The sequence below is a fragment of the Rhinatrema bivittatum genome, chromosome 3 (assembly GCF_901001135.1).
Source record: "Rhinatrema bivittatum chromosome 3, aRhiBiv1.1, whole genome shotgun sequence".
In the NCBI taxonomy this organism is placed as follows: Eukaryota; Metazoa; Chordata; class Amphibia; order Gymnophiona; family Rhinatrematidae; genus Rhinatrema; species Rhinatrema bivittatum.
The window spans coordinates 305321193-305787587 of record NC_042617.1 but is presented as its reverse complement, the minus strand read 5'-3'; the positions used below and the strand labels follow the sequence as shown (position 1 = coordinate 305787587).

The window sequence follows — 466395 nt, the reverse complement described above, 5'->3', positions numbered from 1 at the left end:
AGCTTTCTTACAGTGAGTGTGGTCAAACACTGGAGTAAATTTCCTGAGTGGGGAGGGGGAGGATTTGAAAGCGGAGGGGGTAAAGTGGGGGAAGCAGAAGCACTATCACTGGAGGCTTTTAAGATACATAACTCTCTAGAATGATCTTGTCTGCAGGCAGGCAGATGGGCCTAGATGTCGAAACAGGATCATTGCCAGTTTTATTTTTCCATGATCTGTATCTTTATTTCATTTAATTTATTAACCATATTTATAGGTGGCAAAATCTAGTCTCATGTACTGTGGTATGCCCTTCCCTATGCATCCATTGGTTTTCCATATAGCTGTTGCATTTTCAAGTACTTCAGATACAAATTAGTGGGAGAACCTGTTCTTTCCTGATATAATGAAGTTTATTTGCTTTTTTATTGAAGAAAAGAAATTCACTTTAAGAACATTTTGAGAAACTTTATTGGTATTACAAATGTGTACATGTGTTGCCAAAAAGCAATATATAAAGTGGTAACATAAAAGCATTACTGGAGCACCATGTGTTATACCAATAATACCAATCATCTTTAAACAATTAAGACAGTGACTTTAGACAGGAATAACTTCTCCTGGAAAAGCAGCCTCCTATTTCTTTCTTTCTCCCATATCTGGAGCTGTCTTTAATGCTGACAGCTTGCAGTATTTTACTGTAGTTTATGGTCTTACTCTGTAACCTGATACAAGCCATACTGGGAAGTGATAGATGTGCATGCTGAGGAATTTTGCCTGGGTAGGACAAAGGAAAAACCAATCTATGTCTTTTTTAACTTCATAGTGGAAAGAATGGTCGATTGGCTGGAGTACAGACCTAGGACTTCAGATTTCCTGAATTCCAATCCCAGCTCTGCTACCGATTCACTAGGTGACTATGGGCATTTCACTTTATCCTCCTACTGTATGCCATAATTTGAATTTATTTTTAAATTTAATTTTATTTATCATTGAATTTACATAACAAATGTGCACCTGCCACAGGGAAAGGTACTTAAAGAAACGGAATACAAAAGGCAACAATAAAAGGATATACACAACATTGCTCACACCATGGACTCTAAAGCTGGAAAATAGCTTTTTGCCCTTCTGCTGCTCTTCTAATACACTGCAAACGACCTTGAGTGAAGTTCATATTCAAAAAGGCGGGTAATAAATTGAAACAAATAGATAACTATGTGCACAGTTCACAGTAAAAGAAGAGAGGCAAGAGAAAATCAGGGAGCATGGTATAAACAGGAAATAAAACCAAAGCCCAAATGTACCCAATTGTGATTGGATAAGAATATCACTCATCCTTTTTCCCTCACCTTCAGATGTTGTGGTGCATTCTGCACGGCCACTCACCCAGGAGGTGGCTGCAAGTGTTTTACATTTCTCCAGGCTTCCCACCTGTTTTCAGAGGGTTATAATTGCTTATTTCTCAGGTATCTGTGTTTTTCCTTTCACTACAAGCAACCAGTAACTTATCAAGTAATACAAAAATGCTGTATTTATTTAAAAAATATTTTTGTTTCGCCTATAGTGTCAAGGTCATGCTAGGCAAATTACGAGAATTCAAGCAAGATTGATGAGTCAAATAAACTAAAAAATACATTTCATAAAATTATAATAAAAGCAAAACGTGCCATAAACCGAAGATCGAAAAGCCTCACAGAACACAATGCCTTTTATCTGTTTCCTAAATGCTTTGAAGTCTTGCAGCTGCCTTAATTCCTCTGGAACAGAGTTCCATACGGGCCGATACAGTACAGTGCGCTCCGACGGAAAACCATGGAGCATGGTATAAATAGGAAATAAAACCAAAGCCCAAATTTACCCAATTGTGATTGGAGCGCGGTGTTAGCCGGCATTTGGACGCACGTTTTGTATGCGCTAGCATTACCCCTTATTCAGTAAGGGGCCGAAAACGCGCGTCCAACCCCCCCCGAACCTAATAGCGCCCGCAACATGCAAATGCATGCTTTTCTGTGCACCCTCCGACTTAATATCATGGCGATATTAAGTCGAAGGCCCCGAAAGTTTAAAAAAGTAAAAAATAAAAAAAAATAAAAAATTTAAAATGGGCCGGACGCTCAATTTTGCCGGCGTCCGGTTTCTGAGCCCGTGGCTGTCAACGGGCTCGAGAACCGACGCCGGCAAAATTGAGCGTCGGCTGTCAAACCCGCTGACAGCCGCCGCTCCTGTCAAAAATGAGGCACTAGGGACGCGCTAGTGTCCCTAGCGCCTCTTTTTACCGCCGGGCCTAATTTAAATAAATTAACTTACTATATCACGCGCACAGGAGAGTGTGCCCGCTCTCCCGCGTTTTTACTGTATCGGCCCGATAGTGTGCAACCAACAGCTGAGGAGCACGCTTACGAGTCACCTCTAAATGAACTACTCCAAAGTCAGGACCCCCAAGCAAATGTAAATTAGAAGACTCTTAAGGGAGTGTAGGGCAAAAGAAATCTGAAAGATATCTAGGAGCACTTTTTTGCAGGGCTTTATACACCAAAGTTATAACTTTGAATTTGAGACATTGCTTAACTGGCAACAAATGCAGTTGTTTGAGCACAGGGTTTATATGCTCTCTGATTGGAATCTTGCAGAAGATATATGATTTTAGATCAAGCAACTCATTTTTCGAAAAATCCTTTTTAACTGTCCCCTTCCTCTGGTGAATTTCTAGATTAAGACCTTGCTCTCTCTCTCTCTCATTCTGTAAATCTTCTAAGAACGTTCATGTGTTGGCGTGTCTGGAAACAGGCCCAGGTCTTCAGCAGAGTGAAATGCAAATGGAAACATGTCCTATTCACATGCAGGTCAGCCGCTCTGCTTAACAAAGCCACTGTCAAAATGAGAAATCTGCATAATGCCTGTGAGCAACTGCCGAGTGCTCTCAGTACTGGCTGAGTGCATTTTTTTTCAAATATGTTCATTTAATACACTTATAACCCCTGTATACCTGGAGTCACCTTCCGAGCCTCAGAGAGCAGTGTAGTTACTATCGTGAGATGGGGCATTAAGTCTCTGAGGCCGTGAGCTAGGGGCAGGATAACCTGCAGGGCCAGAACCAGGTTGAGAACACTCCACACAAACAAACACTCTCCAGACTCCAGTTGTTCTCCAAAAAATAAATAGTTTACTGCAAAATCTTCTGAAGCAAAATAATGACAGTACAGGCAGATGCAGAAATTAAACAGAATTACAGTTCCAGAAAATCTCTTAAATTGTATCCTTATAGGTCCTTTCTTTAAATAACAGTTTCTTCTTACAGCAACACAGGGTCTCTGGATACTTTGCTTCTTCTCTCTCCTCAATCTTTTGCACAACCTAGCTTGGTCCTCTATTTTTATCACTTAGCAAAATAGTTAACTCACAAGAATATCCCGTTCAGCTCAAGGAAAAATCCTTCTGGTGCAGCATCAGGATCCTCCAAGCCCCAAAACAAGTTCTCTCTGGCACAATTTTGGCTTTCTGGTCTAGATAAGTTCCTGCTCTAGTTAAGCACAGGCTTTTACTTTTAACTTCCAGACTATATTGAACCCTCTGCTTCTTCTCTTCAGGTCTCTGGGGAATTTTAGAGGAAAATCCCTGCCACAATCCTGCTGCTCCCTTCTGTAATTCTGAGTCTCTTTTCTTTGCAGTCTGGAGCAGCCCCAGACTCAGTAGAGTCAGGATTTTTTTTTTTTTTTTAAATCATTTCTGCTTAATGATCAAGCCCCTAAGGGATGTACCTCCCTTTTCTGTCAAGAAAGGCAGATAACATCTTCTGACACACAGATGACCCAGAGCTCTGGAATACATTGGTTCCAGGATAACGTCTTGCCTCACAACATCATGTGCACACTGTTTAAGACCATTCAGGGCTCCCATAAGGAGAAAACCATTATCTCAACATAACTTAACTTCTATACACTCTTGTAGCATAGGAGCATGAATCAGGAGCCCAGGATGGTTTTTCCTGCAGTGATCATGTTGTTGGACATTGCAGTTCCTAAAATAATGGGTCCTGCCCTTTGTAGTTGTTACAGGACTTTTCTATATTACCAGTTAATTAAGGGCTGGATTTTAAAAAGGTTATGTGCATAAATCCTCCGGATTTACACGTGTCACCGGTCTTATGCACGCCGGGCCTATTTTAACAGACCCTGGCGACAACGCACGTAAAGCCTTGGGACGCTTGTATGTCCTGGGGCTTGCAAAAAGGGGTGGGGGAGGGGGCGGGGCTAGAGGCTCCAGGCACAGCGGTCATTTACTTCAGTTCCAGGGCTGAAGTAAGTTTAGAAACAAACAAAAAAATAAGAAAAAAAAGTAGGGGGGAAAGGGCAGGGGAGGTAGGGGAAGGGAAGGTGGGGTGGGGGGGGTAGGGAACGGGAGAAGGCAGCACAGCTCAGAGCGGGCTCGGCGCGCGCAAGGTGCACAATTGTGCACCCCCTTGCGCTCGCCGACCCCGGATTTTATAACTTGCGCACGGCTGCGCACGCATGTTATAAAATCGGGCATACATCTGTGCATGCCGGGTAGCGCGCACACATGTACGCCCGCGCGCTCCTTTTTAAAATCTACCCCTAAATGTTTCCATGTCCAACTCCACACCTTCACTTTCTTGTCATGATGGCAACTCAGGCCATTTTGCGCTGACATAAAATAAACAAACAAACAAACAAACAAATAAATAAATAAATAACACCTTTATAACAGCTGCCAAATGGATTGCTTTCCAAAGAGCAGGCTGGTCATGACTTGCTGACGTTCTCCTCCTGCAGAACTGATTTCAGATGGAAGCAGCAGGGACTTCAAATACCACAATGCACTGGGATGTAAATTCAAAAACCTGAACTGGCCAAAAGCCTTCTTCCAAAACCATGGTCACCTGGCAATCCTGTTTATGCTGACAGTGCTTCAGTTGTAAACTATACTGCCAGCTGAGGCAGTTTTGTGTATTACAAAGTAATTTATATTCAGGTAATTCCATTGAATGGTTGCTGAGGGGGAAGCCATTCTGAGCATCACTGACAATGTCAGATGACAATGGAGAAGAACAACTGGAACAAAACATACTGAGTTTTCCTTCTCTGTTGCCGCCTTTCATTTATATTAAGTCCATCTTATTCTTTGTGGGCTGTGCTGGGAAATGGAGGAGTGGAGATGAGGGGAGAGGGAGAGAGAGACACACAGTAACAAGGGAGGATATCGGGCAGAGACTGGTTTGATCAAGTGCTGGTTTCATCCCATTGCAGCTGTGGACATGAAGTCCCACCTTTTCCTACAGAAAGTGGAATTAGGAATCCATAGAGCATGTGAGGAAAAAAACCAGAAATGGATCAGGTGCCAACCCTAGAAAGAGAGAGGGAGTTGTGCAAAACAAAAAGTCTATCAGCGAAATGTGGACTGAAATAACCTCATATTTGTATAAAAGGGAGTTATAAAATGGATGGTGGATCAGTGCAACATCTTCACTGGGGAGAGGACAAGAAGCTGCAAATATAGCAGGGGAGATTTAGGTGCGACATGAGGGAGAACTTTCTAATTGTGAAGATGGCCAGGCACTAAAATGAGTTACCGAGAAGGTGGAAGAATATCCATCATTGGATGTTCTTGAAAACAGACTAGACCTACCAATGTCTAAGATGATTTAATTACAGCAGATCCTGCCTGGAGGCAGGGGGCTGAACCGGATAATCATCTGAGATCTCTTCCTGCTCTTTCTTCAATTCCAGAAGACTGGAAGACCTTTCATTTAAGGCAGGGCTACCCAACTTCGGTCATCAAGAACTACAAGCAGGCCTGGTTTTCAGGATATCCACAATGAATATGCACACATTATCTTTGCACATAATGGGTGTAGTGCATGCAAATCTATCTCATACATATTCATAGTGGATATCCTGAAAACCAGACCTGTTTCTGCCTCTCGAGGACTGGAATTGGCCACCCCTCACTTAAGAGCTTTAGCACAGGTGTGTCCATCTCTTCTCTTCAACAGCCCCAAATAAGCCAGATTTTCAGGCTATCCACAATGAATATACATGAAATATCTTTGCATACAATGGGTGCAGTGCATACAAATCTATATTGTGGATATCTTGAAAACCAGGTCTGTTTGTGGCTCTTGAGGACTGGAGATGTAAGGAGAGCAACTAGGATTTATTTCCTTTCTAATCACTGTAATAAATGTCATCCAGAGTCATGAGAACAGATATGCTGGGCTCTGACCACCACCATGGTTTAAGACAATTTATCAATTGAGATAGTACTTTTGAAGTTTATTGCATAGAATGTATTTGTGGAACAAAGAGGGGAGGAGGATGTGGGGGAGGGAAGGGGGACGAGAAAGCTCAGAAAAGAAAGCTAACTCTAAAAGGGTCCATCTGGTTGCAATTAAGATAAAATATAATCTAGCACATGCAGCTCCTAAATATCTCGTGATGTGTGGTAAAAATAATATACAACATTTTTTATGAGCTTTAAAAAAAAAAAACTGAAACCAGGTGTGAAAAGGGCTAAAAAGAAACAACTCTAAAGTGATATAACAAAGGGAGATAAAATCAATCTAATTTATCTCCTCTTTAGGTTTCTGAAGGATATGACAAGACAAACTTCAAGAATTTGAGTTTTTGTCTAAAATAATTCACTTCATTGGATTTCACAGAGATTTGAAATATATGAAACTCAAATATTGATTCTTTTTTTTCACATCTTCAAGACCTCTCTCTCTGCCATGTCTTTACCTCTAGTCTATTACATCCATTGTATCAGTCATCAATACCTTCTCTTTTTGCAGAAGAATCCACATATTTTTCTTATAACATCTGATTTACAGTTGTCTTGATGTATTTACAATATCTATCTGAAGCTTCATGCTGTCTCTGTACCATATGTCTATGTTTGGAGCACGTATTTAACTCACCCCCACAAAGAGGAGTGAGTGGTAGTGAATCCGCAGGAAGCCCTGGATAGCAGTACCTGGAGTGTGAGTTCTATTTTTACCCATTAACTCAAAAGGGAAGTGTGGAATTGATGTTTTGATACCATTGCCTTTCTTCCAAAGTTATTGGGGTTTTTTTTAAGGCAGGTTTCCCACCATTAGTGTGAGAGTCCCTACTGTTGACACTCTATCTGTTCTCTCCTAATAACATCAAATAACACCAAACATATGAATGGATTTCAATTAATTAGCACTGTGGATTTACACTAAAAGCTGTCCGACAATTGAGATTTTGGTTCATTTTGGTCCATTTTGGGGCCCAGTTGTATTCAAATCAACTATTCTAGGCTGCAATTCAGCTTGAAATGTGCCTAAGTTAAGTTATGCAATGCACACATTTTCTCACTTGTTTAATATACAGTTGTATGCAAATGTTTAGGCACCACTGGTCAAATGATATGTTTCAATTAATCTCTACGTAGTTAGCTGGCTAAGTGGTGGGTGGGCATGGACATAATGGGGAGAAGCTACTTATCTGGCTAACTTACCTTAGATTCATCAAAATGCTATAATAAGATACTTCCATTTCACAGCTTGGAGGGAGAAGAGAGAGAGAGAGAGAGAGACTATTTATAATCCCTTCCTAGTAGTCAACTAGTCAACTATTTATATAAAGGAGGGCCAGCTGGATTCTATATATATAAAGGAGGGCCAGTTGGATTCTATAACAGGGTGCAATCAAGCTAGGGCGAGAGGATGTAGTAGAAATCTCAATTTTGTGAGACTTTTCTCATTCCAAATGACATCTAATCTTCGCCAAAGTGTACTGTGCTGTTCGTACGTCTCACTCTGCAGGTAAAACTGGCCCCAAAACCCTAAACAACCACCAAAACCTCACCTCGAGCTATTAGCTGGCCCTCCAAGAGAGATATAAATAGTTGAATACTGTATAGGCTTCCCCAGAGGCCCTTACCCTCTCTCTCTCCCTCCCAGAATTGTCCAAAATGCAACTTGTAACCTTTAGCACAAATTGCATTATGGCCATTTCAGGCATATCACATAGCTTAACAGCTTGAACAAGTAGATGTGAATCAGTTAATAGAAGGACTAGGGGGCATTCCATGAAATTAGCAAGTAGCACCTTTAAAACAAATTGGAGAAAATTCTTTTTCACTCAATGCACAATTAATCTCTGGAATTTGTTGCCAGAGGATGTGGTTAGTGCAGTTAGTGTAGCTGGGTTCAAAAAAGGTTTGGATACGTTCTTGGAGGAGAAGTCCATTAACTGCTATAAATCAAGTTTACTTAGGGAATAGCCACTGCAATTAATTGCATCAGTAGCATGGGATCTTCTTGGTGTTTGGGTAATTGCCAGGTTCTTGTGGCCTGGTTTGGTCTCTGTTGGAAACAGAATGCTGGGATTGATAGACCCTTGGTCTGACCCAGCATGGCAATTTCTTATGTTCTTATGTTCTTAACACCAGGAAAAAAGATGTAGTTATTTCCAGCATTAAAACCATGCACTATTGCTCCTTATTTTAATTATTCCCACCCAAACCTCTCCCCTTAGTAGATGACCGAGGGGTTAAAGGGGCACTTAGAGAAGATAAGGCCATTGCGGAAAGATTAAATGATTTCTTTGCTTCGGTGTTTACTGAAGAGAATGTTGGGGAGGTACACATACTGGAGAAGGTTTTCATGGGTAATGATTCAGATGGACTGAATCAAATCACGGTGAACCTAGAAGATATGGTAGGCCTGATTGACAAAGTGAAGAGTAGTAAATCACCTGGACCGGATGGTATACACCCCAGAATTCTGAAGGAACTAAAAAAATGAATTTTCAGGAAGGAGGCGGAGCATCAGCGCGTGCAGAAGAGGAGCCATGGGCCGCCGTGAATCCCAAGGCGCAGCGGCCTGAGAAGAGGACGAGGCCCGGTATCGGGGCCGCCGCGGCCCGAGAAGATCAGAGCCGCTGCAGAACCCATCCTGTGGCAACTCGCGAAGAGGAGGCCCAGAGGTGAGAGAGAGGCTGAGGGTCTGTAGAGTGTGTGTGTGTGCGTGTATGAGATGAGTTGAGAGACTGTGTGTGGGAGTGAGGATCTGAATGTTTGCAGAGACAGCATGTGAGAGCCTCTGTGTGTGTGAGAGAGACAGCATGTGACAGTGAGAGCCTGTGTGTGTGAATGATTGTATGAGAGAGAGCATGTGACAGTGAGAGCCTGTGTGTGTGTGTGAGAGAGAGAAATGCATGTGAGAACGAGAACCTGACTGTGTGTTTGAGGGAAGAAGATGGAGAGAAAAGAAACAGAAAAAAAGACAATATAAAAGGAATTGGCAAAAAAAATAAGAAAGGGAAGGTGGAAAAAAAAAGCCTGTGCCCAACCGATTAGAAAACTAAGATCAGACAGCAAAGGTAAAAAAAAAAAAATAAATTACTTTTTACTGATTGGCACATGTAATCTTTGGGAATGTGCAAGAATAGCACTTTCTCTATGTGGATCTCACAATGTACGAGATCAGCATGGAGAAAGTGGAAGCCCACAGGGCCTGCACAGAGGAGGCAGCAGAATGGGCTTCAGTGCCAATAGCAGCAATCGGCGCCTCCCCAATAGCCATGCGGCAGCAGTGACAGTGGCAGCAGAGGAATGAGAGAGGTTCTGAGGTTGCTGGCAAAAGAAAGAGAGGGGAGTCTGCCTTTAGTGTGTGCATGTGTATGAATGGGACTCTGCCTGGGGGTGTATGTGTATGAATGCATGGGTGCCTGCCTGGGGGTCTGTGTGTGAGAGAATGAATGTGTGCATGCCTGGGGGATGGGGAGGGAGTGGTGTGAAAATGAATGGGAGCCTGCCTGGGGGTCAGTGTGTGTGTGTGTGTGTGTGTGTGTGTGTGTGTGAGAATGACGGGGGCTTGCCTGGGTGTGTGTGTTTGTGTGTATGTGAGAGAGCCAGTGAGTGTGAGAGCATGAGTGTGTATGAAAAAATCCAAGGGAGTAAGAGTTTGTGGGGGTGTGGATGGGGAGAGAATGTCTTAGAGCCTGAGAGTGTGTCAGTGTCAGTGAGAGCGAGAGGTTATGGTGGGTATAAGATCATGAATGTGTATGTATGTGACAGTGTATGTATGAGAGAGAATGGACATGTGAGTATGTGTGTGAGAGAGAGGATAACCTCCTAATCCTCAACAATATCAGGGTGACTGGAAATCAAGAGCTTCCACAGAAGGGGACAGCAGGGGCTTTTTAAAATCCTTATTAGTTTTAATTATTGAATATTATTTGATGTCTGCTCTTTTTGAAATATTTTATTGGTGTTATCTACAAATTTTTGAAAATTTCCCTGAGTTAAATTACTGGAGGTTCTATTCATCTGCAGTTTTGAAATATATATTTTTAGTATGATTTTCCTATTGTGATGTTTTATAGTTCTTGATTTTATTGTTTGATGTTTTATGAGGAATGATGGTATTTTCTGTTTTTCCATTGCTGCATTACATACAGTCTAACTTGTTGTGATTTCCAGTTCAGTTTGTCTGTGCATTTCTGTGTATATTTTATGGTCCCTTTATTCTGTATTTGGTGACTCACCAAATTGTATGTGTAATTGGGTACCCATGGGCCACTATGGAGAAAAATCCCCCGGGCCACTATTTTCCCACAATCTGCCCCTGAGCAACACTATACTGTAGACTTGTGGACAATTACTACAGGTTCAATTAACCCTTTCAGCAGGTAATTTGCAAAGATTTGTGGGTTCTGTTTTGCAGATCTGACCAGTTTTTCAGACAGTTGAAATTGCTAGCTAGATGCATTTGGAGATTTATTATAGCCTTCCCATGCTTTGTAAGAGTGAATTATCTTCATTTTCAAATGCTCAGACAGATGCTTTCAGGAGCCCATAGTTTCTGAGAATAGTCAAGGATAAGGTCTGATTTTAGTGATGTTTTTATTTTAGTGTCATTTTTGTTCATGTCATTTTTTTCTTGATTTCATTTTTTAAATGGTTCATTTTTTCCCCCTAATTTTGTGGTTAGTGCACACTAACGGAATTTAGTGAGTACTAACACATAACTAAAAAAAAAGAATGAAATCTAGGCATTTTTCTTTCGTTTCATGGTTTCAATGAAATGAAATGAAATAGACAATGTCAGTTAGAACTTATTCGGCTAAGTTACGATGTATATTCAGCGGCACGGCAAATCCACTGAATATACACATATATGTGCACACTTCACCAGATAAGTCTACCAGGCTAAGCTTAAACCTGCTCTATGGGGTATCTAAACTTAGATGTACACTTATACATCTAATTCTGAATATCGAGAGTTAGGCATATGAGTTATACGTCTAATTCGCTCTGTCCCGGTCTGCTCAATGCACATCCACTTTTTTTGTGCATACATTTTAGCCATTATAAGGGACTTGTATGGCTAAGCAGCGGCTGTTGAACATATGCACATAATCAGCGGCTGCTATTTAGCTACATAAGTCCTGCCTATCCAGCTAAATAGCACTAAACATGCTTTGAATATTGGGCTTATTGTGTTTAACTTTGTACCTTGTAAAAATTTTGTCTGCTTCTGTTCTCTTAGAGATGCATTGAAATATACAGTTTGACCAGGCATTCCTAAACTTTTGCACATAGCTGTAATTCGTTTAGGAATTTAGTTTTTGTTGTGGATGATTTATCTACTTTATAAATCTTACATCTGCATTTTTACTACAAATAACTTTGATTATCTGGCAACGCAAACTAAAAGAGGCTGATCCATGCCTTCCTCTCCATGCACATCCCTATCTGCACAAAAAACCATCTCTAGGCATTCAAAAAGGGTGATACCAGGGCTGGCTCAACCTTTCTGGGCTGAATTGCAATGGTAACCAGAAAGTTATTTAGTGCAACATCAGCATCTATTTATAAATTATTATTATCGACCTCCTAAATGATCTCCTTGTTACGAGCGCGCGCGGGCGCGGTCGTCTTGGGCGGGTGGTGAGCCCTTGGGCCACGGCAGGACCCCAGGAGGAGCCCAAGGCCACACCGTGGGAGGTGAGCTGAGCAGGCATGGTGAGCCAGGCAGGAACAAAAGCAGGAAGTCCGGCCCTCAGCCGGACCTGCATGCCCATGGTAGCCAACACGGGGAAGTTGACTAGTGAACGGTCCTCCGACTGTTCCCGGCCCTTTCGGACCCGCCGCAGGGAACGGCAATGGGCAGCAGGCCGGACAGAGGCGAGGGCAGACAGAGTCCTTAAACTGAAGACATCAGACGGGGCAGAAGCAAGACGAAGACATCAGGACAAGGGCTGAAGCGAGACACAGGAAAGGCCCAGGCGAGCAGGAACTCCGATGCTGGGATACTCACATCCGAAGCCCCCTCGGCTGGCAGAAGCTCAAGAGCCCGTGGGACGAATCCCTCCTGTTGGCCACTCCAGGGCCCAACAGGACAGAAGGCTCAGGAACCAGGTCAAGGCAGAGACAGGTAGACATCCGGACAAGGGCTGAAGCAGACACTGAAGACAAGGCTGGACGGGAACATTGCACTGTCCATCAGGGCGCCCTACTCAGCCCACCCGTGGGACTGAGTCGCGGACCACCCTGTCCCAGACGCGCCCTACACAGCCTAGGAAGGCTGGTCGCGGACCACGCTGAGAAGGAGGGCGCGGGGAAGACCCAGGCGAACAGGACTCCGATGCTGGGAAACTCACATCCGAAGCCCTTACGGCTGGCAGGCACAGGAACAAACATCTAGGCAGGGTCAGAGACCGACATCAAGGCAGAGACACTGGATATCAGGAACAGCAAGCAGCAGGAAACATGGAGGACCTGGACCGGCAAGGTTACAGACAACTGTAATGCACAATCTGCAGGCCAAAGACAAGCAGGAGTCGGCGTCACGGACCGGAGTCAAGGCAGGCTGAAGACAAGCAGGAGTCTGAGTCACGGACCGGAGTCAAGGCAGGCTGAAGACAAGCAGGAGTCTGAGTCACAGACCGGAGTCAAGGCAGGCTGAAGACAAGCAGGAGTCGGAGTCACAGACCGGAGTCAAGGCAGGCTGAAGACAAGCAGGAGTCGGAGTCACGGACCGGAGTCAAGGCAGGCTGAAGACAAGCAGGAGCCGGCGTCACGGACCGGAGTCAAGGCAGGCTGAAGACAAGCAGGAGTCAGAGCCACGGAGGACCTGGATCGGCAGGGTTACAGACTACTGTAGGGCCCGATCCGAAGGCCAAGACACAGTGAACAGAAAGTCCTTAAATACTGGAGGTAGAGGGCAACTCCCTGGGAGGAGCTTGCCAGGACCGCCCACCGCTGGTCCTATAACTAGGGTAGAGAGCTGCGGGCCAGCCCCTAGGGAAGGGCGTCGCCCAACAGGAAGTCCAAACACTGAGGCTGCAAGCCACCGGCACAGCTAGGCCTCTCAGGCCCTGGAGCAAGTCCTGGATGATGCGCAGGCGAGGCCCTGGCTTCAGAGCGGCCTCTGGAGGAAGGTAAGAGACCTCCTGCAGCGCAGCAGCAGGGGGGATCGCAACAGTACCCCCCCCCTCAAAGAATCCCCCCCCTCACAGAGGGACCAAAAACAAAAGCCAAGCAAGAAAAGCAAACAACCACAACACACCACAAGCAAGCAACCAACCACCACCAACAACCACACCACACCACAAGCAAGCAACCACCAACCACACACCACAAGCAAGCAAGCAAGCAACCACCACCAACCACACACCACAAGCAAGCAAGCAAGCAACCAACAACCACACACCACAAGCAAGCAAGCAAGCAACCAACAACCACACACCACAAGCAAGCAAGCAAGCAACCAACAACCACACACCACAAGCAAGCAACCAACAACCACACACCACAAGCAAGCAAGCAAGCAAGCCCACACACACCACAAGCAAGCAACCAACCAAGCCCACACACACCACAGGCAAGCAACCAACCAAACACACACACACACCACAGGCAAGCAACCAACCAAACACACACACACCCACAGGCAAGCAACCAACCAAACACACACACACACCACAGGCAAGCAACCAACCAAACACACACACACACCACAGGCAAGCAACCAACCAAACACACACACACACACCACAGGCAAGCAACCAACCAAACACACACACACACACCACAGGCAAGCAACCAACCAAACACACACACACACAGACCACAGGCAAGCAACCAACCAAGCACACACACACAGACCACAGGCAAGCAACCAACCAAGCACACACACACAGACCACAGGCAAGCAACCAACCAAGCACACACACACAGACCACAGGCAAGCAACCAACCAAGCACACACACACAGACCACAGGCAAGCAACCAACCAAGCACACACACACAGACCACAGGCAAGCAAACCAACCAAGCACACACACACAGACCACAGGCAAGCAACCAACAAGCACACACACACACACCACAGGCAAGCAACCAACCAAGCACACACACACAGACCACAGGCAAGCAACCAACCAAGCACACACACACACACCACAGGCAAGCAACCAACCAAACACACACACACACCACAGGCAAGCAACCAACCACAACCCACAGGCAAGCAACCAAACACAACCCACAGGCAAGCAACCAAACACAAACCACAGGCAAGCAACCAAACACAAACCACAGGCAAGCAACCAAACCCAAGGAAACACGGGACCGAGGGAACAAGAGACAGAGCGAACGGAGACCGCGCGAGCGACACACACAAAAACCAAGAGGGAGCAAGGGAGCAGAGAGCAAGGGAGCAGAGAGCAAGGGAGCGGAGAGCAAGGGAGCGGAGAGCAAGGGAGCGGAGAGCAAGGGAGCGGAGAGCAAGGGAGCGGAGAGCAAGGGAGCGGAGAGCGAGAGACAGGAAGCAGGGGAAACAACGCGGGAACGAGGAGGACGGGAACCCACAAGCAGGAAACAACAAGCGGGAAAACAGCACAAACGAGCAACACAGGACCAACAGCACAAACGAGCAACACAGGACCAACAGACAAGCGGGAAAACAGCACAAACGAGCAACACAGGGCCAACAGCACAAACGAGCAACACAGGGCCAACAGCACAAACGAGCAACACAGGGCCAACAGACAACAAGCGGGAAAACAGCACAAACGAGCAACACAGGGCCAACAGCACAAACGAGCAACACAGGGCCAACAGCACAAACGAGCAACACAGGGCCAAACAGCACAAACGAGCAACACAGGGCCAAACAGCACAAACGAGCAACACAGGGCCAAACAGCACAAACGAGCAACACAGGGCCAACAGACAAGCGGGAAAACAGCACAAACGAGCAACACAGGGCCAACAGCACAAACGAGCAACACAGGGCCAAACAGCACAAACGAGCAACACAGGGCCAACAGCACAAACGAGCAACACAGGGCCAACAGCACAAACGAGCAACACAGGGCCAACAGACAACAAGCGGGAAAACAGCACAAACGAGCAACACAGGGCCAACAGTACAAACGAGCAACACAGGACCAAACAGCACAAACGAGCAACACAGGACCAAACAGCACAAACGAGCAACACAGGACCAACAGACAACAAGCAGGAAAACAGCACAAACGAGCAACACAGGACCAACAGACAAGCGGGAAAACAGCACAAACGAGCAACACAGGACCAACAGACAAGCGGGAAAACAGCACAAACGAGCAACACAGGGCCAACAGCACAAACGAGCAACACAGGGCCAAACAGCACAAACGAGCAACACAGGGCCAACAGCACAAACGAGCAACACAGGGCCAACAGACAACAAGCGGGAAAACAGCACAAACGAGCAACACAGGGCCAACAGCACAACGAGCAACACAGGACCAAACAGCACAAACGAGCAACACAGGACCAAACAGCACAAACGAGCAACACAGGACCAACAGACAACAAGCAGGAAAACAGCACAAACGAGCAACGCAGGAAAACAGCACAAACGAGCAACGCAGGGCCAACAGCACAAACGAGCAACGCAGGGCCAACAGCACAAACGAGCAACGCAGGGCCAACAGCACAAACGAGCAACACAGGGCCAACAGCACAGACGAGCAACACAGGGCCAACAGCACAGACGAGCAACACAGGGCCAACAGCACAGACGAGCACCCACGCCGCACACAGCACAGACGAGCACCCACGCCGCACACAGCACAGACGAGCACCCACGCCGCACACAGCACAGACGAGCACCCACGCCGCACACAGCACAGACGAGCACCCACGCCGCACACAGCACAGACGAGCACCCACGCCGCACACAGCACAGACGAGCACCCACGCCGCACACAGCACAGACGAGCACCCACGCCGCACACAGCACAGACGAGCACCCACGCCGCACACAGCACAGACGAGCACCCACGCCGCACACAGCAGAAACGAGCACCCCCAGGCACACAGCAGAAACGAGCACCCCCAGGCACACAGCAGAAACAAGCACCCCCAGGCACACAGCAGAAACAAGCACCCCCAGGCACACAGCAGAAACAAGCACCCCCAGGCACACAGCAGAAACAAGCACCCACGGCAGAAGCAAGAGCAAGAACAAGAGGGGGGGAGGGCAGGCAGAAACCACAGCAACATCAGGAGGAGCGCAGGCGCCTCCTGCAGGTCGTGGAACTCCATCCTGGGAACAAGGAAACGATGGTTTGGGCGCAGGCGCCTCCTGCAGGTCGTGGGAACCCAAACAGCTGGCGCCTCCAGCAGGTCGTAAGCAAGAGCAGAAGCTGGCGCCTCCAGCAGGTCGTAAGCAAGAGCAGAAGCTGGCGCCTCCAGCAGGTCGTAAGCAAGAGCAGAAGCTGGCGCCTCCAGCAGGTCGTAAGCAAGAGCAGAAGCTGGCGCCTCCAGCAGGTCGTGAAACAAAAGCAGACAGAAGAAAAAATCCTGGAATCAGACAAGTCCATCACAAGCACAGCTCACCGAGCTCATGGCCTTCGGATTCTGTTACGAGCGCGCGCGGGCGCGGTCGTCTTGGGCGGGTGGTGAGCCCTTGGGCCACGGCAGGACCCCAGGAGGAGCCCAAGGCCACACCGTGGGAGGTGAGCTGAGCAGGCATGGTGAGCCAGGCAGGCAGGAACAAAAGCAGGAAGTCCGGCCCTCAGCCGGACCTGCATGCCCATGGTAGCCAACACGGGGAAGTTGACTAGTGAACGGTCCTCCGACTGTTCCCGGCCCTTTCGGACCCGCCGCAGGGAACGGCAATGGGCAGCAGGCCGGACAGAGGCGAGGGCAGACAGAGTCCTTAAACTGAAGACATCAGACGGGGCAGAAGCAAGACGAAGACATCAGGACAAGGGCTGAAGCGAGACACAGGAAAGGCCCAGGCGAGCAGGAACTCCGATGCTGGGATACTCACATCCGAAGCCCCCTCGGCTGGCAGAAGCTCAAGAGCCCGTGGGACGAATCCCTCCTGTTGGCCACTCCAGGGCCCAACAGGACAGAAGGCTCAGGAACCAGGTCAAGGCAGAGACAGGTAGACATCCGGACAAGGGCTGAAGCAGACACTGAAGACAAGGCTGGACGGGAACATTGCACTGTCCATCAGGGCGCCCTACTCAGCCCACCCGTGGGACTGAGTCGCGGACCACCCTGTCCCAGACGCGCCCTACACAGCCTAGGAAGGCTGGTCGCGGACCACGCTGAGAAGGAGGGCGCGGGGAAGACCCAGGCGAACAGGACTCCGATGCTGGGAAACTCACATCCGAAGCCCTTACGGCTGGCAGGCACAGGAACAAACATCTAGGCAGGGTCAGAGACCGACATCAAGGCAGAGACACTGGATATCAGGAACAGCAAGCAGCAGGAAACATGGAGGACCTGGACCGGCAAGGTTACAGACAACTGTAATGCACAATCTGCAGGCCAAAGACAAGCAGGAGTCGGCGTCACGGACCGGAGTCAAGGCAGGCTGAAGACAAGCAGGAGTCTGAGTCACGGACCGGAGTCAAGGCAGGCTGAAGACAAGCAGGAGTCAGAGCCACGGAGGACCTGGATCGGCAGGGTTACAGACTACTGTAGGGCCCGATCCGAAGGCCAAGACACAGTGAACAGAAAGTCCTTAAATACTGGAGGTAGAGGGCAACTCCCTGGGAGGAGCTTGCCAGGACCGCCCACCGCTGGTCCTATAACTAGGGTAGAGAGCTGCGGGCCAGCCCCTAGGGAAGGGCGTCGCCCAACAGGAAGTCCAAACACTGAGGCTGCAAGCCACCGGCACAGCTAGGCCTCTCAGGCCCTGGAGCAAGTCCTGGATGATGCGCAGGCGAGGCCCTGGCTTCAGAGCGGCCTCTGGAGGAAGGTAAGAGACCTCCTGCAGCGCAGCAGCAGGGGGGATCGCAACACTCCTTCCATTGGCAGAGCTCCCACTTACCTGTTTTTTAGTTAGTTTGTTTTTTTTATTTTATTTTATCTGGCTACCTACTAATTCAGAACAAAATCAATACTATACAAATAAATTAACATCCAGCAAATCAAAGTGAACCTTTTATCCCTTTAGATCAAGAAATGTATTATTAGTCCAATAAAAAGTATCACCACTTACAGTATATAATTAGAGAGATATATATTTCTTTTGTTTTTGTCAACCTTTATTTCTCTTTAGATGAATCATTTGGTCACTTCAGATCTTTGTATTTTTTCTTATTTTCACTCTTTGGGGGTCATTTTTCAAAATGCAATAAGGCGTTTTCGCATGTGTTAAGGGCTTATTGCATGCGAAAAGCCCTTACCTGGGTAACATCAAGCTAGGTTGAGAGAACATTGCCCAAATCTCATCTTGAAGTGAGTTTCCTCACTACGAAGGCCATCAAATCTTCACAAGAGACCACTATTCTGTTCGTTCGTAGGTGTCATGTAGAATGTCAAAGTGGCCCCTAACCCCCTACACTCTTAACTAATCCCCACCTCGAGTTACTAGGTAGGCCTACCATAGGGATACAAATACCTACCTATGGGCCATGACATTATGGCCTCTCTCTCTCTCTCTCAAGTCTGGGACCATTAAAAATGGTCCCCCAGTGGTTGAATGCAGGAAATACAACAGGTCTGGTAATAAATGCTATGGCCTTTGTCTTTTCACCATAAGGTGGAATGCCAGCAATTTTATTTGTAGGTAAAAAGGCAGTTTTTAAATACTTGTGCAATGTAATCTACTAAACCAAAGTCCACCAAATTAGCCACGAAACATTATTTCCTTCCAAGACTGTAAGTAGCAAGAAGCAAGAAGATGCGGAGAATAAACAAAACACTCAAGAAAGACAAAAATAACTGAAAGCAAGCAAAGGATGAAAAGTGACTAAAAAGGAAGACAAGATGAAAGAAAGAAAAAGGAAATAGAAGAGAGCAAACTAAAAGGAACATAGAAGAATAAAAATAAGTTAGATTAGAATTTTGGTCATTTTTTTTTTATGTCTCTTGACTTCTCATGGAATGGAAACAGAACTGACGTTCAACTGTTCTTATGACTCATAGGCTGCAATTAGCAGATGTTAATGATGAATGAACTAAGAGGAAAGTGGGAATGCAGAATATTAAAACAGTGCTGCTTGTGTTAAGAGGGATCTTCTTTTGGAAGATGTTGTGATCGATGGTAATGATGAGCATTTCCGGAAGCCAGGACAAAAAGTTCTCATGAATTCTCTTCCCTTTCGGAGCTGCTAGGCAGCTTCCGAGTCTCTGTCTGCGCAGGGTACTTGCACGTCCCGAGACGCATCACAGAGCGATCTCAAGCAGGGCATCAGCTCCTTTCCAGACTATTCACTGCCAGGTGAAGGGGGTGCGAGATGAGCTCTTTATATAAAGGCAACACTGCAATGCAAGCAAATGCCACAGGAGAAGGAGACAACCACCAGCACCCACTCCACCTCGCAAGTAGGAAGGCAGAGCATGTGCAGGGTCGCATTACTGATCTTGAATCCCTAAGCTAGCTCACCTAAAAAAGGCCTCATACTACAAAGAAAAATGAATTTATTATTTTCACAGCAAAGTACTAGTGTTGCCATATTAGTCCACTTAAATGTGTAGAGAAAAGCGCCATTGAATGAGTTATAGGTGATACCTATTTACTGGACTAGCTTCATGCACTGGTGACTAGCTTTCAGAAATATCCTCCTTTCATTGTCCCCTCCCCTCACTCACCATCCCTGGGTGGGATAGGGCAGAAATCCTATAATCTCCAGCAAACAGTTTAAATAAACAAGGATCTGGGAAAAATAAATGGTGGAAAACTCTAGCCTCTTTGATTTAGAAGGGGCTGCATGCACTTCTTCCTAAACTTAAAAAGTCTTTTATCCAGTCCACCATCAGGTCTCACTTAGGCCAGAATTCATCATTTCGTGCAGAATGATGAAGCCTGCGGTAAAGGGGGCGAGCAAAGAAGGGGTGGGCGGGCAGTAGTCCGCAGCCGATCGCACCACGGCGGTGCGATTTTGCCTGCAACGGTGCGGCCGGCTGCAGGCTATCGCAGGCATAGCGCCACCATAAAAGGTGGTGCTATTCCCCGCGCTACTGCTGGCGATAATGTTCAAAACATTATTGCCGGCAGCAGTGCCACCGCCGACTCTTCCCTAACTCCGCCCCGATTCCTCCCCTCCCCCTAATTTTAATGTTACCGCTGTGAAAAGGCCCTTTTCACGTGTGATAATGCCAACAAACCTTAGACTGCAACAAGACTATAAGCAATTTAAGAAGGGCCTGAAAACTTGGTTATACATACAGGCTTTTAAACAAAATGGAAGATAACCCCAAGAGCAAATAGTTGGTATTTTCTTAGTATTTATGATTTTATGCTTTTATTTTAATTTGATTTCTTTTATGCCTTCTTAACTACTTAACAAATATATATTTATATTTTTAAATCTTAACTTTTGACGTTATTAGTAATTTAATTACTTTATTTAAACTTTTAGTAACATTTTGAAATTATAATTTTATCTTTTGACGCTATTATTTATTTTACTTGTATTTTTAGTAACATTTTGAAATTATTATTTTGTTATTCTATATTTTACTATGCGCTTTGTAAACCTTTGTGATGGTGTCTCCAAATGATGATATAGAAAAACTGTTAAATAAATAAAATAAATAATGCATGCGATAAGCCCTTAGAAGATAACCCTCTTAATCAGAAAGTACTTTTTGCTCACTGGATACAAAAAAGTAGGGATGTGAATCGGGTGCCCGATCGTTTCCACTATCGGGATCGTCTGGCCGCGGGGAAAAATCATTTTCCAGCATTTCCCCGGTTTTTTTTTTAGTAAAAAATCGTTTTTTGGGTTAGTGCGCACTAACAAAAATAGCAAAAAAAATAAACGTTTTTTTGTTAGTGCGCACTAACCCGAAAAATGATTTTTACGAAAAATCGGGGGTAAAATTGATCGTTTCCTTCTTTTAACCGATTTTTAACGAATTTAGAAATATCGTACGATATTTCAATTCGTTAGAAAAACGATTCACATCCCTACAAAAAAGTCCCATAAGCATGAGTGCCTCCATGTCTTTCACAAAAATAGGGATGGACAAAGGAACCTACCGGATACCCCTGTGCCAATGATCTGGAGTTCTCTTAATGAAAAAGAATAAAGAGGCATAGCAGATGCCCCACTAGCAAATATCTGGGTATTTCTGAGCTCATACTTTCAGGGTCTCCTTACCCTCCAAATGGCTAGAAAGAGAAAGAGATTACGAAACATAAGAACATGCCATACTGGGTCAGACCAAGGGTCCATCAAGCCCAGAATCCTGTTTCCAGCAGTGGCCAATCTAGTCCAAAAGAACCTGGCAAGAACACAAAAATTAAGTCTATCCCATGCTACTGTTGCTAGTAATAGCAGTGGCTATTTTCTAAGTCAACTTAATTAATAGCAGGTAATGGACTTCTCCTACAAGAACTTATCCAATCCTTTTTTACACCCAGCTACACTAACTGCACTAACCACATCCCCTGGCAACAAATTTCAGAGTTTAATTGTGTGTTGAGTAAAAAAGAACTTTCTCTGATTCGTTTTAGATGTGCAGGGAGGTCAAGTGATGTGGTGAGAGCGTGTGACTGTGTTCTCACACTGCTCCAGGGCCCCACTCCCCATTTCACCACTTCAAGCCTCTTTTGCATCTTGATTTTACTACCAACTTACTCATCTTTGAACAGACTTTGCTCAGATACTTAGAATAAGCAGAGGCGCCGCCTGGAAGGTCCTCGATGGCGACAAAAACGCTCTGAAAAGAACAGCCTAAGACTCCAGGAAGCAAGATGGTGGATAGCGGCAGCGGGCCCCCATCTCCTGCTTCAGTGACGATGGAGCAGGGGGATTTGGTGGCGGTCATACTTACGGCCATGGAGGACAAGATGAGTAAAATACATGCCCGTTTTCACGAGCTACATTCTCTTCTCCAGGATAACACGCGCCGCTTAACAGAGACAGAAACATGGATTAGCACGGCGGAAGACCGCCTTCTAGAAATGGCGACGGAATTGCGGACGGTAAAAGCATGGCTTGGGAAAGTGGATGCCAAGCTTGAAGATCTAGAGAATCGCTCACGGCGTAACAATATATGATTGATTGGCCTCCCAGAAACTATTTTGGACAGAGACTCCGCGCTGTGCTGGAACAATGGGTGCCTAATGCTTGTTGCCTGGAGGAAGACCTAACGGCCCTGCAAATAGAAAGAGCGCACCGCTTGGGTTTAAAAGTGACCGGGCATAATCGGACTAGACCTTTGACAGCCAAGGTTCTTAATTTTCGCCACAAGGAACTACTGCTCACGCGGTTTCGACAGCAACTCAACTTCGAATATGAAGGGCAAAAGATATTGCTTTTTGCGGACTATTCTGCTGTGGTGGCGGCGAAGCGCAGGGCTTTTGTGGGTGTCTGTTCCCTTTTAGTTTGCCACCAATTAAAATTCACCCTGCAATACCCTGTACGATTGAAGCTGTTTTACAACACAGTGCATTTCTTCGACACGCTGGAGGAGGCGGAAGCTTTCCTTTACCCCAAGCTGAAAGAAACAGAAGCTGGAACCACACTACTGGTAGATGCCCATTGAAGGCTTTGGGGACAGCCAATTATTGGATACAAGGATGGATCTACATGAGCTGCCGCTAATGGTACCATAAGGAGACTGGTTCTGGCTGCTACTTTGAGCTTAATTCAGGTTTTATTTGTTGACTTTGCGACGGCCATTGAGTGGATGGTATTGCCGCACCAAGTGAGCATAGAATCTATACATGTCGATATGCTGTGAACTTTGTTACATTAATGAGGAGTGGGACCCTTCCATGTGGACCATGCTGACCTCCTGCCCACTAGCGGGCCAGTTTAGAATGGTTTGGGGGTTAGGGAGGGGTAAGGGGGGATGGGGGGATGGGGGAGGACAAGTGGGTAGGAATGGGGGGTGGGAGGAGATGACTGCGCAGTGCGCACACATGGGGAAATATGTGTTGATATTTGGGATATGTTGTAAGGAGCGGCCCACTATACCCAGGGAGCCGGAGCCTAGGCTGGGGGGACCCTGGTTCCAGAAATTAAAAAATTTCCATAACCTTGCATTATTTATTTTACATGCTGATCTATGGCCACACCGGTGAGATGTGTCACGTGGAATGTAGGGGGGATTGGGTCAGTGGTTAAACGATATAAAATTCTCCAAGCACTACAACATTGGAAAGCGCACATAGTTATGCTACAGGAAACACACTTAGATGCGCGTGAGCACCAGAAGTTGTGTCACCAATGGGTAGGGAAGGTGTTTGCCGCCAAGTCGGGCACGCGTAAGGCGGGGATGGCGATACTGGTCGGTAAGGCGGTCTCTTTTCAGGAATCCAAGGTAATTGCAGACCTGGAGGGCAGATACTTGTTAGTTGAGGGTAGTATGTATGGAAGACCACTCACTATATGTACTATTTATGCCCCTAATGTGTACAGCCCACAGTTCTTTAAAGGCTTAATGCAGATCTTGTTGCCCTACAGTTCTGCGGAGCTAATTGTGGGGGAAGACTTTAACTGCGTTCTGGATGCCACACTAGATCGCTCCCACAGGTGAGGGTCCTCATCACACGGCAGTAGGAAGGGAGTGGGCTACTTATGTGATACTCTCAATGTTATAGACGCATGGCGGGCCTTGAATCCGCTTCTGAGGGAATACACCCACACATCAAGGGCCCACGATACTCACTCATGATTGGATTATATCTTAGTAGACCAGGTCACTTTCACTAAAACATCTACAGCAACTATCGGACAACTTGTGATATCAGATCATGCTCCCGTATGGGTGGACTTGGAAGGTTACCGCCCCGCGGGTTTGCGCAATATGTGGCAATTCCCCAGATATCTCTACATGGATAGGGCATTTAGGGATTATATTGGGCAAAAGTGGGATGAGTTCGAGGCGGCCAACCAGGAGCATAGAGACTCCCCGATGCTCTATTGGGAAACTGCTAAAGCGGTCCTATGGGGGGATATAATTGTGTATGTAGTAACCAAACAGAAAGCGACTACGGCCGCCATTCTAAATCTAGAGAAGCAATTGACCAAGAACAGGCAACAATTTATGAAGCACCCTGCTCCAGCCAATAAGGCACAATATCGGACAACATAAGCAGCCCTCAATGAGCTCTTACATCAGCGGGCTAAGAAATCTCTTACGTATTATAAATGTAGCTTCCATCAGCATGGGAACAAAGCGGGGAGGTCGCTGGCTATGTTAACTAAGAACTGGGTGGGCGCGAAATATGTTACGACCTTGTGAAATCCCCAAGGCGAGTTGGTCAACTCTGGACCCAAGATTATGGAACTTTTCTATCAGTATTATCAAACTCTTTACACTGCGGAAGGGGAGAGCCCAAAGGCAGCACGTTTTTCTCAGGGAGGTGGCCCTACCCAGATTATCTGAGGAGCAGCTCACTCTGTTAAACCGACCCATATTGATGAACGAGATTTTGGTTGGGGTAAAGGAGGCTTCCGTGCTGAAATCTCCCAGACCGGACGGCTTGCCATCTGAATTTTACAAGTTATTAAGCGCATAGGTGGGGACCCCTCTGACAAATATGTACACTAAGCTCAGTGAGTTAGGCCAATTTTCATTCACGCCGAATAGAGCAGCTATCGTTGTGATACTTAAATCAGACAAGGGCCCGCAGGATCCAGCCTCTTACCGACCCATCTCATTAATATTGGCTGGAGGAGTAGCCTAGAGGTTAGAGCAGTGGGCTACGAACCAGGATACCAGCGCGCACATGTTATAAAATCTGGGGTCGGCGCGCGCAAGGGGTTGCACACTAGTGCACCTTGTGCATGCCGAGCCCTAGGGGAGCCCCAATGGCTTTCCCTGTTCCCTCCGAGGCCGCTCCGATTTTGGAGCGGCCTCGGAGGGAACAGGGGCATCCCCCACGCAGTTAAAGTCTTGGCCCCCCCACCTTTCCCTCCCTTCCCCTAATTCGCCCCCAGCCTTACCTAAATCCCTTCCCCACCCTTTATTTTGTAAGTTACGCCTGCCGGCAGGCTGCCAACATACAATCCCCCGAGTCAGCAGCAAATGGCCGCTCTGCTGGAGGCCTCCGTCCCGCCCCTGCCCCATTCCCGGACTGTCCCTGGACCCTCATCCCCCCCTTTCACAAAGCCCCGGGACATACTCATGTCCTGGGACTTTGCGCGTGTCGCTGGGCCTATACAAAATATGCTTGGAGCGCGCAAGAGCAGTTACGCGCGTAACCCTTTTAAAATCTGCCCCATATTGTCTTGGGTCGGGGTACGCGTCAGGGGTGCCCCCTCTCTCCCCTACTATATATCTTGGCTTCAGAGACCCTCTTGCAGCAATAGCCTAGTGGTTAGAGCAGTGGGCTATGAACCAGGGGACCAGCGTTTGAGTCCTGCTGTCACTCCTTGTGACCTTGGGCAAGTCACTTTACCCTCCATTGCCTCAGGTACAAACTTTGATTGTAAGCCCTCTGGGGATAGGGAAATACCTATAGTACCTGAATGTAAACCGATGTGATATCTCAGATCAAATGTTGGTATATAAAAATAAATAAATAATAATAATAACTCACAAATAGCGGGTGTGCTGTTTCACGCTCATCCACCGCACGACTTTAAATTAGCAGTGTTTGCGGACAACATTTTGCTACACATTATTTGTCCTACCTCCTCGCTGCCAGCAGCCCTAGCGGAGTTCGCACGATATGGGACACTCGCTGGTTTAAAGCTAAATTTGGGCAAGTGTGAAGCGTTGCCCATGGATGACATAGTGAAAGAGACTTGGGAGGGGGAGTTTCCCATGCATTGGGTGCGGGACTCCTTTGTTTATTTGGGGATTGTCCTGCACAGAGATGTCCATCAGTTGAGCCCAGTTAATATACAAAGACTTATGGCCCAAACTGATAAATTATGGCAAAGCTGGCAAGATTTCCCACTATCCCTTGCTGGGAGGGTGAATTTATTTCAGATGATGATTCTCCCTAAATGAGTGTACATGTTTCAAATTATCCCCTGTCATTTCAAGCGCAAAGATGTGCGCACCCTGGAATAACTGATCTGTAAATACCTGTGGAAAGGGGGTAAACCACGGATAGCGCTTATGTGGCTTATGCGTCCATGGGATAAGGGTGGGATGGGATTGGCAGACTTGAAGTGCTATAATCATGCTTGTAATTTGTGGCATGTGGCTGACTGATTGCTGGGCATGCAGTACTACACTCCTTTGACTATGGACTGTTGGCTTTTTGCCACTAATGATGTGGGTTCTTTGCTCCATTCCCCACTTACCTTTGTGCCCACCCTGCTTCAACACAGCCACCTCTTACTCCCCCTACGTCATGCTTGGCATCAGTTCTGTCGATTGTTGGGATTAGATTGGCGTATCTCTCAGTTTCTTCCCTTGCTAGGCAACCGGACGTTTACACCCGGTTCCACCCAAAGGGTGTTTAGTCAGTGGTCCCAGAGAGGAATACAATGATAGCACATTTCTTAGATGATGATGGCATTATTCGATCCTTTGCCACATTGCAGGAGGCCTATGGAGTGAGCAGCAAAGACATTTTCGCTTATTTGCAGACAAGCCATTACATTCAGTCTCTACCTGTGAGGGAGTGGGGATCATAAGAACATAAGAACATAAGAAATTGCCATGCTGGGTCAGACCAAGGGTCCATCAAGCCCAGCATCCTGTTTCCAACAGAGGCCAAACCAGGCCACAAGAACCTGGCAATTACCCAAACACCTAGAAGATCCCATGCTACTGATGCAATCAATAGCAGTGACTATTCCCCAAGTAAACTCGATCAATAGCAGTCAATGGACTTCTCTTCCAAGAACTTATCCAAACCTTTTTTGAACCCAGCTACACTAACTGCACTAACCACATCCTCTGGCAACAAATTCCAGAGATTTATTGTGCGTTGAGTGAAAAAGAATTTTCTCCGATTAGTCTTAAATGTGCTACTTGCTAACTTCATGGAATGCCCCCTAGTCCTTCTATTATTCGAAAGTGTAAATAACCGAGTCACATCTACTCGTTCAAGACCTCTCATGATCTTAAAGACCTCTATGATATCCCCCCTCAGCCGTCTCTTCTCCAAGCTGAACAGCCCTAACCTCTTCAGCCTTTCCTCATAGGGGAGCTGTTCCATCCCCTTTATCATTTTGGTTGCCCTTCTCTGTACCTTCTCCATTGCAACTATATCTTTTTTGAGATACGGCGACCAGAATTGTACACAGTATTCAAGGTGTGGTCTCACCATGGAGCGATATAGAGGCATTATGACATTTTCCATTTTATTAACCATTCCCTTCCTAATAATTCCTAACATTTTATTTGCTTTTTTGACTGCTGCAGCACACTGAGCTGACGATTTCAATGTATTATCTACTATGACGCCTAGATCTCTTTCTTGGGTGGTAGCTCCTAATATGGAACCTAACATCGTGTAACTACAGCTAGGGTTATTTTTCCCTATATGCAACACCTTGCACTTGTCCACATTAAATTTCATCTGCCATTTGGATGCCCAATCTTCCAGTCTTGCAAGGTCCTCCTGTAATGTATCACAGTCTGCTTGTGATTTAACTACTCTGAATAATTTTGTATCATCTGCAAATTTGATAACATCACTCATCGTATTCCTTTCCAGATCATTGATATATATATTGAAAAGCACCGGTCCAAGTACAGATCCCTGAGGCACTCCACTGTTTACCCTTTTCCACTGAGAAAATTGACCATTTAGTCCTACTCTCTGTTTCCTGTCTTTTAACCAGTTTGTAATCCACGAAAGGACATCGCCTCCTATCCCATGACTTTTTAGTTTTCGTAGAAGCCTCTCATGAGGGACTTTGTCAAACGCCTTCTGAAAATCCAAATACACTACATCTACCGGTTCACCTTTATCCACATGTTTATTAACCCCTTCAAAAAAATGAAGCAGGTTTGTTAGGCAAGACTTCCCTTGGGTAAATCCATGTTGACTGTGTCCCATTAAATCATGTCTTTCTATATGCTCTACAATTTTGATCTTGAGGATAGTTTCCACTATTTTTCCCGGCACTGAAGTTAGGCTCACTGGTCTATAGTTACCCGGATCACCCCTGGAGCCTTTTTTAAATATTGGGGTTACATTGGCCACCCTCCAGTCTTCAGGTACAATGGATGATTTTAATGATAGGTTACAAATTTTAACTAATAGGTCAGAAATTTCATTTTTGAGTTCCTTTAGTACCCTGGGATGCATACCATCCGGTCCAGGTGACTTGCTACTCTTTAGTTTGTCAATCTGGCCTACTACATCTTCCAGGTTGACAGTGATTTCGTTCAGTTCGTCTGACTCATCACCCCTGAAAACCAACTCCGGAACTGGTATCTCCCCAACATCCTCACTAGTAAACACGGAAGCAAAGAATTCATTTAGTCTTTCTGCAATGGCCTTATCTTCCCTAAGAGCCCCTTTAACCCCTCGGTCATCTAATGGTCCAACCGACTCCCTCACAGGTTTCTTGCTTTGGATATATTTAAAAAAGTTTTTATTATGAGTTTTTGCCTCTATGGCCAACTTCATTTCAAATTCTCTCTTCGCTTGTTTTATCAATGTTTTACACTTAACTTGACAATGCTTATGTTTTATCCTATTTTCTTCAGATGGATCTTTCTTCCAATTTTTGAAGGATGATTTTTTGGCTAAAATAGCCTCTTTCACCTCACCTTTTAACCATGACGGTAATCGTTTTGCCTTCCTTCCACCTTTCTTAATGCGTGGAATACATATGGACTGCGCCTCTAGGATTGTATTTTTAAACAATGTCCAAGCCTGTTGAACACTTTTAACCTTTGCAGCTGCACCTTTCAGTTTTTTTTCTGACTATTTTCCTCATTTTATCAAAGTTTCCCTTTTGAAAGTTTAGTGTTAGAGCTGCAGATTTACTTATTGTCCCCCTACCAGTTATTAGTTTAAATTTGATCATGTTATGATCACTGTTGCCAAGTGGCCCCACCACCGTTACCTCTCTCACCAAATCCTGTGTTCCACTAAGAATTAAATCTAAAATAGCTCCCTCTCTTGTTGGTTCCTGAACCAATTGCTCCATGAAACAATCATTTATTACATCCAGGAACTTTATATCTCTAGCAAGTCCTGATGTTACATTTACCCAGTCAATATTGGGGTAATTGAAATCTCCCATTATTATTGCACTGCCAAATTGGTTTGCTTCCCTGATTTCTCTTAGCATTTCATCATCTGTCTGACCATTTTGTCCAGGTGGACGGTAGTATACTCCTATCACTATACTCTTACCCAACACACATGGGATTTCTACCCATATAGATTCTACTGAGCATTTAGTCTCTTGTATGATCTTTAGCCTGTTGGACTCTATACCCTCCCGGACATAAAGTGCCACACCCCCACCAAGTTGATCCTCCCTATCATTGCGATATAATTTGTACCCTGATATAGCACTGTCCCATTGGTTATCCTCCTTCCACCAAGTTTCTGTGATGCCAATTATGTCAATCTCATCATTTGCTGCTATACACTCTAACTCTCCCATCTTACAGAGAGGGACGCTAATTGAGATTTTCTATTTCTGCAAGCTCCATACAAATCTAAACAATGCTAAAATACTAAGTAAGTGGTGACCTGGCCCTGGATTTGACGCCAGGGCACTATGAATGATGCTTTGGGCGAATTAAATCCATAACTACCAATATTGCTTTTCGGGAAATTCATTACAAATTCCTGATACGCTATCACTGTTCGCAATGGCAAGCATATTTAATGGGCAAGGTCAATCTGATAGTTGTGTGAAATGTAAGGAAGTAGCTGCAACTTTGAGGCACCAATTCTGGCAGTGCCCCAGGGTTCAAGACTATCGGCGGGCACTGGTCACCCATGTTTACAAGTTAACAGGCTTTTCTCTCCCTTTGATGCAGAGGTGCTTCTTTTTGACCAACTAAGTAGGGTGGCGCCTTGTCATCCATATGTGCAACTCTGGATCTGTAAAGTCCTCATGCAGGCTAAGCGAACGATTCTGCAAAGCTGGCTTGGGGAGGACCCTCCCAGTCTGACACATTTGAGGAATCAGATACATGCTGTTACGAGCGCGCGCGGGCGCGGTCGTCTCGGGCGGGTGGTGAGCCCTTGGGCCACGGCAGGACCCCAGGAGGAGCCCAAGGCCACACCGTGGGAGGTGAGCTGAGCAGGCATGGTGAGCCAGGCAGGCAGGAACAGAAGCAGGGAGTCCGACCCTCAGCCGGACCTGCATGCCCATGGTAGCCAACACGGGGAAGTTGACTAATGAACGGTCCTCCGACTGTTCCCGGCCCTTTCGGACCTGCCGCAGGGAACGGCAATGGGCAGCAGGCCGGACAGAGGCGAGGGCAGACAGAGTCCTTAAACAAAAGACATCAGATGGGGCAGAAGCAGGCTGAAGCAAGACGGAGACATCAGGACAAGGGCTGAAGCGAGACACAGGAAAGGTCCAGGCGAGCAGAAACTCCGATGCTGGGATACTCACATCCGAAGCCCCCTCGGCTGGCAGAAGCTCAAGAGCCCGTGGGACGAATCCCTCCTGTTGGCCACTCCAGGGCCCAACAGGACAGAAGGCTCAGGAACCAGGTCAAGGCAGAGACAGGAAGACATCCGGACAAGAGCTGAAGCAGACACTGTAGACAAGGCTGGACGGAAACATTGCACTGTCCATCAGGGCGCCCTACTCAGCCCACCCGTGGGACTGAGTCGCGGACCACCCTGTCCCAGACGCGCCCTACACAGCCCAGGAAGGCTGGTCGCGGACCACGCTGAGAAGGAGGGTGCGGGGAAGACCCAGGCAAACAGGAACTCCGATGCTGGGATACTCACATCCGAAGCCCCCTCGGCTGGCAGAAACAGGAGCAGACATCAGGCAAAGACACTGGACTAGGAACCATGGAAGACCTGGATCAGCACGGTTACAGCCAACTGTAAGGCCTGATCCGCAGGCCCTTTGCAAGTGAACAGGCAGTCCTTAAATACTGGAGGCAGAAGGCAACTCCCTGGGAGGAGCTTGCCGGGACCGCCCACCGCTGGTCCTATAAGTCAGGTGGAGAGCTGCGGGCCAGCCCCTAGGAGAAGGGCGTCGCCAAACAGGAAGTCCAAACGCAGAGGCATGCAAGCCACAGGCACAGCTAGGCCTCTCAGGCCCTGGAGCAAGTCCCGGATGGAACACAGGCGAGGCCCTGGCTTCAAGGCGGCCTCCGGAGGAAGGTAAGAGACCTCCTGTAGAGCAGCAGCAGGGGGGATCGCAACACATGCTATGTGCATCAATGAAAAATATATGGAAACCTTGGTCCTGCTGAAAAAAAGACAAACGTTTTTGCTGACCTGGGATACCTACCTGCAGACCCTACCGCCGAGGACAAGAAGCCAAATTCTAAATGATTACAGTGTTTCCAAGGGGGTGCCGCTCACACACTAATTGTTCTCTGTTGTGCGCAGGGTTGGGGGGTTATTGGGGGGGGGGGTTGGTTTGATATCATGTTTTTATATTGTACGTTCTTATAGCGGACTCTGGGAAGTGTACACCAGAGTCCGTGTGTTGTTAATATGGTTAAAACGAAAACTCAATAAAAAGATTGAAACTTAAATGTGCCACATGCTAACTTCATGGAGTGCCCCCTAGTCCTTCTATTATCCGAAAGAGTAAATAACCGATTCACATTTACCTGTTCTAGACCTCTCATGATTTTAAAACCTCTATCATATCCCCCCTCAGCTGTCTCTTCTCCAAGCTAAACAGTCCTAACCTCTTTAGTCTTTCCTCATAGGTGAGCTGTTCCAACCCCTTTATCATTTTGGTAGCCCTTCTCTGTACCTTTTCCATCGCAACTATATCGTTTTTGAGATGCGGCGACCAGAATTGTACACAGTATTCAAGGCACGGTCTCACCATGTCTCACCACAGAGGCATTATGACATTTTCCATTTTATTCACCATTCCCTTTCTAATAATTCCCAATATTCTGGTTGCTTTTTTGAATGCTGCAGCACACTGAACTGACGATGTCAATGTGTTATCCGCTATGACGCCTAGATCTCTTTCTTGGGTGGTAGCTTCTAATATGGAACCTAACATTGTATAAATATAGCATGGGTTATTTTCCCTATATGCAACACCTTGCACTTATCCACATTAAATTTCATCTGCCATTTCGATGACCAATTTTCCAGTCTCTCAAGGTCTTCCTGCAATTTATCACAATCCGCTTGTGAATGAACTACTTTGAATAATTTTGTATCATCTGCAAATTTGATTATCTCATTCGTTGTATTCCTTTCCAGATCATTTATAAACATATTGAAAATATGTTTATAAATGATCCCCTCCACTGAGAAAATTGTCCATTTAATCCTATTCTCTGTTTCCTATCTTTTAGCCAGTTTGTAATCCACAAAAGGACATCACTACCTATCCCATGACTTTTTACATTTCCTAGAAGCCTCTCATGAGGAACTTTGTCAAATGCCTTCTGAAAATCCAAATACACTATATCTACTGGTTCACCTTTATCTACATGTTTACTAACTTCAAAAAAGTGAAGCAGATTTATGAGGCAAGACTTGCCTTGGGTAAAGCCATGCTGACTTTGTTCCATTAAACCAGGTCTTTCTATATGTTCTGTGATTTTGATGTTTAGAACACTTTCCACTATTTTTCCTGGCACTGAAGTCAGGCTAACTGGTCTGTAGTTTCCCAGATCGCCCCTGGATCCCTTTTTAAATATTGGGGTTACATTAGCTATCCTCCAGTCTTCAGGTGCAATGGATGATTTTAATGATAGGTTACAAATTTTTACTAATAGGTCTGAAATTCCATTTTTTAGTTCCTTCAGAACTCTGGGGTGTATACCATCCGGTCCAGGTGATTTACAACTCTTCAGTTTGTCAATCAGGTCTACCACATCTTCTACGTTCACCGTGATTTGGTTCAGTCCATCTGAATCATTACCCATGAAAACCTTCTCCAGTTCGGGTACCTCCCCACATCCTCTTCAGTAAACACCGAAGCAAAGAAATCATTTAATCTTTCCACGATGGCCTTCTCTAAGTGCCCCTTTAACTCCTCGATCATCTAACGGTCCAACTGACTCCCTCACAGGCTTTCTGCTTCGGATATATTTTAAAAAGTTTTTACTGAGAGCCAAGATGGCCGATGCATAGGACATGCAATAGGAGCTCTCTTAGTGTTCCTTGGAATTTTTCTTGAATATGTCCTCAAAATCGGTAGCTTTGCAGGATGCCGCATACAAAATGCAATGCTAAACTAAAGAACGTTATACCTTTGAAATTAGAAGGCACCCAGCAAAGGAGAATCGAGAGCTTCTTCGACTCTACCACGAAGACACCAGAAACGAGGGCCGTGGTGAGAGAGGGCCAGGAGCTCGGCTCTTCCTCAGTGGCCGAAATGATTTCGTTGAGCCTGGGGGCCCCGGAGATGCCCTCCCTGCTGCGAGTTTAGACGGCAGTTGGAGGTGAAGATCTGGCGCAGCTCTCGAGTGTGAGCATTAGGGAGCTGGCGCCCTTGGGTCTGGACAAGGCGTGCGAGGATGGAGCGGACGAGGGGGATGTGAATGTCCTGGTGAGAGGAATCACATTGACGCCCAGGCCCTCTATGGCTCTACCGGTAATAAACATCGACAAACCCGATATGCCTCAACTGGTGGAAGGATTAACTTCAGGTAAAATGTTTTCCTTGAATAAACCCCCGATTGTGACATTAGACACTGTTTGGTCAGCTTTAGTATCTATTGAAGCTGTGATATTTACATGGACGCAAGTATGTCTTGAGACAAATAAAAGAGGTTTAAAAGTGGAAAAGACTGTGATACAACAACAGAAAAAGTTAGAGAAAGTACAAGAGAAGATAATATTGATGGATAATATACAGACAAATCTGGTTAAATCAAATATGGTTGCTGAGAAAAAATTCGAGAATATTGAAAATTCTACGTATGTTAAATCTATGGGTGGTGAATTTTCCAGAGTTGAAAAAAATGTCGCCCATAGACATGTTTAAAAATTATATGAAGGAATGCCTTAAAATGCCACAAGAGACTTTCCGTGTAATAACAAAAGCCTTTTTTATATCAAGAAAACCCCGACTACATAAGAGTTTAGAAAATCAGGAACAATCTACTATGAATATAACTAAGTTATTGGAATTGTCCATACAAAATGAGATTACAAGAGGAACGTTACTAATATCTTTTGCATTGGAATATGATAGAAATCTAGTATTGAGAAATTTCTTTAGAAATAGAATGGTCTATATCCAGACATTGTCCTTATTACACAAGAACGGAGGAAAAAATTTATCTTGATGAGAACAGAATTAATGGAAAGAGGAGCCAGTATGATACTCAGATATCCATGTAGATGTTTGGTAAAATATCATAATGAAAAATATGTATTCCTTGAGCCAGAACAATTAAGGGGATTTCTTGATGGAAAACCACTTGGGGTATAAAGGGGGGAAATAAAGGGATGGAACTGTCATATGCGTGGGTAATTTCTGTTATATGATTGTATTGTTATCAGCTCCTGTTTCTTAAAATAGTTCTTGGCTCCTATTTACCTAAATAATTAGAGATCTAGATTTAGATTATTGTAGTTTATTTTCTTGTGAGATGTTCCTGAATGGAAATGATGTATGATCTCTTATTTTCTCTTTATTTGATATTGTGATATATCTGAAAATGCAAAATTAAAAATTAAAAAAAAATTTTTTACTGTGAGTTTTTGCCTCTATGGCCAACTTCTTTTCAAATTCTCTCTTAGCCTGTCTTATCAATGTCTTACATTTAACTTGCCAACGTTTATGCATTATCCTATTTTCTTCTGTTGGATCCTTCTTCCAATTTTTGAATGAAGATCTTTTGGCTAAAATAGCTTCTTTCACTTCCCCTTTTAACCATGCCAGTAATTGTTTTGCCTTCTTTCCACCTTTCTTAATGTGTGGAATACATCTGGACTGTGCTTTTAGAAAGGTATTTTTTAACAATGACCATGCCTCTTGCACACTTTTTACTTTTGTAAATGCTCCTTTCAGTTTTTTTCTAACAATTTTTCTCATTTTATCAAAGTTCCCTTTTGAAAGTTTAGCATGAGAGCCGTGGATTTGCATACTGTTCCTCTTCCAGTCATTAATTCAAATTTGATCATATTATGATCACTATTGCCAAGCGGCCCCACCACCGTTACCTCTCTCACCAAATCCTGTGCTCCACTGAGAATTAGATTTAAAATTACTCCCTCTCTTGTCTGTTCCTGAACCAATTGCTCCATAAAGCTATCATTTATTCCATCCAGGAACATTATTTCTCTAGCGTGTCCCGATGATACATTTACCCAGTCAATTTTGGGGTAATTGAAGTCTAAGTACACCAAAAGAACAACAGAGCAACCGCTGCACTTCAGCAAATTATATCCACAAAAGAGAGTGCAGACCACCCACATTAAGTCCCATTCGAAGAAGTTAAAATTGCAAACTTTTGCAGTCAAGTTTTTTTATTTAATTCGGCAACTCCACTGGCTTACAGTACAGTCATCTTTTAAGAAGCGTCCCCCGACACGGTCCCATGTTTCGCCAGAGGCTGCATATCATATTTGCATTGTCTGCATTGAGGCTCCCTGCCATGTTCTAAATCTTCTGCACTCAGGTGTGTGAACCTTTGCAAATATGATATGTTTTTAGTCCTATGGGTTCGTCACATGGTAGGAGCACTGGATGGCCTGCGCCATTTTTAAAGATGGCGCCGGCCATCCAGTGCTCTCTTCATGTGACAGGGGCTGGCCAATGGCACGGATACCCTGTCACATGGTAAGGGCAAAGGCCATCGGCGCCATTTTTATTAGTGGCAGCCGACGGCCCGAGAGCGGGAGATCGCTCCCGGGACCCCCACTGGACCACCAGGTACCTGTAAAATGTTTTTTGGGGGGTCGGGAGGGTGGGGGAAGCAAAGGGATTAGTTTTAAAGGGTCGGGGTGGGTTTTTTGTTTATCGGCTCGGGCGCAGCTGATAAACAAAACCGCGATCGGGCCCGATGAAAAAACCCCACATGTGAATCAGAACCGGAATCCGAACCGATTCCGGTTCCGATTCACATCTCTATTTTTCTTATTATTGGAACCTCACTGTCGGGATGCCTCACTGTCGGGATGCCCTAATTCTAATGCATCATTAGTATCGTTTGAAGATACCTCTTTCCGAACCATGCGCTGCTGAGTGACTGTCGGCTTTCCCCTTTATTCTACTTTAAAAGCTGCTCTATCTCCTTTTTAAAGGTTAGCACCAGCAGTCTGGTTCTACCCTGGTTAAGGTGGAACCCATCCCTTCGGAAAAGACTCCCCCTTCCCCAAAAGGTTCCCCAGTTCCTAACAAAATTGAATCCCTCTTCCTTGCACCATCGTCTCATCCACACATTGAGACTCCGGAGCTCTGCCTGCTTCTGGTGACCTGTGCGTGGAACAGGGAGCATTTCAGAGAATGCTACCCTGGAGGTTCTGGATTTAAGCTTTCTACCTAAGAGCCTAAATTTGGCTTCCAGAACCTCTTTCCCACATTTTCCTTTGTTGTTGGTGCCCACAGGTACTATGACAGCCGGCTCCTCCCCAGCACTGTCTAAAATCCTATCTAGGTGACGCGTGAAGTCCGCCACCTTCGCACCAGGTAGGCATGTTACCAGGCGATCCCCACGCCCACCAGCCACCCAGCTATCTACATTCCTAATAATCGAATCACCAACTCGGCTGACCTAACCCTTCCCTCCTGGGCAGTAGGCATTGGGGAGATATCCTCGGCGCTAAAGGACAATGCATCACCTGGAGAGCAGGTCCTTGCTACAGGGTCCTTTCCTGCTGCACTCGGTTGATGCTCTCCGATCATGAGATTTTCTTCCTCCAAGGCAGCACCAGAGCTGCCAGTCTGAAGTTGGGACTTGGCTACTATGTCCCTGAAGGTCTCATCTATATACCTCTCTGTCTGCCTCAGCTCTTCCAGGTCTGCCACTCTAGCCTCCAGAGATCGGACTTTCCTAGGGTACAAAACCATCTTCCAGCAACAAAAGAAAATAAACAGTGGTGGGGGAAGAGGGGGAGAGAAAACCCTTATTTGAAAAAAGAAAATGATAAACACATGGGGGACTTAGCTGTAAAGAACTAATAAAGATAAGGAAAGCGAAGAAAGGAGGGGCCCTGCGATGGAAGCAGAAAGCAGCGTGCGCACTAAACACACAACTGCACATACGTACAGATTAAAAGAGGAAAGAACACAAGACAATGAAGAAAATCAGGAGCAAAGACAGCTCAGCACTATACAAGTAAACGTGCTGGACTACAAGTTCTGGGTTCTGGCAATTACCAGCCAACAGGCCGATACAGTATAGTATGCTCCGGTGGAGCGCACTGTTAACCCGCATTTGGACGCACGTTTTCAATGAGCTAGCTTTACCCCTTATTCAGTAAGGGGTAATAGCGCATCAAAAACGCACGTCCAAACCTCCCCCCGAGACTAATAGCTCCCGCAACATGCAAATGCATGTTGATGGCCCTATTAGTTATTCCCGTGCGATTCAGTAAGTAAAATGTGCAGTCAAGCCGCACATTTTACTTTAAGAAATTAGCGCCTACCCAAAGGTAGGCGTTAATTTCTGCTGGTGCCAGGGAAGTGCACAGAAAAGTAGTAAAAACTGCTTTTCTGTGCACCCTCCAACTTAATATCATGGCAATATTAAGTCAGAGGTCCCAAAAGTAAAAAAAAAAGTTACAAATTAAAAAAAAAATGTTTTAATGGGCCCGCGGCTCGCGGATTGAAAACCGAATGCTCAATTTTGCCGGCGTCCAGTTTCCGAACCCGTGGCTTCAGCGGGTTTGAGAACCGACGCTGGCAAAATTGAGCGTTGGCTGTCAAACTCGCTGGCAGCCGCCGCTCTTGTCCAAAAAGAGGTGCTAGAGACGCGCTAGTGTCCCTAGAGCTTCTTTTTACCGCGGGCCCTAATTTAAATAAATTAATTTACTGAATCGCATGCACAGGAGAGTGGCCTGTGCGCTCGCCCGCTCTCCCGCGATTTTTACTGTATCGGCCCTCAAGAGAGGGGACATCCCACATCAATGTCATGCCTAGGACAAATCCCATATGCGTGTGAACTGGGCAGTATTGCTTCACGACACTGCCATCTCTGACCTCACAGTTATGTTGCATTGATATGGTCAGAATTGTGCCGGTGAAGCTGATCAATAGAATGCTGCCTTAGCAGACTACCTTGGAGAAATATTAATTTTACAAGTGAGCAATTATTGTTTTTTTTTTCAGCCCTTGCCTGTCTGCCAATCAGTAATAACAATTAATGAAGGGCAAAGGGAGGTTAAAGGTATTCGTGTAGCCAGATGTGAATATTTTTGCTATTTTCTTCTGTTCCTATCTCTTTTACAGGCTGATGCAATACCGTGCGCTCAGGCTAGCGCACGGGTTAATGTGTGGTTGGACGCGTGTTTTGGATGCACGTCTATAACCCCTGATGCAATAAGGGGATCAGTGCATCGAAACCAGCGTGTAGCTAATAGCGCTCATCACGTGTAAATGCCATGTTGATGAGGCTATTAACTATTACCCCTGGTGTAAAAAATAACTGTGCACCCGATGCACACATTTTAACCCTCAAAAATTAACGCCAGCCCGGGAGCTGGTGTTAAGTCTTGAGGTGCTCCAAAACCTGCAGAGAAAAGCATAAAATACTGATTTTCTGTGGTTCCTCCGACTTAATATCATCACAATATTAAGCTGGAGGAAGCACAGAAAGCAACAAAAGAAAAAAAAAGTCTTGACGGCGGTCATGTTAGGAAAACAGACGCTCAATTTATGAGTGTCCGTTTTCTTAACCCGTGTACAGCCACGTCCCCTGGGCATCTGATGCCATGGACGTGCTTGGGACGCACAATTTATCCCTAGCGCGTCCTTTCTAGTGCAGCGGCTCATTTGCCAATTACACTGAGTGCCCAAGAGAGGTAAACGTGCATGCGGTAAAAAACAGGTGGCCAGTTTGGATGCCCGTTTTTAACACACACTTTATTGCATTGGCCTGTTAGTAATTAACCGATTTTGCTAACTTTTTTTTTTTTAAAGGCTCCCTCACATCAATAGACCCTTAGTTGCTTATATCGTAATCTGGCACTGCACTTCAGTTTAGCTTTGCATTATGTGAATACGTAACTGTGGCCTGATCAGCGGTTTACCTGCCAGGGCTGCTAGGGACCCCCAGGTCTCCCCCTTCTCTATGCATGGACTTCTAAATGTGAGGCCTGGGGAGTTTCTCTCTTTCTCCCATGAGAGACCTGACTGACCTGCTTTCTCGGTTGTATTTTGTGTATTCTCCGTGCTGCTCGCCACATTGCTTCTCACTCTAGGCGCCTAGCATAAGTGTAATTATTGTTACTATTTTTGTGCATTTATATTATGCTTTTATTCCAAGTGCTATCGCTTAATTAACAAGAAATACTTAATTTATTACAAGAATAGAGCAATGTTCCCTCTAACTTTTTTTGTACTCACAATTTTGCCAGTCAGTGGGGGTGGAGAAGCTCCCCGCCATCACGTGGCACCCATCCTTCCTCCCATATTAAGATTCCAGTATCCTCATAAAGGAAAAAAAAAGGAGGGGATAGGAGAATGTGTTTTCCTGGATTCAGGCCGATGTAATAACGTGTGCCCAGCCCAGCGTACAGGTTAATAATGCACGGTTGGACATGCAAGACTAACTCCCAATGGAGTAAGGGGATTAGCTCATCCAAATGCGCGCCCAGACAAACGCATAGCTAATAGCGCTCATCACATGTAAATTCCATGTAGATGAGGCCATTAGCTATTATCCCCCCTGATGCAGAAAATCACCCAACCCACCTTTTTTAACGTGGAAACTTAACGCCAGCCTCAGAGCAGACGTTGTCATTCCGCGAGTTAAGGGCTCATGGCAACAAGATACAACCATGGCTTGCGGTTGGCACCCTCCAAGGCTGATTCTTTTTTGAGTGTTCCCTGTTGTATGGCTTTTACTCGGAAGGGTTTCCCACTGCAAGACCTGATTGAATTGTGGAGCCTACGACTGCAGACTCTGCCTCACACACCACAGCATGGCTGCACGCGACGCAGTCGGAGCCAGTTCGGGGTCCTTTTGGCGAGGAGGGGAAATGACTGGGCCCTGTTTTGCGCAGGGCTTAAACTGGTTTATGTAACCGGTTGTTCTCGCTAGACTATCATCAATTCGACTCACTGCCGACAACAGTCTAATTATTCGCTTTTCATGTGGTGCTAAACGAGCCTCTCTCCAGCTGTATACCTTTCTTCATAACTAATGAGGCTCATCACAACCTCCGGGAGAAGGAAAACTCTTTTGTGCTTACAACTCAATTGTACTGAGCGCCCGTAGCAAACAGCCATGTCTCCTGGGCGCCTGGGATACACAATTTATCCCTAGCGCATCCTTTTTAATGCGGCAGCTCATTTTAATGTATATCATCGGGCGACCAGGAGAGGTGGCTGTATGAGTGTTAGGAAAACGGGTGCTCAATAGGAGCACCCCGATTTACCGTGCGTCTTATTGCATCGGCCCCATTGTGTTTTCTTCCACAGAGGAAAGCATATCCAAAAAGCAACGTGGACATTTTATCTATGTACCTTGCAAATATAGCTTACAGGCTCTGCCAGACATGGGAGCTCTTAATCTAACATTCCTTTATGATCAAATTGATCATTTCCAAATTTCTTGCTAGCAGAAATAGCAGTAACAGCAGATTCTGTCCTGTCTAAAAAGCCAGGACTTCAGGCCACAACATTGATTAATTACTCCTAGCATATATCATGATTCATCTCCAAGAAGGAAATAGAGTTGGATGTCACCTGCAAATATGTGATAATCTACTCCAGGCATTTGATGGTATTACACAATGGTTTGGGTACTTGCCAGGTACTTGTGATTTGGATTGGCCACTGTTGGAAACAGGATGTTGGGCTTGATGGACCCTTGGTCTGACCCAGTATGGCATTTTTCATGTTCTTATATTGTTATGTTATGTTCTTATGATATAAAGACACCCCCCCACCACCACCAGACAGATGACACACACAGACACACCTCAGACAGACCCAGGCAGACCCACCACACTAAAACACAGAAAGAGACACAGGCAGACAGACCACACACACCACTCAGACGCACACAGAGACACACACTCCATACCCAGACACACAAGCCACACCAAACAATGGGAAGGGCTGGAACATTTTTTCAAAAATCTTAGGTGCCAGCCAACATTTTTTAGGCACCGAGAAAAACTCCATCCCAACCTGCCCAACATTTTTTGTTTTGTTTTGCTGTTTTAATGTTTTCACTGATTTTTCATTTTTTTTCTCTCTATTTTTGGATTTTTCTTATTTTCTCATGTTTTGATTTAAATATTTAACTTTTTTTTTGCCTTTATCCTCCCTTCCCCACCTCGCCTGGCCTCTTTGCCCTTTCCCCTCCTCAGTCTCACCACCTCTTTTCCCCACACAGCTGTGATCTCTCTTCCTAGGCAGGAACCTGACAGCAGCAGGTTGAGACCAGAGGGAGGCGAGCCCGAGTTGTCCAGTGCAGAGTAAACAGCCTCCTTGCTTGGGCTCATCACAGCGGAAGCAGCTTCTCTCTCCGGCCTGCCGAAAGAGACGCATGGCTAAGTCGTGGCGTGCTTACAAGGATGTCACTACGTCCTGAGCTCGCGGTGCCTCCATGGCATGGAGACTTGACAGCGTGGCCCTTTTTTTTCTTCCCTGATTGGGCAGCTAATGGGCCCCACCTTCATAATTATTCAAGCCCCTCCCCCTCCCCCCCAGTTCGCTTGCCCCTGATCTAGATCATTGATTTCATCTAAAAAATTGATAAACTGATTATAAACAGAACCTAAAATTATCTTTCTACCCTGTGCTGAGAGAAGCCTGTTTTAAAGATCCCTGTACATCAACCAACCTCTTCCCTCCAATAATGAATCATACACCTACACCAATGCAAGGGACAACTAGTGCTCTGGTGTTGCTTATGTACGGTGGCTATGTTAAAGGACTACCCATTTGGTGGGTGCCCTTATCTTTCGCCCCGTCTATTATTCTTTATTATCTCAATTTTTTGTAAATCCCTTTTTTTTGTTGTTTTTAGTTTTTTAGAACGGACATGGGCCATGTTTCGGCACTTCCGTGCCTGCTTCAGGGGCTACGGGTGGGGTAATGCTGTGTCCGAACAGGTACACAGTAGCTGTTTGAATTTCCAACTATAAAAATTAGCACAAATAACTCTCATTCTGTATGTTTATCATGCAAAATCAATTCCAAAATACCATTTGCACTCTATTAAAACACTTACTTATGTGATGACCATACTTCTGCGTGGACGGCGCCAACTCCTCCGTGTCTGAGGTGCGCTTGCCTATTCTCAATGTTTTATACTTACCGCGGGATTCTGCCCTGACTCTGCACCAAACCGAGACTAGCTAAGGTGTCTGTAATTGAAATGATTAGCAGTGGCAGGAAACGCCTCTCGGGGCTGATTAGACACTCCCACATCTCACTTTTTCTTTCGCCTGGGCGGCGTGTATGATGTTCCCACCCTAATTTAGTCTAAGGTTTTTAGAGACGCCTCTGCGGACCTGATGGAAGACTACTCACTCCCATGTCCGCTCTTTCTTCTCAAAGCTAGGGGGGCGTGACCACTTTTATTGAAGGGCGTATTTGTGTTTGCTACCGGGTGTGAACCCGCCTCAAATTTGCGGCGGTATCTTGTTGTCTTGCGGGATGTTTTACGTTCTGATTTCTCCACTTTCTCCGACCTTACAGCTCTCCTTGCTGCGTCTCTGCTCACTGCTCAATAAAAAACTCATGTGTGATCATTTGGAATGCACCCCTCTATGAAGTGGCTATTGATGTATGAATGAGCAGTGTAAAGTGTAAGGCCCACTCATGACTGATGTCATGTTATGTATTGACTATGTTAAATCACTCCTCAAAATCGTGTCACTTGGCTCTGTACTTATAATGACAGTGGAGCATCGCTGTGCTTTAGGCAAAAACCGTCCAGTCTATCTCGCGGTTTAATCCATTCGGGATGATAGTGTTCCAGGTATATATAAATCTCTGCTCCATCTGTATGAGTTTTGAGTTCAAATCCCCACCTCTCGGATGCGGCTGTACCTGGTAAATGACTGCTACTTGGAAATTTTCTGAAGAATGACCTAATTCTAACCAGTGGTCGGTGAGGGGCGCCCCTTCCACTTTGTGCCGGAGGCGGCTTACATGCTCCTGAATTCTGTTCTTCAATTTCCTCATGGTCTTTCCTATGTAAATCTTAGGGCACGGACACCATAATGCATAAATAACTCTGGTGGACTCACAATCATAGGTTTGCTGAAATCGATAAGGTTTTCTTCCAGGTATATTCAGTGATGTGCCTTCATACACAAAGTCACATGCACTACATTTTCCACATCTTTTGTGGTTACCCTGTTGATCAGAGTTCTCCACCCTTGTGGGTAACAAGTTGGAGTGGACTATGATGTCCTTAAGATTTCTAGCCTTGGTGAGTGCAAACATTGGTTTGTCTTGAAACTCAGGGTGAATCTGCAAAATGGCCCAATGTCTTAAAATACTCTTTTTCAGCAGTTGTGTTTGGGGTGTGTATGGTAACACACACACCATCCTTTCATTTCTATGTGGGGTTTTTTGTGCCAGGAGTAAATCCCTGTTTGCCCATCTGGCCCGTTTGTATGCTCTCCTCACTACTGCTGGGGGATACCCTCGTTGAAGGAACCTGTTAGTCATTTCCTTTGACTGTATCTTATATTCTGTTGTAGTGGAGCATAACCTCCTCAGACGCAAGAATTGTCCCACTGGTAAGTTATCTTTAAGATGGTTAGGGTGGAATGATGAATAGTGAAGTAATGTATTACGATCCGTGGGTTTTCGAAAAATGGTGAAATGAAATCCAGCATCAGTCAAGGAGATCTGTATATCCAGAAAAGAAATGGTTTGATGATGATATTGACTGGTGAATCGTAGATGTTGATTACAGCCATTTAGCCAATGCATAAATTCATTCAGCTTCTCTTGACCTCCTCGCCATATGAAAAAAATGTCATCTATAAACCTCTTCCATTCCTCCACATACACATAATACGGACTTGTATATACCCACGTTTGTTCAAATACTGACATGTACAAGTTGGCTAGATCGGGGGCCATAGTGGCCCCCATTGCTGTTCCTTTGATTTGTTTGTAAAAAGTTCCTAGGAACATAAAGTAATTTTCTTGTAGTGCTATACTAGCCAACTCCACTATGAAAGCGTTCGGAATCCTATGTGGACTATGTGCTGTGGTGAGAATGTTTGTGATGACCTCTAAAGCTTCTTGCTGTGGAATTGAGGTGTATAATGCTGTGACATCGACGGTAACTAGTAAAGTGGATGTTGGATCTGGATGAATATCTTGTAACATAGTCATTAGATGCGCTGAATCACGGATGTATGATGTTATTTGTGGTATGAACTGGCGTAATGATCGATCTACGAATTGTGATAATGGTTTCAAGAGAGAACCCTTTGATGATACAATTGGTCTTCCGGGTGGCTGTTGTAGCGATTTGTGAATCTTGGGCACTGTATAGAAGACCGGACATACCGGAAACTTGACTGTGAGAAACCGTGCTTCTTTTTCCGTGATCCAATTAGCCTTGTGGGCCTCATCTATTCTGACATCTATTCTCCTTTTAATGTCAGCAGTAGGGTCTGTATCAAGCCTTTGATAGTATTCACGGTCATTGAGTTGACGTTCTACCTCCTTGATGTATGCTGATTTATCTTGGACGACCACCGAACCACCTTTGTCCGCTGGTTTTATGATGATTTCTGCATTTTCTTGAATTTCTTTGAGTGCCTGTGTTTCTGCTCTCGTCAGGTTGTATTGTCGCTGTGGACGGTGTATTACTTTATTGAAACTGTCTTGTTTTACCACCTCTGCAAACGTGTAAATCACTGGGTCTATGGGTCCCGGAGGCACCCACGTGGATCGCGGTACCAGCTCATCCCCTCGTTGCAGTTGACTCTCAGTGTGTGCAAAAAACAGTTTCAATCGTAGTTGTCGTATGAACCTGTGTAAAAACTTCTCACCCTCAAAGGCAGTGTATTGATTTATTGGGGCAAACGACAGGCCTTTACTTAATACTGACTCCTGTGCTGTAGTAAGCGGGGTTGAAGATATGTTTATAACCCCTTTTAGCTGTGATCCGGTTATTTGTTCCTGGTTTGTCTGGTGCGACCATATGGTCGTCTGGTGCTGTTTTGATTGTCTTTTGTTCGTTTGTCGTCCTTGCGGCCCGGGGCCTGACCTAAAAAATGGATGGGTAGTCCTTTAACATAGCCACCGTACATAAGCAACACCAGAGCACTAGTTGTCCCTTGCATTGGTGTAGGTGTATGATTCATGTTTTAAAGATCCAGCAAAAATACTCCTTTTAGGAGGCACTGAGTATGGATTCCAATCCGTCAATTAGGCCAGGCCTTGCAAGTTTAATCCTCCATAATGGCGAAGGGTCTAAATGATGGGTTGTGGCCCTGGTTTTCTTCATTAAAGATTTTCCTGCTCAGTAATTAGAATGCAAAATGAGTCCCAGGTGCTTTGAGACATTTAGAAGCAGAGAAACATGCCGGTCCACACCAAATATTCAGGTCTACAATCCCTATCATTCCCTCAGAGATCCTCAGTGTTTAGCTCATGCTTTCCTGAATTCAGATATTGTTCTTGTTTCCAGTATCTCCACAGAGAGGCTGTTCCATGTATCCACTATGCTTTCTGTAACGAAATATTTCCTTAGATTACTCCTGAGTCTATTCCATGACCCTCTCATTCTAGAGCCTTCTTTCACTGAAAGAGGCCCATCTCCTGTGCATGGAACCCTCAGAGATATTGAAATGTCTCTATCATATCTCGCCTATCCTGTCTTTCCTCTAGGGTATACATGTTTAGATCTTTAGGTTTGTTTCCATCAGGTCTTATTATCCCACCCTTTCACCCCTCCAATCCCAGGTCCCCAACCCCCTCACTGCCCATTTTCATTATTTATCTCTCTCTCCTGTCTTATCCTCTGCCTCTGGATGCTCACTTCTCCTTTTTCTCTTCAGATGATAATCCCTGGAAACTTTGCCAGTCTCACTGTTCTGACCGCCAGCTTCTCTTCTTTGGCTAATGAGGTCTGGGAAATTCTGCCTGCCCAATGGATCCACCCAACAGTTCCTCCCACTTCTTCAGCTGGCTGGGCCTAGGAACTCCCACCAGCCCTATGGATCTGGTTATTTCTCCTGCTCCTGTTTGGCTGGTGGGGCCTGGAACCCCAGTTAGACCTAGAACTCGACACCGGTTGCACACTCCTAGTTGCAGCAAACTTGGCTATCAATTGCTTGTCCAACATGGGGCCCATCAAAATTAGGGGGGGTTCACAAAGTTCCCTAGGGTGCTGTGTTTTGTCCTGGACCTCCCCTTTTCTCATAGTAACCTTGGTAGAGACCCTGGAGATACTGGGGTTCATCCATTGGGGGAGGGGGGAGGAAAGAGGATTAACCTCCTGGGCCCCTGGTATAGTCATGAACACAGTCATTAAATTCAATGGTCAGTGGGATTCTCTTGTGGGAAGTATATCCTATACTCTAGGGATTTAGGAAGCAAATAACCAGGGAGTCCCAAAGAAGGTGTTCAAAGGAAAAGTTTACTTAAAGTTTGAAAACAAAAATCCAGCCCAGTATTGAGAAAATAAAAAATAGCATCAGGAAAATCCATAATAAAAAAAGCAATAATCTCTTGTCCATGGTAAATCCCTAAGCTGTTCTCCTCTTAACTGAACTGTGCCTAACTCTGGAACCCCTTCCCCTTGGAGGGTAGAATAAACTCTCTCAAGTTCTAGCATGAAACAAGGGCTGGACAGATGACAAAACTCCTTGCTAAAAAAAATTTAAATCTTCCAAATAGATAACTCCAACACTCTCTGCAAAAATCTCAAAAAATCTTCACAATCTCCAAAATTTCCAACCTCTGCTGTAGACTGGTTGCAAAGGCAAATGATCTAGAACTCAGCCCTCCTGGGGTTTGCCTTTGCCCTTCTCTCAGAAAACTGGTTCAATCCAAAAACTTCAGAAAAATCCTCCAAAACTCCAACACTCCACTACTCTCACAATCTCCACTCGCCTTGATTAATCCTTGGGGAGGAAAGTCCCCCAATCACATTCTCAGGGAGAAATTTATATCCCTGAGATACATCCTACAAAAGGGTAGGGATACAGCAAGGGGCAAAAATCCTTAGATGAATAACAGGGCAAAACGTTAGTGACAGGCAAAGCCCGGGTCACACCAGACTGGCCCTTTATTTTCAAATTTCCTCAGCCAGCACTTCCTGGTTGCTGATCTCTCGATGCATGAGATCTGCAGTAAGGAAGGGCTAGCCTGCAAGTTTGAAAAATGCTTGTGGTGCCTTACAATCTCCTCCGTCCCAAAGAGCACATAGAAATGGCTTTAAACTGTGTGGAGCCATGCAGCTTAGAAGAATCCTTAGAGTAGAGACAGTGCACTCAGCAGCACAATGCACCCTAATATCAAACTAGCTAGCATTGGTTCAGAGGGAACAGTCTCCCCGCTACACCATGTGGGGGGAATTGGGTCAGAAATGGTCCCCTAGTGAGCCATCAACACCCATTCTGGAAGCATCCAGTGTTCCTTGGCATTCTCTCATCCAAACTATTATTTGTTTTGTGAGAGCTCATAGAATTAAAGCTTAAATTTGTGCAGATGGAGGCATTATTGAGGTCAATATTTAAAGGGTTTGTCTGGGGAACTTTTCAAGTTACCTGGATAAAACCTATGATTTGAATATCTTTCCCTCCTCCCCACTGCTGTCCAGCAAAATTTTATCTAGACATTCTTGGTTGGGGGGAGGGGCTGGCTACATCTTATGTATGTTTATTTGTAAACCGCTTTCATCTCCTTTCTTGGAACAGCGGTATACAAGAGTTTTAAAAATAAAATAAGTAAAATAAACAGGTGGGCACTAATATCAGTGCTACCTGGCTAAATTTAGTTGGGTAACCCTGGCTGGAAAAATAGCTGACCTATAGTTACCCGGATAACTTTCTTTGGGTTCATTCAGCAGAACAATTATCGGGTATGTTCTGCCGAATTTCCAGGTACCTTTACCTCTGCTCACTGGCTTGCTTAATATTGACCTTATTATTAGTAATTATAATACAGTGATAATCTCTAATTGTTGAAATTGTATAGTTTTTAAAAATCTAAACCATAATATATTGTTTTTGATTAGATGAATAATTATTCCTCTTATACAGTTTTCAGTTTCATCTTCTCTAATACATTTGGAACATGGTTTCTCGTGGCTATTGCTTAAATTTTGGAAATAACCTCAATTGTTTTTCTGTGAGATAACAATCTGAAAGCTGGCACACCACTTCAATGGTTAACATATGCTCCTCGCTTTCATCAGAGCAAACCCAGCTTTGCTGCTTCCAAAATTAATCAGATCTGTTGAATGTCATGGTTCCCGTTCTTCTCTGTTTATTCAGAAGAAAATATTCAAAAACAGATGGAGATTTGGTTCGTATTTATTTTAGAAGTGAGAGCAAAACAGCTCCAGTCGCCGAGCTGTCAGTGGAGACATCAGATATCCATATATCAGATATCCATGTCATCAGGACAGGCTGAGCCAGCTCTTTTGCTTCCATTGCATTTGTGGACATGTAGTTGAAGATTCCCCAAGAAAAGCAGGAACTACGGGTGCATAGATATTGGGGGGAGGCAGCCTGTTTAGATGGTATAGGGTTGACTGGTAACCCTAGCCAGGTAATTGGTTGTAGACTAAGCCAGTCCCGGTTCTGCCCCATTGCATGTAGGAGCTTGTAGTTGAAAATTCCCTATGAAAAGCAGGAAATGCAAGTCTGTAGATGCTATGGGGCAAAATCAGGACTGGCTCAGCAGCCTGCTGTCTGTCCCTTGCAATCGGAAGTCAACTGGTAATTTTAGCTGTCACAGTTAAGAACTGAGCTTCAACAATAAATTCAAGGGCCCCTGACAAGCTATCCTCCTCTATCCGAGGTCTGTCTGTTCTCAGGTCTTCCCCCTCACATCTTCTACTGCCCATTATTGGGCAGGCCGAGCCTGTTCTCTAATGTTTCTCCTTCTGTGAAGGACCCAGCATATAGTCTCTGGTCCTTTGCTAGAACCTCCTGAATTTTTGACCATGTGTTCTGCATTTGTATTTTGCTGATGTCCCTGGAATTATTAGCACCCAAGAAACCTAATGAACCAAAGGCCTCAGAAAAATTCCTGAGAAGTGAATTTTTATAACCCCTGGGCTATCACAGGATCCAAAGAACCACACCTCAGAATCACCATCAGATATCAAAGTTTCTCCTGATATTAATTTTATTTTGCTGGTCTAGAATTTCATTGCTTAACTCTTATTTTGTCATATAAGCAAATGGTAAATAGCACTAATGTTCTCATGAGGAAAACTACGGTAATGAATTTGGCGCCCAAAGAACATGGGGCTTAAGGATGGTCTTAAAATGTGATTTTATGTTCTGGATGAGAGATGTGGATTTCGGCGTATGTACAAGGTACTAGAATTGATAGAAAAATAGCTGTGACACTTACACAAAATAGTGTCCATTCCCACATAGGGCATCAGCGTGAAAGGAAGTGTGCCAAAAGGAAAAACAACATACGATGAATGCATCTGATGTCATTGCTACACAACCGACGCAGAGTCAATAGAGTGATATAAGAGCAGCGGCATCATCCTCAGCACGAGGGATGGTGTGTGCAGGCATGGTGCAGAGTGGATCGAGATTGTAGGCCGCAGGTTCCTAACCCAGCGAGACATGACTGAAACTAGTGTTCTAGCGATACTACCCCACACAATTACTATTTATTAAAACCTTTACCTGACATTCTGACATAATACACTGTGTGCGAGGTGACTAAACCAGAGGAAAAATCGATGATATTATGTCAGGTGCTATGGCCGAGAAATCCATCTCCAAACTAGCTAGCTCCAGTGAGAGCAGTCCTGACATAGTGGGGGAGGAAACTTATCCTGTGCAGACCCTGTGAGGACAGTGGGTAAGCGAGACGGTGGTACCTGTTTGTGTCCCGGGACATGTTTTCGGCCTCAATAAAGTGGTATGGCCAGTTCAATACTGAGCCTCCATATATCATTCACAGGAACGGGCGTGATTCTCATAAGAACATAAGATATGCCATACTGGGTCAGATCAAGGGTCCATTAAGCCCAGTATTCTGTTTCCAACAGTGGCCAATCCAAGTCACAAGTACCTGACAAGTACCCAAACAAGCTACTATTGCTTATTAATTACCGTAATAGCAGTTTATGGATTTTTCCTCTAGGAACTTATCCAAACCTTTTTTAACCCAGTTACACTAACTGCCGTAACCACATCCTATGACAATGAATTCCAGAGCTTAATTATGTGCTGAGTGAAAAAGAATTTTCTTTGATTTGTTTTAAATGAGCTACTTGTTAACTTCATGGAGTGTCCCCCTGGTCCTTCTATTATCTGAGAATAAAAAGATGATTTACATTAATTTGTTCAAGTCCTTTCATGATTTTGTAGACCTCTATCATATCCCTCCTCAGTCGTCTCTTCTCCAAACTGAACAGCCCTAACTTCTTTAGCCTGTCCTCATAGAGCAGCCGTTCCATGCCCCTTATCATTTTGGTTGCCCTTCTCTGCACTTTCTCCAGTGCAGCTATATCCTTTTTGAGATGCGATGACCAAAACTGCACACAGTATTCAAGGTGCAGTCTCACCATGGAGTGATACAGAGGCATTATGACATCCTCCGTTTTATTTGCCATTCCCTTCCTAATAATTCCTAACATTCTGTTTGCTTTTTTGATCGCCACAGCACACTGAGCTGTTGAATGCACAGACCATCGGGCCTGCCAGCGATCTGAATAGGTTTTCACTCACTATTATTATTGTAAGGGGCTGCTGTTTCAAGATGTCAGAGTGGGACCCGAGATCACTGTTGGCTGGCAAGGAGGCAGTTCCACAAGTGTGTTTTGCCGCATGGTGTTACACCATGATGCTGGACATATCGCCCTGATTGACTCGAATAACAGCAGTGGTACTACCGGGAAAGAGAAGACAGCTTCAGTAACAAAACTGCTGTTGCCTCCTGCCCAGGCAGCCCCGGGGTAGTGGGCATAGTGAATCTTGATGCTGGGCATGGTCAGGCCTTCACGTATAGGGATAGCCCTGATGTGGTAGTAGAGGCCTACATCAAAGATCCCTCCATGGCCGGGGAAAACGATGATGCCGGTCAGCTCTCTTGGGCCGATCAAATGGAGGCCTTAGTGCAAAAAGAATTGGAAATGGCTATGATTACATCTGTGGCTGGGTGAGGTTGGGGGTTACCTAAATCTACCTTACCAGAAACCCTGCAGCCATTGACCCCCACAGAGAATACCTCTGGGGTATCTTACTGCAACATCAGCCCCTTGCCTGTGTTGGGGCAGAATACCACCTGTGGATCTTCTATCAGTGAGTTCTGGATCATCAGGTCGATTGCGGCCTACTGTGAGTTTCCGCTTCTCCGGTAGGAGGAATTGGAGCATCACCATCACAGCGGAACAAGCCAATGAGCTGTATGGAGTAGTCACCCCAATAGTCAACCTAATGTGTGGGCCTCTAAGACCTTTAGAGAATATTGATGGATGGCCATGGAGGTGTCAATATTGCCATCCAGCTTTGGGGTTTCATCAGGAGGGCACTTTGTTTTGCCTGGTGCGTTTCCTCACTCCAGCGGGAGATGCCGTGCACTTTCAGATGTCATTGCTCCATCAAGGCTTACAGCAGAGAGGATCTTCTGGATCAACCTCTACCCCCCAGGTTTTGGACTAATCGTGGGTGGTACCAAGTCTGTTTGAGCAGAGGCCTAACCTGGGTAAAATATCTCATGGCCAATGCCTGCTGGAAGATCACGTGCAAGCCATGTCTGGCTTACAATATTCCTACATGCCGGTGCATGTATTGAACTTTATTGAGGAAAACTGGTGGCTTCCAATCTACTGGCATCCTGGGCAAAAAAAGGCCTGGGAGGCCACTGGTGGATCCTGTCCCATTGACAGTTGAAGAAAGAAGAGGCCCAAGAGGCTGCTGGTGGACCCCATCCCACCAGCAGCCGAGAAGAGAGTACCACTGGGAGAGAGCCCAACAACACTTACGATCTATTCTCAATACCAAGGAAATCACGAAAAGGAGGTGGTTTATTGCTAATCATAAAAAAACACTTCAACATAAAACAAGTCCCCCACTCTCTCCCCCAACAATTCGAGCTAGCACTATTCGAATCCAACAACCTCCAGATCTATCTAATTTACTGCCCCCCCAAACTGCTGGACAAAGACATATCACCACTCATTGAATTCTTCATTTCAAATATCAACAACAAAAAACCAATAATCATCCTAGGAGACTTTAACCTCCACACAGACGTCTCCCCACTTTCCCAATCATGCCAAACACTGATGGACGTCCTTACCACCCTCCAATTCACTCAACTCATTAACAACCCAACACACAAAGCTGGACACACCTTAGACTTGATTTTCACAAATGACAACTTCTTTTCAAACTCAACTATATCCTACTCCCAAGTCCCATGGTCAGACCAATTTCTCCTTCAATGTATGACCCAAACTGATGTCATCAACAAGAATGAAACCAACAAAACACTCTCATTCAGGTACAGACCTCCTTTCTCACCCGACCTACTCCAATACGAGCTGGAAAAACAACTGTCAAACATAGATCTCTCCAATATAAATAATGCCACCTAATCATGGCATCAAATCACCACCGAAAAAGCCAACACCATAAACCCGTAAAGAACAAAAATAATCAAATCAAAAAGACAAAACATCAACTCCTGGTTCAACTCACAACTAAAGGAGACAAAAGCCACCCTAAGAAAAAGATTGGCGAAAAAACAAATGTCCACTAACCCTGGAAAGATACCATACCCACCTTGCCCTCTATAAAAGCTTGATAAACAAATCAAAGAAAGAATACTACAGCAAAAAATCTCTAATTCCTCAAACAACCCGAAATCCCTATTCAACTTAGTAAACAACCTAATTGCAGCGAATAACAACAACAACAACTCCATCCCCAACAAAAACCTAAGCCAAGATCTCGCAATGTTCTTCAAAAACAAAATCAGCAAAATATCCGAAAAAATAACTAAGACCACAAGCAACAACTCTCAATTGATTCGCAAAAACATCACACCCTGGACTAATTTTGAACCTATATCAATCACTGAAACTGGGAAGTTAATCAAGTCATTAAACCCAGCCCGTCACGATCTTGACACCATACCAACACATTCGCTCAAAGAAATCTCCCAAACTATCTCCCCAACCATCACAGCTATTATAAACAAATCACTTGAAGAAGGAGAACTACCAGACAAACTAATAATCGCCACCATAAAACCCATCCTAAAAAAAAAGAACCTCGACCCCAGTGACCTAAGCAACAACCGCCCTATATCAAACCTCTCGTTCCTTGCCAAGCTTACCGAAAAGGCCCCTCTCAAACAACTGAACGATCATCTCGACACAAACAAAATCTTATACCCCACCCAACACGGCTTCAGAAAAAATCACAGTACCGAAACATTACTCATTAACCTAACAAACACCATCCTAAGAGGATTCGACAATGGACAACGATACCTCCTCATCCTTCTCGATCTATCGGCTGCCTTCGACACAGTTGAACACAATAGTCTAATCCACAGACTATCTGAAATCGGTCTAACAGGGAAAACCCTAGACTGGTTCACATCTTTCCTCCAAAACAGAACATACAAGGTAAATTTCAACAACCACACCTCCGAAGCCATCCCACTTGAAACTGAAGTCCCACAAGGCTCCTCACTATCAGCAATCCTTTTCAACATTTACCTATTATGTCTTTGCCAACTTCTCTCCAGTCTCAGCGTCACTTACTTCCTGTACGCCGATGACATACAGCTCCTCATCCCAGTCACAAACACAATTGAGAACACGCTACAACTCGCAGCTACAACTATTAACAAAATTAAAATCCTATTAAACCAACTGAAACTATGCATCAACACAGACAAAACTGAATGTATGCTGACTGAAAGAATCAACACAGGAGATCACCAGAACCACTCCATTATCATCGACAACAACCCCATCAAACTAAAAGAAAATGTTAAAGATCTGGGAATATGGATTGACCCACAGCTCAACCTTAAAAAGCACATCTCCTTGAAAATAAGAGAAGGTTTCCACAAGCTATCAATTCTCAAGCACCTCAAACCTTTACTAAACCAATCAGACTTCAGAACCATCCTACAATCCTTGATTTCTCAAGCATCGACTACTGCAACTCGATCATGATAGGACTCCCCAAATCAACCCTGCACCCTCTATAAATACTACAAAATGCCACAGCACGAATCCTCACAGGTCACAAAAGATCAGATCACACCTCCCCTGTCTTAAAAGAGCTACATTGGCTCCCGATAGAACAAAGAATTGAATACAAAACTTTAGCAATCATACACAACTCAATGCACCACTATGAATACGACTGCATTAACACCCTAATCAAAACACACCACTTTCAACGCAACACCAGATCAACAAACAAAGCTTGTCTAGAGATCCCATCAGCAACCACAGCCAAACTCACCACAACCAGGAAAAGAGCATTCTCAATAGCTCGTCCACACCTATGGAACTCCCTACCAACCCACCTAAGAACCGAAAGAAATACCATATCTCAAGAAATTGCTCAAAACGTGGCTCTTCAAACAAGTCTACAAAGATGGGATAGGCTAAACTAACCATTGCTCAGCCCTCACTCCCTTTCCTATCACCACAGCCCCCCCCTCCCTTCTGAACAAGCTCCCCAATGTCCCCCTTCTATTTACCCTACAATTCCAACTTATGCCCTCTCTCCAGCAATGCGACTCAAGCCACCACCTTTACCTTGCTAGAATAACTGTTTCTCCCTCATAATATCAGTTTTTTCCCCTTTGTTAATCCAAAGTTTCTTTAAGGTTGTTAACTCTTGTTACAGCTGTCCTCTGATTCTAATGTTCGCTGTTACTACAACCCTCTCATGATTTTTATGTATAATGTTCTGATTTTTATGTATAACGTTGTTCAAATGTAAACCGGAGTGAAGGCCAACACTAATACTTCGGTATATAAAAACAATCAAAATAAATAAATAAATAAATAAAAACATCTACTCCAGTACATGTGCTGGCCCTAAGGAATTCAAAATTCTTGTGACTAGCACATGCTCTATGCGATGCATGAGATCAGCATAGAGGAAGTACTAGTCACAAGAGTTTTCTATAGCACAGAGGCCAGCACACGAGGAGAAGAAGCAGAATGGGCTTCCCTTCTGCTCTCGATGAGGAGACTGCCTGGGTGTGTGTTTGTGTAAATGGAAACCTGCCTGGGGTGTGTGTGTGTGAATGGGAGCCTCCCTGGGTGTATGTGAGAATGAGAGCCTGCCTTACTGTGGGTTGGGAGTATGAATGAGAGGCTGCCTGGAGGGGGAGGTGTGAATGGGAGCCTGCCTGGGGGTGGGTATATGTGTGTGTGTGTGTGTATGAGAGACAACATGTGGGAGTGGAGAAGCTGTGTGTGTGTGTGTGTGAAGGAGAGAGAGCATGGGGGTGTGAGAGCCTGTGTGTGTGAGGAAGCATATATGTGTTGAAGTGGCAGCCTGCTTGTGAGAATAAGATCCTATGTGTGAGCCTGCATGTGAGAAAAAGCATGTGAGAGCTTGTGTGATTGAGGGGGGAATGTAAACCTCTGTGTGAGACAGAATGTCCTAGTTCTGCTTCTGTTGAAAATCTTAAATTCTTATGATGAGTATTATCGGCCCGATTTTAAATGCCAGGCATGCGTAAAAAACGGGGGGCTAGGCGAGCAGCCAGGCCTTGCGCGAGCTGTGTGCATTTTAAAAGGGACCCGGCCGTGCATGTAGCCCTCATTAAGCGCACAAGAGCCAGGCCGAAGAAAAGGGGCGGTCCGGGGGTGGGGAGGGGCGTACCAGGGGGCAGGACAGGGCAATGCTGGAGGCGGCCGGTACAGTGACCATTTGCTGCTGTGCTGGGGGATCACGCGCTGGCAGTCTGCTGGCGTAAGTTCTAAAACAAACAAGGGGAAGAGAGGGGAAGAGGGAGGGAGGGAGGGTAGGTAGGGGGGTAGGAAAGTTCCCTCCCAATCCGCTCTGGGAGGGAACTGGGGGAAGTCGAATCTCGTTGCCGCGCGTAAATTGCAGTTTTCAACCCCCCCTTGTGTGCGACACCCCCAATTTTATAACATGTGCACTCCAGCGCACACATTATAAAATTGCACGTCCCTATGATTATTGCAGTTTATTGTAGCTATGATGTTCTTTGCATTTTTGGAAAGAGAATTCATAAAAGAATACATTGATATTTGTTTTATTACATGATTGGATCAGATGTTTCTGTTAAGTGTTCTTTGTTTACTTTTTACATGATATGTATTTAGAAACTGCAATAAATATAAAATAAATTAATACAGATTCATAAAGTACTTTTAATGCTGGTAAGTGCTTGAAATAGAATTTTAATATTTTAAAGCATCACTCATGATAAAACTGCTTAGAAATCCATTGTCAGGTGCACTCTAATGGGTAGATTTTAAAAAAGCGCGCCTTCGCGTACTTTTGTTGGCGCATCAGGCACAAACAAAAGTACGCTGGATTTTAGTAGATACGCGCGTAGCTGCTAAAATCCTGGATCGGCGCGTGCAAGGCTGCCGATTTCGTGTAGCCGGCGCGCGCCGAGCCGGGCAGCCTGCCGCCGTTCCCTCCAAGGCCGCTCCGAAATCGGAGCGGCCTCGGAGGGAACTCGCTTTCGCCCTCCCCTCACCTTCCCCTCCCTTCCTCTATCTAACCCACCCCCCCCGGCCCTATCTAAACCCCCCCTACCTTTTGTCGGGGGATTTACGCCTCCCGGAGGGAGAAGTAAATCCCCACGCGCCAGCGGGCCGCTAGCGCGCCGAGACGTGACCTGGGGGCGGTTCCGGAGGGCGTGGCCACGCCCCCGGACCGCCCCGGGCTGAAACCATGCCCCCAGGCCCGCCCCCGAAATGCCGCGTCCCGCCCCCAAAACGCCGCGCTGCTCGGCCCCACCCCCGACACGCCCCCCTCGAAAAACCCTGGGACTTACGCGAGTCCCGGGGCTCTGCGCGCGCCGGTAGGCCTATGGAATATAGGCGCACCGGCGTGCAAGGCCCTGCTCGTGTAAATCCGGGCAGATTTACGCGAGCAGGGCTTTTAAAATCCGCCCCTAAGGCATTATTTATTAGGGATGTGAATCGTTTTTCAACGATTAAAATTATCGTCCGATAATGTTTATATCGTCTTAAATCGTTATAGAACACGATACAATAGAAATTCTAACGATTTATCGTTAAAAATCGTTAAATCGTGTTAGTGCGCACTAACTCGAGTTAGTGCGCACTAACTCCCCGTTAGTGCGCACTAACTCGATTTAGTGCGCACTAACTGAAAATGATACAAATAAACACTTTCCAGGTCACTGAAGGTCAGTTAGGAATGAATATGTGTTCCTATTGGCTGGCTGCCCTCTTATCTATTGATATTACCAAGGTTACCACTGAGGTGATGGTTGGGGGGATGGGAAATGGAACTGGAAACTAACGAACACCAACAGAAAATGAAACAAAGTGTTCACACTTCCCAGGTCAGTAAAGGTCACTTAGGAATGAATATGTATGTATGTATTCCTATTGGCTGGCTGTGCTCTTATCTATTGATGTTACCAATATGGTTGGGGGGATGTGAAATGGAAACAGTTGGAAGCTTGACAAAAAAAGTAATGTAATGATCAGCACTCACGTGACTAGAACTTGTTTGTTTATTATTTTTGTTAGCAGGCACCTGAAATGCTAGTGCATGTTGAATTTGCCAATCACTGTGCATTTTAGAAAGGTGGTCCTGGCTGGAACTGTACACAGTTCAAATATATGTAATTGATTGTTGGTAAGTGTATTTTTTAAGTAGCCACACTGGCACCAGTATGTTTACTTTTCCTCCTACTTAACTCACTAGCTCAGCTTTGTAAGAAGGGCTTCTCTGCTTGTGTGTTGTTTTTGTTTGGTGTGAGGAGAGCAGAACCATCAGATCTTTATTCAATCTACTACAGTCATCTCTTACAGTGCCCTATCCCTATTAATACCAGGAGTGTTGTGATCTTCCTGCACACAGTGCCCTAACCCTGATACCAGTCTGAGACAGCTCCCTCCCTGCATTACTAGTGAGAGGCTGGCTTCACAGACAGGGGGGAGCTGCCTGACCCTCACTCCTGACTTCCCCCATGTCCCAGCTAGTGAATGGTGTGTGGGTGAGGGGGGGGGGGGGGGAGAATGGTGAAGTCTGAGACAGCTCCCCCCCTGCATTACTAGTGCGAGGCTGGCTTCACAGACAGGGGGGAGCTGCCTGACCCTCACTCCTGACTTCCCCCATGTCCCAGCTAGTGAATGGTGTGTGGGTGAGGGGGGGGGGGAGGATGGTGAAGTCTGAGACAGCTCCCTCCCTGCATTACTAGTGAGAGGCTGGCTTCGCAGACAGGGGGGAGCTGCCTGACCCTCACTCCTGACTTCCCCCATGTCCCAGCTAGTGAATGGTGTGTGGGTGAGGGGGGGGGGGGGGAGGATGGTGAAGTCTGAGACAGCTCCCTCCCTGCATTACTAGTGAGAGGCTGGCTTCACAGACAGGGGGGAGCTGCCTGACCCTCACTCCTGACTTCCCCCATGTCCCAGCTAGTGAATGGTGAGTGGGTGAGGGGGGGGGGAAGATGGTGAAGTCTGAGACAGCTCCCTCCCTGCATTACTAGTGAGAGGCTGGCTTCACAGACAGGGGGGAGCTGCCTGACCCTCACTCCTGACTTCCCCCATGTCCCAGCTAGTGAATGGTGTGTGGGTGAGGGGGGGGGGGGAGGATGGTGAAGTCTGAGACAGCTCCCTCCCTGCATTACTAGTGAGAGGCTGGCTTCACAGACAGGGGGGAGCTGCCTGACCCTCACTCCTGACTTCCCCCATGTCCCAGCTAGTGAATGGTGTGTGGGTGAGGGGGGGGGGGTGAGGATGGTGAAGTCTGAGACAGCTCCCTCCCTGCATTACTAGTGAGAGGCTGGCTTCGCAGACAGGGGGGAGCTGCCTGACCCTCACTCCTGACTTCCCCCATGTCCCAGCTAGTGAATGGTGTGTGGGTGAGGGGGGGGGGGGGAGGATGGTGAAGTCTGAGACAGCTCCCTCCCTGCATTACTAGTGAGAGGCTGGCTTCACAGACAGGGGGGAGCTGCCTGACCCTCACTCCTGACTTCCCCCATGTCCCAGCTAGTGAATGGTGTGTGGGTGAGGGGGGGGGGAGGATGGTGAAGTCTGAGACAGCTCCCTCCCTGCATTACTAGTGAGAGGCTGGCTTCACAGACAGGGGGGAGCTGCCTGACCCTCACTCCTGACTTCCCCCATGTCCCAGCTAGTGAATGGTGTGTGGGGTGAGGGGGGGGGGGGGGGAGGATGGTGAAGTCTGAGACAGCTCCCTCCCTGCATTACTAGTGAGAGGCTGGCTTCACAGACAGGGGGGAGCTGCCTGACCCTCACTCCTGACTTCCCCCATGTCCCAGCTAGTGAATGGTGTGTGGGTGAGGGGGGGGGGAGGATGGTGAAGTCTGAGACAGCTCCCTCCCTGCATTACTAGTGAGAGGCTGGCTTCGCAGACAGGGGGGAGCTGCCTGACCCTCACTCCTGACTTCCCCCATGTCCCAGCTAGTGAATGGTGTGTGGGTGAGGGGGGGGGGGGGGAGGATGGTGAAGTCTGAGACAGCTCCCTCCCTGCATTACTAGTGAGAGGCTGGCTTCACAGACAGGGGGGAGCTGCCTGACCCTCACTCCTGACTTCCCCCATGTCCCAGCTAGTGAATGGTGTGTGGGTGAGGGGGGGGGGGGAGGATGGTGAAGTCTGAGACAGCTCCCTCCCTGCATTACTAGTGAGAGGCTGGCTTCACAGACAGGGGGGAGCTGCCTGTCCCTCACTCCTGACTTCCCCCATGTCCCAGCTAGTGAATGGTGTGTGGGTGAGGGGGGGGGGGTGGATGGTGAAGTCTGAGACAGCTCCCTCCCTGCATTACTAGTGAGAGGCTGGCTTCACAGACAGGGGGGAGCTGCCTGACCCTCACTCCTGACTTCCCCCATGTCCCAGCTAGTGAATGGTGTGTGGGTGAGGGGGGGGGAGGATGGTGAAGTCTGAGACAGCTCCCTCCCTGCATTACTAGTGAGAGGCTGGCTTCGCAGACAGGGGGGAGCTGCCTGACCCTCACTCCTGACTTCCCCCATGTCCCAGCTAGTGAATGGTGTGTGGGTGAGGGGGGGGGGGGAGGATGGTGAAGTCTGAGACAGCTCCCTCCCTGCATTACTAGTGAGAGGCTGGCTTCACAGACAGGGAGGAGCTGCCTGACCCTCACTCCTGACTTCCCCCATGTCCCAGCTAGTGAATGGTGTGTGGGTGAGGGGGGGGGGGGGAGGATGGTGAAGTCTGAGACAGCTCCCTCCCTGCATTACTAGTGAGAGGCTGGCTTCACAGACAGGGGGGAGCTGCCTGTCCCTCACTCCTGACTTCCCCCATGTCCCAGCTAGTGAATGGTGTGTGGGTGAGGGGGGGGGTGGATGGTGAAGTCTGAGACAGCTCCCTCCCTGCATTACTAGTGAGAGGCTGGCTTCACAGACAGGGGGGAGCTGCCTGACCCTCACTCCTGACTTCCCCCATGTCCCAGCTAGTGAATGGTGTGTGGGTAAGGGGGGGGGGGAGGATGGTGAAGTCTGAGACAGCTCCCTCCCTGCATTACTAGTGAGAGGCTGGCTTCACAGACAGGGGGGAGCTGCCTGACCCTCACTCCTCCGGGGTATTGTGATCTTCCTGCACACAGTGCCCTATCCCTGATACCAGGGGTGTTGTGATCTTCCTGCATGCAGTGCCCTATCCCTATTAATACCAGGAGTGTTGTGATCTTCCTGCATGCAGTGCCCTATCCCTATTAATACCAGGAGTGTTGTGATCTTCCTGCACGCAGTGCCCTATCCCTGATATCGGGATGTGTGCAAGAAGATCACAACACCCCCGGTATCAGGAATAGGGCACTGTGTGCAGGAAGATCACAACACCCCCAATATCAGGAATAGGGCACTGTGTGCAGGAAGATCACAACACCCCTGGTATTAGGGATAGGGCACTGTGTGCAGGAAGATCACAACACTCCTGGTATTAATAGGGATAGGGCACTGTGTGCAGGAAGATCACAATACCCCTGGTATCAGGGTTAGGGCACAAGTTCTAGTCACATTGACTGATCACATTACTTGTTTTGTCAAGCTACCAACTGTTTCCATTTCCCATCCCCCATATACTGTCAGTAGGAAACTTGGTAACATGAATAAATAAGAGGGCAGCCAATAGGAATACATATTCATTCCTAAACTGACCTTAACTGACCTGAAAAGTGTCAAATTGTATCATTTTCAGTTAGTGCGCACTAACTCCCAGTTAGTGCGCACTAACTCGAGTTAGTGCGCACTAATCGGAAAAAACGATTTTTAACGATTTTTTAACTAAAAAATCGTGCCTAAGACGATTTTCTTGCCCTGCCACACGATTTCTATCGTTAAGACGATATGGAAAACGATTCACATCCCTATTATTTATCGATAAGAGTACAAATAGTAGGGCCTAGACCTGTATGTCAACTGCCCACTCATATTAACCTTGTCCCCCCCTCCCCCCCAAAAAAAATTTCATTTCTGGCTATGCCATTGGAATACACACCAATGTCTGGGCCATAGACGAGAGTCTCCCCCCCTGTAACAAGAATTCCCCCCAGGGATCAGGAGTTGATCTTGGGATGGAGTCAGCTAGCCAGAGCAGCCCCAAAGTTTATAAATTCGATGTGTGCCCTGACTCACGGAAAAGGGGTTTACATGAATATGTTGGAAGCTGTTATGGTTTCCAGCTTTAGCTTTTAACTGATTTAAAAGTAAAATGAATGAAAAAGTTCTTTACGGCTCCTACCTACTTTAAAGGCATAGGTATAGCTTCAGGGCGTCAATACGTTTGTAACCTTCTTCTCTGAATAAATGTTTTCATATTGGTAAAGCCAATTTCAATGTATAATTGCAGTCTTTCTTCCTTCCAATCAGTTGATAAGGGGTAGTCCCTTGATCAATTTATATTGGATTCCATGGAAAAATCCCAGTTCTCCTACTTCACGTAGTTCTTCTCTTGCCTCCTCTGTCCTGCTTTATGCCTTCAGCCTCCTTGAGATAATAGTGGCCCACCGGAGTGGTATCATGAAGCGCCTTCTCTCTCTCCCATCCCTTGCGCCTTCTTCCTGGGGTTGAATCCCTCTTGGAGGATACTGATGATTCCTCGACTCTTCCTCTGTGAAAGGTCCCCTTCCTTTGAAAGAAGATCTGAGTCTATGGGCCCTTTGGGGCTCAGTTAAGCAAAAGAAAAATCCTCTACTGAAAAGGGAAATTAAACAAGAGATAGGAAGGGTAGAAAACTTCTCCCGTCCACAAATCAAGACTTCCAAAATCAGGGCAAATAAATGAGCAGAGGGCCTTTGACTCCTTTCCATTTCTCAGGTCTCAACCCTGAAACTCCGGTTTCCTTTCCCAGGGGGAGAAAAAAAAACCCCAAACTAACAGGGCACAGCAAGGAGCATGCTGTCCCTCCCTAGTAGGGTCAATAGTTATCCGGTTAAATGGCAGCTGCCGAAAATGGCAGAACATTCAAACAGCACCACTTATCTAGATAAGTCTAAACTTATCCATCTAAGACTGTGCTGAATACTGACCTTTGTTTCTAAATACCTCAGAAGAAGTAAATATTGCACAAAACGAAGGCCTTTTTCAATGAAAAAGAAGTGCTAGAGCAAGAGGTTATACGGGGCTGAAGGTGGGTGCAGTGGCGTACCTAACATATTTGGCACTCTCCCCTCCAGATTTACTTCTCTATTCCTCCTCTTCACCCCTGCCCAGTGATCTCTGGCTCCCCTCTCCCTCACACAGGTGCTCTCTCTCTCTCTCTTGCATACATTTTCACACACCCCTTCAGACAGCTCTCTCTCTCACACACAGACATATTCTAACACACACATAGGCACAAACACACTCTCTCTCACTTTCTACCCCGCTCCCTATCAGAAGCACAGCAGCAGTTTCCTCCTTCAGCCCCAGCGACGGACGGAGACTCTTCACTTTTCTTGAGGCGTCATGGGGGCTGGTGCGGCTCTGCTTCCTGCCTCTGCGGTGGGGAGGGTGCGGGGGGCAGTGCTGTTGCTCTTCCTCCTGCTTCGGGCCGCGACCGCATGACCTTTCCTTCTTCCCACCCGCGCGGACCCCACCACTTCTTCTTCCAGGCTGTGGGGGGTGGATGGGAAGAAGAAAAGGCTATGCAGTTGCTGGCTCCAGACCCGTGATGCTCTAGGCGGCCGCCCAGTGCTCCCACCGCTCACGGCCCGGAGGACTCCCTCTTCTTCTAGGTGAGCGGAATGAGCTCTCCTCGCGGCTGCTGACCTTCTGGCTGTCACCCGGGGCAGACCGCACCCCCACGCCCCCCCCCCCCTTAGTACACCGCTGGGTGGGTAGACTCAGGAGTAAGATAAGGAAGCCTTTGTTCATAGAAAGGGTTTTGGTGCATGGAAAGGGGGAGATTCTGGTAGTAAGAACCAAATCAGAGTTCAAGATAACAGGGGAGAGACACAGAGTATCCCTAGGTTTCGGAAAATAAGGTAAAATCAGAAATCAAATAAGGTTTGCATATCACCATAAATAAGGGAAGTAAGTAGACTGGCTTTGCTTTACAGTCATTTTTTTTGTCCTAATACTCTATGCTTCTGTGTTTTGCTTGGATTGAAGTGCCATTTTTATTTTATTTTTTTTTACTAATCCCAGTGCAGGGGGAGGAGGAAGGGAAAGGGGGAGGAAAATTAGGAAGCATTTCATCCACATATGCTTACAGAGCCAGGGAGGAACTTTTCTCTCACCTCTGCACTGTGAGACTGGTTCTGGCTGTCTAACTCCCATTCCAATGCTGGCTAGGGCTTGTTGCCCTGCACACTACATAGAGATGGAAGTTAGAAAACCAAGACTGGAGTTTTTCTGTTTTTGTAACTCTCCAGCTGGAGAACGCCTTTATTAGTGCCATTTCTGGCTGCCGGAGTTGGGTTGCTCTTACTCATCTATGGAAGGAATGGCTGCTGAGAGAAACAAATGTGTGGACAGATGGAACAGCATAAGGCCACCTTTCTCTTCATTGTTTTCTTGCAGTAGATCTGTGGTAATTGTGTATTGTTTAATATACAGCACTTTATATTTGCTTTTTATAAATCTCCTACAAGAACTCGGCCAATAATAACAGGGCAGAACTGGGCAACACTCCAGTCATAGTTATTATATACTACCCAGTTGGCTGAAAGGACTTAGAAGACATTGTTTCCTCCTCAGGCTCCTTGTGCAGGGAAGATTATTTATGGAGGACCCAAGGAAGGTGACAACCCTTGCAGAATTTTAACCAATTATGTTCCTCTAGGTAAAAAGAAAAAAAAAAAAAGAATTCCTTTTTTGACCAGCAAGAAGTTGGTAAGAGCCACTATTGTTTCAGCTCCTACCTCCTGGACTCTTGCCGAACCTAATTAGCCACTGATACCATTAACCTTCAGGGACTTCATTTTATTTCATGACGTAACAGGAACTGTCTCAATCAGCATTATATTCCATAAGTGCATCATTCTCAGCATAAGGAGCCTCCTCCTTTGAGTGAGCATGAATTGCACAATCTTGCCATGCTGGTTGTCCACTGGTGAGGTTCACAGTTGACCTGAGCGATGAGAACCCAGAGCAGTCAACCCTGACACCTCATGTTCCACTCCCATTATTGCCACTATCTTACTGCTTGACATTCAGCAAGTCACCTAATCTCATTGAACTCTTTCTTTTGTGATGTCACAGAGCTTTGCAGCTCAATTAATTGCTTGTAAAGCACTATGGGTTATGAAAGACATAATTTAAAACTATAGCAGTAATCAATTTTCATGCGACAGCGGACATGCATAGAAGGTGATGTCCCCTTCTAATAATTCATAGATGCAGCCATAGAACACTTGAACTGTCCTGTAGGTCAGTGTTTCCCACCCCTCTTTCGGAGGCACACCTAACCAGTTGGGTTTTCAGGATATTCCTAATGAATATGCATGAGATAGATATGCATACATTGGAGACCCTGGGTGTGCAAATCTGTCTTATGCATAATTATTGTGGCAATCCTGAAAACCCAAGTGGCTAGGTGGCCTCCAGGAGAGGGCTGGGAAACACTGCCATAGGTAAACATGCCCGAGAGACAGAAATACAGAAAAGGGCAATTTTGAAACCCCGCGTGGGGCTTGCAATCTAGCCCATAGGACAGCAAGCTCATTTTTAAAGAGAAACCCCACAGAGGGTTTCACTTTAAAAATGCAGTCAGCCATGGAATGGAGCTCCATTTTAGCTATGTACATTTGCATCTGCTTTGAAACAGGTGCAAATATACCTGTCAAAAGTATTTATTTATTTTAAATATTTCTAGGCCGCACCATCCCAAGTTCTAGGTGGCTTTCAGAAATCACATACATAACATTATTACAAAATAAAATTAAAATTATTATAAAACATGTTTCAAAATGAAAGCCTCATGCATACTCTTCCTCCCCATCTCCGCCTCCTTTTTTCAGGCGGATAAAAGTATGTGTGCTGTGCTGCTGCTGCTGGGGGGAGGAGGGGCAATTTTGTTTTCCACCAATTAATCCCTGTTTATCCATGGAAATCTCTTTGAAAAAAACTAACCTCACAATATTGCATCCTGTTCTGCGGCACAAAAGAATCGAATAGCCTATAGAATTTGAAGGGTAATCTCCAGCTATCTCTTATATGTCACTGTATCACACCTCAAGGAATAAAGAACGTCTCCACGCATTTCTAGTTTATTTGTTTATTCATTCATTATTATTTATTTTATTTTAAATGTTTATATTCTGTAACATCCAATAGCTTACTGTTTAGTGCGAATTCTATCCCTTCTAACTCACCGTATCACACCCTGCAGGGTATAAAAAATATGCCTATGGGTTTCTATCCCTTCTAACTCATTGTATCACAGGGAATAAAGAACTTTTTCAGGTGCTTCTGTGCTTTCTGTCTCACCGCATCATTCCGCAGGGAATAAAGATGGTCCCTCGGAGTTTTTATCCTTTCTTTGTCACACTCACACATGCTGCAGAGAATAAAGGCCATCTCCAGGCATTTCTAGCCTTTCTAGCTTTTCCTATCACGAATGCAGAATGTTCCCAGCCATTTGTACCCCCTTACCTTCACCTAGCTTTCTCCGTGTTCAGTAACGGCTTTAGAAACCTCGGCCCTCCATACCGAATGTAGGTCTAAGAGCTGCTCTGCTCGCAGCAGACAAAGCAAGCCAGCTTTTCTATCTTGTAATCCTTGAGCAAGTACGAGCTCTGTCTGAGAGACATGAGGGGGTAATTTGTGGCAAAATGCAAGCAATAAATTTACAAAATGTAATGTCTTGCTGTGACCGGAGATGGCTAATTTAAACCCAGATTGTCAATGAGTTTGCATGTTCAGGGGGAAAATGTAATTAGTGATTGTGAAAGATCTGGCATTACCTGCCACAGCTTTCATCCATTGCTGTGGAAGCAGCTTTAATAAGCTGCAAAATCCAGAAAAGACACAATGCACAGTTGACAGTAACTTTTACCAAGAAGATGGGGACTCTGAGACAGAATAAGCCTGTTCAACACCTCAAACAAAATGCAGCCAATAGAGCCACAGGGCTGGTAGTAGAGAGGGCTTTCGGCTTCCTGAAAATGAGGTGGTGATGGTGCTCTCTGGACCGACTGGTGACTCCTTACATTTAGTACCTGTAAGGTGTAAATGATTTTTGTCAGGTTACTCAGTATGGGCTCAGACACATCAAATCAAGGCTATAGAATCTGATGAGACATTTTTGGTGTAACATTTCTGAGTGGAGGTAGCCTGCACAGAATGGCAGTTACTTACAACCCTAAACAACTTGCTGGACAGACTGGATGGACCTTTTTGGTCTTTATCTGCCATCCTTTACTATATTACTCTGACAAAAGGAGCAGCAGACAAAGACACACAGAGGCACAAACAGAAGCAGCCATAGCAAGAAGGTTACATACAGTCAATTAGCACGTCAGGTGTGTGGGTGAGATACTCATTTTTCCACACAGCTAAATAATGCACTGTGAAGCTATGATAGGTTGAGGGAGTGACAAAAAGCAGAGCGCTAGGGGAAATCTTTCCTGCTGACACTTAGTAGAGGAATGGAAAGAAAAGCTAATGAGAAGGGAAGCAGTGCTGGGACCAGCTTTTTCTGCACCCGGGGTGGATATTCAGAATTACATCCTCATCTCACCCTGACTCACCAGTGGCTTGTTGTGTCCGCCACTCGCAGGAGCTCCCTGCAAACCGTGTGACTCACCTTCCCCCCGGTGTTTTCATGGCAGGACACCACCATCAGCTGCGGAGCGGCAGGGCATTGCCGGCCTCTCTAGCATGCACCCATGCGCCGACTTCACAACACTTAAATGGCCTAAGGCGGGAAATCCCCTACAGAGCCCTTTGATGATGTCATTGGCCTTCCTCTTCTTAAGCCAACCTCTGGCACCCTCCTTCGCCTCAGCAACAGGTCCAGCTACCTCCGTAGTGTGTGTTGCTAGTGTGCTCCTTCCTCGTCTGTCCAGGGTGTGCCTGCCTTATCTGCCCAACCTCATCATCTTCTGGTCCTGCCATTCTATTCCTTGGACTGATATCTGTTTTGTTTTGGGGTTTTTTTAATTTCAATTTAAATACATACAAAGTATGAATCAAATGAGAAATATTATATAAGCCAAATATTTAAAAAAAAAAACTTAAAGAAAAAGCAACCAAATGAAGGGCAAAAATACAATAAATTGGCTTAATACATAATTAATAATTCAGCAAGGAGAGAAGGCAATTCTGAGGAGAAATAAAAAAAAAAAACAAAATTGGAAGAAAAGGCATAGTCCCGAAAAGGAGCCGCAAACATATAACAACTAGAACATAAGACCACTATGAATGCTATGGCTGAGTTGAAGAATCAAGAAAGGCTCTGTTCTGAAGCAAAAAAAAATATAACAATCATTGTCTTAAAAGAAAAGTTGCACCTGAGGAAATAGTTTCCTGTCTCATAGAAAGAAACCCTTTTCTCCTTTACTATGTTATCTTACAAATATCAGAAAACATACGAAAATTGGAACCATGAAAAGGAGAATTAAGATGATGAAAGTAATGCGACATTAACTTACTGATATCTTGTTCAGATATCAGTGAAACAAGTAAAGTAGGATGATCGATGATTTCAAATCCAGAAGATTCAAGAAAAGCAGTGAGATTCTGCATATCCAAAGTCCCCCAGAATCCACAGGTGGATGTCTTTCGACTGAAGAGATAGACAAAAAATACACTTTATTTATCAGGGAAATTCAGTCTCGGGAATAAAAAGCACCTCCCAAAGATATCTTTTAAATGTGGATAAAGGAAGTTCTCCCATAATTCTAGGAAAGTTAATTAATCTAAGGCTCAGGTGACAATTCCAATTCTCCAATAACTCAAGCCTTCAGGATAAAGCATTCCTATCCTTGATAGTTACCTCATTAAACCCATGAATTTGCTGAATGTCTCCTTCCAGCTTATCAAGAGAGGATTTTAAAGATTGTAGAGTTTCCTCATGAGCTTTAATTTTGGAATCTAAAATGTTAGTGAGCAAATCCATCTTGTTATTGCAAGATTTAATGGCCACTAAAAACCCAGTGGTAAGCTCCCACAGTGTATCTAATGTTACCACCTCGGGTTTAATTGGAGGGAAGAGCAAGTTTGCTAACCTAACGGTGTTTTCTGTAGATAGCAGATGAATTAGCCATGCTGTCTGGGTAGGTCTTCCGTGCTACTAGGTGGCGGAGCTCTCTAAGTCTTACAGCTAGGTGCTCCCTCCTGTATCCTGACAGGATTATCTCAGGCTCCTCAGTCAGTATCAAAGTGTTAGTTAGGTATGGTAGAACTGTCCGGGGAGGTGGGAGGGTCAGCATGGCTAATTCATCTGCTATCTATGGAAAACACTTTACGGTAAGCAAACTTGCTCTTTTCAGGTAGATAAGCAGCTGAATTAACCATGCTGTCTGGGAGTCCCCAGCTGACGTATTGAGCAGGTAAGGAATTGTACTTTCATTTAAATTTTTTTTTTGCTCAATACGATAAAACATAGCAGACAGTTCCCTTGAAGGCTGTAATTATATGGAATCTGTGCTCTTCTGTAGGATAGTCTGCCCCACTAGGGCATTATTCGCCATTTGTTTGTCTAAACAATAGTGGGATGTGAATGTGTGAAGCGAGGACCATGTCGCCGCTTTACAGATGTCTATGATAGGTACGTGATGTAGAGAGGCGATCAAAACTGCCATAGCATGCACCTGATGCACCTTAGGGTTCTCAGATAGAGATAGCTATCTTTGTTCATAACAAAACTGGATACAGTTGGATATCCATGTGGATAAGGTTCTTTTTGTCACTGGATGCCCCTGTGCGTTTGGATTGAATGAAAGAAAGAATTGTGAAGGTTGATTTGGTGAAAGCGTGCGTTTTATGTAGTACGCTAGTGCACGTTTGCAATCCAAGGTGTGTAATTTTTTCTCATTAGGATTAGCATGAGGTCTTGGATGGAACATGGGTAAAGTGATGGTCTGGTTAATGTGGAAACTGGAAATCACCTTTGGCAGAAATTTAGGGTGACTGCGCAGAGACACTTTGTCATGGTGAAATTGCAGATAAGGAGGGTAGTGAACCAAAGCTTGTAACTCACTAACTCTCCTTGCGGAAGTTAAAGCAACCAGGAAAAGCACCTTCCATGAGAGGTAACGAAGGTGACAAGTGTCCAAAGGTTCAAAGGGTGAAAGCATCAGCTGTTCGAGAACAATATTAACGTCCCATGGTACCGGTGGTTTACGTACAGGTGGACGGAGGTGTAATATTCCTTTCATAAATCTGGATACTAAGGTATGACATGAAATAGGTTCTCCATCTAAAGGTGTGTGATAAGCGGCTATAGCACTTAAATGTACTCATAACGAGGAGGTAGCAAGGCCCCTGCTATAAAGCAGGTGGAGATATGAGAGAAGCCGTTCAGGCGGGCAAGTTAATGGGTCAATACCCAATGATGTACACCAGGAAGGTAGCGCAACCACTTTCTTGGTAATTTAGCCTGGTTGACAGTTTCCTGGAGGACAACAATATGTCTTGAAGGGTAGGAGAAATGCTTAAGTGCTGGTAAGCGAGCCTTTCAATCTCCATGCCGTGAGGTCTAGGGAGGAGTGAAGAGGATGTAGTATCATTCCCTTGTCCTGGGTGAGAAGGTGTGGGCTGTCACCCAGGGGAATTGGGTTGTGGATCGATAGTCGCAGCAGGTAACTGTATCATGGTTGTCGTGGCCATGCTGGCGTGATTAGGATCAGATCTGCTTGGTCCTCGATGCATCTCTGGATTATGCAAGAGATAAGTGGTATTGGAGGGAATGCATAGAGTAGGTCATGTGACCAATCAATGAGAAAAGCGTCGAGCTAGTCTGAAAGGGCTCGGGTAAACCAAGCAAAAGTTCTCTAGCTTCTTGTTGCTCTCTGTTGCAAACAGATTGACTGCAGGGAGACCCCATGTTTCGAAAATGTCTTGAGTTACCTCTGGATTCAGCTCCCATTCGTGTGGACAAAAACTTCTGCTGAGCTTGTCCGCTCTGGAATTGTGAATCCCTGGCAGATAAGTTTGCTGTAGTGAGATGGATCTTTGGTGAGCCCACTCCAGTATTTGAACTGTCTCCTTGCAGAGGTTCCATGAACTGGACCCTCCTTCTTTGTTTATGTAGAACATGGTCACTTGGTTGTCTGTGTGCACCATGACTATCTTCCCTTGTAGGGAATTCTCGAAGGCTCGAAGGGCGTTCTCCACTGCTTTGAGCTCCAGAAGGTTGATATGTAGTGCACGTTCATTCGAGGTCCACAGACCTTGTGTTTGGAATGTTTCCAGATGAGCTCCCCATCCTCTGGGAGATGCATTTGTGGTGAGTATCACCTGATGGCGAAGGGGTCTCAGTGGGGAATCCGTTGAAAGGGTTAGTGGAAGCAACCACCATTGTAGGTCCCACTTCATGCTGTTGGTTAAGGTAATGGGGTGGACAATGGTTATAGATAGAGTCCATTGGAGTTTTAGACCCCATTGCAGGCGGGGCATATGATGGCATGTGTGTAGAACCATGTAAATGGCTGCTGCCATGTGCCCGAGAACAGTCAGGACTTGTCAAGCTGGTACTGTTGCACTGTGAAGTAGAGTTGTAGATAGTGTGGAGAGAGCTAATGCTCTCGGGTGAGGTAGGAAAGCCTTGTCTTGGATCGTATCGATACAGGCTTCTATGAATTGCAGAGTTTGAGTGGGTTCCAGTTTCGACTCGTAATTGATCAGAAGTCCTAGATTGTCTAGGCAAGAAATTGTACGTAGAAGATCCGTCCATAGTAGCGCTGGATTGGATGCTACTAGGAGCCAATTGTCCAGATAGGGAAATATTTGCACCCCCTGTTGACGAAGGTGCACCACCACCACTGCCATGCATTTGGTGAAAACCCTGGGGGCTGAAGCCAGGCCAAATGGAAGAACCTTGTACTGGAAATGATGGTTGTCCACCTGGAAACAAAGGTAACACCAGGAACTGGGGTGCATCAGTATGTGAGCATAAGCATCTTTCAAGTCCAATGAACACATCCAGTTCCCGGGTTGAAGAAATGGAAGAATGGAATTGAGAGAAGTCATTTTGAACTTCTCCTTGTGGAGGTGTTTGTTGAGGGAACGTAGGTCCAGAATTGGACATAAGCCTCCTGATTTCTTGGGAGTTAGGAAATACTGGGAATAAAATCATTGATGACATCCCTGGAAAGGTAGCTCCTGAATGCAGTGGCTCTGCAGGAGAACTTGGATTTCTTGAAGGATATGTTCCTTGTGAGTTAAGAATGGTTTCTGAGGAACCCAGTGTGGGAGGGATGAGAAATTGAGGGTATAGCCCTGCTGTACTATTGCTAAGACCCATTGATCCGATGTAATGTGATTCCAGGCTGGAAGAAAGTTGGACAACCTTCCTCCGTCAGGCAGTGACGGTGGCTTTATAATCCTTAAAAACCCGACTGTGTCTTTGCGGGTTGAGGATCAGATTGCTGCTGTGGTTGTCTAGGATTTCTAGTACGCTGGCGGGTTGGCTACTGAAGGCCACTGGCACCATTTTAGTTAGTGGCAGCCATCAACCCGGGAGCGGCAGATAGCTCCCGGGTTCCCCGCTGGACCAGGTGTTTTGTGAGGTTTTTTTTGGGGTGGAAGGGGAGGTTGGGATAGTGGGGGAGTGGTGGCATGTGGTCCCTGCCCCTAGAGTCGGGGCTGCCACCGGGGGCAGGCTGGTGGCAGCACAATGGGGAGGGGAGGGCAGTGCAAGGCTGAAGGTGCCTAGGGCGCTGAAACCCCTTGTACCGGTCCTGGGCGCACGCATGTATAATATGCGTACAGTGGCGGGAAGACTTCGAGTGGTGCTTCCTGATGATCTCAGCCTCCTGCCCTATTTAAGCCCAGACTCTCACCTCAGCAACTGGTCTCCTGTTGTGCTTTGCTCGTCAGTGCATGTTGCCGTCTCCTGCATTCTTGTCTTGCTCCATGTTCCTGTGTTCCTCATTCCAGTCCTGTTCCTGTCTCCTACCTTGTTTCTGTATTCTTGCCTTGCCCTCTCCATGCTTTTGTTCCTTCTTGTCTTGTTTTGCCTTGTCTGTCTTCCCTTGGCCTGATTTCCTGGATTCTGAACTTGGCTCTGGACCCTGACCATTCTCATTTGCCGCCTGGACCTGACCCTTGCTTCTGACCTGACCTTGCCTTGTCTGCTGCTTTCCTGACCTCCTGCCCATCTACTGTATTTTGTTGTCTGCTGCCTGCCCTGATCTCTGCCTGCCCTTGAATTCATGTTCTTGCTACTGCCCTAGGGACCTACCTAAGACTTGCTGGCCTCCAGAACCCAAGGGCTCAAACTACGGAGAAGGTGGCTGATATAGGAGAAGCTCCAGTCCATCCTGCCACCTGCTGAAGGAGTGTACCTAGTGAATTTCTCATTAGGTTTGTCAACCACTCCTTGGCATCAAAAGTCCATCATCCAAATCTGTTACAATTTGTAATATGCTTAGAATTGTGGATAAGCAGACTATAAATTTGGTAAATAAATAAACCCGGATGGGCAGGCTAGTTATGTACCTGTCAATGCAGCTATACAAAAGGACCTTGAGTGGAAATGTCTACAGCCTAATTAGAAGTCAGGCCAAGAAGTAGCCAACTTAATCTTGCTTGAACAATTCATAGAGAGCTTACATATGTCCATGCTTCAATGGGTTCGACAACATACCAAGCACAACCTGGACACAGCCATAGAGTTGGCTGACACCTTCCATTAAGCCCAGCTCACAACAGAGTATCCTGGAGTACGACCAAAAATAGAGGGATACCACATCCAGACACCTGATCCTGACAAGGAGAATAGAAGGATTCGGCAACTGTTCCCCTGGACAGCGAGACCCCACTTTGACATTCAGTCAATAAGCTCCTCAATTTGTTTCACTTTTGGCAGGCAAGGCCATTTCACCAAAGACTGTCGGCATTTAGGAAGTGAGGCCATGGATGTTAGCCTGGTATTCCAGCCTAACCAAGAGGCTGTAGAGCAGAAAGAACTTTTAAAAAATCGATATCTCAGGACAAGAGGAAAAAAAAGAGATCAGGGAGGTACTTCTCCACATGGGTGATTATGGCCCATATTCTTTTTCTGTGCAGGAAATGGACATAGAGAAGACTGTTGCCCCTATGATAGCGAATGTCTTTGAGGAACACAGCTAAAAAACGAGGGCAAAGTGAAGGAAGTGCTCTAGGAATGCTTTTATTTTCTAGTACATGTGGGAAAATGGATAGTATGCATATCTCATTATTAAAAATACAGCATACTCTCCATTTCCTGTGTGTACTAGAAAGTTGGCAAGGTACACACACACTCGCCCAAACAGATGTGACAAATGCACATCCCTAATTGTAAGACTACTACCATACAAACGAGGGGTGTCTATGGCTGGAAGATCTGGAATAGAAGCACCACCTAGCAGAGCAAAGAAAAAGAGATTGCAATCAACCAAGGGAAGAGAAAGATGAACCCTTGGTGGGCACGGGAGAATGTAAAGCGAATAAGCATGTTGACAAGGGTGATTCTTAACTCGAGAATGAAGAGTGGAGTGGGCCTGTACTTTTCAAAACCTGCACAGTTGTAAGCTGGTTGATGGTCCACGCCTGAGACTGGCAAACTTCATGGTCCCAATCGAGATAATTGAAATCCCCACCCAAGCTTTCATAGATTCAGGATATGGCAAGACACTTGTGAGATAGGGGCTAAGTAGACGAATAGGGGTTAGCCATAAGAAAAAGGCAACCCTTGCATATGTACATGGAGATCAATAACAATATCCCACTGGTCAGATGATACTGAAAACAACTGCAGGTCAGGACTATATGGAGATCAGAATACGTCCTCAGCTCCCATATCCAGTGGTAATAGGACAGGACTGCCCACAATTTGAGGCACGTTGGAACCGCTTCAGGATTAGCCTGAATAGAACAGCCTATAAAGGATACTGCAACAAAAATAAGGTGGTTGGGGGAGAGTGCCTGGAGACTTCCCCAACCGGCTCCCTAACATCCGGGGGACCGGCAGCCGAGGCCGCTGATGTCACTGCAAGCCCGGGGTCACGCCGATAAAAGTCGGCGAGTTGGTTCCATCGAGGGGAGAATGCCTGGAGACTTCCCCGACCGGCTCTCTAACATCCGGGGCACTGGCAGCCGAGGCCGCTGACATCACTGCAAGCCCGGGGTCATGCCGATAAAAGTTGGTGTGCTGCGGCGCGCAGTCACCAGCGCGCCAAAGCCATGCACCAAAGGGGCGTGCCCTTCCTGCCGTTTTTTGGGTGGAAGTCTTCTCATTGTTCTGAGTTTTGCTACCAGGATATGGGTAAGAAGAGAAAAGGTACACTGAGGAGCTTCCCTCCTGCCTCTCAGCCTACCCCTCGGTCTATTCAACCAGGTTTGGCAACTTTTAATTTTTTAGTTCAATAATGGGCCTAAGTGAGCTTGGAGCTTCTGGACCATCTGGCTCCGCTCCTGGAGAGTGTTCACTCTCTCTTAGCCCTTCTGGTCCAGTCCCACAGCATCTGCCTAACACATCACCTCTGGGACCTAGGGAGAACTTGGTAAACATAACAAGTGTATCCAATCATCCTTTGGAGGAGAGGCCCCAGGAGTCAGGAGTTTCCTTGCCAATAACATCTAGCAAGATGGCTAAACCTGCTGAAATAACATTAGACTCTTAATGGTTAGCTATTACTAATTTGGAATCAGCTCTTTCCTCAAGTATTGATAATGTTCTGGGCACTTATGGTGACCTATCTGGTTCAATTAAAGAACAGTCTCAAAAAATTGATAATATAGAAAGTAAGATTGCAAATGTTGTTGCTGATTGTAATACATTACGTGATACCATAGTGTCCCTGTTCAGAGACAATCAATCTCTAAGCAGGAAGGTAATTATTCTAAGAGATGTAATTTAAGGTTTCTTAATTTCCCTTGCTGTTCTTTACTGTCTCCCCATGAGATGATTAAGAAATTCTACTTGGATTTCTTGAAAATCTCTAAAGAATCCATTCCTGAGATTATTAAAGCTGTTTATATTTTAGGCAACAAATCACCTGATCAGGATGGGGTTATGGAGAGAGAATTGGATGCAAGGGATAAATTACTTAATCTTACAGATTTCTTGGAAGAGTCCATAGTAGATGTTAAAGATAGAACAACTTTGTTGGTGACATTAGCCCGAGAATGTGACAAACAATGGACTCTTAAATTATACTTTTTCACCTTAAAGATACTTTATTTCTTGGCTCAAAGATAAATGTTTTTCCAGATGTGGTTAGAGAGACACAAAATCGAAGGAAGATGTTTCTTATTAAGAAGCCCAGAGTATTGGCACTTGGTGCTTCCTTTTTACTTACATGTAAATAAAAAGGTTTACACACTTACATTACATGTAAGTGTGTAATCAAGTTTCAAGGTAACAATTATATCTTTTTTGATCCTATTCAATTAGAAAATTTCCTGTTTTAGCAGCCTTAAGGAGTAAGGATGGACCATAAATTAGGAATTATTAGTTATTTCTTTAAATTCATCTTTCCCTATGCATTTCTCCCCAATAATGTGGATTATGAAGCAATTTCTGTGTTTATTAAGATATGTGAAGACTTCTTATGTTAAAAATTTGCAATGTTACTTGAAATGCAAGATTTTTCTTGTAAAATTGATAAAAGCCTAATAAACAGAATTAAAAATAAGGTGGTTGGACCACAAAAGAATCAAGAAAGGAGAGTCTCAACCTAGTCCAGGGTTCAAAGTCTGTGGGTAATAGGACTCCCAGGGAGAAGGGCAAAGAGCTTTGCTTGGGTAAAGAAAAGGGGTCTGTAGCAGTTAAGCGAACCTCTAGATACACAGGTGGAGGAAGATGGCGTTCTTATCCCAGGGAGGTAGCCCTGGCACAGGCAAGTGCTCATCCCTGTGACAGGGAATTCTGAGTACAGGTCATCTCCTCTGGCCCAAGGATATAATGTAGGGTGAGAGGAAAACAGAAAGGCTTCAGGAGAAGGCAGCTCCTATAAGAAGGTAAACATTGAAGGTAAAGAATGAATTATTTATTTTATTTATTTAACATCTTTTTTATACCGATATCCGTTCGCACATCGCATCGGTTCACAATAAACAAAAACTTTTGGGCGGTGCCCTTACATGTAACAGATAACTTAGTGAACTAGGAAAAATACAATTAACTTTTGGGAGGAGCCTTTACATATAACAAACATCAATGGGTAGATGCAAACAAACATCAATGGGTAGATGCAAACAAACATCAATGGGTAGATGCAAACAATGGGTAGATGCAAACAAACATCAATGGGTAGATGCAAAGCAATAGAACTGTAACTATAACTATATACATGAGATATACATGAATGAAAATACTGAACGTAAATGCTGAGAAGTGATTAGTGAATGCTGAAGATAAATGTGGAGTGTGGGTGTGGTTGATGATAAGCCACTTTTTGTAAATTAAGATGTCCATTTTCAGCCGCTGTGTGGCTCAGCTAGGTAGCCAGATAAACATATCTAGCTAATAAGCAGGGTATATTCAGCGGTGCAGTCGTGCTACTGGATATACCACGCTATCTTAAACTTAGCCAATTATGTCTAACTTTAGGACAGCCCTATGCAGGGCCGGCGCAAGCCTCTGTGCAAACTGTGCACTTGCCTGCCAGCTCAGATTTAGTTATCGGACTGGCCAGAGGCAATCCAAACCTCTGCCCAATCCGATAATTAAATCCGAGCTGGCAAGGCTCTTTTAGCGGCTCCTATGCCGTGGGCGGTCTGCCAGCCTTTTCTTTACATAGGCCACTTTGCTGCTCCTGCTGCCTGCTCACGCGGAAAGGAGGGGGAAAGGAATCCTTATTGTAATAAATTGCACCAAGGAGTGGGAGGAGGAAGAGCTCGGGGAGAGCTAAGAATCTGGAACTGACTGGATCAGAAGGTGGGAGAAAGGCATAGGGAGTGGGCAGGAAGAAAGTGGGGAAAGCATAGGAAGGGGTGAGGAGAGGGGAGGACAGAGCCTATAGAGGAAGGGAGAGGGGATGAAGGGGAAAAAAGCTGAGATAGTGACTCACTAAGGAGGGGGGGGGAGAATAATCTCTAGAGAGACAGGGATGGGGGAAGACCTGAGGTAGTGGGAGAAGGGAATATCTAGAGGGAGAGAGGAAAGGAAGGGGATGAAAATTGGGAGAAAGAGCAAGACAGTGAGGGAAAGGGGAAGAAGAACTGAGGTAGTGAGGGAAGGGGATGAGAAGTGAGGGCGCGCATGTTATAAAATCCAGGGTCGGCACGCGCAGGGGGGTGCACAATTGTGCAATCTGCATGCGCTGAGCTGAGCAGCCTGCCTCCGTTCCCTCCGAGGCTGCTCCGAAATAGGAGGGGTCTTGGAGGAACTTTTTTTTTTGTCCCCCCCACCTTTCCCTCCCTTCCCCATCTAACCCACCCCCCAGCCCTAACTAAATTCCCCCCCCACCTTATTTCGTGGAGTTACGCGCGCCGCTGGCTCCCTTGCCCCGGTACAGGCCGTTGTGCCGGAGCACTCATCCCCGCCCCCAGACCGCCGTCATGCCTCTGGCCCCGCCCACAGACCACCGCCACACCTCCGTACACGCCCCCGGCCAGCCCCTTATTCGAAGCCCCGGGACTTACGCGCGTCCTGGGGCTTGCGCGCGCCGCCGAGCCTATGCAAGATAGGCTCGGCGCGCGCAGGGGGAGGCAGGGGTGGGTTTTGGGGGTTGCGCGCATATCTTAAGCACGCAACCCTTTGAAAATCTACCCCTATATGTCTAAATAGCTTTTGAATATGGACCTCAAAGTTTATATAAGAAAAGTCAGAGTCCAGCGTGTGTCTGTCCTCTTGGGAGTTATAGACCTCTTGCGCTATCCCACAAGGGGGAGGAAGAGGAGAAAGAAGGTCTGTGGTGGCAGCGAGGGAGAGAGAATGTTCTTGATGGGAGAAAGAGAAGGAGAAGGTCTGCAGTGCTGGAAGAAAAAGAAAACCTCTGAGGTGGGAGAAAGAAAGAAGGACAAGGTCTGCAGCTGGAATTGAGAAGGTCTGCAACAAGAGGGGGCAGAAGAGGAGAAAGAAGCTCTATGGTGGCAGAGGAAAGACAGTAGAGAGCAAAACCCCACGCAGCCATGTCTAGGGTGCATGCACTATCTGCACGTTTCCAGAGCCTTGTTAGCACAGTATTTTGAAGAACATAGCTATGCTTTCTTGCAGCACTGTCCAACCAGTGCTCTCAAGATTTTCTTGTGAACACGGGGATGCGGTCGCTTGCCTGAGGAGAGTGAGCCCTTAATCCACGGCATCACCTCAGAGCGAGACTCCAAGGAAGGCACCATGGGAGGCGAGCGGTTCGGACATGGGCTTAACTCGGAACTTGGAACGTAGCTTGGGTCTTGGAAAGCAGCAGACTTTTAAAACTTAACTTAGGTCTTGGAGCGAAGCTAGGATCTCGGAACATAGCTTGAAGCTTGGAACTAAGGTAGTAAATTAAGGTTTTAAGTGGTTAATTAAAAGTGAAGTGCCAGCCTTCTCTTTGAACTCTCTGCAAAGGGAAATAATGAATTGAACTCCCTGGGTACGCAGCCCCAGATAAATGAACAGAACATAGCTGGGAACTTGGAACGAGTCTTGCTCGGACCTCTGCTGACTCTGAATGCACAGAGTGAGACCCAACAATGCAATGCTGGACTCAGAGGTAGCCCTCCAGCCACCCATTCGCCCTTTTGGACCTGCCGCTTGGGAACGACTTGTGCATCAGGACAAACGAAGGCTGAGGGCAGGACACGGCATGACATGGAACTCGGACGAAGACTCAGAAGACTCGGAAGACCTGGAACTTAATATGGAGACTTGGAACTAGAGACAGAGACTCTGGAGACTTGGAACTAGGGATGGAGGGTCAGGAACTAGAGGATTCCAACCTCCTGGGACACTGCACCACAGAGTGCCCTATACAGCCTCCCGTGGGCTGGTCTTGGACCATGCTGTCCCACTGCGCACTCTACACAACCCGCCACATGTTGGTTGCGGACCACGCGGGTAGTGGGACAGGCTCAGGAGTGAGACTCAGACAGAAATCATAACATTTCCTGGAACTAGGAACAAGGAGATCCGCTGACTGGACAAGCTCCATGAGACCGGAACTAGGAACATGAACAGGAACTCGAGATTTGACTTGGAACTTGGAATTTGAAACTTGGAATGCTACACAAGGATGGACTCTGAGGACTTGATCCTGCGAAGACGGACTTGGAAACATGCCCTGGGCCAGGAAGCGCCCTACACAGCTGCCCATGGCTGGTCGTGGACCACGACGCTGGCACACCTGGAGGAAAGATGAGGAACATTCCAGAAGACCATAACATCATGAGCTTGACTGAAGTGTTGGATGAGACGAAGATTCAGAAGACTGGATGAGGGACCAACAGGAGACCAGGAACACAGAACAGGCAACATGACAGAGCTCCGAAGAGATAAGGAAGGCAGGAACTGGGACTGGAACTGGAACAGGAACAGGAGGATCAGGAACATCCAACAAAGAACCTAAAACCATCTAATCAGAAATAGACCATGGAGGACCTTGCAGAACGAAGAGACCATAGACAGCCATGAGGATCCGGTGCGAAGGCCCCAAGGAACTGACGAAGAGCCCTTATATAGGGCTACAGCCAGGACGAGGCGATGTCATCATCTGTTGGTGCCTCAGATCTTTTCCTGCCATTGGCCCTTTAAATATTGAAGGGAGGCTTCCACGCGCGCCTATACAGAAGCCCAGCATCAGGGAGAGGAGGCAGCAACGGGGGCATCCCTGCTGTGAAAAAGATGGCGTCAACGGCGGTGCAGAAAACAGTCAGTGGAGGCAATTCCACACTGCGAAGAGCAGCAGCGGCCCCCCAGCCACGCAGGAGACCAGGACCGGTACATTGCTGGCTGGTGGTAGGTGGCATTAGCCACGGGATGGACAGTGGCGTCGGTGGCATCCGGGCCGCCCGGGAGCGGCCAATAGCAATGGCCCACAGCCGCGGAAAGCAGCAGGGCTGGCGTTGGGCGAGGGTGGTGAGTGAGGCTGCTCGCGGGATGGGCCCTGCGAGCAGTGAGCGCAACAGTTTTAACAGAGAAACTATTCCAGTGAGGGATTCTGTGGAACTCACAGATCGTGGTTTGATTCATCTGGTTAATTACAATTCTAACAAGATGTCAAAAAGAAAATATAGCTGGTCCTACAAGGACAGCTATAATGCTGAATATCTCAGGGGCCATATTCAGTAAGGCAGGTAGTGGACAAATTATTAGGGATGTGAATCGTTTTTCAACGATTAAAATTATCGTCCGATAATGTTTATATCGTCTTAAATCGTTATAGAACACGATACAATAGAAATTCTAACGATTTATCGTTAAAAATCGTTAAATCGTGTTAGTGCGCACTAACTCCCCGTTAGTGCGCACTAACTCGATTAGTGCGCACTAACTGAAAATGATACAAATAAACACTTTCCAGGTCACTGAAGGTCAGTTAGGAATGAATATGTGTTCCTATTGGCTGGCTGCCCTCTTATCTATTGATGTTACCAAGGTTACCACTGAGGTGATGGTTGGGGGGATGGGAAATGGAACTGGAAACTAACGAACACCAACAGAAAATGAAACAAAGTGTTCACACTTCCCAGGTCAGTAAAGGTCACTTAGGAATGAATATGTATGTATGTATTCCTATTGGCTGGCTGTGCTCTTATCTATTGATGTTACCAATATGGTTGGGGGGATGTGAAATGGAAACAGTTGGAAGCTTGACAAAAAAAGTAATGTAATGATCAGCACTCACGTGACTAGAACTTGTTTGTTTATTATTTTTGTTAGCAGGCACCTGAAATGCTAGTGCATGTTGAATTTGCCAATCACTGTGCATTTTAGAAAGGTGGTCCTGGCTGGAACTGTACACAGTTCAAATATATGTAATTGATTGTTGGTAAGTGTATTTTTTAAGTAGCCACACTGGCACCAGTATGTTTACTTTTCCTCCTACTTAACTCACTAGCTCAGCTTTGTAAGAAGGGCTTCTCTGCTTGTGTGTTGTTTTTGTTTGGTGTGAGGAGAGCAGAAACATCAGATCTTTATTCAATCTACTACAGTCATCTCTTACAGTGCCCTATCCCTATTAATACCAGGAGTGTTTGTGATCTTCCTGCACACAGTGCCCTAACCCTGATACCAGTCTGAGACAGCTCCCTCCCTGCATTACTAGTGAGAGGCTGGCTTCACAGACAGGGGGGAGCTGCCTGACCCTCACTCCTGACTTCCCCCATGTCCCAGCTAGTGAATGGTGTGTGGGTGAGGGGGGGGGGGGAGGATGGTGAAGTCTGAGACAGCTCCCTCCCTGCATTACTAGTGAGAGGCTGGCTTCACAGACAGGGGGGGAGCTGCCTGACCCTCACTCCTGACTTCCCCCATGTCCCAGCTAGTGAATGGTGTGTGGGTGAGGGGTGGGGGGAGGATGGTGAAGTCTGAGACAGCTCTCTCCCTGCATTACTAGTGAGAGGCTGGCTTCACAGACAGGGGGGAGCTGCCTGTCCCTCACTCCTGACTTCCCCCATGTCCCAGCTAGTGAATGGTGTGTGGGTGAGGGGGGGGGGGGTGGATGGTGAAGTCTGAGACAGCTCCCTCCCTGCATTACTAGTGAGAGGCTGGCTTCACAGACAGGGGGGAGCTGCCTGACCCTCACTCCTGACTTCCCCCATGTCCCAGCTAGTGAATGGTGTGTGGGTAAGGGGGGGGGGGGGGAGGATGGTGAAGTCTGAGACAGCTCCCTCCCTGCATTACTAGTGAGAGGCTGGCTTCACAGACAGGGGGGAGCTGCCTGACCCTCACTCCTCCGGGGTATTGTGATCTTCCTGCACACAGTGCCCTATCCCTGATACCAGGGGTGTTGTGATCTTCCTGCATGCAGTGCCCTATCCCTATTAATACCAGGAGTGTTGTGATCTTCCTGCATGCAGTGCCCTATCCCTATTAATACCAGGAGTGTTGTGATCTTCCTGCATGCAGTGCCCTATCCCTGATATCGGGATGTGTGCAAGAAGATCACAACACCCCCGGTATCAGGAATAGGGCACTGCGTGCAGGAAGATCACAACACCCCCAGTATCAGGAATAGGGCACTGTGTGCAGGAAGATCACAACACCCCTGGTATTAGGGATAGGGCACTGTGTGCAGGAAGATCACAACACTCCTGGTATTAATAGGGATAGGGCACTGTGTGCAGGAAGATCACAATACCCCTGGTATCAGGGTTAGGGCACAAGTTCTAGTCACATTGACTGATCACATTACTTGTTTTGTCAAGCTACCAACTGTTTCCATTTCCCATCCCCCATATACTGTCAGTAGGAAACTTGGTAACATGAATAAATAAGAGGGCAGCCAATAGGAATACATATTCATTCCTAAACTGACCTTAACTGACCTGAAAAGTGTCAAATTGTATCATTTTCAGTTAGTGCGCACTAACTCCCGTTAGTGCGCACTAATCGGAAAAAACGATTTTTAACGATTTTTTAACTAAAAAATCGTGCCTAAGACGATTTTCTTGCCCTGCCACACGATTTCTATCGTTAAGACGATATGGAAAACGATTCACATCCCTACAAATTATATGGCTAAAGTTGGCAAGATAGTATGTCCCTTATATTCGACGGGATAAACATCCTGCTGAGTATACTAGCCTAAAGTTATCTGGTTAATGTAGCCGGATAACTTGAAAACCTAACTGGCTATATTTGATGATCTGTGGGGGCCACTCCTCCCCATTCCCCGGCCGTCCCATCCTCCTGATACCTTAATTTTTTCTGCTGGAAGCAATGGAGCCACTGCCCCGCTCCTGACACTTCCAGCATTGCGCTTACAGAGCAGATCATCACTGCCCCCTCCATTCCCCCACCCACAGATCATCATTGTAGGTGGGTGGGGGGAAGGAGGGGGCAGGCTGATCGTCATAGTTTACAAAAACCAGGGAAGTGGGCTGTGGGTAGCATGGCCCAATAGGAACATGTATGACATTTTGGAGGGAGGGAGGGATCGGCCCTTTTATTTCTTTTATTTTTGTTGTTTTTGACAGTGCTACTTAGCTAGATATCTTATAAAGACATCTCGTTAAGTAGCATGTTATCCGGTCATACATGGCCAGATAACTTTAAATCTGCTCGGAAGCAGTTATCCATCTAAATGGCTTTTGAATATTGACCTCCCCATTCCAATAAAATCACACAGGTGAAGTGACTTTATATTTTGTTCAGTTTGCTGCACAGATATTTTAATTAAGCACAAGAGTCTTGGTGATTGTAAAAGTCACAGAGAGTAGCAGAGAGTAACTGCGCTGGAAGATAAATCTCAGACCCGACTGAATTTTGCAAGTTTTTTTTTTTTATTTTTTATTTATGCAAGTTTACAATAATTACAAGATCAAATCTTGAACAGGCAAAATTTAGAGAGTATATCATGAAAAATAATACTACATAAGAATAAATATATCAAGAAATAATATCTTATACACTCTCTATATTCAAGTCCTCTAATAGGAGGAGGCAGATACTTCTCTACCTAAGGAAATAAGAGTGCTACCTCTTAACAAGAAATTGCCAGACATTTAAACAGCGACCAACTTTTTTTTTTTATGAGGGACTGGGAGTCTCTAAACAGGATGTTGCTGGGGATATAGATGTCATCGGGGTTCTCCCAGCTAAGAATTGGATTAATTGAGGTGGATCGAAAAAAACATAAGTGTTTTCTAAGTATTTCACCACACACTTTCATGGAAATTTCAAAAAATATCTCCCCCAATTAACAAGACCTGTGGTCTTAGCAAGAGGAAAGCTTTTCTCCTCTTCTGGGTCTCACGTGAGACATCTGGGAAAGCACATACTCTACATCCCATAAAACTCTCATTTCTATATCTCAATACCATTTTTAATAGCCATTCCCTATCAGTCTCTAGTGCCAAAGTCACTATGAGGGTTGCAGGGACTGCTATCTCCGAGTCTGATGTCTCCACAATTGCAGAAAGATCAAGTGGCTGTTCCTGTACTAATCTTATAGGATCCATATCTCCTTCTTGTTCCGCAGGTGCTCTTCTGAACTTAGGTAAATAGAATATCTTTGTTATTGGTGGAAATGCAGAATCTGAGATCTTAAGAACTTCTGTTAAATATTTCTTAAAGACCTCTCTAGGAGATCTTAAAGGTATCTGAGGAAAATTTATGAACCTCAGATTTCTGCCTTTTACCAGATTCTCAAGATTTTCATTTTCAAAGCAGTATTAGTTTTATCTTTTATCATCAATACTTTAGACTGTTGAATTCCATTTAATTCAGTCCAGATAGAGGAAACCTGCTTTTCCAGTTCCAAATAGTTAATTAGAAACGACTTCAATTTTAACTTCCTGTTGTTTAACTTGCTCTGTAAGTGGAATCAGTTGTTGGAGAATAGATTGTCTCATTTCATTTATAGCTTCCCACAGCGTTTCAAGTGAGAAAGTTTGAGGTCTTACTATAGATGGAATTTATATCGTGGGAATTCCCCCAACCACTCCTGCAATTACCTCCCTCGATTCTCCTCCTTCCATTCTGGCTTGCCCTGGAGTCTCTCTCGGGCTTGAAGTTGTCACCGTCGCTCCTCCCGGCCCCGCATGGTAGGCCTCCTCAACACTTCGGTTGTGGATTTCCTGCCCTGGTTGTAGAGCTCCTCTTGTGACAGCAGGATTCGCCGGAGGGGTCCTCTCAACGGAACTGAATGAAGACGTTGAGCCAGGGAGAGAGGGGAGCTCACATTCCCCTCCTCCTCTCTCCAGCGGCTGGCATCCCGCACCTGTTTTGCTGCGCCGAACGTGGGCATCCATCGGCCCGGTTATGGACGTCGCCGAGGTCGACACGGGGTACAAAGTCCTCGCCTTTTGTTTCCTCCCCATTTAGAAGAAAGGGTAATCGCAGGCAACAATAATTAAACTCTCACTGAGAGTGCTCACGCCGTACTGAACTGTCTGGTAGCCATGTTGGATCTGCTGAATTTTGCAAGTTTGAAAGTGATCTTTCTCAGAAAGCAACTGATGCTGAGAGACTTTTTACTGGATTTTTAATTGAGCTCAACCTGTTGTTAGGAGCAGCAGAACATGCAGGTCCACTGTTTAAAAGGATGTTCAGCGATTCTAGAATTGCCATACAATATGCTTATGGACATTGCAAGACTATAGGCGTAATTAACAATGCCCTTACACCTCACTGTACCAGTGTATACTGCACCTTGTAAAGAAACAACCCTTTATATAATATCAAGATGGAAGTAATGATGTATAAGGAGATATTGTATCCTTTATTGGTTGAATCTCATTATCATTATCAAGATAAAATAGACTGGGAATGCCAGAAATGCTGGTTTGCAGTGATGATTCTACTGCAAGTTGAATATTTAATCTGGTGAAAGATTTCTTTTTAAAGAAAGGAATCCCTTGGGCAAACTGTGTTCGGTTATCCATGGATAACGCTAGTGTGAACAGGGGAAGGATAAATGGTCTGAAGAAAGTGACTTCTGATCAGACTCAGGCTGTGTATGTTCAGGGATGCTTGTGTCACCTGATTAACCTGCGCACTGAAAAGGGGTTATCCACTTTGTCGGTGGATCCCGGTTATGTCGTGTCTTCTTATTTTTAATTACTTTTCAAAAAGTTCAAAGAGGATGGCACAACTAGAGGATTTGTGTGAATTCTGTGAAATTGAAAACAGGAAGATTTTAAAACACCGAGGCTACTCACTGACTATCTCTGGATAAGGTAGCAAGGAGGGTTTGGATCAGCTGCCGGCTCTCAAATCATATGCATCATCTCAAGAGCAAAGGAAAGACCCAGACTTGCAGAGTACAGGTGATGCTCTGTGATCCAAAGACAGAGTTGTAGCTGTTGCTTCTATTTTCCACGTTACCTCCCTTTGTGCAATTGAACAAAGGACTAGGGGGCATTCCATGAAGTTAGCAAGTAGCACATTTAAGACTAATCAGAGAAAATTCTTTTTCACTCAACGCACAATAAATCTCTGGAATTTGTTGCCAGAGTATGTGGTTAGTGCAGTTAGTGTAGCTGGGTTCAAAAAAGATTTGGATAAGTTCTTGGAAGAGAAGTCCATTAACTGCTATTAATCAAGTTTACTTAGGGAATAGCCACTGCTATTAATTGCATCAGTAGAATGGGATCTTCTTAGTGTTTGGGTATTTGCCAGGATCTTGTGACCAGGTTTGGCCTCTTTTGGAAACAGGATGCTGGGCTTGATGGACCCTTGGTCTGACCCAGCATGGCAATTTCTTATGTTCTTAACATATTCTTGCAGCAGAAACGGAGCTTTCTGTCCGCCTCTCACAGAGAATGCTCAGCAGGTTCATAAAACGCAGACTCAACTCCTCCCAGTTATGCCCCTGGTCCGCCCTTCTAGCTTTCTATCGGGCTACAATTTAGCTAGATAAAGGCTGAATATAGCTGGATAGGTTCTTTAACCTGAGTAGAGGAGTAGCCTAGTGGTCAAAGCAGTGGCTTTTATACCAGGCACACCAGGGTTCCAATCACCCTGTTTTTTTCTTTGTGACCTTGGCAAGTCACTTTGCCCTCCATTGCCTCTGGGGGCAGAGAAATAATGACAGTCCCTGAATGTAATCCGCTTTGAAATGCCAAAAAGTGGAATATAAAAATTAGATAAATGAATAACTATTATGTTATCCATCTAAATGGTTTTTGAAAATGCTGTGTTCAACATAGATGTAGAGAATTTTTGAAACCGCTTAGGAAACCCAAGTCTGTTCATTGGTTTCACAACCAAGCAGTCATTAATCCATCTATGCTGACAGCCGACAGATGTAAGCAAATGTTACACAGATGTGCTGAGTTTCTATGTGTCAGCATCATGACCCCATTTTGAAAGAAGCAGCTCAGATTCTTGATGTCCCTAAAAGAATGAAAATAAGCTTTAAGTGCTTAGAAACCTTCTCGGCAGCTTTCCCATCAGTGATAGCTGCTGAAAAAGTGGACCAACTCCTGGAGGAATTCAACGATTACCAAACACTGCAGGAAATAGAAATGCAGGGAATCCAAACTAGAGGCATGTCACCATTTACCAGAAAAGCTCGGGATTGAAATTTCTCAAATGAAACGTGCTTTTACTGGATCAGACTGTTTCCTTCTGCTAAGGAAGGTCGGCAAGCATCTTTTAGCGCTACCACATAGCAATGCTGACATAGAAAGAGTATTCTTCCCGATCAAAAAAGAAAACAAAAAACGCAGAGCTGCAATATCTTGCGACTCTATCTTGGTGTCTCTGATTAAATGCAAGGTGAGCCATGTTTAAGACTGACACCCTACCACTCCATTAAATATGGAAATGATATTCTGCACCAGGCACAAATAAGTCAACTTACATCACCACCAATACAAGGCCCTCAGCAGCAATGCCATCAACACAAGAGGTAACGGGGTGAAGACACGGCTGCAACCTCATCATCTATCACAATCAACCAGTAATATGTAAAATACATATTAAATCAGTACTTTGTTCTTGTTTCCTTTAATGCAAACCTATAACTTGCATTATACAACATTTAAAAATGACAAAAAAAAGAATGAATATCGGTTGTTTATTGGGGGGTGGGAAAAGAGAACGTGTGCTACGCGCTGTGCCCGTTTACTTGCCTCCTCCCTCGCTGATCTATAGAAATCTCAGGGTCTGCAGAACCCCAGAGTTCCCAGGTATGCCAAAGTGATATGGTTTCAGCGCTGCTCAGGAAGGCCAGCGCTGTCATTGTTAAAGAGCACCAGACAGGGAAGGAGCGACTGAGCATTGCTCTTGCCCTTTCAAACCACCGGACCCACCAGGGAATGGGTAAGTGGGGGCCGGGGACGACTCTGGCCTCATCATTTGTTTTAAGGGGAGAGGGGGATTGGAGGGCCTGGCTAGGCCAGAGCCAGCGGGTCCCAGCTAGACCCAGCCGTGTAGGTCCAGGCTTGGATCTATTTTATGAGAAGGGGGAAGGTCAGAGGGGGCCAGGGGGGCCTCGGGGCTTCTAGGGGGTGGAGTGGAGAGTATCCAAGGGCCTCTGGGAGGTCCGGTTCAATTTTATTAAAGTTATGGGAGAGTTGTTTAGTCTTTAATGGAGAGGTTTTTTTTTCGGTTCAAGAAATAAACTGAACTGAAAAAAAACAAAAACAAAACATTAAACGAACCAAAGAGTGTAACCCTCCAAAACAAAAAATCCCCAAACAAACGACAATTATTATTTTTTGGCTGTACAGCCCTAGTGTCCATTCACACCCCAAACCTTTCGTATCTTATTGCCGCTGTGCCACATCCCTGTATCTGGGGCTTAAATTCAGATCTGGCTGTCCAGAGTACAGCTCCAAGAAATGATTTTCCCTAGCTGCAGTAATGTCTTTTGGCTTCCCAGGCTGCTGTTGTCCAAGTTTGAGGTCCTTAAGTAATCTTGCCTCCTTCCTCCTCCTCCTTCACCAACTTAAACCCCCTTCTGCCATGTTCCCTATGCTCCCCCCTCCCCATCTCCAGCCTACAGGAGGAAAGTGACTCTCTGTGCTACATCTTCCGGATCTGCCGGCCAGCTTTAGTCCGAGGTCTGACTGCGTGGTGCTGACCCGGCGCGTTCAGCCCAGAGGGAAGGCAATCAGATGCAGGCCTGAAGCACTGCTCTCCTACTACCAGCCAGAGGGTAGAGGATGGCTTGTGTATATATGTGTGTGTGTGTGTGTTTGTGTGGTAATGGCGGCGGGGGAGGGAAATTAGGGGCGAGAAACAGCGTGCGGTTGTGAGAAAGGAGGTGAGAGGGGGTCGCACAGGGTACCTTTGGGAGCGAGGAGAGAGGATTGCATAGGCAGAGAGTGAGATATTCACGCAGGGGACTGGATAGAGTTGCTTTGCCTTTTAAAATGTTTACCAGGGGTACCTCCATGTCCTTTAGATCTGTTGTGGCTCAGGCTGAAGATGTATATTGGACAAATTGCCTTTCTGTCACTGAATCTTTACTTTGAGATGCGTCTTGCCTGCATCATCATCATGCACACAACTTATTTATGGTAACGAGTGTACAATGAATTGTTTCTTATAAATAATTCATAGGGCTGTTGCATGGATGTCTTTTTAAACTGCCACAGAGAGAGAGAGAGAGAGCGCACCAGAGAGAGCGCGTGAAGGACTGGCTGATTCAGGGCACAAATAGACTTAAATATAATCTGATAATTATGGCTAAAGAAGGCTTTCACTGCATAAGTGATCCAGGTCAGCTAGTGAAAGAGATTGTCAGTGAAAAGGCAGCAAGTGAGTGAAGGCAACCGTGCATGAGGGAGGTAGTCAGTGAGCAGGAGAGAGCAGGCTCCAGCCGTGGGCAAAAACTGTCGATGACACCACAGCCCACTCCCTTTAATGTACACCAAAATGCCCTCAAAAATACTGCTGACCTGGGGTGAGAAAGGCAATTTGGAAGCACAAATTTAGCTCAGTTTATGGTTTTTCTAGTGCTGAAATGTCCTCCCACTGTCTGTGCTAATGTATTAAACTGGGGTTTATATGCTACACAATCAGGTAATGGATGAATAGCAGAGTAAGTATCCCACCGTGTTAGGAACACATTATTATACTCTGCTGGATATCACATTATCTATGTGCTGGAGCAAATTGTTCAAAAGGAAATCAACCTTAGAGGAGACTTTCCAGCTGCTGCCCATCTCCAGGACACTGCTTTTCCTGTTTTCTTTATTTTCCTGTATTTTTTTTTTCTTTTGGCCACTGAATTTAGTACCCGTGAAAAGTTTTGCTTCCACAATGCTAGAAATTAAACGATGATGTGTAAATGTATCAGCTTTTTAGTCATCATAATTTTTTTTTAAATTTAAAGCTACATCTGATTTCTAATGTACCGTTTAAATGGAAACAAAACTGAATAACACCTAACAGGGTTTGTGGATTTTATATGAACCTATCTACACTTCTGCTTCAGGGCTGTTACTGGAGAAAGGTGGCATCAGCAGAGTCCTCAATGATTGATGCACCACGCCTATCACCCCTTCCCAAAAACATACACAACCCCTGATAGCTCTTCCCTTCCCATCCCCCTCTCCTTCCCTAACATGCAAAAGCCCTCATTCCCCCTTCCCACCTCCTCTTCAAACACCTTCCCACCCTCTCCTTAAACAAAATAAATCTTCCCATCAAGCATAATATTCTGTCCAGACACAAACAGTAACCGAAAATATAAATGAAAGGACAGCTTTCACACTGCCTTGAAGGGTCATCCTAGTGTCCAGTCAGGGATCTTCCTTTGCAGGGCTGGAACGTCCATTAGGCAAACTAGGCCACACTTTGGTGGGTGGCCCAGCGCCACCAGCAGAGCCCATCCTGTTGGCGGTGGAAGAGTGCAGGAGCTGCTGCTAGCAGGTAAATCTTGGGAAGGGAAGGGAGGTGTACCACCAAAGGTTGCCTATGGTGCTTAATACCCTTGCACTGGCCCTGTTCCTGAATAAATATTACTTAAAAAAAAAAAAAAAGCAGCAGCTTTCTGGTAAGCAGGTTTGACAATCCTGCAAGTTAGCTAGGGGCTGCTCCCATCTGCACACTGCAGCAAAACCTGATTAAGTTTAATTAATAAACATTTTTAACCCACACCCTCCAAAGTCTGGGGCAGGATGCAACTAAAAACATACAGAATAATACAAATCATAACTAGAACAAACATAATTCAAGACAGGGATAGCAGTGCAACCTTAAGCATTCCATTAACAAACTATACCGACAGCCGAGGAGAATGACGCTCACAAGGCACAGGCCTCTCTGAATAAGGAATGTCTTCAAGGACTTTCTAAAGGCTGAAATGTCACTCGTAGATCGTAGATGATCAAGTAATGAGCTCCAGAGCACAGGTCCGGCTACAGAGAATTCCCAGAGAAGCAGCCATGTCAGCTGTCCCCACCGGCAGGATGGAGCCGTAGTCCTGTTGCCTCCTGTACGCACTCCATGCATGCTCCCAGCAGCTGAGGAGAAGGAATTTCAGGCAAGTTAACTGAGAAGTTATTGTTTGTTTTTTTAAATCTGTAAGGTGTTCTCCTTGCTGTAAGCTGGAGCTGCTATTTTATGCACAATGAATTGTCATTCTTGAAGCTATAGTTTATGTCAAAATGCCATTACATGGTTTGTTATCTAGAAAAAAAAATCAGCTATCTTGTAATATTATAAAAAGTGAATAATAGTTTCTAGCTACTTAATAACTAGTGTAGTGCTACTCCTGGGGGAATTCTGTGCAGAAAAATGGCAAATTCTGCAACAAAAAATGGCAAATTCTGCGCACACATTTTCTAAATTCTGCGAAATTATGCACATTTATTGGTCAAAATAACAATATTTTTTTGCAAATTATTCTGCATTTCTGTGCAATCCAGTATTTTCAGGAGAGGAGGTAAACAGGAACAGAAGCAGAGGTCAAAGGAGGATTCACATCTCCACCTGCTCTAGGCCAGGGGCAGAAACCCAGGGCACAGCACGGCACGACACTGGACAGCTGAGCAGAAAATGACCTCCGCTGCCACTGATATCAGGAAGCTAGCTCCAAGCCTCACATGCAGCAGCAGGAGTCGCATTTAACCAAACATCTCCCGCTGCTGTGGGAAAACAGAACAAGCCAAGCTGCTAGAGATCCTTGCATACAAACTGCACACTATTGGAATACCTCACTTCAGTTACACATGCAAAACACAGATAGACCCTCAAATACAGAATAAAGAGACCATAAAGTATAAATAGAATTGTACAGACAAAAACTGATCTGGAAACCGCAACAAGCCAAATTGTATATGAACTGCAAGAATGGAAAAACAGAAGCATTACCATTCCTCATAAAACAATAAAATTAGTAAAACTGTACTACCGGTAATAAAAAGAATAATTCAAAACTAATGAATAGAATAGCATTCAAAAATAAAAACTCATACATATTTCCAAGCATCAATAAAATATTTCAAATACATCAAATAACACTAATAAGGATTTTAAAAAATCCTGTTATCCATATCTAGAACGTTTAATTTCCAGATGCCTTAAAATTGCCATAGATTAGTAGGCAGAGAGGAAGTGGGGTCAGTCTCCCATACACATACTCTCTCTCTCTCTCCCACACACACATACATGCATGCTCTCTCTCTCTCTCTCTCACTCTCCCATACACACATACATGCATGCTCTCTCTCTCACTCTCCAACAGTCTTTCTCCCCTTCCCCCCACTCCCCAGCACTCTTGGTCCCAACCCCCTCTTCCCTTTCAGACCCCCAATGCCCCCAACAGTTTTGCTCCCCTCTCCTCTCTGACACCCCACGCCCCAGAAGTCTTACTCCTCAGCCCCCTCTCCCACACTCCCCAGCAGTCTTGCTTTCCAGTCCCCTCTCCCCTCCCAGACCTCCACTTCCCAGCAATCTTGCTCCTCAGCCTTTTATCCCCTCCCAGCTCCCCTACTCCCCAGAAGTCTTGTTCCCCCTCCCACACCTTCTCACCCACAGTCCCCTCTCGGCAGGTGGCCAGTGCATGATTTCCTTAACGCTGCTCACTCCCGCGGTGCTCCCACAATCCCCTCATTCACCCTCCCTGCTCCTGAAGAATGGAAGGATCGGGCCTTGCAGCGCGGGCTGCTTCCTCTCTCCCGGCTGCAGGTGCCTGAATGATGTCATCAGGCGCCGACAGCTGAGGAGGATGGAGTGTGCCTCTCCAACACTGAAAGGTGCACAGTAGTATGCCTATATTATGGCACACACAGGCAGCCTTGTGTACAAGGAACTAGGGATGTGAATCGTTTTAGGACGATTAAAATTATCGTCCGATAATTTTAATATCGTCTTAAACCATTATGGAACACAATACAATACAGATTCTAACGATTTATCGTTATAAATCGTTAGAATCGTGAGCCGGCACACTAAAACCCCCTAAAACCCACCCCCGACCCTTTAAATTAAATCCCCCACCCCCCCGAACCCCCCCCCCAAATAACTTAAATAACCTGCGGGTCCAGCGGCGGTCCGGAACGGCAGCGGTCCGGAACGGGCTCCTGCTCTGAATCTTGTCGTCTTCAGCCGGCGCCATTTTCCAAAATGGCGCCGAAAATGGCGGCGGCCATAGACGAAAAAGATTGGACGGCAGGAGGTCCTTCCGGACCCCCGCTGGACTTTTGGCAAGTCTCGTGGGGGTCAGGAGGCCCCCACAAGCTGGCCAAAAGTTCCTGGAGGTCCAGCGGGGGTCAGGGAGCGATTTCCCGCCGCGAATCGTTTTCGTACGGAAAATGGCGCCGGCAGGAGATCGACTGCAGGAGGTCGTTCAGCGAGGGTTCCGGCGCCTCGCTGAACGACCTCCTGCAGTCGATCTCCTGCCGGCGCCATTTTCCGTACGAAAACGATTCGCGGCGGGAAATCGCTCCCTGACCCCCGCTGGACCTCCAGGAACTTTTGGCCAGCTTGTGGGGGGCCTCCTGACCCCCACGAGACTTGCCAAAAGTCCAGCGGGGGTCCGGAAGGACCTCCTGCCGTCCAATCTTTTTCGTCTATGGCCGCCGCCATTTTCGGCGCCATTTTGGAAAATGGCGCCGGCTGAAGACGACAAGATTCAGAGCAGGAGCCCGTTCCGGACCGCTGCCGTTCCGGACCGCCGCTGGACCCGCAGGTTATTTAAGTTATTTGGTGGGGGATTTAATTTAAAGGGTCGGGGGTGGGTTTTAGGGGGTTTTAATGTGCCGGTTTTTCGATTTTTCGATTTTTCGATTTTTAACGATTTTTAACGATTTTTCACGATATTTTACCCCCCCAAACGGCAACAATACGATTCCCTCCCCCTCCCAGCCGAAATCGATCGTTAAGACGATCGAGGACACGATTCACATCCCTACAAGGAACTAGGCCAGAGCAGATGGGGCTAGCTAGTTAGGACAGGCAAGGATGCTGCCCCTGTCTCTTGGTGGGAAATTCACAGATTCAAGGTACAGCATGACAGTAGCAGGACTTAGATGGAAGGAAATGGAATCTGGAGGCTCTGCTGAGGGTTAGCATACGGTGCCTATGTTATTCTTGTTTGGGAGTTCTGGAATCATTCAAGATGTCATAATGGTAGAAGCATGTTGTCATTGCTACAGCATATTTGCTCGTTTGCAGCCATGATGTTACTCTAATGGTTTTGGAGTGTATTTTCCATTTTTTAAATATTTTTATGATGTTTACTAGCTGAAAGGACCATAAAAAATGATGGTCAAAAAAGACAGTTTTGGCTATGCTCTCACTGACCCAACCTCCTTGCACTCTTTCCCAGTCACTTTTTCATGCTCCCTCAGCTTTCTCTCTCCCTCACTGTGCCATGCACACTCACTTTCTCTATCTGTCTCGCACACCCTCTCTGCTTCATTCACACAGGTGCGGTTTGGATTCTGAAACTTACTTTTCAATAAGAAACATGCTTCCTTTGCCTGGCAGCTTTATCTTGAGAACATGAGCAAGATTACATACAGGACGATGCAGTGTCAGGCGCTCAGGTCAGTGCACCGCTTATTTCGCAGCTGGATGTGCATTTTGGATGTGCTAGATTTACACCCCATGCAGTAAGGGGACTAGCGCATCTAAAATGCGCGACCAATCAAAGGCATAGCTAATAGTGCTCATCATCACATATGCAAAGTCCATGTAGATGAGGCTATTAGCTGTTACCCTGCAATGCCAAAAATTGCCGCACCGCCATGGCGGCCATTTAACACGGAAAAATTTTAACGCTTGCCTGGGAGCAGGCATTATAGCATGCCGCGCTCAAGGGCTCATGAAAAAGAAAATTCCGCTTTCTGTGCTTCCTTCTATGAGTATCGTCGCGAAACAGTAGGATGAACCACAGAAAGCAGCATCCCCAAGCTCTGGCTCGATTGAAGGAGTGAATAAATTCATGTTAAGTGTCGTGTTTATTCACTCTTTCACTTACTACCGGTTGGTCCATTCACTGTCTCCTGTCAAAGAAGCAATCCCCTTTCAGAAAGCTGTGCCTGAAGTGTCAGTGAAAAGGACCAATTGGGAACAGCCCTGCCGGGGGGGGGGGGGGGGGGGGGGGGGGTTGGATGGGGAGGTAGCTCTGGCCAGGCTGTTGTGGATGCACAGCCACACTCCATGGGCACCCAATGCAGAGCGCTAGGGACGCACAAATTATCCATTGCGCGTCCCTTTTAGCACGGCAATTTGCCTATTGCATCAAGCGTCCAGGAGAGGCGAATGTGCTCGTGTTCAAAAAATGTGCACAAGTTTGGATGCACGTTTTTTACTCGATGATATTGCATCAGCCTGAATGCGTCTTATTCACCACAGTAAAGGAGACCAAGATGTAAAGAATTTTGCTTAGCCCTCGTGCTTTCCAAGCTGGAAATGTAACGCTTTAAGCTCTCAGACCAAGTGAACTGCATCCTGTGGTGATTTTCTGCCAGGGCATGCTGGATCGTTGACCTGGAACCTTTTTAAACTTCCTTCCTTTTCTCTTTTAGTGGAAGGTCAATGCTGGCCCTGACTCGCTACTTTTGTTTTCTTGGAAAGTTACCACTGGCATGACCTCATCATGCTGCTGGCATCTTTAGGGTTATGCAGTGGCACCACTGCAGGAATCAGTTACTATCACAACGGCCGGGTGGCCAACACAATGAATTAAAGAATAAAGGAAAGTTTAAATGGATAGACTAATTTGTTTTGACCAGCGAAGACTACTACTGACAACTCTAGCTTCCTGCTATGGACTGCGATGACAGATCAAAACCTTCCTCCCGGCCCATCCAGTCTGCATATTCTCCATTCCTACTGCAATTCCTCAGACCCTACTGGTTCTGGGCAGATATGTACATGCTTTAGGATGCATGAAAGATTTCAGTTTCTAGTGCTGGCATCTTTTGGAAGCAGATTAGCCACTTGAAAATAAAAATGTAAATGATCGGAATACTCTATAGTAAAGTAGTTTAATTGTGAACAGCAACTCTAAGTGAATAATACAACCTGTACTGAAAAGGCATCTGCTCATTGGCTGGTTTGCCTCATTTTTATAAACCCTTCATGCTAATTATGTGCCTATTTTTAGAGCTCAGTTGAAGACAATTTGAGGAAATGAGCTTCTGTGCTTTCTTTGCCTGACTGCTCACCGCTGAAGAAGAAATCCCATCAGCATCGGCATCTTTTATAGATACATCCTCATGATGGCAGGTCGTGTTATTGTGTTTCAGAAATAAGTGGGCTGCCAAATGTGGGCTCATGAGAAGGGGAAAATCGGCACTACAGTGAATTATTCTTAGATTACATTCACAGCTCTACTAATGCATCTCAGTCCTGCTGTGCATCCCCTCCCTTCTATTCTAGTACTCACATACCCCTCTCTCACACAGTTCTGCCAATACATCTTACGCCTGCCATGCAGTACCAATTATATTTCAGTACTGAGACCCATAAACACACAGCACTGCCAACGCACCTCAGTCCTGCCAAGGATCACCTACTTGTAATGAGATTGCTTGCCCTAAGTCTGACAAGCTTGGCTTAGAATATATTCAGAAGGTATGCCTCATTGGACTCGGCATTCTCACCACTGACCCCTGTTTCATGTGACTGTACAACAAGTGTGGGAAAGGAAGAATTAAAAAATAGATGCACAGGCTCTGTGGTGAGTGAGCTAGTCACAAGAGAAATCCAGTGTGTCTCTCAAAACATGTTTTCAGATGTACAGATGAAAAAGGTGTAATTAACAGAGTCATGGAGAGGGAAGAGGGGAGCGGGACAAATAGAGAGAAAGAGAGAGAATCCTGAACCTTCAGCTGACCTTCTAATAATTGTAAGAAAATTATTTGTACTACTACTATGGTCTTTGCAAAATCTGTATATCACTTTTGCTTTAGTGCTTTCTGGAGCATAGCTTAGCATTAGTAATAAAACATTGCTTATCCTGGCATTTACAGTTGTGCTGACTCAGGGTGTGATTGTGGCATGAAGTGCTTTGTATAGCAGATCCTATCATGAAGGGAGTCTGCAGGATTCTGGCTTCATTTGTGTTTCAAGGGAGCAGATTCTGCATAAAGTGAGAGAGAGAACAGAGGTCATAGATAAAATGTGTGAGAGAGAGCAGGAGTCACAGAGACAGAGAAAGAGAGTGAGAGAGAAAGAGAGCAAGAGTCATAGAAATAGAGGGAGAGGGACAGATGGAGACAGAGGGAAAGGGACAGATAGAGAAAGAGAATGTTTCAGGGAGGTGGATATGTGACTTATCACACCCACAGAATGAACCCCTGCTATTCTAATATAAAGATGTTCAGCAGTTGCTGCTATGCAAATATTGGGACCAGGCCACTTTTACCTACGGGCAAAAGGCACAATTACCCTGGCCCCTGCATAGCAGAGGACCCACTGCATGAGCACACAGGGGTCTACCCTGATGACTCTTAACTTTATTGTCTAGCGCTCCCAATTTCAGGTAGCAGAGAATAGCCCTCTGCTTCCTGAACCATCCTCTCGTCTGCCATCCTTTTGCAGTTATTGTGCAGGAAACAGGAAGGGAAAGGATGTGCCTCAGGTGCATAGAGCAAAAAGAAACCACGCTGCTCTAATTCAGCCCTTCCCTCATATCATTCAGGGACAGGAGGGGAGGGGAGAGCCTGGAGGAGACACTGCAAATAAAATAACAGCCACTGCCCTTATCTATAAGGATAAGCGAAGTGGCTACATAAGAACAAAAGAACATAAAGATTTTGCCATACTGGGGTCCATCAAGCCCAGCATCCTGTTTCCAACAGTGGCGAATCCAGGTTGTAAGTACCTGGTAAGTACCAAGATCCCATGCTACTGATGCCGGTAATAGCAATGGCAATTCCCTAAGGGCCAGATTTTTAAAGGGATACGCGCGTAACCCTTTTAAAACGGCCCTGAGCGCACCGAGCCTATATTGCATAGGCTTCCGGCGCGCGCAAAGCCCCGGGACGCGCATAAGTCCTGGGGCTTTCTTGGGGTGGGCGTGTAGGGGGGGCGTGATGCGATCGGCGTGTCATCTGGGGGCGGTGCCGGGGGCATGGTTTCGGCCCGGGGGCGTTCGGGGGGCGTGGCCGCAGCCTCCGGACCAGCCCCCGGACTGGAACATGGCACCAGGCAGCCGGCCCGGCGCGCGCAAAATTATGCCTGCCTCTAGCAGGCTTAACTTGTGCGACAGAGGTAGGGGATTGTTTAGATAGGGCCGGGGGAGTAGGTTAGGTAGTGGTACTGTGGCTCTTGTGACATGTCAGGCAAAGGTTCTCCATAAACAGAGGAGATTGAGAGCGGGGTGTCCAAGGAAACCGGCGGCATGTGATAGTGTTGGACCAAAGCCTCATGGATAAAGCTGCCTCCAGCCCCAGAATCCAGAAAGGCAAGAGCATCAGCAAGAATATCCCTGAAGGATAGATGTACTGGTACTAGCAGTTGTGGAGAAGTACAATGATGACCTAGGGTGACCTCTCCCACCAGGCCTAGGTCCTTGAGTTTCCCGGCTTATTTGGGCAGTGACTTGCGAAATGCCCAGATGCAGAACAGTATAAACACAGGTTGAGGTTATGGCACCTCTGCTGACAGCTTGAAACAATCCACTGGTGCAGGTCCTGGCTATGAGGAGGAGCAGTAGGTTATAGGACCCTGGAAATTTGGGGCGTACAGGGCAGCGAGCCAAGCCTCTTTCTCTGGCCTGCTCCTAAAACCTCAGGTCTAGCCGTATGGCTAGGCTAATCAAGCCTTCCAAGGTATCCTGCAGGTCCTGGGCAGCCAGCTCATTTTTAATGCTCTTCGAGAGTCCTAGACAGAAAATCGCAATCAGGCTGTCATTGCCCCACTTAAATTCAAAGACCAGAATGCGCACTCTCCTACAGACTGGGAAGCTTGCTTAGTCTGTAGGAGTTCAGAAGCCTTGGAAGCCATGCGACTGGGCTCATAGAATATTTGCTGGAATTCTTGCAAGAAATAGATCAAGAGTGGATCATCCCTTTCCCAAAGGGATGAAGCCCAAACCAGAGTGGTGCCACCCAACAAGGAAAGAATATAATTCACTGACTTAGTCTGTCAGAAAAAAGGGTCCCTGCAATTTGAATTGTATCCGACATTAGTTGAGGAAGCCTCTACATTTTAATGGATCTTCATCGTAACTCAGAGGCAGAGGCTCAACAAAATCCAACAAGGCAAATGGTAACTGTTAACCATCCAGCAATCTTTCGGCATCATAGCTAACCATATATATATATATGGGATTATTAAGTGGAACAAAAAAAGAGAAAAAGAAAAAAAATCTGCAATGAGAGATTTCAGAGAAGGGACCTCCACTTAACATAAGCTGACCAGACCTTATTGAGTTGGGTGCTAGTTTTGTTCTTATAAACCGTAATCATCCCCAACTGATAGAGTACATCCATTCTAGCATAAACAGTCTGAATGGAGGGAACAGTTGAATCTCTCCACCTTCGAGCTAATTCACAACGAGCAGCTACCAATATTTGCTTAACCAGCTTATGTTGATATTTATCCCCGATAGCAAAAGGAATATTCAGAAGAGCTTGAACCGGCGAAAGTTCCATCGAAGACTGGAAGAGGGAATTAATCCATCCTGAGATCTCCCTCCAGTAGGATTGCACAGTCGGGCAGTCCCACCAAAGATGGAAAAAGGTCCCTAAGCCAGTGCATCCCTTCCAACACTTATCCAAGACAGAAGGGAAAAGTCTGTGTAATTTTTCAGGAGTGAAATGCCATCTGAATAAAACCTTATAGCCATTTTCAATAAGATTAGTTTAAATTAACCATTGCCCAAGAACCTTAAAAATCAGCCTCCATGTTTCCTCCAGGAGTTCTTCCCCTAGAACCCGCTCCCAGGATCTTATGTGATGAGGTTTGGACTGGTAGTCTTTGTTCAAAAATATATATAATTTAGATAGAACTTTCAAAATTTTGTCCGCATGTCTACATAAATTCTCAGAAAAGGGTGCCCCCTGTGCTAGGTCTGATACCACCTGAAGGTTTGAAAAAAAATGTCTCAATTCTAAATAAGAAAAAACTTCCTGTTCAAGCAGATTATACCTATCACAAAGAGTGGAAAAGGACAATATACCTTTGGGATCCCAAATATGCTCTAACCTTGATATCCCTTTAGCTTTCCAAATATAAAAAGAAGAATTGGGCAATCCTGGGGTAAAAGATATGTTGTGATACAGTGAGGTGCTAAAATAAAATGCCCTCTCTCCTACCAACTTCCTCTTCCAACGGGCCCAAACAATCAAAGTCTGAACTAGAGAAACAGGCATTGTGGACAATTTCCTCCATTTTTTTTTTGGGGTTGCCAAATTAATGGATTCAGTGCCATTGCTCCAATAATAGCTTGGTCCAGCTGTACCCATGGCTTCCGATTACTTATATTATGCCAATCTACTATTGCTCTCAAGTGGGATGCGACATGGTACCAATGTAGGTTAGGGACACCCAATCCTCCCTGTAATTGAGATAAATAAAGGACCTTTCTAGCCACCTGGGGAGGTCTCCCTTTCCATATGAATTGCAATATGCGTCTCTCTGCCAAAGCAGAGGGAAAAGCAAAGGGGATAGTTTGAAAGAGATAATTAATTCTGGGTAGAATATTCATTTTTACTACCGCAATTCTACTTAGCCTTGATATATGGTACTTGTTCCATTCTTCTATATCTTTATAGATTTGAGTTATAAGTGGGAAATAGTTCGATTGAAGCATACCCTTTGTGTTACCTATATGCACTCCAAGATATTTAATTTCCTGGTGAGCACATTTGAATGGGAATGCCACCTGCATCTCCTGTTCTTTGAGCTTTGGGACAGTGAAGTTAAGTATTTCCGATTTTCCCCAGTTTATGTTAAATCTGGAAACCGTGCTAAAAGCTGAAATCTCCGTAATTATTTCTGGGCAAGAGATGGACAGCTCTATCACTATGAACAAGACATCATCTGCAAATAGTAATAGCTTAGAAGTGTAGTCTCTCATCCAGATACCCGAGATCCTAGGGTTCTCCTAGACACGAATGGCAAAGGGCTCCAAAAAAAGTGCAAAAAGCAATGGGGACAAGGGTCATCCCTCGCTTGTACCCCTGCTTACAGGAAAATAATCTGAAATATCCCCCATTTACCTTTATGCATGCTGCAGGAGCAGAATATAATTTATGAACCCAACGAAGAAAACATTTGCCAAATTGCATTTTCTCTAAAGTGTGAAAAAGAAAGGCCAGTGAACAAGATCAAAAGCCTTCAATAGAAAGTAACAAGAAAAGGGTATTCTGATGTCGGCCAACCAAATAGAATCCATCATCTTACGAACATTATCGGAAGCCATTCGTCCTGGAATAAATCCCAATTGATCAGGGTGCATTAAATCAGCAATGATACCATTCAGCCTATTTGCCAAGATTTTAGCTAGCAACTTCAAATCTATATTAATAAGTGATATTGGGTGATAAGAACCACAAATAATAGGATCCCGACCTGGTTTGGCTAGAATGGAAATACCTGCCAGATTCGAATTCTGTACTTAAAAAAAATCCCCCCAAAGAGAATTAAACATCTTCGTTAGGGAAGGTACCAGCAGATCCAAAACTTTCTGATAAAATTTGACAGTGAAATCATTCAAACCAGGGGATTTTTCAGATTTCAACTGCTTTACCACCCACGATACTTCCATGTGTGTAATTTCTTTATCTAGACTCTGCAGGTGTGCATCTGATAACTGGGAAAGGAAATATTTTGAAGAAATCAATTATATTTTCCTGGCTTTTATTTTATTAGCTATTAATTTACCTGCCTTATTCCCACCATATGTTAGCTGAATCAAAAACAGAAAGCTTATGTCCAACTGACATAAATTATGAGGGGAGGGTACCAGTTTATGAAGCCTTTCCAGGTGGGCAATTTGTAATCAGTGCCTTCCTTTCCTTCTCTTGCGACTTCTTAACATGTGATGCTCTGGCAATTAATTTCCCTCTAAATACTGCTTTTAAGCAGGCTTATAATACGACAGGGGATATAGACATTAAGTCTATATCCCCTGTCGTATTATACAAGGTATTGAGCTTAGCCAAATTTTATTTATTTATTCAGACATTTTATATACCTTCGTTCCATGTAGTGATCAGAATGCTTTACAAAATTAACATTCATAACTAAAATCAGCAAATAGTGAAGGGGTTACAGAGCTAGAATTCATAAACAAGCATTAACATCTATTAAATGAAATGTTCAGTATACGTTAACTAAAGATCAAGGACTATAGCGTGATGTATAAAGATAAATTAAAAATAACACATTTCACATATTAGTCGGTACATTAAGTTTTTTCAGTCTGTCGTTAAATTTGCTCATCAAGCATCAATTAGTATCTCTTGTCCTTCTTGTTACTGTAGATCTCTTCTTTCTGATCTTTAACGGGCTGATACAGTAAGGTGCGGTAGAAAGAGGTGCGTTATTGCCTGGCGCACCCGTGTTTGCCGCACGCACAGTTCAGATCACCTACCGCTCGATACTGTATTTAAATTGCATGCAAATGCAAGCCGCGTCCAACGCGCGTCCAACGCGTGTCCATGAAGCGCAATCCATTTTACTGTATAGGCGCTATACAGCACCCGGGGGCGGTTCCGGAGGGCGTGGCCACGCCCCCGGACCGCCCCGGGCCGAAACGCCGCGTCCCGCCTATGACACGCCCCCGACAAAAAGCCCCGGGACTTACGCGAGTCCCGGGGCTCTGTGCGCGCCGGCAGGCCTATGGAAAATAGGCGTGCCAGCGCGCACAGAGCCCCGGGACTCGCGTAAGTCCCGGGGCTTTTTGTCGGGGGCGTGTCGTAGGCGGGACGCGGCGTTTCAGCCCGGGGCGGTCCGGGGGCGTGGCCGCGCCCTCCGGAACCACCCCCGGGTGCTGTATAGCGCCTATACAGTAAAATGGATTGCGCTTCATGGACACGCGTTGGACGCGCGTTGGACGCGGCTTGCATTTGCATGCAATTTAAATACAGTATCGAGCGGTAGGTGATCTGAACTGTGCGTGCGGCAAACACGGGTGCGCCAGGCAATAACGCACCTCTTTCTACCGCACCTTACTGTATCAGCCCGTTAAAGATCAGAAAGAAGAGATCTACAGTAACAAGAAGGACAAGAGATACTAATTGATGCTTGATGAGCAAATTTAACGACAGACTGAAAAAACTTAATGTACCGACTAATATGTGAAATGTGTTATTTTTAATTTATCTTTATACATCACGCTATAGTCCTTGATCTTTAGTTAACGTATACTGAACATTTCATTTAATAGATATTAATGCTTGTTTATGAATTCTAGCTCTGTAACCCCTTCACTATTTGCTGATTTTAGTTATGAATGTTAATTTTGTAAAGCATTCTGATCACTACATGGAACGAAGGTATATAAAATGTCTGAATAAATAAATAAAATTTGGCTAAGCTCAATACCTTGTAGCTGTGTTTATTAGGGATGTGAATCGGGTGCCCTATCGTTCCCACTTTTGGGTTCATCTGGCCGCAAGAAAATCTCATTTTCCCACAGATCCCTGGTTTTTTTTTAGTAAAAAAATCATTTTTCGGGTTAGCATGCGCTAACTCATGTTAGCGCGCACTAACAAAAATAGCAAAAAGAAACAAAAAATAACAAAAATCAATGTTTTTTTGTTAGTGCGCGCTAACCCGAAAAACGATTTTTACGAACATTTGGGGGGAAAAGTGATCGTGTTTTTTTTTACTCAATATATTAACGAAGTTAGAAATATCATACGATATTTCAATTCGTTAGAAAAACGACTCTCATCCCTAGTGTTTATACTTTGATCTGTCTCATTATTTCTGATCTATACATACTATTTCTAAGATAATATAAGATACATTATAGTTACAGCCTTCTGATAAAATGTCATGCCAATTAGACCCTATCCGTCACCAGCCTTCATGCTGTCATTTATTTTTGTGTTGAGGATTACAGGCCTTTTCATAGTCTTTCTGGGCCTTTCTACTGCTTACTTAGGATATTCCTGCAGCAATATAGAAATGCAGAGTTACTGTTTGCAGAGGATTCTGGGAGTTTCAGGTCTCCCTAGAAGATGCTTCTGGGGGTTTAAAGAGTGCCTCTAGGCTGCAGCTCTTTGAGGACAGATTGCAAGGAAAGAATAAAAAAAGTCTGTGTGTGAAGACTTCCTGATGAGACCCAAGGAGAAAGGCAATGCATGATGGATGTTTGATAGCTGTGGGGAAGAAGTAAGTAGAGAATGTGAATAATACATTCTTTTGGAGAGTCAGATATAAAGTGTTAAGGAGAAAAACTGATGAGAGCCAGAGGAAAAAAGAGCAAGGAAGAAGACCATTGCATGTTGGTCTGTGATGGCCGCAGGATGGGAAGAAGTAAAGAGAGAGGCTATGCATGATGGCTTCTTAATAACAGATGGAAAAGGGAAGGGAAGGTGGCCTTGCAGAAGCAGTGAGGATGGAGATCTTAAGATGGCAGAGGAAGAAAAACATGTCCAGAGAAGACCAGCAATCTGCTTTCTGGAAATGATCTGAGAACTAGGAAAACGCCTCCTCCTCCCTGCATTTTTCTCTTAATTGCACCTCCAACCCATCACCCAATGGACGGTAATTTCTGCAGCTGCATACAGGAAAACACAATGAAGTGGACGAAAGGAGAGGAATTTTAGGGCAGTACAACAGGAAATGGTCTGCATTGCCTGGGACATGTTACACTGGACCACAAATGCTATGAGTGCCGACAGAGCCGGCACTACAGACAGGACAATGTCTAATATATTATGGGGGAGAATTGCAGAGCTGACTACTTTTATTAAGTCAATGAAATTCAACTACTAATTGTTCTGGGCAGTTATTTATTTGTGGTAACTCCAACAATGACAAAAAAAAATATGGTATATATATATTTATATACTCTTGCAAAATTTATATATATATATATATATATATATATATATATATATATGTAAAATTTCAGTTAGTTCCACAACTGGAAACCCATTTTCTTCCTAAAAAAAATACTCTTCTCCATCACCACTCTCACCTCAAACTCTGCAGACAATTAAAACCCCAACCCCCCAACCCTGGAAATTCTCACTAGGCACATCATTACTCCCTCCTTGGCATTTAGTTTTGGTTTGGTTTTGCTATGGAATTACAGCTTTCAAGGCCCATCCTGACAAACAAAGCCTAAATTATGATATCTTTTAGATCTTCCCTCCTAACCAAATAGTTTTGCAGTAGGAGGTAACCAGCCCTGCAGTCCTTTGTGGGCTCCCTCTGAGTTCTCAGATCAGTTTTTGGTACACGCTCTGGCTTTTTTTTTTTCTGCCTTCATTTTATGACCCTCAGAAGGGATATCAGAGCAAGTGCTTGGCTCAGCTTTTATCAGAATCTCACGGAATGTGAATACTATCCAGTGTTATCATTCATGTCAAGAAAGCTCCCCCAACTTCATCCTAACTTAAGGTTTGTGAGCGTGAGCCGCATATCGAACAGAAGATTTATCTTTTCATAAGAAGAGTCATATCGATTTCAGACTGAGCACAAACGTCCACAGGGGGTCCAAGGCTTCTCAGCTTGGTGATGTCTGGGAGCAGAGGGATGGCGAGATCTTTACAAGCATAACCATACAACACCTGGATGAGTTCTCTCATGACACAGCGGACTGTTAAGTGTTAACAGAAGGTGGAAGAAAAATAAACATCTGGACAAAAGACTAGGCACAGGGGGGTTTGTTGCAGGTAACACAGAGGAGATGGGATACTAGAAAAGAGCAGATCGGTTTTCCCTGGCTGGGACGATGAAGGTCACCCACTGTAAGCAGACACCAGTGATTCCTGGACGTTCTCTCTCTCTCTCTGCCTGCTGGGATTAGACATGCCAGGATACATACACTTTACTGGCTTGTGACTCACTACCTTCCTTATTTCCACAAAAAAAAAAAAAGTCATGATAGATGGGGGTGGGGGCTGATTAACCCAGAAAAGAAAGCTTTTTTTTTATTATGTGATCTGAGTCTCTTTTGATCATTTCCATTTTTTTGTCCATCATACCAAGTTAGACTGATGATTCTTATTTGTGGCCACAGGTCCTTGCATGTTCGGTAAAGGTGCTTAAGTCATCAACTGTACACAGCTTCTTTCACAAATGACACTGGTGGTGTAACCCCTTTTGAGTGGATGGGCTGTAGCCTAACGGTCCATAAAAAGAATTTATATCTCGGGGCTAATTCCAAATTTTTTCTTTCCCCAATCTTCTTGTCCCAGGGGGTAGGTTCTTTTCTAATGGGGGGGGAAGGATGACCTTCAAGACACAAGCTGTGTAGTGGAATACCCTCCTTTCTCCTGCAAGCTTGCTTTGTGATGCTGCTGCATGGACCAGACAGGACACAGTTTGGGTGTTCAAATTAAAGTTTACTGTGACTCTTCAAAATAACTAACTGTCCAATCAGTTAGATAAACTATTCCAAGTTACATCTGTTTTCAACTGATTTCTTACACTGAACTCCTTTGTTCATTATCTCTGTTTCTGTATGTGTCCTTTCTTCAGGCTCCTGGGATGAGGTATACCCCTCATGAATTGAATGGATACCGTCACAGTTGGGCAGGGAAATCCTAGTCCTGAAAAAAAATCCTACCTGAGGTCCATGAGAGTTCCCAGCCTGTGTCCTGTGTCCCAAAGGGGGGACGATCCCAGGAATGGGTCTCCAGAGATCTTTCCTCTTCTCTTTGTCCTCCTTACTCCGGACTCCTCCTGGTGTGACCTCTTATTGGAAAAGGATAGGTTGCTGGAGAAACTCAGACTATTACAGCCCAGCTTCAGTGTGAGGAGGGTTAGCACCAAATCTCATCACAAACCAAATAGGGAAAACATTTTCAAAGCCCTAACATCTTCTGAGGTGATAAATCACTGCTCCTTCCCTGACAGTAAAAGGGGCATAGCAGACTGGCCTTCCTCTGGCCTCAAGATCTGGGGGTGTCCTTACTCCACAAGCCAGGTTCTCATCTCAGATCAAAAAAATCCCCAAATCTCCAAATTTCACTCAAAAGTCTCTTTACCAAAATCTGGAGACAGATCCTGACAAGCAAGGGGTGCACTGAAAGGGATTCTCTCCTAAAGCCTCAAGTTATGCCTGGAGGAGACACTAAGTTAAACACAGACATAAAAGAAACAGATCCTCACACTCCAAAAGCTAAACCGTAATGACCACACTCTCTGCACTTCTAGCCCCGCCCTTCTGGTTCAGCTTCAACTACCTCAGCCATCCTCTGGGGGAGGTGCTGTAGGGATGGTATTGCCCTCCTAGCTGTCTTACTAAAGAGCAGGGAGCTAGGGCTACCTGGTGGAGACCTAGGGAGTCTCTATACTGGAGGTGAAACATATGCAGATCAGGGAAAGTTCACTCTACAGAAGCCAACACTTATACGGACTTGTATAGGAGGCTGGGTTGGATGATTAGACAAGAAATCTCAGCCAGACCAGTGAGCAGTTCAAAAAAAGATTTATTTAAGCAGCTTTCATCAACAAATAAAGCGCAGCTTGAACATCATAAATGCAAACCCCCTGGAGAGCCATCTAAACTGAGAGACTTTTATTGCCGTGTCTGTCACGTCTGTGCTTGTGAGATGAGCAGGAACGTGGCTGCACACAGGGAGCCTAACTTTCAAACCTATGCATGGTACAGGATTTACTTTTGTAAGTGGACATGTGGAGATTTATGCAGGAGCTGCACAGTTTATAAAATATTACATAGTTCTGCTCTGAAAGTACACACGTATGTTTCAGTATATGCAAATATTTCCAGTGGAAGAAAATGCATACTCTATTTTAAAAAGTATACATGTGGATATACATGTGGATACTTCAGGGAACTGCCACTTGCACCAAATTCCTGTAGGCGCTGGAGCGTTGCGTCACTGCCATGCCTAAATCCTTGCTGCAGCCACGGCGCTGTTTCTCACCTCTAGTGCACCAGAAGATGATGAAAAATTAAGTGCAGGGCCTTTAACAATCCTTGTGTGCTGACAGACCCTGCAGCACCCTGCCCCTCCTCCCACCCTGGCTTCCTATAACGGTGGAAACCCGTGCAAGGGACGGGGGCATCGCGGGGTCCATCAGCCTGCGAGGGCTGTTAAAAGCCCCACACTGCTCTTTCTTCATCTTCAGGCGCCACGAATGGAGGAGAGGAAGGAGGGAGAATGGGGCTTTTAGAAGGAGGGATCGTCCTAACCTCATGTCACCCTCTCTCGCAGGGAGGAGGGAGACGATAACACCTCTTCCCCCACTGTCTATGGGTGCTTGTTGCCTTAATCTGGCCCTGGTAAAATAACCCCTATTCAGAAGTGGAGGCAGGTATTTTATAAAGCATGCCCATATTCCATTTTGAAAATTCTCGCACGCATAGTTGAAATCACCAGTTCGTCATACCTCCACCGTTCACCCAGTCCATTGTTTGCTCACCTACAGCCTCCAGCATTTTACCTTGAACTCCCACCAGTTCACTCAGGCCTCCCACCCAAAAACTGTAGGCAAAAGAGAAGTCCTTTCTCAATCAATTAGCAGAAGGTAAAAATGTACAATTACGCATATATCTCTTACACGCTAACAACTACCACATGTACTTCTGAACCCCGCCACAGAACACTCCAATCTGCCCCTTTTATCTGCTGGTAAAATGTGTGCGCAAAAGTGAACAATACATGTGTACTCTCGACGTTTACAAAATTGCACCTCTGTGAGTACATGCTATTTATGCGTTTATAAGTTGTTGTTATGCACATAACCCCTTTGAAAATCTACTCCACAGTGAGTGAATCTGCAGTATGGGGAATCTAGGTGAGGCTAGTGCTAGTTCAAACGATAGCCTATTTTGAAAAGGTTATATCTATTAGAGTGTACTAAATGTGTATCCTCTTGCAAACTGACAAAAAAGGAGAGAACTGTTCAGATTGGCGCATCCACTGTGATTGACAGACCAATAGCAAAGCTGCTCTGTCTATTGAATCCAGTCGAAGGATGGGAAGAGAGAGAGAGAATACGTTTGCACTCTGGGCCCCCCTTGGATTTTGCCTGCCCCTCTCTAATTTAATACTGTAACCCTACTCTAGTATGCCTGTCCTGCACAAGTGGGGCCATAAACTTATTTGTAGTATTTTCGGGGCAGGGACCCTGGCTAATGGTAACATAGTCTCTTTTCTCCTCAAGGTGTGGATCCTTTGTTGGATGGAGGGGGGGGGGGGGGGGGGGAGTTATCTTCCAATGCCCCGAGTGCTAACGGGTGACGCTGCAATGTTAGTGTGCCCCTGGGAGGGGAACATCTCATGATGAAGTTCACATACGGGCTAATTTTAAATGGCTGGCGCATGTAAAAAAATGGGAGATACACATGTGGCCAGGCATTTTCAAAGGTCTGCAGCCACGTGCGTATCTCCTGGTAAGCGCCGAAGACCGGCATGCTGAAAAAGGGGGTGGGCAGGGGGGCAGAGTCTGTGTGGGGTCTGGGCGGGACATGGGCAGGCCAGGACCGAAGCACGCGCTGGCAGCCGGCCGGCCTGTGCAACCTACTACTGCTCTAGAGAACAGGTAAGTATAAAAACAAAAAAAAAAGATAGACGGGTTTTAGGGGTCGGGGAGAATAAGGGAAAAGGGAAGCAAGTTAGCTAGGGGGTTTAGGAAGATCCCTCCCAGTCCGCTCCTTTATTGGCATGGACTGGGAGGGAACTGGGGAAAGACCCAGTCTGTTGCCGCGCACATGTACTAAAGTTTACCCCCTTTGTGCGCGTGTGCCGATATAAAATTGGGTGCGCATGTGCACACGCCAGGAACTGTGTGCACATGGACGCCCGCAAGCGAGTTTAAAAATTCACCTTATAGTGAGCCCATTATGCAAAAACAACTCCAGACTCCAAGGTTTTGTCTCAAAAAAATAAAGTTTACTTGCAGATAAGCAGTGATAATGGGCTCAATTTATTCAGCCTCAGCCCCACAATTAACTGTTCTCTTTACAGTTCTTTATCTCAATCTGTGTAGGATCATCTCTCACATAGGCTCAGAAGTGGAGGAAAAGATACCCTCTTTTGTTTTGTGGCAGAGATTCCCCTCCAATCCTGGATAAAAACAGCAAAGGTTTTGATACAGAGAGCTTGAAAAAAGTGAGCTGAGTGGTAAGTTATTATGTCACTTATTTATAAACATAGAAGTTTTACTTATAAGTCTGAGAATATGCAATAAAATCATACAAGATTAGAGTTTTACATTAACAATATATATAAAGATACTTCCCCTCACAACTTCCCGTGTGAGTCTTATCTTTCTTGGAAAATCAGGAACAGTTCATCATTCATTTTAATATCCAACAAGCTTTCCTTATGAGCAGTTCTTTCTCTGATTACAACCAATCTGTCTGAAGTTGGTCTTTTTATGCTAATTCTTCTTACCTATGTCCCAGTTTCTTCTCTGGGCTATTCCATATGTTCTTGTCATCTGCTTAGGCTTCAACTGTCTGCCTAATCATATCAGCAACAATTAGGTGTAGCTAGGTTGTTGAGGGTCCTGTTTTCCCTGATATCTGCACCATTAGCCTCATGATTATCTGCTCGTTACTATATCTGATCTCATGACTTGTTTCTTCTTACAAGCAAGCTAAGAAAAATGGCATATATATTCTCAGAACTTATAGGCCTTATGTCAAGCAATTACACTAGCAATATTAGTGATTATCTTTGATCCACTAATGTCTATCATGTTACAAAGTTCTTCATATAAATTAAATACCGTAACTCCTTAGTAATTTTTCCACAGAGCTGCCAAATCCTCTCTCTCTCTTTTCTCAAGGGTGAAGACTCCTATATGTAGTGTCCTCAGTGTTCACAATTGGCTTTTTACTCACTGTTCATAGTTCTGTTAGAATCTCTTGGTGTTTGGATCCCTTTTGGGAGGAATCCTGCTGGAACATTAGCTCCTGATGTTTCCCTCAGGTAGGAAGGAACAGTCAAATGCTTCCTCCTGAGTCTCATAACAAATCTCTTCCCTCAAAAACAAATTTAACACCGGAGGGTCCTGGCACTGGGTCACCACCTCCTCCCTTCTCATCTCTAACCTGGGCAGCCCCAGAAACAGAGTTCCCCAATTCCTGGGTGCAGGTGGCACACAGGGTCTCATCAGGCCTCCTACCAAGAAAATGCAAAACCCCTGAAAAATATACCCAGAGAGATATCCCAATCATCTAGTGAGTAGACTGATTGGAAACCCTTCCGACCCTGGTCAGCTTCCAAATGCTGGGTTAGCTTGCTTTTCCTGACTAGGCATGCAAAATAACAAAAGCTAAGTTACTCACTTTTCGTAACTCTTTAGCAAAACATGACTGCCCACAGACTCCCCCTAGGGAGCTGTGCAAAAAAACCCAAAACTCCACACCCTTCAAAGGGAGGGACTGTATTTGAATGGTATGCTTCTCCTTACAGACCTATACTACTCTAGCTGAAAAACAGGACTCACACAGGGCTTACTGGTGACCAAAATTGGCTCTAGATCACAATACTAAAGATTATGGATCAGCTTTGTACTAGTTGAGCCCCACAGCGTCTGGAATCCTGTATGGAAATATCAAAGTCTGTAAGTTTCCATAAGTCCTAAGTGGTAAATTCTTTGCCCCCTATAGGTAAATTATTGCTATGCATGTGCACATTTTATGTTGGAACTATTTGCTACCCTCTCTGTCATCATGAGATGTACAGATAGTCTCCATTTACCATACATTGTGCTACCGAGGTGCACAACAACTGATGTGGGACCTTCTCAGCACCAATCAGATCCAGTTACAGCCAGGGAAGAAGGCAAGGGACTCAGCCATGTGGACATACAAAATACAAGATATGATTAGAAATCTCTGCCATTTCAGTTAGTAAGGGTGAAAGTTGAATTCCTACAGACAGTGTCTTAAAATCTTAGCGGCAGATTTTCAAAGGATTACATGCGTAACTTACGCGCATAACCCCGAAAAACTGCTCCTGCGTGCTGAGTCTATTTTGCATAGGCTCGGCGGCACATGCACGCCCCGGGATGCGCGTATGTCCCGGGGCTTTGAAAAAGGGGCGGGAAGGGGGCGGGGGCGTGGTCGTGGCACAGGTCCAGGGGCAGACCGGGGCGGTCCGGGGCGGGGCCGAGGCCTCCGGCACAGCGGCTGTGCCAGGGCATGGCGTGCCAGCAACTGGCCAGTGTGCACAAGATAGGCTGGCAGGCGTAAATAATTGAAATAAGGTAGGGGGGATTTAGCTAGGTCTGAGGGGTGGGTTAGATAGGGGAAGGGAGGGGAAGGTGGGGGGGAGCCGAAGAAAAGTTCCCTCTGAGGCTGCTCTGATTTCGGAGTGGCCTTGGAGGGAATGGGGAAAGCCATCGGGGCTCCCCTAGGGCTCAGCGTGCGCAAGGTGCACAAGTGTGCACCCCCTTGCGTGTGCTGACTCTGGATTTTATAACATGCGTGCGTTGCCGCGCGCATGTTATAAAATCGGGTGTACATTTGTGCGTGTCGGGTAGCACGCATGGATGTATCCCGTGCGCGCCAATTCGAAAATCTGCCCCTTAGGGGATTCATAATGCCACCCCCCCCCCCCCCCCCCCGGGGCTATGCTTGGAATTCAAAGGAAGCCCTTGCATGAAAATAAAAGTTAAACAAAAAATAATATAAACTAATACCTTTTTTATAGGACTAACAATTCATTTCGAAGGTACATTTCAAAGGGACTTTTCAGATATAGTAGTGCTTTACCCACAGAAGTGGCCCTTTATTATTTATTTATTTGATTTATTTCCCTGTACTCAGAAGGCTCACAATCTAACAGTGTGACTGATATGCATGTAAAATTAAATGCATTCACTTTGTATGCCCAAACTTTTACATGCATAGGGGAGAGGCATTCTGGAGGGGGAGGGCTGGATGCATTTTTTTTTTTTTAAACGTAATCTGCATAAATTCTTTCAGCGAAACTTTGTGCACCACATAGCAGGTGTACTTGTACGTGCACAGCTTTGCCAGGATAATTTTCAAACGTATAAGTTTCCTTTGAAAATGAGTGTAGCTTGGGTACATAACAGTCTACAAATTTCTCCAGACTGTTATAAAATTACCCCATTCTTGGAGTTAACACTCCCTTCCTCAGGTACGAACAGAAGGAGCAGAAACTGACAGGGGTGCTAACTCCTGAAAGTTAGTCAAGAAATGTTTTAAGTTAGTTCAATAAAAAGGTATCACCTTATATTTTATTTTGTTTGTTAACCTTCAAGTCATGAATCTGGCTGATAGGCAGCACCCCCGCCAGTAGATACCCTCACTGAGTCATGCTTGGACCCACTCTAGCTGCATGATGCAGCAAGGCCAGCACTGTAAGAACCTTTCTCACTGTCTACTCCCTGCCTCAGTGTGGAGTCTCCTCTTCGCCTTTGGCCACCTGTTCTTGTGTGCTTGCTTGTGTAACCTTGCCCTTGCTTGGACTCTTGCCTGCGTAACCTTGCCCTTGTTCCTGGACCTTTGCCTGTTTAACTTCCTCTTGTTCTGTATCTAATTCCTGCTTGGACCCACTCTAGCTGCATGATGCAGCAAGGCCAGCACTGTAAGAACCTTTCTCACTGTCTACTCCCTGCCTCAGTGTGGAGTCTCCTCTTCGCCTTTGGCCACCTGTTCTTGTGTGCTTGCTTGTGTAACCTTGCCCTTGCTTGGACTCTTGCCTGCGTAACCTTGCCCTTGTTCCTGGACCTTTGCCTGTTTAACTTCCTCTTGTTCTGTATCTAATTCCTGCCTTGTTTAGGCTCCTGGCCTGCCTGCCCTGCCTCTGTCTTGCCTCTTGTCTGTGCTCCTTGTCTCGTTTGAGCCTAACCTTTCTGCGTGTATTCTGTGTTTTGTCCTGCTCTGTCTAGACCCTACTGTGACCTCCCTTGTCTATGTGTTTCCTTGCTGTGCTCCACTCCCGTTCCCTGTGGGCCTCCCACTGGCCCTCCTGCTTCCTGTGACCCTCTCAGTAATCCTTCTGCTCTCAGTGGCCCTTCTGTTCCCTCTAGGTCTCCCAGTAGCCCCTCTGCTACCTGTGATTCTCCCAGTGACCCTTCTGTCTCTGTGGGCCTCCCATTGGCTCTTCTGTTCCCTGTGGGCCTCAACAGCCCTCCTGTTTCCTATGGCCCTCCCTGTGCCCTTGTCTTGTGTCTTGTCCAGGCCTCCAAGTGCCCTTGTTCTCCTGTGTGTTCCTTGCCCTGTCTTGTGTCTAATTGTCTTCCCTGACTTGCTAGTGCATTCCCTGTTCCAATGAGTTCATTGTTCCTGACCCCGTGCGCTGCCTCCTGAAGACCTGCCCGAGAAGTCCTGCCAGCCACCAGAACCTATGGGCTCAATCTAAGGGGGAGGTGGCTGGTCAGGCAGAAGATCCACACCTGATCTGCCTGTTCCTGACTCCTGCATTCTCTCCCTCTCCCACTTGGGGGCACCTCCAAATTGGACAGCCTCACCATGACACTTTATTTCTGTGCATCCCAAGTGGACTAACATGGCAACCACTCAGCTTTACCCAAAGGAAGAGCTTAAATAGCAGCAATCAACCTTTGTTCTCTATTTGGAGGGTTCCTTTGTTTAACTAGGGCCTACTACGGGAAGCCTAGAATAACTAATGTATTGCACATCAGGGGCCTCCTTGAAGTCTTTGCTTCACTCAGTCCTGAGAATAGTAGGTTCTGGTGACCTTTACTGACCTTTACTTTCAGTTTCACTAAGACCCTCTAGTGGTCACATGATAAACAGCACTGGGAAAAGGACACTGGGAAAAGGACACTGAGGGCAGTTATAAGCCCATTACTTAGGGAATAGCGTTAAGGGATATTGTTATTATCACCAGTAGAACCCCAGATAATATAACGGTGCTGTATGAGAAGGCAGAGGAAGAGTCTACCTAATCTTAAAGCTGATTTATTACTAAAAATTGTAAAGTTAAGCAAACCTGATACTCTAAATTCAGGAAAGAAGGATTTATGTGAAAGAATTTTTTTTTTATACCACAACAGTGAACAGAAACAGAAAACGCGGAGAGGGAGAGAATAATGATCCCTCTTATTACAGCTACAGTATAAAAGGATCAAAGATGTTCTAGAGTTAAACACGTATGTCTGGAGGATAAAGAAGTGCAAGATAATTTGCAGTGGCAGGACATAAAAGTCACACTGCAATCCAAAGCTGCGCTTGTAATATCTGTAGAAGTTACAACTTTAAGATTCTCATGATAACTTTGGACTGAATCAGCCTAAGCATACAGGTTGAGAGGAAATTTTCTGTGTGTCTGAGTCAGTGCCTCCAATACATGCCATAACCTCCCTCTTTGACCTATTAGACCTAGGGATTCTTAATTATCATTTTTCTCTTTAGGCCATAGCTAGTAGTATCAAGTAACATCAAGCTGGCGAGGCAATACTTGAGATACACTAGTTTCTCTGACCAGAAGACTTTATTGCCCCAATGCCATCAGCTGGCCTTGTTCCAAGACCGACGCTGCCAGCAACCATTCTCGCTCCACAGTAGGACACTGCCATGACCACTGCACCCAGCTGATCTCCCTAAGTGCACATGCGTGCCAACAGCCATATTATTAAAGGGCCTGCAGCAGGAAAGACTGTGAAATCCATGGATGACATCCTATATAAAGGCCCTTCAGATCACAGTGCCCTGCCTCAGCAACAGGTCTCCCGGCATCCTCTTTGTCCCAGTACATGTTACTACTCCTGTGTCCATTCCCTTGTCTTTGCGTGTGCCTTGTTTCTTCTCACCTTGGTTGCCTTTCCCTTCCTTATCCCGTCCATGCTTCGCCTTGCCCTTGCCATTCTCTGTCTGTGCGCTGTCTGTGTTTCCCTTATCTGGTTCCCTTGGCTTGTTTCTCTGGTTTGACTTCAGCTTGGATCTTGGACCTGTCTTGTTTGCTATCTGGACCTGATCCCCTGCTTTGGACCAAACCTCGCTTGTATGCTGCCTGCCCTGACCTTTGGCCTGTTCCTTGTTCATGATGTCTGCCACCTGCCCCATCCTCTGACTTGTCTTTCATCTTTGCTGATCGATGTCTGCCTTGACCCATGCTTGCCTGGACACACAGCTTTGGATTGCCCTAGGGATCCACCTATGTCCTACCGGCCCCTGGAACCCAAGGGCTCAACTTGTGGGGAACGGGGCTGGTATAGGTGAAGCTCCAGTCCACCCTGCCACAGGGCCTCTCTGCCAAATGACTGGGTGGACCTAGAAGGTTTGCTCACTAGGTGGCGCCAATCTCCCCTCAGTACCAAGGCTTCACATTTCCGATAGGCATTACACTAACGTAATCCTGTTTTTCATTTATTTAAAGTACAGCATAAGAGAAGATCATCATGTTTTGATAAAAAAGAGTTTCTGAGATAGAATCTACCAGTGCCTCTCAGCTAATCAAGCAGTGAATGCAAACAGCACCCCCCCCCCCCCCCTATCATCGATCATCCAGACTCGGTGAGAGGACGAAGAACCAGAGCACCCTGACACCAGCATGTCACACTCAATTTACTCAAATAAGGACACGGATAAGGGTACGCTGACACATCGGCCACCAGAATGTCTAGCTAGCCAATTATTCCTACAGAGAGTTTAAAGAAAAGGAAAGGACACCCACAAACAGAAAAGGCAACAGTGAATATCACAAACAGAGAGAGTGAGAGAAAGAATGAAGGATATTAAAGAAACAAAATCAAATAGTGACAGAAAAAGTAAAAGGAGACAACAGGAGAAAGAGAGACACAAATAGTGACGAACTTATACTTACCAGAGAAGCCTCCTAGTAACCTTTTCAAAGTATCATTCATCAGCTGGTTCCAGCAGCAACATCTGAAAAGACGTTTACACAGAGAATCAGCTTCCTTAAACATCTATTGATTTAAATCTTCATATTTAATAGTCCACTGTTAAAGGAGAGGACTAATAGAGGACTTATCTGATAGTTATCTTGGTTTATATTCAGAACCAGTTCTGTTAGTTCCTGGAGCTAAGAAAAATAAGGAAAGAGCTCTTGTTCGTTAATATTTATATGAACATCTGTTATCCTGTTTTGTTTTTTTAAGATATTATTCATTGCAGATACAACATTGATAATTCTTGCTTGAAAATGAATTCATCAGTTTTGAAGTATCTTGAACGCTCTAAGGGTTTTCACCTGGTTACATTTAAATTTTGCTTTTGTAATTTGGGTTCTGCCTTCCCTCTCTATCCCTGAGGGTTGTGCTGGGTGGGTTCTGGACCCATTTTTCCATGTTAAGGAAGACTTGGTTGGAAGGAGAATTCCCTTTCTGCTCTCCCCTTCTTCTTTTTTTTCATAGGGTGATCCCCTTTAATAACATCTGAAACCCCATTTTTTGTATGGTACCTCAGTCATTGTAGTGAGAGGGTCACTATATTAAGCCAAAAGTTGGGGGGGGGGGGGGGGGAACGGACGGACTAGAGCCTGGACTATGTTTTCCTGCAGCAAGAAGTAGCTGCATGTAAAGGAACTTTGCTCATACATTTGCCATTTACTTTTTGGGAGCAGGGTGATGAATTCAGTTCATTCCGCTTGCTTTTTCATCCAGAGCTTCTGCAGCAATTGTCTGACAGGCTGCCATAGCCCAAGGCCAGCTAGGAGTTCGACTGGAGATAGCATAAACAATTGTGGTCAACTTTCAGATGCAGGGCTAGTGCAAGAGCATTTGGTGCCTTAGGCACACCTTCGGTCATGCACCCCCTCCTCCAACTTACCTCTATGAGCAGTAGGGATGTGAATCGTTTTTTGACGATTTAAAATATCGTCCGATATATTTTAAATCGTTAAAAATCGTTAGAAGCGCGATACAATAGGAATTCCCCCGATTTATTGTCAAAAATCGTAAATCGGGGGAAAGGGGAGGGCGGAAAAACCGGCACACTAAAACAACCCTAAAACCCACTCCGACCCTTTAAAATAAATCCCCCACCCTCCCGAACCCCCCCCAAAATGCCTTAAATTACCTGGGGTCCAGAGCGGGGGTCCCGGTGTGATCTTTTACTCTCGGGCCTGCGGTGCATTGTAGAAATGGCGCCGGCGCTACCTTTGCCCTGTCATATGACAGGGCAAAGGTAGCGCCGGTGCCATTTTGTTTTTTGTCTCCTGACGTTAGGAGCGTAGGAGATCGCTCCTGGACCCCCGCTGGACCCCCAGGGACTTTTGGCCAGCTTGGGGGGGCCTCCTGACCCCCACAAGACTTGCCAAAAGTCCAGCGGGGGTCCGGGAACGACCCCCGCTGGACTTTTTTTTTGCCGTACAGCAAAATGGCGCCGGCCATACGGTGTATGGCCGGCGCCATTTTGTACGGCAAAACGAGGAGCAGAAAGCCAGAGACTGGAGAAGGGCCCCCAAGGAGCAAATCCCCCCCTCCCGAACCCCCCCAAAATGTTTTAAATTACCTGGAGTCCAGTGGGGGGGGGTCCCCGACTATGACTATGTCATATGGGCGACGTCGCCCGTATGACATAGTGAGGGCAAAGGTAGCGCCGGCGCCATTTTGAAGATTGGCAATACGGCCCGCGTGTAGGAGGTCGCTCCCGGACCCCCGCTGGAATTTTGGCAAGTCTTGTGGGGGTCAGGAGGCCCCCCCAAGCTGGCCAAAAGTCCCTGGGGGTCCAGCGGGGGTCCGGGGGCGATCTCCCGCACGCGTGACGTCGGGAGCCAGGAAACAAAATGGCTCCGGTGCTACCTTTGCCCTGTCACATGATAAGGGCAAAGGGCCACCGGCGCCATTTCTCAACGCAGCGGTGGCCAGAGAGCGGGAGGAGATCACGTCCAACTGACTCCCTCGCAGGCTTTCTGCTTCAGATATATTTTTACAAGTGTTTACTGTGAGTTTTTGCCTCTATGGCCAACTTCTTTTCAAATTCTCTCTTAGCCTGTCTTATCAATATCTTACATTTAACTTGCCAACACTTATACTTTATCCTATTTTCTTCTGTTGGATCCTTTTTCCAATTTTTGAATGAAGATCTTTTGGCTAAACTAGCCTCTTTCACCTTTCCTTTTAACCATGCCGGTAATCGTTTCGCCTTCCTTCCACCTTTCTTAATATGTGGAATACATCTGGACTGTGCTTCTAGGATGGTATTTTTTTACAATGTCCACACCTCTTGCACACTTTTTACCTTTGTAGCTGCTCTTTCAGTTTTTCTATTTTTCTCATTTTATCAAAATTTCCCTTTTGAAAGTTTAGCACTAGAGCCATGGATTTGCACACTGTCCCCTTTCCAGTCATTAATTCAAATTTGATCATATTTTGATCACTATTGCCAAGCAACCCCCACCACCATTACCTCTCTCACCAAATCCTGTACTCCACTGAGAATTAGATCTAAAATTGCTCCCTCTCTCATCAGTTCCTGAACCAATTGCTCTATAAAACTGACATTTTTCCCTTCCAGGAACTTTATCTCTCTAGCATGTCCTGATGTTACATTAACCCAGATAATATTGGGGTAATTGAGAGACCGGCTTGTGCACACATCGCTGGCGCCTGTACAAGACTTACGTCGGACTAGGGGCCAACATAGCCCCTGTGGCCGATGCACGATGTGCAGCCACACTGAGACCTCTACAGTTTTCAAACACCCTGGGTCAGGACGTGTGTTCAATCTACATTCCCAGTCAGATTGTTGCACAAAAGGAGTAATTTACGTGATTACATGCCCTTGCTCATTGGTTTATGTGGGGAAAACCTCACGCATGATTAAGACACGAATTATAGAACACTGTTCTAATATCAGATTATCCAGGATTGATGAACCTTTAGTGGCTCATTGGACACATGCCGGACACTCCATCGCTGACCTCTCCTTCCAGGTATTGGAGGTGGTCTCGCCGTCCCCGCGGGGAGGTGATTTCGCCTGTATGCTAGGTCGGAGGGAGCAGCGGTGGATCTTTAGCCTTAACTCAGTTTCCCCCCATGGTCTTAATAAGGATATAGAGTGGTATCTGTTTTATTAGCCATTCTGTCTAATATGTTAATATGATCACAGGTGTTCCTCTGTCATTCCCAGCATCTCGCGAGAGCTTGTTCTTTCGCGCCATTTTGAGAGTTTTAAATATGAGTTGACTTCAGCGGGCGCTCGCGCTCCTGATGGTCTTGTATAAGGTATGTGAACTATTACTATTATATACATATGGCAGCTGTCTGTTCCGTTCCTGATTACTCATATTTTATTTCAGATTTTGAATATCATTTGGTCCCTCCCGATGCAGCCACCGCGAAACACGGGACCGTGTCGGGGGACTTTAAGCTTCTTGCTGTCACACTAACGGAGTTGCCACAGTGAATGTATTATGAATGTTCACAATAAAAATACAGTTTACTGATTGAATGGAACTGTATCTTTCTACTTGCACCAGTGTTCCTAGGTAATTGAAATCTCCCATTATTACTGCATTACCAATTTGGTTAGCTTCCCTAATTTCTCTTAGCATTTCACTGTCATTCTCATCATCTTGACCAGGTGCAGCACCTTCCCTGCATGCTGGGAGCAGGAGGGAAGGGGGTGAACCTGGAGCAGAAAAAGCAAAGGGGACCATTTTGGGGAGGTTAGGAGGATTTAGTGGGGGATCACTTGGGGATGAGAGGGAATCAGCTGGGAGGCATGTTTGTCTGTAAGAAAGAGGGAAATGGGGAAGGGAGACAGTATTTTTGAGTATAAGAAAGGACTGGTGCTGTGTGTGTGTCTTTGCTAAACTGGGTAAGAGGTTACATACAGAAGGGATGCAAAGGAGTGTAGGACCAGAGCACAGTAGGGTCACATGTTTCCTCCTTACAGCCTCCTCCCCCCCTCCATTCACCCACACACACATATTGTAATTCACATCTCTCTTCTTTGGTCTTGGATTCTATACCCCCGATCCTTCCTACCCCTCACTTCTCTTCAGAACCTGCAACCCACCTCCAACCCAACCCCCTCCTACTCCTTCCTCCCATTTCTAAATCCCAGAACTTCCCTCCCTCTTCTCCCATCCTAAATTCCTGATCTCTATTACCCCCCACACTTACACACACGCACCAGATCTTCCCCATCTCAGGTCCCCTCTCCTTCTCTCTCCATTTCAGGTCCTCCTCCCTTCCTCTCCCCATCCCTGAGATCTCTTCCCTGTGCTGATATTTGAGATCCCTTTTCTTCACCTAATAAAAGGAAAGTAAACTATACAGACCACAAGCAAGGTACGTAATGTAATATAAAAGATGAAAATGTTTGTCAATGTACTTCAAAGTTTTCACATTTTTGCTACAGAATCTACCCCTGAGCTGCCACAGGAAATTGAGGGGCTGTGTTTTAGATCTTCTGCTCCCTCTTATCCCTCTAATGGGGGGAGGAGGGGGCTACAGCATTAAAGGTGCCTGGGGTGGCAAAATCCTAAATCTGTCACTGGCAAGAGCTTGACCGCAGGAACATCTTGCCTGTTCCAATCAGTGGTTCGCGGGTTATCCCCATGGACCACCGCTCTCACCTTTGGCCCAGCCTGAATGAATGTGCCACATTTCAGCGCGATGAAGGCCGTCCTCTGGTGCGTGCATTGGCCTGCAGTGGGAATGCCTTCTTCCCCTCCAGTCCCGAGCCCCGTGCCGACGCAGCCAGATGCTGGGGTAGACCTCCAGGAAGACATGCGGCTGATTGCCACACTGCTCCCACTTTGGCCACTCTGCCTGGGTTACGTTGTTGCCTCCTCCTTGCCCGTGGCTGACCACCGTGTTTGGCTGCTCTCTGACGCCAAGGTTGGTCAGGTCCCTCTTTAGGTGTGTGCCCAACTTTGACCTTTCTTATAGGGCCAATAGCGCAAACAGGAGAGCGACACCCATGGATGATATCACCATTGGGGGACCATAATAGGTCTCAGCTGCAGTAGCCCTTGCCTCAGCAATAGGTCAACTCCGTTGGAGAGCACTTTGCCACTGCTTTCCTGGTTCCTGTTTCCTGCTCCTCGTTTCCTGGATCCTAATTCCACTGTGTGCCATTCCTGAGTTCCTGTGTCCTGTTCCTGGTTCCTTGGCAGTCTGGCTATCCTTGAGGTTTTTGTGTTCGTGGTCAGTCTTCCTTTCATCTGTCTTCAGCATCTCATCTTGCTTCTGTGGTCCCTCATCCTCCTTCCTCCTCTTTGTACCTCATCTCATTGGATTGGACTTCTGGCTTTGACCTTGGATTGGACTTCTGGCTTTGTCCTTGAAGTGAACTTCTGGCTTGACCTTGGACTGGACCTTGACACTGCTTGACCTCCACCTGCCTCTGACCATAGCCTCTCACCATTTATGATTTTTCTCCGCCTGCCCTCACCACTGCCTGAACCATAACACTGAATGAACTCTGTTCGCCTCTGACCACAGCCTGAGCCTGACTCTATCTGCCTGCTGCCTGTCCTGATTGCTGCTCAACCTGATTCACCTTCTTCACTGTGTTGGCCTGCAGCCTCTTCTATGCGATGGAGCTTCACCTCTACAGAGGTCCATGCCTAAGCCCAGCCGGCCATGGCACCCAAGGGCTCAAGCTAAGAGGAAAAAGGGCTGGTATTGGTGAAGCTCCAGTTGGGCCTCTGCTCCAGCCAGCTCCACCTGCCGATTTTGGGGACCTGCAGGGCTCCTCCCTGCAGGTTGTGCCAACTCCATCACGGCCTAAGGGTCCACTTCTGCAACATTTCCACTTCACAATGATGGACCTGGTAGTGCCACAAGGTATATTTAAACACACTGAAATCTTCTTATAGTCTTCCCCTATCCTGTACCTTTGAATAACATTATCCCAAAATACTTTCAGCAGCACCTTGTTAAGAATGTTTTGACCTTTGCTTCAAATTTATTTTCCACAACAGAAATAGCTTGATTCTGAATCAGCTCAACTACTGTGATTGGATACAAGTGAGCTCTTAACTTATTATGGACCTTGTTAAGGCAATTTTGTTAACTAGAGCTAATTTGGGACTGCAGTGACAAAGGATGTGAAAACTTATGCAATCAAAGACTTCTTTTGCAAGGCACTTTATCTTTGAATGTGAATGAAATGAATCACCTAATTAAAGACAAGATTTGAAATTATGTTGCTAAAAAGAACTCTGATATAGAATTTTTACAAGAAACACATCTCTCTTATGGGGAGTCTCTAAAGTTGAAAGAGGGTGTGGATCTCAGAATCTGCCTTTTTGCCAGTGGTGGGGAATTAAAATGGAGTGGCTACCTTGTTTAAAAAGTCCTGAAACCTTAACCGGATTTCTAAAACACTGGATACTGATGGGTCATAGGTGTCACATGACTGGACACAGAAAAACACTTTTTGTAAGTGTATTGTATATGCCCCAGCAGTTGTTTCACCAGACGTTTTTCAACATTTTGCATATTTTCTGTTCAGGAGACTTATCTATTATAGGAAAGAACTTCAATCGACCACTAGTAATTTAGTAATGAAAATCTTCCTATTAGTCAAAGCACAATCAATCACTAAGAAATTCCCAATAATTACAGACCTACTATACGACACAAAACCGAGCTTTATTGCAGTTACAGAATCATAGTTAAAAAAAAATCAGACACTGTTTAAAAAAACCAAATAGCCCACAAAAGCTATGATGTCTTTTCAATCCCCAGAATAAATAAAAGAGGTGGGGGGGGGGGGGGGGGGGGGACTACTAATAACTGAAAAAAAATGTAAATGTAAACTAATCCTGATAACACCCCCCAGAAACCACGAAATCACACTATTTGAAACCAACAACCTACAAATCTGCCTATTATACTGCTCCCCCAAGCCTACTAGAATTAAACCTCCCCACTAATTGAATTCCTAACAACGCACTTAAAAATCTCAAAATCCACCATTGTACTAGGCGATTTCAACCTACATATGGATACAAATCCCTTATCAAATAACTGCCAAACACTATTAGACATCATGACAGCACTAGGTTTCACGCTAACTACTAATGAGCCCACCCACAAAGCCGGACACTCTCTTGACTTATTGTTTATCAACCACAGCTACTTAGAACACATTAAAACAGACTACACACAGATCCCCTGGTCAGATCACTTTCTCATACAATCCACCATCAAATTCACAGAACAACAAGCAACAATAAAAAGAGAACCCATCGAATTCAAATATCGCCCACCTTTTAACATAGAAATCCTGAAAGACAAATTAGAAGAAAAACTAACTGAAATGGACTACACCAACTGCTACTCCGCAACTACAACATGGATGCAAACCACTAAGAAGTTAGTTGATGAGATAAACCCAATAAAATATATTAAAATAAATGAACCCAAAGAAACAAAACCCTGGCATAATGAAAAGATAAAGGAAACCAAAAGAAATCTGAGAAAAAAAGAAAAAGAATGGAGAAAAAACAAAACACCTGAAAACCTAACTAAATACAGAAAACACCTGGCCTATTATAAACAAGTTATCCTCAACGCAAAGAAACAATATTACAGTACTAAAATAGAAAAATTTGCAAATAACCCAAGAACCTTTTTCAACATTGTAAAAAATCTCACTAATGATAAAACTGATGCTCCCCAAAACCTACCAGTAAATAGATGTAATGAAATAGCCATGTTCTTCAATGACAAAATTATGAACCTAAAAAACAAGATTCCAAACACAACCAAACATTAAAATGCAAAAAAGAGATGTTATTCAATGGACGGAATTCAATGAAATTTCAGAACTAGAAGTTGAAACCATGCTAAAAAGAATAAACCCCGCCACACATGCAGAAGACACAATACCAACCATGGACATAAAAAAAGTAGCCAACACAGTCTCCCCGATACTAACAAAGATTATCAATCTATCCTTAATAGAAGGAACCATGCCAGACACACTAAAAGGGGCAATCGTAAAACCAATTTTAAAGAAAAAAAAAACAGTGATCCGAGCATTCTGAACAATTATAGACCAGTATCTAACTTACCACTAATCGCAAAATTAATAGAAAAATCTATACAAAAGCAGCTAGCAGAACACTTAGAGAACAACAATTCCCTATACCCATCACAACATGGCTTTCGCAAAAACTACAGCACAGAAACTCTACTGCTCACCCTAACAGATAACATCATGAGAGGCTTTGACAGCGGTAAACGGTACATCTTAATGATGCTAGACCTATCAGTGGCATTCGATACTGTAAATCATAACATCCTACTAAATAGATTAGAAGAAATAGGATTAAGTAACAAAACAATCATATGGTTCCAATCATACCTAAATAATAGATACTACCAAGTACAGATAAAAGACGTAATGTCAAAAAAAATAAACCTTCAAACAGGAGTCCCACAGGGATCAGCTTTATCGGCCACCCTATTTAACATATACCTGCTACCACTATCTCACCTACTAGCTGGTCTAGGCATCTCACACTACATATACGCTGATGATATTCAACTAATCTTACCCATTGATGATACAATTGAAAAGACACTGAACATAGCCAACATGTATCTGGATATCATCAAACAGTTACTAAACCAGATTTATTTATTTATTTATTTATTTATTGTTTTTGTTATACCGAGTTTCATGATAGGCATCACATCAACCCGGTTTACAAATAACAAGGAGTGTAAAGCATAACGTAACGTAAAAAACAATATTTTCAATAAGAACCTTGAACTTTAAATACAGTGAATCAGAAAAAGGGAGAGGGAAAGTTACAAAAAACAAGGAAAATAAACTTGGGATGGAAGGGGAGAAATTGAACAGCACAATATTTACATTTCAGCCTATTGATACATTAGAATAGCAAGTGAAAAAATAAGACTATGAAACGGTACATAGGTAATCAAATGAATAAATATGACAGTTGTGAATGGTAATAGTATGATAAATATTCAGCAGGAATTAGTGAGAGAGGGTTTGAGGTTGGTTGATTCGTGTTTACATTCCATTATTGCATACGAGTTAGTGCTAGTGAGAGGAGGTTTTATTCAAGGCTTGGAAATGCTTTTTTGAAAAGCCAAGTTTTTAGTCTTTTCCTAAATGTTAAAGAGCATGGCTCTTGTCTCAAATCAGGTGGGATCGAGTTCCAGAGAGCTGGACCTGCTGATGAGAAGGCTCTGAGACTCAAGGATTTATGTTGGTAGGTTTTGGCCTTTGGAATTTGGAGTGACTCTTTGTAGTGTTCCCTGATAGGCCTGGCGGAGGTGAATTTTTTAAGTGGTATTTGTAGGTCAAGTTGCGTGTGTTGGTTGATAGTTTTGTATATGATGTTAATGGTTTTGTACATGATTCTATAGTGGATCGGAAGCCAATGGAGGTTTTTGAGAATAGGTGAAATGTGGTCAATTTTCCTGGAATTTGTAAGGACTCTGGCTGCAGAGTTCTGAACCATTTGTAAAGGTTTGGTGTAAGAAGCTGGGAGGCCTAATAGTAATGAGTTGCAATAATCTAGTTTGGAAAAGATTATTGCTTGCAAGATTGTTCTGAAGTCCTGAGTGTGAAACAGCGGTTTTATTCTTTTCAGGATATGTAATTTGTAGAAGCAATCTTTGGTGGTTTGGTTAATGAATGTTTTGAGGTTGAGACGATTGTCTAGGATGGCTCCTAAGTCTCTTACGTGGGTTGTTTGAAGGAGTGTGGGTGGTTTAGGAAGTGTGTTATTGTTTTCCGGTGATATGAGCAGGAATTCTGTTTTCGAAGCATTGAGTACAAGGTTTAGACTGTTGAGGAGAAGTTTAATTTCTAATAGGCAACTGTCCCAGTATTCCATTGTTTTTGAGATTGATTCTTTTATAGGGATTACGATCTGTACGTCGTCTGCAAAAAGGAAATGTTTCAGGCTTAATTTTGTTAGTAGTTGGCAGAGTGGTAGCAGGTAGACATTGAAAAGGGTGGGTGAAAGTGATGATCCTTGCGGCACTCCTCTATTAGAAGGGTGGTATTGGGATTCTTTATTATGAATTTTGACTCTGTATCCTCTGTTTTCTAGAAATGTTTTGAACCAGTTTAGTGTGGCACCTGTTAAACCAATGTTTGCCAGCTGTTTTAGAAGAAGGGCGTGGTTGACGGTGTCAAAGGCCGCCGAGAAGTCAAGGAGGATTAGAAAATATGCTTGGCCTTTATCAATACCAGAGAGTAGGTAGTCCATGAGTGAAATTAGTAGCGTTTCGGTGCTTGCAGCTTTGCGAAAACCATATTGGTTTGGGGACAGAATACTGTGGTCCTCTAGGTAGTTGGATAGTTGGGTGTTTACCAGTTTTTCCATGATTTTAGCTATAAATGGTAGGTTGGAAATAGGGCGGAAGTTGTTGGGATCACATGCATTTAGATTTGGTTTTTTTAGCAGTGGCTTGATTGAGGCAGTTTTTAGGTCATCTGGGTAGATGCCATGTGATAAGGAGCAGTTTATAATATCTGCTAGGGTTTTTGCTATTGTGTCCGGGATAAGAAGAAGCATTTTGGTAGGGATTTGATCAAATGGATCAAATCCCTACCAAAATGGATCAGATGGAATTAGTTATTAACATAGAGAAAACAGAATTCCTACACTTGGAACGTAAAAACATTGAAATCATCCAAAACCCAATCACACTCAAAAACAACCAAAAAATAGAATTAGCAGAGAAAGTAAGAAACCTTGGAGTGATAATTGACACAGAACTTAACCTGAAACAACACATATCGTTAAAAGTAAGGGAAGGATACGCCAAACTCATGACTCTTAGAAGACTAAAACCTCTACTTACAACTAATAACTTCCGTTCAGTGTTACAAGCTCTAATTTTCGCTAGCACTGATTACTGTAACGCCCTCCTACTTGGTTTACCATACACCACGATTAGACCATCGAGCAAAGAATACAATACAAAACTCTATGTACCATACATAAATTAATACATAATGAAAAAGCTGAATGGCTCAACACAGCCCTCCATGTACACATCCCTCACAGAAACCTGAGATCAGCAAATAAAGCTTTACTGACCATCCCCTCAATTAAAACAGCAAGACTAACCCAAGTAAGGGAAAGAGCGCTTTCCTTAGCAGGACCTATGCTATGGAACTCCATGCCTGTCGAGATCCCCTTACAAAGAGACATCAAAACCTTCAGAAAAAATGTAAAAACATGGTTATTTAAACAAGGTCTCTGCTAGGTGGATGCTCTGGGAGCTCAAAATTGGCATCCAGAAAACACATCGCAGCAGGTGATCAGCCGTAACACAAGCTATCGCACGGCTTAACACTCCTGAAAAAGTTGTAGCTAAAATCGGCATTAAAGCCATGCAATAGGGCTTTGCACAACAGTAAACCCAGCCCACTCTCACCCCTAGCTCCTCCTCTTTTTGCAGATTTGCATCACACCATACGATATGGTGCTGTCGCATGCGTTAAAGGCATTTTCGCATGCGATAAGCCCTTACCGCATGCAAAAACACCTTAACATATTTTGATAAATGAGGGGGTAAGTTTGTACCTGAGGCAATGGAGAGTAAAGTGACTTGCCAAAGGTCATAAGGAGCGATGGTGGGACTTGAACCTTCGTCTGCTGGTTTATAGCCCACTGCTGTAGTAAATAGTACATTTATAGCCCACTCCTGTAGTAAATAGTACATTTAAAATAAATCAGAGAAAATATTTTTTCACTCCACATACAATTAAGCTCTAGAATTCATTGCCAGAGGATGTGATAAAGGCAGTTAAGTTAGCTGGGTTTAAAAGGATTTGGACAAGTTCCTGGAGAGAAAAGTCCATAAACTATTGTTAAATAGGTAGATTTGGGAAAAATCCCCTGGGCATTAGTAGCATGGGATCTATCTACCTGCCAGGTACATGTGGCCTCTTCTGGAAACAGGGTACTGGGCTTGATGAACCCTTGGTCTCACCCAATATGATGATTCTTATGTTTATCTCAGAGGGCCACAAATAAGGTGAAAATCTTGCTGAGGGATATCCAAACTTTGGTGAGAAGAGGTTACTTCCTGAGCATACCTCCTATTTCTCTCTCAATGGCTCCTGTGAGGGACTTCCCTTCCCCCTCCTGTAGACTTGTCTCTGCTGTGACATTTGTCTTTCAAACTGTGGAAACCATTTGAAACCATATAGCGCACAGAACACACGCGGTGAAACATTTGTGCGCAATCATAGCAATGGCCAAGAACTTGTGGGTTGGCACTTTCTGTCACTTCATAACGGCATTGTGCCTTATACATTTAGAAGTGTAGAACAGTGTTAGAGAAAACGTTCTCTATGAAACCATTATATAGAAAGTCATTTCTATTGTGTAAATAAATGTAAAAAGTGCTGAAGTGTGTGTTGGCGTCTGTCCTTTGTTGCCTCTTCCTGTCACTTTCTCCCTCCCCTCGGTCTCTCTCTCCGCCGAACACATCTCCTGTTACAGCCGCCTTATCTCCTCCATCTGTAACCCAAAATGCATCCTCTTAGATGAATCCTTTTAATAGCATATGAGCTAAAAAGTTAACACCTGTTCTGAGGAAGGTGTTAAAAATGAGGAATTTTCTCCCACACTCTAAATGACATGTGGAAAAGAGCTATATAGTGGGTGCCCACAAAAGTCTAATTTGCATATGACATTCCTTTGTTGGCTTGTGTGTGTACCTGTTAATTTTAGTGGGTACATCTAAAGATGTTTTTGTCCAGTTTAGCTTGCAAACTAGGGTCTTTGTGCATTGCATACTATTTTGTGTCCATTCTAAGATTTAGTGAATAGACCGTAGATCTCAGAAGGTGATTAAATCATTGATGAAGGAAGGAAAGCTTGCATCCGACGGACAGACTAATTGGGATACTAAGGAAGTGCATTCATTTGTTTTGTTTTATTTAGTGCGCACTCATTTTTGTTAATGTACACTAAGAAGTTGGTTTTCAAAGAGTTGCTCATGCAAAAATACCCGCCTATGCTATGCACATATGCGGGCTATGCGTGAGCAATGCGGATTTTAAAAGCCGCGATTTATGCGAGTGTATACCCATGAGAGTGCCAGAAATAAGAGGGTGGAAAAGGGAGGGGGCATGGGTGTTCTGGGGCGGGGCTAACACGCTCGTAATTCCGTATTTTAAAACCGGAGGCCGCAGCATGCATCGGCTTCTTAGTTGCGTAACTTTACTGCTGCTCCTCATGAGGAGCAAGTCTGCAGATCTAGTGTTATAGTTACAGGACAGGGTTAGGGGTTTGGGTTTACTGGGGGGGGGGGGGGGGCAGCGCAGGATGAAGAACCAAAGGGGGTCTGTCCCTCGCACGAGCACATTTTAAAATCCGCTTCCATATGCTCGTTTCAGCAGGCAAAGACCTATGGGATATACGCAAAGTAAGTTTGCTCAAGTAACCTCTTAAAATTAGGAGTATACTTACGCACAATAAGCGTATTTTAAATATTATGCGTGCATGATTTAAAATTCCAGCACACCTCCGTTCACGTGCCAATATGCACATGTATGGGCACGTGCACTTGTTTTAAAACTGGCCTGTAATTTTTTAGTGCACATTAAAAAAAAAATGCACACCAATTATCATTTAGAATACACTAAAAAATGTAGTGTGCACTAAAATGGAAAAAAAAACCCCACAGGTAAAGAAAACAAAAAATAAAACGAGAATATCTTGGCTGCACATCCCTTTGTAATGCCTTTTGAAAGCCTTAGGCACAGTTTCCATGGGTAAAAATAGAATTAGCCTGTCTCAGTCAGACATGGCTAAGTTGATTTTTGGCTGCCAGAAAGTGCAAGAGGGCTTTCATAACTAATGTACTTTTGGCTGTGTGGAAAAGAGGCTTTTTTTGTTTTGAGTGCATGGTTGAAAACTAGACATATATTTCATTTATTAAGGTGTATACATGTAGTAGGCATGCCATTAACATGCCCATTCCTTATCCCCTTTTAAGCATGTGTGTGCATTTTTAGCTGCATAACAAGCCGATATAAAAGACAGATACCTTGGGTTTGAAAATGGTGTATACATTTCTAGTTAGGCATCCTATTGAAAATATACTCTTAATATGTTTTTCTCCTTTCTTCATCAAATGTTTACTAGATTCAATTATTTCCTTTGTGGAGAAAGGGGCAGTAGTTTCTCCTCCCGCTTCTATAGGTTTCCAGCTCATTTGGGAACTGAGACTGGGATCCAATGCCATGAGCCTTCATTCCTAACCACCCAATGATTTTTTTTTCCCCCTCTCAACTCACCTAGCCCAGTCATTACAGTGACAGCTCTTCATGGCGCCAGATACCAGGGATACTTCCGGAACTCTGCAATCATGAGCCCTAACCTCTGCCACTGGATGTCACCACTGCACAATAACCGGGACTCTCTCTCCTCGGCCCCTCCCCCCACCTCCGCCACATAGGATGCGAACGCTGGTTCCTCAGCATCCCTAACCCCAACTGGCCCAGATGCTGAGACACTGGGCTGGCCCTAGACTATTTCTTCATATCCAAAATGCTTGTACCTTGAGTAGTTTTGGCAGACATCTTTAGTATTATAATATCTGATCATATTGAAACCTCTTTTACTTTAAGCTGTGAGAAGGCAAGTACTAGCTCTGAGCTGGCACTATATCAAGATATTATTTTACAGATAAATCAGAAGGTACCTTTGCTGAGGCTATGATTATAGTATTAGAGAAGCCAGGAAGGTAGCCACAAGGATAAGTTTGGATTTTTGAAAGGTCATTGCTCCACAAATAATACAAGGCTATATTCTAATTTGCAGCACAAATCTAAAGAGGTGAATATTCTAGCTGTTGCAATTTCATTAGATGTTAAAAAGGCTTTTGTTTGGGTGGGCGTATTCGTGTACTGCCCTTCTACCTTTGTGCAATCATCCCATATCAGGACAAGGAAACTGGCGTTTATTTCTGCCTTGCAGATTCCAGGTTAGTCTGTTTGGCATGTTGTTTTAATGTTTGCTTTATGAATGTACCATTGTACCCCGTCCCAAACTATTGGAGGTCGTAGGTTATAAATATTTTACATAAATAAAATAAATACATTTCTTCATACCTGTAACAAAAGTGCCATCAGGACATTGTTGACTTGTTACTTCAGGGGCGTCTGCAGACTTTCTCAGTGTGGCTGCCTCTGCCTGCCCAGAGCTGGTAAAAAGACAGGGCAGCCACTTAGAGCAGTGGTCCCCAACCCTGTCCTGGGGGCCCACCAGCCAGTCGGGTTTTCAAGATATCCACAATGAATATGCATGAGAGAAAATTTGCATGCACTGCCTCCATAACATGCAAATTTTCTCTCATGCATATTCATTGTGGATATCCTGAAAACCCGACTGGCTGGTGGGCCCCCAGGACAGGGTTGGGGACCACTGACCTAGAGCACTATAGTTCCAGAGGTGTCAGCGATGATGACATCTTCCTGCCTGTATGGGACTGGAAGAGGAAATTGGGTTGCATGGGCCCAAGCATGTGGGATCAAGGAGATCTCATCATTGTCGCCACTGCCAGAAGGAGCAGACTGCAGTACTGGCCTGCAGTGCCTAAAGGATCAAAAGGTGGAAGAGCGTTCACCACGCAGGCCAACAGGAGGAGCCTAGATGGAGCAACATGGGCTGTGTGGGGGAAGAAAGGAGCAGAAAAAGGAGGCAGAGCAGGGTTGGCCCACATGGCCTGAACAAGGAATCATCCTATTGGTCAGGGGGGCTGAAGGAGGAGGCTTTTGTTGCTGCTTCTGCTTCTAGATGGGAAGCATGTGAGATTAAGAAAGACTCTTATTCTGACTGAACATATGTGTGTGAAAGAGAAAGAGCATATGTGTGTACTTAAACATATTTACAGACAGAGAGCATGTGTGTGTGTGTGAGAAAGAGAGCATGTACATATGACTGAGCATGTGTGAGATAGAACATGTGTGAGAGAGGGAATATGAGCATATGTGAAAGGGCATTTGTGAGTGAGAGAGCAGATCTGAGGGTGTGGAGAGGGTGAATATGATTGAGCATATGTGAGTGAAGGCACAAACGTGTGTGTGTGTGTCTGAGATTATGTGTGAGTGGGAGTGTGCATATGTGTTTATATGAGAGAGAGAAGAAGGTTTGTGTGCAATAACTCCTCCTGCTACCTCAGGGCACCTGGAAATCAAAAGTTCCCAGTTACGAAGAGCAAGGAATTTTTTTTTATCCTTGTTAGTTTCAGTTATTGGATGTTACTTGATGTGTCTGCTATTAAAAAATACTTTATCCCAGGACAAGCAGGATGCTAGTCCTCACATATGGGTGACATCGGTAATGGAGGGCTCCATTACCGATGTCACCCATATGTGAGGACTACATCCTGCTGTCCTGGGATAACACCTATTACAAGGTAAGCAATTTTGCTTTATTGGTATTTGGAATTTTAAAAAAAATTGTATATGAGTTTTTAATTATTAGATGTTATTCTATTCATCAGCTCTTTTGAAATATTATTTTAATTGGTATGTTTTTATTATTATTAATGATTTATATTTCTTAACTTAGTAAGTGGCAGGAGATAAAGACCCATTGGTCCATTCAGTCTGCCCAGCACGTTTCTTTAGGGTAGTAACTGCTGCTCCATGCAGATTACCCACAAACCTTCTATTAAGGATAGTAACTACTATTTCATGCAGATTGCCCCCAAGCAGAAATGAAAACTTTAGGTGTAACAGAGGTTACCCCTCTTCATTTCCATTCTCCAGCCAGTAGGGATAATCTGTTTGTCTCACGCTCTTTTGAATTTCATTACCTTTCTTGTCTTCACCACCTCTTCTGAGAGGGTGTTTCATGCATCCTTCACCCTTTCCATGAAGAAATATTTCCTGACATTGTTCCTGAGTCTTCCCCCTTGATGTTTTAGACCATGACCCCTGGTTTTGCAACTTCCATTCCTTTGGAAAAGGTTTTTTTGTGCAGCATTGATTTCTTTCAGGTATTTGAAGATCTGTATCATATCTCCCCTGTCTCTCCTCTCCTCCAGAGTATACATATTCAGGTCCTTCAGTCTCATTTCTTAAGTCTTCCAATACAGACCTCCCACCATTTTGGTTGCCTTTCTCTGGACCACTGACTGATGGGAAAAATGAAGTACACAAGTGAGATTGGAAGCAGCTTTTGGTTGAACATACTGCAGCAACAATTCTGAGTTGGCATATACTAACCAGATATCCTGGAAAAGTTTAGTCAAAATTTGAGCCTGAAATATAAGTCATCAACTGTAGAGCACAACTGCCTGATTCATTGTTTCCATTGTTATAATGCATACAGAGTCTAGCTTGTTGCAGTTTCCAATTCATTTTTGTCTGCATTTTTCTATTTAGATTTGATGAGGGCCTGTCTGTGTTCTGCATGTGTGACTTAGGGACGGTATTCTGCTAGCATGTAGTTTCTATGTAGGAATCTATAGCAGCCTGTTATTCAGTTTTCCTAATAGGAAGTGTATTGGTGTTTTAGGGCCTGGTGTAATAATTGCAGCATTGCCTTTTCATAGGGTTGTTACTGTTTGAATGCTGGTAGTTACTGCTGTTTTGGTATAGGAGTTTACTATATTGTAATTGTAATCCAGTTTGTGATGCGTCTTCTATCAGGGAACCTTTTCTGTCATTATAGAGACCCTGGATGAATTCTGGGTGGGGGAGATTACTTGATTTCTATTCAGGTGTTCTTTTACCTGCAGGACAAATGGGCATAGAGACATGCAGTATTCAGAATGACTAGTAGATAGCATGCATTCTGGTAAATTTACACAAACTCATTTGGATTATGTAAATTAGGAAGTGATTGATATCTTATATAGGAGGTTTCCTTTTAAGAATTTTGGGGAAGAAGGTGCTGTAGAGGGAGTTTGTCTCGCAGCATAAAAGGGATGATTTGGGATTTTGGTGGGGAGTTGTCAGAGAGAAGCTCTCCAGGGAGTAGGATCAGCCTGGGGCTGCCTCTCACATGATAGTGCCCTACATGACAGCCAGTTCTCCTCATGGGGAAACAAATCAGGGACGCAAACTTAGTCCTGGAGGTGGAGGTAGAGAAACCCACTATGTGGGAATAATTTGGAGTGGATAACCTCTGGACATCAGGGAAGTTCCTGCCTATTGCCAGGATGGGTGCTGGGAGAAGGAGATTTTGAAGGGAGCAAAATTTCATGATCCTGGAAGAAAAGATATTACGTGGCAAGTCGTGAATACCGAAATGGATTTCTCATTTCGGATGTATACTTGATGTTAAGACTGTTATTTGCATGATTCATTAGGAAGAGGAGAGGTTATTGGAAAAGGAGAAATGATAAAGACAACTTCTGATAGTACGTTCCGCGCATGTTATAAAATCGGGCGTAGATTTGTGCGCGCCGGGTTGCGCGCACAAATCTATGCCCGCGCCTAAATCTTAAAATCCGGCCCTTAATCTTTTCTGTATCTTTTGCCTGTGTACTCTGATCTAATCAGTGATTCTTTACTACTCTAGTCCATTGCCTGATAAAAGTTCTGTTTGTTTGAAATATACTTTGGAGTGAGTCCAATTTTTCTGGTAATTGTGGGTGTGAAGCAAAAAGAATATCACACCTGTGCACCCTCCTAGCCTCTGGGCCTGAGACCACTACACCATCTGCTTGACTCACTTTCCCTCTGAGCCCTTCCCGAGAGGCTGTTATTCAGCTCACTCACGTGCCAGATCCTCTCACAATTTATGAGTCCTGTCTGGGTGGGGGGTAAGGGCTAAGCATACACCCATGCAATAAGCCTGATTCTAGATGGGTTCCAAGTGGGTTTTTTTTGGCACTGTTTTGTTTTCTGGTCGGCAGTACAACAAGGCATGTAAATATAATATACATCCTGTTGTGATGTTTTTACCTCAGAAGACTGTACTTCGAATATCCTTTCCCATGCAAAATCTATTATTACAAATGCATGGGGGGGGGGGGTGTCAATATTCAAAGCCATTTAGCCAGATACCTCACAAGTTATCTGGCTAAATGGCAACTTTTTAAATATTAGGTCACAAATCCAGTGTAAAAAGAGATGTTCCGGGGACATTCCAAGGCAGGTTAAAGTTATCCGACTAACTACATCTATCAGGGAGGATAACATTTCAAATAGCCGCATGGGCATACATGTACGCACGTATGCCAGCTCGCGCCACTGGAGGCAGCCATTTTATAACATACGTGCGTATACGCGAGCATGGTATAAAATAGGCTATACCCGCGTACATGTGCGTGCAATTTTATATGGACGTGCGAATGTGCACGCAAATGCCATGTCTAACGCATAAGTGGGGAGATTTTAGTAGATATGCGCACTGATGCAAATACCAGTTTCCCCGGTTCATTCCCAGTCTGCCCAGGTAAAGGACAGGACCTCCTAACCTGTTGAGTTAAATAGCCTCCTTTTACCCTTTTAGCCCCGACTTCAAAACGACGCTAATTAGCCTGTTTATTTTTTTTTTGTTTTGTTTCAGGACTTACACGCCATCCAGAGCAGAAGTAAAGTTACGCGGTAGGGAACTACGGCGCACGCTTGTCCACGTAAATACTTACGTGCTGGATTCATTGACAAAATCAGAAATGCCCACATCCTGCCCCTTTTTTTAAAAAAAATGTTTTTTGTGCACGTACCGCGCCTTTTAAAATCTGCACGGTGCACGCCGGCGCGACTTCTGCGCGTATCTCCCGGCTTTGGCGCGCGCAAGGCTTTTAAAATTTGCCTTTAAGTTAGCCAAATAGCTTTAGACTCACCTGCAAGTAAGTCTAAAGTTATCCAGTCTTCCGTGGCTTAATAACCACTGCTTAAAAGAAAATTGTTGTGCACGGGCAGCTCAGGTCAATTCCCAGCCCCCCCCCCCCCCCAGAATAGAAACAAAAGAACCCCTGCCATCCGAGCCCCTCCCCCAAACCCCTGCAATGAAGTCAACTTGTGGGAGCCTCCCTCTCCCTAAAGCAGTGTTAAAAGTAAGACCCCTTTCTTTTCCCCATCCCTCCAATTCCAATCCTAACCCTCCCATCAACCCAGTACCTCTCTCAGTGCCAGGGTCTCTGTTGCTAGTGCTGGGATTATAAGAAGCTGCCATCTCTGGCACTTTGTAAAGCATTTAATTGTGGGGCTTTGTGTGTGTACATGTGTGTGCATGTGTGTGTGTGTGTGTGTGTGCATGTGTGTACATGTGTGTGCATGTGTGTGTGTGTGTGTGTGTGCATGTGTGTGCAGGTGGGGCTGGGAATTGTGCCAAGTGACCCATGTGCAGCAGTATTTTTTTTAAGCACAACAGTGCCACTTAGCCGCATAGCTTTAAGCCTAACCGACCACATTCAAAATATGGCCGGTTAGGTTTAAAGTTATCCGCCTAAAGTTAGCCAGATAAAATGATTCAGGGATATTCAGTGAAATGCTTATCCCACTGAATATCTAGGACAAGTTATTTGGCTAACTTTAGCCAATTAATTTGTCTCCTCTCCGGCTTACTGAACATCGGGCCCAGAGTATTTAATTGTGTGTGATTGAAGGTGAGGCTGGAGGAGGGGGCAGGAGGCTGTAAGGTTGGCCTTTGCACCAGACCCCGAGCCTGTCATTTCCTCATGAACTGCACTATTCCCCTGCTCACAGGACATTAGGAGCCAATGGGAATGCAGTGGGGAATTTGGCCAATCAAACAACTGGAGAGGGCAAAATATAATAAAATCTGTCCAGGTTTTTGAGAGCAGTTGAAGACAGACAGCAATAGGAAAGCTGGTGCTGCCTGTGACTCTGCCCAATTAGGCCTGCTGTCCTCTGCAGGGATCCCACAGGAGTAGTCCAGCTAGGCTTGGCAGTAGGAGATACTAGTGGATGGCTTAGGAGGAGATAGATTCCCTATACCTCAGCAGGAGTTACAGAGGCGGTTCTCCCGTGTTGTTGCTGTTATAGCTGAGAATTGCTGCCAGCTCCCTGTGATCTGTGAATGGGGCAGGGTCACTATTTGACTGCTACAGCCTACCTATGCAATGGAGGATGAAAGTCCCGCAGACTGCAGGGAAGGCCACCACTTGAAGGGATTGTTTGGAAGTGCGAGTAACCACTCCCATAAACCCACGGGGAAAGAGGTCCGAGTCCAGACTTCCCCCTCCCCCTGCCCACTCCCCAGTGTCTTCCTCCCTCTCCCTCTCCCTCTCCCCGCACCCCAGTCCTAACCTTCCCACTCAGCAGGTATCTTGAGAATATAAAACCTTATTTCTGGATTGCAATACTGCAGCCTGACCCAGTGCTTGTGGCAAGGCACTGTAATCCAGGCTGAAGATCTTTCGTCTTCAAGGTGCCAGCAGGGTGCGAGGGTTAGGGTTAGGGTGTGGGATAGAGGCTCTGGAAGGCTACTTTGATCACATTAATGGATCTACTTTGTGTATGTGTATATGTGCGGTATATAAAAACTTTCTAAATAAATAAATAAAGCAGGCTGAGTGCAGATGGGAGGCCAGGTTTGGATACTTTTAACTTGGGGATTTTAAATCAGAGGAGTTTGGGGGATGGGGGGGCAGGGTTAGCTCAGCTCGGCAGGGCCCATGATTTACTGCTTGGGCAGTGGTACAGTGATTGGGTTGCTAAGCTTGTGAGCTTTTACATTTTTTTTTTACAGCAGTGCCACTTAATCGGCTATATTCTTCTGAATTTAGCTAGTTAAGGCTAAAGTTATCCAGCCTCATGAGTCTGGATACCTTTAGACCTAACCATGATATTCAGCAGATATTTTTAATCAAGGATATTTTTCAGTGGGACATTTACCCTGCTGAATATCCCTGATAACTTATCCAGCTTAATTTAGCTGCATAAGTTATCCGTTTTAGGATTTTGGATTATTGGTCTCTGTTGTGGTGTTTTTGGATCTATCAAAAGCTATTGGTCGCAAATCCAAAGTGCTTAATAATCTTTGTGCAAAGGCTATTGTAGATCCTTACTCATTTTAGTGGAAATGGGAGGGGACAAAGTAATTGGGATTGATATTCTATAAGGGGTCGATTTTAAAAACGTTTCTCGTGCAAAAATGGGTTGTGCATGAGCAAAGTAGATTTTTTAAAAGCCGCAATTTACGTGCGTATATACATGTGCATGACAAAAAAAGGGGCGGAGTTAGGGCAGAGCATGAGTGTTCTGGGGCGGGGCCAACTCTATGCACACAAAAACGGCCGCCGCAGCATGCCGGCTTCTTAACTGCGTAACTTTACTGCTGCTCCTGATGAGGTGCAGGTCTGCAGCTCTCGTTTTTTGAGGGTTTACATGACAGGTGAGGGCTCTGGGTCACCTGGGGGGGAGTGCAAATGAAGAACCAGAGGGGTCTGGATGACCCCCTCCAGATTGACTGGGCAAACTAATTGGAAAAACTGGGACTGTCCCTCGTGCGAGCATGTTTTAAAATCCGCTTGCATATACGCATTAAAGCCAACAATTTCTTAAGGAAAATACGCGATGTACGTTTGCTCGAGTAACGACTTAAAATTAGGAGCATAATTATGCACGCTAGTAGTATTTTATATCTTATGAGGTCTACATTTTATATCTATGCCGACGACATTCAGCTTCTTATACCTATCCTTGGCACTATTGAACAAACATTTAAATTAATAAACATCTATCTCGGAGCCATCAACCAATTACTAAGCCATATGAAATTAGCTCTAAATATGGAAAAAACGGAAATGATTCTCCTTGACAGAAAAGTAAAAGATAGCTTCGCCAGTACAAACAATACCCTTTTATTACCCAATAATATTAAACTAGTATTATCTGAATCAGTCAAAGACTTAGGAATTAGCATTGATTGTCAGCTAAATTTTAAAAAACATATTTCTCTTAAATTACGAGAAGGATATTATAAATTGCTGGTGTTGCGAAAGTTGAAACCGCTTTTAGATGTTAATGATTTCCGATTGGTCCTGCAAGCTTTGATATTTTCATCTTTGGACTACTGTAATTCCCTTCTCTTAGGCCTTCCACAATCTACTTTGCGCCCTTTACAGGTGCTTCAGAACTCTGCAGCAAGGGTTTTAACAAATTGTAAGAAACGTGAACATATCACCCCTGTTTTAATCAATCTGCATTGGCTGCCGATAACACAAAGAATACAGTACAAAACTTGTTGTATACTACACAAAGCAATTTATGAACAAAAAACAGACTGGCTGAATTTCCTAATCCGTTTACATGTCCTGCAGAGATCCTTAAAATCGGCGAATAAAGGACTGCTTCAAATTCCATCTGTGAACTCTGCCCATCTTATTTTAATCCGAGAGAGATCCATTTCAATTGCTGGTCCATGCATTTGGAACACTATGCCAGTAGCATTGCGTTTAGAGTCAGAGTTTAAAGCTTTTAAAAAAGCTCTAAAAACATGGCTTTTCGAACAGGCTTATGTTGATTATCTTGAAAAAAAGGACTAATTGGTAAAGAGATGCATTATTTTTATTTATTTTATTTTTGTTTTATGTTCATTTATTAATAATTTATTAACAATTTTATTTTTTTATCATATTTTGGTGTACCTTTTAGATATTTTATTTTGATTTTATGATTTTGTAACATGTAAACCGTTGTGATGTATATTATGAACGACGGTATACAAGAATCTTTAAATAAATAAATAAATAAATAAACCTGCGCATGATTTAAAATTCCAGCATATCTCTACTTGCGCGCTCATAAGCACGTGTACGGGCGTCCACATGCTTGTTTTAAAATTGTCCTGTTGGGACTTAGAAAAGACAATTTTAATATGGAAAAGAATTGAAGGTTTACTTCAAGAAATTACTTCAAACTAGTCACTATTATACTTATCATGGTAAAGAAGTCTTGAGGCTATTAAAATGTCTATTTTGCTGCATTTAAGTTATATACTAAGTCCAACTTGAGCCCTTAGGCTGTGGCATGGTTGATCCAGCCTCATAGGAAATCCTGCGAGGCCCATGCCGACAGCTGGGGACAGGAGCTGGGGCTTCACCTATACCAGTCCTGTTCCCCACAAGTTGAGCCTTTGGGCTCCAGAGGCCGGCAGGTGAGTGTCTCTCAACAGGCGGTATAAGCGAATCCAGGTATGGGAAGCAGTCAGGGCTGGCAGCGAGCAGGCAGTATCCAGTTCCAGGCCAAGGGTCAGGGCAAATGGCAGGCAAGAGAGTGGTCATGGTCCATAGCAGAGGTCAGCATTAGAGAATCAGGCCGAGACAAACAAGACACTTGGGAGCAAGGCAGGGCAGGATGGACCAGGAACAACAAGGGAGACCGGCAAGGAACGAGTGAGGCAAGGTTTCAGACATACAAGAATCAGAGCACAAACAAGGCAAGGCAAGGTATGGATGGATAAGAGCCAAGGCAGAACAGGCACAAGGCAAGGAGACACGAGAAGCAACATGCACTGCAGACCAGGCAAGGGACTTGTTGCTGAGGCACTGACAGGTTGCAACGCTGATGCTTAAATCCCCTGGGCTGACTGACATCATCAGGAGGCGCCAGAGGAAGGTTCCTGGCATGGGTGCCTTTAAAGGGCACCGCGCTGCGTGCGCGCCTAGGGAGGCCAGGGTCAGCATCGTGTGGCAGCGTTCCAGCTGCAGCGGAGCAGTGTGTCATTGGGCAAGGGTCCGCGGTGTTTTGTGGTGAGTGCGGCCAGTCCTGGGGTCATCCCGCAGTCAGCTAAATGTTACACCCGCAGGCCCACAGGGATGTATGCTAGTGTTCTATAAACTGTGTGGTGCAGTTGATAAAATACTGTGTTTTTCTGCCCTGAAAGTATGCAAGTCTGTTTCAGAGCACATGGAAATTTGTTGCACAGGAACACGCATACTTTCCCTCTCCCCGTTTTATAACAATACGCATGTAATTATTGCAACAATTTGCACGTAATAACCCATGAATAAACGCAGATACGGGTATTTTGTAAAGTATGCAGGTATTCCGCTTCTGAAAATACGTGTGCGCTTGCTTGGAATCATCAGGTCACCTCTACCTCCATCAGTTCTCCTACAACCTCAAGCACTTCACCCAGGTCTCCCACCCAAATCCTGCAGACAAAAGCCAAGTCTGATTTCAACGGCACGAGCCAGTTAGCAGTTGTAAAAGCCTTTGGACAAGTTTGATACTGACTACTTACAAAATAGCAACGGGTGTGTGTGTACGTCTGCCTCCGAAAGTCCTGAAGCTGCCTCCTTTTTTTTCCCTGGTCAACACGTGCACGCAGTATTGCAAGCACTAATGCACTCTCAAGGCTTATAAAATAGCGTATACGCACATACCTGGTATTTTTACATGTGCAGCCCCATGTCATTCTTTGAAAATGCCCTCCATTATGTTGCCCACATGTTTTCCAGATAACTTTTACAATAAAATGGACTTCATGCTTTCTGAGTTCCACTGACTTTCTCACCAGGTGTGTGTGTGTGTTTGTGTGTGTGTGTGTGTGTGTGTGTTTGTGTGTGTGTGAGAGAGAGAGAGACATCTGAGTTCCACTGACTTTCTCACCAGGTGTGTGTGTGTGTTTGTGTGTGTGAGAGAGAGAGAGAGAGACATCTGAGTTCCACTGACTTTCTCACCAGGGGTGTGTGTGTGTGTTTGTGTGTGTGTGTGTTTGTGTGTGTGTGAGAGAGAGAGAGAGACATCTGAGTTCCACTGACTTTCTCACCAGGTGTGTGTGTGTGTGTGTGTGTATGTGTGTGTGTGAGAGAGAGAGAGAGAGGGAGACATCTGAGTTCCACTACTTTCTCACCAGGTGTGTGTGTGTGTGTGTGTGTGTGTATGTGTGTGTGTGTATGTGTGTGTGAGAGAGAGAGAAAGAGAGAGAGAGAGACATCTGAGTTCCACTGACTTTCTCACCAGGTGTGTGTGTGAGAGAGAGAGAGCGAGAGAGTGAGAGAGAGAGACAAAGAGAGAGAGATGGGGGGTGCCAAGGAGCTACTGGCCAGCTCTGCTGTTAGTGTTGAGAAGAGATAGCTAAAGAAATGAAACTTATCTGGGTAGCCCATACCACTATTTACAAAGCAACAGCTAAATTAACTAATTACTGTTATCAGCTGGTATGTTGGGAGTCTCAGTGCAGTAAAAATGTATCTCTATGAGCTAGAGCCCAGATGGATGTGGAGTCTCCATGACAACAGGCAACTCTGTAACCTCAGCTCTCAAAATGATTATTTGCACTTTACATGCAAAGGCACCTTTCATCTAAGGATACCAGCATAGTACACTTACTGCACGGCAGGCAGGCACCCCCCTGGGATCTTCTGTTTTGAAACAGATTTTCTCACATTGCTGTCTCGGGATGCTTTCGTGTAGGTCTCCAATGGTCAGTGCCATGTGTCTGTTATAAGTGCTCTACACTTTACGTGGTTTGCAATGATGGAAGTAAGTCACTACAGCTAGTTTTGTTTGTACGTGTGCACCACTGCATCCAGTCACTAAGTAACTGCATGTGCAAATGAGACTGGAACTAGGTGAGATAGTTTAGGATCCAGCATTAGATTTCATCAGAATGCCTGTCCCAAAAATAACAGAGGAGTCTCCAGCAAAATGCTGGCCCCTGCCATCTATTCTGGAGACTCTCAAAATATAGACTGCAGGAGCTGCAAATGTCAGAAACACCATCCAATAGCAGAAAGCAGGGACTGAAAATACCAGAGATGTCAGAAAAGCACAGAATGGAAAATCTAAAAATGATACAGATGCAGGAAAAATCACCATGCTGGACAATACCCAACACAACCACCAACTTGGTGGAATCTTCCTGGTTGGATCTAGGTTGTGGGTTGAACCCAATTGGCCCATTCAGTCTGTCTGTCCCTTCTCGATGAACTCCACTCTGGTTCTCTATTTCACTGGGTAGATGACCACATAAATTGCCAAATTTAAACTAACGCCAGCTCCCCTCCCTGTCTTTTATTAGATCTCTCAGCTCTGTTCCTTTCTTATGTGTATTAAGTATGCCTACATTCTGTTACAAGTGCTGGTCTCTGCCATCTATGCTGGTAAGCCATGTCAGGCTTTTTTGTCTTTCTGTTCGAAAAACAGCACACATTAGAAACACCGCCAAAATGAAATGGAAAAAAAAAAAAACCCAAACAAAAATAAAATAAAACAAAATGAAGAATTCCCCACCAACAAAACAAATATGAATAAAATAAACAAACAAACCCTAGATGCACTAGACCCTTAAATCTCATGAGAAGACATTCCGTCCCCATAGCCTGGTGTACTAGTAATTTCAAAAAAGAAATAAAAATACGTACCACCATGGCAACACCACCCCATCTCTTCCGTGATCTTGACTGAGAATAAAGTGAATAACTGGGGAAGAATCAGAGAAGAAACAAGGCCCTCAACAGAATCCATCCAAGTCTGCAATCCAAAAAAATATCGATATCAAAGCAGTTTTACCAGAAAGAGACCAAATATTTAAAAGATTCACATCCCAGGAAAACCACTCAACCTCTTCATTACTCCTGGAAATATGGCTGTAACCCCCTCCTACCCTCTCTGGGTTACAGCAGGGACACCGACAGTGTTTAAACTGGGCATATCCTTGGGGAATAGTCCCAGGTCCAGAAGAAGAGGCTTCGGAGCCTGCTCCCTGGTATTTGAGAGTAAGGAAGGGGAGGACAGTTTTAAGCTTTCTCCTTCTGTCTCTCTTTAGGTTGGAAGTTATCTTCCCTTTTTCCTGAGAAGACAACTTTCACTTCTAGGATTTGTCTCTAGGATGCAACAAAATCCTGTAATTTTCTTTGGTTTTTTTTTGGTTCTCCCGTATAGGATGCGGGAACCTGAGGCAAACTGCTGTATTTTTTGATGAGAAGAATGAGACTACGCAGACTTTTTTTTTTTTTTTCTGCTAGCGTACCTGTGCCAACTCAGCACTTCATTCAGGGATCATGGAGAGAGCGCCCTCTGCTACTTAAGCAAGGGAGACAGGAGGAGCAAAGCGGAGCGTTGGAGAGAGGGCTAACGAGCGTACAGTAGGAATCCCTAGAGCCCATTCCAAGAGAAGAGCCTGCCACTAAGGAGAAGGGGAACCCCGAAAGAGTGTGACGTCTGAATGCAATATGGAGGATACAGATGCAGCTCCTAAAAGCTGCACCTTCTTTCAGAAAATGTCTGCTGAAGAACTGGAACACCGCTTAAGACTCTCACAAGTGTCTTGTCCAACTGCAAGCAGAAGATTCCCAAGGTCTCTGGGGCATACCTCCGCCCTGCTCAGAAATGGACCTGCTTGCTGCAGGAAAAAGGTATCCCCTGAGTGATGAGGTCATGGCAAAGGAGGAGAGAGAGCTACACAAAAGGACATCCAGTGTGTGTGGGACCCAAAGGGGTTTTAGACTTGAGAGCAAATGTTCTGACACCGAAACCGTCATGTCTTCCCCATGACGAAATAATTGTGTGGCCTGGGAGAGAAGCGGTGTTACTGCGACTCAGAATGGCTGCCCTTCTCACCGCTGCACCATTCGGACGAGCAGAGTGCGCGAAGATTATGCGAAGAAAGGGGCTGTGTGTGCGCATGTCTGTGATGTCACGGCAGCTGTCACCGCAATACAGCAATATTTCCCCAATGTGCCTGGTGAACATTTTGGGTGCTGCCTGCCTTTTGCCCCAGGACAGTGCTGTGGACCACCAACATAGTGACTGTCCATCGCCATGGGGGTGAGGTCTGCTCACCTGTGGCATCGCTTGAGGAAGGGGGGGGGAGAGATCAGCCTTAGCGAGTGACTTCCTTTTTTCCTGTGCCTTTGCTTCTGCTGCTTGTAGTGGGGGACAGGATCCCCAGAGCGCCAGTCTCCCCTGCAAGCAACACTGCCACAGGTGGCCTCTGAAAGTGGCATTCAGTTGGCGTATTGAAAAAGTGGCCCACTATTTTTCTCCAGCTGGCAGTCTTCGTGTAGTGAAGGCACTCAGCAAACCTCTGATCATCCAGAATGAGAAGTGCCTTCTCTGGACCCTTGGGTGATACTGTGGAATCCTCTGCTGCAGCTGGGGTTGAGGGCATTGCAATGGCATCTTTCATACCCTCATCAACCATATAGGAATGGGGCTCCTGCTGAAGAGTGCTCTAGGGCCCCCGCTGGCAGCGTATGTGTGTGGGGGGAGGTATCTATGGCTGTGCTTGCCTGCTCATCAGCGTCAGACTAACTAGGCCCTCCAAACACTCCTCAGTTACCATACTGGAAATTAGATTTAAATTATCTTTTGTTTTTTTCAGTTTGTGGTTTGATTCATGTCCCCCGCAGGAAATTTAGTTTTTTTCCACGGTTCGGGATTTTTTTTTTTTCGTGGTTCCCGAATTTCGTGTTAGTGCGCACTAACATAAAATATTAATTTTTCCAAAATTTCAGAAAAATTCCTTTCGTTTTTGAGCGCTCCCGAGCCATGACAAATTAGACAATTTTGTTGAAATTGTCTAATTCGTTTAAAACGAATGCACATCTCTGCTGGAAATATCTCCTAAATGTCCCAATCCCAATATCATCATCTTCAATCTCAGATTCAAACAGCTTCTTTAGAAAGAGCTGGTCAGAATGAAATAGGAAGTGCTGCACTGACTTTGGCTACTGCACTCTTTCTCTTGCCTCCAGCCTGCAGCTCTAGCTCCTTCTAGCTCCTTCTGCCCCCCCTCCCCCCACACACACCCATTGTAGCAACACTGCAAGGTAAAGGAGGATGCAGATGTGACACAGAAATTGTCTTGGTCTGCTGCTCTTTGGCCTCCAGCCCTCTGCCGTCCCTGACTGGAGGTTTGTTTGACATCCCCCTGGCCTCTCCCAGACAAGCCATGCTTGATCTTGGATGGGGGCTGCTGTTAGTACTGCTGCTAACACTGCCTGGTCCCAGTCCCATACTGCTTGTGGTTCCGTGCTTCTCCCCTCTACCCAATCTCCTGATACCTTTTGGACGTGGCATGATGGACTTTGTTAGGAGATAAGATATCAGCAGGGGTAGGGAGGTGAGTATATTGTAGTGTCAGTGTGCGCACTGCTAAGGCTTCGCTGCTTCTGCACAGTACCACCAGACACAGGCAATCAGCTTAATGAATGCTGCTCAGCGAATGCCGGCACTGGTGTATCACGCTCCAGACACAGCTACACTGAAAAATGTGCTAACTCAAAAGCAGTAAAGCTTATCAAATTTATAGTGCTGAGTTTTCTAAAACATTTCTTTTCTCTGACTGTTTCTGAAGCTTCAATCTATCTAGTCCCTCTTCCTCCCAACACAGAAAAGCACTCAGGAGCATTCCCTTTCTTATTGTCTCTATTTGAGGTAACAAAAAAAAAAGGGCTGTCAAGGATAGGCAGGTTGAAAAATGCTTGCTTGTTATTGGTCCTGGTTCCTTCCCCCTCCCCTCTCTGGCTGGCTCAGCTAAAAAAAAAAAAACAATAAACCTCACATGTATTGCATCAATGACATTTCACTAGCGTTTTGTGTTGTTTTGGATTGGAAATGATACAAAGTGAAAACAAAATTGCTTACCATAAACTGTTTTCCATAGATGGCAGGATGAATTAGCCATCCATTACATGTGGGTGACGTTACCCAGCAGCCCTGAACAGATTTGTCTTTCCAAGATAGTAGAATTTTGAGGATGATGGGTGAAAATACAGAAGGGCCGTCTTGATGCGTATAGTTGTTTGAGGCCATCGAGATGAAATGACCTGCAACATTCTGTTCTTTTATCTCTATGACCATCTCCCTAAGCTTTTCTCCAAAAAGGTTAGCCCCAAGAGAAGGGATGCCCGCTAGTTTCTCATGAATGTCTTCCTGTATGCTGCTGGCCCGAAGCCATGTCACGCAACATGCCCCAGTCAATGTTGTCGAGCTTTTAGAAACAGAATCCAAAGTTTCATCGACTGAACGGAGGAGGTGGCGGATGCCTTCTTCCACACTCAAAAATGGCTGGGGATAACTGGCAGATCCTTCCTCAGGTTGAAGGAAAGGCTTCAGCCTTTAGAGGCAATCATGGATATTCTGCACCAGTGCACCATATAAAATTGATGAATGGTAATGCGTGCAGTCAGCATGGAAACTTGAAACACTTTCTTGCCAAAGTGGTCCAAAAAACTTTTGGTCCTTTCCTGGTGATGAATTTGAATGGATCCATGTCTTCTTCACCTTTTTCCCTGAGAATTCAACCACTGCTGAATGGTGTGGCAGTTGAACAACACTAAACCCTGGAGATTGCAGAACCCTGTACTTTAGGTCTAGTTTTCTCACAGTCGGCATGTCAGAAATGGGCTTCTCCCACATTTTCATCTGTACCGCATTAAGAATGGTGTAGACAGGTAATGCCACTGGTTCAGATTGAGTATAGAGCATTTGTAGAAGGCCCAGTAACTCAGAATGGGGGTCTCTCTTCTTACAAACCTGGACACCCAGGGCAGTTCCCATCTTCTCAATGAACTTTGTGTACAAGAAGTAAGCTATGGTTAGGCAGCTCCAGCAGTGGGTCAGAAGGTATGCCTGTAGAATCCTTGTCAGAACCCAATAGCACAGGGTCACTCATCCAGGAGTATAACAAAGATGAAGGTGAATCAGGAGGCTCCTCTGGTGGAAGCAGAGGTGGTGCCATGTGGTCCATTATTTCCAGCCTGCTAGATTCCGCTGCAATTGAGTGAGATGAAGAAACCTGAAAAATTGTCTCTGAGGATATGTTCTTCCCAATGGAAGAAACTGGGGCTCCACTAGGTGGAATTTCCAATGCTGAGTTCTGAAGAACAGGCTGAAGCGAGTTGTCTGACTTCTTAGAAAGGATAGTAAAGAAACTTTTCACTAAAATTATGATTTGATCTAAAGATTGATATGTTCTCTGACCCACCGTAGGTGGTGGTATATCCTCATCCTATACCAGATTTGATTCCTGCATCTGGGACTGTGGCTAGGTTGAAGTTAGTGAATCTATGGCACATATAAGTCCTGGTGTGTCAAGGTGGAGGGAGAGGTAACCTTATCCCTTCCCCAGCTAACCTAGGATGGGCCATATACAGCTGTGCTGATAAAGCAGTTGCTTGAATCGGGAGCTTTGATAGAGAAGAATGTTTCAAGGACTTTGAACTTGTTTGCTTTGATGGATGGTATTCTGATTATGTTGAGGAATCCAAAATAATGTGTCGATGCTGCTTTGATAGAAGAACCAATTTCATCATTACTATGCCATGTGTTCCTGTCTTGGGACCTGAATGCATGGATCTGGGTGCATTGAATGGTTGGAGTGCCAAGTCTTCAGAATGTGTTGATGAGGTGCGGTGCTTCATTTTTGGTGCACCGTGCATCAAGTGTGCTGATGCAGTGTACATTGATGCAGTCTAAATTAAGCAGTCAGGCGTTATTGAATGCCTTGATGCATCATGCTCCAAACACTTTGATGCATTGTGCTTTGAGTCTGTTGATGCATCATGCGTCAAGTGTTGTGATGCGCCATGTGTCAAGTGCTTTGATGCTCTGTGTGTCAAGTTCATCAATGGATCCTGCGTCGAACATCTTGATGCCGACGCAGGTTTCACCAGTTGTGCCGATGATGGTTACATCGATGCTTTTTTGATTCGGGCTCCAATGGCTCCAGTGATTGATTGTGCTTTCTCTTTGTCACAGGGCGGCTGTCCGAATTCAACCCCATGGCTCTGGCTCTGGCCTGGAGAGATGAATCTGTTCGGTGCCACCAGATGACATCACCCACATGTAATGGCTAATTCAGCCTGCTTATCAATGGAAAAACAACAAATGTCATTGATATTTTCATGTCATTTTAAAATTACAGGGCATTCCTAGCACATGCATAGTTACAATATTTGGGAGCCTTTTGTGACAAGCAGTCAGTAGGATGCAGTTGAATGTTGGTGACATTTACAGATGGGCTATTACCATGATCATTGCAGGGATAAACAGGCTCTGGGTGGTAGGAAGAGGGAGACAGGGAAAGGAGGATTGGGCTGGGGATGAAATGAAAATAATCTGTTGAAAATGTGTTAATACTGGAAGAGTATTAGGAAACCTTATTTCATTTTTCATGATGGATTAAATAAATGTTATGTTACATTTACAATTATTAGAAATTTATTAATCGCCTAACACAGGAAAGGGCTAGGCGACGTACAGAAAAAACATTCATAAAATCAAATAAAACAAAATAGACAATAACATAAATAAAAATGGTTTACTGCAGGATCCTGTGATGATGAGGAAGCTAAAACTAACTCCAATCACAAATAAGCTTCCCTAAACAGGAAGGTTTTTAACAAGCTTCTGAATGCTTTTAAACAATCACATAGTCTAAGTTCCATACGGAAGGAATTCCAGAGAACTGGACCTGCAATAGAAAATGCAGATTCCCTTGTAAGGGACAGGCGAGCAATTTTTAAAGATGAAACATCAAGGAGGCTTGTTAAGATGATCTTAACTGACGAGAAGATCGATACAGTTTCAACAAAGCATTGAGCCATGGACAGGATCTCAAATTAAGGAGTTTGAAAATAGCCTGATTTTGTATTCGATGCGTTGTCGCAGAGGTAGCCAGTGTAACCGTATAAAGAAGACTGGAGTAGCATGTTCAGAATGTTTATGATTAGAGATTAGACGTGTAACTGCATTCAAAAGCAATTGAAGTGGCTGAATAGTAGACCCAAATAAAGACCATTGCAATAGTCACAAGAGGAAAACTGGAGGCCTGCACAACAGTGCTCAGAGACATATAATAGTTGTTTTAAACCAGAAAGGGCTCTCAGCTTCTACAAGCCAGCCCTGACTACTGCCTTAATGAGTGTTAGATGCAGATCAAGCAAAACACCAAAGCTTTTGATACTGATTGATGATGAAAGAAGAGCCAGCAAAAGTGATGGAAGAATAATCAAGTATGGAATGAACTCTTTGAATGAGACGAAATTTGGTTTTATTTGTATTATGCATTAATTTGTTCTGATGAAACCATAGTTTTATGGTGCTAATGCAGATCTGGATATGTTCAGCAGTATCATGTTGTTAGAAAAGCGAATAAAAAAGGATAGAATAAAAAAGATGGCTGTCTGTCAAAATGAGGCCAGTTGACATTGCCAGGGGAAGCAGAAGTTTATGCTGGCAGTGATGTTTGTGTGTGATCAGTGTGAATGAGGAACAAAAATGATGCATGGAGGGGTGAGAAGCAGAAAGGAAGACAAAGGTTCAGGGATCTGCTCTCCCTTTAATCCCTCAATCTCTGCCATTCGGTTCTGAAAGCATCACCTGAATCATGACGTCTGCTCTGATAAAGGTTGGGCTAGGAGACCCCAATTTGGAGTCACTATAACTGTTCCCAGATCTCCACAGTAATTCAGTTACGTAATGCCACACCACCTTGGCCACTGCTGATATTCCTGTGTTTGATAGTGTGGTTTGGGGATGGCCCCCAGAGGCTGCTTTCTTGATGGTTGATCTCTCCCCATGAAGCAGATCAACTCCTGAACATAGGGCTGTCTCCCATGATGCAGGTCACTGCCTCCCAGATAAGATTCGGTACAGTAAGCAGTGACAGGATAATCAAATTTATTTCAGCTGTAGAGAAATGCATTCATCACCATAGCAACGTGGCCTGCCAGCCTGTACAAGGACTTTTCCACTGTTTTGCTGACTTGATGAAGTTACATCTGAAACTATCTCTAGCGTAGTCTGCTATGTCCAATTACTATCCCCTTGCAGTGCAGCCTGGACATAACGGTTCATAATGGTCTCCACAGCCAGGCAGGTTTTCAAGATATCCACTGCGATTGCCCTGTCATTTTAAAACAGGGAAATAACATTTAGTGATTAATTTTGTGTCATTTCCCATTCGAAATGACACAAAAAACCCCAAAATGTTTGTTTCTGTCAGTTTAGCATGTGCTAAAAACTAAATGAAAAAAAAACCTAAAGGCCGATATTCTAAGGCCTTGTCTGATTAGCTTTTGGAGTCACCTGAATAAAAGCCACAATTTGAGTATTTTCTTTTGTTGAGTGGATGAACTTTGTGTGCACAACTAATGTATCTGGATAATAAAAAGCGGAGGAAGTAGGAGGAATTCTGGCATAGGGCTAAAATTTAACCAGTGCACGCAGATATTGAGTGCTGTCTGGTTAAAATTACGTGCATAAAGCTGGTTGGCAAAATTCTTGTCCAAAAGGTATCCAGGCTAAGTTTTGTGTGTAACTTTATCAGGGAACATTCAGCAGCAGACTTATCTAGGTCAGTCACACTGAATAACCGGATAAACTTTATCCGGATAACTGACTTGCTGGCCAGCTCTCTGAATCTTGACCTTAAAATAAAGACACAAAAAAACCCGAAACAAAATGTTTTTTCCATGCACACTCCTAATGCCCACAATGTATATGTGTCGAGCCCTACAGGGTCTCCAGTAAAAGGATTAGTCCATCAGGATAGGTAGAGGGAAGTGTGCTATCTGGAATTCAGCTCCCCCATGTGCGATGCCGAATTGGTTGTTATCCTCTGTTATGAAAAGCAGAGCCCCCTATCTTAGGGGCCGATGCAATAAATTTGCGTAGAAAGCGGGTGCTGAACGGTCAGTGCCTGCTTTCTTAATGTGCCCCAGGCGCCCCCGAGGGGGGGGGCATGCAATATTTAAATTAGGGGGTCGCGTTAGTAAGGAGGTGCTAGGGTTGCTTGCGCTCCCCTAGCGCCTCCTTGCTAACTCGATCGGCGTCGGCGGTCCGCCGGTTAGGAAAACCGATGCCGAGTTTACCTGCACCCGACTGCCAGTGTTTTTTTTTTTCTATTCTTTAACTTTATTTAAGTTTGTTTTTCCTCCTACTTAATATCGCAACGATATTAAGTAGGAGGCAGTACAGAAAAGCAGTTTTTTCTACTTTTCTGTACTGGTTTAATGTGTGTTCTAGACCATATATTTTTTTTTGGGCATCTGGAGTGAATGCTAATAGCCTCAATCATATACATTTCATGTGATTAGCGCTATTAGACTCACTCTGCGTCGGGACGCGCGTTAAATAGACACTAATCCCCTTATTGCATTGGGGGATTCATTAGCGCCTATTCATCCCGCGTCCCACTGCCGATGCAGTGGCCCCCAGTGGCCCCCAGAGGCTGCTTTCTTGATGGTTGATCTCTCCCCATGAAGCAGATCAACTCCTGAACATAGGGCTGTCTCCCATGATGCAGGTCACTGCCTCCCAGATAAGATTCGGTACAGTAAGCAGTGACAGGATAATCAAATTTATTTCAGCTGTAGAGAAATGCATTCATCACCATAGCAACGTGGCCTGCCAGCCTGTACAAGGACTTTTCCACTGTTTTGCTGACTTGATGAAGTTACATCTGAAACTATATCTAGCGTAGTCTGCTATGTCCAATTACTATCCCCTTGCAGTGCAGCCTGGACATAACGGTTCATAATGGTCTCCACAGCCAGGCAGTGCGCTCGGCTGAACGCACTGTATTGCATCGGCCCCTTAATGTGAGGATTTTTAGTTAAGCTTTTAAGAAGGCTGGCGTGTTCTGTTTCAGTTCCTGGTTTGTGTATCTTTTTCTTTAATTTGGGAAAGAGGAAACCTAAAACCCTATTTTTTCAGGGACTGGGTTTAGAAGAGAATGGAAAAGGTGTTCTCCTGCACTTTTCATTAAAGAATATCAGTTTCTAATTTTTTAAATTCTTTTGAAGGAGGTTTTATCCACCCTTCCTTCCTTCCTTTTTGTATTGATTTTTGAAATCAGGTCCTAGTTTTGTTGCCCACCAACTACAGAAGTTCTAAGGAGACGGAGAGAGCCACTCAATGTCCCTGAAGAGGGAGGCAAAAGTAAAGGAGAAGAACAGTGGCACCCCCATCATCCACTTAAAATACCATCACAGATATTCTGCAGAGGCGTTGGAAAATGCCATCCAGATGCCAGGACATCATGCGTACGGTATGACAAATTGTGAGTATGAAGGGTGTCCTCTCACGTTTGGGAGGAAGCTTTAAAACTGCCACTGAAATCTGGGAAGGGGTTTGGATGGGAAGACCATGTATTGCTAGCAGTACAGAGTTGCAGATTTATCTAGGAAATATGAATTCATGTAAAGAATTGATTGAAGACTGGACTTGTCAAATATATTTGTACCTGGTGTTAAATAAATCCATCACTTGTGTTGGAATCTTATAGCCTCCAGCGTGATTTTTACTAAAGAATATTTTGATACTTAAAAAAAACACCCAAGGTCTTGGTTAGAGAAATCTGCGCCCCCCCCTCCCCCCTCAGGGAATCCTGGAAGAGTTTTTGTTGTGGTTTATTGAAAATATGGGGTTTGAAGACAGTATTTGAAGTGTGCTCTTGGACACTTGTAGAGGGGTTACACATGCATGACATAAATGTGTATATGGGGAGTCTCCAAATATACAAATCTATCTCTTACATATTCATGAAATATGAGTAGGGAGTTACCAGGACAGATTTGGGATCCACTGGTGTATGTAATATGATGGGGGCATTCAAATATCTCAAAGGTTTCCATGCCAGGAAGTGAGCCTCTTTCAATGGAAAGGAGGCTCTAGAACAAGGGGTCATGGGGTGAGGGTGAAAGGGATAGACTCAGGATAATCTTAGGAAATATCTCTTTACAGAGAGGCTGGTGGATGTGTGGAACAGCCTCCCAGTGGAGGTGGTGGAGACAAAAACAGTATCTGAATTCAAGAAAGCATGGGATAAATGCAGGGGATCTCTGAGGGATTTGATGGGAATTATAATGCTAAATTCATTGGTCGGATGGGCAAACAGGATGGGCCACATGGTCTTTTTCTGCTGTCATGTTTCTCTGTTTTGATTCTCTCACAGTGCAGTGCAGTATGCCATGTGTACATATGGATCCTCAGTGTAGTACACTGGAAGGACAATTTTCACAGTGACCTATACATGCACATCAGCCATCTGAAAACTGCCCTCCCTCAATGCAGCTAAGGCTGCTCCCCAACATGCAGTCTTTTAGTCACATTGGGGCCGATGCTATAAAAAATGCGGAAAGCGGGTGCCGAAAAGTCAGCACCTGCTTTCTTAATGTGCGCATGGCGCCCGCAAGGGGGGTGCCATGCTATACGCAAATTAGGGGGTCGCTGTTACCGGTGGTCTGCCGGTTATGAAAACCATCGCCGATAAATTCTGCATTGGTTTTCATAACTGCAGTCCGTCGAGTTTATCGGCGTTGGTTTTCACAATGCAGCCGGCCGGTTATGAAAACCGACGCCGACCATATTGGCGTCGGTCTTCAAAGTGGCCGGCGGAGGTTTTTTTTTCCTTTTTTTTTAACTTTTAAAGAAGTACAGAAAAGCAGTTTTTTTCCGCTTTTCTGTACTTCTTTTACATGCGCTCAGCTATTAACGCCTGTTCCAGGCAAGCGTTAATAGCTGAGCGATAAATGTGCGTCTGAGACGCACATTTATTTTTTTCATTGGAGTGAATGACTAATAGCCTCATTCACATGCATTTGCACGTAATGAGCGCTATCTCATTAAATCCCCATCGGATGTGCGTTAAATTGGCGCTAATCCCCCTATTGCATTAGGGGCTGAATTAGCGCCTATTTAACCCGCATCCGACTGCACTGTATTGCATCGGCCCCCTTGAGAGGAGCCTTTCCCAGGAGAGAAGTGCCTGCATAGATTACTCTTTCAAATCTGCGCATGCTATATTCCATGAAACACATACCCAGGTAGAAAGCAGGTGCAAATGTCTGTGAGTACTTTATACCTGTGGCAAGTTTCAGAGTCAGTCTACATGCATAATTTCACTTTGTAAATTGGTGCGGGAGAGAGGTTAATCCAAGGTGGTGAACATGCTGACAGCTGCACCTGAAGCTCTGAACCATTGAGATTGTTTTCCCACCATGGTCAAAAGCAAGGCTAGGAGAAGAGTTTATTTATGTATTTGTTTGTTTATTTATGTATTTGTTTGTTTATTTATTTACCTATTTATTTTTTCTTATTGACTGCTCACTCTAATCAGTGCGGTATACAACAAGTTTAAAAACATTCAAACAATAATTAAACATAATAAAACAACTAAAACAAATCATACAGTTTAATGCAGAATTTAAACTAAAATCACATAATTAAAATAATGCAAACAAGAGGGATTACTGATTCTTGATCTTAATGCAGAAAGAACTCAAAATACTCATTAATCTAGCTTGGAAAGAGCCAGGATTTAACCCCCTTTGGAAAAAGCAGATAGTTTAATTCCATACTCCAGTGGTTCTCAACCTTTTTTCTGTCGGGACACACCTGACAGATGGTTCTCACATGCGTGACACACTGACCCATGATCGTCACAGGGCTAGATGTAAATGTACAGTTTGCATCCACGGGAACCCCCCTGATCCACAATAATGGATGTAAAGCAGAATTATGACATTCCCCATTCAACTCATCTACAAAAAAGATATTCTGGTTCTGGTGTCATCTCAGTAACAGCAACTCAAACTCCTTCTACTTTCAGGCTCAATAGCCCTACTTATGAAAAGACAGCAGTTTACCACCAATGCATGTCCTCTTGAGAAAACGCAACAAATAAGACTGATAAAACACTTACATGCTAGTAAAATATCTCTGTAACAGACACAGAACCGACCTAACATACTCCCAGGATCTGTAGTAATGCACATAAACTAATCCGCACACAGTTACACCTGTATTATGGAATACACTCAAACAGGAGCAACCCTATCTATGAAAAGGCAACACTATAAATATTAAAATCAGGCCCTAAAAACCAATACACCTCTTATTAGGAAAACAGAACTAACAAGCAGCTATAGATCCCCACACAGAAATAATTGTAAAACTATACTAATAAGCAGAATAAATGTTTCACAACAACTATGAACAGAATAACATCCAACAATTAAAAACTCATAAAAACTATTAAAAATTCTCCAAACACCAATAAAATATTTCAAAAAAAGCAGACACATCACATAATATTAAATAATTAAAATGGCAGTCAATCAAGAAAAATAAACTTAAAAAGCCACCTTTACTTACCCCCTCCAGCAGCTGTCCTACTCCTCTTCCATGCAGGCTGTAGCACACACCAGAAGCAGCAGTAGTGGCTAAGCTCTATACTCATGGTCCTCTTCCTTAGGGCCCATGTCTCTCACACACACACACCATACCAGTCATGCCCCCATGACCAGTTTCTGTCTCTCACACACCAATCATCTCCCAGTCTTTGACAAACACACCAGTCACCTTCCTGAACAGTTTCTCTCATGCCATACACACACACACAGGCTTCCCACTCCCGTGTTCCACTTACATATATGGGCTTCTCACTCTCATAATCACTTTCTCACATACACTCACCAGTCTCTCACTCCCATGCTTGTTCTCTCCACATGCACAGGCTTCTCATTCCCATAATCACTTTCTTTCTCTCACACATACACACACACCAGTCACCTGATCTCTCTCATGCATACACACACACACAGGCTTCCCACTCCCATGTTCTCTTTCAGATATACAGGCTTCTCACTCCCGTGCTGTATCTCACACACTCCCATGCTCACTCTTCACATGCACAGGCTTCTTATTCCCATAATCACTTTCTTTCTCTCTCTCACATACACACAAACACACACCAGTCACTTGATCTCTCTCATGCATATACACACACACATAGGCTTCCCACTCTCATGTTCTCTTTCAGATATACAGGCTTCTCACTCCCATGCTGTGTCTCACACACACACAGGTTTCTCACTCCCATGCCCACTCTTCACCTGCACAGGCTTTTCATTCCCATAATCACTTTCTCTCTCTCACACATACACACACACCCGTCACCTGATCTCTCTCATGCATACACACACACAGGCTTCCCACTCCCATGTTCTCTTTCAGATATACAGGCTTCTCACTCCCGTGCTGTATCTCACACACTCCCATGCTCACTCTTCACATGCACAGGCTTCTTATTCCCACATACACATACACACACACCCGTCACCTGATCTCTCTCATGCATGCATACACACACATACACAGGCTTCCCACTTCCATGTTCTGTCTTACATACACAGGCTTCTCCCTCCCATGCTGTGTCTCACACACACCCAGGTTCTCACTCCCATGCTCACTCTCTTCACATGCACAGGCTTCTCATTCCCATAATCACTTTCTCTGTTACACACACATACACACACACCAGTCTCTCTCTCTCATTTCCATGCTCGCTCTCCACGTGCACAGGCTTCTCATTCCCTGAATCACATTCTCTCTCTCACATTCACATACACACCAGTCACACCGTCACCTTACCAACCAGTCTCTCTCATATACATGCACACACACAGGCTTCCCACTCCCATGCTTTCTCACATACCCAGATTTCTCACTTCCATGCTTTTTCTCTCTCTCTCTCTCTCTCACACACACACAAACACACATCCCTGACTGTCTCACATACACATCAGTCATCTCCTTGAGCAGTCACTTTCATTGTCTCTCACATATACACATACATCAGCTCTCTGACCAGTTTCTCTCAATCACACACATACTCTCGATCAAATACATTCTCTCACTTACACACAGGCTCTCAATCACACACATTCTCTCACACACAGGCTGGCTGGCTGCTTCTCTCTCTTTCTGTCACTCACTTCCTCTCTCTCTCCCTCCCCCCCCCCAACGGTAGCTGCTCCTCCTCCTCCAGCCCCCGCAGGCCAATAAGGAAGAATTCCATCGATCGCGGGAGGCTCCTGCTGCTCTCTCCTCTCCCGATTACCGTCTGCTGCAATAGCTTGGGGGCCGATGCTGCAGCGGCCGCTGCTGCTTCATCACGCGGCACGGCCTTTCTTCTTCCCGCGCACCGCGTATCACTTCCTGGTCCGGGGGGGGGGAATGCAGGCGCGGGAAGAAGAAAAGGCCAGCCGCGGATGCCACAGATTTTTTTTTTTTTTGCACCGCTGCCGTTGCCGCTGGGCTTGAACGTGCTGATAGCCCGGCGGCAACGGCAGCGGTGCAAAAAAAAAAAAAATCTGTGGCATCCGCGGCTGGCCTTTTCTTCTTCCCGCGCCTGCATCCCCCCCCCACCCCGGACCAGGAAGTGGTGCGCGGGAAGAAGAAAGGCCGTGCCGCGTGATAAACTAGCAGCGGCCGCTGCTAGTTTATCACGCGGCACGGCCTTTCTTCTTCCCGCGCCTGCATCCCCCCCCCACCCCGGACCCGGAACAGGAAGTGGTGCGCGGGAAGAAGAAAAGCAAGTTTGCTTACCGTAAACGGTGTTTCCGTAGATAGCAGGATGAATTAGCCATGCTGTAATGGGACCTGTCCGTCAGGCACAGGAGGCGGAGCTTCCAAAGAGAAGTCAGAGCTCTGCTCTGAGGCTGCGCGTGGGTTCCCGCGCTGGAAAAACGACTCTCCTCAGTCTGTAATATAGCAAGCGTGAGCACGTAAAGACGACTGACAGGGAGGTGGGTGGGTCAGCATGGCTAATTCATCCTGCTATCTACGGAAACACCGTTTACGGTAAGCAAACTTGCTTTTTCCCGTCGATAGCAGGCTGAATTAGCCATGCTGTAATGGGAGTGCAAAGCTCTGCATCACGCAATTTAATTAGGGTGTCTATCGTGATGCTCAGTGTGTCAGTCGAGCTAATTGGTTTATTTCAGTAGAGAGTTTAAAACTGCCTATCCCAGTCTTGTGTCCTGAGACGTGTGCTGGTCTAGGCAGTAATGTGTTGCAAAAGTATGGAGAGATGCCCACGTAGCTGATTTGCAAATATCCAAGAGAGGCACTTTAGCGAGGTAAGCTGTGGACGCTGCCATCGCTCTTGTCTGATGTGCTTTTGGCCTAGAAAGTAGTGTACATTGCTGTTTGGTGTGACAAAACTGTATACATTGGGCGAGCCAACTCGCTATGGTTCTCTTTGCCACAGGTTTCCCTGGGGCGTTTGGATTAAATGTTACAAACAATTGGGAAGGACGATTAGGGGATTGAGTTTGTAAGGTGTATAACTCAAGCGCTCGTTTACAGTCCAGAGTGTGTAATCTCTTTTCCCGCTCCGAAGCATGTGGTTCAGGAAAGAAAACAGGCAGTTCGATGGACTGGTTTAGGTGGAATGGCGTCACCACCTTTGGGAGAAAGGTGGGGTGGGGACGAAGGACTACCTTCTGTGGGTAGAAATGTAGGTACGGCGAGTAATACACCAAAGCTTGCAGTTCGCTGACTCGCCTTGCCGAGGTGATGGCCACCAGAAAAACTACCTTCCACATGAGGTATTTTGGATGAGCCGTTTGTAAGGGCTCAAATGGGGATAGCATCAATTGTTCCAATACGATGTTGAGATCCCATGGTATTGGTGGCTTAGTAATCGGGGGCCGTAAATTATTGAGGCCTTTTAAAAATCTTGATACTGCGGGATGTAAGGAAATGGACTGCCCCTTGTAGAGCCTGTGTCTCGCTGCAATGGCACTTAGATGAACTCGTACCGAAGTAGGTGCTAAACCTGAGGTATACAAGGTATGGAGGTAGTCCAAAAGTCTGGCCGGAGGACATGACAAAGGTTCTAAGCATTCAGCTGTGCACCAAATAACGTATCGTTTCCATTTGAGATGGTAATTCTTTCTTGTCGATGGCCGACGTGATTCCAGAATTACATCCTGAACTACTAACGATATGCCTTGTTCTGCAAGTAGGATCCGTTCAGTCTCCATGCCGTGAGGTGTAGGGATTGCTGAAGCGGGTGAAGAAGCGTGCCCTCGTCCTGCGATAGTAGATCTACTCGCAGTGGTAGGCGAATGGGTGTTTCTACGGACATGTGTAAGAGATGCGTGTACCAGTGCTGGCGAGGCCACGCCGGTGCTATTAGTATTAGTTGCGCTGAATCCAGGATGCATTTTTGTAGCGTACGTGTGATCAGCGGAATTGGGGGAAACGCGTACATGAGTTGTTGTGACCACGGAAGTAGAAAGGCATCTTGCGTTTGACGTTGGTGACTGGGCCAAACTGAGCAGAATTTCTCTACTTTCCGATTGTGTTCGGTCGCAAAGAGGTCTATGGCAGGTCGGCCCCATTGGTGAAAGATGGAGTCCGCTACTTCTTGGTGGAGTTCCCATTCGTGTGGATGGAAGATTCTGCTGAGCCTGTCCGCTTGGACATTGGCTATCCCTGGAATGTAAGTGGCCTGGAGGTGGATGGAGTGTTTGCACGCCCATGTCCAGATCCATATCGCTTCCCTGCACAATGGCCAAGATCCCGTGCCCCCTTGTTTGTTTATGTAAAACATAGCGACTTGGTTGTCGGTGTAGACCATGATTCTGCGGCCCTGGAGATACGGAAGGAAGGTGCGTAGCGCATATCGTATCGCTCGCAGTTCTAGTAGGTTGATCTGAAAAGACTGTTCTGTTCGCGACCATAGCCCTTGTGTTTGGAAGGTGTCCATATGGGCTCCCCAACCCTTCCTGGAGGCATCCGTTGTGAGTACCGCGTTGTGTGGAAGGAGGGTGAACGACGCTCCTCTCGATAGGGTGTGTCTTTGGAGCCACCATTGGAGTTGGTTGATCATTGTCGTTGTCATATATATTTTCCACGATAGTGGTTGGGAGTGTTGTTTCCATTGACGACGGAGGTGCCATTGGATGTGCCGCATTTTGAGGCGTGTATTCTTTACAGCGTGGATTGCCGCCGCCATGTGACCCAATGCGACCAAGACTTGGCGGGCCGTTGGGTTTGGTGTGTTCTGTAGACTGCGAAATATGTTCTTCATTACCGTCTTTCTTTCTGGGGGAAGAAAGACTCTGTGTTTGACTGTATCTAGGATGACACCTATAAACTGTATGGTCTGAGTTGCCTGCAACCTGGACTTTTGGTAGTTGATAAGGAGACCGAGGTTGTGGAGGCAGAGGATTGTTTGTGAGAGATTGTGGCGTAATATTGTGGGGTCTGATGCAATCAGGAGCCAATCGTCTAGGTATGGAAAGATTATGATTCCTTGTTGACGAAGGTGTGCCACCACCACTGCCATGCATTTGGTGAATACTCTGGGTGCCGTGGAGAGGCCGAATGGCAGCACTCGGTATTGATAGTGGGTATTCAGGGCTTGAAAAGACAGGTACTTCCAAGACGAGGGGTGCATTGGGATGTGAGTGTAAGCGTCTTTGAGATCGATGCTGCACATCCATGCATTGCGATGAATCAAGGGTAAGATCGATTTGAGGGATATCATTTTGAATTTTTCCTTGGGTATCAATTTGTTGAGCTGTCGAAGATCTAGGATCGGACGCAAACCCCCTGATTTTTTTGGAATGAGGAAGTATGGGGAATAAAATCCTGTGTGCCAGACTTTCCGTGGCAGGATTTGAACTGCTTGTTGTTGTAGTAACTTCTGTAATTCCTGTCTCATCTCCCCCGTGGTGTCTTGGTATATTCGGGTAGGGGGGTGGGGAAGCGTTGGTAGCTGTGAAAATGGTATTTTGTACCCGTGTTGAATGATGTTGAGGACCCAGCGATCCGTAGTGATGGTTGTCCATTGTTGATAATGTAAGGTTACTCTCCCCGCCTGCAGCGAGAGTGGTGGTGGCTGAGGAAGTGCTAAAAAGACTGTGAAGTTTTACTTGACGTCTGTTGTTGTTGCTGTTGTTGTTGTGGTCGTTGTGAACGTCCACGCCCTCTGCGAGGTTGAGTCTGTGGAATATTTGGCCTGTTATAAGGCTGATAGGACGGTGTTCGATAAGATGGGTATTGCCTATAAGGCTTCCGTTGAAAGGATTGTCGTCTGTATTGTGGGAAGTACCTCCTACTCGATTGGTAGGTTGGTTGTGTTGTCAGGGACTGCACCGCCGCTGATTGTTCTTTCAGTTGGGTCACAGTTTCTTGTAATTTTTTACCGAAAAGATTATCTCCCTTGCAGGGAAGGTTAGCGAGTTTGGTATGTACATCCTCTCTAATGGAGCTTGCTTTTAGCCATGCCAGGCGTCGAGCTGCGATAGCACTTGCCGAGACTCTGGAGGCGGTGTCAAATCCTTCGTAGATTGTGCGCAGAAGGTGTCTGATTCCTTCCTCTAGGTCTTGGACCGGGGAAAGATTTGGGAAATCTGTGTCAGTCTTCAGGCGTTGCACACATCCATAAAGATATTGTACCAAATAGAACTGATGGTGGTGGATGCGTGCACCCAACATAGAGCCCTGGTAAGCCCTCTTTGCAAAATCGTCTAAAGTTCTCATGTCCTTTAACGGTGGTGATGCAGAGTGTAATCTGGTTTTACGAGCTTTCCCCATAGCCGATTCTACTACTAGAGAGGTATGTGGAAGCTGTGTCGAAGAGTAGTAATTGGATTTTTGTAATTTGTATTTAATATCTATTTTCCTGGATACCGCTGGAACCGTGAATGGAGTGTTCCAGGACTGTTCTAATAATGAGTCCAGCACTGCGTGCGGAGGTAACGCAGTTGGTTCATGAGGAGTATCAAAAATTTTTAGAATATCTAGAGTTTCCGCCCTAGGATCTGGCAGTTTTTGAATTGTGATGTTCAGTGCATTACCCATTTTCTCAAGAAATTTTGGGTATGTTAGATCCTCCGGTGGAGAGTGAGGCTCATTATGTTCTGTATCTGGATCCGACTGGTATCCAGTGGAGGAGTCTGGTGTAGGGTCAGTGTCAGGAGTAGGCTGTTCACTTTCAGGGGAGGCCGGCGGTTCCCCTTGTTCACTATCGGAGAAATCCATGTCCGATTTAGTTGGGGATAAATGTAGTGGTACCGGTCTTGAAGGTGATTCAGGTACGTCTTCCTCCTTATTAAGGCTTATACTTCTGGAGGGAGAGGTATCATAATGTACAGGAGAAGGGAGGTCGTAAGACTTAGTCACCGTGTCATAAAAACCTGCTATGGCTAAGGATAATGTTTGCAAAGCATCTCTGGTCTCTGGTGGCATGAGTTTTTGTGCAACAGAGGCTGTATGAGATATAGGAGTTTTTGTTTTTAAAATATTTGAAGGTTGAGTGTGGAACTCTGTTGGGATGGTCCGCTTCTTTGCTATAGGTTCCTGATAAGGGGTCAATGTTTTCCGTTTTTTGCTTTTGCTGGAAAAGTGAGAACCACATTGTCCCGTAGAAGACGGTGATGATTGAAGAGAGAGGGAATCCGAATTGTTCACTTCTGTACTCAAACAATTCAAATTTTTTGAACCAGAATTAAAGTTCAGTTTTTGTTTAGATTTGCTTAACTGCTGGGACCCAGGTGTCTGGGAAAAATGTGATGCTGCCCTGTTTTTGGTTTGACTTTGCTGTCTGTCAGTAAAGGGCCGGTGAATTATGTCAGATTGCCTCTCTTTTGATTGCAACCTTACCTGTGGTTCCCCTGGAGCCGTAGAGTCACCCCCAAAAGACTTTAAGTGGGGTGTCTTACCATGTGTTGACGGGGTCCGCGCCGCAAGCGCCTTTTTTGAATGCTGCATCTGCGGCCTGTTGTGGGCTGTCCCATGCGGCGAGCCGCGCCGCTCCGTGGGCTCTGAGCCGCGCCGCTCCGTGGGCTCTGAGCCGCGCCGCTCCGGGTGCCCTGAGTCGCGCCGCTCCTGGCGCTCTGAGTCGCGCCGCTTCGTGCGATCTGAGTCGCATCCTTCAGAGCACGTCGAGGCGCGCCGTCCCGTACGTTGCACGTCACGGGCCCCCGTGCGTCCGGAGTCGCGCCGTGTCACGTGCTCCGTAACGTGCCGGCTGGAGTGCGTCGCATCAGACGTCGATGGAGCCATGGTAGAAGGCGGGCTTTCATGTGCGCCGCGTTCTTTTAAGTTGTGCACGGTCTGGGCTGGCAAGTAAGTAATTTGTTCAGAACTGGTTTTAGATATAATTGTCTTCCTTTTAGGTGACATAGAGTCCCTTTCGGAAGAGTGTTTCGATCCTGAAGAGGTTCCCGATTGGTTGCCTTTATTTCTTATATTAGAGCGTTTTGTTTTATATTTCGCCGGTCTGTCACCTACCATGGTGCTAGTATTTCTTCGCCGTTTCTGGGAAGGATCAGATACTGATGGTCCCGGGGATGATTTGGTATCAGATACCGCTTGGGAAGTATCTTGTAGGGATCTTAAGGATTCCATACGTTCAGAGCGGATCCTCCGGGCCCTTGGGGACATACGGCCACACGATACACAATTTGGCATGTCATGGTCAGGACCTAAGCATCGATAACATCTATCATGTGTATCGGTAATAGACATAACCTTGCCACAGTTGCAGGGTTTAAACCCCGACGGTCGCGGATTATCTTTTTTATTGGATGTTGACATTTTACTGTAAGAAGCTGAGGAGATCCGAAGCTCCGCGTGCGATTCCTGCGCGCGGAAAAACAGACTGAGGAGAGTCGTTTTTCCAGCGCGGGAACCCACGCGCAGCCTCAGAGCAGAGCTCTGACTTCTCTTTGGAAGCTCCGCCTCCTGTGCCTGACGGACAGGTCCCATTACAGCATGGCTAATTCAGCCTGCTATCGACGGGAAAAGGCCGTGCCGCGTGAGAAAGGCCGTGCCTGCTAGTTTATCACGCGGCACGGCCTTTCTTCTTCCCGCGCATCACTTCCTGTTCCGGGTCCGGGGGGGGGGGATGCAGGCGCGGGAAGAAGAAAAGGGCAGCCGCGGATGCCACAGCTTTTTTTTTTTTTTTGCACCGCTGCCGTTCCCGCTGGGCTTGAACGTGCTGATAGCCCGGCGGCAACGGCAGCAGGGAAGAACGAGCAGCGGGAGGGACCGGGAGCCACGCGACACACCTGCCGGTGCTTGGCGACACACTGGTGTGTCGCGACGCACCGGTTGAGAACCTCTGCCATACTCAACTCTCTTGGTGCTGAATTCCATAATTCGGGGCCTGTAACAGAAAGAAGCCTCTTTGAGTCTGCACATCTAGAAACCTCCTTCACCGTTGGAATTTTGAATAATATCTCAGATGATGAACGGAGACATCTCCTGGGCTTCTAAATCTCTACCAACTGTTGTGTATTCTTTGCCCCCTGTCCTTTAGTCACTTTATACATTAAACTCATGATCTTAAATTGAATTCTTTGCTGAACTGGAAGCCAATGCAGCTGCCTTAATAAAGGCAATCTGTTCAATCTGTTTAACTGCTGTTGTCTTCTCCTCCAAGAGGTCTGTTGGATTCCTTTGTGGCTTGTGGGGCAGCCTCGAACTGTGGTGGGGAGGGGGTCCTTCTCTTGGTGTGGCTGTCAACCAGATGGCCTTAGGATCCTCTATTGCTGAGGTGTCCTTGAGCTTATCTGAAAGATCTCCTCAACTTCAGTGGTCCGCAAATTTGACGCCATCAAGGGAGGAACTGCTATTGCAGGAAGATGCCCTCAGCAATTGGTGTCCTGAGGCTGTGGTGCATCCATCGGCGCTGCAGGGCACTGGAAGTGTGGAAAGACTGATTGAGGAGTAAGCTGAGACGTCGAATTTGGATAGGAAAGGTACAGAAGCCTCTTTGGTGTCTTCTAGGGAGACAGCAGCGCCTCATACTCAGTCTCCATTGGAGGAGGTGACAGCTGTTACTCTCTTCCAGATAGCCAGATAAGTCAGTACTAATCTGTGGACATTTTAAAACTTTGTAAAAATGTTTTTTCATCTTTTTTCCAAGCCAGCGTTTTAATGCCCCGATTGTTGCATCGGTGTGCAAGGGCCATGTGGTTCAAACAGCAGATCAGTGAACATGCAGGCTGGAGAAGGAAGAGTAGAGGCACCAGCCATTGCAAGAGAAGTGGCTCGATTCAAAATACTGGACCCTGAAGGGAAAAAGTGAGGGAGAAAGATACATGGGGACTAGGAGAGTAAGCTCTGGTGCAACAGTGACATTGGAGGGTGAAGTCCTTACCTTGTACCACCACCCAGTGCCCCATTTAGCCTGGCAATGGTCTTATATATGTTTCCCCCCTCACCAAACAGCCCAAGTTTTGATTATCGTCTTCAGGAACATAGGTGAGGCTGGACTTGATGAGAGGAGAAGCAAAAATTACAATATACACAATAGTCACGTCTTCCCAGAACTGGCAAAAATTATATAACACAGTATTTTCTAGATTCTGCAAAGGACACAGCAAACAAAAGTAAAGAACTGCTGTATGCCAGCTATCAGTTATTACACCTTGAATTTTAGAAACAATTTTTAAAAATTAAAATATAGTCCTAAATCTATACACATATTTTTAAAATTTTTGTCTGTTTAGTCTTTAAGAGCATAAGAACTTAAGATATGCCATACTGGGTCAGACAAAGGGTCCATCAAGCCCAGCATCCTGTCTCCAACAGTGGCCAATCCAAGCCACAAGTGCCTGGCAAGTACCCAAATATTAGATAAATCACAAGCTAATATAGCTTATTAATTACCGTAATGGATTTTTCCTCTAGGAACTTATCCAAACCTTTTTTAAACCTAGTTACACTAAATTCCATAACCACATCCTCTGGCAATGAATTCCAGAGCTTAACTATGCGTGGAGAGAAAAAGAATTGTCTTTAATTTGTTTTAAATGAGCTACTTGCTAACTTCATGGAGTGCCCCCTAATCCTTCTATTTTCTAAGAGAGTAAATAACTGATTGACATTAACCTGTTCAAGTCCTTCATGATTTTGTAGATCTTTGTCATATCCCCCCTCAGCTGTCTCTTCTCCAAGCTGAACAGCCCTAACCTCTTCAGCCTTTCCTCATAGGGAAGCTGTTCCATGCCCCTTACCATTTTGGTTGCCCTTCTCTGCACCTTCTCCATCGCAACTATATCTTTTTTGAGATGTGGCAACCAGAACTGTACACAGTATTCAAGGTGCGGTCTCACCATGGAGCAAAACAGAGGCATTATGACATCCATCATTTTATTTGCCATTCCCTTTCTAATAATTCCTAACATTCTGTTTGCTTTTTTGACCTCCACAGTTACTATCTCTCTCCCGCTCCCAAATGTCTCCTTTTCACTCTCTCTCCCTTTCTGCAGCAGAGGAAAGCTGAGCAGTGTGAATCCTGAGAGTTATACCTGTGTCTGTGTGCAGGCAGGGACAGATTAAGGGTGCATTGATTCCTGGGCTTAGGCACCCCTATGCTCCACTCTTGCTGTGCCATTTATGTAAATTTTGTGTGATGAATCTTTGGGATCATCACTAGATGTCCTTATTTCCAGACCCTAGCCTAGGTGTTGGGCAGTAGAGGGACTAGCGCACCAATTTCGGAACAGCACTTCCACTAAGACTGCTGGAGTAGTCAGCCTCCTACCTGTATAAAAACAGGTCGCATCGTAGATCTGTGTGGCAGTGCAGAATGATTTGCTTTGGAGTTGTTTGGAAATAGGTGCTTTTTTTTTTTTTTATTGTTTGAAGCTTTTTCCTCTTCCAGAGACCAGGTCTCATGGTCTGTGATCCAGGAAAGAAGGGAGATTTACCCCTTCCGATACCACGACCTGTCTGGTTGGCGTGCCTCCAGTTTTTTTTTTCCAGGATTTTTACAGAGTTTTTGAACAGCAGGGCTATTCCTAGGGTAGGGTGAATTGCGTTTTGAAAGACCCCCCATGCTTCGATGCCCTTTGCCTCAATCCTTTTTGACCCCTTGCCCCAACGCGATCCTCTCCTGCCGGCAGGAGGACAGCAGTGCTGCTCACCTGCACCAGCCTCCCAGTCTCTGCTGTCTGACTTCAGTCTGAAGTCTGAAAGCTCAATGGCGGTGGATCCTGCAAGACTATAGGGCCCTGGCAAGTTCAGACTTTACATTGAAGTTGACAGAGGAGGAGGAAGATGCAGATTAAGATTGCTGCTCTCTTTCTGCTGGTAGGAGAGGATTTATTTTTCCCAGGGGAGATGAAGAGAAGATCTCGCCAGGGATGGGGAATGGTGGAGAAGATCGTATCATATTGGGAGTGAGGGAGGAAAGGAGAGAATTGCAACATGTATCTGTCTGGGTGTGGTGTGTCGGATCTAGAGGGAATCTGTGGTTAAGATCCCAATTGAATTGATGCATCGAGTCTGACCAGGCCAAAATTACGTAGCAAGAAATAGCTTAGCTTAAGTTCCTCATTTAGCTATATCATTAAATAATCCAGAAGCTGCTTTAAGGCTGGACATGTGACAAGAGGGCTATGCAGCAAGCACGTAGGCATATACCGGTAGTAAGGAATAACTAGTTAACCAAGTTGTTTACTGCAAAGGAAACAGTTAGGATGTTGTAAATTTCGCTGCACCTGTGTTTAATGAATATTAATAAGCAAAATGCCGCAATTCCGCTTTTTCCTAACCAATGGACAGGGAATAAAAAATAAGAGAGTACAGGAACTGACATGTTATAGGTCCATTCTCAATCCCTTACCTTATAGGTTAAATCTCAGTTCTTTACCTTCTTTGTAAAAAAAAGCAGAAGTTAAAAGATGTATTTAATACTGTAACTGCGCAGCAGGCATTGCTCTGTGGATGTTTGATGGTAGCAAGCCTCTGTGTACAGATTTGGAATAAAAAGGACTTGCTTGACCGCAATCTGACTGATTTATTTTCTTAACAGCCATAAAGAAAAAACCAGGGTTCTACAGTGGGGAGGGGGGAGAGAGGCTACGCAGCCTGATTTTCCCTGGGTAGCCCGCTCCCCACTAGGGTTAGGCCCATTGAAATGTCTGCAGTGGCACAGTAAACTAGGGGGGTAACTGGGCAGATCTGCTAGGCCAAGAGGTCCTTATTCACTTACAACCAGCATGCTGATCTTCTAGTGTTTATACAGGCAGCGTATAAACCTCTCCTTAATTTCAAATTATCCATCATTTCAACAGTTCCATAATGAGAATCCCATATCACAAAGAATTTTCGCTAAGGCAGGTCTTTTTTTTTTTTTATATTATTTTAAATGTAAAAATATTTTTCGTTTGTTATTCGTCCAATTAGTTGGCCCAATATGGTCTACCAAATGTGAAATGCAATTTCTCGAGAGTGTGATATTAATAGAGTGCCTTTTAAGCTCTTCACAAAGCTCTGGGATTACTATATACATTCATTAACTTTAATTAGAACTTTTTAATGCAATACCCCCATTATCTTTCTGAATAATAATAACTGCCTACAAATCTGAGACAGCGGAGCACAGCATCGCACACATTCCCAATTAACTGCATTCATTATAACTTGAATTATAGCAGAAGAAGAGTTTCTAGGCATGAGTTAACATATGTTCAACAGCAGAGAATATCAATGTGCGAGTAAAAATTGTTCCAGTAGTGACAATCTACTGTATAAATGGAGCATTTATCATCTTTACAAATGCTGCAGATTGTTAATAGTAAAACCCTTATCTTTAACACACTTAAACACCTTCCACTTATAATAAATTATATTGCCAGATCCAATATCACCTTTTTTTTTTAAACTTCATTTTGAAAGAGCTTCAGATTTGTTTCAGTGTTCTTAATGGGCCAACATTACAAGAAGTAATAGGTTTAGGAGATGGCTAAATAAAGTAAAATATTAATTCACTTTTCTCATTCCATGTCTAAATAATGCTCTCTTACGTGTGTGTGTGTGTGTGTGTGTGTGTGTGTGTGTGTGTGTGTATTGTAGAGAGAGGGCCCCCCGGTCTCCATTGGATGACCCTAGCTCAGGCTTTGAGGAGGGAGCATTCCATTCCCAACCAGCACCTCCTCTGAGGATGCTGACGGTGGAATCTCCCACCTGCTTAACTGCAAGGGGGTTGTACAGGTCAGTGTGGCATTTTGGTTAAGATTTTGGAGGAAGAGAAGAGTCCCCTGGTGGAATCTCCCAGTTTCAGGCCTAACAGCCAGATACTGGGGAGGAAGAGGGAGACTCATCCCTAATCAGTAACCAGCCAGTCTGGAGAGGCTGGTCTCAATTTAAGTAAGAGTTTTTGAGAGAGTTATTTTTTGAGATGCTTTGTGGATTCCTGGTCCTGCCTCTGGAAGGATTTTCCCCCCTGCCTGGAGGAGGTCATGGAAAAGAGGATCTGCCAGTCCCATACTACAGGAAGCAGAGGGACAGAGTGCTTTGCCACAGTAGAAGCAGTGTGAGTTTAGGAGAAGATTTTTGGTGGGAGGAAATTTTGCTTACCATTTCCCGCCCGGGAGAAGGAGTTTAGGATTTCATCTGTTTGCTGCAGTTGGGACCTTCACAGTGTGAAAGATCCAGTTCAGACATCAGAGGAGGAACAGAAGATGCTTGTACCCCACTAGAAGCCTGGCTTCCACCATCTAGAAGGAAAAGTTCTCCCTACTGCCTGCCACTTTGAAGGGCACTCACTCAGAAGAGCAGAACTGAGACCATGGTTGCATTTGGAACTGAGACCATGGTTGCACCCTTCAAGTCCCACCCCTCAAGAAGGCCTACCTCTCTGCAACTAGGGACCGTGCCCTATCTATTTCCGGTCCAAAGCAATGGAACGCCCTGCCCTCCCACCTCCGCCTGGAGCCATGCCCCCTGAAATTCAGAAAGATGCTCAAAACAAGGCTTTTCCACCAGGCCTTTCCAGACTAGCCTACCCCCCCCCCTCCCACCTACGCCCTCGCCCTCTTCCCCCCCTCGCTGTAAATATGTTCATATTCATACTCATTTGCAATTTTGTAAATATGTTCATATCCCTCTCCTCTTCCCCCTTCCTTACTTGACTTCTCAGGCTCTTCCCTAGAGCCCCTATTCTCTTGTTCACTGTTCTCATGGTTCCCCCCACCCCCGTTCAATGTAATTTCAGCCTTTCATTACGATGTAAACCGATATGATGTGTATTTTAATGTCGGTATAAAAAAAAAAAGTTAAATAAAATAAATAAAAAATAAATTTGGATTTGCTTTGAAGATCAAATAAGTGGTTGCAGGATGATTTACTTTGAGAACTGGTTGCAGTAACTTTTTTTTTTTAAACTCCACTTCAGGGACCGGTGTGTTTTTGATGCCGAAGAAGAGGTGTTGCAGCAAATTCAACAAACTGTAAGTACACCAGGAGAGCTTATTGCCCCTCTGCCAGGGGTGGCTATCCTTTCACACATAGGGACTGATGCAATATCATGCTCTCAGGCTAGCGCACAGCTTATCCAGCGATTGGTTGTGCGTTTTGGACGCACTAGGCTGACACCTGATGCAATAAGGGGATCAGCGCTTCCAAAATGCACGTCCAAACTCACGCATAGCTAATAGCTTTCATCACATGTAAATGCCATGTAGATGAGGTTATTAGCTATTACCCCCGATGCAAAAAACTTTTTAACATGGCAAATTTAATGCCAGCTCCGGAGCTGGCTTTAAGTCTTGTCGCTTGCCAAGGGCTCACTAAAAAAACCAAAAATCCTACTTTCTGTGGTTCTTCCTACTTTTAGTATCATTGCGATACTAAGCAGCAACATGAAAAAAAAAGTCTTGACAGCAGCCAGCTTAGGAAGACGGACACGCAGTTTATCAGCATCCATTTCCTAACCTGTGGCTGTGCGCACAGCCATGTCTCTTGGGCGCCCAATGCCAAGGACGCTCTATGGATGAACAATTGATCCCTAGTGCATCCTTTGTAGCAGGGCACCTCATTTCCATACTAGCTTGATGTTACTCAAGTAGAGAGTCCATCAAGCTAGGTTGAGAGAACATTGTACAAATCTCATCTTTGGGTGAGTTTCCTCACTCCAAAGGACCTCAAATCTTCACAAGAGTGTACTGTTCTGTTTGTACGTCTCACTCTGAATGTCAAAATGCCACCTAACCCCTACACTAATACCTAAACCTCATCTTGAGTAACTAGGTGGGCCTCTTATAGAAGTGTAAATACCTAACTTCTATGAGGGCCTTATAGCTAGTCTCTCTCTCTCTCTCTCACACATCACATCACACCACACCACACCCCTCTACTTATTGCATGTGATAGTTTGATGAATCCTGGCCTAAGTTTGAGAAGAGAACATTAAGAGCAGCCATCTTGTTTATTCAGGATAGAGGCCTTGAAGAGGCAAATAATACCCAGATATCTAGTTGGGCAAATATTTGAGAAAATACAGTATTTGGCCACTACTTGCCAACTGGAAGCCCAAATCTTCAAGTATGAATCAAGCCATGTATTTGCATCTGTGCATCTCAGTGTGATGGCATGTGTTAGCAACAGAAAAATGAAACAGCAGCTTATAATAGATGTCTTAAAACTAAGCAATGTTTTTCATCCAGAGGTCTTCCCTAGATACATATTGTAAGAAACCAGTTTGAATATTATGTTTAAAGCCATTGTATGTCTGGTACAAAAAAAGGGAAACTTACCACCTGATCATTGAACAAGTTATAGATCAACTTCTAGTTTATCTATGCTTTCAAAATTATTAGAGAACATTGTTTTATCTCAGTTGATTACATTTTTAGATCATCGGGAGGCATTGAATCCCTGTCAGAGTGGATTTTGCCTTGGCATAGCACAGAAACTGTTCTAATTTCTGTTCAAAACTTCCCGTTGTGGGAATTAGACCAAGGATGTACTGTGATTGCTGTGTTTCTGGATCTGTCAGCAGCATTTGATTTGGTTAATCAAAATACTGGTACTGATGCCTTCGAATTTAGGAACTGCTGAATTACTATATCATTGGTTTGCATCTTATTTGTTAGAGAGAAAACAACAGGAATGTTCTAATGGGTCTACCATAACGTGAACATCCTTTTTAATGAGGTTGTGTGTGACTTGGTTTTCATCCAGATGTATTTTTGAATTAGAAGGCTCACATTCGGTTTTATTGAAATCTATTGTTTCTAAACTTAGACTCTTACTACATCATAAATACTAAATTAATAAGGATGATTTTAGAACTGTTGTATAACTTTATAAGTTACTGTAATGGTTTGCTAGTTGGTTTACTATTCTGTAACATGTGGTTACTACAGGTTTTAAAAATGCGGCAGCAAGGTTGGTTTTGGGTGGGAGATTACTGGATCACGTGACACCCCCCCCCCCCCTCGCCATGCTGAAATATTTGTATTGGCTGCCCATAAAGCAGCGTATAAGATTTAAAATGTTAACTTTGGTTTAGAAAGTTGTCCAACCTAAGGCTCCTCGATATCTTAATGATCTTCTAGTCGCACTCCTCCTCAATGTTTGTGATCTGGAGAAAAATTATTAATTAGCTCTCCTTCTATAAAACAAGTGCATTTAAAAGAGACTCATGAGCAAGCTTTCTTAATTATTGCATCACGCATGTGGAACACCATACCTAAACATCTTCACTTAGTGGCAGATTATAAACTTTTTTGCAAGCAATTAAAATCATGGCTGTTTTCTGATGCCTTTGGCTAAGCTTCTTGAAGCTGAAATCTATCCATTGTTTTACTGTTATTTGTCTCTGTTTATAATTGTTTTATCGTTAAGTATGTGGATTGTTTTAGAATTAATATGTTATTGTATACTCTGATTTTAATGTTGTATTGAATTCTGCCTAGAACAATACGTTTGACTAAGGCGGAATATAAATATTTATAAATCAATCAGTCAAATAAAAATATAAATGCTCTTAAAGTCTTTTTCTCTTTTAATTTTCTTTTATTTTTTTATGGGAGGAAAAATGTTATTTATTTTCTTTTCTTCCCATAAACAATAATGGAAACTCTGCCATGCCACTTTCTTTCCTTTTACTCTATCTAGTTTCATTGGAATAGACTAGGAAAAAGTATTAGAAAAGAGTATTTATTCTACAGCGGTTTCTTGCTACTGTAGAATAAATTGGCCATATTACCATCTTGTACACCTTTACTTTTAACCAGGCTGGGATTCGCTTTTCGCAGATAATGCCACTCGCTTCTCTCCACTTTAGTTATCTGGCCATGGCCCTTGGTGTGTTCTCTTTGGCAAAGAAGTCCACGTATTGTTGTTCCTGGGTACCGAAACACCTTAACTTTGCACAAGTCCTTATCTCCAGTTCTCATGCTTTCTAGCTCATCTCTTTCATCACTGAGTTTTGCCACTGTGCATGCAGTCAGCCTTCATCCTGCTGATCTTCAGTCCTTCCCCCTTCCTCTGCCTCCCCCCTTCCTCTGCCTCTTCCCTGTTCTCCACACTTAGCCCAATGTCATCTGCAAAAGGCAAGCTACATGGGGGGAGGGGAGCAAAAAAGAGGCTCAGAGCTATTTTGACTGGAAAACTTGGTGCTGTTGTGCAAGCACTTTTTACCCAGCCCTTGGTATCCTCGTGCAGGGGGTGCTCAAATTGGTCCTCAGCCAGTTTTGTATTGCTCGTGATATCTCTTATAGATCAATGTAAGAATAATCATTTTGGTCCATGTCACTTTAAATAGCCAATAAGGAACTCTATGGCATATTGTTGATTAGGAAGATTTTAGCTCGTTTTTCCCGCGGTTTTGACCTTTGGGTTAGCATGGGTTTTGGCACTGTTTTTTTACCTAATTTGGATTTTTAGTACAGGTCTCATTTGCATACCTTCATTTTATTACATCCTGTGAGGCCAATTTTGGTGTGGGTTTTATTACATTGGCCCCCAAGTTTAGGCCCCTGATTAAATCAGAAAGGGAGAGGCATTGCCAAGCCAGTGTTACGCCTGTCGGTTGCAGACGGCTGCGACCTCTCATGCTCACCTCTTTTTTCCCCGCTCCATCAAGTCTAGGAAGAATGGCGGCCTCTGCCAATCCCCGCCGACCTCTCCGGTGTTCCCGGGACAGCGTGGGTGCTGCCAACCACCATCTTGGACCCGGAATAACCTAGGCGCATGCGCGCAAGGGCCTCTTTTGAAGAAGTCATGGCGGGAACCTCAGGGGCATCCCCTCCCGATGACTTCAACCCGCTTGCGTATTTAATCCAACCAGCCCTTAAGAACATAAGAACATAAGAAATTGCCATGCTGGGTCAGACCAAGGGTCCATCAAGCTCAGCATCCTGTTTCCAACAGAGGCCAAACCAGGTCACAAGATCCTGGCAATTACCCAAACACTAAGAAGATCCCATGCTACTGATGCAATTAATAGCAGTGGCTATTCCCTAAGTAAACTTGATTAATAGCAGTTAATGGACTTCTCCTCCAAGAACTTATCCAAACCTTTTTTTAACCCAGCTACACTAACTGCACTAACCACATCCTCTGGCAACACATTCCAGAGCTTTATTGTGCGTTGAGTGAAAAAGAATTTTCTCCGATTAGTCTTAAATGTGCTACTTGCTAACTTCATGGAATGCCCCCTATTCCTTCTATTACCGTATTTTTCGGACTATAAGGCGCACCGGATTATAAGGCGCATTATCAAAAAGCGCCTGCTAATGCGTCCTGGTTCATATATAAGCCGCACCGGATTATAAGGCGCAGCAGTGGTGTAGCGAGGGGTGGGCGGCCGCCAAGAAAAAAATAGCGTTTAAACACGCTGATGCTCCTCCTCCTTCCTGTCTGTGCGTCCCCGGAAGTAAACGTTGCCGGAGCCGCGAGGGCAGGAAGGAGGGGAAGCATCAGCACGTGCAGACGTGGAGCAGCACTTGCGTTTACGGACCGCTGCGAATCTCAAGTCGCAGCGGCCCGAGAAGAAGAAGAGGCCCGGTAGCAGGGCCACTGCAGAGCCCATCCTGCGGCGACCCGCGAAGAGGGGGCCTAGAGGTGAGTGAGAGCCTGTGCTTGAGCAAGACAGCATGTGGGAGTGAGAGACTGAGTGTATGAATGATTGTATGAGACACAGCATGTGACAGTGAGAGCCTGTGTGTGTGTGAGAGAGAGAAATGCATGTGAGAATGAGAACCTGTGTGTTTGAAGAAGATGGAGAGAAAAGAAACAGAAAAAAAGACAATATAAAAGGAGTGGCAGCAGAAAAATTCATATATAAGGCGCACCGGATTATAAGGCGCACTTCCGATTTCTGAGAAAATCGTAGGTTTTTATGTGCGCCTTATAGTCTGAAAAATATGCTATTCGAAAGTATAAATAACCGATTCACATCTGCCTTCCTTGAGTTAGCAAGGAGTTCCGTCTTGCTGAATTCTCCTCCTTCAAGGACTACCTGTTCCTGTCTTGGTCTTGGCATCTGGACGCTCTGAGTACCTGCTCCTCGGGGGCTCCCCTGCATTCCCAGCTATCCGCTCCTCGGAGGGCCTACATTCCTGACTGCTACAGATCTGCTTCTCAAGTCTCTCTCTCTCTCCAGGAACCATCTTCTGTGAGTACCTCTACTGACTTCTACTATACGAACTGTACTGAGGATTCCATGTGGTGTACCCCGTACCCCGGGCCACTACTGCCTTCCTTCAGTAGAAGTCATTTCAGCTTTCCTGCACTACAGAATATCTACACATAAACTACGGGAGCCACTTCCGGGTTCTGGCATCTCTACCAGTTCTTCAACATCTACAGACAGCCTCGGCATACCCCGCTCTGTGGGTCACTACTAGATGTGTTACTGAGGTGCCTACACTCGTCAGAGGGGATTCCCGGTGTAACCCGCTCCATGGGCCACTACCGGATCTTCTCACTTTGGGAATTCCCCATTGCTCAGCACCGTACTACTACATCTGCTATTCTGTGGACATTATTGTTTTCTCCATTTATAATAAAGTCTCTACTTCTAGCTGTGTCCCATGCCACTGAGATTGCACCTGCTGATGGTGAGGCTCACAGGCCTCCTCCCTGTGGGCGGCGACACCTCTCACCTCAGCCCAGGGTTCACATTCTTCCATAAACATAACAGCCAGTTCTTTATAGGGCTGGAAGGGAGCATGTATACAGTGTGTAGTGTGACAGTTTTGTATCCTTTTTCCTGAGTTTTTAGAGTTTTTTTTCTGTCTAAGATCTGTGCCTTGCTGAGAGATTGATTTCCCCTCTTTAGGAGACTAGGAAGGATCTATATATCCTTTCGCCCAGAACAAAAGGACGTTGCAGTGACCACAAGTGGAAGAAAGAGACATCCAAAATTGTTTTTTTCCCCAAACTTGTGTTTTGCATACCTGAGTTATGGAAGGAAGTCTTATTCCTGCGGTCCTTCATTACCCCAGAACTGGAAAGCCGTGAGAGGCCTTTCCTCAAGGAAGATCTACAGCCATCTGTTTTGAAGAGGAGCGAAGAACATCTGGAGACCTCCAAAGGAGTTTCTACCACAGAAAGCAGGACACTACCAAGTTGGGAAGATTGGGAGTACCCCTGGACCTCAGGTACTGAGGGAGAAGGGATCCATCCACATCGAGGATACTCCAGCCACCTTGGGACACCTATTCATTCCATTCCATGGAGGGTAAACCTGCCCGTCTGAAGACACAGCACTGAGGGACACTTCCACAGAAATAGAACGACTTTAAATCTGTACTCCCAGACGACAGATAAACCTGGATGTACCTGGACATCATATTATTTATGCCTCTTAATTATTTTGCAACAAATCACAGTAAACTTTCATGTGAAACCCAACCAGTGAGTCCAACCTGTTCTGTCAATGCAGCTACCCTGAAGAATCATAATGCATTTCACCAATGCCCTGGGCCTTGAAGGGGAGATGGTAGAGTTCCTTAGGGCTCAATTAGATTTTCATGGGATATGGGAGAGGCGAATATTAAGATCAAGTTCCCCCACCACTCTATACAGAACAGGATTCAAGAGGCTGTTTTACAAACCAGAATAGGAAAGGGGATAAGGCAGCCAGCCAGCCACTAGGGGACACTTTGGCGCGCCTTGCGTAAGAAAGAGGTACAAGTAGAGAGGTTGATTGGGAAAAGCCTGCAGTTCTTGGTAACTAAGCTCCTAGATGTGCAGGAGAAAGGGCCCTCTGTGACCCCTTTCAACTCCACCTGACCTGGGTTATAGGCAATTGAACTCTGACCCAGGGATGGGCACATCTCTCTACCACCAACTGAGAGTGATTGTAGAGCAGATTGATCCTACAGCGACTAAGAATGCAGGAGCAACCCACGTATCATAGGACAGAGGCCAAGCTCAGTGTCTCTTCTCCCCATTGCCTCAGATTTAAGACCTTATATGCCCCTTCCGACATAGTGGAAAGGGAGACATAAATATCAATGCATGGCCTTGGTGGACATTGGGGCAGAGGCCATGATTTTGCGTTGCAACCAGCACAAATTTCAGGGGCGTATGCTTTCCCTCCAGGGGAATGGAGGCCGAATCACCCCCAGAATGGAAACCCGAGATCACTTTACAGATAGGAGAGGGAACTCCTTTCTGCCACAAGGTAATAATAGCATCCCAGAAGATTATTATTTTGGGTAATTAGGAAATTTAACTGAACTTTGTTGGAGGGAAAACTGGAAACATCTGACGCAGGAAATCTTGAGACACAGTGTACTCTGCAAACGGTGCAGGTAGACTGTGCAATTTGCGATGCAGAGGCTATCAGCTCCCCTAGTGAGCCTGCTAGGTGCCCCAATACAAGACTAGAGGAGTGCAGAAAGATATTCAGCAGGTGATGGATGACTTGGCAAATGGCCTAATTAGGCCTGCTATGTCCATGTTTAATAATTCAGTATAGCCCCTAAAGGAAGCGGATGGTGCTTGGCATATGACAATTGATTTCCTTAACGCTGAATGAGAAGGCTGCACCTCAGCAGTACCTGTCCTGATCCTGGTGGAGGCCAGTCAAAGTGGCAAGGGATAGTGGACATTTCTTTAGTATCCATTAAACTGAATCTTCACAGGGGTGGTGTACAATACATTTTTCTAACTTTTATTGCAGGGGTTCCTGCCCAGTTCGACTGTCTGCTATGGCATTCTAGCAGATACACTCAGGAAGTTTCCAAAGCCGTAAGGTATCTGTCTTCATCACTGTGTTGATGACATTTTACTCCAACACACTTTGGAGAGTGCAGCAGGCCTTGGACTCCCTTGTTTCCTTCCTCCAAGAGCCGACTAGGCAATTAATTCAGCCAAGATACAGGTCCCCCTCCCAATAGGTGAAGTTCCTGGATATACAGTGGGATAAAGATACCTGCAATAACCCACAACCGGTAGTAGATAAGATCCAAGTGTCACCCACCCCTCAGAACTGAGAAGATGTACAAAGATTCTGTGGTTTCCTGGCATATTGGAGAGCACACATCTCTCATTTAGCTCAGATACTTTGGCCCTTGTATAATCTCTGTAAAAAGAAGACTATTTTTGAATGGGGGCCCAGCCAAGAGAAAGGGTTCCAAGGGGCAAAGAGAGCCATCGCCACTGCACTGACCTTATATCCAATTCAGCCGGCCTTGCCATTTTAGGAGTATCACTGTCCCAATCAGTGGCTGAGTAGAGCCTATGGCCATACCAGAACAGCAGACAAGTCCCCCTTAGGTTTTGGAGTAAGAGATGGCCCTCCACAGCATAGCGATATTCCCCACTGAAAATCAACTTTTATCTGCCTATCGGGCCCTCACAGATATGTACCAGCTCACTCAACAAGCAGAAGTATACCTGAAGACCCAGATATCCATCATGACCTGGGTGACTAGTGAAGAGGCGGCCGTGATGGCTGGCAGTGCCTTGAGACCCTTTCTCCTAAAATGGAAGTAGTATATTGCCACAAGGGCTCATGCTGCCCTGGGAGGCATATCTAAACTGCATGAACAATTGATGGGTCTGCTTGAAGTGAGTGAGATTGCTATTTCCCCAGTGATCACTCAAGGATATCCTATGGGTCTGGCTAAAGCCCCTTCTTATGATGAATTCTCTGAGGCCCAACAGCATATGGCGTGGTTCTCTATGGTTCCTGCCGGTATGCTCATGGTAAACAGGGGTGGAAGTCTGCAGCCAACCACCCAAACCCTCCTGATGTACCAGGAGGAAAGGACTAAGTAACCAATATGGAGAGCTGAAGGCTGCCCATATGATATTGAAGCAGGCCATGTTATTGAAAGCCACAAATGTGATCATTTACACAGACTCTTGTTTGGTTTACAAAGGTTTCAAAGACTGGATGGGTTTCTGGAAAGCTGGGGGATGTACCATTCATGACAAGCAACTGTGGGAACCACCATTAAGGGAAGAAATCTGAGAAATGATGAGGATTATTCCCACATATGGCCATATTGCTGTACTGCAAAATGGTGCCGGCCATATGGCCGGCGCCATTTTTCATTACAGCAACACGATTCGAGTGTAGGAGGTCGTTCCCGGACCCCCGCTGGACTTTTGGCAAGTCTTGTGGGGGTCAGGAGGCCCCCCCAAGCTGGCCAAAAGTCCCTGGGGGTCCAGCGGGGGTCCGGGAGCGATCTCCTACGCTCGTGACGTCGGGGGACAGGAACCAAAATGGCGCCGGCGCTACCTTTGCCCTGTCATATGACAGGGCAAAGGTAGCGCCGGCGCCATTTCCATCAATGCACCCGTGGCCCGAGAGTGGAAGATCACAACGGGACCCCCCCACTGGACCCCAGGTAATTTAAGACATTTTGGGGGGGTTCGGGAGGGTGGGGGATTTATTTTAAAGGGTCGGGGTGGGTTTTAGGGATGTTTTAGTGTGCCGGTTTTCCCGCCCTCCCCCGATTTACGATTTACACGATATTTAAAAAAACAAAACCGCGACGATCCGATTCCCTCCCCCCCACAGCCGAAATCGATCGTTAAGACGATCGATCACACGATTCACATCTCTACCAGAAAATCATCAATTGCTTACTTAGGCCTAGTTTATGGAATTCTTTTCCACTTTCCCTAAACCTCGAAGATCACAAAATTATGTAAGAATCTCTTTATAAAAGCCTTTAATTTCTGATCTTTGTCATTTGATAAATTATTATTACTTCAATATTTTTCTTATGTTTTCACTTCTTATTTGGTCTTGAATTTTCTTGTTTTTTAACATAGTTTTGACATTGTATAATATTCCAATATTTTATATTTTTTCCATTTTGTTTTATACTAATGCACTTGCAATTTATACAGAAATACTGTTATTATTATTTGTATTGTTATTTTGTTTGAATTTTGCTTGTTTTTATGTTTTTTTATTATATGTTTGTAAATCGCCTTGATTGTGTTGAAGAAAGGTGATAAATTAAATAAATAAATAAATAAACTAAACTAACTAACTAAGGCATTAATTAGAGCTCAGCCAGAATATTTTCATAGATTACTTTTGCCTTATCAGCCTATCAGAGCTTTGCACTTAAGTGATCAAGCATTGCCAGGGCTGAGCAAATTTTTCAAGCTGTAGCACTCCTTCCATCCATTGAACTAGTTGGTGCCCCCAGTTTGAAAAGTTTGCCCAGTCTTGGCAATGCTTGATCTCCTAAGTGCAAAGCTCTGGTAAACTGATAAATAAAAATTAATCTATGTAAATTTTCTGGTTGAGCTCTAATTAATGCCTTAAACACAAAATACACACACCTATACATACATAATTGCACAAACACGCACATGAAGGATATTTTGGATTCCTGGCCTGGTATCAACTTCTCTTGTCAATCAATCAGCTCCTGAACCAGTTGCCAAGCCATTAGAGAGCCGAACTACTATCCAATGGCTCAAAGCCCCTGTTTTGTTTCTTTTTAAGTTGCTGAAAGAGCAAGCACACACAATACACACAAACATCCATACAGAGTCAGGCAGTTACCACATACCCACTTACCAAATACACATACATCTCACACCCAGACATAAACAGAGATTCTAGACACAGATAAACAGAAACACCACATTCAGACAGAGACACACAGGCACACCACACCTAGGCACACACAAATCACAGCACACCAGATGGACACAGAGACCAAACAAGCACATCCCCATACCCAGACAGAACCAGAAGCAGAAAGAGTCACCACACCAAAGCAGATATGCCTCACACAAAGACAAACTGAAAGGGTATGACTAATAACTTGGGTAATTTTTTTTAATAATTTAGGCCTAGATTCATCAAATTGCTATAAATATAACAGAAATAACATCGACGTTTAAAAAATGGGCATGTTTAGGATAATTTCCTGTATATTGCATTGCATAGGAAATTATCATGTCATGCGCTGTGTCAGTGTGTAGCACGTTGCGTGAGTGCATCACATGCCATTTTTTGTGGCGCACCGTGATTTGTACGTGGCATGTTATTTTTTTTGTTTATATATACTGGCTTCCTGCAGCTGCCTCTTTGAGGGTGTGTCAGGCATTGGAGAGAGGAGAGGAGAGTTGGTGAGTGGATTAGTGGGAGTAGGAACTTATAGATTTCAAATTTCTGAGTGCGTTGTCTTGTCTTCTGTTCTCATCTGTTTCCCTTTACCTTTGTGTGAGTGAAAGTTTTTGTCAGTTTGTCTTGTTTGTCTGTCTGTGTTTGTGTCAGGAGGAGGAGTGTTGAGACATGGTTATGAGGCAGAGGAGGAGTGGTGAGGCGTGGTGGTGAGGTGGAGGAGTGGTGAGGTGTGGTGCTGTTGAGGAGTGGAAAGGATGGAGCATGAGAGGTGGGGGAGAGAGAGAAGAAGAGAGGTGTGAGAAGAGGAGGGAGGAGAGGAGGGAGGAGAGGAGGAGGAGGAGGAAGGATAAGGGCAGGAGTGCTAGGGGAAAATGGAGTAGGAGTAGAGATAGGGAGGGGGAAGGCATAGGAGGAGGTGGAAGGGGAAAGGAGATAGGCAGGTGAGTCCAGTGGGAGGAAGACTACAGGCTAGGGATAGACAGAAAGGGCAGAAAGAAGGGGAGTATGTAGGGCAGATGCAGGAGGGGGGAGGAAGGGCGGGGAGAGAGGACTGGGAGTGAGAGTGAGGAAAGAAAGGACACCTCTCCGGAAGCGGAAGTGGTACCCCCTTCAGGCAGCCTGGCAACAGGTCGTGTTCAGCTCAGGGCATTGAAGTTCAGCTCGGAGGATAATGAGATAATCAATGCTGGGATCCTGAAACATTATGCCAAGCTGTTCTGCAAGTGTGCGGCTAAGACGTCAAGAGCAACCAAGGGCCAGATCTGGCGCACCATCACCCAGGCAATCTCAAAAAGCAGCGATGTGAGACACAGTGGGGAGCAAGTGGCCCACAGGTATAGGGACATAAAAGCCCAGTTAAAGACCAAGGTGGCGAACCACAATAGGTACATCTGGCAGACCAGCGGAGGAGTCCCTTGTCCAATTGTGCTGACACCCATGGAGGAGCGCCTCCAAAGGCTGGGACCAGATGTGTTCGAGGACATAGCTGAGTTACTGGACACCTCACGAGCCGGAGCTGGTAAGTTCACCTCACCTGTAAATGGCAAGTCTGCTACTGTTGTGCACATCATTTGGCATGAGAAGCTCACACTAATTGACATGCAAAGTGTGCATCTTATGCCAAATGGTTCATGTGTGTACCTCTTGGTTTTGGTACTTATGTGTTCTTATTTGTTTCCTCAGCTCTTGTCCAGGACTCTGCCGGTCCCAGCAGTGAAGCCCCAGGGACAGCAGTGAAGCCCCAAGCATCAGCAGTGAAGAGCCAAGGACGAGCTGTGCAACAGCATTTTTTCATGCCTCCTTGCTTATGGATGCTCAGACACAGTTGAGCGAGGAGGAGCAGCGGCAACAGCAGCCTCCTGAGCACAGCCAGATCCTGCAAGCCCTTGGCTCAGTAAGTCCACTGAATGTGAGCTTAAATCTTTCAAGCTTAATAGAGGAACCCAGCCTGCAGTAGCACACAGTTGAGCCATCGCAACTTGCTCCAGCATACCATATTGCCTGCACAAAGCAGCACACACCGAGCCAGAGCAGCCCACCAGCCCCCTCATGCCAATTCTGGAGCCTCAAACCTCCCCCTCCGACCGCAACCAGCACAGCACTAGCACCAGCTCTGGCATCACCACCGTCACCAACCGAGGCCTCAATGCATGAGCAGCTGGACCGGCTAGAAAGGAGGTGTCCACCTCCTTCATATATGGGCAGAGCTAGTGCACTTGAGGAGGGCTGTCAACAGGCAGACCCAGGACCATGCATGACCAGACAGCAGCCCACACACAAGCTTTCACCACAGTGGCTACCTCAATAAATAACCTCACCAGTGTCCTCACCCAGATTCTGCAAAGAATGCCTGAGCCTCCATCAGTGCCTTCCCCAGAAACCCAAGACTCTATGCCATGTAGCAGTCCCCAGCCCAACAGACTACCCAGGGTTAAGCCCCCCAAAGATATGCCACTCTAAGTGGCAAGCCATGATGTAGCAAAGGGCCATGAAGGTTTGCAACTGATGCCCTGTAACACCTATAAACAAGACTTGTTGAACAAGCCTGGCTGGGCCTCTGGAGAGAGTTCCTGTGCTGGCTTGATGGAAGAAGACTGCTGGGCCCTTCCTCATTACAGAGTTTCTGTGTCAGCTTGCTGGTGTCTGCCACTGTTGTCTTGCTACCTAATTATAAAGCCCTTCTCAATGCTCTTCCCGTACTCCAGCCTCCTTGATGCAGTCTCCAATCACGGTCCAGCTGCTGCCTCTTCTCATCATGTCTCATCTTTTGCTCCTGATAAGGGTGTCTGTCTCATCTCATCTCAACTCATGCTGATGCTGCCTCTATGCTGGTGTCTCATCTCATCTCAGCTCATCCTGCTGCTGCCTTATGCTGGTGTCTCATCTCATCTCAGCTCATCCTGCTGCTGTCTCCATGCTGCTGTGTCTTCTCCTGGAGCTGCTACCTTCATGCTGTGGTGTCTTCTCCTGGAGCTCCTGCCTCCATGCTGCAATGTCTTCACCTGGTCCTCAGCCTCCATGTTGCGCTCTCCAGTCCTGGTCCTGCTGCCTGCTACTTAACCTATGCTGCCTTGGCCCTTAGCCTGTACCCCCTTTGAGTGCACTCTTTCAACATGGAATGTCTGGGTTTATATCACATAGTTGTGGTGCTATGAGCTCTATAATTAGCGCTTTACTGTAGCTATTGGGGTGCCACTTCTGCTTCCTATGTTTGTATCTGTAATCATGATTGTGCAAAAGGATAAGATGCTAATCTAACTAGATAAATGATGCCTGACCGACGTGCCGCAAATGCGCAGTAGAGAGCAGCTCTACTGCGCATGTGCGGGCAAGCACGTCGGTCTTAGGCAGGGTAAGGAAAAAAAAAACATGGCGGCGGGTGGCAGCAGCGGCGGTGGTAGCGGCGGCAGTATCGGCGGCGGCAGTATCGGTGGCGGCGTTAGCGGCGGCAGTAGCGGCGGCGGCGGCAGCGGGCGGCGGTAGCGGCGGCGGCAGCGGGCGGTAGCAGGCGGCGGTAGCGGCGGCAGTAGCGGCGGTGGCAGCGGGCGGCGGCGGCGGTAGCGGGCGGTAGCGGCGGGCGGCGGCAGTGGCCAGTAGCGAGGGAGGGACGGACTGAGTGAGAGGGAGGGAGGGAGTGGGAGGGACGGAGAGAGGGAGTGGGAGGGAGTGACTTAGTGAGAGGGAGGACTGAGGGAGGGAGGGAGGGATTGAGTGAGGGGGAGGGAGTGAGGGGGAGGGACTGGGAGGGAGGGACTGAGGGAGGGAGAGGGAGAGGGAGGGAGAGGGAGGGAGGGACTGAGAGGGGGAGGGACTGGGAGGGAGGGACTGAGGGGGAGAGAGGGAGGGAGGGAGAGAGGGAGGGAGTGAGAGGGAGGGACTGAGTGAGAGGGAGGGAGGAGTGGGTGAGTGTGTGGGAGGGAGGTAGGTAGGGGGTGGGGAAGAGTGAGGGGAGAGGGAGAATGAGGGAGAGGTGAGAGACAGGGATGTGAGTAAGTGGAAGGGGGAGAGGGAGAATGAGGGAGAGGTGAGAGACAGGGATGTGAGTAAGTGGAAGGGTAAGAAGTTGTGGAGCAGAGAAAAAGGGAGTGGAGGAGGGCTGAGGGGGAGGGGATGGGATTGAGAGAGGGTGGGGAGTGACTGAGGGAAGGGGAGAGAGGTGGGAGTGACTGAGGGAAGGGGAGGGAGGTGAGAGTGAGGGGAAGAAGGCAGTGGGAGACAAAGGGTGAGTAAGATTGAGTGGAGGAAAGGGGAGGAGTGAACGAGGGGAAGGGGGAGAGAGGGAGAAAAAGTGTAGAAGGGTGCTGTGTTAGAAAATGGACTGAAAACAAAATGTAATGTAGCCCGTTTTAACGGGCTTAACGGCTTGTACTGTATATATTTAAATCATTTTTATTAAACAAAGAACATGAAACAGAAACAACAGATCATATGTTTTTACAAATAGTTCAGTGCTATTTGTCTCTTGGTGTATTCTTTCTAATTCCAAGTGTATCAAATACTGCCTATCAGAAAGGAGCTCTGCAAACCAATAGGCTACCAAGCAAGGAAGGAATACATATGTGAAAGAAGAAAAAAAAGTGCCAAACAAAACAATCCTTCCCCCACCCCCTTAATCTGTAAGATCCTGAATCATAAGCATTCATATGAAATACACAATGTCATCACTAAATTTACAATAGAAACAATGGAATTAAATCTGGTCAGTAGGCATATCATTAGGGAGCACACCATGAGCAAATGGAGACAAAGGTTGGAGATATAACTCCCAGCGTTTGACAAAATCTCTTTTCATTTTAAACCATTCAATTTTGTCTATATATTTATCTGATATTACAAGATTGTGTTAGTGTTGGCAGGTCCCCGGAGATTCATTTTTGCAGTATACATTTTTTTGCTAATAATATCGTCAACAAAATTCCCCTGGTATCAACCCAGAGAAATAGGTTCGCCATAAATGAAAGGGATGTGCCACACATATGAATAAGATATTTAAGGACATGAAGCCAGAAAGAGCATACTACTGGGCATGTCCAAAATCTGTGCCCAAGTGTACTATGAACATCTCCACACTTGGGACAGCGTCCACTGCCAAATTCCCCAATTTACTAGCCTTTGTAGAAGCAATATAAAATCTGTCTAAAAATTTAAATTGAAGTTCTTGGAGTGAAATATTTACAAACAGGGATTGCATACGTGCAAAACAGCCCTTATAATAAGCTGAGGTTAACTTGGTCCCCAGTTCTCTATTCCAGCTATTGTAATGTAAAAAGTTATACCAAGGACACAACAACAACAGAGACTGTATGTTTCTCAGAATTGAAAGTTTTTATTCTTATGCACATAAGGAAATCAGCTCTTAAAGTTGCAGAGTCCGACTTAATCAGGTATCCAACTGACTTCCTTAAATACACTTTTGCCCAGGATGTTATTACAAACATTTCTTTGATTTAAGATTATAAAGTGAAGACATTTGCTAACATTAGCATTCCTAAATGGCCTGGGAATCCTAATTAACCTTGAAGACATGCATTTTTTACAGCTCTTCTTGTGATATCTAAAACTACAAAGAGATACATTTGTCTTTTTGTTATCTAAATGTGAGAAGGTTTCAGAGACAGTTTCAAGACCTAGCAATGCCTCCTGGAGCTCTCTCTGGTACTTTTCCATTGAACTGATGCCTCTAATAAATGTTATCTCAGTCCCTCCTTCAGGTCCAGGGGCATTGCCTAAGAGATTTCTAATATACAGTCACTCATAGTGCATAATCTATTAAATTGTTCATCTGAAGATACATTCTGGGGTACTGCAAGTGTCGCCGAGATCATGATTTTAGGAATGCTTCTCTTACATAACATTAAGATACATTGAATTGATACACACAAAACAAGAAGGAATACTACTACAGTTATTAGTAACCTTTGACCCCAAATCCCGATGCATAGGCCACATGGGGTATTAACAGTAAATCCAGTGCTAATCAGTTATTTCTCTTATCTAAATATGTTTCTGTGATTCCACTGTAATGTGCAAAAATAATTCTAAAATTATGGATACAAACCTTTAAGTATTCAATCCTATTTTTCAATTTCTATACAACATGTTTAAAAATGTGGGAGCACCAAACTAAAATGTATTCATAGAACTTAGTATTCAGTTTAGTACTAATCTTAAAAAGCTGTCAACTCATTCTAGCACTCAGCGGTAGAAGAGGGCTGTTTGCATTGGATTCTCAATCTCCTGTCGCACTCCAAATAAGTGGTTTTCTTAAATTATGTTTCCACTTTGTATGTGTGACGTTGCACTGTGGCAGGTGTAAGTAGCAAGGTACCAAGCTACTTCTAGCAAAAGGAGAACTTAATCCTAAAGGGGTGGATTTTCAGAGCCCTGCTCGCCTAAATCCGCCTAAATCCGGGCGGATTTAGGCGAGCAGGGCCCTGCGCACCGGTGCGCCTATGTTCAATAGGCCTACCGGCGCGCGCAGACCCTGGGACTTGCGTAAGTCCCGGGGTTTCGCGAGGGGGCGTGTCGGGGGCATGTCCGGGGGCGGGCCCGGTCGGCGCGGCGTTTTGGGGGCGTGTCGGCAGCGTTTTGGGGGCGGGCCCAGGGGCGTGGTTATGGCCCGGGGTGGTCCGGGGGCGTGGCCGTGCCCTCCATACCCGCCCCCAGGTCGCATCCCGGCGCGCTAGCGGCCCGCTGGTGCGCAGGGATTTTCGTCTCCCTCCGGGAGGCGTAAATCCCCTGACAAAGGTAAGGGGGGGGGTTTAGGCAGGGCCGGGCGGGTGGGTTAGGTAGGGGAAGGGAGGGGAAGGCAAAAGAAAGTTCCCTCCGAGGCCGCTCCGATTTCAGAGCGGCCTCGGAGGGAACAGGGGTAGGCTGCGCGGCTCGGCGCGCGCCGGCTATACAGAATCGATAGCCTTGCGCGCGCCGATCCAGGATTTTAGCGGATACGCGCGGCTACGCGCGTATCTACTAAAATCCCGCGTACTTTTGCTTGCGCCTGATGCGCCAGCAAAAGTACGCCAATTTGCGCGGTTTGAAAATCTACCCCAAAATGTACTAGAAAAATAAATGATCATTGGAATCATACAGGACTACAAAAGTGCATTTCTCATTCCAAGTCTGGAAAGGAAATGTGCAGATAAACATACATTTTCCCTTTCAGTCAAAAGGAAAAGTAACTTAAATTTATATCCCCTTGACAGGAAATTACTATGTGTACAATTAGGGGTAGATTTTAAGAGGCGCGCGAACAGCCTACTTTTGCTTGCGCATCAGACTCAAGCAAAAGTACGCTGGATTTTAGTAGATACGCGCGGAGGCGCGCGTATCCACTAAAATCCTGGATCGGCGCGCGCAAGGCTATCGATTTTGTATAGCCTGCGCGCGCCGAGCCGCGCTGCCTCCCCCCGTTCCCTCCAAGGCCGTTCCGAAATCGGAGCGGCCTCGGAGGGAACTTTCCTTTGCCCTCCCCTCACCTTACCCTCCCTTCCCCTACCTAACCCACCCACCCGGCCCTGTCTACACCCCCCCCTTACCTTTGTCGGGGGATTTACGCCTCCCGGAGGGAGACGTAAATCCCCGCGCGCCAGCTGGCCTGCTGCGCGCCGGGCTGCGACCTGGGGGCGGGTACGGAGGGCGCGGCCACGCCCCCGGGCCGTGGCCACGCCCCGTACCCGCCCCCAAAACGCTGCCGACACGCCCCCGCAACGCCGCGCGCTCCGGCCCCGCCCCCGACACGCCCCCCTCCGAGAACCCCGGGACGTACGCGAGTCCCGGGGCTCTGCGCGCGCCGGGAGGCCTATGTAAAATAGGCTTCCCGGCGCGCAGGGCCCTGCTCGCGTAAATCCGCCCGATTTTGGGCGGATTTACGCGAGCAGGGCTCTGAAAATCCGCCCCTTAGCAATTAGAGCTAATGGTATAGGACATTCTATGATATACCAAACATAAGATGGTGTAATTAAGAAATATTAAGAAAGGCCAATAATATCTCAAGGGATGAATTATTTCACACTTACTAGTGTATGCATGGCATGTTACCTTAATTATCATATCATGTGATATTTGTGAATGATTCTAATACTAAGCATATAAAAATGCAATATCAAAATTTTAAGCAATCAAATGAAGCATTTTTGTATAGAATATTCATACAGGTAGTCCAAAAAATAGATAAGGAACAAGAATATGCAGCATAGAAGGACTTTTTGCATTTCTACTTGGTTAGGGCTTGTGAATTCATTCTGATTACAGACAAGCAGGTCTAACAATGTCTATCTGCTTTCTCTGTGTATTTGGTCGTCTGGTGTCTCCCAAGGATCTGCACTATCGGCCACCCTTTTCAACATATACCTTCTTCCCCTATGCCAACTTCTCCAAAAAAACAAAATTACACATTTCCTATATGCTGATGACATACAACTTTTGATCCCCATAAAAAAATCAATTGAAGACACCTACAGAAAAACATCAGATCTACTAATCTCTATCAAGCAACTCCTAAACTCCCTAAAACTCATTATCAACTTTGACAAAACCGAAATTATATTGATGGACAAAAAACAGAACCCAGCTCCACCACCCCTGATAATTCCTGACAAACACATGACAACTATAATCCCTACATCCCACTCCAGGAACCTCGGAGTCATCATCGACAAAGACCTATCGTTTAAGAACCACATATCAAACAAAACCAAAGAAGATTACCACAGACTCCTAACCCTAAGACATTTAAAACCATTTCTCAACACTGATGATTTCAGAACAGTACTTCAAATACTTATCTTCTCCACCTTCGACTATTGTAACTCCCTGCTAATAGGTATACCCTTCTCATCCCTCAAACCACTACAAATACTCCAAAACTCTGCCGCTAGAATCCTAACTGAAACAAAAAGAAATGACCATATAACGCCCATCTTGTCATCTCTACACTGGCTCCCTGAAGACACTTCAGACAGGATTCATGGCAGGCAGGAAAAAGGCCGGGCACTCCCGTGGGTCCCCTTTTTATTGTACATACATTCAAAAGCATACTATGTGTCATCACATCATTGGCTCCTCTCCACATAGCAACAGACGTGTCACTATACTATTGGCGTGGCTCAGGGGGTGTGTACGGATCATTTCATTGGCTGCTGAATCCTATACCTCCTGTCTTTGTCCTGCCTCTGACTAGGGACAACTAGCCCTTCTTTCAGGCAATCAGGGTTAATTATAAGCTAGAGAAATACATGACAGTCAGGTATCCTCTCCTAGGCAGAGAGGTTTAAGCACAAGTAATGCTTTATTCAATGCAAAGATCAGGGAGAAGGGAAGTTAGTGTTAAACCCTGACATGGCCAGCCGGCAAAGCTCATAATTCCCACATCTCACCCATTCTGTTTTTATTTAGGCAGCTCAATAAAGCTTTAGACCCTTACTGAAATCTGTTATGTCTTGGTATGGGCTGGAGATAGGGGAAGGGGGATATGGAGAGAAAAAGCTGAGTCGGCGTGGTGTGCCAGCCGCCACAGAGCTCCTGAATCTCCACATCACCCAGAGCTGGTGCAGCGTGGTGTGCCAACCGCTGCAGGGCTCAGGATTCCCTATTAAGCAGCATACAAGACATCTTTATATCTGGGCTGAGAGCAAGGTTTCAGTATGGATATGAGGTTGGGTATGCACTGAATACAGCAGCACAGGCAAATAATTAAGACAATTACAGTAATTATAATAGAAATCACCCTTTTGAGACCAGAAATATCAGGGATCCAGGACCATAGCCAATCCCATGGAGAAGTTGGTATTCTGCCTGAAAGTGGTGCATCAGCAACCATGGTTTCTATCTGCTCTATGGTAAGTATGAGGTTTGCTTTATAAACTGATATGTACACACAGCAATGAGATTCAATTAATGCACAAACACCACCCTTTGAAGCTAAAATGGTGTCTAAGGATTAGCGGTTCTGTAAGCTACCTCTCTAATCTGAGAAACTTCTGTTGTAAGTAGTTTTAATGCATGGACTGTCTGATTAAATAGGGCAGTCATCCAGTTAGCTAGGATGTGTAAGTCCCTGTAATTCATAGCTGTTCCCATTGGAGGAAACAGGCTTCTAGCTACCTGGGTTTCTGTATACTTATCTATGGGATTTTGTTACGGAGTCTTGCTTTGGGTAAATATTTGACTGCATAGTATGAGGGGAGGATGTAGCCTAGAGTGCATCTGCCTGTCCAATTGGGGGGAATTCACATATATGCTCTACGCCCACATAGCATCCAAATGTTTCCTAACAGATTAGTGGACATGTCATTGGTATTTTTAATTTGTGTTATCATTTGGGCTATATAACTACAAAGGGTAAATCCCTCGACCCCTCTATACTCTCTGCACCTGCTTGGGTCTCCCACTGCACATCCTGTAATCTGCCAATTGCACATATATGTGGTATAATTATGTAAGTGTTCAGTGATTAATACAAAGGTTCGATTACAATATGGATATTTCCCACCTGAATCCCCTTCCCATCCCCTGTATCATAGTCCCAACAAAGAGCGGCAGTCTCTTGAATACGGCTGCCGATGGGTATTATGGTATTACCAACTGGAGAAGTAATGAAAACACCTCTCTGTAGAGGATAATTAGTCCATACTGTAAGGTTAAATGGTACAGCATGCATCAGTCGATTCAACAGGTGTGAAAAGTTCTGTGCATCGAGGATGTACATGTTGTCCTGCCAAAGTCCTTGTTCAGAAATCGCCATAGCTGGAGAAATAAGGCAAAGGAGGAGGGTGCAGAACACAATTGTTAATGAGTTGGCATTCAGGCAAGAAAAGACGGCTAATAAGTTCTCTGGAGTTTTCTCAAGGCCTTGCTGTTCCAAGAGTTGTGCAGGTTGGTCAGATAGCGCTTTGATCTGTCCCCAGGTCATGTGGTGCTGCTTTTTGCGAGGAGTCCAGTCTCTGTCCTTCTGAGGGCTGTGGAGGCTCAGGGAGAAGTTGGGGATCGGGTTCTGTAGACCTGGACACCTTTCCATCTTTCCACGGCTTGATATAATGGCTTGGAATCCAAAGTGGACCTGTGGGAGCAAGCAGAGAAGCATATCCTCGTCCCCCATTTTAAGAGAACGGGACGGTACCAGACATTAAATATTCTATACAAAACTGATGGCTGTGGGTGACTAACCCTAGTCCCATAATGATTACCCATGGCTGTGGTCTTATTTGAATTTGATATGGTTAGATGATTTAAAGTAAACAATACTTTTGTCAGCCAGTCCTGTTTAGTGGGAAGTCCAGGGGCAATCCCTGCTTTTTATTTGTGTTTGTCAAGGGTAATTTTTAGGGTGTGGTTGGCTCGCTCCACAATGGCTTGCCCTGTGGTGTTGTAGGGGATGCCAAATACGTATTTAATGTTCAATTATTGACAAAATTCATGCAAAGGAATGGCTGCAGTAAGTAGAGCCAGTTTTCAGAACAGAGGGTAGTCCCATTATCAAGAAAGGTTTTATGCAGTGATCAATTTTCATTCAGTAAAATAGCATACATGTAAATTAATCATTTAAAGGAAAAGTCATTTGCAGTAGGCTGAATCACAAATGACAAGTATTTTAGACATTACATTAAGCATATGTTACACAAGACTGACACATTCATTCATCCTGCAAATATTCATTTACACAAAACTGACACATATTCATCCATCCTGCAAATATTCATTCATAGTCTTCTTGACATCAAGACAGACAACAGATAACACATAATATGAGCTAAAAATTTTATCAAAAAGTATCAAAAACAAAATTAGATCAAGGATCAAAAATCAAAAGTCAAAAGGTGTTAGAAAAATGTTTGAAAAATGTTAAAATAAGCTGCAAAGTGTTCATCTTCACATCTCCTCATGGCAGGAAGGCTGTCAATCTGGAAAATATTAAAAACTGGCATACAGCAAAAATTTTACTAAGGTAAGGATTAAAGTGAAATTCTTACTTTTTTAACCTTGGAGAAATCAGTTCTATTATTCAATTTAATAAAATCAATTTGGATTTGCAAGAAAAGGTTTGGGAGGGATTGCTTTAGATGTAGCAACCTCTATCAGTAAAAATTTTAAGGTTCAGAATTCTGTAAAAATTTGTGAAAAAGAAAATAAAACTGAAGTTTCCTTAAGACAGGAGGGCTGTAGACCTGAAAAATAAAAACTAGTATACAACAGAATTATTAAAATAATAATATAATATAACTGGTAGAATAGCATAGCGCCTCCTAGTGGAGGCACCATCATTACTTTATAGATTGCAACCTGAAACAATAAATTCAAGCAATAATACTCTGAGCTTACTTTCAATGTGGAATACCTGAGCTTACTTTCAATGTGGAATATCAGAATACAATTTCTTCATATAATTATTAGAATAGGAAATTAAACACGCTGTTTGCTCAGCTCTGTCTGCTGCACGCTAAAGTGACTGTTATTACTATTAAATGTCCTTGTCAGTAACTTCAGTTCAGTATTAAAGAAGTTTGAAAGTATTAAAAAGATTAACAACAGAAAGACAGAGTGAGAGGAAGGGCTAGTGTAGGAATGCATTGAAGGTTGAGGGAAAAGATTTGGATCAGCAGGAGATCTGATCTGTGCCCCCCTTTGAAAGCTGCAATGCACAGTTGCAGCAGATAATTCAGGAATTGAGAGGTATAAAGTAAGTGTTGTGATAGAGAAATGTATCAGATTTATAACAAATATAGAAACTAGGGAGATAAACTGCAGTACTAAGTCCAGTTTTTTTCTTTTCAAAAGTTCTCCCCCCCCCCCCCCCCCCCCCCCCCATGAGTGGCTACCAAGAGTTAATAACAGAAAGACAGAGTAAGAGGGGGAGGAACAGTGTTTCTCAAAAGAAAATAAACAGAGGAGAGAACTTCATTCAATGAATTAATCCTTCAGTCAATAGGGACTGAAAGGCAGCATTGTTAACAATCTAGATAACATCAACCAGAGACAATGACTGGTAAGGACTTGCTGATTTCTTGTAGACAGATTCTATTTTAATTTAATTTGTCCTAAAAGGGAAAATCACAATAAGAATACAAGTTCTGTGCGCTGGCAATACAAGCAATTGTTATAAACTTAAATCTCAGAGAAATTGAGTCATTTTAAATGTGAGCCAAATTAACTTTGCAAAAGGGAAATTTACACAGTATACTGTTCAAGTTTCAGTACAGTTATAACATAAGGCTTTGCATACACTTTCTGTGGGGGAAAGCTGTAAGTATGCAGTCTTTCTGTAACTGAATATCAAAGACCAAGAGAAACCACTCCTTCCAAGTCTGCCCTGTCTGCTCAATTACTCTGTTTAATCTGGTCTGCAATAGGTCATTGTACTGTCATATTAAATCATTTCTTTCATATTGATATTTTCTTTGCTTGTAACGCAGGAGTGCAGCTGCCTGGCCCAAGGTCTTATACGCTAATTTCTTTGAAGACCTGGGGGCATAGCCACTGCCCATGGCACTCCGGGCGGCACTCAACTCTATTGCTGCCCCACCTAGTTCTTTGATCCTTTCTGTAATGGGAGAGGCTTGAATCCCTTCCAATAATTCCTCCCTTATGAGATTTTCATTCACTTGTTCTAGGTGAAATCCCATGCTGACCGCGGCACATAAATTGTTACCGGGAGCAGCGGTTTGAGATGGTAATTTACCTGGACAAATCGGTGATGCAGAATCAATGACTGTCTCAGGCAATGGCAAATGGGGGTACAGGGAGTTGGTGGTTGGTGGGGGAAGGGCTTGCAGGTAAGGTGGAGGGAGGCTAGCTTCTCTGATTTCAGTGTCTTTAGTTTCCTGGGGTTTTTTCTCTGAGGTGGATGCAGAGGAAGCCACAGGAGCCATGGTAGGGGACGGTGCCTTGTGAGTGTGTGTCCCCAGATGTTCTATTTCATATTCTGTCCCCCTTAGTTCATGGGTCTTTTCTGTGATGGGAAAGGCTTGAAGTCCTTCTAATAATTCTTTTCCTGTAAGGTTTTCTTTTTGCGGTTTCTGGTGAAATCCGATGTGAATCGCCCCACCCAGGCCAGGTTGTGGCTTAATTGTGCTCAAGGGCTGTTTTTCTAAAGAAGGAGGGGAGGTGTGAATGGGCTGTGTCATGGGTGTAGGTATGGGGAGCTGAGGATACAAAGAATTTGCTGTCTCTGAGGGAGTTTGTGGATAAGGTGGGGGAAGGGTAGGTTGATTGAGTGTACTGATGGGCAGTCTGCCTGCTTCTTTACTGTCTGCTTCTAAGGGCACATGAATTGGAGATGGTGCCTTGAGACTTTTTTTTTCCTATGTGTTCTATGGCCTCTGTACATTTTTGCCAGATTAATAATTGCTTTATGGGGGCCCTTGGGGCCGTATTAAGACTGTTGCCTATTTTTACCCAGTCCTGGACATTCAGAGTTCCCGCCTCTGAATACCATGAGCAACGGCAAGCTATTTCACTTATCAATTTTTCTAAGTCCCCTATTCTGACTTGTGCTATTTTTCCCCTGGTGATGAAATAATGATTCTTGATTATTTTCTGCAGCTCTCCAGCATGAAGCCTTTGCTGTACAGACAAATCACTTCCCATGCTCACGAATGTGGGGAACAAACTTGCTGACAAATACTTAAAAATTACTAAAAAGTACTTTAAAAATACTTACGATTGCGAAGGCAAGTCTGCTGTACGGTGCGCACCTAAGCTATGTCCAGCCGGGATGAGCAGGGAGTATCACGGCGCGGGTCACCAGATATAGCAGCAATGAAGACACATCAGACAGGATTCATGGCAGGCAGGAAAAAGGCCGGGCACTCCCGTGGGTCCCCTTTTTATTGTACATACATTCAAAAGCATACTATGTGTCATCACATCATTGGTCCTCTCCCCATAGCATACAGACGTGTCACTACACTATTGGCTTGGCTCAGGGGGTGTGTACAGATCATTTCATTGGCTGCTGAATCCTATACCTCCTGTCTTTGTCCTGCCTCTGACTAGGGACAACTAGCCCTTCTTTCAGGCAATCAGGGTTAATTATAAGCTAGAGAAATACATGACAGTTAGGTATCCTCTCCTAGGCAGAGAGGTTTAAGCACAAGTAATGCTTTATTCAATGCAAAGGTCAGGGAGAAGGGAAGTTAGTGTTAAACCCTGACATGGCCAGCCGGCAAAGCTCATAATTCCCACAGAATCGCCTACAAATCCATGTCTATCATCCATAAAGTCATTAACAATGATCATCAAGGACTTAAAACCCTTAACATAACTCTACAGAACTCCTCAAGAAACCTACATTCCAGCAATTCAAACCTCTTATCAATCCCCACTGTCAAAGATGCTCACCTAACAACAACAAGAGAGAGAGCCTTCTCCATCGCCTCCCCTAATCTTTGGAACAATCTACCTGAAGACCTAAGATCTCAACACAATTTAAAAACCTTCAAAAAAGACCTAAAAACTTTACTGTTTCGTAAATTCTTCTTGGATCCACAATCATCTACACAGACCAACTCTCAAATGAACTCATAACCTTAATTCTCAACATTACTAACCTCCCTCCACATTCAACCTTATATCTGCAGAGACTTACTTACTTGGTTATGTTTATCATTATTGTAATTACAACATGTTTTTTTGATATCTAAAAACCTCTTTGTTAAAATGTATTCTCTTTGTAAACCGTTATGATGGCTTTCCGAATAATGGTATATAAAACTCTTCAAATAAATAAATATGACTTCAGCAATTATTACCTAAGCCCCATCTGAGTACACCTGGAGTTTAATTGACCTAGAAACTGGCCAATTAAAAATAGCAAAGCATACCTTTTATCTGCCAGGAGCTTTTGCAGCTTGGTCTCAGTATCTTCTGTCATCCATTGCAATCTCTATTCATGGTTAGCCTATTCTGACTTTTGGGGGCCACCCGCTTGTCAGAGTACATAAGCCAGCTTTCATTGGGGCTGATACAGTAGAACACGTGGGAGAGCCGGTGCTCCGAGGTGAGCGCCCGCTCTCCCAACGCGCACCCAGGCCACTCTCCTGGGCGTGCGATCAAGTATTTAAATAAGGGCTCGTGGTAAAAGGAGGCGCTAGGGACACTACCGCGTCCCTAGCGCCTCCTTTTTGACAGAAGCAGCGGCTGTCAGCGGGTTTGATAGCTGACACTCAATTTTTCCGGCGTCGGTTCTCGAGCTCGCTGACAGCCACGGGTTCGGAAAACGGATGCTGGCATAATTGAGTGTCCATCTTCCGACCCGCAGGGCCGTGGGCACATTTTAAATTTTTTTTTATTTTTGGGGCCTCCGACTTAATATCGCTTTGATATTAAGTCGGAGGGTGTACAGAAAAGCAGTTTTTTTCAGCTTTTCTGTACTCTTCCCTGGTGCCGGCCGAAATTAGTGCCTGCCTTTGGGGCACCTCTGGCACAACAGGTTGGGAGGGGCTGGAGAAGATGGAAGGCCCACAGATGTAAGGGTTCTAAGCAGGGACCTGCACCCTTCTATTGGCTGACCCAAGGGAGCGCCACATATGTGTAAGGAAGGCTTTGCTACTTACCAGACGTTTTTGCCTTCTTTCCGGTTGCTGGGAGAGTTTATTGCATTTTTAGCTCCTCCACAGTTGGTTGGTCATTCCCCCTTACTTTGGGATTGGCTGAACTGCCCTTTATAAACTGGGTTAAGCATGAGAAAGGTGGTTGGTGTAGGTAGTTTTTGTTGGAAGCGGAAGCTGCTGATCTGTGTGGATCCCAGTAGGGCCCTCCCGGTGGGATACAGCAGGAAAGTTTGAAGGATTTTGATTTTTGAGAGCTGGTTTGTTTTTTTGACCTCCTCCCAGTTCAGGAGGGGAACCCCCTTGCCTGAGGGGACAGAATTGGGTGCTGATTGCCCTGCTACCAGTCAAGGTGGGCTCTAGGGATGTGAATCGTTTATCTGATGATTGAAAATATCGGACGATTGTCAATCTCGTCATACATCAGGGGTCCCCGATAGCGATAGGAAACCCCACGATTAATTTTGTGGGTTCTCTTATCGTTATGGGGGGGGGGGGGGCGGGAAGAAAGGGCACTTAAAAGTAACCCAAAAACACAGCCCGATCCTTTAAAATTAGTTCTTTAGTATCCCCCCCCAAAACATTTTAAGTACCTGGTGGTCCAGTGGGGGTCCCGGGAGCGTTCTCCCGCTCTCTGGCCGTCTGCTGCCAGTAAACAAAATGGCACCGATGGCCCTTTGACCTTAGCATGTGACAGGGTATCCGTGCCATTGGCCGGCCCCTGTCACATGGTAGGAGCACTGGATGGCCCGTGCGCCATTTTTAAAGATGGTGCCGGCCGTCCATTGCTCCTACCATGTGATAGGGGCCGGCCAATGGCACAGATACCCTGTCACATGCTAAGGGCAAAGGGCCATCGGCGCCATTTTGTTTACTGGCAGCCGACAGCCCGAGAGCGGGAGATCGCTCCAGGGACCTCCCACTGGACCACCAGGTACTTAAAAATTGGGGGTGGGGGGGGGGTGGGGTTGGAGGGGTCCAGAGGGTGGGGGGGATACTAAAGAACTAATTTTAAAGGGTCGGGCTGTGTTGTTTGGATTATCGACTCGGCGCAGCCAATAAAAAAAAAACAACGATTGGACCGCGGGAAAAACAATTTCCGGATGGTCCACTAATCCTGAAACAGGAACCGATTCCGGTTCCGATTCACATCTCTAGTGGGCTCTGCACTTGTCCAGGGTGCTATTTTGCCTTGCATCCATTAGACGTGGGAACTGTAGTGACCTATAAGGAGAAGAAAGCCTTAGTTTTTTGCAGATGATTCTTTGTCGTATTGTTTTGGAGGATTTTTTTCTTCCACCACCAGCTCCCTGCCTTATTTTTCAAGAGTTTTTTTTTTCTTTTCCTTCACTGGGGAGAGACTTGGACACTAGGACTCTGGACCCTGGATAGAGACTGTAGGACTTGGAGAAGCCATCCTGGGGTTTTTTTTTCCTTTTGATGATTTTGCCATTCTTGCTGGAATTTATTTTTAAGTTACAGTAAAACCATTGTTATTGGCCACCACTCCAAGCCTCTGCTGTCTCTTTTGCACCTCAAGAACCAGCCTGCTGAACTGTGAGATCTGCCTACGTGAGTACATATTGCAGAGAGACTGTTTGGTTGTGATTGTACCAGGTGCCTACCCCCAGGAGCTTAGGGCCCCGGAGGCTTGTCCTCCTTTCCGCTGGTTGAACCCCGGCCCCCTTGGTGGCTTACTTTAGTGTTTTGGATGGTGCAAGCAAGAGGAAAGAGATAGCAGGGAGAGGGTGGCCCCAAGGACTTCTGCTGTGACTCCTAGGGACCTCTGAACCAAGAGGGGATTAAATATGTCTGAAAGGTAATCTTTTCGCCATCACTTGATCTGCTCTTCCTTCCTTTCTGAACTTTGCACAGTGGCCCCCCACTGTCCCTGCATGAAAGCCTGGGGATGATGCTCTGTATGATCTCGGGCAAGTCACTCTATCTGCCTGCGTGCTTCCAAGTGCAATGGCATCAAAAAGTGGAGTAACAATAGAGCAAGATGCAAGCAGGCATCTGCTCTTCTTCCTGCCACCTCACCAGTCCTGCAATGCGGCATCTTTGCAAAATACTGCAGTACTTACTAATGAGGTCGTTATCGTGGTATTTACATATTTCAAATAGACCCATAGCATTAAAAATTAAACCCATTTTAATGCGCACTTTAGCATTAATGTCACTTAGTACATCGGCCCTCCCTCTGCATCAGGTTCTAATCCCAGCTCTGCCACACAGTCTCTGTGTGACCTTAACCTAGTGACTTTATCTTCCTGTGCCTATAGTTATCCAATTGTACTTGGGTAACAGTATAAAACTGCAGCTGATAGTCCCTGTCTGTGTGTACTCTAGGGTGTTATAACAATAAAGGAATTGATTATTTTTCTTAATTCTTTCTTTTTTTTTTTTGCCCATTTTCTGTAAGAATCACCCTGCCAGTCCTGCATAGACAATTTCCCACCAGTTTCACCGTCAGCTGCTAATTTGGTTCTTGTTGCTACTGGCAACATGCAGAAAAGTAATTTTTCACGCCCTCCTCCCCCCCCCCCCCCCCCCCCGCCCCACTTCCTGACAAATCCCAGGATTTGTTGCATTGACCTTTTACAGCTGAATTATTTTCTGCTTGATCCCCCTCCGTCCTCTCCCTCTTGCTCTACTTCGCATTGGATGGAGCATGGAACTCCAAACCAAAGAGAGAGCTGTGGTACAAAATGATGAGACAGCACAACGCAAAAGTACGAACCAGAGAGTCAGGATAATCAGGGAACCGGCACTGGGAGAGCTCAGAGCAGAATTAAGCAACCACCCAGGAGAATCAAGAAGTAGAGGGGGCGAGCAGGAACCAGGGCAGCTCCCCTTATAAACAGAAAGAAAAACATTTCTTCCCCCTTCTGAAGAAGGGTGAGGAGGGGGCCTCTGCTCCAGTAAGATTATTAAGGGGGCTCAGCTACTGCAAAGGTTTTTGAGCCACAGAAGGAGCTGCACTGACAAGCCTGCTGGTGAGCTGGCCAGAGGAAGATTCGGAGGGAAGAGTCCACAATATATATACACCTGCTCTCCCATCTCCTTCGATCCCTGCAGTTCTTGTATTTCCAGAGTCAGAACACCAGCCTGTCTTACAACCTTCTAAATATGCTGGCTGCAAGCTGTGCGGTCCTGTACAATGCACAAAGATCAGGCAGGTAGGTGGATAGCCTGAAAAACGACAGAGAAGAGACTCACAAAATGCAGGGAGAGACAGGAAAGAAGAGCAGAGACAAGATAGGGATATTTAGGGGGGGGGGGGGGAGAGAGAAGAGCAGAGACACATTCAGGAAGGAAAGAGAGAAGAGCAGAGAGAGACATGTAGGGGGTGTGGAGACATACAGGCAAGAAGCTGTAGGGCATAGGTGTAGAGGCAAAAAAGAGCTGAGAGAGAAGCAGAGACACGCAAGGGAAACAAGGGAGCTAGAATAGCAGGGAGAGACATATAGGGGATGGGGACAGAAACACAGGGAAGATACAGAGAAGAACCTAGACAAAAAGAGTAGATGTGAGACAGTAAAGGAGAAGACGTGGGGAAAAAAAGAAAAGAGAAGAACACAGACATATGGGAAAGAGGAGAGAGAAAAACAGAGACACACAAGGGACCCCAGGTAATTTAAAACATTTTGGGGGGCTTCGGGAGGGTGGGGGATTTATTTTAAAGGGTCAGGGTGGGTTTTAGGGTGCCGGTTTTCCCGCCCTGCCCCCTCCCCCGATTTACGATTTTTTTGACGATAAATCGGGGGAATTGTTATTGTATCGCGGCTCTAACGATTTTTGACGATTTAAAATATATCTGACGATTGTTTTAAATCGTCAAAAAACTATTCACATCCCTAGTGGATAATACTTTAAAATCGTTGGCTCAGTGTGCTGCAGCAGTCAAAAAAGCAAATTAGGAAGGGAAAGGTTAATAAAATAGAAAATGTCATAATGCTTCTATATCGCTCCATGGTGAGACCGCACCTTGAATTCTGTGTACAATTCTGGTCGCCGCAAATCAAAAAAGATATAGTTGCAATGGAGAAGGTACAGAGAAGGGCAACCAAAATGATAAAGGGGACGGAACAGCTCCCCTATGAGGAAAGACTAAAGACTTTAGGGCTGTTCAGCTTGGAGAAGAGACGGCTGAGGGGGGATATGATAGAGGTCTTTAAGATCATGAGAGGTCTTGAACAAGTAGATGTGAATCGTTATTTACACTTTCGAATAATAGAAGGACTAGGGGGCATTCCATGAAGTTAGCAAGTAGCACATTTAAGACTAATAAGAGAAAATTCTTTTTCACTCAATGCACAATAAAGCTCTGCAATTTGTTGCCAGAGGATGTGGTTAGTGCAATTAGTGTAGCTGTGTTCAAAAAAGGTTTGGATAAGTTCTTGGAGGAGAAGTCCATTAACTGCTATTAATCAAGTTTACTTAGGGAATAGCCACTGCTATTAATTGCACCAGTAACATGGGATCTTTTTAGTGTTTGGGTAATTGCCAGGGTCTTGTGGCCTGGTTTGACCTCTGTTGGAAACAGGATGCTGGGCTTGATGGACCCTTGGTCTGACCCAGCATGGCAATTTCTTATGTTCTTATGATAATCAGTTGGCAATGCCCTTCCGGAGGAAGTGGTGAAGACCAGTACTGTGAAGGACTTCAAAGGGGCGTGGGATAAACACTGTGGATCCATAAAGTCAAGAGGCCGTCAATGAAGAGTGGGTGGCTCTCCAGAATGACGGCTACTGCCTGGAGATAATACCCTTATTCAATAAACATACACATGGTTACTGTGACTCCAACATCGCTCTAAGCTTCAACAGCAAGAGGAAATGTGGAAAAAAGGATTTGCACTCACAAAGCGGGGAGTAGCTGGCTTGTTATGGCGGTTACTACCCCAAACCAAATAAGCCTGATACTTCACTTTCAATGCATATCCAGCATAGCTCCCTGCTTCAACGGCAGGGGAGAAGAAAAACTGATACTTCACGATTATCCAGCATAGCTCTCTGCTTCAACGGCAGGGGAGAAGAAAAACGGATACTTCACGCATATCGAGCATAGCTCTCTGCTTCAACGGCAGGGGAGAAGAAAAACGGATACTTCACGCATATCCAGCATAGCTCCCTGCTTCAACGGCAGGGGAGAAGAAAAACAACCAATAAGGGCTGAATATCATAGTCTGGGTAAAACAAATAAGCATGGGTGTAGCTTGCTTATTGCGGCGGTTACTACCCCTAACTAATCAAGCTTGATATTTCACTTGGATGCAGCTCCATCACTGCTCTCTACATTAATGGTGGGGGTGGAAGAGAAATAGAACCAAAGAGCTAAGACAAACAGATAAGTATGAGAAAAAAATGTGTGAAGCTTGCTGGGCAGACTGGATGGGCCGTTTGGTCTTCTTCTGCCGTCATTTCTATGTTTCTATGAAAGAGGCGCGCACTTACCGGCACAAGCACCTCCAGCATCAGTGCCTTGCTTGTGAAGCCCAGTGCCTGTTGATGATGTCAGCAGTGGGCAGGGCAGAAGAGCGAGGCATGGGAGTCTCCACTGTCGGAAGTGGTGTGGCTTTAAATACCTGGGATCTTTTGATTTCTAGTCACTCTAAGATAGTCATTGATTGGGGGAGGGGGCTGTATAAGCTTTATTCTCTCTCTCACACACCCATTAATACATGCTCATTCTCTCACTTATTCCCTCTGCTATACACATGCCCATGCTCTCACATACAATCCCTCTCTCTCACATACACAGGCTCTCTTTCTCTCTCTCACAGAAACACACACAAACACATGCACATAGGCTCTTTCTATCACACATGCACAGGCTGTTGCACACACCTTCTCTCTCTCTCTCACACACACACACACACACACACACACACTCATTATGTGTGACAGTGTGAGACTGTGTGTGTGAGAGCCTGTGTGCATATGTGTGTATGCAGGGCCAGCCCTCCCATTAGGAAAACTAGGTAGTCACCTAGAGCACTAACCATCAGGGTGGGGCAAAATTGCCTTCACAAGCTTCTGGATGGTAGCCAAAGACACAGAGGAAAGAAAATGAGTGGGGCCCTGAACAAAGCCCATCCTTTTCAAGACCAAAGATTAGGAGAGCTCACATAAACTCAAACACACACATGCACACAGGCGCTCATGCTGTCTCACACACATTAATACATGTCCATGCTCTCACATATACTCCCTCTCTCTCACATACACTGGCTCTTACACACTCACACAGGCTCTGTCTGACACACACACACACACATTACATATGTGTGTAAGAAATTCTGTTTATGTGTGCATGTGAGAGCCTGTATGTGATACATAGACTTTCACACTAACATGTACAGAGGCTTTCTCTCTCTCTCTCTCACACACAACACACAAGGCTGGTGCAAGGGTATTAGATGCTCTAGGTGAATCTTCAGCCTTATGTCCCCCCCCCCCCATCCCCACCCTCACCCCCAACTGCAACCGACTCCTCCACCCACGGTTTTCCCGGGCCTCTTTCTTCTACCTCTTCATCCACAGGTGGGAAGGGCTCCACCCACAGTTCTCCTACGCCTCTCTCCTCTGTCTTCAACCACAGGTGGGGTAGGCTCTGCCTGCGGGTGTAAAAGTCTATGAACAACTTTGGTAATGTGCACATGTATATCTCTTACAAAATAGCAACTCCTGAGCGCACTTCTTTATCCTGCTCTGGAATGTCCTTTTTTTCCTGGTAAAATATACACCCGAGACCAAAAATACCCACATACAGGGGCGGATTTTAAAAGGAGCGCGAATAGCCTACTTTTGTTTGCGCTCCAGGCGCAAACAAAAGTACGCTGGATTTTAGTAGATACGCGCGGAGCCGCGCGTATCTGCTAAAAACCTGGATCGGCGCGCGCAAGGCTATCGATTCCGTATAGCCGGCGCGCGCCGAGCCGCGCAGCCTACCCCCATTCCCTCCAAGGCCGCTCCGAAATCGGAGCGGCCTCGGAGGGAACTTTCCTTTGCCCTCCCCTCACCTTCCCCTACCTAACCCACCCGCCCGGCCCTGTCTAAACCCCCCCCTTACCTTTGTCGGGGGATTTACGCCTCCCAGAGGGAGGCGTAAATCCCCGCGCGTCAGCGGGCCTCCTGCGCACCGGGACGCGACCTGGGGGCGGGTCCGGAGGGCGCGGCCACGCCCCCGGGCCCGCCCCCGGAACGCTCCCAACACGCCCCAAAAACGCTGCGCGGTTCGGGCTGAACATTTATAAAATACCATGTGCGCATGTACATGCTATTTTTATGTGTGAAAACCCTTTGAATATTCACCCCATAAGCTGTAAACCTGTTTTATAAAAGTGTATGCATATATTTAACACTTTAAATGTGTAACATGTACATGTAATAACCCTCAATTTATGAGCAGAGGCAGGTATTTTATAATGTTGACTCCCTCTCAGTCACCTGTTCCTTTCTTTCTCTACCTTTCAATTCCTCCTTTCCCTTGCCCCCTTTTTTTCCACCTGCTCCCTCTTCCCCCTCCCCTGGTTTTATGTATTTTCATCCTTTTGTTACATTGTAAGCCGACATGATGTCCCTACGAATGTCGGTATATCAAAAGCCAAATAAATAAAATAAATAAAAATGTATGCATTCATCTTGCTTATGAAAATACTTGTGCATGTACATCCAAGCACCAGTTCTGCCAAAACCTCCACAAGTTGACCCATGACTTTCACCACTTTCCCCCAGACTCCAAAAACTGCAGACCCCACAGATGTCAGATTTAATTTCCTCAATTTAACAGGTGTAAAAGCTTGTGGACATGTCTGAAGACAAATACTCTTACTCTATTTAGAAAAAGGTAAATGTGTGAATACTTCCAAACGCCAAATACCCTCTTTGTCCGCACATACTTTTCCATACGGCAGCACTGGTGCATATTTCCGCCCTTCTGAAAACTTGCTTACCATGCATAGCAGCTATTTGCATTTGTATATGGTGATTTAAAAAAAAAAAATAATTTAATGTTTATTGAACATATCAATAAATCACAGATCTTAATTTTACACTCATAACCCTTAACATAAGCCTTAGAAAATTCAACCCTTAATATGGACAAAATGCAAAATGAACTTTGAGTCCTTGTAGAAAATATGGTGAAATCCTCAGCTCAGTGTGAGTTGGTGGTCAAAAAAGCAAATAGAATGTTAAGAATTATGAGGAAAGGACTGGAGAATAAAACAGAGAATCTCATCATTTCTCTGTATTGTTCCATGTTGTGACTGCATGTACAGTTTATTTATTTATTAATTTAGGCTTTTTATATACCGTCGTTCCAGAACAAGTTCACAACAATTCTGGTAACCCCATCTCAAAACTGATTTAGCGGAACTAGAAAAGACACAAAGAAAGGCAACAAGAATAATAAAGGGGATGGAAAAGATTTCTTGATGAAGACCAAACAGGTTAAACAGGTTAGGGCGTTTCACTCTGGAGACGAGGCAACTGAAAAGGGATATGATAGAAGTTTATGAAACCAAGAGTGCGGCGGAATGTGTAAATAGGGAATAGTTATTTACTTTAACAAATTATGGGCCTCATTTTCTAAGCGGCTCGCACACGATAAGGGACCTTTCGCATGCGAAAAGTCCCTTATCGCGTGCGATACCAGGATGGGGGCGGAGTCGAGGCAGAGTCGGCCCCGGAAGAGAAGGAGTTGGGGCGTCACCGGGACTGACTCTGCGCCGACGCCGCAGGACAGCGAAAGGGTAAGGCCCTTTTTGCGTCCTATTTCGCTCCCAATAGCTACACCTCCTATGGTGGCGTTATTGGGTGCGAAACAGGCAGCGATCGCACTGCGAAGGTGCGATCGCTGCCGGCTAGCGCAGGCCCGCCCCCCCGTTTCAGCCCCCCTGCCCCTCATTTCCTAAAGTATCTCAGGCCTGTGATACTTTAGAAAATGAGGCCCTATATTAGGACTAGGTAGCAGACATAAAACATACTGGAGAAAATATGTTTTCACTCAACATACAGGCTGTGGAAAATTTTGCCAGTGGATGTATTCAAAACATCTACCATAACTGGGTTTAAAAATAATTTGTACAATTTGCTGGAGGAAAAGTCCATAAACCATTATTAGTCAGGTAGATTTGGGAAAGCCAGAGTTTATCGCTGGGAGTGAACAACAAGAAATTAATCTTTTCTTGGGGAACTTCCAGGACTTTGTGACATGGATTGACCAGTGACCACTGCTGGAGGCAGGATACTGGGTTCCATGGCCCTTTGCTCTGACATATTTCTTATGCTCTTAGGTACCATTGTTGGGGATGGGGGGTGGATAGAAGTGGAAGGGATCAGAAGTCCACATTGGGGGAGAGTGGGAGTGACTGGAGGTCGATGGGGGAGGTGGGCTGCAGAAGCACTGGCACCAACAATGGCTATGGGTAGCAAAAGTTTTAAATCATCACTAGTGTGGCAAAACAGGGGTTTTGCATGCTTTGTAGTTTATTTTTCTGCCCTATAACACTTTTCCTCAAGGAGCTCATTTCCTGTGTGCTGGCCTGCTAGTGGTGTTTGATCTCTGTCTGTGGTTCAAGCAGAGGTTTTGTATGCTGCCTTGACTGAAAGTGGCTTTAATCAACATTCACATTTCAGCAGCTTTGAGTGCATGTAACAATGAAACACCCTGCAGTGCCATTGGCTAGAAATCTAATTTTTAATACTGTGTGCACCGATTGGCCCTGGAGATAGAGAACTGGCCCTGAGGGTTCTGGAATTCTCCAGTCCCAGCTGAGAATGCAGAGGGAGCAGATATTTGCACTGAGGCTTTGTTCAACTCCTGTGGACAGCCTTTTCCTGACTTCCCCAGGCACTAGTAAGATAGTGACCCGTGATTAGCTGACAGCCTTTTCCTGACCTCCCCAGGCACTAGTAAGATAGTGACATGGGTTTAGCTAGTTTCTATTGTTTAATCCTTGTTGTGTTACCTGTTTCCATTTGCAATTTAAAACTTTTATTTGTTCTCTTTTCCCCCTTTTCCTTAATTATCTTATTAGTTTGTTAGCTCTGACTGTCTTGGACTGACTGTCGATCCTGGTATTGTGTATATTTGGTCTGTGGGTGCATTTCTAGGAACTGTGTGACCCTTGGTTGTGAGGGGTCTCAGTGTCCCTAGAAACCACCAGGGGATAGCTTGCCGGTGGGGAACTTGCCCAGAGGCAAGTAGAAACCCAGTTGGCGGGTGGGAGGTTACCAGTGTAGAAGCACGTGCGCAGGTGAGGCGGGTCTGTGCTGTGCTTGGTAGGACCCTCCAAAAGGCCACAGGGTTACCCTGGGTGGATTTTAGGTACCGGTGTTATTGTCATTACCACCTTTCTATTATCCCCACATCTTTTCCATTTCTAGTTTGATCATCTTTGCTTGTCCCTTCTTTTCTTGGTTTCATTTATTCTTCTCTTTCCTACACCTTTCTTGTCCTCTTTCCTTAATTTCGGTATGCCTATCTCTACCCTCCCTTTCCCAGTCTGGCTATCTTTCCCCTCTCCCTCCTACTACTAAAGTGCCATTATATGTACACAGTGCTGTACAGTCACACAGGCCTAGCCCAGTTTCTCTTGGTCGCTTCTTCCTTCTCTTTCCCCCAGTTCAGCCTATCTGTCCATTGTGTTCTCTCTCTCTCTCTTTCTGCCATGCAGGCCAGCCTGTTTCTCTCTACATTTCTTTCTTTCTTTCCAGCTCAGACTGACTATATTTCAACCAATCTGCCCCTCCATCTTTCTACTTCTTCCTTCTCCCCAGCCTAACTAATCTCTCCCAGTTGTGCCTCTCTTCCTCTCCCCAGTCTGTTTCCCTTAGCTCAGCCCCTGCAGTATTGCTTCTTTCTTTCCCTCTTGCATTCCCTTCTCTCCCTCCATTGCTTTCTCTTTCTAAAGCTGAGCTGTGCTGTACTAGCAGTCTGCACGGTTCTCGAGGCGCCAGTTACATTCTTATTTCACCTCGAGAACAGTGCAGAACTATTGGTGCTACACAGCTCAAACGCACTCAATGACTGTGGGAGCACAGAGGAGAGGAAATGGCAGGGTGCAACAGGAGAGAAAGTACCAAGGGGGGAGGGGGGGAGAGAGATGCAGGAATGGAAGATGGGGGGAGGGGGCAATAGAACAAAGGAGATGTTAGACCTGTATTTTGAATCCATTCTGTTATTACAACAATTGTTCTCGACTGTGCACTAGTGTTGTATAGAAACTGTGTATTTGTCAGGGTTATGCTGCTTAAAGTTTAAGAAACAGGAAGTTGTTCTGCTCCATCTTTTTGTGCACACTCCTAGATGGGTTCCACGTGCTTTACAGATTCTGCTTGTCTTACTGGCATTTCTGCTAGCTCTCTGCCATCAGATGTGAATGGGAGCGCACTGGAATTGGGGAGGGAAGGAAGAACGGGAGAGAGCACTGGGCAGGTCAGGAGCGGGAGAGCATCAGAGCTGAAGTGGGGGGGGGGAGGATAAACAAGAGAGCACCAGAAGCAGGCAGGAGGGAGCAGTAGAGGGGAAGGAGACCAGAAAAGTTGTATGGACTTTCTTGGAGGGACCGAGGTGATTGCACCTCAGGGTACCTATCTGGTGATGATCCTATGGATCAGCAGATTAACATGGTCTGCTGGCCATTTCCTCTGCTCCCTCTCGCGTCCAAGAGACCGGTCTCACAGAGCTCTGTGGCTGAAACTGGGGAACATTTGCAGTTCTTGTTTCTGGTATGATTGCCCTGCTGCAACTACACACCAGTCATTATTGCTTCAGATAGAAATGGGAGAAGGGATAAAAGAACAGTGTGAGGGATTGCAGAACATATTTAATTACTGCACACTATTAACAATCACAACTTTCTTCAGTACACAAAAGACGAAAATATACTTCTTCAGAGTCACTGGTAGTCCCTTCTATTTCATGCCAGGTATGTTAAAGGCATTATAAGTCTGGGTACAAAGTATTTTGTAGGAGATATTTTAAGCCAACAGTGAAACTTGAAACAAAAAAAAAAGTGCCTTATTTTAGAAAATCTGAAAATGCTAGTGCTACTCCGTCTTCTCCATGGAGGCATCATTCTGCGACCAGCTAAGGCTTCCAGGTTACCTTCTTTCGCCAAGTCTGGCTCTAAGGGAGGTAAAATGCATTTTAGGTTTTGAGACAAGACAACTTTGAATAATAAATAATAATAAATAAACAGAGCATAAGATCAGTGTTTCCTTTGAAAGCTAGTCCAGCAAGGGATGTGTTCATTCGGGGAAATCTGTAGAGGCTGTGGTGATGAGGTCCCTGTTCCCTGTTCCTCCTGTGTTCTTGGACTCTATGGTACTCCATTCAAGCATCCTGCCATGATAACAGCATGGTAGCTGGCTGTCATTGCAGCATTTCCCCAAGTTTCTGTCATTGCCCTAAACCAGCACTCTCCATCCTATTTAAAACAGATCTTCCATTCATCCAATGACTGCCTTTCCCAGAAATGTCATCGGCACAAAAGATTCAGGTGCAGGGTCCTCAACAAAGCCACTGCTGTCCGACTGGGCGCTGTCTGCATGGAGGATGAGATCTGAAATCAAAGGCGACAAAGATAAAATGGCAACATAGGCTATGTTAAAGATATTCTCACCATCAGCTATTTTTAACAGTGGAGGGGAGGGAAGAGTTCCCGGTCAGGGAAGGGTATTAATGATGCTCAAGGATCAAACCTTTTCCAGTGGATATATAACCAGGGATCATGGTATGAAACTCCCAGGGGGAGCAATGTCAGGAAATATTTCTTCTTGGAAAGGATGGTGGATGCATGGAATGTCATCCCTGAAGAGGTAGTGAAGACAAGAATATGATAGAATTCAAAAGGATGTGGGATAAAAACAGAGGATGCCTATTGGCTAAAGGATGAAAATTAAGAAAAGAGGGTAACTTGCATCAACTGAGAAACTGCACAGAGTGGCAGTTACTAACTTAAAAAAAACCAAAACTTGTTGGGCAGACTGGACGGACTACTTGGGTTCTTTTCTGCTGTTATTAACTATGTTATTATGTTAAGAAGGAAATGAAGAAAAGGGGTCATCTTTGTTAATTCTGGATGTAAGATTTCTGCATGGGGATAAACTGCATGGAGGGGCAATTATTAATCTTATTTATTTATTTAGCATTTTTATATACCGAAATTCATGTAGCAGAGTTACAAATCAATTCGGTTTACATATTAACATTAACTTGCATGTAAGAATGCTGTTACATAACAGAAGCCATAGGAGTAATCTGCACAGGGTGGCAGTTATTACTCTAAGCAACTTGCTGAGCAAACCAGATGCACTATTGGGTCTTTATCTGCTATCATATACCATAAGAATATAAGAACATAAGATACGCCATACTGGGTCAGACCAATGGTCCATCAAGCCCAGCATCCTGTTTCCAACAGTGGCCAATCCAAGTCACAAGTACCTGGCAAGTACCCAAACATTAGATAAATCACAAGTTACTATTGCTTATTAATTAATAGCAGTTTATGAATTTTTCCTCTAGGAACATATCCAAACCTTTTTTAAACTCAGTTACACTAACTGTTGTAACCACATCCTCTGACAATGAATTCCAGAGCTTAATTATGTGTTAAGTGAAAAAGAATTTTCTTCGATTTGTTCTTTGATTTGTTTTAAATGAGCTACTTGCTAACTTCATGAAGTGCCCTCTAGTCCTTCTATTATCTGAGAGAGTAAATAACTGATTTACATTAATTTGTTCAAGTCCTTTCATGATTTTGTAGACCTCTATCATATCCCCCTCAGTCATCTCTCCTCCAAACTGAACAGCCCTAGCTTTCTTAGCCTTTCCTCATAGGGCAGCTGTTCCATGCCCCATATCATTTTGGTCGCCCTTCTCTGCACTTTCTCCACTGTAACTATATCTTTTTTTTGAGATGCGGTTACCAGAATTGAACACAGTATTCAAGGTGCAGTCTCACCATGGAGCGATACAGAGGCTTTATGATATCCATCATTTTATTTGCCATTCCCTTCCTAATAATTCCTAACATTCTGTTTGCTTTTTTGATAGCCACAGCACACTGGGCCGATGATTTCAATGTATTATCCAAGATGACGCCTAGATCTCTTTCCTAGGTGGTAACTCCTAAGATAGAATCTAACATTGTGTAACTACAGCAAGGGTTATTTTTCCCTATGTGCATCACTTTGCACTTTTCCACATTAAATTTCATCTGCCATTTGGAAGCCCAACCTTCCAGTCTCACAAGGTCCTCCTGTAATGTATCACAATCCACTTGAGATTTAACTACCGTACTTTGCATAATTATGTGTCATCCTCAAATTTGATCACCTCACTCGTCTTACCCCTTTCCAGATCATTTATATATATATATATATATATATATATATATATATATATATATTAAAAAGCACCGATCCAAGTACAGATCCCTATGGAACTCCACTGTTTACCTTTTTCCACTGTGAAAAGTGACCATGTAATCCTACTCTCCGTTTCCTGTCTTTTAAACAACTTGCAGTCCACAAAAGGACATCACCTCCTATCCATGTCTTTTTAGTTTTCTTAGAAGATCTCATGCTGGATTTTGTCGAATGCTTTCTGAAAATCCAAATACACCACATCTACCGGTTCATCTTTGTCCACATGTTTATTCACTCCTTCAAAAAAATGTAAGAGATTTGTGAGGCAAGACTTCCCTTGGGTAAATCCATGCTGGCTGTGACCCACTAAATCATGTCTAGCTAAATGTTTTGTGATTTTATTCTTTATAACAGTTTCCATGATTTTTCCCAGCACTGAAGTCAAGCTCACCGCTCTACAGTTTTCCTAGATCCCATTGGCCAACTTCCAGACTTCAGGTACAACGGATAATTTTAATGATAGATTACAAATTAATTGAAATAGGTCTGAAATTTCATTTTTTAGTTCTTTACTGTGTAAATCTTCTATGGGTTAGTTATAAGGTGTATCCTCCAGGGGCAGCTCAAGGCAATCTGCTGCCTGAGGAAAGGATGACAATCCGCCTCCCTCCCTCAAGGTGCAGTGCAGGTGAATTCACCAAGAAGGCATCGGGGTGGGAAGGGTTCCCCTTGGAACATAAGAACATAAGAAATTGCCATGCTGGGACACAGACCAAGGGTCCATCAAGCCCAGCATCCTGTTTCCAACAGAGGCCAATCCAGGCCACAAGAACCTGGCAATTACCCAAACACCAAGAAGATCCCATGCTACTGATGCAATTAATAGCAGTGGCTATTCCCTAAGTATAATTGATTAATAGCCGTTAATGGACTTCTCCTCCAAGGACTTATCCAAACCTTTTTTGAACCCAGCTACACTAACTGCACTAACCACATCCTCTGGCAACAAATTCCAGAGCTTTATTGTGCGTTGAGTGAAAAAGCATTTTCTCCGATTAGTCTTAAATGTGCTACTTGCTCATAGAATGCCCCCTAGTCCTTCTATTATTCGAAAGTGTAAATAACTGAGTCACATCTACTCGTTCAAGACCTCTCATGATCTTAAAGACCTCTATCATATCCCCCCTCAGCCGTCTCTTCTCCAAGCTGAAAAGCCCTAACCTCTTCAGCCTTTCCTCATAGGGGAGCTGTTCCATCCCCTTTATCATTTTGGTTGCCCTTCTCTGTACCTTCTCCATTGCAACTATATCTTTTTTGAGATACGGCGACCAGAATTGTACACAATATTCAAGGTGCAGTCTCACCATGGAGCGATACAGAGGCATTATGACATTTTCTGTTTTATTCACCATTCCCTTTCTAATAATTCCTAACATTCTGTTTGCTTTTTTGACTGCTGCAGCACACTGAGCCTACGATTTCAATGTATTATCCACTATGATGCCTAGATCTCATTCTTGGGTGGTAGCTCCTAATATGGAGCCTAACATTGTGTAACTACAGCATGGGTTATTTTTCCCTATATGCAACACCTTGCACTTGTCCACATTAAATTTCATCTGCCATTTGGATGCCCAATCTTCCAATCTTGCAAGGTCCTCCTGTAATGTATCACAGTCTGCTTCTCCTGCATCTCACCCTGCTGAGAGAAGGGTGAGATGCAGGAGTTAGGGTTCCTAGAGGCGTGGCAGAGAGTGTCAGTGTGGCAGGAAGCTAGTAACCCTGCCATACTCCTGGGAACCCTATCACCTGCCTCCCACCTTTCCGCAGCATCTGCCCCTGGGGATGCGGGAGACTGGTGAATGGTGGGAGTCTGGATGTGACACACTCTGAGGGCCAGTGCAAGGATTTTAGATGTCCTAGGTGAACCTTATAGCCTAAGAAAGTTAGACATTTTAAACCTAGGTTACAGTCCTTTGATAAACTCTTAATGTCAGACTGACATCTAGTGGCCAATAATGCCACATTCTTCTGTTCTTAACTCTCATACTCAAATTTCAAGGTGGCTTATGTTCAGCCAGGTGATAATAATTTGTACTACAACAGACATAAGCATGTTTTGAGCTTGCTTGCTTTTGTTTAAATCTATTTGTTAATTTGATAATTATGCAGAGTACACATTACAAAACAAGAATGCAGATTGGTCTCTTTTGCTCAGAAAGAAAACAATAAGTGCATTCAACAAGAAAAACACCTACTTCCTCCCCCCCCCCCCTTAAAAATGATAGTAAAGGTCCATCAGACGGCTACTAAAACGTATCTCTGTTATTATCTTCAATACATATCAGGATTCTACTTCGTGCATGTGATAGTAAAGGCGATATATATACAGCATCCAAGAATTTAATAGTTTCTTCTTTCTCTAGGAGAGCTTGACTTCCCAACTCAAGAGATTATGGATTGTATTCCTCTACTATGCAAAGGAAGGCTTGGCCTTTTCTCTCCAATGATGAAGAATTGCTATTGTGGCTTAAAAGAAGCACCTTTGCAATCCATGTATTTTGTACTGCCAACCAATTGACATGATTCCAAGTTGACATGATTCCAAAGATTACAACTGAACTAGTATAAGGCAATCGTAAAGATAAAACATTTTCAACATACTGATAGAATTGACTCCAAAAAAGTTTGAATTTTACTACAAGACCAAAATACATGACCCAAAGTTCCCTCAGCAGTATTACATTCCAAACATAACTCAGATTCTGTTAGTCCTTCCAGATAGGCCTGTCTGTGGGATACATAAGATGGAGAGAAAAATTTATATTGTGTCTCTCGCACGTGTTTATTCTTTGTGATAGCTCTTGTGTGCCCAAAAGAAGCAATAAATGAGTGAAAAGATATTCAAATATGCAATCCCTGGGTCCATTTATTCCATAGACTCTCTAAAGAATGGGTACCAAATGCAATCTGAAGGGACCTAGTGAGAGATGACAAAGTGTGTCTACTAGGGTCCTCTAAGTCAAACCAGTCTTGTAAAATTTTCCAAGCTACAGCATTAAGATCCTCTCTGTGCAATGAAAAAAGATAACGTCTGAGTTGTAAATAACTGAACTATCCAGGGTGCTCCCTTGGAGCCTGTGCTGTAAAGATTCTAAAGATAGCATCTTCCCTTCCTCATTTAAAACATGAGAGAAAACTGAAATACCCTTATGGGACCATCTTTCAAAAACTTTCCTAGTCAAACGGGGTTGAAACTCATTGTTACCAGTAAAGGTAAGAATGGTGAAACCCAGGAATTTAACTTAAATTTAGTAGTCAACCAATGCCATGTTTTCCTTGCAGGGGATATAAAGATACACCATTTAACAGAATCAGATAGGTGGGAACTTTTAGCATGCAAAATATATCTAAGATTAAGAGGGTGAATTATAGCCCTTTCAAATTTCTATAATAAGAGGTGTCATAAACTAATTCCCCACCTGTGAAAGATTGGCCGCCTGATTATAAAGTCGAATGTCAGGTAAGCCTATCCCACCCTGCTTCCAAGGTGCCATCAATTGTGTTAAAAGTATCCTGGGCTTTCCCGCCAAAGGAAAAGTCTCAACTCCCTGAATAACAATTTAAAATCCTGTTTCTAGTGAAAGAGGAAGAATACCAAAAACATATATCCATTTAGGGAAAATGGTCAATGTGTATATTTGTATCCCTCCACCCAGTGAAATTACCAAGTGCAACCATTTGTGCAAAATAGCCCTCGTGCCATTTTGCAATTTAGCAATATTTAATCCATAGAGATCATGCAATGTTTTTTGAGATCCATCTACTCAGACATGCCCCACTAGAGCAAATCTCAAAGGCACCCTACAAGTCCCAACCCTCAAGAAGCCCAACTCACAGCAACAAGGGACTGTGCTCTCTCAATTGCTGACCCAACTCACTGGAATGCCCTACCCACAAACCTCCGCCTGTAGCCTTGCCATACTAAATTCAGGAAAATGCTAAAGACATGGCTCTTCCACCAGGCATTTCCAGACTAACTCCACGTACCTCTCTCACCCTCTTCTCCTGCTTCTCCATTATCTTTGACTCTCTCCAAGTAATTTGCATCATGCAAATATGTAAATATGTTACCTTTCGAGATATTGTTACTTCTCTAGTTCAATTTTCAGGCTCCCCCTAGAGCCTCCTGCCCTCGAGTTTCTACTGTTGTCCCTCTCCCACCCCTGTTCGTTGTACTTTCCACCTACTGTTGAGATGTGAACCGATATGATGTGCATTCTAATGTCGGTATAGAAAAGCTGTTAAATAAATAAATAAAATAAATAAATATTTCATTTCATCCTCTGCCTATTCCCTGGGATTCCATGTCCCTGGGATTCCATGTCCCAATAGTCATAGCTTCAGATTTCTCCAAATTCTACTTCAGTCCTGCGATAGACCCATAACAAGAAAGTTCATTTAGAAGAAGCTGTAAAGAGAGAGATGCAATAACAGATTGTCAGCAAAAGCGGTTAATTTAAATGTATGTGCACCTATTGAGATTCCTGATACAACAGGATTCATTGCTACTGTTCATATAAAAGGGTCCAGAGATAATGGAAAAAGAAGAAGGGACAAGGGCCATCCCTGTCTTGTGCTCCTATGAAATTCAAAAGCTTCAGAGAAGTCCCCATTAACCAAAATGCACAATTTAGGGTGATTATACTGTAAAGAAATAATATCCTAAAAATTCCTCCCAAAACCACATGCTCTTAAAACAGCAAATAAATAATTCCAAATAACACTGTCATAAGCCTTTTCAGCATCAAAACCAATAAGTAAAGAATTCAGCTGCACTTGGACAGAATGTTCAAGAGAGGCTAGAACTTTTCGTATATTAGTAACTGCAATCCTTCCCTTAACAAATCCTATTTGTTCGTCAGATATCAAAGTAGAAGTATCTTGGAGAGTCGATCAGCCATTATTTTTGCTCATAATTTAACATCATATTTAAATAATGGTATTGGTTGGTATGATCCTGGTAACAGAGGATCTCGACCAGGTTTAAGGAGTGGCTAATACCGCAATGATCATTAAAGTGCTGCATAGGCTCGCCCCAGAGGGAGTCAAAGCTGATCAATCAACATTTTATAAAACTCCCTAGAAAGGCCATCTGGACCAGGGAAGTTGTATAATGGAGCAGAGGCATGCTAAGGAAGGAGGGGGCAAGGGTGGCGGTCCATCCTGGTTGGCAACAGGGGGAGGAGTGCAATTGCTTCCGGCAGGAAGGTCCTGTGACAGCATGAAACAGTAATGTGGCGGGGGAAACCCCGCCAGCAAAAGCAAGGACCTGCAGTGGCAGAGGCCAGCAGCACCACCGGCATTTCCTGGAGCTGGTGCGGCAGCAAAGAACAGACCCAGCACTGCCGCTGGCGCTCCTGGAGCCAGCGGCAGAAGAAGAGGCTCTGCAGTACTGCCGGTGGCTGAAGAAGGGAGAGACTGGCCCTGTGAAAGTAAGTGCCAATGTATGAGGGTGTGAGTGGATGTGCGTGTGTGTGTGTATATGAGAGTTTTTGTGTGTATGAGGATGTGTATATGAGAGTGTGTGGGTGAGTGTTTATGAGGGTGCGGGTATGTGTGTATGAAAAGGTGTGTGTGTATGTGTGTGTATGTGTATGTATGAGAGGATGCCTATGTGTGTATATGAGAGGATGCCTCTGTGTATGAGATGGAGAGTGTATAGAAGAGTGCGTCTGTGTGCCTGTGGGTGTGTATGTATGAGAGGGTACCTGTGTGTGGGGGTGGGGGTGAGAGAGAGGAAGCATGTATGTGTTTGTGCGTGGGTGAGACAGAATTCCTGTCTGAGAGATAAAGAGGAAGTGTGTATTTGTGAGAGAGAGTCAGAGGAAACGTGTTTGTCTCTTTCACACACACACACACTCAAGCTCCCTCTGTCTCTCACCAAGCGTGTATGTGTGTTGAAAGACGGAGCATATTTTGTTTGTGGCTCTGTGTGTGTGTGAACCCCCATTTCATGACAATCTCAGGGTGACAGGTATGGAGAGTGGGGGATTTTTAGAATCCTTATTAGTTTTAATTAATGGGTGTTATTTGATGTCTGCCGTTTTGAAATATTTTATCGATGTTTAGGAAATTTTATGTATATTTTTAGTATGGTTTTATTATTTTGATTGATTTATATTTCTTGATTGTATTGTTTTGAGGAATAGTGATTTTCTGCTTTTCCATTGTTGCACTACATACAGAATCTGGCTTGTGGTTCCAATTCAGTTTTTGTCTGTATGTGTGTGTATGTGTGAGAGAGAGAGAGAGAGTGAGAGAAACATACTGCGCCATACAAGTCACCCCCTTACTTAGTTTCCCAAACTGTCAATGTCAGGGCCTTTGTTGATTACTGTCTGAGTCCAATTCCCTGTTACCTTTTGCCATTGAAGCAGAGAGCAATGTTGGAGTTGCCTCCAAAGATATCAGACATGTTGGTTAAGGGTAGTAACTGCCACACCAGCAAGTTACCCCCATGCTTATTTGTTTTCCCCCCCATGCTTATTTGTTTTCCCAGACTGTAAAATCCAATTGCCTTGTTGGTTGCTGTCTGAATCTAATTCCCCTTTTCCCCCTGCCATAAAAGCAGAGAGAAATAATAGAGTTGCATCAACAGTATGAAGGCTTATTGGTTAAGGATAGTAATCACCAAGCCAGCGACTTACCCCCATGCAGTCTTTTTTTCATTTCTATCCTCTAGCCTTTAGGGATCCAGTGTTTAGCCCATGCTCCTTTTGAAATCTTTCACTGTTTTTGTCTTCACCACCTCCTCCGGAAGGGCATTCCAGGAGTCCACCACCCTCTCCATGAAGAAGTATTTCATTACGTGACCCCTAGTTCTACTGATTTCTTTACAATGGAAAAGGTTTGTCGATTGTGCATCATTAAAGCATTTCAGGTATCTGAAGGTCTGTATCATATCTCTCCTGCACCTCCTCTCTTCCAGGGTATAAATATTTAGGTCCTTCAATCTCTCCTCAAAAGTCATTTGATGGAAACTCACCCACCATTTTTATCACCTTCTCTGGACTACCTCCAAACTGTCTCTGATGCCTTTTGAGATACGGTCTCCAGAACTAAACACAATACTCCAGGTGAGGCCTCATCAAGGACCAGTACAAGGTGATTATCACCTCCTTTTTCTTACTGGTTATTCCTCTCTCTATGCAGCCCAACATTCTTCTGGCTTTAGCTATTGCCTTGTCACATTGCTTTGCCGTCTTCAGATCACTAGACACTATTACCCCAAGGTCCCTCTCTTGCTCCGTGCACTACAGCCCTTCACCCCCCAAGACGTATAGCTCTTTTGGATTACCACACCCCAGATGCATGACTCTGCACTTCTTGGCATTGAATCCCAGCTGCCATATCTTTGACCACTTTTCAAGCTTCCTTAAATCACATCTCATTCTCTCCACTCCTTCTGGTGTGTCCACTCTGTTGCAGATCTTAGTATCAGTCGCAAAAAGACAAACTTTACCTTCTATCACTTCCGCAATGTCGTTCACAAAGATATTGAACAGGACCGGTCCCAACACCGATCAGTGCAGCACACTAGTTTTCTCTTCAGAGTAGGTTCCATTTACCATCACACACTGACTTCTATCCATCATCCAGTTTGTAATCCATGCCACTACCTTGGCACTCACTCCCAAGCTTCTCATTTTATTCACAAGCCTCCTATGAAGGACCCTATCAAAAGCTTTGCTGAAATCCAAGTAGATCACATCGAGCGCTCTTCCTCGATCCAATTCCTTAGTCACCCACATTACATATGTACCTCTCTGTCTTAGTGAAATCTCCAGGTTATGAAACATATAATGCTTTATAATAATCTGAGAAAATTTTCTCAGTTTCTTGAGATTCATGAACCATTTGACCAGTCTGTGTTTTCATAGAGACATGTGTTTTCCATCTCTAGGTATGGACTGCATTGGCCAACATTAGGGATGTGCAGAAGGATGCCATACTTTGCATTTGGGATTCGTATTTGTCGGGGGGCAGATGCGTTGCATTCGGCAAGGGCCCCCCCCCGATCCGTTTATACGTTAATTCTTATTCATTTCCCGGCTAAAATTAAATTAACTACAATCCCCCACTCTCCTGACCCCCTCCAAGACTTACCAAAACTCCCTGGTGGTCCAGCGGGGGGTCCGGGAGCCATCTCTTGTGCTCACACCCTCTGTTGCCGGTATTCAAAATGGCGCCGATAGCCTTTGACCTACTATGTCACAGGGGCTACCGGTGCCATTGGTCAACCCCTGTCACATGGTAGGAGCAATGGATGGCCGGCGCCCCTGTGACATAGTGAGGGCAAAGGCTATCGGCTGCCAGTATTCAAAATGGCCCCACGGACTGCCACTCTTACCTCCAGCCTGGTCCAAGTTGCAGCAGGATGCCGCCAGCACATATGGCAGGATGCTGCTGCCGACTTTCCCCAGGCCAGCCGCCCTTCTCCAACATGGCACAATACCACTAATGCTCCTGTGTAGCACCTGTTTTGTTGTGCTTTAAAGAGATCACAGAGAGGAAGCCCCGCAGCCCCTGAAGATGATGTCAAAAGACTCCTGGCTTATAATAAAAGGTCCTCTCTTCCCTTCACTCCTCACCTCAGCAACAGGACTGCCTGCTTCATCTAGTAGTGAGAGTTGCCAGCATCTCATTCTTCAGTTCCAGCCTATCTTCATTCTTCAGTTCCAGCTTGTTCCTGTTCTTCTGTTACAGCTCATCTTTGACTCCAGGGTCCAAGATCCTTCTTCAGTTCTTCTATGTGTTCCTCACCTGCCTGTTTGCTCCTTACTTTCCTATCCGTCCCTTCTTCCCTATGGATACCTGGTACTTGACCTTGGTCTGATTCCCGGACATCCTTGCTTGCCATCAGCCTGTCTCACCTGTCTCCATCCTTGCTTCGCCTGTCTCCAGAATACCCTCAAATGTCACCTGTGGCTGATCTCAGCCTGTCTCAGGATTCGCCTGATCTCAATCTGCTCTGACCCTGCTACGTCAAAGAATCCTCGCTGTCCACAAAAGCCCCCTTCCTAAGATCTGCTGGCCCTGGCATCTGAAGGCTCAACTCGAGGGGAATAAGGGCTGGTAAAGGTGAAGCTCCAGTTGGGCCTTAGCCTCGTCTGATTCTGTCTGCCAACGGTGGGGACCTGAAGGGCTCCTCCCTGCTGATTGCATCGACCCCATCTCGGCCTAAGGGTCCACACCCGCATCAAGTTTCTTGTAATAATGTAATATCAGTTTGAAAATGTTGCATTGCTTTAAGTAATTCATAACGCTTCACCACTGTTCCAATCCCACATACATTCCAGAATAAATAATTAAGAGATTTTCCCATAATTAACAGGTACCGTAATAAAATGGTTTGTGATAAGAAAATACTGAAATATTGGGGCCATCCAGCCTAGACCCCCTCCCAAATACAGACAAATGAAATATTCCAAATAGACATTTGCTTACTGAACACCATAGCAGAAAGCCCACTCCCATGATTCTCTTTCCCTATAATTCCCGAACCCCTCTCTCAACCCTGCCCCCCCCCAAAGAAATTTCTCATTAAACCCACAAATAATTCCAACAATTTCAAACCAGTCCTGTCTTACTATAAAAGCCACAAAGAACAGTAAGTAAGGAGTCATCACATTCATGCCTTGGGGGCCCTCCCCATCTGTTGTGTGCTGTTCTCATCTTGTATCACAAAACATATGAAAAGTAAGGTATTTTAAGTAAATGTAACTGTCTATCAAAATAGATTCAAAGCAGCACCAAGTTAATTATCTCTCGTATTTGCAGACTGATGATCATATTGTCTGATACCAATACTGCCATCACATCATGGAACTCTATTACCAATAATATTGCCAACCAAATTTGTCCATTACTTTCCCAAAAAATCAACCCTTCTAACTCCTCCAGAAAACCCTGGTACTCCGCTGAATTAAAAATTATCAAACTTACCCTTAGAAATTTAGAGACAATCTGGCGTAAAGACCCTTCACCCACACATCTAACCAATTATAAATCCGCCCCGCATAACTATCATAAACAAACCCTTAAAACAAAAAGAGATTTCCATGCAAAAAGAATCCACAATTTACAATTCAATTCCAACGCTCTCTTTAGTTATGTCCATAAGATGAGCAAAATTGATCCCCCGTCCATATCTGAAATGGATACTAAAAACAAAAGTAATGATCTCGCCCAATTTTTTCACGACAAAATAGCAAAGATCATGACACGATTCCCCACTACCCACCTCCCAACCACACAACCCTAATGCATCATTCAATACCTTTGATACCACTGCCACCTCCGAAATTGAATCCATTCTTAAGAAAATCAAACCTGCCACACACCCCATTGACACTATCCCAACTAAATTACTCCTGACCATCCCTGAAGTAATTGCACCTCCCATAGCCAAGGCAAAGTCCCCACTGCCCTAAAACAAGCCATCATTAAACCCATACTCAAAAACCCAATTCTGACCCCACTATACTGGCCAATTACTGCCCCATCTCCAACCTTCCTTTTCTAGCAAAAATCCTTGAAAAAATTGTAAACACACAACTTACTGACTTCCTTGAAAAATACAATATTCTCTCACCCAACCAATTTGGCTTTCACAAACATTGCAGTACTTCCACAAACCTATCAGACCACCCAGATCACAACATGCTGCCACTTTACCCATGCCATCTCATAAAGCCGCACTCCTCACCTCTACCAAGGAGCGTGCTTTGTCCATAGCTGGACCCATAACCGGGAATGATATGCCCCCCTGACTTACGTCAGGAATCATGCCCCAAAAAATTTAAGCAAAAACTTAAGACATGGCTCTTCTTACAAGCCTTTCCCTGAATTACCAATATTCACACAACGAAGTAATCGCCAACTATTTGGACGCCCTTTTAACACTCACTTTTCAGCCCTTGCATCCTATTTTATAATTATCAGACATTTTCTCTTCCACCCTCCGCCTACTCCCCTCTTTCTCTCTCTTTCTCACACACACACGCACACACACACACACACACTCTCACACACACACACACAACACACAACACACCACACAAACACTTACTTCCTTTCCCCAAATCCTGTCCCAGCACTGTGTCCCTTCTTAAGCCCAGGCCCAACTACACTAGCCTCACCTCTCCCAACTGTTTAGCAGCAGCTGCCTCTTCCATCTTCTGGCCTCCACGGACCGATGGAATGCCACAACTGCCCCTTTGGGTTCAGATGGGCCAAAACGACTCCTTTAGCCAGTGCAGGCCAGTGTGACACCATTTTCTTCTTCCTGTCCACTCAAGCCAATTTGATTCCTGCTTCCAGTATGTATGGGCCAATATCCTTCTTCCAGCCTGTGTGGCTAATGCAGCACCCAAAGCTTTCTGGTATTTCTCCAGAGACCCAGCAATTCATGCAAAATCCCAGAATCATTATATTGTACCTGAGCAGTTCCCAAATACAGTATGGTGAGTATCCATTGTGTGCTACTCTAGAGGAAAAGTAGTAATGCCATCATGACCAGCCCTACTGTAGGGACTAGGAGACATGTAGACATCTGACTTCCGGGCTGCTGTTAGCACAAATTGAATGATCTCAGTGTCAGTCAAGAGGCTTTGCCAAAGAAAGCAATCTCAGGATTTACCTGCAATGAGAATCAAATGGTTTAGCTCTTACCTAACAAATAGAACCTTCAAAGTAAAATTTCTTGATAAAGAGTCACATCCTATCGATCTCAACTTCGGAGAGCCCCAAGGATCCTCTCTATCCTCTACACTATTTAATATCTATATGCTCCCTTTATGCAGAATTCTATCAGGCCTCGGTCTAACACATTTTATCTATGCAGATGATGTTCAAATTTTAATACCGATCCAAAAGTCCATTGACCAAACTCTAAAGCTCTGGGACATATACCAATCCTCCATTGAAAAGGTATTAACCCAAATTAATCTTTCCCTAAATACTAAAAAAAACTGAAATCCTATACATCTCCCCTAAATTAAGCAAGACAAAAGAGCTTGAAATTCAATAAGCGGCCAAAAACTACCCCATCTCCCTAGAAGTACGAGATCTAAGGATTCTTATAGATTGCGAATTCTCCATGAAATCCTGCGTTAAAAAAATAATAAGCGGTGGTTACTTCAAATTAAACATACTCAAAAGATTAAAACCCCACCTATTCCCTAAAGACTTTAGAACCGTCTTACTGGCACTTGTCTTATCAAGATTAGACTACTGTAACTCACTATTCTTAGGCCTTCCTGCAAATACTACAAGACCATTGCAACTTCTGCAGAACTCTGCAGCTAGACTCTTGACAGGTACTAAAAGATCTGAACATATCACCCCAATATTAAAAGAACTTCATTGGCTGCCGGTCAAATACAGGGCCCAGCATAAAATCTTATCACTAATACACAAAACACTCTACAATGAAAAAATTGAATGGCTATCCTCTTCATTTCACTTCCACACCCCCTCAAGAACCACCAGATCAACCGGAACAGGGATGCTACCAATTCCTTCCCCCAAAATTGCCCACCTAAATAATGTAAGAGAAAGATCTATCTCTATTGCTGGACCCCTTCTATGGAACTCCATCCCGCAGGAATTATGACTAGAAGCTGACATCAAATTATTTAAAAAGGGGATTAAAACTTGGCTTCTTAAACAAGCCTACCAAGAGCTGTTAGCATAATTATCTTACACTTCTGATTTAATACCAAGGTAATGTATATATTTATTTTTATTATACTATCTCTACCCTAACTATACTACCACTCTAAGTGTTTAAATTTTGATCATTTAGCATACTATTTAGTTTGCTATGTTAATTATATTATGAAATAATGTATTTACTTCTTTCTTCTTTGGAAAAGCAAATAATTTTAAATGATTAATTGCTAACTACTGTAAACCGATTTGATATGCTTGCATGAAAAGTCGGTATATAAAATTATTAAATAAATAAATTACTCAGTCCACATGGTCAGTTAAATTGTGGGCCGGAGAGATTCTCTTAATATAAACATTCTCATTTGACAATAGAGAGCAATATCTTTCTATTTTCTAATCACCACTGGCTTCCAGGATTTTCTCTTCCCATTGGCAGATGGAATGGCAGTTGTCCGATAGTTTTTTTAAAGGACATTTGTCCAAGTAGTCAGATCAAAAATAAAGAAAGAATAAACCTCCAAATTTCTAGGTAGTAGGGCTGGGCCTTCACGTGGAATAGACATTCTTTCACTTGAAATCTCCCTTTTTTTTAAATCACTAAGGCATGTGGTAATAATTATGATTTTCTTTTTCCATAGTACAGAGGCCATGGTGTCATCAATATTTTTCCATCAAATAACATTTTTCTCAAACTTGCACACTGAAAACAGCTACCCCAAATTTTACTGATTTAATAAAGGTGCAGTCTCGACATTCTCTATGGTAGCAGCTGGCATATCAGCCTTCAAGCATATATTGTTATTCTACATACAAAGTCGGTAAAATGAATGGAACACTCACTCTCTCTTTAATAAACAGAGGGGGCTGATGCAAAAAAAAAAGCGCTGAAAGCGGGCGCTGAGTGTTCAGCGCCCGCTTTCCTAATGCGCCCCCAGGCACCTCTCCTGGGGGCGCCATGCAATATTTAAATTAGGGGTCGCGTTGTCAAGGAGGTGCTAGGGTCGACTGCTTGCCCCTAGCGCCTCCTTGATAACTGGCGCCCACGAGCGGCTGGCTGTCTGCAGCTGTCTGCCAGTTAAGAAAACGGGCATTGAATCTAATCGGCGTTCATTTTCCTAATCGGTGCACAGCCACGGATTCTGGAAATGGATGCTTGTTAACTGAGCGTCCATTTCCTGAACCTGACTGTCGGCACTTTTTAAAAACTTTTTTTTTTATTCTTTCCTTTCTCCGACTTAATATCACAATGGTATTAAGTAGGATGCAGAGAAGCATTTTTTTCTACTTTTCCATACATCTTTTGGGAGTGCTCAGAATTTCTGAGCGCAAAACTGTGTGTATTGGCGCACATTATTTTTTTGAATTCTGGGTGATGATGAAAATGCTGACCTTGGACTTCTGAATATGCTGATGCCAGTACCAGTCTGGGCCAGACACCTGGGTCTGAACCCAGTGGGCAACGTGTACAAGTTGCACAAAAGATCTTACAATTTCAGCAATTCAAAGTCTAAATTGAGAAAGAGAAAAACAGGAAAGTGAGGCTATGTTTCTGAGTACGAAAATAAATCTGTGAAGCCAAGGACGTGTGTGCTAGGAGCTGATAAGGGGAAGAGAAACTAGGCCACAGTGACAGTTGGCATGATAAGGAAAAATGTGACCCTGAGTGTAGGTATGGAGCAATCATGAGCTGATTTAGAGCAACACGATTTCTAGCTTGCAGTGCATATTATGAAACCTATAAAAACTGCTGGAAAAGAGAAGTAACCAAGCAAAGCTGTTTTCTTTGACTGACCTGTGTACTTAATGTGAGTATAGAAAGTATATTAATTTGTAGCTTGATTCTTTGCTTCCTGTATAGGCCACTTGTCGCCTATCCAGTTTTATAACAAGATATTAATATAGCATCTAACAGATTCCAATTAATAAAATTTTTTTATTTGCATTAAGAAGCTTTTGTAAATTGCAGTTTGTTCAGTGTCATTTTCTCTCACAATACAATAGTTAACCTAGCATAAAAACAAAATGGCGACCGCGGCAGGACTGTGATCGTTTTAGTAGGCCGTGATAGAGGGTGACACTGAATATAACACCTTTTGTGAGACATATATTCACGTTCCTGATATCTCTTTTAAAGCCGGAGTGATCAACCGTGCTTGGAGGGAGAAGGAAATCAGGTCCTGTGTGAATAAAGGGTTAACGAGTACTCAGAATTAATGAAGATTAATATTTTTGGTTTAATGGATGATTTATGCTATATATCTCTTTGGGTCGCTATTGTTTGCAATTGCTTATTTTGCCTTGTGCTTGGCTGTTGGATATATTGTACAGTTGGGCGTACGTCGCCTAATCAAGAGGAACAGGAACGGGATTTTGAGGGAAACGCTCAGCTTTAAATTGATAGAGATGGAGAATAGTGGCCTTAACGCTATAACCCTGAAAAAGATCCCCCAAAATACTACCTTATATATTGATAGTGCACAAAACAGTACGGCACTTCAATATGTTATTGCACTATTCCCCTTTCAAAAGGAAATGATAAAGAAAGTAAATGACAAATGGGTAAAATATGCAGCTAAGGACTCTTTTCTGTCTTGGCCCTTAGAGGGCTCTTTACAGCCTAGTCGATTGATTCCACTCCAACATTTCCTACAAGATAAGAAAAAGGATAAGGCTAGTCTGGAAAAACATTTACATATCTGGAAACTTTTTTCAGTAACAGCAGATTTATATTATGCTGATACAGAAATAAAAAAGGGAGTCAAGCCAAAACATGAAATAGTGCAGGACCACCAAGGGTTACCAAAGGATGATCCTCGGGATCAACTAGTAGATCCTCAGCCCTACCCGCCACCTTATGTAGTAACTTGTCCAATGATAAAATCAGGAGAAAAGAGTGGCGAGATGAAATCAGGAGAAGAGAGTAGCTGGCAACTGCCAATCCCTGCTGGGTATAGGCCTTTATATGATGCAACCCCAAGTGCTCCATTGTACCCAAGTTTGGATACATACAAGGGGAGCGGGGACAAAATGGAACGAGGGGTAACGAAGCAATTAACAGATGAAAAGTTTAGGGTGCCAGCCCCGATGGGATACGGGACTTTACAAGAGACTCAACCGTTACCACCCAATCCTGATGAAGACCAAGGACAGGATACGGGGAATGAGTTTGAGATTACAGGAAGAATACATTTAACAGCAGTACAGGTAGAAAATGAATCCCTAAAGCAAGCAGACCAGGTAGAAAAGGTAGACCAGAATAAAACTCCGGCAAAAGAACCTGTGCAAAATGAGGAGGAGAAGGATCTAGCAATAATCAAATGGGTGCTGGATGTTTTAGACAATGACCATAAAAGTAAATATGGTAAACCTTGGTGGGAAGTGATCACACAAGAGTGTGAACAACAGCAGTGTCGCATCCCGTGTTCAAATATTGGGCCTGTGAACACCAAGCAAGTTGATGACTTGCTGTCGACTGTTTTTGTTTATTGTACTGACTCTATCCACCATGACTTCATGGTCAAAGGATGTGAAGTCTGGAGTGAATTATTGCTAGAATATGAATCAATTACACCCCTCACAAGATCAAAAAAACAAAAGCGGAATACTGGGCAGATAGCTTGTTCATTACAACACAAAGATTCACGAGACAGAGTATTACAACAACCTGTTTTCGTAAGAACAGATGCCCAAAACCAATTAGTAGCTACATATAAGCCATATAGCCCCACTGATATCAGTACAATTGTACAGAAATTGCCAAGTATTCATAAAGGAGCTAGAATGTGGCTAGATGCTGTTGATACCAACACAGCAGGAACACAGTTGGCCATAGGTGATTTTAAAGCACTTTGTGCAGCATGTGGTATAAATCTTGCGCAGCTGTCAGTAGTTAGTGTGTGTCCTGGTTTGGTTACTCCTGCCGTGGATGGAAGCCCGTTTCAGGGACGAGATAGGATAAATCTAGCAAAAGCTCTGGATACTTTATATCCCACTACAATTGATTTTACAGCCATTACAGCAGGAAAATGGGATGGTAGTGGTGATTTTTCATCACATTTAACAAAATGTATGGATACATATAAGGCACAAACTGGACAAGATGCTGATGTCCAACCCCACATTCCTGTGTTTTTGCATTTATTTTACGCTACTTTACCAGCAAACATGCAGACAAATTTGAACAATGTTGTGGCTTTATCTACAAAGGGATGGCCTGAGGTAAGGACAACATTATTGCACTTTGCATCAGTTCATACTAAAATGTTACAAACTCCTCATAAAGAACAACTGAAAGTAGCCAGTAAATTAATGGCCTTACAAATAGCAGATTTGGAGGAAAAGAAAAAGGCGAAAAGCCATGATCAGAGTAAAAAATTCTTACATGATCCTAATATCCAGGATGGTATACAAGATTGTTATGTGATACAGAAACAACCCTCAGATATATACCAGGGAGGATATGGCCCGTATATCCCCCGGGGTAGAGGAATGCAAAGGGGTAGAGGTGGCCGTGGCCTGTCACAAGGTAGGGGGAATAGGCCATCACCAGACAGAAGAGCTCATGTAGAATGTTGGAATTGTCACGCAGTGGGACATTATTCAACTGAATGTAGACGGCCAAAGAACCCTAATTCCTATCATGCACAACCGCCGGTACCAGACCATTGGCAGCCTGGGCTGCCTGGGCCACAGTCCGCACAACAGACACCCTCACAGTTTCCTGTGTGGACGCCAGAAAGTTACTGACATAAGGCGGGGAATACAGGAATCGTCCAGGGTGATACTATATTCCTTCAGACATCAGAACCATTTGTTCAATTATTAGTAGGCCCACAACAAGTTCCAATGCAATTTTTAATCGACACAGGAGCCACCTCTTCCGTTTGTGTTAAACCAATTGCTGTCAGAGAATCACTCGAAACCAATACTACTATAGGTTTTGATGGCAAGCCTAGTGAAAAACATTTAACTGAATTAACACCTGTGACAATTAAGACTACACAGGGCAGAAGGGAGGCATCTGTATAATTTTTAATTGCCGAACATTGCCCAGTGAATCTCTTAGGTCGAGATTTACTCACTCAATTTGGATTGACATTAACCTTTAAAATTCCCGATTCTAAAAGCATTCTCTCACTGGTTGCTCTAACGAGTAGAGAAGAGAATGTTGAGATCCCTGACGAGTGGAATTGGGATAAATTGCCATCAGAATTATGGAGTACGGAAAAAGCCCCCTATGGAAAGGCTAAAACAGCTCCTGCTTATCGGATTAAAATAAAACCATATGAGCAGGGTCCATATGTGAATCCTTATCCAATTAATAAAAAATTGACAGAGCCTACGATGCGTCAGATTGCGAGACTATTAGAAAATGGTATTATTGAGGAATCCGAATCACCCTATAACACTCCTCTATTCCCTGTACCGAAAGGAGAAAATGATGTGAGAATAGTTCATGATTTACGTGCTTTAAATGAAATGGTAATCCCACAATATCCAGTATGTGCAAATCCATTGACGCTTTTGCAAACTCAGCCAATACATAAGTTCAACTCAGTTATTGATTTGTCTAATGCATTTTTTGCTATCCCCTTACATATGGCTTCCCATGATTTGACATCATTTGTATTTGGTAACAAAGCGTATCGGTGGACGAGACTTCCACAAGGTTTTACGGATAGCCCAACTGTATTCTCAAAACAATTGAACAAGGATTTGGAAAGGTTTAGGAGTCAATTACCCAAATCTGTGTCCTTATTTACATACGTAGATGATATCCTGCTCTCCACAGACAATAAGCTGGACTGTTGGGAATGGACCTTTAAATTGTTACAAGTATTAAGTGAAGCTGGATATAAGTGTAATCGACAGAAATGCGTTTTAGCTAAAACACAAGTGAACTTTTTAGGTCAAGTTATATCTTCCAAAGCTAGACACATTACAAAAGATTTATTGTTAGAATTACAACAGCAAGAACTTCCTCAGACATTAAAACAACTTCGTGGATTGCTGGGAACCTTTAATTATTGTCGCCAATGGATCCCAGGCTACTCTGCGCGTATTTCTCCTTTATTACGGCATTTACACGTACCAGCGGGTACTATTTCCACCACACAAATTGCCTTAACTAAAGAGGATGAATTGTCCATACATGACATATTACAGACTTTATTACGAACTGAACCTTTGAGTACTGTAGACCCTCAATTAAAAGTGCATATATGGGTTCGAGATTTAGGTAACACATGGGCCGCCCTCGTTAATCAAGATGATACCCCAAATAAAGCAGTGGCATTTCTATCCGGCTCTTATAGCCCGGTGGAGATGGCACTGCCTGAAATCCCAAAATTACTGACAGCCATTGTTGCTGCAATTGGAAAATGGAGAGCGATCATGCCATATTGCACATTGGTATTACACTGTGATCATTCGATACATCATATGCTAACCACCAGTAAAGCGGCATTGACCGCCACCAGATATGGTAAATATCAGATAGAATTAAATGGCAAAGATATAGAAACTAAACCCCTCACAAAAGCCCAGAATAAATTGTTAGATTGGTTTTTCCCTAATATAGAACAGTCTCAAGTAGAACGGAAAGATATCCCTGAACTGTTGTTAATCCGATTCAGTCCTCTTGATGAGTAACTAATAACCTCATCAACATGCATTTGCATGTGATGAGCGCTATTAGTTTTGCAGCGCGTTGCATAAGGGGATTAGGTTGTGCCTACACAACCCATGTCCAACTGAGGGTTAAACAGTGCGCTCAGCATTGGCCCCAGAATATTGTATCTGTTATTAGAAATCAATATTGTTTGAGAGTCTCTTTTTTGACCTGTTGGGATACACTGCCCTCTAATGGTACACAATTGGTAGAGCAGTTTGAGAGCTCATACGTCTATCACATGGTAGTGCTAGGATTAGAACTAAAACATGGGGAGATAAAATGACTTGTCACAAGTTCACACAGAGTTAGTGGCAGCAGAGAGTCTTGAATTCCCCTTCCAGAACAAATCCTGGCCTATAGTGCAATCTTCTAATCAATTGCCTCTCCTTTAACTACTCAAACAGGTAGATTTTAAAGGCAGATTTTGAGCCAGAGGGGCCCTGAATATGAGACAGAGAGAGACAAAAAAGCTCTGGTTTTATTACCCTGGACCTTTAAAGTTAAAGATGTCTAGCCTTATGGATATTTATCTATTTTATAAGAAACCTAGCCTTATTGCAAAGAATGTTGCAGGGTATGAGTGAGGTGTATTTAGAGCTGCACACTACACAGTATACACAGTATTTGGTTGGCCTGGTCAGAATCTCCTACCAAAGGCTGGCTACCAGCACAACCTAAAAACCAGCAGCATGATTGTTGATAGTTTTAAAATTTACATAAGCAAGCATAAAAATGAATGGATCTGACCTCAGGAAGAACTGTGTAAGTCAGTGCTACAGGAGCCAGGGATACTCCTTTCTCTTCTCACCCATGGTTAGGAACTGCCCAATCATTTCCTGTAGAGGTGGGGCGAGAAGGAGCCATAGGCAGCCCCTGGGCCTGTTGTGTGCTGATGGGATTCCCCTTTCTATTACTCTTGCTTCCCTGTTGCTAGAACTTCAGCAGGGTTGCTGGTCTCATCTCCTTCTGCAGCCTCTTGCTACCACAGGGGAGGAGGGCACTCACACCTACTCCTCCCTGACTCTATGATCTCTGGGTGATGCTGGGACCATGAGATTCCCAATGTTCTGCTCCCGTGGCCTCCTGTTCTAAATGAGTTGAGCTTTTATTTTTGACGGTAAGGGGCCTGAAATAAAGCCAGACATTTGTCAAAGCGAGTCAATCTGCACTAGGGTTCAGTTTTTCCTCGCAGCAGCTCTAGGACAAATTGGAGAAGCTTAAGAAAGCACTGGCACAAACTTTTGTAGTTAGCAAGCGATCAATCAAGACCAGGAGACAACCGGCCATATGCCGTTGCACCAGACGGAACAAATTCGGAAGACTATGCAAAAGTACTGAAACAGATTGGTGCAGACACCTCTGGGGAGTAATCAGATGAAGGATACCAATCATCAAAAGCAAGGCATTTTCTGCAGAAAACAGTATCAGAGGAAGAAATGAAAGCATATAGAAAAATTAGTTCTTACCTGTAAATTTTTGTTCCTATAGTACCAAGGATCAGTCCAAACTGCTGGGTTATGGCTCCCTTCCAGCAGATGGAGTCAGAAAAAAGCTGAAAAGCACCCACCATATAACCTGGTGTGCCACCTGCGATCCCTCAGTATAATCAATATCAAAGCAGAATGAATAGCTGTTAATATAACTATTTTATTGTATTGTAATTCAACAACCAATGACTAGAGCCAGTCAAACTTAAATGTCTTGAAGTAAACCTATAGGAACATCTGAAATAACACCAACCATGTCACGTAGATGCGTAGTCTGTGAAATATAAACTGCTGTACGGACTCTCCTGCCAATGGACGGGCGTCTGGGCTGATCCTTGGTACTACAGGAATGAAAATTAACAGGTAAGAACTAATTTTCCTTTCCCTGTATGTACCAGGCTCAGTCCAGACTGCTGGGATGTAGCCAAGCTGCCCTAAAAGGGGTGGGGCCTGGAGAGTCTGGCGCGGAGCACACTGCTGCTGAAGGAATCATCCTTCGGATCCCGGACATCCAACCGGTAATGTTTAGCAAACGTGAACAATGATTTCCAAGTGGCCTCCCGACAAATCTCTTGAGGCGAAACACATTGGCTTTCCACCCATGACGCCGCTTGTGACCTAAGAGAATGCGCCTTAAGGCCCTCTGGTACTGGGCACCCGTGACATATGTAAGCAGAAGCAATAGTGTCTTTCAAGCATCGTGCAATAGTACTCTTAGAAGCTTTAGACCCTTTCTTAGGGCCGCTCCACAACACAGAAAGATGATCCGACAATCTGAACGGATTGGTAACCTCTAGATATTGTAAAAGGACTCTACGGACATACAGCCTCCTCAGATCCTTATCTTCAACAGAGAATGCTGGCAACTCGATAGACTGGTTGACATGAAATGCCGAGACTACCTTCGGAAGGAATGAGGGCACTGTCCAAATAGAAATCCCCGAATCAGAAATATGCAGAAAAGGCTCCCGACATGACAAGGCTTGGAGCTCCGAAACTCGTCTAGCCGAACAAATAGCCATGAGAAACACCATCTTAAGCGTTAAATACTTCAACATGGCCCGCTTCAAAGGCTCAAAGGGAGACCCGCAAATGCTACGGAGAACCAAATTTAAACTCCATGATGGGCAGATCGCGCGCACTGGAGGCTTCAAGTGCTTGGCCCCTTTCAAGAACTGTGCCACATCTGGGTGAGCAGCAATGGAAGTACCATCGACCTCACCACGAAAACATCCTAAGGCTGCTACCTGCACCCGGAGTGAACTATACGCCAAGCCCTTCTGTAATCCATCCTGCAAAAAGGCAAGAATGTGACCAATAGTGGCTTGCCGCGGGGGCAAAGTCAACCCATGGCACCAAGAATCAAACACCTTCCATACTCGAATGTAGGCAATAGATGTAGAAGTTTTTCTTGCCCTCTGAAGGCTGGAAATAACCGCCTCCAAGTAACCCTTCTTTCTTAATTGTCTCCTCTCATAGGCCAAGCCGCTAGACAGAAGCGGTCTGCCTTATCGAAAAATACTGGACCCTGATGGAGAAGGTTCGGCAGATGACCGAGACGCAAGGGACCGTCCACCGCTAGATTGACCAGATCTGCGAACCATGATCTTCACGGCCACTCCGGGGCTACTAGAATCACCGGTCCTTGGTGATATTCTATGCGTCATAATACTTTTCCTACCAACGTCCAAGGAGGAAACACAAAAAGGAGAATGTGAGATGGCCAAGAGGGAACCAGGGCGTCCACCCCTTCCGATCCGTTATCCCTTCTGCGACTGAAGAAACGGGATGCCTTGGCATTCAGACGAGTCACCATTAAATCTAGGCGGGGGGTCCCCCACTGGCTCAAGATCAGCCGCATCGCTTCCTCAGGATAGCGTCCATTCTCTGGGATCTAACCGCTGATGACTGAGGAAGTCCACCTGAATGTTGTTGACCCCGGCTATGTGAGACGCAGCAATGCAGGTAAGATTGCGTTCCGCCCAGAACATTAACCTGTCCGCTTCGTCGGCCACGGGGTGACTTCTTGTACCCCCCTGACGGTTTATGTAGGCCACGGTGGTCGCATTGTCGGACAGAATCCGTACTGCCCGGTGACGGATCAGGGGTAGAAATTGCTGCAGCGCCAGATGAACCGCTCTGGTCTCCAAGCGATTGATGGACCACTTGGCCTGTGACTGTGTCCAAAGACCTTGCGCTGACCGTGACTGACAAACTGCCCCTCAACCGGAGAGGCTGGCATCGGTCGTCACAATTATCCATTGAGGATTCTCCAGGTCCACCCCTCGAAGTAAGTGATCCGGAATTAGCCACCAATCCAGACTGGCCCTGGCTGGTTCCAGTAGAGGCAATGGAAGTTGAAACTCTTCCGACTTGGCGTCCCAACGCGAAAGGAGCACCCTCTGTAATGGTCTCATGTGCACAAAGGCCCAAGGAACCAATTCCAGGGTAGATGCCATAAAACCAAGAACCTGCAAATAGTCCCACACTATGGGTGAGGGAAGAGACAACAGGCAACAGGCGCCGTACCTGAGACATCAACCGGTCCATCCGCACCCGAGGGAATGAAATCTTGCCGATAGCGGTATCGAAGCGGGCTCCTAAAAACGCCAACACCTGGGAGGGAACCAATTGGCTCTTGGCACAATTGACCACCCAGCCCAGGGACCGTAGGCGGTGCAATACCGAACGAACCGCTTCCCTGCAAAGTATCTCCGACTTCGCTCGTATAAGCCAATTGTCCAGGTAGGGATGTACCAAGATCCCTTCCCGTCGAAGGCTCACTGCCACTACCACCATTACCTTGGTGAAGACGCGGGGAGCTGTCGCTAGCCCAAAAGGCAGGGCGCAAAACTGATAATATTGCCCCAAGATCATGAATCTCAGAAACCTCTGATGGTGTGGTTGGATTCCTATGTGGAGGCAGGCCTCCGTCAAATCCAAAGAAGCCAAACATTCGCCTTTGTGGACAGCCGCAATGACCGATCTCAATGTCTCCATGTGAAAACTATGGTACTCTCAACGCCCTGTTGACCTGTTTGAGGTTCAACATTGGCCGGAAGGAGCCCTCCTTCTTGGGTACTACGAAATAGATGGAGTAGCGACCGGTCCAGTGTTTGGCTCCGGGAACTGAAACAATGGCCCCTAGAGCCTTCAACTGGGACAACGTTTGGAGGACAACTTGTTACATCTGCGGTGGTCTGCAGGGTGATTGTAGGAAGAGATCCTGCAAGGATCGAGCAAAATCCAAAGCTCGAGCCCTGCGGGATCTAATCTGATGTAATCTTGACCCATTCCTCTCGAAAAAGTGAAAGTCAACCCCCGATCCTTGGAACCGAGGAATGGGCCGGCTCCCCTTCATTGGGGAGATTTATTGTTGTGGGCAAAGGCATGGGTGGCTGCAGTACGCTGAGGCCATCTGCCACGAAAGGAATACGCCCATAATTGTGCTCGGGTAGCCAATTGTCGAGGATTATAGGAAGAGGAACCCCTACCAGTCCGGAAACGGCACTGTCCCCGAAAACGGCCCCTGTAGGCACCGGGTGAGCGGCCCAACCTGGGTTTGTCCTTCGGGAGCTTGTAAATCTTGTTGTCTCCCAAGGCCTTTATAAGCTGTTTGAGTTCATCTCCAAATAACAATTTCCCCCTAAAAGGGAAGGAGCCTAACTGCAACTTGGACGAGGCATCCGCCGACCAGTTATGTAGCTATAGAAGTCGCCTGGCAGACACCGCCGAAGACATAGTGCGTGCCGAAGTACGAAGGAGATCATACAAGGCATCAGCTGTATAGGCTACCGCCGATTCCATTCAGTTCGCCTACTCGACTTCCCCCGGAGGAAGGTCCTGGACCATAAGCATCTGTTGAACCCAATGGAGGGTAGCCCTTTGCATAAGGCTACTACATACTGCGGCTCATACCCCCAAGGCAGACACTTCAAAAATCCGTTTAAGTAACACTTCATTTCCTATCCTGGAGGTCCTTGAGTGCTGTGCCTCCCGTCACGGGGATAGTAGTATGCTTTGCTATGGCTGTGAGCGCCAAATCTACCTTGGGAATCTCTAGGAGGTCGAGCGAATCGTTGGGAAGCGGGTAAAGCTTCTCCATAGCCCTACTAACTCACAAGGAGGCCTCAGGTGTCTCCCATTCCCGGGTCACGAGCTGGAAAAGCTTTGGATGGAACAGAAAAGTTTGGGGTGGAGCCCGAAGACCCGCCAAATCCGAATCCCCTGGGGAGTTGTCCGAAACCTCTTGCGGGATAGGGATCTCCAGTTCCTGGAGTACATAGGAGATTAAAGGGTCCAGTTCCTCTCTACGGAACAAGTGGAGTACCTGCGGATCATCCCCCTCCACCGGGGTGGCATTATCTACCCCATCACCCCCTGCCTGGGTGGAGGGATCCAAAAGTTATGGATTCGCTGTAAAAAGGGGGTCCGACAACTCCACTCCCAGATTCTGCCGTGCAGCGCAGGACTCAGGTCTCCCCTGATCCTTGGAAGCTCTAAAAAGCTTAGCCTGGCTAGGAGGCTGGAATTCCCCATCAGCCTCAGCTTCCATAACTGCCTTGTGTAAAAGTAGAACAAACTGAGAAGAAAAGAGATGCCGTCGCTTTAAGGGCTCCCCCGACTGCATAGGCAGAGGCATCCTGCAAGCCGCACAGTCGTTGAGGACTGAGGGCCGGCGGGGACAGAGGGGCAAGATCCTCCCCCTCCTCCAACGAATCTGCGTCCCTGTCAGCTGCAGGCAAGATGGTCGCCGCTCCCGCGCTGATCGGGAGCGAGGCAGGCCTCTGCCTGATAGCTGACAGCCGACCGCGCAAACCGCGCGGACCCGCCCCTGAGCCGAATTTGACTGGCGTGAAGGCCTCTTGCCCCCGGGGAGACACCGGGAGCAGAGGCCTTCGCGGGAGAGCCAGATCCCCGGCTCTCTGCAAGCTGTACAAGCACTGAAACGCGGCATCGAGAGAAGTGCAGCAGCCGGGTGAACCTCCACCCCCTCCGGAGGCCCGGGAGACTCTGAGCAGGCAACGGCTGACGGGAGGAATATTCAAAGGTAAAAATAAAGTCTTTGAAACCAGACTTGCTATGTATGAATTTAATTTTACTTTACTCTTTATTTTTTTTTTTTTGTCAGCCTGTAATGGACAGCCAGACCATAAATAGAAAAATTAAAACATTTCAGATCTGTCCAAGGAGGGGGAGAGTGACTGGCCCACAGGTAAGTTTTCCCCCTCAGCTCACTGGGTCAGTAACTCAATTCTCTGGGAAATTAGTGGCAGGGCAATGCCTGCCAGAAGATAGCTGCTGCTTCACTGTAAAATCAAAAAATCCTTTTTTTTTTTTTTTACACAGTAAAGTTTGATTTAGTTAAAGGTTGTCTGAAAGATAGAAATCAAACCTGACGGGAATAATTCCCGGGAATTTTAGAGAGAACCAGGACCGCAGGTTGTGCTTCTCAATCTGCTGGAGTCAGAGAAATACTGAGGGATCGCAGGTGGCACACCAGGTTATATGGTGGGTGCTTTTCAGCTTTTCTCTGACTCCATCTGCTGGAAGGGAGGCATAACCCAGCAGTCTGGACTGATCCTGGTATGTACAGAGAACTGCTGATTCTTGAATGCATAGTCCACTAGATCTTTGCTATAGGTTCAAATTTCTAGTCATAACAGACATCCTTGTAGCTGGGCTTTGCAACAGGCTAAGATAGTAGAATCATCTAGAAACAGGGTCTGTTTGGCAAGCTGCATTCTCTAACTAGGAGTCCTAGTGGAAACACAGGCACTCACATAGCCAGTTCTGTCTGGCAGGCTAAGCACGGGAATCTCACTGGTAATGGTAGCTATTTTAGATCAAAATGTGATGATGGAATCAAGCTAGCAGCTAAGTGTGCAAGTTCTGTAATTAACTAGAAGCCCTAATGGAAACAAAGGTGCTCATGCAGCTGGGTCTGTCTGAAAGGCTACACAAAGGACCTGGGAGGCTGGATACTTGGGCAATGGTCACTCTAGTGTTGCTGGCTATTTAGATGATTAAAGAGCTTTGGGGCAAATCTTTAAACTTATGCGAGGGCGCAGATTTGTTCGCGCAACCTGGTGCGAACAAATCTACGCCCGATTTTATACCATGCGCGTGCTGCCATGCGCATGTTATAAAATCCAGGGTCGGCGCGCACAGCGGGGTGCACAATTTTGCAACCTGCAAGCGCCGAGCCAAGCATCCTGCCTCCATTCCCTCCGAGGCTGCTCCGAAATCAGAGCGGACTTGGAGGAACTTTTTTTTTGGTCCCCCCCACCTTTCCCTCCCTTCCCCTATCTAACCCACCCCCAGCCCTAACTAAACCCCCCCTACCTTATTTCATGGAGTTATGCCTGCCTCTGGCAGGCGTAACTTGCGCTCGCTGCCGGCTCCCTGCCCCGGCACAGGCCGCTGTGCCAGAGCACTCGGCCCCGCCCCCAGACCGCCGTCACACCTCCGGCCCCACCCATGGACAGGCACCACGCCCCTGGCCTGCCGCCAAGCCCTGGACATGTCCCCGGCCATCCCCTTATTCGAAGCCCCGGGACCTACGCGCGTCCCGGGGCTTGCGCGTGACGTCGAGCCTATGCAAGATAGGCTCGGCACGCACAGGGGGAGCTTGGGGCAGGTTTTCGGGGGTATGCATGTATCTTACGCGATTACCCCTTTGAAAATCTGCCCCTTTATGTTTAGGGATGGGGGTGTTGGAGAGAATTAAGTGAGGATCTTGTATGTTCTTCTAAACAAGATGAGGGAGTACACAAGGGAGAAAGACAAAAAAGAAGAAATTTTACAGGTGGTCACACTCTGTAGCAGGCAGCTGGGATGTATTCTTAGCAGCGAGGCAGGATAATGGGACAGACTGGATGGTCTTTTTCTGCTGCCATTTACTGTGCTACTACGGTATGGGCAGGAAATGTAGCATCTTTTTAATAGGTGATATATAAACAGCAGACTATGATGTCAAGCTAATGATCTGAATGCAGAACGTGCGCAGGTACGTGCCAAAAGCTTCCATGCATGGAGTCATGTTTTTCTTTTATTTCACTCCGCTTTTTATTTAAAGGGGCTCACGAAATTGTTATAAATACTTTCTAAATAGTTGCAAATAACATTTTCTGCACTGAATCTTCTCCTATGGAGTATTTTCCCACTTGCATCTACTACTTTAGCTGTAGAAAACCAAAGTTATCCCAAGGAAAAGATAACACTCTGTCACACTCTGGCCTACTTACTCATTTTGTGTCTTTTTACCAATGAGTTGTTTGCGGAGCTCCTGTTGGAAGGTTTTATTTCTTCATCTTCATTACTCTGGACCTTAAAAGTAAACAAAAATTCTATTCTAAATAATTTGTATATTTTGGCTAGTAATGTGATCAGCTCACATATTTTTAATGTAAAAGTCTCCATTATAGGGAGATGACAATATATGATGCTAAAGATATTGCTGGACCTAGTGATGGCCCATCACCTCCCTTTCAGGACAAAGGACACTTACCTCCTCCATTTCAGAAGAACTATCTTTGAATAAGATCCTTTGGGTCGAATGCAATGCTTTATCTAATGAGCACAAAGTAGGGCCATCATCCAAGAACTGTGTCTCAGGGAGCAAATCTGAGAGGCCACCTAGTGTCCAACACCCTGCTGCTGAATAAATCATTTGAGAACAGACTTGGGGTGAATGGTTTTTCCCTTTGGTCCTGGGTTCATATGAATTTGACAAGCATTCGTTGCTATAAACATTCGGTTGTTGGAAGCTTGGGCTCTCTGTTGAATCCCCCTGGGTGACAACAGTAGGCAAGGGCTTCACCACTTCCATCGTGTTCCTAGGTGCCTGTATTCTAAGATTTGGCTCAGTTTGGAGATCATCCACAACATGGCGTTGGTATGGTAGATGTGTCCTCCTGTGGGAACCTGGGATGACAGCTGCTTCTGTAGATGAGAATGAAGACAGTGAATGACTCATGCTGTGCACTGGACAATCTGCCCAGCTTTTCTGTCTTGTTCAAACACCTCAAACATCGACATCACTAACTTGGGAGAGAGAATCATCTCCAGTCTGTCTGCCACAGTCTATCCCTTCCATGGTTCTGAAACCCTAGATCCTGAGCTTGCTAAAAGTTTGCATAACTGGACAGTTCTTCATTCAACATATCTAAAGTACTGGGAGCCATGCTAACAGGATTTCCTCTGATGTCATCCACATTACAAAGGAGTACACTACATGTTATTATAATAATTTATCTGGAATGCCAAATGAAGACACATTTGGGTGGAAAAAGGCGAGTCATCATGAACTCATTTGCCAGGACTTCTCTTGAATCATAGTCTATGTTCTAACTGCTAGACCACTCCTCTGCATTTATGTTATTGTTTTTGTTTATATTATCTTTAAGTCAAAGGTTAATGATCCCCTTAAAAACAGTCCAAATTAAAAGCACAACATATTAACACAAGTCATTATTAAAGAACTCTATGAATGCATATAGCAATATAGTAGAGAAAGTGAATTTATATAAAACTGCATTCTCCTCTGTGACTGATATTAAGAATCATATACAGTATGTATAGATATAGATACTTGAAGGTGCATGTAGTTTGATGAGCAATTAGTCTTCTTTTTCATAGTCTTTCTTTTCATACTACATAAGGAAAGCTTTGGGACAATTTTGTTGTTTGGCAGCAGTTGTGGTAAGTCAGCAAAATTTGTGCATGCAACTAAAATTCATGGGCTTGTGACAGAGGATTAGAGGTTAGAGGTCAGAAAGGGAGGATAAACCTGGACATCAACTAAGGAGTGTGATATTGCAGAGGGTATGAAGAATGAGGAAGTCTTTTTCTGCCATAATATTATGTCAGCAAAAAGGCTGCAAGTGGGATCTCTTTATATGGACTAATGATATATATATATATATATATATATATATATATATATATATATATATATATATATATATATATATATATATATATAATGTGAGTAGCTTTTGAGAGGTAAACTTCCCGGATCAGATTAAGGCAAATATGCAAGTAAATCATTAACAGGATTACAACAGCAGTGTTTTCTTCAAAGCTGTAAACCGATTTAGAGAAAGGACTGAGGCTGTGTATGGGGAAGGAGAGAAGGAAGATGGACCATGGATGGATATGCTTCAGGCTTGGAGGGGATCCTATTTCATCTAAACCGGCTTTCCAAGCCTTTGCTAATATTGAGCGAGTCCAAGCAGTTCAATGAGACCCAGGATGGTAAAGAAGACACTCTGAGGGATTCACCAGTATGAAAGAACCATGCATGAAATATTCACTTGCAAATGAGGCTGGCCAGAGGATAGGTGTCCACTTGGTTAGAGTAAATGCAAATGGTGCATCTAGCATTAGAGATGTGATGCAGCACTTCAAAGAAAGTGGGGTGGCAATTAAATACAGTGCACTGATCTGCATCCCTCAGGCATACATACCATCATGGCTTCCATTACTGCTCTCATCACTACTCCCAATACTTCTGCCTCTATTTCTGTCACTCCTATAATTTATCACTCCTTCGAATACCACAGCTTCTCCCATAATCCCTAACTTACTTCCTATTACCATTTCCATCACTCCTAATCCTGCAGCCATTAAGGTACTGAAGGAAGCCTGACCAGACAGAACATATTTTGTGTGCTTACTAAGGCACACTGGGCTTAATCCTCAGAATATGCTTAATGGGAGATATATGAGTGCATTTGAGCAAAATAAAGATCTCTTTTCAGACAGGCTTCAAAGATTTAAAAATAATGCACAAAAAAAGGTGCCTGAAAAACAAAAAGAAATTCTTGTAAGGGTTTTGCTGTCTGGCTGGTAGAGCCATTGGCTCTGTTTCAGATTGGGGGGTAGATTTTCAAAGGGGTATGCGTGTACCCCCCGAAAACCTACCCCAAACCCCCCCTACGTGCGCCGAGCCTATTTTGCATAGGCTTGGCGGCGCGCGCAAGCCCCGGGACGCGCATAAGTCCCGGGGCTTGCATGGAGAGGCGTGCCGGGGGCGTACTCTTGTTCGCGCCTGGTGCACGAACAAAAGTACGCGCTCGCACAAAATTATAAAATCTACCCCACAGTGTGGGGCAGAATTCTGGAGCTGTATTGGTCCTTGAAAAAAAAAAAAAAAAGGATTCTTCTCAGGTTGTGGTAACTTTTATTTCACCTTTATGAAGTTTCAAGTCCAGGAAAGAGAACCGTTGCCCTGGGTTTCTGCAAACCAATGGAGAAAGAAATATATGGCAGTACTGGGCACCGGAATGAGGGTTGTTGGTTAAGAAGGTGGTCAGAGACTCAGATGAATAAGAATATGAAGTGGCCGACAACTCAGCTCCTGTTGGCCGCATGGTTTATGGGTCGCTACATTTTGGAAGGAAGTCCCAAAGCTGAATGCTTAGAAAGTCCAGGTTCCAGAGATAGCTATGGTGGAAAGAATTACATATGCTTTGTCAATGCGGGGACCATATTTGTCAGCTGTGACTACAACTGTGGGCTAGGGATGAAACTGTTAAGGTTATACAGTGAGGTATTTCTTTTTTGGTATATTGCACAGGAAGAGCCCTGGTGTTCTGGTAGTGTAATTATCGACATCTGTATAATATATGTGTTGTTTACCTGTTTGTTAGGTCGGACTTTTGTTTGCAGTTGCAATGTGAGTTATTAAATAAAAATGTAAAAGAACAAAAGCTCATATATTACAACTTCAGATCTAATTTTCATGTTAGTGCAATAAAAAGCAGTACAATCTGCGAGGAATCCATTTGCTAGGTGCAGTGCATTTAGACTGCTAAAATGAACAGAAACACTCTATAGCATACGTTTTCCTCCCCTCGTGCGCAACCTTTTTTTGTGGATGCAGGCAGAAGCGAGGAACAGAGTGGTTCTTGAAATTAGATGAGACTTAAGAAATGCAAGAGCCTAGGGCCCATTTCACCTTTTGGCAAGAATCCAACTGCCGAGCTTTGTAAAACTACCGGAAGATCCTGCCGTGGAGGGAAGACTTGATGTAGGTACCGTCCATTCTGAGAAGTTGAGCTCAGCTCCTCCATCTCCCCAGTGTCCTTTAAGTCTCTGCCCTGACACCGCTGCTTGTCTTCCCTCACCATCACCAGTACTTCCTGCACTACCTCTTCCAAGCTTCCCAGCTTCGCAGGAGACCGCCGGGCTGCCTTGCACAGGTGTTTCCTGTCTCTCTGTGAGGTGTACAGGCACATCCTTTGTACAGCCTTCCTCAAGCGATCCACAGGCGACTTAGGCTCCTGGCTCACTTCAGGGATTTTGATGCATGGAATACTAGAATAGTCCCAGAAGCCGTGAGAGGGTGCAATCTTCTGCACAGGGGTCTTGGAAACATAGGAGTAGAGACAGCAAAGGGCATTTGCTGTAGTAGCCAGAGTCTCAACCTGCTTAAAACGACCTGCCAACAGAAAAAGAGGAATATAAAAACGGGATAAAGGCAGACAGCATTAGGTCTGGGTAAACATATTGGGTCTCTTATTCAAAGCATATTCAGCTAAGTAGCAACCGCTGAATATGCTCCTAAGTTCAGCGGCTGCCGTCAGCTGTGTAAGTTTCTTATATGGCTAAAGGTTACACGCACAAAAAGTAGATGTGTACTGGGCAGATCGGGGGCAGAGCGCTATTTAGAATTATCTGCATAAGTATACATGTGAGTTTAGACATGTCATGGAGCCAGGAAGACTTATCCAGTTTCGCCGTGTTGCTGAATATACATCGTAACTTATCGGGATAAGTTCTAACTGGTTAACGGGCCGATACAGTAAAGCGCTGCCGTGGTTACCCGGTTTTTAACCCGCTTTGGACGCACGTTTTGGATGCGTAAGGAGTACCCGCGATTCAGTATCGGCTTTTACGCGTCCTTACCGCTTGCTGAAAAGGACGCGTCTCCCTTTCCGCCCGCCGCATGTATATGACATGTTAATGATCGGATTAGCTATTCCCTCCGATACAGTAACGTGCGCCCAAATTATCGCCCTGTTAACCAGCTCATTTACCGCGTCTTTAACCTGAATGTTTACCGCCTACCCTGTCCCTGGCATTAGTGTGGTGTTCAGTCAGCTTCGTACTGGACAGCGGTTGAGAAATGCGAGGCCCGCCTGTGTGTGTCGTGGTGCATGAGCACGCTGACGTGATCCCCCAGCATCCCTAATACTTTTATAATAGAGAGACTAGCAGATTCGCTCGCCAGCCCTCGGCTTGGATGTCCGAGGTCGGGCGCTCAAGGCAGCGGTGCCTACAGCGGCTTGGACATCCGCTGCCTTGAGCACCTGGCTGAGCAGATCAGACTGGAGGAAGAAATTTTAATCTTAGAAAGGGAACAGAAGTAAACTTGTTTGGCCAGAACATATCGCTGTCTGGTTGGGCTACAGGAACAGTTGAAATTACTTCAGGTGGGAAGAATAGAAAGGGCGCTCCGATACACTAAGCAAAAATATTATGAACATGGATATAAGATGGGGGCATTACTGGTTTGGGCAGTCAGGAAAGGATAGTCCTGGGCAATCAGGAAAGGATAGTCAAGGCAGCGGTGCCTCCATGATCGGAGGCACTTCGCCTTGAGCGCCCGGCCGGACGTCCAAGGTCACGGCTTGGACGTCCGGCTGGGCGCTCAAGGCAGCGGTGCCTACAGGCGGGAAGGTCCAAGGTCACAGTGTCCATTCATGGACCTTCCCGCCAGTTCTACCATAAAGGGTTTCAGCCTCCTTTGCTTTCAGATTATTCTCACCTCAGTATTCGGGGAAGGAACCCAGAACAGAAATTACACAAACTTTCACCTCTGTTGTAGAGGAGCTTACATCCCAGATATAAAGCCCCGCCTCCTTTGATAGACACCTCTCCCAAACCAATCAGGATTCGGGAAAGGCTTCAACCCGAAGGCAGCAACAGCCAATCAGAGTTAAGGGGTGGGTTTGGCTGCTGGAGTGAAGCGCGTGAGTAGTACCGCGGCCGGAGGTACTGCTGTGTTTGCGGGCATTCAGCACGCAGTGTGACGAAATGTGTAGCAGCTTTAGTGCCGTGGGAATGCTGGAGTTATAGCAACGTGTTTTAAATACTGTGGGACTAGAGTAGCCGACCAGGTAACGCTCGAGGGGAAATGTTTTTTTGATGAACCAGGGCGGCTAGTGTGGCCTTCCCACCTGTAATCAGCCACAGCCCGAGGACCTCTTTATCAGGCGAATACATCCAGGCGTCCATGATCGGAGGCACCGCTGCCTTGAGGGCCCAGCCGGACGTCCAAGGTCGTGGACTGGACGTCCGGCCGGGCGCTCAAGACAGCGGTGTCTGTAGAAAAGAACCATCCACTTACCTGGTGGAATGACATTTCAAATGACATTTGTAATGACATTTCAAAGGACAGGTACCAGCGCACCCTGGATACTGTATAGGCACTGCATACCGCTCTGTACAGTAAAATGGATTGCGAGCGCCTACCGCTTCATTGACGCGCTTTGGACGCCGCTTGGATTTGCGTCTCATTTGAATACTGAATCGAGCGGTATGTGAACCAAAATATGTGCGCGGCAAACGAGCGGGCGCCCAGCACTGCCGTACTGTTTCTTACGCGTCCTTACTGTATCGGCCTGTAAGTTAGTTACACAGCCAGCTTTGAATATTTACCCCATTGTAGGTTGATATGGGGGAAGAGGAAGAGATGATGGTGAAAACAACCAGGGCTGATATGTGCTTTTATCAAAACCAACATATTCCTGGTACATTTATTTAACACCGAATCAGTGCTGACTCCATGCTGTGCCAGCACTGACATGACACTGGTGAATTTAGTGTTTGGAACAGGTATATAAGCTGTTGGTTTGCTACATACTTGCATTCCACCTACTGTATCATTAATTAACACAGCATTAGTGCCAGGTCATGCTAACACTACTACCAAGTTATTTCTGCACCATCAGTACAGCCTAAATACATTACAGGAAACGAATGAAAATTGTATTCACGCCGAACACTGAATGATGTTGCAGAGTTGGTTGGGGATGGGAGGATCAGGGAGCCATTGCTGCTTGAAGGAGGATAATAGAGAATGAACATTATTAAGGGCAAAATGAACCTTGGGGAGAAGAGAGAAGGAGTCTTTCTAATCCCCTTAGGATGCTAGGCCAATATCATACCCACTTGCTAATGTCAGGCAAGGATCCTCCATCTCTATCCGTCGGATCTGAGCTTCCAAAAACACTCGGAAATTGATGCCTTTCACCTGGGAAGGAGTCTGAAAAAAACGTGTGGGTATCTTGGCCGTGACTTCAGGTTCCTCACAGGCAAAGCCCAAATTATAGAGGATGTTCTCTGCATCTTCCTGACACATCTCCAAGACCTCAGAGATACTATGAAGAAAGCAAGGGGAAAGAAAAGAATAGTAATTTAGTAAATATCAACGATAAGAACTATTTGGTTCACTCAGCCTGCCTGGTTGCTGTCCTGTTGCCACAGGTATTTTTATGTTTGTTTTCTGTTGTCCTGATTTCACAGTGACCTGCTTACATAGCGGTCTATTCTGTTTTTGTTGCTAATGCTGTTGTTTATGCTTTTATTCTGCATAACGATTCTTGTTTTCTGTTATACTGCCAACTGGTAGTCAAGTTAAAAGTTATTTTCATTGAATATCAGTATATAAATAAACTATCACAGTTTAAAACCATGCATAGTACGTACACATAATACTGTTAGGATTTGTAGGTATGTGGACCCTGGGCTGAGGTGAGAGATGGTACTGCCCACAGGGAGGAGCCCTGTGAGCCTCACTGTCGGGCGGCAAGGTCTCAGCGGACATCAGACACAGCTGTGGAATAGAGTCTTTATTAGAGAATGAGAAAGGCTCTGCCTGTGAAGCGGGGAGGAAGTCACAGAGTCTATGCGGTGGGGTATACCCAAGGGGAATACCTCTGTAGTGAAGATACGGCAATGGTTCGCAGAGCGGGGTACACCGATGAGGCTCCTCAGTAGAGATGATACGGTAGTGATCCGTGGAGCAGGGCACGCCAGCGAGGGGTCCTCAGAAGAGATGACATGGTAGTGGTCCGCAGCGCAGAATACACTGATGAGGGTTCCTCAGAAATGACATGGTAGTGGTCAGCAGAGCGGGGTACACCAATGAGGATTCCACACTAGAAATGGTAGGGTAGTGGTCCGTAGAGTGGAGGTACTCACAGTAGCAAAGGCTCCAGGAGACGCCCCGGAGAACGGGGCAAATAGTAGTCCAAGGCAAAGGACCTCCGAGGAGCGGATAGCCAGAGATGAAGAAGGGTCCCCCGTGGAGCGGGTACCCAGAGCGTCTCACGCCAAAGTAGCAGTAACTGGAATGGGAAGTCCATAGTGAATGAAGCGGATTCAGCATTCAGAACTCTTTGCCAAGTTGTAGGTAGGCAGGGCCAGCTGGCTTAAATGTCCTGGAAGGATGATGTCATCCAGTTTCTTAGAGAATTCCTACAGGATGAGCGGCTTTAATAGCGAGATGTGGAAGGTGTTATAGATCTTGAGTGATGTGGGTAGATGAAAGCTATAACTGACCAGGCCCAGCTGACGGAGTATGGGAAAGGTCCAATGTATCTGGGAGCGAAACAAGCTGAGGGCAGTTTCAAACGAATAAAGTGGGTGCTAAGCCACATTTTGTCTCCGGGGTTCAACTGAGGAGCTGCCCGATGATGGGCGTCGTAGAACCTCTTTGCTTTCTGACCAGCTTGCTGTAGAAGTTGTTTGCTGTGTTCCCAAAGTTGGTGTAACTATTGTGCAGAAGCCTGTGCCGCCGGAGACGACACAGACAGGGTTACTGGAAGAGGAGGCAGAGGCTGGCGTCCGTATACTATTTGGAAAGGCAAAGATCCAGTAGAAGCAGACTGGTGGGAGTTTAAGGCAAACTCGGCCCAGGGTAGTAAGTCGGACCAGTCATTTTGCCGAGAGTTCACATATGCCCGGAGAAATTGCTTTAGGTTACAGTTCGTCCTCTCAGTCTGTCCATTGGCCTTCGATTGGTAGGCTGATGTGAGGTCCAAGGATATGTCAAATTTTTTGCATAATGATCTCCATAATTTCGCCATAAATTGAACTACTTGATCAGAGAGTATATGTCTCGGGAGTCTATGGAGGCTAAAGATGTGGCGAATGAACAATTTTGCTAACTCCGGGGCCAAAGGCAGACCAGGTAACGCCACGAAGTGAGACATCTTCGAAAAGTGGTCCACAGTGACCCAAATAGTGTTGTTGCCACTGGATGGGGGTAAATCCACAATGAAATCTGTGGCTATATGTGTCCATGGCTCACTAGGTGTAGGAAGAGGTTGAAGGAGCCCCCATGGGTGGCCTGCCGGCGGCTTCTGACGAGCGCAAGTGGGACATGATTCTACATATGCTTGAGTGTCTTTTTTCATGGCTGGCCACCAGTAGACTGTGATACATTACAGGAGGACCTTGCAAGACTGGAAGATTGGGCATCCAAATGGCAGATGAAATTTAATGTGGACATGTGCAAGGTGTTGCATATAGGGAAAAATAACCCTTGCTGTAGTTACACAATGTTAGGTTCCATATTAGGAGCTACCACACAGGAAAAAGATCTAGGCATCATAGTGGATAATACTTTAAAATCGTAGGCTCAGTGTGCTGCAGCAGTCAAAAAAGCAAATAGAATGTTAGGAATTATTAGGAAGGGAATGGTTAATAGAACGGAAAATGTCATAATGCCTCTGTATCGCTCCATGGTGAGACCGCACCTTGAATACTGTGTACAATTCTGGTCGCCGCATCTCAAAAAAGATATAGTTGCGATGGAGAAGGTACAGAGAAGGGCAACCAAAATGATAAAGGGGATGGAACAGCTCCCCTATGAGGAAAGGCTGAAGAGGTTAGGGCTGTTCAGCTTGGAGAAGAGACGGCTAAGGGGGGATATGATAGAGGTCTTTAAGATCATGAGAGGTCTTGAACGAGTAGATGTGACTTGGTTATTTACACTTTCAAATAATAGAAGGACTAGGGGGCATTCCATGAAGTTAGCAAGTAGCACATTTAAGACTAATCGGAGAAAATTCTTTTTCACTCAACGCACAATAAAGCTCTGGAATTTGTTGCCAGAGGATGTGGTTAGTGCAGTTAGTGTAGCTGGGTTCAAAAAAGGTTTGGATAAGTTCTTGGAGGAGAAGTCCATTAATGGCTATTAATCAATTATACTTAGGGAATAGCCACTGCTATTGCATTAGTAGCGTGGGTTCTTCTTAGTGTTTGGGTAATTGCCAGGTTCTTGTGGCCTGGTTTTGGCCTCTGTTGGAAACAGGATGCTGGGCTTGATGGACCCTTGGTCTGACCCAGCATGGCAATTTCTTATGTTCTTATGTTCTGAAGATTGGAAAGAATTCTAGCTTGTCTGGGGTGGCCAGCAAGCAAGGAATCATGTGCCCAGTGGAGGATTTTCCTTCTGAGTGGTTGGAGAACCACCGTCTTCCCAGATGGCACTGTGTGTGTGGTGGAGAGGAGAGCTCTCGTTGGATCGATGATTTGCCGTGGAACATCTGGAACATCTTCCGTGGTGAACAAACGGGAGAGTGCATCGGCTCGGGTGTTCTTATTGGCTGGCCAGTATCGCAAGAGGAAATTGAACCAGGTAAAAAAGAGAGACCAGCGGACCTGCCTGTGACTAAGGCGTTGAGCATTGATGTAAGTACTCGAGGTTTTTGTGGTCAGTGTAGACCGTGATTTGGTGCTGCACTCCCTCGAGCCAGGGGTGCCACTCCTCAAAGGCCAGTTTAATTGCCAGTAATTCCTTATCCCCAATTCCATAATTATGCTCCACCGGAGAGAAGCGTCGGGAGAAGAACGAGCATGGGTGCAAGGTGTGATTGGCTGAATGTTGGCTGAGGACTGCACCCACACTGATATCTGAAGCGTCCACTTTGACGATGAAGGGTCGTCGGGGATCTGGGTGACATAGGCATGGTTCTCATAGGAACGCCTCCTTGAGTTTGTGGAAGGTGGTCACGGCTTCAGTTGACAACTGGGAGGGATTGGCTCCCTTTCGAGTCATAGTTGTTAGTGGGGTGGTCAGTGTTGAATAATGGTGGATGAACGACCTATAGAGGTTAGTAAAACCAAGGAATCTTCGAAGCGCCTTAAGACCCGTTGGTTGAGGCCAATCCCGAATACTCAGTCTTTTGTAGAGCCATCTGGAACTCCTGGCTTGAGACCACATAGCCCAGGAAAGGGACAGACTCCTGGTGAAAGGAGCATTTCTCCAGTTTGGCATATAACTGGTTATCCCTTAAGCATTGTAGAACGTTGGTGACGTCCAAGTGGTGGCTCTGAAGGTCTTGTGAAAAAACCAGGATGTAGTCCAGATAAACCACGACACAACTGTAGAGCATGTCTCTGAAGATGTTATTCATCATATTCTGAAATACTGCCGGGGCTTTGCAGAGGCCGAACAGCATTACCAAATATTCAAAATGGCCATCGCGGGTGTTAAATGCGGTTTTCTATTCGACGCCCAGGTGTATCCTGACCAAATTATACGCTCCTCTGAGGTTCAATTTGGTAAATATTTTGGTTCCTTGGAGGCTATCAAAAAGTTCAGAGATTAATGGTAAGGGGTAGCGATCCTTCTGGGTAATCTCATTTAAGCCACGGTAATCTATGCACGGCGGGAAGGAGCTGTCCTTTTTTCCCCACAAAAAAGAACCCAGCACCAGTGGGCGATTTAGAAGGCCGAATAAAGCCTCTCACCAAATTCTCTTGTATATATTCAGACATGGCCTTTGTCTCAGTCAGAGAAAGTGGATAGAACCTTCCTTGGGGAGGCTCAGTGTTGGGTAATAAGTTTATAGTGCAATCAAATGAGCGGTGAGGTAGAAAAGTGTCCGCGGCTTTCTTGGAGAACACATCTTTAAAGGAGGAGTAATGCAGCGGAAGACCCGGAATGGATGTTGTAGTAGCTAGGCAAGGCATCAGGGACACAACCTCCAAGCACTTTCCATGGCAGGAATTACCCCAGTGGGACAATTGTAAAGTGCTCCAGTCGAATTGTGGTGTGTGCAGTTGTAACCATGGCAGTCCAAGAACCACAGGGTGTATAGCCTTGCCAAGTATCAAGAAGGAAATGGTCTCCGTGTGCAGTGACCCGGTACGAAGTTGAATGGGGACCATGGAGAAGGTAACTTCATCTGGTAACGGTTCGCCATGAATAGAAGAAAGTAGCAATGGCGTAGTGTCTGGACAGTGGGGATCCCAAGGTGTTCCACGAGTTGCCTGAGTATAAAATTTCTACTGGCCCCGGAGTCCACCAGTGTCAGGGTGTGAAATTCCAGAGCATCCGAGTTAATTGAGACAGGCAGTGTCAGCGGAGGAGAGGGTGCAGTCAGGCAGATCCTAGGCCTGAGAGTTTCCCGGACAGAGTGGACAGGAGGGTACCGCATGACCTGGTTGGCCACAATACATGCAAAAACCTGATCTTTGCCAACAATGCTTCTCCTTTGCGGATAGATGGCTGTGACCCATTTGCATCAGTTCCTCTTCCTCGGTGCTTGGTGTAGGAATGGTCTGGGTGGATGGTGTTGGGTGAATGCGTGGAACACCTGAAGACATCATCTTGGATCCCCTAGCCTCGTGCAATCGCTTATGCAGATGGTGATCAATGTGACCGGCGAGGTCAATGAGAGAATCCAATGACTCAGGGAGTTCTCATGCTGCTAATTCGTCCTTGATGCAGCCAGGTCCCAGTGTAATTCCAAGGAGAGAGTCCTAAACTCGATGACATAATCGGTCAGAGACCTGGCACCTTGTTGCAGATGCAGGAGCATAGATCCGGCGATGATCTTGCGGCCAGGGTCATCAAATACGGAGCAAAATAGGGTGAGGAAGCCCTGCAAGTCATTAAGGATCGGATCCGTTCGCTCCCAAAGGGGTGATGCCCAGGCCAAGGCTTTTCCGTCCAGGAGGGACAAGATGTACATAGTTTTGGAAACTACTTCGGGGAAGTATGTAGGTTGTAAAGAAAAGTGCATGCTGCACTGGTTCAAGAAGCCCTACACAACAAGGGGTCACCTGTGAAAGAGGAGGTGCTGGCAAGGACATTGGAGGCCGGAACGGTGATGCATGTGAAGTATGGCTTGGCTTGATAGGCATTCGGACAGAGTCCAGCCAATTTCTCAGTTGATTTATGGTGTTAGCCAAAGTCTCTAATACCTTTTGCTGCTCTGTAATTTGCTGGGCCAGGCCAGGGATGGCCTGAATCGCCGAGAACTGTGCAGGGTCCATGGACTTGGCAATCTGTTAGGATTTGTAGGTATGTGGACTCTGGTAGGTATGTGGACCCTGGGCCGATGTGAGAGATGGTACCGCCCACAGGGAGTTGCCCTGTGAGCCTTACCATCGGGAGGCGAGGTCTCAGCAGACATTAGACACAGCTGTGGAATAGAATGAGAAAGGCACTGACTGTGAAGCGGGGAGTTCAGGAGAAAGTCACAGAGTCTGTGCAGTGGGGTATAACCAAGGGGAATACCTCTGAGGTGAAGATACGGCAATGGTCCACAGAGTGGGACACACCGATGAGGCTCCTCAGTAGAGATGATACGGTAATGGTCCGCAGCACGGGTTACACCAATGAGGGTTCCTCACTTAGAGATGATATGGTAGTGGTCCGCAGCGCAGGTCCAGATAAACCGCAAAGGCAAGAAATTATTCACTGAATCCTTTCTGGACTCCAGAGCTGCCAACAATTTCATAGATGAGAGTCTTGTACGACAGTACAGTATTCCCCTGGTGTTGCTGGGCTAGCCCGCTCCTTATCTCCTTGGTTTATTGAGAACCCCTACCAGGTGCTATATATTGTGCCACAGAAGCTATCACCTTGAGAGTGGGAGTCATTCATGAAGAGCACCTCTTTTTGTTTATGCTTCAGAAGTCCCTTAATCTGTTTTACTGGGTTTGCTCTGGTTACAACAGCATTGCCCAGTTGTAGACTGGTGAAAAGGGGACATCTTCTCTTGGGTACTCCTGCTTCTAGACCTACATACAATCTCTTCCTATGCCTGTGTCTCTCTGCTCCGTAGATCTCCTGGATGTCCCAGGGCTACCTAAGCAATACATATTGTTCGCTGATGTATTCAGTAGGAAACAGGCAGAGACCCTGCTGCATCACCTTTCTTACGACTTCACCATTGATTTAATACCCAGCAAATTCCACCATGGGGCAGGATCTAACCATCATCTATCCCTGAGATGGAGGCCATGTTGGAATAAATTCAGGAGAATTTAGACAGAGGCTTCAATCGACCCTCCACCTCCCCTGCTGGAGAAGGATTCTTTTTTGTGGGCAAGAAGGATGATTCCTTATGACCTTGTATTGACTATAGAAGGTTAAATGCCATCACCATCAAAAATAAGTATCCCTTTCTTTCACATTTGAGCCTTTCGATCGGCTTCAGGGAGCTTTCGTCTTCACTAAGCTAGACCTCCATGGGGTGTATAACCTCATCTGCATCCGAGAAGGGGACAAATGGAAGACTGCCTTCAAAATCTGTGTTGGCCCTTACGAATACTTGGTAATGCTTTTAGGTTTATGTAATGCCTTGGCTGTGTTCCAGAACATATTTAGGGACCTTTTATATACTTGTGTCATTGTATACCTGGAAGATATTCTGATCTTCTAACCTTATTTGTATGTGCACTGATCTCAGGTGAGGATGGTGCTTCGTCGACTAAGGGAGAATGGCCTTTATGCCAAATTAGAGAAGTGTGTCTTTGAACAGTCGAAGCTTCCTTTCCTGCAATATATTATATCAGCACAAGATCGCCAGATGGAACCTTCCAAGTTCTCAGCCATCAAGGACTGGCCTCAGCCAGTGGGTCTCAAGGTCATCCAGTGCTTTCTAAGCTTTGCCAATTACTACCAACAATGTATCTATCACTACTTCACCCTTACTGCTTCCATTACTGCCCTAACTAAGAAGGGAGTCAACACTAGGGACTGGCTGCCCAAGATGATCCATGCTTCACCCTCTTGCAATCAATCTTCCTCTCCACATCAATATGTCAGAGACCACATACCATCTGGCTCTTCTTCTTAGAAGTCGACGCATCTTCAGTGGGTGTGGGGACTGTTCTCTCACAGGTAGCCTCCAGGGGTAAGCTACTACCTTGTGCTTTTTTTTCTAAGACGTTCCTGACAGAGAGGAACTATGCTATTGGGGTCAGAGAGTTTTTTTGCCATCAAGCTGGCCTTGGACAATGGTGCCATATACAGCTTTTAAAGGAAAATTGGTTCTTACTTGCCAATTTTCATTCCTGTAGTACCACAGATCAGTCCAGACTCCTAGGTTTTACCTCCCTTCCATTAGATGGAGATAGATAACATTTCTCAGGCACTGTCTTAAAACCCAGTGTACCACCTGCATCTCCTCAGTTTTATCACTACCCAAGCAGAAATGTATGACCAAAAACTTTTAAAAAACTGATTAACTTCCCCCAGAATGAGCAGAGGACAAGGGAAATTTGTTATTAAATCTAGAGAACCTTTTTTTTTATTATTATTATTGAGAAATCTATGCCATTCTTCAGAAAATCAAAAAATACAGATCAAGCGGAATCTCCAGAAAAAAATCTCCTCTCCCCCACCGGGCGGGACTCTGGACTGATCTGTGGTACTACAGGAATGAAAATTAGCAGGTAAGAACCAATTTTCCTTTCCCTAGACATACCCAGATCAGTCCAGACACCTGGGATGTACCAAAGCTTCCCTACCCTGGGTGAAACTGCGAGAGTCCAGTTCGAAGAACACTTCTGCTAAAATTGTCAATGTCTGGAGCCTGGACGTCCAAATGGTAGTGTCTGGCAAAGGTATGCAATGACTTCCAAGTAGCTGCCCTGCACATCTCTTGCTGCAAAACCAGTTGGCACTCAGGCCAGGAGGCTGCCTATGAACAGGAAGAATGAGCCCTTAACCCATCCGGGACAGGACGACCACGACAAATATATGCAAAACTGATAGCCTCTTTCAACCAACACGCTATTGTGGCCTTTGATGCCTTTTGATCCTTTTTTGCACCACTCCATAGCACAAAAAGATGATCCGACAACCGGAAACTATTGGTGACCTCTATAAATACCGTAACAAGGCCCTTCTAACATCCAGGCACCTGAACTCCTTTGCATGAGGCGAATCAATCTTTAGATTTGTAAAGGCCAGAAGCTTCATGGACTGACTTAAGTGGAATGCTGAAATTATTTTCAGCAGAAAAGACAAAACCGTCCTCAGAGAGATTCCAGAATCCGAAATTCGCAAAAAAGGGTTCCTTGCATGAAAGAGTTTGAAGCTCAGACACCCTTGTAGCTGAACAAATTGCAACAAAAAAAAAAAACCACCTTCAAAGTCAGATTTTTTATGGTGGCCCTCTTAAGAGGCTCAATCGGTGCCTCATACATTTATTTATTTAATATAATTTATATACCGGAGGTTCCTGTATAATATACATATACCCCGGTTTACAAGGAACAGTAACTTTCGCTACATTTAGCGGTTTACATAGAACAGAATAAAAGAAGTTTATTCTTTTATTTTTCTTTATGCCCTTGAGGCCCAAGTTAAGGCTCCAAGAAGGACACACCTGGCGAACAGGGGGTGCAAATGCTTCGCTCCTTGTAGGAAATATACCACATCTGGATGCATGGCCAAACAGAAACCATGAATCTTGCCCTGCAAGCAGCCCAAGGTTAACAACTGCACCCTTGGGGAACTAAAGGACAAACCTTTTGCAAGGCCATTCTGCAAAAAAGTCAGATTATCTGCCACCGATGCTCGGCAAGGATCAACTCCTTGCTCCATACACCAAAACTTGAAGACTCTCCATACCCGGATATATGCCTAGGAAGTAGAGGTCTTATGAGCCTGCAGCAGAGTAGAAATAACATTCTCTGGATAGACTTTCTTCCTTAATTGCCTCCTTTCAAAAGCCAAGTCACTAGACAAAAGCGATCCAATTGATCGAAAAATATAGGGCCCTGATGCAGGAGATTTGGCAGATGACTGAGTCTCAGGGGCCTGTCTACTGCTAGATTGACCAGATCCGCAAACCAAGGGTGGCGTGACCACTCTGGAGCCATGAGGATCACCTTTCCTGGGTGGACCTCTATCCTCCTGACAATCTTGCCCACCAGATTCCAGGAAGGAAAGACACAGAGCAGAACGTCATGTGGCCAAACAATTACCAGGTCATCGACCCCCTCTGCTCCAAGTTCTCTTCTGTGACTGTAAAAATATGGGATCTTGGCATTCCTCCAAGTAGCCATAAGATCCATGTGAGGCCTGCCCCATCTGCAAGAGATGAGGGCCCATTGCGTTGCTCAACAACTCCCATTCCCCGGGATCCAGATGCTGCCAGCTGAGAAAGTCCGCTTGCAAATTGTCAGACTCCGCTATGTGCGAAGCAGCTAACAACGTCAAATACTGCTCTGCCCAGGACATCAGCATCTCTGCTTCTAGAGACACCGGTCGACTCTTGGTATCCCCCTGATGGTTGATGTAGGCCACCATCATCGCATTGTCTGACAGGACTCCGATTGCGCAGCAGGGGAAGAAACCTCTCCAGAGCCAACGGCACCACTCTGGTCTCCAACCGATTGTTGGACCAAGTCGCTTCCTCCACTGACCATAAGCCCTGCACCGACTGGGCCTGACACACAGCCCCTCTGCCAGAGAGACTAGCGTTGGTAGTCACCTCCATCCATTGAGGCACTTTGAGGGTCAACCCATGCTCCAGATGGGCCCAGCCAAGCCACCACCAAAGACTGGACCTGGCAACGTCTGTAAGTGGCAGCGAAAGATGAAACTGTTCCGACAGTGGATTCCAGTGCGATAGCAATGCTTTTGTAGAGGTCTCATATGCGCAAACACCCACGGGACCAGCTCCAAGGTTGAGGCCATGGAACCAAGGACCTGCAAAAAATCCCAGACCCTGGGCACTCGTATGTCCAACAGGTTCCAAACTTGTGCTTGCAGCTTTACAATATGGTCCTCCTTTAGAAAGATGTTGCCCACACTGGTATCGAAGCAGGTGCCTAAGATCTCTAGAACCTGAGAAGGAGAAAGGTGGCTCTTGGCCAGGTTCACAACCCAGCCCAGGGATCTCAGGCGGTGCAGGACCATCTCCACCACCTGTCTTGCAAAGGTTCTCTGACTTCGCTCGAATGAGTCAATCATCCAGATATGGGTGAACCAACACCCCCTCTTTTCTGAGGGCCGCTGCTACCACCACCATGACCTTGGTGAAAATTCTTGGAGCAGTAGCTAGACCGAACGGAAGAGTGCAAAACCGAAAATGGCTGAGGATCATGAATCTGAGGTACTTATGATGATCTTGGTGGATCCCAATGTGTAGATACGCTTCCATTACATCCAGCAATGCCAAGAACTCCCGCTTCACACTGCCACTATGACAGAACTGAGAGTCTCCATCCAAAACCGGGGGACCCTGAGAGCCACATTCACCTATTTTAAATCCAGTATTGGGTAAAAGGTTCCTTCCTTCTTCGGCACCACAAAATAAATGGAATAACATCCCATCCCCTGCTATTTCTTGGGGATGGGAATAATAGCCCTCAGCAAACTCAGCCTCTGAATGGTCTGCTGAACGATGAGTTTCTTTGACGGAGAAATGGAAGGAGATACCCTAAATAGGTTTCTTAGTGGTCGAGCAAATTCTAAACGCATAACCTTGTCCTATCACGCTTAGAACGAGCTGGTCCGACATAATCTTGACCCACTTCTTGTAAAAAAGTGTTAACCGACCCCCGATGACAGGAACTGAGGATTGGGCCAGCCGCCACTCATTGCATGGATTTGACTCCACTAGAGCCATCCTGGTTTGCTTTGCATCCATGAAAGGATTGGGATCAAAACTGCAACCTCCCCGAGATCTGCCTCTGGACTGCAACCGGAGCTCTGCTCTGATGGAAACACCTTTGGCCGCAAAACCGAGACTGAACCAGTAGAAAACCTTTTGGCTCTTTTAGCTTGTCCCCCAGGAGATTGTGCACCTTATTATCTCTGAGCTGCTTTATCAGCTGTTCCAAATCTTCCTCAAAAAGTAGCTTGCCCTTAAAGGGGAGCGCTCCAAGCTTAGCTTTTGATGAAACATCTGCTAACCAGTTTCACAACCACAAGTCTCCTAGCCGAGATAGCAGATACAATTGTCCTGGAAGAAGTGTGAATAAGATCATATAAGGCGTCAGCCCCATAAGCCACCGCTGCCTCCAACTCTTGGGGCGAGAGATCCCTGGTGCTCTGCAGCTATTGCACCCATCTGAGGATTGTTCGAAGCATAAACCTGCTGCACACTGCCACCTGGATGCCTAGAGCAGAGTCCTCAAAAATCTTCTTAAGGTGCACCTCAAGCTTCCTATCGTGGAGATCTTTCAGAGCCGCCGCTCTGGTTATTTTAGTGTCCACCGATACAGATGCATCCACCTTAGGCACCCTCAAAAGCTCCAGAGTTTCCTCAGGCAAAGGATAAAGTTTGTCCATGGCTCTACTGACCTTGAGCCCTATCTCAGGAGTATCCCACTCCCTGTCTATCAGCTGCTTAACCATGCTGTGGAAGGGGAAAGTTCTGGCTGGACCCCACAAGCCCGCCATGACCGGATCCACCGTGTCCTGGTTCGGCTCCTCTTGCTGATCCGCAATTCCTAACTCCACTAAGACATGCGGGCTCAAAGGAAGCAGCTCTTCTTGCTGGAATAAGTGCACCACCTTCAGATCGTCCCCCTCCATGGAAGGAATCTTCCCAGACTCTTCCTCTTAATCCGGACTGTCTCTAGAAGCCATGAGGACCATCCCCCGTCGACGTCCCCTGGTCAGACTTCTCCGAGGAAAAGTCCTCCGTGCTATGCCGTACCACTGGACCCTGAAATTTCTGGACCCCACCTGGGCACTTTCATAGGTGGCCCCTCAAAAAACATACATCCGACAGAAGCCCTCTTCTTGTGCTTACTGGCTAAATACTCCTGGTGCAACAATAGCACAAAGTCAGGAGAAAAATGAGTGGGACCCCCAAAATCCCCTTCCAGGAGATCAAGATCCACCCCCGACTGGTCTCCCAAGGCCTCCCGGGTCTCAAATCAGCAGGAGACAGTGCTGGAGAGAGATCCCTTCCCCCTGTTCTTGTCCCTGCAGCATCTTTAAATGTTTTCAAAGGGAATGGATCGGCCTCTTCCTCTGGGGCAGCTGGCAACCATCCAAGGCCACGCCACTTTGTTGGTGCCTTCACGGTCTCCCGCGAAGAGCCCTCCCCCAGGAGAGGCAACGGGAGCATCGGTCTCCTTGAGTAATGCTAGAAAACTACTCTCCACAGAGCGAGCAGCAGCTCGTGCGAGGCATAGCATGGGCCAACTAAGACCTCATGGCTGATGCCGGCAAGCAGGAGGAAATGGGGGGCTGAGAGCCACGTCCAAAAACAAAACCTCAATTAATCCATCTTCTGACACCCCCTTCAACCGAGCGATCAGGACCGCAAGCAGCGCGCCTCAACTTCCTTTCTCCTAAAACTTTTTTTAAACTTTATTAAAAAAGAAATAGAAAGGAATACTTCCCTGAAGAAAAAAGGTGGCTGAGGCTGTTCAGGATTCTCACTGGAGGGGAGGGAGCTGGACCACCAGCTGTCACCCTCGGCGCCCAAAAGAGCAATTTTGGGGTTCCCTATCCCTCATTGTCCTCACCTACTACCGGGGGGGGGGGGGGGGGGTCTCACCAGGACCTGCCAACCCCCTGGGAGGATAAAATCTGCTTCTTTTTCCTATTTTTTTTTTAACTTGGGTTCAGAACCGCAGGTTTTGCACCACCTCCATACTGGAGACAGACAGCTATTGAGGAGATGCAGGTGGCACACAGGGTTATAAGGCGGTGCCTGAGAAATTTTCTCTGTCTCTATCTGCTGGAAGAGAGTCAAAACCCAGGAGTCTGGATTGATCTGGGTATATACAGGGAACCATCTTTACAGACCACAAGAATTTGGTGTACCTCCAGACAGCCAAAAGACTCAATCCTCATCAGGCCTGGTGGCCATTTTTCTTCGTAAGATTCGATTTCCAACTAATATATCGACCTGCGGAGAAGAACACCAAAGCTGATGCCTTTTCCCGTCCTTTGATCCTGTAGAAGTCACTTATGACAAGGTCGATCCTGCTAAGATTGTAGTCATTATCCCATTGGTTCCTTGGAGCCTCCTCCAGGAAGGACCTTTATACCCCAACCCTCTCAATTTATCTGGAAATGTTCCTCAAGTGGACATAGATTTTGTCAGACCGAAATCCTTTTCAACCTCAACAAGATTTGATCTTAAACTAGTCAAAATGGACTGGGTAAGAAAGACACTGGGTATCTCTGTTCCTGTAAGGTGGTTTGTGGTACATTTTGTGTGAACAGCTCGCTCGTACTGAAGGTAAAGACCAAATATTTGCCCTTTGTGAATAATGTGGATACCTGCAGCAGGTTCTGGTCATCTCACTGGACACGTTGCTGGAGAGAAAGCTGTGGCCCAGTTTCAGGAAATCGGGGCCCGGATTAGCCAGCATCGGCCTGTTTGTGTAGAAATACAGCAAACTGTCACAAAACTAGAAATGCTGTGAAACTCTTATAGATTTGTGAACTGCAACAAAATGATATGCAAGGACTGCAGAGGCCTAGCATTATATCAGCTTCTATATTTGCTGAGAAAAGAGAGGCAGGAAGGAAAAAGCAGGGACACTAAATGGAGATACAGAAACTGCTGAAGAGAGACGGGGGAGGGGCAGGAGGGGTAAAGCAGGGGCAATAAACAAGAGATATAGGAACTGATGGAGAGAAAGGGCAGGAGAATAACACATAGTGGAATACTCTGACAAGATTTTTAAAGCAAAGATAATTTTTGTTATATCCTAACAGATCTGAGTACTGCTGCACAACTTGTAAAATCCAGTAAATGCTCCCTAGATGAAGACCATGCCCATATTTTTTATTTACATAAACACTGGAATCCCAGATCATGTCTGCCAGTCCCGTGAAACAGAGAATAAGAAAAAAAGATTTCCCACCTCATGTCGGTTGTACAATTTCCAGATAAAACTGTAGCTGAAACAAAAAATAAACATAAAATTAGAATTTATTTTTTTTTTAATTGTAGCTAAATGCACTAAACTTTAGTATGAGGATGTTTGCTCATGTTGTCAGGAGCTGGGAGGCATCCTAGTTCAGAGTTGGTCACAATTCCACCTCCACTCCTCGTACACTAGGGCCACACAGCTTAACCTCCTTGTGATCTGATCTCGCACAAAGGCATGGGTGAATCTTTTACAATCGTGAGTGTGCAAACCCAGCTGTCAGGCAAGCTCAGTATTCGGTGGATGGAAATTTGTCCACACATAAGAGGTTTGCTAGGGAAGGACACATCTTGGGAAAGGCTGTCCAGTCAGAGGGACATAATGAAAGTTACATAAGAAATCATTTTGACTGGAACTTTCGCAATGTCCAAAAAATGACACATGGTACAAATGCACCAAAATTCATATATTGTTCAGTTTGAAAATGGAATTATTCACCCTCATCCTTCTTATAAACTGCCCAGGGGCAGCGGTAATAACCCATGCAATGTGAACAAGTAAGCAGATCAGCTTGAAAGTAAGAGATGAAAAATAATCCAGCGTGGGTGCAAAGTACATGGGGGATTTCAAAATGAAATTCCTGTGTGTACTTCAATGGCCATACCCTAACCCCAACCTCAGCACTGCCTCTTTCCATGCATGAGAGGAGGACATTTTGAAAGGTTTTCTTTCCTACAGATAAACAACTGTTAACACATGGAAATCCCTTTGAAAACTGTTACCTGTGGGGGTAATTTTCAAAAGGATTTACACACTTAAAACTGGGTTTTTACACGTGCAAATGCACTTTACCTGTGTGAGTGAGCTTTTGAAATTTGCTACGTTATATGCCATTGAACTGTCACTAGGTTTTATACGTGTAAGTACATCTTAAGTGCATAAATGGGCTTTTGAAAATTGCTGTGATGGTAGATTACCTTTACACGTATAATTCCTTTGAAAATTACCTCTTTAAATGTAGAGAACCTAAAGGAAGGGCTTTTATTTCAGGAGCTGGGAGAGAGTCCCGTCTCATCACTGTGATCTGGCAGAATACTACAGCTGAGCATTCTCTGGTGCACTCCACCTACAGGGCCTGGCCACAGGATTGCTCCTCTGTTCCACTTATCATTTGCTTGCTGTCCCACTGTGGGGATGGTTGGTACAGAAAAGGAAGGGTTTGAGGGGCTATATTGTCCCAAACCTGACTGTAAGTACCTTCAGTTAATGCAGGAAAAGAGGCTTGGGAGTAGGGATTTTGGCAAATGCTAAACTGAAACGGACTTTAATAGCTTAAATATTTTTAGATGTTTCCATGCATGTGGTCTTGTATGGTGTTTCTTATTAACCTTGTTTGTTTTTGGGTTTTTTTCCTATGATGGAGTAGATTCCCATGCATTCTAGTGCCTGCACCAGGTGAAGAGCCTGTTGTGATTTAGCGCTTGATCAAGACAAAAATGGCTTTTGTTATGCTCTCCACATATGTGTTTTAAGCATGTGTGTGATTTGGCATTGTTGTCTGTTGTTAGGTAAATCAGTGACTTTGTCCCAAATTTAAAAACTCAAGGGAGAGTGTGTGGAGAGCCCAAAAGATCTCTGTTATAGAGGATTGTTCCATTTGTTACAGGGGGAACAGAATTAGCTTGCTGTGCTTTCTAACTCTCTCGTGTGGGAGCCTGAGATGTGAGCTCTTAGAGTATATAAACCCCTACCACCATCTTAGGGTGCGCACTGTTTGGTTATCCCTTAAAGGGGCAGCACGTCACTATGCTGGTCCAGGCTTTGTTTAATTTATTTAGAGAAGGACCCTTGGGCCTCTAAGGCTGAGGTTTGGGTAAAGAAATGTGGAAAGGGCGCCTTTACCTAACTTTATGATGATTCCTTGGAAACCTTTTGCTTTGGGAGGTGGACGTTGTTCCGCCCTTCCTTTCTCTATGTTTGGTTTTCCTTTTTGCTAAGGTTTTTTTTTCTTTTCACAAGTGGTCTAAGTACCCTAGGGCCTAGGGGCTCAGTGTGGTTTAGGGAAGAGGAGTGCTCTCTTTCAACCAGAAAGCACAGAGGGACGATGGGAAATCCTGTGGAGGAATGGATCCGGGTTCACTCCTGGGGAGGTGAAGGAGAAGATCTGCAGCACCCATCCCCGTGCTAACCACATCTACATCATCGAGATGTTGGAGAGAGAAGTATGAAGGTAGCCTCCAGGTACCCACAAGGGAAGTAAGGAGAATGATTGAACAAATGGAAAATGAGACTTTACTTAATTCCACTAAAACTAGGAGATATTATCCTATCCACCAACTTCTGGGAGGAAGCTCCAAAACTAGCCCATTAATTGGACAGGATCAGGGATAAAAGAATCAATTGACTCTAGTAATATCATACATTCATTGAAATGGATTTGAGATAAGGGAACTATCTGACATCGGTAACTGAATACATTAACTGGAAGTTAAAAGTCGCACATTTATTAGAAGATTTGAAGCTGCAAAATGGATTATAAATAACAAAAACTTACATCAAATTTCCATCATTAATCAGTGAAAGTTAAGTTGGAAACCACTATTTTTGCTTCCAGTGTTTGCAACAATGCGATCATTACTGCTGTATACAAGAGACTTTCATACCGGATTGACTACTGAACAATCCTCAGGGCCTAGGAAGTAATCTTCCCCTCCCCCTCCAACAGGGAATTCTGGACTTTCAGAGTATAACAACAGTAGGCGACTTTTATAGCATAAGTGCTTATCTGAGGCATGGTTTTTGGGGTCCTGTGAAGTGACGATAACCCAGGGGTTACATATATTTCTTTGAGATAACTGCACAGAGATTTTGCTTGTGGACTTTCTGCCAATTTTTTGCCCCATTGGATCTACAGACTTGTAAAGAAATTGGAACTACAAGTTCACAGATGACAAGTTCACAGATGACATGTTCACAGATTATCTGTTACATGTAAGGGCACCCGCCCAAAAGTTTTTGTTTATTGTGAACCGATGCGATGTGCGAACGGATATCGGTATAAAAGAGATGTTAAATAAATAAATAAATAAATAAATGTAAGTAAAATCAGGGCTGGCGCAGCCTGGCCAGATGACATGGAAACAGTTGGTACCTGTTGTAGTTTAAAAGCAGTCAGTGGTGATTTTTTTGCAGGGTCTTCAAGCCGGAACCTTTTAGAGCTTTGCTTCCTTTTCCCCATTGAGAAAAAGCAGAAGGTGTAGGCTGCCACCAGACCCAACCCAGTACCTTTTTCATTTAGAAAATTACCAGTGACTACAGCTGAGAGGGAAAGCTGACCCAGGTCATCCTGAAGTTGATGAACTAGTTCTGGTTTTGCCCCATGGCACACCCCCCCCCAAAAAAAAACAAAACAAAACAGGACTATGCCTCTATGCATACGGAGGGTAATTTTCAAAGGACTTTTCTGTGAGTCAAACAGTGGTTTACATGCAGAAATGTCCTTTATATAAAATTGTATAACCAATATGTGGGTAAACCTCTGCGTCTACGTCATGCTCGCATATAAGTTTACCTGAACTCAGTGGAGTTGTTCCCAGAGGAGAGGGCGGGGTGGAGTTGCACTTCTGTGCATAATGTTACATTTGCCAAAGTATGCCTGTAAAATTTCACAGATAATTGAGGTGCATAATTTAACAGGTGTAAGTTCATGGGTAGTTTTGGTAGGATAATTTTCAAAAAATGTAGCTGCATACGGGGTGCATAACTTTTCCTTTGAAAATTGGTGTATCTTAGGCACATATTTGCTGTACAATTTAGAACATAAGATTTGCCAAACTGGGTCAAACCAAAGATCCATCAAGCCCAGTGGGGGCAGTTGTAAAATTACCCCTTAAATGAAGCAAATACAGGACTGGATTAGACCCCTTTGGGTTGAACTGGATCACTTGGCGACCCTAAGCACTGTACATATTTCCTGCTGTGACTTAATCTCAGACTGCTTGCCTAGGGTTGTCAATTGCCTCCACGTCATAAGGAGGAGGCTGACCAAGTCCTGGTTTTACCCGAATGCAGCATGCATTTGTAGTTCTGATTTTTCCCATTGATTTTCCTATGAAAATCAGAACTACATGTCCATGAATTCAACGGGGTATAACCAGGACTGGAGTAGCCTCTTTCTTATGACGTGGAGCCAACTGGCAGCCCTAGGCCCCCCTCATAAATGGCACTGAGTGGGATTGTGGTAACTTTCCATTGGGCTGGTAGCCCAGGTTTTGGAGAAGAGCAGTCAGGCCTACCCCTCCGTTCTCTTCCCAAAAAAAGAAAAAGAAAATTCCCATCTTAAGTGCTACCTTCTGCGCCCAAAGTCAAGTCATCCTCAAAGCTGTTGCCTTCACTTCTGGACCCTGCAAAATGAAGACAGAGAGACTGAGGCTGGAGATGCCAAAAGATTATTAAGCGCCAGAAGCCTTACGGGCACACAATCCAATGAGTTTCCACGAGCCACAGCACCACCTGCAGTGCCCTGTGTACATGAAAAGGTTTCCACCGCTAGGGTTTTTGTCTGGGCATCAACTGGAGGCAAAGCCTGTGCAACAAAATACTTGCAAATGTTTTCAATTTTTGGCCCAATGCCTGATTCCTGCCCTTTGCGGCTCTGCATTTTCAGGTTATACAGTGCCTGTATTGGTTTTAAAAAATATGGATTGCTGAATGTTTTATGTCTTCTATTACTTAAGCTGCTCCAAAGCAATAAACCTGTATTCTCCAGGAGTAGGCATGTTAGGAGGACTGTCAGAGGAGGCACTCCTAAATCTCAAGGTAAGCTGGAGCCATGTAGGGAGAATGAGAGCAAGCATGTCTCTTTGTCTTGGCTCAATGTGCGTACAACTAAAATGCAGCAAATATTATATTTTGCATAATTTTGTTTGGAGGGGACAGAGGGATAGCTGTAATCACTGAAGGCTCCCTGGCTCATCTCCTTTGTGGTTTTCTTCTACACTGAGGCATCCGCAGTTCGAATGGATGCAGATTGTGCAGACACAACAAGGGGATCAGTGCCTCCACAACGCGCGTCCAACGCGTGGCGAAACTTATAGCGCTCATCACATGCAAATGCATGTTGTTGAAGCTATTAGTTACTCACCCGAAATGAAAAAAAAAACTGTGTCCAAAATGCAGTTTTGCGCTCAGAAATTGTACAGAAAAGCAGAAAACGCTGCTTTTCTTTACATCCTCCTACTTAATATCATTGCGATATTAAGCAGGAAGAAGGAAAACTTTAAAAAAATTAAAAAAAAAAAACCAAAACAGGTTTAAAAAGTAGTGCCGGCAGACAGATTCGGGAAACAGATGCTCAGTTAACAAGCGTCCGTTTCCCGAACCCGTGGCTGTGCACCGATTAGAAAAACAGACGCCGATAAATTCAGCGTCCGTTTTCTTAACCGGCGGACGGCCGCTGACAGCCAACCGCACGTGGGCTCCCGCTGTCAAGGAGGCGCTAGGGGTGCGTAATTGAGGTGCCTGGGGGGGCGTTAGGAAAGCAGGCACTGAACACCCAGCGCCCACTTTCAGCGCTTTTTTTTTTTTTTTTTTTGCCTCGGCCCCTGAGTGTTCTGTCTGGGAAAGCTACAGTGAGTGCTGTGGGATTGTGGTTATTGCCATTGGATGGAGCTGTAAGCATCTTATTACAGGTGGTTTTTGGTTTATAGGGCAATTTAAAACATGGCTAAGGTTGTCTTATCTAATCTCTTACCGAATCTTATCATTAGCATAGAAGAGTGAATTTTTTCTTTTATTCATTTGACATAAAATTCAAACTATGTCAAGGGACTCCAAGTGTTGTTCTAGCATTTAGCAGCCCTGTAATTAAATGCAATATAGAAACATAGAAACATAGAAATGACGGCAGAAGAAGACCGAATGGCCCATCCAGTCTGCCCAGCAAGCCTCACACATTTTTTCTCTCATTCTTATCTGTTTCTCTTAGCTCCTTGTTCTATTCCCCTTCCACCCCCACCATTAATGTAGAGAGCAGTGATGGAGCTGCATCCAAGTGAAATATCTAGCTTGATTAGTTAGGGGTAGTAGGGGCAGTAACCGCCGCGATAAGCAAGCTACACCCATGCTTATTTGTTTTACCTAGACTATGTTGTACAGCCCTTGTTGGTTTTTTTTTCTTCTCCCCTGCCGTTGAAGCAGAGAGCCATGCTGGATATGCATTGAAAGTGAAGTATCAGGCACATTTGGTTTGGGGTAGTAACCGCCGTAACAAGCCAGCTACTCCTCGCTTTGTGAAGCTATGCAGGATATGCGTGAAGCATCAGTTTTTTTGTTTTGTTTTTGTTTTTTTGTTTTTTTCCCCTGCCGTTGAAGCAGAGAGCTATGCTGGAAATGCGTGATGTATCAGTCTTTCTCCCATGCCGATGAAGCAGAGAACCATGCTGGATATGCATGGAAAGGCACATTTGGTTTGGGGTAGTAACTGCCGTAACAAGCCAGCTACTCCCCGCTTTTTGAGTGCGAACCCTTTTTCTTCTCCCTTGCCGTTGTAGCAGAGAGCTCTGCTGGATGTGTGAAGTATCAGTTATTCTTCTCCCCTGTCATTGAAGCAGAGAGCTATGCTGTATATGCATTGAAAGTGAAGTATCAGGCATATTTGGTTTGGGGTAGAGCACTGACTTACCGCTGGTAACCAGGATGCAGGTCTCCTCCAGCAAAATCTCTGAGGACAACCTGAAAACCAGGAAATGGACATGAGGAGACAGAGAAGCCCACAATATATCATTGCATCTCTCATGGAACGGCATTGTAATCTGGTGTGATGAATTAGGCTGCACAAGCCTTGGGAAAAAACCAGTAAAGCAAAAAGAGGCCGAGCCTGGCAGTTCCTTATACACAATTTATTCACCAAAATAAAGCCATACAAAACAAAGTAGAGTAGCAGACCTTACTTCACGTTTAACAATAATGCAGTTCATCTTAATTTCAGGTTATATGAGCGTCCTTCAGTTATAAGCGTTCAAAGCTACCCTGACTCCTCTCTGGTCCCTGGGGCCTTCTCAAGCTCTCTGGAACTGGGTTTAAGCGGACTCCCTTGCGGTGTTCTGCCTTAAGGGGGCCTGGGTTAGAAGTCTGAACCGGGCCCCTTAAGGTAGAATGAGGGAGTTCTCGGTACACTCCCTCACATCTGGACTCCTCAAGACTAAGCATCCGTTATCTGAGTCTTGGACATTTGCTCAGCTCAGGTGTTTATTTTTTTATTTTATATGGCACAGCCTACTCTAATTTATCAATCGGTTTTTATCCAAGCAGGAACCCAGTCCCTAGCACAGAGGCCCACCTACTATAACAAAGCATGCTTACAAGAAAAATAATGTAAAGTTAGTCCTCAGCTCACTGCACATTTCTTATGGCTATGAAGGAGAAATAGAGGGCACTGTCCATCGAAAATAAAATTGCCTACTAGAAAACAGAGTAGTGGGGAAGAGATGATCCCTTTATAAGGCTAACAAATATTTAAAACATAGAAATTACCAGGTCTACCAAGGAGCATTCCTTGGCTAACGTTTTGACAATAATCCTCTTATAATAAACCTTCTTTATAACAAATCCCATTGTAGGGAGGTTCCCCAGTATCAGTACCAATGTTTTGGAGACTTGGTGTCTTCGTGCTTTCCCATCGTACCAGATTTCAATGGCTTCACAATTTTAAATATCACTTTCCTATATTATTTGCTTCTACAGACTTCAATGGCATTACCCACTTAAAAACCTCCATAAACTTCAGTGCCATCACTTTAGATAGCCCTTCCCTACATCATTTACCTTTCTTCATAATAAAGGCACAAAGGAGAGAGGAATATTGCCTCTGATGTCATAATGTCATTGCAGAGAGAATGACACTAAGGTCTGTAACAGAGTGGATGTACCTGAGAAGCAAACTAAGGAAGCAAACTAAGGAAAGCAGAGAAGTTGATGCTTGCTTGGCAGCTGAGTTTCAATACTAAAAAAAATGAGGAGTTATGCATTTGGGTTGCAGGAATTCAATGGAGCAATACACATTGCAAGATGAGATAGCGATGGCCACAGAGCAGGAAAGAGATCGCAGGGTGATTATATCTGATAGTTTGAAGGCAACAAAAAAGTATTACAAGGCAGTGGAGAAAACTAGGGATGTGCAGCAGGGACAGATTCGTCCCATTTGGTATTCGTGGGGACCCAAATCCGTTGATTCCATTCTCGGGGGACCACATTCTGTTCATTAGTTACGTATGTATTCGTTTCCAAACCCCCCCCCCCCATCCCAACCCTTTAAATGTAATTAACTACAACCCCCCCCCCCCCCCACTCCTGACCCTCCAAAACTTACCAAAAGTCCCTGGTGGTCCAGCGGGGGTCCTGGCGCGATCTCCTGCACTCGGGCTGTCAGCTGTTGGTATTCAAAATGGCGCCGATAGCCTTTGCCCTCACTATGTCACAGGGGCTACTGGTGCCATTGGTCGGCCCCTGTCACATGGTAGGAGCAATGGATGGCCGGCGCCATCTTGTGCTCCTACCATGTGACAGGGGCCGACCAATGGCACTGGTAGCCCCTGTGACATAGTAAGGGCAAAGGCTATCGGCGCCACTTTGAATAACGGCAGCCGACTGCCCGAGAGCAGGAGATTGCTCCAGGACCGCCGCTGGACCACCAGGGACTTTTGGCAAGTCTTGGGGAGCTCACGAGGATAGGGGTTTATTCGTTAGTCTTACGTTGTATTCGGGGGGGTTCGCCATATGTTTCGTGACCCCACGAATACAACGAATAGGGACATATATGTTGCGGATTGCCAATACGTCAAAACGAATGCACACCCCTAGAGAAAACCAGAATGATGCTAGGGTGCACAGGTAGAGGCATAACTAGTAGAGAAAAGGAAGTGCTTGTGTGGTTAAACACGTCATTGGTGAAACCTCATCTGAAGTATTATGTCCAGTTCTGGAGGCCAGACATCCAGAAGGATATAGGGAGGCTGGGGCGTTGCAGAAAATGGCTACCAAAATGATGTGGGGTCTCTACCAGAAGTCTCACCTCAGGGGGCTTACGGATATACAGTAAATACAGTATGCAGACCCCAGAGGAGAGGTGGGACAGGGGAGATATGATAGAGACGTTCAGATACCTGAGAGGTTTGTCTATTTGATTTATATTCCGCCTTTCAGCGGATTCCATTCAGATACTGTAGGTATTAATTAGGCCCAGGAGGCAAGCCTTTTTTCAGTGAATGGGCCATGATATGGAGCTCCAAGGGTGTAGACATTAGGAAATATTTTGCAATAGAAAAGATGGTGGCTGCACGGCTGGCTGCCCCCTTTATCGCTCAAAACTCCGTCTCGCACTCTGTTCTCTTCACAGAACGAGCTTCTCTACCTTCCTCCTCCTTCAGCTATCAGGCTTGAGGCACAAGAGAAGCATTGTTTAGTTATCAAGCTCCAGCCCTCTGGGACGCCCTCCTTTTAGACATTTGTATGGAATCAAATTATATGAAATTCCCAGAAAGCAGTTAAAACAGGTGATTGTTAATTTTCCCTGTTTTAATGCAGATTTGTCAATATTTCTATTAGGCCTAATTTATTAATTTTTGTCTTATTGTATGCCTGTACTTTGAATTGATTTTATGTGGGGGGGTGGTTTCTATAAAACTGCTTGGACAAATGTTTTTTACAAGCAGATATTAAATCTAATAACAAATAAATAAAGGGATAAATAAATAAATAGCTGTTCACTACGGGACAAGAACAGTTAAGCCACCCCTGGTGTTATGTCTATTGAGTGTGAATTTGCAAGAGAAATTGACTGGGGAGATAATTTATGATTTTGCAATTAACAAGGCCAGAACAATAAAGTTTTACTGTGACTTGATCAAGTTTTAAAATGTTTGCAGCCATGTTGATCCATTAGAACAAAAAAAGATCTGGATCCATCCATGAGTGAGAAGCACTTACCTACAGTCCTGCAACCAGTTATGAATCTTGCTTGTAGAATTTCCTGTTTACAACAGAAAAGTTCATGTAAACACCACAAACAGATCCTGTTAGATTTTGGAAAGTAAGCTATTAAATATGGACGGCATGTGACTGGGGAGGGGGACACCTCCTCCCACTTTGTTCAAATTTAGAATCAGACATGAATATATGCCCTGAATTTACTCAATGTGATTCAGATCAAACTTCTGAAAAATGTGCTTTCATCCAGATGGATTTGGGCAGGTCTGGAATGGAAGAGACCAGGAAATATCCATCCAGCCCAATGAGTTGACTTGGCTTCGAGTTCCCTGCCCTTGCACAGTGTGAAGTGCAGTGATATTTCACAGTTATTTAGGGGGTGATTTTTCAAAAAAGCTTTCCTAAATTAGGCAGCATGAGGTCCTTAGTCATTAGAGGCCAAGTTATCCCGTTAAAGTTATCCAGTTAACTTGTTCCATATACAGTACTCAGCAGGATAGACATCCCGTTGAATATACCAGCCTACAGTTATCCAGCTACCTATAGCAGGATAACTAAAAAACCTACCTGGCCATGGGCCAGATTCATTAAGGCTTTTCTCCCATTTTATGTCTATGGGAAAAATCCTTAGTGAATCAGGTACTATGTTTGAATATAGCCCCAAAGCGTAATAGTAAGGCCATGCCTGCCACCCCCCCCCCCCCCCCAATCTCTCTGCCCTGCTTGCCCCCGGCTCAGATTAAAAAAACGTTATCCGGCAGGATGGGGAGGGGCAGGTGCCGATAGTCTTACTTGTGGGTGAGTGGGATGAGACAGGCCAATTATGTTTTTATTTATTTATTTATTTATTTCGGATTTTTATATACCGACATTCTCAATACAAGTATCGAATCAGGTCGGTTTACATAGAACATTAACTGTCGCAATAAAGGCGTTACATTAAACAGCGTTTCTTAACATATATTTTCTTAACATATCACATATAAATATAACTATAAATACAACTTAAATATAAGTATAAATACAGTTTAACTTAAATATAAATGCAACTTGAATATTACATAAACAATAATAATACTGATGATAATAATAACTCGTCAACAGGACGAAGATCAATATCAGGAAAGTTTAAAGCGTGAATAAATATCTTGAATAATTGGAGGGACAGTCTAAATTGTGATGTGAGGGTACATATACCTTGTTGAAATGCAAAAACCGAGTTATGCATGAATTAAAGAAGACTGATGAATTTTATGTGAGAATTGGGACCAGGCTGGCGTAAAATGCCGGCCCCTTCCTAACTAACTCATTAAAAAGGCTTGGATGGAAGGGAGGACCGGGTGTTTGATGCTCTCTTTCTTCACTGGTTTTTTTTTGGAATTTCGATGCTGCATACTAAGAGCAAAGGACGGATTCGAGTGGAATCCTCGGCATCCCCCTTACCCGCTTCTACTCAACCTACTATTGCAGGCTTCTTCACCCCGTTGAATATTTCATCCCCGGGAGGGAGGTCCGCTGCGGATCACGGGGAGGAGCACACCCCGGCTCTGCTGGACTTGCAAACATCGTTGAGCTTCCATTCTACGATACAAGTCGGGGTCTGGGTCTGCCTTCACGACAGTTACTGCTGGAAGAGAAGATGACCGCTGAGGCAGACCCCGGACACTCGGCGTGGGCCTTGTGTCCAGAGGCACTACAGGCTCTCTGTTTCAGCCGGCATTGCGGCAGGTTAATACAGACGAATTAAGTCATCTAGACCCGGGTGCCTCAGTTTCCATTTATGATGGGCGAAAAGAACCAGCAGGTTCCCCTTCTAGGATTCCAGAATCCTGCCGGGAGGGTGCGGTAAGCGCTGTTTCAAAGTTGAAAATGCTTAAACCACAGGTTATTACTTTAGATGCTGTGTGGAGTTCCTTAATCTCTCTTGAAACATCTATTTCAACACAACTTCAGTTATGACTGATACTCAACATCATATTCAACTTATGGACCCATTACTTAGTTCCCATACTTCCAGAATTAATGATTTGGACTCTCAGGTTTCTTAGCTGCAATCTACCCAGAGTGGTTTGGTTCAAGGAGAACTAGTGGCTTAAAAAAAATGGAGAATATGGAGAATTCCCTTAGATATTTAAATCTAAAAGTGTTAAATTTTCCCTATGTAAACTTAATATCCCCATGTGATCAATTTAAAAAATACTTACTGGATATTTTGCATTTTCCATCTGATGCAATTCCACCCATTTCTAAAATATATTTTTCCTCAACCGAGAAGAAAGAAAATGTTGATATTCCAGCCACTCAGTCACAGAACCCTGGAGATGTCGATCTTTCAGCTTTATTGGAAACATCGGGGGAAGATCTAGTGGATTTTCGTGGAACTTTCCTTGTCAGTTTTATTTATTTATTTATTTAGAATTTTTATATACCGACATTCTTGACAAAAAATATCAAATCATGTTGGTTTCCATATTAACTGAACAATCGCGGCTAAGGCGTTACATTGAAAACAAGTTTTGGTTTTTTCCACTGATCGGGACTCTATATTAAGGCTTTTCCTATGTAATAGGGATAAATTATGCTATGGTCAGAAGATATGGATAAATCCCGATATCACTAGAACTACCCAACTATGTAGGAAGAAGTTTAGAGGAATGTGTCAGGAGGCCAGGCAATTAGGTGTTCAGGTCACCATTCGATACCCCTATAAATGTGTATTGAAATTGAATAATGTTCGGTATGTTTTCTTTGAGCCATCTCAACTGCATTTTTTTCTTGATTCGCACAGAACAACTGACAGTGCTTTCTAATTCTGTCATGGTGACATAATATATAATATTCTTTGTCTCCCTTTACTTCTTTTTCTCTTTTTCCTAATGGTTAAAAGTGTGCTCTTTGTAACCCTTGGATCTCCCAAATTTCTTTGCACCGGGATAAATAATTACCTTGTAATTAGGTGGTTATTGTGTTTATCCTAGTCTATATTTCTTTTGTTTACAATGTGTTTATGACCCATCCTAGATTGGCTTGATTCCTGTCTAGAGTTATGTATAATTCAATAAAAAAATAAAAAAATGTTTGGATGGGGAGGGTGGAGGGCTAGGAGATCACTATTACGCTTTTTGGGGGGAAGGGGATTGCCCCACTCATACCTGATCCTCTGGAGTGATGACAGCGCTACTTAGCTGGCTATCTTTTCAATATATCTGGTAAAGAAGCACATTATCCAGCCACACAAGGCCAGATTACGTTAGACCTGCTCAGAAGCAGGTCTAACATTATCCGACTAACCTAGCTTGATCTTTTAGCCCCTCCTTGAAATGCCCCCAAAATGCCCCTTTTTTATCCAGCTAAATTATAGTAGTTATCTAGCTATAATTTAGAATATGCCATATTTGCATTTAGACAGATAACACAAAAATTATCTGTCTTAATGGCTTTTGAATATGGACTTCACTGAACACTAGTAAGTTATATCAGTTTTCAAGACGGACTTACATAAATAAGTCCTGACTGAAAATTATCCCACCAAAGTTACCACAGACAGTTATAGCTACTATAATATGCATGGAAAATTTTCTGGCAAATTTTATATGCCTGCTTTCGAAAATTACAAAACTATGCACACAAGTCCAAACCCCTCCCCAGCTCCAGCCCCCGGGAACAGTTCCACTCAGTTTGGATAAATTTACATATGAACAGGACATATGTGCCTAGAGTTACCTACATATTGGGCAGGCAATTTTGTGAAAGGTCATTTCTGCAGGTAAAGCAGTGTTTTACCCAGTCAAATGCCTTTGAATATTATCCTCCCTAAGAACACTAATAGACTATTTGAGATTTCACCTAATATTGCAACAATTCACTGAAGTGAACATGGTAAAAGGTCCATGGCCAGGGAATAATTATTGCCTCTAAAAGCTACACTGACTAGAGAGTTTCATCATGCTGGTTGGTCACATGACAACCAAGCCCTAAATCTGGGACACAGTGCCAAAGGATCAAAGGCCAAAATTCCCTCACCTTCTAGAAAGACCTCATCCAGTTTCTGCTGTGGAGTTTCTAAGGTGTCGTGCATGGCTGTGGCAGCGGCCTCCACCTCATCTACCGTGGTGTGCCAATGTCTGGTACGCTGTGCCCAAGCCCTTCGCCTCTGCCAGGAAAAGGGACTCAGGACAGGAGGGCTTTCCATACCTGCGATGAGATGAGGGGCAGGATAATAGACCTGGAAAGAAAGCGAGAGAAGTCCTTGTATTAGTGCATCTCATCCTCTTCCCCACTATGCACTTTTCTTTTCAGTTTACTCTACCCTTTTTTTTTTTAAACTTATGGGCCAATGAAACAAATAACAGCACACATGTAGGATGGCCAACTGGCACCATTTTTTCTGGACAAATTGACCCACTAAAGGCAGGGACTTGTAGCTCCGATTTCCTTATTGTGTACACTTAGAAAAGCAAGATTACAAGTGGGATAAATCCAGGAATGCAGTGGAGTAAATCCAGGAATGGATCAGTCTGTCCTGAAAGTCTGGAGCCAGACTGTACAGTTCTTCACACACTCAGTCATACATAGCTAATAACCAATGTATTGCGATTAAACACTAACCACTACCCTCTTATATATGCATAACTATCTAGCATCAACTCTGCACATATAAACCTACTTAAAGCCTTGTCTTGGTTCAAAAGAGTAAGAGTTCAAGCAGGACATCTGATTTTCCTCCCAGTGCTGGCTTTTGGGGTGTGCAATCTGTGTGGCTGCACAGAGCACCATGCATGAAGGGGGTGCCAACATGCTGGCACCTACTTTCTCCATACTCTTCTGCATCATATAAGCAAAGAAAAACAGAGAGGGAGTTAAGGATAATGGTGCTGTGCAAAGGATGTGGTAGTGAGAGAAAGAAGGGGATGCTGGGTAGGAGAAAGAGAATGGGGGATGCCACTATGAAAGTAGGGGGTGCTGTGCCAGAGCTGCCAACTCTGCAGGAGGGAGGAGAGGGACACCAATTTCAGTTTTTGCAAAAGATGCTGGTTAGACTACAGCCAGCCCTGTTTCCACCTGTTGAAAGGAAAACCGTTGTGAATGTGGATCCTTAGGCCGAGGGGGAGTTGGCGCTACCTACAGGGAGGTGCTCCACAGGACCCCACCATTGGCAGGCGGAGCTGGCAGAAGCAGCTTCTTTCATTTCAAATTTTAATAAAATGAAAATAAAAAAAATATGAATCACCTAACACAGAATAGCTCTAAACAATTTCAAAATCATACATTCATAAAAATGGATATGATACACATACAGATAAAACCCATAAAAACCATAAAATTAAACCACAAATAAATAAGAATCATTCAAATGAAACCATAAACAAGCCATAAATAAACATAAATTTAAACCGCAGATAAGGTTTCATAAAGAAAGTCTTGCAGGTGCATTAATGGAAACCAATACCAGCCCACTTTCCCCTTCGGTTGAGCCCTCGGGTGCTGGGGCCAGCTGGTCTTAGGTGTGGGCCTCTGTGGTGGTGAAGATCTGTCAGGAAGAAGTCATTGCAGGCCAGCTTGGAGAAGGCAGTGATGTCAGAAGTAGCAGCAGTCAGATCGGGCTGAGGTCAGATGCAGGCAGTGTTCTCGCAGGGTCGAGATACAGGCAGTGGTCTGGGCAGTTAGCATTTGGTCAGAAGTGGAAGCAGACAGTGGTCAGGGCAGGCAGAGGTCAAGCAGTGTCGAGGTCCAATCTGAGTTCAAGCCAAAAGTCCAATCTAAACAAAGCCAGGAGTCTGGTCCAAGGACAAGCAAGGAGTCTAATCCGAGAGACAAGGAATGAGGAGGAGGACGGAGAATGAAGGATCACCAGGGCAGGATGAGATGCCTAAGACAGATGAAGGCAACACTGACCATGAAGACGACCAGACTGCCAACACAGGACCCAGAAATGGAACATGGAACACAGGAACAGGAACCAGGAGCAAGGCACATCAGGAACATGGGAACGCTAAGGCAATGCACACTTCCAGGGAAGTTGACCTGTTGCCAAGACAAGGGCAATCACCGGTGAAGGCCTTTTATAGTCCCCTGGTGGTGATGTTATCTGATGACATCGCTCTCTCATTCCCGCCACTGACCCATGAAATGAAGGAGCAACCGGTGCGCGTACGCCTAGGGTGGCCCTGCATGGCTTGCAGTATCAGAAGCAGGTCAGACACAGTGGTCTGCCGAGCCGACAGTGAGGAAGTCACACTGGTGCTCACAAGAGGGGAGAGTGGCAGGTGGAGAGTAGAGTAGCGGATGGCCATGTCTTCCCTCGGGGGTATCCCCTGGCATCTGGTAGCGACAGGCCCTAGTCAGAGCCGGAGGTGAGTGCGGCGGCTCGTAGGAGGAGCCCACGAGCCACCAAGTGCAACAAAAACTGATGGAAGATGAGGGATATCCTCCATCCAAATGCAAACCATTAATTTAAAGATGGAGAACTAAAATAGCAAATGTAGCAGGGTGGACAATTCTGACCCTCAAGAGCCACAAACAGGCTAGGTTGAAAGGATATCCACAATAAATATGCACGAGAGAGATTTGCATAAAACAGAGGCAGTGCATGCAGATCTATTTCATGCATAATCATTGTTGATATCCTGAAAACCAGGTCTGTTTGTGGCACTAACAGGAGTTAGCCATCCCTGATATACAGCTTTTGTTGGCATGAAACAGTTAGGGGCCGAGCGCACTGTATAACCTGCAGTTGGATGCGGTTTCAATAGGCGCTAATCAATCCCCTAATGCAATAAGGGGATTAGCACCTATTCAACGTGCGTCCGACGTGGAGTGAATCTAATAGTGCTCATTAGGCAATTCACTCCAATGCCAAAAAAAACAATGTGCGTCCAAGACGCACATTTAGCGATCAGCTATTAACGCCTACCTGGAGCAGGCATTAATAGCTGAGCGCATTTAAAACAAGTATAGAAAAGCAGAAAAAACTGCTTTTCTGTACTTCCTCCTACAAGCGTCCATTTCCTGAACCCTCAGCATCAGTTTTCCTAACCGGTAGACGGCTGAGTTAGGAAAACTGATCGGGTTCTCGTTAGCAAGGACTCAAAGCAACCATTTCTCACCCCTTTAAATGACTTCTTGGTGAGCTGGGTAGAGGAGGTGGCTTATTCTTCCTGCTCTCTCAGATTTTAAGGGGGAAAATGCTGATGAATTTAAGGGGAATAGGTGAAAGAAAAGAAGAGAGGAAGGGAGAAGAAGGCCCTGGGGAGAAAAGGATGGAAAATAGAGAGAACTTGGAGGGGGAAAGGTGGAGAGGAGCCCATTAAGGAAAGAAAGAGAGGAACCTGGGAGGATCAAAACGGAGGGGGAGACAACACAGAAGGATGATAGTGAGAGGAGGGAAGGAATGTGGAGATGATAATGTACCACCCCATCTCACCACTGCACCTCTTTTTTTTTTTTTTTTAAATCCAAGAGCTGTTCTTATGTGTCATCTATAAAATTCAGTCATATTTCTTTTTCTGTCTATGGCCAGATTGAAAAACTAGACAATTGTGTATCCTGTTCTTGTTTAAGGGAGGGCACAGGACAATTGCTTAAAAAACAAACATGTCAGAGGTAAAATAGGCCACCCTCATTCCAAAGCTGGTCTAATTAGAGGGATGCTGTATGGACAAATGAGAAAGAATTTATGGCGGCACCCAGAACATTTTCAGCACCAGTGTATGCTGCTTCTTTCTCGCCACCTGAGGTGCTGCCCATTTGTGCAGCCACATCAGATGTTTCTCAGATCAGCAGATGCAGGAAGTGTGTGGGGAAAGGGGGGGCGGGAGAGAAGGGACGGCAGATTTCAAACGAAGATCTGGACAGCAGAAGACTTCCTGCTGATAGCAAAGCCAATGTCACTTCATGTGTATGGAACGGTATCTTATCATACAGTATTATCACTTTCTTGCAAGCGTCAGGGGGGAAATGATTAATGATAAAGAAACGTAAGCTTATTACGAGGAAAAGGCTCTTCCTGCTGACAGTAATTAAATTATGAACTATGATACATTTTTTGGACTGTGTGAACTAGTTCGCGTCCACCTGGAATCAGGCAAACTTTCAGTCTGAGTTCAACAATATTTACTTATTTTATTAATAACTCCCATTTATCCGTGCCTTTCCATTCATTGCTCAAAGCGTGTTTCATGCACATGAAAACAATGGCAAATAATCCTAACTGCAATGCTAAGAGAAAGAATAAGTACAGTATCATTTAATAAAATCCTGAAGACGTGAACGAGGACTATATACAAGTACTGCTGCAGTGCTAACTCCAAATTAAAAAAACTCTGCTTAAAAATATATCTGCATGGGGAGGATGTTTGAAAATGCATCACCCCGTAGACTAGTGAAAGCATGCATAAGGATCACTGCACCTGCCACCTACCCATTTTCCCATGGGAAAAGTAGACAGGCTCAGAGGTAGGTTTAAATCTGGTAAAGCAACAATGCTCATAGCTTTTCAGGGAAAAAATATCCACAGAAAAGCAAATCTCTGTGGATATTTTTTTCCCTAGGCAGTTCTCAGAGGGTCAGTACATTCACACTTTCCCTTTAAGAACTGGTGCAAGGCCTGCAGGAAAAAGCACCTGCGGGATTTGCAACAATGCAGGCACTTTTGAAAATTGCCCCCAAATTAAAAACTAAGAGGTCCATATTCAGTACCTTTGGTTAGCCAGTTGAACTTATCCGGCTAACTTTGGGGGTCCATCCAATAATGCAGCCGCTTTTTTTTCAGGAGGCCTATATAAGGCACATTACAGTAATCACTCCTGGAGGTAACTGAAGCGCAGACAACTGAGGAAAACAAACAAGCCCTGCTCCTACAAATGGGCCTAATGGTTCCCAACTGCACCAAACATTCCTTGACACTGCCTTAATCTGGGGCTCCCGATGGCGTGCGGTGACGTTCACAGCAGGGGATTCAGTAAATGCATCCCATGGTACGATCATCTTCTTTTCTCAACCACCCCCCCTGGCAGATTCACCTTACCTCTCACCCCCTTCCCTTCCCCTCCCCCACCCTGGCATAATCACCCTCCCTTCCCTCTCCTTATGCCCAGTCCCCTATCTCCCACCCCAACCCCTTGGTGTAATCGTTTTTTCTTCTCTTCCCTCCTAGCTCCTGGCGTAATCACCTTCCCTTTCCCCTCTCCCCTCCACCCCCCCTGGGGAAGGAGGTAAGAGAGAGAGAATGGAAGTCTGCCAAGTAGAGGGCGCCAGGTGAAACACTGGTGCGCCTGCAGGTATTTGTTTATTTTGGGGTGGGGGGAGCTAGAGAAGAAGAAGAGCCATATTTCCTGTGAATTTTGAATTTTTGTGACCCTAGGAGTACACAAGACATCTAAAACTCTTGAAAGGGGTGCAACAGTCAGGAGTGTTTGAGAACCATTGCCCTACTCCGTACACTCTGCTACATCAAGACCCTCCTACTCGGAGATGCGGATCGGAAAACTGAACAAATTGGACTGTTCTGGATACTCACACAGAAGCAGGCTGGAAGAATACCTCACCCCGGTCCCACATGCAAAACACAGACAGACCCTCATCAAACAGAGAAGGAGCGACCACAAATTAGAAACAGAAACATGGATAAACTGCCTGGAAACCCCAAGAAGCCAGACTCTGCCTGCAATGCAACACCGGAGAAACGAAATCAGAAATGCATTTCCTCCTATATTTCATATAGAAATTTTCATAGAGGCACGGTTCTCAAAATAGCAGAGAAAATCAAATTATTCTCACGTTCCATCCTTTACTAAGAAGCTGCAGCTATAGCTCATCCTCCGAGTGCCACCAGGTCTCAGCCCCCCCCCCCAAAGTCCCCAGAACTCTCACTCGCAACCTCCTCTCTCCCTCTCCCCAAGTCCCCATCACTCTCAAATCTCCCCCCACCCCAAGTCCCTCCCCAGCAATCTCACTCTGAACATCCCTCCCTCCCCCCCCCCTCAACCCTTCCCCAAGTCCCCAGCAGTGAGCAGTCTAGCCTTCTGCTCAATGTTCTTCAAGAAAGCAATGCTCCATGCGGGTCTGGAAGATTCTTACCTGGCCCCTGCTGTTGCCATGGTGCTGCATCTTCTTTTGCCTTAGCCTAATGCTCACGTGGGCCACATGACAGAGCCAGCTTGGCCTGAAGGGAAAACCCTGTCTTCTGCTCTGCACAGTGCAGTCAGCAAAGCAAATGGGATACCTGCTTCGGAGGGAAGGATGGTCCCGCTTTCTGCCCGGTGTGGTTACTTCTATGCTGACATCACTGATGATAGGCCTGGAAATGCTGTGCCTATTGGCTCCAACCCCATGATGCTTCCTGCTCCTTGGCTCCCTGCTATTGGTCCCTGCATGATTTATCAGCTTTCATTGGCCCCACAGTTCCACCTGGTAAAAGGAGCAGAGGACTGTACCCAAGGCAATGATGATGACTCTGCTACAAAAAAAACAAAAAAAACCTGCACAAAAAGTCAATTAGGGCTGGGGATTTAGTAAATCCCTTGAAGGCCCTGACCTCATGCCACTGGGGGCTCCAATGTTAACATCAAACCTAGCCAGAAAGGTGAATTTTCAAAATGTTACAGGTGTAAAATTTAGCATATACTGGCATAAGTAGCCTGTACTCATATATTCCTCATGTTATAAAGGCCCAAAATCCATGCCTATTTTCATTCGTGCGCACATATACGCGTGTAAAAAAAAGGGGTGGTCTGGCAGCGGCCAACAGGCTTTTGAAAATTGCCACAATACAGTGTATGCTGTTGAATAGGCGGTAGGGTTTCCCCGCGTTCAGTGCGCTCAATGCGAGTAAACGGGCTCTTGAAAATTGCTATGATGGTTTGCTATCTTTCCATTGTCCTTTGAATATTTCCCGTGTGCACGCTCCTTGAACAGGAAGCTTACTTCACCAGTTACTGGGAGGGTAGATACCATCTCTCTCTTCACATTTCTCCTCACCTCAGATGGGTTTAGCTTACATCCTCAGGAAAAAAAAGCATTGGGGATGCATCTGGGATTCTGAGGGATCTGCTGGTAATTTTCTGCGAGTCCATCTCAGATTTTGCCAGCAATTTGCCACTTTCACTAAAAAAAAACAACAACAAAAAAAAAACAACCCAACAACTCATTGAACAATTTGATGTATGCATGGATTTTGGGCAGGTTGGTCAGCCTGATTTGCAAATCTCTCCTAAGGAAGTTCACACATCTCTACATACTTTTAACTGCTTAAGCAAATATTTTTAGAATTAAATTGACTTTCTAGGCATTTTTGTTATTACAGGTTCTTCTCAGATTTGCTGAGGCTCCCATTCCTCAGTCAGGAATATTGTCTGCTCACCTTCTTGGAGTCCGGAAGGATTTTTTTTTTTTTTAAACAGTGGAACATTATTTTCTGAAATTCTGCAGCATTCAGTTTCCTCCTTTAGAACAATAGAAGGAAATTCCCCAAACATGTGGCAAACTCAGAGAAAGTTGAGCTTGATCACTGAGAGTTTTTTGTTTTGTTTATTTGTTTGTAACCAAGCCACAGGACATCATTAATGTATTTAATAGTCTGACAATACTGCGGTGACTGTGATTGCTGGCTCTGATGGGCACTGAATAGGTTTTGCTGATTTTCTGAGACCAAAGCTGCTGTAACCCACCTTGTCAGCAACTGGAACAAATATAAATTAAGATTTCTGCATCTGACCCCCTTTTTCTGTTTTGCAAAGATTTCAAACCCTTTGTTGTGTGGTTTACGGTGTCATCAGTGCACCTGGATGGGACTAGTGGTGAAGGAGTCTGAACGCTTCAACCTGACAAAGGACTTCATGTACCAGAATTCCCTGCTTCATGACGGGTTTACTTACAGTCTGCAATACAGCTGTAATTAGGACATTGAGAAACTCTCTGTCAGCACATTGCACATTTTCATTTTTTTGGCTTCGCTGTTCTTATTCTCTGATAAGCTTTCACTGCTGTAACCTAGATTAGAACAATGGATGTATTATGTGATGGGCTGTATTACTGCAGACTCGCGAATTCCTTTCCAGAACTGCAAGTCCCAGCAGCCTCTCCTGCAGAACATGGGAGAAGTTTCACGAAAGTTCCAGGGTGTCTAGGGAGGGGGTCAGTAGCCCCTTCAGCCGGAATATGCTCGCTCAGCAGTGCTTAGAACGCATGTGTAAAAGATAAGAACTGTAAAGTGCATAAGAGTCTGCTCCTGAAGGGGAGGGGCATGCAGTTGTACTGAGCCTTTGTCTTAGCTGCATCTTGCTGGCAATAAAAGTCTATCTTTACGGATCAGTTGTCTGGGCCTCCTTACTGACTAAAAAGAGACGGTTACATTTGGCGAGCCAGCCAGGAGGTACCGGGGACGCTATTTTAGCCCCCCAGTTGGTCCAGGAGATTTTGTGGCGGAGTGATCCCCCAGACTTGCCTGGTGAGTGGCCACCGCTGAGTTCAGTGATCAGGTATCTGAGGGGGTCATTCCACGGAGATCCTCTGAGACCTTTGGGCTGGTGATCCGGGAAGAAGGCTTTCATGACGATCGGAAGAACCCTGCAGGCGAGTATTATGGGTACATGGAAATAAGTGAAGAATAGCTAGCTAAGGAAATAACCGGTCCATCCCCGGCGGACCGAGGGGGCTTTGATCACACCCCACGCAGTGTGTTAGTAGGAACCCCGTTCCGAAGACCACGCGCATGTACAAGTAATAAGTAAAGCATATGCTAGTGGGAATAGGTTTCTTGTTGTGTGAAAGAGAGTGAATGGCCTCGCAGTTCTAGGCCGGGCTGACCGCGTCCTAGTCGGGGCAATTGTGACCCTTTGTGTCTGACGGATACGGACCCCTTACCTATCCGTCTTCCCTTCCCTCCTTTGTCTGTGATTCTATCCTAATGGGAGGGGGCGGTTCTACTCCATTAAAAATCATGACGGAGCACTATAGCGAAGTGTTCGATAGACATAAATGTACTAAACCCGGAATGATTCAACAATGTACCCATAGGTGGCCCAGTTTGTGTGTAAATTGGCCTCCGGCAGGAACTTTCAATTTCCAAACGGCCACAAGGGTCCAGAATATAGTTATACAAGAAGGGAATCCGGGTTGCCCTGAGGATATACGGTACATAACCGCTTGGATTGCAGTTATTGAAAATCCTCTGTCGTGGGCAAAGAAGCTAGTAGAGGGAGCCGCCCTCGTAATGGTAACTCAAGTACGCAAAATGGGGAACCGGAAGTCCCCAGTGTCTGTCTGTCTGTAAGGTACCTGTAAAAAAAAAAAAAAAAAAAAAAATTCTACTGTGGTAGATCGGTTAGACAAATTTCTTTTTGTGATCAAATGCATTATTTCTTTTGATCTACTCTGGTGATGCAGACTATTTTTACTTAAGGAAAACTTATTAAAAGTGATTGTGAATTATTTATCTGTATATGTGTGCTGAACAGCGGCAGTTAGCTGCTGCTGGGAGCTTGAGAGTTAATTAATTTGGCTGGGCAGAGACTGCTTCTCAGCGGGACAGTTTAACCCCTATAACATTTCTCTGGTACGTTTGGGTTTTCAAATTATTAATTAAGGATTGTAATGTATGTAACTGCTATCTGTGAATTGCAAGCACATGTACCAGGGATTTTTAATTGTTTTAAACCCTAATAAGAAGAGATTTTGGTTTACAGATGCTGCACAAGACTACTATACAACAAATTAATTTACAGTGTTAAGTTAAAATACTGATTTGATTACTGAGAATGCATTTACTGGTGTTGAAGTTTAGAACTTGATGGCAGTTAAGGGTTAACGGCAGAGATAATTACAGGAGAGAGGAGGGGATCGAGCCAGAGAGAGAAGAGAAAAAAAAAAAAAAGGGGACATTGGGCTAGCCTGGGTGAATGAAAATTGTTTCGTTTGTTTTAACAGAACATTATTGAAAGTTAGTTCATGGTGTGCGTATGTGAATAAAGATAGAATTGTGGTATGTTAATTAAAAGAAAGGAAGATTGTAGCTCCGAGTTTCTGCTGATTAAATTTATTCTCCAAGGTCCTTGCTAAAACTGTCTGTAATCTGACAAAGGATTGCTACTTGCAAAGAAATACCAGAACCAAGGGTCCCTTACAAATCATTTAGTGCCTTATGATGCGTGCTATTTTTAAGACATTTTATAGCAGCAAATTAATTGTTACAGTACAAAGTGGAATGGTGGTGCGTCCCACTGCGTGTCAGTACGTAGTGCGTAGGCATTCAATATGGCTGTGCGTTTCAATGCTGGCGTTGCTAATCAGAAGTTTTTAGTTTTCTCATATCTTCTATCCCAGTGTCCTCCCTATGCTTATCTTTCTATTCTCTAATACCATGTTAATTATTGTTCTTACTTGTCTCCTATATATTATCTGTTATTTAAAAGTTACATTGGAACGCATGATAAAGTATGAACTCTCTTTTGCTGACGCAGTTTATTTTGAAGCTGTCTCTGGGAAAATTAGAGGAGAAATGATTAAGAATGGGACCGTTGTTAAAGCTTTGTTAAATATACAGAGCATAGCAAGCGGCAAGATAAGACAGCTGCAGTTCTGACTGTGGGAATTACAGGATGCCGTTTGTAAAGAAAAAAAAAAAAAGAAAAAAAAACAAAACACAGAGAAAACAAAGACTTAATATTACAAATTTTGATTCAGTGGCAGGCGCAAGATAAGGATTATTGGAAGTTGTGGGCAAGAGAAGGGGCCACTATGCAAGATTAGGAACAAGAGCAAATATGAGTCGGCCCAAATGATAAAGTAGTAGCACACACACACACATATATATATATTGCAATTATGTTCTTTTACCACTGGTGGGGGCTGGGCTCTGGCTATTACCATATGTTCTTAGTGTTTGCAATGTAATTGGTACAAGGCTTCCAAGGGTTTGATCATCACTCCTGCACACCTAAAGTGCCCCCCCTGGATCCTTGCCTGCAGATCCAGGTTGACTTTATTGAATTAACCCAATGCCAAACTTACAAGTATGAAGGAAGCAATGTTTTGCAGCTTCTCAGCCTCGTCAGAATTGATTTGCCTCCAGGCGCAGGTCACCTATTCAATTTCCAGATGGACTGTGATCTTTTCATCGTATTTTGAGATGTATGGGAACAGGGATCAGGAAGAGAAGAAAAGGGGCCCGTCCCTGCAACCAGGAACTTAATAATAGAGACCCGACATCCGAAAGAAGCTGCAGAAGGCCGAAGGCTTTGAGGGCATGAGCCTCAGCCAGTTAAAAGCTATAGCAGACCAGGTATGTGGAAATAGAGAAGTGGAAGAGAAAAGAGAGAAGCAAGTAGAGACATGAAGGAGAAAGTGACTGTTAGCCGCCGCTCTCGAGGACACTCGGGACGGGAAGGAGCCAAGACAATGACAGACCGCGAAGAGGAGGGGGAACAAGACCCCCCTTTGGAAAGAATCAGTGTGCGTACTGCAAAAATGAAGGCCATTGGAAGAGAGACTGTGAAGAATGGCAAAAGAAATACGGGAGCCCTGCAGTGAATACTAACGACAAAAATGGACCTGCACCGACACAAAGGGGCCGAGGAGGAAGGAGATTGGACAACCCCCACTGGCAGATGGCGGGGGAGGCGACAAGGAGCATACAGCCTGAAGAGACCGGGAGGGAAGAATCCCCACTGACCCTCTGGTGGAGATCCACGAGGTAACACAACAAAAATCAGGGGCCTGTTGGACTCAGAGGCCAACGATCTGTCATGACTGCACCAATCGGCCCCCCCGACGAAAGAGACTGTTTCTATAGTGGGTGCCTCAGGTCAGGTACTCACTGCCCCTCTGCAGAAAGAATGAAGTATACAAGTAGGCGGGACCATGGTATCCCTTATCGGATGGAACCTGCTGTGTAAGCCTCAGACCACATTGAGATTTCAACCAACAGGGGAAGTTAAAGCCTCCTTCGGGGACCATCCAGTGATACTCATCTGTCCCCTCCAAGAAGAATGGAGACTACATCTTCCCATAGTCGAATGAACCATCGAACATCGATATGAAAACAACACCCCCCTCAACAAAAACGAAGACAACTGATGGATAGAGATGAAACAGAATGCACAGGTGATTAATCAACCTCAATACCCCATTCCATATATGGCCAGGCAAGGAATCCAGATACATCTGCAAAGACTGTATGATTTGGGAATTCTCAGGCGAATCCGATCTGCTTGGAACACCCCTCTGCTGCCCGTAAAGAAACCCGGTTCTTCTGACTACCGACCTGTACAAGATTTACGGAAAGTGAACAATCAAGTAGCAGATCTAGTAGCCCTCGTACCCAATCCATACTCAATCTTGGCTAAAGTTTCCCCTACATCCAAGTGGTACAGTGTCATTGACCTCAAAGATGCTTTCTTCTCCGTTCCAGTAGCAGAAGAATGCCAGAAGATCTTTGCCTTCACATGGGAAAATGCACAAACTGGAATCAAGCAGCAGTACACATGGACTCGCTTACCGCAAGGATTTAAGCACTCACCCACGATGTTCGGGGAGCAACTGGCAAAAGACTTGAAGATGTACCAAGTCACGTATGGGCCAGTCATACAGTATGTGGATGACCTTCTGTTGTTTCGTGACACGTATCACGAATGTGCTATAGCCACACTCCACTTGTTAAAGACGTTGTACTCAAAAGGATACCGTGCAAGTAAAAAGAAGGCGCAAATTTGTGAATTGGAAGTAGAATACTTGGGATTCCAAATTCGGGAAGGTACCCGCTGTCTTGGAATATCCCGTACCAGTTCAATACGAGGTCAACCTGTACCCACTTGCAAGAAGGAGCTCCGAGCGTTCCTTGGAGCTGCAGGATACTGTAGACTGTGGATTGCTAACTACGCTGTCATTACCCAGTCCCTGTACGACAAGTTGCGGGGAAAGGAGGCGGAATCCCAGCCTTTTCAGTGGGAAACCCATGAACTGACAAGTTTACAACAACTGAAAGATGCCTTGAGTGAACCCCCTGCTCTAGGGTTACCAGATGTAATGAAACCATTTCATCTATACGTCGATGAAAAGAAAGGAATGGCCATTGGGGTATTGACTCAAACTTTTGAATCATAGGAACGACCTGTTGCATATCTGTCAAAAGGAATGGACAATGTTGCAAAAGGATGGCCTGGTTGCCTTCAAAGCATTGCTGCTGCATGCTTACTGATACCCGAAGCTGTTAAGCTAACATTTGGACAGACTTTACAAGTAACAACTCCTCTTACTATTCAAGGACTACCAGAGACCCATGGACCAAAATGGATGACTAATTCACGTCTCGTCAAGTATTAAGCCTTACTGTGTGAAACACCTGAACTTCAAATACAGGACAGCAAAAACTTGAACCCGGCCACTCTTATGCCGGCACCTGAACCAGTTGCCCATGATTGTGAAGAAGTCATGACTACAATACATTCCAGTAGACCAGACCTGAGGGATCAACCCTGGCAGGGAGCTTGGACTTTATTCACTGATGGGAACAGCCAAATCATTCATGAGATACGTTCTGCTGGATATGCTGTTGTATCCGAAGATGAAATCATTGAGGCTCAACCTTTTCCCCCAGGAACGTCTGCACAAAAAGCTTAACTAATTGCTCTTACTCGAGCTCTGCAGTTGGCAGAAGGAAAACTGTAAATATCTAAACAGACTCTAAATATGCCTTTCTTACAATTCAAGTGCATGGAGCATTATAGAGGGAAAACAATTGCACAATGCATCAGAAGTACGTGAATTACTAGACGCAGTTTGGCTACCTCGCAAGGTGGCTGTAATGCATTGCAAAGCACACACCAGGAAATCAAACCCTATTGTCAAGGAAATCAGAGAGCAGATGAAGCAGCAAAAAGGGGCAACTCGGGAACCCTTCCAAATTGCATCGAATCATCAGGCTTCAGGCAGCCCTGGAGCTCATCACCAACGACTGCTCTCGCTCTTAAACTCTGGGCAAAAGAAAATACCAAAATTATGACTGCAGTGTACCAGAATAGATTGGTTTTAGATTACCCTCTGGCCCAGGAAGGAGGGTTTGTGGAACATTTAACCTCTCCAATTGTTGTTTACAGGTAGATGACCAAAGCAAGGTTATCCAAGATATCACTGATCGCATGGTCAAGATGGCACACGTCCCTGTCCAGCAGTGGAATAGTGCATGGGACTGGACCAATGGATTCCGTGGTTGGTTTTCCATGATCGATGGATTTAAGAGCTTGTTTGTTATCCCAGCCAGTTTAATTCTGTTTTGTCTTTTAGGACCCTGAATTATTCCTTTCTTGCTCAAACCGCCTTCGTCGGGTGATGAAGGACATTGCTGAACGCAAAACAGCCACGCAGCTCCTGTTACTGTACATGTATTCCTCTGAGCCTATAGAACCTGTTTAACCATCCTCATGTTTTATCCTGGGCCATCTTCCCATACATGACAAGTTCGGGCTACAAAGGGGGGTGGAGCCATTAGGGCCCATCCGTCTCAAACCCGTGAAGAAACCATCGGACTGTTTGGGAAATTAGGGCCCCCTGAGAACTCAAATTGCTAATTTTTCTTGTTTCTGTTTCTTTCAGCTCCACAGTTGCGTTGTGATGGTGTGATACTTTTCATAGAGAATGATAAGTATCAAAGGGGGGAATGAAGGAGTCTGAACGCTTCAACCTGACAAAGGACTTCATGTACCAGAATTCCCTGCTTCATGACGGGTTTACTTACAGTCTGCAATACAGCTGTAATTAGGACATTGAGAAACTCTCTGTCAGCACATTGCACATTTTCATTTTTTGGCTTCGCTGTTCTTATTCTCTGATAAGCTTTCACTGCTGTAACCTAGATTAGAACAATGGATGTATTATGTGATGGGCTGTATTACTGCAGACTCGCGAATTCCTTTCCAGAACTGCAAGTCCCAGCAGCCTCTCCTGCAGAACATGGGAGAAGTTTCACGAAAGTTCCAGGGTGTCTAGGGAGGGGGTCAGTAGCCCCTTCAGCCGGAATATGCTCGCTCAGCAGTGCTTAGAACGCATGTGTAAAAGATAAGAACTGTAAAGTGCATAAGAGTCTGCTCCTGAAGGGGAGGGGCATGCAGTTGTACTGAGCCTTTGTCTTAGCTGCATCTTGCTGGCAATAAAAGTCTATCTTTACGGATCAGTTGTCTGGGCCTCCTTACTGACTAAAAAGAGACGGTTACAGTGGCAACCATGGTTATTGTGAGACTTGTGCACACCGAGTCTTACACAGTTCCTTCATTTCCTAGGACTTGGACTTCTGTGACCACAGAAACATGCGTTTTCAGTGATAGCACAAATCATAGTGGTAACACAAATCATATCAGTCTGTAATGGACCTCTTTCTACCACATATACAGCCTTTGAAACCTGTTGGGCCTCATTTTCAGCCATGAGCAGGATGGGCTCCACTCGTGGCCTGCTGGGCCTCACTGATCTTCGGCTGCGAATAGGATGGGATCCACTCACAGCCCGCCGGGCCTCTCTGAGCTTCGGCCGGGAGCGAGATGGGCTCGGTTCGTGGCCTGCTGGGCCTCGCTGATCTTCGGCTGCGAACAGGAAGGGCTCCACTAACAGGCTCCAAAATTCAAGCGCACAGTATGAAAATTCTGTGTAGGGTGGGAATTCTGTGCAAATGCTGTGTTGTGCAGTTGTGTAGAATCCCCCCAGGAGTATTATTATGGATTGCTATTACTAATTTGAAAACATCCTTTTTTTTTTTTTTTTTTAGAATTGATTCAGCTTTGGGTTCTTTTTGGTGGTTAACTTCTAGAATTGATGGTCACTCTTATCTTATTAAAGAGCAGGGTGAGAAGTTCAATGTTGTTAAAGTTAAATGTATGGAATGTTACCTTAACTAAGAATAATGCGGAATTTCATTGAAGATTAGAAAATATGGGGAATCATTTAAGAAGACTTAATTTAAGGTTTCTATATTTTCCCAAATGTCCTTTAATCCCCTGAGGAAAATGTTAAAGACGTTTTACCTAGACTTTGTAAAGGTTTCTAAAGAGATGGTTCCCTCTGTTTCTAAAGCTTATTATTTACCTGAATGTAAGGTTGTTTCCTTTCCTAATGGAGAGGAATTTAGATCTTCTGGGGCTTCTTGAGCAGTCTAATTCTGAAATCACTGAAAGAGCAACATTTTTGGTCACATTTGCTCAGAAATCAAACAACGGGCAATGTGGTTATTTTTTCTTTTTCAAGACAGGTCTTTTTTAGGTCAGAAGATTTCTTTGTTGCCTTATGTAGTTAAAGAAACAACAGCAAAAGAGGAAATAATTTCTTTAAAAAAAAAAAAGAAACCAGAGGGTTCTAGCTTTGAGTGCAAACTGTAACTGGTGCAATTCGAAGGTGTTAAGTATGTATTTTTTGACCCAATCCAGTTGGAAGGTTTTCTTCAGAATATTTCAGGAAATAATGTTCCATAATATCTATGCTGCAGGCCAGATAGCATTTGTTTTGGTGTTTGTCTTGTTTTTATCTATACAGTTTATCTATACGGTTTATCTATACAGTTTTTATTTATACGGTTTATTGTATTTGCCCCATATTTTGTGGTCTAAGTAACAGCAACAAACATGTATGTTTTATTTTTTTCATCTTTTCTCATTATTATTCTCACATGTATATTGCTGTGCTTTCTGTTTTCAAGAGTGCTTTGATTAAATATTTTTGTAAATGAATAAAGATAAAGGTAAAAAATAAATAAATAAATAAAAATGTGGAGGGCAATTTCCAAAGCCGTTTTCCAGGGGAAACAGCAGTTTATCCGGGTAAATTGGCCTGGCTGAAAATAGCTCTCCTCAGAGTAGCTAAAAAGTACACAAGGGGTTCACAACACTTGTACTTTTAGCTGCACTAAAAAGGGGCATTCCTTTGAGTGCGATTAGGTCATACCTGGCATTTGCAAAAGTACACAAGCTATTCTACCTCACCTTCGCCACCTGAACAGATAGCCTGTGGATGCTTTTAGCACACAGGGGAGTCAATTTGCAAAGGAGTTTCATGCATAAAAATACCAGCATATACACACATAAGTAGCATATACTTGCGGACATGCTATTTTATACGTGCATTTTCCATTTCATGTGTACATTTTACTGGTGGGGAAAAGGGGTGAGGTTCATGAGTACATGCTGTAGCTGCTGTTTTGTAAGAGATATACTCATATACATTACCAAACATATTCATACATTTTTTACACCTGTTAATTGACTGGAGCAAGTGAAATCGAACTTGTCCGTTGGCTGCAGTTTTTGGGTGGGAGGTTTGGGTGAACTGGTAGAGGTTCAGGGTAACTTGCAAGAGGGTCTGCGTGGAATGGAGATGGAACTGGTGAAAGGATCAGTGAACTGGTGATTTCAAAGTACGCATGCATGTATTTTCAAAACGGTATACATGTACACGTTATAAAAAAAAAACCCACCTGAGTGCGTTATGTTTTTTTTACACACCTAAAATATTCACGAGTAAGTTTATAAAATGGGTAGAGAAAGTGAGCATTTTCTTCCACTGGAAATATTCACAAGTACTAAAAGATAAGTGCATACGTTTGAAGCAGAACTACACAATATTTTATAAACTGTGCAGCTGTTTGCATACTATAGATAGGTTTGAAAGCTAGGCTCATAGTTTACACTAGTTAATTTTCAGAGCAAAACCATCCACTTCATGGGCTACTCAAAATGGTGTCCCCTAATTTTTCTTCTCCATGATTTGGGGGCTTGGGGCGATCGCTCCCCGGCTGCCCTCTGTACCCCTGCATAGGCTGTCTCTGAAGCAGTATGTGGCACTTCTGGGATCAGAGGGAGGGGGCAGGATAACACCTTGTATGAGCAAAGCTCGAACAGGGGCTAGTAGGGTCCTAGTGGAATTCACTGAAGGTCAGATTTGATATGACCACGGTCTAAAAGAGTTCCAGGCTGTCCAGCAAGTTGATGCAGTTACATGATTCATAAGAACCATTCCTCCCATGCATTCTCCTGCTATTCAAAAGCAACCTGTTAAGCACTTCCAAGCTTAAGCAAGATGCCATTAATATAAACAATAATATATATATATACAAACACAGATTTAGTATCTTGATAATGCTAAGATCACTCACACCCAGGAGCTTGCTCAATGTGCTTTTACAGCTCTTTACCTTTCCTTCCTGTAGGAATTCAGCCCAGCAGTACATGTGCTGACCAACATTTCACCGATTTACATCTAAATCTTCCAGTTCCCCTGAATAGCCCCTTTCCCGCCCCCAGGGTTCTCAGGAGCTCTGTACATATCCGGTCAAGAAACAAAAAGGAGGCCCACACCTGCGTTCCAGAGAGACCAGTTTATGGGTCTCTCTCTTATATTTACCCCACTGGGTGTCTGCGCAGTCACGCTGCATTTTAAGATGTCGCCTTTGTCTCCGTGACTGAGAAATCACGAGGTGCAAAATGCAAATAGCTGGCCAGGTGTTGGGAGGGTCAGTGGAAAATTCCTCCCCATCGCTGATGGGGGGATTCCCATGGCACCAACATCTGGGGTCCTAGAGACATGAGCTAGTGATGTACCCGATTCTGCTGGTTCTGTGGAAGCTCATTTCCCTACGGGGCATTGCTAGCACTATTGTATCACTTCTGAGTTTCCTCAGCTACGACTGTGCAATGTGTCTCACAGCAACTGAAGGTGATCTGGAAGTGACCAACTGCCCGAGGCTTCCCGGTACAGTCCTGCTCTCAGGAAAAATGCTCCTGATCTGTACTGGTAGTCCGGGTTCCCATGTTAGGGCTGCGTTATGCATGGTGCTTCACTGAAATATTAGACTAGAGAATTTAGTGCCTTGTGCTGAAACAGTAGGAAGTGCCTTCCCCCGCACACACACACACACACACACACACTCTGCCGCTGCCTACCCTCTCCAACGGTTTGTTCTACATCATTTTTCAAGACAGAAATAGAGAGAATGTTGGCATGTGAGGACTGGCCGAGTAAAATGCTCTGGGCTGGAGCACTGAGCACGCTCACTCCCGCCTTTCCTTTTGCAATTTCTCTTCATTAAATCACACAGCAAACTCAACTTCACAATTACTGCCTACCTTTCGCAGTCTTCATTACAACCCAACTTCGTAGAGCGGTTCAGGAGCTCCTATTCCTGGAGGGACGGGGTCCCTTCTATCCCAGCTGGGTTTCCTCTCTTATTTCCCGCTAGCTGGTCTTGCCCTCTGAGCTCTTCCTACAACGCATGGCCCTGCCCATACAGCACTCTCCCTTTTGGGGATTTAAAATGGACCAGGCATCCAGCCTGGTCCTGCACAAGTTTATAGGGGGAAAACTAGGGGCACTCTCTCACATACCCCTCCTCTCAGCTTGGACTCATTGGGCCAAGATCCTTCACGCCCCCTTGATTTTAACCAGAGAAATGCTTCACATTGCCATTCCCCCTCATCAGCCCTCTTGCCCCCTAGACTTGGGCCAGGGTTCTAGGGTTATGCTCAGCCCCTCCTAGTAGGGTTACCCTAGACAGCACTACCACCGTCATCCAGTGTGCACCCCCAGTTTTTTTTTACTGAGTCCTTTGCTGGCTCCGGGTTCAAATTCCTTGACAGAGCTTCTTGGACTAGCTAGAGGACATCAAGTGCTGGTTCCTGTGCTCTCAGCTGTGAGTGCTTCCTGGCATCTGGTGTCTTTGTAGACCCACTCCTTGGCTCCTCTGTATTCCCAGTTGCTGAGGTCTCCACAGCGCCACCCTCTGGGCTCTCTGCAGCTTTCCTTTGGGTTCTCCGCAGTGCCTCCCTCGGGAATCTTTGCCACATCTCCTTCTGGGGTCCCTGCGGCATCTCCTGCTGGGGTCTTCGCCGCACTTTTCTCTAGGGTCATGGCGGTACCTCTCTCCAGGGTCTCGGCAGCAGCGGCTCCATCTGGCTTCCCTGCCATGTCCATACTAGGCAAATCGGCGCTGTGCACCCCACAGGCCACTCTATGCTGCCCCCTTCTGGGCACTCTGGGTTGCCGCTTCCTGATACTGCAGAACCTAGCCCTTTGGAACTCCTCCTGCTCAGTTGCCTTCTTTTTTTGTGGGCTCATACCCCTCAGGATCTGCTTTGGCATGAGCCAGGTTGTTGCTTCCCAGGCAGAGTCCCACTGAAGGTTGGAGCTGCGGTCATGTGCCTCTCTCAGCTGCTGTGCTCCCTCCGGGTTTCCCATAGTGGCTGTCTTAGGATAATCGCCAGTGCTTTGCTCTACTCCCAGGCAATGTGGGCTCTCTTTTGTAAAGGTGGCAAGAAGAGCACTGTTTGCTTCCAGGACCTTTTTAAGCTTATCCCAGGCCAGCTGGCTCAGTCTGAGGCTCTTCTGATATTGCCTTTCTCCCTCTTGCAGCTGCTTCTGGCCTTCTAGGAGGATCCGCCTCAACACTTGCAGAATTCCTTCAGTGATGCTCCAAGACTGTTGCATTCTGATGTTTTTCTCTCTTTTCAAAGCCGGAGCTTATTAGGGCCAGGCTCTGTGAACACATACTGGTTTCTTCAGTTTCAAGAGGGACCTCACCCTGTTTCAGCCCACTGCACAACTGTGGGCATTTTTTTTGTTTTCTGCTACACTTTTTTTTTTTTTAAAGGAAAAAAAGTAAAACAAAAACATGCCTCACTGGCTCTTACTATACTTTGATACAGGCCCTAATTTGGTCACAGCTTGTCTCTTTAGTCCATAGAAAACCTAAACCTACTCCAGGCCCCACCAGTTTCACTCTTCTCTTTTTATTAATTTTCCTCTGTGTTCTGCAGTCCTAGCAGGACTGCTCGGCTTCAGAGTGCTCTGTGAGCCCCTTTGTCTTCAGTTGCTCCTGGTAAGGACCACAGCAAACAACTTTTCTTCCTTCCAAACAAACTTTTCTCTTCTCTGTTCAGTGCTTACCTTCAAAGGTCTGGCAGGCTATGCATACACAAATTTTTCTCCCTCCTTCTGGAGGCTTTGGGCTTTTCTCTGTATCGGGTTTTAGAGGAAAAAAAATCCCATACATGACACCATATGTGAGGACTGGCCGAGCAAAATCCTCTGGGCTGGAGCAGTAAGCACGCTGACTCCAGCCTTTTCTTATACAATTTCTCTTTATCAAATCAAATGGCAAACTCAATTTCACAATTACTGCCTACCTTCACAGTCTTCATTACAACACAACTTCGCAGAGCAGTTCAGGAGCTCCTATTCCTGGAGAGTCAGGGCCTCTCTATCCCAGCTGGGCTTCCTCTTTTATTTCCCTCTAGATAGTCACACCACCTGAGCTCCTTCTGCCCCGCAGGGTCCTGCCCATAGAGCACTCTCCCTTTTGGGGATTTAAGGTGGACCAGGCATCTAGCCTGGTCCTGCATAGGTTCATATGAGAAACGAGGGGCACTCTCTCACATGACATAAAAGGAAAACTTGGTACACCCAGTCTGCCCACAAATGGTCAGCAGAAAAAGGGAAGTGATATTGCCCCTGTATAGGTCCCTGGTGAGTCCTCCCTTGGAATACTGTGTACAATTCCTGAGATCACATTTTCAAAAGAATATAAACAGGATGGGGTCGGCCCACAGGTTGGCTACTAAAATGGTCAGTGGTCTTCGTTCTGAAGCATATGGGATAAAGATCTAAAGATGTACACCCTAGAGGAAAGGCAAGATAGGGGAGATATGATAGAGACATTCAAATATCTCAAAGATTTCCATGCACAGAAAGTGAGCCTTTTTCAATGGAAAGGAGGATCTAGAACAAGGGCATCATATGATGAGGTAGAACGTGGGTAGACTCAGGAGTAATCTCAAGAAATACTTCTTTTCAGAGAGGGTGGTGGATATGTAGAACAGCCTCTCAGTGGAGGCTGTGGAGACAAAAACAGTATCTGAATTCAAGAAAATATGAGATAAATACAGGGATTTCTAAGGAAGTAATGCTAAATTAATTGGACGCATGGGCAGCTTGGATGGGCCATACGGTCTTTATCTGCCATTATGTTTCTCTGTTTCTATTTGTACCCACCTACTGTGGTATCACAGGTCTTACTTGGTCTGTGGTCTTTTTCTTCCCTCTGCCATTTAGGTTCCTTCCTTGGTATCTATCCCATTCGTGCTTGAATTCTGCCACTGTGTATGCTAGGTGTCCACCACCTTCTCAGTGAAAAAGTATTTTCTCACGTTCCTTTTGAGCTTCCCTCCCTTTGCCTCTTATTATTGAATTTTTCAGTCTGTGGCAAATGCAATCTTCTGGTACTTTGTTGAAGCCTGCTAGATATTTTAATGTTTGCATCATATGTAGCACTGGTGCCCTATGTCCATAGTGCTCCTAATCATTCTGAGGTCCGTATTCAAAAGCATTTAGCCGGCTAACTCAGACATTAGCCATCTAAATGAATATTTGGGAACATATCTACTAAATTCTAGCCTCTTAATAAGTTAGGCGGCTAGAATTTAGCTGGCAAACAGGGTCATTCATCAAAATGTGTTAGGGCCTTATCGCAGGCATTAGGGCGCTAACACCCACAATAACGCCACAACGCATGCGCTATTTTTCGCATCGCAAGATGCGTATGCAAATTTTCAAAATTTAGTCAAAGGGGAGGAATTTGGGTGGAGTTTATGTAAATGAAGGATGTTTAACATTGCATGTGATAGTGTAAACCACGTTATTGCACATTTTAACACAGGAAATAACTACACCTTTTTTTCCTGGCATTGTGCTATGCGATATGCCCGAACCAGGATTTGTGATAAATAGTGCAAATCCCGTTTCGGGCAGGAGTGGAGTGGAGTGGAGTGGAGAGAGAGACTCTGGGGTGGCACACCTATTAGTCAGCTTTTTATACCTCTGTAGGAGGGGCAACTAGTAACTCAAGGTGAGGTTTTGGTGGTGGTCTAGGGTTTGGGGGGCAGTTTATCATGCACAGTGGTATGAACAGCACAGTACACATCAGTGAAGATTTGATGTGATTTGGTGTGAGGAAAGGTACACAAAGATGAGATTTGTACATTGTACTCTTGACCTAGCTTGATGCCCTCTCTACCTAGCTGCTATCAAGCTAGGATGAGAGTAGTCCAAAATCAAGGAGATTCCTAAGTTCTTCTCAATTTCCCTTTTTGATGAAGGTAAATAATATATCCTGGCTATAGGCGGAAGAGCATTTTCAGGGATTTTGAGAACCTCCAGTATGTGTCGTTTAAATATATCCCTAGGGATATCATAGGGCCTTGAGGAAAATTTACAAAGCGTAAATTCTTACACCACAAAATATTTTCCAAATTTTCAACTTTGTTAGAAAGTATAGTATTATCTTTAATCAGACTCTCCTGTAAAGGCTTAGACTGTGAAAGATTTGTTTTAACCTCAGATAATTGCACGGCCATATCTTCTTTAAATTTTTCTAACACAATTATTCGTGAATCTAGAGATTGAACATTAGCTTGTAACAATCCTACTTGAGCTGTAATTGCCTTCCCGAGACCCTCAATGGTTTCCCAGATAGTCTCAAGGGTGAAAGAAGTAGGTCTTAGTAAGGAAAAAGTTTCCTAAGATGTACTGACTGAAAGAAACGATGAACAGTACCTCTTCCAACCTCCTCCTGCTGCTGCACCTCTGAAACTCCTTCAGGGGAAAAACTAGCCATTTCAATGGAGTGCCGCACTCGGAGTTCCCCACTCCCAGGGAAGTCGCAGCCATATCATCTAAAGGCAACTCACTAGACCGCAGCAAGAGAAGCCTAGTCACTGCAGGATCAGCCGGGGGCGTCCTTATAACCGAACTAAGCAATGTCATTGAGCCGGGAGAGAGTGGAGGCACAACCATGAACGGCACTTCTCCCTAGAAAACATGGAGAAGAGGCTGGTGGGTCTGTAGGAAAAGCCACCGATCTGCTCTTCCTCTCGCAGCCCATCTTAAGGAAATCTTTAAGATATTGTTCCAAATTCTAATGGAACTCAGCCGCTATGCTGCTTGCTGCCGCCATCTTGAATCCCCAGATTCCCCATATCTGACTTTTTAGAAATGATGGATGTCCTGGATCCAGCACAGCTAGATTCAGCACAGGCTGTAGTACTTTGTTAGCCTCTTTGGTTGATGATATTATCCCGATATTCGATAAGGGGGAAATATGCTTCATTGATGCTGCTGGATTTATCCAGTGCTTTTGATCTGGTGGATCATGGACTGTTACTGCAATGCTATGAAAGACTGGGGCTGAGTGGTACTCTATTAAAATAGGTGGAAAATTTTTTGCACGAGAGTAAACAGATGATAGTGTTCCAAGGGAAGAATTCCAGTGTGAAGCATGGCTAATGTATGATGAAGTTTGTGATGGCTGAGTTGGAGACATTATGAAATGGGAGGAAATGAGGGTCTGAAAATGTTTTAATGATATTTTACTGTTTTCTGGTTGTATATTGTATTATATGATTTTATGATCTTGTAACATCGCTTTGGACGACCCAGATTTGATTTGGAAAGCAATTAATAAACTTTAATAAATAAATAAATAATAAAAACAGGTTAAATGGAGAGTTTCTCAAGGCTCCTCTTTCTCTCCACTGCTTTTTAATATCTTTATAGCAGGGGTGGGTAATTTGGTGCATGTTGCTGGGTTTATTCCATATATATATATGCAGACACATACAGATTCTGGCACTCTAGGGCCAGAATCCTGAAGAAGCTTCTTGTGTTTGAATCGATGCTTGTGTACTGTAGCTGAATGGCTGAGAAGGTGTAATTTGGTTTTGAATACCATTAAAAGGAGGTATTAAATCTAAATGGATTTGATTTGACCCCTAAGAGTGAGGTGAGAATTTTAGAAGTTGTGTTAGACTTCAATTTGAATATTGTGAAGCATTTTGCTTATTAGACACAGAGTATCTATGTAAAGGTGAAAATGATATGACAATTGCGGCCCTACCCAGGTATGGCATCATTGAAAGCATGAGACTAACGAGGGAACTGGATTCAAACAGCAACCAATGAGGGTCCTGACGTTTACAGTCTAGGAAAATAATAAGCCTGGGGTAACCTACACGGCGCAGCAGATACTACCATAAGCTTGCTAGGCAGACTGGATGGACCATCTGGTTCTTTCCTGCCGTCATTTCTGTTTCTATGTTTCTGTGTCCTTTCCCACATAGATTACTGTAAAGCCTTATATTTGGGCCTTCCCATGAAGCTGACACAAAAGTTGCAGCTCATACAAAATACAACAGCACGGATTGTTATGGGCCGTTCTTCTGTTGTCCTATTATTACAGGACTTACCTTGGCTGCCAGTAAACTCGCGCTGCACATTTAAAAATCTGGTGCAGGCGTTTACGATACTGCATGGTGTCTGTCCCCCTCATTTAAGAGGGAGACTAAAGTCATACGAGGCTAGTAGGAGTAAGCGCTCAGCTAACAAACACTTTTTACAGCTCCCAAGGGTGAAGACTTTCCATTTACAGCGCCTGTAGAGAGGGTCTATTTCAGATACAATCCCTGGTTTGTGGAATAATTTGCCACAGGAACTGAGGGAAGAACTCGATTTATTAAGAAACTGGAAGCAACAGAAAATGTGGTTAATGTCATCCATTTTTTAATATTTAATCAAATAGTAGATTAAAGAGCTGGTCCGGAAACAATGTGATAATTGTTTTAATATTTTTGTGTTGATGTTTGTATTGTTACTATTTATTTTATGTTGTACATCACTTAGGGATATTTTATCAGTGAAGCAATTAATAAATATATTAAAAAAATAAACTCTTATAATACTTGAAGTAGATGAGTGAGGGGAAAAAGTTTGGGAGAGAATAAAAGACCTGTTTCTTGTGTTCAGTGTGGTAGAAGCATCAACCATTGGATTGCGGACTTCTATGAATGTTCTCCTCAATGGGGCCAATATGGGCTCACAACAGTTTGCCCTTGCTTGGGACACGTGTGGGGAAGGACTCCTATTTTATTTTTTTTTACCTTTTTCCCACCAAATGTCTCCATCTCATACTGATATCCCCTCCCAATCCACAGTATCCTCCTCTCTATCCCTCATGTTCTTCTCAGCTATCACCTCACCATTCTCAGCTCTTTTATCATTCCTGCCCTCACCTTTTTTCCCAATATTCTCCTCTCCATCTCTAACTTCCTTCCCAGTCTACCATCCCCTTCTTTGTGTTCCCAGCCCCCCTTCACTTATCTTTTTCCAGCCCCCATCTCCTTCCATTTCACTCACTTCATAGCACATTTCCTTCCCTCTCTCGCCTTCCCATCTCCCTGTCTCCTGTCCATGTTTCATCCCCTTTCCAGATCCCCATCACTTTCTGTCTAGTACTTCACCCTCTTTGCAGATTTCTATCCCTCCGTGATTTTGGCCTGAAGTCTGGGGAGCTCCTGGATTCCACTTCCTCCCTCACCAGAAGGTGACTTACAACAGCAGTAGTAACTGTAGCATAGCTGTTTTAATAGGGATATGAATGAGGAACACTCACTTTTACTGCCCACACCTTTTTCTTTTTCCTGGAAGTGCAGGAGCAGAGAGAAAAGGAAGCAGGTAAACTGTGAAAACAGTGAGACCTGATGCTTTTCGATGGCTTGGTACAGCTGCTGGTCTTGGGAAAGTCCTGATCAGAACCTATAACCCCCACTGTTCGAGGATACCTGGGACTGCAGCCAGGAGGCAGGAGGGGGAGTAGACACTAGGCAGCCCAGATATCTCCCAGAATATCTGGAAAACGTGGGCTGTCTGTGTAGTGCAATATGTTTTGGGTGTGGGTTCCAGTATCGGCTTTTGGACTTTGCTTATTCAGTAGGATGTTTGATGTACATCTAAAACACACAGAACTAGCAAACAAGTCCTAACTGATGTGCAATTCTAACAGCAGTGTGCGGCTACAGAGTGTGGATGGTCTCTGTGCTTTAAATAATCTTCATTCAGTTAGGAGGAGGTGATTTATAATTCTAACTTTATACATATCCTGTGTTTTGATGTAACAAATGTGAAAGGGACAGAGCCTTATACCAACGTATTCTAGTGCCTGTGCCACACACAGAACCTGTTATTGCTTGATCAGCTAGAGCAGAAATGGAAGTCATTTGCTCTCCCTACTGTGATTTCTTTAATTTATTATGAAAATATATTAATATTTGTTATAATCTCAAATTTTGTTTAAAAGTGTGTGGGGGGGAAGAAAATGTAAGGGACCATTGGACAGTTACTAGGTCCTCCCAGTGCAAGACATACTAGAGATAGCAGAGTGTAATAAGCCAAACCAGTTGCTAAGGCTTCCCCATAGGAGCGATCTCAATGGTTCAGTCTTGTCATTTATGTAGTGGTCCAAAAGAAGATTCTGGAGAGTAGGTGCAGAGAGCTGGAAAAGGAGGAAGTCAGCCTCCTGTCTTTCTGCCTGCAGTGGATTGCAGTTGTGTCACACAGGTTGCCCTGTGGTGGTACACTTGGCAGTCTGTGGTAACTGTTTGTTACTGGAGTATTTATTTATTTAAATAGTTATCTTTCACCTATATCAAAATAGTGCTAGGCAAAGTGCAACAAAGTAAATCAATTAAAATAGTACAAAAAATAAAATCTCTAAAATGAAATCAGGAAAATCAATAAAACAAAACGGTATAATTAAATGCATTCCTTATTACATTGCTGCGAATGCATCTTGAAATAACAAGGTGTTAAGATGCCTCCGAAAAATCTTAATGTCATCAATCTCTCTCATATAGCTTGTCAGAGCATTCCAACAATTTGGGTCATAAATGGAGAACATATGACACCTTGTGCTAACAAGATGAGCAGATTTCCCAGCGGGTTCAGTAAGCAGGGTTTTCTGACTCGATTGCAAAGTTCTACCTGGAATATAGCTTTGAATCTTACTCCAATACAGACAACAGGTATAATTCTTCTAACACCAGTGAAATATGCTCATCTCAGCATCTGCCTGAAATTAGGCGAGCGGCGGAATTCAGTAATATATGTAAAGCTCTTAATGAAGAATTTGGTAAACCAAAATAAAGTGAGTTACAATAGTGGGGAGTTTTCCTGAAGTCTGAGGAAGTAAACGTTCACACTCTTAGGTTTCTCTCCAAGGAAAACGAACCTCTGGATGCTACACTAAACAAATGTACCAGATGCCAAGTAATTTATATTCAAGAAGTTTTACCATAAAGAAGTTTATTTTTGGGACACTGCGACTGTATAAGGACTTTTTATTTACAGCAGGGAACATAGACTAGCGCCTACATCCCTAAAGCAGAAGCTTCCCTCCACTTGAAGAATCTGAGAACCTATGTGATATAGTGAGTGTTTGGAACCTCAGACACCCTGAAGTAAACCTCTCTAGTCAAGGAGAGACCTGGGAGAGGTCTACAATATATATATATATCCTGTGGTCTACTATATATATATATATATATATATATATATATATATATAAAATATCAGAACATAAGAAATTGCCATGCTGGGTCAGACCAAGGGTCCATCAAGCCCAGTATCCTGTTTCCAAAAGAGGCCAAACCAGGCCACAAGAACCTGGCAAGTACTCAGCACTATGAAGTTAATAGACTTCTCCTCCAAGAGCTTATCCAAACCTTTTTCAAACCCAGCTACACTAACTGCACTAACCACATCCTCTGGCAACAAATTCCAAAGCGTAATTGTGCATTGAATGAAAAAGAATTTTCTCTGATTAGTCTTAAATATGCTACTTGCTAACTTCATGGAGAGCCCCTCTAGGCCTTCTATTATCCGATAGTGTAAATAACCAATTCACATCTACTCGTTCAAGACCTCTCATTATTTTAAAGATGTCTATCATATCCCCCCTCAGCCATCTCTTCTCCAAGCTGAACAGCCCTAACCTCTTCAGCCTTTCCTCATAGGGGAGCTGTTCCATCCCCTTTATCATTTTGGTCGCCCTTCTCTGTACCTTCTCCATTGCAACTATATCTTTTTTGAGATGCGGCGACCAGAACTGTACACAGCATTCAAGGTGCGGTCTCACCATGGAGCGATACAGAGGCATTATGACATTTTCTGTTTTGTTAACCATTCCCTTCTTAATAATTCCTAATATTCTGTTTGCTTTTTTGACTGCTGCAGCACACTGAGCAGACAATTTCAAAGTATTATCCACTATGATGACTAGATCTTTTTCCAGGGTGGTAGCTCCTAATATGGAACCTAATATCATGTAACTAATGCAAGGGTTATTTTTCCCTATACCTTGCACTTGACTGTCCACATTAAATTTCATCTGCCATTTGGATGCCCAATCTTCCAGTCTCACAAGGTTCTTTTGCAATGTATCACAATCCGCTTGTGATTTAACTTCTCTGAATAATTTTGTTTCATCTGCAAATTTGATAACTTCACTCGTCATATTCCTTTCCAAATCATTTATAAATATATTGAAAAGCACCAGTCCAAGTACAGATCCCTGTGACACTCCACTGTTTACCCTTTTCCACTGAGAAAATTGACCATTTAATCCTACTCTCTGTTTCCTGTCTTTTATACAGTTTGTAATCCACAAAAGGACATCGCCTCCTATCCCATGACTTTTTAGTTTTCTTAGAAGACTCTCATGAAGGACTTTGTCAAATGCCTTCTGAAAATCCAAATGCACTACATCTACCGGTTCACCTTTATCCACATGTTTATTAACCCCTTCAAAAAAATGAAGCAGATTTGTTAGGCAAGACTTCCCTTGGGTAAATCCATGTTGACTTTGTTCCATTAAACCATGTCTTTCTATATGCTCTGTGATTTTGATCTTTTGAATAGTTTCCACTATTTTTCCCTGCACTGAAGTCAGGCTCACTGATCTATAGTTTCCCGGATCGCCCCGGAGCCCTTTTTAAATATTGGGGTTACATTGGCCACACCAATATTTTAGGTATGTTATCATTTCTAAATAGTAATGATTGTACACAGAAAATCACTTATACATAAATGAAAATATGGAAAAACTTTTCATGAGAAGTTGACAGTTCACCCCATCTAAGTTAAATATATACAATTTGTCACTTCCACTAACATCTATAATTAAAGAAGGTGGGGAAGCTGACTTATCAGTATAATAAGTAACCTAAAGGTAAGAATTGGTTCTGTAGCTGGGGATTAGCATCCGCACAAATATTTTACCCAGTGATCATCTTGGTTTTTCAGATGTGGGTTTTTTGCATATTTTATTCCTCCCCAGCTTTTTGGCCATCTTCTTTTTGGCATAGGACTCAAGGGTATAAATTGCCGCGGAGCACGTACAGAGAGTCAGAGGGAAGGCGAGGTAGGTTGCAGAAGCCAGAAGGTTGGAGAGGAGACTTTAAGTAGGTCCTCAAGGCCTAGTCAAGTGAAGAGGTTTTTTTGAGATTAATAGTTTTGGAGAAGATTGAGAGGATTTTGATATTTTGGATCGGTTCTTGACTGAGAGGGAGGAGCCCCAGAAGGAAGGGCTGGATCCCTGTTTTTGAATCTTTGGTTTAGTTATCAGCAGGGTGGAAGAATTTTGAGAATCCTTTTATTTTTGAAGTTTGGGGACATTTTTCTATCATCCCTGTTGTATGTCGGAACTGGAGGAAAACCTATCTACCCTTACTGAGAAGCGTTTTGGCCTAGGACACAGTAGAGAAAGCGAGGGTCATCAAAAGAGGTGCTATGGACAAAGAAACATACTTCTTTTTGATTTCTATTTTTCTCATCATGTTTATGATTTATGGGATCATTGCCTAGATGCTATTTTTCAAGCTTACGTGAACCTTTTTATGATTTGAACACCGGCCTTGGACACTGAGTTTTCCTTCAAATGTGCCCTTTTGGATGAGCAGACTCCCTCACTGTGAGTACTGAGCAAAGGAGAATGACTGGACAGCATTGTTACACTACCACAGCACCTAGGGTCCTGGAGGCTCAGGACTCCTCCCTGCCAGAGAACCTTGGCCCTCAGGATTAAAGTTTGGTGTTTAATAGTGATCCCAGGAGAGTAACAACAGCCCTGGGACTTTGCTGTAGCCCCTGCATCTGGGACCCTCTGTCAGAGAGGGAGTTACAGATCCATAAGTAAACTAAACTATGTATATGGTGCAAAGACAAACTGAAAACACTATCCTTTTTGTTCAGATCTCAAGTGGTTTTGTCCACTGCAAATTTCCTTAATCATTTTAAACTAGGAGAGCATCCAGGACAAGAACTTATACACTGCAACAATAAGATCTGTAATTTTACAGGGATTTCACTTCCAGTTTTCTGGCACTCCGATGATCATTCTAAAGTGACTGTATTCACCTCAAGCTCTTCCAGATATGATCCAGAGATAGAGACCATTGTTTCAAGAACAGAGAAAGGAAGAACAGTTCAGTCAGATGGGATAGAGCCATGGCAAATGCATTTTAAGAGGAGAAACCTCTTACACCTTATATCTTCTTCACAATGAGGTGGAATGGAGAAGCAGCCGAGCAGCTGGCTGTGAACGAGGGCAGCCAGGGTTCAAATCTTGCTCCTGCTCCATGTGACCTTGGCCAAATCACTTCATGCTCCATTGACTTAAATACAAACCTAGGGCCTGATTCATCAAGGCATTTTCCCATAGACACAGAATGGTAGAAGCACTTTAGTGAATCAGGCCCATAGAGTGTAAGCCCTCTGGGGATAGGGGAATACCTACAGTACCTGAATGTAATCTGCTTTGAAGTGCCTGAAAAGGCAGAATATAAATTAAACAAATCCTCCTCCTTATCATTACACTTTATCCTACAGAGCTCAGCAGGTAGATTATCCCCAGGGAACATAACTGAGTGGAGATCAGAAGTACATTTTTGCTTTCCTCAGTATCACTGCAATCAATCAATGCAGGGAATCTGAAGGAGAATGAATTTAATGAACAAATGTCTTCCTCCCACCTACCTAACCAACTATGCCCGCTCTCTGCTCAGAGCACAACATAGACTGGAAAAATAGGTTAAGATAAACAGGATAATGTGTTTTTTTCTTCTGCTATTATGAGCGAGCATGTGTCTAAAAATAATTCTTATGTGCAGGAAACCACAAGAAACTATTTCACCTTCTTCAGTGCTCTGACGTGGGTGGCGACTGTATGACACTGTCTTTCTACTTCCAGAGATCTCCCTGTTATTAAACTCAGCCAACCACAATAAGACAATCAGTTTGTATTTTGCTACTAACAGTCAGAGAAAAAAAAAAAAGATTCTACTTGTGCGTGATATGGAATGTTTGCTTTTTCAGTACCAAGCTTGCAGAGAGAAAAGAACAAGGATGGGCCTCTCGTACCAGCAATAGCTAAGAGAATGCCGTTAGGCCCTCCTCTATCCTCAGATAATATGATGTTGTTAGATGAGGAAAAGGAGATGGAAGAACAAATGGTGCATGAAATGATGGAAACCTTAGAGGCAACATGCAGAGATCGGTAATGAAAAAGTAAAAATTTGATAAAAGGGAAAAGTGGGGACTCTGTGAATGGTATGGAAAGTTTGCTTTTTCAGTACCAATCGTGCAGAGAGAAAAAACACAAGGATGGGCCTCTCATACCAGCTTCAGCAAAGGCTTTGTATAAACACAAGAAGGAGACAAAGAGATAGGTTTGACACAGGTCTCCTTCTTGCAGCTCCTACTAGCTTCAACAAGGAGTCAGAGTGCTAAGGCCTGGCAGGAGCTGAACAGCACCTGGAAAAAGGAATTTGTAAAAAAAACACAGAGGGAGTTGTTGGGAAGGGAAAGGGCGGTAGGCCAGGTTGGGGGCTTGCATAGGCTGAAAATGTATAAACAACCGTGTACACATTTACAGGGTGTGCCTTCTTTGTGAGACACCCGTACTTGCAAGTTTGTGAATAAAACTTATACTGTTTCACTAAACTTGTGTTCATTCTCCTTCCTTCCAAGAAGGATTTGTTTACTTGTTTGTATCAGCTGGGGGCTCGCCCGGGATTCACTTCATCGCGGACACGGGGACCAGTAACTGAGGAAAGGAAGATTTGATTTCAACAGTCCTTACCAGCGGGGGTCGGTGTCCCGACTGACAAGGGATCCCAAGACAGTGAACTTAGTGAAACAGTCTCAGCGAGAGAGAGCCACAGCTGCAACCAGGCAACTCTGTGCCCTTCCAGACCCGCTGCTTGGGAACAACGAGTGTGTGAGGCCAGACCGAGGCTGAGGGCAGGAACATGATGAGACATGGAACTCAGTTCTTGGAAGACTCAGACGAGGACTCGAGGAAGTTGGAAGACTCAAACGAGGATACGTGGAACTTGGAAAACTCATACAAGATTGCAGGATACTTGGAAGACTTGGACAAGGGTTTGTGGAACTCGGAAGACTCAAGGCAAGGATCCAGGATACTTGAAAGACTCAGGCAAGGATTCAGGATTCGGTCACTAGTACAGGGTGAGTACTGCACTGCAGCGTGCTCTACACGGCCGCCCATGGCTTGTCGCGGACCACGCCAAAAGCGAAGCAGACTCCAGGTAAGAAAGTGAAGACTTGGAACCGGAAACATATCGAAGATTCAGGAGACGACTGCACCGAGGCGCGTCCTACACAGCTGCATGTGGCTAGTTGCAGACCACGCTGAAGCAGAGCAGGTTCTGGCTTGAGTCTAGGGCATAGACTCAAGCCAGTAATGAAGCAGGAACAAGGTACTCCGAAGACCGGGAACAGGATTCAAAACTTACGATTCAAGACTCAGAACTCGGATTCAGGAACAGACTTTGGCATTAAAAACATGGGCCTTCCGGAGACTTGCACTGCAGATGTGAAGACAGGCCTTGTGCCACGAAGCGCACATGGGAGCGGCAGTGGCAGTCCCGAGTGGCCTAGGCCGCGAGAAGACAGCAGCACGGTGTCGGGCCGGGTGAAGAGGACGTCCTGCGGGAGCAGTAGCGGCGTCGAGCAAGTAAGAGGCTGCTCGTGGAATGAGTTTCCGCAAGCAGCATCGTAACATTCAGCCTTGCTCCCAACCTTTTCTCTGTGCATTCCATGCCTTCTAGAATTCCAGTATTGTTATTGCCCCCACTGTCTCTACTGGGAGGCTGTTCCCACCCATTTTATCACGCTTTCATACAAACTATGAGGGGGGCAGGTGTACTAAGCATTTTTCCCATAGATACAAAATGGGGCAAGCCATTTAGTAAATCTCTCTGTTTATAAGAAAAGCACTTTGCAAACAGAGACAGCAACTTCATACAAACTGTGAGGCCAATATTCAAAGAAAGCTGAGCTTCTAAATTTAGGATCCTAAATTAGGTGCCTAAGAGCCTGATTTATCAAGGTATTTTCCTATAGACAGAGAGTGGGAGAAAGCCTTACTGAATCAGGCAGTAAGTTTGGTGCCTATTTTCAGCTGAACTTAGGAATCTACAGGGCTTCAGGCTACTAACCTTTGGAGTTAAGATCCTAAATTGGCCCTTTTGAATATAACAGACCCTACGGTCATGCCAGTAAGTCCTGGGTGAGTCACTATTCTAGATAGTGCAGTATAGGTTAGTTAAGGGGGTGTTGGATTGGCCGTCCCCCTGTGAGGTTATTTAAGCAGAGGCTGTGGGCAGTCCCTTTTGGTTTGCTTCAGGTTAGGAGGCTGTAGGAGTTGGTTTTTGTACATTGTACATACGGCCATATTTTGTAAAATGGCACCGGCCATATGGCCATATTGCCGTATTGCAAAATGGCGCTGGCCGTATGGCCGTATGGCTGGCGCCATTTTGCAATACAGCAATATGATTCGACTGCAGGAGGTCGCTTCCGGACCCCCGCTGGACTTTTGGCAAGTCTTGTGGGGGTCAGGAGGCCCCCCCAAGCTGGCCAAAAGTCCCTGGGGGTCCAGCGGGGGTCCGGGAGCGATCTCCTGCGCTCGTGACGTCGGGGGACAGGAACCAAAATGGCGCCGGCGCCATTTCTATTAACGCACCCGTGGCCCGAGAGTGGAAGATCACACCGGGACCCCCCCACTGGACCCCAGCTAATTTAAGACATTTTGGGGGGCTTCGGGAGGGTGGGGGATTTATTTTAAAGGGTCGGGGTGGGTTTTAGGGTTGTGTAAATATCTTTATTGGTACAGTCAGAAAATAAACAACAAGAAAACAACACAGTGGACAGCTGTTGAGACATATCACCTCACTGAACGTCCATACAAGTAGGTCAACCATATGCCCAACGTTTCTGTCCACCTTGGTACCGGTTACACGGGAAGACCAACTGTCAACCATTTTCTTATAAACTAATACATAAGAACCCACCTTATCCCCCCCCCCACCTTACTGTCCCATCTAACCCATACAGCACTGGTATCTGATAGAACAAAGAGCATAATAACTGAAATTAGTAGGAAAACAGGTCCAACGTTTTAAATACATATCAGACTGATATATGTAGGTCCGTATATAATGAACATGGGGTATGGTGCTAAACCGAATCACGGTATCAGAATCCTCTGCTGGCAAAGTTGCAATATAGTCCTGCCATATAATGTGGACTTTCGTATACCTGGCTGTAGAAACAGATTTCGCCGTCAAGAGCTCCATATGCATCAGTTTATGAAATTTGGCCTTCCACACCCCGCTATAAGCCGGTGTCGGTTGGGTCCATTGCGTCAGAATCACATCACGAGCAATAAGAATAATCTTCCGGAAAAGACACTGTTGGCGACCCATAAGGAATGAGTCAAGCTTCCTTGATAACCCCAACAACCAAATAAGGGGGTCTAAGGAAAGGTCAATGCCCCACATGGAATGAACCAACTGCTGCAAAGATATCCAGAAGACCTGCACATTAGGACAACTCCAAAAACAGTGGTAAAAGTCTGGGTGCATGGCGGTACACCGAATGCAATGCCTGTCCTCAGTGAATCCCATATAGTACGCTTGACATTGAGAGTAAAAGGCTTGATGCAAAAACTTATAGGTCTGATCTCGTAGGAGGACATTGGCCACTAGTTGAGGTAAGTCACGGAAACAGTCCAGTAAGTCCTTAGTACAGATGTCCTGCGGCAAAATTCTGTTCCACTTTGCTACTACATTGTCTAAGGTCGGCAGCGGAGGTAACTTCATCAGGGCAGAGTAATATTGCGAAGCGGACAATCGTTTCCCATCCTCACCCAGTAGAAAGTCATGCACCTTATGTCCATGGAAGAACGCCGGGTTCTTTTTATGCTCTTCTAGCATGAAATGCCGGAGTTGTAAATAGCCATAAAATCAGCTTGTGGAATAGCATATTTGTCCCTTAGCTCTTGGAAGCTGCAGATTTGAAACTGCCCAGCCTCATGGTGTAGCAATTGCAGCATACTGTTCAATCCTTTAGATGACCACAACTGAAATAAGAGTTGCGTCATACCTGGTTGAAATAATTTATATCCTCGGATAGGTAAGCAGGTTGACGTCCCCTGAGGCACTTTCAGCCTCTGACAGAGTGATTTCCACATTTTGCGCAAGGGTTGTACCACAACACTACTACTGAGTAATTTGGGAAGGAGGGAATCCGGTAGATGTAAAGTAGCTCCCGGAGCATGAGGCGACAACCAAGCCGCGTAATGAGCCAGCGGAGAGTAAAGATTAGTGTGACAAACCCAGTCACGTAGATGGCGAGCTAAACACGCCTGGCTGTAGCGCTCCAGGTCCGGGCAGTTCAGTCCCCCCTGACCTTTAGGTAACATCAACATATGTAGAGGTATACGAGCTTTTTTGCCATTCCAAATATATTGTTGAAGCCCCCTGTTAATGTCTTTAATGTCCTGTTTCCTAAGCCAGACCGGTAGCATATGAAAAAGGTACAACCATTTCGAAATTTCCATCATTTTTACTAACAAGATTTTTCCAGAAGGGGACAATGGATATGACGCCATGCCAGAAGATTCTTAAGCATTTTCTGCTTCAAAGGAAGAACATTTAGCCCATATAACTGGCCTGGGGAAGCCGGGATAGAAATGCCTAAATACTTTAAAGAAGCGCTTACCCACTTCAAGGGAAAGGCTCCATACCAGGTGGATTGTAATGTCCCCAATATGTCCAAAGCTTCGGATTTTTCCACATTAACTTTTAATCCAGCAAATTCCCCAAACATAGCTTGTAAATGTAAAACATGAGGTAAGGAGGCAGCGGGATTGCACAGAAAGACTAACATGTCATCAGCAAAAGCCGCTACCTTAAAATTCTCATGCTTATAGTGAAGACCCTGAATAATGGGGGATTCTGCTAGTTTCCTTAGTAGGGGATCTAAGGTTAAAATATACAGTATAGGGGACAAAGGACACCCCTGCCACACTCCACGGGCAATACAAAACGCTTCTGAGATGGTGTCATTTGCTACGATATGAGACTTTGGTTGCTTATATAAAAGTGAAATCGCTTGTATGAGCTTGTGAGGGAACCCAAAGCGGTGAAGGATGGAAAACATGTATTCCCAGGAGACCCTATCGAAAGCCTTTTCTGAATCGAACCCTACCGCCATTGATTCAATATGATAATAATGGGACGTTTCTATGGCAGAAAGCAATCTGATAACATGTCCTCCCGCATTCCGGCCCCCTACAAAACCCGCCTGGTGTTGTGAAATTATAGAGGGCAAAACTGAGTTCATCCTTTGTGCCAAGATCCGAGCATACAATTTCAAGTCACAATTTAGGAGAGATATGGGGCGATATGAGGATGCTAAGGTAGCATCTTTCCCCGGTTTGGGTAGTACAGTAATAAACGCCGTATTGAATTGCAGGGGAAAACTGTTTATTTCGCATGCATGGTTGTAAAAAGCCGCTAGGGGGTCCCCAAGCAAGGAACTAAGAATTTTATAATATTCTAATGTAAACCCATCCGGCCCAGGGGATTTATGGTTCTTCCCTGCCTTAATAACTCCACGGACCTCGCCTGCAGTAATGGGTCTACTAAGGAAATCCCACTTAGCCACTGGGACCTGAGGAAGCTTGAGGTCTTGAAAAAATGCCTCTTCGTCAGCCGAGCCCCCCTTCCGATCTTCGGTATATAAGTTTTCATAAAATTTACGCAATACAGTACCAATGTCCTGACACGTAGTGACATAATGGCCAAGGTGGTTTTTAAGACCTCCTATAAAAGTCTTCCTCCGCTTTATAGCCACCATCCGAGCTAGCAATTTACTAGATTTATTTCCATATTGAAAAAATTTGTTCAGAGGCCTTGAGCGATTTTTGGGCCCGTAGATGGAGATGAGAATTGAGGGCAAGAAGGCACGCTTTATAGGCATCCTTATGAACCTGTGAGGGGGATTGTGCTAATAGGCGTTGTGCAGCTTGGAGTTGGGAGTCCAATTGCAATATAAGGGCATTCAGCTTTTTCCGCTGCGCGATAGAATATGCAATCACTTCTCCCCTGATAACTACCTTACTTGTTTCCCAGAACAAGGCGGGGTTGCTCACATGCTGCGCATTAGTCTGTGCAAACTCATCCCACTTCTTTTGCAGATAGGTGTGGAAATCTTTGTCTGCAGCTAAAGACCCAGGGAAACGCCACGTCTTTTGTCCCCCCTTAATGTTGGATAGTCAGATATCCACCCATACTGGGGCATGATCCGCAATCACGATAGACTCAATATTTGCTGTATCCACCTTATCAAATACCGGTTTGGAAAGCAGTATGTAGTCTATTCTTGACTGTGTAGCATGGGCCCTGGAGACATGCGTGTACGCTTTATCCTCTGGATGGAGCAGGCGCCACACATCCAAGAGTCCTAATCGGGTAGAGAATTGGCGAACCCCTGAAGCCGTGGTTTGTTTAAAACTTTTTGGGACATTGGATTTATCCAAAACAGCTTGGTATACGCTGTTAAAGTCACCAGTAAGAATAATATCTCCCTGTGCTTCAGTTAATAAAAGATTGACCACCCTGGTAACAAACACTGTGTCTGGCGTATTCGGGGCGTAAAGAGTACCAATGGTCACCGCTTTACCCGCTAATGTGCCTATAACTATGATGAATCGACCTTCAGGGTCTTTTATTTCCCTGATAAGGGTAAAGGGTATAGTCTTATTCACTATGGGGTAGATTTTCAGACGAGCGCGAACAGCCTACTTTTGTTTGCGCTCCAGGCGCAAACAAAAGTACGCTGGATTTTAGTAGATACGCGCGTAGTCGCGCGTATCGGCTAAAATCCTGGATCGGCGCGCGCAAGGCTATCGATTTCGTATAGCCTGCGCGCGCCGAGCCGCGCAGCCTACCCCCGTTCCCTCCTAGGCCGCTCCGAAATCGGAGCGGCCTAGAAGGGAACTTTCCTTTGCCCTCCCCTCACCTTCCCCTCCCTTCCCCTACCTAACCCACCCGCCCGGCCCTGTCTAAACCCCCATCCTACCTTTGTCGGGGGATTTACGCCTCCCGGAGGGTGGCGTAAATCCCCGCGTGCCAGCGGGCCTCCTGCGCGCCGTGCCGCGACCTGGGGGCGGGTACGGAGGGCGCGGCCACGCCACCGGGCCGTAGCCATGCCCCCGTACCCGCCCCCAAAACGCTGCCGACACGCCCCCGCAACGCCGCGCGCTCCGGCCCCGCCCCCCGACACGCCTCCCGACACGCCCACTCCGAAAACCCCGGGACTTACGCGAGTCCCGGGGTTCTGCGCGCGCCGGTGAGCCTATGTAAAATAGGCTCACCGGCGCGCAGGGCCCTGCTCGCGTAAATCCGCCCGGTTTTGGGCGGATTTACGCGAGCAGGGCTCTGAAAATCCGCCCCTAATAGTGCTACACCCCCTTTCTTCCCTTGTGCTTCAGAGAAATAGCAAGCAGTGGCCCATTCTCTGCAAAGTTTCTTACTTTCCGCCACTGTTAAGTGTGTCTCCTGAAGGCAGGCGATTCCCACCTTTAACCGCTTTAAATGTTGGAAAACCTTCATTCTCTTAATAGGGGTGCCTAAGCCATCCACGTTCCAGGAGATTATTCTGCATTTACTACCCATCCCTGCCACCTGGATCCATGAACCAAGGCAACGTGCAAAGAAGCGGAAGGGCAAGCTCCCAGCCTGACTCACCCTCCCAAACCGTTAGTAGGACTTGCCAAGTAAAGAAAGCCCACACACCAGCAATCCCCAGAGACAAAAAAATGAAAGAAATCAAAAGCATACATCTATCTTGTGATACCAGTGCCCTACCCCCCACCCACCCCTGTTTTCCCCAACAACAAAGTACCCTCCCTGACACATAGGTCAGGGTATTGGAGTCAAACATGAGTGCTCGGCTTCCCAGGACTCTCCCCTCTCCTCCATATGTTGGAAACACCTCTGTGTAAGGCTGTTGTTCAGGAACTGGTGTTCAAAGAATTAAGAAACTGCGTTGCCTCCTCGACGGTTTCACAGGTATGCCATTTGCCATCGTGATTAATACGAAGCTTGGCTGGGAATTGCATCGTGAAACGCAGATTTTTATCTATGATCTTGCTGCACACTGGGGCAAACGCCCTACGCATGGCCGCCACTCTCGCTGAATAATCCGGTGCTAAACGGACGTTTGCACCCTGGAACTGCAGCGAACCGCATTTCCTCGCAGCTTGCATTATTAGTTGCTTATGGTGAAAATTGAAGATTTTCATAATTACCACTCTTGGTCGCGACTGATCTGAGCCCCTGGCTCCCATGCGATGTGCCCGCTCAATGTCCAGCACCCCTTCCAACTCAGGGAGGCCTAAAGCCTCCCGCAGCCATTTTAGAAGGGAGGGACGGAGTAAATGTTCGTCCAGCGTTTCAGGGATACCCAGGCATCTTATATTTGACCTGCGGGCCAGGTTCTCGAGATCATCAGTCTTTGCAATCTGTTCGTGAAGTAATTTATCCAGGGTACTCACTTTCCCTTGCAGGCCCACCACGTCATCCTCCAACGTGGACGTTCGTTCCTCCACTTGATTTAGCCGCGGAGCAAAGTCAGTAATCACTTCTCTTAGGGCCCCGATTTGCTCAGATATGCCTGTAAATTTGCAGTCTAACGCTGCTAAAACCGCATCTTTAATTTCGGTGACCGTGAGGGGTGGCGACGCATTAGCCAGCGAGTCTCCCTCATTCCCCTTAGCAGCCGTCGCGGGCGCCATCTTGGGATCCGGCCCCTTGCTTTTTTCTTTCTCGCGTTTCGCCAACTTGGGAGGCATGGGTGAGGGCGACTTGGACATAAAGGAGGCAATCGACATAAGCTGCGCGTTCCAGATTAAAGAGGTGCTTTTTTAGCGAATTTTACCGGCGTGTAGAGGAGAAGAGGAGCCTGGTCGGCCGGAGCGGGTTAAGAGATGTCCGATCCCGTTCACCACATCACGTGACTCTTTTAGGGTTGTTTTAGTGTGCCGGTTTTCCTGCCCTCCCCCGATTTACGATTTACACGATTTTAAAAAAAACAAAACCGCGACGATCCAATTCCCTCCCCCCCAGCCAAAATCGATCGTTAAGATGATCGATCACACGATTCACATCTCTAGTGGAAACTTTCTAGAATTTACAAGAGAGCTTTTCTGTGGCTGGCCCCTCTTTGTGGAATTCATTACCAGATTCTCTCCGACTCATATCGAACACACAATTTAAGAAAACTTTAAAAACCTACTTATTTCAAAAAAGCATTTAATACTCTCCTTACAAACCGACCATAAAGTATCCCCTCTCTGTTCCCTCCTAGCCTTTTACCTACTTCATACACCACTTACATTCCCCTTATACCCCTACCTTCCTTCCCATTACGGCCTAAGATTCTTGCGGATCCTGGCACCTTTATAATGCACTTAAAACAGAGTTCTGTTTATTTGTTGTCAGTTAGATATGTTACAATTTTGTCTGTTTTATTGTTTTAATTTAAACAGATTATGTATGTTTTAAAATGTAAACCGTTTTGATTAAATTTTATTTGTAAAAGCGGTTTACAAACACTTGTAAATAAATAAATAAATAAATAAATAAATAAATAAGAGTAATTCTTATTTCCAGAGCCTTCTCTAATCACTGCTCACACAACGGATCATTTCTTGTTAAGAATCTGGCTTTACTGTACCATTGAATGACATACAACAGGGTTCATAGTTTTTTATGGGAAATTTGCTCCTTTATTTATTTATTTACTAAGTTTACATGCTGCCCATCTATAATCTTAAGAGTTTCACAAAAGATATTCATAATCATAAAATACATAAAACTAAATAAAATAACTAACAAAGCATCACTATAGAATCACATAAAATTATTAAAAAAACATAATAACAAAAAACAAACATAAAACAACCCGATTGCCTCACTGCCCTTCTGTTATGACCCACTAAAAACTGATACATTGCTGCATTAAAGACAAACTCATTGTCACTGTAAACATTTTCACCTCACTCCTCCATTTTTCTGGTCATCTAATAGATTTGCAAAGCCTCATTAAAACTTGCAAAGCCTCATTAGGATCCATTTTAAAAATTGAAACAGTTAAACAAGCAAATTGAAATAGATGAGTTAAAAACTAGTTAAAGGCTAACTGAAATAGATGAGTTTTTACCAACTTATGAAGTTTTAACAAGGAATTATCATCTTTAATTTATTTGGCAATGCATTCATTCACGGGACTCATCCAATCTCACTTGTTTAAACGAAGGAATACACAATAATCCTGCAAGGTTGACCTAAGGCTACTTGTAGGCTGGAACAATTGAATTTAAGAGCTGCATTAAGAGATGGTGATACTAGCTCCATTCAGTCCTTTAAAAACAAGGAGTAAAATCTTGAACTTAATTTGCCATATAATAGGAACCAGTACAAATTTACAAGCACTGGCATAGTATGCTCATGGATCGATCTTCCTGTCATTATACGAGCTGCAGAATTTTGTCCGTACTGCAATGCACGTAACGCTTTCTGGAGTAAGCCAAGGAATAAGGTGTTGCAGTAATCAACTTCGGAAATCACGAGAGTAGGCATAACATTTTTAAAGAAGCATTATTCAAGAAAGGCCATGGCCTGCACAACATCTGCAATTTGAAATACGCCCCCTTCACAATGTTACTAATATGTGGCTGAAGGGAGAGTGAGGTGTCCATGATTACCCCCAAATTAAAGACTTGATTTAATGCGGGGATCTGTTCTCCATCGACCAAAAGGGAACTGGGCACAGTTTTTGAAGGAATTCTTGGCAAGTAAAGGATCTCTTTCGTATTAGTATTCAAGAGAAGTTTGCGCCTAGCCAACCATTCCTTCACTGTTGATAAACAGACAGCAATCTTATTTAGTTGCTTCCCTATATGAATTTTTAATGGGAATAAAAAATTGGATGTCATCTGCAAATACTGACCGAGGGCTCATAACCGAGGAAAGGATGCCAGCCCGAGCCCTAACTTACTGATATACAACAGCTGACACCCCTACTCACTGGCCCCCAAATGCACACAAGCTGTGATTTCTCTTCTTTCCCCTGCCCTAAACTCACAAACTCTGAAACTACGATCAGATCTCAAATTTGGGCACCTATAGGCCATGGGGTGTCTCCCCAGAAATTATTGGTGGGATTGGGGGGGTTTTCTCTTCCTGGATTACCCCTACCTAAATCCTTCCTTCCCCCAATCTGGAGTCACTGCACTGCTTTAATCTTGAAAATTCCTGCAAGAAACCTTAGAACAGGATCTGTGGGCACAGACTCACAGATCCCATGCCAAGGCTTCTGGCAGAAATTTTCAAGGTGAGAATGGTGTGGAAGCAGGCCCAGACAGTGATACCTGGCGTCTATGAAAATTTGTCACCAGAGGCAGTCGTTTAAATCCAGGCCTATCTGAAACCCCTTCCCAGCACCAAACATACACAGATCTTAATATCCATTCCCATCCCCACCCGAAATACATGTAGAGATCCCTTGGGTCCCTACTAGGAACAGGTATAGGAGCAAATCATTTTTGTTTTGGGAGGAAACATAACAAAAATAATGTGGGTGTATAGCTCATCCATGTATAGCTCATCCATGTGGAAGAAAGGTGGAAAGAAGGCAAAACGATTACCGGCATGGTTAAAAGGGGAGGTGAAAGAAGCTATTTTAGCCAAAAGATCTTCATTCAAAAATTGGAAGAAGGATCCAACAGAAGAAAATAGGATAAAGCATAAACATTGGCAAGTTAAATGTAAGACATTGATAAGACAGGCTAAGAGAGAATTTGAAAAGAAGTTGGCTGTAGAGGCAAAAACTCACAGTAAAAACTTTTTTAAATATATCCGAAGCAGAAAGCCTGTGAGGGAGTCAGTTGGACCGTTAGATGATCGAGGGGTTAAAGGGGCACTTAGAGAAGATAAGGCCATCGCGGAAAGATTAAATGATTTCTTTGCTTCGGTGTTTACTGAAGAGGATGTTGGGGAGGTACCCGTAATGGAGAAGGTTTTCATGGGTAATGATTCAGATGGACTGAATCAAATCACGGTGAACCTAGAAGATGTGGTAGGCCTGATTGACAAACTGAAGAGTAGTAAATCACCTGGACCGGATGGTATACACCCCAGAGTTCTGAAGGAACTAAAAAATGAAATTTCAGACCTATTAGTAAAAATTTGTAACTTATCATTAAAATCATCCATTGTACCTGAAGACTGGAGGATAGCAAATGTAACCCCAATATTTAAAAAGGGCTCCAGGGGCGATCCGGGAAACTACAGACCGGTTAGCCTGACTTCAGTGCCAGGAAAAATAGTGGAAAGTGTTCTAAACATCAAAATCACAGAACATATAGAAAAACATGGTTTAATGGAACAAAGTCAGCATGGCTTTACCCAGGGCAAGTCTTGCCTCACAAATCTGCTTCACTTTTTTGAAGGAGTTAATAAACATGTGGATAAAGGTGAACCGGTAGATATAGTATACTTGGATTTTCAGAAGGCGTTTGACAAAGTTCCTCATGAGAGGCTTCTAGGAAAAGTAAAAAGTCATGGGATAGGTGGCGATGTCCTTTCGTGGATTGCAAACTGGCTAAAAGACAGGAAACAGAGAGTAGGATTAAATGGGCAATTTTCTCAGTGGAAGGGAGTGGACAGTGGAGTGCCTCAGGGATCTGTATTGGGACCCTTACTGTTCAATATATTTATAAATGATCTGGAAAGAAATACGACGAGTGAGATAATCAAATTTGCAGATGACACAAAATTGTGCAGAGTAGTTAAATCACAAGCAGATTGTGATAAATTGCAGGAAGACCTTGTGAGACTGGAAAATTGGGCATCCAAATGGCAGATGAAATTTAATGTGGAAAAGTGCAAGGTGATGCATATAGGGAAAAATAACCCATGCTATAATTACACGATGTTGGGTTCCATATTAGGTGCTACAACCCAAGAAAGAGATCTAGGTGTCATAGTGGATAACACATTGAAATCGTCGGTTCAGTGTGCTGCAGCAGTCAAAAAAGCAAACAGAATGTTGGGAATTATTAGAAAAGGAATGATGAATAAAACGGAAAATGTCATAATGCCTCTGTATCGCTCCATGGTGAGACCGCACCTTGAATACTGTGTACAATTCTGGTCGCCGCATCTCAAAAAAGATATAATTGCGATGGAGAAGGTACAGAGAAGGGCTACCAAAATGATAAGGGGAATGGAACAACTCCCCTATGAGGAAAGACTAAAGAGATTAGGACTTTTCAGCTTGGAGAAGAGACGACTGAGGGGGGATATGATAGAGGTGTTTAAAATCATGAGAGGTCTAGAACGGGTAGATGTGAATCGGTTATTTACTCTTTCAGATAGTAGAAGGACTAGGGGACACTCCATGAAGTTAGCATGGGGCACATTTAAAACTAATCGGAGAAAGTTCTTTTTTACTCAACGCACAATTAAACTCTGGAATTTGTTGCCAGAGAATGTGGTTCGTGCAGGTAGTATAGCTGTGTTTAAAAAAGGATTGGATAAGTTCTTGGAGGAGAAGTCCATTACCTGCTATTAGGTTCACTTAGAGAATAGCTACTGCCATTAGCAATGGTTACATGGAATAGACTTAGTTTTTGGGTACTTGCCAGGTTCTTATGGCCTGGATTGGCCACTGTTGGAAACAGGATGCTGGGCTTGATGGACCCTTGGTCTGACCCAGTATGGCATTTTCTTATGTTCTTATGTTCTTATGTTCTTAAGTATTTGGTGAGTTCCTCTGGAATATAAAGCCAGACCACCATCTTATGGTATGGATTTTGTTTATTTTTTCCCAGAGGCAGCATGTGTTGGCTATCCTCTACTATTTTCTGTTGTTTGACTCTTAACTTGTCCATTGAGACTTTTACTTTGAAAATCCCTTTTATATTTTTATAGTGATTAGAGTGTTGGGTACACATTGGCTAGAAACTAAAGTCTGACAGAGGGACTCCTATTTCTTTTTTTAACTATATTTATTTTTAATAAGTAGAGTTTAGTTATCCTGTTTTTATTTTTTATTGAATTTTATTGTATTTATTCTGTTTCTAACTGATTTTTAATGATTTTTTTTATTATGTAAACCGTTTTGTGTTCTGTGTAATGGTATATAAAAATTGTATAAATAAATAAAATAGGGACTCAGGGGTTTTTTGTTTTTTTTTTGCTACTTTAACATCAAAGGAAAAGGCTGCTTCCCTGAAAAGGAACCTGTGGATCTTCAGTATCCAGAGGAGAGATGACTTACAGCCATACAGAGGAGAAGGACAGGGGGAGAAAGGAGTTAGGATGGACTGCCTATAGGGCCCATGAATATCTACTGGAGACTTGGGGAAGAGGAGAAACAGGAGTCTCATTCTGATACTGTAAGGGAGACGAGGAGTATACCTGGTGCCATTCAGGTACAGTGAGGAAACTAAGGAGTTCAGAGGAGAAAACTACATGGCAAGGTAGAAGATAAATGATTGTGTAAACATGGATTTCCCATTTAACACTTCACCAGCATTGAGAGGGAAGCTTTAACCTTCCCTATGCCAATGGGATGGGAGAAACATCAGATTAAAGACTGAATTAATTGGCTTTAACATTTTTAACTTAAGCAAGACTGTGAGAAGTCACACATTTATTTAAAACACCTCTACCACTGAACCGCTGTAAAGAACATTTTCATCATTTCACGCTATATCAGTAAAACTAATGTTGTAATCCAAAGTAAACTTCCAGTGTGCTTTTTTTTTTTTTTTTTTTACTGCAAAGTGATGTTAGTGCTTATCAGTGCTGCATAAAAGAACTGTGAATTGGAAATGAAGTACTCCAATGTGGAGGCCTTGAAAGTTATCTTTCCCCTCCGCTCAGGGACCCTTACAGTTTGAGATATTTTAACCTTATGAGACGTTTATCACCTGAACCTGAGATTTGAGATATGGCCCCTTGTACCATTATCCATGTGCAACCAGCCCAGGGGTTTCACACATAATCCCAGCAGCTCTTTCCACCCCATACCTAACAAGCACAGTTCCTGACACCCCCCTCTCCAAACACAGAAAATCCCTGATATTAATTTCCATCTCCTCCACAAGCACACACAACCTTTTATAGCCCTTCCCATCCTTCTAGGCATGCACAAACCCGGACACCCCAATCCACCCCTACAGCCAGACACCTCTTTCTTCCCCTTCAGAAATGCTCACACATCCTGACCCCTGTTCCAACCCACTCCCCAAACACTCAAAACTCCTGACACCTCTTCCTATCCCGACCCAGACACTCACAACCCTTGACACCCTTCTCCTCCTCTTCCCTCCCTAAACATACACACACCCCCTGACAACTCTTTCCACCACTTGGGCATGCAAAAGATTATTAAAATCCACTCGTTTTATTTTATAAACTGTTTGCAAATCACCTATTGATGTATTTCCTTTGCTGCCTTTCCCTTCTTCCCTGTAACCTCACTGCCTTCTCTCTTCCCTGCCCTCCAAGAGATCCCTGCAGTAAGTAGCAGCAGCATCCCCTTCCCGATAGTCCACAAAAAAATTCTCTTCTGCTCCATGTTAACAGACCACCAAACCATAAGAGTTAGAATCCAAAAGTGAAGAGATGAAAGTGCCTGAGGTCTGTGACATCAGGAGTGAAACACAGCAAGGGTAAGAACCTACCTAGAACTGGAACCCTTCCAGCCCACAGCAAGGAGGGCCTCTGGGGTCAGCTGACCCTTGCTTATAGGACAGGTACTGCCTGCGACCAGCCAGTTCTCCTGCTGACAAGGGTTCCTGCGCCCTCGCTCTTCTCTATGCTCCGTCTTCGCTCTGACATCAGTGAGGAAAGAGGAAGTAGAATGCACTTTATTCTTTTGTTTTCTTTTTTTTTTTTCCGAAGCCGGGGGAAATAGAAAACGAAAACCTCAAACCGGTCACCCACATCCTCAGCCTGAACTCAGGGAAAGTAGCAAAAGAAAACGAAACAAACTTGGAAAGCTGTGCTCTGTGGGAAATACACAATTTCCAATGGCGTTCTTTACATTCAGTGCAAATTGCCAAAATATGTGTGTGTGTGTGTGTGTGCGCGCGCGCGAGAGAGAGAGAGAGAGAGAGAGAGACTTGGGGAGGTTGGATAAGTGAGTGAAAGAGTGAGAGTCAGCTTTTGGTTTTGTAAGTTTGAAAGAGGTCAATTTTGTGTGTGTGTGTGTATGTGTCAGAGATTCAAGACTTGTGGGTGGTTCTTTGTGTGCGAGGAGGCTCTGCGTGTGTGTGTGTGTGTGTGTGTGTGCGAGAGAGAAAGAGACTTGGGGAGGTTGGATAAGTGAGTGAGAGTGAGCTTTTGGTTTTGTAAGTTTGAAAGAGGTCAATTTTGTGTGTGTGTGTGTATGTGTCAGAGAGGCAAGACTTGTGGGTGGTTCTTTGTGTGTGAGGGAGGCCTGTGTGTGTGTGTGTGTGTGTGTGTGTCAGAGAGGCATGACTTGTGGGTGTTTCTTTGTGTGTGAGGAGGCTCTGTGTGTGTGTGTTGTGTATGTGTCAGAGAGGCAAGACTTGTGGGTGGTTCTTTGTGTGTGAGGGAGGCTGTGTGTGTGTGTGTGTGTGTGTGTTTGTGTGTGTGTATGTGTCAGAGAGGCAAGACTTGTGCGTGAGGGAGACTCTGTGTGTGTGTGTGTGTGTGTGTATGTATGTAGGTGTGTGTGTGTGTGGGTGTATTTGAGAGATAGTTACTCTCCCTTCTTTTCTTTCCTTTTCTGTTCCCCTGGTTAGGGTATGCTTTTCCTTTTGGGCCTTTCCTGTTGGGCTCTTTTTGTCTGTTGGATATAGCTTTGCCAAATTTCATTTAAAGATGGTTCTTATTCGGCCCCCCCTCAGGATGAGGAGGTTGTGGTGGTTTTCATGTGGCCTTGGCCATTCTTCTCCAGCTTTAAATAAAGAAGAGGAAGGACAAAGTGGAAGCTTTCCCCTGGAAGAGAGGCAAAGGTGATTGAAAGATGGAAGAATGATGGCTCCCTGGACTTACCAGAGGAATCAGGAGGAAGTCTGTGAAGCCTTAAATGCCTTCTGTTCTGCTGCAGAAACAGGATTGTCCAGTCTGGAATCCTCATCATCCAGAAGAGGAATTCCAGGCAGTCTTGGACTGAAGAAGATCATATGAATAATTTCTGCTTTGATCTAAGGAAATTATCAACATGGAGGTCCATATTCAGATACAGTCCGATTAACAAAACTTATCTGGAAAACTTAAGGGGCATATTCAGTAGTGCAGCTGCACTAGTGAATATAGCTGGCTAACTCTAGGACAGGTCTTTGGTCCATCTAATTCTGAATATCAGAGTTAGCTGACTAACGTAACTGGCTAATTCAACGCCTCCCAGTTACACTCTTGGAAAAGAAAATTGGTTCTTATCTGATAATTTTCATTCCTGTAGTACCACGGATCAGTCCAGACTCCTGGGTTTTGCCTCCCCACCAGCAGATGGAGACAGAGAAAGTTGTGACAGACTCTGCCATATATACCTGGGTGCCACCCACAGTCTGCCAGTATTACTCAGTGTCAAAGCAGTATGGTCCAACAAACTAACTATATACAGGAACCATAAACTGAAATGGATCACTAACCCCAAACGTGATCCTTGCCCATAAAAACAGGGTAACCAAGACTGATCTGCAGACCAGAATAAAACAACACTAAACGAGCAGACTCTCCATTATGTCTATGCATCAACCGTCTCAGTGTCCAAGAAGGGCGGGATTCTGGACTGATCCGTGGTACTACAGGAACGAAAATTATCAGGTAAGAACCAATTTTCTTTTCCCTGTACGTACCCGGATCAGTCCAGATACCAGAGCTTACTTACCTGGGATGGGATCCAGAGAGGCCCGCTCTCAGCACGCCTGCACTGAAACTGTCCGCATCCCAGAGCCTGAACATCCAGACGGTAATGTCTTGCAAAAGTATGCAATAATTTCCATGTGGCCGCTCTGCAAATCTCCTACCTCTCTTTGGACCACTCCAGAATACAAATAGGTGATCGAGACTCGAAAGTTATTAGTTACTTCAAGATAACACAGTAGAGCCCGATGAACATCCAACTTCTGTAATTCCTTAGAAAACGAATCTGACCTATCCAGATTAGAAAAAGACGGGAGCTCCACAGACTTATTCAAATGAAAAGAGGAAACCTCCTTCAGGAGAAAGGAAGGAACCGTCTGCAGGGATACACCAGAATCCAAAATCCGTAAGAACGGCTCCCTGCACGATAAAGCTTGAAGCTTGGACACCCTCCGCGCAGAGGAAATTGCCACCAAAAACACCACTTTTAATGTGAGATCTTTCAACGTAGCATTTCGCAAGGGCTCGAAAGGCACCGAACACAACGCCCTAAGAACTAAATTGAGATTCCATGAAGGACAAGGTGAACTCACCGGAAGCCACAGATGCTTCACTCCTCACAAGAAGCATGAGACATCCGGGTGCGCCGCCAGTGCTGCCCCCTGAATGGAACCACGCAAGGAACCAAGAGTCACCACCTGCACCTTCAAGGAACTACAGTATAAGCCCTTAGCTAAACCTGCTTGTAGGAAAGCCAAGATGTCAGAAATGGATGCACGAGTGGGCACAATCCCCCGGTCCACACACCACGACTCAAAAACCTTCCATACGCGGATGTAGGAGAGAGAGGTGAAGGTCTTCCGTGAACGAAACAACATAGGCACCACTGCATCGGAATAGCCTTTGCCTTTTAGACGCCGCCTCTCAAAAGCCATGCCGCTAGACAGAAGTGATCGGCCTGGTCAAAACAGACGGGTCCCTGATGAAGAAGGTTCGGAAGGTACGGAAACCTCAGGGGGTCCTCCACCGCTAGGTTGACTAGATCCGCAAACCACGGATGACGTGGCCACTTGGGAGCCTCTAAAATCACGTCAGTCGGGTGCCTCTCTATCCTTCTGAGCACCTTGCCTATTAGAGGCCAAGGAGGAAACACGTACAGCAGAATAGATGTCGGCCAGGGCAGGACCAGAGCATCTACTCCCTCTGCCCCTGTTTCTCTGCAATGAGCAAAGAAGCGCGGAGCCTTGGCATTTTTGAATGTCGCCATCAGATCCATGCACAGAGTGCCCCATCTGTCGCAGATGAGCTGAAAGGCCTTGTCTGCCAACTCCCACTCTCCTGGGTCGATGAGATGCCGACTTAGAAAATCCGCGTGAAAGTTGTCGACTCCGGCAATGTGGGATGCTGCTATGCTGATTAGATTCTGCTCCGCCCACGCGATTAACACCTGAGCTTCCACCGCCACTGGCTGGCTCCTTGTTCCTCCCTGGCAATTGATGATTGCCACCGTGGTTGCATTGTCGGACAGCACCCTGACCGACTCCCCTCTGATAAGCGGGAGGAAAGCCTCCAACGCCAGCCAGACCGCTCTGGTTTCCAGGTGATTGATTGACCACCGAGATTCTTCCAGAGACCAGCATCCCTGCACCGACATCTGGAGACAAACTGCTCCCCAGCCGGAGAGACTGGCATCCGTAGTTACCACAGTCCAATCCAGTAAAACCAAGGGCCCCCCCCCCTACTCAAATTGTCCAAAACGAGCCACCAATCCAGACTGGAGCGAGCGGCCTCCGTCAGAGGCAGTAGTTAGTAGAACTGTTCGGAAACCGGATTCCAGCGGGGACAGTAGGGCTGACTGTAAAGGGCGCATGTGAGCAAAAGCCCATGGAACCAGTTCCAGAGTGGAGGTCATGGAACCCAACACCTGCAAGTAATCCCAGACTTTCGGACAGCGCTTGGACAGTAAGAGCCACACCTGACCTTGCAATTTGGCAATGCAGTCGGACATTAGGAAAACTCTCCCTCGTTGGGTGTCGAACAAAGCACCCAAAAACGCCAATGACTGGGAAGGTGTTAGATGACTTTTGGAAAAGTTGACCACTCATCTGAGATCTTTCAGTACTTGCAGCACCTGCCATATTGCTGCCTGCCAAAGCGGCTCCGACTTTGCCCAAATCAGCCAATTGTCCAAGTACGGGTGAACAAACAACCCTTCTCTGCGCAGCTGAGCCGCTACCACCACCATTATCTTGGTGAACATCCTGGGTGCCATAGCAAGACCGAAAGGTAGAGCGATAATGCTGACCCAGGATGGAAAATCTCAGGAACTTCTGATGATCTGGCCTGATCCCGATGTGCAGATACGCCTCCGTCAAATCCAGAGATGCAAGAAATTCTCCCGGCCTTACCAAGGCAATGACCGACCTCCACCCGGAAAAGAGGTATTCGTAAACATCTGTTGACTCGCTTTAAGTCAAGTATTGGTCTGAAGGATCCTTCTTTCTTTGGCACGATGAAGTAAATGGAGTAGCGGTCTCTCCATTGAGCTGAAGGAGGAACCGCGCTGAGGTCGATCAAATGCTGCAGCGTCTGTTTTACCACCTGATGCTTTGTGGCATACCTGCACGGGGAGACCAGAAACTGAGGGCAAGAACATAAGAACATAAGAACATGCCATACTGGGTCAGACCAAGGGTCCATCAAGCCCAGCATCCTGTTTCCAACAGTGGCCAATCCAGGCCATAAGAACCTGGCAAGTACCCAAAAACTAAGTCTATTCCATGTTACTGTTGCTAGTAATAGCAGTAGCTATTTTCTAAGTCAACTTAATTAATAGCAGGTAAAGGACTTCTCCAAGAACGTATCCAATCCTTTTTTAAACACAGCTATACTAACTGCACTAACCACATCCTCTGGCAACAAATTCCAGAGTTTAATTGTGCGTTGAGTAAAAAAGAACTTTCTCCGATTAGTTTTAAATGTGCCACATGCTAACTTCATGGAGTGCCCCCTAGTCTTTCTATTATCCGAAAGAGTAAATAACCGATTCACATCTACCCATTCTAGACCTCTCATGATTTTAAACACCTCTATCATATCCCCCCTCAGCCATCACGTCTCCAAGCTGAAAAATCCTAACCTCTTTAGTCTTTCGTCACAGGGGAGCTGTTCCATTCCCCTTATCATTTTGGTAGCCCTACTCTGTACCTTCTCCATCGCAATTATATCTTTTTTGAGATGTGGCGACCAGAATTGTACATAGTATTCAAGGTGCGGTCTCACCATGGAGCGATACAGAGGCACTATGACATTTTCCGTTTTATTGACCATTCCCTTTCTAATAATTCCCAACATTCTGTTTGCTTTTTTGACTGCCGCAGCACACTTTCAATGTGTTATCCACATTTCAATGTGTTATCCACTATGACGCCTAGATCTCTTTCTTGGGTTGTAGCACCTAATATGGAACCTAACATTGTGTAACTATAGCATGGGTTATTTTTCCCTATATGCATCACCTTGCACTTATCCACCTTAAATTTCATCTGCTATTTTGATGCCCAATTTTCCAGTCTCACAAGGTCTTCCTGCAATTTATCACAATCTGCTTGTGATTTAACTACTCTGAACAATTTTGTATCATCTGCAAATTTGATTATCTCACTCATCGTATTTCTTTCCAGATCATTTATAAATATATTGAAAAGTAAGGGTCCCAATACAGATCCCTGAGGCACTCCACTGCCCACTCCCTTCCACTGAGAAAATTGTCCATTTAATCCTACTCTCTGTTTCCTGTCTTTTAGCCAGTTTGCAATCCACGATAGGACATCGCCACCTATCCCATGACTTTTTACTTTTCCTAAAAGCCTCTCATGAGGAACTTTGTCAAACGCCTTCTGAAAATCCAAGTATACTACATCTACCGGTTCACCTTTATCCACATGTTTATTAACTCCTTCAAAAATGTGAAGCAGATTTGTGAGGCAAGACTTGTCTTGGGTAAAGCCATGCTGACTTTGTTCCATTAAACCATGTCTTTCTATATGTTCTGTGATTTTGATGTTTAGAACACTTTCCACTATTTTTCCTGGCACTGAAGTCAGGCTAACCGATCTGTAGTTTCCCGGATCGCCCCTGGAGCCCTTTTTAAATATTGGGGTTACATTAGCTATCCTCCAGTCTTCAGCTACAATGGATGATTTTAATGATAGGTTACAAATTTTTACTAATAGGTCTGAAATTTCATTTTTTAGTTCCTTCAGAACTCTGGGTTTATACCATCCGGTCCAGGTGATTTACTACTCTTCAGTTTGTCAATCAGGTCTACCACATTTTCTAGGTTCATCATGATTTGATTCAGTCCATCTGAATCATTAGCCATGAAAACCTTCTCCAGTACGGGTACCTCCCCTACATCCTCTTCAGTAAACACCGAAGCAAAGAAATCATTTAATATTTCCGTGATGGCCTTATCTTCTCTAAGTGCCCCTTTAACCCCTCGATCAATGGTCCAACTGACTCCATCACAGGCTTTCTGCTTCGGATGTATTTTAAAAAGTTTTTACTGTGAGTTTTTGACTCTACGGCCAACTTCTTTTCAAATTCTCTCTTAGCCTGTCTTATCAATGTCTTACTTTTAACTTGCCAATTTTTATGCATTATCCATTATCCTATTTAAAGTGTAGCTGTGTTTTATCACAGAGAGTACCCACTGGTCTGCTGTGATTTTGGCCCATTCCTCATAAAACAGGAACAATCTGCCTTCTACCATTAGAACCGAGGAATGGACCGGCTGCCCATCATTGTGAGAACTTTCTGGCTGGTGTGGACTGAGAGGTACCTGGTCTGCAGAAGCGTCTTCCATGAAAAGGCTGAGACCACGCCTGTTGTCTGTTAAGAGTTCTGCAGAAAGGGGGCCGTAGGCGCCCTAGACGCCGACCTCCATGAAACCGGGCTCGAGAAGTAAAAGATCCTCTTGACCGTGGCCTGTCTTCTGGCAAGCGATGAATCTTATTCTCTCCAAGGGACTGGATCATATCCTCAAGTTCTTTTCCAAACAACAGCTTGCCCTTAAAAGGTAAGGAGCCCAGTTGAGACTTCGAGGAAGCATCCGCCGACCAGTTCTATAACCATAATAACCTACGGGCCGAAGCAGCGGACACCATAGACCTGCCTGACGTTCGAAGGAGATCATACAGGGTGTCTGCACTATAAGCAACCACAGACTCAAGACGTCCTGCCTGAAGACCTTCCTCCTCTGACAAAGATTCATTCGCCTGCAGTTGCTGTACCCAGCGAAGACCAGCCCTCAAAGCAAAGTTGCTACACAATGCCGCTCGGATACCAAGTACAGAGACCTCAAAAATCTTTTTAAGCAGCAATTCCAGCTTTCAATCCTGCAGATCCTTCAGGGCCGTCGCCCCTGTGACTGGGATCATGGTCTTTTTTGTCACCGCCGAAACTGCGGCGTCCACTTTGGGAACACGAAGAATCTCCAACGCCTCCTCAGGAAGTGGATAAAGTTTGTCCATAGCCTTTGTGACTTTCAACCCCAAATCTGGGGTGTCCCATTCTCTAAAGAGGAGATCCGTGGCCAAAAAATGGAATGGAAAAGAGGTAGGTGGACCCCTCAAGCCCAATAACACAGGATCCATCGATCCCAAGTGAGATTCTTCCTGTGGAGCGTCTATTCTCAATTCCCCCAAAATGGAAGGAATGAGAGGAACCAGTTCCTCTTTTCTGAACAGACGAACATCCTTCGGGTCATCTCCTTCGATGACATGAGAACCATGTGCAGCACTCTGCTGCTGGTCCCAGTCCCCCTCTACCCCACACCCCCCCCCCCCCTCGGAGGCTGGGATTGCAAATCCTGTCCATCTGGATCTGCTGTGTCTAAGGATGTGTCTGAGTCAACCTGCAGCACCCTGGTCCGCAAGGATGCTTCTCCCTAGGAGCCCCCGTGGGCCCCTGAGATGCGGCCCTCTTCTGGGCCTTGGGAGGTGGATCTAAAGGCTCCAAATCCGGAATAGCAAGTTTCTTGCTGGCTTTCCTGGCCTTAAAGGCCTTATGATTGACTAACACAAACTCAGAAGAAAAAGATGAGGCAGAATCTTCCGAATCGGTATCGGGTGCTTCTCCCTGTCCCATGGGATCTGCCTGTGCCCTAGAGCGCAGCCTCTTAGTCTCCCCCACCATGATCTGTGCCGCCGACGAAAAGGCACTCAAAATGGCGCCGTTTCCCGCGCTCAATGGGAAAGAACAGGGAGGAGGGACTGGCAGCTCTCCTACTGCCTGCGCAACCGACCGACTCTGAATCATGACCCCCCCTGGTGCCTGCAGAGGATCCCACGCCGCCGGGGAGGCAGGCAGAACAAAGTACGTCTCAGGACAGGCGCGCCCGACCGTAGCCACTCGCGCAGCAAGCTGCTCTACGTGGCATCAGCACCTGAAACTAAAGATCCCCATCAACACTTAGCAATTACAGCGAAGGGAAAACCGACCACAAGACAAATACCGGCGCACACACAGTCGATCTGCTGGAGACTGAGTAATACTACTGGCAGACTGTGGGTGGCACCCAGGTATATATGGCAGAGTCTGTCACAACTTTCTCTGTCTCCATCTGCTGGTGTGGAGGCAAAACCCAGGAATCTGGACTGATCCGGGTATGTACAGGGAACAGCACTTAGCTGGCTAAATTCTAATCAGCTATCTTATTAGCCAGCTAGAATTTAGCCAGATAAGTGCCCAAATATTCATTTTTGCAGCTAACTTCTGAGTTAGCTGGTTAAATGCTTTTGAATATGGATCTCAATATGTTTTAGACTGAGAAATGTAATAACAGACTGAGAAAACTGACTAATTTTCCAGACAGCAGCCCACATCTGGAACATTCTGATTGGGCTAGTCCCCATATAGACTTTGCTGTAATTAGAGAGCAACAGCTGTGAAGCAGGGTGAAAGTAACAGCTGTGAAGATGTAGGTACCTTACAAAAGTATTAAACGCAAAGAAGAGAAGATTATAACAAAATGATTGTACAAGCTACTGGATTTAATTTTGTTCCTAGGCTGACTTGCCCCGTTATGATCTCACAGAACCCATGCACTGAATCTCCAATGACGACAACTTGTCTAAATTCCAACAGTGTTTTATTCCAACAGGTAATCAAAACAAGTAACTTACTGGTTGCAGTCTTGACGGGGATGAAAGAGGAGAGGTTGATTTCAGGTTCAGAGCACTGACTCCAGAGTTGAAATAGTTGTTGTAGGAATTGTACTGGAGATTTAAGTAGAATTATAGTATACGTCTGGTTAAAAGGAAATGCCTTCCCAAGGAACAGGAGAGATGAGAGGCCACTTGCTTCTTCTTTCTCTCAGAAACACACACATACACTGAAAGCCTCCCACCAGGCATGGACCAGAATCTGAGCCAACAGAAAGTGCCCAGAATCAGTGGGGCTGGAAACATGTGATCATAAAGGGCCAACAATGACAAGACTACAGGATTACAGAAGTTTGTAGTCCTTCTGTGACATCACACTAGCTTACAAGCAATATCACTCCCTAATCAGTGCTTAACACTAAATATCAAGATAACACTCCTTCCGGAAAGGGATACAAGCACTATTCACTATTTGAATTCTCTCTTTATATCATAAACAATTTTTATTCCCTTAGAAAAAAATTTTCAACATACAAAAATAATTTTTATCTCTCAAGCATTAATTATACAATTTGCAAAAATGTGTTTAATATATCTAGATAACTCAATTAAAAAACATTTCATCACTCATACCCACACATACTCAATCGTATTCACAACGCACTCATAAAATTTTTATTCACTAAATCATGTGCAAATTATTTCTCCATCTAATTTCTTCATATGTGACAACCATCTAATCACTAATTAAGTGACAACTAATTATTAACTTTCTTGATTCAAGATTTATATTAACCAATGATGTCTTCTTTCCCAGTCTTTATTACCCCAAATACATTTCACTTATTGTTCCATAAACCCCCAGAACACTTCCTAATACCCTCTCAATGGATCCTGATGACACTGATATCTATTCAAATTATTCCCGACAGGGCCCTTGTTTTGCCTGATGGCTTCTTCAGGGGAATCTTTAATATGATCTTTTCAATAGTTAACTCTCATCATTGGACAGAAATCACTTTTGCACTTGTTATTTTCTTGTTTCGTAAATAATTCGCTGGTGTCACTTGCACACCGAAACCACTAAATAAACAAACAAGAAATTATTTACCACCACATTTTACCATGACATTATTTCTCGATCTCTAATCATTACTATTATTAAAATACCACTTAATGCCTTTAATGCTTGACACTACCACTCTATTGAATCCTTCGAAAGATATTCAACGGGTTGATTAGTGCTGCCCATTTCCTTCAATATTTCTTGAATCCAAAAATTACAACGAGTAATTAATTACTGTGAATTTGTTATTACAAATCCACTCTAACCCTCCTTCACACCTGTTAATCTATGTCGGGATCATCTCACCGATCATATTTTATACTACTCAACTTCCCTCAGTACCAGATAGCAGCTCTTAGATAAATACAATGCACCTTCACTAAGCATAGACAAATTCCATACCTTCCCTTTCTTTCAAACCTTAAACCAACCAATCCTTCAAACCACTATCAACACCATTATCTTCTTCTCAATACAATTTCTTCATTTCACAACATCCCAAAGTGGTTAACCTATATGAGATAAATCATAATTTCAACTCAATCTCACATATTTCTACCTTTTGCCTCCTACTTATAAAATACCAGACACAAACACCTACCTCCACACTTAAATCTTTCAGCTCTGCTCCATTCTTTATCTCTCTCCGTCTGAGATGCTCACAGCTTCAGAAACCCGGTTACGCCCCATCTTAAACCACACCTTAAATACTTCCCCTGCGACTACAAACACACCAACCACCGAATTCTTCTCCGTCTTACTCTCTTCTCATTGGTGAAAACCCGCATTTACCAATACCCAAAAATATACATGTAACACAGCGATCCATGGAAACAACCTTCTTTTTGCAGAGATCACCTAAAAAAACTCTTCCCACCTCTGGAGGCTAGAGTGGCAGACCTGGAGGAGCTGTGGTAGATAGAGCGGTATATAGATGAAACCATCAGGGACATAGTAGCCAAGTCCCAACTCCAGTCTGGCAGCCCTGGTACTGCCTTGGATTAGGAAGGTCTCATGATTGGAGAGCATCAACCTGGTGCAGCAGAAAATGATTCTGGAGCAAGGACCTGCTCTCCAGGTAATGTATTTTCCTCTCACATCGAGGATGTGTCTCCCAGGGCTACTGCCTAGGAGACCTTAGAGATCTCTCAGCAATCCTTTTGTTTCATTCTCAGAGGTGAATCTCCTTAACAACCTTACATGTCCGAGCTCTGAAGTAAAAACTTTGGAAGTAATCCTAAATAAACATCTGGCGATGCACTCATATTTCAGATGCTTAAAAGCATCTGTAACCCCCTCTTTGGGGACTTCTGGAATGTAGGGGCAGACTGTAGTCCATGGGGCCATTTATTTCACCAACCTCCTTTTTCTCACTACAGTCTCAGTCCAATTGACCTCGGGGTGCTGGGGTTCATTCTAGTGGGGAGGAGAATAAACCTTTCGGGCCCTGGCTCACAGAGGTGGGGACCCACATACAGTCTCTCACTTCCTTTAAACTCTTATGCTTGGGAAGTCCTCATTTTAGATTCACCTCTACACTTGAATGAAGCGCTGGACACTGGTTGGGTGTGAAACCAAAATTTACTGTAACAAAAAATACTGCAAGTCCAATTTGCACCAAAACTTCTCCAGTTTTACTCTCACAAGAATAAACAGTCAGAAGGTGCCTTTTCTTCCTCAGTTTTAACAACTGAGTCAGTGTCCCTTTGGGTGGCAAGCACTAGGAAAAGCCCCAACACTTCTCGGTAAAAGAGAGTGGGCTCCTATTAGGGCTGTGATCTCCTATCTTTTCCTCTGATGGCAAAAGCTGGACTTCTGGTGGAGAAATTCCCAAAAAGTGTCAAAATACAAAACTCTCTCTCTCCATCCCAATGGATAGGAACTAGTGGGCAAAAGAATTCCTCCCAAAACAACTGTAACACCACTCTCTATAAAAACACTTCTGTCTTCTTCTTCTTTGACAGATCCCTGCTGTTCCTTCTTAGCTGGGCTGAGAGAATTACAACCCAGACCTTTCTTGACCTCCCAAGGCAGAAACCAAGCTCCACACAAAAATCAAAATCCCTGCTCAAAAACAAACTCTCCCAAATTCTTCTCCACTCTCAGAGACACCTCCTGCCAGACCACAGGGTGCGGTGCTAGGAATATGTCTCTTCCCCTGGTTCTAGACTGTGGGGTCTAGGATGGAGAATCACTTCAGCAACTCTCCTTCCTCTCCAAAACTCTTACACAGAAGCCACACTTCTCCTTGTGATATTAGCAAAAATAAGCGGGCGCTTTAAACTTGCACATCGATACGGCATTAATGCAAAGGATTTTAAATGCACACTACATAGAGAAAAGCACACAAAAAACTTGGTCGGAGGAGGTTGGTTGATGATCACAAGGAACACATTACCCGATTGCAGTGGTAAAAAGAACATAGTATGAAACCTTCCTCTCTGCCCTAAAAAATTCTTATCAATAAAATAGCGCACATTTTGATTTAATTACATTAACAATGGTGCAAATACTCGTCAACTTTCACGAGAGGCCAAAATCTAAAATCTAAAAATGTAAATTAAATAATTATCTTTGCAAAACAGCTTGATAAGAGGTGATTTCAAGTGGAGTTGTAGAGTTTCAAGACATATATCCCTCTAAACACACATTCTTTAGTGCATTTATTTGGTGGCATCCTGCTTTTTATAGCACATTGCTGACCAATCCAGACAAGCCTCTATGGAGGTGATTGCAGGGGTGGTCTGAAAACAACTAAATTCTAGCCGGGTTTAAGCTAGGGTCAGTTTAATTGGTGGCGACCTAGAGGGTCCCTACACATCATATTTCCAACTCTGGTTCATTTGAGGCCTTCACCCCTATGTTAATGCAGAAGATCCAACCACTGCAATACATGCATTGATCACCACATGTTTGGATTATTGTAATTCGCTATGCTCCTGGTTACAAAAACATCAGCTGCCTTGGCTACAATTGATACAGAACACTGCTGCCTGTTTATCTGGGGCTAGGCAAAGATATCACATTACTCCAATTCTTCAATGCTTTCACTAGCTCCTAGTTCAGTGCAGAATTATTTTTAAGGTCTGTATATTAAAAAAATCCAGTCTACTTGTCTGACTAGCTGACTATCTATTTTCCTGGCAGAACATTGTTTTCCAGTCAAGATCTTCTTTTGAAAATCATCAACAAATGTTCAATTGGCTGAAACTTGGAAAAGATCTTTTTCTGTGCTAGGTCCTTCAATCTGGAACCGAATGCCAAAAGAAATCAGATTAATGTTAGACTATTTGCTATTATAGAAACTCTGTCAGGCGAGGCTGTTTTCCACAGATTTTCAAAGATTCTACCTATTTTGGCTATATTAGAGTTGTAGTTTTTCAGTAATCTGGTTCTTTTGTAAGGGCTTCGCCCATAAAGTTCATGTTTACTATGAACTGATGCGATGTGCGAATGGACATCGGTATATAAGAGACATTAAATAAATAAATAAATAAATAAATAAATAAATTCTACTCTTTTATTTATTTTTATTTTTTAAGCTGTATTTTTGATTTTTTTTATTTCCCATATTATATCTTGTGTATTATGAAATGTTTGTTATATTAATGCTGTGTTGTACACTTCTCTGAGCTTAACAGATGAGTAGTGTAATATGTGAGACATAAATAAATTAAATAAAATAAACTCTAGGGTGAATACCATCCAGGCTTGGTGATTTATTAATCTTTAGTTTGCCACTTTGCTCCTTTACATCTTTCAGTTTCTCAGTTTTTTTGCTTCAGTTCTTATGGTTCATCACCTTCAAAGATAGTTACCAGTGTGGGTATCTTCCCAATATTCTCCTCAGTGAAGACCAAAGCCAATAATTAATTTAGTTCTTTTTTGCTCTGACTCTGTCCTCCCTGAGCACCCTTTTTCCCCCTATACTTTGATGTGGTCTCTGTGTCTGTCAGGCATGCTTGTGAGGCAGATGCTATGTTGTGCTTACCTGTTTGTGTGTGACACAGTTTGGGCTTTTTAACACTGCATGACCCATGCTTGAGTCTCTGCCCTCTTTGCTACTGTGTTTGCACTGTGTCTTACTTTCCAGTCTCTGCTTTACATGTGGTTAGCTGTTGCTTGCAATGGAAAGACACCCTCCAAAAATGTCAACAGACTAATGAGCTACGACTACTCTCTACAGAAACTTATGTTGTCCCTTTCTCAATATATAATCGCTAATGATTCTGCTTTTACATTATAGACTCTACCAATTTGCTCAGAAAACAAGGTAAACTTTCTAGCCTGTTGCTCCCCTCTGGTGCCTTTACTAAAGATGAGTGTTGCCAACCCTCTAGTTCTCTGGCACCACCGTTGTTCTTTGTGATAGGTTTCATGCTATTGTTAGGCGCTCTGAAGTTTCATATGTAAGGGGGACCCCCATTTCTGTTCCTTACTTGCTTGGCAGCAGTGGCCTTCACAGGTTTGGCTGCCAGTGGTAATGTCAGTGTAGGTAGAGCTGTCTATGAGCCTTGGCGGTCCCCAATGGAAAGTGCTATAGTTTAATAAAACTAGTGTGCCCATTTTGAGAGGGTCAGAGGATCCTGGAGAAAGGACTTAGGCCAGAGTCTAGATAGAGGCGTTAACTTTAACACAGGGATTAAGGAGTGAGTCTCTCCTTGTGGAGAGCACTGCAATAGGACCAAGAAGGAAGCCCGAGGAGAAGAAGCCTTTTTAGGGAAAGTGCTGCCCAAGATTTGGGCAATAAGGATTCTTTTTGGGAGAGGAAAAGTCTTAGGTTTCAACAGCTAGAACTCCTGAGAGGCTGCCAGAGTGAAAGAGGAAACTGAGAAAAGAAAACCAAAGAGGACTTGTTCTTGAGGAGGTTTCACCAGAAAGAAGAAACTGCTCCCATTGAGGATGGGTTCTGATAAAGAAATCAGCAAGAAGCTCCCAGTGGTGGTGGATGAGAAGCCATGGAACAGAGAAGGAGAGTTGTCCCTACCACGCAGGTACCGGGGAGAGTCCCAGGAAGTTGGGTGATATTCTTCAAGAGCTTACATGGAGAGGCGTGTATCCATTGGGAAAGGAGAGAGTCTGACATTTATTTTCTCTACAGTTTGGACTTTGTTGCAGTGTTGATGCCCTATCTTTGGGGATGCCATACATTTTTTGGACTTTGTTTTTGCCTGTCATCAATGCCAATAAAGACCTTGATTTTGGACAACAAACTTTGGAGTCTGAGTCGTGTTTTGGTGGTGATTGAACTGATGAGTGGAGGAGCCCCAATGAGAGAATCCTAAGGGCTTTGAAGGCCTGCTTTCTTTCTCCTCCTGTGCGAGAACCCCGGGGAGGTCATGGGGACTGCCCTAGACCATGACGTTTCCAGTGAGCACCTATGTCCAATAGATGATCAGGAGGGGGAGGGGGGCTATACATATTATAAGTCTCTTCACAACTCTTGGGAGATTTCCATCTAGGTCATGCTTAAAGTTGCCAAGAAGTTCCATGTCGAAGGCATACCTGGGACCTTTTGAGTTACAGTCACCCTGAGATTGCTATTGATTATCAGAGAGCAGAGGCAGTGGCAGGGGGAGGGGGGCGGAAGAAATGGAATAATATTTATCAGCTTTCTCTCTTCCACCCCCACCCCCCAATCCCCCAATTAATCTACATTTTCTCTCTCTTTTTCCCACCCATCATCATCATCTGTCCCTCCTCCAGAGATGACCCCAGCATACTTCCCCTTCTTCTCCCCTGACCCCATCACTCTCTTTGTTCCCACTCCCTATAAGTCAAAGCTCTATGACTTATGCATCCTCACTTTACCCTTAGCTATGTGAGTCCCAAGCCCTAGAATCACAGCTGCATGAGTTTTGTATGTGTTGCAGCCCGTCTCCAGTTTCTACGCCCATGCTGCTTGCAGTATCTGCTCTGGACTCACTCAACTTCTCCTGTTCTCTGCAGGTTTACTAAGGAAAGGGAATAGCTGAGCTCTATACAGAGGGGGCCCTAAGATGGTCAAAGATTTGGCAGCTAGTATTCAATGCCAAGTAGTGCAGAGTCATGCATCTGGGGTGCGGTAATCCAAAAGAGCTGAATCTGATGGGGGTGTAAAAGTGATGTGCAAGGACCAAGAGAGGGACTTTGGGGTAATAGTGTCGGGTGATTTGAAGATGGCAAAGCAATGTGACAGTGCAACAGCTAAAGCCAGAAGAATGTTCAGCTGCATAGAGAGAGGAATAACCAGTGAGAAAAAGGAGGTGATAATCCCCTTGTACAGGTCCTTGGTGAGGCCTCACCTGGAGTACTGTGTTCAGTTCTGAGTCTCAAAAAGGATAGAGATAGGATGAAGAAAGGCCAGAGAAGGACCAAAATAGTGTGGGGTCTGTATTGGAAGGCTGAAGGAGAGGCTGAAGGATATGAATATGTATACCCTCGAAGAAAGGAGGTGTAGGGTAGATAATAGAGACCTTCACCTAAAATGTTTTAATGATGACCAAACTTCAAACCTTTTCTATTGGAAAGAACAATAGAACTAGGGGTCACAAAATGAAACTCCAGGGAGGATGACTCAGAACCCATGTCAGGAAATATTTCTTCATGGAAAGGTTGGTGGATGTCAGGAATGCCCTTCTAGAGGAGGTGGTGAAGATGAAAACAGTCAAAGAATTCAAAGGGGGATGGGAGAAATACTGTGGATCTCTAAAGGCTAGAGGATAGAAACGAGGAAAGCAAGTAGAGGGGTAACTTGCTGGTGTGGCGGTTACTACCCTTTACAGAAGGCATGGAGATTACTAATCTTAACTAATATGCCTTGATGCTTTTAATGCAACTGCAACATTGTTCTCCACTTTGACAGCAGGGGAAAAGGGGAATTGGATACAGGCAACAACCAAGAGGGCCCAGTTTCTACAGTCTGGGATTCTGATATGCAGATATAAGGGAAAAACATAAGAATGCTTCTATGGCCAAGTCCATAAGCAAAGCACATCAAGCAGCACTGTCTGAATTTTCAAGAAAGCTCATCACCCAGTAAAAATGTTGCTACCTATAATTTTTATGGGTATCATGAGGCTTGGGGATAACTGCATAGAGGGGCTGTTACTAGTACCTTAAGCTTGCAGGGCAGACTGGTTGGACCATTTGGTCCTTTTCTGCTGTAATTTCTCTGTTTCTCTTTCTAGTGTTTCCCTTCAGACCTTGCAGTTGATGCAAATTCCCTGAGTCTCAGGGTGAAATCCTGAGGGTTCCCAGGTATGGTCATAAGGGAAAAGCCGAGCAGTCCTGTTTTTTTCCCCATTGCAGTGTTAAGAGTTGTGGCTTCTTCCTTTCTTAAGATAAAGTGAAACTACAAGTTCACAGATTCAATGGGAATAAAACCAGGACTGGCTCAGCCTATTCCTGATGACCTGCTCTTGTTAGCCACCTCAGTTTTCATACAGTCACTGCTCTCTGTGTATTCTGTTCTAGCCATCCTACTCTACTGTCTTCCCCCATGAACACCTTTGAAATAACAGTCTTCCCCACCAGTGCAGGGAGGCACGCTGTAATGGCAGCTTTGTCACCATCTGTTTCCTGTTTTGGGGTCGCTGTGGCAGAGATGCCAAAGGCTTAGATCTGGAGTTTTCCAGCTGAAGGTGGAGCTGTGTGCCCACAGCAGGTGGTGAGGGGGTAGTACAGTGCTTGGTGGGCGTCTGTATGTAACTTCCAGCTCCCTGTCACACAAAACAAATGCTGGCAACCTGTTTTTAACGGGGTGAGCACTACATCTCCAAGGCCCCCCCCCCCCCCCGGTATATGAACTGCTCCTTTTACTACCTCTTTTCACTTGCAAAAGTAAGACACGACATACAGTTCCCAAAACAAAGCTCCTTTTACTTGATAAACGTAGCAAGGGAAAATATTTACAAAAGTACATTTCTTTTGTTCATCCAATTTAATGGATAGATTTCAATATGCAAGAAAATTACTTCAGACAGAAAGTCATTCCTGGGGGGGCCAAGACGTAGGCTTGCTGAGAAGATGTGGTGTTTGAGCTCCCTGACTACCCTGCTGTTTTTTGTTTTCCTTTTTTTTTCCTTTTTTCATGTACGCTAGGTTCCAAATGTAAGAAGTTAAGAGAGCAACCTGTGAGGGCTCCTGTTGCTTTCTTTAATCAGCAGAGAAAAATTGTGGAGTTTCCCACCAGGCCATATGACTTTCACCCAGGGCATCTGCATTGTTGGGACCAGAGGAGCACGAGGTCCTGCTGTGGGAGGAGGAAGTTTCCCTCAGCCCACCTGTGCTGGCAGTGCCTCTCCCTCCTACACTCACAACAGAAGGGGGATCAAGGTTGCTACAGCAACAGTTACCTGGAATAGTGTTGGGAGCTGCAGTGCTTGAAGAGAGGTCCCTCTTGAATCTCGCAAATTCTGAGGCGGGGAGGGGGGGGGGGTTACTGAGGAGAGACATGACAGGAAGCTTCTTCGGCGGAGACTGGATCCTTGGGGTGAATTCCTGTCGACACTGGGGGAAATGCCAGACAAGAGCTGAAGGTACTTTGTGTGAGGACCTGCTGGGCAATTCTGTACCCCAACATCAGAAGGCCTCAGTGGGCCTCTTGGTCTGCCTGCTCAGTCCTCCGAGTCTTACTTTCAATGTCCTTAAACACTCTGCTAAGCCTGCCAGCTCTATGGCTTGTATGGCCTGCTGCGGCCATCTTTTTCTGGCTGGATTCTGCTTATGTTCCAGCCTCAGTTTCAGTATCTTGCCAGAAATTGGTGTCCAAATCCTGGTCCTAGCCTTAATCTGTATCTTGCTCTTGACTCTGGTCTTGTGGCCAAAATTTGAGGCCTTACATGGGTACCTCTTTAGGGCCTGCATATTCTGTGCTCTTGCTTTATTTTGTTGATGATACTGTTCAGATATGCCTTGACTTTGTGTTCTTGTCTCTTCCTAGTTGTTTTATGTTTTCTGGCAGCCTTTCTGTGCCCTTGTCCTGCAGCAGTTCAGCCCTGCTCTTGTAGCGCCTTTTACTTCCAGTTCCTACTCCTGCTGTCTAAGTCCTGCTGGCCACCAAAACCTGAGGGCTCAAACCTTGATGGGCAGTACTGGCAAAAAACTCCTGAATCTGTTCTTGCTCAAGCCCAGTTCATCTGTGTCCAGCCTACTCTTGTTTTAGGGCCATTAACACAGGCAGTATGCCGTGATACTCTAGTTTTCTCTATACAGGAGTTCTACTGGGGCTAGTATGAATTCTAGCTCAATTTTAGCAGCACTTGCTGGGTTCTCCTACAGCAACTATTACTCTGAACTCTGTTTAGTCTGTTCTGGTATCTCTAGAGCAGTCTATTTCTTCATTGGTAACTTCAATCTCTGATGATTATTTGCGGATGCAGTCTGATGAGACTTTCTACTCCTTTCAAAGAGAAGGAATGGAAGTTTTGGAACAGCGTGTCCCCCATGTATCTAATACCCAGACTGGGCTGGCTCAAGCTAGTTCTGTGAAGGCTCGAAAGATTGAGAACCTGGACAACTATGCTAGGCATTTGAATATTTGTAAGCTTAAGTTTGCATTAGTTCTCTTTTGGAGACTTTCAAGAAATATCCGGTTGATGTTCTCAACATTCCAGCTGAAGCTTTGTCGCCCATAAAAGGGGCTATTTTCAGCCTTTGAGAGGTGGTCATGGGAGACACAGGGTTATGGTCAGCTGACAGTCTAGAGTTGACTGGTTTGTTGGAGAGATCTGTTGAAGAGGAAGAGACTGCCAGAGGAAGACTATTGGTCACCTTTGTCTTCCTACAAAATTGGGACTCTATTCCAAGACTTTTTTTCTGCAACAGATAGTTACTTGTTTTGACCATTCATGTTTCATTTTCCTTGTAAATATATCTTGAGATTATATGATGTAAAATATATTTTTTGAGCCATCACAAGTTTTCTAGATTCAAAGAACTGATGAATATGTCTTCAGTTATTACAAGTTAGGGATTGAGGTGTTTGCCAGCCAATTTGTTAGTTTAACTGGCTCTATATCCAGTTTTCCTTTTTCCTCTATATATGCCATGCTCAGAGTTTTCTTTCTTGGATGCTCCTCGCTTGGTGGTCTCTTATAAGATACTGTGATTATTATTCTTTGATTAATTAAAGCATAATTGTCTTTATTTTTCTGGATGTATTCTTAATTTAGTGCAACAAGTTATTCTTTTGTTAATGTAAAAAATATAGAGGCCAATATTCAGTATACTGTTTAGAGGACAAGTTATCCGGCTAAATATAATTATTTAAAGTTATCTGGCTACATGTAGCCGGATACCTTTACACCTAACCAACCATTAATTGAATATTGCCATTAGGCCTAAAGTTATCTGGCCACATGAGGCCAGATAACTCGCTACTTCTCTGGATAAAGCTGGAAGCATTCCATAGGTAATAGACTAACTTATGCTGGAAGAAGAGGGGACCCACTTTTAGAAGTAATGGGTGGGTATCAGCCAGGACTGGGGGAAGGGGATGACTGTGGGGGGTAGGCCTAAGAGGCACATTTAATATATTTTCATCAGGGAGGGAGGAGGAAGGCCCAGGCCAGTGGCGATTGCTTTATTTAAGTTTAACAGTTTCCAAGTTTTAAAGCATTTCGCAGCGGAAGGGGATAGATACATGTGGTGGGGTGGTGGAGAGGCATCCTACTGGGAGGCCTGCGTCTTGGGGTTTTTGGGTTTTTTTTTCTAAATTGTGCTGCTTACCTGGATATCTCTGAAGATATCCAGCCACACGATTTGGGATTACTTCAGGCCTGCTCAGAAGCAGGTTCTGGCAGAGTCTTGGGCATGGACAGAAGCCGGCACAAAGTACTCCGAAGACCAAGACAGGATTCAAGACTTAGGATTCAAGACTCGGATTTCAGGAACAGACCTCAGCATTAAAAACAAGGGCCTTCCAGAGACTTGCACTGCAGACATGAAATCAGGCCTTGTGCCACGAGACGCCCTACACAGCCCCCCATGGGCTGGTCACAGACCACCACAGTGGCACGCCTGGAAAGGTGGACAAGCAAGGAACCTGGAAACAGGACGAAGAGCCGGAGGCGAGGACATCAGGACCAGGTCTAGATCACAGAACATCAGGGACGTCTGGAACATGGAGCATGGAATATCAGGAACTTCTGGACCAGGATCATCAGGGACGTCTGGAACACGGAACATGGAACATCAGGAACTTCTGGACACGGAACATTAGGAGTTGGAACATCAGGACTTCTGGACGAGGAACATCAGGACTTCAGGACACAGAACAGAAGATGAAGTAGCTCCGACGAAGAACAAGACCAGGAACATCAGATGAAGGAGACCAGGAACATGAAGAACATGGAATACAAAACCATCTTGGCAGGAGCAGACCACGGAAAACCTTGACCGGAGAAGAGGAACATGGACGACCATGGAACCCGATTTGAAGGCCCCGAGGAAGTGAAGCTGAGCCCTTTTATAGGGCTGGACTAGGGCAAGGACTGATGACATCATTCGGTGGGGTCGCAGGCTTTTCCCACCGCTGGCTCTTTAAATATTGTGGAGAGGCGAGCGCCCGCACCTAGAGGAGTCTGGGGAGGCAGAAGCCTACAGTGGCATCCTGCCGCATGGAAGGGCAAGGCTGGAGCAGCTTCCTGCCGCGAAGACAGGAAACGGCGGCGGCACTCAGGCCGTGTGGGTGGAGGCAGCGGCAGCGGCGGTTTCCTGCTGCTTGGAGAGGACGTCTGTAGTGGCTCCATGCCGTGGAGGTGGAAGGACAGCGGCGGCTTCAAGGCTGCAAAGGAGCAGTGTCCCGGTGGTGGCACTAGGACCGCAAAGAGCTACAACAGCCCCTCCTGCCGCATAAGGTGGCATCGGACCACAAGGAGCAGCAGCGACAATCCAGTGGCAGCCTAGGCCACAAGAAAGGGATCTACAGCGTTGGCCAGCAGCGGTGACGGCTTGAGTGGTGAGTGGAGGGCCTGCTCATGTGATGGGCTCTGCGAGCAGGATCGTAACATACAGAAACCGTTCCAATTGTATGGGGCACCACTAACCTGATAAGAAAGAATTTCCAGGTGCATTTTGATCTTTGCTTATAGATATTACATCTTATGAACGCCAGGAGGAGGCTCTCCTTGGCACAATTAAAGTACTGAGAAGGGCATTAGCAGTATATTTGAGAGACTGAGATCATATCCAACATTCCCTGGTTTACAAGTGAGGTTCATTCCTGTCAAGGTATGTGCAAAAACTAACCCATGTGGATACATTATCCCCAGGAGAGGAAGCAGAGCACTCCAGAGGCTCTAAAAAGAAGGGTTGATGGAAGTGACTTTCTTCTCCATGGGACCTGCTGTTCAGGGAGATAGTCTACCTGCCAGAAGCTCGAATCTTAGTTGAAAAGATGCCGACCTCACCAGGCCATCTTGCGCATTACCCCATCTTGCGCATCCATGTAGGCGCCAATTAAACAACAGTGCACGAACCTGAGCAGGTCAAGATGGGCTACTTGGCACTGGGAATATAGATTAAAGAAGCAGGCGTACAGATGGTGTTCTTATCTATCCTTCCAGTTAAGGGTAAAGGCATGGCACGTGACAGACTCATCCTAGAGATAAACATACGGATGATCAAGCTGGTGTGATATTCAATAAAGAAGGTCTGCAGAGTTAAGATGGGATACATCTTACAAAAAATGGAAGGAGTATCTTTGTTCATAGCCTTGTAAACCTAGAGAGCAGGGCTTTAACCTAAGAGGGCAACTTTTAAACTGTGTGCAGAAATTTAAAGTCTGTATGTACTTTTTACCTGTAGACTTTACATCAATTTTCAAACAGAAAAGTTTATTTTGGAAACAGAATCATAAAAAGTATGGGGTCAATTTTCAAAGGAGCGTGTGCGCGTCCATCTGTGCGGCTATTTTAAAATCCAATGTGCGCATTGGTGGCGAGGTTTATAAAATACGATATCCGCACACACGTGTGGGCAGCGTGCGCTGGAGGGGTGAATTTTCGATTAATATGCACAGCGACACAATTGGGCCTCCCCCAGTTCCCCTCTAGTCCGCTCCAATTAAGGAGCCGGACTAGAAGGTGGCTGAGGTGATTGAATCCCAGTCCAGAAGGGTGGGCAAGACGTGCAGAGAGCGTGATCTTTTTGGGTTGTGGGTACCTTGTGGAGAGCTAGGAACTATTTTCTAGTATTCTTGTTTTGAGTGAGGGCCTCACTGGCTTAGCTCATGTGTTGGAAAGAAGATTCCACACAGTATGTCCCTGGCATGTGAGGATCTGTCCTCAGTTTTGTTGGAGAGACTTATTAGCAGTAAAAGATTTTTGGATTTTTTTTTTTTGACTGAGGTGAGACCCTAGTTCAGGCTGGTGAGGGAGATGCCCTGGATCCAGAGGCCAGGTGTTAGAAAATCTGAGTACCTTTCCATCAGGCCCATACAGAATGGTGCGCTCAGCCGAGCACTGTTTAGCCCCCGTTTGGCCGCGCGTTTTTGACACGCCACACATTTTACTCTCAGAAATTAACGCCAGCCCAAAGGCAGGCGTTAATTTCAGATGGCACCGGGCAAGTGTACAGAAAAGCAGAAAAAACTGCTTTTCTGTCCACCCTCTAACTTAATATCATAGCGATATTAAGTCGGAGGCCCCAAAATTAAAAAAAACAAAACCCAGCCGGTAAAATTAAGCGCCGGTTGTCAGACCCGCTGACAGCCGCCGCTTCCGCCGGCACTAATTTAAATACAGAATCGCGCGCCCAGGAGAGGTGCCTGGGCGTGCGTCGGGAGAGCGGGCACTCGCCTCGGAGCGCCGGCTCTCCCGCAGTTTTTTTTAATCGGCCTGCATGTCAGTGAAGGGGCTGTAGTAAATCATTACCTTCGAAGAATTTTGGACTTTACATTTCTTTTTTTCCGTTTTGTCAGTGAGGAAGTTTTTACCACCCTTCCTCACACAGAAGATGGGTATTTGAGCATCCCTGCTTTTCCAACATCTGACCTTTCCTCAAGGGAGGTCACGCCAGGAGGAGTACGGAGTTTGAATCACAGTGAGATGAGACAATATCTTTAGAGACCCACAACTGGATCTCCACCTTCTGGGATACAGGACACAGGCTAGGGTTTTGAAGAACTGAACTCTTGGTGACCTCAGGTACAATTTTTCGGAACTAAGGGGATCCCTCCCACAGCTAGGATTTCCTTGCCCAGCTGGAACACTTGCCCATTCACTTTAAGAGGTGTAAGCTTCATCCCAAACTCGGTACTAGGGACATATACACAGAAGAGTCCAAACTGTAAACGCACCAGTATGAGCACAGCTGTAACTTGGGACCATTACACATTCATTTATTTTGAAGAAATCATAGTAAAGTATAATTTGAACACCCAAACTGTGTCCTGCCTGTTCCCAGAAGCAGCATCACAGTGAGGATTTTCATTGGCACACAATGGAAAGAGATTCACTACACCACTCAGCCATTCACTAATTCCCCCAAATAGCAAAGAACCCATCTCATTAGAATGGAGAGGTAACGTAGTAACATAATAACATAGTAGTAATGACAGCAGAAATAGCAAAGTAACTGCCTCTCTGTGCTGGTTTCCCCCATGTTTTTGTTAAGGGTAGTAACTGCCTCTCTGTGCTGGTTTCCCCCATGTTTTTGTTAAGGGTAGTAACTGCCTCTCTGTGCTGGTTTCCCCCATGTTTTTGTTAAGGGTAGTAACTGCTGCTCCGTGCTGGTTACCCCCAAGCTTTATGTTAAGGGTAGTAATATTAACAAGAACAAATACATAACAAAATTACAGCTAACAACATTTTTACAGGGTGAGCATCCTTCTTGATAATTCCGACAATTCTGCTTGAACGTACTTTGCTTTTGGACTTCGCCATAGATGCAGTCCTGTGTTTTTCCCTAATGTCTGCATATCAGTATCCTAAATCGTAAAAGTGGGAGACCCAGCATTCGCGGTCTCTGAATCTAATTCCCCTTTTTTCCCCTGCCATCAAAGCAGAGATTGATGATGTCTTCTGTTTAGGGTAGTAGCAAGTGCCGCTCCATGCTTGCCACCCACAAGCCTATATGTATATTAGGGATGTGCATTCATTTAAAACAAATCATAAAACAAATAAGGGCAATCTGTTTTATTTGGAGGGGCCCCGAAATAAATCAAGGACCTCTCGAATGAAACAAACCTTATTCATTGCATTCATTTTAAATGAATGCATCGGGCCTAGGTTTAGGCCGGAGACCAGGGCCTTGCTTTGGGCATAAGCCGAGGCCCAAGCTTGATGCTGGGGTCACGAACTAGGCCTAGGCTGATGCCAGGGCCTTGGCTGCGACCCAAGCCTCCCCTCGAACAATCACTTACCTGATCTGTTGGGTATCCACAGAAGTGGCCAGGGCAGGTCTTAATGCCTGAGTCTGGACCCGGACTCAACTGAATAGTTGGGTCCCGATGCCTGGGCATCAGCCTTGGCCAGAGTCTGGGCCAGGCCCAGAGGCTGAGTCCTGACATGGAAGCCTTGGCCCGGGCTCAGGCCCAACACCGGAATCTGGCCTGGAGGCTGGGTCCTGACAGCCTAGGCCAAGACCAGGGCCCAGGCCTGATGCCTCAGCCTGACCGGAGACCAGGTCCCAACACTGGGGCCTTGACCCAAACCTAGGCCTGACACCAGGACCTGGCCCAAGGCTGGATCCCAACACCTGGGCCTAAGCCAGCATCAGTTGAAGAAGAAAAGAAGAAAGAAGAGGACATAGTCAGAGTTGCTCTGAGGCCTGGGCTTCAGGCCTGGGCCTGACCCTAGGCTGAAGCTCAAGTGTTGGGACTCAGCCTCCAGGCCAGGCCCTGTTGTCAGGACCCGACCTTCCAGCTGGAGGTTGAGCTCCTGGGTTCTGGCAGCTTGAAGGACTTAGGTGGAACCCAAGGATGTTCTGGCAAGCAAGAGTCCAGGAACAGGCTGGGGTCAGGGCTGGCAGCGGATAAAGAGATGCCAAGGACAGGCCAAAGGTCGGGCCAAGCATTGGACAAGGCAACATTGGAATCCAAAGTGAAAGTCAGGTCCAGGCGGCAAACAAGGTCCAAGGCAGGGATCAATACAGGGAGATCAAGACAAGGCAGGACAAGGCTGGAATGAGGCTAGGCTGGAGACAAAGCAGGAACGAGGCACATGACACTAAAGCAACGCACATAGTGGAAGCAGGGACACTCATTGCTCAGGTGATGGCTGGAAGTGCAGCTTGGGTTTTAAATCCCCAGACGACATTGATGTCATCTCCTGGCACATCTGTTCCTTTCCTGTGGTGGGGCCTTTATGTATTGGCACATGCTGTGCACACACACCTAGGAAAGCCAGCAGTAGAGATGAGATGGTGGCAAGGAGGAGCATACAATGTCTGCGGCAATCGGAGGTGTGTGTGGATGGTCACGGGGATGTACTGCAGCTGGCTAAATGCAACACTTCCAGATACAAAATGAGGTATTACTCTTACAGCATATATTATACACATGATCTTTGCCATTCCCAGTACTTTCCCCACACCTGATCATAACCATCCAATTTATTTCTAAGACCAAATGTTATTTTTTCTAACATACCTATCTCTCCCACCGCTCCTTTCCAATGGTTTAGTTGTGGAACCCCCCTTTCCAATAATAGGCGATAGTAGTTCAAGTTGCTTGCAAAATGTGAGAAAGTAATTGTATTTGTTTCTTATCCAAATTTAGGAAATCCCATCATCCCAGTAAGCATAAAGTTAAAAAAAAAAATTCAATATATTTCCCATTTGTCTACTGTTTCCCAAATATTCTGTACCTCTGCACATTCCCACCACATATGGATATAGGACCCCTGCCCCCCCACGCCAGCCTAGAGAAAAATGATGGTACTTAAATCTTCTATGCAACAATCTATACATCAATTCTCCGTTTTTGTTGCAGACAGACATTTTCAGTCTGGCATATCTCCCTCCAGTCTTCCTCATCTAGCTAAAGGGACAAATCTGCATTCCCCCTTTGATTTAATGAAACTAACATCTCTGCAGTTTGTGTTTCATCCTGAAGATATAAATATAATCTGGAAATGAATTTGGATTTAATCTCTTGCTGTGTAATTAACTTTTCTAACCCTGTCCGGGCACGCAACACCCCCATGTCCCCTCTAAGCCGTAGAATATCCCTGCTCAATTGCAAATACATATAATGAGTGTGAGGCCACATGTTGTTGTGCCTGTAAATCCTGAAAGGACCTAAAAGAGCTACCTTGCCAAATCTAATTCAGAAACTAAAGTCCCTTTCTATGCCAACCCTACATGCCTACGGACATAGTAGCCGCTGATATAAAGATGGGTTTCCCAACAGTGCAGATACGGGAGACACTGCTTCCGGTCTTATCTTGAACAATTTTAAAATTATACCTCATATCATACAGAAATGGGCCCTAAGAATTTTTGAAAATACTGCTCATCCCACAGGTAGGCTCACCATACTTGATAAACCGTATCCCTTTGCCTGGATTTGTTCCAGGTCAAATCATACTGAGGATTCATCTTTATGGAATCAAGCTCTCAGCGCTACCAATCGTGCTGACAAATCATATAAAAAGAGGTCAGGCAGTTCCAGGCACCCATTATATCTAGGAAGCTGCAAGGTAAGCCAAGAAATGAGGACATCGATCCTTGAATATCTCTAAACACCTTCTGGGGATATGCTGGAAAAGATATAATAGGCGGGGACGTACCAGCTTCTTTAATAGGTATGCCCTGCCCAAGAAGGATAAATGTAAAGGGGACCAGGACAATAAGTCCCGTTGTATTCATTTAACCGCTGTAGGATAATTTAAACAAATCCAATACATTACTAGAAACATAAATTCCCAAGTATTTCAACTCCAAGTTGGCTAAGGAAAAACATACGTAAACCAGCTTAGGTCCTATGGGAAGCCAAACAGACTTCTTGTAATTAATCTGATATCCCGACACCAGACCATACCCACCTAGCACTTCCAATAATACCAGAATTGATCTTTCGGTATCAGTGACAAATAGAAGAACATCATCTGCATATAATGAGGTTCTTACGCTCTACCAAATCTGCTCTAAATCCTTTTATATTCCTATCCTCTCTGATCTTCTGAGCCGAGGGTTTCAATGCCAAATTGAAGAGTAAAGGTGATAAAGGATACCCTGTCTCGATCCCCTGGCAAAGGCAAATGACTCAGATAAATAGCCATTTAGCAGTATTCGAGCTTTGGGTTTCCTATATAAAGCTCCAGTCCACCCAGATATACCACAGCGTTTCAGTGTGGCGAAGAGAAATGTCCAAGAAATCCTGTCAAATCTTTGTCCGTATCCCAACGATAGCAACAACCCCAGGGATTCCATGCTTCTTAACCAAATGGATAATATTTATAAGTCTTCTGGTATTATTTGTGGAAGTGCAACCCTTAACAAATCCCATTTGATCAGCATCTATCATGGTTGGTAGAATCCTTTCTAAGTGCAACTGACGTCCTTTTGCCAATATCTTTATATTCTGCATTTAAAAGCGAGATCGGTCTATAAGAGCTGAAGTCTAATGGGTCCCTGCTCAGTTTGTAAATTAAAGTGATTACTGCATCTAGCAAGTTTCCAGTAATAGAGTGTTGAGCCCCAGTAGAAATAAGTAACTTGGTTAATAATGGGACCAGTTCTGCCTGGAATTGCTTAATAATCTAATGGAAATCCATCCAGACTAGGATTTGTATTAAGAGATAGGGATTTTATAGCTTGAATTATCTCCATTATTCTAACCGGGGCAGATGACCGATCTGCTATTTTCTGTGACACCCTGGGGAGATTAACTTTGCCCAGAGACGTCTCAGTTTCAACCTCTGTTGCTGTTCCTGGGTCCCTATAGAAATCTGTAAAGTATTCTTTTAAAACCTCTACTATTTGATGGGGATAATGACAATTGCTATCTTTGGTTCTTCTAACAGGCCTATACAGTAAAGCGCGGCCGCGGTTACCCTGCTTCATTTGCTTTAAGTTGGGATCCACTTCCTGGTACCTGTCATTTCAAATGTCATTCCTGGTACCTGTCATTTCAAATGACAGATACCAGCGCACCCAGGATACTGTATAGGCGCTGTATAGCGCTCTATACAGTAAAATGGATTGCGCTTCATGGACGCTTCTTGGACGCGCTTTGGACGCGGCTGGCATTTGCATGCCATTTAAATACTGTATCGAGCGGTATGTGATCCGGACTGTGCGTGCGGCAAATGAGGGTGCGCCCGGCACTGCCGCACTTTTTCTCCCACGTCCTTACTGTATCGGCCTGAGAGCTAATAATGACAGGTGAGGCTTACTTAGATTTTATTAATTGGGTCAGCATGTTTCCAGGCTTATTTCCACTTTCATAAAACCTTTGCCTTGTATATCTCATGGAGTTTTCAATTTGTGAAGTCTGTAATGTTGCTAAGTCATTTCTGGCCAAGGATAAAGCTTTATATGTTCGATGTGAACAAGCTTTCTCATGTTTTTCCTCCAAAGTGTTAATTTTCTCCATGAGTTTTCTTTGCTTTGCCGTATGCTGCTTGTTTTTAAAACTAGCAAAAGATATAATTCTCCCTCCCACTATTACTTTCAGGGTCTCCCAATGTAGCAAATCAGCACATTCCTCTGTCAGGGGGTGCACCTGACAGTCTCCAATTTCAGCCCTAATCAAATCTATGAAGTCCTGGTTTTAAGAAAAGATATATTTTGCCTACCCAGTTCTATTCCTGTAAATAATGACTGGCAGCAGAACCAGAAATAAAGTTAAGAGTTTGGTTTATCTAAGTGTGATGTGGCTCTGTTCGATGCTTTAGGATGCCAGCACTAGGGAATAGCATTTAGAGCCGGGGTTCATGGAGGGGAGGAGTCGGTGATGGGTTTTTTCTCTCTAACCAGTCAAGAAAACGTGAGCTGCCCCTGCTGTCTCTATTTGGGTCCAATTCACTCTGCATGACTCATACTTTGGAACCCACTAAACAAATTTGGGAGGTGGACCCTTACTCCAATAGGGAAAACCCTCCCATCATTTTATGTACCCTGAGGATGGGGTTACCTTACCTTTGAGGTATCTGAACTGAATGTCTCTTATCATTTCAGTCTGTAAAACTAGGAATCTGTGTTTACTCAGGATGGGAGATGGCCACATTCCATTGTGTGCATACCCTTAGCTTGATTGTGCACTGGTTTCTGAAAAACATAAGGACTGGATTATACAGGTGATACTGACTGCTGCCACTAAATCCTATGGGCATTTCAGACATTCTGTGCGGAAATTTGGCAAAAACAGCAGAAAAAATTAATTACATGGACTTGAAGCAGGAAGCTAGAGTTTCATCTTTTTTTTTTATGCTAGGGAAGCTTCTGGAGCAGCATAAATCAGCGGCCAGCCAATGACAACACATGGCTAGGAGCAGTTTGCTTGACTCTAGTTCAGTGGAAACTGATGTCCTACTGCTGCAAGTCTTACCAATCCACTTCAAGAGACAATTCAAAAAGTGAGCACCTACATTGCCAACCTCAGCTGAGTCATTCCTCCTGTGTGGCTGCTGAAAAACGAAATGGAAGAGTTCCAGCATCAAGCTCCCGTGTTCACCTTGTTAACAGGCTCCCTACAGATTTAAATTATGATACAAAGACCTGCAGCATGTGAAGTCCCTGGGCTGGAAAATGATGGACGTCTACATGTTAGGCCCAGAGTGGCACTACCCCAAGGAATATTTTGCGCATGGCTCTAGAGGGAGATGTTCAGCATCTGTATGAGATGTATGTTCAGAGAGAGAAAAAGAATGTGTGTGTGAGTGAGTGTGTGAGTGAGTGTGTGAGTGAGTGTGTGAGTGAGTGAGTGTGTGAGTGAGTGTGTGTGTGTGAGTGAGTGAGTGAGTGTGTGTGTGTGTGTGTGAGTGAGTGTGTGAGTGAGTGTGTGTGTGTGTGTGAGTGAGTGAGTGTGTGAGTGAGTGTGTGTGTGTGAGTGTGTGAGTGAGTGTGTGAGAAAGAGGCAATGAAAGGAAGAGCTGAGCGAGAGAGATTCTCCTGGAAGCATGGGAGAGTGAAAAAAAAATACTGTGGGCTCCTAGGAGGAAGAAGAGACCCCACGTATAAACCATATCCAGAACTGTGAGTAATAAGGAGGATGCCCTTGCAGAGTAACATAAGGAACATAGACTCTCATTGTGCTTATTTGTGAGAAGATAAGTGGAAGGCAGTAAGACTCTTGAAATGTGAATTTTAAGCCAAATACCTAACACAGAAAATTTAAGATTTGTGTACACTGATGGCTCCTGAGAGAAGCAGCATGTAAATAAATGTCTTGCGTCAGTAAAGTCAGACCAGAGATGGAACCACAGTTTGAGAACTGTCTGCAGTTATTCCAGGTACTGACCCTAGTGGAACTGTGGCGGTATAGAGATGATCGTTCATCCTCAGTGCTTTCACCTGCGGTCCCCTGCAACCCCTGACTGACCACAGATTGAAAGAACCCTAAAACTGTTCAGGATAAGCCCCGTGAAGCAACAATTACACATGTGACTCAGAGCACTGTATTTTAGCAACAGCATCAGGATCCCCATTTTAAGGGTCGCCAACCGGTCCACTGCTGCGGATGAGGCTGTCGTAATCCTGGCTTATGTCCATGCATGCAGTGGGGTAAACTAGGCTTGGAAGAGCCCAGCCAGCAGGCCTAGTGCAATATATACTTCCTTATCCTTCTTCCCCTCAGGTACAGTCATTGTTTTATTAATTAATTTACTTATTTATTTATGTTGTTGTTAGCTTGATTTCTCACCTTATTATCCCAGCTTCTCAAGGCATGTTACAAACAAAAGTTAAATCAGCAATGAGTATTCATAAAGTATTCCAAAAAATAGAAAACCAAACTTGGGAAAAAAAATCCCAAACATTCCCACCCAATTATCACACAACTATGAGGTGCTACTTATGGAAAATGTCTCCTCAGGGACTGGGTTGGCCCAATACGCTGACTAAACCTGCTCTTCCACTTTATTTCCTTCTCTACCTGCTGCTACAATAAAGTCCACCTTATTTAATATACATTGTACAACCTGGTGGCAGTCAGTCATAGGCCAGCAAAACAAACATTATAATTAAAATTTGGGAATGAGGAAGGATATTTAGTATGGTTTACAAGAGCATGAAAAAGACTGGGCTACAAGTTTGACTAGTAGAGCATATTCTACCTCTGCCATGCTTGAAAACTACTTGGAAGAGTACAGGAAAAATACAGTCCCCTTTTATCTCCTGTTAGGAGAAAAGCACCAATGGGCCAGCTTTATGCCAGGTTGGTATATGCCAACCCTCAAAATGAGCATCAAATGCTTTGGAGGAATTATTGACTCAATTGACAAACCACAAATCGAATCCTCCGTGATGGATTATTTACATCATTCAAATTGCTTTACCCGGTTTTGGGATCATAAGCCTTATATATTTCAACAAATAATCCATCATGGAGGATTCGATTTGTGGTTTGTCAGGTTGGTATATGCAACATAAGATGTTTATATTGTTTATATTGACCACTATCCGAAGAAAATATTTAGCCTTCCTGACAGCACTGTCACTGATCATCACGGACACTTACTACCCAGAAATTCGTTACAGCTGTTATTCATCAAAGTCAGCCACTCCTTGTTTTCTAGGTATTTTGGGGCAGTTTGCAAAGCTTACTCACATTCAAGCTTATCCGTGACAATAATGATGATGATGACTCCAGCATGAGCAACCACTGATCGTGGCCTCATCCTCAGGCTTCCTGTTGAGGCTACAACATTCACACATTGGATGGAAAACAGTTGATGACTCGGGCCCACTGTGGGGGCTCACCCATGCCAGCTTTTTCAGGAAAGCCACCCTTGATGTTTCTCAGTTTTAACTGCTTCATTAAAAGGGTAGGAAAACCCTTTTTATTCCACTGCTTCTTTCCTGATATGTAGGTACAGAGCCCTGTGGGTTCCTACTAAGAGGATTTGCTTATCTTTATAGGGAGAAAAGACAGAATAATATTAGTGTGGGCTGTAGCTCACCCATGTGGGAGACTGAGACGTTGAGCAACTAGACTATTTAAACACCTGCCACCATCCTAATCTGTGGATTCTTTAGTTAACCCTACCAGGGGCAGCATGTCCCTTTGCTGCTGCAGTATGGTTCATTTTCCTAGGGATGAACCCTTGGGTCTCTAGGACTGAGATCTGGGTGAATTGAAAACTTTAGGAACATTTTTCTATTTTTCACATGCTTTTTGGACACCTTTTGTTTGGAGGAGGACATTTATTTCCATCCTTCCCTTTTCCCTTCTTGTGTTATTTTCCCGAGTACTCTAGGGCCCAGGCACTCCTGTTTGCTACCAGTTTGAGAAAATGGTGCCTCTCCCTTCAGGGAGGAATAGATTATCATCCATTCCTGGGGACGGAAGAATAAGAGAAGTTGGAAGAAGACCAGTGGCCCCAATCAGGTGTATCTGCAACCATCTCGCTGAGATCAACAAGGGAAGAGAGGAGTAAGAAGGGTACCAGCCAGGTACGAAATCAAGGAAGGAGGAGAATACTGAGTATTTACTTTAAAAGTATGAAAAATTTGACTTTTCACTACCACAACTAAACTAAATTATCATCCTATCCACCAGTTTATGGATAATCTACACCCCCCCCCCACATTCCCCCCCCCCCTACCAGGAAATTCTGGATACTCAGACAATAGTAACATCAGCAGAGGATCTTTACCAACTTAAATTTCTATTACAGTTGAGCTTCTTGGGGTCCTGCGAAACGAGGGCAGTAACCGGGGTTACATATATTACTTTTATTTCCAGTACACAAGAGTGGGTAAGCAAAAGAGCAAGTTTATAACTTATGAATGTGTCTGCAATCCTCCAATGTAGATCAAAATGTTTTGATTGGGAAGTGAGTGAGAAGGGGATGGAGGGTAGAAGGGAAGTGAAGAAGGGAATAAGTTGAGAGACAAAGAGGGGACAGTTGGAGGCTAGGAAGGGAAGGGAGACACAGAGAGAAAGATGAGAGCCCTAGAAGTAGTGAGAAAGAGGGGGAAGGGGGAAATGAAGGGCTGGAAGAGCCGAGAGATAGAGAGGAGGGTTGGTGGGGGGGGGGGGTGTGAAAAGTTAGAGGGGGAAGGTAGAGTGCTGGGAAAATCAATGCGGTTAGATACACGGAAAGAGATGGGAAAGGAGGAAAAGAAGTGAAAAAATTGGTGAAGTCGGGACAAAAGAGAGAGAGGCGGAGAAAAAGATGCTGAAAAGTGATATGAAGGAGATATCACAGGAGCTGGAGAGACAGATAAAAAGGAGGCAATGGTGATGAAAACAGAGATAAAGGAAAGAAACAACAGGAAAAGCAATCTGAGAAGATAACCAAGAGAGAAAGAGAGAGACAAAATATGAATGTGATGGACTCTCAGACTGGATCCATGTCTTGGAATATGGTCTGGGAGAGATTTTTGGTTAGGGCACTGCCCCCCCCCCGAGTGTCTTTATGGGAACATTGGAAAAAAAAATGTTATATGTGCAGTACCATTTAACCAGCACCAGAGGGCATAAGGAATGGCTGTAAACCCCTTTGTGTATTGTTTAATAGGGAAGTTTGTAGATGAAGTTAATGATGGGTTCTAGTGACGCCGGGGAGAGGCCCAAGGCTGAAGAGACATTCTTCTCAGAAGGAATCATCAGGGGCACTCAGTCTGGGTTTGCACGAGGGACCAGGAGGAGTTGACCCTATTCCAAGTTCTGGACGATAATGGACTAGAGAGGAGCTCACCGGGAGGGATGTACCAGGGATGTTGGGGAAGTCCGTGAATGCTGTCTGGGGACAGAACTGCTACTACACCTTAGGAAAGGGGCCTGCTGTGCGAGTACACGGCTCAGAAGGAAGCTGATGCTGATGTATCCTACTGATGGTGGCGTGGGATATTGTGAATATGGGATTTATGAGGTGCTGCAGAAATGTCAGCAATATATTTCTATTGGAATACGAAGAAGGAATAAGGTAGAGCTTGCTGAAAGATCGGGAAAAGTCTTTGATGTCTGATACAAGTTGTTGATAACTGTGTAATTGATTGATGAAAGCTGTATCTTGGCAGTGAAAGCTTGTGGACTCTGATTAACTCAGTAATCCTTTACTACCCTCTGTCATCTTGTAAATATTTACCCCAGAAATAAAAGTTCAGATGTTTTGAAGCAGAACTTGGTGTGGGTCTTAATTGTGGGATAAATTGTCTTACCAGCAACAAGCACGCAGAGAGGGGCAGGGCTCACAGGTGGCAGACCCCGGGGGTCGTTCCCCCCCCCCCCCCCCCCACTTCCCGTTTCCAGTTTAAGAAAAGGATGGGCACCCAATTCTGCCCCTAGCCCAGGACCTACCATACCATCTGCTTGACCAACATTGCTGAACTGAGAGACTGGCACTCGGCCCGCAAAAGGGGCAAGACCCTCTCAATATTTTGTGTGGCCAGCCGAGGATATGAAAAAATGCTGTCTGGCTAGCAAGGTTAGCCAGATAAACCTATCCAGTCGGGAAATTCACTGACGCAGGGGTGCTGCTCAATATCCATTACTCTCTTAAAGTTAGCCGGCTGTTTGGAAGTTAACAGCCAGAAGGCCTGAGGGATTGACAGGGGGGAGGGGAAGTGGGGGGGAGGTAATTGAACGGTATGGATACAAGCCCAGAGGCACTGCTTGACCTTGTATTTCAGTACTCAGGTCACACAGGAAGGATTCTTAAATTGCATTGCTTACATTAATAAGGCAGGTGTCACAATTTGCACTGATTACATATATATGCATGCGGTGTTGCCAGTTTCTGATGTACAGTAAGTGGGCGGGCCACCTCTTGTAGCCTCCTCCTAGAATGAGGCACATTCTTTTCACAGGACAACAAAAGACACAGAGGGTGAAGTAGCTCTCAGAGTCGAGTGAGAGCTACACTGTGAAAGGGACAAGCAGCTTATATTGCATCTTCTGCTTTGGAGGACAATGAAGGTCTATTTTCTGGCCATTGCCTTTATTGGGATCACCGGCTGCATTGCCTTTGAGACCTGTCCCAGTACAAGTAAGTACAGGAACTTTACATTCCAAATGAACCGGGAATCCAGGCAAAATTATTTTTGTAAAATCTAATGCTGTTGCAAAATACCAGACTGGCAGACTAGTAAGTAACTGAAGTATTCTATTAATTCACAGAACAGATACAGCACAGGCAGCAGCAGTGCAAGCTTCCCTCACACACACACACACACACACACACTGCCCCACCACAGAACAGGTACAGCTCAGACAGCAGCAGTACAAGTTTTGCTCTCACACACACACACTGCCCCACCACAGAGCAGGTACAGCACAGACAGCAGCAGTGCAAGCTTCACACACACACACATCCCCACCACAGAGCAGGTACAGCACAGACAGCAGCAGTGCAAGCTTCCCTCACTCACACACACACTGCCCCACCACAGAACAGGTACAGCTCAGAGAACAGCAGGGCAAGCTTTGCTCACACACACACACACACACACACACACACACATACACACACACACACACACACACTGCCCCACCACAGAACAGGTACAGCTCAGACAGCAGCAGTGCAAGTTTTGCTCTCACATACATACACACACACTGCCCCACCACAGAGCAGGTACAGCACAGACAGCAGCAGTGCAAGCTTCACACACACACACACACTACCCCACCACAGAGCAGGTACAGCACAGACAGCAGCAGTGCAAGCTTCACACACACACACACATCCCCACCACAGAGCAGGTACAGCACAGACAGCAGCAGTGCAAGCTTTACACACACACACACACACACACATACACACACACACACTGCCCCACCACAGAACAGGTACAGCTCAGACAGCAGCTGTGCACGTTTTGCTCTCACATACATACACACACACTGCCCCACCACAGAGCAGGTATAGCACAGACAGCAGCAGTGCAAGCTTCACACACACACACATCCCCACCACAGAGCAGGTACAGCACAGACAGCAGCAGTGCAAGCTGTACTCACACACACACACACACACACACACACACACACACACACACATCCCCACCACAGAGCAGGTACAGCACAGACAGCAGCAGTGCAAGCTGTACTCACACACACACACACACACACACACTGCCTCACTACAGAAAAAGTACAGCACAGGTGGCAGCGGTGCAAACTTCCCTCACAAACGTCAACCCTGTTTTAAAAGTCCTTCGATAGGTCAGTATTTATCTCCATTATTTTCTTGGCCTCTGTTCTATTTTGAGAACCAATTAAAGATCACTGTAGCATTACAAATATGACAAATTTGCACTTATGACAGAACTTAGATGTTTAACCTAATTTACATACTGTGTTTATTTTTGACCAGACAGTATCCTCCAGCTCTTTTGGGCTGAAAGCCCAATTGGAACCAAGGCTGGTATTTGGCCCCATGAGCCTTCATTCACAATCAGGGATAATGTTTTCCCTCTTATATCCCCTCCCAACTTATGTCTAGTCCATTTATTGCAGTGACGGTAATGGGCGGGAGACCACGCACCAGGGCTTCTTCTGGAGCTCTGCAGTCATGGGCCCTGAATCCGGACATTAGATGTCACCATTAAGCAATGACTATTCCTCCGCAGCATCCCCAGCCAGCTGACCCAGGGAAAGGGACTGAATTAGGGGCATTGTGTATGGAAGTGCACAATTACCAACTGAACCACTGAGCTGGCCTCTACTTTAAATACTATTAACAATGATTTAGAAGTGCAATATATTTTGAGAAATCCCCAGAGCCATCCATTCACAGAACTTAAAGACTTGGTATCCTTGTGCCCATCCCCTGAGCCATCCAGTCCTAGAGGTGAGAGGCTCTAGTCTGTATCCCTGCGCCCATCCCCTGAGCCATCCAGTCCTAGAGGTGAGGGGCTCTGTATCCCTGTGCCCATCCCCTGAGCCATCCAGCCCTAGAGGTGAGAGGCTCTGTATCCCTGTGCCCATCCCCTGAGCCATCCAGTCCTAGAGGTGAGAGGCTCTGTATCCCTGTGCTCATCCCCTGAGCCATCCAGTCCTAGAGGTGAGAGGCTCTGTAATCCTGTGCCCATCCCCTGAGCCATCCAGTCCTAGAGGTGAGAGGCTCTGTATCCCTGTGCCCATCCCCTGAGCCATCCAGTCCTAGAGGTGAGAGGCTCTGTATCCCTGTGCCCATCCCCTGAGCCATCCAGTCCTAGAGGTGAGACGCTCTGTATCCCTGTGCCCATCCCCTGAGCCATCCAGTCCTAGAGGTGAGAGGCTCTGTATCCCTGTGCCCATCCCCTGAGCCATCCAGTCCTAGAGGTGAGAGGCTCTGTATCCCTGTGCTCATCCCCTGAGCCATCCAGCCCTAGAGGTGAGAGGCTCTGTATCCCTGTGCCCCTCCCCTGAGCCATCCAGTCCTAGAGGTGAGAGGCTCTGTGTCCCTGTGCCCATCCCCTGAGCCATCCAGTCCTAGAGGTGAGGGGCTCTGTATCCCTGTGCCCATCCCCTGAGCCATCCAGTCCTAGAGGTGAGAGGCTCTGTGTCCCTGTGCCCATCCCCTGAGCCATCCAGTCCTAGAGGTGAGAGGCTCTGTATCCCTGTGCCCCTCCCCTGAGCCATCCAGTCCTAGAGGTGAGAGGCTCTGTATCTCTGTGCCCATCCCCTGAGCCATCCAGTCCTAGAGGTGAGAGGCTCTGTATCCCTGTGCCCCTCCCCTGAGCCATCCAGTCCTAGAGGTGAGAGGCTCTGTATCTCTGTGCCCATCCCCTGAGCCATCCAGTCCTAGAGGTGAGAGGCTCTGTATCCCTGTGCCCCTCCCCTGAGCCATCCAGTCCTAGAGGTGAGAGGCTCTGTATCCCTGTGCCCATCCCCTGAGCCATCCAGTCCTAGAGGTGAGAGGCTCTGTATCCCTGTGCCCATCCCCTGAGCCATCCAGTCCTAGAGGTGAGAGGCTCTGTGTCCCTGTGCCCATCCCCTGAGCCATCCAGTCCTAGAGGTGAGAGGCTCTGTGTCCCTGTGCCCATCCCCTGAGCCATCCAGTCCTAGAGGTGAGAGGCTCTGTATCCCTGTGCCCATCCCCTGAGTCATCCAGTCCTAGAGGTGAGAGACCCTGTATCCCTGTGCCCATCCCCTGAGCCATCCAGTCCTAGAGGTGAGAGGCTCTGTATCCCTGTGCCCATCCCCTGAGCCATCCAGTCCTAGAGGTGAGAGGCTCTGTATCCCTGTGCCCATCCCCTGAGCCATCCAGTCCTAAAGATGAGAGGCTCTGTATCCCTGTGCCCCTCCCCTGAGCCATCCAGTCCTAGAGGTGAGAGGCTCTGTATCCCTGTGCCCCTCCCCTGAGCCATCCAGTCCTAGAGGTGAGAGGCTCTGTATCCCTGTGCCCATCCCCTGAGCCATCCAGTCTTAGAGGTGAGAGGCTCTGTGTCCCTGTGCCCATCCCCTGAGCCATCCAGTCCTAGAGGTGAGAGGCTCTGTATCCCTGTGCCCATCCCCTGAGCCATCCAGTCCTAGAGGTGAGAGGCTCTGTATCCCTGTGCCCATCCCCTGAGCCATCCAGTCCTAGAGGTGAGAGGCTCTGTATCCCTGTGCCCCTCCCCTGAGCCATCCAGTCCTAGAGGTGAGAGGCTCTGTATCCCTGCGCTCATCCCCTGAACCATCCAGTCCTAGAGGTGAGAGGCTCTGTATCCCTGTGCCCCTCCCCTGAGCCATCCAGTCCTAGAGGTGAGAGGCTCTGTATCCCTGTGCCCATCCCCTGAGCCATCCAGTCCTAGAGGTGAGAGGCTTTGTATCCCTGTGCCCCTCCCCTGAGCCATCCAGTCCTAGAGGTGAGAGGCTCTGTATCCCTGTGCCCATCCCCTGAGCCATCCAGTCCTAGAGGTGAGAGGCTCTGTATCCCTGTGCCCATCCCCTGAGCCATCCAGCCCTAGAGGTGAGAGGCTCTGTATCCCTGTGCCCATCCCCTGAGCTATCCAGTCCTAGAGGTGAGAGGCTCTGTATCCCTGTACCCATCCTCTGAGCCATCCAGTCCTAGAGGTGAGAGGCTCTGTATCCCTGTACCCATCCTCTGAGCCATCCAGTCCTAGAGGTGAGAGGCTCTGTATCCCTGTGCCCATCCCCTGAGCCATCCAGTCCTAGAGGTGAGAGGCTCTGTATCCCTGCGCCCATCCCCTGAGCCATCCAGTCCTAGAGGTGAGAGGCTCTGTATCCCTGTGCCCATCCCCTGAGCCATCCAGTCCTAGAGGTGAGAGATTTTATGTTCCTCTGCCAGTCCCCCAAGCTATTCAGCCCTAGAGAAGACAGGCTGTGTGTCTGTCAGTCCTTGGAGTTTGCAGTCCCTCAGTGGGCCGATGCAATAAGCCCTGCATTAAGAATATGTGATGAAATTCCGTGCATAGTTTCTTAATGGAGGTGCTAAACATTTTTTAACTCCAAATACAGTAAAAGAAATCATTTCCCTGAAGAATTGAGATGTAAAAATTTGAGTTCAGCACAGGCTGAACACATATTTTAACTCGGGTGGCAAGGGGAGTCTTGGATAGGATTTATGCACATAAAAATCATTTTATCCTTGTTTTGTGTCCATAAATAATATTTATGCACAGATGACATACTTTGTGTGTGCAAAGCATGTTTCCTGCTTACAAATCCCGATTACAGGTCCCAGTGCCAGAAACCCAGCTTCTGCCCATAGACTGACACTAGCGCTGGAAACTTTACTCCACCTCTGACCAGTAGTAAAATTTCCAACATTAAGAAAACCTGAGTTAAGCCAGCGCACCTCTCTGCATTGGGGATGACAGTTAATGCCTTCATTTGTATGGGATTTCCATGTGAGGGCGCTAAGCAGGACGCACAGTTTTATGGGCACATGCTTTGTATGTAAAACTCCTTGTTGCACCAGGAGTTTCATCTCCACACAAAAATGTGCCCCCCAACTGCGGATAAAACTGTGTGCTCTGCTGGATACACCATTTTGTATCAGACCCTTAGTTAATCAAAGAGTGGCCTGGAATTCTACATTGTCCGATTAGCTGCATCACAATATCAATCGATTCTCATTACTGGTTGCCACTGGGGCCTGGTCTCTGTCCTGGTTCATGCTGGAAATTACGTCTCTGCGATATTCAGAGTCCTACAGGGAGCAGCTTGCAACCTTCCTATGTGGCATCTGGGTGTGGTAGGAATAAAGCTTCTTTAAGGAAGGATCATAGTGAATAATAATAATAATTACCCACCAGTAACACAGTGAGTCAGTCATTAAAAGGCTTATTAAAGAAGGGGTGGAACCAAGCAACAAATATGCCATCCTCCCTTTTGAAGTATGGGCTGCACGTATGAGCTAACAGCAACAGAGAGGCAGCACCATCAGAGTAGCACCAAATAAGATGTATAGTGTTGGAAAAAAAGGAAGGGAAGAAATATCTAAACAGGAGTTATAAGGGGAAGAGGCCACTTTATGCTGTCTATACAGGACATGTGTATGACATCTACAGTTTCTTATCCCAATGCACATGCATGTGTGCAGAGATACAGAGAGGACAGAGAGGAGCACCCGGAAGGTGGTGTGGTGCTTTATGTCCGGGATGGCATAGAGTCCAACAGGATAAACATCCTGCACGAGACTAAATGCACAATTGAATCTTTATGGGTAGAAATCTCTTGTGTGTCGGGGAAGACTATAGTGATAGGAGTATACTACCATCCACCTGTTCAAGATGGTCAGACTGACAGTGAAATGCTAAGAGAAATTAAGGAAGCTAACCAAATTGGTAGTGCAGTAATAATGGGAGACTTCAATTACCCCAATATTGACTGGGTAAATGTATCATCGGGACACGTTAGAGAGATAAAGTTCCTGGATAGAATAAATGATAGCTTTTTGGAGCAATTGGTTCAGCAACTGACGAGAGAGGGAGCAATTTTAGATCTAAGTCTCAGTGGAGAACAGGATTTGGTGAGAGAGGTAACGGTGGTGGGATCGCTTGGCAATAGTGATCATAATATGATCAAATTTGATTTAATGACTGGAAGGGGGACAATAAGCAAATCCACGTCTCTCGTGCTAAACTTTCAAAAGGGAAACTTTGATAAAATGAGAAAAATAGTTAGAAAAAAACTGAAAGGAGCAGCTACAAAAGTAAAAACTGTGCAAGAGGTGTGGTCATTGTTAAAAAATATCATCCTAGAAACACAATCCAGATGTATTCCACACATTAAGAAAGGTGGAAAGAAGGCAAAACGATTACCGGCATGGTTAAAAGGGGAGGTGAAAGAAGCTATTTTAGCCAAAAGATCTTCATTCAAAAATTGGAAGAAGGATCCAACAGAATTATATTGGATAATGCATAAACATTGGCAAGTTAAATGTAAGACATTGATAAGACAGGCTAAGAGAGAATTTGAAAAGAAGTTGGCCGTAGAGGCAAAAACTCACAGTAAAAACTTTTTTAAATATATCCGAAGCAGAAAGCCTGAGAGGGAGTCAGTTGGACCGTTAGATGATCGAGGGGTTAAAGGGGCACTTAGAGAAGATAAGGCCATCGCGGAAAGATTAAATGATTTCTTTGCTTCGGTGTTTACTGAAGAGGATGTTGGGGAGGTACCCGTACTGGAGAAGGTTTTCATGGGTAATGATTCAGAATGACTGAACCAAATCACGGTGAACCTAGAAGATGTGGTAGACCTGATTGACAAACTTAAGAATAGTAAATGACCTGGACCAGATGGTATACACCCCAGAGTTCTGAAGGAACTAAAAAATGAAATTTCAGACCTATTAGTAAAAATTTGTAACCTATCATTAAAATCATCCATTGTACCTGAAGACTGGAGGATAGCTAATGTAACCCCCATATTTAAAAAGGGCTCCAGGGGCGATCCGGGAAACTACAGACCAGTTAGCCTGACTTCAGTGCCAGGAAAAATAGTGGAAAGTGTTCTAAACATCAAAATCACAGAACATTTAGAAAGACATGGTTTAATGGAACAAAGTCAGCATGGCTTTACCCAAGGCAAGTCTTGCCTCACAAATCTGCTTCACTTTTTTGAAGGAGTTAATAAACATGTGGATAAAGGTGAACCGGTAGATGTAGTGTACTTGGATTTTCAGAAGGCGTTTGACAAAGTTCCTCATGAGAGGCTTCTAGGAAAAATAAAAAGTCATGGGATAGGTGGCGATGTCCTTTCGTGGATTACAAACTGGCTAAAAAACAGGAAACAGAGAGTAGGATTAAATGGACAATTTTCTCAGTGGAAGAGAGTGGGCAGTGGAGTGCCTCAGGGATCTGTATTGGGACCCTTACTTTTCAATATATTTATAAATGATCTGGAAAGAAATACGATGAGTGAGGTAATCAAATTTGCGGATGATACAAAACTGTTCAGAGTAGTTAAATCAAGAGCAGATTGTGATAAATTGCAGGAAGACCTTGTGAGGCTGGAAAATTGGGCATCAAAATGGCAGATGAAATTTAATGTGGCTAAGTGCAAGGTGATGCATATAGGGAAAAATAACCCATGCTATAGTTACACAATGTTAGGTTCCATATTAGGTGCTACAACCCAAGAAAGAGATCTAGGCGTCATAGTGGATAAGACATTGAAATTGTCAGTTCAGTGTGCTGCGGCAGTCAAAAAAGCAAACAGAATGTTGGGAATTATTAGAAAGGGAATGGTGAATAAAACGGAAAATGTCATAATGCCTCTGTATCGCTCCATGGTGAGACCGCACCTTGAATACTGTGTACAATTCTGGTCGCCGCATCTCAAAAAAGATATAATTGCGATGGAAAAGGTACAGAGAACGGCTACCAAAATGATAAGGGGAATGGAACAGCTCCCCTATGAGGAAAGACTAAAGAGGTTAGGACTTTTCAGCTTGGAGAAAAGATGGCTGAGGGGGGATATGTGTTTAAAATCATGAGAGGTCTAGAACGGGTAGATGTGAATCGGTTTTTTACTCTTTCGGATAATGGAAAGACTAGGGGGCACTCCATGAAGTTAGCATGTGGCACATTTAAAACTAATCGGAGAAAGTTCTTTTTCACTCAACGCACAATTAAACTCTGGAATTTGTTGCCAGAAGATGTGGTTAGTGCAGTTAGTATAGCTGTGTTTTAAAAAAGGAATGGATAAGTTTTGGAGGAGAAGTCCATTACCTGCTATTAATTAAGCTGACTTAGATAATAACCACCGCTACTGCTAGCAACTGTAACATGGAATAGACTTAGTTTTTGGGTATTTGCCAGGTTCTTATGGCCTGGATTGGCCACTGTTGGAAACAGGATGCTGGGCTTGATGGACCCTTGGTCTGACCCAGTATGGCATGTTCTTATGTTCTTATTTTTTTCCAGTAATGAAAAGGGTTCTAGATACTTTTAATAAAATATATAATAAGAGCAGACTTCAGTAAATTAGGAGAACTGGTTCCAAATAATTATAACGGATGTTATTGTTATTTAAGTGATTGATGTTTGACTGGTTTAATCGTTACACTTCCTTGCTAAGCTTACTGTTCCTATGTATCCCCTCCCCTATACCTGTTCATTGTAATTTCCACCTGCTGTTATGCTGTAAACCGATATGATGTCGCTACGAATATTGGTATAGAAAAGTTTATGAATAAATAAATAGATCCCAGTAAAACCCTGTTGCGGCACACAAATGCCTGCTTCAGAGGAAATGTTTAAGAAAAGAGTCCTTTGGAAACCAATGCCTTTTTAATGCTCGACGGAGACAATCCAAAGCTGTAATGTATTCCTAAAACCAGCAAAAAAACGGCAGATTTGGTGTAATCTAATGGAATTCCCAGAAAATGTTGCAAAGGGTGGCGGGACCTCCCACAAAGAAATTCATCTACACGCCTTCCTCTTCTTTCCAGAATTTCAATAGACCTAATCTAGCAACTATGGGAGCAATCTTTATAAATTGGGAAGCCAGCCGTTCAATCTATGAAACCAGTAAAAGAGGTTTAACAGCAACACCACGATTGCTGTAATCACTGCTTCCCAATATTCATGCAATCTAACACATAACAGGAAGCTATGAGTAAAAGTCCCCTTAATAATATGACAATAATACAATTATCAGAATCCCTTAGTCTCATTTTAAAAAAACTTTGGTGACATCAAAATAGCTTCTATGCAATATCTTAAACTGCATTTCTCGAAGCTGGAAAGCAAGAGATACAGAGATTAGAGCTTTAAATAAATTCCCCAAATCTGTTACTGGGATTTCAGTGCCTAGCTCTGTCGACCATTTTGATGCCACAGCTTTAGATTTGTCTAGTCTCATTTTGTACCAGCAAGCCAATCCCAATGATCAAATTCGCCAGGGATTCAGAACCCAAAATAGAAGGGTCTTGATGCTTTATTTCCAGTGTATAATGCCTAGCCTGTAAACAGGTATAGAAATGTTTACTAGGGAGATGAAAGTCTTCCCTCAGCAGTTCAAACAAGTCTTGTAATCCCTTGAGTATACCAGAAACGAAAAATACTACTTTGTATTCTAGGAGCAAAACGGGGATTCCCTAGCAAAGGTAGCAAAGCAGAATACTACCAGGACATACCCAACCAGTGACATGCACGGTATCATGCCAATGCCCATTTCATTGCCACTGATAATGGATAACTTCTTGGAGAAGCAGGCAAGTGGTGGTTTGGCATATGGAAGACGCCCCAAGGAGAAAAAGGCTGAATAGTTTGACGCTACCAGATTAGAAGTACAAAACTTAAGCTCTCCCATTAATCGTTCCCAACCAAATCAAAGCGGACATGCAGCATTATAAAATCTGAAATCTCGGAACGTAATTCCCCCTTTAGAAACTTCCTGCAACAGAGTAGCATTAACTAATATGCACAGATATTATTTTTCCACAAAAGAACTAGACAACATAGATTTCAGTTTCTCACAATGTCCCTATGTACTAGCCAGCAAAGGAGCATTTGAAGTCAATATAATAACTTTGAAAGTAACACCGTCTTGAATAATTCCTGCCAATGGGGATCTCCATCCAAGGCTGTAAGTGCTGCTGAAATTAATCTAGAATGGGATCAATATTTAAAGAACATATATCCAAAATGTGAGAAGGAAAATGTAATCCCCAAATATTTAGAAGAAGCAGATATGGGAACATGCCCCGCCAGACCCGTTGGGTACTTGCAAGTAATGGAAGTGCTTCCGATTTAGTAAAATTAATGGTCAGTTCAGCAAAACTGCCAAAATGTTCAAGAGTCGTATTATTACTACAACAGCAGTGTTCGGATTAGCCAAAAAAAAGCAAATCGTCACCTGCAGCCTTTCCCTCTTTTCTGATCTGTCACTCTTTGCTGTAACCAGGACCTGACTTTCCCTCCAAGGCGCTGCCAGTCCCCCTACGGCACGTTCCCTCCCTTTTCTCCTTTTTCTGCCCAGCCCTTGAACTGTGGCAGTGGGGTGGTAGCACCTTTCGACACCTTCATCTTGGTTCTTTCTTGCCTCTAACCCCCTTCCTTAACCCACCTACCGTCTCTTCATCGTTTGAGCATTGTATCTCTCACTTTACTCCATTTTTCTCTCTCATCGTGCACCGCCCGGACAAACCTCTGGCTTAAACGAGGCCAAGCTGTATTCTCTTCTTTCACCTCTGACCCCCTTTCCCTGCTCTTTTCTTAGGTGACTTCAACATTCACCTTAATGTGGCTCGTGGCTGACAGGTAGATTCCAATCCCCAGCTAGGCTATGGGGTTCAGTAGGTAGCCTTGGTCACCCAGATGGTGTAATGGACCAGCCTGAGGTGAATTATTCACAGTTTTTAGGGCTGACTAGACCTCTCTGTGGATTGCAAGCCTCGACTGTACTGCACGGACCCAGGAACAGTACAGTTAGTTCTCTCTCTCTCTGCCGGAAATGACTCTTAACCCAAAAAAAAAAGGTCGGACTGCAACTTCAGTGGCGGCTGCATAAGATCTGTTTATTTACAGATAGTGACAAATTCCAATCCACAAGCGGTCACAGTGACCAAAACTCACATCTTCTCAAATCAGATGGTAGCGGCATAATACACGGTTCTGGCAGCCATGTTTCTGGTTGAATGCAGCACATATCCCTCTGTGAGCTCTGTGGGGCTGACAAGGCCAGGGTAGCGGTGGGGTTGCTGTCCTGTCCCCTCGAGCTGATGTGATGCCCCACTCCTGAACTCTGCCCAGTTAAAACGCAGCATTGGTCTTACTCACGGTTATCTCAGTATTCACTGGAAGTTGTTCCCTAGTATGGGGAAACCCCCAAAAGTTAAGCTTCTGTTCGGTTTCTAGTCGTACAAGATATGCTGGGTGGGGAGACCTGGAATTAATCATGTTTGATCTGTCTGGGAAACGTTTTGACTGTTTGCAACTGTAGCTCTATTAAATGACCACTGGATGACATTTTGTGAGAGGTGAATAATGTAGTGGGATGTGTTAGTGTGTGTTATGGTTATGAGATGTTGGACTGGATTCTTGGGTACTGCGGTGATGGCCACTCCCACGGGGAGGAGCCCCGAGAGGAACCGCAGTACTAGGCTATATACACGCAGACACAGAGAAGTTGTATTATTGTACAGCTCGATTGTACTGTCCAGGGAGCGGGCAGCAGTGAAGGTAACCCAGAGACGTAGTCCAGGGGTCCTCAGCAGAGGAGACAGTCTCACACTCGAGTAGGTGATAGGCAGTGCGGCTTAGCAGGGACAGGTCCCGGATGTAGACACAGAGCGCTGAAGCTGAAGGTGAGACAGGCTGAAAGGGTTGGTAATCACTGAAGCAGATGCTGTATTGCTGAAGGTCCTGGCAGGCAGAAGTTGTTCAGTGGCAGGCACCAGATTAGGGAGAGCAGGCCCTCGAGGAGTGAGTACCCGGTATCCCAAGATAGATACCTGAAATAGAGCAGAAGGGCCCCCGAGGAGATCTACCGGAGGACCTCAACGCCTTGATAGAGATGGCTGCCCGCATTGACCGCCGCCTACAACAATGGGCCAAGGAGCAGCGCTCCCCTCGCCACAGTTCTGTTGCTGTGTCGGCGAGACCTGTGCCTTCTCCTAAGACTTCTCGCCCAGATGCCCCCACCTGCGACTACGGCAATGTGTGGCTGGCTGGCTTATCCTTAACCTCTACAAGAATCCTCCAAGTCTTTCAGAATTCAGCTGCCTGCCTTCTCATTCTCGCTTCCCGCTAGCTCCATGTCACACCTCTAGTAGCCAGTTTCCCCCGGCTCCCGGTATGGTACCACCACCGGTTCTAAATTCTCATGATCACTGTTAGGCATTCACTGCCTTTCCCAAGCTACCCACACCCCTCCCTTCTCACCTTCGCTGCTCTTCCACCCTTACTCCTCGTACCCACCCCCGCTCTGAGCAAACTGCCTCTTATTCCGCAGCCTTTTTATTCTCAGCCCTTTCTGCTCTGGGTTGAGTTCACCCCTGAGATTAAAAAATGGTATTCACTATCATCTTTTAAGTATAACTTCAAAGCCTATCCCTTCTGTTGTTGTGGTTCTGGCCGCGAGTGCCGCGACCAGACCCTTACCTCCGTGTTCCTGGACCTACTCCCGCTTCTGGAGGCCTGGTTTGCGCCCTGTTTGATGGCGTCCCCGCGGGGGCCGCACCACCGGGAAGCTTCCCATGGATGCCCTGTTTCTAGGTGCGTGCGCCACTTGGACACTTTTCTAGGCCGTTTCCCGCCAGTGGTGACTCCGCCCAGTTCCTGACTTCAGAAGCCGCGGCCTTGATAAGCCGGCCGCGGACACTCAGTCTTTGCCTTGCAACGGGTTTACCTCCCGGTTCCCTGTTGCGTCGTGCCCCGGAGTGAGCTGCCTTGCTACTCGCTCCGTTCCTGCTTGCCTGCTACAGTACCTGCCTGGTTCCTGCTTGCCTGCTACAGTTCCTGCCTGGTTCCAGAACCCGAGCCTTGTTACAGTACTTTCTACTGTCCTAGTCTGGTTCCAGTTCCCAGTCCTGATCATCAACTCGCCTAAGTCCCAGCGGTCAGGCCCCTATGGGCTCCTCCCGGGGGGGGGCTTCGGCTTCCAGGGTGAAGAGCACCTCTACATCCTGCCTGAACATCTGCCTCCCGGCCTGTGGTATACTAGAGACATTGACCATCTTTCCCAGTCTCCTGCAGGTCGGCCCAAGGGTCCACTAAACTGAGCGCCCATAAGAACATAAGAACATAAAATGCCATGCTGGGTCAGACCAAGGGTCCATCAAGCCCAGCATCCTGTTTCCAACAGAGGCCAAACCTGGCAAGTACCCAAACACCAAAAGATCCCATGCTACTGATGCCAGTAATAGCAGTGGCCATTCCCTAAGTCAACTTGATTAATAGCAGTTAATGGACTTCTCCAAGAACTTATCCAAACCTTTTTTGAACCCAGCTACACTAACTGCACTAACCACATTCCTTGTTGTGCCCTCCCAGGGATAAGAAGTGACTGTCCCCAAGGCCACCTGCTAATAATTGCTTATGCACTTTTCCTCCAGCTACTTGACCAAACCCCTTTTTAAGGCCAGCTATGCTAGGATGCCTTGACCACCTCCTCCAGTCACAAATTCCAGAGGTCAACTGTGTGTTAAATTGTGGAAAGTGTTTTTTCCACTTGTTTTAAATCTGCTACCTGTTAGTTTCATGAAATGTCCCTTAGTCCAAATACATTTGAAAAGGTAAATAACTATCCCAATATTTACCTGTTCCACCTCACACATGATTTTATAAACCTCTATAATAATAGCTCCTGGTCCCAGAGGGCCATGGCAAGAGCAGGTAGGAGAGCAGGGAGCAATGAGAACTAGAGGGGTGGGAGGCCTGGGTGCTGTGGGAAATTTCCACCTTTAAAGTACGAGAAGACGGGAATTTTCAAGCCTGCAAGACAACAGACAAGTCAAAGATTATTATTTTATTTTAGGATGGCAACACCCAATGATGTAATATTCAGAATCTTTTCCGTAAGTTTGTAAAACCTTCCGGCTTCTTATTTTTCTGTCTCCCAAAACATGAACGTTACCCTTGCTTTGTTTCACCTTCTGCCCCAGAACTTCAGATCCTTGAGTGAACACGTAGTTAGAAAATGATGCCCAACTGTATTGCTCAACAGCTAAAGCAAGACCGTGAATCCAGAATGCACTGGGAATGTAGCTAAAAAAAACCCAAAAAAACAAAAAACAAGAGCAACAGAATTATCGCCGGTGTCCCTGATGAACCGAAGCCATCTGGTATCCTCAGCCTGAAAAGCCTTTTGTTTCTGTGATACTGCTTGCTCCATTTGAGTGAGGGCAGAGCCCTGCCCATCCCAGAACAGTAGGGCACTGCCAAACTCAATATAGCATGCGTCCTTCTGAAGCGGAGGGGTTTCTGGATTTGGAAATTCAGACTGTAAAGGGGGTCATGTGAGCTGATGCAGGCAGCACCAAGTGCACTGGGGGTTGTCAGCTAGGGAAGTCGTAATGCCCAATGTGCAAGAGACGCAAGCTGGGTCCCTTCAGCTGCTGTCCAGCTGTGCTGCCAGCTGAGCTAGGTCCACTGGTTGCCATCTGCCTTCCCTTAGCCACTTTCACTCCACCTTGTAACTTACAATTTGGAATGTGCAGGGCTAACTAATGTGTCCCTTCCATGGATCATTTTCTGTCTTGTCAGGTTATTTGCTAAATGCCACCTGGCCTGAGGAAGAGAAGAGAGAGAGAGAGAGAGAGAGAAAAGGGAAGGGAGAGAGAAAAAAAAAAGGAAGAGAGAAAATATGGAGAAAAAGAGAGAATTAAGAGAGAGAACTGGAGAGAGAAAAAGAGCACAGAAATATGGATGCAGGGAAGGACCGAGAAAGGGGGAAATGGAAAATGGGAAAGAGAGAGACTTTTCCTGGAAAATAATTAGACAGTTGTTCATGATGCAGGCAGCAAAGCCTGCTGTCTCAGGCACGTCCCCTGCATCTAAACGTGAATTTTCCAGAAATTGTTTACTAAATGCACAGCTCATAAGCATGAACAACTTACATACCTCACTTAGGGGGTTATTTTCCAAGCTACCTTATGAGCTTTTCGCATGGTGCGATGCTAATTTAAAAAAGGGGTGGAATTTCTGGCCAAGTGGGCTGGCTTTGCAATGCCATATCACAAAGTAAATAACTACACCTTTTTCATTAAGGTTTATTTATCATTTATATACTGCTGTCTCAGCATAGCCTTCACAGCGGTTAACATTTCAATAAATACATAGAAGCTGTGCAATATGGCTTTATCACACTTTGCAATGTTTTCACACATAAACATTTCTGAGAGAGAGAGAGAGAGAGAGAGAGAGAGAGAGAGAGAGAGAGAGAGAGAGAGAGAGAGAGAGAGAGAGAGAGAGAGAGAGAACTAGCTATAAGGCTCTCCTAGTACTTAGGTATTTATACCTCTATAGGAGGCCCACCTAGTTACTCGAGGTGAGGTTTAGGTATTAGTGTAGGGGTTAGGGACCACTTTGATATTCAGAGTGAGACGTACGAACAGAACAGTACACTCTTGTGAAGATTTGAGGTCCTTTGGAGTGAGGAAACTCGACCAAAGATGAGATTTGTACAATGTTCTCTCAACCTAGCTTGATGTTACCTAGGTAGAGAGTCCATCTAGCTAGGCTACCACCCAGGAAAAAGATCTAGGCATCATAGCGGATAATACTTTAAAATTGTCAGCTCAGTGTGCTGCAGCAGTCAAAAAAGCAAACAGAATGTTAGGAATTATTAGGAAGGGAATGGTTAATAAAATAGAAAATGTCATAATGCCTCTATATCGCTCCATGGTGCGACTGCACCTTGAATTCTGTGTACAATTCTGGCCACCGCATCTCAAAAAAGATATAGTTGCGATGGAGAAGGTAAGAGAAGGGCAACCAAAATGATAAAGGGGATGGAACAGCAATCCTATGAGGAAAGGCTGAAGAGATTAGGGCTGTTCAGCTTGGAGAAGAGACGACTGAGGGGGGATATGATAGAGGTCTTTAAGATCATGAGAGGTCTTGAACGAGTAGATGTGAATCGGTTATTTATACATTCAGATAATAGAAGGACTAGGGGGCATTCCATGAAGTTAGCAAGTAGCACATTTAAGACTAATCAGAGAAAGTTCCTTTTCACTGAACACACAATAAAGCTCTGGAATTTGTTGCCAGAGGATGTAGTTAGTGCAGTTAGTGTAGCTGGGTTTAAAAAAGGTTTGGATAAGTTCTTGGAGAAGAGGTCCATTAACTGCTATTAATCAAGATTACTTAGGGAATCTACTTACTTAAGAGCATGGGATCTTCTTAGTGTTTGGGTAATTGCCAGGTTCTTGTGGCCTGGTTTGGCCTCTGTTGGAAACAGGATGCTGGGCTTGATGGACCCTTGGTCTGACTCACCATTGCAATTTCTTATGTTCTTATGGCGGCATCTCCCCGCGGACCAGAGACATCCGCCACGGAACTGGGAGCAAGAGCAGCAGAACCAGGCACTGGAGCAGGCAACCGGGGTTAAGAGGGCCTGCCACGGCTGGCACACACAACAGCTAGTAGCTGTACAAAATTGTTGTTTGTCATTACAGCCTAGGAAGAAAAGCTAGTAAATCCTTAAATATCTTTCTAGCTGCCAGTTTTGCCTCTGTTTAACTTAAAGCCCAGCCGTTAAGTTGTTAACCTTGAGATAATTTACTCTGGCTAAGAGCTGTCCTTGAAAACTTTGTAAAAGGGTTATTGGTACTAAACTATTAAAGCTGTTGAGAGTTGTAATTAAGGCTGACCTAGTGAGCCCTTTCCAATGTGTGTTTTGTTTTTTTTACCAATGCTACTTTATACCTGAGAGAATTAAGAGGGACATCATTGTATTAAACCTGCATTGCCTATATGCATGTTGAAGGAAAGCATAGAAGAGCAAAGAGAAAGAACTTGTTTTATTTTAACAAAACACTGGATTAAAAGGATAGGAAATCCAAGCTAACATTGATTAGGTGGAAATGTGTTTTGGGCAACACTTTAATAGTGTGTGTGTATAATCTCTCTTATGTGAAGTTAGCATCAATGAACTCCAGTGCATTATATTAAGCTACTGCCTTGGTGTGCAATATGTCATTTTAAGTTATGGCAAAAGGTCACGTGATTGGAAGATGAATCTTACTTTTGGCATAGGAGAGGGAATGAGTATAGACCTGCCTAAATCCTCCTATCTTAATGAGAGTCACCCAGTCTAAGTAACTTTAACCGATAGCCTCCTTGCTTAAAGGTTCCAGTGTCAGCATCACCTCCAGGGGAAGTCTCAGTGCTGCCACCGCTAAAAAAGAAACATGCTACAGCAGTGATCACGGATAAGTTTCCAAGCAAGAAGTCACCCCAAGGACCCGCCACTAGGGGGTGCCATGCCACACTTAAGATTTTAGTTGATGGAATTGTATGTTGATTGGTCTGTTGGGAGTTACTAATAGCTCTGAGCCACTGTCAGAGACAGGATGCTGGGCTAGATGGACCGTTGGTCTGTGCCAGCTTGACCATTGTTATGTTCTTATATTTGTCGTTATGCGCTCAAGTATACTATTAGCTTTCTCTTATCATGGAGAGGATGGAAGGACTTATACATGTTTTATAAAAGTAATGCTGTCTAGGTAAGTTCCATAATAATAATAATAATAATCATACAGTTATCAGTATTCCTAATCCAAGGCATTGTGCACGAACAATCAAACACCCACTCACGCACTGTGGTATCCACTAAGGGTGTAGGTTTTTTTTTATTAAATAACGCATCATTAAAGATAGTTTTGTACTCAAAGCTGAGACTGACCTGGACATGATTCATCACATGTAACAATTAAACATTTATAACAAACTATGTTACCGAACCTTATGGCACCTGTGTAAACTGACCAATTTTAGTATCATTATTTTTATGTGCCTTATTGTAAACCGTTGTGACGGTCCCCGCCGAACGACGATATAGAAAAGATTTAAAATAAATAAATAAATAAATAAATAAATAAATAAATTTAGCTAGTGCTACAACCATTACAGAAAATTCAAGATGTTGGATTCGTGGACCCTTGAGCCGGCTGGGACAGATGAAGACGCACTGTGGGAAGACCCACAGTGGATGTCAAAGCCAGGAGGCCGCACAGGGCAGGAGACTGGAGGGATATTCACCACTGGAAGCCCAAGATCCTCCCAGGAGGAGCCCGTGAGGACCCGGCCGCTTGGACTTATGTGAGGTCTCCTGTGGGCCGGTGTCTGAAGAGGAGTTCCAGAGGATTGAAGAGAGGAGAAGCTGGAGCCAGGAGGCCAACTGGAACTTCACCACTGGAAGCCCGAGGTCCCCCCAGGAAGAGTCCGTGAGGACCCGAGCCGCTTGGACTTAGGCGAGGCCTCCTGGACGTAGCGGAATAGGACACCGAGAGCCAGTTGAAGTCACGGACCAGGAACAGAAGTTGAAGTCAAAAGGCAGGGGACGAAGCTGAAGTCAGAAGCCAGTGGGATGAACCGAAGTCAGAAGCTAAGTCAGGAACCAGGAAGAGCAACTAGCAACCTCTGGGACAGAGAGAACCTTGTTGCAAGGTGAGGAGAAAATCTAGTTGCAGGCTTAAATACCCTGAGAGCATCTGACGTCATCCCAGGGCAGTAATGTAATTTCCCGCGCTGGCTCCTTTAAATGTCGAGTCCCTGCGTGCACGCACCTAGGGGGCGGGGCCAGCCACGGAACATCAACGGCGTCTCCCTCGAGGAGGGAGTGCCATGGCAGGAGCCAGGCAGGCCCGAAAAGGCGTCGCAGCGGCCTGGACTGTCCCTGAGGTAGGTGGAGGGACCAGGGCACGGCCTGGGACTGCAACAGTACTCCCTCTCCTATGCCCCCTTCCCGGGGACTTATTCTCCATAAGCCCCCTGAACACACCAACTCAGATGACATCTTGTTCAGCTGCTGAGTTGGTGGGTTCAGGGGGCTTGTCATGGAAAACAGACAGGATCAACGGCTTGAGGAGAGATACATGGAAGACGTTGTGGATCCTCAAGGTGGAAGGAAGGCATAGACAGTAGGAAACCGTACCCACTCGCTCCGCTATGGCGAACGGGCCAATATACCTGGGAGCCAGGCACATAGAGGGAGTCCGCAGTCGGATGTTCTTGGTGTTCAACCACACCTTATCCCCAGGAGGAAAGACAGGAGCAGTCTTCTCTTCTGAGGGAAGTAAATCCACAATGAAGTCTGTGATCAGATGGGTCCATGGCTCAGTGGGTATGGGTAATGGTTGTAGAAGCCCCCATGGGTAATGGTTGTAGAAGCCCCCACCTCGGGCTCCCTCTACCTGCGCCCGACAGAAACCTTCTTCAAAGGTTTCTGTCGGGCGCAGGTAGGCAGGAACTGACGTAAAGACGGACATCCTTCTTGACTTGAGGCCACCAATAGTATTCAGTCACCAAGTCCAAGGTCCGAGCGACTCCCGAATGACCCGTGGTCAATGAGTCATGCGCCCATGACAAAACCTTCCTGCGCAGGTGGGCCGGTACTATCGTCTTGCCCGTAGGAACCACATCTGAAGCAGCAAGAAGGCCCTTGGCCGGGTCGAGGATATATTGAGGCAGGTTAGGGTTATCCTCCGTCTCTGTAGTGTGAGAGAGGGCATCTGCCCGGATGTTCTTGGAAGCTGGTCTATATCGGAGGAGAAAGTTGAACCAACTAAAGAATAGGGACCATCGAGCTTGTCGGGGGTTAAGGCGTTGGGCACGACACAGGAATTCCAGATTCTTGTGGTCGGTATAAACAATCATGGAGTGTCGGGCCACCTCCAGTTACTGGTGCCATACCTCAAATGCCAGTTTTATGGCCAGAAGCTCCTTGTCCCCTATACCGTAATTCTTTTCAGCGGTCTAGTTTGGTGGCCAGCGTGCGGAATTCAACCGCATACTCGGCAAGAGAATGGGTGCCTTGGCGTAACTGGAATAACTCGGCAACCGCTGTGGGTCTGTGGGCAGGCTCATCAAAAATATGTCGAAAGGCAGAAACAAACTGTTCCAGGTTTCGAGGAATGGGATCTTTACGTTCTCATAACGGGGAGGCCCAGGCCAGGGGCTTCCGTTCTAGCAAGGACACGATATAGCTGGTCTTTACTAGGTCAGTTGGAAACTGAGAAAGCAGCAGGGTGAAGCGTATGTAGCACTGGTTGAGGAATCCTTGACATTGCTTCGCTTCCCCAGAGAATCTGTGCGGCACTGGCAGTTGGGTAGAGGTCGTAGGAGCAGGACTGGGCATAGAAACCAGTGCTGGAGGTGCTGCCAAAGACGTGGCGTCCAAACGATTAACCAGTCTCTCTACGGTCGCTGTCAGAATATCTAGGCAGTGTTGCTGCTGCTGCAGCCATTGGGCGATTCTGGGGATGACCTGAAGGCCGGCCAGGTCTGCTGGGTCCATAGCCTTGCAAACTGTTGGATTCGTGGACCCTTGAGCCGGCTGGGACAGATGAAGATGCACTGTGGGAAGACCCACAGTGGATGTCGAAGCCGGGAGGCGGCACAGTACAGGGGACCGGAGGGATCTTCACCATTGGAAGCCCAAGGTCCTCCCAGGAGGAGCCCGTAGGACCCAGGCCGCTTGGACTTACGTGCAGCCTCCTGTGGGCCAGTGTCCGAAGAGGAGTTCCAGAGGATTGAAGAGAGGAGAACCTGGAGCCAGGAGGCCAACTGGAACTTCACCACTGGAAGCCCGAAGTCCCCCCAGGAGGAGCCCATGAGGACCCAAGCCGCTTGGACTTAAGCAAGGCCTCCTGGATGTAGCGGAACAGGACACCAAGAGCCAGTTGAAGTCACGGACCAGGAACAGAAGTCAAAAGCCAGGGATGAAGCTGAAATCAGAAGCCAGTGGACAAGCCGAAATCAAAAGCCAGTGGATGAGCCGAAGTCAGAAGCCAAAGTCAGGAACCAGGAACAGCAACTAGCAACCTCTGGGACAGAGAGAACCTCGTTGCAAGGTGAGGAGAAGATCTAGTTGCAGGGTTAAATACCCTGAGAGCGTCTGATGTCATCCCAGGGCAGTGCTGTAATTTCCCGCGCTGGCCCCTTTAAATGTCGAGTCCTTGCACACACACCAAGATTGAAGATTTGAAGATTATCCCCCTGCTGAACAGATACATTTTGTGCATGTAACTAACTGTGCACACAAAATTAATCTGGATAAATATATGTGACATTAGCAGTATTCCAGGGCGGGGCTAAACTTTAGCCCATGTGCACAGATATTGAGCAGTGACCAAATAAAGCAGGGGCAGACTGACCAGCCGCACAATGCACTCTCTCCTAGCCTTGGATGGATGGATAGTGGCCAATGAGGGGCTAATGATTCTTTTTGCCCAGGGGCCCAGATCACTGTCAGTCCCTCCCTAAACTAAGGTTACATACATGCCTGGTCAGAAAAATAGCCTGCCTAAAGTTTATTTATTTATTTATTTATTTATTTATTTAAATCTTTTTCTATACCGTCGTTAAGGTGGGTACCGTCACAACGGTTTACAGTAAGGCACAAAAAGTAATGCTATTAAAATCTATCATTTTACACAGGTGCCATAAGGTTCGGTAACATAGTTTTTAATCAAAGTTAGTTGTTAAATGAGTGTGAATACTATCATGTCCAGGTCAATTCTATAGCAGTTTTGAGTCTAGGACTCATTCTATAAATGTAACTTGTCCATTAGTGATTAATTCTATTAAAACATACACCCTTAGTGATTCCTGTTTGTGTGGGTGTTTTGTACCTTGCATTTCCCTGGATCCTATTCTCCCTTCTCTTTTTGAAAGGCTTGTTTAAATAGCCAAGTTTTTAGATTTTTTTCTAAATGTTTTGTTTTCTCTGGGTATATCTGGTATAATCATCAGCAGACAAACCCAGGTAAGTCCTGCTGAATATCTGGATAAAGTTGCACGTATAATTTTACCCGATAGCTTACTCACTGGCCTGCTCTCTGAAACAAACAGATCTCAGAGAGACTGAAGGAGCAAAGGATGAACTCTCTGGAAGAAAGAAGGGGAAGGGGAGCTACGATCCAAGCAGGGCTGGATTTAAGGTTTTGGCAGCACCCCTTTGGCACTGTGTCGACACATGGTCCTAAAGCAAGCAGCAGGCTCCTCTTGGCCTGGATATCTGGCACGTTCAAAATTTGGCGCTCTAGGGAGTTGGTCTACATTGCTTATCCCTAAATCAGGGCCTGGATGCAAGCATTCAAATATCTTGCAGGCTTCAGTACAACAGAAAGAAACATTTTCACAGCCTGTCAAGCTCAAGGAGAAGGGGGGTCACCATATGAAGCTGAAGGGAGAAAAGCTCAGGAAGAATGTGAGAAAGTACTTTTTCACTGAGAATCTGCTGGATTTCCAGCAGAAATTATAGGAGCCAAAACTGTGGTCAAACTCAAGGATTCATGGGATAGATCACACATAAAAGGGACTTTAATGGTGGCGGAGGGAAAATATAAAAGGAGTAAAACCTGTAGCAGCCCAGTAGGCAAGTACAGATGGACATAGCAGGAGGTCTAATTGGTTCTAAATTGAGCAGAATTGCATCAGATTAGTCCATATAAAAAGGGTTTCCCCCCTGCTACTTGCTGGCTGACCATTTACTGTAAGTGCATTGCCATGGGGACTGCATTACTTCACTTACAGAAATCAATGGATTAAAATCCGTGATATCCCTCAGACTCAGGGCACGTAAGAACCTCTGGAGGTTGTGATCTTGTTTATTGAACCAACACAATTAACTTGCATGGCGATATTATGTGCCTGTGCCCGCTCCTGCACACCCTCACATCATTCATCCTTTCCTAGGGATTTCAGCTGTTTTCTTCTGCTGCAGGTTGTGAGGATTCATGCAAGAACCGCTGCGGGCAGAGGTTTAATCCGGCCTCTCTGTGCCAGTGTAATGACCACTGTGAAAGGTTTCAGGACTGCTGCAAAGATTACCACTTGTGTCGCTGTGAGTACAACTCTCATCGGCTGTTTCCCGCCCTTAGTTAGATCATTACAATTAGTATTAGTGTCAGTGCGCTGGTACGTGGGCTGTTTTTTCCATTAACATCACATCTTTGCTACAGGGGCAACAATAAGAAAAAAAAATCTGTTAATTCATAACCAGATCCAGTCATTATAAAATCCAGTCTCCCTCTTAATATACAGGGAAACTCAGTCTCTGTTCTTATTATACAGCAGGAGCGGAAATTCCATATACTGTGTGTTTACTCATTATACAACTGGTGCTCAGTTCCACTCTATTAAACAATGGGAGCTTAATCATTCCCCTTATTATACAGTGGGAGCTCAGTCCCTGTCCTTATTATACAGTAGAAGCTCAGTCCTGGCCCTTATTATACAGTAGAAGCTTAGTCCTGGCCCTTATTATACAGTAGAAGCTCAGTCCTGGCAATTATTATACAGTGGGAGCTTAGTCATATTGAGCGCCTGTTTTCCTAACACCTGCACAGTCACGTCTTCTGGGTACCCAATGCAATATTTAAATGAGCTGCTGCAATAAAGAGGGCGCTCTAGAGAAGAATTGTGTGTGTCCCTAGCGCTCAAAAAAATCGGGTGCCCAGAACTGCAACAGGTGCTCAATACGAGTGTCCGTTTTATCCCGCTTCAGGTCATGTAATGCAATGGCTTGACGGAAAAACATTTCTGGACGCACAATAGCAAGGGGTTAGATCGGCCGGGAGCGTGTCTATGGTGCGCCCAGAATTTTTTTTTTTTCATCAGGTCATTGCCTTATACCATTATTCTTAAACACCGCAACAGTAAATTTAAGTATCACAACGATACTAAGTAGGAGGAACCACAGAGGACCATATTTTTTAAATTTCTCCTGAGCCCTTGGTTCGCGGATTGACTTAACGCCACCTCCGGGGCCGGAGTTAAATTTGCTGCGTTAAAAAGTGTGCATTGGGTACCCAGCGATTTTCTGCATTTGGGGGGGTAATAGCTAACAGCCTCATCTACATTTATATGCGATGAGCTCCATCTGCTACGCGTTTGTTTGGGCGTGCATTTTGGACCCGCTAATCTCCTTATTGCATCGGGGTGCTAGTCTAGCGCGTCCAAATCGCGCATCCCACCGCGTGTAAATCTGTGCGCTAGGCTAGGCGGACTTTATTGCACCAGCCTGTTGGTGGACAAAGTTACACGCCTAACCGAGGTCTGCCCTCTCTGAGAAGCTAAGACTGCTCTTCTGCTGAGCGCACTGAATACTTTGTGCTGCTGTCCAGGGTTAAGGGTTTTTTCTTTTCTTATTTTAATGCAGATGTCAGTGATGAACCTTTAGAATCTGCACCAAAGCCAACCTCAGGATCCTCAGGTAACCACGGAGAAACTCTACAATCTTTAATCTTTGGAGTTGGCAAGAGATTTAGAAACACAGAGCATGATGTTAAACAAGGCCTCTGCAGGCCCATCTCGTTTGCCCATTCTCCTATCCTACTGCAGTACTGCTGATCCTATTTGATTTCTGCCTTTGCTCTTCCCTTCTCTGCTTACCTGAGTTCTGTTACTGTTTCTGCTTTCACCACCTGTCGGGTTGCCAACCACCCAGTTTTTAAATATGCTGCCGCAGTGCCCGGCAGCTCCTTCTCCTCCCCACAGGGGGAGAGAGGCAAGGTCGACGCCTCTCAGCAGAGAGCTGTGCCCCCTCCCCTGCCCCTACCTCCTTTCCTGTGCTGGGATTGCTCCCAGTGGCTTCTGCAGAGCTCCGTAGCGATGGCTTTCTGGGACCATCCCCCTCCCTCGCTGTGTCTTGGGCCCAAACCCCAAGAAGTGCCCCAGGGCTAGAAAGACCCTGGCTCAGAAGAGGTGGCGTGAGTATGGAGAGACGGACAGAGAGCGAACAGGATGGAGAGAGGGGAGAGAGACACACACACAGAGGGGGTATGGAGGGAAACATGGGAGAAAAAGGCAGAACAGGTAGGGCAAAGGAGAGATAGAAGAGGCACAAGGAAGGGAGAAGGGGGCATGAGAGAGAGAGAGGGGCATGAAAAACAGGAGGGCACCAGGGAAGAAAGGATATGGGGAGAGAGGGGACTAGAGACAGGAGGGCAGCATAGGAGAGGGAGGATACAAAGGAGGGAGAGGAGGGAGCATATTGAGAGACAGGTGGCAGAAGGGAGACAGAGATGAAAGGCTGTGCAGGGTTAAAGAAAAGGGGGAGAGAGCCAACTGGGGAAGGGAGATGAGGGAGAAAAGGGGAATATGGGCTTGATGGGAGAGGCTGGAGAAAGAGGGCTGGGATGAGGTGATACTAGAATAAGACAGGAGATACAGGGACGAAAGGTAAAAGAAAACCAATGAGATATGTGAATGAGAAGTGTGAAGTGATGGATGGAAGAGAAGAGAGAGGGGGAGAAGTGGCTGTGAGGGGGAGAGCTGGAGAGGAGAGTCATAGAAGGGGAAAAGTAAAAATGAAAAGAAAAGCCAGAACATAAAAGTAGAGGAGAGAGAACAGTATGATATGGGGAAAAAGGTAAAGTAAAAGTGTCTCTTATTTTCACACTAGTTATCTGATTACATTAATGATTTTACATGCACAGTATTTTGTAACTTAATTCTAGCGGTAATGTCCAGCAGCACCTGACACTGGCAGTGCTCTCCACCTTCATGTCCTGAGGAGCGTTGCACAGACTAACCTTTGCTTCTCCACCCCAGTCCGGGTCTCCTTGAAATCTATAATCCAATCTTGAGCTGCCAGTGGAGGGGAGATTTGGAAGGAAGAGGGGATGGGAGAGAGAAACAGGCTGGATAGGTAGATGTTTGGGACTGTGCATGGGGCTGTGAGAAGGAGACCCAGCACTGGTGGGTGGGTGTACGTATTAGAGAGGCTTTAGTTGTGAGGGAGAGTAAAACTGAGTGTGAGAGAGGCTGTGGCTGACATGTTTATGAGGATGCTTGAAATAATTAATAACACTTATAAAACAAAGTGTATGGAGGTGAGTGCTGGGAGGTCTGTGGATCAACAACTGACAGGAGCTTCTCTCAGTCCTCAGGTTTGGTGGGGTGTCCAGTTACAGCCACCAAACTACCTGTGCTGGAAGGCTTTCCGTGCGTACACCGTTACCGGGCTCCCCAAATTTCTGAATCTTCTGGGGGACTCCGAGTGCTGTCTGTCCTCCTTCCTGCCTCAGGTTTCCTGGATAAGCCATATCCTAACACTGGGACTGTAGGTGGCCAGAGCTCTGTCCCCAGTCTTCAGATCTTGGATCTCCAGGGAAGGGTGACCTTACCGTCCTGGCGGCACAGCACGCCACCGGGGCTAAGGCCAGGCCTGCTGTGACTTAGCCCTGTAACCCCTTTCAAAAGGGCAGCAGGGAGGGGAGAGAGTCTTGAACGAGTAGATGTGGATCGGTTATTTACACTTTCGAATAACAGAAGGACTAGGGGGGCACTCCCACTAGATGAGCTAGGCCAGCAGACCCTATCTCAAAGCAGAGGAAAGAAAACAGACAGCTCCTTACTCTCTGAGCACCAAACCAAAAGACCACCCTCTCTATACCATTAGCCCCCCTTGTGCACTAAATTTTAAAAGCTACGCGCATGTTATAAAAATCGGGGGTCGGCACGTGCAAGGAGGTGCAATTTAGGAGCGGGCTGTGAGGGAACTTCCCTTCCCCCTACTCTATCCTTCCTACCCCTTCCCCTAACCTTCCCACCCCCTAGCCCTATTCTAAGCCCCCCTTTGGGGCAGGCGCAGTTTGCACGTGCCGGCACCCTGCGCGCGCAAGGCGGGGCCTAATCTTAGAAACATATGCGCAGCGACCAGATCGGGCCTCTCCCAGTTCCCTCCCAGTCTGCTCCAATTAAAGAACAGACTGGGGGGGGGGGGGGGGACTTCCCAACCCGCCTACCTAACCTTCCTTCCCCTTCCCCTCTCCTCCCCACCCCCAAACTCTTTCTCCTACCTTTTTTCTTTTTATTTTGTTGCTTACTGCTCCGTTGGGAGTGACGCACGTGGCTGAGCCCCTCTGAAAATGTGCTTGACGCGCGCAAGGTCCAGCCAAGCGCGTAACCCCCGTTTTTTTATGTGCGTGGCCAGTTTAAAAAAATCATCTGTAAACTTATTCAGGTTTCTTACATGGCTGCAAATTTTGCACTGAGGAAAAGAGAAAACAACCACAACAAAGAGTGGTGGTGGGACCCAGCAGCAAGAACACTGACTCAATTACAGTTTCAATAAAACGTTTTACTGAAATAGCAAAATAAAATGGTTTTGAATATTTACACACACACACAATCACACACACACACACACAATATACGTGTAAGTAGAATTTATCTACGTAGGCAGATTAGCAAAATACAAATTGCAGGAAACTGATTCACTGAGCAGAAAATAAAGTCAGAGAACTGCTCAACTCTATGTCCACAAGCAATATTTATTGGTTAGTTCATTTTAATGGAAACAGCTTTGCCCGTGAGAGATCATACTGTGAATCCATAGTAAAATGCTTTCAGACGCTTGGGCTCCTGCAGGGGATGGTAGCGTCTTCTGCTTGCAGATTTTTCCCTCCAAATTTCCAGAGCCACTGCTGCAGTCCTTTGCATCAAAAACAATAATCCAAGACAGCCTCTCTGGCCACTAAATCATCATCAGGAGACCCCCTAGGCAGAGGTTCCTGCAAACTTTAGTAAATTCTTAAAGGGACATCAGCATTTTTATCAACCTCTAACTGTAACTGCAGGGAAATCAGAATAAGGTTTAGACAAGGATCAGGGGAACCAACCAAAATATAGATTCATATCCTTCAAGCTTTAACACAAATCCCACAATAAAAAAAATAATAAAATACTGAGACACACTCCACAGTCACAGAGTACAGATCAGCAATGTGTTGTCTCATTTCCTACCCTACTCAGCAAAAAATGTGAGGCTGAGTTGAGGGGAAGCAGCAATAATTGGCTCCTTCTCTTCCCAACGCTAATAGAAAAACGCACAATGATCACCGGCATCACCTGCTCTTACACAGGTTGGAGCCCACCACTGCAGAAGTCGTTCCAAAAGAAGATCACAACGGTTTACAACATTCACATTACATCAAATACATGTTAATTAGGGGCTAGGACAATAGTTTGTAATACATAGGTTCCATTTCAATAACCTTCACGTATTAGTAAGTTTATTATAATACACTTTACATCGCTCACTTACTAGAGGGTCTCTACATTTATATAGGACCACCCTACCACCAGTTTAATTTGTTCTATCATTTCAATATATTTTATACTCCAGTGTCCTCTTTTTTTTTTTTTTTATCAGAGATGCCTATTATGTGTGTAATCCCATCCCTGGGTGCAGATTGCCATCCGATAGGACCATACAGATACTCTTCGGGGCTGGAACCTTCCCAGGCGAGCTTGAACACTGACTCTTAGTTCCAGGGCCTGGATCCTTTCTCAAGTGTGGGAGGAGGAGTTACTTCCAAGGCCCCGAGTGCTAAAGGTGACACCTCGTGTTCCTATTCAGGTCCCTGGGAGAGGGGTACTTGGATGTCCCAGTGTGTGCTGGATGTGCCAAATAAAACAACCGGTGCCACTGTGTTAGTGTCCAAATTAAAGTCTTTACTGTTGAAAAGGTATGAAAATGGCACACAAGTTATTCCACAGCACTACACTAGATGTTCTTTTCCAATCTCCTGCTCCATCTGTGCTGGAATGTCTAGCGCCAGAGCCAGGGGAACTTCTACCCTCCAAAGCTTGGAAAAAATAGAGTCCCCAGGTGGGCAGCATGTCCTTTGGAAGGGCAAAATACCCCTTCCAGCTGGCCAAAAATACCAAGTTAATGTGTCTGCACAGAGAGATAAATTCTCTCTCTCTCCCCAGGGGTTTGGAAGCACCTGATGGAGGTCTTCAAGGATTTTAAGCTTTGTCTTACTCACAGTTAGTTGACTTCCCGTCCTTCTTTGTTTCTGATACGGTTCTTTTATCTTCTGGTTTTGATCCCTGATAGGAGGGATCCCCTGAAGCAGAACTCTCTGTGCTTCAGTCAGGAAGGAAGGGCAGCCAGAACTTCCTCCTGGATCTTGAACCCTGATCTTTCCAAAAACAGAGAAATAACACCGGAGGGTATCCTTGCTGCAGGTCACCACCACTTCAGGGACGGGTCTTCCCTAACCTGCACAGCCCCAGACACAGGGCTCCCCAGTCCCTGGGTCCAGGTGGTGTACAGACTCCCACAAGGCTCCTACCACTTAAAATAGCAAATTCCAAAAAATGGACCCAGAGGGAAAAATCCAAACCAGCCAAGGAGTGGACTGGAAAGGAAAACCCCTCCCAGTCCTGGTCAGGACAACCAAGCAGGGTTCGCCTGGCTCCTCTGACTGGGTCTGAAAAGTAACTGAATCTAAGCTCCTAACTACCTCCTACAAAAGGGGCTGCCTTCCAAGCTCTAGCCAGGGTACTGCTGTATACGCTGGCCAGGGGGACGGCCATTCCAGACCCATCAGAAGGAGGGGCTGCATTTGAATGGAATCCTCCCCTTTCATTCCATCCTGCACTAAGCCAGCTGACATTTGAGAATCCGGGACCTAATGGTGGCGTAACCGTAGGCTCTGCCGTACCTTCATTTAGTAGCATACATTCTAATTCTCACATCTTATTTTTTTTAAGACTTCCGGTATTTGTATATAGACAGCTAAATGTATTCTTTTTAATTCCTATTCACAACCCACTTATTGTTATCAGTTGATTCGGCTAATTTGGAATCATTTATTTTTTTAGATTAATTTAAAAAAAAAGAATAGGAAGTGGAGCCAGTCACAACCCAATAAAAGCCTTCCTCTGGCTTGGTGGCATCCCCATATCCCCTGCTGGACCCATCCACACCACTTCATACCCCATTTGCAGGTCTTCAATAGGCAGGAGTCCAGATCCCTCATTCACTTCTTCCCTGCCACTGTTCATTTTCAAAATGATCGCCAGTTGAGCCGAAGCACGCCCAGTTATGTTATAAGGCAGATTCTGCCATAGAACAAAGTTGCAGCAGCCTCAAGCAACCGGTGGCCATTTTGAAACCGGCAGTGGCAGGACAGGAGTCACTGGGGATCACTCTTGCCCACTGGTGACCTGCAGATTGGGTAAGAAGTGATGTGGAAAGGCTGGGGGACTGGTGCTAGGCCTGGGGAAAGGCTTCTATTTTTAAATTTTGGCACTGGAGGGCAGGCCTGGACACAGTTTTTCTTTACTTTTTTTTTACATTTCATTTCTTTTTTTTTTTTTCATTTAAATAAACAAAATGAAAAATAAAATGAAACAAAACTTTTTAGTGCACACAAGGGCACAGAATGCCTTTTTGGTGATCCCAAACCAATTAAGCTCTGTCCTCTCCCAATCCTTCTCTCTCTCTCCCTCTCTGCTTGTCCCACACACCCTTTCTCCCCCTCTCTCTCTCCCCCTGCCCCCACCCTCTCACTCTCTTCTATACCATTCCCTCCCCCTTCTTTTTCTCTCTCCCCCCAGCAGCAGGAGGAGGAAATCAGTGGTGCCTTGGGATGCATCCTCCTCTTACTCTGCAGCCTGATCCAACTGCAGCTTTGAATCACGAGGCTATACAGTCCCATTGAGTTCAAAGCAGCAGGTGGACCCAGAGCTACCAAGGTGGAGGATGTGGCTGATGCACCACTGCTGACCTCCTCCTGCTGCTGAACAGTTGCTGCCTGCCTGATCCAGCCCTGCTGGAAGGACCAGATTTTAGTGAGGCCATGGCCCTTATGCCCCACCCCATTCTGATAGCTATGATGCACACCCCTATTTATGAGGGAAGCTTGCAATGCTACTGCCTGTGCTGTCCCTATTCTGTGGTGATGCAGTGTATGTGTGTATATGTGAGAGAGAGAAGCTTTCCTCTCCTGCTGCCTCTGTTCTGTGTAAGGCAGTGTGTGTGTGTGTGTGTGTGTGTGTGTGTGTGTGTGTTTGTGTGTGTGTGTGTGTGTGTGTCTATCTGTCTGTCTGTCTGTCTCTCTGTCTGAAGGAAGCTTGCACTGCTGCTACCTGTGCTGCACCTGTTCTGTGATGGACAAGCCCGGTGCATGGGTATTAGGTGCTCTAGGCAAACCTTACATCTTTGTGCCCCACCTCCGACCTCAACCTTATCCACATTCCCAGCCCACCCCACACACAATTAAAAATGATGCATTTTATAATAACAGATTTTACACAAAAACAACAAAAATTCAGTTTTCTGAGATAAAAATATCACTTACACCGTGTATATTACATTTGTTGGTACCGCTGTGTTGCAACCAGAAACCCCTGCAAAATAGCAAAAAAGACACTAGGAACCCATATGGCATTAAGCCTATGTTAACACTTGATGGGTGTGGGCTTGGCGCTCACAAAGCCATGCGTTAACAATTAGAATTATAATATAGTTAATCTCCCATAACCAAACAGCACTAAGTACCAGTACATAAATAGTAACTGCAAATATAATACCAGGCCCTAAAACATCTATCCACCACCTATTAGGAAACAGAACAAACCAAGCTGCTATAGATCCCTACATAGAAACTACAAGCAAATATCCTACCTCAGGCACACATGCAGTACATAGACAGCCCTCACTAAATACAGAGTAAAAAGACCATAAAGTATTCATAGAAATGTGAAAAATTAAATTGAACTGGAAACAGCAATAAGTCAGACTCTGTATGTAGTGCAACAATGGAAAAACAGAAACATTGCTGTTCCACCTAAAATATCAAATAAAATAAGGCAAAGTAATATATCAATAATAGTAAAACAATAATAATAAAAAGAATATTTAAACAGGTGAAAAACAGAATACCATTTTCAAACTCATGAAAAAATGTTCCAAACACCAAAAAATATTTCAAAGCAGCAACACCCAATGATTAAACCCAACAAGAATTAAAAAAGTCACCCACTTTCCTTACCTGAGAACTTCTGATTTCCAGATGTCCTGAGATTGATGTGGATTAGGAGATGAGGTAGGGAGATGGGGTTATTGTACACACATTTTCCCTTCTCTCTTTCATACATACACACGCTCTCACTTACACATTTCATCTGTCAGATAAGTTCCCTCTCTGTCATTCATTCAAGCAGAGACCCACACACATACACAACCAGACACACACCCACTCATACCCAGGCTTCCTCTCTCTTTCTCTCTCTCCCTCCCTCCCCCCCCCCCCCCACACACACAGGCTTCCTCTCTCTCTCTCCCATACACACACCCAGGCTTCCTCTCTCTCTCACCCCCCCACCCCCACCCCAAGGCTTCTGTTCTCTCTCACACACAAACACACACACATACCCTTTCTCTCTCATACACACATACAAGTTTCCTTTCTCTCATACACTCAGATAATAGAAGGTCTAGGGGCACTCCATGAAGGTAGAAAGTAACATATTTAAAGCAAAATGGAGAAAATTCTCTTTTACTTAACACACAATTAAGCTCTGGAATTTGTTGGTTAGGGCAGTTAGTATAACTAGATTTAAAAAAGGTTTGGATAAGTTCCTGGAGGAGAAGTCCATAAACTGCTATTAACCAATTGCTAGTATTGCTACCTCTTATTACCGGCTTTAGTAGCTTGGGGTCTATTTAATGTTTGGGTACTTGCCAGGTACTCGTAACCAGGATTGGCCACTGTTGGAAATGGAATGTTGGGCTTGATGGACCCTCGTTCTGACCCAGATTGGCAAATTCTTACGTTTGTGTGTATATGTGGGTGTGGGGAACTTGCATCGCTGCTGCTTGTCCTTTGCAAGCAGAAGTATGATTTTTTTTTTCTGGGTTTGATTGTTTTCCTCCAGAGATTTCCTCGGACACAGTTTTAAGTAATGAGGAAATTAAGACTATTTCAGAAAAACTGTACAAGGTGGATCACAACAAGGCACAAGAGAAAGACATTAAACTCAACAAGCAACATCTTACTTCTCACACTGGAGGGAAAGACGATTATGCTCCCGACCCGTAAGTACCACAGACTCTTCTCACCCCTCCCTCCATTGTGCTTTCTTTCAACCTCTCCTCAACCCTCTTCCCCTACGTCCAACTGCTCTCTCAACATTTCTTCACAACTCTCACCTCCAGAGTTCTGGAGGCTGTAACAGGCAGAATAACAATTTGATGGAGGAGATGTCAGGCTCTGAAGGCCAATGAGTAGCGAATGTTATGAATGTTATACAGTTGGAGGTACAAAGGAGAAGAAACAGTAAAACCTGTGCTGAGATTGACATTGAAGAGTGGCCCCCATGATTATTAACTGATTCAGAAAAAGCAACTGGGTTAAAGTCACCCAGCTGTTAGAGGAGGAACACTGGAAGAGGCAGAATAGAGATTTTCCGTTTTAGATGGATTCAACAACAATAATAATGCATTCTGGAAGAGACACTAGACAGACATGAAGACAGCTGGGCTGACACAGAATGGCAGGGGTGAGAAAATGAAAGAAAGATTCCAGGTGTCATCTGCAACTATATAAATATGTGTGCATATTTGGCACTGATCCCAAATGGTGCTTGCTTAACCTCTACCTACAGAGAACAATACGCTGTATTTGTTTCGTCAGTAGAGTGTGCATGTTGGGTTTGCACATTTTAAGCTTTGATGGTGTCAGTAGTGACATCTAGAGGTGGAAAGGGTGAGACTTACAAGAGGGTGACTCTGCTTTCTGCTCGTTGGCTTGGCTTTGTTCCCGCCTTTCCACTCTGTTGAAAACCCAGCCCTTTTTATTTTCAGTTTTGGTCTGCCTGCTTACTGTTTGTCCATGCTTTCTGGTGGAGGCAGTATTGTTCCATGGAGAGGGGGGGGGCGGTGTCATAAAACTCTTCTTCTGCTCTTCTTTTTGGAAGAGCCCTTGGGAGGAATCATGGGAAGAGAACAGCCTGCCTATGGAAGTCTCATCCTTTATCTCAGTCTTTGTGATAAGATTTAGGAGTATAACAAATTCCTTATTATTATTGAACAGGTCACACAGGTCCGCTGTGTGACCTGTTCAATAGATCCTTAGAAACGGGAGTGGTGCCGAGTGATTGGAGAAGAGCGGTGGTGGTCCCGCTTCACAAGAGTGGGAACAGAGAGGAGGCTGGTAACTACAGACCGGTTAGCCTCACTTCGGTGGTGGGAAAAGTAATGGAGTCACTGTTGAAAGAAAGAATAGTGAACTATCTACAGTCGCAAGAATTGCTGGACCAGAGGCAGTATGGATTCACCAGGGGAAGATCCTGTCAGACAAATCTGATTGACTTTTTTGACTGGGTAACTAAGGAATTGGATCAAGGAAGAGTGCTCGATGTCATCTACTTGGATTTCAGCAAGGCTTTTGATACGGTCCCGCACAGGAGACTGGTGAATAAAATAAGAAGCTTAGGAGTGAGTGCCGAGGTGGTGACCTGAATTGCAAACTGGTTGATGGACAGAAAACAATGTGTGATGGTAAATGGGACTTACTCTGAAGAGAGAGGGTGTTAAGCGGAGTGCCGCAGGGATCGGTGTTGGGACCGGTCCTGTTCAATATCTTTGTGAGCGACATTGCAGATGGGATAGAAGGTAAGGTTTGTCTTTTTGTGGATGACACTAAGATCTGCAACAGAGTGGACATGCCAGAAGGAGTGGAGAGAATGAGACGGGATTTAAGGAAGCTGGAAGAATGGTCGAAGATATGGCAGCTGAGATTCAATGCCAAGAAGTGCAGAGTCATGCACATCGGGTGTGGAAATCCGAAAGAACTGTATTCGATGGGGGGAGTACGGCTGATATGTACGGAGCAGGAGAGAGACCTTGGGGTGATAGTCTCTAATGATCTGAAGTCGGCGAAACAATGTGACAAGGCGATAGCTAAAGCCAGAAGAATGCTGGGCTGCATAGAGAGAGGAATATCGAGTAAGAAAAGGGAAGTGATAATCCCCTTGTACAGGTCCTTGGTGAGGCCTCATCTGGAATACTGTGTTCAGTTCTGGAGACCTTATCTCCGAAGGGACAGAGACAGGATGGAGGCGGTCCATAGAAGGGCGACCAAAAAGGTGGAAGGTCTTCATAGAATGACTTATGAGGAGAGATTGAAGAATCTAAATATGTACACCCTGGAGGAAAGGAGGAGCAGGGGTGATATGATTCAAACTTTCAGATACTTGAAAGGTTTTAATGATCCAAAGACAATGACAAACCTTTTCTGTTGCAAAAAAATCAGCAGAACCAGGGGTCATGATTTAAAACTCTAGGGAGGAAGACTCAGAACTAATGTCAGGAAGTATTTCTTCACGGAGAGGGTGGTGGATGCCTGGAATGCCCTTCCGGAGGAAGTGGTGAAGACCAAAACTGTGAAGGATTTCAAAGGGGCGTGGGATAAACACTGTGGATCCATAAAGTCTAGAGGATGTGAATGAAGAGAAGAGGCAAGGGGTAGCTTGCTTGCGGGAACAACAGCTACTACCTGGAGATTAATATCCTTATTCAATAAACATACACACAGTTAATGCGACTCCAATATTGCTCTATGCTTCAACTGCAAGAGGAAATGTGGAAAAAAGGATTTGCATCCACAAAAAAGCAGGGGAGTAACTTGCTTGTTACGGTGGTTACTACCCCAAATCAAATAAGCCTGATACTTCACTTTCAATGCACATCCAGCATAGCTCTCTGCTTCAACAGCAGAGAGAATGAATAAAAGATGATTTATATTCAGCATTAACCAACAAGGAATGAATTACATAGTCTGGGTAAACAAATAAGCATGGGAGTAGCTGGCTTGTTACGGCGGTTACTACCCCAAATCAAATAAGCCTGATACTTCACTTACAATGCACATCCAACATAGCTCTCTGCTTCAACGGCAGAGAGAATGAAGAAAAGATTATTTATATCAGCATCAGCCAACAAGGAATGAATTAAGTAGTCTGGGTAAACAAATAAGCATGGGTGTAGCTTGCTTGTTACGTGGCTACTACCCCGAATCAATTAAGCCTGATACTTGACTTGAAATAAGTATCCAGCGCAGCTCACTGCTTCAGCAACAGAGGGAATTAAGTAAAGAGGATTTTTATTCAGACAACCAACAATGGCTGAATTGCACATGCAGGGTAAACAAACGGGAGTAGCTTGCTTATTACGGTGGTTACCCCAAACCAATTAGCTAGATACTTCACTTAGACGCAGCTCCAGCCCTGCTGTCTGCATCGATGGTGGGGGGTGGAAGAGAATTGGAACCATGAAGTTACCATTAAGGACCCTGACCTCAGCGGTCAGAGTAACAGATTATGAAAACAAATAGGTGTGAAAGCTTGCTGGGCAGACTGGATGGGCCGTTTGGTCTTCTTCTGCCGTCACTTCTATGTTTCTATATTATTTTTGCTACTGTGGCCCCCCTATGCTTGGGATGGGGAGTACCACTTGAGGAATTATATTTACTAATATGATTTATCTTCGGGTTCATAGCCTGAGTGAGGGATGAGACAGGGACCCGGTAACCCAAATACCACAATTCTGGGCCCTTCCCAAACAACTTCTCACTTGTGGCACCACAGACCGGATAAAATCGTTACACCAGAAGAAAACAGTAATTAATCCTGTTACTAGTATTGTGTAAGTAAACTTCAAATCCAACCAGAACATTAAATAGGAAAAGTACAGTAATGAAGTTTAATATAAACTTTCAGTTTTCTTATTTTAAATCAAGCAATGCAAAAATAACACTGGGTATGGCCTGATAGCCAGGGCAACCAACATACGCATACAAAATAGTAAAAAAAATAAGGAATGCTAATAGAGAAAGGTTGGAGGGAAAAGCTGAGAAGTACACAGGTTTCAAAAATTGTCTTTACCTCAGAGTACTCAAAAAGTGTGTGGGAGGGAACCAGAACCAAACCAATGTCACCAGTTTGTAAGGCGTGCAGCCTGTCCCAAACACAAAATAGTGTGGGGAAAAAACAATCAAAAAATGAAGACATCCCTCTTGATGGTGGAGCTGACTAGATGACAAACCAAATAGATGAGCACTGCAGTGTGTGACAGGTCTCTCTCTCCTGGGGAGCTTCCCAAATGTTTTACACGCTACTAAACAGAAAGCTGGCCTGGTTTCAGTCTCTTACAGAAAGACCACGGTCCATCAGCTTCTGTTCCATGGCCTGTGCTGTGGATCTGTACCTGCCAGCAAGGGGTATGTTTGTCTTCAGCTGAAAGGCTGAAGCAGTTAAGGTGAGTTACTGAATTTGAGACAAAAGGCAAGGAAATAAACCTTCTCCCTCCTCTGCTAAGATACTCTCTGTGCAAAGTTTAAATTAATTAACTCAGGGCCAAATTCATTCTCCAATTTCGTGTCTATGGAAAAAAATCCCTTAGTGAATCCTGACTGGTCATGTCCTCCCCACAAACAATAAAATGTTATGCATTTATATTCAAGGTGTAATCTTCTGAGGTAAAAATATCACAACATGTATCTTATATTTATGTACACTAATGTGATGACAATCAGAAAATCCTGCAAAAAAAGATACTTGGAAACCATATGGCATAATAGACACTCAGAAAGTTATAAGTAAACAAAATTACAAATTAAAATATAATATACCTCCCATACCAAAACAACAAAAACTGCCAGCACTCAAACAGTGACAAGCCTACCCATGAAAAAGCAACACTGCAAATGTTACACCAGGCCCTAAAGCTAATACACCTCCTATTAGGAAAACAGAACAAACCAAGCTGCTAAAAATACCTACACAGAAAGAAACTACATACTAGCAGAATACCTCACATCAGTCATACATAGAGACCACAGATAGACCTACTATTCCTCTTCCTCGGGTACCTCTCCATCTTCCATTCCCCTTATCTCCAACTCTTCCCTTAAGTTACTTTCCATCTCTCTTTCCTTGTCAGGTTCCTCTCCATCTCCTCCTCACATGCCCATACGTTCCTCTCTATTCTCTCATGGCAGGATCCTCTTCATATCCTTTTATCTTTGGCTTTCTCTCTCTCTCTCTCCCTTTTCTCTTAGATCCTTCTGCATTGCTCCTGTTCCCAATTTCCTGTCCATCTCCCCATCCTCTCCTTCAGGTTACTTTTAGTTTCTTAGAGGACAGTACTGCAATCAGAATATTGGCAGGCCAGTAGGATGTGGGCACAGTGAGGGCTCGCTTCCTGTCTGCTTGGCTACTGTTCTCCCATAGTACTTGCTTCCTATATAAACAGGAAACATGCGGTGGGGAGGAGGAGGAGGGACAGCAACAGAGGCTGGGAGAGAGTGCTTATTGTGTCCCTGTGCTGCAGCTGCCAGCCTACTGGTCTGGCTGCCAGGGAAGAAGGAGGGTGGAGGAAGGTTGGCCTTTTAAATGTGTAGGGTCCTTCATTTTCAGTTTTTATTTTATTTTTCTGGGGAATTTCTCAGGTTTATTCTAACAAACAAAAATGGGAGAAAATCAGTGTGGAAAAAAAGACTACTTCCCACTGATTTTTTTTTCCCAGTTTTGTTATAATAAACATTGACAAAAATCCTTGTAAAAATAAACTAAAAACTGAAAATGAAGGACCCTGTCAATATGGTGCTGTTTGGTGTGGCTTTTCCTGAGGAGATGTCCTGTTTTCTGCAGATGCGTTAGTGGCCACTCTATTTGCTCGCATTTGTGTAATTCCTGGGGGTGCCAGGACAGTCCTGGAGAGTTGGCAACCCTAGCAGAGCAGGAACAATTTAACAAGAGGAGCTGCAGATTTGTTTTGATTCAGAACAACAGTTCCGTAGAAGTAGCTGAGAGTAAAGTGCCAGGGGGATGACCTGATAGAGGGACAAAGAGAAATAAGATGAGAAGGATCGCAACCAGCCTGGCAAGGTGGGAAGCAGAGATAATGACAGGAATAGGGCTAAAGATAGGATCAGAGGTGGGTATGTGATGCCAGGTTGAGGATGAAGAAGGGAAGACCAAGACTATAACGAGGAAGTTGGTGGGGTAGAGAAAGATGACCAGGAACATGAGGCATAAATATTTAGTGATTAAATGACCCAGATGGGGTAAAATACAGAAATGCAACCCACCTCTCAAATTAAAAAAACAAAAACAAAGCAGAGTGACTGGTGAGCCTAAGGGTCAGGGCGAGAACAGGAGAGACAGCGTGGCAGATAGAAGGAATTCTCAGGGGAAAAGAGAGGAGGGTAGTATAACAGCAATGCAGATGACATGACAGACTGCAGCTGATCCTGTACCTGACCTGTCTCTTATAGGCTGTACTCTCACGTCAACACAGAGCTGTTCTCCAAGCCCACATACAAATGCTTCATTGAACTTCTGGATAACTACGACAGGAAGACAGGGACCGGAGAAGCCATGAGCCCAGAACACCTGGATGAACAGGACAGCTTCCTGCAGGAGATCATGAAGACAGAGGTCATGAAAGAACTGTACAAGTTCTTCCACCAGAAAAGTAAGAGTCCAAGCATGTGTGCCACTGCCAGTCTGGCTCTCATCTGGAAGTCATGTTTTCCATGGCCTCGTTCCTTCTTCCTTCCCATCTGGATCACATCAGTGAGCCATCATGCAGTTGTACATCTTCCAGGGCTTGCTTTAGCCCCTTGAGGCCACACCAGAAAATATGGCTCTTAATCCAGCCCTGTCTCTTCCCTCCTTCCCATCTAACTCCTGTTAGGGAACCATCATACGTGGTCTCTCCCTTGATTCATTCCATCCAGCTCGCATCAGGGAACCACCATGCACACTTTACCTCCTTTCTTCTTTCCTTCTCCCATCTGAGAGTTGTCATGAAGGTTTCTCATATTTTGTCCTCCAATCAGCCTTGAGCTCTCTCCCTCCCTGCCCCCCATGATCCTTCCCACACACAATTAAAAATTATGCATTTATAATACCACACTAAAAGAGCTCTCTTTTAGGTCCTTAGGCTTGGGATTTGGCAGCAATCTCAAATAATAACTCTCACACAATGATTGATATGCTAACAAAGAAATACATTTACTGCAAATAAAAGTTTCTGACAAGTTGATACAGAGAAGATGAATCCTACATTGAGTTACAATCCTGCAATCACCCCTAATTCTTGCAAAGTCCCGTCCAGAAGTTAATGGAATTGACTTGTCAGAGTTAATAGTTGCAGGGTTCCCTTATTCTCTGGGACAATCCGTTATCTGTACGCCAAAAAGATGATCTACTCTGTCCTTGTTCTGTCTGCTGTTGTGTACCTAAAGGATACTCTCCTTTGGTATTTCTCTTAACTCGACCTAACGTAAGTATCTATCTCATCCAACTCCCCAGAGATGATTTCTGGCAACTGCATGGTGCCTGGTACAAGACCCTAGATTAGTTCATGTAAAGCTCTCCCAAGAAAATCTCCAGGGGCTGGCCCGGTGGCTCAGTTGGTAAGTGCTACAATGTGGAAGGTCTCCAGTTTGATCCCCCAGGTCGGATCTTCTGTTCCCTAGTTTGGCTGAGGCTGGGGATGCTGCACAGGCAGTGTTCACAGCCCCCTGGGGGGAGGGGGGAAGGATTCATAGGCTAATGGCTGGATTCAAGGCCCAAGACCACAGGCTCCTGGAAGGAGCCATGGTGAATGGCCCAGGACTGTCACTAGAATGACTGGACTAAACATAAGTTGGATGGTTTTATGAAGTAGGGGAAATTAATACCTGTTTCCAATTGAGCTGGAAGTGCAAAGGAATGAAAGGAAGCTGCTGGATCAAAAAAAAAAAATCTCAAAAATGACTTTTGTGGTTTCCACACCGAGTTATCCAGACCTCCATAAATCAAAAAGACAAGTAAAAAGAAAATAGAAGCTAGAAGCCTCAAACATGCTTCCCAACTCCTTTTCTTCCATACCAGAGATGTGAGACTACCAAACCCATAAAACTTGGATCTGCAACTCCTGCCCAACACATTGCAATACCTTGAACCTATGTGTTCTTTCCACTCACACTGGACTTCTCTTTCTCCAAAACTTTGGAAAAATCTCAGGGTCAGTATCTAAAACCCCTAGAATGCAGCATTAAGGCATACCCTATAGGAGACGCTTAGAAAATGGTATCATCCAACTACCTACTCTAGCCAAATGCAATATGTCCTCCTTGTGAGGCACATACACCTAGTAAGAAATTGGTGGGCCCTTATATTTAATATGCCACTTACTTTTGAATCATTTGTAAATATGGCCAGAGGAAGTCTTGGGACATGAGCTCAAGACTTACCTCTGCCTCTGCCACTGACTCTCTCAAAGTGTGACCTCGGGTAATTTAGTTTATTTCCCTGTGCCTCAATTTGCCACCTGCAATGTCATTTCATTTATGATTTGTACCACCTCCCCAGGTACCAGAACTGCCCAAGGCAGAGAACAACATATTAAAATATTTACAATAATTGATTATAAAAAATATCTATTCATATCCCCAGCTACCTTTCACAACACCGTCCTACAAAACCGTCCATATCAGCCCCTCATAAAACCTGACTCAAAAACCCTCCCATGCTTAGCCCTCCTTCCAGCCCAAAATCCCACCCCACAAAACCCAACCCTACTCATCCCACAAAATACTAAAACTTCCCTAATCTCAGCCTAATCCCTAATGTAATCCCTAATCTCAGCTTAATCCAAACCTAGACCTACCCAAGAGCATCATTATTTTCACTCAGAGTGACACCCCTAATAACAGTTCAGTCTTACCAATAACAAAACAAGATCACTGATCTCAGAGCTGAGGGACTAGCCACCTCTTTACCTTTTTTTCTGAAAACCAATAGTTCCTTGCCCTCCAGCCTGATATAGGGCAGAGCTGCATTCCAAATAGATTAAGGTTATCCGATTTTTTGGTGAAGGGGGGGGGGGAGGTTGGTGTCTCCCTCGGAGTTCTGGGACTAAGGAGTCACAGTGACGGGAGGTCTCCTGAATATTGCAGCAGAGGATCCGTTCCAAACAAGCTTGGCCAGCAATATCACTGACCAGGCGGACAGTCCCAGGACACAGATCGCTGCAGGCCACAGTTTGTCCAATGGGGAATCCGGGGAAGTTTCCTGTCAGGAAAAGTTGTAATAACCAAGTACCTATATATATATATATACAACTTTCTATCAACTGAGCAACTCTTTGCATTTTCCATCCACAAAATGTTAGTTATCTAATGTCACCCATTTGGGGATGTGTCCTACACAGAAGCCAAATCAGCCAGTCAAATTCAGCTTTTTTCAAAACATAAACTTCTCTCTCTGCAGAAACATGCAGGCAGACCATCATTTTTTTTTTTTGAATGGTTCCCATGATTCTTTATATTGGTTAATTAATATTCAGAATAAATTAGTTTTCCAACCTTAGGGGTCTGTGGCTCATTTTTTCTCAGCTCATCTGTTTCCCTTTTTAATGTTATTTTTATTTTCTGTTTCTCTTTGGTAACTTTCCTTTTTCATTTTTTGAATCAGTTCTGTCTTTTCCTTCTGTCTCTTTCCTTCAGCACCAGATATAGTATTTTAATACTTTCTCTCCCCTTTCTTGTTCCCTCTCGTTCTCCTACTTCATTCCTTCTTTCTCCTCTTCCACCTTCCCTCCTCTTTCTATTCTTCCTGCCCGCTATCCATTCCCCATTCTTCCTCTTCTCCTTTCTCCTGTGCTTTCCTCCTCTTGCACTCCTCTACATTATCTCCCTGGATTCTTTGTCCCCTCCCCGCCCCCCCTTACCCATCCTAATCCAGGGTCCTCTCACTTTCCATCCACTGCCAATTCTGACCCTCTTACCTCTCTTTGCCTGCCATCCCTTGTCCTTTCACCCCTTCTTCTTGGGTCTTTTGTCCCTTTCCATCATTCTCTATCCTGTATCTTCTCTCCCTCCCCCCCCCCCACCCCCATCCCCAGTTCACATCTTCAATTCCTGAACCAACTTCTCTTCCTCAGTGATACATTCTCCCTCCAACCAATACTCAGACCCATTTGCCTCTACCCTGGGTCCTCACTCCCTTTTCATCCCCCCACCCCCATGCCCTTTCTTCTCTCTGCTCCTCTTCCTATCTTTGGACATCCTTCCTCCTTCCCTGCTTATCCTGTATTCTCTCCCTCTACCCTGGTTCCTCTCTCCCACTTTAATATTCCTATCCTGAGTTCTCTTTCTGTCTTCCTGCCTGCAACTCCATCCTACCCTACCCCATGTACAGTTTCCTTCTCCCTGTCCACACCCCACTCCTCATATATATCTCCCTCCCCCTTCACCCTCCCCCCAGGTATCTCCCTGTGAGGGTGACTGAACAAATCACCTAGGCTGGAACAGAAAACCAGCCTTTTCCAATGCAACTTCACTTTATTCACATTCACAGCACTTCATCAATAAGAATGACTGCCTACCTTTGCAGTACATTTCCCATTACCTGCAGCTTAGGTCAGAATAGATTTACAGGGGCCTCCTGAACCCAGTTGGGCATACCCTCTTATGCTGCCCCAGCTGGTCTTGCCCTCAGGACTCTCTGCCCTGCAGGGTCTCGCTCACAGAGCTCTTTCCCTCTGTGGGATTTAAGGTGGACCAGGCAACTAGCCTGGTCTTGCATGCACAAAAAGGGGGAAAACAGGGTCATTTCATCACATACACCCCCCCCCCCTCAACTTGATCTCATTGTCTGAGCATTTTTCACTCCCCCTGGATCCCATCCAGGGAAGTGCCTCACATCCCTATTCCCCTTCTTCTGCCTCCATCAGCTATGCTTGGGATTGGGGTTCTCAGGTCAGTCTCATCTCCACACATTAGGGTTACCTCAGACAACTCTATTAGTACCTTCTGCAGTGGCCTTGTCCCAGTGCACACCCCAGTCCTTTAATTAAGTCCATTGCTGGCTCCAGGTTCCAGTTCCCCCTAGCAGGAATCCTTGGACTGGCTGTGGGACTTGTAGTGAATTCACCCTTCTCTCCATGACTTGTGCCTCCTCTGCACTGTCATGATCAGCACCCTCTGGCGAATCCACCATGGCTCTCACTGACTCCTTGTCAGTGCCATACACTGGCTCCACTGTAGTCCCTCTCACTGAGGTCTCTACTACATTCCCTTTGACAGGGCTCTCTGTGGCTCTTCCTTCTGGGCTCTCCACAGAAGTGCCCTCCATCTGGTTCCTTGGCAGCGCCTCTCTCAGGGTTCATCATATTGCCTTCCTTTGGCTACTCACTGCTGCCTCTTACATGTCATTCAGTACTGCCCCCTTCTGGACAGTCTGTGTTGCCTTCTCCAGGGCAGGCTATGAAGCTCCAGCATGAGCTTCCCTGTATCTCTCACATGGGCTCTTGCCATCCAGGATCTGTGCTGGCTTCATTCCCTTCATTGCTTTTAGCCCTTTCTGGAGAGGAATCACAATCAGGTGACTCACTCAATGATTTTATATGAATTTATTTTATGATATTATGCATGTCTTCTTGTAAAGTGCCAAGGATGTTAGATTTGATGGGGAGGATCCAGGAAGATAATGAGGGAAGAGGAATGGAGGAGAAAGCATATGAAAAAGAGGAGAGAAGAAATGGGGAAAGGTGAGTAAGTGAGTAGGCAGGAAAAATATGAGAAGAAAGGAGAAAAGAAACGAGAGCAGAAGAAGAAAGATAAAATATTAGAATAGCCACTTTGAAGGAAAAAACAGAAAAGAAAAAAGGACAGAGAAAGAACAAAAAAGGAACTGATAGAGAATATTAATAAACTCAGTTTCCAATATCCCATGACCCAGTTCAAAGTCTCTGACCTAGATATGTCTCTCACACAGAATTTAAATGTTAACATCTGGATTTTGCTGCCTGATGTGATTTTTTTTCTGGAGCATAATTCATTCTCTTGTATGCCTGACATACCCACCAGTCCTAAGACTTTGGTACTAGGTTTGAAATATTATGTGCTGACAAAATTTGAAGAGTTTGGCCTCAGTATTCAGAGCAATCCATACGGATAAGACTTATCCGGCTAACTTACATGGGATATTCAGGAGCTTATCTATGCTGCCGAATATCCCTGTAAGTGCTACTTATCCGACTTAAGTTAGCTGGATAAGTAGTACTGCCCTGATCCACCCACAACTTATCTAGCTATCCTACGTAGCCGGATATTCAGAGGCCACCGATTAGCTGGATAAATCTGACTTATCTGGCTAAGTAGCATTTGAATATTGGACTCTGTGCTTTTAGGTATATTTTGAGAGTAGATTATTACAATTGTTTATAGGGACAGTGCACCAGCCAACAACTCCCTCATCCCCCACCCCTAAAATGAACTGCTTGATCACTGCTGGCACTACAGTGAACAAGTGTCCCAGATTCACCCACCAGAAATCTGGCAACCTGACTCTAAGCCCGGTGTAACTATAAACTGTGTTCAGATACTCATAAATTTATTATTGGGGGAAAAAAAGAGAAGCTCATGAATGGCTCCATTAGAATCTGTGTGGTGGGGGAGGGGGGCAGCATTGTAATTGTATGCCCATGGCATCAAAACAGGCAGATAGGAGAAGGGGGCAGGAGGGGAAAAGCAGGGGCAATAAACAAATACAGGAGCTGCTAAGGAGAGAAATAGGGGCAGGCAGGGGAAAGCAAGGGCAATAAACAGATACAGCAACTGCTGAAGGGAGAAGACAAGGAAGGGAAGAAGGCAAGAAAAATAAAAAGTGAGGCATTTGGCAGGAACCACGATGGCGACGTAGCAGCTAAGCTAGCAGGCTCCTGGTCTCCCTCACAACATTCTTCATAGAATCCAGTGTTCTGCACCTCAACTATGGCCAAAGAGGTAACCCAAGTGATCACTGCCCTTGATCTAGGCAGCGCAGAATGCCAGACCCAAGCAGACCCCGAGAAAACCTGCTCCAGAGAAAGTGCCTAAGAGACTGGCTCCAGTGAGGATTCAGCAGGTGAAGCAGGCCTCTCTGGAGACGCAATCAGTGCAATCCGTGACACGATGCACAAGATCGGGGCCCAAATGACAAATAGCCTCGAGTCAAGCTGGAATCTGTAGTGGAGCAGATTGCTAATTTAGTAGCCACAATGTCTGAGCATACCGCAAAAATTGAAAATTTACAGGAGCGAACAGAAGAAATAGAGACGTCAGCTACTGCTACTAGTTGGAGGCTGGATAAGCTGGAAAAGGTAATGAAGCAACTAAATGACAGACAAGAGAATAAGGAAGACAGAAGCAGATGGAACAATATTTGTACAGTAGGCTTACCGGAGGGTGTGGAGGGGTCAAATACGGTGAAATTCTTTGCGACCTGGCTGCCCCAGGTACTGCAGCTGCAAGACATGTGTTCATTCTTTAAAATTAATCAGGTACACAGAGCTATTGCCCCTAGGCCAGGGGGAAATGTGAGGCCCAAAGCAGTAATCATCCAGCTTCACAATTTTGGGGACAAGGTTAAAATCATGTCGACTTCCAGGAACTTGCAGCTTATTAAACACAACAAGCAGCAGATCAAGATTTTTCAAGATTTTTCAGTGGAACTACAAAAACAGTGCCAGAGCTTTCTGCAAGCCAAGAAAATGTTGAGAGCAAAACATGTGCAATATGCTCTGATCTAACCAGCAAAACTGCATGCCTTTCATGATGGAGCTACTAAACTGTTTGAGAGTGCAAAAGAAGCTGTGAAATTTGCAAAGGATCTACCAGGAGATGCAACATATCAGGCAACGGCTACATAGCTCTCTGCATTGATGGAATTCTAAGGTTGCAGAGCCATGCAGAAACAACAAGGGAGACTGGAAGCATGTACTGTGAGACATGGGTTGTTTTATGGTTTGCCATATGGCTATTTTCTTGGATTTCAGAGCCAGATGGGGTTTGTTTGGGGGGGGGGGGGAACTGGGGGCTATGAGGTGGGGAGGGGGATTATGGAGTACAGAGTGCCCGCCATTGGTAGTGATGGGAAACGGAGCTTACATGTCCCAACATCCATAGTGCTGCTGGCCTCAGAGGGGTGGACTTTGTGAATTGGACTCATTGTCATGATGTGCTGATGCATGCACGGCACCGGTGGGGAAGGAGTTTGCAAGTACGTGCAGTGGAAGGCCTGCAGTGGAACACTGCTAGCATTAGAATGCGTACAGTAGTGACAGGTTGCGGTCAGGTCCGATGGTTGGTATGTCAGGACTCTTAACACGGTGAGACTGGAAATATGAGCAGTCACAACTTGAGCTTTCAAACAGTGACGGGAAGAAGCCAGCAAACCAGACAAATAGGAGGGAGAACTCCAATTCGAGATGTTTAAAGAGTGTTTTCATAAGAAGGTAGAATCGGGAATTAACGAAATTTCTGTGAGGGGAGAAGACGGAGTGGGATATTTGGTTAAGGGGATGGGGAAAAAGAGATGCTGCAACAGTCTTCAGGCCCTGGGAAGTCTCCTGCCTGTGAGAGCTGAGTGATTTTAAGTCGATGGGGCTTGCAGTACCATTGGATCCTGGAAATAGAGTCATCAAAGAGGTTAGAGTAGACACCCCTTTTCCTGTTGCGGGTCAAGGTTGATGCTGGTGGGGGAGTGGGATGAAGGGAGATTGGCTGTTGGGGTTTGTTACAGTTCGAGTTGGGATTATTATAATGGGGAAAAAAAAGAAACCAGTAAGTCAGCACACAGTATTTATGTTCATACTATCAAATATAGGGGAGGGTTCACTCATTGCCTGTAATAGCAAAATACAATACAATGTTTTCTGTATAGGCATAATGGCAATAATGACTAGTTCCACAATGAGTGTGATAACGCTTAATGTAAGAGACTGGGCGTCTCCCATCAAAAGGAGGAGAGTGTTTAAATTATCTCAAGCAACAACATGCTTAAATAGCGATGATGCAAGAAACACCTATGACAGCTGCTGAGCATGAAAAACTTAAGAAACTGGGTGGAGCAAATTGGATATGCCTCCTAAAACTCTAAAAGCAGAGGAGTTTGTATCTTGATTCACAAAACTCTCCCTCTGGTCATACATTATACACAAGCTGACCCTGAAGTATGAATGGTATTATTGGAATGTTCTCTAAATGGGAGACTGCTAGCGCTTGTCAATACGGTATATATATGGTCCTAGAAAAAAAACAACTCAATTTTGTAGAGTGCTAGCGTAGCGCATAGGCAGCTTTATTCAATCAGAGATCATTACATGTGGGGACTGGAACATGTGGCTGGATCCCACTCTAGATAAATCATCGCATGTTCAGGGTGGAGTTCCTCAGAGAGAAGGCTTGCTGTTTCCTATGAAATCGCTAGGTCTCCGAGATGTGTGGAGGGAGCAGTATCCTATAGGGAAGGATTATACCTGCTTTTCAACTTCCCACACCTCTTACAGTCATATTGATTTTTTTCCTGTGCTCAGACTCAGAGAGGTTCTTTTCTTCATTTGGGCTGGTGGATATCCTGTCAGCCCCTTTCTCTGATCACAGTCCAGCCAGGCAGGACAGATAGGGAAAGGGGAAACAAACTGGAGATTTAATTTGTTAATTTTGGGTAGGCCAGATCTTCAAGATGTGGTTTGGGCCATACTGTGGAGGAATTTACAACTGTTCATTCCTCAGCAGACTATAATCCAGTTCTGTTATGGGAAACGTTGAAGGCAGTTTTAAGGGACAAGATCATGAGCCATGCTAGTTTTCTGAAACAACAAAGACCTAACAGGGAAGCCTTTCTTGAGTCGCAAAATAGCCAAACTGGAGGGAAGGACAAACAAAATTGCTCTACATCCATTGGGAAATAACTACAAAAGCTCAGGGCCAAGCTAAGTAACTTACAAATAAGTCAGGTTGAAAGGTCCCTACGCTTTTATAAGCAAAAGGTCTATAAAGATGGCAATAAGACAGTGGCTCTCTTGGCAAGATGGATTAAAAAATGGTGGGTTAGTAATATGATAGTAGGAATTTGCAATACCTCAGGGGTAGAGATCAATAAAACTTTTCAGAAATTCTACTCTCAGTTATATGTTAGAGCCAAGGCTATGTCTCCTGCTGAGACAGCTGAGGTCATCGACCAGGTTAACCTTCCACAAGTGACAGAGGTTCAAACCACAAAACTAGCCGCGCCCATAAATTTGATGGAAATGCAAAAGGCTGTAACACTCCTGCCCAATGATAAGTGCCCAGGACCCGATTGTTATGTTTGCCAGCTCACAGCCCCCCCCCCCCCCCGAGCCAGCTCACTCACTTGATGCTGCTAAACCAGCCTAGCACTGCTGCTCTGTGTGGCCAGGAACACCACTGCCCCACATGGCAAGGAATGTCGGGGCCTCCCTCTAAGCCCATCGCGCATGCCACCAGATGAAAGCCTCGCGGCAGGAACAGACCTCACTGGTGCTCCTTGATGACATCACATTACTGGGTATTTAAACCCTGGCTGTGCAATATGGAAATGCCAGCAATGGGTTGACTACCTTCATGGAAGTGTGAGTTTCTGCTTCAGCCTTGCCTTCATCTCTTCAGCTTTGTCCAATCTTACCTCCGCCTCTTGAGCCTTGCCTTCCTTGCTCCTAGCCCGGCCTGCCCTTGGACTGATTTTCGGAACTGACCTTAGCCTGTGCCCTGACTATTCTTGCCGGCTGCCTGCCTCAGACTCAGCCTGGACTATGACCACCCTTGCCTGCCACCTGCCACTGACCATAGCCTGGACTCTCGTTTCCCCTGCCTGCCGCCTTCCTCCAACCTCAGCCTGACATCATATCTATTCTTCTGTAACTCAAAGGCTCAACCCGAGGGGAAAGAGGTTGGTACAGGCAAAGCTCCAGCCCAGTCTCTGCACCGTCTGCTCTGCCAGTCGGTGGTGAGGACTTACAGGGCCTTCCCTGTTAGGTTGCATCAACCTCACCCCAACACAATGGTCCACAATCCTAACACTGATGGGTATCACCTTGACTTTTATAAAATCTTTTTTCTAGAACTGGGCCCTTTCCTGCATAATGCCCTACAGCTCTTGCAGGAACACCTGGAATACCCGCACCAACTGGGAGAGGATATAATTATAGCATTACATAAAAAGGGATGAGATGTGATGGACCCGGGGTCCTACCTTCCTACTCAATATAGATATAAAAATCTTAGCAAAGGTGCCTCAGCTAAGCAAAGGTTAGCAAAGGTGCTGCAGCTTGAAAATATTCTGCCTAATTTAGTTAACCAAGGTCAGACATGTTTCATCGAGGGCAGACAATCGACACATAATACCAGATGAGTATTCAACATTCTAACCCTAACAGAAAAATACAAATGGCAAAGGATGCAGAGAAGGCCTTTGATAGGCTTCATTGGTCCTTTCTCTTTGCCATACTGCCCAATTATGAGCTAAGCCTAGTTTATTCAGTGGATAAAAGCATTGTACACGCATCCGTATGCACGAATAGTGACTAATGGGACTCTGCAGGATTCATTTCCTATATAAATGGGGACCAGGCAGGGTTGTCCTCTTTTTCCGCTCATTCGATTTGGCAATAGAGGCCTTGGCCCTTATTAAATGCACGGACAAAGCCATTGCTGGGATAAAATTTGCAGGACATAATCACAAGATATCATTATATGCAGACAACATCCTCTTGTATCTTACAGACCTCAAGACCTCAGTCCCTCGGCTGCTACAGATCTTAGTACAAGAGGGCATCAGGGTACAAAGTAGGGATGTGCATTTATTTTGAACGAATGCGCAATCCGCAACGTATAGGTCCCTATTCGTTGTATTCGTGGGGTTCCGAAACGTATGGCGAACCCCCACGAATGGAACGTATCACTAACGAATAAAACCCCCATCCTACTGACCCCCCAAGACTTGCCAAAAGTCCCTGGTTGTCCAGCGGGGGTCCTGGAGCGATCTCCTGCACTCGGGCCCTCAGTTGCCGGTATTCAAAATGGTGCCGATAGCCTTTGCTCTTACTATGTCACAGGGGCTACCAGTGCCATTGGTCGGCCCCTGTCATATGGTAGGAGCAATGGACGGCCGGTGCCATCTTGTGCTCCTACCATGTGACAGGGGCCGACCAATGGCACTGGTAGCCCCTGTGACATAGTAAGGGCAAAGGCTATCGGCGCCATTTTGAATACCGGCAGTCGACGGCCCGAGTGCAGGAGAATGCTCCAGGACCCCCGCTGGACCACCAGGGACTTTTGGCAAGTCTTGGGGGGGGGGATCAGGAGGGTGGGGGTTGTAGTTAATTAAATTTAAAGGGTTGGGATGGGGGTGTTTTTTTTAACTTTAATGGGAAACGAATACCATACGTAACTAATGGACGAATTGGGGTCCCCCGAAAACGGATGTAATGGATTTGGGTCCCGACGAATATGAATACTGAATCGAACGTATCCGTCCCTGCTGCACATCCCTAGTACAAAGTCAATTACCAAAAGCTGGAGCTTTTTATATTTGTTCCGGGGTGCTCTTATGCTTCCATGGGGATCAGGTGCCTTTCTGGGAGGCATGGGATGGGTTCCGGTACCTGGGAGTATTTTTCCCAGGAAACTAGAAGATATATACAAACTGAACTATGTCCCCATTGTGAACAAAATACAAGTTGATCTTAAAGACTGGAATGATTTACTGTTGTCATGGGTAGGCAGAATAACTGTACTTAAGATGAACATCCTCTCTAGACTGCTATATTTATTTTAACATATTCCTCATTCCCTCAATTAGGGGTTTTTCACTTCATTGTAAAGTTGGATGACTACATTTATATGGAAGGGAAAGTTTCCAAGGATAAAACTACAGACTTTGTACCGATCTATGAAAGAAGAAGGTATAGTTCTACTATGGCTAAGAGGGTATTATTGGGCTGCAAGGTTTAGCTTTGCCAAGGACTAGTTGAAGCGCGAACCTCATCTGGCATGTTTGTCACTGGAAAGTGGAGCTGCAGAGAGCATAGAGCTAGACAATTTGTTATTTCTGTCTGAGGACTTGCAGTTGACCTGGAAAATAGCCAGATCGTATTTACTGATTATGCATACGCTCAGAGCTTGGAGAGAGGTATGCCAATTGTAAACATTTCATATGATAATCTATCTCCAGTGTCCTCGCTATGCAATAATCCACAACTATCCACATCCATACTTCTAGCCCAGATATGCAAGACTGGTGGGAAAATGTTACTATGTGGTTATCCAGGGCCCTTCAGGGGGCAAGGGAGCATCTACTGCTGCTAATGGATAAATGGGATGCTGGTCTAGGTGTTGACCTCGACTGGAAGCAGTGGCAGCGGATTTGGACTAGGAAAGCAAAAATTTCAATTTGTAGTAGGAGGGTGGACTTGTTATATAGGCTATTACATAGAGCCTATGGATACCCAACATTTTATGTCAAATTCTCCACTGCCTTCTACTGAACATGTTAACCCAAGAGGGTACATTTATACATATGTGATGATCTTGTAGACATGTTCAGTGCTTTTGTGAAGAGATACAGGCTGAATTTGAAATATCCTATAAAAACAGATCCCCTTTGAGCCAGAAATGTATTTGCTGGGGACGATGCCTAAATGGATTCTTACCAAAGAGGAGAGTGAATTATTGGCTCAGTTAATACATGTGGGTCGCTTTATGATAACTTCATTATGGAAATATGCTCCCAAGATAGAGTACAGGCAAAGGCAAGTGCAGGACATTGCTAATTTTGAAAAACTTTCTCTCTTGCTCGCTCAAACACAAATCTAGCCTATATGACAGAATATGGGGGTCCATATTGGTCTTCTAAATCAGCGGTTCTCAACCAGTGTGTCGCCAAGCACCAGCAGGTGTGTCACGGCTCCCGGTGTCCCACTGCCCTGCTTGTGCTTCCCTTCTCCCCAGGGATGGGGCTGAAGAGTGGAGAGATCTGTGCGCCACTGCTGGAGGCCAGGCCGAAGAATGGAGAGACGTTGCGCATCACTGCCGGAGGCCAGGCCACGGCGGCTGAAGAGTGAAGAGACCTGTGCGCCACCACCGGAGGCCAAGCCGGTGGGGCCAAAGAATGGAGAGACACTGCACACCACTACCAGCGGCTGAAGAGTGGAGAAACCTGTGAATCACAGGCGGGGCCGAAGAGCGGAGAGACCCTGCGCACCACCGGAGGCCAGGACGGTGGCAGCTGGAAAAACGTTGCACGCCACCGGAGGTCAGGCCAGCGGCGGCTGATAAGCAGAGGCCAGGCTTATTGGGCCAAACAATGAGAATAGGCTCCATGTAAGCTTGTTTGTGTGTATGGTAGAATGGGTGCCTGGGTGATGAGTGGCAGCTTGTGTGTGTGTGGTACAATGGGTGCATGAATGGCAGTGTGTGTGTGTGGTTGTAAGTGACAGAGCATGTGTGTGATTGAAAGAGAGAGAAACTGGTCAGAGGTGATGCGTTTCTGTGAGAGAGAGACAGACTGGCCAGGAAGATGACTGGTGTGTGTATGTGTATGAGTGAGAGAGACAGAGACTGTCAGCGAGGTGACTGTGTGTGAGAGACAGAGACTGGTCAGTGAGGTGACTGGTGTGTGTGATTGTGGGAGAGACAGAGACTGGTCAGGGAGGTGACTGGTGTATGTGTGGGAGAGAGACAGAAACTGGTTAGGGAGATTACTGGTCTGTGTGAGACAGAGACTGGTTGTGACTGGTTGTGGGCCCTAAGGAAGAGGACTGTGAGGACAGAGCTTCAGCAGCCACTGCTGTTTCTCGTGTGTTCTATTGGCCTGCAAGGGAAAGGAGTAGGAGAGTTGCTGGAGGGGGTAAGTAAAGGTGGCTTTTTTTAAAAAAAAAAATTTTTAAATTTATATTTTCAAAGTTACAACATTGTAAATATTTACAGTATACAGATAATTAAATTTAGAAAGATAGCATTTTTCCAGACATTAACATCATCAAATCTGTATTATTCCAAGAAATAGGGGGAGATATATTTAAGCAGTCCTAGGAAATCAATATAATCGACATTATAACACACCGCGTGAATTTGCAGGTATCTCTACATTGCACCGATCACACATCAGGACTCTCTGGGATATGTAGTTCTAAAAACCTTTGCAATTGGGAAGGTTCAAAGAATATGTATTTATAATTCTGATGCTATAACATACATTTGCAAGGATGAAGATAGAGATTTGATATTGAAAAGGTTTATGCGTAATCGTTTAGAACTATTCTGTGGTAGAAAGGAGGAAAACATTCCTAATCATGAGACCAGAAGTTTAAGCTAGAGGGGCCAGCTTTAATTTAGTGATTACGTTTATTTTTCTTGATTGACTGCCATTTTAATTATTGGGTATTATGTAATGTGCCTGCTGTTTTGAAATATTTTATTGATATTTGGACAATTTTTAATAATTTTTATGAGTTTTTAATTGTTGGATGTTATTCTGTTCATCAGCTGTTTTGTAACATTTATTAATATAGTTTTACAATTATTTCTGAGTGGGGATCTATCTATAGCAGCTTGTCTTGCCTTGTTTTCCTAATAGGAGGTGTTTAGTGTTTAGGGCCTGGTTAAATATTTGTAGTGGTAAATTACTGTATTTTCATAAGGAGGGGTATTGTGCATGCCAGTAAAGAGAGTTTGTTTTGCTTTTACTGAGATGTCATCAGAACCAGAATATCTTTTTTTGTATGGTGAGCTGTACAGGTAATGTTCTAGTTCTGCTCTGCACCCATTTTTGGGGGTCGAGGGGGTTCCTGAGGATGCAGAATGTATATTTATATTTTTCCCCATGACGGTCACATGTTCAGTGTGTCATGCATGTGAGAACCATCTGTCAGGTGTGTCCCGGCCGAAAAAAGGTTGAGAACCACTGATCTAAACCATAGCCATAAATACAACAGAAGACTTCCTAAACTTGTGCTTGTTGGAGTCTGCATGGATAACTTTGTTTTCTGAGATTTTCATGGCCACATGTATAATAGAATTATCTTGCCAAAAACAAAACACAAAGATGCTACCCGTTCCAAGGTCAGGAGTGGGCAGTTTCGGTCCTTGAGGGCCACAAAGTGATTGGGTTTTCAGGATACCCCTAATGAATATGCATGGAAGAGATCTGCATGCATACTGCCTCAGCTGTATGCAAATCACTACCATGTATATTCATTAGGGATATCCTGAAAAGCCAACCAGTTTGTGGCCCTTGAGGATCAGAATTGCCCGCCTCTGTTCTAGGCGGGAGCTGCACAACTGGAAAAGATAAAAGATGGCAAGAAGAAGCAAGAGAGTGTCTCGCACTGAGCCCAGAGCATTCCATATAGATAGAGCACCCCTTGCTGCACACATAACATTGCCCCATCTCAAAAAAGATAAAACTATAAGGGGTAGAGGGAAGGGTAACAAAAATGAAAAAGGGTTGGACAGCTCCCTTATAAGGAAAAGCTAAACAGGTTAATAAGCTTAGTATTTGCCATGTACTTTCTAATAACCTGGATTGGCCACTGTTGGAGACAGAATCTTGGGTTTGATGGACCACTGGTTTGACCTAGCAAGGCACTTCTTATGCTTTTTTTTTTTTTTTTTGTGTTTAAACAGTTTTTATTGTCATAGCAAAAAGTAACATGTCCTCAACCCAGATGAGGAAGCTTTAAGGCACCAAAGAACTGGAAGACTGCAATGTAGCAAGATGAAGAGGTGCAAATGAAGTGAGCTGCCAGCAGATGGCGGCAGAAGGCCTCTGAACAAATGAAAGCTCCTTCCATATAATCACATGGAAGTTCCTAATATAGAGACATATACAGCCCATGCCTAGATTGTTGATTTCAGGGAACCTTGGATCGCAGAGAGAAACAGAAGCAAGAGTTACAAAACGTGCACCCTTCTTTCCCATTACCACAAAAAAAAATAAAAATGCCAGAAGTAAACAAATAGTATCTGATAGCCAGTGCAGGAGATAAAACAAAATAAAGCAGAGAAGTACCATGTCAATTATACCTAGAGATTTAAAAAGTATTTAAGAAAAGTACATACATTTCAAACATTCTAAAGCCAAATAATTCAATATTTAAGTTGAAAATAAATCTATCATCCTGTTCAGTCTGTTCTTTGTTTTTATTTTGTCTTCTTTTGATTCTTTTACCTACTTCTCTTCCCCGACCTTGTGGGTTTCAACCTGATTTCTCCATCTCCCCCTCCTATCCTTCTATGTCACTGACATCTAACCTCTTTCTCCCATGTTATTTCACTTCATTTCTCTATACATCTCTTTCTTCCCTCCTTGTCTATCCCTCCGCTCCATCTCTCCCCACGTCTTTCATGCCCCATCCCTCTAACTCTCTTTAACTCACGCTGCCATCTCTCCTTCTTACCCTCTCATTCTATTCTCCATCTCTTACCATCCTTTTTCTCTACCCTCATCTCTGCATCTCTCCCATAGGCCTATCCTCCCCACCTTCTGTTTTTTCCTCTTCTTCCCAGTCCTCTCCTGGTTCTCCCTTGCTCTCCTTCTCAGCCCTCACTCTTTGTCTGTCTCCTCATCTCTAGTCTGCATAGCACCATGCTCCACAGCATTCCCTTATAGTGTTTCTTCAAGTGGTGGCAGATCAACAGCTGCAGACCAGGAGACTGGGTGGCTAAAGGGCAGATGCAATTTAATGTGGACAAGTGCAAAGTATAGAGAAAAATAATCCCAACTCAGGTACATGATGCTGAGTTCTGTGTTAGGAAAAGGACCTTGTAGTCCCTATGGACAATATCTTGAAATCTTTGGCTCAGTGTTGGTGGCAGTCAGAAAAGCAAATAGAATGTTGGGAATTATTTGTAAAGGAGTAGAGAACAAAACTGAGAATATCATAATGCTTTTGTACAGACCCATGGTGTGACCGCACCTTGAGTACTGTGTGCAGTTTTAGTCACCCTGTCTCAAAAAAGACATATCAAACAAAGAAATGCAAAGAAATAATAAAGGGGATGGAAGAGCTCCCTTAAAGAGAGAGGCCCAGCAGTAGTCCTACCATCTGTTTCCCAATCCACAGTAGGACCCTGCCTCCTATCCCATGACCTTCCAATTTCCCGAGGAGTCTCACGAGGAACTTTGTCAGATGCCTTCTGAAAATCCAAATACACCATATCAGCTGGCTCACTATTATCCGCATGCTTATTTATACCTTCAAAAAATCTAGTAAACCAGTAAGGCAATACTTCCCTTTGCAAAAGCCATGTTGACTCTTCCCCATTAAACCATGTCAATCTTTGAGATCCTTTTGCTGAGCACTGACATCCCAGATCTCCCCTGGAGCCCTTTTTAAAAATTGGCATCACATTGGCTAGTTTTCAGGAATTCTGGCTGTTTTAAATGATAGGTTGCAAATCACCAGAAACAGGTCTGAAATTTCATGTTCGAGTTCCTTCAGAACTCTGGATTGATTTGTTATTCGTTAGTCTGTTGATCTGATGTATTACATCCTCCAGTTTCACAGTGATTTTGTTTAGTTGCTCAGAGTCATCACCATCAAAAATTGTTTTTGGTGTGGGTATGATCAGACATCCTCCTCAGTAAAGACAGAGGCAAAAAATTCATTTAGTTTTTCTGCTATTCCCTTGTCCTCTCTGATCACTCCTTTTACTCCATGGTCAACTAGTGGTCCAACTGATTCCCTCTCAGGCTTTTTGCTTCGAATGTACTTAAAAACAAGTAATAACACTTTTTCATCTCTTTTCTTAGCATGTTTAATTACATTTTTTATATCTAACTTGGCAGTGCTTATGCTCTTTCTTATTTTCCTCATTTGAGGCTGCTATCCATTTCTTTTAAAGATTTTCTTTTGGCTTTAATTGCCTTTCACCTCACTATTAAACCACATTGGCAGTTATTTGTCTTTCTTTCTACATTTTGTCTGGGCCTCAAGGATGGTAGAATATACCCACTACTATACTCTTTACTCTTCCCTTTTACCCTTGGAATTTCTATCCATAAGGATTCCAGAGTACAGTCTGTTTCCTGCAAAACTTTTATCCTGCTGGACCTTAGCCCATCCTTAACATATAGTGCCATTATAGGACTGAGCGGTGATCCCCTGACACAAACCTGGACTGATTCCAGCCTTTCTTAAAACAATTTATCTTTTTTTGCCACTTTAACACATACACATTAGTAGACTGCCTTTACCTTCCAAACAGTGTACTCCAATTACTCACAGTTAGTACCGCTTCCCTCAGTACTCATACAGCTTTGTTACAGCTCAGTGTTTGGACAGCAAACTTCTACAGGAGCTGCCTTCCTCCTGGAGACCTGGGCCTGGTCTGACTATCCCCCACCTGGATCCCAGCTCTTATTCTTCCCCAGCTGGGCCCCGCCCACAGAGTTCTTTCTCACAAGGGGAATTAAAGGGGACCAGGCATCTAGCCTGGTCCTACACCAGTCTAATGGGGAACATAGGGGCACTGCTTCATATTCACTTCTTCGCCCATTTTAACTGCCCTGTACCCTATCACATTGTCCCATTGGTTATCCTCCTTCACGCAGGTCTATGAGATGTCTATTATGTCTATATCTTCCTTTAGTGCCAAACATTCAAACTCTCGTCTTATTTTTCAGACTTCTAGCATTTGCATACATACATTTTAAAGTAGGTTTATTTGTTTTTTTATTTTTATATGTACCTACAACCTGCTTCTCGTCAGATGAAACAAGCAGTTTGGAGTCATTTTTATATGCATGTTCTATATTTAAATTCATCTAGGATTTTTCAGCTTTTTCAACAACACTCTGACTTACTTGGTTTGCCACTATCCTTTGAAGATACCTCCCTCTGAACCATGTGCTGCTGAGTGACTGTTGGCTTGCCCACATGTTCTAGTTTAAAGCTGCTCTATCTCCTTTTTAAAAGTTAGTGCCAGTGACCTGGTTCCATTCTGATTAAAGTGGAGCCCCACCTGTTAAAATCGACTCCCCTTCCCCAGAATGTGCCCCAATTCCTAACAAATCTAAAGCTCTCTTTCCTGCACCATCTTCTCATCCATGCATTGACACTCTGGAGTTCAGCCTGCCTCTGGGTTCCTGTGCATGGAATGGGGAGCATTTCTAAGAATACAACCCTGGAGATCTAGATTTCAATTTCCTACCTAAAAGCCTAAATATAGCCCCCTCAACAGTATTCTATAAAATACTGTGGCTCCTCCACAGTATTCTATAAAATCTTATCTTGGTCATGTCTGCTACCTTCACACAAGGCAGGCAAAGTACCAAGTTATGTTCACACTCACCAGCCACCCAGCTATCTACTTTTCTAATGATTGAATCACCAATTACAACAGCCATCCTAATCCTTCCTTCCTAGGCATGGAACTCTGGAGACACAAGAGGATAAAGCATCACCTGAAGGGCAGGTCCTAGATACAGGATCAATTCCTACAATATCAAAGTGATAGTTTCCTGCCAGGTGATCTTGCTCCTCCAAAACAGCACAACAGCTGCTAGACTGGAGAGATGGGATTGCTCTATTATGTCCCTGAAGGTCTTCTCTATATTTGCAAAGAAGAATTAATATCCTAGATTCCCTGAATCACAGTATATTGAATAGCTAGTAGCTGAAGAGAATGTAGGACCACTAGTCAGTAGTGTTTTAGCCTTCAGTGAGGAGGTGGAGGAGTCAAACTTTACAAACGGGGCTGAGATTATACCACAGCAAAGGAAGACCAAGCCTAAAGGCCCAGTTCCTTCCCCAAAATATGCCACAGGGAAACTATATCAGGCCTCCTTCTCTCCAGGGGTTTTGTCTGGCTTCCCTCTGCCCAAGGATACTATGTTCCCTATCTTCTGGCTTCTAGATAGCTCAATTAGTGTTTTGCCCTATATAGATGCAGGTCTGAGGTCTGATGTACACAATAAGAACACTCAATACAAAAAAGGAGGATGTATTATGTTCTCTTTTATGATTTTTAAAGTGTTAGATAAATTAACCTTATCAACTCTTCACATAGGAACAAATACCATCAGTATTAGTGCAAATGGAATTTAATCCATCGCCTCTCGCCACGCAATGGACCCCAGGCAAATTCAGCGTTTATTCAAGCACTTGATATATAATCATTTGGTATTGTTCCTTTATTTATTCCAAAACATTTTTTGATTCTTATCCACTAAAAAAAATTTTTAGTGGATAATACATCCTCCTTTTTTGTATTGAGTGAATTCGTAGGTGAGGATTTCTAGCTTCTGGTGATTGATTGATTATCCACAATAAGAACACTACAGGCCTTCTCCAGAGATTTCCTCTGGCTTCTCCCTGCTCTGGGCTTTATACCAATTTGGTAGGTGCTCTTTTCCCCTCATTTGGAGCCTTGTACCTGCCAATGTGGGTGGCTGCTTTGCATCTCTCAAGGTCTTGGAGGTCTTCATGCCATTCTATGTGCTTTACCAACACCTTGGCATTTTCCTGCCAACTTTGCTGCTTTGCTCCCCCTTCATGGTGCCTTGGGATGCTCATGCTATTCTTGGTGCCATTTTGCCCCTCTCATGCTGCTTTGAGGGGGTTTATGCCACACTGTTGTTGGTGTCCTTTGTCCTTCTCTTGGTGCATTGAGGTGTTCTTGCCACTCTTGCTGCTGCTTTGCTCCTCTCATGATGCCTTGGGGAACTTCTGCCACTGCTGGCACCATTTTGCGTCTTTACAGTGCCTGGCACTATTCGTGCCACTTTTGTTGCCACTTTGACACAGTAATAATCCTTGGAATGCTAATATTCCTTCTAATGTTGTCTACCGTCTAGATTCATTAGAATTGATTAAAAAAAACCCAATTTTGGAGCTTAAAATAGGCTGCATTGCTTCTCTCATTGTTTTTAATGGGAAACAAATGAACAAATGGAATGGATAAACAAAAACATTTTTTCACCTGAAATGAACCAGTCAGTTTTGATGATCTATGAAACAAATAAATGAACTGAAACAAAACTTTTGCCTCTGCACATTCCTATCACAGACCTGATCATCATTGGCCTTCACCCTCCCTTGTCCTTACCACCATCCTCTGTATCTGTACCAAGTGTGCTAGATTTCTGTCCCTAAATTGGCTGCAATCGCCTTTGTCAGAGGGTGATTCTAGGCATTTGCCCCTCTCTAGGAAAAGAAATATTTCCTTATTTTCTGCACATCTGCAATCAGAGCCCTCTGAAAATGAGACAGGCCAAGTCGCCTGGACCTTCTGGGAGATTCCCAAGCTGTCTGCCCTCCCTCCCTCCTGCTTCCCAGTTCCCCCACTGGGTCTTCCCAGAGCAGATGGCTGTGAAGCCAGATTGAGGACAATTTGTGCTCATGGTCTGCTAGCTGCCCTTCGGCCTCTTTTTGCCATGTATGTTTCCATTCTAGGCAGAAAACAAAAACATTAGTGGAGGAGGGCGCATCCAGGCAGAACAGGAGCTCCAGCTTTCCGGTCTCTGCCCCCACAGCTGACGTTACAGGTAGTCCTGTTCTTTTTCTCTGCTGCCGGCCTGCTCCTTTGCGCCACTTTCCTGTAGGTTGTCACCAAATAAGGATGGATGAGGCAATCAGACCAATATATGTGAGGAACTCAATGTGGTGCATTGTTCTACTGTCCATTGAGAGGTTCTGGGTGGATTGTAGCCTAGAGGTGATGCAGCTAAAAAGTGAGTGAGCTGGTGTGGGGCCCCTGTTCAGCTGCAAAAGGATGGACTCAGCCCAGAGTTCCCAGGGCCACAGCCAATTAAGGGAGCTGGTATACCCCTGCCAGCTGCCTGCAAGTAAAGGAGCCAGTGTAGGCAAGACTAGGAGCGAGGGAACCGCCGCGACCTGGGGCCTCTGTTGATTGCCATTGCTTTGGTAGAAAAGCTGAATGAAAAAGGTTGGAGAGATGGGAAGGGAAAGGGCAAGAGAGAGTAAAAATGGATTGGTGGGAGAAATGGAGAAGAAGGGCTGGAATAGTTTGAGATGGAGAAGGGGAGAGGAGGGGAGAGGAGGTGAAGAGCTAGGAGGAAGTGAGAAACAGCAGGAACTGGAAGACAGGGAAGGGGTGAGATGGAAAGAAGAGGCGATTCTGGCTAGGAGGAGTTAATGTGTAAGAAATGAGGAAGTGAAAAGATGGAGATGGAGAAATAGGAGGAAGAGATGGGTGGCTGGAAGAGGCAATGGGAGTGAGAGATGGAAAGGTGAAGGGAGTGAGTAAGGGAGAGATGATGAATAAGAGATAGATGAAGGCTATGAGGAAAGATGAGGTTTGAGAGACATGTAGACGTGATGATGGGAAAGGGAGGCAGGGGCGAGAGATGTGAATAAGTTCCTGGGAGAAGAAGGTGAACGAGTGCATAGTATGGGATTATTGAGAACAGAGTAATGGGAGAGGGATATGGAGCAGGTGAGTGACTGAGAGGATGGGCCATGTCGCACCATTCTTTCTAATAATTAATGTATATGCATATATATTATTTTTTTGGAGAACATATAGTTCTTGCTTCATAGTTACTCATGATCATTTTCAATCAAAAGCCCCTTGATTAGGTTGTAGCCCTAGGTGGGCCTCCGGGAGCTCTGCCCCCTCACTTTTGGCTCAGATCCCTTACTGCCGCAAGTGCCCTCTCTGCCACCAGCAGTCAATCTGATGGAACCGCTGCTGCCACCAGGATGCATTGCAGACTAGGAACCTGCACAAGAGCCACCTCCTGTATTTGTGGCCAGCCATTCTCCCTGCCTCTTAACCCCGTCCGCTGTGGGTCTTCACTGGGCAGGAGCGATCCCCAGTCTCTCCTGACCCAAGGCCAGCACCACTTTCTAATTTTTTTTAGTTGCACTGGCTTCTTGGTTTGCCGGCACTATTTTGTTATATTGAACAAATTTGAAAATGATGTCAGCCTTGGGTCAGCCAGCGCTATTTTGAGAAACAGCACCAGCGGGGCAAGTGCAACTGGAGATTGCTCCCTCCCCATGAAAACCTGTGGCAAATTGGGTGACGGGGTGGGGGGCTGGTCGTATTGCCCACCCATGTTAATTATGGGATTGCCCCCTAAAAAAAATCCAGTTCTGGCTATGCCACTGCCCTCGATATAAAAGTGCCTGCGTATCAGTACTCTGGCTGTTGGCCTTGAGGCAGGAGGGAAATACAAATAGAGACGGAAAGAGAGTATACGGTGAAGGGATTAAGGGAAATAGCAGTGGAAGAAGGGAGGGATGGAGGCAATGGGGTGGAAGCCAGGAGGAAAGGCAGAAAGGGGGAGACAGAGGGCTTTGAGAGAAAAGGAGAGAAATGAAAGTATGTGAGAGACAGAAGGGTCTGGAAGAGAGAGCTGAAGACAGAGGGCAGATAGGGGTGAAAGCTGAAAGGCAGTCAGAGAGAGGGGCAGAGAGGTAGAGAGGTGGAGAGAGGTGAATGAGTGGGAGGCTGAAGGAGGAAAGAGATGGAGATTAGTAAAAATTAAAATGTCAGACAAGCAGATGGCGTGGGAAGGAGAGATGGACAAAAGACTAGAGACACGGAAAGAAAGGAGGTGAACCAAGAAAACAGGGTCAGAAGAGAGACAAGGGCAAGAACTGTACAATGAGGAAAAACACTCCAGACAGCAAAGGTAGAAACAAATAATTTTCAGTTTTGGTATTGAAATAGGTGACTTTTGAAATTCTGTTTAAATTATATATAATGTGTTGTTTTTTTTAAACATGCTTCTAAATTAAATATGTGCAATGACTGATAAAAAAAATACTGCCCTACTCCTTTAACAAGATCTCCCACACTTAGCATATGATTATTTTTTGCTTGTAAATACAATCTGATAGAAATGAAACATAGAAATGACGGCAGAAGAAGACCAAACAGCCCATTCAGTCTGCCCAGCAAGCTTTTGCACTTTTTTTGTCTCTCACATACTTATCTGTTTCTCTTGGCTCTTAGTAACCTTTTTTATTCTATTTCCCTTCCATCCCCATCATTAATGTAGAGAACAGTGTTGGAACTGCATCTAAGTGAAATAGCTTAATTTAGTTAGGGGTATTAACCACCGCAATAAGCAAGCAACACCCATGCTTATCTGTTTATCCAGACCTTGTAATTCAGTCCTTGTTGGTTGTTGCCTGAATATAGATCCACCTTTCTTCATTCCCCCCTGTCATTGAAGCAGAGAGCCATGCTGGCTATGCATTGAAAGTGAAGTATCAGTCTTGGATAAAGTGAATATTACAGTCTGCAAAAATTGTTTCTCCTCCCATCCCTCTCTCAAATGCCCTTGTCCTCCGGGAAGTCATCAGTACAACTTGAGCTATCTAGTCTATCCTCCTCCTCCCCACCTTTGATATAAGCACATCAGTAAGCTAAAGTGAATGTCACTTCTGTGGATTACAGGAGGTTTTTCACCTAGCTTTCTGATGAATTGCAAATGTTCCAAGTTTTGCAGCTCACCTGACTTTTGATCTGGCACTTTCTTAATACACTGAAATATAGACCTGAGGGTGCAAATGACATGTATTGTTCTGCTTTGTGAACTGTGATTGGCTAGAATCTTGCATGTGATCGGTGACATGACTCTCTTTCCCTGCAGACATGTACCACACACAGCAGGAGTTCGTGGCAGACCTGAAGAAGATGTGGTTTGGCCTGTACTCGAGATCCAAGAGTGAACAGGACTCCAGCGGTTTCGAACACGTCTTTGTGGGTGAGTATCAGGTTCCGCATAGTGCATTTTTAAAAAGGAGCTATATGATTGGCTAGTGGTGGGTCTAGGGTATCATCCCACATGCTACTCCAGGCCTGATTTCATCCCATTGCAACTATGGACTTGAGTTTCCAATTTCCATAAGAGAGGCAGAAACTGCAAGTGAATGCATGCAATGGGAATAAAACCAGAGCTGGAGCAGCCTGCCAGGGTTGACCTGGGTCAAGTGACTGGTCCTGGGCAGGTCTCAGCAGTCCCCTGCAGATATCCATGAAACCAGGCCACATACCACATGCTTGTGTGCAGCAGTCAGCATGACCCAGACAATAGATTTGTGTCAGTGGTTAGGTACCCAAAAAGGTCTGACCACATCATTCAAAATTAAGTTGGTTTTTAGACCAAATGGATGCTAATACTGTATATCTGTTGGTCACTAGTGTTTATTAAAATGGCAAATTGAAAAGTCAAACTTTGACATTCTGAAACAGCCACACTAGAAGTGTGTGGCACTTTTTTACTCATAATCCCATTCACATCAGCATAAAAACTCAGAGGTCACACATGAGGAGAGGTTTCTAGAACTATAGTGCTTGCTAGGACATTAAAGCATTTTCTTACACTAATTATGTGAAATATTCTTCATCACAGTAAAAGTGTGTTTTCTAGAAGCTCTGGACAACTCCGGAGCAAGCACTGCAGACCTTCCTGGACAGGCCTAAGATGTTAACTGTATAATAGGAACTACCTTATCCTGACCTACTGTTCCACTAAGTGCATTCTGCTGTACATACAGGGTTCCTCCCTCTGATCCTCATGTAAAGTGGCCAATATGTATATGGAGAATGACCTTTTACCATTTTAATCTGTCTTATCCTTGGTAACCCAGTTTTGCATGATTTCCCCTCTCCTAGATCCCAACATCCTTTTTTTTCTCCCTAACCACACTCTACCTATTTCTGGCAACCAGATGCACATCATCACTATCCCCTGTATTCCTAGCAACCAGATGTACACAGCTGCCCTCTATTGATAGTATTAAGGTATGCACAACTCTTTCCCCATATCTATGGTAACCGGATGCAGCTAGCCCTTTCCTCCTTGTATTCCTATTAACCAGGTGTATATAGCCCTCCCCATATCCATGGTAACCAGGTATGTGTTTCCACTGCAGGAGAGGTGAAGAAAGGGAAGGTATCCGGGTTTCACAGTTGGATTCGCTTTTACTTCCTAGAAAAGCAAGGCCTGGTTGACTATTACAGCCACAACTACGATGGGCCGGTAAGTACTTTCTTGGGACTGGGGTGGAGGAGAGGCAGGTATAACTCCAGGCATGTGATAAATGGGGAGCATATCACAGATAATTCCAGAGCTCAGGGCTCCTGCACATGTCAAATCCTGGACAATATATCCACCTGAACTCACTTACAAAACCTCCTTCAAACAGAACCATTACAGAAGGCTTTGCTGGGTATTTTAGTCTTTAAAATGGCCTTTCAGTGAATTAAATTCCTTGTGTAGGAACAATCCTTTTGGGTGATGCCTGCATGTGTCTCTGCTCTGTGTCTCAGCTTAGATCTGCTGTTTACCTGTCAAAATATTTTTCGGTTACTGCGGAGTGAAAATGGACGAGGAAGTCCTTGATATGTTTTGCTGGTAGTAGATGTTAGACCGTAATATGGTTGTCCAGCTCACTGCAATTCAGGACAGAGCATGCATCTGGAAGTTGTGTGTCCCCTTTATGTGCCCTGAAAGCAATGATGGATGGGAAGTGAACCAGTTTTCAGGAGGAGAATTTTGGTTACTCCTGGTTTTTTGAACTGCTGTCCCAGTGCATTGTGGGATTTGCAGTCCTGGCATCTACCATTTGTAGTCAGCACCAAATGCATTCAGAAAGGACAGTGAAAAAGTCAAGACTAGCTTAGAATCTCCCTGCAGAAACTGGTTTCTATCCCATCCTTAAATAAGTGATATTGACCAGCAAATTGAACAAATTTGAATCTAGAAGTCCCATGGAGCCCACAGGCCTGTTCTGAGATTCATTGATCCTTCTCAGCAAAAGGAGGCCCATTCCATTAACATTCTGCGTCTTGTGCCCATTCTACAATTGAATCCTCATCTCCTGTTGATGCTCCAACATGACACTCAACTCCAGGAATGGATTTAAAAGTGGATTGTAGAACGGACCTAATGTGGACAACCCCCCCCCTCCCCCCCCAGGAGCTGTATGTGTGGGTGCAAATGATGCACTAGCCAGTTCAACTAACAGATTTGCCACCAAGATACAGCTTCATTCCTGCAGTGGCACTGATTGGTGGAGAGGAGGAGAAGGAGCTGCTGCCATTCCACTGCTGGCCGGGCCTTTAAATTTAGGAATCCTGTAGTGCACCGCTGAACCCGTGCACCAAAAAGGCACGCCTCTTGTCACATACCCTGCAAAAGGTCCATTGGATATGTTATTATTTCAACCCAGTGCCTCAGCTGTGGGAGATCTAAACTTAGAGGCATTGGAAGTTTCTCTCAGCTCAGATTCTTGATCCTCGCCTGTTCAACCACAGTCTGGAATCTTGGGAGATGGTGCATTGGAAGTAGGAGATCCTCCCCAAGTGATACCTGAGGAGCGTGTGCTTAGGGGAGATGGAAAAAAGCCTGGGTCATCTAATAATACCCCCCAACATTCTGCGGTACAAAATATGAACTCTCTCCTTTCCCAAGACATTTTGGAGGCTCCTGCCGGACTTGTACCTATTTCTTTTAAATTGGCTACCTGTTACTTTCATGGAGTGTCCCTATTCCTAATACTCATGATTTTATAAACCTCTATCATTTCCCCTCTCAATCATCAATTCTACAAGCTGAAGATATCTAACATATTTAGCCTTTACTCATTAGGGAGCAGTTCTAGTCCCTTTATCATTTTTGTTGCCCTCCTCTGCGCCTTTTTTAGTTCTGCTTTATCTGTTTTGAGATGGAGCAAAAAAAACCATAAACAGGTGTACAAATATAACAAGTATCACATCCTTATGACAACCTTGGTATCAAAATGGAGAATAAAACAGAATATCATAATACCGCTGTATCGCTCCATGGTGCAACCTCATCTTGAGCATTGTGTGCAGTATTGGTCCAAAGGAAAATAAATGGAGTAGAGAACCACACTCAATACACAATCCAAGTATCAAACAGAGTGTGGAATAAGTGAAGGTCCTCATACAACTTAGGTAGTTTTCAATTCTTTATTTCAAAAGCAACTCCTCATGTAAAGACAAATCCAATCGATAGTCTCTACCAATGTCCCCCGACACCGACCCAGTGTTTCACCCAAAGGCTGCATCGGGAGGGACCACGCCGTAAATTTTTTTTTTAATTTTATTTTTAATGCAAATTTACAACAAACAGAAGAATAACTTATACCAGTGAGGATTGTATTTATTTTATTTATTTTATTTAACACTTTTTATATACCGGCATTCGTAGGACACATCATGTCGATTCACAAGTAACTGAGAAAGGAAATTACAATGAACGAGGATAGAGGGCTAACTGGAGAATAATTGGATAATATACGATACTGGGTAAAATACGAAAGTACAAGGAGAGAGAGTCAACGAGCAGGGATACAACTTTGTAGAACGAAATGGAATTTGATTATCCATGTTAAGTTTAGGTATGCATCAGAATGTTAAGGAGGCGTGTGCACTTATGAACTTAACATATGAACTTATTTACAGTATAAAGGAGGCATGTGCACTTATGTACAATTAAATGCAGGGGCAGGGAGAGTAGGGAGGGAGGGAGCGAGGAGGGGAAAGGAGAGGAGGGGATGGGGGAACAAGGGTACGTAAAGGCAATGGTACTTTCAAGGAAAGGTTGCTAAGGGGTGAAAGGGAGGGGTGGGGGGGAGGCTGCGGGGCGCTGGGGAAGGGTGAGGGGGAGGGAGCAGGGGGGGGGAGCTGGGATGGTAAGGGGGAGGTCAAGGAGAGGGTGTGTAGGCTGAGCGGGTGCTGAAATGGTTCAAAGAAGGACAATGCCTAGGATTGGGAGGAGTTGGGTGTAGGCCTGTTTAAAGAGCCATGTCTTGATTCCTTTTTTGAAATGGCTCAGGGACGGTTCTAAGCGGAGTTTAGCAGGGAGGGAGTTCCAGAGGGTGGGACCCGCAATGGAGAAGGCTCTGTCCCTGGTAGTAGTAAGGTGTCCAATTTTGAGTGAGGGGGTTTGGAGGGTGCCAGCGAGGGAGTTTCTAGTGGGGGCGATTAGTTTGACGGAAATGTGGCATATCTTCAAGCCAGGGGGAGTTGTTTTTGTATAATGTGTTATGGAGGATGGTAAGTGTTTTGTATTGGGAACGGAAGGTAATGGGGAGCCAATGGAGATCTTGTAGTATGTATAAATACTTAAACATAAGAATACCAAATAAAAGAAAAGAAAAAAGTATTCCTCATTACAATAAGAAATAGGGAGGGGACCAAGAAAGAAAAAAGAGCAAAATATCAATGTATCATAAACGAAAAAGAAATATGAAGCACAAACCACCACCTTTCAAATAATGCCAATCTATGTGAGCGAACCTTAAGCGTGCGAGTCCAGAAAAGACCGCAATTGTGATGGTAAAACACCTGAGACTTCCGGAATCGCAACACCTTCACTCACAGAGATGTTAATGTCCAAGTCCCCCAATGGAGTCTTTCCTGCAATACTCACAGAAGCCTCTTTATCTACAAAGCCATTGCCAACAGCAGTGGTACTCACTGTGGCTGGAACAGTGACCAAGGAAATTCCTGCAGCCTCCATTTCTTCTTGTTGCAAAAACAGGCTTTCCACTAATAGCTGAGGGGGAAGCCAGAGCTGATTCTAGGCTCACGAGAACCGTGCCACATGGGGGAGACAGTGTTACTGGCACACTGGGACTGAGCGAGATCTCCTCGGCCAGCGGGGGTGGCGTCCACTCTGCGCCCACCCGTGCAGCGGCCCTCACTCCCAGCATTGTTGGTGTGGAGGCGAAGAAGCACTCAATCCTCTGCTGGCCTGAATCCAACTCAGAAGGTACAGAAGTATTCTCTCGAAGTTTAGCCTTTTGTTTAGTATGAGGCATGATGTTAGATACAATCAGGGAGTAAACCGAGGAAAAAGAGAGCAAACAGGGCCAACACCGTAAATTTTAAACACTCTTTACTTGAACCTCATGCAACTCAACCTAAGTTGGTACATGTGGGTACCAATGACATAGAACCTCCCTCCCACATTTTTCTGAAAGCCAAATTTAGGCGCTTAGGTTGAAAGCTGAAATCCAGAACCTCCAGCAGGCAGAGCTCCAGTGTCTCAATGCGTGGATGAGATGATGGTTTAAGGAAGAGGGATTAAGTTTTATAAGGAACTGGGGAAACTTTTGAGGAAGGCGGAGTCTTTTCCAAAGGGATGGGCTCCACCTTAACCAGGGTGGAACTGACCCCTTCAGAACTATGCTGCTAGCGCTAATCTTTAAAAAGGAGATAGAGCAGCTTTTAAACTAGAACAAAAGGGAAAGCCAACAGTTGCTCAGCAGCGCATGGTTCAGAGGGAAGAATTTTAGAAGGATTCTAATGAAACAGGAGAGTTAGGGCATCCCAACAGAGAGGTTCCAATAAAAGCAAAAGTAATCCATGTGCCTATATGTAAAGAATCACCTGAGCTAAAAAATTCCAAATTATCACTGTCAATGAAAAGCAGGCTTTTAATACAAACAAAAAACACTCTTTGAAATGTATGTATGCCAATGCCAGAAGTCTAAGAAGTAATATGGGAGAGTTAGAGTGTATAGCAGTGAATGATGAGATAGACTAAAATGGCATCTTAGAGACATAGTGGAAGGAGGATAATCAATGGGATAGTGCCATACCAGGGTACAAAGTATATCGCAATGATAGGGAGGATCAACTTGGTAGGGGGGGGAAGGGGGGTGCTTTATGTCCAGGATGGCATAGACTCCAACAGGATAAGGATCCTGGAAGAAACTAAATGCCCAATAGAATCTACATGGGTAGAAATCCCTTGTGTGTCAGGGAAGAGAATAGTGATAGGAGTATACTACCGTCGACCTGGCCAAAATGGTGAGATGGACAGTGAAATGCTAAGAGAAATTAGGGAAGCTAACCAAATTGGTAATGCAGTAATAATGAGAGATTTCAATTTCCCCAATATTGACTGGGTAAATGTAACATCAGAACATGTTAGAAAGATAAAGTTCCCTGATGGAATAAATGACAGCTTCATGGAGCAATTATTATTTCAGGAACCGATGAGAGAGGGAGCAATTTTAGATCTACTTCTTAATGGAGCAAAGGATTTGTGACAGAGGTATTAGTGCTAGGGCCGCTTGGCAATAGTGATCATAACGAGATAAAATTTGAATTAATGACTGGAAAGGGGACAATAAGTAAATCTACAGCTCTAATACTAAACTTTCAAAAGGAAAACTTTGATAACATGAGGAAAATAGTTAGGAAAAAACTGAAAGGTACAGCTGCAAGGGTTAAGAATGTGCAACAGGAGTGGATATTGTTAAATACCATCTTAGAAGTGCAGTCCAGATGTATTCCATGCATTAAGAAAGGTTGAAGGAAGGCAAAATGATTGCCAGTATGATTATAAAGTGAGGTGGAAGAGGCTATTTTAGCCAAAAGATCTTCCTTCAAAAACTGGAAGAAGGATCCATCTGATGAAAATAGGAAAAAGCATAAGAAGTTAAATGTAAAATATTGATAAGACAGACTAAAAGAGAATTTGAAAAGAAGTTAGCCATAGAGGCAAAATATCATAATAAAAACTTTTTTAAATATATCCAAAGCAGGAAGCCTATGAGGGAGTTGATTAGACCATTAGATGAGCATGGCGGTTAAAGGGGCACTTAGGGAAGATAAGGCCGTCATGGAAACTCTCAACAAATTCTTTGCTTCAGTGTTCACTGAGGAAGATGTTGGGGAGATACCCATACCGGAGATGGTTTTCAAGGGTGACGATTCAGATGAACTGACCCAAATCATTGTGAACCTGGAAGATGTAGTAGGCCAGATTGACAAACTGAAGAGTAGCAAATCACCTGGACCAGATGGTATACATCCCAGGCTTCTGAAAAAACTCCAAATTGAAATTTCAGACCTATTACAAGTAATTTGTAACATATCGTTAAAATCATCTGTTGAACCTGAAGAATGGAATGTGGCCATTGTACCCCTGATATTTAAAAAGGGCTCTAGAGGTGATCTGGGAAACTATAGACCGGTGAGCCTGACTTCAGTGCTGGGAAATATCATGAAAACTATTATAAATAATAAAATCACAGAACATATAGATAGACATGATTTAGTGGGACACAGCCAGCATGGATTTACCCAAGGGAAATCTTGCCTCACAAATCTGCTACATTATTTTAAAGGGATGAATAAGCATGTGGACAAAGGTGAATCGATAGATGTGGTTTAATGGATTTTCAGAAGGATAAGAGGCGATGTCCTTTTGTGGATTACAAACTGGTTAAAAGACAAGAAACAGAGAGTAGAATTAAAAGGTCAGTTTTCACAGTGGAAAAAGTTAAACAGTGGAGTGCCTCAGGGATCTGTACTTGGACTGGTGCTTTTTAATATATTTATAAATGAGCTGGAAAGAGGTACGATGAGTGAGGTGATCAGATTTGCAGATGACACAAAATTATGCAGATTAGTTAAATCACAAGCAGATTATCATAAATTGCAGAAGGACCTTGAGAGACTGGAAGATCGGGCATCCATATGACAGATGAAATACAATGTGGCGAGTACAGGGTGATGCATATAGGGAAAAATAATCCATGCTACAGTTACATGCTTCAAAAAGATCTGGGCATCATAGCTGATATTTCATTGAAATCGTCAGCTCAGTGTGCTGTGGCAGTCAAAAAAGCAAACCGAATGTTAGGAATCATTAGGAAGGGAATGGTGAATAAAATGGAGGATGTCATAATGCTTCTGAATTGCTCGATGATGAGACTGCACCTTGAATACTCTGCAATTCTGGTCGCTGCATCTCAAAAAAGATAGAGTTGCATTGGAGAAAGTACAGAGAAGGGCGACCAAAATGATAAACGGGATGGATTGGTTCCCCTATGAGGAAAGGCTAAAAAAGTTAAGGCTGTTCAGCTTGGAGAAGAGATATGATAGAGATCTACAAAATCATGAAAGGACTTTAACAGATAAATGTGAAATGGTTATTTACTCTCTCTGATAATACAAGGACTAGGGGGCACTCCATGAAGTTAGCAAGTAGCACATTTAAAATAAATCGGAGAAAATTATTTTTCATTCAATACACAATCAAGCTCTGGAATTCATTGCCAGAAGATGTGGTTAAGGCAAAGAGTGTAGCTGGGTTTAAAAAAATGTTTGGATAAGTTCCTGGAAGAGAATTCCATAAACTGCTATTAATCAATAGGGAATAACCACTGCTTGTGGCCTGCATTAGTAGCATGGGATCTATTTAATGTTTGGGTACTTGCCAGCTACTTGTGACTTGGATTGGCCATTGTTGGGAGACAGGATACTGGGCTTGATGGACCCTTGGTCTGACCCAGTATGGCATAGCTTATGTTCTTATGTTTGTGTTCTTATCATAATGCAATCTCATCTTCAATATTGTGTGCAGTTCTGGTCATCACATCTCAAAAAACATATAGCAGAATTAGAAAAGCTAGAGAGAAGAGCAACCAAAATGATAAAGGGGATGGAACAATTCCCCTATGAGAAAAAGCTAAAGTAGTTAAAAATCTTCACTTTGGAGAAGAGACGGCTGAGGGAAGATTATGATAGGGGTCTATAAAATAATGGGTGGAGTGGAACGAGTAAACATTACAAGGTTGTTTACTCTTTCAAAGAGGGCAAAGACCAGGGAACACAATGAAGTTACTAAGCAATACATTTAAAACAAATAAGTGAACATTTTCTTTTTACTCAATGCATAATTAAGCTCTGGAATTCATTGCCAGAGGATGTGCTGAAAGCTATTAGTGAAGTTGTGTTTTAAAAAGGTTTGGACAAGTTTCTGAAGAAAAAGTCCACAAACAATCATTAAGTCGAACTTGGGGAAATCTTCTGCTTGTCCCTGGGATAAGCAGCCTGGAATCTCTCTACCCCTTGGGATCCTGCCAGGTACTTGTGACCTGGATTGGCCACTGCTGGAAACAGGATGCTGGGCTTGATGGACCTTTGGTCTGACCCAGTATGGCAAGTCTTATGTACTTAAGTACTACAGTTAATCAATTGGCTAATGTCAGGGTAAATTACTCACTTGTTGATGCAAATCCTTAAACTGACTCTTATTGTGAAAAATTTCTCTCCTAACCTAATGTGGGTAACAGTCTGTATCTGAAACTATGTGAATGGGGTGGGTGGGAAGATCAAAAACCGTTGATAACTTCTCCAGAAACAGCTCTCATACGTTCCCATAGAAAAAGAACTGACTTTAGCAAACTTAACACACACAGAATTCAACGCTCTGTTTTCCTTTACATCTTTTATAGACACACAATATAAGTTCAACCCGCTTTCTCCAGCAAACTAGTACTCCCAGGTTCTGCTGGCTTACCAGCAGATGCAGTTTCTGCTATCAGCACTCCCTCAGGGCTGCTGATAGAAGTCAAGCTGAGTTTGTATTCAGTCTTTTTTTTTTGGTCCTGAAGGTTGTTCTCTGGAGCTGCCAGGAGGAGGCTGGGATGGGAATGACAAGTGTTCTGCTCACATTTCTTTCTCAAGTCCTTCGGCCCGGAAAAAGAGCTCAGATTCCCCAACTATTGACGTTTCTGATTTGGCAGGACCAAATCACATTAAGTTTTCTGGGGCCTATTGAAATGGAAAGCAGTGTATGTTGTCTGGCGCTAGGGTCATGTCAGCAGCTGCAGCTGTTATACGGGCTCAGATGTACATGTGTCAGAAAGCGGACACTGATTTCAGTTCTTTGGCTTCATCTGTCGCTGAAGTCTTCAGCAATGGGAAACGAAATTACATTACATTGTGACAGCCATTGTTATGACAAGTTCACCAGTGGGCAGGCTGCAGCCCAGGGAAGCCAGGGGTCAGGTCCTGCCGATGCTCTTTTTGACCGTGGGCAAGTCACTCCACCTTCCATTGCCTCAGGTACAAACTTAGGGGGTCATTTGCTAAAAGTTTCCTCCCATTTTGTGTCTCTGGGGAAAAATGCTTACTAAATCGGGCCCATAGATTGTCAGCTCTCTGGGGAGAGGGAAACACCTACAGAACCTGAATGTGACTCACCTTGAACTACCAATACAAAAAATAATAATAATAACTTGTGAGCTAAATCCAAAAGAAATAAGTAAAAAGAAAAAAAGGGACAGGCTGAAGCAGCCCTGGATTTAATTCTGTGGACTTGTGGTTCCAAATTCTCCAAAGTCACGCAGGATGCTGTTGGCACGGCCAAGTTCTTAGCGTGCTTCATGGACTCTTCACCCTCCGGTGGGAAGATGGACTCCTTGTTCCATATCTTTTTGTTTTGTGACAAATTGCAGTGCCCTTTTTTTCTGTTGTTAAAACAAAAAAAACCCCGCTGTGGCAATTCTGGTTGCGTTTCTCCCCTTATTTATGTATTGTTGGTTTTTTTTTTTTCATTTTGGGGCGTGCCATGTCCAGGACCCTGTGCAGTGCAAGGGACCTTTCTGTCTCTTTAAAAAAAAATAATAATAATTTGTGCATGCACAAGGCAAGGAGGCAGCACTTGCACAGTGAGATGCCCTTGGACCATATGATCCTGTTCTGGGCAACAGAGCACTTCCGCTTCCGAGCAGAACACTTCTCTGTGGCGTCCACTAGCTCAGTGGACCCCCGGGCACTGAATGACGTGCTCTGCTCACAATCTTCCCCCTTCCGGGATTTTTTTTTTCCCGTTTAAACATTTGGGGGCAATTTTCAAATGTCTGCAGGTACTTTTTCCCCCGGCGAACTTTGCGCCAGTTCTCACAGGGTAAATACGCTCAGACTTTCTCTGTGAAAACTGCCCAGGGAAAAACTGCCCACGCTGATTTGCCTCTTCTTTTTCCCTGAAAAACTCCGCGCCTTGTTGCCTCCCCCGACTGAGCCTCTGTCTCTGATCCCACTTGCATCGTTGATCCCCACGCGGGCCTTTAGCCACGGAAAGGGTGGGAGATTTTCAGGAAGACAATTTACCTATCCACTGTTCTCCTTTCATAAGTTGCAATATATTACGTACGCTTTTCTTTAAAATCTCACTTTAGATCTTTCTTTTCTTACCTTAAGAAGGGGGAACTAAGTTTGCGTTCGTGGCTATGGGATAAGCAGAGCCAGCACATGACCCGGTTCAAGGAGGGAGACGTTTAGCCAGTCCTGGGATTCTGAACTTACATCCCAGGGCATTGTGGTATTCGTAGTTCCTGCTTTTTACCATTTGAAATCAGCACTGCAGGTACCAGAAGGTATCAGAATGGGGTTGTGAGAAAAGCCAGGACTGGCTTAAAGTCTCTCGCCAGGAGATGGGTCACTTGGCAGCTTTGTAGGGTTTGTAGCCAGTAGCATTATTAGTAGTACTAATTAATTACACTTTCCTCTCTTTTTCTCCTGTTTTCCATCTCTCTGTTTGTCTATCTCACTGCAGTGGCGTACCTACCCTGATGTGCTGGGGAAGCAGTTCCACTGGGATGGCTATTTTAAGGAGGTTGGTTCTGCATTCATCGGCTCCAGTCCAGAGTTTGATTTTGCCATATACACCTTGTGTTTTGTTACGCGACCCAATAAAAAGTAAGTACTTGTAGTTCATCTGTGCTACTGTAGAGATGGCATCATGACACCTAAGACAGGCTGGGTCAGTCCCGGGATTTGCCCTGGTGCATGCATGGAGATGTAGTTCCTACTTTTCTTAAGGAAACAGGAACTACAAGTCCATGCATGCAATGGGGCAAAAAAAAGGACTGGATCAGTTTGTCTTAGGTAACATGGAATCATCTACTAACCCTACCACTGTGGTCCTGACTTGATTCTTTAAACATGACAGATTATCTCTTTACTAGTAGAAAGAGAGCACTGTAGCAGCGATCAGAAAATAAAATGTTTATTTAGTAAATTTGCTCTCTCACCTAATATTACAAAGGACCACAAAGTGAATTACATTTAAAAAATCATGTAAAAATGAAATTGAAAATTGAAAAATGCATAATAATCCTAAAAGAGGACACAATAATTCAAGAATAAACTCCTGTTTGATCAAACAATAGTCTCCCATCCATTTCTCCCTCACAACCTCTATCCTCATTTTACATGTTATCTTCCAGTAAAATCACATCTACAAGTCACAATGACCAAAACTCAAACCCAGGCGAACACGGAGAAAAAGGATCAGTTATGAAAAAAAAAAAAAGGCCTGGATAAAAAAAAAAAAAAGCTTTTAGTTGCTTCCTAAAAATAACATAATTAGGATCAGAATGAATATTCAAAGGTATCATATTCCATAATGTAAGTCCAACTAGAAAACCACCAGCTGGGCTAGCTGGTTAAAGATGACCCCTTCATAAGGCTAACAAATGTCTTAAAATGTTCATTATGGGACTGCAAAGCTCCCTTCCTCAGTCATTCTTAGACATTTGTTAGCCTTGCAAAGGAGGCCACCAGCTAATTCATCTTTCTACTAGAGATGAGAATCGCCGACTTGAATTTTGCAGCACATCTAAAACGTCTGAAGGGCTTTTTTGTCGACACGAAGTGCTTGGTATCCAGGGGGTATCTCTGCCCTTTCTGGCTACTGGCACATGGTCCTGGCTAAGATACCTTGCCTTCCCCTCTCTGAGTCCAGTGGATTGTGGGTGGGCTCAGGCTGTGCTCATGATACTGAGCAGCCACCTTCCCGCTCTCTGATGATGTCACCAGCAGAAAGGGAGCACAGCAAGAGCTGAGCAAGATCTTGTCACAGAGTGCCGGAGCAACAAGGCGGCGCTATTTATTTTTTTATTTATTTAAAAAAAATGTTGTAGACCACGCTCTATAAAATGGCCTGAGGTGGTTCACAGTGTAAAACATACATAATCTAAAACCCTAAAAAGGAACAAACATCCATCAAGAAATTAAATGTTCTGGATAATTCAGTGATACCCATGAAATAGCTGTTTAAAAAGAAACGCCTTCAAGGGTCTTTTAAAGTGTTTTGAATCAGAGGTATCCTTTAACGGCTCAGGGTTAGAGTTGCAGGGTATTGGGCCAGCGACGGAAGATGCACAATTTCTAACCAGAAGTTTCCCTAGTAACTGGCAGCACCCACACTTCTAATCATTTAAACACTTCATTTAGCATTAATTAAGGGAACTGAAAATCGACAAAGATTGAAAATGCTCATGCCCTGTCTGTTTTGCGGAAATTGCAAGCCGGTGGTTCTCAGCCTCAGTCCTTGGGATGCACCCACTCAGTTGGGTTTTCAGCATATCCACAATGAAAATGCATGAGATAGATTTCACTAGCTCCATTACATGCAAATCCATCTCATGCATATTCATTGTGGATCATAAAGATCTATTTATTTATTTATTTAACATTTTTATATACCGGAATTCATGTAGCAAAGTTACATATCATTTCGGTTTACAATATAACAATTAACATGCATATAAGAATGCGGTTACATCGCATTCTTATATGCATACATAAGGTTGGCTTGATATCTAGAAATATCAAGCCAACCTGCACTGAATGGAAAAGCATGAGGGACAGTAACTTGGGAAAAGGAAGTTCTAGCAGTTACAGTAATCCTGGAGAAAACCGAATTCTTTGCTGATCTGTGATACCGTTCTATTGCACTAATGTGAGAATTATTCAAAGATGATGATGATGATGATGCTCATGAGTCTTTCAGACCACACAGGCCCCTTCTTCAGATGTGGCCAGGGAAGGAGCATATTCTCCTCTGTCCAGCATCTCCCAGAGGTTCTTTAGATTGAGCCAAAGAAGTGGACTGAAGCATAAGAGAAAAATCCAAAGGGATAAATCAAATGTCAATGACTGTTGTTTTGTTTAACTCTTGCAGGTGCAAAATTAGCCTGGGAGGCCACCCTTTGAGTATCCAAACCTATACCTGGACCAAGACCACCTATGCTAATGGGAAGAATTATATTGCCACGGCTTATCCTACAGTATAAGCAACACCCAATCTCCATCTCGTCCTCTGAGGCTGCTCCTGGTTTAATTACAGAATGCAATTCTATTTTATGATAGCCTCTAGTGATGAACGGGAAAACGATTCACTGTGAAAGCTAGAGTTTTCGCCATTGATGAAAAACATCATGGAAAATATCTATTTCCACTGATTTTTTTTATTTTTTTTTTTTTGCCATAGAATTCAAATGGGGAAAAATGTTAAGGAAGTGGGGCTAAAACTGAAAAAAGTATACTTTTTCACTTTGGTTCGACAGAACAGAGAGCCTTAGCAGATGGTAAAATGTCTGTCTGTGCATTTTAAACTGTGTCCCACCAGTTCCACCTTTATACCTTTGGAACAGCTGGGCCTAACTCTGCCAAGCTTTGTGTCGGGGGGTAAGGCCTTCGGGGCGACAATTGATTTTTTCCACTTTTGGTAAACGATTTTGGGAAGAACACAGGAAGAGGCAAAGCTGGCAGTTTTCTCATTAGAAGTGTATGTGATTTGTGGGAGTGTTCCCAGCCTTTCTCAGAGGTCCAGCTTTTCCAGCTTTTGAGGCCCCTAACCATAATTGTCTTTTACCAGATCACATCTTTTTTTCCTTAAATTTGTAGCTGTAGGCTAAGAGAGTGTATCGTGTTTTGGTCTAATAGGGATGCACATAACAAGTTTCAGCACTTATCAAATGCCAAAAAAATTAACAAGTGTCTAAATTTAAGGCCCAGGCCAAATTATTATTTTTATTTATGTGATATAGTGCAATTCCCATTAGCACCATCAAAGCGATTCACAAACAAACAGAACTAAAAGTTACAATGTGCAGAAATAACTTAAAATCATAAAAGTCAGAAAGAAATCAAAGTTACATCAAAATATCTTAAAATCACAAATGTTATGCAAAAACATTATGTAGTCATAAATATCTATACATAAAAACATTACAATTAAAATAAGAAAAAATAGCACTCAAACAAAACAAGATCATAAATACTTGAATATGTCAAATAAATTCAATTAAAATAGCTAAAATAAAATTATCAAAATAACCTCCAATATTATAATGAAATGTCTTGCAATCTAGCCCCTACTGTAAACCTATAAGAACAGCCAAGCTTTAAGGCTTTGAAATTTCAAATAATTGTTTTCTTTCTTAATACATTGCGGAAGACTGTTCCACATGGAAAGAGCAGTAGAGCTAAACATTGCTCCTCAAGTCTGTCCCAATCTTATTTTAGCAGGAAGTGGAACCATAAGTAGGTCCTGCTAAGAAGAATGCAGAGAACAAGTCAGTATATATGGTAACAAACGGTTGGCTAAATATTGAGGCCTGCTCCTACACAAGTAAACATTTTGAAATTACTTCTAGCAAGTACAGGCAGCCAATGTAATTTAATCAGGAGCAGTATAGCAGAAGCATACTTCCTAGCCCCGAGTATTGGTGCTGTATTTTGCACCAAGTGCAAATGTTTGAAAAGCCTAATAGCACAACCTTGATCTATGGCATTACAATAGTCCAATCATGAAAGAATCAAAGAATATTATAGCTGGAGGAGCATAAACTGAAACTTAGCTTGTCGAAGAAGGTAGTATTATGGATAGGTAAAACAAATCGACATCTGAATAGGTTTCCCATTTTGTCTTGGGTTATGATCTGTCCAAAAAATATTACAGTTCTTGGAGTTAAACTTGATATGACTGACTAAGTCTCAGTGTTCCATGTATCTTGTATCTGCAATTTCTATGTCAAATAAGAGCTTTCCACAATTTAAAAAAAAGACCTGGAATCTCTAATATATTATTTATTTTATTTATTTTTTATTTTTTTTATTTAACAGGTTTTATATACCATCATTCGGCTTCCAAATAAAGTAATCATAACGGTTCACAAACATGGGAAAGTTACAGACATGTTAAAATAACATAGAGAGACATTTTGCACAGATTTTTAAGTTTCTACCTAGATCTAGCACTCCGGATTGCACTAAGGGATGCACAAAAGGGAGTACCCCTTTGTCGCGCCCCTTCGGCGCGCGACACACGGCACGCAACGCCTGATGGCATGGCGCCGTTTAACGGATTGATGCGGGCTAAGCTGACATCGAGGGGGCGGGTCCACCAATCGAGGATCTCTCCTTTCCCTTCCCTCTCATCTCTGAAGCGTTGTTTCTTCTTTTTTTCATTTTTTTTCTGTCCTGAGAGGCGCTGCAGGGTGCCCGGTGGTGGTGGGTGGCCTCCCCTGCGTGCGGGCGCCCGATGGCATGGCGTCGTTTAACGGACCGAGGCGGGCTATGCTGACATAATAATATAAAAATAAAAATAAATAAATAAAACTAAGGAAAACTCTTATTTGACATAGGAATTGTAGTTTGGAGGTGTTGCTGGGCAGAGCACCATTATCCGGCTAAGCTGGATAACCCTGATTTTCAGCGTTATTCAGCTACAATAGATGAATAATCTTGGGATAGCCAAGGAACAGTGCTAAAGTTAACTGGATAAACTTAGATTGTAATCTCTGTTGAGCAGGGACTGTCTTTTATGTGTTGCTTCTATAGTGCTGCAAACGTCAAGTAGCACTATGGAAATGATAAGTAGTAGCAGAAATTTTAAAATAGCCGGGTATATTCAGCAGTGTACCCAGGCCACTGAATATCCCGGCTAATGGGCCGATACAGTACAGTGCGCTCCGACAGAGCACACTGTTAGCTGGCATTTGGACGCGCGTTTTCGACATGCTAGTTTTACCCCTTATTCAGTAAGGGTTAATAGCCCATCCAAAACGCACGTCCAACCCCCCCGAACCTAATAGCGCCCACAACATGCAAATGCATGTTGATGGCCCTATTAGGTATTCCCGCGTGATTCAGTAAGTAAAATGTGCAGCCAAGCCACAAATTTTACTTTCAGAAATTAGCGCCTACCCAAAGGTAGGCGCTAATTTCTCCAGGCACTGGGAAAATGCAGAGAAAAGCAGTAAAAACTGCTTTTCTGTGCACCCTCCGACTTAATATCATGGCGATATTAAGTCGGAGGTCCCGAAAGTTACGAAAAGTTTAAAAAAAAAATTTGAAGTCTGCCCACAGCTCGCAGGTTGAAAAACGGAGGCTTTTGCCGGTGTCCGGTTTCCGAACCCGTGGCTGTCAGCGGGTTTGAGAACCGCCGCCTGCAAAATTGAGCTTTGGCTGTCAAACCCGCTGACAGCCGCCGCTCCTGTCCAGAAAGAGGCACTAAGGACGCACTAGTGTCCCTAGCACCTCTTTTTACCTCTGGCCCTAATTTGAATACTGAATCACGCGCACAGGAGAGTGGCCTGTGCGCGCGCCGGGAGAGCGGGCATTCACCCGCTCTCCCGCAACCTTTACTGTATCGGCCCTTAAGTTAGCTGAATGAGTTTATACAGCTAACTTTAGGCTGGATTTACTAAGGCTTTTCTCTCATCCTGTGTCTATAGGGAAAATACTTCGCAAATGAGGCCCTTTTGTTAGCCAGCCAGCAACCGAATATGAACCTCAATATATTTTGCTGCTATAGCTGCTTTTTCTCCGTCTTCCCTCAGCATTAACTGGAGTTTTTCCTGCTTATTCTTTTGAGAAATATCTTTTATTTTCTTTAGATAAAATAGTTTTTTCTGGGGAGGAGTTAAGATGGCTGCCGCTGCTGGTAGACGCTGAGTCGCTGCTCTCCTCTTTTACCTAGCGATAATCTTTCCCCGAATTCAACTATGCCGCACAAGAGGAAGGGCAAAGTAAGAGTTTTTCCTCCGGACTTACCGAGCCCAGGGCAGAGGGTTATCACCGACTTTGCAGTTCATGGCGCTCAGTTGGGGGCTTCAGTCGCCGCTGCGGAGATCTCGAGAGGAGCGGGACTCTCGCTAGGCGAGATTACCCTGAGCCCCCCAGACCCACGTGTGCCGTTATGTAGCTCTCCACTTCCCGGTGTTGGAGGGGCTGTGCCTATCGACCCGAGGCTGGCCGAGACGCTGCAGTGCGGAGGAACCACCAGCACCGAGGGAGCAGGGACGGGAGTGCTTGACCTGCCCAACCCGGAATACAGGCAAGAGACTCTGGAAAAGGGATTTCCTGGAACAGAGGATGTGATGCCAGGAACATCGGGTGTAATGCCACAACGGGAGGAGGTAGGAATTGTTGCTCCCTTACCCTGGGCGTTTAAGAAACCAACGGACATCACATTAGAGTCCCTTTGGGATCTAATGATGGCCAATGCTCAGACCTTAAGGGAACAGTCTCAGCAGATGGGGATTATGGATAAAAAAATGGAGAAAGTGGAGAAAGATCAAAAGCAAAGTTACCAGGAACAAACTGTGGTAATTCAAGACATGTCAACTAAAGTGAAACAACTTCAAGATTCTAATATTGCTCTTATAAAAGAACGTATGACTGCCCAGAGGAGGATTGAATCAATCGAAAATCATTTAAGGAGAATGAATATAAGAGTGGTAAATTTCCCAAAAGTTGTGGGAGAACTTCCTATGCTTACTTTTAAAAGATATTTGGGGGAAATACTAAAGATACCTGTTGAATCTCAACCAGTTACTAAGAAAGTATTATTTTTACCTTTAAAAAGAGAAGTTTCTCAGTTACCAAATGAGGGGAACAGGGTGGATTTAGATAATTTAACCCAATATCTGGAGAATTCAACTTTGGAAATAACAGAAAGAGCAGTTCTCTTTGTTTCATTCTTTACTGAACCAGATAGATCGAGAATAATGAAAGCATATTTTCAAAATATGAATACTCCTTTTATGGGAGCCATAGTAAGGATCTATCCGGATCTGTCTAGGGCCACCCAACAGAGGAGGAAAATGTTTATTATGATGCGCCCTGAGGTCTTGGCTAAGGGGGCAAGTTTCCTATTGAGACTACCTTGCAAATGTATTGTAAAATATGCCGGAAATACGTATATATTTTTTATCCCCGAACAATTGAGACAGTTCCTGGAGGGTGGAACATAGACCATTCAGGGGATAAGAAAGTATTATGAGACCTAAGCAGCGGCAAATAATATAATATAATTTTTCCTATGCACTCCTTTATTTTTTTCCTTTTCTTCTTCCCCCCACTTTTTCCAATGAATACAATTTATTGCTATTTCCTGATATAAATGCATCTATGTGTATTGAGTTAAGTACACTAGTTTGTATGGAAAATTTTGTTGTTATAATATATATTTTCTGTATTTCCTTACAAGTATTTTCTTGTTATATTGTTTGAAACTGAATAAAAATTAAATTTAAAAAAAAATAGTTTTTTCTTTGTTGGCTTTGGGACATGGGCATCTCTCTCTTGCTTTCTCTCACATTCAGATTCAGGAAACTTTATTGTGCACGAGCTGCCAAAGTAATATATAAAGTGGTTAAAAAGAAATTGGAGGAAACAAATATAATCTCTTTTTGTGCCATACTCATTCAGTTCCACAAACTACAGGTCAACAAAGGATGGCAGGGACAACCAAACTCTACATAAGACTTCTGCCCCAGCTGCATCCACAGTATTAACTCTGCAAGAACACCTGATTTGACTATAATCATATTTCTCACCTCCCCTTCCTAGTGTCATGCTAATCATCTTTCTCTGGGAGCAGCTGCCCAGAGGAAAATTAGAAGCAAAATAATACCATGTAATTACATTTTCACATGGGAGAAAGAATTCCAGCCACCAAAAGGGAGGGGAGTACTTTGCACTGAGAACATATAAAGTTAAGGAAATTGGTTCCACGCAATATTTGCTTTTGCAATTCCCTTTCATGGACAGAAGGACCGTATAACTGTGATTCTATTTTGTTCCTTTGTCCCAGCAGGGTTGACTTGAGGATGTGATTAGCCAAGGGGGCAAAACTGGGGGAGGAGAGAGGGAGAGGCCTGGGCTGCTTGGAGTCAGAGATCTGCTAGCAATTCACCTTTCAGAGCGAATCAGCACAGATAATGAGAGAAAGTGAAGGTCCTATCAGAGCTGGTGAACTTTAGTGTAAACCAGTAAACCTCATTCAGCCACAATGCAAACTACAACCTCCCCCCCCCCCCCTCCCCTTTCACTAACACAGATACAGCTCTGCCAATACATCTTATTCCTGCCCTGCAGCAGTTTGTACCAAAATGTGAGGAAAGTCAGGATCATCAAGACTTTCTTTTATCAGTCTTTGTATATTTAAGTTTGTGCAGCTGTAACCACTGCCCCAAAGCCTGGTGGCTTTCATCCCGACGTTCAGGCCGAATGGCCTCTTCCGTGAAATGCTCTGATCACGCATGTGCACGGGAAGAAGCTCCTACAAGTTTAAAAACCACTGCTGGTGGCAGAGCCCAGGTGCTGGCTGAGATCTGAGCATCGGGCAGTGGTGACCTTTCCGCGGCACACCTGATGAGGTCTGAGGGCCACACTGAGCCAAGGGACACTGTCTCGGCTGTTAGAACTGAGGAACGGGGGTAACCTTTGGACTGCTTACTTTGTGAAAAGACCAAGTGAAGAATTTCTTTTGTGAACTGGACTTAAAAGTATTTTTTTGGTTACAGTAAATTTCTGCTGAATATCCTACCAAAGTGTCCAGTATCTTCATTCAAGCAAAGACATTGAAATAGTGAGCTCAGCTGAGAGAGCAACCAGAGAGAGCCTGAAAGACTGCATGTTGCTCTCTACCCCTGGGAGCCTAGGGCCCAGGATAGAACCCCGGCACTCCCGGGGACTGAATGGTGCGAGAAAGGAGGAAGACAAGTGGCCCGGGGACATTCCAGCAGCCTCCCGAAGGGGGGGGGGGGGGGTTACATAAGATGGGCCTCTTAAATTCAGGCCAATACATAAAATAAAATTTGAGTCACCTATTGTAGTGCCGAGGCCTCCTTCCTCCCCCAAGCCAGTGATTGACAATACTCTGCTGCCTCCTTCCCCTGGCTGGGGCTAGTGGCGCACCCACTGCCTTTTCCCCTCTGCCGGGACCAGCAAAGTGCCAGGACATCCTCGCTCACCAAGCTCGGCAGAACACCAGCAGGAGGTGTAAAACAAGGAAGCCTTGTGATCAGTGGTGGTGATTTCAGAAGAAGGAGGTGTAGGGGGAAGCCAAGGAGCAGGAATGACAGCTTTGGCAGCAGGTCGCACAGTAGTAAGAGGCTGGCCACAATTATAAAACCTGGTAGGCTTTTTGACATACACAAAGTAAAGGGAAAAAAAAAAACGTGTCTAATAATTGGGCCGATGTGCCTTTATACACACATAAGAAATTCCATACTGGGTCAGACCAAAGGTCCATCAAGCCCAGTATCCTGCCTCTGACAGTGACCAGTAGAGGTCACAAGTACCCAGCAGGCCTCCAAAGAATAGATTCAATCCTTCTTGGGACTGTATGAGTGTTTGCACACACATTCACTCCATTCCATCTTGCTTCGCTCACATCCACACCATCCCACATGAATATCCCCTCTTCACCCTTCTTCCCCTCTCTATCCAGACCTCCCCTCCTCATCTGGACTTCCTTGCCATCTCGTCCTACATGGGCTTCCCCTACCATCCTCTCCCCTCCACTTTATCCCAGATGGACCACCCTTTCTATCCCCTCCCTCTCAGCCCACCACACCCCACATGCACCTCACCTATACCTCCCATTCCATCCCTGACATGGATTTCTCCTGTCTTCCCAATCCTTCTCCACCCTGTGTGGCCCTCTCCTCCCCCCGCCCTATGCCATTCTACATGGTCTTCACTTGCACCCCCTCCTGCCTCTCTAGACTTTTCCCATACCACCCCATCTCAAATGACCCATCCCATCACCTTATCTTACCCCATCTTAACTTTCTCTAATCCCATCCTCCTTGCATCCATTAAGATCTCACCCCACATTACATCAACCTTAACAATGGATCTCCCCACGTCGCCATTCTCCCGCACACTAGAGTCCTTCATTACCTTCTCTCCTTAATCCCCCTCTCCAAGTCACATTTCTCCAAGTCACATCTTTCAGGTGGGAAGCTGTTGGGCTGATGCTCGCTCACTAACACACAAGACAATAAGCATAGCTACGTGCAAATGGGGTGACTGAATTACTTAAACTATATAGTCACCTTGATATAACTTATATCTAAATATATGATGTAACAATGTCTTTTTCTGTGTTTTTCTCTAATATAACTCTGTTTGTTTAACCAATCTGACTACTGTAAACCGTTATGATGGTGAAACCGAATGACGGTATAAACAACATGCTAAATAAATAAATAAGTAAATAAATAACAGTATCCGCAGAAGCAATGAAAAGTCTGTGAATGTGGGGCCGTGAGCCAGCATGTGCTCACAGGCTCCACAATAGCTTCGCCTCCCACATGTACAGGTTTCTTTAACAAACAAGAAGTGCACGGGAGGCAGGTCTACCTCCAGCCGTGAGGCCTGGCGTGGTGGCACCGTTCATGCTGGCCTAAAAGATGACGCTGCAAATAGTATCTGTCAGACTGCAGGGCCATTGCCCATCCCATGTCCAAGTTTTGATGAGACATATCAAATTCTGGCACACCCTGATGAATAAGGGGACTTCATTCTTTAGGACCTCATCCTTAACAGGTTGTTTTATGATGACCTCACCCTGTCTCAGTGCCCTTAAGAGAATTACGCAGAGGTTCTCACAAGCTGGGAGCCTGCAGGATCCTATCATCCATATGGCTTACAGTGGCCATTGGTGTTAGGGAGACTCAAAGATCCATATTCAGCCAGATAAACCTATCAGGATAACTTCACCTGTAAATTCAGTGGTGCATGCATGCTAGTAAATAATCCCAGCTATCCTAAAGTTAGACTGGACATTCAAATGGCAGATGAAATTTAATGTAGACAAGTGCAAAGTGATGCACATAGGGAAAAGTAACCCCCCCCCCCCCCCCCAGGAGTTTCTGGTAGGAGAAAGAAGAGGTTTGGAGATTTCAGTGTCAGGAAGTGGACCACGGTTATTTGGAAGGAGGTATCCCTGGGCATCCTTATATTCCACATAGGAAGAAAGGGAGCCCAGGGAAGAGACTCAAGACAGCTACAGATCATTCTGTATTTTATGTTTTGAAGTGATTATAGATGCAACAAGAAGAAAATGTAGTTGCTGCAAATTAATTACAAGTTGAACAGTAAACTTTATATTTTGGAACACCCTACCCGTGTGCACAGCCTGCTTAATGGCCATCTCCAGTACAGAGACTGAGCATACACCCACAGAAAGACTAGCTACACTATGCCAGGGGTGGCCAACTTCAGTCTTCAAGAGCCACAAACAGGTCAGGTTTTCAGGATATGCACAATGAATATGCATGAGAGAAATTTGCATGCACTGCCTCCATTACATGCAAATCTATCTCAGACCTGTTTGTGGCTCTTGAGGACTGGAGTTGGCCATCCCTGCACTATGCTTTCCATTATAAAGGTCTATCTTTCCTCTCCCACTTTTTGGAAAAAACATACCAGGATTTAGTGGGACATAAGAACATAAGAAGTTACCATACTGGGTCAGACCATCAAGCCCATCATCCTGTGGCCAATCCAGGCTACAAGTACCTGGCAAGTACCCAAACACTAAGTAGATCCCATGCTACTGATGCCAGAAATAGCAGTGGCTATTCCCTAAGTCAGCTTGATAATAGCAGTTAATGGACCTCTCCTCCAATAACTTATACAAACCTTTTTTAAACCCAGCTACACTAAGTGCACTAACTACATCCTCTGGCAACAAATTCCAGACCTTAATTGTGAAATGTGTGAAAAATAATTTTCTCCAATTTGTTTTAAATGTGCTACTTGCTAACTTCATGGAGTGCACCCCTTGATAGATAGATTTTTCAAAGGGGCATGGGATAAACACTGAGGATCCCTAAAAGGCTAGAGGATAGGAATAAATAAAGCTAAACCGGCACAGAGCAGCAGTTACTACCCTTAAGACAAACATGGGGATAACCTGCACGGAGCGGCAGTTACTACCCTTAAGAGAAACATGGGGGTAACCTGCATGGAGCAGTAGTTACTATCTTGGGATGCTTGCTGGGCAGACTGGATGGACCATTTTGGCTTTTTCTGCAGTAATTACTATGTTACTAGCAGGTTGATTCAGTATGGTGCATTCAGGACAAGCACACAGTTAGCCCCCGTTTGGACGTGCATTTTCCACATGCTATCACCCCTTAGTGTATAAGTAAGTGTTCGCCTCGTAGCACTGGCTCTCCCGCGAATTTTACTGAATCAGCCCATATGTTACTATGTAGTCCTTCTATTATCCGAAAGAGTAAATATGCAATTCACATTTACCCCGTTCTAGACCTCTCATGATTTTAAAGACCTCTATCATATCCCCCCTCAGCCATCTCTTCTCCAAGCTGAATAGCCCTAATCTCTTTAGCCCCTTACTGTATAAGGGGTAATAATAGCGCATGGAAACGTGCGTCCAAGCCCCCTGAAACTACTAGCGCCCTCAACATGTAAATGCATGTTGATGAGCCTATTAGTCCCGCGCGATATAGAAAGTAGAATGTGCAGCCAAGCCGCACATTTTATTCTCAGAAATTAACACCTGCCAAAAGGCAGGATTTAATTTCGGCTGGCACCGGGAAAGTGTACAGAAAAGCAGAAAAACCTGCTTTTCTGTACACCTCAAAAACAAAAAAAAATATTAAAAAATAAATAAATAAAAATCTGCCCATGGCTCACGGGTTGGAAAATGGACACTCAATTTTGCCGGCGTCCGTTTTCCGAACCCGTGGCTGTCAGCGGGTTCAACAACTGACGCCGGTAAAATTAAGCGTCAGCTGTCAAACCCGCTGACAGCCACCGCTTCTGCCAATAAGGAGGCGCTAGGGACGCACTAGTATCCCTAGCGCCTCCTTTTTACCGTGGGCCCTCATTTGCATACAGAATCGTGCGCCCAGGAGAGTGGCCTGGACGCGCGTCAGGAGAGCGGGCGCTCACCTCGTAGCACCGGCTCTCCCGCGCATTTTCCTGACGGCCTGTATGTTACTGTGTAGTCCTTCTGTTATCCGAAAGAGTAAATATGCAATTCACATTTACCCATTCTAGACCTCTCATAATTTTATAGACCTCTATCATATCCCCCCCCTCAGCCGTCTCTTCTCCAAGCTGAATAGCCCTAACCTCTTTAGTCTTTCTTCATAGGGGAGCCGTTCCATCCCCTTTATCAGTTTGGTCGTCCTTCTCTGTACCTTCACCAGTGCAACTATATCTTTTTTGAGATGTGGCGATCAGGACTTTGCAAGGACTAGGCCCTGGTATTGAATGTGCCCCTGCCAGCATAATGACCACCAGCAGACATCCCAGAAGGAAACAACAGAACATCTGTTTGTCAGCTGCCTGTTCAATAGTACAGTGTGGGAGGAGACCACCTGGCACATACACCAACAATCCCAGTAAAGTGTATTATATTGGACTTCAGTTCAGTAAACCAGCAAGAACAAGCACCCATGATTGAATAAAATAAAACATGGCTAGCCAAATGTAACTTGATACCAAGAAAAGTGTGACTCATTTGCAGGTTGGTCCAGGGATGAAAAAGGTGCACAAGCATGTGAAAGTGAAAATGTAGGATGAGGAGAGATAAAAGGAAGGAGAAGAGTAAAGAGTATAAAATCTCTTTTCATCCCATTATGCAATCTGACCTCTGCCCCCCAAATGCACACTCTCCTCCCTCTATCCTTCACCTTCTTCACTCTTTCTTTCCATCCATCCGTCCCCAGTGGATTAGTTCCACAAATTTTGGTTTATTCTCATCTCTGGTCATATCCTGTTGGAAGCCAATCACACTTCACAGCCTCCTCACTCAAAGAGTTCAAGATGGCATAACCTATTCCCTTGTAGCTCTTCTCTACTTACATGCCATTTTCACAGGGACAGAAAACCTTTGCAGATCCCCAGTGGCCTATTGTCCTTGCCCCGTGATATCCCCACTGCTCTTCCTTCCTTATGGTTCATTTACAGCTCAGCTCCTTTGGAGAGTGGGGGGGCCAGGAGCTTGAGATGATAAAGGGGAGCCAGTGAGCTCAGCTCTGGCCCCAGTGAAAGGAGAGCAGCTCCCCAAGAGAGTTCCCTTCCTCTCTGCAGCCCCAGAGCGCTGACTGAGTTACCTCAGATTTCATATGAGCTGAGTGGTGTCAGGAATCTCAACCCTGAACTCCCTCAGGAATGGAGGGAGAATGAGGCCTGTTGAAAGACTGTAGCCTGACAGATGGGCCTGCCGTTTCTCTTGGCCTCTCCGAGGACCAGGACAGAGGAAGAATACAATGCAGAGAAGAGAATCAGACAGGGCAGCATGTGTACCAGGAAAAATGGTGCAGAGGAGGGGCCATGGAGGGGTGAGGGATTTGCTTGTGAGTTATGTAACTTGAGCAGAGATGCCTGCCAGTTCTCCATATGTAGGAGGTAAAAATCCATCAACTTTTATTTTAAAAAATTCTGATCTTTTTTTGTGTCATTTACAATTACCACTGTGGAAACTGCTCTTCTGACTGATCTACTGCCTTTGTGACATCGACCCAATCACAGTTCTGACAGATAGGATGGACAAATAAATAAATACATTTAGAAAGCTCTTAAAAACCTGGCTATTTAGGCAGGAATTTGAAGAGCGATTATAAAAGGAAGAGAGATAAGGTAAGATGAATAAGACTAGTAGCAGTAAAGGAGGCTCTGTTTGCGATTTTGTTTTTTAAATTTGAATATTGGTTTGGGATTTGAATTTTATTGTACATTTATATTATACATTTTATTGGATTTATGAATCGCCTAACTCAAATAACAAAACTAGTAGCATTATTATTATTAGTAGTTTTTTGTAAACCAGCATTCATATAGAACATATCACGTCGGTTTACATTAATGGGCAAATATCAGTTAAAACATTTGCAATTCAAAATTGGCAATCTAAAATATAATTACATAATTTCAACATGTCATAAAATCTCTAAAATAAGCGACTAAAATCAATACTTAAAATTAAAATCTTAAAAACATAAAAATAAAAACAAGTGAAATCAAATTCAGATATTATTGAAAGGCTTGGTTAAAAAGCCATGTTTTAACATATAATTAAAAGGCTAAAAATAAAATAAGCAAATATAAATTACAAACTAACGTGCCAATACAGTAAAGTGCGCTCCGGTGGAGCGCAATGTTAGCCCGCGCGTTTTTGACGCGCTATTTTTACCCCTTATACAGTAAGGAGTAATAGCGCGTCGAAAACGCATGGCCAACCCCCCCGAAACTAATAGCGCCCGCAACATGCAAATGCATGTTGATGGGCCTATTAGTCATTCCCACGCGATACAGAAAGCAAAATGTGCAGTGAAGCTGCACATTTTACTTTCAGACATTAACGTGTGCCAAAGGCAGGCGTTAATTTCGACCGGCACCGGGAAAGTGTACAGAAAAGCAGAAAAAACTGCTTTTCTGTAAACCCTCTGACTTAATATCATGGCAATATTAAGTCTGAGGCCCCAAAAATTAAAAAAAATTAAAACTCTGCCTGCGGCCCGCGGGTTGGAAGACAGACGCTCAATTTTGCTGGTGTCCGTTTTCCGAACCCATGGCTGTCAGCGGGTTCAAGAACCGACGCCGGTAAAATTGAGCGTCGGCTGTCAAACCCACTGACAGCTGTTGCTTCTATCAAAAAGGAGGCACTAGGGACGCGCTAGTGTCCCTAGCGCCTCCTTTTACCGCGGGCCCTCATTTGCATGCGGGCCGATACTGAATCGCGTGCCCAGAACACTGGCCTGTGCACGCGTCAGGAGAGCAGGTGCTCGCAGTCTCTCCTGCGCTTCTTTCTGTATCGGCCTGTAAAACACATGCATTATAAGATAAACACAGAGTAATAATAATTCAAGATAAGAATCTGAATTAACATAAATTAAAAGTAACAAAATGTAAACAAAAATGTTTTAAGGAGAGCCATGCAGGTTTTAATTGAATCGCACTGATGAATCTGAGAAGGAAGAGACTTCCAGAACTCTGGGCCAGCTACAGAGAAAGAGCATTCACGCATAGTGTGTAGGCGTGCGACTTTAGGAGATGGAACAACTAAGAGACTTCGTTGAGAAGAGCGCAAAGACCAAGAGGGTTGATACAATTTTAAAATTGTGTATGTTTTTGCCGTAAACTGCTATGATGGTTGGGAGTGGCAGTAAAGAAAAGGTTTTAAATAAATAAATTAAAAATGGACAGATTGATGGATGGACAGGTAGATAGATGGACAGTCTGGATAGATGGATGTTTAGATTGAGAAACAGAGACAAACTGGATAAAATATCTATATCTATTTTCATATCTATATATACAGCTATATCTATATCTTTATAAATACACACACCCAGAGCAGCTATCAATTATAGTGGTTGTCGTTGTTGATACAGTGAGCATTGCCCATGTCCTTGCTGCTTCCAGGCTACTGTTTTAGCACAGTGCCTGCACTAGAAAGCAATATCTGACTAGGCCGTTTCATTATAGTGGACACATGGCTTCTAGCAACAATTTTTCCCTTAAATTGAGTTTTGACTGAGTTTCTAATCCTCAGCCCAGTGCAGGGCTGCACAGCTGTATTATTATGCCACAGAAGGATGGAGAAGTGCTGTAAATACTAATAACTGTGCCTGGTCTAACTCCTCTTACCTCGGCATGGATGGACATTTTGCTAGATAACTTATGTCTAAGTAAGCTTTGATTGACAGCAAAAAAAACAGTTTGCTTGTCTGGTTTTTAATTAATACATCTGTTGTCTAAGTCTTTATTTTTGTGTAACTTTACTTTAAAAAAAAACACACAGAAAAACTGGTGCAAACATTGTTGAGTTCTGCACAATTTTTAATTTTATTACACATGGGACAAAAGTCCTGCAGTGAGTTTTTAAATGTTTTTCTGAAGTTGCAGAAAATTAAATCCTTGAATACAAGATATGCATTTTCAAACATATGCCAAGCAAACTGTAGATTTTCTGCACTTTTTTATGGTTTGTTTGGGGGTTTTTTTGCCTTGTATTTTTACTATAAATCTGTCTCTTGGAATAAGCAGCAGGAGGATCTCAACGGTAAATGGCACCAATCTGTCAGAGAGAGAGAGGGAGGAGGGGTGGGGGGGCTCTGGGACATGGGATGGTGCTGTGATCCTCCTTAACTTGAACAGATGTAAAGTTGGTCGCACAATGGGGATTAACCCCTGGCACGTGGGGGCTGCAGAACGCCACTGACTGAGACAGAGAAGGCAGAGGGGCCGCCTCCGGACAATAGGCAGAGTGACTGCTTGGCAAGGTCAAGATGAAGGAAAAAAAAAAAAAAAAAAAAGGGAACAGAATAGGCGCCCATATGTTGTTTCGTTCTGCGAGGGCTGACCGCTGTCACATACAGTGAGATGATCCTTCGGCTTTGCCCCTCATCCTCGCGTTCCCCTCCCCTCCTCCAGTGCAGGGGGAGGGGGGAGAGCCGGTGGGGGACCATCTGTTGGGGGAAGCGGAGTAGGAGGCTGAGGACGAGGAAGCAAGGTGTGGGCCTACGAGGGGGAGGTGCAGCGGCGGCAGGCAGATTTATGAAGGCGCAAGCTGTTCCTTCACCCGCCAAGAGGCCGGGTGATTACGGCCGAGAGTCCATCGACCTGCTCAGTGAATGAGCCCCAGAGCTCGGCGAAGCGAGCTGCGTGCATTCAACAACGCAGCCGAAGCGAGCTCGGCGTCAGCACGTGTGCAAAAAAGCAGAAAAAAAAGAAAGGAAGAAAAGGGCCTCGTTCCCTGGGTGCTCGAGGCAGGCACCGCCAGAGAATTGCTCTTCAGACGACTCTCTCTACCTATAGACATTAATGTCGAACTGGAGCACGTGCAGTTTTCCAAAAGACCTCTCGTGGCACTGCATTATTTAATTTTAGTGATTATTTATTTATTTGAATGTGACATTCTGCCTTTTCCTACGGAGCATTAATAAAGCATCGAATACAAAAGTCATGGATATATATATACAGATATGCGGTAGTTTGCAAGTAAATAGATAATTGGGGTACATTAGCCAGCACTAAGGAAGAAATCTGGCCTCTGGAGTACCAAAAGAAATTCCCCAACCTTAACTTGTTTAAAGCCCCAGTTGCAGAGCAATCTGATCCCATTCTCGTTTTCACCTTTGAGCTTAATTGGAGAGTTTCTCACCTGTAAAGATTTTGCTATGGCTTGCTGACCTGCTCAGGTGTGCCAGGCTAACTTCATTAGGAGGCGTTAAAGAGCTCACATGGGACTCTGAGTCCCAGACTCTTCCAGGTACCTGTAACAACACTATCAGGCCAATACAGTACAGTGCGCTCCGGCGGACTGTTAACCCGCTATTGGACACACGTTTTCGACATGCTAGCTTTACCCGTTATTCAGTAAGGGGTAATAGAGCATCGAAAACGTGCGTCCACCCCCCCCCCCCCCCAAACCTAATAGCGCCCGCAACATGCAAATGCATGTTGATGGCCCTAAAAGGTATTCCCGCGCGATTCAGAAAGCAAAATGTGCAGCCAAGCCGCACATTTTACTTTCAGAAATTAGCACCTACCCAAAGATAGGCGTTAATTTCTCCGGGCACCGGGAAAGTGCACAGAAAAGCAGTAAAAACTGCTTTTCTGTGCACCCTCCAACTTAATATCATGGCGATATTAAGTCGGAGGTCTCGAAAGTTAAAAAAAAGTTAAAAAAAATGTGAAATCGGCCCGCGGCTTGAAAACCGGAAGCTCAATTTTGCCGGCATCCGGTTTCCAAACCTGTGGCTGTCGGCGGGTTTGAGAATCGACACCGGCAAAATTGAGCGTCTGCTGTCAAACCCGCTGACAGCCGCCACTCCTGTCCAAAAAGAGGAGCTAGGGATGCGCTAGTGTCCCTAGCGCCTCTTTTTGCCGCAGGCCCTAATTTAAATAAATTAATTTAGTGAATCGCGCACACAGGAGAGTGCCCTGTGCGCGCGCCGGGAGAGCAGGCGTTCACCCTCTCTCCCGCGACTTTTACTGTATCGGCCCAAAAGTATGTACGCGTTGTGGCACTATAGGAACAATCAATAGTACTGGTAGGTATTCCTTGAAGGAGAGATGGGGAAGACAGGGGTCATCAGCAGTGAACCAAACAGATAGGGCTTCTTGTAGTCAATTAGTGATTAGCACATGAAGTGAGGCAAGGGTGAAATAGCCTGCAACAAGACAGACAAGTTCTACATTGTGAACGAGAGCTGTTCCTCGGGGCTCAGGTGCTATTTTAGATTAGAGAACACCAGGGGCGTGCCAGCCAATCAAATCACTCACTTTGCTGACACCCCCCCACACACACACACACACAAGCACTCTGCCTGTGTTTTCGTTATGGCTTTAAACATATGCAGTCGGATAATGGTTCTAGCAGGAGTCACATCCTGGAAACTTCTCTTTGCAGCACTTTTTAAAATAAAATAAAAAATGTCATTATACGGTATTTAGAAATATAAAAATGTATAAATATGTTACAATAATATAATATGTATGGGCGATGGAACCTTTTTATTCTAAGAGAGCATCGCTAACTATGCTTGTTTGGCTGCCCAGAATCAAGTGCCTCATTTAGCTTGATTTGTGGTCCTAGTGGCCAAACATACAGACGAGACGCTTACACAGCCAGAGGCACCGTCAGCTGCAAGAGCCATCCTTTCCAATAAAATAGCTCCGAGGGCCAATTACCTGTGAGTTTCGTGAGACGCTGACAGGAGGAGCCAATCAGCCAAGAATTTGCACGGAGCAGCCCTGTGAGCCCCATGTGCCTAACGCCCACCATTTAGTGTTTGCCATCTCATCCCAGGTCAATAAAACAGGCTGATCCAGGCCTGCCTTTTGCCCCATTGCATTCATAAAATTGTAGTTCTCTATTTTTCTCATTTCCTTCTCTACGAAAATCTGAACTAAAAATCCATGAATGTTAAGTGGCAAAAACTAGGACTGGATCAGCCTGTTTAAGTGACCTGGGTGAGATGGTTACCTAATGTCCCTGATGACAGCAAATTATAAAGCAGGGGTAAGCAACTCCAGTCTTATATTGCCACAAGCAGGCAAAACATATACAAGAGATAGATTTGCATTACAGTGGAGGCTGTGCATGCAAATATATCTCATGCATATTTATTAATAAGATCCTGAAAGCCAGACCTGTTTGTAGCACTAAAGAACCAGAGTTGCCTTAAGAACATAAGAAATTGCCATGCTGGATCAGACCAAGGGTCCATCAAGCCCAGCATCCTGTTTCCAACAGAGGCCAAAACCAGGCCACAAGAACCTGGCAATTACCCAAACACTAAGAAGAACCCATGCTACTGATGCAATTAATAGCAGTGACTATTCCCTAAGTAAACTTGATTAATAGCCGTTAATGGACTTCTCCTCCAAGAACTTATCCAAACCTTTTTTGAACCCAGCTACACTAACTGCACTAACCGCATCCTCTGGCAACAAATTCCAGCTTTATTGTGCGTTGAGTGAAAAAGAATTTTCTCCGATTAGTCTTAAATGTGTTACTTGCTAACTTCATGGAATGCCCCCTAGTCCTTCTATTATTCGAAAGTGTAAATAATCGAGTCACATCTACTCGTTCAAGACCTCTCATGATCTTAAAGACCTCTATCATATCCCCCCTCAGCCGCCTCTTCTCCAAGCTGAACAGCCCTAACCTCTTCAGCCTTTCCTCATAGGGGAGCTGTTCCATCCCCTTTATCATTTTGGTTGCCCTTCTCTGTACCTTCTCCATCGCAACTATATCTTTTTTGAGATGCGGCGACCAGAATTGTGCACAGTATTCAAGGTGCGGTCTCACCATGGAGCGATACAGAGGCATTATGACATTTTCTGTTCTATTAACCACTCCCTTCCTAATAATTCCTAACATTCTATTTGCTTTTTTGACTGCTGCAGCACACTGAGCCGACGATTTTAAAGTATTATCCACTATGATGCATAGATCTTTTTCCTGGGTGGTAGCTCCTAATATGGAACCTAATATCGTGTAACTACAGCAAGGGTTATTTTTCCCTATATGCAACACCTTGCACTTGTCCACATTAAATTTCATCTGCCATTTGGATGCCCATTCTTCCAGTCTTGCAAGGTCCTCCTGTAATGTATCACAGTCTGCTTGTGATTTAACTACTCTGAATAATTTTGTATCATTTGCAAATTTGATAACCTCACTCGTCGTATTCCTTTCCAGATCATTTATATATATATTGAAAAGCACCGGTCCAAGTACAGATCCCTGAGGCACTCCACTGTTTACCCTTTTCCACTGAGAAAATTGACCATTTAATCCTACTCTCTGTTTCCTGTCTTTTAACCAGTTTGTATTCCACGAAAGGACATCGCCTTCTATCCCATGACTTTTTAGTTTTCGTAGAAGCCTCTCATGAGGGACTTTGTCAAACGCCTTCTGAAAATCCAAATACACTACATCTACTGGTTCACCTTTATCCACATGTTTATTAACCCCTTCAAAAAATGAAGCAGATTTGTTAGGCAAGACTTCCCTTGGGTAAATCCATGTTGACTGTGTCCCATTAAATCATGTCTTTCTATATGCTCTACGATTTTGATCTTGAGAATAGTTTCCACTATTTTTCCCGGCACTGAAGTCAGGCTCACTGGTCTATAGTTACCCGGATCGCCCCTGGAGCCTTTTTAAATATTGGGGTTACATTGGCCACCCTCCAGTCTTCAGGTACAATGGATGATTTTAATGATAGGTTGCAAATTTTAACTAATAGATCAGAAATTTCATTTTTTAGTTCCTTCAGAACCCTAGGATGCATACCATCCGGTCCAGGTGATTTGCTACTCTTTAGTTTGTCAATCTGGCCTACTACATCTTCCAGGTTCACAGTTTTATGTTTAAATCTGTTTTATGTTTAAATCTGTTTATTGAAACATGAACATAACAACTAGCATAAGTCAGAATGGAGAGAACAGTAGGCAGGCTGAAAAAATGTCTACAACTCAGAAGCTATATTTTCTATTGATTTGCACTACAATTGTAAATAGAGACCTAAGCTTCAAACCCAACATAACAAGTACTATACTGGGTCAGATCAAAGTCCACTGAGCCCAATATCCTTTCTTTAACAGTTGCCAGTCCAGGTCACAAGTATCTGGCAGATCCCAAATAACTGATCTATTTCACTCCCAGGGATAAGCTCTGGCTTTCCCAAGTCTACCTGGCTAACATCTGTTTATAGACTTTTCCTTCAGGAACTTGCCCAACCCTCTTTTGAACCTCTCTGTATATTAGTTGCCTTGATTTACATCCTCTGGCAACAGACTCCATAGCTTGATTGTGCGCTGAATGAAAAAATATTTCCTGTAATTTTGTTTTAAATCTGCAGGATGCAAGTTTCATGGAGTGTCCCCTAGTCCTAGTATTGTCTGAAAAGGTAAATATCCATTCCTTATTTACCAGTTCCACTTCATTCATTATTTTATAAACCTCACTCATACCCCCTCTCAATCATTTCCCCCACTCAGTCTCTTCTTCAAGCTAAAGAGCCCTAATCTGTTTCGCCTTTCTCCGTAAGGGAGCTCTTCCATCCCCTGTATCATTTTTGTCACCCTTCCCTGTACCTTTTATATGTCTGCTATGAATTTTTTTGAGATGCAGCAACCAGAACTGCACACAATACTCAAGGCGTGGTCGCACCATGGATCTATACCTATACAAAGGCATTATGATAGTCTCAGTTGTATTCTCTATTTCTTTCCAAATAATTTTTAGCATTCTATTTGCCTGATGGTTGTAGCACATTCTGAACTCTTGAGCTGGAAAAGCATAAAGGGGGGTCATATTCAGCTGTTATGCAGCTCAACAAGTTAGCTGGAGAAACATATTCAGCTAATTTAGCTTATATATTCAGTGGTGTTGGCGTGCCACCGAAAATACCCAGCTACCCTAAAATTAGCTGGATAAGTCTATCCAGCTAATTTTAGGACACGTCTACGGGACAACTGACTTAGTCTCATAAATTATTCGGCTAACTCAGCTCATCTCAATTACGCCCCTGGAACACCCCTAACTCATCTGGCCAAATATTAGCCAGATAATAAATTATCCAGCTAGAATTTAGCCAAATAAGTGACCAAATATTCATTTAGCCAGCTAACTTCTGATTTTCAGAATATTTACAATGATGTGGAGTGGAGATGTAGCCTAGTGGTTAGAGTAGTGAGCTATGAACCAGGAGATTAGGGTTCAAGTCCCACTGTCATTCCTTATGACCTTGAGCAAGTCACTTTACCCTCTATTGCCTCAGGTGCAAACTTAGGGGGTCATTTATCAAAATAGAGAGAGCGTGAGCTTAGCCATAATGTCCTCTCCCTAGATAGGTATTTGTATCCCTATGGGAGGCCCACCTAGTAACCTGAGGTGAGGTTTAGGTACTAGTGTAGGGGGTTAGGGGCCACTTTGACATTCAACGTGAGACGTGCGAACAGAACAGTGGTCTCTTGTGAAGATTTGATGACCTACAAAGAGTGGAAACTGACCCAAAGATGAGATTTGTGCAATGTTCTCTCCACCTAGCTTGATGTTACCCAGGTAGAGTGTCCATCAAGCTAGGCTGAGAGAACCTTGTTCAAATATCATCTTGGAGTGAGTTTCCTCTCTCTGTAGGGCATCAAATCTTCACAAGAGACCACTGTTCTGTTCGTACGTTGAATGTCAAAGTGGCCCCTAACCCCCTAAACCTCACCTCGAGTTACTAGTTGGGACTCCCATAGGGATACAAATACCTATCTAGGGAGAGGACATTATGGCTAGGCTTTTTCACTCTCTCTCTCTCTCCAGGAAATACAACTGTCTATTAGCATAAACCACACCCCCTTTGCTATTGCATGCAATACTTATCGCATTTTGATTCCAGGCCTTAGATTGTAAACCCTCTGGGGATACGGAAATACCTGAATATAATCTGTTTATTCATTATGGATATCCTGGCCTAATTGTGGCTCTTGAGGACCGGAGTTGGCCACCCCTGCTCTTTATTTAAAGGAGTTTATACAGGAAACTGAAAAATTACCTGGACAGAAAGCTTTAAATAAACATCCCCACACACACACACACACACTCACTGATGAGATTTTAATGAAGTAAACTTTTACAAGGGTAAAGTTTAGCCAGGTAAAAAGAGGGAGACACTCCAAGGGCGATGTTTCATTTTAGCTGGATAGCCCCTACACTGAGCACTACCTGTTTAAACGTATGCAGGTATGTCTGGTCAGAGAAAATTGTAGCAGGGGAACTCTCGGCAAGTATATTCAGAGACAGAGTTAGTTGGGTAAGTGCTGCTGAGTTTCTTACCCAAAGTTACCCAGATAAATTCCCATTCCTCATACTGCTAAATATGAACCTCTCTAGGATCCAACCATTACAGGTTATTTTTTTTGTGCCCCATGAAAACGGAAGCTACGGTATTATTACAGGAAAGTTTCAGGAAGGAAAACCAAGAACGAGGAGGCCAAGCCAGGTCTAGCCCTGCCTGCTGTGGTCATGGCTTGGATGTCTTGGGGGAGGGGAGGGGAGGGGTCTGCACAGGAATGGAGGGTGTTGCTAGGTTTGTCACCTCACTCTTGGCCAAACAAATAGGCTGATCCATTCCTGGCATTGCCCTCATGCATTCATGGATTTGCAGCTCTGATTTTCTGGAAATCAATGCAAAAAATCAGAACTACATATTCATACATGGAATAGGGCAAAACTAAGACTTCATAAGCCTGTTCAATTGACTTGGTTGCAGGTGGCAACTCTATGCCATGGATAAGGGGCAACAAGTAATAAGCAGCAGAGCTGCAGAGTCTGCATCCCTGCCTGGAGAATGCCCTTGGTCAGTCAGCATGCACTGAATCCTCAGCCCGCCTATGCTGTTCACCTTACAGATGCCAAAAGAGGTGTTAGTTGCTATGGAAACTGTGCTTACAGTGGCGACTTAACGTGGTCTGTAGCTCCATGGGATTTCCAAAACTGGGAGCTCAGCCCCATCATGCATTATACAGTGGGAGCACAGTCCCTGTGCTTATTAAATAGTGGTAGATCAGAGCCTGTGCTAATATTATGGTATGTTAAATTTGGATATTGCCTCCCTCAATCAGAGGTTTGACCCAAGACAATTCACTATAATACTATAGTCAAAATACAACATGAAACTAATAATATTGCAGTAAAATAGAAAAATAAATCATTATAAAATGTACATACAATACATTAGTAAATAATTATGATTTGTGTGCAAAGGTTTAGGCACCCCTGGTCAAATTTTATGTTTCAGTGAATCTCTAATTGGACAGAAGCTTACACAACCTCTACATGGTACAAAGTTAAACATGGCTATTTTATTTTAGTTTATTTACTGTGTCTTAATGTACTGCCTTTCTCACAAAACCAAGACTGTTTCAAAAGCCTGGTGATGCACGAGGTTCTACACCATCCAAAGCAGCCAAATCTGGAAGTGAGCTCTGTCTCTCACACACACACAATACTGCAGTGATCTGAACAGATCTAGTTAGGAACTTTCAACGGTGACCTTCAGAAAGCTTTACAGTACATCCATTCTTCTACTAGTCTGATGACATTGCTGCCATTGCCACTGTTCAAGGTGGAGATGGACAGGGAGCTCGCCAAAGAGTTTACTCGTTATATCAAGGTCCCAGCATTCAGCAGGTCAGTTCCACCTGGCGCATCAAGTGATCTTGGTACTTTTCCTGATAAGGTATCTCACATCCTTTTGACTTCTAGAAAGGGATCCACCAGGAGGTCTTATGATTTTAAATGGAGGTGATTTGCTGTGTAGTGTCAGCTGTCACACCCAAAAACTGCCTGAGTGTCTTCTAAATCCTTCAGAGTTTGAACTTAAAACTAAACTTTTGCTCGTGTTCACCTCACTGCAGTTGGAGGAATAGCCTAGTGGTTAAAGCAGCAGTGGGCTATGAACCAGGAGACCAGCGTTTGAGGCCTGCTGTTGCACCTTGGGCAAGTCACTTTACCCTCCATTGCCTCAGGTACAAACTTAGATTGTAAGCCCTCTGGGGATAGAGAAATGCCTACGGTACCTGAATGTAAACAGATGTGATATCTCAGATCAAATGTTGGTAAATAATTCATATATAACAACATAATATAATACAGCAGTAATATATAACAAAATCTAAAATATTTCCTGAACATATAAATACATCAGAAAGAACATAAGAAAATGCCATACTGGGTCAGACCAAGGGTCCATCAAGCCCAGCATCCTGTTTCCAACAGTGGCCAATCCAGGCCATAAGAACCTGGCAAGTACCCAAAAACTAAGTCTATTCCATGTAACCATTGCTAATGGCAGTGGCTATTCTCTAAGTGAA

The 466395-nt window shown here is 44.8% G+C and overlaps 2 protein-coding genes across 3 annotated transcripts; one reads left to right on the top strand and one right to left on the bottom strand.

Annotated features, from left to right (window-relative positions):
- Positions 1–212516: 212516 nt before the first annotated feature.
- TESPA1 (thymocyte expressed, positive selection associated 1) lies at positions 212517–357589 on the bottom strand. Of its 2 annotated transcripts, none has more exons than XM_029595120.1 (15): positions 357473–357589; positions 336361–336453; positions 328361–328512; positions 327022–327171; positions 279069–279270; positions 275046–275088; positions 271744–271793; positions 269411–269464; positions 265056–265092; positions 264466–264561; positions 250131–250339; positions 246913–247395; positions 243460–243893; positions 243197–243278; positions 212517–213241 (listed from the first exon to the last, which is right to left on the bottom strand). In XM_029595120.1, the coding sequence occupies exons 5-15, from the start codon at positions 279235–279237 to the stop codon at positions 213129–213131; spliced, it is 1770 nt and encodes a 589-aa protein (XP_029450980.1). In that variant the 5' UTR covers positions 279238–279270; positions 327022–327171; positions 328361–328512; positions 336361–336453; positions 357473–357589; the 3' UTR covers positions 212517–213128. The 2 variants fall into 2 exon arrangements, with proteins under 2 accessions (XP_029450980.1, XP_029450981.1); XM_029595121.1 differs by having other exon boundaries at positions 328361–328477.
- Positions 357590–363312: 5723 nt separating this feature from the next.
- On the top strand, positions 363313–444698 carry ENDOU (endonuclease, poly(U) specific). The gene is made up of 9 exons (XM_029595119.1): positions 363313–363486; positions 386274–386393; positions 387711–387764; positions 396230–396389; positions 402631–402830; positions 427760–427873; positions 429045–429151; positions 439502–439644; positions 441914–444698. Exons 1-9 carry the CDS (start codon positions 363411–363413, stop codon positions 442023–442025), a joined length of 1086 nt encoding a protein of 361 aa, XP_029450979.1. The 5' UTR covers positions 363313–363410; the 3' UTR covers positions 442026–444698.
- The last annotated feature ends 21697 nt before the right edge of the window (positions 444699–466395 follow it).

Excerpts from the sequence above, each read along its gene's own strand:
- ENDOU (XM_029595119.1), top strand. The coding sequence starts at position 363,411 with ATGAAGGTCTATTTTCTGGCCATTGCCTTTATTGGGATCACCGGCTGC. Across the intron at positions 396,390-402,630 it reads GACGATTATGCTCCCGACCC|GCTGTACTCTCACGTCAACA; the intron begins GTAAGTACCACA and ends TGTCTCTTATAG. Across the intron at positions 402,831-427,759 it reads CAAGTTCTTCCACCAGAAAA|ACATGTACCACACACAGCAG; the intron begins GTAAGAGTCCAA and ends CTTTCCCTGCAG.
- TESPA1 (XM_029595120.1), bottom strand. The coding sequence starts at position 279,237 with ATGGAAAGCCCTCCTGTCCTGAGTCCCTTTTCCTGGCAGAGGCGAAGG. Across the intron at positions 275,089-279,068 it reads GGATGAGGTCTTTCTAGAAG|GAAATTCTACAAGCAAGATT; the intron begins GTGAGGGAATTT and ends TGTTGTAAACAG. Across the intron at positions 213,242-243,196 it reads GGTAAAAAGACACAAAATGA|ATCTCATCCTCCATGCAGAC; the intron begins GTAAGTAGGCCA and ends CTTTGATTTCAG.